Source organism: Vigna unguiculata, chromosome 11 (assembly GCF_037176805.1).
Source record: "Vigna unguiculata cultivar grain cowpea cultivar isolate G323 ecotype 2 chromosome 11, ASM3717680v1, whole genome shotgun sequence".
NCBI lineage: Eukaryota > Viridiplantae > Streptophyta > Magnoliopsida > Fabales > Fabaceae > Vigna > Vigna unguiculata.
The window spans coordinates 44711559-45209455 of record NC_140802.1 but is presented as its reverse complement, the minus strand read 5'-3'; the positions used below and the strand labels follow the sequence as shown (position 1 = coordinate 45209455).

At 32.2% G+C, this 497897-nt stretch overlaps 56 protein-coding genes, 3 long non-coding RNA genes, 3 other non-coding genes and 1 pseudogene across 98 annotated transcripts; 31 read left to right on the top strand and 32 right to left on the bottom strand.

The window, feature by feature from the left end:
- Nucleotides 1–1179: 1179 nt before the first annotated feature.
- LOC114169244 (uncharacterized) lies at nucleotides 1180–17473 on the top strand. Of its 3 annotated transcripts, XM_028054295.2 has the most exons (25): nucleotides 1180–1413; nucleotides 3129–3747; nucleotides 3846–3970; nucleotides 4124–4218; nucleotides 4300–4557; nucleotides 5050–5143; nucleotides 5938–5989; nucleotides 7204–7269; nucleotides 8213–8364; nucleotides 8548–8618; nucleotides 8710–8904; nucleotides 9032–9070; nucleotides 10032–10139; nucleotides 10783–10872; nucleotides 11271–11346; nucleotides 12431–12527; nucleotides 12614–12683; nucleotides 12924–13100; nucleotides 13196–13318; nucleotides 14280–14363; nucleotides 14947–15131; nucleotides 15617–15755; nucleotides 16020–16079; nucleotides 16633–16704; nucleotides 17016–17473. In XM_028054295.2, the coding sequence occupies exons 2-25, from the start codon at nucleotides 3161–3163 to the stop codon at nucleotides 17127–17129; spliced, it is 3129 nt and encodes a 1042-aa protein (XP_027910096.1). In that variant the 5' UTR covers nucleotides 1180–1413; nucleotides 3129–3160; the 3' UTR covers nucleotides 17130–17473. The 3 variants fall into 3 exon arrangements, 2 of the variants coding, with proteins under 2 accessions (XP_027910096.1, XP_027910097.1); XR_003600868.2 differs by lacking the exon at nucleotides 15617–15755; XM_028054296.2 differs by lacking the exon at nucleotides 7204–7269.
- Nucleotides 17474–18209: 736 nt separating this feature from the next.
- On the bottom strand, nucleotides 18210–35848 carry LOC114168377 (MAP3K epsilon protein kinase 1-like). Its single transcript, XM_028053162.2, has 25 exons — nucleotides 35834–35848; nucleotides 35477–35630; nucleotides 34742–34876; nucleotides 33332–33352; nucleotides 32533–32606; nucleotides 32331–32421; nucleotides 32161–32244; nucleotides 30875–30976; nucleotides 30354–30485; nucleotides 29889–29960; nucleotides 29517–29620; nucleotides 28628–28715; nucleotides 28163–28552; nucleotides 27282–27623; nucleotides 27151–27195; nucleotides 25974–26153; nucleotides 25778–25861; nucleotides 24439–24530; nucleotides 24257–24340; nucleotides 22540–23294; nucleotides 21479–21867; nucleotides 21263–21397; nucleotides 20480–20886; nucleotides 19232–19346; nucleotides 18210–18665 (listed from the first exon to the last, which is right to left on the bottom strand). The coding sequence occupies exons 2-25, from the start codon at nucleotides 35534–35536 to the stop codon at nucleotides 18504–18506; spliced, it is 4143 nt and encodes a 1380-aa protein (XP_027908963.1). The 5' UTR covers nucleotides 35537–35630; nucleotides 35834–35848; the 3' UTR covers nucleotides 18210–18503.
- Nucleotides 35849–38127: 2279 nt separating this feature from the next.
- On the bottom strand, nucleotides 38128–41605 carry LOC114169841 (P-loop containing nucleoside triphosphate hydrolases superfamily protein). Of its 3 annotated transcripts, none has more exons than XM_028055168.2 (4): nucleotides 41478–41605; nucleotides 39868–41190; nucleotides 39538–39705; nucleotides 38128–38585 (listed from the first exon to the last, which is right to left on the bottom strand). In XM_028055168.2, exons 2-4 carry the CDS (start codon nucleotides 41107–41109, stop codon nucleotides 38223–38225), a joined length of 1773 nt encoding a protein of 590 aa, XP_027910969.1. In that variant the 5' UTR covers nucleotides 41110–41190; nucleotides 41478–41605; the 3' UTR covers nucleotides 38128–38222. The 3 variants fall into 3 exon arrangements, with proteins under 3 accessions (XP_027910969.1, XP_085524557.1, XP_027910968.1); XM_085668431.1 differs by having other exon boundaries at nucleotides 41417–41592; XM_028055167.2 differs by having other exon boundaries at nucleotides 39868–41592.
- Nucleotides 41606–43081: 1476 nt separating this feature from the next.
- Nucleotides 43082–54393, bottom strand: LOC114169822 (tetratricopeptide repeat (TPR)-containing protein). 2 transcript variants are annotated; one of them, XM_028055141.2, is made up of 18 exons: nucleotides 54058–54393; nucleotides 53092–53200; nucleotides 52242–52349; nucleotides 50999–51180; nucleotides 50480–50675; nucleotides 49863–50117; nucleotides 49025–49171; nucleotides 48204–48282; nucleotides 46987–47100; nucleotides 46748–46914; nucleotides 46438–46556; nucleotides 45189–45312; nucleotides 45024–45092; nucleotides 44814–44940; nucleotides 44453–44567; nucleotides 44119–44309; nucleotides 43916–44028; nucleotides 43082–43602 (listed from the first exon to the last, which is right to left on the bottom strand). In XM_028055141.2, the coding sequence occupies exons 1-18, from the start codon at nucleotides 54333–54335 to the stop codon at nucleotides 43336–43338; spliced, it is 2760 nt and encodes a 919-aa protein (XP_027910942.1). In that variant the 5' UTR covers nucleotides 54336–54393; the 3' UTR covers nucleotides 43082–43335. The 2 variants fall into 2 exon arrangements, 1 of the variants encoding a protein (XP_027910942.1); XR_003601009.2 differs by having other exon boundaries at nucleotides 43440–43602; nucleotides 44119–44254.
- A 4041-nt stretch (nucleotides 54394–58434) lies between these two features.
- ALATS (Alanyl-tRNA synthetase) lies at nucleotides 58435–69752 on the bottom strand. Its single transcript, XM_085669437.1, has 23 exons — nucleotides 69409–69752; nucleotides 68819–69057; nucleotides 68065–68205; nucleotides 67495–67641; nucleotides 67192–67344; nucleotides 66239–66368; nucleotides 65831–65927; nucleotides 64071–64191; nucleotides 63819–63882; nucleotides 63382–63428; nucleotides 63189–63284; nucleotides 62929–63030; nucleotides 62536–62658; nucleotides 62063–62194; nucleotides 61801–61872; nucleotides 61640–61715; nucleotides 61424–61566; nucleotides 61241–61349; nucleotides 60971–61158; nucleotides 60103–60192; nucleotides 59810–59992; nucleotides 59490–59666; nucleotides 58435–58793 (listed from the first exon to the last, which is right to left on the bottom strand). Exons 1-23 carry the CDS (start codon nucleotides 69695–69697, stop codon nucleotides 58722–58724), a joined length of 2991 nt encoding a protein of 996 aa, XP_085525563.1. The 5' UTR covers nucleotides 69698–69752; the 3' UTR covers nucleotides 58435–58721.
- Nucleotides 69753–70771: 1019 nt separating this feature from the next.
- Nucleotides 70772–73944, bottom strand: LOC114168666 (uncharacterized). 2 transcript variants are annotated; one of them, XM_028053565.2, is made up of 4 exons: nucleotides 73802–73942; nucleotides 73326–73372; nucleotides 73000–73115; nucleotides 70772–72084 (listed from the first exon to the last, which is right to left on the bottom strand). In XM_028053565.2, exons 3-4 carry the CDS (start codon nucleotides 73108–73110, stop codon nucleotides 71632–71634), a joined length of 564 nt encoding a protein of 187 aa, XP_027909366.1. In that variant the 5' UTR covers nucleotides 73111–73115; nucleotides 73326–73372; nucleotides 73802–73942; the 3' UTR covers nucleotides 70772–71631. The 2 variants fall into 2 exon arrangements, with proteins under 2 accessions (XP_027909366.1, XP_027909367.1); XM_028053566.2 differs by lacking the exon at nucleotides 73326–73372 and having other exon boundaries at nucleotides 73802–73944.
- Nucleotides 73945–75038: 1094 nt separating this feature from the next.
- On the bottom strand, nucleotides 75039–79568 carry LOC114168206 (Ribosomal protein L18e/L15 superfamily protein). 4 transcript variants are annotated; one of them, XM_085668477.1, is made up of 6 exons: nucleotides 79414–79568; nucleotides 79241–79294; nucleotides 78110–78578; nucleotides 76338–76421; nucleotides 76153–76242; nucleotides 75039–75673 (listed from the first exon to the last, which is right to left on the bottom strand). In XM_085668477.1, exons 3-6 carry the CDS (start codon nucleotides 78509–78511, stop codon nucleotides 75407–75409), a joined length of 843 nt encoding a protein of 280 aa, XP_085524603.1. In that variant the 5' UTR covers nucleotides 78512–78578; nucleotides 79241–79294; nucleotides 79414–79568; the 3' UTR covers nucleotides 75039–75406. The 4 variants fall into 4 exon arrangements, with proteins under 4 accessions (XP_085524603.1, XP_027908746.1, XP_027908747.1 ...); XM_028052945.2 differs by having other exon boundaries at nucleotides 78110–78527; XM_028052946.2 differs by having other exon boundaries at nucleotides 78110–78522.
- A 3534-nt stretch (nucleotides 79569–83102) lies between these two features.
- LOC114169259 (uncharacterized) lies at nucleotides 83103–89907 on the top strand. 2 transcript variants are annotated; one of them, XM_028054325.2, is made up of 8 exons: nucleotides 83103–83478; nucleotides 83590–84000; nucleotides 84579–84659; nucleotides 84761–85158; nucleotides 85360–86662; nucleotides 87141–87235; nucleotides 88444–88585; nucleotides 88921–89907. In XM_028054325.2, exons 1-8 carry the CDS (start codon nucleotides 83301–83303, stop codon nucleotides 89595–89597), a joined length of 3285 nt encoding a protein of 1094 aa, XP_027910126.1. In that variant the 5' UTR covers nucleotides 83103–83300; the 3' UTR covers nucleotides 89598–89907. The 2 variants fall into 2 exon arrangements, with proteins under 2 accessions (XP_027910126.1, XP_027910125.1); XM_028054324.2 differs by having other exon boundaries at nucleotides 83106–83478; nucleotides 85360–86677.
- A 647-nt stretch (nucleotides 89908–90554) lies between these two features.
- On the top strand, nucleotides 90555–93561 carry LOC114169052 (E3 ubiquitin-protein ligase, putative (DUF177)). 2 transcript variants are annotated; one of them, XM_028054069.2, is made up of 7 exons: nucleotides 90555–90840; nucleotides 90952–91140; nucleotides 91268–91357; nucleotides 91836–91922; nucleotides 92966–93046; nucleotides 93132–93177; nucleotides 93339–93561. In XM_028054069.2, the coding sequence occupies exons 1-7, from the start codon at nucleotides 90661–90663 to the stop codon at nucleotides 93413–93415; spliced, it is 750 nt and encodes a 249-aa protein (XP_027909870.1). In that variant the 5' UTR covers nucleotides 90555–90660; the 3' UTR covers nucleotides 93416–93561. The 2 variants fall into 2 exon arrangements, with proteins under 2 accessions (XP_027909870.1, XP_027909871.1); XM_028054070.2 differs by lacking the exon at nucleotides 91836–91922.
- A 434-nt stretch (nucleotides 93562–93995) lies between these two features.
- LOC114168807 (DNAJ heat shock N-terminal domain-containing protein) lies at nucleotides 93996–95593 on the bottom strand. Its single transcript, XM_028053763.2, has 2 exons — nucleotides 95450–95593; nucleotides 93996–94607 (listed from the first exon to the last, which is right to left on the bottom strand). Exon 2 carries the CDS (start codon nucleotides 94560–94562, stop codon nucleotides 94026–94028), a length of 537 nt encoding a protein of 178 aa, XP_027909564.1. The 5' UTR covers nucleotides 94563–94607; nucleotides 95450–95593; the 3' UTR covers nucleotides 93996–94025.
- Nucleotides 95594–96306: 713 nt separating this feature from the next.
- LOC114168231 (Cytokine-induced anti-apoptosis inhibitor 1, Fe-S biogenesi) lies at nucleotides 96307–100301 on the bottom strand. The gene is made up of 8 exons (XM_028052979.2): nucleotides 100149–100301; nucleotides 99639–99786; nucleotides 98176–98342; nucleotides 98022–98093; nucleotides 97480–97639; nucleotides 97265–97398; nucleotides 96705–96779; nucleotides 96307–96622 (listed from the first exon to the last, which is right to left on the bottom strand). The coding sequence occupies exons 1-8, from the start codon at nucleotides 100149–100151 to the stop codon at nucleotides 96584–96586; spliced, it is 798 nt and encodes a 265-aa protein (XP_027908780.1). The 5' UTR covers nucleotides 100152–100301; the 3' UTR covers nucleotides 96307–96583.
- A 936-nt stretch (nucleotides 100302–101237) lies between these two features.
- Nucleotides 101238–102100, top strand: LOC146881949 (uncharacterized). Its single transcript, XR_014986271.1, has 2 exons — nucleotides 101238–101761; nucleotides 101844–102100. It is a non-coding gene; the product is annotated as an uncharacterized LOC146881949 (long non-coding RNA).
- A 1653-nt stretch (nucleotides 102101–103753) lies between these two features.
- On the bottom strand, nucleotides 103754–115655 carry PRP40C (pre-mRNA-processing protein 40C). 2 transcript variants are annotated; one of them, XM_028054488.2, is made up of 17 exons: nucleotides 115497–115655; nucleotides 115204–115325; nucleotides 115011–115102; nucleotides 114717–114866; nucleotides 113275–113905; nucleotides 113004–113170; nucleotides 112336–112373; nucleotides 111359–111437; nucleotides 110665–111135; nucleotides 109461–109544; nucleotides 108613–108753; nucleotides 108390–108496; nucleotides 106963–107086; nucleotides 105725–105868; nucleotides 104877–105023; nucleotides 104361–104483; nucleotides 103754–104226 (listed from the first exon to the last, which is right to left on the bottom strand). In XM_028054488.2, exons 2-17 carry the CDS (start codon nucleotides 115313–115315, stop codon nucleotides 103903–103905), a joined length of 2934 nt encoding a protein of 977 aa, XP_027910289.1. In that variant the 5' UTR covers nucleotides 115316–115325; nucleotides 115497–115655; the 3' UTR covers nucleotides 103754–103902. The 2 variants fall into 2 exon arrangements, with proteins under 2 accessions (XP_027910289.1, XP_027910290.1); XM_028054489.2 differs by having other exon boundaries at nucleotides 113275–113881.
- A 3636-nt stretch (nucleotides 115656–119291) lies between these two features.
- Nucleotides 119292–127267, bottom strand: NTMC2T5.2 (Calcium-dependent lipid-binding (CaLB domain) family protein). The gene is made up of 9 exons (XM_028054706.2): nucleotides 126117–127267; nucleotides 125004–125245; nucleotides 124127–124145; nucleotides 123488–123690; nucleotides 122461–122570; nucleotides 122274–122372; nucleotides 120206–120662; nucleotides 120004–120093; nucleotides 119292–119521 (listed from the first exon to the last, which is right to left on the bottom strand). The coding sequence occupies exons 1-8, from the start codon at nucleotides 126971–126973 to the stop codon at nucleotides 120005–120007; spliced, it is 2076 nt and encodes a 691-aa protein (XP_027910507.1). The 5' UTR covers nucleotides 126974–127267; the 3' UTR covers nucleotides 119292–119521; nucleotide 120004.
- A 3606-nt stretch (nucleotides 127268–130873) lies between these two features.
- On the bottom strand, nucleotides 130874–134185 carry DWF1 (cell elongation protein / DWARF1 / DIMINUTO (DIM)). Its single transcript, XM_028054224.2, has 3 exons — nucleotides 134041–134185; nucleotides 132055–133320; nucleotides 130874–131588 (listed from the first exon to the last, which is right to left on the bottom strand). The coding sequence occupies exons 2-3, from the start codon at nucleotides 133300–133302 to the stop codon at nucleotides 131133–131135; spliced, it is 1704 nt and encodes a 567-aa protein (XP_027910025.1). The 5' UTR covers nucleotides 133303–133320; nucleotides 134041–134185; the 3' UTR covers nucleotides 130874–131132.
- A 5015-nt stretch (nucleotides 134186–139200) lies between these two features.
- LOC114170660 (uncharacterized) lies at nucleotides 139201–140915 on the bottom strand. The gene is made up of 3 exons (XR_003601118.2): nucleotides 140691–140915; nucleotides 140508–140573; nucleotides 139201–139442 (listed from the first exon to the last, which is right to left on the bottom strand). It is a non-coding gene; the product is annotated as an uncharacterized LOC114170660 (long non-coding RNA).
- A 1394-nt stretch (nucleotides 140916–142309) lies between these two features.
- UNG (uracil dna glycosylase) lies at nucleotides 142310–146868 on the bottom strand. Its single transcript, XM_028053885.2, has 7 exons — nucleotides 146610–146868; nucleotides 146319–146536; nucleotides 145495–145653; nucleotides 144673–144703; nucleotides 144430–144565; nucleotides 144051–144134; nucleotides 142310–142762 (listed from the first exon to the last, which is right to left on the bottom strand). The coding sequence occupies exons 1-7, from the start codon at nucleotides 146809–146811 to the stop codon at nucleotides 142696–142698; spliced, it is 897 nt and encodes a 298-aa protein (XP_027909686.1). The 5' UTR covers nucleotides 146812–146868; the 3' UTR covers nucleotides 142310–142695.
- A 1303-nt stretch (nucleotides 146869–148171) lies between these two features.
- On the bottom strand, nucleotides 148172–150237 carry LOC114168297 (large ribosomal subunit protein eL8y). The gene is made up of 7 exons (XM_028053053.2): nucleotides 150146–150237; nucleotides 149914–149964; nucleotides 149613–149814; nucleotides 149062–149231; nucleotides 148822–148950; nucleotides 148634–148726; nucleotides 148172–148547 (listed from the first exon to the last, which is right to left on the bottom strand). The coding sequence occupies exons 1-7, from the start codon at nucleotides 150146–150148 to the stop codon at nucleotides 148416–148418; spliced, it is 780 nt and encodes a 259-aa protein (XP_027908854.1). The 5' UTR covers nucleotides 150149–150237; the 3' UTR covers nucleotides 148172–148415.
- Nucleotides 150238–153566: 3329 nt separating this feature from the next.
- On the bottom strand, nucleotides 153567–157700 carry LOC114169776 (RING/U-box superfamily protein). Of its 2 annotated transcripts, none has more exons than XM_028055072.2 (6): nucleotides 157433–157700; nucleotides 156723–156996; nucleotides 156563–156617; nucleotides 155613–155713; nucleotides 154986–155209; nucleotides 153567–154017 (listed from the first exon to the last, which is right to left on the bottom strand). In XM_028055072.2, the coding sequence occupies exons 2-5, from the start codon at nucleotides 156963–156965 to the stop codon at nucleotides 154988–154990; spliced, it is 621 nt and encodes a 206-aa protein (XP_027910873.1). In that variant the 5' UTR covers nucleotides 156966–156996; nucleotides 157433–157700; the 3' UTR covers nucleotides 153567–154017; nucleotides 154986–154987. The 2 variants fall into 2 exon arrangements, with proteins under 2 accessions (XP_027910873.1, XP_027910875.1); XM_028055074.2 differs by having other exon boundaries at nucleotides 153657–154014; nucleotides 157433–157675.
- A 3734-nt stretch (nucleotides 157701–161434) lies between these two features.
- TAF15 (TBP-associated factor 15) lies at nucleotides 161435–166723 on the bottom strand. Its single transcript, XM_028052842.2, has 8 exons — nucleotides 166571–166723; nucleotides 165842–166012; nucleotides 165319–165677; nucleotides 165019–165207; nucleotides 163839–163922; nucleotides 162711–162789; nucleotides 162505–162631; nucleotides 161435–161917 (listed from the first exon to the last, which is right to left on the bottom strand). The coding sequence occupies exons 2-8, from the start codon at nucleotides 165959–165961 to the stop codon at nucleotides 161703–161705; spliced, it is 1173 nt and encodes a 390-aa protein (XP_027908643.1). The 5' UTR covers nucleotides 165962–166012; nucleotides 166571–166723; the 3' UTR covers nucleotides 161435–161702.
- A 6908-nt stretch (nucleotides 166724–173631) lies between these two features.
- Nucleotides 173632–183209, top strand: LOC114169117 (RING/U-box superfamily protein). Its single transcript, XM_028054147.2, has 12 exons — nucleotides 173632–174437; nucleotides 175154–175270; nucleotides 175411–175603; nucleotides 175837–176003; nucleotides 176117–176288; nucleotides 177191–177255; nucleotides 178515–178596; nucleotides 179781–179838; nucleotides 180007–180131; nucleotides 181878–181961; nucleotides 182048–182118; nucleotides 182771–183209. The coding sequence occupies exons 1-12, from the start codon at nucleotides 173932–173934 to the stop codon at nucleotides 182886–182888; spliced, it is 1758 nt and encodes a 585-aa protein (XP_027909948.1). The 5' UTR covers nucleotides 173632–173931; the 3' UTR covers nucleotides 182889–183209.
- A 456-nt stretch (nucleotides 183210–183665) lies between these two features.
- LOC114169118 (uncharacterized) lies at nucleotides 183666–187085 on the bottom strand. The gene is made up of 6 exons (XM_028054148.2): nucleotides 186896–187085; nucleotides 185601–185867; nucleotides 185106–185240; nucleotides 184600–184656; nucleotides 184305–184439; nucleotides 183666–184060 (listed from the first exon to the last, which is right to left on the bottom strand). Exons 2-6 carry the CDS (start codon nucleotides 185850–185852, stop codon nucleotides 183995–183997), a joined length of 645 nt encoding a protein of 214 aa, XP_027909949.1. The 5' UTR covers nucleotides 185853–185867; nucleotides 186896–187085; the 3' UTR covers nucleotides 183666–183994.
- Nucleotides 187086–189535: 2450 nt separating this feature from the next.
- XRCC2 (homolog of X-ray repair cross complementing 2 (XRCC2)) lies at nucleotides 189536–194893 on the top strand. 10 transcript variants are annotated; one of them, XR_014986505.1, is made up of 9 exons: nucleotides 189536–190072; nucleotides 190679–190749; nucleotides 191134–191196; nucleotides 191429–191572; nucleotides 192513–192597; nucleotides 193352–193566; nucleotides 193672–193741; nucleotides 193862–194194; nucleotides 194503–194893. XR_014986505.1 is itself a non-coding variant. In XM_028054204.2 (9 exons), exons 1-8 carry the CDS (start codon nucleotides 189656–189658, stop codon nucleotides 193693–193695), a joined length of 939 nt encoding a protein of 312 aa, XP_027910005.1. In that variant the 5' UTR covers nucleotides 189538–189655; the 3' UTR covers nucleotides 193696–193741; nucleotides 193862–194431. The 10 variants fall into 10 exon arrangements, 4 of the variants coding, with proteins under 4 accessions (XP_085525054.1, XP_085525053.1, XP_027910005.1 ...); XM_028054204.2 differs by lacking the exon at nucleotides 194503–194893 and having other exon boundaries at nucleotides 189538–190072; nucleotides 193352–193388; nucleotides 193469–193566; nucleotides 193862–194431; XR_014986504.1 differs by lacking the exon at nucleotides 194503–194893 and having other exon boundaries at nucleotides 193862–194431.
- Nucleotides 194894–195343: 450 nt separating this feature from the next.
- On the bottom strand, nucleotides 195344–198699 carry LOC114169164 (BTB/POZ domain-containing protein At1g50280-like). Of its 2 annotated transcripts, XM_028054203.2 has the most exons (4): nucleotides 198562–198699; nucleotides 198309–198379; nucleotides 197041–198216; nucleotides 195344–195983 (listed from the first exon to the last, which is right to left on the bottom strand). In XM_028054203.2, the coding sequence occupies exons 2-4, from the start codon at nucleotides 198369–198371 to the stop codon at nucleotides 195591–195593; spliced, it is 1632 nt and encodes a 543-aa protein (XP_027910004.1). In that variant the 5' UTR covers nucleotides 198372–198379; nucleotides 198562–198699; the 3' UTR covers nucleotides 195344–195590. The 2 variants fall into 2 exon arrangements, with proteins under 2 accessions (XP_027910004.1, XP_027910003.1); XM_028054202.2 differs by having other exon boundaries at nucleotides 198309–198654.
- A 6174-nt stretch (nucleotides 198700–204873) lies between these two features.
- On the top strand, nucleotides 204874–217436 carry LOC114169566 (ADP-ribosylation factor GTPase-activating protein AGD2-like). Of its 2 annotated transcripts, none has more exons than XM_028054788.2 (19): nucleotides 204874–205047; nucleotides 205796–205872; nucleotides 206572–206672; nucleotides 207224–207294; nucleotides 208362–208424; nucleotides 208520–208564; nucleotides 209918–209983; nucleotides 210608–210655; nucleotides 210745–210840; nucleotides 210933–210974; nucleotides 212697–212915; nucleotides 213038–213169; nucleotides 213240–213458; nucleotides 213742–213828; nucleotides 213921–214193; nucleotides 214795–214913; nucleotides 215216–215294; nucleotides 215994–216412; nucleotides 217064–217436. In XM_028054788.2, exons 1-19 carry the CDS (start codon nucleotides 204997–204999, stop codon nucleotides 217173–217175), a joined length of 2319 nt encoding a protein of 772 aa, XP_027910589.1. In that variant the 5' UTR covers nucleotides 204874–204996; the 3' UTR covers nucleotides 217176–217436. The 2 variants fall into 2 exon arrangements, with proteins under 2 accessions (XP_027910589.1, XP_085525092.1); XM_085668966.1 differs by having other exon boundaries at nucleotides 204941–205047; nucleotides 206577–206672.
- A 2124-nt stretch (nucleotides 217437–219560) lies between these two features.
- Nucleotides 219561–221410, top strand: LOC114168653 (uncharacterized). The gene is made up of 3 exons (XM_028053547.2): nucleotides 219561–219718; nucleotides 220036–220448; nucleotides 220619–221410. Exons 2-3 carry the CDS (start codon nucleotides 220038–220040, stop codon nucleotides 221045–221047), a joined length of 840 nt encoding a protein of 279 aa, XP_027909348.1. The 5' UTR covers nucleotides 219561–219718; nucleotides 220036–220037; the 3' UTR covers nucleotides 221048–221410.
- Nucleotides 221411–221967: 557 nt separating this feature from the next.
- On the bottom strand, nucleotides 221968–225655 carry LOC114170424 (gibberellin 2-beta-dioxygenase 6-like). Its single transcript, XM_028055900.2, has 3 exons — nucleotides 224836–225655; nucleotides 223232–223556; nucleotides 221968–222555 (listed from the first exon to the last, which is right to left on the bottom strand). Exons 1-3 carry the CDS (start codon nucleotides 225567–225569, stop codon nucleotides 222325–222327), a joined length of 1290 nt encoding a protein of 429 aa, XP_027911701.2. The 5' UTR covers nucleotides 225570–225655; the 3' UTR covers nucleotides 221968–222324.
- A 3541-nt stretch (nucleotides 225656–229196) lies between these two features.
- On the bottom strand, nucleotides 229197–235192 carry LOC114169360 (uncharacterized). 3 transcript variants are annotated; one of them, XM_028054498.2, is made up of 10 exons: nucleotides 234894–235192; nucleotides 234558–234711; nucleotides 234037–234478; nucleotides 233125–233224; nucleotides 232350–232406; nucleotides 231168–231285; nucleotides 230928–231010; nucleotides 230344–230405; nucleotides 230136–230232; nucleotides 229197–229611 (listed from the first exon to the last, which is right to left on the bottom strand). In XM_028054498.2, exons 3-9 carry the CDS (start codon nucleotides 234363–234365, stop codon nucleotides 230136–230138), a joined length of 846 nt encoding a protein of 281 aa, XP_027910299.1. In that variant the 5' UTR covers nucleotides 234366–234478; nucleotides 234558–234711; nucleotides 234894–235192; the 3' UTR covers nucleotides 229197–229611. The 3 variants fall into 3 exon arrangements, with proteins under 3 accessions (XP_027910299.1, XP_027910300.1, XP_085525188.1); XM_028054499.2 differs by having other exon boundaries at nucleotides 234037–234432; XM_085669062.1 differs by having other exon boundaries at nucleotides 230136–230251; nucleotides 234037–234711.
- Nucleotides 235193–241758: 6566 nt separating this feature from the next.
- LOC114168402 (inactive leucine-rich repeat receptor-like serine/threonine-protein kinase At1g60630) lies at nucleotides 241759–245606 on the bottom strand. Its single transcript, XM_028053196.2, has 2 exons — nucleotides 244259–245606; nucleotides 241759–242751 (listed from the first exon to the last, which is right to left on the bottom strand). The coding sequence occupies exons 1-2, from the start codon at nucleotides 245604–245606 to the stop codon at nucleotides 242093–242095; spliced, it is 2007 nt and encodes a 668-aa protein (XP_027908997.1). The 3' UTR covers nucleotides 241759–242092.
- Nucleotides 245607–246014: 408 nt separating this feature from the next.
- On the top strand, nucleotides 246015–247452 carry LOC114168403 (uncharacterized). The gene is made up of 2 exons (XR_014986400.1): nucleotides 246015–246286; nucleotides 246442–247452. It is a non-coding gene; the product is annotated as an uncharacterized LOC114168403 (long non-coding RNA).
- A 2876-nt stretch (nucleotides 247453–250328) lies between these two features.
- Nucleotides 250329–254031, bottom strand: LOC114170740 (endo-1,4-beta-xylanase 5-like). Its single transcript, XM_028056291.2, has 7 exons — nucleotides 253916–254031; nucleotides 253712–253758; nucleotides 253270–253489; nucleotides 252862–253025; nucleotides 252601–252699; nucleotides 251315–252106; nucleotides 250329–250804 (listed from the first exon to the last, which is right to left on the bottom strand). Exons 1-7 carry the CDS (start codon nucleotides 253971–253973, stop codon nucleotides 250445–250447), a joined length of 1740 nt encoding a protein of 579 aa, XP_027912092.1. The 5' UTR covers nucleotides 253974–254031; the 3' UTR covers nucleotides 250329–250444.
- A 4572-nt stretch (nucleotides 254032–258603) lies between these two features.
- Nucleotides 258604–262180, top strand: LOC114169681 (putative magnesium transporter NIPA6). The gene is made up of 9 exons (XM_028054943.2): nucleotides 258604–258917; nucleotides 259100–259156; nucleotides 259255–259345; nucleotides 259434–259594; nucleotides 259694–259821; nucleotides 259910–260047; nucleotides 261121–261213; nucleotides 261316–261433; nucleotides 261569–262180. Exons 1-9 carry the CDS (start codon nucleotides 258785–258787, stop codon nucleotides 261661–261663), a joined length of 1014 nt encoding a protein of 337 aa, XP_027910744.1. The 5' UTR covers nucleotides 258604–258784; the 3' UTR covers nucleotides 261664–262180.
- Nucleotides 262181–264750: 2570 nt separating this feature from the next.
- Nucleotides 264751–267135, top strand: LOC114169618 (glycine-rich protein). The gene is made up of 2 exons (XM_028054855.2): nucleotides 264751–265959; nucleotides 266818–267135. The coding sequence occupies exons 1-2, from the start codon at nucleotides 264875–264877 to the stop codon at nucleotides 266855–266857; spliced, it is 1125 nt and encodes a 374-aa protein (XP_027910656.2). The 5' UTR covers nucleotides 264751–264874; the 3' UTR covers nucleotides 266858–267135.
- Nucleotides 267136–271854: 4719 nt separating this feature from the next.
- LOC114169908 (translocase of chloroplast 120, chloroplastic-like) lies at nucleotides 271855–276395 on the bottom strand. The gene is made up of 2 exons (XM_028055298.2): nucleotides 276215–276395; nucleotides 271855–275897 (listed from the first exon to the last, which is right to left on the bottom strand). The coding sequence occupies exon 2, from the start codon at nucleotides 275867–275869 to the stop codon at nucleotides 272093–272095; it is 3777 nt and encodes a 1258-aa protein (XP_027911099.1). The 5' UTR covers nucleotides 275870–275897; nucleotides 276215–276395; the 3' UTR covers nucleotides 271855–272092.
- A 6860-nt stretch (nucleotides 276396–283255) lies between these two features.
- On the top strand, nucleotides 283256–285367 carry LOC114168828 (Pentatricopeptide repeat (PPR-like) superfamily protein). The gene has a single exon (XM_028053791.2). It carries the CDS (start codon nucleotides 283481–283483, stop codon nucleotides 285134–285136), a length of 1656 nt encoding a protein of 551 aa, XP_027909592.2. The 5' UTR covers nucleotides 283256–283480; the 3' UTR covers nucleotides 285137–285367.
- Nucleotides 285368–286649: 1282 nt separating this feature from the next.
- On the top strand, nucleotides 286650–288548 carry LOC114170745 (PLC-like phosphodiesterases superfamily protein). Its single transcript, XM_028056296.2, has 2 exons — nucleotides 286650–287406; nucleotides 287496–288548. The coding sequence occupies exons 1-2, from the start codon at nucleotides 286981–286983 to the stop codon at nucleotides 288021–288023; spliced, it is 954 nt and encodes a 317-aa protein (XP_027912097.2). The 5' UTR covers nucleotides 286650–286980; the 3' UTR covers nucleotides 288024–288548.
- A 4261-nt stretch (nucleotides 288549–292809) lies between these two features.
- LOC114170746 (chaperone protein dnaJ 11, chloroplastic pseudogene) lies at nucleotides 292810–293466 on the top strand (annotated as a pseudogene).
- Nucleotides 293467–303457: 9991 nt separating this feature from the next.
- Nucleotides 303458–304368, top strand: GRP2 (glycine rich protein 2). Its single transcript, XM_028052968.2, has one exon. The coding sequence runs from the start codon at nucleotides 303522–303524 to the stop codon at nucleotides 304119–304121; it is 600 nt and encodes a 199-aa protein (XP_027908769.2). The 5' UTR covers nucleotides 303458–303521; the 3' UTR covers nucleotides 304122–304368.
- Nucleotides 304369–311795: 7427 nt separating this feature from the next.
- Nucleotides 311796–315902, bottom strand: LOC114168547 (auxin transporter-like protein 5). Its single transcript, XM_028053420.2, has 8 exons — nucleotides 315470–315902; nucleotides 315145–315330; nucleotides 314919–315031; nucleotides 314521–314704; nucleotides 314318–314415; nucleotides 313076–313283; nucleotides 312721–312978; nucleotides 311796–312216 (listed from the first exon to the last, which is right to left on the bottom strand). Exons 1-8 carry the CDS (start codon nucleotides 315623–315625, stop codon nucleotides 311962–311964), a joined length of 1458 nt encoding a protein of 485 aa, XP_027909221.2. The 5' UTR covers nucleotides 315626–315902; the 3' UTR covers nucleotides 311796–311961.
- Nucleotides 315903–320591: 4689 nt separating this feature from the next.
- On the top strand, nucleotides 320592–323993 carry LOC114168253 (Pathogenesis-related thaumatin superfamily protein). 2 transcript variants are annotated; one of them, XM_085669448.1, is made up of 3 exons: nucleotides 320592–320983; nucleotides 321074–321767; nucleotides 323817–323993. In XM_085669448.1, exons 1-3 carry the CDS (start codon nucleotides 320923–320925, stop codon nucleotides 323818–323820), a joined length of 759 nt encoding a protein of 252 aa, XP_085525574.1. In that variant the 5' UTR covers nucleotides 320592–320922; the 3' UTR covers nucleotides 323821–323993. The 2 variants fall into 2 exon arrangements, with proteins under 2 accessions (XP_085525574.1, XP_027908806.1); XM_028053005.2 differs by lacking the exon at nucleotides 323817–323993 and adding an exon at nucleotides 322518–322979 and having other exon boundaries at nucleotides 320597–320983.
- Nucleotides 323994–328351: 4358 nt separating this feature from the next.
- Nucleotides 328352–330789, top strand: LOC114168261 (Pathogenesis-related thaumatin superfamily protein). Its single transcript, XM_028053015.2, has 3 exons — nucleotides 328352–328552; nucleotides 328650–329319; nucleotides 330188–330789. The coding sequence occupies exons 1-3, from the start codon at nucleotides 328492–328494 to the stop codon at nucleotides 330525–330527; spliced, it is 1071 nt and encodes a 356-aa protein (XP_027908816.1). The 5' UTR covers nucleotides 328352–328491; the 3' UTR covers nucleotides 330528–330789.
- A 1126-nt stretch (nucleotides 330790–331915) lies between these two features.
- On the top strand, nucleotides 331916–331988 carry TRNAE-CUC (transfer RNA glutamic acid (anticodon CUC)). Its single transcript has one exon. It is a non-coding gene; the product is annotated as a tRNA-Lys (tRNA).
- Nucleotides 331989–332571: 583 nt separating this feature from the next.
- TRNAE-CUC (transfer RNA glutamic acid (anticodon CUC)) lies at nucleotides 332572–332644 on the top strand. Its single transcript has one exon. It is a non-coding gene; the product is annotated as a tRNA-Glu (tRNA).
- Nucleotides 332645–333478: 834 nt separating this feature from the next.
- LOC114169477 (protein NUCLEAR FUSION DEFECTIVE 4-like) lies at nucleotides 333479–336359 on the bottom strand. Its single transcript, XM_028054639.2, has 3 exons — nucleotides 335839–336359; nucleotides 334919–335748; nucleotides 333479–334161 (listed from the first exon to the last, which is right to left on the bottom strand). The coding sequence occupies exons 1-3, from the start codon at nucleotides 336178–336180 to the stop codon at nucleotides 333681–333683; spliced, it is 1653 nt and encodes a 550-aa protein (XP_027910440.1). The 5' UTR covers nucleotides 336181–336359; the 3' UTR covers nucleotides 333479–333680.
- Nucleotides 336360–343632: 7273 nt separating this feature from the next.
- Nucleotides 343633–343705, top strand: TRNAE-CUC (transfer RNA glutamic acid (anticodon CUC)). Its single transcript has one exon. It is a non-coding gene; the product is annotated as a tRNA-Glu (tRNA).
- Nucleotides 343706–351507: 7802 nt separating this feature from the next.
- LOC114168630 (peptidyl-prolyl cis-trans isomerase CYP21-1-like) lies at nucleotides 351508–355447 on the top strand. Of its 2 annotated transcripts, XM_028053518.2 has the most exons (7): nucleotides 351508–351800; nucleotides 353529–353610; nucleotides 353689–353736; nucleotides 354038–354061; nucleotides 354144–354326; nucleotides 354431–354506; nucleotides 355062–355447. In XM_028053518.2, the coding sequence occupies exons 1-7, from the start codon at nucleotides 351675–351677 to the stop codon at nucleotides 355222–355224; spliced, it is 702 nt and encodes a 233-aa protein (XP_027909319.1). In that variant the 5' UTR covers nucleotides 351508–351674; the 3' UTR covers nucleotides 355225–355447. The 2 variants fall into 2 exon arrangements, with proteins under 2 accessions (XP_027909319.1, XP_085524818.1); XM_085668692.1 differs by lacking the exon at nucleotides 354038–354061.
- Nucleotides 355448–356837: 1390 nt separating this feature from the next.
- On the top strand, nucleotides 356838–361199 carry LOC114169687 (Plasma-membrane choline transporter family protein). Its single transcript, XM_028054950.2, has 3 exons — nucleotides 356838–358092; nucleotides 358527–358872; nucleotides 360704–361199. Exons 1-3 carry the CDS (start codon nucleotides 357056–357058, stop codon nucleotides 360962–360964), a joined length of 1644 nt encoding a protein of 547 aa, XP_027910751.1. The 5' UTR covers nucleotides 356838–357055; the 3' UTR covers nucleotides 360965–361199.
- A 9999-nt stretch (nucleotides 361200–371198) lies between these two features.
- On the top strand, nucleotides 371199–372501 carry LOC114168644 (actin-depolymerizing factor 5). Its single transcript, XM_028053538.2, has 3 exons — nucleotides 371199–371317; nucleotides 371473–371732; nucleotides 371977–372501. Exons 1-3 carry the CDS (start codon nucleotides 371297–371299, stop codon nucleotides 372125–372127), a joined length of 432 nt encoding a protein of 143 aa, XP_027909339.1. The 5' UTR covers nucleotides 371199–371296; the 3' UTR covers nucleotides 372128–372501.
- Nucleotides 372502–380722: 8221 nt separating this feature from the next.
- On the top strand, nucleotides 380723–383336 carry LOC114169343 (subtilisin-like protease SBT1.6). The gene has a single exon (XM_028054459.2). The coding sequence runs from the start codon at nucleotides 380763–380765 to the stop codon at nucleotides 383088–383090; it is 2328 nt and encodes a 775-aa protein (XP_027910260.1). The 5' UTR covers nucleotides 380723–380762; the 3' UTR covers nucleotides 383091–383336.
- A 1297-nt stretch (nucleotides 383337–384633) lies between these two features.
- LOC114169392 (protein EARLY-RESPONSIVE TO DEHYDRATION 7, chloroplastic-like) lies at nucleotides 384634–386411 on the top strand. Its single transcript, XM_028054534.2, has 3 exons — nucleotides 384634–385733; nucleotides 385817–385901; nucleotides 386003–386411. Exons 1-3 carry the CDS (start codon nucleotides 384731–384733, stop codon nucleotides 386184–386186), a joined length of 1272 nt encoding a protein of 423 aa, XP_027910335.1. The 5' UTR covers nucleotides 384634–384730; the 3' UTR covers nucleotides 386187–386411.
- Nucleotides 386295–388925, bottom strand: LOC114169391 (amino acid permease 4-like). Its single transcript, XM_028054533.2, has 8 exons — nucleotides 388678–388925; nucleotides 388450–388570; nucleotides 388100–388333; nucleotides 387897–387990; nucleotides 387511–387725; nucleotides 387268–387425; nucleotides 386960–387187; nucleotides 386295–386869 (listed from the first exon to the last, which is right to left on the bottom strand). The coding sequence occupies exons 1-8, from the start codon at nucleotides 388723–388725 to the stop codon at nucleotides 386444–386446; spliced, it is 1524 nt and encodes a 507-aa protein (XP_027910334.1). The 5' UTR covers nucleotides 388726–388925; the 3' UTR covers nucleotides 386295–386443.
- A 13464-nt stretch (nucleotides 388926–402389) lies between these two features.
- On the bottom strand, nucleotides 402390–403723 carry LOC114168245 (myb-related protein 308-like). Its single transcript, XM_028052996.2, has 2 exons — nucleotides 403201–403723; nucleotides 402390–403076 (listed from the first exon to the last, which is right to left on the bottom strand). Exons 1-2 carry the CDS (start codon nucleotides 403461–403463, stop codon nucleotides 402575–402577), a joined length of 765 nt encoding a protein of 254 aa, XP_027908797.1. The 5' UTR covers nucleotides 403464–403723; the 3' UTR covers nucleotides 402390–402574.
- Nucleotides 403724–406559: 2836 nt separating this feature from the next.
- APX3 (ascorbate peroxidase 3) lies at nucleotides 406560–411511 on the bottom strand. Its single transcript, XM_028055281.2, has 9 exons — nucleotides 411251–411511; nucleotides 410972–411096; nucleotides 410677–410726; nucleotides 409292–409357; nucleotides 409157–409205; nucleotides 408932–409014; nucleotides 408764–408843; nucleotides 408537–408639; nucleotides 406560–406926 (listed from the first exon to the last, which is right to left on the bottom strand). The coding sequence occupies exons 1-9, from the start codon at nucleotides 411364–411366 to the stop codon at nucleotides 406735–406737; spliced, it is 864 nt and encodes a 287-aa protein (XP_027911082.1). The 5' UTR covers nucleotides 411367–411511; the 3' UTR covers nucleotides 406560–406734.
- Nucleotides 411512–412833: 1322 nt separating this feature from the next.
- On the bottom strand, nucleotides 412834–420003 carry LOC114169720 (synaptotagmin-2-like). Its single transcript, XM_028054988.2, has 12 exons — nucleotides 419673–420003; nucleotides 419486–419584; nucleotides 419338–419388; nucleotides 419122–419245; nucleotides 418085–418203; nucleotides 417899–418000; nucleotides 416437–416511; nucleotides 415759–415835; nucleotides 415413–415659; nucleotides 414979–415329; nucleotides 414314–414442; nucleotides 412834–413163 (listed from the first exon to the last, which is right to left on the bottom strand). Exons 1-12 carry the CDS (start codon nucleotides 419781–419783, stop codon nucleotides 413026–413028), a joined length of 1623 nt encoding a protein of 540 aa, XP_027910789.2. The 5' UTR covers nucleotides 419784–420003; the 3' UTR covers nucleotides 412834–413025.
- An 8219-nt stretch (nucleotides 420004–428222) lies between these two features.
- Nucleotides 428223–439535, top strand: KAK (HECT ubiquitin protein ligase family protein KAK). 2 transcript variants are annotated; one of them, XM_028054491.2, is made up of 18 exons: nucleotides 428223–429398; nucleotides 429636–429746; nucleotides 429880–429996; nucleotides 430176–430346; nucleotides 430420–430581; nucleotides 430764–431012; nucleotides 431153–431274; nucleotides 431368–432754; nucleotides 434138–434233; nucleotides 434853–436424; nucleotides 436532–436756; nucleotides 436854–436958; nucleotides 437950–438030; nucleotides 438118–438186; nucleotides 438282–438410; nucleotides 438751–438873; nucleotides 438962–439169; nucleotides 439311–439535. In XM_028054491.2, the coding sequence occupies exons 1-17, from the start codon at nucleotides 428532–428534 to the stop codon at nucleotides 439025–439027; spliced, it is 5652 nt and encodes a 1883-aa protein (XP_027910292.1). In that variant the 5' UTR covers nucleotides 428223–428531; the 3' UTR covers nucleotides 439028–439169; nucleotides 439311–439535. The 2 variants fall into 2 exon arrangements, with proteins under 2 accessions (XP_027910292.1, XP_027910291.1); XM_028054490.2 differs by having other exon boundaries at nucleotides 438962–439184.
- Nucleotides 439536–442452: 2917 nt separating this feature from the next.
- On the bottom strand, nucleotides 442453–447961 carry LOC114169107 (beta-galactosidase 13-like). The gene is made up of 18 exons (XM_028054129.2): nucleotides 447575–447961; nucleotides 447294–447389; nucleotides 447070–447182; nucleotides 446885–446951; nucleotides 446721–446813; nucleotides 446466–446609; nucleotides 446276–446370; nucleotides 446080–446185; nucleotides 445781–445984; nucleotides 445533–445700; nucleotides 445256–445434; nucleotides 445047–445156; nucleotides 443974–444083; nucleotides 443772–443879; nucleotides 443582–443686; nucleotides 443353–443498; nucleotides 442922–443267; nucleotides 442453–442810 (listed from the first exon to the last, which is right to left on the bottom strand). The coding sequence occupies exons 1-18, from the start codon at nucleotides 447782–447784 to the stop codon at nucleotides 442691–442693; spliced, it is 2520 nt and encodes an 839-aa protein (XP_027909930.1). The 5' UTR covers nucleotides 447785–447961; the 3' UTR covers nucleotides 442453–442690.
- A 6703-nt stretch (nucleotides 447962–454664) lies between these two features.
- On the top strand, nucleotides 454665–457465 carry LOC114169543 (rac-like GTP-binding protein RAC1). The gene is made up of 7 exons (XM_028054747.2): nucleotides 454665–454991; nucleotides 455652–455739; nucleotides 455826–455935; nucleotides 456016–456079; nucleotides 456584–456648; nucleotides 456796–456861; nucleotides 456946–457465. Exons 1-7 carry the CDS (start codon nucleotides 454893–454895, stop codon nucleotides 457045–457047), a joined length of 594 nt encoding a protein of 197 aa, XP_027910548.1. The 5' UTR covers nucleotides 454665–454892; the 3' UTR covers nucleotides 457048–457465.
- A 662-nt stretch (nucleotides 457466–458127) lies between these two features.
- Nucleotides 458128–459434, top strand: LOC114169544 (ubiquitin-conjugating enzyme E2 28-like). Of its 2 annotated transcripts, none has more exons than XM_028054749.2 (4): nucleotides 458128–458364; nucleotides 458456–458583; nucleotides 458875–458979; nucleotides 459071–459434. In XM_028054749.2, the coding sequence occupies exons 1-4, from the start codon at nucleotides 458295–458297 to the stop codon at nucleotides 459212–459214; spliced, it is 447 nt and encodes a 148-aa protein (XP_027910550.1). In that variant the 5' UTR covers nucleotides 458128–458294; the 3' UTR covers nucleotides 459215–459434. The 2 variants fall into 2 exon arrangements, with proteins under 2 accessions (XP_027910550.1, XP_085524796.1); XM_085668670.1 differs by having other exon boundaries at nucleotides 458234–458372.
- A 9501-nt stretch (nucleotides 459435–468935) lies between these two features.
- Nucleotides 468936–473132, top strand: LOC114170493 (protein kinase STUNTED-like). Of its 2 annotated transcripts, none has more exons than XM_028055983.2 (11): nucleotides 468936–469217; nucleotides 469397–469694; nucleotides 469789–469862; nucleotides 469963–470057; nucleotides 470177–470292; nucleotides 470401–470928; nucleotides 471022–471270; nucleotides 471368–471519; nucleotides 471636–471860; nucleotides 472136–472285; nucleotides 472684–473132. In XM_028055983.2, the coding sequence occupies exons 2-11, from the start codon at nucleotides 469559–469561 to the stop codon at nucleotides 472927–472929; spliced, it is 1971 nt and encodes a 656-aa protein (XP_027911784.1). In that variant the 5' UTR covers nucleotides 468936–469217; nucleotides 469397–469558; the 3' UTR covers nucleotides 472930–473132. The 2 variants fall into 2 exon arrangements, with proteins under 2 accessions (XP_027911784.1, XP_085524650.1); XM_085668524.1 differs by having other exon boundaries at nucleotides 468954–469217; nucleotides 469500–469694.
- A 1459-nt stretch (nucleotides 473133–474591) lies between these two features.
- On the top strand, nucleotides 474592–477474 carry LOC114169651 (basic leucine zipper 23-like). 6 transcript variants are annotated; one of them, XR_003600976.2, is made up of 5 exons: nucleotides 474592–474843; nucleotides 474975–475777; nucleotides 476481–476545; nucleotides 476953–477006; nucleotides 477184–477474. XR_003600976.2 is itself a non-coding variant. In XM_028054899.2 (4 exons), exons 2-3 carry the CDS (start codon nucleotides 475000–475002, stop codon nucleotides 476507–476509), a joined length of 807 nt encoding a protein of 268 aa, XP_027910700.1. In that variant the 5' UTR covers nucleotides 474592–474843; nucleotides 474975–474999; the 3' UTR covers nucleotides 476510–476545; nucleotides 477184–477474. The 6 variants fall into 6 exon arrangements, 3 of the variants coding, with proteins under 3 accessions (XP_027910700.1, XP_027910699.1, XP_027910697.1); XR_003600975.2 differs by having other exon boundaries at nucleotides 477146–477474; XR_014986313.1 differs by having other exon boundaries at nucleotides 476481–477006.
- Nucleotides 477475–477943: 469 nt separating this feature from the next.
- LOC114169867 (WD-40 repeat-containing protein MSI3-like) lies at nucleotides 477944–480676 on the bottom strand. Its single transcript, XM_028055225.2, has 6 exons — nucleotides 480311–480676; nucleotides 479909–480220; nucleotides 479675–479818; nucleotides 479304–479428; nucleotides 478997–479092; nucleotides 477944–478347 (listed from the first exon to the last, which is right to left on the bottom strand). The coding sequence occupies exons 1-6, from the start codon at nucleotides 480611–480613 to the stop codon at nucleotides 478125–478127; spliced, it is 1203 nt and encodes a 400-aa protein (XP_027911026.1). The 5' UTR covers nucleotides 480614–480676; the 3' UTR covers nucleotides 477944–478124.
- Nucleotides 480677–481484: 808 nt separating this feature from the next.
- On the bottom strand, nucleotides 481485–482416 carry LOC114169868 (heavy metal-associated isoprenylated plant protein 26-like). Its single transcript, XM_028055226.2, has 2 exons — nucleotides 482182–482416; nucleotides 481485–482091 (listed from the first exon to the last, which is right to left on the bottom strand). The coding sequence occupies exons 1-2, from the start codon at nucleotides 482263–482265 to the stop codon at nucleotides 481705–481707; spliced, it is 471 nt and encodes a 156-aa protein (XP_027911027.1). The 5' UTR covers nucleotides 482266–482416; the 3' UTR covers nucleotides 481485–481704.
- A 9747-nt stretch (nucleotides 482417–492163) lies between these two features.
- Nucleotides 492164–493681, top strand: LOC114168946 (putative BOI-related E3 ubiquitin-protein ligase 3). The gene is made up of 2 exons (XM_028053932.2): nucleotides 492164–492656; nucleotides 492766–493681. The coding sequence occupies exons 1-2, from the start codon at nucleotides 492375–492377 to the stop codon at nucleotides 493348–493350; spliced, it is 867 nt and encodes a 288-aa protein (XP_027909733.2). The 5' UTR covers nucleotides 492164–492374; the 3' UTR covers nucleotides 493351–493681.
- The last annotated feature ends 4216 nt before the right edge of the window (nucleotides 493682–497897 follow it).

Below are 497897 nucleotides of genomic sequence, written 5' to 3'. Positions count from 1 at the left end.
GACCATTAATTAAATATAATAAATATAGTCTTGGTGAATCATACCCTGTTAATCGTGCCCAAATTAGTTTTAAAAATAAATTTGATTTCATTTTAGATGCCTAATTAATTAAAATTTAGTATAAGAAACTAATATCATTGGGAAATGATTGAAGTAAAGATATTAAAATACAAATCAATAAATCTCACAAACTACTTGAAAGTAATAAAATAGAAAATATTAAAATTGTCAATCCAGAAGCAATCTCAATCAGATAACAAAATTGAAGTTAAAATAGATTTGAAAAGAAGCACATTGCAGTTCTGATGGATGCCTATAAGAGTGAGGTGCTTTTCTTGAGGTTTAAAATTTTCAAACCATTCAAGAAAATCAAAGCATTTGAGAAAAAGATAAACCAAGACTTTTATTATATACATCTATTTTTTTTTTCTGTTTAATGAATGCTTTTATTTAAAAGAATACACTATCCTTATTTTTCTTTGAAATGATAAGAAAACCAGACACCTAAAAAGAGTATACTGTAAAATGTTAAAAGAAGAAAATATGTTCTTAAATGTACTTGAGTATGTGAAATGATAAGAATATTTAAAAGATTGCTTTTCAAAAATACTTTATCTACTTTTTTAGAAGTATTTTGTGAAATACTTTTTTTATTTATTTCCGTGTTATAACATACAACTAGAGTTACTCTTCAAAATGTTAACATTGGAACATATTTCAAAAAGTACTAATTTTATAAGAGAAAAAGTTATTTCAAGAAATAATATTTGAAATAAATTTTTTATATTTAAAAAAATATATTCTAGAACTTGAAAATTAAAACAAATATTTAGAAACTATTTATTTATTTAGAATGTAAAAGGTGTTTCAAAAACCACTTTCATATAGATATTTCATCTTTTATATTACTAGTTCGAGAACATATCTTGCTTTTTAGCATTTTGGGAAATATTTTTCAAATAATATTTATATTCTTAACTTTCTGAAAAATGATTTCCGAATATAAAGTAAGAACAGAAAATCAATTATTTTGAATAAAAATAAAAAAAATAAGGTATATTTAGAGGAAACAGAGTGCAACTAGCAGGAACCGGATTGGGCTAATTGGAGTGTGGAACTCTGAAGGCCCAGTTATAGAAAAAAAAAAAATGAAGACATGAAACCTACCCACGAGGAGAAGCAAGGGGGAAACAGCTGAACACCGCACACGTTGCGCAAAGTTTAGTTTTGCAGTCACACGAGTTACACAACATCTTCTCTAATCTCTTATTCGAATTTGTTTTCTATTCTATCTGCTCTCTACGCTCTTCTCGCACATTCTTTCGCTTCTCTCTCTCATCTTCTCTGCACTTTGGTCTCTTATGCCCAAACTTTGACCTCGTTTCCAACCCAACACAACACACATCCAATAAGGTTTTCTTCTTATGCTTCCCTCACAATTGATTCATATATCTTCAACATTTTTTTCTTGATAAATTGATTCAGTTACTTAGGGAATTTCTGAATCATTCACCGTTTTATTTCACTGTTTTTTTTAATTGTTTTTGTTTTCTATGATTTAAATATATTATTGTTTTTTCGTTTTTTGTATTTGGAGTTGTATTTAGTGGGGGAGCTCAGCGTGGATCTTGTGCCATGTCTTTTAGATTGAAATATCAATTTATGTTTTTAGGTGTTGTGATTGCGAAGTTATTTTATGCTATATTCAGATCCTCAGAAATGAACTGTGCATAACGATGGACACTGCTAGAGATAATTTGTATATTAGCTGTCCCTATTAGCACCCTTCTTTGTTATCTGAATACGAGGGGATGCTGGCGTAGTTTCTGGTTTCTTGGAAACATTCTCTAGATACAAAATGCTGTTGCTTATGGCTTATTTTTGATTTTGAAGTTCTCAGTGTTTAATGTGCATAAATGTGCTTCTCAGTATGTATATGTAAAATAAACATACAATGAGTAAAAATAAATGAATGTTTGTATTACTACGGAAACTTTAATTGGTGATATCAACAGTTAGTTCCTATACATGACGTGATAGAAATGTCGGAGAATTATATTTTAGTATCAGATGAATGAAAAGATTAAGATATGGTTTAAATTTGGTTCGAAGAGATAAAGTATTAAAATATGAAATAAATTAGATACTAAAGGATAAAAAGATTACAATAGGGGAAACCTGCTAAAGGTGAGTCATGGGAGACTTAATATATAAGCATGTAAAATAACGAAGAAAAAAAAAATGGAAGATAGGAAGAGCAGAGAAGAGACACGTATAGGATCTAAGTAACCTTTGCAACCTTCGATCTTCTGCTATAATTGATTTACATGTTTGTTGAAATTCATGAATGAATGTGTTTAGAGGTTCAATTTAGAATTGAAATGAATTCATGCATAATTAGTGATTCCATAAGAGGATTTAAAAAATATTCTCTTCTAACTTCTTTAGAAGCTGAAATGCATAAGTTGATTTACCTTGTTGGAGAAACTCAATTCGTTTTACCTTAATTCGTCCTTCCTTCTTATTTTCTTCACTTAGAAGTGTTTATAGACAAATTTATCTAAATTTAAACGGTTCCATCTTGTTGTCTTTGAATTTAAGAGTTCTAATTTTAAAGAGATAGTGTGTTACCCTTAATAACAGAATATATCATTTCTTATATGGAACTGACATAATCCTAACAATGAGAATCAATCTCTCTCTCTCTCTCTCTAATTAGTCTAATGTGGAAACTTGTAGAATATTAAGTGGTCAAACTGTAAACTTAGTTTAGTATTTTCCTGTTTCTTATTTTACGTATGCTCTCAGATGTACCTTGACTTACGAGTAAGTCACGATCTTCCCCAAAACATAACTTTTCAATGAACTACTTGTATGTGAATGGAAATGTTTTTCAATTTTGCGATTTCACTATGAATTTAGACATATTATAATCAACTGAATATTCATTGCTTTTGGTTCCTCCATTTATCATGCTCAAATGTTCACCATTTTTTTGTCTTACAGAAATCTATTCAATGCTATATGTGTGAATTGTTTACCCAGACTTTTAATAACAGTTTGATCATTAGATCAATTGCATAAGAAACCTTTGATGAATTATCTAATGGTTGGGAATTCTTCTGCAGCTAATAATAGTGGAAGAAAGACAGTAATTTCAATGTACTTGAGGAGAATACAATGCAGGAGAGATCGAGTATGGGCTTTGGTGTTGCAGCCATCAAAATACTTCTTTAGGCCAAGACTCTCTGGTCATCAATACTTTCAATCTTTGTCCCCAAAGACTGCAGTGGAAGAATATGCTTCACATGGAAGGATCATCCCAGAACGTCTTTTAGGTTCATATTCATGTAAACATACTTCATCTACAATTAGTTTTGCTGCTCAGGACAAAAGGCCTAGTTTATGTCATAACAGTACTCAGTTGCGTGCCTATAGTTCTGAAAGTGATGGAAGAAATGCAAGTGAGGATAAACAAGTACATGGTAGTGATGGAACCAACTTTGATAAAAGGCAGAATCAACAAGAGAAGTTTGGGAAAGAGGTTGAGTACTGCAATGCACATGCACGACTTGGAGAACAGGAACAAGAGGAATGGCTTAATAATGAGAGGCTAACTATAGAAAATAAAAGGAGAGAATCACCATTTTTGACAAGGAGGGATAAGTTTAAAAATGAGTTCATAAGAAGAATTCTTCCTTGGGAGAAAATACATATTTCTTGGGATACATTTCCTTATCATATTCAGTAATTATTATTCTTCCTATTTGTTCTTCTTTTTTCAATTTGGTATCTTCTTTATGTGACTTTTATTGTGTAATTAAATTGTATTTTTCCACCTGCAGTGAAAATACCAAAAATCTTCTGGTGGAATGTGCTGCTTCCCATTTGAGACATAATAAGTTTGCTTCAACTTTTGGTATTGGGCTCTCATCTTCAAGTGGGAGAATATTGCTTCAGAGCATTCCTGGTCAGTCATTTATTCCTTATTTTCTGTCCTTGTTATTCTATTTAATTTGTAATGTTTATTTTGGATGCCATTTGACTCACATTTATTGCTCAAAATTTTATTATAATTTTTGGCTTGTGGCACCAAATGTTGATGTTGTCTTTTTAACTTCAGGCACTGAGTTGTATCGTGAGAGATTAGTTAGAGCTCTTGCACAAGATTTACAAGTTCCTCTTTTAGTGCTCGATAACAGCATCCTTGCTCCTTATGTAAGTTCTGGAAGAATTTAGACATTATATTAGAAGGGGCACTACAAAGTAAATATTTATCTTATTTGAATTGTTATGCAGGATATTGATGATGATTTATCATCAGACTACGAATCTGATGATGATAATGCAGAGTCTGGGGAGGAGGGTTCTCTTGAATCAGAGAATGATGATGATAATGAAGCCAGCAATGAAGAAGAGTGGGCTAGCAGTACAGAGGCAAAGTCAGATGCAAGTGACAATGAAGATGCAGTAGCATCAGCTGAAGCACACCTTAAGAAGGTTAAAGCAGCTGTTCTTCGGAAACTTGTCCCTTACAATGTCGAGGAATTTGAGAAGGTGCATTTTCAGTACTGTTTACTATTAAAAGGGTGTTTTTGTTGATATCTTGGCTTGTGATAAAATAAAGTATCGGTGATGGTGAAGGCTATTAATTACTGCATAGACAGTAAATTAAGATGATGGATATTTAGAAGGTGGTATTCTGATTCTAGTGTTAAAGAGCATCTATTTGTTCATTATATTAGAGTTCACCCAATGTTTAGTTTCACTGCAGTTGTGTTATTCTAATACTAGCAAAGATTCTTTATGTTTAATTATTTATACTGATAAATAATAGGAATATTACTAGATTGAAAATAATGAAATAGAGATTTCTAATTTTATATTACTAGATTGAAAAGGAAGGAAAAGTTTATCGTAAGTAAAACTCTTGTTAGTCTTCTCTTTAGAATTATTAGTATATAGGATTATAAATAAACTTTGAGGTTTGAATTCATTCAGTCACCACTGATAGTTCTATGTCTTACCCCTACCCCAAATTTTTGACAGATTGTGGCTGGAGAATCTGAAAGTTCGGAGTCCTCCAAGTCTAATTCTAATGATACCAAATCTTCTGATAAATCTGGATGCCAGCTAAAGAAAGGTAACATGTTCAGCTAGCTGGAACCTCAATCATACACATGAACTTGCTAAATGTGATTTTGTACATTTATTTTCTACTTGCAAGCAAAAATAAGATGTCAATTATATTTACTAGTTGTCCATTATTTTTGAAATTTAGACTTCACACCGTGAGCTATTCCTTGCCTTTTTCCTTTATGATGTCACAAAGTTGAAATTGTGGGTTTTTTGCAATAGAGTGAGAAGAGACTAAATAATATTTACTTGTGCATTATCATATATTGCAATGATATGTAATGGGATAATAAACCTAAGTCATTCACACATATTTATATTAATAATCCTAATTAAGGAAACAAACCACAAAATATCAGAGAACATGAAAACTTTGAAAATGTGGATACTATCCTAAATCACACATACATATTGAGAATTTGGGCTTAGAGCCAAATTCAAAAAGTGAAATTGGCTCGTAAAGTGATGAAGGTCCAACCTTTTATGAGCTTTTTTGCGCCATAGATTTTGCAGTCCAGTCTTCTCTTTTACTGAGTGGCGTTGTGAGATTCATGTTGCTGACCTCACCTGAGGTATGAGACTTTGTAGTTGTTGTTATTATTGTTATTGTTTTATGTTGCAAATTTGCTGTAGGGAAAGATAATTTATATGTTTGTTGTTCTTGTGATATTGAATGAATTTAAGATTTAGCAAACTATTAATGAATTACCCTTCTATAAGCTCGTTTATTTGCTTTCAATTTTCAACTTGTTTGAAGCATTAACGCAAATATCTACATTACTGCTTCATTACATTTTGTAGGTGACCGTGTGAAGTACATTGGGCCATCTGTTCAAGTTACAGACGAGGATAGGTAATAAAATGTTTTCCCCCTTTTTCGCCTATGTAGTCCATCATCTCCCACAGAACTTCAGATTATTTATTTATTTTTTTTCTGAAACATTCATTTAATTTATTGAATAAAGCATGCCTAATATTTTTGGAGCTAAGTACATGAAGTTGCTTACACTTGTTACCATGACTGCCAACGTGACTGATTCTGATAAATCATTTTGGAAGATTTCCTCGTTTGCACAACTCAGCTACATAAAATATGTAATCTTGTTAGCGTAGACACTTGCACACAAGAGAACTGCATAGATGATACACTGCCAGTCACATAGATGACGCTTTCAAGGGTTACTGCTGACCTCTTTGGACTTTATTTGAGAGTCTGAAGCTGAGAAATTAATGTGATTCTTAATTAGATTGCTGCATAAAAACACAAGGAAAGATCTTCATTCATTAATAAGATATTTTCTGCCTTGAAATGATTATTGTATGTGGATGATTTTCATGCTTGTGGCTACTGGTTACATGTGGTTAGAATAGTGGTGCTATTGGTAATTGTAGAGGAAGTGGTGACACCGCACCTGTGAGATTGGAATTCTTAAACCTGAGGGAGGAATATAATGTGAAGGGAGAAACAGCTTCCCACGAATTTTCATATACTGATTTCTTTCCCATACAACGGTTTAGTCACATGAATATTGTATTTCTATGTCTTGAACTCATAATTCACTGAAGTCTTTCAAAGAACTGAAAATAGAAGTTCTTAAAATGATAATCTGATTTTCATACAGACAAGTAATTGATATTTGTCTATATCATATTGGAGAAGTATATGCAGTGTTTATCAGTGGATATCTTTGTTCTTGTCCATTTATCTTGTGATGGGATTAATGAATTATATATGCCAATGTTTGTGAGCGTTTCTATTATTATACCATTTTTTTCTTTTAAATACCACTTAAGTGTGTTTGATGCTACTTGCAAGTTGCAAGTGCTTGGTTAGTGGGTGTCAGCGACTTATATAATTTTATAGTTACGTACTTCAGGAGTTTGTGTAATATGTAGTTTGGGCCCTGTAATTTTGATGAATGTCTTAGGACATAGTGTCGAAGAAAATGTGAAGCCCATGTTCTGGTGACAGAGTTGCCTCAAACGTTTCTTGTAAAACCATGTATCATCCCCATTGGACTTTGAGCTAGCACTCACCTGACATTGGCATATATAATTTTATCACAGGGTTATACTGGGGAAGATACCAACATCTGATGGTCCAACTAATGCTTATACTATTATACATGGCAGGTGGGTTGGTAAGTCATCCCTATATATAGAAGTCAAACTGTTAAAGGCCTCTAACCTTTTGGTATTTTCTTGACACCCATTTTTTTAAACATGCAATATAGATTTTTACACATCATACAAGATGGCTTTCATTTAATTTGAGCTTTGACTGGGATGCAACTTGATCTTGAAAAACATGCAATGTGACCCTACAAGGAATCCTACACACATTAGTCAGTATTTAGGTTGTTTGTAGATTGTAAAGTGTTGAAATCTTAGTTATTGGGTTTACTGGGATCAGGTTTGAGTTTTGCACGATAGCTCCTTGTTATTTTCATCTATTTGCTCGAACTTCCTGTCTGTTCCTCCCATGGGTGTAATCCTAATATTGCAATTTCCCTTTGTGGTTTCAAAAAAAATTCCATTCCCATGTACTTCTTTTGATAGGCTCCTGGTTTTTTGTCCATAAAATGCCTGCACGACTCTTAAAAATTAGGGACCTAATGAGACACTTGTGGTATTTAGAGGGACCAGATGAAAAGCTTGTGATATTAGAAACCAAAAAGTAAGCAAAAAACAGTACTTGAAAGACAAAAGTAAAGGAAGACTAACAAAAGGTCTACACGGACAATGCAAAACCATTAAAAGGACTACATTACAGGTTTCTTAAAATTGATGGATCAAATGGAAAAACCTGGATACTCTGAGGTGTAAAATATATAATTTACCCTTTTTTCTGATATTGATGTGTACAGTTAATAGTTGGGATGTCCACGATTCATTTTTCTGCCATTCATGATGTGCTTAAAGTTATGACTTAGTTTTTCTTTAATATCATTCTTCGATAACTTTTTGATAATTTGATAAACAAAACATACTAAGTGCAAGTGAGATTTTCAAAAAGTGCTTGTAGCTTGCTAGTCATTCTTTTTTTCCAATTTTAACCTACGTGGATATATTGCAGACCTTTAACTAATGGTCAGAGAGGAGAGGTCTATGAGGTCAATGGCGATCGAGTTGCAGTCATCTTGGATATTAATGAAGACAAGGTCAACGAGGGTGAGGTGGAGAACCTTAGTGATGATCATACGAAACCCCCAATCTATTGGATTCATGGTAAATTTTTCTTATTCAAAATGTAGAAAAATGTTATCTTCTAAGCTATCTTATTCAAAGTGACCTTGATCTTTTTTCAAATATATATGGTTTGGATTTGATGATTATGTTTTTTATACTTATCAGAGGTTGAGTAGTAGCTTATCTCCTTGGCTTAAAACATTTTTTTTTATTTGCAAACAGTTAAGGACATTGAGAATGATCTTGATGCTCAATCACAGGATTGCTACATTGCTGTGGAGGCTTTATGTGAGGTATCTGGCATTTTTAAATTTTTGAAATCTCATAATAAGATGAACAAAATCTTGTTTTACTTATGGGTGGGCCTGATTATTGCTTTTGCAGGTTTTGCGTAGAAAACAGCCTCTTATTGTCTATTTTCCTGACAGTTCACATTGGTTACATAAATCAGTTCCTAAGTCAAACCGAAATGAGTTTTTTCAAAGGGTTGAGGAGATGTTTGACCAGTTATCTGGTCCTATAATATTGATTTGTGGGCAAAATAAAGTACAGTCAGGGTCAAAGGAGAAAGAACAATTTGTAAGATTCAATTGTTATTCTTTGTCATGAAGTATTAAGTTCCCAATGTTCTAGACTAAAATGCATTTACTTTGCTACTATTTACATTTTATTGACTTTTACCTTGATCACATGATGTTTCTGACAGACAATGATACTACCAAATTTTGGACGTGTTGCTAAGCTGGTAATGCTCTTTATCTTTCTACAAAATTTTGCATTCTGTTAAACATTCTATTGTTAACCTGTGATTTCAAATTATGCTGCTTTCAAATCACTACTCATTTGTTTCTTTTTGTATCTCAATGAACTATATTACATTGTTAAATGTAATACGGAGTTCTTTTCTTTCAAATAGCAGCTTTGAAGAGTTATGATAATTTATTCTTTGTATGCATATTTTGTTAACTTTATTGAGATACTTAAGGTTCGGATTGAGTCTCTTGTAGTAGATTGTCTAATGATATAGATGATAAATTTAAGAATTTCGTTGGGATGTTTATAATATCTTGGATGCCATAAAATATTAATATTGCTTTCATGTTCATGTTAATTTGACTTTCCTTCTGTCATAGTATTTTGTTTTCCATATCTTTAGTATTCTATTTATGAAATTTTAGATCTCACAGGAACTTTTATTGGTATTGTGTGATTGATGTTTTAGCATACATCGGGTTGGGTCCTTCCCCTTAGCCATTTTATTCCTTTAGCAGATATATACACGATTTTTACCTTGCCTATTTGCAACGTTCAAGTTATTGCAAACCAATAAGTTCATGCTCATGCTTTTCTCTCATCATATATATATGTATATATATATATATATATATATATATATATACATATATATATATATGATGAGAGACCAGAGCGCCATTTCAGCTAGATATATTATGATTCTTTTGTCGCTATATGCTAGCATTTTAGATACTACCTTTTCTGTTTTAATTTTCTTGTAAGATTCATTATGACCAATTCTATGAAGACTGAGTCCAGTTGTAATCTGTCCTGGTGTATGATTTATAATCTGTTGTGTTGAATATGGATGCTGAAACAAACGAGGGCAGTGCACTTGGGCACTGTGGAAATAATCAAATGATTTTATGTGGTCCTAAGCCATCATTGAATTCTTATTGAGAACATTACAGCCTCTTTCTCTGAAGCGTTGGACTGAGGGAATTAAAGGGGACAAGACATCAGAAGATGACGAAATTAACAAGCTCTTTTCTAATGTTCTGAGTATACATCCACCCAAGGTAATTGTTTTGCATATGCATCCACTTATGGTAATCTTGATGGTTGACGAAAAATCACCTAGGTATTTGTTTTGTTTACACTACGGTGAAGTACAACTCTAGGGATTCTCACAATTGTCAAATACCACACTTAGTATGAGGCATTTAATGTTTTAATTAAACATCTCAATACACTGCCCATCACTACAACAATAATGAACAAGAACATAAATTGCCAACATACAAGCCCCTAAAGTTTTTTTAATTCATTACCAGTCAGATGTATGTTAAGAACCCGATCATAATGGAAAAGTGGCTTGTCCATGCTTTGTACACCACACAATATTTTTCGAATTCCTCAATATATTTTTCCCCATCTTTTCTTCATTGGCCAAGTAAAAATGGATGTTCTTATTGGGGGACATTTCTGCTATGGATCCCCCATCCCGACCCTCTCCCTCTACTTATAAGAATTAGTAATATATATTTTTCAAAATACATTGGAAATCTTGTGGTTCTTCATGAAGACTAAAGCAGAAATGTCATCTTGGTTTCACTGTTGTTGATTGGTTACATGGATCTCTTAAGGTTTCTGTTAATTGATTATAAAGCACCTAACTTTCATGTCATTTTTTCATCTGTAATTCTGTATGACATTTTGCAGGATGAGAATCAGCTGGCAACATTCAAGAAACAACTTGAAGAAGATAAAAAAATCGTGACTTCACGAAGTAATTTGAGTATACTACGGAAGGTAATTCTCTGGTTTCTGAAGCATTTATTGTTACCCGATTCATAATTGATCATTTGTGATCCATATATATGCATATCAAATCCAGATTCAAACCATGAGATTACAAAGCTAATTTCTTAATCATGAATCACAATTTATATTGAATCATAAGATTTAGAGACAATTAAAAACAACTTCAGAGTATTATATACAGTGTTCAATGTTATATCAAGTAGATAAACGACTTATCTACAAGTGTCATAAAGCAAAGTTATTAGGTATTTTAGTTTGCAAATAATGGAATCTGCACATTGAAATAGTCAAATAGAGGGCATGCATTACATAAATGAGTGTCAAATAAAAGTAGTGATGCATTTTACACCATCAATGTCAAATAAAAGTAGTGATGCATTTTGCAGGTTCTCGAAGAACATCAGCTATCATGCATTGACCTTTTACATTTAAATACTGATGGCATTGTTTTGACAAAGCTCAGTAAGTTCCACTCGTTCTCTTATTTGTTCTAATCTTTTCTTCGTCAACCATTTTGTTTGTATCTTGCCTTCACCCCTATGTCTTTCCCGTTTTGGATTGAAATGATTTGTGTCATCCATGAATGATGTCTTTCCCTTTTCGGAACACAAATCTGAAATTGAGTAATAATCACAGAGCTTAAATTGGGAAACTACTTTGATTCTAGGAAGCTCATATACTTGTTTATGCCGTACTTGATATTGGAGTTAGTAATGCATTTAATTGGTTGGTTGATAATGATTAAAAATAGGGCAAGAGAAAACTGATAGCTTATTAAATTCTCGTGTTGTTTTTATCATGTTTTATATATCTCTATCTCTTTTAGTCCTAATATTATCCGGATGGTTTCCAGTGAACAACGTGTGTTCGTTTTTTTTTTAAACAATTCTTTTATTAAAAAACCAGAGAGCAAAAGGTTGGATCACAAATTATCCACTGAAAAATAAAATGGGAAAATGATCCTCTCTATTTTTTTCCATTTCATAACCTATTAGAAAAATAAATAAATTGGAAGAGTAACAATTTTTTTTTTTTAATCATGGCAATGGAAAAAAAGAGAGATTCTTTTCTGTAAAACGTGAGGTGCAGGGGATAGGGGGAACAATTTTGAATAAACTGAATAAAATCTTGAATTCCATTACAGTGCTGTCAACGAAAACCTTGGAAGAACATTGTTGCTCTAATCAGGGCAAAAATATAGGTTGCACTCTAACATGTTCAAACCATGCTGATGTTGAGATTAGTTTTTTGCATTTTTTATTGTCTTCAATAAAAGTACAAGGTGCAAATTTATAACTTATAATATCATAGGGTTTTGTTAACAGGTGCCTTAAGGGAGTTTGTTGAGCAAAAAAAGCATGGGGAGTATTTAACAAGGAGTGTTTAATACATTGGGAACTTAAAAGGCTTTATTTTTTAGCTAATACTTTCCATCTGTGAATCTTTAACAAGTGTCCCAATGGCACCTGGTAACCATTAAATTTACTGTCATTGAAATTTAATGTGTTAACATGTCATGGTATGCATCATGTGTTTTTGTTTTCAGAAGCTGAAAAAGTAGTAGGCTGGGCAAAAAATCACTATTTGTCGTCTTGCTTGCTTCCTTCTGTTAAAGGAGAAAGATTGTGCCTACCTCGTGAAAGGTATAATATAAATCGTTTTTTTTATTTTTTATCTGTAATATATGATTGTATAGAATTTTAAGTTTCACTTGTTCTTTTTTGTGAAGTCTTGAAATTGCAGTCTCAAGATTGACGAGCCAGGAGACAATGTCACGGAAGTCTTCTCAGAGCCTCAAGGTATGTGGTTTTTGTAGTATTATTCAAAGTGATCTTTGTTGGTATCTAAAATATTACTATATGCATGTGATAAATATTGTCCTTTGGACTATGTTGTATAGCACTGTACTAATGGCTTAGTGCACTTAAGATATAAACATGCTCCCACAAAGGGTACATTTTCCCGAACATGTACATCTTAATTTAAATTCTGGGCATGTTTCGTCTTATGTTGATTTTGTTTATATGTATATTGAACAGAACCTTGCAAAGGATGAGTTTGAGAGCAATTTCATTTCATCTGTAGTACCTCCTGGTGAAATAGGAGTGAAGTTTGATGACGTAGGTGCTCTTGAAGATGTGAAAAAGGCACTTCAAGAACTCGTAATTCTTCCAATGAGAAGGCCAGAGCTTTTTTCTCGAGGAAATCTGTTACGGGTAATGATTGTGTACTTTTGTATGTATTCTCACTGTAGCCAAATTACTTTTGTTCACTTATTTGTGTAAAGCTAATTTGAAGAAACATTTTACAGCCCTGTAAAGGAATTTTACTTTTTGGTCCTCCTGGCACTGGTAAGACCCTTCTGGCGAAGGCACTTGCAACTGAAGCTGGTGCAAATTTTATTAGCATAACTGGTTCGACCCTTACTTCAAAGGTAGTTTTGGTTCCAGCACATTTTCCTGTTTCAGTTGTTTTATCTGAAAATTTATATGCTTTTAATTTGCTCCGTATGTATGATATCCTTGACCTGAAAGAGGGTGAAAGGAAACAATTACAATGATATCAATCAAATATTCCGACACAACTTTGGCCTTTATTTCATAAAATATAGACAATTTTTATTAATCCTAAATCTTTGTCCAAAAGATAAAAAAAATGACCTTAGAGGGAGTTTTGAGCTTCCAAATAGATTTGTGTAGAAGAAATATCTAATAACTAAGAATAGTTTAGAAACATAAAGAAAGAACATGCAAGAAAACACACCAAGGGATTCTGAAGTGCAAGAACCATGGATTGCGTGATAGGTAAACAGAATGGTAAATAGTAGGTTTTGTACAACAAGTATTGTCATTTTGTTTTTAGTACAATAAGGAAAAAAAACTGCAGTCTTTGTACAACAACTTTAATTTTGTTAGTTTTTGGTTAATAGTTAATATAATTGAATACATGTTTGGTCTTTAGTAATTGTTACGTATGTCTATTAAATGCAAAATTAATAATAATATACAATTAACCTTGAAGGAATTACTAAGGATTTTAAATTTAGGTTTTAGTCCCAGCCCTAATTCGTAATCTAATTTTTATTCTCTTTTTGTCCGAGTTTAGATGGTAGGAAATACAAGTGATTAGAAGAAGTTATATGTATGCAGACTAAAAGAGATTGAAGTGATATGTGTAGAGACTAACATTTATGATTTTTCAAGTATGGGGACTAAAAGGTAAAGTTTGTACAGCTATAGGGGCTAAATGAGTAATTAAACATTTTTCCGAAATCAAGTTCCTTTGAAGCTTCTTTTCCATTTATTTTCTTATGTAAATTGTTTCAGTTGTTTTAAGATATATTATCTTCTTCTGCATGTGATATCTTATACATATATTTGTTTTTTTCCTGACAGTGGTTTGGAGATGCTGAAAAACTAACCAAAGCGCTTTTCTCATTTGCCAGCAAGCTTGCTCCTGTCATTATATTTGTTGATGAAGTGAGTGTTTGAATGCATAACCTCTCATTATTTCGCTTTTTCTTATATAGTTTGATTTTTTTGGTTCTGTATTAAATTTTTCAATTTAAATGAAAAAAGTTGGAATCCAAAGAGTTCAATAATAATTTAGAGTGGACTTTTATGGACTAATCGTGTCTCCTCTCTTTGACATGTCCGTGCTCTTTAAATTGATTAGTTAAATTGGAAAGAGAAATGCTTTACACACAAATTTGAACTTCTCACATTTATAAGATTACTCAATGCATAAGAGAATCTAGATGTTTTCTGTACCATCTTCATGCCTTGAATCGAATGTTTCAAGATGACTACGAAATTCAGATTTCAGTCTTATGATTTATTTTTTCCTCATGGTTTTTTCTTCCAGAAAAGCTGAAGTGTAAAAATATGCTTCTGGATTTTAAATTCCTTAGTACTCCTTTTTATTCAATGTGAAACATATGTTTCAACTTTCCAGGAATGTGCCTTCAAAAGTAAAATTATAGATATACGTTTTTAGTGCACCCTCAAATCTATCTTTCACAAGTTGGACACTTGGTTTTTGACTTGAATCTGTATTGTATAGGTTGACAGTTTGCTTGGTGCTAGAGGTGGTGCTTTTGAGCATGAGGCCACTAGAAGAATGAGGAACGAATTTATGGCAGCCTGGGATGGATTGAGGTCAAAAGAAAACCAACGAATCCTTATTCTAGGAGCAACAAACCGGCCATTTGATCTTGATGATGCTGTTATTCGTCGTTTACCAAGAAGGTAAACTATATGATTTCTCTCTTTGAAAGCTTGATTTACAGCCGAATGGTCATAATCAATGTCGCATTTTTAAATTATGATTGTCCCATTTTGTGTCTGATTTTCATTTAGATTTAGTTTTTATCCTTGTTTGTGTGTGCTACAGAACTCAATACTTTTTATGTGATTAGTTGTTAGGATCTGGAGGAAGTTAACACTATTTTGTGGTCACTCTTATATCCCTTACTACTATGCTATATCGTCGAATAGTATCAACAAAAGTCAAGTCAACTGGGACAAAAGCTTAAGCTTGATATTGAGGCCAAACTCATAATAATGCCACTAATTTTGTTAAAAGTTTATACTTCAATAAGTACCTTCATGTAGAAAGTGTAGAACTTTATTTAAATTCATAGTCAAGATTATAATACGGAAGTGGTTTGATAAATGCGGGAAATTACTACTTCTTTTATAACTAAGATTTGTGTTGGCATTATTTCGTCCAGGATATATGTTGATTTACCAGATGCTGAAAATCGAATGAAGATTTTAAGCATCTTTCTAGCACAAGAAAACTTGGATTCTGAATTTCAGTTAGATAAACTTGCTAACATGACTGATGGATACTCGGGCAGTGATTTGAAGGTAAATATTGTTAAGTACAACTGAGTTAAAAAGTACGTTAGGCATCACTATATTGTACCACACTAGGGAAGTGAGGGATATAAAGGAAATTAAGGTAGCTGGCTGAGAGTGCTACCTTATTTACCATCTCTCAAATTCCTTTTGCAGTCTAGCATAGTCGGCCTAACATTATAATAATTATCACACTTGCTTAAGCTGGAAAATCTTCTATCTAAGCATTTCAAGTCATGTATCTCTAATGCTGCTTCATGCTTACATTTGCAGAACCTCTGTATTGCTGCAGCGTATAGACCTGTTCAAGAGCTCTTAGAGAATGAAAAGAAGGTATGCAGATCACAAATTTGAAACTAGCTCAGATTTTTCATAGCAATTGCGAGATTTTTGCACTATCCTTTTTAAAAGTTGGACGAGTATAAAATGCACATTTGTTGCTCGCGTGATGTTTGTACTTTACACTTTTTTATTTTTGTAAAATAATACTTAATAATGGCAAAGGAGAAATGATCTAATGAAAAAATTTTCGTATATTGCAACTTTAGCAGATCTGTATGTTGTGAAAACAAATCTCCAGGAAAATATTTTATTCAATGTTGTTATATATTCCCCCAGTTTATTTTAGCTGCATCTCACCAAAGAAGTTTGGTATCAGTAAAGTTATTACGTTCTGGATCAGTAAAGTTGGTTGATCCTCTTTGTACATTTTGGATACGGGTTTAATCTTTTGAGTAAGTTACAAGTTTAGTTGTCAACGGACAATAGTGGTGACTAATATCAATGTTGTTATCTACGTTGATATTATCTATTGGTTGCAAATCTGCAATTCAAAAATGGTTTCAAATTGATCTCTGATGTATGGATTCTCTTTTGGTTTGCACAGGAAGCCAGTAGTGGTACAACTTCAATATTAAGGCCTCTCAATTTGGATGATTTTGTTCAGTCCAAAACCAAGGTATATAATATTCTATTTGTTCATTTTGAATTGTGATGTTTTTACTGGATGTTCAAGTACTTTCAATGTGTATTTGTAGAGTAGTTTTATTTGTATTTACTGTTAACCGAAATTTTTAGAAGTTACAAATATTTGTGGGTCCACTACGTAATTAATCAGTCTCTTAATTTTAAAGATTAATTTGAGTTTAACCGTCAATAAAGTTTTAGAAGTGTGTTGCATTGACATGTTGCTTGTTTGAAGCTATTTTTTTGTCTGTCTTTGAGGTGCAATTAGTTTTAAAATGTTAAAAGTGTGGTTAAAATGTGTAGGTGGGTCCATCGGTTGCGCATGATGCAACAAGCATGACCGAGTTGAGGAAGTGGAACGAAATGTATGGAGAAGGAGGTAACAGGACAAAATCACCATTTGGATTTGGGAGCTGATTTTGACACTTTTCATCTCTAACATATCATCACCAATGCTTTTGAGCAAAGCATTATAGATAGATTCATCTTTTATACTTTTCAAAGGGCCTCTGCATTCCCATCACTTGCCAAATTATTTAGACGAATTAGTACTTGCCAAATTATTTAGACGAATTAGTTCTTTTTAGGAGGCTGTGTTTCGAGCTCTCCATTTTGAGCTGACTTGAGTATTCAGTTAAATGTGTTGTAATGAAATGTAGGTAGCCTCTAATTTTGTCTAGGGAATGTGAAATCTTATGCTTAACAACAGGGGTAATTTCCCCACTTACCTATATATATTTTTTGACAGTGTTTAATTATTATTCATTGGATGCTTTCACGAGTAATTTCTCTATCGAAATTTTAGTTCAATGTTAAAAAGACAATTTAAATAAAACAACAGGGGTTCTATCAAGTCTATCTGATTTATGGTAATCAGAAATTATTGAAATTGTCTGGTTTATCCATTGGGATCTTTATGTATTCGAGATATAATGAGATATCTGGAAATAGTATATTATTGTTGTCTAGAAGAAGAACTAGTCATATCGTTCAATATGTTTCGCATCTACTGCATCTCAATAGAGGTTGTCTAGAAGAAGAACTAGTCATATCATAATTCGTTCTACCCATTGATGCGAGAAACTATCGAAAGTAATTAGTGTTACCTGTGATATCTATTTCTTTCACATTTTGAATTTCAAGTTTTATCGGAAAAGACTAATTTGACATCGCAAGTTACCATGTACGATAAATTTATGAAATACAATATCAAACTTTCAAATTCATGATATAGTTCTCATGATTAATAACATATAAAGTTATTCCAACTCGTATAAGTCATTGTATTCTTGAAATTAACTCGGGCTAAGGAAAATAACTTCTGAACTATGTGATATCGATTTATAAAGCATTTTCCTTACAGAAAAATTAATATTTTTTAAATACTAAGCACGAAGAACCATATATCATAGACTCTAAACACCCAGGAGCCACTTTAACTCGTTGCCTTTCGATTTCCCATACATAAAACGTCATTTTAAATATCAAAGACCAGAATGAAAGAAGGGTTTGATTAGTAAGTGGGTAGAGAATTTTCCACCTTGTAACCATGTACTAGAAGAGCTATATATACTGTAGTTGACAAACAAAAAATACATTTCGGCCATTGAAGCCGACAAAATGAGGCACCCCCTAAAATATTATCCAAGAATGAAAATGACATACATCGGCCTATGCTATTTTTCTTTTCACTCAACCAAACAGGGAATGAAAATAAGCAAACCAAATAAGAGAGAAAGTTATGTACACTGATAAATATACACAAAAGAAAATGAGCATTTAAATCTAAATTTACAAAACAGTGTTTATGTGTAGCGCTTTAAGTAATGAGGTAGCCATCTGTTTAACCAACACTTGTCCATCTCTCCGTTCCCCTATTAAGTTTTGAAGCTTTTCAGGTAGATCATTCTCCACAATCAATTTCTTCGGCTGAGGGTGATGCTCATAAACGGCCTGCAACAACATTTTTAAACACTTACGTAACTGTTATTGCTGTACCAGGAATAACTATCATAAATTCTAACACTATTCTTTAGACAAATCTTCCAGGACCAACATTTATAAATGAAACATCATCACCTCTGAATTTTAAATGATAAAAGTATCAAAAATTCAAAGAAAGGAAGGCAGTTTCTCACATTTGAATAAATGTTTATTAACACAAGACTATATCCTTAAATACATGTGTCGATAGAACAATATTATTAATTAAAGCTCCAGTAGATTTTATTGGATCACCATTCTACTATCTGAAGTTCTAGATAAAGTAAGAATGTGATTTAACAATTTTTTAAGTATGCCAAGCCACACTTAAGTGAGCATTGTAGTTAGAATTTTTGAAGTTCCACAAATGAAATCCTCTACGCCGGTTTGTTCATCTTAGTTTTTCTTTTTCTAGTTCTGATGAATATAAATTTTGACATCTCTTGACCATGCAACACAACCTGGTTAAAGGAGTGGTATTACTCACCAGAGATTTTAGCATGTATTAACAAAAAATATCATATTTCAACCCGTACCTTTATTAGCCTGAGTAAATTAAGACGAGCTATAGCATCCTGATGATCAAGCCTTGCAATGAGCAACGGCGTTAACCCATTAATAGCCAATGTTGTATTAATCCTCGAAGATTTTCTGCAGTTATATGATCACAGAGATTAAAAAAAATTCCAATACAAATGAAACTGAGAATATTTTAATATGAAAGCACAAAATAACATTCCAACTACTACAGCAGCATCAAACGTAACATAAAGAATATAGTGTATCTGGTCTTTTGATTTTTTCTTTCCTTGGAGTATATCTTCACTTTTGATCTCTTCCTTTAAAAAATAATTTTATAAAGAAAAAAATTCAAGCCCCTACAACCTCAATGAGACAGTTGAATTCTACAACAAAAGAGTCTTATATTATAGATAGCAGACTTTTTTGTTGTAGAGTTCAACTGTCTCATAGATGTAGGGGAGGGGGGTTATATCCCAGAGGTTGATTATACGGATCCAATAATGTTACAACTTGACTAGAGAACAATGTCTCAGGAATATAATTAGACAATTGAACTCTAAAACTTATATTGAATACATAAGCATTATTAGACAAATAAACCTATCGGGTAGCAATGACAGCAATGATAAATAATGACGTTGCAGTGTATAAAGCAGGGATCATCAAAACACCAAACTATCCAATGTTAAAGTTTTCGTTGCTTGTTATCCAGTTAGAGAAGCGATCCTGTAGGATTTTGCTCCTGCAACTACGTAAAAGTGCATTAATTCATTTTCACTTTCAAAGATGACCCATTATTCAAGTTACTCAGAACTCCCTGGCCTCTTGAAATATGATGAATCCTAAAACCCGTAAAGCAAGCTAGATAAATTCAACCCATCCATTCAACCGACTTTGTATAATGTCTGTGACTATGTATAATGTCTGTTTGGCCTAAAGGATGGGACAGTGCAAGATAAGAGGTTAGCAATATTGCAGTGCCCATTATACATATAATTACATTCCACTAAATATAATTAATCTAGACTCTAGCATCAAGCTCTACATATAACCCAGTCCCTACTCCTAACTCTTTCTGTATTATGCATCAAAGCCAGGTGAAAAATAACTGTTCATCGAAACCTATTCCACTTCAAAAGAGGAAAAGGAACTTTGGTGCACTAAAACTTTGTTTATCACCTATCTGTGCAAGACTGATCGATCAAATAGTTAAAGTATTCAAGGACATAACCAAATGAAGAGAAAAGAATAGAGTCCTATACGTGATGATTTTCAGGAATGGCTCCAATATGTGTACAAAATGCCGCTCTGGACAGGACTGGAAGAACTTCACAAGCTTCTGAACTGCATCCTTTTTCAGCAATGCTTGTTCAACCTTCCTATTATCGTTGTCATGGGCTAAACAAACTGCAATAGAGTCTAGTGCTGTCACAGACCAAAGCTCATCCTCAAGAAGGTTCAAATAGACATCCAAACCACCATGAGCCCTTAACTGCTCCCTTGAATTGCGAGATGCATGAGCCATATCACATAGAAGAGGCAAAGCATACTGTTTCAAGGGAGAATTGGATGTAATGAATTGCATTAAATGGGGAATGATTCCATTTTCAGCCGCTTGTTCTTGTCTTCTCTTATTTATCTTGCATAAATTGAATAGGGCATTCAAGACCTGTAGAAAGAGAAAAATGGAAGATGAGATCAAGCCCGTTTTAGATAGCTAACACCAACTAAGACAAACACCAACAAAAATTACAGATAATCTAAACCATCAAAAGCAAAGGTGACATGAAATAAATAACGTTTGTCCAAAACCCACAATATGCTTAATTAGAAGGCAACTACATAATGTGCTATAATCAGAGTATTTCCTGCACCGAATTCTGTTCTTAAATAAAAGAAAATTGCAGTTACTACATAACCAATGCTAAAATTTATTTTGAGCTTAATACAAATGATAGTTGAAAGTATTGTACAGAAAATTATGCCATGTATAAGTATGCTTTATATAACTCAATTTGGATAACAGTAAGGTAAGCAAGACACACCTCGTGATGTATCTCTGATACAAGAGATCCTTCTTTGAGTTCAAGATTTGGTATCAAGTATTTTATTGCTTCAGCACGCTGAAGATTTTCTAAGCAATTTGGATCAGTTGACAGATGATTAATACACTTCAGTATCTAGAATACCAATACGTGGATGGTCAGAAACTAAAGTAGTAGGATATAAGCTGAACTATAAAAAAAGATGTGTTTTGTCACCTTCAACAAAATAGGAGGCTCCACCCTATTAAACATCTGGAAAAGACGACTGAGCAAGCTTTGGCTACACATATAAGATTTCACTGTTGTGTCAGCTTGCGCAAACTCAAGCAAAAGATCTGCCACTTTCTCCAGATATTCTCTGGCAACTTCTGCATTCAGTGACGAAACCATGTGGGAAAGTAGCCCAGACGAAGTAGCACTACCTGGTCTAGCATTTAGAACACCTGAACCAGACAGGACACCTGATGCCGTCTGTGAAGCGATCCCAGATGTGGAAGCAGCTCCTTCACTGGAATTGAAAGTCCCTAATTTCTTGGGAGTGACTTTATGAGAAACTCTAGAACTGGCGTCAAGACTTCCATTTTCCTTTCCGCGTTGAGAAACATCTGCATAACCACAAATACTGTGCCATTCATAAAGAAACACAAAATGACAACCAAACCAAACCAGAATAGAAGTTAACAAAACAAAATTACTAACAAAACAGATTTTATAATCAGAAAAAGCTTTAAATCCTTGTTTGCTAGAAACATGTTGGATTCTTTTTCTTTCTGAGTAGTGATTTGGGCCTTTACTTGTAAGGCCCATTACCTCTAGTTAGCATATGTATGTGTATGTATGCATTTATATATAGGGCATAGCTAGAAATCAATATGCATTTATAAATTAAAAAAAAAATGACTTCTTTAAATAGCAACAATGTATAAACTGAACTTTTGTAGTTGACAATAACTTACTGCAGTTAAGCTTAAGCTTATAATTTAGTCCAGTTCAATCAATTACAAAAAGTAGAAGTAATGAAGCAGTTAATAACCAATTTTTGTAGTTGTACCAATTTTTGCTTAATAACCAATTTTTGTAGTTGTACCTATTGAGAATGAATATTACTAGAAAGGTTTGAAGGATCTTCTAATTTATTAAGTTTGAAATAAAGCATAATTTGTACAAAAAGATGATGAGAAGTTCAAATTAAATTTTACTGAGTTTATAGTTCCTTTAAATTTGTTATTTGTCTTGAAATATCTTCATAAAAGAATCAGATAGAGCCTTATTATTACCTGCAAATTCTGCCATCAAAAAGTCTAGTTCCCCATTCGTTTTCTTTTCAGATGCATGTAATAAAGGGAGTACACTTTCATGTCTTTCTAATCCTGACATCTGACGTACATACTCGAGCTGTCCAGAAAAGCGCCCAGATGGTGGCTCTTTGTCCAACAAGCTAAGAAGAGGCCTAACTTGTTCCTGGTGTGTACCTCCTGTCACTGATAACCCATTTGATGATGGCTCTGTTGATTTTGGTGGCCTATCAGTTGATGCCCTGGTAGTGGAGATACGTTGTCTGGATTCAACATCTCGCTCTTTCAATGCACCAACGGAAGATTCTCTGGGTGTTTGAGTTGAATTCTTCTCTAATGACATGGCATCATCCATGGAGTGGTTAGCATCTGATGATCTTCGAGGATTGGAGGATGAAGGATGTAACTGTTCTAAGTGATGATCAAGGACTCCACGTCTCACTTTAGAGGGATCTTGCTGGTCTACTGAAGATAGCAACGCCTCATTCTGATTAATATAAGGGTGTGTAGGATCCAAGATACCAGATCGGGGGCGTTGAGCTGAACCATCAACTGAAAATCCACCCCCAGCAGAGCTAGAAGCTAGTCGAGTTGACTCATTTAAGCTATAAAGAGTATTTATAAGCCTGAGAAGTATTCCATTCTTAGCAGCTATCCGGCAAAAATCATTTCTAGGAGTTGACTGCTGAAGCTTAAATACCTGCCACATGCCATCAATAGCCAGATGAACCATCTCCCTGAAACACAGTTTTATAGTCAGCGTTTACAATACAAATTTTAAGAATAAAATGTAAGAGCAAATGTAGATTGCTAGAATTTATTTATGAGAAGAAATCACTAAGAATTTATTCCAGACCTCGCCCCACTCCCAAAATAAATTAAGGGCAGAGGATTGTCTGCGTCATATATGACCATAGTCCAAACCAATTGGGTCATCTTAACAATAAGTAATCAATCAGAGCTGCAAACATAATCTAAAAGCCCTATGAAAGACCTCAGACAAAAGCCCTCGTGCCTGAAGCAGGGTGAAAGCTATAATGTTCTGAAATATTTAAGTCAAATGGTGCCAGTGAAGATCAATGTACTGAACAGCTTTGTCAGAAGGGCCTTAACATAACGTGAAAGGTCAGCTCTCCAACAAATCCGAGCTCTGGTTGCAGGGCCAAATGGCTACTATCTCTATCAGGCTGTCAGATAAAAAATAAGACAAAAATGCAAAGTAATCTCACGCTGGAAGTGAAAGCTCCAAAGCTTGCCACTAGCCGTTCAGTTGACATGAATATCCTATATTAGGAACAATGGAACATTGACAGGGGAGAAAAAAGACTTTCTGTAAAACAAAGAGATCTTTTAGGAATACACTACTATTTTACATAGGTCCCACATCTCATTTCATCGCTCTTGGCAAAAGGTCAAACAGTATACTCCAGATAGAGAAAGTAGCACAATTTTATATCAAAACATGGGAGATTCTAATCAAGGAACCCATGCACATCAGACCCATACTATGTAAAGACATTTATGTGGCCTTTCAAGATCACTCCCACATCTAATAACGTCTTTCCCTAAAAAGAATCAGCCAAATCTAGATCACTTCTGAAATATTTAAATTGAACAAATCTTGGCGTTGCATTGCAAACTATAATCTAGTGTAAATTGCAAGCACTCCCATACAAGCACGATTCACATAAAAGCTAACCTGTACTTGGCATAATCGGCCTCAAGAAATCCCACTAAAACTGGTATTCCACGGCAAGCAATAAACATTTGTAATGTCAAAGAACTGCATTAAATAAAAACAATCAATTCTACACTTTATTTTCAAAATATAAATCCAGGTAAAAACAACAATAACAATAACAAATAAAATGCATTCCAGACCTTGACTGACAAAGCTGCTGTAAAAAATAAGCTGCTTCCATTCGAATCTCTCGAGGTCGATCAGGTACTGCAAAGCTTGTGACTGCAGGAATCTGCCATGAAATTTTGCATTAAATATAGCCAAATCGAGATATCTGATAACGCTCAGCAACACAAATAAGATGGTCAAGTTTCAGTACTCTAGTAGTTATATTTATTGGCCAAATTTTAATATTCGAAAATCCCAACTGTTGATTATTGTTGATTCATGCTTCATTTCCGACTTTTCTCAAGAGATTTTAATAGCATAGAGATGGATATGTATCGATATTGTTGACTCTTGCTTTATTTCCCAGGTTTCTCAGTTAGGAGATTTCTACATCGCAGAAAATAAGTATCATTACTTAGATTTCGGGTTTCTCATATATTTCCTTTGTAAATTGCATCTATATATGTATTACACAATTGCTCAATCAAATCAATTAAATTAAAAGCAACTAGAATTATTCGATCTATGTAGAGCTCTCCAAGTTACGACATAGTGCATGTTTGATCTCTGTTTTATTAATTCAGTTAAACTACAAGAAAAAGAGTGATATTGAGCCGAAACAGTGTTTTAGACAACACGTATGCTTTATTTACTTTGAGAGAACGAAATCAAAACCACTAATAGAGGAGATTTAGTAATAAAGATATGACACGGGAATAAATAAAAATATTCCTAATAATACATATATAATCTATATGCTTTCAATTATATAGGATCTGCTTCTTATTTCTATAATTATAACAGGTTCAGCACTACTAGACTGATTTTTTTGCACAGTTCTTTTTGGTTGTGTACATTAATTACTCATAGCCAGCTTACAGAGTAATACTCTACTATTCAATGCTAATTTCTCTTGAGCTGGATTTGGGTAGGAGTAAGTGCTACGGAACATGACCACGAAGGGAACTAAAGTGGGCAGAATGTTTCCACTCCATTTTACTTGTGTTTTTTTCTCTTGCAGGGGTTTCCCGAATCTATTTTGCAGAATGGCATAAAAGGGTTGTGCCATTAAAACTCTACTATCTTCGATATTATTCATAGTGATGTTAGAGGTGTGTCTCTTGTATTAAATAATCCTTTAATCCAATCGAGCAACAACAAAATTGCTTCCCCATTGACTGATTTATTATCCAATAAACTATTATTTTAGCATACTACATTATTTATAAAGTAATAATACTAACCAATCCAAATTAATAGATCGAGGCTCCCCAACATCAACTAGACAAATTTTTAATATAGAATTCAACTAAATTAATCAGGGAAAGGGAAAGTAAAATTCGAGGAGCATGAAACAGATATAGTACTTACCAATCCAACAAGACATGCATTTTCAAGGAAATCAGTGTTGTCTTTAACTATTTGATTTATAAGCTGAAGCACAGAACATATAACCTGAAATAATTATATTTACATTAAGATGTCTTCTTCCATGTTACTAAATTGTCAGCATGCCTATCAATAATGAAAAAATATTAGACGAAGTATCAAGAAGAACAACACATACACGTGTTTTAGGAACTTCTAGCAAATCTGTTAGAGGAAGTAAACCATGCTGGGTAACAAAAACAATCTTCTGCTCTGGGCGTTGATTAAATATACCAATAAGTTTCTGACATGCAGACACAATCACATCTTCTGATTCCTCTGGTTTTAATGAACCAACTAATTTGCTGAACTCAACAGCCTACAGCATTGTGGTAAATACATCACAGATGCAAGTATAATATATAAAGCAGCGGTGAACCAAGCTCAAAATTTTCTACAGGGAGAACCAGCTTTCACATGCAAAACGACATTGTTTATACATCTAAGGCTAAAATCAAGGGTAACATAGAATGTAACCATTGAATCCAACAAAAGCTACACAGAAAAGAAAGTGGTGGCTCTAAGAAATTAGAACAATTTGAAATCATCATGTAACTCACTAAAACTTGTTTTCCTTCTTTTTATTAAGATTATTATTAAAGCAGCACAGCAACATAAATTATGAAGTTCAATAGTTTGGATTTGGGAGTTCAAAGAATATGCCAAAATGCAATTCTGACTTGAATTTTTTTTTTTTAACTTGAATTACTTTACAAAATTATGTATAGCCCACTAGAATGCGAAACATGCACAAGGAAAATCCAACAGTGGAGAGAAGAACATTATGAAGCCATAATAGGAAATGCTAAATTAAAAAGTGTAAAGTATAAAATAATTGACATCAACAGCACACATTGTTGGACATCAAAAGAATTAGTGCAAATTGAAAATTGCATTTTCCCTCCCTCTCCCCAGTCTATTCTCTTCTTGCCTTTTTCCAAAGATATACCCAAAGATATGAAGAACCATGTTTCACAAGATGGCCCAGTACAAAACCATATTCATGGTGTACACAGCAGAAATTAATATGAAATGAAAATGGAAAAATGAAGATATCCAAGAAATTACTTCCATAACTAAACTATAATGTACAATGTTTACAAACATGAGCCAATATTGAAAGATGAGTATTTTCTACCTTGCAATATACAACGTTATGCTAATGCCAAACAACAATCGAACATGACATGATAACATTTTGTAACATGTAACCAAGAAAAAACAATATATGAAATGCCAAAAAATGAATTGAACAAACCACTTTATGTAAGGGAAAAATAAGTTATTCAGAGCATAGAAGAAAAAACCCCTGGTACCTGCAAAGGAAAAAGGTTCTCTCCAGGAAGTTTTTCATCAAAGACCTGATAAGTGAGAGACAATAGAGAGTCAAAAGAATAACACAGGACTTTAATAGACAAATATTAAATATCAAGACTGAGTAACTTACCAAACCATCTATATCAATCACATCATCTTTTAGAACACCTATCATTACTCGATGCAAAAGATTCCCACCATTGTTTGCTTGTCCAATTTCACTTTCCTTCTCCCATTGCTTTCGAGCAATTGTGGCCCTCAACTCTTTAGCCAGGTCATTTTTCCCACCATCAGTTGTAGGTGTGTTACCTTTAACCATATGAGAAGTGGATGCAGATGTGGATGCCTCTGCTGCAACATCCCCAGGTTGTTTGTCTAATGGATGGAATAAATCATCTAAGCACGCATCTCCTGGTGGGTCACTAAATCTACTCAGCTCATTTCCTTCCACAGTGGTTGGCATCTTCATTGCCTTCAGATGGCAATTAGACAATTGTATTAGATTTCATCTTTGACATATTCTTGTGATGAATTATAGCATCAACTATTAAAAGAAAAACAGGGACTCTTTGAGAAACCTTAGCTGACTTGATTTCATATCATGGACTCAACACTTACACTGTTCAAAAAGCATTTAATGATATTGAAGAGGGCACAAAGTACAGTGAAAAGTAAATGCATGAAAAAATTGGACAAAAACGAATACAGTCTGATTAGAATGGGAAGAGAAAGACTTAAAGACACTTCAGGACAAAAAATTAAGATGTACCAAGCTCTAAATGGATTTATCAAATATTTAGTTTTCAAGGAGCCCAAGCGTGTCATCTGATTTGCATAACCAACTCAGTTAATATGATCATGCTTGGCTTTTAAAATAAAATTTTATCTATGTGTCTGTATTAAAAAAGAAAAAGCAATACAATAAATGGAATTTACAACAAATAAATAATCAACAGTAACTAAGTAACCGCTCAAAAAAAGTTCCAAACAATTAATAAGAACACGAAATACCTTGAGGGAACTATTATCTTGACCTCTTGGCCCAAAAGCAAATGATTTGTTACCATTGTTTACAGAGCTGTCTTTTCCTCCAACCTTACTAGCGATTCCTCTCGATTGTGGTGATCCAACCTCTCCATTCATCATAACTTCATGAAGTTCTTCATTTGAAATTTCATGACTGCCAGTAGCCTCGGAATTACCAACTTCTCTATTTGGAGAGAGATTACTAGATCCAGTTTGTAGAAGTGACTTCTCACGAATGGCTAAGGTAAGAACCTGATCTGATGGAACATGATCTTCATTCTCTGCTCTTTCATTGGAAAAATTAGGAGCTGAAGCATTGTCTTCATGAGATTTTCTGCCCTGAGGAGCCGCAGATGAAAGCTCTTTTCCAGAATCCTATAAATAAAAAATTACTTTGGTACTAAAGATAGATAGAATAAAATAGTCTCAGAGCTTCCCATCAACACTAACCTCTTTCTCCACAGAAGAGCCTTCGTAAGCACTCTTATGATAACCACCAGAATCTTCTGCATCTGCAGAATCATCTTCCTCTATATTTCTGCAAGTGGTAGCACAATTGGTTCAAATAAAAAAAAATAACAGTTATAGAGCTAAAAGTAAATGATACCTTACAACAATTCAAATGAAAAAAAAACAGTAAATAAATTGTAGAATCAATAAACACCCAATTCTTTCAGTAGAGAAAATTCATCCTCAGAAGTACCTCCACAAATTGGAAGTGAACACTGCATATATAATACAAATCCAATGTGTAACACTCCAGTTATCAGCAGCTATGCAATACGGATTACCAATGCAGGAAAAAAGGGAGTGATGATATACGAACTGCTGGAGTTCTCCACCCAGTATAAATATGGTTAACTTTGTATCATTAGTGATTAAGAGTAAATGAATATAATTTTATATAAATTATTAATCCATACCTCTTGTCCTAATGGTTAAATGTCTCACAAATGATTAATAGGGTCATGAGGTTATTGAAATATCTATCAGTGATTATATTTGTCTCAATATAGTTAAGAATAAAGAAATGACCACAATTACAACCAAGGTAAGGATGTTAAGATGTTCTGATTTGGCCAAGAATATGACAAATATACAACACTATAAAACCTATGTATAACTCAACTCCAACAACTAGCTCAAGGATTGGCCATAAAAGCACCAGACGAATAAGAAGATCAATGCTAATGGTCATTATCCAAGCCAACAACAAAATAAAAGAGGAATGGAAAAGCACAGGTATGTTCCCTTATGATAACTTCAATAGTCACACACCGTTATCAACAATAATAATAATTCCTGGAAGATGAAGGAAATTATATGTTACGCAATCTACCTTAGTGTTCCACTATGACGAAGAGAAGACTGCAGAACACGTCTACAATTTTGAATCCAGGGGTGAGACAGCAGAGTTTTAGCATCAGGCCTTTGTCTAGAATCCTGAAATGTGCAACAAAATGGCATAGAAAACAAGTTTTATTTGATACAATTACAAATCAGATTAATAATGTATCTATATTGCCTGACCTACAATGTAGAGATATGATAAATTAAAATTTGACCAATACATTAAAAGATTCATAAAACAGAAAGCAAATTCATGTTAGGAGGGTGGAGATAAAACAAGGAGAAGGATAGCAGAAAATCTAAGCTAAAACAACAGATGCATACGAAATATATTCTAACAAACAGTTAAGATGGAATTTACCTTCTTAAAGCATTGAAGCAGAAAATCAGTAATATCAGGTGAAAGGCTATCGGGAATTGGCGGGTGCTCATCCTGAGATAAACCTCAAGGGTTATAAATGAAATCATACTCTTTTAGTTAAGCATATCAAGAACACAAGAAAACACAAAATGCACCAATTATGAACTTATTTCTAATACAATCATATGCAAATGTCACTATCTAGCAAAATGATAAATGTAACTGTTAAATCTGTATTACACTCCTAATGATTTACAGCATGTATACCTATATAAACACAAACAGTTAAGACATCATCTAAAACAAAATCTAATCTTATCTTGATCTACAATTTTGCATCAAGTAAATTACCCTGTTAAAGGCTAATAATAAGGATAGTAAACATCTTATTAGAATCAACCAAAACTCAAGTCTAAGGAACTTTCATATATTGAAAATACAGTAAATGATAGCACAATAGCAAACCTGGACAATACGGAAAAGAGCTGGCATAGGCTGCAAATCATAATAAGGAGGTACACATGTAAGAAGCTCAATAACTGTACAGCCAACACTCCAAATGTCAGAAGCTGCACAAACCCCAGCCATTTCTATAACCTGACAAGTTAAAACCAAATTATCAATGACCACCCTAATCAAGCACAATAATACAACATACTAGAAGTCTTTTTAATTCACAATCAACTTAATTAGGTTCTCCAAAATGAAAGCAAGGAGCTAAGCTCAACAAATAAACTACCTTTCTTATTAAAATAAAAATAAAATACATTCTAAGAATGACAAAAGGGTAGTAGATCTGAGGGAGAAGTGGTCGCACAAAGTAAATAGCATACCAAAGTGGCCAAAAATGCAACAAATTGGCTCAAAAAAACAGAAAGGAACTCAATCTCCTAATATCATTCTAGTGTTAAAAAACAATTTGAACAAGGCACTAACTAAACGTTCTAAGTAAATGATTTAGCAAAAGAACATCAAACAATTAATACCTCAGGGGCCATCCAGTAGGGTGTTCCAACAACTGAATGAGTGTTAACATCTGCCTCTGTTAGTTTTGTAGCAACACCAAAATCAGCTAATTTCACAAGACCCTGAAAGCAGAAATTAGAATGTAATTAGTTAAGAAATAAAGAAAATTTCCAAATTTAAGAGAAAAACAATGTAATATAAACAGAAAACTAGACAAAAAATATGACAAGATCTAGAGTGTGTCATTAAAGAAAACTCATGCTGATACTGTAATACAAAATTAGAAGAAATTTTATTACAGATGGAAGTCCAAAAGGTTGGAGTGAATCCTTCACTTTACAGGGTAAGAATTTGCAGCCATTGAATGGAAAAAATTTGAGATGGTGATCAACAGATGCACATATACAACAAACTATGTAGTTAATTCAATCTCAGTCACTAATTATTCAATCAATGTCAACTCAGTCTAAATCACCAAGTATTCAGTCAATGGTTATACCTCCTCACTTTAGAGAAAAAAATTCAAAAAGGTTAAAAGATACAACAGAATCCTTAACAAAGACAAAACAGAGGTAGAGAAAAATAGAGACAAAATGGGAACTGTAGAAAAGAGTCAGTGTGGGAGAGCAGTGCAGTCCTTTCCCATCTTATATTAAGGAGGATGACATATGTTCTTTGTTCTTCATACTTTTCCTCTTTTCATCTTCATGAGTTTTCTTTCTTTCAATTAAAATTGCATATAAGATAAAGGGTAATGAACTAAATGCAAAATAAGTAACACAATAATAATGCTCAAAATAAATATTCAAGAAACAGACTTCTTTGTCTACTAATTTCCGCTTCCTTATTTTAGAAAGATTATATTCTAAATTCAAAATTGATTCACTACAAAATTTCTGAATTGCTTGGTAAAGCAGTTCAACTAACTGAACAAGCAGCAACAAAAGCAAAAATAGTTAAGAATCTTTATAATTATAAAGGAAAAACAGAGTATTCTAAGATAACGTGAACATAACACACAACTTTCAGCAGAGAAAAGAAGCACAAAAGAGACAACGCTTTAAAAATAAAGCAAAAATGAATGTAGTATATCATTAAGCATAAAAATAATGTTGAAAAATATAATTAGATTCTTAAAACAAAACTTCAGTGATCAACATGGCTAAACATTGATTTTAGATTACTAACACCAATACATCCAGATACAATTAATTTAGGTCCAAATAAAAGGAAAGATTATATGATAAGAAAAATCTTCTGCATAACCAGAAATATTATAACAAGAACATAAAATTAGAAAGCTTGCCTCCTTCGTTGTCAGTATGTTTGCACCCTTAATATCTCGATGAATAACACCTTGTTCATGAAGATAAACCAAACCTTCCAACACCTATCTCATAACATAATATATTTAGTATACAAAAAAAAAATCACATACTAGAAAAAGCCTCAATGAGTAGTCCTACACCTACTAACCTGGGCTATATATACTGCAACCAATGATTCCGGAAAAGGTCCAAATTTATTTGGCTTGATAATATTTGCAAGCGAGCCATTTTCTACATACCTATGATACGGCAAAAGAGCATGAAACCGAATCTATTAACTCCACTGATTACCCTTTGAATGATGCTATGATTAAATCATTTAATGTTATGAAAGAGTAGAACCCACTTACTCAAGAACTATGTGCAGGTGACTTTTTGTCTTAGAAGATCCAAGATACTTTACAATGTTTTTGTGGTTCAGATTCTGAAAAATAATAATCATTTAAAAAACATGACATCATATAATATCACTGAAGACAATCCAAATGTGCTCAGAACCCCAAGCTTTTTTGTATAATTCCCAAGATTAAGCCAATGAACTGTTCATTTTACAGCATCACCAAACATAAAAAGATAGCATAATAGAATGAATCACAACGTGCCACCTCTTGTTATGGCACCTCCAACTGCACACTACAACCAGCGCATAAAGGTCATGTTTAATCTCTTGCAGTCCTCTCTCCCTGCTATCACAGCCATAACAGTAACTACACTATACATTTACAAACATTCAACTTCACTTCAATTGTCTATGGTTTCTCCACCCACTTTTTGGGAGAACTTTGTGATTCCCCATATCCAAGGTTTTGGCACAAAGCTTTTTCCTTAATTCATGTTCGAGAACATGCATGGTTTGGGGCACATATAAGTAAGGAAATTGTATATAACATCAATTAATAACTAATTTTCCCAAGCCAGGCAAGGAGACCACGTTCCTTTTGGTCCAATTCAAGTCATATTAGTTTAAGAGTATATTTTAATGCAAGAACATCTGTAGCATGCCATTAATATCATAGCCTAATGCTTACACAAACAATATACACTACAAAGAAATGGAGCAAATAACAACATGACAGTTATTGAGCAAAATAAAAATCTAATTTATAATGTAATCCAAAAATCTAATCCAATATTGAGGAATAGAAGTACCTTTAACAAATCAATCTCTTGCTGGTATCCATCAAATGACAGCATAATCACAGACAAAACAACAACCAGATTAGTGAATGGAGATAAGGAAATATCAATTATGAACAACATAAAGAGAAATGATCCAAGAGAAGGTCAGTCAAGTGTCCAAGCAAAAGTCACACATAAAGAGAAATGATCCAAGAGAAGGTCAGTCATATGAGTGGAAAAGCCCACGAACCCAATGATGAGTGTGCCCTAATTTTTGTTGTCTGGCAAAACTGAAGAAGTAATTTATTTATGGCAACATACAATCTATGATAGTATCCGGCAGAGCAACTTAGAGTATAAAACAAGTATGACTAAAACTATTTTAGTGAAAGCTGCTGATTGTAGTGGGCAGATCAGATAATAGACAACAATGAGAATTAGCTTATCTACACTGATTACAAAAATTGATACTGAGCATCCCCACACCACTAACTGTACAGTATAAGGGATAAGATTAGGTAACTGCCTTCTATTTTCAAAGCAGTTCCTCAACAAAGATGCAGAGGGACTGAGCAGCTTTGCTCTGTTAATGTTTTTTTTCTCTTTCTTAATAGTTGAATATCTTCTGTAAGGGATACGGAGAATCATTACTTGTATTTTTTTCTGCTTAATGAATTTCTTCTTTTAGCCAAGATGTTATACTAATACTAAAAATAAAGCTAAATGCAACACTGTCAAACTAGAGGGTCGAAAGGGTAGATAAAAAGATTAACACAGATTCTAAAATCCTTTCTAAAATATATAAGTATATTTATATGTGTGAAAATAGTAAAAACTACGTATAGGGTTAATTCCCCTTGTGTAGAAAATACACATAATGTAATATATTTATAATGAAGAATAATGAAGGAAAATATGGACTAAGCCCAAATACACATAATATTGTAACTAACATAAGATATTGTAACTAACAATATCTAACAATATACATTCATATACGTAAAAATAATAGAAAAGCTAAGAAAAACAACTAATAATTCATAAATAGATAAGAAAGCAGAAAAAAAAAACAAAAAACAAAAAATACATTAATATACCTAAAGAATGCTATTTGTGTTGTGTATACACACATGCACTTTGCTATCTGTTTTACCATTACCCATTACTAACGCATAATGTGCAACAAAGGGAGATAATGCTTAGTGCCCAATCAATCAGTGTGAAAGCAGAAGATGCATTTAAAGACTCAAACACACAGCACCATACCTGTACTAAAGATTTGTTCTAAATGACCATTTCTCACACCCATAATCGTACCCAGTACCTTACCCAAATCCATGCAGCGTAGGATATAAGTCTCAATACTTTCCCATTGATAGTTGATAGCTAACATGAAAGTTAAAACTCAAAAGGGAGGGGAAAATTATACACGTTACATACCATGATGATGTTGAGATCCTCCTGAGCAATATTCTCCAAAGAAACTTGTTTAATGGCAACAAAATCTCCATTCTCCAGGTCCAAACCTTTGTAAACTCGCCCATAAGCTCCTTTCCCAATCTCATCTCCCAGCATCTGCTCCAAATCTCACATATAAAATCATCAGCCACTAAAAAGTTAAGCTATTTTATGATCCAATACCATATGAAATTTCAAAACTAGAAACAAGACAAGATTTCCAAATATTTGCAAATGAAGTTCAGCATTACAGCATGAATTTCCTACCCCTTGCAAGCAAAACCACAAATCCAAAAAGAGTAAAATAAAATGCCAGACAGCAATAATAAAGTTATAATAATAATAATTCTCCGGGACGAATTCCAACATCAATACATCATCAGCATCACCACTTCCGGGAATACACTAAGCACCACTAGTATTTTCATTTGATCCAACATTATCCTGCACCTAACACTCCATCCAGCCCAACCCAGCACCAGTACCAGCCACCACCCCATCACATTGTACTACACTACACTAACAACAAACAATTATCCAACTTCCTTTAACTTCACAAATTCACAACAATCACATCATCCCACACAGCTCATCCCACACAGCTGGCTAAAGCTTCCACCAATCGATCTTCAGCAACAGCAGCATTACGACAAAAAAAAAGTGGAGATCGAAGAACAACCAATCATCGAATGAGAGTGAAGGGGGGAAATGGCGTACATATTTATTGTCGAGAGTCTTCGATTTAGTGAAGGCCGTCGTCGTCGTCTGGCGCGACATCTCTGCGAGTGCGGCGAGCGGCGAGCGGCGATCGCAGAACGCAAACCCTAGAAACGGAACATGGAATCGCCGGAGAAGGAACGCTCCGATTTGGCTAATAAATTAATCAGTTAATAATGAGAGATATAAAATTAAAAAAAGAGTGTCAATAAATAAATATAAATGAAGAAAAAAGAAGTGAAGAAAGAGAGACTAGAAGGGTTTGGGTTAAAGAAAAATGGATTTTGTTGTGAAGAATGGTCAAATTGGAATGGAATGTCCAAATTCCTATCTCTTTCTCTTTCTTTCTCACATTACCTAGCTGGCAATGTGATGTCAAGACCTGCAACGTTTCCTAACTTTTCTTTCTTTTTCCTTTGCTTTTTCACAATTCATATTAACAAACACAAACTTTTCCTTTTTCCTTTTACCATTATGTGTAGTTTCTGTAACTCACATTTTGTGTTTTAGTCTCTTAAGTAATATACTTTCAAAAATACTTCAACTTACCACTTTAGTTTTATACAAAAATTGGTTGTTGCAAATTTTGCAGAGGTTTTTTTATATGATGTAAAAATTATTAAATTGATTTTTAGTACCTCTAGTAGTTGTATTCATTTATATTTTCATTTCATGGTTAGTGTTTTCTTAAAATATAATTGTTTTTTGTGTTACTATAATCATTTTATTAATGAAAAAAAAACAATTTATTACCAAATCAGAACGCAAAAAGCGAGAGTTTTCATTCTTACACATAAAAACAACTAGGAAGTTGCAAATTATGATTATAAACAAACAGAACAGAAATTATTATATTTATCCTGTATAAATATATGAAGATTTTTTCTGTAAAAAAGTAAGAAAAAATATTTAAATGATAATATGGAAATAAATATAAGAGCACGCTAATAAATTCTAAATGATTCAAGTATTCATGACTAAACATCATCATATTAAGATAATAATTAATAAAATTAACAAAAATAGTACATAAAAAATTAGTGGAACTTTAAGTCACAAAACGAAATTACAAAAAAAAAATTATAAATAAAACCTTAAAAATAAATAATAGACTATATATAAAGTAGAAGTGTAAATTCAGATATATTTATCTACATCTGTATGAGTTACAGGAAAGTTATTTCTAGTTATGGATTCTCAAGACTCGTCTGTGTGAGTAATGTATTAGATTTTTCTTTTATTGACCATGTCACCTTTAAGAGGATATTTTTATTTTCTTTCTTCAATAAGGGGCATGAAAATGTATCATATACAACAATAAGGTCCTACTACCTAGACTTGAATAAAAATAATTTGTAATATATACAAAAAATAATAAAATAAAATACATGTTACTGGAGTGATGAAATCAATTTCACTATAAATACATAAAGTTAGATAAACCAAAATATATTTTACTATTCAAGTATTATTTTTATTTTAGGAAGGGTATCATTTTTCATTGATATTTAAAAAAATAGAGGACGAAAAAGAGACGTTTACTATAAGACAAAGAAAATAAATTACGAAACATCATATCTCTCATACTTAAATAGAGGACCACTTCTTGAATAAATGATTAATTTAATTTTTTGATTGGATTGAACAAAAAATTGTTTGAATGAAGAGAAAAAAAGAAAAAGAAAAAAAGATGAAAGGTAAATCTTATTAGGACACCCACACCATTTTTTTTTACACTACTATTTGACACTACCAATCATAATTATTTACTTTCTTTTTCTTTTACAAACATAAAAATTAACTTTTGTTAAGACTATTTACCTTTATATAAATTGTCAAATAGTTCTCAAACATTTAACCTTTCTCCATCTTATTATTAACAGATATTGAACAGTAAACTCATAGGATTGGCTATATATAGAGAGAAATTATTTTCTTGTAATTTATATGTCATCAAACAAACCTTTTTCCATCTTTCCTATTCTCATTCTTCTTTTCTTTGAGCACACTATTTATTATTAGAAAAATAAATTTTTAACAATTAAATTTTGACAACTTTCTTTTATAATTTGATGTGTCATTTTTTAAATGGTCTCCCATTTTCTTTTTTCTTATTTTTCTATATTTTAAAACCAATTAAAAAATATCACCTATATAAAAGAAAGTTGTCAAAATTTGATTATCAACCTTGTTGTTATATGAATTTTACATGATAGTCAACCTTATTGTTATGTGAATTTTACATGATAGTCACTGGTTACTAGTTAACATAAAATTGTTTCTTAATTCAATCAAATTTCATATATTATTAAACATGTTCAAAGCAAAATATATTATAAAGTTTTGTAAAGATTTCTCTGGGTCCTAATTTCCACTTTTATTCCAACCATAGCGACCGTTATTTCAAGATAAAAAATAAACCTACTTAAAAAGTCTATGTTAGGACGTTCAGAAACCCAGTTACATTGATATATGTTTATTGGAGTTCAATCGTATTAACATTTAGGATCCAATTCAAAAAATAAAAATAAAATTTGAATTATCGGACGAGACTTGTTTGAATTACAAACTCATTTTGTAACAAACCCGGAAGGAAAACAAAATGCAACATAAAATATTAAATAAACTAAACCCACATCATCACCAGTATAGAAAACTAAATGCCATGATATTCAATTATCTTTTTGTTCTCCCAAACTCACACCACTATTACATGACTCCATCAGAGATCAAAATGACACCACTATTATATGACTCTATCAGAAGTCAAAAGAGGTGATTCAACAAACTGGTTTTTTGGCTTTTTGTTATTTCGTTCCTTTGACTTGTTTAAAGTTTGGTCGGACTGGGAAACAATCTTGGATACTGTAAATCCTGCAACTTCAAAAATATGTGATCTATAGGGTATTAAAGAATTGCGAAGAACAACATCAACTCCTTCATAAGTCCAAACACCTAACCCTGCATCTCCTTTAAGTCCAATGGCAAACCACCCGAGTCCAGCAGCAGCAATGTCTACTGAACTTGACTCCCAACTGTTCCCGCTAACATGGAACTCCGTTCTTACCCAATTCCCCAGTTCTTGTACTCGTTTTTCTCCAATTGGTGGCTGCACAAGGAACAATTCACAATGTGTTATACAAGAATGAAGTGTATTTTTCTTTAAACCTGTTACATATAGGTCTAGGTACATTTTGCTTGGATATAAAACTTCACCTTAAGCATATTATAGCGACTCCATCTAGATCTTACTTAAGTTTATTGGTAATTCTCTGAAAATTGTTCCACTAAATTTATTAAGAGCATTACCAAACCATGTGTGGATTGAAAACAGAAGAGAGAAATGCTATTAAATATCTTGACCAGGTTAATTAAACACGACTAACATATTTCAAGGTCATTTTAAAAGCCACTGACACACCAATTTTGGTTGGGCGAACAGTGATCAAACTAAAAAATATATAATAACAGTCCAAGACAAAAACTAGGGTGAATAATGTCCCAAAACTAAACAATTTAAAAAGAAACATGATACTTCTTCTCTCACATTTTCCCTGGTTTAAAAATATCTCTTTCTCTCTCACTTGACTCACAGCTAACCATCCATATTGTTCATCTTTTATTGCCATGGTTTTCGGCACACTATTGTTACCATATCTGAAATTACTTACTCATATTTTGGTTATATTGATCTTGGCATTGTTTTATAAATTTTGGAATTCAATTGTTTTATAACGCTATCTTTGATCAATGGAAGCAAATTATGCTGAAACAGCTAGTTCGGAAGTTTTTGTGTCTGTTGATAGTTTATTGGTTAATATGTGCACTACATGTATAGGCTTGAAAGATTATCAAAGCTTTTATGGAAAGCATCGAGCGAGATATTGTATTATGGAACTAAATGCTTTAAGGGTTTCGTGGCCAAGGAGAAGAAGCCCTCAAACTTTTCAACTAGATGAAACAACAGAAAATACGTTGAGAAGATACTCTACAATCAGCTATAAGCCTAATGGACAAGGAGTTGCAGAGTAAGTATTCAATAAAATGAGTAAAGATAATACCTGTAACTGTTGGCCAAAATGATATTGGAACAATTTAGAAGCATTTTCTATTTTACCCATATGCAGTGGAAGATAAGGAGAAGCCCACACTGTGACATAAACAGAATCCAGGGATGTGTCTTCTATATCCAATCTCATTAGACCAGCTATGTGAACTGAATGGCCAGCCTACCAAAGCAATAAATTGGCAAAAAAAAAAACGAAATACATCAGGTTTTATCAATAGACAAAAGATAAAAAAAAAAAAACACTTACACACCATAATGCAAGTTAGCGTACTTATATTAACAACAAAAATAAATCCCCATAAATTAATTTCAGTGCACTAACCTTAATTCTGTATGTCCTTGGTTTCAATTCCTTTCCTATATGAACAAGCTTTTGCTCATCCCTCATCAACCTCGATGTAATCTGGTAAGGATGAAGAAGGCCGGGTGTATCAAACAGTTTTGCTTGACTTGGAAGAACACCCTCCACTCTAACAATTCCTAGTGTAGTCCCTGGCACAGGTGCTTCAGTCAGATGTGTAATCTTCCCTCCAGCATACTTCCCTATAGAGTTTATCAAAGTACTCTTCCCTGCATTTTGTGCCCCAACAGCCCACACATTACCCCTAGGTCCAGCCAGATCAACTACATTATCCACAAGATTCTTCAGTCCCCAATCCCTGAGTGCACTCACCATGTGCAAACTAGTAATCTTATTAATCCCACCATCTCTTGCTCTCTGCCTAATCCAATGCTCCAACCTTGTTGGTGACAACGAGCTAGGCAACAAGTCTATCTTTGTCACCACAAGCACAACTCTAGGCACATTCCCTGACTTACCCTGCTTCCATGCAGCAGAATAATCCTCAATTGTCTTAGAAACCAACTTTGCAACCTTCCTTGGAAACGACCCCTCAAAATCCACTACGTCCACAACCATCAGCACCACAGACCGGGTCCCACTTGTTGATGCCAACTTCCTACCCACAGTGTGATCAAAGTCAAAATCAGGTAGCAAGTTTTCCACAGTAGGATCCTTCACCTTCCCATAGTGCCTTAACGAATGACAGCGTGCACAGACCACAGGCTTCTCTGGTTTCTTAATCAAGCCCACATCATCACCATTAAGCTTTTCTGGTTCAATAACAAACCCCTTTTTAACAGAGTTGGAGAACTCAGGCTCTTGTGCAACGGGTTCCAGATTGTTATACAGTCTATAATTGAAGTCCTTCTCTGATGGTTTGATAAAATAACCGGGGTGCTTTGGATTTGAATCTTGCATATGAACCCCACAGCCAGGGCAAACACGAAGAGATTGGGAATTGACATCATCATAATTACCTTCACGGCAGAGGGGTAAATTCTGTTTTGTAGCTGAATCTGCATGATGTGAAGAGCAAAACCTAAACAAATTAACCCACGACTGAGATGAAAATTTTGTGGAGTTCCGGAGACGGGTTTTTGAGTAAGGTATTAAGGTCGAAGAGACATTTGAGTGGAAATGGTTTCTGCATTCACAAAGAAACGATAGATAAAAGAGTGGTTTAATATTTGAAGAGGAGAGTTTTCGCGCTGCTACAATCATTTCTAAATGTTGTTTCTCCAAATAATCTCGCGCGCCAGTTCCAAATGTCTCATCCACTCTTTATAATACTTCACTATTCAGCTGTATCCTTAGAACAAATCAAACATATTAGCTATGTAAAATTAACCACCAGGTTAATGCTAAAAAATTTCAATTGAATGAGGTGCACTGAAAGTGAAACCACCAGTTTCCGGTTAGCAATGAATTTGGAAAAGAAAAATATAGTGTGGTGATGAGAAGAAATGCATTTAATTTAATCAAACAGATGGCGTGCGTGCAACAGAAAAACAAATGCAATTAACTAAACTGTTAATGCATAAACACGAATTGGAAAGAAGGTCCAAGTTCAGGAAAAAGCATCCGCACACCGATTCCTCTCAGCGAAGTTGCCGTAAAAGCCTGCGAAAAAAATCCCATTTATCTCTATAGTTGACATTCTCAACTTCTGTAACATGAGAGGCCAAAGGAGTGTGTTTAAGAGGAAAAACCCTGATTTTAAAAGTCTTGACAGAGAGTTAGAGGTTGGGTTTTTGTCTAATTTTGATATATTAGAAAACGTAAATATATTTTAAAATATATCAAAGTCTTCAAAATTATAACATAGGAATAACTTTAAAAATTCTGTACAAAATTCAAATTTGAATAGGAGAGTAAATTTATTAGAAAGAAAAAAAATATGAAAACAAATAGGTGGGTGCAGAAATAATAAAGATAAATATAGTGAAATTGATAGGAGTTTAGTTAAAAATAAACGCAGAAAGAATAGAAAAGAATAAACTAGTTCATGCATGATCTACCAACTAGTGATTTTAATTCAATCAACTGGTTCATAATTTCAAAACTTTTAAAAACTTATCAATTAATAATTAATTTTATCAACTAAGAATAAACTTGTCAATTATCAGTTGGTGTAGTTTTACTCTTAAATTGTAATACATTCTTAAGAAAATATATTTTAGAATTTTAATAAAGTGTCATTTTTAACTTGCTCAGTTATAGACATTTTACCTTATTAAAGAAGCTGTGATATTCTTTTTAAGCAATTGAAAATTATTCCACCTTCAATTAGCACTACCATTTATTTTACTGACACGCTTTTGCTCTATAAGTATATATAGTGTTTTTTTTTTCAATATCTGTATTATTCCTCTTATTAAGAGGGAACATAAAAATATTATTCTGTTTTTAGATTAAGAAATTTAATAGTGGTTTATTTTTAAATAATTTTAAATACTACGTAATGAAACATGTTAGCATAGGATATCTTTAAAAAATTATAAAAACATGGTTACTTAAAATATTAAAAAAATTACTCAATAAAATAATAATTAAAAATGTGTCTCTCTTCTCTCAATTCTATATATTCTCTCTATATTACTTATCTGGTATGCTTTTCTTTCCCTCTCTACCATCTTCACTCTATCTTCTGTCATTTCTTTTTCTTCTTTACTCTATCTCTCTCATCTCTTTCTTTTTCTTTCTTTTTTTCTTTATCACCTCTCTTTAAATCCTCCATTCTCTATATTTTTCTTCTCTATTAATATTCATATAAAAAATGTCAACATTTACATTTTTAGTCATTAAATGCTTAAAATTATTTTTTGTAAAATATTACAACGTCAACTTTTCATTTTACTTTTATATAGTAAAATTAAAATGTCTTGTTCAAAGTAGAAGTTTTAAATTTAATAAAATTATATTGATTTATCCTAAATATTTAAAAGTGAAAAAAATTAAATACGAACAATGTAAATTTCAAAATCTCATAAATTTTCCGAGTTTCAAATTAAGAAATGTGTTCCTGTTTTAAATATTTTACTTTTTAGAAGAGGTAGTATACATAACACCAGATAAATATTATTCCTCCAACATGGTTTATCTCGCAGAATTTAAATTTGAACTTGATTGTAAATTATACCTAGTATGACACCTTCAATAACAATTCATAAAATATACCTTTTACAACTTGACATAATATATAACTCTTTAAATATACCAATATGAACTATTTAATTATTATCTCACTATTGTTCATTTTTTTTAAATCGTGATATATTCAATTAAGGCAACATGTAATTACAATGTAACAGTAAAATTGTAAAAATACATTCTACAAAAGTATAACTTGCACATCGCAAGTGTTTCTAAACTTTTTTACGTTATTAATTGCAAATACTAAGCACTAAACCTGCAAGATGCTTGTAGTTGGAGAAGGTATATGTGAACTCATAAGGTACAGTGATCTTTGAGAACTTGCCTAGCTAGATCAAGAGCGCCACTTTTTTTGTAGATTAAATGCAAATTGTAAGCTGCCTCTCTGCGAAGGTCGCAGTAACCAGGTTTATGATTTTCGATGACATCTGGATTCTCATTGGGAAGTTTTGGAATAGGATAGTCTTTCTCGCAAATACCAATCACTTTCTCATAATAAATAGCCGCCAGAGTTACAAGGCCAACATGATGATAGGCCCGAGCTATGTTGTACAAGGATTCCTGCAAAGTTTTTCAGTCTCACATATTGAACAAATGAAAACGCAAGAAATTCACGACAACAAATCAACCTTCTGAAGTTCAGTATCTGAATGCCTACATCAGCTGGTTCAATGTTTATTTATATTTTCATTTAAAGGAACTCGATGATGATCAACTGTGCATAGTTTCCCACTGGATAGGAACTTACACCATACGTGCATTGAACTTAGAGGTGATATTTTTCTTTCTTATTATCGCATTTATTATTAATATTTAATAAAACATTTTCTTCTTAATGAGCTAAAAAACTGCATGAAAGGCTCAGCAGACAAACCTGGCTGTTCTCGCAGATTCTCAAGTTATTGTAGAGGAATGTTAAACCTTGTACAAGACATTGATGCTTGTTCTGAAGTCTGAAACCCAATGCCAAGTTGATCAAGGCTGTTCCTGAGAAACATTGATAAAATTAACTAATCAATTACTGCTAGTTCTTGGTTAGGAAAGCGGTACATGCACAGCGTGACATGAAAAGCATACCAACGCAGAGATTAACCAAGGGATTCTCTGGCAATAGTTTGTAAGCTTCGAGGTATTTCCTTGCTGCGTCTTGATGATGGCTAAATATGGTAAACTGATGGCCAGAAATTAGAATAGGAGGCACGCAGTCCACAAACTTTCCTTGCATAACACGTACAAATTTATAATGTCTTGTGTCTCGGTTTTCCAATCTATAAACCAGGAGAGAACAAGTAAACCATGTTTTACAAAGCCAGGTCTTTTTTTATCTTTAAGTCATAAACCTATCACAACAAATTAGAAAGCCTAACCAATTTTCTCGAGAACCCATGGTTCCATGCATTCACAAAATTACCTTGAGATAACCTTGTAGTAGCAATTCCAAGCTGCAACACTGTGTGGATGTTGCTGAACAATGTATTTTACACAATCAAACCCATGTTTAGGATCCGTGGTACTGTATGCCATTTCTGTGGAGAACATAAATTTGTTTTATCAGTAAGATAAGCTTCTTCCCTCCCTAAAGCATTAATTTTCTTTTTCTTTAGAATTGTAATATCGGAAATATGTAAAGCTAAACAAGGGAATGAAACAAACATAAACATTAAACAAGAAGTGGAAGTCTTCAATTTTTATTTTTATTTCTTCGAATGAGAAAAGTTGGAACTCGAAGCAAAGAATAAATCTATAAGCAAAAGCCTGTCTTCAGGACTTACGAGCTCCAAGGGATCGAAGTTCCTCTTTCTTGTCAGTAGACAGAGATGTACCAGCCAATCTTAGAGAGAGATTAATAATCTCCAGTGCTTCCCAATACCTTTGCAAGGATGCTAATGCCTTGCATAACTGTACAATGATATTAACAGGTCAGACATATAACAGAGGAAAGGGGGTGCAACACACAAAAAAGAAAAAATCGAAGCACTAACATCGATTATTAGCTGGTGATGTTCTTCATCTTTGAGAAGATTGCACAAGGGAGGTTCTCTGTTTTCTTGCTAAAAATATCTCATGCAATAAACCCAAAAGGGAATTAAGACATAATCATCAAGACATTTGTTCTAGAATTGAGTAGACAACACCAAACGGATCACCTGAGGTTCCTCATCTGAATCATCACTTAGCCAATCAATTCCGGATGCCAGTGCCTCAGCTTTTCTTTTCTCCTTTTCAATTGCCATCTTCTGCAGCAACTTTTTTGCCCTGGAAGCTTTCAACCTAATTACACAAAACACAATTCTTTTCACTTAGTATCCAAATCAAACAACATGAAAAAAGCATAAACACTAAGACAAATTATTCACCCAAAATATTTTGTAATATCTGCAATGAAGGTAGTACATCCAATACATAGATACATGTATTATATGAGTACCACACAGATATTGCCAAGGGGATGCTATCCTATGGTTTTCCAAATATAGAATAACAACGGAAAGGATAAATTGAAGTAAATGTTTGAAATCATAGTATTATAATATTTGAAAAATGAAAATTTAGATATAATAATACTAATAATACTCTTTCAATTTCACAATATTAGAGTACGTACTGAGCTATTTTGTATATGTACAATTATAGTATATAGTCAGAGCTATTAGCTATTGCTAACAGCTATCTCATGTAACCCTTTCAGTAAAGACGGTTAGCCATCCCTTGTATTGAATTTAGTTAGGTATAAATACTTATGTAAACTTCTCTTTTCAACAAGTTAAAAGAATGACTACTATTTAATTTGTTAAACATAATTTGTGTTTAGCTGAGTTCAATGCATTTTAGGTAGTGATATTTTAACTAGTCTCTTGAAAACAGTAGTAGTTATTTATTATCCTTATAATCATTATTGTTATAAATAGATAACTTGTCTTGACCGGGGTGTACTCAGTCAAGCAAATACCTACAATGAAATCTTTGTTTCACTCTCTTAAAAGAAGCCTTCTATTCTTTTTCATAGTGCTATATATAGGGATAAAATCAGTGATTTCGATCTTGAAGTCCCAACACATGACACTAAGAGTGGCTCAAACAATTATTAAGGTGACGATAACAAAATGGCTTCCCAACATTGTGCAACACCAAACTCCACGAAAAATTAGAGGAAATTGGCAGAAGGGGATATACAGAAAAATGGTCATCAATCAATTAACAACTAAACAGATCAACAACAATCCATCCAAAGAATATATCCCTCAATCACCTTCAAGAGTCAGCACTAACAATTTCTCTAATAAATTTCATACTAAACACAATTATGACAGATCACCCATAATGGTAATGCATCTGATTGAACATGACACAGTCGAGTTAGAAATAACGTATATACAAAACAACACAAACACATACCGATCAGATGCTGCAGCTACTGGCCTGAATCCTCGAAATACATTATCTTTTTCTGGACCATCTAGTATCCTAACCCTTTCGACCAGATCTCTTTTGGTGAGTCGCCTTTTTGATTTACCCTACAGCAATAATGTCTTTTGAAAATTCAAATAAATCTTAAGATCTATTTGAAATAATGTAGTTTATCAACATGTTAACATTCTGAAGCAAGTAGCAGGCATGCCTACATAGGCGTCCAAGAGCATCTACCAAACCAATCTGTATTTGACTGTGTGCCAAAGAGGTGAAAATTTGGCTTCTCTAATATTACCTTCTGTCGAAGAGTTGCAACATACAATGATTCACGAACCAAAGGGAAAATTGTATCCACAAAATCACCAAGTGTCCCTCTATTCCAATAAATGTTGCAGAGTTTCAGTTTTATTCTTATATCAACCCACCATCCATTTGACTTTTCAGGATTAGCTTCACCAGAGTCTGCAAGTTTTTCACATTAAAATCTCCATCCAAGAACTTCAATTGTAGAGAAAGAAAACATGTTCGAAATACCAGAATCATTTGGAGGAGACAACAAGGAAATTGCTTCATCTTCTTTTCCCTCTTCAAGCAGAAGGGAAGCCAGAGTTATCCGTGCATCAACGTCATCTTGTAGTATTTCAAGGGCTGAAACAAAATCTTGTTTAGCAACCAGGGAGTATGAATACTTCACAGCAGAACAATCATCAGGAAGTAACAGCAGAGTGTTGTTTCACTGTCACTGGATCTACATGCACTAGCGTAATAATACAAGCCTAAAATATGCTCTTATAACTGATGTCAACCATGAGGTCTCAGCACCAAGCCAGAACAAGATGTGATACAAAGCATTTTGAATTTGACAGACTTCCCTTTTTCTCCCATTAACAGCATAAAACCATGGTTTCAAAATTTCAAGCAATAATTCAATAGTTTTAATTATAGTATTTAGATAGACAAAAAGAAGATAAAAAAATGTGGAATAAAGGAAAGGAGATAAGATAACCTCAAGAAAAAAAAACAGTGAAAGGATAAAATCAAGAATGAAGCATCTTCAATTTCTATGCAAAACCTGAAACAGAAACTCATTGTGACATCCATGAGCAAATCAGTAGAGCGAAGCTACAAAAAATCCTATTCCAAATCAAATATAGGGTGAAAGACACTCTTAAAGATGTAATTATTTCCAACGAATGCACCAATCTCACAAGACAATTACATAAATTAGTGCCACAAAATTTTAGCATGCTTCTTCCAAAACGAATAAAGCTGAAAACCAACAATAAAATGTTTCTCCATAGTAAAGAAGCACACAAAATATCAAATAAAAAACTACAGAAAGTTCATTCCAAAAAAATGTAACTGTCTTTGAATGAGGAAGCTAATGGGAAAGCTCACAAATCAGATAACTTGAAAAATGTAAATCTGTGTATTGATCTATATGTGAAGAATGCATGCTATTAGATCTTCAGTTATGTTATGCATAAAAAGTTTACTCAAAAGTAAAGCAATCCAAGAATACATTTGAGAACTGCCTTGATTCTATGATGCTAAAGCGAAATCCTACTCCCGCAAGAAAAAAGGATGCTCCCAAACTTAAAGATTTTGACAATCAAAAATCGTTTCAGAAGCTTCATCACTAAAAAGAAATGATCCATAGAATATTTCATTTATATTGAAAAACAAAGGGGAAGTGGTTTTCACAAAGTATCATTAACTAAATACCATTCTCTTTAAAAATAAAACCTTGCCTTTGTAAAAAAAAATAATTGCTTGTGAACTTTCTTTCAAGGACATGTAACATTTAGCAAGTTTCAGATATAGAGGACCCTGCAAGAAAGAATTTCAGTAAGAATATAGAATATCCTGATAACATAGTGATGATAACGAAAGGCATACACTGAAATTATATTTCTAAGCTAGATAAATAGTATCGGGCAACCGAAAAGAGCCAAAGAAAATAGAATAAATTGAAAACAGTAAACAATTACATTTGATAATTGATACAGATGGACAATACAATTCCTCAATTATTTCCTTCCAACTAGCTTCAGAAACGTTGGGCATGAGGAAATGTATTAGAAAAACTCAAGCAGTCAATACTAATACTGATTAGATAGCACAATAATCAGATAATCTTTTATATTTTATAGTGTTCATAATAACTTGTTCTCATTTTTGAAACATGAATTCTCTTTTATAATTTAAAAATTATAGATGTGTTGTCCAATATTTTTAAAATTGGTTGCATTCTTGTGTTCATGTCCATTTTTATCATACCCAGCTCTTGTAATTGTGCCTACTGGATAGGTCAATAAGGATCAAACTCTAGACCACTCAGTCATAGAAGTTCCAATACCATATCATGGAACAAACAACTCCCCTAAAGCTTGAGTTATTATGTAAAGACACAAGAATGGTTATTTCTAACAGAAATATGAACAATAAATTTAAAGATTCCAATATATACATCCCCATAAGATTACAAGACAAAAATAGTCACCTACTAAAGCAAATTACTGGTAAAAAATTAAAATGATAATTGGCATGCATGGGCAGGAGTTTACCATACATTTTCGTTTCCAATATTTCCTTCCAACATCAAATAATAATTCAATGCAGGGTTATAATGTTCAAGACCCATCAATGAATCAGCAACCTCAATAACCAAGTCAACATGCTTGCTTGCATTCTCTGGTTTCAAATCATTGAAGAGAACCTAGTAATCAACTGAAATGTTAAGTAATACATCAAAATGAAAGCAAAGTCAAAAGAAAGATTCATACACTGTCATTACATGTATTATACATTTGCTTGCACTCCAACATTGTACGAAATTAAGCTAATGAGAAACATGGAAAATGTAACTTAAAAATAATGATATATTGTGTTTCAGAAATGCGGTGGGAGAAGAAAGAGAGTAGTACTTGTACACAATTTTAAAGACTGCGAAATTGATCTTTCTTTCCTTAAGAAAAGAAGCCCTTTTATAAGGAAAAAAGATTATATAGAAGATGACCATAAATTTAAGTTTTCTTATTCAGAATTAAAGGAGAGAGGACAAAAATCTACACAAAATAGGAAATCAGCAAAAAAGAGTTACGTGCAAATCTCATTGAAAACCCAAGCTTCACATGGGATATATTACATGGAGGGAAATATTATGGTGGATAGGTAACGATGTGTGTTACACATAAATTGGCTAGGACACAAGAAAGAAAGAGCATACAGAATGAAAGAGATAAAATTAAAGATAACTAAGAAAGTCTAAACTAAATACTCATCCAAAGACACCAAAGAATATCAATTAACCTAACCTAATATATGAGGTTTAAGCAAGATTAAAAGGGGCCATGACCATGATTAAGAAAAACACAGTTAATTCAATTATAAGTAAGCATGAGTCACACCTGAGCCATATCCATTTTTCCAAGATGAGCATGGCAAATTCCAGCCTTAATTTTCAAATTCAATGGTAACTCTTCCCATGCATTTGCAGCTTGGGCATGTTTTATATACTGCAGACCTCTGTCATGCGCCTTAGTTTCCATCAATATGGTACACAGCAGATCAACTACACTCGAATTTGCTCCATCAGGTTGACTCTTAAGATAGTCTTCAAGAATACAAACAGCATGCTCAACTTGACCACATTTTTTGTACAACTGATAGAAAGCAATATAAATTCAGTTCGACATTGAAAGTCAACCAATTAACGTTTAATTGAATAAAAATATTATCAGCTCCTCAACCCTTATACTTTTTGCATGTATATTAAGATAATTTAAAGTTTACCCCTCTCAAACATTATATTTTATACACATCTGCTTACCATTTCAAAGATGTTAGTCAGAGTATATAGATACAGTCCACGCGACATACAAGCAGATGCGATAAATGCATTATAAAGCATCACAAGGCAAACCGTGATTTCCATAGGAAATAATTGTTAACAAAAACAACTAATGTCAAAGGATTATTGACAAAATTGAATGCATGTCCATGCTATCTCAAAGCAAAGACAAACCTTAGCTGCAGTTTTCAGTGGATCAACATTCTCATGACAGAGTTGATGTACTTGCTCATATGTAACAGCAGCTTTTTGATAGTCTCCAAGTTCAACATAAAGCCTTGCAAGAAGACCTCTAAGAGTAACATCTTTGGGATCTGCTGTAATTGCTTTTAAAAGACAATGCCGTGCCTGATCAATATAACCTTGTTCTCTGCATTTGGAAAAGGTTCAGAACTCAATCATCATACTATTTCTTTCAGCATTGTTTAAAAGTAATGCATGCATAAACTAAGTTATATTATAAACAGTAACAAACTACGATGATATATGAAAAGAAAATAGCAGGGTGGTAGGGTGGTATTTTATGAGAGAGTATGAGCCAGTTGTGCACCATATTGTCCATCAACAAATTGAATACATGGGTCATATATTTTAAGGACATCACTAGATGAAATTTTAACCATCATCACAATTATTCCAGAAGAATAACTTCAAAAAAATAACAGAGACAACAAAACTAAGAAGCCATCTCACATGGACCAGGTAAAAATCCTTTTCCAAAGAGATGCATCTTTAGGATTTAAATGAGCGGCAATTAGGTAAAAACTCATTGCTCTTTTATAATCCTGGAGTGAACTACAGACAAGTCCAAGAGTGTGATAAGAATCAGCCAAATTCGGTGCCAACTTAATAACTTCAAGCAGCACAGCTTTAGCCTGCAAAAAAACAACATAGAAAAGGAATGCATAAATATTCTGAAAAAGCCTAAAGCAATGATAAAATCTATAATATAAATCAAGCCTCGACAGATGCAAAAAGCATTAAGAATAAAAAAACTAAACACCCTGATCTTATGCCATCTATCATACTTGAGACAAATAGAAATGGAAAGTGTTAGATCATTTCAATAAACATGAATATAACTTCCAGCTAATGAGTTTCTCCTGGAGGCAACCATATCTATCTGAAAAGCAAGACATACAGTATTAACCCGATCACATATCTCTTTGGTGAATACATTAATTTGATCAACTTGGATTTGCTTAAATCTTACAAAAAGAAAAAAAGAAAACTTCAAGCAAAACAAAGGTTGATTAGGAAAAATGGATCCAAAAAAGGTATGCCAACAAACAAAGACGCGCATAATACCCCAGGTTGCATCAGATGATTATATGCTGAAGGCAAAAAGAGCCTAGACAGAGAGAAATAGTATCATTTATCCTATCTCCTTAGGTACTTAATACAGAAAACCTGTTATATACCAGAAACCAAAACACAGATGCAATAACAAACACCAAAAAAGATGAAATGGGGAACTTCTTGGAATTAAAGGATGAAAACAGAAAATAATGCAATAAGAGGACAGGCCCTCTTATGCCCCAGAGCTAAGCTCCTTTACTGAGAGCAAACGCTTCTATATACCAGAAAAATCCAACCAAATCACCATGTCCCCCAAAACTAGGCTCATTATCCCTTCTATATCTCTCTCTCCGAAACTAACTCTGCCACCTCACCTCAAGCCCCTCCTTTTCCTAATTCCTTTATTTTTTCTGACATAAGCAATCCATTCTTTGGGCTGACTTTGTGCTTCTTGGACCAAGTGCTCCTGTGGCCCATTATTTGTTTCTCCGTTCCCATCAAAACCATCCTAAAACAATAAACTAACAAAGTACAGGGACTTACTTATCTACCTCAATATACTGGATAACTGTGACACTAACTAATACAAAACTCCAGTGACAGAAGCTAAGGACTGTCATGTGACAGAATAATATACCTTGTCATAATGGCCACATGCATAGTGAAGTGTGGCATCACCCAGCATCCGTGTTAGCTTAGGGTCCGTTCTATTTCTTGATCCTTTCCGCCTGCCTCTCTTTTTAGGCTGCATCAGGCAGATAGAGAATACTTAAAAGAGTCATGTCACATTAAAATTTAAAACAGAAGGTAGTCACATAACTTGCAACTGAGTGCTTACATTTTTACATTCTCATCTACATCTGTTCTAGGTTATGGATATTGTATGGATAAGAAATAAATAACCATAAGCATATGAAGAAAACTGTATACACAATTAAACTAGTGATAAGCTATCATGTAGAACAGAAAATTCATGGAAAAAAGAGGGGTAAATTGTCAGAATAAACTAAGCTAACCTGCATAAAAAATGGAAACAGCTTAGAAACAGCAATGAGCAAAAAATGCAACAGGCATTTACCACAGATCTTAAATGTTCTTCCAAAACCATAACACCAAATGTATTCCTCTAATATCCACTCCATTGCTGGAGATCAAAGCTTGTAATCAACCTTTTAATATAAAAGAATTAAAGGAAAGTTATCAATTTCTTTCTGGTGTAGCCTTTGCTTATGAACTGGCAAACTGCTAAAAATGCATAAGGAGACTAACAAAAAATAAAGGAAGGCAATCAACTTCTTTCATGGTAGCCCTTGCTTACGTAGAAAAAATAAATAAAAGAAAAAGAGATAAAATATTCTTCGCAATCTGACACAATGATGAACTACCAATTTATCTTTCAAAGCCTACTTGCCAATAGAGACAACCAGACAAACTGCAAACATAATATATTATGTAGACTAAACTGGCATATGCACTGCATAGCATACCTTTCTTGATCTCTTGCGCACGCCATGATAATTCATTGCTTCCATTATCTCAGCTATCTTTGACCCGGAAATACCACATTCCCTAGCCAACTTAGAAGGTGGCTCTTCACTGCATTTAGTGACACAAAATAGCACAGATCAAACAAGCATCCAAAAAGTAAGTAAGCGCAGAGAGTTATTTATCCTCGTGAAATACATTTAGAATTTGTTCAACCCTTTTAGCACCTGAACACAATCAAGAATCTTCAGTAGCTCATCTCATTGAACAAGGGATTCAAGGATTTTCTGTTTTTTATTTTAATTTTTAACCTCCAATCCTTTTGCTCTAATTTCTTGTATCTACAATATTTTCCTTTGCCATCAACAAAAATAAGTTTCACAACTAACATATTTCAATTTCTATTCAACATGTACGTAATTGTGGCACTCTCGGTTGCACATGCACAGCTCTGAATCAATATATTAACAATACAAAGTTGCACCCACTCCTAGAGAACAGACTAAAGTATAAACAGCACAATTCACAGCAACGACAACAAAAAGCAGAAACTACAAATTCAAAAGTCCGATCACAAATGCAGTTAATACAACAAATAAAGCAATCATTTGGAAATAAATAACAAGTCTATTAAGAAATAATTTAAGCTTAACTCATCTTCATACAACAATATAACTTCACCTTATCTCTCTAGGATATATGTCGATGACTTGGATGGATACCATACATATTAGTCTCTCATACCATCATATTAAGAAGACAATGGCTCGATAATTAACTGAGTAACTGAGGTCTCCCCTATTTATATAAGTGAGGTTTGCTCCTTTTATATATTATAATAATTTGAGCTTATCTTTATAATAGACTCTTGAAGACTCTTATATCATATTAAGGCTCAAATTTCACTACCTAATGGTATCAGAACCTAACAGCGTCGGAATTAATTAGGGCTGAAGAAACCAACGAACCTGTGGCATTGTTCAGTTGCTTTTCGCTTTTTATCAGCGAGAGCTTCCTGTTCAAGACGCTCGAATCGTTCGTAGGGTAGAAGGCCTGAATCGTCATTGTTGTCGACAAAGTCCAAAGGATCCATCCCGTTTTCAAACCTGAAAGTATACTCATCCTCTTCTTCCATGTCATTGTCATCTTCCTCCTGCGCTGCGGCGTGCTCTTCCTCTTCTTCTTCCTCCCCCGTGCCCTCCACGGCGTTGTTTACCTCATCAAAGTCGCTTCCCTCTTTTGCCATCGGATTCAGACGCTGCTTTCAGGCTCTTCCACTCTTACTTTCTTAGTTCGATTATCTGTTCTCAAAAATTCGAAATCACGTTTTAGCCCTATTTATAGCTTCTGATTTTACGGTATCTTTTAGGATGGACCATTTAACATGTGCCCTGCGCGTGACCCATTATCTTTTTACTTGACAAATGTAATTTATACCCCCATCATAATTTATTTATCACTTTACTGTCATTTATTATTACTAATTAACATTTAAACTTTTACAATGCAAAAGAGTAACATATTTTAAAAAAATTATCATACAATACTTCTAATTTATAACTTATGCTATAATTGAAATTTACAATAAATAAATAATTTTAAAAATTTAGCTTTAAAAATTGAAAGAAAAATTATTGATAGGAATATAAACAATATAAGAGCTGTTTAATTTGTTTACTAGACATTAAATCAAATTAAATTTGAAACAATACTTGAATAAGTAAAGATTTTATCTAATATATTTTTATAATTTTTTTCTTTATTTCTTTATAAATAATATATAATTAATTTTTTAAAATATTTTTAAAATGTAAAATAATTGTTAAAGACAAAAATAGGGTTTTAGAATAACGATTAAAGATAAATTATTTATAAAATAATTAGCTTTTTAAAATAATAATTAAGGGTAAAACTGGAATAATAAAATGTGAACACAAAATATGGTATTTCTTTATATATTGTTATAGATTAATTATGCAAGTGTAAAATTTTCCTTTAAATTTTGTCCTTTTTTACAAGGTGTTTTAAAATTCAGCACAACTAAAGAGTAGTCCAGCTCAGTTCGATTCGGTTCGGTTTTATTTGGTTTTGTTTGGTTTGGTTTGGTTCAGTTCGGTTCGATTTGGTTCAGTTCGATCTGGTCCGGTTCAATTTAGTTCAGTTTGGTTCGGTCCTATCCAGTTCGGTTCAGTTTAATAAAAAATTTAAAATAGTTGTTAAATATAAAATTAGAAAAATAAAATATGTACATATGAGAAGTTTTTAAAACAATGGTTAAAGACAAAAGAGATTTTTAGACTAACGGTTAAAAGTAAACTATTTATAAAATAATTAATTTTTAAAATAATAATTTATGGTAAAATTAAAAAATAAAAAGAGTATCCTCTTTATTTATTGTTCGCATTTTTGGATGTGACATTTTTTACGCACATTACAAAGAGAATTTCCATTTGGTATATATTAATTAATTATGAAACTATAAAATTTCACCTTATTTTTTTCAAGGTGTTTTAAAATTCAACACACCTGAAATTCAGTTGGGTTGGGTTCGGTTAAGTTGGATTGGATTGGATTGGGTTGGGTTGGGTTTGGTTTGGTTCGGTTTGGTTTGGTTTAATTTGGTTTAGTTCGGTTTAGTTCAGTTTGGTCCGTTTCGGTTCAGATCAGTAAAGAATATATAATAAATTTTTAAAATAGTTGTTAAATATAAAATTAGAAAAATAAAATATGTACATAAGAGAAGATTTTAAAACAATGGTTAAAGACAACAGAGGTTTTTAAACTAACGGTTAAAAGTAAATTATTTATAAAATAATTAATTAAAAAAATAATTTAGGATAAAACTGAAAAATAAAAAGAACATCCTCTTTATTTATTGTTTTCATTTTTTAATTTTCATAAAATTTTGAGTTAAAATTTATAAAAAATATATAATTAATTTTTAAAAATATTTGTTAAATGTGAAATTAAAAAATAAATAAATATGTACACAAATGAATATGTTTTTTAAATAATTGTTAAAGACAAAAGAGGTTTTTAGAATAATGATTAAAGGTAAATTATTTATAAAATAATAATTAAGGGTGAAACTGGAATAATGAATTGTGGACACAAAATAGGGTATCCTATTTATATATTACTAGCGTAACACAGGCGCTATCGCGCCTGTGTGTATATTTTTTAAATATACGTAATATTTTATTAGCAGTGATAATATTATAATGTTATTAAATAAATATATATATTAAAATTATATTTATTAAAAATAAAGTGAAATATATCAGAACAACAAAGGCATCTGATTTTATAAAAAGTTTATAAAAGTAACGGTCAATTTTTAAAAATTTAATAAATTATTATATTTAAAGGGTAAAATTGGTATTTTGAAAAGTGGACACAAAAAGGGGAATCCCCTTTATATATTGTTATAGATTATAGATTAATTATGAAAGTGTAAAATTCTTTCCTCCTTTTTTTAAAGTGTTTTAAAATTCAGCACAACTAAAGAGTAGTTCAGTTCAGTTCGGTTTGGTTGAGTTCGGTTTGGTTTGGTTCAGTTTGGTTCGGTTCAGTTCGGTCCGGTTCAGTTCAGTCTGATCCGGTTGAATTCGATTCGATTTAGTTCGGTTTGGTTTGGTTCGATCCAGTTCGATTCAGTTCAATAAAATTTATAAAAAATATATAATTAATTTTTAAAATATTTTTTAAATGTAAAATTAAAAAAAAATGTACACAAAAGAATATGTTTTTAAAATAATTGTTAAAGACAAAAGAGGTTTATAGAATAACGATTAAAGGTAAACTATTTATAAAATAATTAGTTTTTTAAAATAATAATGAAGGGTACAACTGGAATAACGAAATGTGGACACAAAAGAGGGTATCCTTTTTATATATTGTTATAGATTAATTATGAAAGTGTAAAATTTTACGCATATTACAAAGCGACTTTCTATTTACTCTATATTAATTAATTATGAAAGTGTAAAATTTTTCCTAATTTTTTTTCAAGGTGTTTTAAAATTCAACACAATTGAAGTTTAGTTCAGTTGGGTTCGATTAAGTTGGGTTGGATTGAGTTGGGTTGAGTTCAATTTTGTTTGGTTCGGTTCAATTTGGTTCGATTCGGTTCATTCCGGTCTAGGTTGATCCGATCCGATTTAATTCGGTTTGGTTTGATTCGGTCCGTTTCGGTTCAGGTCAATAAAGAATATATAATAAATTTTTAAAATAGTTGTTAAATATAAAATTAAAAAATAAAATATGTACATAAGAGAAGTATTTAAAACAACGGTTGAAGACAAAAGATATTTTTAAACTAACGATCAAAAGTAAATTATTTATAAATAAATCATTTTTAAAATAATAGTTTAGGATAAAATTAAAAAATAGAAAAAATATCCTCTTTATTTATTATTTGCATTTTTTAATTTTCATAAAATTTGGAGTTAAGATTTATGAAAAGTATATAATTAATTTTTTTAAATATTTGTTAAGTGTAAAGTTAAAAAACAAATAAACAGGTACACAAAAGAATACGTTTTTAAAATAATTATTAAGATAAAAGAGATTTTTAGAATAATAATGAAAGATAAACTATTTATAAAATAATTAGTTTTTAAAATAATAATTAAAGGTAAAACTGGAATAAGGAAATGTAGATACAAAATATATCTCTTTATTTATTGTTATATATATATATATATATATATATATATATATATATATATATATATATATATATATATATATATATATATATATATATATATATATATATATATAGTGATGTGTTACATTATATTCTATATGTCGCAGAATATGTGACAAGTTTTGAAGAGAAAAAAACAATAATAATAAAACAAGGTGCACCTTCTAATGAGGTATTCTTTTTCAAGATTGGGCAATGGAGAAACCCTAATTGAAAGGAGACAATGCAGTGTGTGAAGTGATATCAGCGAAGACAAAAAAGTAAGAGAAAGGAAAAAAATAAAAGAAATTTATGATGTCCATCTATCAGTGATCGAGTATTTATGGCCCCAAAGAAAAACTCCTAAACCACAAAAACTTCTCTCTGATCACAATATATTACATATCTGGGCGTCAAATATCTATGGTAAAATATTATCACCAAACAAAAACCACTGTTTTTATTTTTTTTTTCACCTCTTTTCTTTGTGGAAGCTTTCATATGCTACTTCGAAAAATGACTATTTACCTTATATTCCTCTAAAAACTGAAACTAAAATCTCTCGGTGGACCTTAAATCTCCCATTAGACATGTATTAGACCGTTTATGTGAAACGAAATGCGGACATCATCAAAATTTACAGGTACACAAATAATCAAAAAACAAATAAATGCTATGAAAATTATCACATTTTAGAACTTCATAATGTCTTGATAATCTATCAGAGCAATTGCTACTGTATTGTGGAACAATTAGTGGTCTATAAAAACCAAAACTAATGTTCGTATCAAAAGAATATTCAGGCACTCAACTAGAAATTTGTTCAACTCATCTGGATCGGATAATTACTTCAAGTGCCCTTCCCTTCTGTATAACTAATACCAAACTAAAGATCCACTGAATCATGCTAACACCACACGAAAGATAAACTGCAGTACAACATTAACTCAATTTCATTGATGCAAATTTTTCTGCAAGATCCATAGCCTCGTTAACATGTGCTGCATCTGTACCCTGAAAAAGATAAGCGTACACATCAGTACAATACCAAATAGAATGCACAATGCGTGCCAGAAATTCTCCCAATTAATGAACATTTTTCTTCAATTGTGAAAAATTCAAAGTGACCGAACTCTATTTGGACAAAAGAATTTCAAACTATATAAAATTATGAGATGTCTCCATAAATAAGTCAGGTAGCTCCGTAACGATAAGCCTAGTTTGAAAATAGTGAGGCTGGCACTTGAATTTTCAAAAACTAGTTTTATTTTGGCCAGCGTTTAAGTTCAAATCAAATCCTACAAAAAGTTCCATTATTTTTTTCTACCCCTCTTCTCTAAATAAGTTTTAGAAAAGAGTAATCAATCCCAACAAAACTATAACTAAGATTACATCAAATCAATTCCAAAAAAAACTGGACCAATTAAGAATAATATTAAAGCAATTCAAATTTGCGTACACGGTACATGATCAAGCTTTCAATTAAAACAACGTTTCTGAACCTACTTTGTAAACTAACAAATTTCAATTGCTCTTCGGATTATTGAAATAAGTTTGATATAACTAATAAAAATAATTTCATGACCACACTGGTCGTAATTAAACAATAAACGATTAAAACCCATGGCATCTCGAGCATTATCCTAGACCCTGGAGATTAAATAGTAGTTACTTATGTGCAGAGATTAAAGTAATGAGTCAATAACTAACCTGACCCGTTGCAAGACCACCTTTTCCTTTACCACATCTCCCTTTTAAAGGCCCCAACGCATTACTCAGCCACTCTGCCACATCCAACTTACCTTTATCTCCTTTCTCTGGCACCCCAGCACAAATTACAGCCTTGTTTGTAGATGCATCCGTGCTAAAAACCATCACAGATATGCCCTGTTTAACATCCAGCATCATTAAAAGTTAGTGTCTGATTTTAACAGAAAACTTAAATAACAGGAATATGACATCTCACAAAGCATATTCATCCATATGATGACAACTACTAAATTGGCGCCAGAATTAAAATCAGCAATTACCTTCTTGTCCATGGCTTTTGTAACAGCCTCACGAACAGCAGCTACATCCAGACCAACATCAACACGAGATATGCAAAAAGTTTTCCCCTTAGAAGCTGCAAGCTCAGCTTGCTCAGCTGTAATAATTACAGCTTTACGCTTGTTTTCCTCAGCAATCTGCTTCTGTGCTTTTCTCACTTGATCCTACAAGAAATATGATATTAGTACAATGTATGACTAAATGCATGAGCAAATTGAAGGACAAGAAATAAAAACAAAAATGCCTGCAAATACATTCCACACATATAAAATACCTGTAGTCGGGCTATCTTGGCCTTGATGTCAGCTTTCTTGGCAGCAGGAATTGATATAGTTTCGACATTGCTTTTCAATGATGAAACTTTCTGTTAAAGGAAAAAGAAAATCAAGTGAATACAATTCTGGAAGGGAAAGATAAGTATGCTCCATATCTATAATCTATCTGCTAGGAAAATCATTGTTGATAATGAAGAAAAAGAAAAGGAGATCAAGAGACAATCATGTGAAAGAGGGCATGCACTAACTTCAGCTGTTAGGCTCCCAACTATGGTGTTTATATATTCAGATAATACTAAGTGCATGACGGTGGATCAAGACAGACATATCAGTATACAACTACATATTCTAGCTGCCCAAAAGGAGAGAAAAATAAAGCAAAAACTTATTAGAATACATTAAATCCCAGTCTAGTAGTATATCCATACCATTGTAGCAGATAAACTCCCATCTTCCTTCAAAGCTAAAAAGAAAGGAACTTTCAATGCATAATAAATGTATTTATCAGTTTTTCTATTAGTTTAGTAATTCAATCAAGACTTCATGTTAACGGTCTCAAGTATTTCTAACTTTCCAGTATACTGAATAAGTTCCATTAGGCCTTGATATTGGGTTCAAAACTAGGAAATTTTATAAGCCCAACATCTAGTTTGATAACTGTCCTTAAAACAAGCAATTCCAATGCCCAATTTGGCAGCTGGTTCAGCTAGTTGTATGCTAGTTCTGTTTTCTCATAATAAGTCATTAGATGTTATGGAGCCAAGCATTTTGACCTGTTGAATTGGCCAACTAACTAGAATAGAAAGGAAAAAAGTACAAGCCTGATTTTCCAGAAAATCTTATATGAACAGAAACCCAAATACCAACCTCTTCCAACAAACTTCCATCTAACTTAGCTGCGTCATCTACTTGCTGCTCCAACTCATCTGCCACTTTCATTGCATCATGAGCACGATCAGTTGTGACAGCTGTTATTCTGCGTATGCCTTTTGCAATGCCCTCCTCAGATAAAAGTGCAAAAGCTTTTGCCTCTCGTGTGTTTGAAATATGGGTGCCTAGATCATCAACTAAAAATGAAGAGCCTCGAATAATAAAGAAAAAAAGACCTTCAAAGGAAACATTAGCTATAATATTCACCTCCACATAATTCTGATGAAATAGATAACCATTTATCATTCGCAGGGTCAGCAAGAAGATCCTCAACTTTTTGTCCAATTGACACAACTCTAACAGGATCGGGATAGACCTACACCAAGGCAGAATATTGAGGAACATGATCCAGGATACGATAACCAAAAACTGTGAAATGACATTACTTACTTCACCGAAAACAGCTCGTAAACCATTGATACGCTTGGCTTCAGCAAGAGTTGCCTCCTTTGCACTAACATCCAATTCAGCTTTAATTTGCTCATTAACAATTGCCTCGATTTTCCTTAAATTGTCGGCATCAACAGGCTTGCCTGATCATTAAAGCTTAGTAAACAACAACTTTACACTAGCAATATTCTAGCAGTCCAATTGAACAAACTTTACCATGAGAAAAGTCGAATCTCAATTTTTCAGGTAGAACAATGGATCCTTTCTGGTCAACGTGATTGCCAAGTACTTCCTGCATTCAACATAGGAAATTTCAGCAAGCACACAGATCAGTAAGGGGAATGGCACGTCTTCATTCAGTGGCATTATCATCATACCCTAAGAGCAAAGTTTAATATGTGCGTGCAGGTATGGTTAGGGGCTATGAGGGCACGTCTTCCATAGTCAACCTACAAAAGTTATGAAATATACAAAATAAATGAGGAATACATAGAAGAAAAGTACTGATAGATAACCAAAACAAATTGGAGGTATTTGAAGTCCCGGAAAGTGAACAAATAATGGAGAAATTGGAGTCAAGGACTAATAATAAAAGTAAGAAGTACAGAGAAAAAAAAAATTAAAAATATATATATAGACCTTGCATGCTACTCTGTCACCAACAGAGACACCGGTCCCATTACCAATGTGAAGAACAAAGCCTCCGTAAACTTGAGTGTTATGCACTTGAAATGAACCAAGTGTACCCTCAAGTGATCCAGTATCAAAAATCTGCATCCGTAAAAAAAGGAGAGTGCATCACTTGCATCGAACTAACAAATTCAACAGGTAGAATCTTTTATTTTCAGTCCCTGTTTTCATGCAAGTTGGCTAATTCCAGGCATATTTGCCTTATATTTCCCATTAGCAAAATACATCAAAATATCATGTTCTGCACATTATAACTCAGACCATTTTTATTTTACTGTTTCATATGTCAAAGGCATTAATGTTAAAACGCCGAGTATTATTTCACCATTATTCTCTTCTAGTTTTGCTACTTAATATGCTCAAGCAAACAAACAAAACTATATTGAAAATATAACATATAATTTATTTAAAAGGCCTCATACCTGACCACCTTGCTCAGCATAGAAGCTTGTAGATTCCAGAACTAAACCAACATCATGACCAGCATTAATGGTATCAACAAACTCAGAACCAGTATATATTGCTTGTACCACACTCTCATGGTCCTATGATAAGAAATGGTGAGGAACAGAAATCAATGGAAGGAATAGAAGTTCAGTAGAATATCAAGTCTATAAACAGACTTGAAAAGTTTAATACAACAGCTCAACCAATAACCAAAATATAATGTCTGCTTCATTATGTCTCCTTCCAGTTAGTAAGTTGAAAATATGCAAGCCATCAAAATATCAAGTTTAATCAAAGAAGAAAGGTTGGGGGCAAGAGAACCAATAGTAGAAACTCCTCTGTTCAATAGCTATTCGTAACAAAACTACCTTGAACCAAGCATATTTGAAGCTATCATCTGTTGGGGATATGCCCCTTTTGTGCAATGCGGAGGTAGCATCAGCATCCATGACAATGGCCCCACCAGCTTGCTGACAATGACAAAAGAAAGTTGTGGGAGAAGCAGAAAAAAGAAAAAATGAGTGTTAATATCAGTCAAGGATTAGTTTATTTAACCTTTAAATATATCAGGTGTTTAACAAATAAGAAACTTATGCACAGAAAAGAAGCATTCAAGCAATTAAAATACCTTTGTTTGAGCACTTCTGGATCTCTCTCTTGCAGCCTCCATTGCCTTATCAAAACCTTTAACATCAACAACTAATCCCTTTTCTTCAGCCATCAGCTGATACAACAGGAAAATGTTAGGAAAAAAAAAAAAAACAAAGGCATAGCATAGACTCACAGTTCCATACAGCATTAAAGTGAACCAATCCACCTACCTGAGTGAGATCTAATGGGAATCCATATGTATCCCACAAGACAAATGCTTCCTATAATCAAGAGACAACTGCATGAGAAATATCCCATAGGTCTATTGAAAACAACATGGAATGACATATTGAATAATAAAATCAACAGTTCAACACTGGTGTATTTGTGCATTATTGCAAATGTGATTATAACACAATCAACAAATCATTATGATAAAATTAAAGGAATTAATGGTTATGGATAAAAACAACAGAATTTTAAAGTTGAAATGAAAAGAATTTCATTTAAATCACTTCCCCAAAGACAGATAAAAAATGACACAACAAAAAAAAAATCTGAGCTAAGTGAAATTTCACAAACATATTTGTTTGCTTGAATTTTAAATAGACGGCATATACTTGCAAATACATATGACTACAAGGTAACTGAAAATAACAGGTTCTACTTGCCTCCCCACTCAGTGTCTTTCCTTGAACATGTTGAACAGCTGTCTCAAATTTCTCAATACCCTGGGAAAAGGAAAAACAGTCGGGTTTTCTTATAATCTTTAAATGTATAACATGAAAAAGAAAATGGCAAAAACCATCTAAAGCAATGAATAAAGTACACAAGAATCAAAACTAATTTGAGAAATGGCTGTCATTAAGATTGACTAATGAAAACCCATAAATATACAGGAGCATATGCCTATGGTCACCTTAATTAAGGTTCTTCCAAAGCTTTCCTCCTCCTCTTCAATTACATTCCGAATGTGTGTTTCCTGTTGTTTTAGCTCAGGGAAAACATCACCCATCAAATTCACCACCACACTTACAAGCCTGGGAATCAGTAAAAATGAGGACAGAACATTACAAATAGAATGTATGTACACATATTTATACAAACACGGAATCATTGGAGAATGAACTCAGCAACAATTCCGTAAAGAAATGTACAAAATTTGAAAAAAAATAAATAAATAAACAGGTGAAAGAATTCATTTAAGAAAGAATGTCATCGAAAATGAAAGAAAAACACAGTAGAGAACAGAACTAAGAGAGAATATATGAGTTTACTACAAACTAAATTGATTACAAAAAAATCAATTTACAAGTAGAAAGTTTACACATACACATAATTAATACATTCCCAACACTAACAGACTCTCACCACTGTGTCACGGAAAAACCAAGAGCCAGCAGTTATGACGACCTGTCAGGATGTTGCTGAAGGTTAAACATGCAGTACAGCTGAATTATTAGCCAACCTAACTTGATAAGAACCTAGGGAGAAGCACACCACAAAAACTAGTTGATGCAGTTGCTGGACCAAAGCCCAATAAACTCACTCACTCCAGTCCTATACATTGCAATAGAAACTGAGCATCTCACCATGCTCCACAGTAGTCTTTCTATGCACTGGCACTTTGAGTAGTCTCAGGCCAACAGTACAATGGCAACACAAAAGCTAGCTGTTGTAGTAGAAGAATCTAAGGCCCAGTAAAACCCACACTAGAATCTCATACTTCCAATGTGGGACTCAATCAAGTCCATGACCTTGCAATTGGATCCTAGCATAACTACTCAAACACACATAAATATGTTTTATTATACTTATGGTACCAGGACGCAAAATCTGGCAACCTGTGTTGCACATTATGTTCATCAAGCTAGCGTATCCTTGTCAAGAACATATCAAACAAGGATACAATTAGATACGTATTCTGTGGTATTTCAGAAATTAAAAATAATAAAGTACTTAATATACATAGACAGAGTGCTTGGAAGTTAGAACTGTAGCTTATTGGTAAAACTAATGATCCCGTTTAATGAATTATCGTTGTCCTTTGGGTTAAACCTTATTCCGATAGAATGCTTTATCAGTGAGGGTCCGCAACTTATTAGCACACGCAGAATAAGACAACACTTCCCAAGGCTCCCACACTCTAACCCCTTTTTCTTAAAATAGTCTCAAATATCACATTCCACTGATATTTGTGTGTGTATATAACAATCATAATTTCTTTTAGTCTTATATTTTACTACACTCATTTTTATTTTTATAATATTCCAAACATTAAAATACATAAAATATATAATTTTTGTGATTTATTCCATGAAATCATTTTCAGGATTGATATTTGAGTACCACTTAAGTGACAGCAAATGTTGATAGAAGCAACTCTCACTCTCACTATTTGTATATACACTTGGATAATATTTAATAATAATTTTCAATCTTAATATGTTTTTTAAATTACCATAACATTTATTTTGTTGTTTTTGTGAATTAAATATATGCATAGATATACACTCTCAACGTATTTTAATTTATCCTATATTTATTAACATGAGATGAATCGCCTTTTCAGACATCCGTTGTATCCAATACATGTAACATATCCATGCATCATAACTGGCAACAAAGCTTTACAACAAGATTCGGGCAACAGATTAAATTGTTAACCATTATACATACCCATGGAAAAATCCCTCTTTAGCTTTTAGCACTTCACGTCCATACCGCACAGCTCGACGAAGTATACGTCTCAGAACATACTCACGACCATCATTACCTGAAAATATATGGAAACCAGTCAAATATTAAAATTCCTTAGTTTAATACGGATCTACGTGATGCCCACACAAACTAAAAGTTTTACAGCTAGTATTCCAGATATATAATAATCAAAAAGTCAAAAACCTAAATAGATTGGCTAAGGGAATTTATTTTTTGCAGTGCAGCTACCAACAGACTTAAACCTGTCAATGAAGAACAGGCCTCCCTCCAGCTATGAGAGGGAAAAGACAAAAAAAATGACGTGACTTAAAGCTGCCATTTCGTGACTCGCAATGTCAATGAAAATACCATTCTATAATATCATACCAGGACGAGACCCATCAGCAATGGCAAATGAAAGAGTTCTGATGTGATCTGCAACAACCCTGTATGCCATGTCAACTTTATCTACATCATCTGCTCCAACTTTACCAGAATATGGTCTGGCACCAGTCGCCTGTAAATGGGTTACACAAAAGCAAAATTACATATCAAACAGTTTCCAGTCACAAATATTAAATTAAATACAACTACTAAAAGAAAACAAAAAAACATTAACAAGGGGATCATTCACATAGAAATTTAAAAAATACATGCAAAATCTTAAATGCAAATTCATAAAAGCATTCACAGGATTTTAACACAGCACATGGAAATGCATGCCATGACACATGGAAAATCGTATACGTAACTACATATATTTCTGTAGGAACCATAAGTATTTAAAAATAGAAAGTAAAATCAACATTTTGCATATGTTGGTTATCTAAGGTCAAAAAAGATATTTATTTAAATAGATATTTGAAATTAAGGAGTTGTCCAATGGTATTAGATATCGAGGAAACTTGAGGAATAAAGTTGGTTAATCTAAATGACCTAGTTCTGTCCAAGGTGCACAAACAGAAAACAAGAAGAAAAAAACACAATTTAATGTGATTCAACTTACAGTGAATTACAAGTTTGCATCCATTGTAGGCAAAGGTAGTAAAACTTTAAAAAATCACTATAGACAATGGGTACCAGCCGGACAATCAACATTTAATTCCGTGGTAATTTTTATAGACTTACATTAATTACATATTTAAACGTTCCAATAGAACCTATTTATACAAACTGATAACTATGAGTTCAGATAGGTTAGGTAATGCTCTCTCCGCTTGATATCATGTGTACACAGTCTGCTATAAAAGTGATAAGTGATACTACATTACAGAATTACCTGCTGACTACCATCAAACACAAGGGAAATATAATAAACTCCAATGCCTTCACCGACATACCTTCTGAATAACATCAAAGATTGGCAAGAAGACATCAGTGTCGTAATTGCTCATTTTGTTCTGTAGTACAGAGGTCAATCGTTCAAAACCCAGGCCTGTATCGACATGCTTTGCTGGAAGCGACTTAAGAGAGCCATCAGCCTCCCTATTGAACTGTTACCAGGTAAAGATAGTCACATACATACAGATCCATGGTGACAGAATAAGACTGCATGCTAAAATGGATTCTAGTACCAACTTAACTTAGCAAAGTACATAAATGAGAGGAGAAAAATTATTGGTCTCTGTAAATCATTTTAGTACCTGAATAAAGACAAGATTCCATATCTCAATGCAAGTAGGATCATCGTTATTAACCAATGATGCAGCATCACGGTTACCAATTCTGTCAAAATGTATTTCAGTGCAAGGTCCACAAGGACCAGTATCACCCATTTCCCAGAAATTGTCCTATCCAAAGATACAGATTTAGTAAGATATGCAGGCTTGGTTCAGACAGAAATTACAGTACAATACTAAATTTTAATTTTGTATGCCATATGATTCTTATGAAAAAAAGTTGCATTCTAGTTGTTTTCTTAGAGGAAAGGTGAAATGGTCCCAGCATTCATTTGAGAAACCCAAATAATCTTTTAATTGACAGTATAATTTCAATTATTACTCGCCAATAACTACCTGCAGTCACACTGTTACCCATTAAGTACGAAAAATAATTTATCATCACATGATAAAAATAGAGTAACAAGTTGTCCGTGAAATAACATCCATCCATGTATTTTGCTCTAATACTAGTATAAAATAATCCATATTGTTTACTACAACATTAATATGATTTTGTTTCACATTTTAATTTAAGACATGGTGAAAGCATACTTTACATCCAAAAGGAAGCACACGTCCAGGAGGCAAAAACTTTAGCCATATATCTCTAGCCTCAATATCAGGGGCAAGACCAGCCTTGTCATCACCACCAAAATATGTGGCATACATGCGATCTGAAGGTAACTTGTAAACCTGAAGCACAAAACAGAAGTTCATGATTTGAACTTAACAAGAGCAAAAGTTATGGATTATATAAATCAAGAAGTCAAATGACCACCGACTTCGCAATTTAAAAATGTAGCACAATACCATAGATGCAAGTTAAGCATTCCAATTTATTTTTTTCATAGGAAGTGATCATTAAGTTATCCATAATTAGCAAGTAGTAGAGGCCCTTAAATGTGATAGCCAATGTCAAGATTGCAGTTGACAATTGAACACTAACAAAATCCTGCATAATATTTAAGTCACAATAAAAGTACTCAATGCATTAATAGTGGGCATGGTGCAATTGATGGAGTGGAAGTTGGAAGTGCTGTTGACAGTGATGGAAAAATTGCTAAATGAAAGTGTAACTGGACACCAGAAGACCAACTTACCACCACAAGAAACGCACAAATTAAGCAAACAAAATGTTTACAGGTGGGGTAGCTGTAGTTAATTACTAGGTAGCTGCTAGTTATTAGATATCATTCTCATGGACAAAGCACTTGGCATAGTGATCTAACATAACAATATCAATGTTTACAACAAAGAGGATCATAATTCAAGATGCAAAATATGAACTCCAACCAATAAAACATACTTCGGTTAGAAGCTCCCACGCCCAGCTGATGGCTTCTGCTTTAAAGTAATCCCCAAAGGACCAATTTCCCAACATCTCAAAGAAGGTGTGATGGTAGGTGTCCTTCCCTACATCATCAAGATCATTGTGTTTACCACCAGCTCGAATGCACTTTTGTGTGTTGCAAGCACGAGAGAGTTTACTCAAGGCAGTGTTGGGATCCGCAGTACCCAAAAAAATTGGCTTGAACTGGTTCATACCTATCATCACACCACAAATAAACCTTAACACCGTAAATTTTTCCCGGAAATCAAATAACGCAATGTTATTAACTTACTATTATCACCAATATATATATCAACAAATATGAATACTCTCCACTACAAAAACCTCTTTAACACCTACCATTTCCCTCTTCCCTCTCTTCTCTCACCATAAAAATGTTAATGTTAACAAATTATCACAACGTATTCAGCATCACTTCATATTTCAAGTCAAAACCCTTACCGCCACCACGACCATTTCCAATTCCAAACATAGCATGGCAAACGTTGACTTGAAGAAGAATTTGAAAAAAATCCACACACATAATCACTCATCGGGAAACATACCAGCGTTGGCGAAGAGAAGAGTGGGGTCATTGAAGGGGACGACGGGGCTGGACTTCCAGTTGACGTGATTCTTGCCTTCGAAGAAACCCATGAAAGTGTCCCTCACGCGCTTCGCCGGCCACTCCTCATCGTGAGTCCCAGCTCCGGGCATGGCTGCGACGGAAGACGACGGAGAATGAAGAGATCTGGCGGCGCGAAAGGGGACTGACAGTGGTAGTAGCGGCGGCGGAAGAGGGTTACAGTTTCGAAAGGAAATGAACAAAGCTCTTACACCAAATCCTCTTTTCATTCACTCATCTAGTAGTGTCTTGGTTTTTTTTAAGGCGAGTTGGAACAAACGAACAATTCCACCTCTCCAAATATTATGTAATAACTATTTTTCTTTTATGAAATTATTATTGGGCCATTTTATTTGGTCAACTAATCGCATTACAGACCCATTTTTGCCGGCAGGCCCGAGTTTTTGGAGACGATAATTTGTTTATTCTCCGATTAGCGAAGATTTTTGGAGTTTAACTATCTCTCACTGAAAAAGTGTAGCGAGTATTTAGTTTAATGATATCGTAGATATGAATAATCAACCCTAGTCATACCTTTAAAATTAAAATAGGAGAAATTGTAAGAAGTAACATAAATATTAAATAGATATGTATTATATTTATATTTTTATTAAATGACATTTATATCCTAATAAATGATATTTTATTGGGATATAAATGACATTTATATTTCTTTTATTCTTTTTGATAAATGGAATAAATTCTGAGAAATATGTTAATTGTTTAGGACTGATATTTTATTTTATTATTATTTATTTATATTTTTGAATAAGTAAAAATTAGTTTATATTTGTCAGGAATTAAACAACATTTATTATATATTATTTGGAATATACAAAGACATGTCCCACTGTTGCAACGTATTCTTTTCTCACTACAAATTTGGACGTACTCGTCTTCTATTTTATTGTATATTTTACTGCAACTGCAATCATATAATACCATCAATAACCTTTGAGATATTTACATAGAGGGTGAGGCCTTTAAGTTTTCAGTGGATGAGGTGCATATAGTAGACTCCAACATGTAACTTCCTTTGCCCTATTTGATAGAAGACAAAATGATAGAAAAATGAAAGTAAACAATAAAGTGAAAGTTAAAGGTTTTTGATATAAAGTAAAAAGGAAATAGAGAAAAGATTACGAGTGAAAAAATAATGAAATACCAATGCGGGTTCAGTATGATTCATGATTCACACCACACCCCCAAGCTCAGCATAGTTCAAAGGTGATCAAATTTGATTAAGGTATATCATCCTAAAACATTAAAAAGAAACGTGCTTCTGAAGATGCAATCATGAGGTCTGACTAAAAACATTAAAACGTTATCTTTGTTCACCTGTTAACCATTCTGGCCATGAAAACATTGGCAAAATAATACATTTTTTAGGACATAAACACTGAAAATTATACAGAGTATCCACATTCATACAGGGTGTCAACAGATCCTAAAAAAATTATAAGCTTGCAGAGCATAACATCCTGACTTTAAAAAATCAATTGAAATGTTGCTTGCTTATCTCCCTGTCTGCCAAAGCAGCAAATGACATGCCAATTAGTCATAAGTCACAAATTGTGAAAGTTGCAAAGCAACTGGGGTCTGCAAGGAAAATTGTCATTGATTATGAATGGCACTTTGCACATCAAATCTCAAACACAGTGAATAAATGGCGCTTCCCCAATTCAGAGTGTTGCCTAACCGAGAAAGTATGTAGGATTCGTACAGTTCTTTTTAATGAAATTGAGTCACTCACCATAATAGATGGTAATCTTAAGGAACATACTATAAAGGAGATTTCAGAAGAGATTGTTTGATTTAGCGAAGTGAATATGAAGGACCAGAAAAAGAGTAACGGGATGAAACTGGCACAGTGGTAGCTTCCAAACTATCCTGATAGTGTTGCATCTGATTGTCTTCAGACAAAGCATCAGCAGCAGAATGTGTTGAGTAAAGCCTATCCTGAACAGCCTCTCTCTTTTGCAAGCTATCACATTGAATCAAAGTTCTTCCTCCAGCCCAATAGGAGCCTGAATGGATTTCCTCTCTAGGTTGTCCATCTTCCTATCCATTAAAGCAGCATATGGTAACTAACTAGCCACAAAGCCAAACCAGAAATCACCAATTGATATCAAACTGATAGCCACAAAATCTTGAGTTACTCAACTCAATCAAGGTAAACCTTGATATCAATCCCATTATCAATGAGTGATTGAACTACAGCTCTGATTTTCCCCTCAAACTTGTCCCTTTCCCTTGGGGTGTAGGAAGCAGTGTAAACATCAGCTTCTCTTGCTCTTTCAGATAAAATCTTACCGATGGATATGCATGCTGGTATGTCTGACCGAGACCTAAGAACAGCTTTTATGTCCTTGGAGTTGGTACCTGCAACTGCAACCTGTTTGCTTGTCACCCTGTGAGTGAGTGAAGCTGATACAAAGCGTTTTGAGATAAACACATCAAGTGTAAACGGCTCCATGTACGCAATCGTTCTTTGTTTAAAAGATATGTGCTTGTTTGGATTCTTTGATTTCTTGCCTTTTTGGTATGTGTAAGGTCGACTATTGTCGTCATCAAGGAAATCCTCTACCCCAAAAAAACTTCTAGGTGCCTTATGTACCTGTATAAAAGAAATGACTTAACAATGAGTATTAATACTACACAAATGATTCACCTCAAATAGGCATTTTGGGCTTGTTGAACTTTATCTTTCAATTGGATAAAATCCACACCAGCTACTTGGAATGGTAACTTCGCACATAAAGTGCTACATGTCCTATTGAAAGGCATAGCCACATAATGAACGGTAAAACAATACCAGGTAGTTGATTTGATACACTACAAATATATGTGGGAGCAATGAATTCACACTAGTGCTGAATAATCTCTAGCTAACTGCTGTACAGCATAAACCTTTTCCATTCCAACTATCAACCAATGCCCTTCACAATCTTTAACTGTTGCACTACAATTAAAACCAGGGCCCTTTAATATCACAAAATAATATCCTCTGTTATAGTTTGTCACAAACCTAAACTACTGAATTTTATTCCTCCTGTAGTAGACCTTCCAAACTTTATTTCTTCTATTAAACTTAGGCTCATTCCTAACTATATGCAAAAGCTAAAGAAATTATTTTATTATCACAGGCCAATTTAACCCTATACAACTTCATAAGCTTCAGGATTTCATACTTTGTTTGAAACTTAGCATCTTATCTAATTTATCTATGAAAGGAATTATTTCAATTAAAGGCAGTAATGCCCATCACACCATATTACATGAAACAAAATGAAAATGAAGTGTTCATTATCATTTGTTTTTGACACATATTTGAATGGTTTTCCCCCATATGTTGTACACAAAGTCTTCTTTATAAACCAATGAAGTTGCTCCCAAAGTCGGAAACTTAAATCAAGATTCAACCAAATTCTATAATTTATTAAACAGACAAAAAGGAAATTCTACTGAAAAATATTGAAAAAAGTAAAAATAATTTAAATTGTACTTTGAAAGGTAATATAAGAGACTTTACCTGTCCACTGCGGAAAAAGCACGAAGGCACATATACCCAAGGCAAAACTCTGTTTCCTTCAAAAGCATAAGCACGGGTTTTGCATGTTATGCCAATTGCTTGTTTCAACATGTTTCCTTTAAAAACAGTATTTTCCATTAATCAGTTCCTCCAGTTGGACAGGAAAATAATTTGGTCAATCATAAGACCATAGAACAATCCAATATTACACCAAAAAAATAAAAAGGACAATTTATAAGAATGAAGTCTTTGCAGCAGTTGAACAAAATATACACAAAAAGTTGTTGCTTTACAGAGTAAATGAGGAAAAAAAGAAAGCCACGCACCAAGACTCCAGGAACAAAGCCGACGAGAATTATATGCCTTAAAATCCCTGAAATGCATAACCAGTGACATAATACAACATAATAGATGAAAATAATTTATTTTCTCACATCCAGCAGCAAAATTGACAGTACAACATGGGCAGAAATAACCATGACAATACTATAATTCAAACCACAAAATACAAATCCCAACTCCCTACTCCTTACTCAGTTTCAGCATCCCAAGACAAGAAGACACGGAACCATGACCTCACAAACATCCCAAAATTCTATTGAATGTCAAACCCACACAAACAAGAGACACGTATACATTCCATCACAACGTATATTCTCGATCGAGCCACTCAGACAAATAAGCAAACACTTGGTGTGCAGATGAGAAACAATGCTACTCAGACCCCATCATATTTCATACACTTAGTAGCCGAACCAAATAAGATACCAAGCGAAACGAAGCGCGTCAAAAAGAAACTTACTCAGTGAACAAAGGGAAAACAATTTGAAGTTCTGTTGGGAGCGAGAAGAGAAGCAAAGAACATGTTACTGGTTGCTAACAACGTCTTCGGGGTTCAAAAATAGCTCTTCTTTTTTATTTGTTCCATAAATATTTTAAGAGAAATACCTATTTATTAATTTGGTCTTAAAACTAATTTAAGATGAGAGACATATGAGAGTCATAGACACAAATTTTCATGCGATAAAATATTATAGAAATTGAAAAAAAAAATATTAATGTCAAATAATATGATAATTAAAAAAAAATACTAGTTTATATACCAACCATTTTTTAAAAGAGACATGTTACTATACGAGAAATCATTTAAATAATTTCTATCTTTGATCATATTGTAATTATTTTTCATTTTTAGTAATTCAAAATTCATATTTACATAAAAAGGAAAACAGTATAATTATAGTGTGAAGAAGTCTTGTGTGGGAGGAATGTTTATCTTCACTATTCTTCGTTTTTAACTTTAAAATATTAAAATTTCAAAATATAATTAAAAGTAAAATAAAAATATAAGATGTATATATAAAAAAAAATATTATATATTGTTACAAATAATTTAAATATGCGTATAAATTTTTAACAAATTATTATTATAAAAAAAAACAGTCTCTTGAAAAACCTTTATCAAGTAAATCCAATTTAGTTTTATAAAAATTCAACATAAATCAATACCCAAATAAATCACCCTAGTCATTAAGCTAACAGAATCTTGTACCTAAAATTAGTGTTATCTATTCATTTGTTGTTTGTGGATTTATACTGTCATAAATTTTAATAGTTTAATTGATATTTTATATATGAGATATTTTATTATAACAATTTCTTAAAAGTTGAAATATGAACTTTTATTGTTATTGTTATAAATTTTATGCATATATTAGTTATTTTAGTATAAAAATACAATTTTGAATTTAATGTGTTGATGGATTAAACTAATCATTTTAATGTGTTTCATTAATCATCCATGTATTTGGTTCAACGGGAGCTAGATTTACTAAATTGTAATGTACCTGAAACTATTCTGTGGCCACAAGCAAGGGTAAAGCATAAAAAACAAACCTTTGTGAATAAGTTACTACAGCTGTTGATTTCATCTCAGAAGTGTTATTGTGCAAGTTAAAAATCTTTAAGAATATTTATTCAAGCTCTTAGTGTAATGAAAAGAAAAACAACAACTAATATTCATCTACATGTATAATCAGTGAATAATAACGTTGTATATTGATAAATTCGGATGGAAACAATCGTCCATTTATGAAAATTCAGCTAAGTCAGTTTAACAAGCACCATCCATAACCAGAGAAAAGTAAACAGTGAAGAGTGTTCTTGCAAATTACCCTTAATGAAGAAGCTAAGATTCTATTCCCAGCACAGAGACAATAACCTAAGGCTCTTTTCAACTGAGTGACAAAGATCAAATCCTTAAAACAAATAAAAATAATAAACAAGATTTTCCCTTTCCTTTGTCCCCAAGGAATTCATTTATCTAATTCTGAATTGCATGAACTGCATGAAAAACTTGTGAGCCAGACTTGCACCATAGAGAATTACAAAATTTTTTGAAAATAGTTTAACTAAATGGCTGAACTGGAAGATCCTTGGTTGTTTCAACTAAAAATGGAATTGGCTTTGTTGGTGCTGGCAACCGACCAATGCTATCAACTTTATCCTTTTGCTTTGGAGGAGGTCTAGCTGCTTTAGGCAACAATCTTCCTTTCTTTTCAAACCACTCAGGCTTCAGCAGTGCCCTCAAGCCCAACTTATTGTAATACACCCTTCTCACAGACCCACCAGCTGCTTCAACTGCTTCCTTAGCCCTAACAGTAACCCTTGATACCTGTAAAATCGCTGTGTTAAATTATACTATGGTATTTAAATATTAACATTTCCAATTATAACATAAATCTCAAACTACAACATTTTGTTTGTTTATACGAAGGTAAAAGGAAAAAAAAAGGTAAAAGTAACAAATATCAAGTATAGCCGAGATGTCAAAATTCTTGGTCTTGTTTAGAAATGTGAAGTTAGACACCCTACACCCATTGTACCATTTCAATTACAAAGGTAAAAATCTTGCTGCGCCCAGTTAGTTTATGTTGCTAATGAAAAAAGAATTTCAAGCCACAATATAACTAATCATAAAATATTTAACAAAAGAAAGAAAAACGATTGATTATGACTATGTTGAAATTTAAGAAATGAGATAAAGATAAGTTTAAAAACTGATACAAAGATATATTTCTGAAGTTAAAACTTAAGAATCAAAAAGCGTGATTATGATCCTCTAAACACGTATGGTCTTCGTATAAAGTCTACCTCTAGATGAATTGGCCACTTGATCTGCTCTGAACCACGCCCCATCAATCTCACTCCATCTTTCGATTGCTTCCCAAGTACCCCTGCATCCTATGGTAATAATAATGACAACAAGAATGAGAGGAAGCACATGAAGCAAAAACAATTCCAGAAGAACTGAAAAGGTGGGGTAGCAGTTATAAAACCTTGAGTGTTTTCATTGTAATCAATTCGGAAGAATCTATCTTCCCAGCATTAATAAACTTTGCAATTTTACCCAAACCTATTGGCTGCAGAAAAAGATGCATAAAAATTTTAACAATGTAGACATATAAATGGCTGATAGATTATGAGTTTCTGAGATTAAAATAAGAACCAAATAAAAAAAAAAAAAAAACAGAAACAGAAACTTGAATAAAACTGAGCTACTCAATGGTCATAAATCCAATGTCAACAATCAAGGTATAGAATGCCTTACTACATCAACATCAATATTCAAGTATAAACAGTTAAGATATAGGGAAAATCTCTTGAATACAATAAAGATATAAACTTTGGAAAACATTTTCTGTCAATGATCACAATACTTTTAGTTAAATCATGCTTGGGAAATGTCACATGGAAAATAGAGGTTCAGATCAATTGAAACCAACTTAGCCACTCGGACAGATATATCCACAGGGGGTTTCAGAATCTTGAAAATAAAATTAGATTCAGAGATATTAACATTAAACATATCATTTTAGCTTCACAGTGTCAGGATATGTTTCCCACTTAATAATTCATTTTTTAAAGTGGGAGAAAATACAAAGAGAGAAACGAACAATGATGACAACAGATTGTGTTTGGAAGGGGGAAGGGACATAGACGAAAGGAGAGCAACCTTTACAGGTCTACTATAGAAGGAAAAAAGGGGCTAATTTGTAATTAGCTGTAACCAGCTAGTTACTTATGTGGTTTTGGAGTAAGAACCAAATAAATAAGTCCTCACTTGTAATTTGGGGCTTTAGCTTGTGCTTTCTAACACTGGTGAATCTGGTTTTTTCAAAGTGAAAAGGAGAATGCTCCTTTTGGGGGTAATATGGTTTACCCTGTTGCTTTGACTACTGTGAAGAAATAATATTCCTTTTAGCCACACTATTTTGTAACATAGAAAGCAATATTGTGTTAGGCCTTCTGTTTTTGGTCCCCAACAGATTGATCCTACACTCAAACTCACACGGAGGTTTAGTTAATCTTTCAATAAGATAACTGCCTCAGAGATCTTAGATCATCCTTGTGATTGCGATAATTGAAAATTGCATCTAAATGTTATGGATTGTGCTCTGAATGACTACTGCTATATATCCCATGTCCATTGGTAGCTCCAACTACTTGAGATGCAATCTACTGAAAGACCACTATAGCACTATTGCACAGCAGAATTTCTCAAATCCATGATTGCAACTCTGTCCCTGGTGCAACAGCTATTTTGGTTGTGGTTGTGGCATGAGTCCTGCATCCTCTTGTCATCTTTGACAAGTTGTCGTCAGCCTATTGAACTTTTGACTAAATATCATGCTCATTTTGTGTTTTATTTTTACTTGTGCATAACTTAATTTTTTAACATATATATTTGATAAAAATCATATATTCTAACTGTGATGTGACTTCTGCTATCAGCTCGCAAAGCTATCCACTAAATGATAGGACAGGCTATTGGCTTTCTGCCATTTTTCACAATTTGTACTTAATAACATTAAACACCATAACAACAAGATTGGCAACATACAAAAACTGTCTTTTTCTCATTTTTTTCCATTATTCATCCAATATTAAAGTTCTAGTTTAGTGGGAAGAATGCATCTTGAGAAACAAAAGCAACTTGACCAAGTGCATTTGGTCCAAGAATCAATTTTACCGAGTTGAATTATTTTGGTTTTCCATATGTTCTGCATTATACAAAAGTAAAACGATAAGTATAAAGACTAAAACATACCTGAAAAGTTAGGCTAAATGGGTTCTTGAACCCACGTTTGGGTACTCTTCTGCGAAGAGGGGTCTGACCTCCTTCAAAACCCAATTTTATACCTTTTCTAGCTCTCTGACCCTTGTGACCCCTCCCAGCAGTCTTACCCTTTCCAGACCCAATCCCACGCCCCTTCCTTGTTGGCTGCTTCCTGGGAACCTTATCTCTCAAATCATTCAAGCTCAGAAGACTGTACGCTCTAAAGCCTTGAAAATCTGGGAATTCATAACAACTAATTTTTCGATGAGCATTAGGAGAATGAGGGAGTTGAAAGGGTTGAAATTGGATAGATGGGCATCTGAGTATGGGTTTGCTATGAGTTGAGCTTCTGATGATTGACGTTGAGAGAACAGATAACCTTCGTCTGATCATTTTTTTCTACTCTATTCTTTCACTAACAAAAAATAAGTGTTAATTTCCAATGGCAACAGCTTCAAACCTCAGGAGAACCAAAACAGCACAAAATACAATGTTAGAAATCACACTTGGAGAATAAATCCAAATCCCATGAAATGAAACCCAAGCTACCAGTGAAACGAAATTTCATGCTACATACCAAATTCATATGCCAAAACATGAAACCGGCCTTATATTACAACCAAAGGTCAAATCAATAGCCTTTACAAATAAAACAAAAACTGCAAACTAAGAGAATGCACCCACAAAATCAAACAAACCAGAAAACAGAATGGAAAAGGGGACAGCTCGCAAACTTAGGCAATAAACCAAATACCACATAAGCACTGATCATAGCTAATCATTTTACCGGACAATAAAAAAACACTATCAACAAAAACAAACCAACCAAACCGGAATTCGCATTGGCAACAAATTTTCTTCGCACCAAAGCAATAACATATTGCACGTAACAGTCAAACATTTTATCAAACAGCTGGTGACCAAAACAAAAAGTCACGATCTTGTCCCACAACTCGCAAAAAGAAAAATACCCATTTGTCCCTTAAACCAACCTAGTTACTAAGTAGTCCTAAGACCACTCCGAGCCTTTAACCAATCTATCAAAACCAAAACGAGACACCTTCTTTGAAGCTAATAATCACAACAGGAAAGTGAAAAAAGTAATAACAATCACCCTCTTACCTGCCCCTGTATGGAACGTTGAAAAAAGCTAGAATGAGCTTCAATGGCGTGTTCCTAAACCACAAATTCGAAGAACAAATTAGTAATCTAAACCACAGCACGGCAAAAAAGGAGTAACAATTGAAAAAGCAAGCAGCTGTAAAGAGAGAACGAGAAAGAGAAAAATAGAGTACCTGGGAGAGAGATCAAAAGAGAGAGGTAACAATGAGAATGCACACAGAGATGTGACTCAAATTGAAACCACACACAACAACTCAAACCTCTGTGTTTCTGCTTCATATGCTATTATGTCCGTCTTAGAATGTTTAACTCTTTTTTCTTTATTATTATTATTCGTCTATTAACATGTTTATTATCCACCAAAACTAAATATCTTTATTTTATTACGGTCTTAAAAGCATATAAAATTCCTCACAAAGAATTATCAAAATTAAGAATATGAACAGATAATAGTTTTATATGTAAGTAAACAAATGTAAAATAAGTAGATATCAGTTAATTAGACTCACCTTGAGTTTAACTCAAATTATATTAAAGAATTTAAAAAATCTTCTATTATAGTCTAAAATTAACTTAGTTCACTTAATTAAAAAATGTTATTATTATATTTGGAAATATTATATATCTAATTCACCGTTTTGAGATAATTTTTTATTTATCATAAGGTACATTTAGTTAAACCAATTCATTTTGAACTCAATTTACTATCATAATTCATATGAATTGATTTAATTCACTTTAACACTCAAAAAGACAATTGATTTATATAGCTTATAAGAAATGTAAATTTTAAAAACAAAATGGGCAATTTAGGTGCACAGCAAGCACAATATTCAAGTAAAACTATAATATTTTGTATTAGATAGGTTCATACAACCGTTACAAAAAATATATTTTTTCATACTTATTTAAATTATAAGGATAAATTTAAGTATAGATTATTTAATATTTTCCATTAACTTGGTCATTGGTACACCACATTAAAGACTCATCGTTAAATTCCAATAAAAATAATTATATATTTTTAAAAATTATATAATCAAAAACTGATATTTTAAAACGAGTCTAAGTAGACTAAGAGGACAAAAACACCAACCTAATCCACTAACTTCTGATAAATAAATAGACCATTCCTTAATCTTTCACCACTTTATCACTCCTTATTACACTATATAACTGAATTGTTAAATAAATAGACAACTCCTTAATATTTCACCACTTTATCATACCTAACTACACAATATAGCTGAATTAGTGCAAAAGTTTAAGACGGGCTGTGATTTTAATGATAAGATAACACTCCATTATTTTATTTATAAAAAGTTAAACTATAAACAAATTTTATATATTTTAAAAACACTATCTTTCTAAAACATATAAAACTTTTAAATAGTGATCGAGACTTAAACAAATTTTATATATTTTAAAAACACTATTTTTCTAAAACATATAAAACTTTTAAATAGTGAACCAGACTTAATTGAGATTATGAGAAATACAAATCTCTTTTTCATTGAGTAATTTGTGAGTAGTTAATCTCTATACTATTGAAATATAATTATCAAATTATAATATTTTATAAATTTAACTTGTATTACTTTGTCGACCGAGAAGTAATGAGTGTTGATTTTATGTGATGAGGTACATACATAAAATTATATTTGTAAAAATTGTTGAACCATGAGATATGGTAAAAATGTGTAATTTTTAACTTATGTATTGAGTATTTATCAATTGTTGATTCAAATTTTTTGTGTATATTTTTAATGACGTATATCTAATGGAGTTAGAAGTCTTGAATTAAGTTCATGAGTTTCGGATATGTTGAGTGTTTGTAAAAGATGATATTAGATATTTTATGAGTTTTCGTGTAAATATTAAATGTATATTCATTATGTTAGGATAGACAAACATTACATATAAATATTATATTATATCTGACCTAAATATTAGGTTAGGATTGTATTTCATGAAATACTAGATTATTGAAATATTATTATGTCTTATGATTAAAATATTTGTTGTTTTGGAAAATTATATCCAAGTTTTATATGCGGTGGAAAGTAGGAATGACAATGTGAACTGGTCCAGCCTGTTTAGGTCCTGTCCGCACATCACAGGCTGACCCACTTTTTTTTTTATGATAAAACTTTTAATGTTTAAAAATTAGAAAACTTTAAGAAGTTCACAAAATCAAGTAAAGACTTTGAGGAGTTGGATGATAAATTGATAATTCAACATTTTCATCATATTTATATTCATACTATGACACACACCATATGTATTCTTTAAAGTTTAGCATATTAAAAAATACATAATACTTGTCTTTTCCAATTATACAAGAATTTAAAGCGTTAATGCAAGAGTCCATAAAAAAAAGTAATTAATATACACAAATCCAATTTTTTTTTTAATGTAGGCTTACGGGTCCGCCTGCACGAACCGCAGGCTTATACAGACTGGGTCATTACGGGCCTGCAAGCTCACTACCGTAGCTCGTCCGCATTTTTTTCACGGACCTGCGGATCGGCTCGATAGGCCAGACCCATATTACCATCTCTAGTGAGAAGTACAAATAAAACTGATATTAAAATAAAAAACATTACTTATAACCTATATATTTATACTAATTTTAAAACTGGTATAAAAAAGCAAAAACTTTACATATTCACATGCCAAATATGAAATGGGTATATAATTTTGTTTTTAACTAGAATAAAAATTCTTTAGTCACATTTTTTTCTCAACTCTAACATCCTGTTTTTCATGACTTTGAGATTGAGTTGAATATCCATTTGTAGGGATGAAATAAGTCAAAACAGTTAAAATTTATAGCATTTAAATAGATAAATGAAATATTTGTTGTTTCTATTATCAATGTCTATATTGATTTTTTGTAATGTAATAAAAATCAACATCTACTGGGTTTTTGAAAACGTTAAACACACTTATAAATATAAAGAGTCTGGACTTTATTAAAATATGATTCTATATTTCGTTTCTAAATCATATTGCAAAGATATAATGCAAACAACCCATACAAAACGTTTAACTTTTAAAACATCCTTGATCGTATAATTAAGTTAAACAACAAAAACTAATACACATTTTTTTTATTCGTATTTAGATTCAAATAAGAACAAGGATTATGTGGACAACGTTGTCGTCATAATTGTTTTTGTTATCTTAACAAAAGTGTAAGTATTCTTCTTGATGATATAATCATGATATCAACCAACAAAATAAAAACATGACAGTGAATTTATATTATAATTTTACACTATAAAGTTATATAATTAGTTCTTATAAGAATATGTTAGAATTATTGGATTAAGTATATTTTAGTATTTAAATTTTGACTTAATTAGAATTCGTTTTTTTTTTTTCTGTTTGAAACTTTAACGTATTTTGATTCGTAAATTTAAAAAAAAAAAAATAAATATAATATTTTTAATCTAATTACATTAATTTTTTTAAGTGTCGAATATATTTTATAACAGATATTAAATTAAAAATGTGTTAAATTTTATAAACAATTTCAACACTAACATAAAATACGTAAAAAAAAAATATATTGAATTAAAAGAACTATATTTATTCAACTTTAGAGTTGAAAAATCAAAATATACAAAAATTTTATATAAAAACAAATTCTAATTTTAAATCAAAATTTAGAGACTAAAATGATACTTATTCCAAAATTATAAATATAACCATAATTGTAAAAATAAATAAAAAATCATAACATTACTTCTCAAAGATAATATTATTTCATTTATACATTTGCCCTCGCAACTTGATATCCGCAATAACATAATATTGCAAATTTAGTACTCGCTATTATCATCACATGAAAAAATAAATAAAATTATCATCGTCCCAACACAAAAAAACAAAATATGTTAGCATTTCTCTTTCCGATCCGAGTTAGCCCGACCCGGTCCACAAAGAATATCACCGGTGTGTGATGTGCGAGCGAGACACTGGTGGCGGTGACTGCACTGGTATTCACTCCACTGAACCAACCGTGCCATAGCGTAGCATCTTCAACCGAGAGACAATGAAGTTACCGTTATTGACCGTGTTTGTTATAGCATTAGCATCGTTATCCATTGTTCCCCAATATCGATGCTCATCATCTTCCCAATCTCAATTCCAATGGCAGATCCTCACCAAGCAGAATTTCTCTTCACAGATCCGTCTCCATAGTCACCTCCTCCTTCTCGTGGCGCTTCCTTGTACTTCACTCTACTCGTCACACTCTTCATTCGACCAACACCATTACGTGTTGCGTTGCGCTCTTCTGCTCCTAACGTGTTTGATGAATTGATTTCGATTTTGAACCGCAGGGTCTGGCGAGGCTCGATCTCTCATGAACGACGTTTCGCTTGCAGTTTCCGCTAAGCCTAAAGAGTTCGCCTCTCTCAAACTCATGCGCATGCATAGAAACACCGAGAAGGTTCTAGCAGATTCCATAGGTGCTACCGATGAGATAACACTCGTCTATTTCCATTATTCTGTGTCTTATAAGTACCGTGGAAGATTCAGAGCTCAGAATATTCTGTTCTCGTTGTATCCTTATATATCCCTTGCGCCTGAGGAGGTTCCTCTCGCGGCTCTCAATTCTCCTCTGGATTTAAGATCATTCATTGATTCCACTGACAAAGCTATTGTTCTCGTTGATTTTTGTGGTTGGACGCCCAAGTTGCTCGCCAAAAGTACTAAAGATAACGGAACGCAAAACAGTTTCCCCGTCCTTGGTGAGTTTTAACGAATTTGATGTCACGAATCTGCACCTAACTTAATATTTGCCTTTTTTCTGAAATAATGTCCGTGACATTGATGATTAGAGGTAGGTAGGACGAAGGTTGTTAACAGTTCAATAAGTGTTTTTTCGAATGGTTGTTCTATCAGAATTTGAGTTTCACTTGGTAAAAGGTCCGCATTAAAGAAATATTGAAGATTACTAGGATGAAATTCTAATTGGAGAGCGGAAAAATATGTTTTCCGGTATTTCTTGCATTTGCACATTTGTCAACTAGCTCCGTTAGATGAAGATCGAATGATATATGGTTTTAGAGGCTTATTTAAAGTAAAAAAAAAAAACTTAAATCACATGGTTATATTTTATCTATATTTCATGAGTTGTATGATACTTATCCAACGGTTTTTATTGTTTGAATTCATTGATTCCCTGATTATTCCTCGACTTTAGGGAATATGGATCTGTTTTATAGTATCTCCCTTTTAATCAGTGTATTTATGTTACTTGGAATGTCTTAATGGTTGGTCACTCAGCAGAAGGTGACTCACTGTCTGTGTGGGCGTTTCTTTGCAGGGAATAACCATGGAATGGATCTTAGCAGAGGGAATAGTGGAATGCATGTGTCAAGGGGGAAGACTAACAAGAAGGTGGCTGGTATTATTTAAGTGCTTGTCAATGAAAAACCTCGAGTTTAACAAGTAAATTCTTCATTTCATTATTTTCTGTGTCTTTTTTTCCTATTTCCAAATCATCAGATGAGGACACATGCAAGGCTGAACTTGGTGTTGATAAAGGGTTTTGTAAAGCTCCTTGGCTGGGGGAGTTTAGCTTGTTAAATTATGGTCTTTTGGAGGGCTCCAAGGATAGGAATCATGATGTTGTACATTATTGTTCATCATCTGAAGAATTTGAGCGGTTTCATTCTTTTTACCTGAAATTCATGACTGTTGTGAGAGAATTCTTTTTTCCTCCGGAGCGAAACAGATTTGGCCTGGTTTCGAATAGGTCAATGCTTTCATCCCTAGGTGTTGGTGATTATGGCCCATGGTTTGCGGTTCAGTATCAGGCTGGATGTTCAAGTTGTTCAAATATTCTCAAAGAAGAGGATGACTTAAACTATGTTTTGCAGATGAATAGTTATTATGTTAAAGAGGTGAATCAAACCTTTCTGTCTTTTGTTCCATGCTATGAAGTATATGCCATAATTTAATTCCATCGTTCCTGTATCCTATGTGTAATTATTATAGTGGACTAGTTTATTTAACAAATGAAGATACACTACCACTAGCAAGCATCCATCCTTCTTTCAATTAATAACCATTTTTGGAACTTACCCTGTCTTATTTGTGTTTAGCTGGAAGGTAATGGACATGATCAAGAGCCCATTCTACCAGCAAATAAGCCATCTGTACTTCTATTTGTTGATAGATCATCTGAATCCTCAGAAACTAGGGGAAAAAGTAAGGAAGCTCTTGAAGCTTTTAGAGAATTGGCACAACACTATCATAGTGCGAATCAAGCAGGCAAGAAGAAGAATGACAGTCATGATAAATATTATCATGGTTTGAAGAGTACATCTGAACATCCGAGGTTAAAGTTATCTATGCCAGCCCAAAAGATTAAACTAAAAGAGAAGATTTCTTCGGTCATGATTATAAATGAGGGTAAACAAGTTAGTTTAGACAATGTACCTTCTGATCTTCAAGGGAGTTCTTTGAATGAAATATTGGGTTATCTCCTCCAGCGACAGAATGATAGAAAACTAAGCTCCCTAGCAAAGGATTTAGGCTTCCAACTTTTATCTGATGATATGGATATCGGGTTAGCTAGTACACAACAACCATATTCAGAAGTTCAGTCAAATCAAATTCCAACAGTAACCTCTGAACAGGGCCATGCGAATACTGTGGTGCTAGATGGGGATCCATATAGATCTGCTGGAGAGGTTAAGGCAAATCCCAAATCGACCGAGCTATCTTCTGAGCATGCTGAAGGGAATAGACCTTCTATCATCACACATGAGGAGATGAAGTCTGTGCAGCCTGGGGAATCTGTTGCAGATAATGAACTTTCTACTGCCAAATTTGTGAGATCAGAAACAGATGATTCTTCAGGTGGGAACAAGTATGAGGAAGAACTGACTCATTTTCTTGGTTTTAATGGTTCATTTTTCTATTCTGATGGTAATTATCAATTACTTGAAAGACTCACGGGTGATGTTGGAGTTCCATCTTTGGTTATAGTTGATCCCATTCAGCAGCAACACTATGTTTATCCTGGTGAGAAAAGTTTCAACTTTTCTTCACTATATGATTTTCTCTCCGAGTTTCTTAATAGAACCCTACATCCATATCAGCGGTCAGAACATGTACTTCAAGGTCAAAAGGGGCCCATCCATCCTCCATTTGTTAATTTGGATTTTCATGAGATAGATTCTATACCTCAAATCACGGCTCATAGTTTCTCTGAACTTGCTATTGGTTTTAATCTTTCTAACAAAGAAGATACTTCCAATGCATGGAATAAAGATGTCTTGATCTTGTTCAGCAATAACTGGTGTTCTTTCTGCCAGAGAATGGAAATGGTTGTTCGTGAAGTATATCGGGCCATCAAGGGCTATGTGAATATGTTGAAGAGTGGATCTCAGAACGTGGAAGGTATATCTGATCATGGTAAGACTCCATGTTTCTGTTTGTCTCTTCACTCTACCACCTCGTACTTCATTCAGATAAAGATGCTTGCTTAAGGTATTTGTTTTCAGCAAGTTTTGTTGTGTCTCGGTTTTAAGATAAAATGTGAGAAGCTTGTTGTTTTTCTTATAATAAAATGGTCAGGAGCTTTTATGTTAGCAATTAGCTGGTCTTGTATCTGTTGTGCATGTTATTGCCACCAACTGCTTTACAGTGTTCACTTGTTTGTTACTCAACCACACAATTTTAACTTTTCACTTCAAATATGTAACCGATTTTGACTCTGCACCTCTGATCTTAGCATGAATCCCAATGGTTCCTATACTGTTTTGTTTTGTGGACTGATTGATGTTGTATGATGTTTTTTAAATTGGTTTGTGGGAGTATTTGCCGACCAAGTGGTAGACATAATCGCTAAAAGTGACAATTGATTGTTACATGGCAGAAAATTTGGATCATGTCATGATGAAGTTTCCGGTGATCTACTTATTGGATTGTACTCTGAATGACTGTGATTTGATACTGAAGTCATTAGACCAGGTACTTGTGAAGCTATATTTTTGGTCCTTGTCTCGTTTTTATGATTAGGTTAAACACATAATTTATCCCCTCTATGCAAAGTCCCACTGGACCCTACATAAACTTATCAAATTGGTTCCTACACATGCAAAACGTTACAAATTTTGGTTCCTGACACCTTTAGGTCCCTTTTGCATTCTTAACATGTTTCCTATACATGTATGTAACACATTCTTAAATGTTTAGCACGTTCTTAATTTGGTTCCTAACTGTAAGCGGCCAAATTAAGAACATGCTATGCTACATGTATGTGACCAAATTAAGAATGCGGTATTTGTACGAGGACCAAATTAAAAATGCATAAAAGAGTAATTGTGACAGGGACCAAATCTTTTATGTTTTAAGCATGTAGGGACTGATTTAATAAGTTTTTACGTGTAAGGACCTAATTGAGAATTTGTTATGCATTATTGTCATACTTTCGTCAGCATTTTGAGCTTGTTATTGCGTTGTACTTGTTCAGCAATGTATTGTTCATCTTTATCATGAATTCATTATTGTTGGGTCAAATCAACGTGATGAATTTTTTATGGTTACTTTATGATAAATTTTCAAATATTGGGCTAACATGGTGATGATTCCGGCTCATTACCCCCCACCCATCCTCACACGGCTGAAAAAATAAACTTAATGAATTGGTGAAGCTTGAACTAGGCAAACAGTTATTTGTTAACTTGTATCCAAAGACTAAAAGTGGATGGTCCAACTGATCATGTGCAGTTTGAAATACAAAAAAGGAAATCTAGTAAGCAGTGTAGGCAGGCTAATTTTCATTCAGTGGAATATTTGGAATACCAATGAAAGGAATCGGTGCTCAACCCGATGCAATTTCTGTCAAAATCCTTTTTTGCCTTGGACATCTATAAGCATTAAAAGACATCAATGCCTTTTCGAAAAGTTTATTTCACTTCGTGAGGTAGCCATAATTTTCATGTACAGCTGTTGCTCATTTGAGGGAGAAGCATGTATAAATTGGAATAATAAATTTTGAGATGGGATTGATTAAGTTTCATTGCATATAACTAAAGTATGAATGATGTGATTCTCAGCCACGATTTATTTGAAATAACATTGTATTTGAATAATTGATTGTATGGCCTTCCAATTTGAAATTTTATACTCTTGAAAGTACTTGACTTAATGTTGTCTGTTGTACTTTTAATATGCAGAGGGAAGTTTATCCTGCTCTAATTTTATTTCCAGCAGAAAAGAAGAAACCTCTTCTTTATGAAGGAGATATCGCTGTAATTGAGGTTATGAAATTTGTGGCAGAGCACGGAAGTCACTTTCATAATCTTATCAGAGAAAAAGGTAAACATTCATTTGTGATATGCTATTTTTGTATATATAATTTATGAAATAGCATATGTGACTTTTGGCGTTAAACTTTGATCGTATACCGATGATCATTGATTCATCACCGCATCCTCATTTCCTATTCATCTGGTTCCTAGTATGTACGTAGACTTGTGAGGTTCTATCTAGATTTAGATGAACTTGACAGGGGAGTGATAGACTTGTAGCTAGTGTATGTGTATCGTCTTTCAACTTCTGTTTCTAAAAGTTCCCTGTTTTCTATTTCTTCTAACTTTAACATTTACTATGGTAGTCTAAATTTAATTCTTGACTTTGTTTCATGGTTCCAGTGGCAGTTCTGTGGCTATCTGAAAGAGAAGGCAAAAATAAAAACTTATATGATGCTTTGCTAACTGATTTCAACCCAGAACCACTTCAATCACACAGCAAATATCATGGAGCCCAAGGTCATGACCAAATGCTAAACCAGGTGGTTAGACCTAGCCCAGTGAGTTCACCCGTAACAAATGGACTGCACGAAGCATTGCCTCACGTGGTGATTGGTTCAGTTCTAATTGCCACAGAAAAGCTTTTGGGCGTTCATCCGTTTGATGGATCAAAGATTCTCATTGTTGCAGCCAATGAAGCAACTGGATTTCAAGGTCTTATCCTCAACAAACATATAGGATGGAGTCTTCTGCCTAAACTGGAAAAAGAATTGGAAAAATTGAAAGAGGCTCCTCTCTCCCTGGGAGGTCCAGTAATGGAAACTGGAATGCCTCTTTTATCCTTAACTAGAACAGTTTCCGGAAATCATTTACCTGAAATCCTGCCTGGAATTTACTTACTTGATCAAGTAACGACAATTCGTAAAATTGAGGAACTGAAGTCGGCAAATGAACCAGTTAGGAATTACTGGTTTTTCTTGGGATATTCAAGTTGGGGATGGAAACAGTTATATGATGAGATGGCGGAAGGAGCTTGGAACTTGAGTGAGGATGCAACGAGACATTTAAATTGGCCGTGATTGCCATTTATTGACCATCCTTACTGTACCGATAACATTTCTGATGGCCTTGTTAATTATAGAATTAATTCACAATGCATATACTGTAGAAAATAACATCCACATTCGTGATTCATTAGAAGTAGTCTTTGGGGGCGCAGAAAAATAGGAAAATGTGTGCTTGGGTAAGTCATCCAAAGTTTTGTTTAGAAATGGGTACTTGAAGCACATTTGTTGTGTTTAGTGGTATTTTAAGCAACAGATGCCCACTTGGAGGAGTTGAACAAATTCGTTGACTTATCAATTAACCTAAAAAAATCAGTTCAAATAAGTCCCTGTTGCATTGTGATGAGTAACATGGAAATTAGTTTGACCTGATTTGTCGTAAACGGAATTCAGTCACAGGTTAGGCTCAGTTTTTGGTTTTGGATACGAAATCAGTGTTAATTAAATCCAATTCTCTACTGCGCGGTTCGGCTTAAAGTTTATATATTAAAGGCTATAAAATACAAAAAGCTGCATATTTGGTGAGTATACATAACCAATAGGATAACTATCTGTTGATCGTGTTTTTTGTTTCAGAAAAACAAACGCTAGATTTCACTTATAACATTTTTCTGGATTATTAAAGAACAGGAGCTTACTTGTTTTATTTTCTTATTTAAGTACATTTGAAGGTCTATTTAAATTTGGTTTAGTTTGATTACATGATTTTAGTTTTGATCATCCATTTTACCCCTTGTGGATGAAGACACTAAAGAAACCACTTATTTTCTTTCAATTAATTTATAATCATGTTTTTAATAAAATTCAAGTATATTTGTAAATATAAAATTAATTTCTAAATCAAATTAAGTTATTTCTATTATATATTTCAATGATTTAGAAATGATAAAGTAATAAGGTGGAAAAATAAAAATGAAAATTCCCTTCAAGAATGAAATGATAAAAGATTTCCTAGAAAACTACATCTGCAATTTTGCATACGATGCATAAACACCAGTCACACATTAAGAAGATAAGGTTTGAGCATTATAGAAGCGTAAAATATCCCACCATGGCTTAGATTAGACTCCAGAGAGTGATGGCAAATGCAGGAAATTTGGTATCGCAAAGGAGCTTCAATCCAATATTCATTCCATACAACTCCATAGATAAGCTCAACAACACCTTCAGGTTCCTCTCTCGGATTCACTCTTACAATAATGCCACTGTCACTGTCACTGCTTCTTCCAAAAGAAAGGATGACTTTAACTCTCCTTTGGTAACTCGCTATTCCCCCTCCTTAATTCCTTCATTTCTCTAATTTGTTCCAAACTCAAGTTTATTAAGGAGGTGTTTGTAGTATTTATTTACTTGATGTGGCAAAACGTAGATTGGGAAGAACACGAGCAGGGCTCCTCGGCGTTTGATCACAATATCACCTGGTGATGGCAGATATCACGGCGATTGGACAAGTGATTATCTAGTCTCTTTGCACGACCTAGACTTACAGGATTTGATCGAAGACGATGGTAACTCACGTAAGAACGCACAAGTTTTCATCAATCTCTCCGTCCAAAAGGTGCTTCCAAACATTTCATCTCGAATTGTATTATTTTTTTTTTAATCTCCATTGGTGACTGGAATCAATAGTATCAGATTTTGAAGTTGATTGTTTGATTGTCAACACTTGTACATGGTAATGGCAGCATGCTAGCTTTGGTTTATCCGTGGATGGAAGAGTCACCACATCCTTCACTAGAAAGTGCAGCAACTGTTCTACTCCCTATTGCCGACAGGTATTTCTTTCTTTCAGTCACCACTATGTGTTAGTTAATTTCTTGGTCTGTGATTTGTTACATGCATTGGCAATGCAGTTGTTATTTATTTATTTTTGATTCAAATACCATGAATTGATACTTATTCACTGTGATATCTCTGTGGTTTTGTTTTTTCTATTAGATTCCTCTTATATTGATATTTTAGTGGGTAAGAGAATTTTGACCATAGCAAAACAACTATTCAATACAAAGCTCAGACGCAGTCTCGCGTTCCTCTTTTTTCTACCTGAAAAGCCTCGGGTTTCTTTACCAATGTGTGTGAGTTTGGGACAATTAAGTGCACAAATACATCATGCATCTACGAAATTCTTGGAATGAAAATGTGTTATTTGCATGCATAATGTTGTTGCAATTGATGTCTTGAAGATATATCATCTACATTGTTAAACATATTCTATGGTTCTATGGTTGACTCTGCATTCACTAATGGTTACAGATTGATGCTAAATTTAACGTATGGGTTCTTATAGCACCTAAAGACGAACGCAAGCAACCACTACTTGATATTGGAGCTGACCCTAATGTAACTACCCTCTTAAACCCCCACGTAATTTCATTCTTTTGTATCTCTGTTTATGGAGTTGCTCTAAATTAATGTCAATTTGAAAAAGTTCACCCATGCAATTCTCACGGGCAAATTTTGTTGTAATTTTTAGAACTATTTCAAAAGGCTCGTGTCTCGTTGTCTTTCCCATTTCTGGGTTTGGAGGAGTTTTTCTGTAAGAATTTATGTAAGCAAAAGGAAAGTAAAATTTACATATGCTTTTAAACCTTTTAATTTTAATTTATAAAAAAATATTTTTTTATTTCTTTATTCATATTTTTCTTTTCTAAGAAGTTTTTATACACAAGCTCATCCAAACCATTCTTAAATTATTTTAAAGTTTTTCAAACTTCCAAGTAATAGAGAAACTCTTAGAAACACTTGCAAGTTATATTTAAAGAGACTCCTAGCATATATCAGAAATTGTGGGTTACTTAAGTTGCCTGTGATGTTTATTATTAATTCCAAATATATGTTAATTTAACTATTTTATATATATTGGATTTTGGTCTTCTAAATTGAAAAGATAACATATTATATTCACTTTTGATGTAAAGTGAGTTAGTATGAGGTACCTGAAAGCAAATTAAGGGTCAATATGCTCGTTTTATCACTTCAAATAATTCACCACCATACTATTAGCCATGAAAGTAGGCCAGAGATGGTAGACGATTGCAGTTCTACCTTAGCAACAAAAATATTCGATAGTTCTAAATGTCAAAATTTGAGGTTAAAATGTCGTGAATTGAATTTTAGAACTGGTCTTAAAGCAATATTTCAATGGATATAGCTCTTTTTACATCCTATTTTAAGGAGTGACAATACCTATAACAAACTTTTAGCCACGAGATGATTTCAAATCATAACATGTTCAATACTAATTAACACAGCTGTGGAATTTTAAGATAACTTAAGGATAAAGTTGAAAGAGATGATAAGCAAATTTGTGGATTCAAATCTCCCATATTTGTCGATAGAAAAAAAAAAAAAAACTGATTAACACAGTTATTCATTCAATACAGGTGATATATGTTAGACCTGGACACGAAGTTGATCTGGATTCTCTTGTACAAGATGCCATTCGACTAAACTCAGCAGTAAAAGTATAATAATTAGCAGTATTGCATATCATGTTTTTACATGTTGGGTTTTATTTTTTATTTTTTATATTTATTTTTAACTTTGCAGGACTCTTGCTCGGAATCATGCGAGAAAACTGAGGGTACAATACAATGTAAGCATTTTTCGTTACTATTTGAAATTTTCATGGCGATCAAGAGGTTGTTATTCATTACTCTTCTAATGTTTTGTAATACAAGGAATAGTACCAAAAGCAACCTTGAAAAAAGAATCTAAGATATGCTTATTAATGATCTTGATTTTTATTTTTTTCAGATATAACTGGACAAAGTCAGGCTTCGGTTGATAAAAGGTGGTCTAGACTATTGGCACTAAAGAAAACAAATTTATAATTTATAGCATAAATTAATAACTCTCATGTATACAATAATCGTCAGTTTGCAAATAGATTGTATGTATAATGTATTGATGAATAATACCCTCCTTTCTGATGGGCAATACCATTACTAATGAATGTTTCAAATATCTGTTTTACTTAGTCTTGCATGTGAATACTTCTGCACACATTAGATAATATAGTGAATGACAAAAAATACATTAGACTCTCAAAAACAAGCGACACTCTTATAGGTTTAGCCAGAGTCCCATCCGAAGTTGTTTAAAATGCAGGATTTAACATCTCTTTGATGAGAAAAGAAGAAAAAATTTAAAATCATGCTTGAACAAGTGAGTTGGTATAGCTAATCAGAAACAAATATCAAAATTTGAATTCTCTGCTAAAATCTTTGCTGAGTTTTTGATACTGTTTAAGGTGACAATACCAAAATTTCAATAGAGAATCTATACTCCAAATATCACTCTGTTCTATTTCCATGTAAACATTGAAAAACGACAATTCAGATTTGAATTACCCATTACAGGCAGCTGAAAATGCTATCATATAGAAAATGTTAATGATCTCAACAGTCAGTATTCATACAAAAAATTGGTAATAATTTAATTTCAAATGTCATCCATACAGATTAACAGACGAGCTTTTAACGAACAAGATCCACATGGAAGAATCACTGATCCAGGTAAAGTATCAACACTGAGTATAGATATCCCACTTCCCTCCCTCAATAAAGAATATCCCATTTTCTCCAATTCCAACGAATCTACAGAAAAGTAATCACCACATCGGCATTGATAGAACAGTTCCAATGCTTCTCCACCATCTTCAACCATCATATCGTCTAACCTTAAATCCTCGGCAACTTCAGCAGCCAAGAAATCCTGTCTTGTGCTTCGCAGCTCCTTATCATAACACGAGCGAGAGCTTGAATCACTCAGAATTTCCCATGCCTTCTGCACTTTCAGAAATCTCTCTCCATCTATTTCATTGCTGCTGGATCTCTCTGACGACTTCAATAGCTTATCAGGATGTAAGCTGAGTACAGCACTGCGATAACTGGTACGAATTTCTTCATAATTTGCATCTTCTTTGACGTTAAGAACCTTATAATGGGTTTCCTGAATCGCATTCTTGTCTAGAATCATTTTTTGATGTTGCTTCAGCTCAAACCACCCACAGAGAAATGTTGTCTGCGTTCAACACATAAACATCAGAAGCAAGCAAATAGTCATAGTAATAAAGGTTCTTCCAAAAGTTTCCTCCTCTTCAATTACATCACCCATCACATTCGCCACACACTTACAACCCTAGATTCAGTAAAAATGAGGATAAAAAAAAAATATTACAAACAAAATGTATGCTCACATTTATACAAACATGGAATCCCTAGAGGAATAACACATAGCAACAATTCCTTACAAAAATATACACAAATTGAAAAAGGAAAGGGTGAAAGAATGCATTTAAGAAAGAATGAAAGAAAAACAGAGTAGAGAACAGAGAGCTAAGAGAGAATATACATGTTTACTACGAACAAATTGATTACAAAAAATCAATTTACAACTAAAAAATTTACACACACACATCAACCTGTCAGGGTGTCACAGAAGGTTAAACATTCAGTACAACTGAATTATTATTACCCAAACAACCCAGGGAGAAGCACATCACAAAAACTAGTTGTTGTAGTTGCAGAAACCAAAGCCTTGTAAACTCACTCTAGAATCTCATACTTTCCATGTGGGACTCAAGCCCCATACAATACAATAGAATGAGATGTTGAAAGTTGAAAAACGGAATTAGAATGGACTTGAACAGATTACTTTGGTTCTGTTAGTACCATCGAAATCCTACTTTTACAGGGTAGAGAGTATTATAAATAAAATAAAATTACCCCAACTTATAATTTCTAATTAACTCAAGATTATGCCACCAAAACCTAAGTTGTTCTGAGAAACCAGAAAAAAAGAAGAAGCTCAGCAGTCTTGAACGACGCCGTTGGAGCAGACAAATAATAAATGCGAGTACGCACCCGGAATCGGAATTGGAACCAGAGATGATCGATCTGTGATTTATGACCTTTTTCCGCTGCTTTTCCTTCTGCAGTTTCAGCTACGTTCCCCTCTTCTCCAACACCTTCTCTTCCTTTGTTTAGTTAGGTTGAATTTAATATATATAAATATTTTATAATGAAAATTTTCTCAATTTTTTTTTAATAAATTAAACTAAAGTAAATTATCCATGTCGTTCTGAAGAAAATTATTGTGTTAAATATATATTAAAATTGAAAATCGACATATATATATATATATATATATATATATATATATATATATTTTCTATTTAACAGGAAGCTAGCATAATTTAATTTATTTCCCCCTCCTAGTTATATCGATTATTTGAATTGCGAAAATATCATTCCTTGTACTGCAAAATCACAAAAAATTGTATATATCAAAATATTTGGACGTGGAAACAAAAGATTTCCCGCATTGTTCCATTGTTTCCCACTATATTCAATGTCTCAAATCTAATCGTATAATTATATATAATAAATAAAGGTTATATAAAGATTAAGAAAGTGAATTTTTTTTCATAATCTTATATAATAAATAAATTTATTAACCTATATAGTTATTCTCTAAATTAACTGCTCTTAGATTATATCTATTACGAGATCATATTTCACTTTTTTGGTTTTATTATGCTATATTTTACTAGATTTATATCATTCAAAATATTTATTAATGATTTATTTAATCGTCAATAAAAAAATACTTTTCTAAAACAAAAAAGTTCTTCTATTCTTATTACTAAATTTTAAAAATTTCAAAATAATTTTTTTCATAATTCTAAATCTTAAATTTTAAACTACATGACATGTTTCAATGAGAAAATATTAAATTTATAAATCTGGAAAGCCTGCTAGAATATTAAATTTATACGTTGGTTGATAAAACCACTGTCTCCAAGCTTATTATTAAGCATGAAGGGATTTATCAAGGAAATACAAGAGTTAAAGAGACAAATGACATTACAGCTCAAATAGCTGGAAAACATGAATCTCTGGTAGTAGTATTAACATAACTCGGGTTTGACAAATACTACATAAGTAATCCTATAATAATAGGATTTCCATGACAAATCGTACTGCAATCTTATCCATTTATATGTCTGCAGCAAGGAAGTTACCGGACAGTGCTACCTGCATCAAAATAAGGAATGATTCGTACATACTAAAAGAAATGACACCAATTGAAGAGAGGGAGAGAGAGAAAGCAAAGTACCTTCTCGCCCAATTTAAAGGGAGGCAATCCCTTGTAAGGACAGGTACTGCATCTGAATGCATCTCCGAGTCCACACTGCATATTAAAGACAAATTTGAGGACATACAAGTGGATTTTATAAATTCCTTTCTTTACTAGGTGAGGTTGCCACCTGAATTTAGAGGGTTATTTAAAGCTCACAAACTCAGCAAGCTTTCATAGCTAAATCGAAAGAAATGGCAATAACATTTGCATTTCTTCCATCCATAAGCTTCTATATCCACATTCATGAGCTATGTGCAACAAAGGAAAAAAATTATGATGTAGCACTAGCTCTTATATTTCATGATATTTAAGTTAGGTTCCATGAATTGGGGAGAGAGGTTGCTTTAATGCTTCTTTGCCTCTAAATCATCTGAATTATTACAAAAAGCTAACAAACCAAATTGGGAAGCTATTAAACAGGTCAGAACTTCGATGCCTAAAATGTGCAGAAAGCAAAAATGAATTCTTGTTGAACACACAGCCTTAGAAAGCATAAACAAACTATATATTACAAACGGAAAATAAGTAACACATACACTGCCACAAGCTGATTGAGGATTATTAATCTGTTCTGCTGTCAATCCTAACTTCAAAACTTTTTCCTCTTCTTCGGCCCTCCCACAGGTGCAATTTTTGCAGGCTTTTCTAGTACTCCCAATTTCACAATCACCTATGGCACAAGCATGTCAGCTAAGAACCTAGTATAACACAAAATACTAGTTGTAGAACAAACTTAAAAGGTGTTCCTTACCTGGTGGTAGCTGAGGTTTCTTCAAATCTTCTTCAGTCAAAAGACTATCTTCATCTATAAGATCCGAATCAACATCAATTTGTATTTTAGGTGAACTCTTTATCACCTTCTTTAAGGAAAATGATGAACCAACTTTCCATGAGGGCTTTTTAGCTTTGACCTATGAGCAATACAAAGCATATTGATTCTTATAATTTGTAAGAGGGCAAGAACAATTAATTAGGAAAGAAAGAGAAAGAATGATTGATGATTCTAGACCTATAATTCACTATTCATACCATACAATAGAAAGACAAATTTGCCACAAGGACACGGAAGATCATGATTGAAAGTAGAAAAAAAAAACTAATGAAAATTAATAATTGTGCTCAAACTGAGAAACCTATAACTTCACAATAATAGTTGCCAATAAAAATAGACTGGTTTTAAGACAGATGTCAGGCTATTGTATTCTGCTGTACAACACCAAACACAAGAAAACAATAAGAAATAGATGAATAGAAGAGGCATAGGATAGGAAGATTCCAGTTAATGAAACTTACACCAGTTGATTGTAAAATTTGGGTTTCTGAAAACCCTGCCAGCAATAACTTGCCCTGAAGATCAGATATTATCTACAAGGATAACGGGGAAAATAATCAGACTGTGCAATAAAACAATATCAATTCCCCTGGATACAATATAAGACGTTATTACCTTATCAAATGACCCCACAGTAGACTGAGGTGACTTGCGAATGAGAATTATACCACCCACTTTTAACACTCTAAGGATTTCTTGAATCAGTTGGGCCCCAGGACAATCACTTGACAACCAGATTAAAATAGCAGAATCAACAGAGGAAGACTCCACTGGCAAATTGCCTGAAATTTGCAATCATAGGTGAAAAAAATGGTTACAGTACAATAAAATATGATATATGTGTGAAATGGAATTGAGCATTTCCAATGGAAATGTGAATTTGCATCCATGTTCTTTAAAGAAACAACAACTATTGGTTGACATGTTTAAAGGAATTGGATTGGACAAAAATACAGGAAGGACTGGCTATTTCCAATTTTGTTGCAGTTCAGGCATTTTGTTGCCTAAACTAAAGGTTGAACCACCGATCTGTTGAAGATCCAAAGTAGATGTAGCTAAGATATAATATATTTAAATTTGTCACTATATACTGCTGCGGATAAACAAAGAAACTAAGAAAAACCGAGCAGTCAATGACAAGAGAGAACAAAATACCATAACTCACCCACATTTTGACACAATGGGGGATGTTCTCTTTGACATAAGTATCATTTTTCCTTTTTGGTTCTTATCTGATCAACAAACATACCTGGAGACCGGTTCTTAATATCTTGGCTGTTATTGACATATTTGGACTTGCCTAGCATATTGAGTTGAAATGGTCTAACCTAAAAGCATGTTGATATGTTTCTATGTTTTAATAAAGAATAAACTTTATTATAATGACAATCAAGCCGCATTATAGCATTAGACAAGGCTTTGTTAACTTTATTGATGGCTTGAAATTGCTATTCTTGTATTTGGACGTTGCCCTGCTTGAACAATAAGAACCACTTCAGAACCATGATATGGAAATTCAACGAGTCTATAAAGGAAACTGATTTTTTCATCTGAGAGGACAGGAACACAATCTGAACACGTCAGCAGGAAACCAGAAATACAAAGTAATTCAACTCCTGGGTCTGCTTACTTTTTCTAAACTAATGCATCTCAATCTGACGGATAACAAAAGAGATTCAGATTATGGATTCATTGAACTGGAGAAAATGTGAACAGAAACAAGTGAAATAAGGGCCACCATAACCACCCAAAACAAGATGGCAAGATCAAGTGATCAATAAACTACACTCTACTGACCTAATTCACTATTTTGGCAACTACATGGATCAAATGGGTAATTAAAGTCATAAATTGTAAACTCATTGGATTTAAAACTGATTCAATAAAATAGTTAACTTTGGTGTAACACACAATTGCATTCCACCTCCTAATTTCCAGCTCCTACAACTGGAGAGTGTTTATCCAGAAGTTCATTAAAAGAAGGCCAAGACATATTCTATGCGAAATCAGTATAAATGATTAAACTGAAGACGTGCATACAGATATGCAAACAAAGAATGAAGAATCAATAGAATTACTTAAGAGCGAGGCAGATGTAAGAACTAGAGGATCCGATTCCTGAACCCCTTCATTGCCAAGTTCTCTAATTGCCTCAAACACTTGACTGACTGGAAGAACTGCTCCATCTGTGAAAGCCAGGACAGCACCGTGTTTCTTTGCACCATCCTGCAAGAATCAAAACTTAAATTTAAAACGTTGAAAGATAAAGATGCTCACGTTTTTCTATCCCCACAACGATAACAACATAATTTAGCAAGAAAGAAAAACGAAAAAGAGAGAGAGAGAGAGAGAGAGAGAGAGAAGAAGATGAAGGCATAGTTTCAAGTATTCCAACACTGGAATGAAAAAGTTTGAAGCATCAAAATTGGTCTCGGTAGATGGAAAACAAGAAATGAAATCATAAGAGGAATTCGAACGTGCGGGAGAAAGTGTGAACGTAAAAAAGACCTAAAATCAAAGAAAACAAAGGAAGCTAACATGTTATTAGAGAGAAAGATAAGAAAAGAAGGGAAGAAGAGGGAACGAACCATTCCGATGCGAAGCAAAGGCAAAAGCAACCGCAGACAATGGAAGCTTCAAGAAAAAGAGCAGAGTCGGTGACTGCGGAAACAAATTTCTTAAACTGAAATTAGGAGAAAGAAGATGCGGGTTTTAATATGGAGAAGGAAGGAAGGAAAATCGTGCAAATCACGTGAGCGTGGTAAACGTAATCACTAGAGATGGCAAATAAACCCGTGCCCGTGGGTATCACCCGAACCCGTTCCCGTTTTGACGGGGAATCCCCGCTTTGACTGGGTATGGGTATGGGTATGGGTAATACCCGAAATTTTCAACTGGGGATGGGGATGGAGATGGGGATATATATATACCCGCCCAAATACCCGTCCCCGCTTAAATTACTAAACTATTTATAATTTATTAAATAATCTAAAAAATATATATAAATAAATAATATATTTACACATAAAATATAATATAATATAATATAATATAATATAATATAATATAATATAATATAGTATATATACGTATAAATAAAATATACTTTTATATATATATATATATATATTTACACATATACACGTAATATAATATAATATAATATAATATAATATAATATAATATAATATATATACATAATAATATAATATAATATATATAATATATACGTATAAAACAAATTAATCATTTAACTAGTGAGATCTTTTATAAACAAATTTATAACATTACAAATTTATAAAAATTTAAAAGAAATATATATATATATATATATATATATATATATATATATATATATATAAAAGCATAAAATATCTACACATATACATATAATATATATACATAATAATATAATATATATTATTATATTTATATTATTATATAATATAATATAATATATACTTAAAATAAATATATATCTATATATATATATATATATATATATATAAACATAAGATATCCACACATATAATATATATATATACATAGTAATATAATATATAATATAATATAATATAATATAATATATATATATATATATATATATATATATATATATAACATATTTCTCATTCTCTTTGTTTTTTGTTATATAACATATTGGCAATTGCTTCAGTTTTATATCCAAGGTACAAGATGGACATGTTAGAATATTATTTTTATAAATTGTATGGTAATGATTTTGATCTGAAACTTAGTAGGATTCGTCAAATGTGCTATGATTTGGTTTTGGAATATCAATCAAAAAAGAATGAATCTTCTTCTTATAGAGCTACATTATTGGAGTTGGGAAAGGATGTTGATAATGATGCGAATGAATTTTTAGAGTTTATGGCAAAAAAGAAAAAATCTAGAACTACAGTTATGAAAACAGAGTTGGATTATTACTTGGAAGAAGATAATTTGCCGGTTACACAAGAATTTGATATCCTATCATGGTGGAAAACAAATGGGTTAAAGTTTCCAACCCTTCAAGCAATTGCAAGGGATGTTTTAGCTATTCCAATAACAACTGTAGCTTCTGAATCTGCTTTTAGTACTGGTGGTCAGATATTAACTTCTCACCGTAGTCGACTTCATCATATTACTATAGAGGCTTTGATGTGTACAAGAAGTTGGATATGAAACTCAAACCATCTAGGTAAGTTACTCAAATTTATTAATACTTTTTGTTAGTATTTTTTGTGAATTCTCATCTAATATTCTACATTTGGTGTTTGTAGGTGTTAAAAAATTAAAAGGAAAAGATGTTCTCATGAGTGAAAATGAATCTGATGAAGAAGGTACATTATATTCTAGTAATTAAAATTTTCAATTTCAATTATTATATCATATCTAATTTTTCATTTTTTTTCTATGTGTAGGTGGATCGAATGCAAATGAAACCACTGATCATTTGTAAAATTAATAAATATTTTGGTTATTATAAAATTTTAGTAATGTGTAATTTTTTAGCTTTTATATAATTATTTGAATTTTATTTAGTTGTTATTTGATACTTTAATTTGAGATTTATACTATTATAATATTTTTCTTAATATTTGACATCATGAAAATCAAAATTAATATTGAATATTTTGATAGTATCATGATTCCGTTGGTGTGATTTTTAAATTTTTTTTATAAAAAATATTTAATTGATATATGGAACAATAAAAAAATGGGTATGGTATGGGTATAAGAAAATACCCGTTACCCGGTGGGGATGGGTCAAAAGTTGTATACCCGTTAGGTTTGGGGATGGGGATGAATTTTTATTATGGGGATGGAATCATGATACCCGTACCCGTCCCGCCCCGTTGCCATCCCTAGTAATCACTGATCAGTGACCATATTAAAACCCTCACCTTCGGTAATCGGTATCAATGTGCACTTAAGGAAAATCAATGTGATTGTTATTTACCTTCATGCCTTTAAAAAAGTAATTGGTTTTAAATTATTGTTAATTTAAAACGACAACTTTCTTTAAAGACAATGGATTGTAAATTTTCATCAAATAAATTTGTGAGGATGTTTATACTATTGTATTATTTAACTATAAGAAAATATGTAACATTTATTTGATTATATAATTCAATATTAAGATTTAAAAAATATTTAAATATAACTTTTCATGAGTTGGAGAAATACATGCAGTAGAATTCTAACTTTTTCCAATATTTATTCAATTAAAAAGTTAATTATTCATTATAATTCTATTTAATACACTACTAAATAATCAAAAAATAATAATTTTATTTTAATTTTAATATGTGTAGTTTAAGAACTAAATATAAATATAAACATAAATAGTTAGTGGATGTCATTCTATAACCAATTGTGAGTGTTCACAGTTTGTAGATAATTTTTTTGAAATTTACTTTTTACTAATATATTTTGTTTTTTTAAATATTGTAAATATTTTTTTAAGTTCCATTAATTATTTTTAATAAAAAAATTATGTGATAAATTTTTATTTTCTTGTCACGAGAAAATAGTGAATATAAAATGTTTAAAAATATTTATTATAAATTTCCAATTAAAATATTCGATAATGACTATAATTATAATTTAAAATTTTTAAAGATATCAACACAATTTTTTATCAATATCAATAATATATGACACATCTGAATTAGAAATATCGTTAATTATTCACCAACCCTGATAAGGTTAGTGATTGAGCATAAATCAATCAAAGAAACTCATACAGAAACAACAAAACAAAATGTATAATAGTAAATCGACCAAACCAAATGCCTAAAAAATTAAAAAATTAGACAGTCCAAAATAAATTATTTCCTTACCACGTTTAGAGCACTATAAATAAATTTAAGATAACATAAGATGCAGAATAAAAAAGTATTAAACTTATATGAACGTTCATAGCTTTTTTATATATCTTGATATACCTACACCTCTACATTTTTCCGCCTAATACAAATAATTTATTCAATTTAATTCATAAAAATGCATATTTATTACAAACATCACTTTGAAGATATGAACTTTTAAACATAACCAAGTATATATGTTAAATATATAGCGCAACTCAAATAAATTGAATAGTTAAAGTGAGAAAGTTTAGTATTTTTGCTTTTCCAGTAATCTTTAAAGCATGTGGTTTGAAGGAGGGAAGAAAATGATTTGAAGATTGAGAAAAGATATGGGGGCACTGCTCTCAATAATGTTGATAGAGTAGACAGTATTGCGAACTTGATTCAATGCAATATATAATTCTGCTCTAACATCAAACTAAAGGGAGAATTGATAAGAGTAAGAAGAGAGGAGTTACAGAAAGAATTATCTTCGGTCGTGCGATCTCCCAGATTCCAATGGATATTTGGAAGATTCTAGAGAATTTCTACCTTTAGCATCAGTATGTTTATCTTCCCTGGAATCATGAGAATGAGATGCCTTTTGACGCCGCACCATATCTTCTGCATACCGCCGCCACAATGCTTCTCTTTCTTTTCTTGGAACTTTGTTATATCTTGGATCAGATTTTAGAACTCGCTTAGCTGTGGACCAAGAATTTAGCACTGTTTTTCCATCGTCATTTTCATGAGATGCAGCATCAGAGGTCAATACTTCAGCTAAGAGAACTCTAAACTCGTGAGCACATCGCTGACCAAATCACAACGATCACGGGTGTTAAGAGTGGGACATATAAGATAAGCGACACTGAAGGGCACTCACGTATATATGTATATTATACAAGTAAACCATAGAACCCAGGGTCTCATATATTGTTCACTTACCTCCTGAAGCATCTTCACGTGTTCCCGAAACAACTTTTCCGTATCAGAAGAATCAAGTTCAGGATTAGTTGCGCGTCCTTGAGGATCCTTTTCTAATTTAGGTTTCGATTCCGTCCATGATGCCTAACAACATAGTACGCAAATGGAATTAATTTTACATTGATGAAAGAAAATCGGATAAAATTTAATATCAATATTAGCCATATTCCTAGTAAATAAGAAAATTACAAGCGAGCAATCTTAAAGCAATCAAGTGTCAGAAAAACTCACTCGCATTAATCTAATTCTTATCTACTTTCTAATAAAAGTCCTTAAATTCAAGATGGTACTGTACTGCGGTGAATTAGAAGTGGGAGAATAAAACTGAGAAGATATCATTATTCAAAACAACAGTGTGGTAAATCCAGAGGGACTACATACATTCTAATCCTTTCAGATTGCGGGATACTGTTAAGTTGATTATTAAAGATTTTGAAAACAAACTCCGTAGCCCTGACACAAAAACGAAATCTATACCAGAGGATCTTTGATTGTCTCCACCAGTAAAGCTTGAAAAGAAGTAACTGCCTCCTTTCTTCGAATTTTTAGTCGCACCCTCTCCATTTCCTGTTCTTCTCTTTCCTTCCTTTTGCGCAGCTCTCGTTCTCTTTCCCTAAGCTTGTCCTGTAAAATAGTTTCAACTTCCTGTAACTTGATTCATAATCAATACATCACAAAAAGAAATGAAAATGAGTTGTTATAGGAGCACCTCTAAATAAAGATAAATTGGCAGAAAGGTCAATTTGGTCCTTGGAAGTATATATGAAGGTTTCAATTTAGCCCTAGAATTTATATAAATTTAAATAAAGTCCCTGAAAGTAATATCCATCTCTCATTCATCTTTAATTTAAAGTAGGTTCTAGCATGTCACCATTAAAATGCAATTTAGTCATTGTATGTTATCATTAAAATACAATTTAGTCTATATATGTATGGATTAAATTGCATTTTAATGATAATATGTAGGGATCTATTTGAAATGAAGGACGAATATTTAAAAGGAGGCTACTTTCAAGGACCAAAAAGATGATCCAATGAATATAATAACAAGCAAACTCACGTAATACCATAATACAGACCAATATAAAAATGAAAAATAATGAAGAAAAGACACTTCAATACCAGTAATAAAAGTCACTATGATGAAAGTACACTTCCAATGACCTAAAAATGTATAGTTCAGCAGCCTCTATGCACCATGAATATACACGGCACCAATAAAAATAATAATGGGAAAAAATGTAGATGGCAGTTATTCTCGTTTCTATTTAGCAACTTATTTGCTCATTAAGATAGGCAATCGTTGCATATTAACCAGCTGTTACCTGCTCCTCCCTTTTAGCTTTGGTCTCTCTTTCTGCCGCATGTTCTGCAGCTTTCAGTTCAGATAAATACTCATTGAACAAACCTTCCCTATCCTCATGCCTCACAGATTTATATCTTGGGTCATCCCTTAAACTTTCTTTAACCTGTATCCACGGAAGATTATAGATTAGGAAGAATGAGTAATAGAAAAAGCGAGTAATACATACGCCACATTCAAAAGTATGTACATGTATACTAAAACTTGTCTCTAAAACAAGTTAATTATCAAACTATACCCCTTGGGAGTACATTAACAATTTAAAGTTGAAGCTTGTGAGAAAATGAGAAGGGAAAATTTTCTAAACGTGCTTGGATTTTTCTTTTTTTGCCCAGCAGAGTGAACTTGTTTAAATTCAGGATCATTACAAAAATAATCGATGCCAAAGAATTTAACGATAGAAGAATTTAAGATACCACTATTACATAAGATTCATTGATCCTAGCTATACCACGTATATATGGGCTACTTGAAGAAATAAACATCAAAGAAGCTCTTGTTCTCCTAAAACATTCCTATTTCCAACACTTGCTAACATATCCTACTTTTTTTTAAAAAAGAACATAATAGAAAGGTTCATTCAGAAAAAAAAGCATATTAGCAAGTCGTTCCCAGAAGCATCTCTATAGCTTGCTATATTCCTAAAACCAATTAGGAATATACTGAGCCCCTGTACGAGTGAGACAGTGATATTTAAATAAATAATGATTATTGAGAAAATCAACACTTGTTTTTATTACAGCCATTATCTTTCTCAGTAACATGGAAAACAACGTCCCCCTGTCACATAACCCAAAACAATTCATTCAAATCCTTGCGAAAATCAACGCTTGATTTTGTAAAAGCCAATATCATTCTCAGTAACATGGAAAACAAACTCCTCATCCAGCTATCACATAACCCAAAAATATTTCATTCAAATCCAATAAAAACACAGCCACTCGTGAAGTAAGACTCAATTTTTGTTCTCCCTCCTAGTTTTTCAGACATCAACTCGTGGAAAAAACGAATTGCCAAAATCTAACATTTACAAGTTAAGAAATAACTCATAGGGAGACAAAACTTAAAAATGACATAAGTTCGCATGTTTGTGATCTTGAAAGAAAATTAAACATTATCTTATACCACTTAATACGTTTTGAATTCCTGCATCTAAGTAGCAGAAAAAAAAATATGTCAACACTAATTTATGACACATACCCTGGACCAACGTGAGCTGAAAGATATATCTCCTCGCTCTTTAAGCATTGACTTAAAACTGGCTGCAGCAGCTGCACGCATTGCTTGTGTCTTTTCTTCAGCAGCTTTCTTCAAAGGAAGCACTCTGAAACACAAATAGGAACCCGTCAACCAGCATTCTGTAAAACCACATTTGATTAAAAAAAAAAAACCATCTACCATGCAAATTCAAAGAGTTCAGAGGGCATAGGACACACCCACAGTGAATCCGAGAGTCTGTCATTAGCCTACTAACTGCTGACTCAAGTTGCTTTCAAGGATTACAACAGAAATCATTTCTCTGTCTAGGAAAAAGTTCAATATTAATGCAAATGAGGATCCAAACCAAAGCAGTACATATACACACAAAGTTAAGAACTTATATAGAGGTGAGAGGACGTAATGGAATCCTTGAGCAAGGAGGTTAAGGCAAGAATGGAACCCTAGACAAGAAAGAAAAAGTGAGGCTGCAGCTGAGACTCAGTTGTCCAAATGGTGTTTAATGTATGAATTTTATCAATCTTTACTTTCCATAAATATATATATATATATATATATATATATATATATATATACACACACACACACACACACACACACTCATCAACAGCCCTACTACCAGGCAAGTATATATTGATCACTTGCATCTAACATTTTCAACCAATATTTTTTATCTGTACCAATTTAAGCTGAACAACCTTAACATTTTCCTTCTTTTAACACTATCAACCTGTAAGCCATAGAAAGCAGAATAGCACTAATCAAAACTCATTCCATGCAGTAGCCTGCCTGGATCCCATGAGTTCACAGCAGATCAATAAATAAATCCTAGATCCTGGATGATGCTTAATTTAATCAATAAATTAATATGTATAGCACAACTTTTAAAATTGTCATCAATCATCACAATTTAGAGGTTTTTAATCAAACAGTGGCTACTTTGTAGATATTCAATCTCTTCCCAGGTTGAATACTAGAGTAGAGACACCATAAACTTGTTTGCCACTGGAGGATACTACCATAACTCAATTAAAAAACAAGCTTATTAGGAAAAATTAACGAAGTATGGACCTTCTGTACTCTGTATGCCCAACATCCATGATGAATGATCAGAAGATTCAAGGAAATAAAAAGAAAATGACCTATTCGATTTCCATGTTAAGAATGACAGATAAAAATACAGACTTCCAGACACAACTTCCACAAAGCCTCATATGATGTGTATAATGGTTTGATATGACAGACCACCTCGGCTGCCAGCCTAGGAGCTCCAAAAGCATTATGACTAGTGTGAAAATTAATAAATCAAATAAGTAATATGATGGGAAGGATGCTGCAAATGTGAAAACATCACATCAGAAAATGACAGAAACCTAAATGGAATATCCTATCAAACTGTGAAGTGGCACCTTTCATTCAATAAATGCTCTTGTTCCTTGCGGTCCAATGCCTCAAACCGTGGATCATTTCCCCATTTCTTCCGAAAAGTTTGATAATCAGTATTGTAGTTAATATCCTGAAAAAAAAATCATCTCGTATATTCATTTAGAAGTTCCACAGACTGAAGGCAGTTAGATTTTATCGTGGAACAATAACTAGTATGAATACACATCAAAACAAGGCAATGTAAACCTCTGAGGCTTCATCCAGTAATTGTTTAAATCCTTCAATTGCAGCCTTCTGTGCAGCACGCTTTTCTTTGCGTTCTTCTTCAGCACGAGTTTTAACATAATGCTCAAACAAGGATCTCCTTGCAGAATAACTTGGAATGGCCTGTCATGACAGATTACATATAATAAAAAGCTTGTAGATGACAACATAAAGAAGCCAAAACATGGAAAAAAAATTGAGATACAAAAAAAAGATACAATATTGGGGACAAGACATCTTTCAAAAACAATAAACAATTTTAAAGCTAGGTATATTGTCTCCAAAAGTTTTCTAGCCCATATGCATGTACATTAGAGAACTGTCCCTAATGAAACCATGAGCCGAAAACCACAAGGAGGCCATAGATGATTACCACATTTCATAATTTTTAAAAGAACAATTTAAAGATGCACCAATTTTTACCTTTCTTCCCCCCAAAAACTAGTTAGTGGGAGCAGCAAACTCTTAAAATTGAAAGAACATATAATGTTGTTAAGGCTCCCAAGGTGAAACATTTACATACATGTATAACATTAACAACTTACTCTAGAATCAATTACACTAAACCACGTTCTATACAAAAAATTAGACTTTCACACAATGTTCTTGTATTTGCATTTGCACTTTTTTACAAGTGAAACGACTAACTTACACATGAATACCATTCCAGCAATCACACAGCGTGATACAATTAAGACAAAGTTGATACAAATTCCAGCATTGAAGAAAACTGTGAGTGAAGAACTTACGTAAAACTATAAGAGTCCTAGTTGAAGGAAAGGCCACTGGTTCCCAATAAAAATATTACAAAATATTTAGTTTCAAAATACCTTAAAACGTGGATCAAATACTATCTTTGGCAATTCTTTCTCCCATTTTGAGAATGGTGCCACTCCTCGCTCCTTGAGCATCTCCTACAAAATTTAAGACACAAATAAACACAAATTATTCGATACAAACTAAAGTGAGAGTGAATCATGGTTCACGACTTTTTGTTGCATTGGTTACACACAGAATTGATTTAAGACAAACACAAAAAAATATTTAGTAAGTCTTATTTTATGTAAATTTTGGCAGACTATATAGTTATGTAAAATGCAGTAAGAAGGGGTTCAATTTAACAACATAAAATCAATAACTTCTTTTTGTAAGTGATATTTGACATATTGCTGTTGTTACCCTGGTAAGATGAATGACATATTGGCATTACTTTTTGGCATGTTTACTGTTTCATCCATCTATACAAGTAAATAATAAAATAACAATAAATATTCTTACTGATACATACGATTTAGGTAATTCGATATGCTTTATATCCATTATTTAATAATAGAAAATCCTATTCGCTGAAGAAAAAGGCAAGCTAATCAAAGGAGGGAAAATAAGGATTCCTCACTCCTTCATAAACTACTAAGAAAGCTTGCCACCAAACACAAATAATAATTAGTTGGAAATACTAAAATAGCTTTACAAGTTACAATCTTTACACTTGTCAACAAAGGAGATCCGCAGGGTGAACAATATAAAAAATAAAATTTGCACTGAAGCATAATATGAATAGAGACCATCATTCCCCACGACAAGCCTTTTTTTCCTAACACAACTGAAAAGGAATTATAGCTCAAAGAAAACCTAGACTAGGAGGCACCATGACTCTGGAAGAAAGCAAAAATCTGAAATACTTCATCCAACAATTTTAATTTTAATTTGTCACAGAAATGGTACCATACAGAATTAAATTAAATACAAATATACAGCAATTTAACAGTCTTTCAGATAAACTACTTCGATTATACAAACTGTAAAAACAATATAATCACAAACACATTGCAAATAACATACAAAGCAAACAAAAGTATCATTGAATAATAAACCAAGGGTGAAAGAAAATGCAAAGCAAGGGCGATACATTTCGCATGATAATTTTAACTTATTTACCAGCCAATAATGAAATCAGGGCAGCAGGATTAAGATTCCTCATAATATAAAACAACATAAAAGAACTACATCGAGTCAAAGAAGAGACAAATTTACCTTGAATTGAATGATGCACTCCTCCTTTGAAGGCCCACTGTCTTCATCTTCAGAATCTGAAGATGTATCAGAAACATTAGCAGCACCATTAGTATCTTTTTGTTTATCTTTGCTATTATCTGCTTGCATGCCCTTAGAGGTAGATTCAACTGCTTTTGAACCATTTGATTCAGATCCTGTTTGTACTGATGGCGCAGGAATAGAAGAGGAAGTAACAGGTGTTCCTGAATCCTGCAATTTCTTCTTGATCAAATCCAAAGCCGATGATGGGCTCTGTAGATTGGAGGGTTTAAGAGCTGCAGCATCACGACCACCAGTATTAATAGCAGGAGCATTCAGAGTAACCATTCCAGACCCTCTATCAGACAAGACATTAGTATTTGGAACTGACATTAACTGATCTTTTGTAACATCACCATCTTGTTTCTTCTTCAATTCAGCCACCTCGTTTGGAATTTGCCAGCAGCTAGTCTAACATAGAACAAAATGACAAAAATAAGCAATTTAGAAAACTTAAGCTATTAGATGGATGTTTACAGTAATGTAAATAACAATTTCGAACACAAGGTAAAGGCAACATTATGGTTAGAATGTAACTTGGTAGTTCATCCCAAATAGACAGAAGGAGACTGGCAGGGAAACAAGCCAAACTGAGACAATAAAGTTGATTGATTTGTTAATATAGAAACCGTACCTTGGTTCGATTGTTGTAGTAATATTTTTTTCCATCACTGGTAGAGACCAACAGCCAATCAGTACCAGGCAAATCCATCCTATTACAATAAAAAATAATAAAAGATGAAAAGATAAGATTGTAAATCTTTGGTTATAAATAACATTTTTTTATAAACAACAATATGCTAATAGCATTGTGACAACAACTTAGAAGAAATTATAAATGTAAATGGAATATACAAAGGTCACCTAACCCATTAACAAAGAATCTCACAATACTCCTGGAAATATAGCAAGACACCATATGCAGTTTAACTTCTAGCAATTATGATTTCTTTGTAATCTAACAGTACTGATAGAGAAAATTCCTTTGAATCAGATTAATTTTTCTATAGAACCCTTCCAACCAATCAATCCATATCTATAGATGAGGCATGAAACTTTCTTAGGAGCATTGGATGCAGTATATTCAATTCTTCACCAAATATAATTTGTGGTCACAATCACATTTACCCTATGAATGCAGAGAAAGAACCAATGAGAGAAGACATTGAAATTTTGTATTTGATTGAAGAGAATAAAAAAAGGGAGAAATACTAAAGAATCAAATTTTTCTCTTCAACTCATAATGCCAAATTGTAAATTAGCACACAATTTTAACAAAAATAATAAAGCAGAATAGTTATTAATTAACCCTCCCTTTCGTTAATCATTTCCTTCATTTTAAACATCGTGAGAGGGGATCATCATTTATCCTCCCCCCACCCCCCCGGCACATAGTTTTACCGGCTTACCACTATCCTCTATCCTTGCTACCCAACTAATAGAATCAAACTATAAAATTGAAATACACCTTCTCTGGCCTCTTAAAACAATGTCAGAAGGGAAAATACAACAATAAAAAACCGGCATAAATTCAGAGTTAGCGTGATGAAATACAAAATGATTTGTACAATAAGATGGTTTTTACCACCAAAAGATATGCAACGAACTTACATTGAAACTGGAGTGGGCTGAGCAGAAACTTGGTGAGGCTGCACACACATCCAAAACATCAACAAACCGAATTAAGATAAAAGAATATATAGGCATAAACCGAATCAACACTACAACATATGATATAGCAGGTGGTTTTGGATAGTAAATAAGTCATCCAATATGATTTTCTACAGTTAGAAGTTACAGTTTTAGTCTACAAATATAATGCATCCAACATGACTTTGTAAAGTTAGAAGTTACAGTTTTAGTCTATAAATATTAGGTATCCGAGGTTTTTCCCATTGGTTAGGCTATTCAATATCCCCATCTAAAATAATTAAATATTAGATACAGATAAATAAAGAATTTTTGTAATGATAGATGTTAGAACACACTCCCAAAAACAGAGAAGAAAAAAGGGAGAGAGGGAACAAGAGATATAGTACTGAAACTGAAATTTTATCTCACATGTATGTATCACAATACATCATTACTATTTACAGCACAATAACAAGCAGTTAGCTAACAGCCCACTTACTACCAAACCAACATACAATACTAACTGAATTATCCACAACAATAAAAACAATGCATAAGCATAAAAACTGTATAAAAAGAATATTTTTTAGTTATGAAGGACACAATAATGTAGATCCGCCAATAACACAGGTACTGAGTATAAGTACCTCCCCCATAAATCCAGCAGGTTTATCATATGTTGATTCTCCAGTCAAGGCATTATAATAGTATATAATTCCTGCTTCAGTCTTGTGGGCAGTCCAGGCCTCTAATTGATCATTATTAGCAGCATCCTCATTCTGGGTGACAACAGCATTTAATTTCTTTTTATCATCTACAACCACAAAACAACAAATTTTATATATGAGATTTCCCTTTCCAAAACATGTCAATGATAAAATGCATTTAAGAGGAGCAGTAGCATGGCATTGTGCATACCAGCTGGCCCTGAAATAACTTCTGTTTGCAAAGCAGTTGTTCCCCTTATATGATTGCTGGAAGCAGGTGTAGAAGTGCCACCGCCACCACTCACAGGTGTAACACCAGGAGGTTGAGAATCAGGTATTGGAACAGCAGGGAGAGTAACACCACGTGCTGGAAATGGAAAGGGGCCAGGAAAAGGAGCAGGGTATTGTAAATATGGGGGCCTAAAGACACCACTCATCTGTGGGGCCTGTAACCAAAGTCCCTGAGGGGGAGCAGCCATTGAAGGCATGGATGGATAGGGTAAACCTTTTAGAGGGGTAGTAGGATCCGATGCAATGGCTGAAATTGGCATGTTTGGTCTCGGTAATGCCGCTGAGGAAGAATCTGTTCCTGTAGATGGAACAGCAGGATTGATGGATATTATAGAAGTTGATGTTAATCCAGGAGGGCCAGGATTTCCTGGAGTAGGCATTACAGGATGCAAAGGAAAAGACATGGCAGTGGGCATCCACGAAGTAGTTGGACGATAATTAGGATCAGAGGGAGGCATTATCGATGTAGAAGTATGAGCAGGGACAGAATGTGGATTACTTGACGTAGATGATAATTTAGTAACATCCTGTGCAACAGATTCGGAGATTTTCTGCAATAAGTAAGTACAAGTAGAAGGAAATAATCATTTTTGGCATATTTTACTGGCAAATTATTGGTGTACAAATTACATGATGGCAATCTTCATTACCAGACACTACGTGATATCCATGCTTCATTTTGGGTTGAGGGTGTACATATATCACCCATTTGAAACCAACAACATTTCTTTGTTATCTACTACTATTGCATAAAAGCCTGAAGCAAAACGCGGCACAGACAGACCCCATTGTGCTATTATACATACATCACCATGCACTATGCCACCAACAAAACTTTTTTCTTTATCTTATAGCATTAAAGTCTTGTGTACATTAAAGTTACTTGCACTGTACACTTCAAGCACATTTCATTACACTTTAGTATATTTGCTGTCCAAGTTAGATCCGTCTTTGGCCAATGAACACTTAGTTCATTTGAGCATTTAAAGGTCATTATCATTGTTGTTTAAGTAGAAACTTCAAAGTGAAATGGCAAGGGAGATCAAAATAAAGTGACGGATTAAGAGGTTTTGATATCCACTGATAACTCGTTGCTTGGTAGTTTGAGGAAAAGCTCACTTTAAATTCAGTTTCACTGTACAGGGGAATAAAGTAGTTGCACTCCACCACTTTCAACTGTTCCATATTGTTGCCAAATTTATCATGTGTCAAGCGACAAATCATGCCAACTCAGACAAACATATCTAAGAGTTTCCACAAATTTCCCTAAACTAAGGAATCACCTAAATCCATTCCTTCTCTCTAATTAATCTTGAAACTTGCACTCTACATTTTAAAATAACAATAGAGTAAGGAACTTACACCACTAGATTGAGTATGCTGCTGGGTGCTAGAAAAAGCAGCACCACTCTGGGGGACATTATATGAAAACGAAAGAGCAGCATGCGACGACACACCAGGAACTGGAGGTTGAAAAACTACAGGGTTTACTGTTGAATTGGATTTTATCACCTGCATTAAAAAAAATAACAAATATAACCAACAGCGTGATGAGTAAGAACACGCCACCGTGATTAAAATACAACACTACGTCACCAGAAGCCCATTCAATCATAAACCTAACACTAAAAGCAAATAACTCCGTACTAAACTGACATTATGTGTCGATGACTGCTGCGAGCTTCCCGAAGCATTAGCATTCTGAAGAACGCCGTGAGGAAATGGAGGTGCCGAAGCCGGTGCCGGAGCTACAAACGCAGTTGCATTAAGTAATCTTGAATGACCAGTTGCTCGAATCGACAGAAATAGCATTCGATAAATCGAAAGCATAAAGGTAAAGTAGGTTTACCGGTAGAAGGAGTTGCATGAGCGGAATTAGGGGTAGGAGAAGCCATAGGAAGAGACGTTTCTCCGGACACAGGTGGCTTCGCCTCCTGCGGCAACCACGCCGGCGAAGCCATTGAAACCGATCTGCGTTCACAACAATTGACATTAGATGACGGAAGCAAAGCAACTAACGAGAATTCAAACAAAGGCGAATCGTTAATTAGAGAACGAAAGGAATAGGGCTGCGAAATTCGAATGGAGAAAAGAAAAATCGATGCAAAGCAAGTAAAGAATGAAGAGAAGACGATAACGAACCAGTGTGAGAGTGCGGAGAAGGAAGAAGAAGGCGCGAGGTAGAATTTGGACGGAAACAGTTGAGAGCGAAAAGAGGAGTGAGTGAGGGAATGTTTTGTTTTGAGTTGAAAGAGAGGAAAATCGAAATGGGTTTGGTTTTATGTATGTGTGTATATTTTGGAGTTAGGTTAGGGCTACCAAACCAAGCTTGCTTCCTCGGACCATGGTAAGTCTTGTTCATATATCATAATTTTATTTCATAAAAACAATTAATAACTCTTTCTAACTAATAACAAATGACAATGCAAAAAGAGTATATTTCTCCTATTTAATCACCAAAGCATACAAAATTGTGAGGGTTAAATATATTTGTGACTACTTGATTTTTATTAAAAATTGTAATTAATTTTTCTTTAAATTTTTTGATCAAATTTAACTCCACAATTTTATAAATGTGTGATTTTAATTTGTTTAATCAAATTAATTAAAGTAAAAAAGAATTGTACATGTAGCAAAAATCAAAAATATATATAATAATTCTCTTCTAAAAGTATAATTATGTTTGGTATAAAAATAATAAAAGAATATATTAAAATAAATGTGAATTTTAATAAAAATAAAGTTTTCAGTATAATATTTATATAAAAAATAAATTTGGTCAATTTGAAAATAAACAAAATTGGGACTGAATTTAACAAAATAATGAAAAGTATGACTAAATTGAACGAAATTAACAAAAGATGAGACTGAATTGAATATAAGTCACGAGACATTGACATGTGATAATGACACACACTAAATTGACATGTGACAATAACAATAACTTGACATGTGACACTGACACTCTCACATGTTACAAAACGTGGACAATATTTTTAATATTTTTAAAATTGAAAAAATTAAAAATAATTTTTAAAAAATTAAAAAATTTTCACCTTCCGTTAAAACATATGTAAAAAAACTGAACGAAACAAAGTTTATAAAATTGGAACCAATAAAATATTTAAACTAGAAAAAAAACAAGTCGGATTCTAGAATTAGAGTAAGAGAAATAACAAGACTTTAAATTTCTTAATATAACTTATTTTATGACCCTTGCACAATAATTACCATAATAAGATATTGTAACAATAGTAATTCGGTATTTTCTCAAACATAGTTATCTTCTTCTTGATGCAGAGCTTTTTGTCATCAATACAATTATGCCAACTTTTAATTCCTTTTATATTTATTAGCGAAAACATAAGAGATAGCGCCTTTTGAGTTCAACTTTTTAATTTTAAATTTGTTTAAGACTAATAAAAGATATATAATTAATATTTAAAATAGTCGTTAAATGTAAAAATAAAAAAATAAAATATATATACAAAATAAGTTTTTATAATAATTATTAAAGACAAAATAAATTTTTAGAATAATAGTTAAAAATAAATTATTTATAAAATAATTAATTTTTTAAATAATAATTAAAAAAAATTGAAATAATTAAAAAAAAGTTTTTTTTATATATTGTTATAAATGACCGTAAACTTTGTTTCATAGGACTTATTTTTATTAAATAATATAATTTATTGTCTTTAAAGATCTACCTTCCTAATCAATATTTTTTTTTTTGAAAGATATAGTTTTACGGTTTGATTAATTTTTCCTTTTTTATTTTATTGATATATGTATCTAAATCATATCTTTTTAAAATGATGTATGATTTCAAAATAAAATTATTTTACATGATAATTTGTATTATTTTAAATGAATAAATATTGATGATTTAATTTGTTTGCTCACATTTAAGCTACAAGGGACCATGCACGAATGGAGTTGTAGAAAAATAATATAAGCAGTATTCCATAACAAAAAAATAGGTTAAAATATAGTATAGAAGGGTTAACCTTAAACTAAATCAGATAACTTTTTTTTACTCACAAATAAAACAGTACTGTATTGGTTCTTAAATTCTTACAACGACCAGTTTTATTAGAAATTAATAATAATTTATAGAAAGAATAATATTATCTTATGTGTATAAAAAAGTTTGCGAAGTTGTTAATTAAGATACTTATCGTTAACTTAAACAACAGAATGAATGTAATTACACCCTTGTTTGAACCACCTTAGTCCTAAGTTTGATATTTATACAATAGTCCCACATTGTTTGATAATACACAACTCACAAGATTATCTTAATATTTATAAAGTATTGAAATGGTAAACTCATTTAACCTTATGAATCTATATTTATATATCATATACACATTGATGTAAACATTATTCGTTTATAATTTTCAATACAAAATATGTTATGAGTTAATAGTTGAAATAAAGAGAAATTTTTAGCTCTATATAATATATGGTTCAAAAATTTTAAAATATTATTTTATATGTCTACTACTCAACTTGTTATATTATATCTTATACATTGTGCAATATTCTGTTTATATTTATCATATTTAACGAGTATACATATTGTTTATATATTTTATGTTTTTATTTTATTTTTAACTGTATTAAGTCATAAAAAAATTATATAAATGATTTGTTTATTAAATATAACTACAGATACTTTGGTTAAATGTAAAGTAGTAAGTTGTATGATTTCACTATAACTTGTTCTAATTTGAGTTGTTTCTCTAACATTTTTTATTTAAACTATACATGGCATATATTAAATATAAAAAATATAAATATTATATTTAAATTAATTTATTAAATTTACAAAATTGATATCAAACTTTTTAGGTCATGTAATAATAAAAACTTGCTAACTAATAATATGTTTATGTATACACTACCAATTTGAGAGTGTGTGGTATATAAAGAAACAAATTTGTGGTGTGTTAGATTATATTAATATTACATTTATATGTTTAATATGACTAAATGTGTTAAGTTTGAAGTAACATGTACTTATTGCTTCCACTTATTCTGCCTGAAGTGCTCTGAGAAATGTGTTTGAGGAGAGAAGATAAATTGTGCCAACTGCATCTCATTACTCAAAAAACATTTATCTTTTCTAATTTATATTATGATTTAAAGCATCTCTTACTCAACATATATAATATTAATAGAATGAACTAAGCTACTTGGAAGATTTACTGAATTAATGTATTTGCTATATTTGGAAAGTTGTAGCGTTATCCGATAAAGTTGTTAAATATTGACAACTTGGCATTAGAGGAACAAATTTGTATTACCTTTTAATTTATTTTTTTCTAAACAACATTCGTTAAGTTCAATAAATGAACTCACACGGATAAATATAAATGATATCTTTTTAATATCTATTTTCATGTTAATAATTTATTTAAAATACCATAGTTAAACAGAAATAAACTCTACTCAGTATTACTATTCCCATTTACCAGCATAAAATGAATCACTAGTTTCATTATTGAAGTTCGAGGTACATTTCAATTGATTTGCATCTTGACAGAAAGTTATGAAGATTGAATAATTAAAGTTAAATAATAAATATTATAATTTTTTTCACTCATGTAAAGATTAAAGAGTTGAATAGTATAATTTTAAAAATTAAAACTTCAGAAGAGTAATTATTTTTCCATACATTAACTATTTAAAAAATCAAATATTATTAATTAAATTAACTAACTTTCCTACAAATAAAAAAAAATTCTACCACAATAATGGAAGAAAACGAACATTCAAACTCATAAATGACTGATTACAGTAACACAAATTGTTAGATTCAAATTACTGTTATGATTCTACCAAGCAATTTTAACTCTGAAATACCAAATAGCAATACTTAATAAAAGATGAGTTTTTGTTGGTCTTGGTTTATCCTAAAAAGATGAAAAATGAGAAAGCTGTTATTCTATTTTATTATTGCCGGGTATAAAACAAAATGCTTGAATATGGACAAGTAATAATACAGATTTAAGCAGAAATAAAATTTGTGGCTCTCACAAAACGAAGCCAAAAATATGCGGCGCCGGTAGATGCTTTCCTCCGTCAGAAGCACTCATGAATATACAATCGCTATAACAAAGGATAAAAGAAGAACAATCTAATTATATCTACTGCCCAACCTGACAAAAATAAAAAGAAAAATAATAAACAAAATGGAATTAGCATCTCTGAGTGCAAACCAACACAAAATGAGAATTATGAACATAAGATGCAAGCAATTTAACATCTATATTACAAGTTGTCAACATTGCAGCACGAACTGACAGTATTTTCACAAAGCAATCATATTATCCCCATTATCTCTATACATAAAAAAATTGATAGTATTTACAGTGATGTAGAAGCTTTTTAGGTAAAACCATGTGTTAACAAAATGTGCATCCTACTGAGGAAAACTTTGACATTAACAAGTACTCCAAGGTGTAATGGATAACCAGACATGATAACACAGATGAACATAACACAAGAAATAAAAAGCTACTATTAGTATGAACGATAAGTAGTGAATGTTTGGTAATAACAAAAGACAGTTAGGAAGCAATTAAAAGAGATGTAAGAATAACTTCAGCTGAAAAAGGGTTATTTTGAAGAAGAACACCACCTTAAGGATTGAAGAGATTGGATCCCCCAACATTGAGAGCAATTAGTAGTGATATGCTAGTAATCACAGCAAGCCAAAGTAAGGCTGACCCTGCAATTGGAAGTTGCAATTTTCATCAGCATGAACACAACGTTTTTAAATCTGATAAACCAGCAGATAGCAGGCATAGAAGGTTCAATTAAAGATCACAAGATAATGATACCTCCAGAGCCTCCAGAGCCTTCAGAATTATCAGAACTGGAAGCAGTTGGTTCAGCCTTGGGAACCGGAGACTTTGACACTTTAGACGCAGCATTTGAGCCATTATCCAAAACTTTGCCAAACCCTGTTTCAGATGCTACTATCCCCTGAAATTCTTCGCTAACAATTAATGCTGCCAAAACATCCATAAATGACTCTTTATCTGTTTCGTACAAAGAATTTCTTTCTTCCCTCTCGTCAGTGACATTTGTTTCTGAATCAGACAACTCGTCATCAGAAACATCAGTATAAATGGAGCCCATCTCAGTTTTATCATCTTCCTCATCCTCCACATAAGCTTTATATGTTAGCCGAAGTAATATCTCGCCACAAGAGCGCTTTCCTAAAAATCCCCAACCTCCTTGTAAAACCACAATTTTGTCTGTTGGTACAGTGTCTTTAAGAGATCCCAAATCAACCTGCATATTTCCAATTAATAGAAAACGTAAACCCATGTTTTAATGTCGCTTTCAAGACAAAATCAGTATGACATGAAATTTTGTTACAATTTTAAATAGCAAAATTGAAAAATATAGATTTTTCAAATAGACTAACTTTAAAACATGTATAACAAAACTGAAACTTCGATGCAAGAGACTGGGAAGATAAAATTTATTTTGCAATAGCTTCCCTATATTTAAATATATACATAGACAGATGCACAAACCCCTTCAGAAAAAATATAATTATACTATATCTTTCTATGTTGTGAATAGTGGCCATAAGAAGGGACCTACAATAATCGTGATGTCATGGCTGCCCGTCAACAGTAAATCGTAAAAACGATGACAACAAAGCCCAGCAGAGGGAAGGGGAATGGCAGACAAATATTGATTTCTTTCTTTCAATTCTATTACATCCGTCCAGTAGACTTATTAATATATAGGCTTCAGTTCTTACTGTTATAAAGAATAGCACATGATTATATGAAAAACATTCCAAATACACATCCAATTCTCTTGCACCAAACATTCAGGGTACCAACCGACCACGGGAGAAGTCGATCAATGCAAAAGATATAGGGAATCTACCAATCCTTTATAAAAGTAATATCATTCACAATCAGCAGGTCTAAAGAGGTTTGTTTGTTTAACTACAGTCCGTCAACTTAATAAACTCCTGCCAAAGAGAAAAGAGAATATAGGCATTTTAGGTTACCTAATAAAGCAAGTGTTTGCACAATTGAACACTAAAGATAAAACAAGGATTGAGCAGATATGAATATATTCATCCTATCCCCAATTTTAAAAATTGGATATTACACATACTCATTCCCATGTCCTGCCAATGTAGAAATTCTCTATCAAAATTGGAAACGGTTCGGACCATACCATACTTGCAGGGATGAGTTTATTTGTTATTCCTAATCAAAGCTACTCCCTCTGTTCTGTAATAATTGTCACCCTAGGTTTACAAAAGTAGTAATGAATGAGGGGGTTGCAAATTTACAAAATTAACCTTCTGATCGCTAATTCACTTTTAGTTACAGTTGTCTATCTATCATTAATATTATTAAGGGTATAAATTTGTAAGACTTCATACTATTACATTGAGAAACTAAAATGATACTTATGTTAGGACTTATTTTCTCTTATAGATGACAACTATTGTAGGATGGAATAAGTAGTATCTTACCGGATTTATAATGAAAATTGGGAAAGTCAATCAATAAGAAATAAATCAAGGTCAATAATAAGAAGGAAAAGAGGGAGAACAAGCATGTCATTCAGTTCATTACTCAAGACAAGGACTTCAAATACAATAATAATAACTTTCACAAAAGACATGAAGTATGCCATAAAGTAAGAAAATATTTGAAAGAGTGACCATGAAAAGACATGTCCTTGACATAAGAAAGCTAGCAAGAAGCAGTATAAAATGAAAGGTTGACTAAAAGTTAAGCCAAAAAATCCCAAAAGGAAAAGCTCAAGCTAACTGTATGTTTTAAAATGTGAAAGAAGAATAAACCTATTAAATAGAGAAAAGGTAATCATCACTAAAATACAAATTTTGTTATGCTTAATACAAACCTCTCCTGTACCAATAGTCAAATCTGCAAATCCTAGAGCGTCCTTTACTTGAATGAATAACTTCTGTTTTCTAGGGTTGGAAACGAGCATGTGAAAATCCTGTTAAGCGAGAACGCATTAGTATGATAAATAAAAGAAAAATAGAAATGGCATAATCAAGAAGAATAGGGAAATAAAAAAAAGACACCTGATTCCAAATTGGCATTCCTGGGGGTCCAATTACGGTAGTTTGACTGTTCTTTTTGCTGCGTATAATTTGATCACCAAGGCCAAGAACAACGTAAGGATCTGTCTTACCTGGAAAATCAGTAGAATAGAAATTGTGATAGGCAATATAGCATACATATTCAACACCATTCATAACTAAACTTTCTGTTGAAACTAAAACATGTTAGGAAAAGAAAATATAGATAGGTCAAAATGAAGTACACAAAGCCAAATTCTATTAACATGGTCAATTAACTATAATCATTTTCAATATAAACCATGTTTGAAAACAAGACAGTCTTACAAATAAGACAGAGAATACAACTATATATATATATATATATATATATATATATATATATATATATATATATATAAAAGTAATACAATTACCAAAAGTTACTAACATGAGTAAAAATAAAAGCCAAAACTCTACAATATTGCAGTTATGTTAAAAACGTCGTCATTGCAGATGAAAAATAACATAGTGCTCATTGTCTACATTTCCTTGACAAGGTATTCAAAGTAAAGTTCCAAGAAAACCTAATTTTTGTTTTGTTTCATTTAGAAATGTATACATTTAATCGACAACTGACTTAACATCTCACTTCATCGTTTACTGCAATAATTTTTTTGTATTTTCTAGAACATAACTACAAACACTACTTTTTTGGCCAGAAACTGTCAGAAAGCTTAGGCTTTCTGCTTTTCCCTTTCTTTTACCCCATCTATAGATCACATTCGTCATGTTTAGTATTTACCCAACTTAAACGCAGGATTATACATCCAAGGATTATGTGAGCAACATAGGTTAATTGAAACTGACATCAAACACGGACCCATGACTAAAAGAGGACAAAACAAAAATATGCCCACAGAACAAACATAAATAAAAGACAGACTGCTAAATAAAAATCTATTAAAGATCAAACAACACACCTATCAAATCTGAAAAATAATAAGTAAAGAATCATTTAAAAAGCAAATGCAACACAATAGAGTTTTACCATAGAAAATATAAGAAAGTTTTCGAGCATCCACCAGAGTAACAGATAGTTCACCCACAGAATCTTTATTTCCTTGCATTTCTCCAGATTTAACATCACCAGCAACTGGACCCACAGCTTTTCCTTTTTGGAAATCTAAAACTATTTTCTTTGGGCGTACAAATAGTTTGGGTAAATCTTCAGTGAGAAGTTTAGTCAAAAACCTACAAGAGAAAAAACAGAACAATTCCACATAATTAGTTACAGGATAGCACCAAAAAAACACAATTTTCACAATCCCAGGATAACAAATCCATGAACATGAAAAGAGAGGTTGGAATAGTTTCAATTAAGAAAACATTGAATGTTTTAAAGAATTATTGTCATTCACATAAATTTTTATGCGAACAACTATTGTTAAATAGAAACAAGGGAAAGCACGACAAACAACATGTAGTTATTTACAATAACTAAAATATTTTAACTGGAGTAATTAAAGCTTCGAAAGTGCTGTACCTTTCCAAAATTAGTAACATCAAAATCAGATACATGTCTAATCTCTATAAATAGTACCAGTTTCAAAATGCATTCAAACAAGTGCACACACAAATAGCTTCATAAGCATAAAATGCAATGATAAAGAAGATCAATGAAACTTACATCGAGAGAACTGGAATTGCTGACCATGCCCAGTAATGCACAAGAGAAAATAACAGAGATGTCAGCAACAATATTTCAGGTAATTTAAAATATACATATATATTTGACAAGCAAAGAGAGTCTATGTTACCTTTTAACCTACCAAAAGTAAAGAGCTAAACTGAACTTTATTTATTATTAAAATTAAATGACAATTAGGAAAGATACAATATTAGATATTAAGTCATTCACACGCATTCACCGATTAGTTTAAGATAACAGAGTTGGATCTACACACGTTGTAAAAGCTTCTATGACCTAGTGATTAATACCTCTATTTTGGCGCCCCTTCTTCTGAAAAAAATCAGAACTTCAGGACAAGATAGGCTCTTATATAATGAGAAGGGGCAGGGGGGGCAGGTGTTAGATATTGAAAAGCTTTCATCCAAGGTAGAATTGGTTCTTGACACAGTAAATTGGAGTCGAAAGGGAAGTATTCAAGAAAGGTGTTCAAAAAAGTTGAATTGAACTCAACTGATGAAAACTAAACAAAAATGAAAAAAGAGTTTGCCTAAAGTCAACTGAAAATGTGTTAGCCCAAACTAAAAGGTTTATGGTGCAGCAAACTATACCATCAAATTTGAACCAAACTTCGTTTTGAACTGAATTGAAGCAAACTATTCTTTTAACAGATATTGGAAGTAGGATAATTTTTATCCCTTTATTATATAGTTCAGTTTTTACAATTTGATTTATTTAAATTTGGTTCTTGAACAGTTCTAAAAAATTAACACCACAGTTTCTTTCTATCTGTTCCCCACCCAAGAATCATTAATAGTAAATCAGGGGTATAATTTAGAGGAGTATAGTTTCTTATATCTAAAAAAGTATGACATACCCATTAAATTGAACAGACGGAATGGGGACAGTTCAAACTTGATCTTGGGAAGTGAAACAAAAGCCCATGAAACAGCTCCCACCCATGGTTCCGTTGGTATTAATCTTAATTTTACCCAAAGTTCGCCATCGATGTCAAAATCTCGAACACCAACAGGTACAACAATTGGAATGATGCCAAATTTCAGAGAAAGCATCAACAGCATGCGAGCACCACCTGTGTACCTAAGCCCTATCTGGTACCTAGATAAAACGAAGATAAATTACTTAATTTCATAAATGGTATATAACTACCAAAAACATAATTAAGCTTTAGTTCCTGAGAAGATAAATCCAGAATTAGAATAAAAATGCTCCAAAGTTCAAACTATCCATACTACACAAGCTATGCCCAGAAACATTAACAAAACAGCAATTCAAATTCAGTTAAACCTTACAATTGAGTTATTACTTCCAAGACACCGTGGTTCAAAATTTTATGACTAGTTTGCTCTATAAGCATAATATCTGTGAGCAGTTACTATTTTTCACTTACATTAGACTACCTACCAAGAAATTCAAACTTACGCTCACTCATTAAGGAAACTGGATCCTCTCCTACATCCATAGCAGAATATTCTCTCCCACGAATATCCTGGCCATCTATCATGTTCTCTCTCTTCCTCAATCACTGTTCAAAAACCAATTAAAGAACGGGGAGGATCCCAGCCACATAACTTTAGCTTTCCGCTTACCAATACCAGATTAGAAGTGTTGAGATTGAAAACTTAGCAACTTCCTTCCGAATGAACAGCATATGCATGTTTGGATACAGTTATATTATAACTCTTCCAAAAGTACAACAGTACAAGATACAAAACAGTTCCTTCTCAAAAAATAGTTGAGATGCTATAACAGAATTTGAATTAATTTTTTTTCTGGAAGTTGAAAACAACTTATTCACTTAGCTTTTATAAAATTCTTTTCATCAAACTTCTCTAAAAAGTGCAGCATGTAAGTTCATTTTAGCTTCGCAATTTCTTCTCTACACGAGCTCACCAAGAAATTATTTAAACACAAGCATAATAAATCAAACACATACACCACACACACATGATAACCCAATCAGACTTACTGCAAATCGTTGGCCCTGCGAGAAGTCCTGCGCTCAACATTCCTAACAGACAAGGGTTCATCTCCTAACGAGAACTGCTTAATCTCCACCCTCTCAACGTAATCAGGCTTCTTCAAATTATCAATCACAGGCTGAAGCAACCCTATAATCCAGTTCTCAATTCCACCTCTGTACACCTTCCACAACTTCCCCAACACCATGTTCACCCACTCCACCGACTCCTTCCTCTGCAAATCCTTCTCCAGGAACAACGAAAAGCTCGTCGGCACCTGCGGCCACACACCGCGCAGTCCATCCTCGCCGCTGCTCTTGCTCCGCCGCCGCGAAGTCCACAGTTTATCAAACACCACGCCGACGAAGAAGAAGAACACGAACAAGCCGACCACGTTGCGGTTAATCGGAGGCGACGGAATCGGGTGAATGACCCCAAGCTGCGTCCTCAGCTTATCCACAATAGGATCCTCGCGGAAACCGGTGAAGTTTGAACCTAATTGAACCGCCGCCGACGGCGGCGACGACGACGAGGACGGCGAAGGTGAATCATCCAGCTCCGTTTCATCAACATCGCTGTTGCCGTTGCTGTCTTGGTGGAGTTCATCGGAAATTCGTTTGAGAACGAAGGTTGCGGCGGTTCTCCGCGCGGCACTGGCGAATTCGGAATTCCAGTTTGGGTTGGAAGCGTCGGAGGGAAGGGCGCAGAATCGAACGGTGCGTTTTCTGCGGAATTTTCGGGAACCGAAATTGGCGAATAAGCGCTTTCTGGTTCTTCTGGAGAAAGGAAATGCCGCGTTACAGGGACAGAGAGAAGGGGAGAGTGAAGAGAAGTGTGAAATGGAAGAAGCGTGTTGCAGAATCATCGATAAGGAGCATGGTCGATGAAAAACATGGATGAATAAAAATTTGAAGCTCTTCGATCAATGTAACCTCGAAAGCTTGGGATCATGGAGTCCCATGTTCTGTAATTGCGTAATGTAATGAGAAAACAAAATCAAGAGAAAGAGAAATTAAAGAGAAGAAAAGAAAAAGAAATAGTGTGTTTGTGTTTATGATTGTGGGAATTGGAAGCTAGATTTATGGCCTCAAAACGGGGACAGCGTGGATTATCAATAACTCGGTGGAAGGGGATGATGATGACTCTGAAGGGACTCTACACACTCCACTATTCCTCCTATTTCTTTATTCTAACAAGTATTACCATGAAAAAAATAATATAGGTTTCTCAAATATTAAAATTCTGTTTCAGAAACTCGTATTAATAAGTGTCTTAAATATTTTTTTTTTCCTTACCATCCCATTTTCTTTTAATTCTTAATTAGGTAAAATTAAAAATTTTTTGTTCCTATTTTCCGTCCTTATTTTTGTAATGTTTGTTGTGGATGATCATCTTGATAGAAGATTTAAAATGATCCTCATCTTGATCTAATGTTTAAAATGGTCCTCATTTTCACAAATCGTGTTTTATTTGGTCATTTTCTGTAATGTCGTTTAAATCAGTAACGAAACACTAGACAGATCCCTAATTAACGTTAACTTTTCAATTTGAGAAACATTTTGTAATTAGGAATTGACATTTTAAAACACAAATTATAGGAATGAGGACTATTTAAAACATTCGGTAAAAATGATGATCATTTTAAATATTCTGTCAAAATGAGGACCATCAACCATAAATATTATGAAATGTATTTAAGCCTAAAATAAATAAATATAGTTCCTTAGTTTAATTTAAATTAAACATTTATAAGATTTAGTGAATTAAGGACATGAGCTACAAAATTTACTTTAAAACTTTTAATACAATCTAAACATTTATTTTATAGATTGTCATTTATCATATAGCCATTTAAGTACTCAAACGTGAAAATAAAGAATATAGTTCAGGCAAAGCAATTTGATATTCTTTTATGAGAATTGAAAAAATCCAATTAAAAACAAAAGATAAATTTAAAAACTAATTGTTTATGTTCATAGTTACAGATATATTATCTTTAACCCAAAAGTAGACGTTGTGGGTGATATCTTATAAATCATAAAAACAATAAAGTTGATTGTTTTACAGAAGTAAAAATATACAAAAAAAAAATGTATAGAAAAATATTTTCATTATTAATATGCATGGTCTTTTTGTCGATTATTGATAATTTAAAAATATCTGTGATGTGAACTTTAAATTAACTATTGTATGAAACAGTAAACCTATTACCAATGATATTATATGAGTGAATAATAAAGTAAAACCATTTTTTCTATTATTTTATCTTGTTAAAATTACCATAAATTAAAAAAAAATGTTGAAAATAAATAGATTATTTAATACAATAAATATAAATATATATTTTTTTATAATATAATAAAAAATTATAACTATTAGAATAAAAACTCTAGTTCTACTAAGTTTATTAGAATTTCATATTAAAGTAATTTTAAATATATGTTTGATTGTTTTCAGGTGTGTTTATTAACCTGGATATGTAATTAATTGTATAGTAATGATATTTTTTTAATAAATATACGTAATAATTATGTATTTAATTACTTTAATTATTGATGGGTCTCAATAAAATTAATCAAATTAAATTTTTGTTACTAAAACTTTTATTTTTTAATTATTTTTATTATATTAAAAATAAAATATATTTGGTCATTATTATCTTAATTTCAGTAATTATTTTAGTTAAGCCACATGGGTCGGTGGTCGGAAGAACTTGGGTGGACGCGCATGAGTTGGAGAAGTCTTTTTTCTTTTGATTTGATCTGAGATAGTTTTTTTTTATCGGACTTTTCCTTTTCTTAATATTAATAAATTATAAATGTGGAAAACGTGATTGGCTCCCATATTTATTATGTATGCCATTGACCGAGCAGACATTAGTTCAGAGCATTCAGATTTATTACAAACTTTATATCTGTTTTATTTCTTTCTTAAGCCACGCATTTAAAAAAAGCATATTTAATACTTATTTTCAAAATTTAAGATAATATTAATTATTTTTTGTAATAATACCTTCAGAGAGTTGGCATAATTTTTTATTAATTTATACACACACACGTACATATATATATATATATATATATATATACATATATATATATATATATATATATATATATATATCATCTTACTTTTTTAGGATTCGATTATTTAGAAACTCGCTTACATGAAAATTTATTGAAAAAAAAATATAAAATGATAATCAATTAAAAAAATCATTAAAATAAAAATAATTTAAAAAATATGACATAATTTTAATTCTGTAAGGCTAGATGTCGTATTTATTCCACACAATCATGATATTTGCTAATCTTGTTGTTACTTACCTTATTCTGCTTATGAAACTAATTATTTGTAATTTTTCTTCCCCCAATAAAAATAAAATACGAAATTGAACTAAATTTAACAAAAATATATCCCTTCACATCTCCGCCAAACCTTTTAAATATATATTTTTGACCATTCAAACCTTATGAAGGTTTTGAACACAACCTCATAGAAAAGGAAAACCATATGATGTTCATTTATGAAGTCTTTCTCATATTTGACTTACACGTTTTCCATTGCATTGATAACCATGAACACGGAATATCACATTCCAAGTCTCCTATGGGCTCTATACAACTTCCCTTCCTCACTAACGAGATTAGAAGTTTGATCTATCATCTATAAATTCAAGTTTGAAATGTTTTTTATTGAGAGCGATTTCAATAGTAATAACAATGAAATTTATTTACAAGAGTAATAAAAACTTCTGTAGTGAAGACTTTGTAATTATTTTTTCATAAAACTATATCATAAAAATTACAAAAAAAAAAACGATAAATTTATGAAGTTTGTAACAATTTTATTATTTTTTAAAAACATTCAGAATTACGATAATCAGTAAGAAAATAATAATGTTTGAGTAAAGAAAGATAGGTTTCGAAATGAAATAACTTTTTTTTTTCTTCTAAAAACAACTTCATAATAAAACTTTTGAATTTTTGTTACCAAACAAAAAATCAGAATAAAATCCAATTTTTTTTACCAAACACAAATCACGAATATCTATCATTGATTAGTATTTCAGAATAACTTTAGAAGGCATAAATCGACACATACGCATGATTTATGTTTAGTGACCATTATTTAATCGATACACGTTTTAGAATGTTACCAACTCGAAAACAATATGTTACGTACGTTATCAGTAGATAAGACTATTTTTTCTAATTTCTGTATGATTAGAAGTGACGTAAAACTATATTTTGGGGATAGGAAAATTTATTATAAGATATGTAAACAAAAGATCGGTGGTGTTTCTAAAATTAGGTATGTTTCTACTAATAACCAAACTTAAGTAACTTCAGAAACCCCACCACCAATCTTTTGTTACCGTGGACATAAGCATACATCGTGTCATGGTCAGGTCCACTCGGAAGAGGTTGCATCAGGTATAATAACATCCTAGGCTAGCCTAGGCTAGGACCAATTTTGTCTCAACAGCGTCTCAAAACATAGTGTGCCAAAAATATAATGATTAACATCAATCAAATATATGTTGTTTGTTCTCAAATCAGTGAATGAAGAATCGACTTCGCAGTGTAAAAGGTAATTTACGAAGTGAACAACCTGAGTTAGAGCAGAGGATGTTTGAAGGACTAAAATGGGGTAGGACCAAGTTACCGGGATACAGAGTGCATATCTACGTGCAGCAGCCGGTGGAAGGAGGAGTTGACTAGGCCGTTGCGCTTCTGCAAAAGCATTTTATTTGTACAGAATCTACTCAAGAAGTTAACCATTTCAGTCTAAATCACTTGAAAACATCATGTTAAGTCCACATAATTCATAATTCACGAAATAACAATAGGAACACCAAAACAGCAACTAAGGCTATCCGAAGCCAGTGGTGAAAAATTACACGGCAAAACCATAAATGCGGAATAAAAAAGCCATAAAAATCTACCATCAGATGAATCAAAATTAAAATCCTGCCTGAGATGCAAAAAAAAGTTCTACCATCAGATGAATAAAATGAAAGATCAGTCTACTGGTTGATCAACTTCTGCATATGCATTTTCAAGGTGCGCTTGCTCTGCTTCTTGTACCTCCTTCTCAGTTTTCCTTCCCTTCTTAGATTTGTAGTATACACTCATAAAGGTTCCAACAGCTCCGTACTTCCTCCTAACACTCTCATATAAACCAGCATCAAACATCCTCCAGAAGCTTTTCTCCGACAGCTCGGACACAGCATACTGTGGTTGAAAACCGTGGTTTTCAATCAACCAGCTCTCCATCTTACGCACTGCTTCTGCCCCATCAAATACCTCACCCCTGAGAACAGGACCTGGTGCATAGTAAACTCCAACATCTGTGTACATTTGAGCAGTTTGGGTGTCTCCCTGCCTACGATGTAGTTCGAACCCTGGCTCTGGGTAAATCATAGTTTTGATAGGCAGCTTGAACATTTTGTGTGGGCAGAGCCAAATGGGGTATACCTGTGTATTGAAAATCAACAGTGTAAGAAACCAAATATACGACAGCACCAACTGGGTTATATAAGAAAAATAAATTCCAGAGACAACAAATAGAAATATCAACTTTAATTGAAATACCATATAAACTAGTACAACTCAGACAAATAAGTAACATCACATGCATCAGAAAAGTAGAATACTATTTCTTGAATATTGACGAGAGGTAATCAAATCCTTCACGTGTTATAAAAACGAGACAGGAATTAGTTCAGATGTTAATACAAAACAGTGAGTTGGGGATAAAAAACATGGGATCTAGTTTAATTAGAACATAACAGACAACGAAAATGACCTTTGCCTCCAAAGTAACTGTTAGTGTTCAGCCTCAACTTCTGATTCATATTATTAAAAACAACTTTATCTAGTTCAAACAAACAGTCCGAAAAAACAATGTAGAACACTATTAACGTTGGGTAAGAAGATTTACCTCCATCTCACGGTGAACCCATTCTAAAGCATCTCCCACCTTGTACAAAGGAACAAGCATGTCCTGGATTACGTGCATTTCGTGATAATAGTTTCTTATAGCATCACCTTGAGTTGCCTTGAGGAGAGAAACCTTTGGTGGCATCAACCAGCCAAACAGAAACCTAAACCAGCATTGATCAGCGAATGGGAGGATGAGCTTTCCCTCCCAGTACAAGCATCTTGTGTGCCTGTGATAATATTCTCTGGTGGGAATGTATTCTACAAACTCTCCTTTCTTCAGTGCCGTCTGTGCATGCTGATAGAACCAGGGTTTAAACCACCACCCTACACTGTTTATCTTATTCCCCTTCTTCTTGGCCTCTTCCTTTGAAGCATATCTTCCCGTCATCATCACACCCTCTGTGGCAGTATAAACCATTCCTTCAACAAAGTCTGGAACCTTCTCCTCATTATCCTGGTCTCCATCTCTTGGAGCAAAAGAATCACAGTACGCCTGTGCGAGATCTTGCAGGTTGCCAACAACAGGTTTGTAGGTTAGCTTCATGTACTCCTTAACGGGAATAAGCCTAATCTCAGCAGCAACAAGAAGGCCGAGTGTGCCCTGAGACCAGGGAATGGCATAGTACAAATCAGAGAATTCATTGTCTTTGGTGGCTCTAACAAGAGTACCATCAGCCAACACAACTTCGTAGGCCACCACAGTATCAGAGAAAAGGCCATATTTGTGGGAGCTTCCTTCTATTCCATAGCCGTTAATGAGACCACCGACAGTGAGATCATCAAGCTCGGCCACGACAGCAAGGGAAAGATTCATGGGTACGGTCGCCCTCGAGATCTGTCCCATGTTGACCAGAGGCTCCACTCTTGCAATCATCCGTTCTCGGTCGATATCAAGTATATTCCTGAAAGCGGACAAATCAACTTCAAAATGGCGGGCTCTCTTGTAGTCAACATTTCGCATCCCAACAGCAATCCAGGGCTTACGAGCAGTACAGACAAGACCATCCTTGGATGGATCTCTCTGTTTGAGACGCTTTATAACCTTCCTCACATTCTCATCATGCTCCTTCTGACGGGTCTTATAGGACTTCCACTCAGATCTCACATCCCCAAGGTACGTGAGGAAATAAATGGTGAAGGATATGGGAAGGACCACAAAAATAACAAGGATCCATCGAAACTGAACAAAGTAGTCCACCCAAATCTTCTTCCTCTTCGGGCGCAAGGGAGCCTCAAGATCCGACATCGTTAAGATGATTTACTCCTGCCACATCACCAAAATTACATCACCAAAAGTCTAAAATCGACAGTTACCAACAAACACAAAAAAAATAACTGCACACAAGTAGACTAAATGAAAAGACAGAATAACTCCATTCAGTACTACAAATACTATCAAGTCATGCAAATTCGCAGCCATTACGACAAAATCCTCAACAGAATTACTATAATGCAAACGTCACAACCAAACGTGATTTGGCCACAAAGTAGAGGTTAAAGTGTGGTGACCACAATTGTGACGTATTCTTATGATATATCGAACCGCTATTAGAGACAACGCAAAAACTGCTTCGAAAGAAGCCATAATTTAAAACAGAACTCGTTGCACGCGCGTGAAACGGCGAATAATCGGAAAAATCATGAAAAACTGACAGTGTATAGCAAAGATCTGAGACCCTACGCAACGGAAAATGCGAATAGAGCCTGAAAATGGAAGTAACGAAAATAAAAAACGTAGGTTAGAAAATCGACGAAGCGAAAGAGATTGTTCTATTAGATTTGGTGGCGTGGTTTGAACCAAATCCGGTGAATCCTTGAGAAGAAAAAACAAAAATAGAAAAGGCTTGAGAAGAAAATCAGAATGCAAAGAGAAGAAAAGATCGAAAAGCTCAGAGTAAGAATCCAAACAGAAGAAAAGCATAACAAATCTGCATAGCATGAATCCAAACAGAAGAAAAAACGGAGAACAGAGAGAGGGAGAGACCTGAGAGAGTGAGAGTGAGGCCGCAGTTGCGAGAGTGAGAGTGAATGAGAAAGAGTGTGCTGGCTTTTTATTCCACTCTACAGTGCACAGTAAAATCTTCGGTAATTTACACTTAGGTCCTTATTCTAATTACTGCTTCGGTCCTCCATCTTGTGTTTTATTCTACAATGACTACTTCTAATAAATAATGGTGTTAAGAGAGTGCGTTTCGCTGGAAAACACTATTACTTTGCTCGCGATTTTTGGATCTAACTGCTTTAAAACGTGATAAATTCATTACAGAAGATGGACTGTAATAATACTCTGTTAAATAAAAAAATTAATTATTCAACTTATATTTTATTAAATTGAGATTATATGTTATTTTCTTAAAGTTCTTTAAATCCATTAATGAATGTATCACATGTTTTCTTTATTCCTCAGATTTAACTTTATTAGGGTAGTCTAGCTGTTAGACTAGTAGTAGTGTGTGTAAGTATGATTGCAAACCTCGATAATTTTATTTTATTTTTTTAACTTAGGCATTTTTCTTTTTCAAATTAACAAATTAATGTAACTTAGTTCATAAATCTCTTGTTTTTTACTTTCAATTTTGAAGTGTTAATGACAAATGTAAGCATAATTTTATGGATAACGAATATACTTTTTTATATATTTTGGAGTAGTATTGTTTTTTTTATCGGTTATAAATAAAATACTATCAAAATAATCATTACGATCTTTTTCTTAGTAAATAAAAAATAATAATAACATTTATTGATTAAAAATAATTAATATACATTTAATATACATTAATAAAAAATTAAAATAATAAAATAATTATATTTTAATATTATTAAAAATTAAAATATAATTAAATATTAATAAAATTAAACTAATAAAAATATTGTTAAATATCTAAAAGAATTAAAAAAAACAATTAAAATATGAATTAAATAATGAAAAAATGTATTTTAATGATGTTAGAAATTTCAAAAGAAATTTTTTATTTTTAAACATTAGAAGCTATACTTTTCAATCCTTTCAACGTCTTTATTTCAAACATTCACCGAAAAAGCCCTAAAGTGCCAGAAAAATAAGTTTTCTTACTTTTTATCATAGACTTTGAAAATATATTACTTATAAATTTCAAAAAGTACTTTTATTTTTAGAAAATATGTTATACGAATTCACAATATAGTTAATTATATTAATTTTCAATATTAAATTAATAATCATTAATTATATGTTCATCATGGTTAGCATTTTAGAAAAAACATCTGAGAAGCAAATATTAAGAAAAATAACCCCCGACATTAAAAAACACATTTATTGCACTGTATGGAAAATAAATATCATAAATGTCAATTATTAGCTGTAAAATTAATATCAATTAGTCAATAAATATCATAAATATTTCAGTTTCAAAATGAAAAAAATTAATACACATTACTATTAATTAACTTTTCATTTATTACTGTAAAATATTTTTTGAAATCTTTAATTAACTAATTGATAATTCTAGTTGAATAAATTAAGGATTACATTTTACAATTGGTAAAATAGAACTGTCAAAATGGGTTGGAATCCGCGAGTCAATTTGGCTCACCACGGATTCGGGTCGGGTTGGGTTAAAATTTGTTTATAAATTTCAATAGGGTTGATTTTTGACTCGGTTCATTTAGAACCCGGCTCATCCGGGTTGAACCCGTGGTGAGCCGGGTTGACTCACCAACCTGTAGATAAAAGGGTCACACAAGTTGGGTCGGGTTGAGTTAAAATTTGTTTACAAATTTTAATACATGTTGATTTTTGACTCGACTCATTTAGAACTCGGCTCATCCAGGTTGAACCGGCTCACCAACCAGCAGATAAAAGGGTCACACAAGTGTTTTTATTTTTTTTATTAAGTTGAGCTTTACATTTGGGCCATGTTAAGTTGTTTTTTTTATACAACACATAAATAATTTGTATTTTTTTTACTTTGGTTTGTGTTTGGATTGTATGAAAGTTTATTTAGACTTTAATTATAATTACAATTTAATTTTGACAGAAAAAAAAAATAATAAAAAAATAATTTTTTTTAATTAAGTGAACCCGTGAGCCAACCCGTGATGAGTCCAGCCGAATTCAAATTTTTTTGACTTGCGAAAAAGTGAACCAAGTTTACTAAATCATCAACCTATGATAAATCGAGCCGGATGAAGCCGTGTTACATGTTTTGAAAGCTCTACTTAAAAACATATAATTGCAATTTCTAAAACCAGTACAGCCGTTGATTTAATGAAAGTACGAGTCTGTATCATTTTATTTTACTTTTATGTCACAATCTTCGAATAAAATAAAAAAGAATGATATGATTTTTTTTATGGTAGATATTTTGACTGTGAAGAAGGTAGAAAATGGGCCTTTCAGAAAGATAAATCTGTAGAAAGTAAAGTATATTCAAAGTTTGTCGTATTGATATGCATGAAATAGAAAAAGGAAAATAAAAATGGAAAAAATGAGATCTAAAAGATTAGAATCTCAACGTAAAAAGGGCAAAGCAAACAAATTTCATTATTTCATTGGCACTCTGTTCCTGAATCACGTGGAATGTGTCCCCACCATGTGACTTACAGACACGCAACCACTGCAACGTTAGAATTGTTTGTTTAGTAATAAATGTTATTTCTTTTCTAAAACAAACGCTAATAATAACGCTGTGCCTCGAAAACATTTTTTTTCTTTTATTTTTATAATTACTCCAATCAGATTCAATATCATTAAAAAAATCAAAATAAATTAAAATGATAATTAAAAGTAAAAGTGCATTAAAGTATCATTATCTGATTGGTTTTGATTGTCCACTAATTAAGAGATTACAGCTGGCTTTTTATTTTAGATATGTTTTTGTCTTTTAATTTTTATTCAAAATTAGAATTAATTATTTTTTAAATTTTAGTTAAATTTTGTCTCTGAATTTAAAAATACATGAATTTAATCATTTTAATTAAATTTTTAAGTTTATTTAACGTTTCATGTTTCTCACCTAATATCAGAGTAAAAATATATCAAATGGTATAAACAAACTCAAATGTTATATTGAAATATGTTTGAAATGTTAAATAAACTTAACAAAATTTAATTAAAATGACTAAATCCACACATTTATAAAATTGAGCGACTGAATTTGATAAATTTTTTTAAAAATGACTAATTTCAACTTTTATTTAAAATTAAGGATAAAAACATATTTCACTCTTGAAAATGTGTTTTATGTACAAATTTTAATCATTTTTCAAGACTTTTAGTAAACTTTTTTTAACGGTTGTTTAAGATATTGGTTAACCAGATCGTTGAGTTTCTATTTAAATTATTTCTCATGATCTACATAACTTAAGTAATATTTCATAGTAGGTAAGAAATTGCTTACGTGTGCATGGTTAGGTTAAGATTTCGACAGAGTATAAATATTTTAAGTATAATTTTGCTTTCACAATATTTGAAGTATATTTCAGAAGTATAAACAAAGTTTATTTATTTATTTACAATATAGTGAAATAGCATCGTTATAATATACCATCCCGTTCCATATATTACTAGTTTTAAAGCTTAGAGCTTCTTCGTAGTTTTATCCATAAAACATTTCAAAGTTAAAAAGAAGAGAGTGTATTAAATTATTTATTACAAATTATTTACAACTTTTAAACTACTCTTCCTAGCTTTTTGACTCTATTAATCAATGAACTCACATCTTTCTTATACTTCAATTAGAGGTTTATTCCGATACGAATAATAGTCTAACATTACAAAATATCTGATACAAGAATAATTTAAATATATTTTTATCCATCAATTTAAAAAAAATAAAATCATAACAAACGTAAAAACATCTATCTAATGTTGTTTACAACAAACATGGGATTACTAATAACATGTAAAATAATTTAGTGTGGGTTGCTTTTAAAAATACAAAAAATAAAATATAAAATATCGAATACAATTATTATTCCAAAAGATGAACGTATTAAATAATTATATGTTTTTTTTAACTTTTTCAAGAATATTCTTAAAAATATTACCCTGTCATCTTTTGGGCTTGGGCGATGATATCAAAGACATGTGGTTGTAACCTCCACTTTGTTATTTTATGGAGATAAATAGGAGTGGGGTAGGGACCATAATGCAAAAATCTTACAGTGAGGGGCCCCATGTGGCAATAAGGAAGTGTTCCTAAATGAGACAGCAAAAAAACAATATCCACATGAAGTAAAAGTAACGAGCATCACCTGATTGTGATGTCCTACATCATTTAAGAACTGTAATTGCAACCAAGCCCTTTGCATTTATATTTTTCATTAATGAATACCATTATACTAAGTCAAAAGAGGAAAATGATTAATCATACAATGATTGGTCGCATAATAGGAAGCTAAAAAAACCAAAAAAAAGAAAACCAAGATATGGAATAAAGGAGTTTTAACTCTGATAAGTGAGTTCAAATTACTTGTTGGTTTAGTTAAATTCTAAGTTTTTTTTTTTTGTATAAATTTGGAATATTTTTAATTCTTTTTTATTTTATTAAATGTTTAACCTTTTTATATATTTGAATCAATTTTTCATCATTAATTGAAGTAAGTGGTTGTTTGATTTTTTCAATCTCAAGGATCATATAAAAAACTTTAACAATAGAAAAAATGAAGGTATAAAATCCTAATTATATTGATTAAAAGACATTATTTTATTTTCCATATTATTGATTTAAATTTTGTAGTAATGTTCAATTTAAAAAATACGAAACAATGCCATTTTCTTAAAAAAATATATGATTTTACAGATTTATTTTTATTGATGAATGAGTTGTATTATGCTTAAAACGACATACTTAAGAACAAAAATAAATGATAAATATTTAATTAAAAAATGTATAGATTTTAGATACTTCAAGTAACAATTTTTTCTATTTTTCACACAGAGCGTAAATAATAATAATACTATAATAATATGCATCATCTCATTTGACAACAATGAAATTAAACACCAAATATTTATTTAAAAAGTTTCAAAATTCAATAAAAAGAAAATATAATTTAAAAATATCAAAATTAATGAAAGACTCTAAATTAATTAAATCATAGTAAAATATTAGGTGATAAGTAGTTTGTACCATCTCGTTTTAATACTTTTTAGGCTATCAAATAAAACATTAAATTATGATAATTCAAAAACAGAAGATAGTAATAGACCAGTATAAGGTAACAATACAGTCATCCTCAAAATAACTATACATGTATTGCCTATACATACAGCCTACACTTAGAAAATGATTATAAAACTTCCAAAACATCTAAGCAAAACTAAAGGTGGCAACTACTGCTGGAAGCGTCCAAACACCACTCAACTCCTATCCAGGAGGGGTGTATCCTCACCTGCACTTTTAACTGCTCACACCATTCAATAAGGGTGATCACTTAACAGAAGACACACAGAACACACATATGCAAGAAGGGTAAGCTAACTTAAATAAGAAGAAATCATGCAATTTAATAGTTAAACATCAGTCAGGGTCGATCACACAATTATCAGAATCATCCAAATCACCACAACCATAACACAACATCACCATTCTAGACTCGATATCCAGATTATGTAAGTGACATTGGAGCTCTCGGTGGCTTGCACTTGTGACGATTCCCAAACTCTGCAGAGTTTTAGGCACAAGGGGTATTCACCCAACCACTCCCAAGGTAAGTCCCCTTCATGTCTATGACGGATCGGGTCCATAGACCAGGACCTCCTACTACTCCTCCCGACATAATCCATTATACTCTACATGAGTCTTAATGGTTATTAGGAGCGTCAGGATGCCACCAATAAGAGTCCTCATGTCCTTACATTCACTAAAATCATCTTTCTTAGAATTTCCCTTGAAATCCTAACTCCAACACATTCTCATACATACCAATTTCACACAAACCATCATGCATAAAATCACATATTAGATAAGCCATAATCACAAAAATCCATTGAACACAGCTTCATTTAGTCAGAAATAGGGAAGGAACTTAAACTCTGCAGTGAATCTTGCTCAAGCTAGAGGATCTCGCATGAGCTAGAGAGTTGTCTCGCTTAGACGAGTCACTTTCGCCTGGGCGAGACCCCAAATAGAGGGTACCCCAAAATCTGAGCGAATTCTCGCTCAGGCTAAACTATCTCGCCTAGACGAGATTGACTCTCGCTCAAGCGAAACCAGCTCGCCTAGGCGAGACCTTGTACAACATTAGGGGTGAGCTTCTGGTATTTTCACTCAGGCGAGAGCTGCTCGCCTGGGCGAAACCATCAGAATTTTCAATCTGTTTCCACATGCAAACCACACAGTTCATGCCACACTCGAAATTTACCACACTCAAACGTTCATACTTTTCGAACAACATACAATTCATGTAATTCTACCCCTAATCTATGATTCATTTGCGAAATTAGAGTGAGATGTTAGCTTCCCTTACCTTTTTGCCAAGAATTAGTTTGATGGAGTCAAGTGAATAACAAGGGAGCGGAACTTTCAGCTTAACCTAAGAAGATCCATCACCAAGACATGGAGAATGAAGAATTACACGATCAAACCCATAATTCAGAGGTTAGCTAGTGAATTCTAGTTGGAATTGAACCCAATTAAAGATGAAACCTACCTAGGAGAATGGGAGCCGAGGGAGGAAGCTGCCGAGGGTCCTGTTGGGTTGGTTCTTCCCGAATTTGAGCATGAACAATGAGACTGTGAGATGACAGCAAAGTTGAGAAAAGAGATTGGGAGAAAGTTGGAGAGCAGAAAAGCCGAGAGAGATGGGTATGGTGTGTTGTTTTTGTCTAAGAGGGAGAAATTGAAAAAAAGAAGGGTATCACATAGTTAACAGAAATTGGGTTAAGCAAACGATGCACGTGTGTTCTTAATATTTGATTTTATGCAAATTTTAGAAAAAAATAAATTTGAGAAATGCATCGAAAGTGTGGGTTGGCATAATGATGTACCATGAAAGCACGTGGTTAAAGGATGGGTGTTTGTGGGTGAAAGTGTGGCAGACTTATTAGGTTACATGAAGCCACGTGGATTCCACGTGACTCTAATGTAACACACAACGAGCTTATTAACTTTTACTCTTAAAACCTCTTTACGTCAAACATACAACTGTCTATGCAGTTTCATTTCATGTGTAATGATTCAGTATTTTTTTTAACGTTGTACTATCCAGACAGCATTGTTTCATTGTTCTTCCTTCGTCCAGTTGCTATAATTTTTAAAATTTTCACTGATAAAAGAAAAACTCAGTTAATTAATTTTGACGAGTTTAACTGTTGTATTATCACGTAATTGAGCTTAACAATCTACAATATTTTATTTTATTTATGTATTACACGCGACATTACTAAACCTTATGAAACTAATAATAATAAATAATATTTTAATACGTAAATTGCATTTTAATTAAAACTTCCGATAAATAAAATTCAATGCATAAATCATATTTTGGAATCACAATTAAATTTGTATTTATATAATTAGAATTTACCTATTTTTTCCGTATAATTTACATTATACTTGAAATTCATATTTTCAATATGCAATATATCTCGAATTTGCCATTAAGAAATGATTTATAATGCTAATCAATAGAGCTTTTAATTATTGACAATTGTTTTAAAGTTATTTAGAATTAATTATTCAGGCATCTTCAATTAAGCACAGTCTTAGGTTTCATTGTAATCGATGAAATCAATCGTACAATTCTTGTTTTAGTCTGATGCGTGGATCTGAAATCAAAATAACAAATATCAATACAAATATTTGTTTCAATTAGAAAACAAAACCGATATAGATCTAACGTTTAAAACTTGTCTCCCGCATACACAAAAGCATGATCTTTATTTGAAAAAAGAAAATGCTCTGATATATTTATAAAAATATAGGATTCACTCTTTTTTATCCATATTTTATTTTTCACTTTTATTCTTAATGATTATTTTATAAATAATTTACTTTTAATCATTATTTTTTATTTTTAACATTTATTTTATTTAAAAATTAATTATATATCTCAAAAGTAAATATAATTTATCTAAATTTAAATTTATGTGAAAATTAAAAAATACAAACGAACCTATGCATTTTTGCTAGTATATATAAAATCTTTTGAAGAATCACCACCACCGTAACAAATTTAGAGCATGTCTGGTTTCACGTAGGAGGCACCAGACTCAATTTTTAGAATCAATTCAAACCGCCAAACATAAGCAAACTTTTCCGACATCGTGATTGTGTATCAAATTGATTAAAATTAATTTGTATTTAATTTCCAAAATTAATTAAAAAATAAAAATATCACACTAAATAAAAATCAACTGACCCTTACTTTTGCGTTATCAATTCTCCAACGCTCAACTACACATATCCTCTTTTAAGGACCAATCAATTTTCCATATCAATCCCCGCAGTGCCTATCCAAACAGACCCTTAGTATCCGACAGAAACCTAGTTAAGCCAAAATCCCAAACTACAGTAATTACATCAAGGGAAAAGCACCGCATAGCCAAACTATTGACAAAAAAACATGTTTCTAGGTAGATGTGCAATCGACATAATCGTATATACATTAAAGGAAGTTGACTTCAAAAATGATCCTCGAAATACTCCCTTAAAAATTATAGTTGCCAATCTATGGGATCACTCCCCATTTGCTCCAGAAGTTGGTTAGTGCGAGAGAAGTGCCTGCTCAGATAAATTTAAATAAACAGAATGAAATGTATTAATAAAGAATTGATCAGTTGTTTTTTTGAAATACCAATTGCATCTCAAGATCTAAGTTTGACTTTACTAATCTAGAAAATCTAACCAAAATATGGCTCCATATACCCGGGGAACAGAACATGCATCAGATGTATTACATTAACCACTATGCGAACGACTAATGAAAGCCCTGGTAGTGTTGGACTGTGAAAGGCCTAGTGACTGCACTTAAATACAATAAAGAAAATGACAATGAATTATAGAATTTTATGTGTTCAAATATATCTCAAATTGTTTGCTTACTACTTTGCACTTAACCACCTGACCAAATACATCCTAATAATAGTATATTTGAATAATTTAAAATTTGTTTTGAAGTAAAATGAGTTGTTTAGATGAAAAAATTAAAAGAAATTTTAAATTCAGGGAATTTTATAAGATATTTTAAATAACTAAAAAATTAATTTGTTAAATATTATTTGAATATCTAAATTTGACTATCTTTTTAAGTTCAATTTTTAACTTTTTAAATTTTTAAATAAATACTTTGAGATGAAATTTTATCTTAAAAGAGAAATCCAATTACTTTAACCAAACAAGATATTCAAAAAAATGAAAAGAATTCAATTACAATTAATTCAAATATAATCTATTTCAATTCTAGAATTATTGAAATCCCTCATCCAGACAGACACAATGTAAATGTTTGCATTTTTTTAATGTTGCAGACACCAAAAGAAAGTATTTTGAAACAATTATTTTTTATAAATGTAAGAAGTTATCAAGTATCATACAAGTAAACTAATTTAACACGCTCACAGAAAGCATTCAGTGTTGCAAATATTCCTTCCAAATCAGAAGTTCTTTATATTAGCAGTTAGCCTATTCATTTGTTCTTTTCATAAACATAAATCATGGTCATGAATGTCTGGTTAATATATTATACAAACAATGCAAAACAATTAGAAGTTTCAACATGTTACTTCACACACAGCAATATCAACAAAGATTCACTGGAAAAATGGGTTCTTAATCCCTGCAGTTTCTGTTAAACTTGGCTTTAATCCTATAACTTTTGTAATTGATGAATTAGTCCTTTTTTATGCATAAATTGAACATTTAGTGACAACTTATTACTGTCAAAGTTGGAAGAGCGGTCACATGTTTTCTAAAGTACAGGTACTAAATTTTCTCCTAAAGTACAGGTACTAAATTTTCTCCAAAAGTACAGGTACTAAATTTTTTTTCCCAAGATTAAATGCTACTTTACCTGCAGCCAAAGAAGCCTCTATGTGCAGACAAACCAGAAGGATGTGCGGCTGTAAGAACGTGATGCTTTGTTCCATCAATTAACCTGTGAATATGACAATCACAAGTTTATCAACTACTTTCACAGAATTTATCTTCCAGGCAAGGAAAGAAAAGCATCCAATTTAGTTTAAAAAAACAATTTCCAAAAAGCAGCCTGCAGTTAATAAATGCACAGTTGCAGTAACTTGATCATCCATATCTCAAAAATAAAAACTTACTGCATTATTTATCTTTCTATGCAGGCTTTGGAAAATTTGTAAAGGAAACTACTGAAAACCAAGGTGACTATTTGCTGGTTGGTTCCAAAGATTTGCTACGGTGTTAAACAGTTGTAGTACCTGGATTTCTCCCGAGCAGAATTTCCCCACAACAGAAACACAACTCCCTCCCTCTTCTGTGAGATTGTCTTGATAACAGCATCAGTAAATTGTTCCCAGCCTTTTTTGGCATGAGAATTTGCTTGATGCTTCCTGACTGAAATAAAAAGGTTAATACTAGTAAAGTACACACTAGAATACAAGGATAAAATAATAAGTCATCAACATACTTGATTAGAAGTCAACAAAAATTAAAAGTCTAACCTGTGAGAACAGCATTGAGCATGAGAACACCCTGAAATAAAGTTCAAATGATCAGATATGGTATTTCAAAAACTACTCTCACAGAACGTAGTCATACATTATGTTAAAATATCTACACTGAAATAACTTAGCTTTCAGAACACAAACTCGTCAAACTTCTACAACAATCCATCTTTCTATTTGACATACATTCGATCTTCAAATCACACAAAACATTTGAAGGAATGGTTTAAGAGGCCTTAACCATTAAATATACTGCCTTAATTTGGATAAAGTTTTGTAAAAGTTCTTATTACAGAAGAAATAAAGAGTTAAAATGAAACAAATTTCTCTCATTTGTTAAAATCAATTTATGGATTTTAGCTCTTACAAAATTTAGATGCGGGAATTTCTTGACAAAACTAAAGTACATAAACTGATGTCAAGTTATACCAGAAATTTGATCCATTATACCTCATAATTTAGTTACCACATAAGTACTTGTAAAAAGTTACCCAAACTAAACATATCATAGAAGATGAACCAAACACACAAAGAACTAACAAAACACGAGAAAGGCTGAGCTTCATCACGCATGACACTTTATGTACTTATCAAGCATTCATCCATAAAATAATTAATATACATCGATCACCATTCTTTTAAAAAACTATACAGCGAGTACTAGTTAGTCAGACACTAGCAAGAAATACAACAGGTTCTGTGCATGGTTGTAAATAAGAAGGGGATAAAATTGAAATCAATCCATTTGAAAGTACCATTTGCAATATTTGAAAAAAGACAAATCCCTCACATAACTCAGATGAATGCCGCAGAAAGTACCTGCACAGCCCATTTCTGAAGATTTCCATGAGGTGGAATGGTGCAACCAATGTCTTGGTGAAGCTCCTTGAATATATTCACCAAACTTGAAGGGACTTTGATTCCCTCAGGAACTGAGAATGAAAGCCCCATAGCTTGACCAGGTCCATGATAAGGGTCCTAAACATTAAACAAAACCCACAAATCACTAAAAGAGAGTCAATCTGGGTCGTTGGATAAATTTCCCAAAAAATATACTTAAAAGAGAAAGAAAGAAAAAACAAAATTGAACTTCTTCTATTAGTTCAAAAGTAATTTATGCACATCAGCTTTTAAACATAATTTCCAGTTGAAGATGCAATTGCAGTTTTGTCATGTTTCTTGAAACTGCAGGAATCAGAAAACATGTTCAGGTAACCTGACAACAATTGCGATCATGTCGCCCTCTAAAAACTCGTTAGGGAGCTTCTACTAAAGTTAAGGAAATGCTTGGAACAAAGACGAAAATTAAACTATTTTCATAATCAATTATAACAAACATTGAATTATAATTTGTTTTGTCAGAATGCAATAATAAAAAAATCATTTTTTTACAAGTTTCTTACTAAATTCCAGCCCGAAACTCAAACATATTTTGTAAACTTATTTTTCATAAAAATTATTGAAATTTAAGCAAAAAAACAAACTTTTCCAAACATGCTGTATAAGTTTATTCTAAATTTATGGGAAAAAAGTATTGTATTTTTAATTTTTGTTTTCTTCTCTGGTGAATACCAACAAGTTTATCGAAACAAAAATCAAAGGCAACATATAATGAGAGAAAAACCCAACAAAAATGGACGAACCTGGCCAAGGATGACAGCTTTGACTCTATCGAAAGGGGTAGAGTTAAGAGCGTTGAAAATCAAGTGCGTGGGAGGGTATACGACGTCGTCGCCGCTCGAAATCTCACTTTCCACAAACTTCGAGAGAGTGAGAGCATATGGTTTCTGAAGTTCTCCAGGGATAGCGTCCAACCATGTTTCTTCCACCAGCAACTCCTCAAGCTTCACGCCAGTTAGACCTACGAACCGTAACAAAACGCTGCGTTTTGAACCATCACTAACGCATTGCATTTCCAAAACGACAGAAGTTACCTTTGGTCTTGGAGACCCTCTCGACGCAGAGTTTGAGATTCCGCTTGGACTTGGCGAGGAGCTTGTTGTATTCCACGCGCGACTTCTGGTCCACAGAGAGGGTGGAGGCGTTGGCGTCATCGGATTTGCAGGATCGGGGGAGCGTGGGCTTCAAGCGCTTCGAAGCGGGTTGGAAAAAGTCCGTTAGGGTTCTGGAAGCCATTTCGTTCCTCTTCGCAATGGCGGGAAAGTAAACACAGGAATGTTTTTGTTTTAGTTCTTTTCCGCACTTTTCAGGTGACATTTATATGCATGCCTTCAAAATACGTATGCGTAAGAAAAAAAATAATATATATATATATATATATATATATACATATATATTTCACCAGAGATTCTTAAATTTCTTATCCGTTCTTCTAATCTGTCATTTTTTATCCACTTCACTAACATATTTCTTTAATTTAGTTATAATAATATATATATTGTTTTAGGGCATCCATTTGATTAAATAATTATGTGATGTTGATTTTTACCTTATATTTGTTTATTTTATCTAATATCTATTTTGTTCCTTTAACTTCCATTTGAGTTTATATTTATTCGAAAAAGATATATAAATGCTAGCACTAAATATTTATTCTTTCCCTACAAGTATAAACTAAGATTTCTAATGTTTACAGCAAAAAAAAAAAATGATTGTTCATATAATAAAATAAATAAATTGTGCACTCTACGTCCTTGTAATGAATTAAAAGACAGTTTTTTTTAAAATCACTAGTAATAAAAAACTAACATATCGGAAATAAAAAACACTTCTATGCCTTACTCAGATTATCAATGATTTAATAAAATAAGTTGATGGAATGTCCATTCTTTAAGAAAAACTTGTGTATATAAAACAAAAATCAAAATACTAGTTCCATTTACAATGGTAATATTCACATCCTATTTTCCAGTTTTTTTTAAGAAATAGTTATGTAAACAAACAAAGAAAAATGGTTGGTCCTATTCCTTTTCCGTCCAAAACTACCTAAACATGTGAGAAATAACAATCTAGCGACCTAAATTTACTATGCATATTGAAAAATGTAGGGTAAATAAAGTAAATTATTTTCTTTGAAAAAGAGATATATTACATTAATCTTTTCTACTTCATTATCGTTAAATTAATTTTAAAACATCAAAAGTACTGAGACTTAAATAACTGAAACAAGACTTAAAAAAGAAAAAGGCAATTTTACCTTATTTTAAATGAATACATATAATATCCCGTTTTAACAACCAAAACCCACCATAAAAACACCATAACAGTAATAGATAAATAGAAAAATACCGAAATAAAAAATTTCAACAATATTAAATTTATATTTTGGCTCAGAAAACCCACCCAACAAATTACTAAATGAATACTTATACTAAATATGGATATTATTTAACTCATTTAAATATACGAAATTTAACAACAAAATCCTGTCATAACTACATATTCAATTAAACAAGTAGAACTTCCGACTTCGGGGACCTCGTTAACGCATACCGTTAAAAGTATAATCAGAAGCATAAATTATAAAAATAAAAAATATCAAAAATTGGATGCAACAGCATCCACATGCAGTTCGTTCATTGAGTACCGTAAAAAAGTTTACTACCAAAATCAAAATAATATTGGGTGCAAAAACAGGGACAGTTGCGCTGGAGATTTTCACGAAATACTCTAGCTGATGTGAAAAACAAATGTTCTTAAAGAGATACCAAGTAAAGGAGAGTAACATTAAAAACACACTAAATAACAGTCGCAAAGCAACCAAATATAAGAAATTCTTCCTAAGACATCCTCTGAGCAGCTTCCTTGGCAATAAGCTTTTCCTTTGCCCGGGTTTTGGCTTGGGATTTGGATCCCATGATTCCACCACCCCACTTCTTTCTGTATTCGTCATATTTGTCATTGAAGTTAGCCTGAGAGGGATGTCAAACACGTTACATTAGTATTTTACAAGAGCAGTGAAGGAATAAAAGAAACAGAATAAACTAATCAACACTACCTTGATAGCCTCCAAGACTCTGCTGAACTCTAATTTATCTTCATTCTTAACAGTTGTCAAGCACAAAACAGATGCTGTTTTCTTATGGACGACCTGATGGGATACGGATTACAACAATCATTAAATTAGAGCAGCCATTGAAATTCAGTTATACAGCATGACAATCACAATATACAACGAAACAATACCGTTCCCAAGCGAGCCTTTCCTTTCACAATGCAGTATGGGATTTCCATTTTCCTGCACAATGCTGGAAGCCAGACAACCAATTCAATTGGGTCCACATCGTGAGCAATCACAACAAGTTGTGCTTTGTTCTGCAAGGTAACAAAAACACAACATTAGCCACTTATTATTCACTTATGACAATAAAATGATGGAGTACGAGTAAACTACAAATACAAAGTGATAATAAAACAGAAGACAACCTGCTCAATGAGGTAGGTAACATGGTTGAGACCATACTTCACATTAATAGGCTTCTTGGCCTCGATAGTTTTTCCCTCAGCCTCTGCCTGTGCCCTTTTCAAAAGTCTCTCTTTCTTTTCTGCTTTATCCTCTGGCCTGTACTTCAACAGGATCTTAAACAGACTTGTTGCTGAAAATTAGGTTATTAAAGAACATCAGTATCAGGAACAGGGAATACTAAATAAAACAAGTGATAACTATATTTCAATAAATAAAGTACAGTAAAAATAATGAATAACAACAACCTAGCAATCAAAATTATCATCAGCGATAGTGGGATAAACTCTCTCAACTTTCATATCGAAACCACTGATAACTTCGCGTAATAGCACGCTACCCTAATTTCCCTAATGGTCACCACTACATACATATCTGATAACACTAGCTTGAACAGTTTCGTACTTATCTAAATAAACCACGCATCTCAAACAACATAAATATAAGAAACACTACCTCAGATAACAACTACAAAATATATATCAGATCCAATACTATACAAAATTAATCTGACCTAGGTTTTTGTCGAGTGTCTTGGTAAACTGGTTCAAAGCTGGAGGAACCTTCAACCTCTGCTTCAGAATCCTCTTCTTCCTTTGAATCTGAACGGTCTTGGGCCACTTGACGAACCGAGTCAAGTCTCTCTTCGGCGGCAACGCTCCTCCGATTCCGAACTGCTTCGGACGCTTCTCGAAAAGCGGGTTAGTAACCTTCTCCTGAGATTCAAAAACAGAAAAAAAAACACAATCAGAACAAAAACCGATAACAAAACGGAATCACAAACCTAATTGAATTCATAGTAGTTAGATACATACAGGCTTCTTCTTGGAGGCAAGAACCGGAGCTTTTCCACCACGCTTGGGAGCCTACGAAATTAAACATAATAAGAATCACACATTACACAAATGCAGACGAGGTTTCACATCAAAATCGACGCAATGGTTAAATCAACGCTAACAAATTCGAAGCGTATAAATGAAATAAAATAGAATCGAAGAAAATGCCGAAACATGTTCAGAACAGAGGCACGGAATTTTTGTGACTCACCATTGCTGCAGCTGCTATGTGGCGATGCGAGGAGCTCTGAGTAAAACCCTAACTAGGGTTGTGTTTATATATGAGCAATGGGCCTGGAAAGATCCCCTTCGGCCCAGTTAAAAAAGAAAATAGTATTCTTGTGTTCATTATTAATTAATTTGTGCTAATTTAACTAATTTACATGAATTAAAAAAATTTCAGTATTTTCTTAAAACAAAATGTATTACATTGAACTAATATACATAAGGTATTATAAAAAAATTATCATTTATTTTTTCTATAAGATAAAATGTATTCTGATTAATAAAGAATGTAAAGTCTATTTGTTGCGGTGAGAATGGATAATGGAATATAAAAAATTCTTATATTTGAAAATATAAATTAACATGGGGATCATTTGAAGTTCATCATATAGATAGCTCTAGGTATAAGAGTGTAGATACTTAATCAAATTTTCATTTAACATTTTTTTTATTAAATTTTTTATAATATTAATTAACTAAATTCACTTTCTTGATTTCAAGGACTGGTTTGGATTTGGAGAGACGAAGATAAAAGATTAAAAAAAAAATCGTTAAGAACGCATCTTAACAAAATCATACCACTAAAAAATATCATAATAAATACATACATATATCAATTGGATGCTACACATCTCTGAACTTGCGGCATCATTATCAATGAAACTTAAACTTTATGTTAATCTACGATCAAAATTTCTGTATCTTTCAACTACTTCAACCTGTTATGAACGAATTGGACGCTTAATTTTATGATTTTCAACAATTTTTAATTAATGGTAAGAAAAATGTAGTAGAAGGAGTGTGCTGCAAAGCATTATTAATAATTTAGTCTTAAATTTAAAATTTGGGATGTCTTTGGATATTATTGTAAATTTTATTTTAACAGAACTTTTTCATATCAAGAAAGTTTGTATATAGATAAAGATAATATATGTTCGTCATTTATTAAAACAAAGCAAGCTGTCTTCTATTGATAACTATAAATATTTTTCATACACAGGGGTCAACTTAGAAGGCTTTTAGGAGACTATGCCCCCAATTTTATTTTATTTTTTATAAAATATTTTTTAAACTTTTTATATTAATTTTTATTTCTTTTATAAGATATAATATCTAATATTAATAAATAATAAAATTAAAAACAAATATAATAAAGAATAATAAAATTTATTGAAATATTTTTTTATTTTATTTTATTTTAAATTTCTCATCTATTGTATTTATTTACTAAGCTCGCATATATTTTCTTTTGTTTTTTTGTTTTACAAGATAAATAAAAAGCTAGACACAAATTCATTCTCTTCGTTCTCATTTTTTCATTTGTTCTCTCTTAAGATAAAAAAAAGGTAAATTTCGTTTGTCTATTAATGGGAGAATATTATTTGATATTTAGTTTTTTTTATTTATCTTATGAGTTTTTTGTATATTTATTTTGTTATGAATATATTTTTTATTGTATGTTTTTCGTAATCATTTTTTAAGCGTGGCTTGATTATCACAAATTTGTGTTTAGTATTTACGTTTCTCAATCTTTGATTAGATTTTAATAAATTATTTTTTAGTATCATTTTTTTAAATAGGTTTATTGATGACAAATACAATAATAATTGATTTTTTGTGGAGATAAAATAAAAAATACTAGTAAATATGAAAACAATACAAATTTACCTCTTCATATATTTTCAAGCATGAGACTAAGAATTCAATTGTCGAAGTGGATGAATCCTCCCTTAAGATTCAAAGAATTATATGTGAATTTAATATTAATTCTTTGAAATTATAGGTGGAAATTTTCATATATTGATTATTTAAAACTTATTCTAAGAAAATGTTCTTAGATATGAGAATATTCGGTTAAAAAGATGAAATTAGAAAAACTTAATTAAAAAAGATTTCATATCAAATAGATCTTCAATACTATCATTTTTCTATAAAAAAATACACAAGGAGATTTCAATACTAAATTATACATACTTTTGTTATGTTAGTGATAATAATTAAATATATAAAATTTAAGAATTATTTTGGCACCTTTAAAATTTTTGATCAAGAGCTGTCACTATTCATACATATTATTTTAAAGAAAATTGTAAACTCTCCCTATAAAAATATTTTTTGGTAAAATTCCCATATTCTCTCATAACATATCACTCATCCAAAAATTATTTCATATTACTTTTATTATCAAGGTCAATTTGATAATATTATTTTATTATCTATTAAAAATCTACTATTTGTGTATCATATTGGTTAAATCATTTACAAATTTTATATATAAATTCGCTCATTTCACCTCCAAAACTCAAACTCTTAGAATGTGTTTCTTTGTGAAGATAAATTTGAGAAAAATAAGTGGATAAATTTAAGTCGATTTGAAAGTAAAGTTTTTGTGTTTCTTTCAAGCATTTTGAAAATGAGTGAACTTAAAAGTTTGTGAGTGATTTAAATCATGTATAGGTACACAAAAATTAATAGATAGTAAATAAATATTATCAAATTACTCTTGATGTCAAAAGTAATATAAAATTATTTTTGGATGATTTTTTTTTTAAAACTGTTATTCAATATTTAAATAATATTTGACTATTTGCCTAATAAGGCCCGTTTATCATTCATCCAAATTTATTCTGTTTTATTGTTCTCCTTATAAAAGGAAGAGCGTAACCCTCCACATGACTATCAAGCTAAAAAAAATTAGAAAAAAACATGTAGTCTGTAGGAAATGAACCTGGCTCTTACGGATTTGAGAAAGGGAAATAAGAGATAAAGAAAAATATAACAAACTTAGTTTATAATAATTTCAATTAAAACTTACTTAAATGTATCTAGAAATGTGAATCCCATGGAAGGTAACTAAACGAGTAACTGTTATATGTAAATTTGCATTGAATGTGCTCCAAATACCCTTCACCGGTATGACAAATCTCTTGGGTGATCTATAATTGAAGCGTAAATTCATTTTAGTTTCTTAGCACGCTTTTCTCAGTTCACTTATTTCACATACAATAATAACTTTCATTGTCCCTTGCTCCAACTCTAAAACATGATATTAGTTATTGTCTAACTTTTAAGCGATCCCACAGTATACTATACATTAAATAAAACTAAGTTCTTATTCTAGAAACCTCAATGTTCTTTAGACAAGTGCTTCTATGATGATAGTATTCATCGAGAAATGTTGGAATGTAGTTGTATTGGACGAACTTTCTCCATGACAGAACTTTCAAATGGCATATCTTCTACCCGTGTTATTACCACATGAGATTCCTAATCTAAAGTGCTACTGCAACCAATAATTAATATAAGGACGATTATTGCTACTCCTCAATCGATCCTTACAAAAACGATGGCCATAATTTCTTCATGCATCTTAAAATATTGATTCAAGAAAATCCATAGAACTAATATCATCATCTAAACACGCTGGACTAGTATTGCATCGTAGTTCCCAAATAACATAGTTATTCATATTGGCACCCGCTTCTCTAAGCCAATAATAATCAAGAAAAGGATAACTATCCATTCGTGAGGGATTTACATGCATAAATCCCCACTCTTAATAATGACCCTTGATCGGCCTCTCGGTCCTGTAATAATATCACTAAAATGAATTGACCGAGAGTTCATAACATGAAAGGATAAGAAAGCATGAGCAACGAATTATACCTATACCAAACGTCTTAGTGTTATTAATAATACGATAATTTAATGAGATACATCTACTCAACAATAGACTAAGTATCTCTGATTTGGGGAACGTATTAGAAACAACACAGCCATTCAGTAATGTCCAAAGTACAATGACGTTTCTTAAATTCCCCAATATCCATCCCGACCACAGCTTGTACGGAAAGCCTGCTGCATGGCAAATCAGCAACCATTCATCAGAATGCATCGAAGATAAACAAGAGACATGATAATTATTTCTTTCTTGCCAAACAAAATTAGGAAGCTATTGTTTGACCCAGACTAAAGTACATGCATATGCAATAGAAAAATATAATGTAACAAAGCATATGAAAGCATCTTTACTTGCCATCTATCCTATTTAAAATTTACAAGCTTGTCGAAGAAGTCACTATAAAAAACAATGGGAGAAATAACATGTTATAGATGTGCTAATTTAATCAGATAATTCTATTTAATTTCTCTATTCGAATCTCCAATATACCGATTGATGTCTCCAGCACCCTTTTTTTCCCATCTAAAATATCTCATTTCTGTCCACACATCTTAAGCTTCAGATATAATGGTATTTATGTCCATTACAAATTATGTTTATTTAAAACCAAGCACCGCCTAAAATAGCCCTATCCCACTAGATAGATAGTATTATTGATCACACAACGCAATTATTTGGACTTGTTTATCGCTCACCATGATCTATCCCTTCAGGTCTGAACTTCCTCTCCTTATCAGTGCCTCGGGTGGCCTTCTTTTACAATTATCCTATATCATGTTCTTTTGTTGCTCCATATCCATCTTAACTCACTCTTTTAATCACATTTCTACTACTCCCACCTTGTTATCACCACCTCTAAAGCTTAACACATATTACCATAAAATAAAACTTACTTTGAACTTGGTCAGTACTTTGGAGTTGGTCACAAATAAATCCAATGAAGTTATCCATTTTAAACACCCAGTTTGTAAACTGGCACGTAAACTTTAATATCACCATCATCTTGTAATACTGAACCATACACTTATTCAAAACCCATAAAAGCAATAACACTCTTTCCTAGGCATACAACTTATTACGTATCTATATGACAAGAAAGCACTTTAACCAACATAAGTAATCACAATTGAATTTTTAATCATACCTTCAACTAGTTGATGGGAGAAACACCCTTATAAGCTCTTTCACAGTAATCTTTTTTCTACAGGTAGGGCATTTTCCCTGAGCGCTTATAGCAGCCTTGATGCAATTCTTGCAAAAAATATGACCACACCTTGTCGACATTTCTTCTGCCAAAGGACCCATACATATTGGACAGTTGAAAACAGGCTCAATTCGAGGTTCAGGAATCATTTTAGCATTATCACTCTACAAAAGAAATATTCAATTCAGAAATTGGATTTCCAGTAAATCTTCACAATAGTTTATCAAGTTCTTTAGTTGTTTGATAGAAACAGGCCATTTAACAAAATTAAAGGTTGAAGGAAATTAACTTATGATTGAAATAATAAACTGCTCTAAAAATACAACATATGTGAAAGCAACCCGAGATATACCAAAAACATACAAAATCAATGAAATAAATAAAAAATAGAGTAGATAAATGGCTAAAGATCACAGCCAGAAGTATATGATGAAGTGGCAATACCAAATTATTTTTAACAAGGTGGATATGCAACTTTTACTAATCTAACAGCTATTTTATTCAGATGAACAAAAGATGAAGTGCAAAACATAAAACAGTGTGCCATCTCACTAAGGATTTTTTTACCATAGAACTGCTACTGCCTTCTAAATTTATATACTTCTCACAATTAATAATTGTTTGATTTCGCAATTCTCTTCTGCGCTTGTTGCGCCGAGTCTGATCTTCTGCAACAGTCACGAATAACAGACATGTTAATCACCATTATAATAAGTAATCTAAAGATTAAAAGCTATGAAAAAAACATCCCAGACAATAGATGTTGGTGGTGGGCAGAAAACCCACAAAACAACAGACCACAAAAGCATAATGAACAATATCATATATGATTACAATTACTTTTAATTAAATTGAAATCCAGAATTTGAATTTAATACTGTTATTTCTTTAGCAACTGATATGGTTTGCATTTATAAAGTTAATATGCGGGATACATTAGCAGGCAGAAATCTCAAAGTCCCTACCATCAGATGTTGGGGCAGGCAGAAAGCTCCCAGGCAACAAGGCCAAGAAAGCAGAAAGCAACATAAATTCAATGATACCATACAAGACTACAACTTTTTTTAATGAAATTGAAATCCCGAGTTTAAATTTACTATTGTTTTGCTTTAGCAACTGCTGAACCCTGCTTGTAAAAGTTAATCAGTGGGATACAGTAACACTTGTACAACACCCAATAATGCAATTAGCATAGAAAAGCAATGGGGGAAAGTTTGGTGAGGCACTACCGAAATATAATATAGAGATTTGCGATGAAGGGAAAAGATGGTTTTAATTTCAGTGACTGATAACAACACACTCCCTCAATTGTATAAACACATCGTAGCTACTCTTGCCTATAAACAAAATATGTACATATCGTAGCTACTCTAGCCTTCAATTAACTTAGTTTATGCAAGTGTACTGGCTAAGAGGTTATCTTATATAACAACTATTGTATTCTTCTAAAAACATAATGTTCAACATCAGCTCAACCTGGTGAAAAAAATATAGGCCAAAGTGGAGAACAATGTTACCTAGTTCAACATCAACTACAGTCCTCCCTCGGTTTCTTCTGGATTTGTTTTTAGCCTATGATGGAACACAAATGAGAATAAAAAAGAATTTAATTTCCAACAATAAAATATAATAAATGAAAAAAATAATAGAAAAAACCATGAATGAGGGGAGATAAACCTCAGCAAAAGCCCCTGGGGTACATTCAACAACATCATCATCAATGTCTTCCACATCAATCATGGTCGGCTGAGAGGCCGGTGGCTGCTGTTCAACTATAACTACTTGTGGCCCTAACTGTATTGAAGGTCCCTCGTGCTCACGATTGTCACCAGCTGGCACACGATTAAGGTCAAGGTCCAAGACTGCCTTTCTCCTCCGGTAGCTTCTGACTGCAGGTCCCTTGCCTGTCCGAGAATTCATTGGTACACTACTCCCGTACCCAAGCAGCAACCTGAAAAACCCAATATCATAACACACAATTAGTAAAAAATCACTCTTAGACCAAGGCCAAGGGATAACAAAATTAGGCAAACTCTTGCGATTAACACAATCATAAAACTGAAAAAACAGACAAAAAAAGTTCAACATCTCAGACAATCTAAAACATCAAAAAACATAGCCGGCAGAGCTGAATAGAATATTAGAGTTCCATTCCCATCTTTCCATGGTATTTCTCACATGACTAACTTTCTACACACCTACACAAGCCATCACAGAGCTATATAACATAAAAACCTAAAACGTGGTTTACTTCTCGAAGTGACCGGATCCAATTATACCTTACATATCAATCAATTCGTCAGCGGAATACACACAAAAACAAATTAATCTACCTACAAGAAAAAAATCGAAAAATCGCATACAGAACAAAAGGTAAAGGAACGAACCGATGGAGACGAAGATGAAGCGTTGAAGAAGAGGAAGTTACGTTGCGGTTGAAAAGAATGAGAGAAATAAAGTGATGTGGTAAAGGAATTGAAAGAGAGAGATGCAGTGGCGGCGAATCGACGGAGAAAGGGGAGAAGGGGGTTAGGGTTTGGAGAGAATTCGAAGGGAAGGGTTGTGACTTAAAAGGGCACGATGGAAGAAATGAAGGAGGACATAACACTGTTGTGAACGGAGACACGAACGAAACCACTCGGGTCCAACCCAGCCACACGCGCTTCCATTAACCGTGGCCAAACAGCACTTAACACGTGCTATTCAATTTTCAAATTTATTTTACTATTTTTTTAACTCTTCACAAGAGCTATTTCTCTTCAAATTGGTTACGGTTTACTATGAAACAATCATATGCATTAATAGATACCGATTAATAATATACAGAATTTAAATTAAAATTTCAATAATACTAATATTGATTAATAATTTATAAGTAAGATAAAAAATAATTAATATTAAGTTGAGTTTTTTTGTTTTTTTTTATTAAATAAAAGTTAAAAGTGTGGTCGAAACTAAATATAACAAGGTGCAAGTTTGTGCACCTTATATTTTTGTTAGATTTTTCAGAATAACTTTTTTAAAAAAATAATTATATAATTTTTCAGAGTAAAATTAAACAAATATTTATAGTTATATATTAAATATTAAAAAAAAAAATTAACAAATAACTAATAAATATTTTTTAACTGGGTCAAATTCAATTCAATTAAAAAATAATCAATTTGTTTAGATTAAGTTAAATCAGATACCCGTGAAGCAAAATTTTGGTGGAAAGAAACACCAGCAAATATTAATAATGTTGGGAAGAAAAATGTTGTGGGCTAATGTTTTTCTTAATGTTCAAAACACACTGCATTCAGTTTCTGTTCATGCGAACCGTCTCAAAACGGAACTTTAGATTTCAAATTTTTTGATTAATTTTTTAGTGATATATATTCTTTTTCTAAACCATCAAAATATATAATGTACGAAAAAAATTTTGATAAGTAAATTTTAAAATTTTGTACGAAAACTTCACTTAACCGTTTATTATAACTCACTTATTTGTTTATTTTGTTTGTTAATTTTTTTCTTCAACTCAATCATTTAGTGCAAGTAATAAGGGTTGATTTTTGTAATTTATAATCAAAATTGTGATACATAAAAAAGCTTCATTTAGATAATAAAAAAAAATTCATCAGTGAATTTTAAAACTTTGTACGAACACTAATACTTAGCTCTTCATAGTGCAAGGAATAAGGGTTGATTTTTGTAACTTATAATCAAAATTGTGCCACATAAGAAATGCTTCCTTTTGGATAATAAACAAAAATTGATGAATAAATTTTAAAACTTTGTACGAAAACTATTACCTAGCTCTCCACTTAAGTTTATTATACCCCACTTATTTGCCTATTTCTTTTTTCAAGTCAGTCATCTATTGCAAGTAATAAGGACTGGTTTTTGTAACTTATAATCAAACTTAAGGTATATAAGAAGTGCATCTCTTTGGATAATAAATAAAAAATTGATCATTAAATTTTAAAACTTTGTACGAAAACTAATACCTAGCTCTCCACTTAATTGTTTATTATGTCCCACTTATTTGCCTATTTTTTACTCAAGTGAATCACCTAGTGCAAGTAATAAGAGGTTTGATTTTTGTAACTTATAATTAAAATTGTGGTACATAAGAAATGCTTCCCTTTGGATAATAAAAAAAAATTGATGAATAAATTTTAAAACTTTGTACGAAAACTACTACCTAGCTCTCCACTTAAGTGTTTATTATGTCCCACTTATTTGCCTATCTTGTTTGCCTATTTCTTTCTTCAAGCCAGTCATCTAGTGCAAATAATAAAGGCTGATTTTTTTAATTTATAATCAAAATTATGTTACATAAGAACTGCATCCTTTAGATAATAGATAAAAAATTGATCAGTAAATTTTAAAAGTTTATACGAAAACTAATACGTAGCTCTCCACTTATTTGTTTATTATGTCCCACTTGTCTGTTTTTTTTTCTTCAAGCCACCAGGTGAAGTAATAAAGGTTAATTTTTGTAACTTATAATCAAACTTATGGTACATAAGAACGGTTTTCCTTTGGAAAATAAAATAAAATTGATCGGTAAATTTTAAAACTTTGTACGAAAACTATAAGGTAGTTCTCCACTTGTTTGTTTATTATGTCCAACTTATTTGCCTATTTTTTTTTTCTTCAAGCCAGCCACCTAGTGCAAGTATAGGGGTTGATTTTCGTAACTTATAATCAAACTTGTGCTACATAAGAAGTGACTCTCTTTAGATAATAAAAAAATTGACCAGTAAATTTTAAAACTTTATACGAAAACTAATACGTAGCTATCCATTTATTTGTTTATTATGCCCCACTTATTTGTCTATTTTTCTTTTCTTCAAGTCAGCCACCTAGTGCAAGTAATAAGGGTTGATTTTTGAAACTCATAATCAAACTTGTGGTATATAAAAAATGTATCTCTTTGCATAATAAAAATAAATAGATTGATCAGTAAATCTTAAAACTTTTGTACAAAAACTAATAGGTAGCTCTCCACTTCTTTGTTTATTATGCCTCACTTATTTGTCTATTTTTTTCTTCAAGCGAGCCACCTGGTGCAAGTAATAAAGGCTGATTTTTGTAACATATAATCAAACTTGTGGTACATAAGAAATGTTTCCCTTTGGAAAATAAAAAAAATTGATCAGTAAATTGTAAAACTTCGTACGAAAATTAATACGTAGTTCTCTACTTATTTGTTCATTATGACTCGCTGATTTGCCTATCTTGTTTACCCATTCTTTTCCTGAAGCCATCAACCTAGTGCAAATAATAAAGGTTGATTTTTGTAACTTATATTCAAACTTGTGTTACATAAGGAGTGCATCCTTTGGATAATAAAAAAAAATAATCATTAAATTTTAAAACTTTATACAAAAACTAATACGTAACTCTCTACTTAAGTTTATTATGCCCCACTTATTTGGCTATTTTTTTCTTCAAGCCAGCCACCTACTACAAGTAATAAGGGTGGTTGATTTTTGTAACTTATAGTCAAACTTATGGTACATAATGCATCACTTTGCATAATAAAAGCCGCCTAGTGCAAGTAACAAGGGTTGATTTTTTTAACTTATAATCAAACTTATGGTACATAACATCCTTTGGATAATAAAAAATCTTTATTAGTAAATTTTAAAACTTTGTAAGAAAATTAATACGTAACTCTCCACTTATTTGTTTATTATACCCCACTTATAGTCAAACTTATGGTAAATAAGAAGTGCATCACTTTGCATAATAAAATAAGGGTTGATTTGCATAATAAAATAAGGGTTGATTTTTGTAACTTATATTCAAACTTGTGTTGTACGAAAATTAATACGTAGCTCTCCACTTATATTTGTATTCTGCCCCATTTATTTGTCTTTTTTTTTTTTTCAAGCCAGCCACCTCGTACAAAGTAATAAGGGTTGATTTTTGTAACTTATAATCAAACTTATAGTACATGCTTCCCTTTGGATAATAAAAAAATTGATCAAACTTATAACGTTGTACGAAAACTAATATGTAACTCTCCACTTATTTGTTTATTATGCCCCACTTATTTGTCTATTTTTTTCTTCAAACCAAGTACAAATAATAAGAGTTGATTTTTGTAACTAATAATCAAACTTATACTACATAAAAAGTACATCCTTTAGATAATAAAAGAAAAATTAACCAGTAAAGTTTAAAACACCGCTGAATATTCTATTAATAAAATCCAAAATTTTATAAAAAAAAGTTACTAATAAAATATTATGACAAGAGCTTTCGGTGAGACTCGGATAAAACAATCAGATTTATTGCTTAAAGTTGTTTGTAATGGAAAAAGGAAAATGAATTATATTACATAAGATTTTCGTTCGAGACTAATCAAGCATTCCCAATAATACTATCAGTGGGTCTATCGCAAATGAAAATACTCCATTCAAGTTACAAGAAATTAGGTGATGACAAGTAATGGTTCGAACTTTTGCGAACATTCTCAAACAGAAACTTGTCCTTGTGAAATAGTCAAAAGAAAAATGCCATAAGTTGTACAAAATGTCCATGCCAAGTAAAATGGGCATTAATATCAGACTGCAGGAAGTTGTCACCAAATTTAAGGATTTAATTCAAAGCAATTGAAAAGTCCGACAAAGCATGGTAGCCAACACCTGAGTGCTGCTATTTTTAGTATCTGTGTCTACTACGGTCCCGATCTCGCCCATAATCTCTGTCTCGGTCAACATAGTCCCAGTCTCGGTCTCGATCTCTTCCCCTGTCCCTGTCTCTGTCCCTATTCCAACTGCTTTGCCTCTCTTTGTCACTTCGCTCTCTGCTCCTGCTCTCCCCATCGTTACGTTCTCTTCCTCTGTCTCTACTTTCTCTACCATCCTTGTCTATCCCTGTCATTGGTATTGTTACACAACAATAATTCGGTTACTGCAGGTCCAATCAGTTTATAATTTCAAATTAACGTGTCAAACGATTATATTAACAAGTACATCCTCACTGATTTGCATATCTACGTCCCAATAAACCAGGAGAGTTTAAAAAGCATGGTAATTTCAAATGTATAAAATACTACAAAACTAATGACCAGCTCAGTATAATAAACATGAAACTTGATGCGCACAATCAACTACTACATAAATAGATGCACCAAGACAAACAATAACCAGTTTGATTTAGTATGCAGGGTCGGAAAGCAAAATGTATAGGCTGAAAAGGAACAAAGAAAAACATATAACACGTGAGAAAAGATAAATTATATGAAACTATGATTATAAGAGAGCATGGAACTCTATTTGAAAATGATTATTCCATCAGACCTATAACTATAATGATTATCCAGAAATGAATCAGTGTCATGGAACATGTGGGGAAAGAGTGGATGTGGGAGCTTCACTAGCTCACAAAGTATCTGTGCAGGTTCAGGTTGCTCTATAATAATAAATTATGTAGTGCAAACATTCTAGATATGCAGTAATACCTAGTTCTTCAACCTCCCAACCAGCACGTCCTGAACCAGGAAGCCCACGCGCAGCTTCAGCTTGCTGTGTTTTGGCGCGGAATTTTTTCTTTAGATTTCCAAATTCATCATACAACTCCCCATCATCCTGACAGTAAAAAACAGATTATATGACAGACATGGTATTTAAGACAGAGGTAGTATATGTTACTCTTAGTCGATCTTACTTCAGCTTCCCTCCTACGACGTCTGGTTTCTTCTATTTCCTCTTCATCAAGCTCTTTGTAACCTCCACCTCGTCCTCCTCTGTTAATCAGTCAGTATAAACTTGGTTAGGAGAATATTCGAACTTCGAAGTAACACTTTTAACACTTTCAATTCAACATATGAAAAAAAAGGGCAAATTATGATGAAGGAAATCCAATATTTTCAAAATTGAAACAAAAATGCTAAATAGTGGTTAATCCATGCTTAAAACATGTAGACTTCAGTTAATTTTACAACTAAGTTGAAATACTTCATGATATTTCACATCAAACAACACCATGGAACACTTTTTACAGTGACAACAGACCTCTAAAACACACTAACAAAAATGTATTTGAGGTCTATGCTCATATTTCATTGTAAGGTGCTTTTATGCTGTGAAAAGATAGTAAACATCTGCTAATATTTTAATGAATGAAAGCCGTGCTACATTTCTATCTAAAAAACAAATTGGTGACTTTGTGTACTTTGATATAGAGAAAAGCATGATGCCATAATTTTATCCTTGCCCCAAGGGCACTGATATACAACTAGGACACGACCATATGTGTATAATCATGGAGAGGCGGCATCAAATGATTATTCAATTTTCCACACACGTACAAATTGATAAATGAGATTTGCACAGATAAGAAATAAATAACAAATATACAGGCATTAGCAACCAACATTTTATATGCATATACTGACTTCTAAAAATCAATTTCTTAAATCTGACTGGATTAAAAAAGTGCAATGCCACAAAATGACATGGGCAATGCTCAAATGATATATAGAGACAAATCACACTACATTTGTACATAATGTGTGATATTTTGTATACCATAAAATATAACTAACAAACTATGACATGACATGCATGTTTGATTTAGCTTCTTTTTTTTTTTTCTGGAAAAATAGCTGCTTGTGTTTTCAAAAGTTCTAGCAGAAAGCTGGTAAAAAAATGATCATTTCTCTAGAATAAGCTGAATCAATCATGCAATCATGCAAACCAGTATCACAACGGAAGACAAAAGAAAAGCATTTTCTCCATAAGCCACTATGTACTTAATTAGAAATAGAAGGCATAAACAAAATCAAAATAATACCTTACACCACCCTCATTATGCCCAGGCTTATTTGTATTGCAAATATTGCATTTAGTCCGCTTCGCCCAGTTGATATTGCCACACCTAAGAAAAAAGAGCATGACAAAGGCAATTCAATACACTAAATTTTATTTAAAAAAAAAACACACAGATGACGTGCAAGTTGAATGTCGGGTATAAATACCTCAAACAGGTGTTAAGTAAAATATGACTCACAAGAAATGAAAAAACATTGTCGACACAACAATTAGTAGTGATGGAACAGAAACTAATTCCATAAACCATAGCCAAAATCACAGAATCGACACGGAAGTATGTAATGTTGCCACACATTATTATAAGAAGTGGAATTAAAATTTATGAAAACATAAAGCCAATCACGACCGAGGAAGGAGAGGTTCAAGAGCTGGGGACATAGCCTAAACCCAAGAAAGGATTACAAGATAGTCAAAGAAGTTACCCCGGTGATTATTTTCGAATAAAACCCCATGCCAAAGTTCTAACCTATCGTTTTGGTATCGACAGTCTATTGAAAATCAAATTGTCCACAGCAGTAGCAAAACCATCTGATTTCTTGTGACCCGAGTTTGGAAATGCCACCAGAGTAATACTCCATCAAATGATGGACGCTGGACTTCTTTAAAATTGACAGACAACTTGAATAGCAGCAGACAGGACAGGATGATATATTTGGCTGGAATGTGCTAGAATAGATAGTTACGGCAGAAGCTAACACACTCGGGAATAGGATCATAAATGTGGGTATAGGCAGTTTACTGCAAATGTTTAACAAACCTCTTGAAGCCAACCAAGTTCAAAAGAAGGATTTTTTATTAACTGCATCAATTAAACAGGAACTGGTAACTTGTGTTTAGGCCCCCATAATGCATGCATATAGGTTAGGTTTGTGTACCCCATGCATATAAACAGACATATTACCATAAAAAATCAATTTGACGATGTTTTTAAATTGTTTGCTAACTCTTCAAAAATAATATAACACAAAAGTAATCCATTTGATGTAGCTAAGCAGCAAGTTTTGTAAATTTATAAGAGAAATGTATTTGTTACCACTAAAATAAGGAAATTCAAATGTAAACAAAAAAATAAAACAAAAATAATTATAAGGAAATCAGATACAGAATAAAAAGCACACAAGGCCAATGCAACACAATCATACATTGGACAGGGCCAATCATTGGGACCAAATAATCCTCCACCAACTGGCCGGCCAACACCCCCTGGTTCTTGTCCCGCAGCACGTCCCTTGCCACGGCCACCAGCCCCTGAAATTCCAGCAGCACCAGCAGGACGGGCAGTTCCACAGCGGTTACACGCACCACGAAAAGCAAAGTTCACATTGGAGCAACTGCTATGACAAGAAACAACTGTTATTCTATCTGCACTAAATCATCTAAAATGACTGAATAAGTGAGTACAAGAGCAAGAAAGAGCTGCTCACCAATTTCATATCACAGACCTTGTATTCGGACACAACCAATCGCCATCTTGTTGCCAAGCTTTGCCAGAAGGATCATTTTGGCCTCTACCTCTTCCACTACCACCATTAACATCCTTAGTAGTTTCCTCTAATCCAACAACATTACCAGCAACTACAGGTTCTACTGCTGCTGAATTATATGTTTGGTCATCCTTGTTCTTTGACTCTGCTATAAAAACTCCAATTATATTGCCATGAAAATCTTTGTTGTTAAACCATTCAACAGCCGCTATAGCAGCATGTGGATCTTCATATGTTACAGTAGCATCTCCCTTTGGTTCATTAGTCTCTTTGTCTCGATATAACCATATCTTTGGTCTCCCAGTACGTTTATCTTTCTGCATAGCATGAATTATAAACGAAATAGGACCACAAGTTTCAAAATATAATGCAACATAAAAAACATGATAACATTAATACAGGTTCTCATCTTCCTTTGAGTAGAAAACACATGATAACATTAATTTGAATGATCGGCATGCTCGATGCAGAGACCCCATACCTTCACTAATCCAATGGTGCCAAAATATTCAGCCAACATATTTTCGTCAGTTCCGTAGGGCAAGTTGCATACATAGACAGACCCATTCGAAGGAGCTTGTTTTCCAGGATGGGTTGCCATGGGGTCTTAATCTCATGAAACAGAAGCGACCAGAACCGAACCACCAAAGCTCTGAAAAAGGAGCAAGCCAGTTAATTTTCCTTACGCACACATACAAATAAAGACAAAGACAAAGACGGTACCAGTTATTGACTAACCTCGGAGGAAAACAGAAAACTATCACAACCCTAACCTAACCAATGTTATTCGAGAAGTTCGACAACAAAGTTAAAACAAAAAAAATTACAGATACATAAATTACTAACAGACATAGGAGGATTTAAGGGAGGAAATTAAGCAATGTGATGAAAAACTTAAAACTGGTTTAGTAAAAAAAGAAAAAGAAACAGCGTGGTAATCGAAAGGGGGGAATCAAAGGAGAAAAGGCGTGATGAAAGATTATCGAGTTGAAACAGATGCTTAGGGAAGTTTCGGCAGGTTGAAGAATCGTACAGAGCGCAAACTCGTAACATCATGACAATTGAAAAAACAAAACAGTGGTGTAACAATTCGATAGAAAACGGGGAACATGGAAGAATAATGAGAATTGAAAGGTTTTGGCTGAAGAAAACGAAATTAAGGGCAAATAAACGAATAGAGAAAAGGGATATAGAAGTGAGATGCTCGTACCCGGAATCGGAAGAAAGAAACAGCAGTGTGTTGTGTTTTTGGTTAGATCTGCGATTTATGGCTTCTCCTCACTCCTTCAGCACTCTCACTGTTCCTCTTCTTCACCTCCAATGCCAATCCTTCATATCTTTTTTTACTCTCTCCAAATTCTTTATTTTTATTTATGTTATTTTTCGTATAATCTATAACTATATATAAAATATATAAATGGATTCTCTCTGCTCCACATCTCATAATTCTAACTTTATACTTTATAATTTAATTATTTATTAAATCTTTAAAAATTAACTGTTACTTTTACAAGTTTTTATAAAATTATTTACTTATCTTCTTCTTCTTTCTTACTATTCATCAACAGTTATTTTTTTATATTTTCTTCATACATCTTACTTTATTTTTTATAAATATACTTTTATTTTTGTTTATTAACTTAATAACATACAATATCATTAATTACTAATATAATTTAAAAAATATGTACACATGCACGATAACACATGTATTTACGCTAATAACAAATAAGACTGATGACAGTTGATATTAAATTTAGGATAAAGTAATATTAATCTTATTTAAGTTAAAAAAAAAATAGAAAATAAATACACTTACTTTCATCTACGATTCTAAATAACCTCACAAATACCTATTTATCATTATTTACCCTTTCAATAAATAATATTGACACTTTTTATTATTTTTAAATAAATATTTATATTTTCGTATTTTAATTAGTGACGCTCATACTTTTTTTATGTTTTCAATAAGATGATCATTTCTTGTTGTTTACTTTACTTATAAGAAACTGTTAAGTATTTATATTCATAATTTTTGTTTTTAAAATTTTCAATTCTTCATTTAAATTTTAGTCAATATAATGTTTTTAAATAAAATTAAATATATTTTTTCCTTATATATTTGTGAAATTTAAAATTAATCTTCCCATTAAATTTTAATAAATTTAATTTTTATACATATGTGAAAATTTCGTATTTTTAACCGGATAACTTTATTTATCATTTCTAATGCATTTCAAATATCAAATAAATTTAAAAATTTAAGTTAAAAATATTAAATGTAAAAAAAAATTAAAATTAAGATTAAATTAGATTAAAATTTAAAAGATATAATAATTTCAATATATAAAGGAGATTCCCTCTTTTGTGTCCACATCTCATAATTCCAACTTTATCCTTTATAATTTAATTATTTATTAAATCTTTAAAAATTAACGGTTACTTTTACAAGTTTTTATAAAACTATTTACTTATCTCCTTCTTCTTTTTTCTCATACTATTCATCAACAGTTATTTTTTTATATTTTCTCCATACATCTTACTTTATTTTTTATAAATATACTTTTATTTTTGTTTATTAACTTAATAACATTACAATATCATTAATTATTAATATAATTCATAAAATGCGTACACACATGCGCGATAACACCTGTATTTACACGCTAGTAACAAATAACAAGACTGATGACGGTTGATATTAAATTTAGGGTAAAGTAATATTAATCTTATTTAAGTTAAAAAAATAGAAGAAAAATACACTTACTTTCATCTACGATTCTAAATAACCTCACAAATACCTATTTATCATTATTTACCCTTTCAATAAATAATATTGACACTTTTTATTATTTTTAAATAAATATTTATATTTTCGTATTTTAATTAGTGACGCTCATATTTTTTTATGTTTTCAATAAGATGATCATTTCTTGTTGTTTACTTTACTTATAAGAAACTGTTTAGTATTTGTATTTCATAATTTTTGTTTTTAAAATTTTCAATTCTTCATTTAAATTTTAGTCAATATAATATTTTTAAATAAAATTAAATATATTTTTTCCTTATATATTTGTGAAATTTAAAATTAATCTTCCCATTAAATTTTAATAAATTTAATTTTTATACATATGTGAAAATTTCGTATTTTTAACCGGATAACTTTATTTATCATTTCTAATACATTTCAAATATCAAATAAATTTAAAAATTTAAGTTAAAAATATTAAATGTAAAAAAATTTAAAATTAAGATTAAATTAGATTAAAATTTAAAAGATATAATAATTTCGATTTTCACCTAAGAGTTAAAAGGAAAAAATATACTTAACTTTAAATGAATGTCATTTGGTTAAAAACATAAAACATAATAATTTCATTAATTAAAATATAAAACAAAATATCTAAATGTATCATTATATAACAAAAATAATCATTTCATATTTTAAATGGATAATTTAAATTTAATAAAGTAAAAACTATTTATTTAATAAAATGAATAATTAAATAAATTCTCTTTTAAAATAACTTCTTCTTAGAAATCCTACATAATGTTTTAATATTATTTTTATTTATTTATTTATAATGATATACAAAGGGATTCTTGTTATAAATTAATGATTGTCCATTGATTTGATACATTTACTCATATGATTCTTTACTCTTTATGGTAAATATTTGTATTAACTAAGTTGATTTCTTTCCTTTATGGATTACATATTGTATCTATAAATATGATTCTTCCTATCAATAATAAGACACAGATGAGTTGTTCCCTATTCTCTCATTCTTTATTCTCTCTTGTTTCTTCTTTTCTTTATTATTTGTTCGTCATTCTCTATGTTATTCACTTTATTTCATAACAAGTTATCAGCACGATGCTTCAACCAATTGAGGACTAGTGGAAGCTTTTTCTCTATAACGATAGTGTTCTGCGTGTCTCAATCCAGGCTCTTTCTAATCCTTTCTCAAATTATAATTTTAACTTATATTCTTCCTCTTGCGACAAGAATTGTTTAACTTTATCAAATTTTATCTCCGTCTTATTATTTTTATTTTTATTATGACGGTGATTATTATTATTATTATTATTATTATTATTATTATTATTTTATGTGCTAGTTCTAAACACACGAAATGTTGCAAAAATTGGATTTGTGACCCTTGATATTACAAGGAAGAATTCCTTATATTGGATTTTAAATGTTGAAATCCTGTATAATGAATAATTTAAATTTAATAAAGTAAAAACTATTTATTTAATAAAATGAATAATTAAATAAATTCTCTTTTAAAATAACTTCTTCTTAGAAATCCTACATAATGTTTTAATATTATTTTTATTTATTTATTTATAATGATATACAAAGAGATTCTCTCTTTTATGTCTATATTTTAAAATATCAATTTTACCCTTTAAAATATAATTATTTATTAAATTTTTGAAATTTGACTATTATTTTTATAAACCTTTTTTCTCTATTTATCAATAATTATTCTCTTATCTTTTTTTTATATATTTTACTTTATCTATAACAATATAAAAGAGGATACTATCTTTTGTATCCATATTTCGTTATTCTAATTTTACCCTTAATTATTATTTTAAAAACTAATTATTTTATAAATATTTTATTTTTAACCGTTAGCCTAAAAACCTCTTTTTATTTTCAACTATTGTTTTAAAAACTTCTCTTATGTACATATTTTATTTTTCTAATTTTACAGTTAACAACTATTTTAAAACTTCATTATATATTTTTTATTGAATTGAACCGTACCGAATCGAATTGAAGTGAACCGAACTGAACTAGGCCAAACTGAACCGCACTAAACCAAACTGAAGCGAACCAAACCTAATGGAATCGGATCGGATCGAATCGCACTGAACCGAACTGAACCGAACCAGATCGGACCAGACCAAATCGAACCAGACCAGACCGGATCAAACCGTACTGAACCAAACTGAACCACTTTGAACAACACTAAACTGAACTGAACCGAATCAAATTGAACTAAACCGAATTGGACCAGACCGAACCGAGCCGAATCGGATCAGACCGAACCGAAGTGCACTGAACCAAACTAAACTGAACTGAATCCAATTTAATCGCTCTGAACCGAATCAAACCAGAACCACAATGAAACAAACCGGATCAAATCGAACCGAACTGGACCGAACCTAGTTGAACCAAATTGAACCGAACTGAACTTAACCGAATTAAACTGAACTGAACTTAAGTACTCTTTAAGTTTCTGAATTTGAAAACACCCTCAAAAAAATAGGAGAAAACTTAAGAAAGAATTTTACACTTTCATAATTAATTAATATAGAGTAAAAGGATAGTTGCTTTGTAATGGACGTAAAAAATGTCACACCCAAAAGTTTTTTCAGCACCAACACCACAATTTTGAGGTCCCTCTCAAACAAATGAAACATAATGTTTTTCCTCAAATTAAATATAACAAGTGTATAAACAATAACATAAACAAACTGTATACTTTCAATAAAAACAACATTCAAAGGACAAGCTTAAATTTATTTGTATTCACCTTTCACGAAAATAACTATTTTATCAAAGTAGAGAACATATAGTTCCGAAATTGGTAAAAGCCTAAATAGTAAAAAATAAATAAATTATAAGACGATGAAAAAAAAAAGTGAAATGGGAGTAGTGAAGCAACAAGTATAAAAAAATGAAAAAAAAGAAGCAAAAGACATATAAGAGAAGGATAAAATGTTAGTTAGAGTTAAGGTTCAAACAAAAACATACCAGTTGGGTGGGGTGTGAAGTGTTAAAATTGCAATGAAGGAGGTAAAGTGGGATGACGAGAGTAAGGCGACATGACCTTATGTAGTAGTAACAAGGATGAAAAGCTCATGATCTTTGTCTCGTGGTGACTGAATTAAAAAATGGAGTGTGCGCGGTGTTTAGGATAAGAGGTCATCGAAGAAAAATGAGAAAATAAAATACATAAATCAATTAGTGAGTAGTTAACCGATAGAAGTTCAGTTTTTTAAAAATAAATGATAAAACAATATTGTTTAATTATTATTATTTTTTACTTTAATATTTAATTTTTATTATAAATAATTTAGTTTATTTTGTTACTTTAATATAATACAGTTAATCGTAATTAAGTTTAGCTAGATTAATTTTTTTCATCTATAAATATATATATATATATATATATATATATATATATATATATATATATATATATATATCTATAACAATATATAAAGGGGATTCCCCTTTTTGTGTCCACTTTTCAAAATACCGATTTTACCCTTTAAATATAACAATTTATTAAATTTTAAAAAATTGACCGTTACTTTTATAAACTTTTTATAAAATCAGATGTCTCTGTTTCTTCTCTTCTTCTTTATTTATCAATGGTTATTCTTTTATCTGTTTTGATATATTTTACTTTATTTTTAATAAATATAATTTTAAAATATATATTAACTTAATAATATTATAATATTATCACCTACTAATATAATATCACGCATTTTAAAAAATACATACACACAGGCGCGATAGCGCCTGTGTTACGCTAGTATATATAAAGAGATACCCTCTTTTGTGTCCATATTTCGATATTCCAATTTTACCCTTAATTATTATTTTAAACACTAATTATCTTATAAATAGTTTACTTTTAATAGTTAGCTTAAAAACCTTTTTTGTCTTCAACCGTTGTTTTAAAAACTTCTCTTATGTACCTATTTTATTTTTATAATTTTACATTTAACAACTATTTTAAAAATTCATTATATATTCTTTGTTGAACTAAATTGAATCGAACCGAACCGAATCAAATTGAACTGAACCGAACCATACCGGACCGAACCGAACCGTACCAAATCGAATTGGGTCGAACCGAACCGAACCGAACTGCACTGAACCGAATCGAACCGAACTGAACCGGACCAGATCGAATCAGACAGGATCGACCCGAACCATACTGAACCAAACCGAACCGCATTGAACCGAATCGAACCGTATTGAACCGAATCAAACCGCACTGAACCGAACCGAACCATAATGAAACGAACCAGATCGAACCAAACAGGACCGAATCGAACCGGATCAAATCGAACCAGACCGACTAGTATTATGAGATCATGCACTTACCATTGCTAGATTGCTTCTCTACCTTAGAGGCTATAACTATAATGTGTACGAGCCGCTCCTCAACTTACATTCCATATAGTTCAAATACATTTTGAGTAAGACTATGTTGACATTCTAGATATGAACCACCATCAAAGTGGCGAAAATTGGACAAAAAATTTAGGGATGCCAAATTATATATATATATATATATATATATATATATATATATATATATTAAATTTATTATATCTAACTTGAAGAATTTTAGAAATTTGTTCTTCATTGTCTTTAATTATTGGATTCACATGAAAATCTTAAGGTTTAATTGACGTACATACCTTTTTTTCATCTCCATCACAAGTTTTTTTCTTGAAAAATAAAGAATCAATTATTTTACTCTCTATTATAATCTTTCTAATATAAATTTATTATTATTCACCTATTTAGAGAAAGATAAATTTAGTACCTTCAAGTGATACACAATAGATAAATTTATCACATACAAAATGAAAATATATTGTGTTAAAAAAATTGAAAATAAATTTATTCAAAAAAAAATATTGATCGGTCCAAAATGTTTTTTAACTTTTCAATTTTATCTTAATGTAATTTTATTTTAAAAATGATAGGAAATTGAAGATGAAAATTAAAATGGAAAAGGAAAGAAAAGTGAAGGTACACAAGAAAGAAAAAAAAAAGGAAAACCTAAGCATGAAGTTTTTTAAAAAATAAAAAAATAAAATAAATAATACAATATATAAAAATAATTTTAAAATAAATATAAAAATAAATATAAAAAATTGAATAAAAAAAAATAGAAGCCACCACTTTCTTATGTCATGTCTAAGGTGTTGACTATCAACTTTCTTGATTAGTTATTTTTATCTATGTGATTTCAATAATTAATAGAATTATAATAATTTCATTTTCATCTATTTGATTTTAAGAATTTTTTTATTTCTGTAAACCACTTATATTATCAGCCTTTCAAAACAATTTATTCAAATAAAACCGTCTCATTTTTGTAAATAATAGTAAAAGTATATCATTGTTCGTACTTTGTTTATTTTGAAATTTTTTGGATTTAATGATACATCCATTTAAACCATTTTTTTAAAGTTTTGAGTTACTTTTTCTCAGCCAGTTCTTCTACAGTCTAAATCCCTACTTTAAGAGGAGAGATGACGTGAATCTCATTTAGGATAATTTTCCCTAATTTAATTTAATATATTTTTTTAGAAAGTGAGTTAGATCTTCCTCTCTCTCTCCGGTGTGTGCTAAAAAAACCCTGGTAGAAGAGAGGGGTTCCTGAACTTCCACAGGTAAAGCAAAACATGAACGGGTGAGTGGCGCGCCATCAAAATGGATCACAGAGCCCAACGAACTCAGAAACCCTAACCGAGTCATCCATCAGTCATATTCCCGAAGACGGTTCAGAATGATTGATGGAAGTGATCATGCAACAGCAGCAGCAACAACAGCAACAGCAGAACCCTTCTGCACTGGTGCCACTCTTAAAAAATCCCCAATCCTCCACCTCCAACGTCGCCGCCGCCACCACAACCCCCGCCGCCACTTCCATTAGGTCGCCTTCCTCGCAGTCGCCGCTCTCCGTCGTCGCTCCCCTCCGCCAACCCCCGCTCTCCTCGCATCCGGTGCCAGTTACGGCGGTGGAGCCAACTTTGACGGCGGTGCCGACGTGTCCGCTGGTGAGAGTCCGCCTCTCGGACATTGCCCCCTATGACGGGGCGCCGGCGGGGCCGTATCTGAGAGCAATGGATGCGCTGTGTGGGTCTCTGCTGCGGCACAATGCCGCGTTGATCGAATTGGGGAGCGAGGACACTGCTCTGATGCGATGCGGCTTGGAAGGTGCACGGTTGTTTTTCAGAAGTAGGGCTCAACTTGGTGTTGGGAAGGGTAGCCGTGGGGTTTACATGTACAGAGCAGGAAGGTATAAATAAATTTCTCCCTTGGCAATTACAGTAGAAGGAAATAAGAGAGATAAAATGAATTGAGGTTCCTCGAATAAGCTAAAATGAACTTATCTACTCTGTCTTTGTTTGGGTGAAGTCCAGAAATACTTGCAGGGGAAGATTATGTAAGCACTTGAATAAACTATATGTAAGAACTTCTTTATAAGATTTACTTATACATAAGTTAGCTTGAAGAAGTTCTCTTACATTAGTTTTTTCTTAAAGATGATTTTAACTTATGTACAAGTTAATTTTAACTTATGCACAAGTTAATTTCAACTTAAGAAGTGATATTTAGTTTCTTTCCATCTCCTAAAAGTACTCGTGGGGAACCTTATTTAAAATAGATCCTTGCTTTTGTTTAATTTAGATTTGATGAGAAAGTTTCTGTGAAGGTTAGGTGCTTCTAGAGAAGTTGATTTTGACATACCAGGAAAGCTTAATTTTATACGTGCTTACAAGCTTAAATTAATTTTTAATCTCAATTCATGAATTTAGTGCTCAAATGTCTCTTGCATGTTTTTTTTTTTTTAAATTTTTTTATTCAGTGATTGTGCATGTAGAAGTTTATTCAGACAGGGTACTAGTAGTTATTGCTTGATTGGTCTGGAGCTTTGGTATTTTGATGGAAAATTATTGTTTTGAGATGAATTTGGCTTAATCCTTTTTGGTTACCTTTATTTTATGGTTTCAGGGCTTTGGAGGATTGGGATTATTCTCCCCCCTGCATGGCTGATATTTATAGATGCATGGGAAAGGCGTCTCGATCTGCCTTGAGTGCCATTGCAAGATACTTACGTCTTAGAAGCGAGTAAGGAACATATATTGTGATGGATGACCTTTCCTTTTTTAGTTTAACTGTTTCGTTATAGTGTATTGGTTGATTGTTCATTTCTTTCCAGTTTTTTTTATCATGTGTGTTCGCTCACAAGAAAGATTTGCTTTTTACAGCGTTTTTAACCATTTGCTCGATGATTCTCCATTGCCTGCTAATGAGGTGTCATCCTCAGTTCTTGTTGCGACATACTCAAATTCTTCTTTGCAAAATGGAAGAGGTGCAATTGGAGGTGGTAAGCCTACCATGAATGGTGAAGTTGAAAAGGGATTGTTGACGTTGATATCTTCTGACACTCCTGGTCTTCAGGTGTCTTTTATGTTGTTTTGTATAGATGAAAAAGTAGAGAGTGCAAGTGTCTTAGTTCGCTAATGAAAAAATAATTAGCTTTATGTCCTACAAAATTCACTGTCTTGTGCCATTGTCTGATATTTATTTTCTAACCTTTGGGCAATTTTGTTTGGTGACAAGTTAAAGATTGGTGAATTTATGAGTTGATTTATCTTCCCAGTTTTATAAACAATCTCAGTTTTCTTCTGTAGATATGTGACCCCAGTGGGCGCTGGTATCTGGCAGACAGTGGTTCTGGGCCCGGAGATCTTTTACTGATAACTGGCAAGGCACTTAGTCATGCTACTGCTGGTCTACGTCCTGCAGCGTCATATAGAGCTTCTCCTGATTATTTTCTGAGTCCTAATGGTGGAGGAAGGTACCAAATATATATTTATATATATATATATATATATTAAAACATTTTGTAGTTGTAATGGTTGATAAGATTTCCAAGGAACTTATTTAGGTACTTTCTTGGGCTTTGTGTAGGACTTCTCTTGCATATAGACTCATGCCACTGGGCAATGCTATATTAGATTGTTCCCCAATAGCAGCAGCTGGTCATATTATTCCCCAAAGCTATGTTCGAATTTCTGTAAGCCAATTTATGGATGACCTTGCTGCTGAAGAATTGATAGGGAGCAGATGTGATAATGCTGATGTAAGTTATCCCTTCTACTATTTTATTTTAATATGCATAATGGAAGTCCTCCCACACGGGTCATGATCTGATAAACAAAGAAGATTCTAACCATAACATATGGAAGTGTTAAGAGGTACCTTTCAGGATACTGAATTCTTCTTTACCCAACCAAATACTTCAGACATTTGTAAAACTATAAACTAATCAAAATCTTGGCATTCATATTCTTGCCAACTGTAACTTTCCCGCTGCAAAAGCCATTGGAATTCCTCTCCGTCCAGACCCACCGAGATTCTTTCTAATATGAAATATCTTAACAGAAAGCAGAATGCAGTTTACAGCAAATTAATCTAAAACAATGTCTACCGTTCATTTTCTTTTGTAATATTGTTTTCGCTTGGATTTTACTATAATGTACATAATAAACTTTTTTGCAATTCAACTTCAATTTTCTACACAAAATGTGGAATATTAAGATCATTGCATTAGGCTGTTGTTACTTCCGTGTTTGTTTGACAGTGTTCTTCTGTGAAACTAAAGCTGAAAATTAAGCTCTTGCCATTGGATGCTATACACTCACAGACACTAATCCTTTGTGTAAGCTGTCCTGTGTCCTATTCCTAGTTGGCGACTGCATTGATCTTTTAAACTAATTTGAGTATGGTTCTCGTGTTTCACTTATTTGTAAATGAAGTTTACACGTCTAGTATTTTTGTCTGTAAGCTTGTTGGCATTGGAAGATCTGGTTAACCATTGAGGCCTGCTAATCAGAAAACATAATGGTCTTTTTCTTGTGTCCCTGTCATTTATAAGAGTCTTGCATAAGTAATGGTTCTTGTCGTAAAACTTCTAGCACAATTTCCCTGAACGAAAATATTTTTTTTGATTTATGTGGACACTTATGATCCTTCTATTTTCAGGTTGCTGCTCAAAACAGTATGAACAAGGAGCCATCATTAAGAAGTGTTCTATCAGATCCTTTATCGTAAGTGTAGTTTAACACATTAACATCAACTCTCCAACTGATTTAGCAGTTTGTTTGAGAGGCATGATATTGATGTTATGTTGCTATATGATTTGTTTTAACCTTGTTGTTGCATGAGATGAGAGAGAAAAGTTGTTGAAGTCAGCTATTTTTCTCTTTTTCCTTTCACTTTCACTCAAACCAAACAAGGGAAAAACATAGTTATCCATGTTTTCTTTTTCTTTTCGTTCCTCCCACTTTTATCGCTTGCAAACATATATAATCTCAGTTCTTTCTAAATTTCTTGAAAAAATAAAATAAAATAGAAGTTGCTATAACACGAAAGTTTATTAAAACTTTAAACTTAATAAATCCACTGTTTGAGAAATACATAAAACCATTATGCTAAGTTTTGCAATGGTTGTGTGTACTGTAATTGCAGAAATACATGAAAGTGACACCATGTTGTTTGAGCATTGTATGCCCAAAGCTTTGGGATTGACTACTTTTTTTGTTCCTTTCTTATTTTGAAATTCTAGATTCTGAAATTTGATGTAGTGCACATTTCTTTCGTTTAATGTGATCTGTGCAACTTTTAATAAGACATGCAATAAATTTAAGGATATGAAAATAAACTACTATCTTTGCTCTGTCCATATTCTTACTTTCTCCCTTAGAGAATTTATGCTATGCCTGAGGTTTTGTAATTCATTACTCTGTCTTTTTTCTGTTACTATTGGCTATGCTACTGTTGCTGAATGTACGGTTCTGTGAAGACTGTGTTATATTTTGCATGTATGTTTTAAGACTGTGCTGATTGTACCAAATGATAGTTTCTGACATTTCCTATGGAGGCAGAGTTAAATCGTGATATACATGATATTATCAATGGCATCGATCAAAATATCACGATGTAATATGGAGAAGAGAAAATCGTCTTTGATATTTGACTTTCCTATGTTGCATAATGAAGCTATAGATAACGCTGGATTAAGAAAAACTGAAAAGTTGGAATTTGTAATATTCGATTGGGTTTTAAGTCACCTGACTTGTTCGTTACAGCAATTTTAGTTCTGGATCTTTTAATATCTAATGCAACATTTGTGTTTTTTTGTTCGCATTCTCCAGTCACATGTTAAACTTTTCCTCTTGACTTGCATGTTAGGCTATTGCCTCATTTTGTGTCCTTTTCATTTATTATGATTATGTTTAAGCATGTACCAAGATCTAATTTAACTCTGATATCTATTATCCTTTCCTCTTCTAATTTTGTTTACCAGTGGCACATTCCTTGAAGATGCCATGTTTGTCTCATGTGGACATTCTTTTGGTGGTCTCATGCTGAGGAGAGTTATTGAAACAGTAAGCAGGACTCTTTCCTATCTCTGTATTAAGAAATATGGTCCATTGCGACGAAAGCTACATTTATGCATTTGAACCATCTGTGGACATAGTAGGACTTAGTTGCAAGCAGTCAATAGCAGCATGACCAACCATCCCCATAAAGGCTATAAGTGTAGTGACTCCTATTTTAAACCCTATTTAGTTTTGTATTACACACAATGTGTATGTTTATATATATAGAGGGGGGATTAAATTCAAAATTTTCATCCCCACCTTATATTTTCTTTTTACTTATGGTTCTAAGGAGTAACTCATCTTTAACCTTTGGATTAAAAGAAAATGAAGGGCGACAATGGAAAGTAACTATATCCTTTCTTGTACACACACATACGGTGCTGAAAATGAAGAAAAAAATATCAAATTTTAAGACATTCTAATTAAAACTTAGCCCACCCACAATCCATGATCCCCATCCGCACTTTGTCAAGCACTTGAGGGTTCAACAGGGAGGGGTGGAGTGTTTGCAGCATGACGTGATGCTGCCATATTGACACAATTGCACATGTTTTACTTGATACTTGAGTGCAAAGATTAAATCTATGCTGCTGTGTAGATAATAATTTGTAAATGTTAGGAATAAAAGGTTGGGGTAAAATTGGAATTGATGGGTCAGCTGTTTACAATATTGTGATTAATAGTCATGAATTCAGTGTAGTGAGGAGAATCACTAGTTAATACTTAGATTTGAAGTATGTGAAACCTTGTGAGTTGTGGGAATTATGGAGCCGATACTCGATAAGATTGTAGAATATTTGACAAATCTATTTGTGTATAATCACAATTGAATACAGATACATACAGCAAAGATGGAAGTTACCAGAACATCCCCAAGTTAATAAGCTTAAATATTATATTGATGTTCTGAATGTTAATATTTAACTTTTATAACAAAATGTTAACTACTTTAAGCTAATTAATGCCTTCAATTTTGCAATCAAATCCAGTATCAAAGTCTACCAGATATTTGTATGCTGTGTATTTAAACTTGTTTTCTCAGTATTTGTACCTCCATACATTTTGTATTCTGATTTTGGTTGTACTTGCATCGTCTTGTTTTTATTACTTTCCATTCTCATTATCTAATTGAACTTTTAGATGGGGAGAGACAAGAATCATACTTACAATTATTGTTTTTGTCACAGTCCAGATGTACTCTCTGCAATACCGAAATTGAAACTGGTTCTTTGATCCCTAATCTTGGTATTTACCATTTTCTTTTGTAGTTTATATTTTATCCATCTGCACTATATACACTAGGTTATATATAGCCTTATTTCTGGTTCTGCTATATCTTTTTTTGTGCTTTTTGCTCTGTTATATATTTATTTGTTTAGTTTTTGTGACAAAGTAATTTGATTTCCTTTTCAGCTCTTAGAGCTGCAGCTGGTGCTGTCAAGCATGAGGATGAACGGAGGTTATTTCGTAATGCTGCTCTTCGAAAGCGGCGGAAAGAAATGGGTGACCAAATGGATTCAATGAGAAGAGTGAACAGGGTATACAACTTAAGTATCATGTGATTTTTTTTTCCTTTTCAATCAAAATATTAGCTAATGTTCAAAGAAGAAATAGTGGCAGAAGAAAACATTCTTATATCTTAGAAGCTATACATTAAATGCGAGACAGCTGACAAATATACAACGAACATTTTTACTTAACAGTGATTAGAGGAGATAGCAGGACATCTTAAGTTGACTGTGTATGGTATGATTTTCCTAGAATGATGAAGTGTTTTTTCAGCTTCTTTTGTTGGTGGCGCTATGTTTTATATTCTACTTCAACAATGACTAGGAGAAAGCATGGATCTGAGGTTGACTGGAATGTGATTGTTCCAGAAATGTACTTTGTAAAAATGTTATTCAGCTTTTGTTAGTTCCATTTGTTAAAATGATTTCTAGAAATGTCTTGTCTTATTCAGAAATTCCAGATTTGAGATTCAAATTTTACAGTGCTTTTATTCACTAAGGTTATCGAAGATTTGATTTTAAATTTAATAGTAGGCACTAGATAATGCCATCTTTGTGCATATATTTCTTGTTTTCATATCTTATGTTCTTTATTAGTGGCAATTTCTTTTTGAGTTCCCTGCAGTCAGAGAGAATGGAAAAAGTGTCCCACTGTTTTTTTTTTCTTATATTTAAAAGATAATAAAATTTAAGTTAAAACAAAATTTGGGCCACTGGATTTTGAATATAGGAGCTTGCAGTCATATAGCCAACTTGTGGAAATCCTGGTCCCCAAAGTTTCTGAAATATGTCTAGAAGTTTGTCTGCAGAGAAATTGATTGGAGAAGAGAAAGAACTGAATTACCAGTTTGGACAACTGGAAAAGGATATTGGAGAATCGCAAGGGGGATTATAAGAGGTAAGATGCAGGGGTGAGACTGGAACTTGAGGAAATAATCATATAAGGATTTTAGTGGGAAGCAGAGGCTTTTGGCATGGAGTAGTTGTGTATCTGGTTTGATACCCTGTTCTCTGTGTTCGTCTTTATTTGTCTTTTCTGATTTTGTTCTAGAGAATATGTCTAGTCTATGGAGCTGAACTACATTTTGCTTAGTGATACGTTGAATATTAAGTTCTATCAGATTATAGTCGGGGTTATATTTTTATGGGCATCAGTATAGGAACTGTAGCGAACTTGAGATATCTTTTTTAACCAAGAGAAGCACTTCTTTCTCCGAAAGTTTAGGACAATTATGACCCAGAAGCTTGGAGTTGTGAGAGATTATATATCGTGTGTGCAAGTGCTTTTGTTTGTAATTTTTTGGCCCCTTTATTTTGCAATTGGTTCATCTGATGTTGGTTATTAGGGTAATCTGAGAATTCAGGGCAGGTAGTGAACAAGCTTTATAAGGGTATATCTTATAGGCACATTTACAATTTCAGCTCTTTAATCTTTATCTTGGTCTGTACCTTAAGTGACCCTATAATTTTCTTCAACTTGCTCCGGGGTTCACTATGGCATGAGTGTAGGTGGTCTTAACTAAAACCTTTATTTGGTATGTAGTTTAATGCTTACCAATTTTCTATCTTCTTCTTGCCATTAAGTTATTGCTAATGTAATACTTCTAGATTTAAAATGACTTAAATTGACTGACTCAAACCCATCAAATAAATTGATGAAGAGATTAACCAATTAGCAGTAGTAGCAAACCAGTAGTGTTGTGTAGAAGTGATATTTAAATATGGTTTCTGATATTTTCAGGAGAAAAATTGTTTATTGACTCTCAAATGTTTCAGGAAAATGGAGATTATAGTGCTCCTGATGGACTTCAGCGGGGAGTGCAATATCCATTTTCGGTAAATGAGAAAGTTATTATAAAGGTAAAAGTTTTCAGTGCTATATTTTTAGTTTTTGGCAAATAATATATTGAAGGGTCAGTGGAATAATGGACAATCTATTTCTACAGGGTAACAGAAGAACACCAGAAAAATTTGTTGGGAAAGAAGCTGTGATTACATCTCAATGCCTCAATGGCTGGTGAGTTATTAAGAATGAACTTGTTAAAGTGCTTGTAGGTTCGATATAGTTTGAGATATAAGCTACCCTTAATGTTGAAATATTTAAATAAAAGCTCTACTTGCAAATTCCATAACATAATTAGTAGGCTTCTTTTTATGCCTCGGCAAATTTTCCCATTTAGGTGTCTAATGGTATAGAGGCTTTTGCTTGGTTTCATTGTATCTCATGCTGTCTTTGTCACCAACCAAAATCACCGTCGCTGGTTCATCTCTTTATGGATAATATACTTACGTTGATATCCTCTTAGATTGACTTATAAAGTTTTTGTATACCCGTATGAAAGCAAACAGCCTCAATCAAGTGAATCAACTCTTTGTTTTCCAACTTTTCAGAAAGTTTTTACTCTGTTCAGATATGCCGTTTTAAATGACCGAATCTGAGCTGCATTACATGTATACATCTGAGACAATTATAATGTTCTATTTCTGAACGTGTAGAATATTATTTTGGTTCTGTGTGTGGGATTATGCCGTTTATAATGTTTTTTATACTTTTCACACTTGATTTCTATCGTTTATCTTATCATACTTCCTGTACATTTTTTGCAATATTAATTTGAGCAGGAAGAGTGGAAAAGTAAAATTCTCATTTAATGTTTAACTTTGTGCAGGTATTTGCTCAAGATTATTGAAACTGGAGAGAATGTCCGCCTGCAGTACCGTTCTCTTAGGAAGCTCTTAACAGCGGACCAGTGTCCCTCACAACCAATTCAAAATAGCAGCTCTTAAAATGGATTTATTATAGGTTTTCTTCTTTCTTTTTTCCTCCACCAGAAAAAAAAGGAAACTTTTGTAGTGTTTGAAGCAAAGAATGACTTGTCTGGTCTTGATCTTTGATTGTAAAGAGTTATTTTGACTGCTCCGGCTCCTTACAGCGCGTGATAGAGGTTTATGTAACTTTTGATGTATCAACGAGGTTATTTGTGTAGATGGCAATGCTAGGTCGGCTTATAAGTATTGTAAAGAAAGCAGGCAAAGATAAATTAGATAGCATGTAAATTGTAGCCTTTACTGAAATGGATTCATAAGTTTAATTTTTTGTTGCCATAATTCAGTTTCTGTAGAATGAGTTGTTTCTATCTTCTGTGTTTTAGTATCTGTGAACTGGAAGCTGTCAATACCTACATGAAGAGAAAGTAGGTCGGTGAACACCTTAATTCTTACTTTAGTTGATGCTCACAAAATAATGTGGCCAAAGAACAAAGGGAAATGCTTTAAAAACGGTGGAAAAATGCACGGCTTCTCATATATCACGCAAATTTTTAAAATTTGGATTGGAATCTATTTAAAGTAGTCTGCTCTTATTGTTTTGCTGCTGAAAATTTCTTTCTAGAAAATTTTCGATAAAAGTAGCTTTGAAAAGTGTATCTCTATCCAAGAAGTTCAATGTCAATGACTATATTCACTCACTGACAAATGATTCAAATTCTCTCATGTTCAAGTAATTCTCTCAAGGAAAGGGCTTGCAAAACATTAACAACCATTAATATCAATATAACCCCTAAATTAGAAACAAGTTTGTTATAAATTTAATATGAATGTTTTTCGTATATTAACTAGTATGAATGCTATTCTTATATTTACTAATTTTACATCAATATGAAAAATTGAAAAAAAGAAGGGAAGAACCAAAATTATTGTTGCCTAGCCCTGATGCCAAGTTGCCATCAGAAACGTTAGAAAATGCATCTGGGGATGTTAAGATCCAAGTATAATAAAATTCCAAACTAACGAAATTCACAAAAAGTGGTGGTTCTGCGGCAGTGGACTTTTCCAAAGCTGTAATCTGAATCCAGTGACTAGCTCAAGATATCAACTCACCAATGTTTTCCCTTCTATTTGTAAATCCACTCGTTGGAACGAGCACCTGACTCATCCATATCTATAAAAATGCTCACTGCCTGCACCAAATAATTAGATATTACAACATGCACAGACAAGTTTTTCTTGTCTTGCCAACCAAAACTTATGTCTAGGATTATTGTCAGCGTAAAAATAAATTTATCTCCATTCAAAATTATTCTTCTTTCATAATTTTTTTTTTTGTTAGTTTTTGTTAACGGAGGAGTTGAACCACTAACCTCTCCACGATCTAATGATATATAGACATCTACATAATTGTGCAAAAGAATTGCAAAACTTTACCTTCCCTATTCGAGGTCGTTCCTTGGACTTTTCTAGGCTGTTCCGAATATGTGAGACAGCTCCCCAACATTTCAAGGTGTTTGCAACATCATCAAGCCTCAGAATATACTCTTCTTCAGTCAATGGGAAAGATCTCTAATAGCAAAACGATATTGGACATACTGAAACACATTATTACATGGATAACTTCAACGTATACAAGCAATTCCAGAGTAGTACAAAAAACTCTTAATAACCATGTACTTTAGAGCACAACCAAATGAAAGGAATCTATGTAGCACAAAAGTTTTAATACCTGCTCCATGTACTTCCACATTACATTCATTGCAAGGAGATTTCTTCCCATGAATTCCTACCATAGAAGATCAAACTATGACTTAGTTCACCAATTTATCCAATTTCAAAGAATCAAGCAAACACCTAGTAGCTGATATAATGCTCCAAGGACTTCATAAGTAAAATGTGAAAGTAGGGAACAAACATCATATACGCATATGAAGTTTCAAGAACAAGGACAAAGATATAATTTGAAGGAAACAGATAATGCAACAACATTCAAGAACAAGGATGCAACAACTCTTTTAACACTCCTATTTTAATTCAATTTCCTTTAAACCTAAATTTTTAATTAAACATACTGCAGGATATTAATTACAACATTGAACTCTTTACTATCACATTTTTTTCAATTGCAAGCATTTCTCAATAATTGTACTCCGGAAGAAAAAAGTTATTATATATGTTGCATTTTTTATGCAGGACAAGTAAATCTCACACTATTCCACATGTTTAGAAACTTACCTTCTTTATCAACTGAACATCATAAGACCTCCCATATTTGTTCCTAATGAGAGTAGCAAGGTCAAATCCACTAAAAGTGGAATCATCTCTTCCAACTATTTTCTCGAGATTCTCTCTAAGAATTTCACTGTTCACCTGATGCATATTTCAAAAGAGCCAGACTCAGATGTATGCACAGCAATAGAAAGTTAATACTTAATCATTATTCTGAGAACTGAGTCTGGATTTAATCATTTGGAAAACAACTTCTACATGAATGTAAATTAATCAAAACCATACAATCAAGGATACGAGATAGATTTTGCTTAAATATACAACTCATAGAGAAAACTAGAAAAAGGAGAATAAGGTAAGAAACATAGGAATTAAGTCAGAAAGGTTGACAAATTAAAGGATAGAAAAACTGTATTTCTAATTCTTTAGGTGGCAACATGGTGAAATATTGTGGAATGTAATAAATTACATGTATAACAGGATACTGAAAAGTGAACATACTCCTCCCATTTCACCGTTCTGGGGTTTGTTCTTATCAGTTTCATCTGAATCAGAAGCATCCATATTGTTGGTTCCTGAACTGGAAAAAATGGGTCTGCATTTTCTGGCACTGTGACCATATTTTTGAGCATGGTATCCAACATTAAGCAAGTCCAATCCTCTACAAAATGGAGCCTTATTAATGCTTGCTTTGTCAGGATGATCTTGAATTCTAAGGGGCCAAGAACACTGGTGGGTGGACATAATGTTCATCGTGTCCTGCACTCACTGTTATTCAAAAAATAGATGGAAAGTGGAAAACACTGTCAGAGAAACAAAAACAAGAAAGAACAGACATACTTGTTCTCAAATCTAAACCCTACACAGACTTCTTTCTCTTCTTTTTTGTAGACAAATAACAAAATTGGTATATAAAAGTAGGGTTAAATATATTTTTATTATCTAAACTTTCACGCAAAATTATAATTCATTGTTAAAAACTTTGATATACTTTGGTTTCCAAATATTTTAAATGAATAAATATAACTTTTTAACTCAATTTCATTAATTTTCTTTTATCTCTTAAATGCATTTCTCAGTTGACATTAAAATGGGAAGTCGTAATGCTTTTAAACCGGTATAAACAACTCAAACGCTAACTTGAAACGTATTTGACACATAAAATAAGGTAACGAAATTAGATTAAAAAGACTATACTAATTCAATTTTAAAGATTGAGATTAAAATGTATCGAAGTCTTAGATAAAAATAAATTTTAATTTTGTTTAAGGACTAAAAACATATTTAACCCATCCTAAATTAAAAATTAAAAACATCGTGAAGCAGATACAAAATTTGAAAGACCAGTAGGCAATTATAGCAACAAAAGCCAGGGATAACAGTAGACAGGGACAATTTTTACTCCGATCAAATTGACCAGCTTATAAGCAGGAATTTAGTTAACTAACATCATCCTAACTCCATGCACAGAGTAGATCAAAGAAATCATCTTATGCTTTTCCCAAATTCTACTTCAAAACCAAGACAATCATATCAAAGAAGTGAATAGAAAATGCTAGTTCGATATAGAAAGTTGTTTTGTTTTGGTCTTTTCCTTTCATAACCCAATACTAGATTTCCAATGGAAGATTACAAAAACTCTAGTACGAACCAGAATGACACAAATAAACACTAATACTCCTTATAATCAAAACCATGCAGAAAGAGCAATTGGCTAATAACCTGTTAAGTGTATATACATAAACAAAACCATCAATAAATTTATCGAACATGTAAAGTGCATGTAGAGAGCAAACCTGGTAGTGTTCGTGAGAGACAGAAAAACAGAAACGTATTGGAACAACCACCCCCTTCGGTTAATGTTTTTTAAAATCTTGTGTTTCTTGGTGTTGATGGGTCCTATATTATTAACAAAGCTTAAAGATATTAATGACGTGAGAGTGTGAAAGAGATAAACTTAAGAACAACATAATGTGGATATTGAAGGTTGTTCTGGAATTAAGAGAACAAGAACCTCACGTTTTGGTTGTAAGCAAAGCCAACCACAAGTTGCCATGTGCAAACCTCGTGGTTGCTTACGCATTCCTAACACTGCACGGGAAAAAAACATGTCATACGTTAATAAGAAGCCACGTCTCCTTGCACAGTCACACTCTTCAACACCACAACATAATAATAATAATAATAATAATATTATTATTATTATTATTATTATTACTAGCGTAACACAAGCGCTATCTCATCTCTGTGTATGCATTTTTTAAATATACGTGATATTATATTAGTAGGTGATGATATTATAATGTTATTAAGTTAATATATAAATTAAAATTATATTTATTAAAAATAAAATAAAATATATAAGAACAGATAAAATAATAACCATTGATAAATAAAGAATAAGAGAAGAAGCAAAGACATCCGATTTTATAAAAAGTTTGTAAAAGTAACGGTCAATTTTTAAAAATTTAATAAATTATTATATTTAAAGGGTAAAATCGGTATTTTGAAAAGTGGACACAAAAAGGAGAATCTCCTTTATATATTGTTATAGATTAGGTGAATTTATCATATCTAAAAGTCCCTAATAAATGTGATCATTTCTATTTCAGTATAATTATTTAAAAGATAAATATATTTTTTATTTTTAAATTATTATAAAATATTATATTTCGTTCTTAAATTAGAGTGTATATTTAATTCCTGTATTTTAGACAAATTAGGTCAAATATCTTTGAACAAATGTCATATGAAATGTTTTCTATGAACATAAAACATTTTTAGTTTCATATAATATAACATCTACGTAATCTTCGTCGTGAAAGATGTAACAACCCGGTTAAAATTTTTTATTTTGTCAATCTCATATCACAGTTTAAACATGAAAATGAAAACTTTTTTATTTATTTGTTCAAACAATTCAATAATAATAAGATTCAAAAATTCATAGTTTAATCAAAGTTATATTGCTTTCCAATAAAATTTGTTTAAAACAAGTTTTTTTACAATTTTTTTTTCCAAAAATCAAACTCAAAACTCCTCACTATAGTCCATTTAGATCAACATTTGTAATAACAATTGCTATCATATATCAACATATACCATCGTCCCAGTTAATAACAGATATGCAAAAATAAATTAACAGAATAGTATCAAATATCATAAACCAATAATACATATCATTAATAATATAATAACTCACTCAAATCTCACCAAATGTCAACTATTCACATATATAGTATCTTGTTTCACACAGCATTTGAAAACATATTTTTATGATTCGGGTGTCTAACCACACCATTAAATTTCACCGGCGGTCTCACATAATCATTTATAAAGTCTTTTCAAATAATATTTCAAAACGTATTATCATATATTTAAACATATAATTTTATGTTGCACCAATTGGATCCGTATCCGACACATATATTAATTAATACTTTATAATACTCATTATTAAAATATTTAATTTATAAAACAATAATAATTTTATGATAAAAATAATTTATAATATTTTGTTAAAATTTTTGATATATATATGATTTGAATTTGTTTTTAAATAATAAAATTTATATATTTTTCATATTTTTAAAAATTATTATACACTTTTTAATATTTATATATCACATATTATACAATATTTTTAAAATAAATGTATCGAATAGATATCGTATTTTATTCATATATCATAGATATAATCACATGTTTAAAACATATATGTTTTACATTATTTTATAAATAATAGACAAAATATTTTGTATTTAATTAAAAGAAAGCATAAATTTATATACTAATTTACAAAGCAAAAATATATTTAATATTATACTAGGGAAATAAGTTAAAGTGACCTGCCAAATACAACAGCTAAGGAGGATCGGAAAGAAAAACAAAATTAAAGATTTTTTGAAACTTTTATCGTAGCGATTCTTTATAAGAAATAAATAAAAAGCCTCAATAAGTAAAGATATAGTTCACTAAAAAAGTAGAATTCAAATAAATTTTTTAATAATATACATTTCATATCACCAATTAATAAATATAAATTAGAGTAAATAGTGAATTCAGCAATTCAAATATTATTTCTTTAGTATAATAAAAAAACTTACAATTTTAATAAAAAAAATTAATTTTGTTAATTTTACTTGAACTTCGCTAATAATTTAAATATTTTTTAAAATTTCAGTAATTATTATATATCTTTATTAAAGAAAAAAATGGTTTTAATATAAAAAATAAAGATAAAATACTTCTATAATTTGATGTTAACGTTAATTTTTTAACAAATATGTCATCATCACTAAATATCAAATATATGTCAATTACTTTAACTAAGTTAATGCAAATTTAATAAAAAACTATTTTTTTCCAGCGGATGAAAATAAGACGAGAGCTATTTTCGACTCAGAAAATAAGAAAATAAAAATAAAAATCAGAGGGCGAAATCGTTATTGTTGTGAGCAGGATTATTAGGCGGGAAGAGGTGTGCTTTGCGTGGGAGTGAGAAATATTAAGAAATAATGCAAAGGTGAATTGAGATTTGAAAAGTGAGAAGAGAAATGAAAGAGAAAGAGGAAATTGAAAAGTGGATTGAGGGAGATGAGAGTGCGGCGGAGATGCTGAGCAGAGTGAGCAGCGTGCGGCCGTTCGTGTTTCCTCCGCCGCTGCATAGGGTTCCTCTCCGCGTCGGCAACGTCCTGGAGCTTGTGGGACCGTCGCCCTCCGCCAAAACTCAAATTCTCATTCACGCCGCCATCACTTCCGTTCTCCCCAAACCCTACGGAGGCCTCGACCACTTGGTCCTCTTTCTCGACCTCGATTGCCGCTTCGACATCACGCGCTTCTCTCAATTGCTCATTCATCGCATCACGCAACACGGAACGGATTCTTATGATCAGGCCTTGTACCGTCTCTGCATGGCCCGTTTTTTGTATGTCCGTTGTTACGATAGCTTTGAGTTTCTTCACACTCTCAGGGTAAACCATTATTCCTTTTTATCGTTTATTATGTTTTTGTGATACAAACCATACAATTGAATTGTACTTTTGTAGTGCATTAGTTTTACTAACTTGTATCCTAGTATGTTTAGTTGAACAAGTATACATTAGTAATAATTTTCTTATATTTAATAGACAATATTTTCTATAACAAGATATTATATTTACTAGGAACTTATTTATTTATAATATTTATTATAAAATACACCAGAATTTAAGTTTTATACTTTTTTTTTTCTATTTTATTATTTCGTCATACATACTGATACGATCTATATATTACATTAAAAAAGTTGGGTTAATCCGGTTTGTTCCATTTATTTTTTAGTCTTGATTGAGTTGTGTTTAAATTTAAATAATGATATAATCAAAATTTGAGGTCAGATTAGGGCAATGATAAGCTCAACCCATCTCTTTCTCACCCTTATGTGTGTAGGTAGAGACTACTCTGTAAAGATTGTGGAGGTATAAAATCAAATGAGTAATTAGACCATGTTATTATATCTAGGATCTCTTTCTGCACTGCTACATCAGTGTTTATCACTACTTCTGTTAATGTATCTTATTCATTTTGTTCTGCTGTAGACATTGCATTGTCGCTTAGAGAAGGAGAAAGAAGTTCACGGAGTTGGTGTTCACGTGCTCATGATTGACAGGCTGGTTTCTTGCTTTTTTCTCGAATTATCAACTTTATTATTTGTTATGATTTGTAAAATAAACTGCTCTTGTTTTTTGGTGGCTTTTCTATTTGCTCAATTTAGTTGTGATCTTTATGCTATTGTTAGTTCGGCTGGCTCATCTTACAGTAAAACATAAAAGTCTTTTTCTTTTTTTCTTTTTTCTGCGGTTTCCTTTGATATATTGGAATGCCATTTAAATAACTTTTCGTTTTAAAAATCTGGAGATATTGTGTATAGTTGTGGGGTGGGGAATGATGCGGCTATTTCATAGGTTCCAACTGTTATTTTCAATGTTGCTGTATCGGCTCTGAATAAATTATGTAATAAGAAAACTTGGACTGAGTGAACTGTATTTGGCAGCATTGGAGCTTTTCATTGGATGGATCGTGCATCAATGTTCTTGTCTCAAAGACAAACCAGCAAGTAAGTTATACATATGTTGGTATTTCCTTGTAGATGGTGGCTGTGTTTTGGCCTCATGTTTTAAAGTTCTCAGAGCATCGATTTAATTCAGAATTTTCAATCTTAAGTGATCAAATTGTCCCTCTTTAACTTTCTTAAAGTGTGAAAACTTGTAGATACAAAACAAGAAGAAAGTGTGTATCATTGGTTCAGATATATATTGATTTTAATTTGTAGATATCATGTGATGCAGAAAAAAACTTTTCCTTCAGACTGTGTCAGAAGCTGTAGTACAGAACATTAGAAAACTTCTTCAGGTGCACCCTATGCTTATTATGGCCACAAAGTCAGTGATTTTTGGGAATAGATATTCTACAGCTTCAAATGAGGTCAAAGGGTGAGTCATATATAATGGTTGTGGAATTTAAAACACGATCCTTTCAATTTCCGGATATAGAGAATCTTGAAGAACTCTTGAGTTTCACCTAAAATCTTGTATGATCAGGAAGATATCTTTTATTGGTTCATTGTTGATTTTGATAACACAGTGCAACGTGTCAAAAGCATTAAAAACTATTTACTACAGTTATGGGTTAAGGAGGAGTTGATCCATTTCGAGGGTTATTTGTCAGAGGATTGGTTGCTATTAATTATTAGGAGGCTGGTCATGGGGTAATTGATTGAGAACAACACTGCCATATACTTTATCCTGTAATATAAAATAAGAATGGATTTCTCATATTTTAAGAGAAGGTAATTAGTGTGGTGATATTTTATTTAACCACTGTTTTAGAGGTTTAGCATTCGTTTGGTGGGGGCTATTCCTCCTTGCATGTCTTATGATTATTGTAGAGATAGACGTGGTCTTTTACATTTTAGGTTTTCCTAATGGGTTTGGTTTGGTCTACTTACTTTTGTATTTATTCCCCTTTATTTTTTAACAATATCAAGAATGTGGCATATGATTGGCACAGGTTGTAATATTAACCTAGTTAGGATTATATCCTGTATAGTGATGGAAGAACATTCTCATCTTTATTTTAAAAAAAAGTATTTGTTGTCATATAAGCTTCCTTCCTGTTTTCAGTGTCCTTTTTTCTCTTATAAGTATATTTCTCACGCCTCTATTCCCTCATTTTCACTGTAATATTTTTCAACACATTGTAAAGCCAAGATAATTTAGTGAAACCCAATCGGCCTTCATAGTTTTTCAACAGAATATTTTTTGTATCCTTGTTTTGCTTTTCATTGATCAGCCACTAATAAAACGTAGGCTGTATTATCTGTTCTAATCCCAGTTGTGCTTCTTCATTTTTGTATGATGATACCTATAACAGGAACATGGAAGAAAGATGTTCAAAAAATATGACAAGAAACCATCAAAATTTTCAGTATCGTGAATACATGCCATCTGTCTGGCAGGTAGAAGTTTTGCTACTAGTATATCATATACTTCTGTCATGCGTGTCCCATACCCATTACAAAATTCTACTAAGATCTTATGTTTTATAGATGAAGGCCTAAAAATGAAACGATATCTGAAATATCAATTAAAAATGTTAGAAGTGGAAGGACGCTAGGAAATAATTATAGTGGTGGGAGAGATGGGAAAGGAGGAGAAGTTGAGAGTAATTATCCGAGGTATTGATTTACAATTATATAGATAACCCAACGCCTTGTATCTGGCAAGCCTCTTATATAAAATGAAGATATTCTTAAACATTTTATTGGAAAAGTTTATGATAGATAACTACCCACAATTATCTTTATTTGTACTATAGAAAATATATTCTAACAGGACCTGGATGTGAGACAATATCACTGGTTTCTGCTTTTTATTATAATTTAATTATGTATGACAATATAGCAGTCATTAAATGTAAAGCAGTTGTTTAGTTATTAAATTTCAGGTGCTGCTTCAAATAATCTTCTCTTGTACTTTATGTTTAGTTATTTGATGTAATAACAGTTGTTTACAGAAGGAATCTTTTCTAAATATTGAGTATGAATTAACAGTTGTTATGGCTTCTCTAATGCATTTTATTTTCCTGGGTTGAAGAAAGGGACCAAAATTAATTCCTAATGCTTTCTTTTTGTTAATTTCTAATATGTGTGCTTAATTTTGAAATTCAGTCTTAAGATTTCTAATTTGATACTGCTCCTTCAACTGTCTCAGTCCTTTGTTACACACAGAATACTTATCCATTCTTCAGGTTTGGATTCCATTATTACTATTTTAATTGAGAATTGCTTTTGTCATCAGCCATGTTATCAGCTTATTCTTGCCTTTCAGATGAGCATCCCGGTACAACCAATCATCAAAACTCAGCCTACTCGTTGGAATGGTTATTGCCAAAATTGAGTTTTCCAGACAGGATTGTAGTGAAAGATGTAAGAACATGATGTGTGGATCATTGTTTTTGAACAACTCTAATGTTATTAATTAAACTTGGATTTTTTGTTGGACTTTAGTTTTTTAATTTGTTGAGCTTGTAGGCTGGTGTCTTTGTCCAATCATAAAGTACTTGTTGCGAAGGGATGTCTATGATTATCCTTGCAGTGGCAGGTAACAAAATTACTGTGTCAAATCTCTTCTGAACTTTTTAAGTATATTATCACTATCATTATTACTTTAGTAGTCCTCTTACTTATTTGCTTTCAAATTTTGTATTGTTTGTGTTATTAGTTGATGTAGTACAGATTCACTACAAGAACAAAGTGTGACTTCTTGACTGGAAATATTCTGACACAGACAGTCACAGGATCAATCAAATCAAGTATTGTGAAGTTTATTTGTGATCAATATTATGTCACATGAGAAACTGAAGAGGAATTCCGTTCCACTTAGCTGTTCCAGAAAGAATGACCATTTTTCAATCCTATACAACGGGAAAAAACGGTGGGACAAAAGCACTGGCTGAAGATATTTCATCAAACATCAAACATTTTCTAAAACATAATTATTGTGCAAAGTTCAATCACACCAAATACTGGAAGCTTCAGGGGCTTTCTGCTGATGGTGACTAATTCGTACTCCTAGATAGCACGAACTCATGCTTGATAGTTGAGCTTCATTTTGCTTACATTTTTCATATCTGCTACTTATCAGCATCTGCGCGTTTGAAATTCCGATGCTTCATAATTCATATCATGAGTATTTTTTTTTTGGACGCAAATATATTCTTTATTTAGGAAAATATCTTTCTATTGTAATTCGGTGAACTCCTTAAATAAAATTACCTTTTTTATGTGATCATTGCATTGTTGTTAATCTTTATACATTACACGTACCAATTATTCTTGGCTTTGTTTGTTATGTGCTTTTAGGACGTAGAGAAAATGATAAAGGTTGAATTGGAAGGCTGAAGTTCATCCATCTTTGATAGCATATTTGCAAAAGATGGGAAATGATTGCAGTGATGATAGAATTTCCATATGCCCCACCATTCTTATACTCTTTTGGAAGGAAAAGAAGTAGTTTGGTGGGCACCACTCACCACATACTTACACACATCTCATTCATTCTATTTGATTTTTTCATTCTTTCTAATTGTAAAAGCCAAAGGAAATTAGGAAAGAACTTCCTTTTCATACTCTTTTGGAAGGATAGTAAGTAATTTTGTGGTCTCCACTCACCACATGTTTACATACATTCCAAAGGAAATTAGGAAAGGCCTTTCTTTTTAAGCACACAATACCAATCGTGAGTGATAACTCCTCTACTTGTCTCTATCTTCTTTCCTTTCCTTTTTCCCTGTATGGTATAACCAGAGGCTAACAACTTTAGGAAACAAGGACAGCCAGATTAATTTTCTTTCCCTACAAACTAAAAGGTAGTGGGTCATGGTACAGAGTGCAAAGCTAGAAATTTGACTGATTTAAATAAAACTGGAGCACTTTTTGAAACAAAATATTAAAAAGGGTTTGTTCTGAAACATATTATCATTCAGAACAGAACTGTGAACATCTCTTCCTGCACCCTTTCATTATTGTTTTATTCTATTATTCAAAAAATGTCCCAAACTTTTTTTTATAGATAAATGTTAGTTGTTAGTTTTATTAGTAGGAGAGTTGAATTCACAATCCCTGAGAGCTCTCCCATTTGTCTTTTACCACTAGATCAATTTTATAACTCTTATATCTCAAGCTTACATATGCACTAAAACAATGAAATTGGAAGCAATCAAAACTTTACTACCTTTAGCACTTAATACACAATAACATTATTTCTCTTGATCGCAGAAAACTATCCCATAATATTGATGTATGCAACGAAAACTCTACTATTTGATTCCATGTACGGCGTTGAAGTTCTAAAGCAAATATAAGATAAAATTACAATTACAGCTTTTTACAATTCCAGAAATACCATAATATCTTGGATAGAGGTGGAGAGTTACAGAAGATGAAGATACTCAACAAAATCTTGGTGAGGATGAAGTACGAGCAGGATCAAGCAAGATCAACTTCGATACGTGATTGTTCATTTCCTTGTGTAATTTCGCCAGTTCTATTACTCCCCACTGCATCTTGTCTATGTTCAGTTCCATGTCTTTTTTCTCTTGGGTGATGCTGTTTCTGGTTTTTTCATTGTACAATACTAATTGGGAAGGTTTCACTCTTGGAGTCTCAGTTACGTAATCAGTTGTCGGAACTTTTGATTGTTGAGAAATAAGAGCCTGCATTGCAACCCTCGGAGGTATTCTGGGGTTCTTGGCCAGATCTTTACTTGCTTCAAAGGTGAGCTTGCTGTAATTAAGACATCTACACAGTCTCGTTCTTTCCTCAAATGTGATACTTGGATGAGACTGCAAATCATTATTGGTTCACAAAATAATACTTAGTATAACACTCTATATAGTACTCTGGTCAAATACGGTAGTATAAAAGAAAGAACAAAATTTTATTTAGCAGCTAAATGCAGTAATGTTGAGCTGGAAGCAAGAATTCAGAATATTGAGATGAATGAAACTTATGAATATTAGTTTTTTTAGTCGTGAATACTCTGTATATTAACAGTGCAAAGGAAATATATATTGTCATCTATTAACAGTATATATTTCCGTGGATTTTTATTGGTAGGCAATATATATATATATATATATATATATATATTTTTTTTTTTTATGGTAAGATTGTAGAAATTAAAGCTATATTTTTTACAGTAATTTCCCGTTCTATATTACTTTTGGAATTGGGGATTTATTATTAGAAATGGTTCAAGATTTTCCAAATCCGATCGCACGCCTTGACTTCATTATATTTTCTTACACTCCCCGTGTTATGTAACAGAAAACCACAAAAGAAAGTGAAATGACCAAAATACGGATTAAAAATTTTTAGCATGAAATTTTTACACTACAGCATTCAATATAATATTTTTACAATTGAAGCTCCTAGAAGAAGGATGCTCTTAGAAAGATGGGGGAAAAAATTTGAGAATCCAGGGAAATGTTTAAATAAGATTGTATGTATCCTGGTCCCTTCCCTGTTCTTTCTTTCTTTCTTTCTTTTTTGGTTGATTGCATATGTCACATAATACAGTCATGTGTTTATGTTTATATAATAAAAGAATATGTATGTATATAAGTATAATAAAACTAATTAAAAAGAAAAATAAAAACAAATTGAGAATTAAATAATCAGGGATCTTCATTGTTTTTTGTACAGATTTTAGTGTCAGAAAGCAAAATAAAAACCAGGTACTGTAATATTTTTTTAGTTATTTATTAAAAAAAACAAATAAAAACCAAAAATTTGCTTTCTCAAGTAAAACAGTTATCTCTTTGATCTTTTTCATTACTATGATCATTCATGAAGATGATGCATATGAAAATCAAGGGAAAAAGAGTATGTGTTATTCACCTGAAGATAGATATCAATGGCTTTATAGACTCCATCATAGCAATCCCTTGCTGAGTCTGGCAAACATTCTGCTACTCCAAGAAACTTAGAGATCTTGAGGTTCTGATCAGGAGATATCTCTCTCAAATACTTGTCAATTAATCTACCAACCCTTTTCTGTTTCTGTAAACACATTCCATCATCAGAATCAGAACCATTCATATCAACAAAAACCCTAACCAATCTTATCACCAAATTAATGTCATAATAAACTCCCATGTCATGCCCAGAAACCAGAAGATCATCCAGTGTAGCTTCCTCAATCACCCCACCAATCACTTTCTCCAATTCTCTTCTAACATCTCTACTCAACCCAAACTTTGATACAATCCTCAAAACCCAAAAAAGGCCTCTGCAAGAAAACATCTTTTTTCCAACAGATATCACCCCATAAGTTGCAGTTTCTGCAAGAGCACCATACTCACTGTTGTTGCTGCAATTAACCACTCTTGTTTGAGTGGCTAGTTTCAGATAATGCAGCAGAAATCTTGTGAGGGCTAAATCTTTGTTATCAGCTTTGTATGCTCCTATGGCCTGGACAAGTTTCTCAATGATGTTTGGTGGTAAAGTTGCCAAATCATCAAACCACCATGCCTTGCGTGACAAAGTTGACTTTAATTTCTCTGGGGTAGTTTTCTTGGATGAAAAAGAGAATCTTTTAGCAGAATTGGTATCTGGTGAAGAAGATGATGATGATGCTGAAGGTGATGATGACATGAGGAGGTTTGAATCTGAATTCTGCACAAACTTGGCTAAGACACTGATGATCTTCTCCAATAGACCATAACCATCTGCATATGCATAAAACCGCTCGCAACTCTTGAGAATCACAAGTGTGTCACTCCATTCCCAGTTGAAGATTCTCTCAAGAAATGTTTCTGTTTGCTGCAACAGATTGTTGCTGAGTATTTCCTCAGTCATTCCGAGATAAACAGCACAACAGTGTAAAAGACACACATTAGCTTCAGTGATTTGTATTTTTCCATTATTGTAACAGAACATTGAAACTAGCTCAAACCCTTCTGGTCCTCCAGGAAAATCATTGATCCTAATCCCTAACTCCTGCTTCCCATGACCTCTTCTCTTTCTGTGATTCAAGATTTTCTTCAACCCTCCACAGTATTTTGAAATAACCTTCTGCAAAATAAATACACCGGAATCAATATTTCCCGGACAAAATTAAGTGTTGACATCAGTACTATATCATTCTAGAAAACATTAGTGAATACCTCTTTCAAGAGAAATATCTGCTGACCATCGATGTTGATTTGCAAGTCACAAGGCTTCGGCATAGCTACTTCTGCATTGAAGGAAAACTGATAAAAAAATTGTGCTTTTGGATATGATTATGCACCCTTTATGACAAAAGAGAAAGATAAATCTTGTTATCATCCTACAGTGGCCTGCTTTTATGTTATTAATCAATATTCTAACCCAAATAGGTGGTTTAATTTTTTATATGCTGCATCATTCCCAACTCACCCAATTAAACTATGAACAAGTTTCAGCCACAACTCTGCAACATCACTCATACCCCTCTTATTAACTTCAATGCTTGCTTCCTCATCTCTCTCTCTCTCTCTTTTATTCTTTATATAATGATTTTGTTTATTATTAAATACACTTTTTGTGCCGTGAGTGCACAGTGCCATTGATAATGTTTTAGTTTTGGCTATTTTATGACAGATCCCATGTACATGTCCCCATCTGTGACAAATTTTTGGTGTTATTGTAAACGTGGAGGCACAGGAGCTAGGTAGCTAATACCCCTATGTATTTATTTTCCTAATCTGCCCTATTCTTCCATGCAGTGAACAAGTTGTTGTACCTTGTGAAATAATTGAAGAAAATCACATAAATGTTTTGGTGTATGTGTGTTGGTGGAAGGAATAGCAAAAGCTTATGTCAAGATTTTGTCTGGTGCAGGAAACAGTGTTTTGAAGTGAAGATGTGGTAAGTAACCAAAGTATATTTGCTCATATTTTAGTATGAAAATGATTTATGAACCGGATTTCTACAACTTTTTCTTATAACGTGAGATAACATTTTTAAGTAATTTCTTATTTTTCTATTTTATTATTTTCTTTTGGTTAAATATATTTTTGTTCTTTAATTTATAGTGAAAATTGAAATTAGTTTTTCCTTGAAACTTTAGACTAATTTAGTTCTTCATCTTTAAAAAATCGGTGAATTTAGTACTTTTAACCAAATTGTATTAAGTTGAATTGACGTTTTAAACGCATTTCTCACCAAATATTGAAACAAAAGTGAATTAAACTGTGTAAATAAGGTGTAAACAACTCAAATACTATCATGAATACTATCATGCGTTTGAAACGTCAAATAAACTTTAAAAGAACTAATTTAAAGTTAGGAGATTAAATTAGTCCAAAAGTGTTGAGAAGGACTATTTCTAATTTTCACTGAAAATTAAGGGATCAAAAATATATTTAACCTTTTTTTTATATTTCAAAATCATTTAAAAAGTAATCATCTCAATTTGTAAAAAAAAATTCTCAAAATTTAATTACTAAAATATCATTCTCCTTTTTGGCATTTCACATTTGTGTTTGTCGCATAATGCAATTTGAGTTCTCTGCCTCCTGATAGACTTTGCTAACACGTGAATATGGACCCTACAACAACTATTATGGTAGTAAATCATAAATATACTATGCATCTTCAATATCCAATTACAATGTGAAAATGTTGTCTTACCATGATTTTAGTGACTTTCTTAATGTGATTCAGAAGTTTGTTTCTTTATTTATTACCATTTACTGTCAACTTTGATGTTCAAAAGTGAATTTTAACAAATAACATTACTTAACTTGTGACAACTTCGTTATAAACGACCTAATGATAAGTTTAGTTTATTACAAAAGTTATGATTTAATTTAATTATGATTTGACCTATTTTTAATTAACTTTCAAGATAAATTTTGTATTTTTTTAAAATAATTATTAAATTTTATGGTCTAGTACTAAAAAAAATATAACTTTATACATAAGATACGGTACACTATTAATAATCTGATGATCGCTTAATGGATCGTCCTATCTTGCCGTTAATAAAAAAAAACGTGGATACTCAATTGAAAAATATAATTTTTTTAATATCAAATCATCAAAATTTAATCAAAGATTAATTAAAACTTCTTAAATTTATGGTTGCTTTGAAACTCGATTAACCCTTTATGATATATTACAACTTTATTAACTTTCATAACAATTACATACATAATTATCTTTTATTATTTGAAACTTTAAATTTAGAATTAGTACAATGGAATTTAACATTTCGACCTTAAGTTTAAAAATATGGATTTTTTAAGTTAACAAGATAAATACGAATCGATTATGTTCAGGCAAAATATATATATATATATATATATATATATATATATATATATATATAATTTAATTAAGTCTACACCTCATTTAAATCCGTATTTGAAAAAAGAAAATTTTTTAATCAATAATTTTGTAACTTATTTTCAAAAAAAAAAATATATATATATATATATATATATAGAAAAATATATGTGAATAAAATAAAATAACAAGTTTTTTTTAATATATACTTTATGTTTATCATATATCTTATATATCATATTTTTATAATTTCTATAAATTCTTAACTTTCATAATATTTTTAATTGTAATTATGATTTTTAATATTTTATATTATAATATAACTTTTAAAATTTTATAAATATAAATTTTAATTAAGTCCCAATGCGAATTTAAACAAGTGTTTAATATATATTTATTAAAATAACATTAGTTAATTCTCTTAAGATATTTGGTATTTAATACAGTAAAGTTTGATAAGAAAAACCTCCGTAAATAAATTAATAGATCTACCATGATTATTGAAAAAAATAAATCATGTTTAATGTGGAGAAAAAATATATACCAAAATTGTAAGTCACAGAAATTATTTAATTTAATATATAAAAATGGTGATGTATTGAAACTCCAAAAGTACTTTTTGGTAGGTTTCTTTTTCCTTCTCTTTCGAATAATTGAATTAGAAACGTCGGTGGCTCCTGCCAAACTATTACGCAGCAAAAGAAAAAGATGCAAAGTATTCGTAGCTATAATTTAAAGAGTATAATATTTGTGTCTTAAATATATGCTACAATCTGTTAATTAAGTTAACAAATTATAATAATCAATCACGGGTTTCTCTCCGACCAACGCAACGCATCTTTGAATATTCAAATGTTTTACGTATATTATATAACTTTTGTGTCAACTTGCCCACACACAAAACATCTAATAATAATACTCACAACAAAAAACTTGTAACACCAATTTTTAGTTTCACGTGTACGTATTATTTTTTTTGTTGTTTTTTAGTAATAATTATTATGGCTTAACCCCTTTTTTTCTGTAAAGTAATAATCAAGTTAGTTTAGTTGATTTTATGGAGGATGTACCTGATTTGTTTTTAAGTAATTTTTTAATATGTTATAGAGTTAACTATAATATTTTTTTTTTTGGAATCATGATAGTTATGTGTTACAATAATATCTGTAATTTTATTTAAACTTGTAGCTTTTATTTGTAGAAAACGATGAATATTTAAATTAATATTAATAATTATATTATATTATATTATATTAAAAAAGTATAAAAGAAATTTATTTCTTTAAAAAGATAAATAAATTATTAGTGTACCATGGACTCGGGCCTTCTTCACTTTTCTGTCTGATTTGTTGAATTTGGGCCTTATTTATTGGGCTGATTCGGTTTTATTTTTTTTGCTTGGTTTTTAGTGTTTTGTGATTTTTAAAAATGACTACGAAAAGGTTAAAAAAATTCAATCTCATTAAAATATATTTTAATCCCTTATAACTAAAATAAAAGGACACCGATAACTATTTACTTTTTTTTTTCTAAAAACTTAAAAGTTAATTTTTATTAAAACTACTTTTTATACAAATTGTCAAATAGTCGTGTTAAATAATATTTTTTCCAAAATAAAATAATGTGGGATCTTCCTTAACATGTAACATTGAAATAACAGAGTAGAAGAATTCTCTAAGTAAACATGAGCTAAAAATTAAACACAAAACTTAAACAACATATTAACCTTAAAAATATACATAGGAACAATAAAATTATATTATTGCCATTTTAACCGATCTTTACACTATACATTTGTCTCCTATAATTTAACAAGGAGAATTTTCTTTATAAGTGTTTTTTAGGGGACACTTTATTATCAATTATGTAACAGCCCAAAATAAATAATTATATATATATATATATATATATATATATATATATATATATATATATATATTGTACCCCAACATTTATTATCAAAGTTATTATGAATATGAACTATACCGTTACATATTCATATATAAGCTATAGCACCTTTAGCCACCAACACTATGCTTCAAAATTCTACAGCCAAGCTAAACCATAACTCCAAAGATCTAGACTCTCCATCTTCTACGGTCCTATTTGGTCACGCCACATTAATGGTCATCGTAAAGAAATACAGAAAACAAAATAAAAAGAGGGAAAGTTAATACAAACATCAACATGCACAAACAATTTATAATTGAATATATGTTTTAGGACCAAAACATAACATTTAATGATTCAATCATCATATCATTCACAAACACATAAGCAAAATATAATATTAGATTCAACATTCAAATTTATGCATTAACAATTCATAAAACCTTTTAGTAGATTGTAACAACAACTCTGACTCCATTTTACCTAACAAATTAATAAAAATTCTCTAGATAGGATAAATTAACTTATAACATCACCAAACAAGAGATTACACTTCTAATTTTGCCATAAAAAACTTATTAAACTCTTACTATCTAAACTACGTTACTCTATATGAGTTTGTAAACCTAATAGAATATGAGATGATTTCTGACCAACATATGTTCCTAGTCAATGCATAACATTAAACTAGTAAGGATTTACACTTCTTTCTTAGAAGCACATCCCTCGTATAACAAACAATCTAAATCAACTTTTTTCATTCTATTTTATTAAAATCCACTTTTAGTTTCTTTAAACCATCACACTTTCTTATAACATAATTCACAACTCTTTTTATCAATATTTCCACTGCTCATAGTACACTTCTTAATTATAAAATTTATAATACATCTTTAATTCCACACTGCATATTTTAGATTTGAAAAAAAAAAGGACAATGTAATTAGGGTATTGACAACAATAAAAGCCCACTACAAAATGTTAAGTTCTTTGTTTCTTCTTGGTCAGTGGAACTGTTATTTCTTTTAGCACCTTCTTCGAACACTCTGATACGTGCAAGGAAAAGTCCAAGTATTTGCAAGTCACAATAAAGGAAAACAGATAAAAACAATTGTTTATGACAAAATAGAAAATTCGCTTTTCACATGAGGATATATCTTATTATCACCCCACTGTTACCTAGTTTTATGTTAATATTCTAACCCAAATGAGTGCTTTATTTTTTATATGCTGCGGCAGAAGGTTGCATCATTCCCAACTCACCCAATTAAATTATGAATCACTTTCAACTACAACTTTATAATATTATTCATACTTTTGTTATTAACTTAGAATTGTTAATTGTAGTATATATTGAATCAGAGAGGGTAAATACCAGAGACATTCTTCTTCTTTAACTCTAATATTTTACATTTAATTTGTGTTTTTCACAAAAATAGTGTCAATAGTATTTGTGTCTAGCATTTAACATTGTTAGCTATTTCTAATGTGAGTTGCTATTAAAATACAATTTTATAAAGGCAACCATAAAGAGGTATAATTTGACCGTGAGACTAATGAGTGTGTAAAATACTGATTCCAAATTTTGAATTTCATCGTATATTTTATTGATATGTTTGTATTGCCATATTAATATACGTCAGTGATATTGTTTTGTTGACTTTCTTTTCGTTTACAATTAACATATCTAAGAAACAGAATTATATACCATAAGCTAAATCAATATTTTCGTTCAATGAGTTCATGTTCAATGAATTTAATCTTATATGGATGATGTAAATGTTATTTTATTTTAGGGTAAAGTATTTTTTAGTCATTGAATTTTGATTCAAAATTAAAATTCGTCCTTGTCTAAAATTTTAATACATTTTGTTTCCTAAACTTTAGAAATGATTGAATATAGTCATTCTAACAAATTATGTTAACTTTTTTGTGTCGAATGTTTTTTATGTTAGTATTAGAGTTATTTACACTTTTTGACACATTTTTTGTTCAATATCTGCTGAAAAATGCATTCGACACCTCAAAAAAAGTTAACTTAATTGAATTAAAATGACTATTTTTATTCATTTTTAATGTTTAGGGATCAAAATGTATTAAAATCTCGGACATAGAAAAAATTCAAATTTTGGATCAAAGTTCAAAGACTAAAATCATACTTAATCCTTTATTTTATTATCTTACTTGTATTTTTTATATGTATAAATATAAGATTTTATGATAAATATTAACTATTATGATGAATAATTTAAAACTACAATTTTTTTTATATTAACCTCGCTATTGTTTTATATTAACCAAATAATTTCAAAATAACATAAACTAAATTAGAAAAATAAATTCTGCAGTACTTAATATATTAAAAAATAAAATAAAAAGTTAAACTAAAAGTACTTAAATTACTTAACTTAAAAGTTAATTAAGTCCATGATGATGAAATAAGTGATAAATACGGAAATGATTTATTTAAATAATTTGCAAATAGTAAAGAAGAGTGGTTTAACAGCGGGGACAAAATAGTCACTTCACGCAGCTGCATCTCCTTCTCCTTGTGTAGAAGTGTGTGCATAACAAAACACAACATCGACATGCGATCTCAACTATAAGATAACAGAGAGCTTGAGCCACCTCGCCACACCGACCAACGCAACAATGGCATCGGCATTCGTCAAGCTCGACGATTCCCCTATGTTCCAGAAACAGGTTCTTTTCCCCAATTTCAATCACACTTTTCGCTATCTATTTTCCTTCAATTTTAGCTTCGCTTCAGATTTCATTTACTCACAACACTCCTTTCTTCTGCAACATTATGCTCTGCACTTTGTTTCTCGAGATGCTTTGTTTTCCCTCTCCTTTCCCTCCTGAATCTTCAAATTGCTGCTACCACAAGCTTGGATTCAGAGTTTATGTTTGCCTTTTTCAAATACTGTTTCGTAACGGTCCATGCTCTGTATGGTTAGTTACTTTAGGGATTTGATTGGAAGTCGTGGAGTGAGGCTTTAGTTTAGGACTGCTTTGGAATTTTTGTTTTTGTTGATTTGGATTTGAGCAAGGAAATAAGAATTTATACGAGGTTTCTATGAAAGGAAGATGTCTTCCACTGACACTTTTGTAGGATACATTTGTCTTCTTGGCGCTTTAAGATGTTCAGCCAATGTCCTTTTATGTGTGTGTGTGTGTGAAGATGTATTCTTCCTGTTTTGTTTGATTTTGTTCCTTTTGTGTCCAGAAAGTATATTTCTTATTGTTTACTCTGTACTTCTTTGCTGTCTTCAATTTATGTAACTTTTCCCGTTTCTCCCTGAATTAAGTGTGTGCGTATGCATTTCCGTTTATTTATATTGATGAGGATTCTAGGATTAGTAACTCTTTTGGAAAATTACTAGTTCATTACTATTTTTGTCAGTATGGTTTCTTGCTGTAATTTATTTATTTATCTTCCATGGGACAGTTATTTTCTCTTGAAGAAACAACTGATGAGTTAAAGGATCGATGCCAGAAACTATATAACGGGTGTCAGAAGTTTATGTAAGTGTTCCAGGGCATTCATGTATAGAGTGTTGGATCTATTTTTTATTTACTGAGTCAATTCTACTTTTTTATCTGTGAATGTTTTTCTTCAACACAGCCGAAAGAAGTGTAGAGATGCTTTTTCACCTCTAGTCATGGTTATTCCTAAGGGATTGCTATTGCTGATCACATATGCTAAGAAACTAGATAGCTCTGTTGCACATGTGATCACATATGCTAAAAAACTAGATGGCTCACCATTATCTTATAATTATTCTTTTGGGATAATTTCTTATCCCAACCGTACTTCTACTTTCTCTAATTTGTTTGTAATAGCATTTTTCCGTAACTTTTTCAATATTTTTTTGACACTTTTTTGTTGGTCTACTAATTTAATGCAAATGTGTTTGAACCCAAAATTGATATTAGCTACCAAACTTGGCCATGAAGTTGTATATGTTGAAAATCTAACTATAAATGTTCATCAAGTTTAATTAAATGAAAAGAGTCGGCTCTTTTGAAATAATGATTTTTCATCAAATTGTAAACTGTGGATGGTTATTGATTAGTGATTGTGGCGTGGTGGATCAAAGATGTGTCTTTGAACATACAACCACATTTTAATAGAAAATTTCACTAATCATTTTTTTCCTAAAAACCATATGTTGGAACCATATCAGCTGGACATAATCAATTCTTTATTCTGTAATTCCTCAGGACAGCTTTGGGGGAAGCATATAATGGAGAAATAACCTTTGCTGAGTCATTAGAAGTATTTGGTGGTGGCCAAGATGACCCTGTTAGTGTATCAATTGGAGGTTGTTGAGATTTATTTTCATTTCTTGTTTTATTTTCACTTCTATTTTCAAACAAGCCAACCCAAAAGGTGCTTCTGAAGCACAAACATTGACATGGACACCGGGAAAACAACACTGTATGTGTATGTCAAATAAAATTAAATATAAACAACCTAAAAAGAAAGTTAAAATGATGATCAAGATACATATAACCTTTGTATATTTATCTTTTTATCATAATAAGCCTCACCATGACTTTATTTTTTTAATATTTTATTTTACATCAAAAGCTATATATTTTTCTTTTTTCATAATGTTGTAAAAAACCTAGTGTCCTTGAAGTGTCCATCTGTATGGAGGTGCATGTGTCAGCTCAAGTGTTGGAATTAATAAACAATGATTTTATAAGAAAACACTTATTGAGGAGTGTTGCACATGTGCCGGAGCTCCATATATTCTGGTTTGGGTCCTTATGATAACATAATAAGTGGGATACCTTGTATCATGAAGACAGCTTTGACCGTCTACTAAGCGTAAGGTGTTTTTTTCTTTCCAACTGATTTTTTTTGTAGGTCCTGTCATAACTAAGTTTATTACCACATTGCGCGAGCTAGCTTCTTTCAAAGAGCTTCTTCGTTCACAGGTGAGTCCATTAACCAGCCACACTATTTTTCTCTGTTAATAGTGACAAAACTACTTGTTACTTTAGGTGTTTTATCTCGAAGGCAATGGATTTTTGCGAAGCTACTTGTTTAGTTTAGGTGTTTTATCTTGAAGGCAATGGATTTTTGCTCTGCTTCTCCTCCTCAAATTTTTCTAAAATAAACATTAAAACAATCTCATATTTTATCTCACTTTAAAGTGAATCATAATAAATTGACAGGATATAATCTTGTTTAATGTATTGAGTGCCCATTTGCTGATGTTGTTCAAAGATCTAGTAATGATTTAAATCATCATGCATATAGTAGTAAAATGGTAATTATGTGACCTTTTCTCTGTTTCCCCTTTTACATTGTTTTGCCTGTGTTAGGATACACAAAGAAGAGAACTTAGTTAAGATAGATAGAATATCCACGAGTTAGTTACTTGAGGTATTAGTTAGATATAAATAGGAAAGGAGGAAAGGGGAAGAGGGTGAATTTTTGTAGATTGAGCTTTAGCTCTTTGTGAAGGGGAAGCCCTTGAAGGAGAGAGTGCTCTCCTGTTTTTTTTGTTCTTTTCATTCTATTCAATAAAAAACCTTTGTTTTTCTTTCTTTTAATTCTTGCTTTCTAACAGTCTGTGAATTGTGTCCATTCCGCTAGGGCTAATTGAAGAAAAAAAAGGTTAAGAAATTAAGCAGTCCATTCCTCGAGGACTCTAGAAAAATCCAATGGAACATCAAGAACAATTTCCATATTTTGAAAAACTGAAACAGTTTGTAAATGATGACTAAACCTATGGAAGTACCCAGTTATGCTTTTTGTCCAATGAAGAATAGTTTGAAGGTTTTATCTTTGTGTGTAATAAAAGTCAAACTTTTTGTTGAAAATTGTTTTCTTGTTTAAGGTTTTCTTTTCATGAATATTTGGTTGCATAGTAAAGGAATAAAGAGAAACAAAAATTAAAGTGCAACAAATGGTGGGCAATCTCCAAGGCCATCTTACCAAATGTCTTTTGGCATGGATTTTTCTATTTGAGTAATTAGGTGACATATTTCTTGTATAGGTAGAGCATGTGTTGATTGACCGGCTGACGGAGTTTATGAATATTGATTTGCAAGATACGAAGGTATTATTTTTCTAGGTTAATGCTTCTTTCGTAAAATTTATGTTTTACACACAAACATTACATTTGTAGATTTACTTTATGCTTGTTTGTATCAGGATTCTCGTCGTCGCTATGACAAAGCTGTCCAATCTTATGATCAGGTATTGTTTTAACATTCTTATGATGAATTATGCATTCCCTGTGATGTTTAGAAATTGTCATTACTGTTCAATGCTTTTGTTGTACAGTGTCTAACTGATAATTCTTTTCCTTTTGTGATGCCTGAATATGTTTTTTGGTGATGTCTGATTTGGGTATTCGCCCTATATATTACTCATTGTTGCTGCTGTTGAAGTTGTTTAGTTATTTATTAGTCATTTGATTGTTAAACTTGTGTTTGTATTGGTTCATTAGAATTTTGGACTTTTAAGGTAATTGACTGTTGTTAGTAGGATAAGTATCTTGTTAGAAGCTCTTAGAAGATTCTAGAAATCTCTTTGTAATCAATACTTTAGGGTTAAAATTCTCTATATGTAGAGGCTGATGCATTGTTTCAAATCTAAAATATTCTCTCATTCAGATTAATCATTTTTTAGTCAGTAATAGCTCCCGATCTTGGGGGCTCTGCTTCTGCATTTCTTTTTTACTATCGTAGTGATGGTACTTTTTTTAGGATTGCCTGAAGTGTACCCATTTCCTTTGATTATTGTGATTGCTTGAAGGGCACCCAACTGATCTCTTTGTAATTAATACTTTAGGGATGGAATTCTCTAGATATAGAGGCTGATGTATTGTTTCAAATCAATCAATTAAATAAAATCTTCTCTCATTCAGATTAATCATTTTCAAGTTTGACCATAATTTATGTGGACGTACTATTTCCTAAGCTTTTTGTTTAATTTGTCTATTGACTGAAGAGTTGTTTATGGTAAATTATACTTGGAGGAGAGCCCTAGTTAATTCAAAGTGCTATTTTTTCAATCTAAGTGCTCACATAAGCATTTAGGTAAGGTTTGGTTAATTTGACATCGGTGTCAGTGCTAATATGAAGTCTTGATTACATTCTCATGTTGCATGTGTGCCTCTTTTTGAAAGCAGTAATTTGCTTACATCATTGATTTCAGTATCATAGTTTTTCATTTATGTGGACGTACTATTTCCTAAGCTTTTTGTTTAATTTGTCTATTGACTGAAGAGTTGTTTATGGTAAATTATACTTGGAGGAGAGCCCTAGTTAATTCAAAGTGCTATTTTTTCAATCTAAGTGCTCACATAAGCATTTAGGTAAGGTTTGGTTAATTTGACATCGGTGTCAGTGCTAATATGAAGTCTTGATTACATTCTCATGTTGCATGTGTGCCTCTTTTTGAAAGCAGTAATTTGCTTACATCATTGATTTCAGTATCATAGTTTTTCATTTATCTTGTGTTTTATGCATATCTGCGTTATATTTAAACCAAAATACGCAAATGTTAATTATGTTCTCTAACATATTTGTTATCTCTTTCATTCAGTCACGAGAGAAGTTTGTCTCTTTAAAGAAGAATACACCACAAGATATTGTAACTGAATTAGAAGAGGTTTGCCATTTCAATTTGTATATGATTAGTATCTTCTCAAAAGTTCTAGTCGTATATGAGGTTTCTTAACTTTCTTGTACTTTGTCATGATTTCGGATTAGGATAAAAATCTTCTCTTTGACTCAGAATATTCAACTTTTAAAAGGACAATATTACTAATATAATAATAGTATCATGTGAAACCTGCAATACAACCTACATATCTGTTCATATGATCTTGAAATACATTATGTTCTATTTTATTTTTGGGTAAAACTATGATTTATGATCCCTATAAATACAGGTAAAATTGATGTTAATTCTCCTCCATTAATGGTGGTTTGGGCTCTAATAAATTTTGAAACTTTTGAAAACAATTTCTATCATGATTTATAATTAGTGACGTGACATACATCTAGACATGTTAATGAGATACATCACATGCCATGGACCATGCCTGACACCAACAAGGCTTAATTTAAAAATAACAATTTTTTTATTTGGACTAAAAACAACACTTCTTTTAAAATCAATTTAGTCATATTTTTCTACAGAAACATTGTTAAATCTTATGTTCTTTAATTTTTAGCATATTTTCTGTGCGTCATTATCTGAATAATAATCTCATACTCTGATCCATGGCAGGATCTGCAAAATTCCAAATCAACATTTGAAAAAAGTCGCTTCAATCTAGTATGTCTTCTACGATTTGAATCTTTTTTCTGACATTTCCTCAGTGTTTTTTTATTACGAAACTGGCCATTGGGTTTTAAGGAGTGCAGGTAAACTCACTCATGAATATTGAAGCGAAAAAGAAGTATGAGTTCTTGGAGTCGATTAGTGCAATAATGGATGCTCATTTGAGATATTTTAAGCTGGTCTGTGAATTGGTGTCAATTCTGCAAAAAAATTGTTTTATGTTTTCAATTATCACTTTGTACTTAACAAGTTTTTTTTTTTTTTTCTTTAGGGTTATGACTTACTAAGCCAAATGGAGCCCTATATTCACCAGGTATGACGTGTGGTTTCCTTGTTTCTTACAAGTATGACAATTGACATGTTTTGTCTTTTTTAGTAGCCAAACTGACTTTATCAAGTTGAAGCTAGAGCATTTTATTTCTAATTTCCTAGTATAGTTTAGTCTTCTTATTTGCAATTTTGTTGCCCATGGAGAATTGACTTAGGATAGGGATGACATTGCTTTGTGATAAAATGTAAATAAAAACGGTTGGAAGTCCCACATTGACTAGAGATAAGGCCAATTCACAATATATAAGAGGGTGCAAACCTCATCATACAAGTCAATTTTGTGAGGTTGAGTTAGGTTTAAAGTCTACTTCTTAACATGATATCAGAGCCATGAGTTAAAACCTATCCTAGAGATATTTGTTGGGTCTATTATTCCACCGGCTATCGCGCTCATTAATGTCTAGTTCCATGCTTGAGATAAATATGCCTTGGTGTGAGGGTGTGTTGGAGGCGTATGAATTCATTTGAGCTCTTTAAAATGTTGCCCACTCTATGTGGGAAAAGGGAACTACATTTCTATTGTATGATTCTTTTCATGTATCTCTTTAGTGAATGCATATTGTTTGTTGATGCATTCTTCAGTGTATTAATATTTTGGGGATTAGTCAGCATTAAATAATCTAATACGATACTTTGTGTCTTTATTACGAGGCTCCTGTTCATGATAATACCTAAGTGCTGGTTGTACAAGTATGGCATAAGGAGCCTTCAGCTCCTAATTGCAATACCACTTCTATTATCATTAACTTCTTTTCATAAATTGACTATTCAAGACTAGGAATGATCGTATTTCCACATCCAAACAAAAGAATTTTCTAAGAGTAGTTGTCTCTGTTGTCTTATATCTTATTTGTTCTTAACGGTTCTTGGGAATGCTAGGACTTGATTAAAAATTAAAAAAGTTGGGGGTGAGCCTTGACACAATAGTGAGGTCTGTGGCCTTATGACGTGGGATCACAGAGTCAAATTCCAGAAAAATCTCTTTGCTTATGGGCAAAAAGCAGTGTACATTTACCCTCTTGTGGGCTCATCCGGTGGGGAGTCTTTGTTAGATTTTATCTTAAAGCCAATTGGCATTAAGTGACGTTTTCCAATAGCTATTTAAATCAAACTCCAGTATCTGAGGCAACTAACGTGGGACTTTCCAGCACGCACCTTCCACATATGCTTACTAGAGCAATGCCTATCAGAATAGGTGATACATGAAGATGAATGATAGCTCTGATATCATGATAAATTTCATCTTAAAAGTATTAAGCCAATTTGTTCAACATGTATTTAAACTGCACCTCAGTATTGAGGTAGGCAATGTGGGACTTTGTAATAGCTATTTGCGTAGGACTAGAAATATTATGCTGGCATATCATATCTGCATTTGAATTAGTCGCAGAGCTTGAGAAAATATCTCCTTCACTACCTTATACTGTTACATCGATTGTATAACCCTACCGTTGTCTCACTTGTGTTACGTTATAGATTCTTATACCGGATCCGGGGTTCGTCTCGTTATGCATAAAGAATGGGTTTTTGTAATTATACATTGTGACACTTCAAGATTTTATCTTTGATAGTTTTATTTTATAATGATCAACATTGAAGTAATCTATTTAATATTTGATAATAGTGACTTTCAATGGCTCAAACCTAGATTGCTGTATGAAAATTCTGACCTCATTGTACTTTTCGGTACTTTCATGATAATTAGGTATTAACATATGCACAACAATCTAAAGAACTTGCTAATATTGAGCAAGATAAGCTTGCAAAACGGATTCAGGAATACAGAACACAGGCAGAGTTGGAGAATATACGAGCTTCTAGCAATTTTACTGAAACCATGTCAGGTTCTGAAGGCATCCATGTTGTAGGGTTGAATTCGTACAGGAGTTTAGATTCAGGGATGCTGTCTTCATCCAAAGGGGAGGCAAGTAGTTGGCCTTTTACCGGTTAATTGGGGAAAGTTCTTCAGTTTAAGACTTTATGTTAAATAAATAGGCTTTATTTTTTTTTCCCTTTTTCTTTATTTGATGTCTTCTTTGCTTACAGCTTCAAACAGTTAAACAAGGTTATCTGTTAAAAAGGTCATCGAGCTCACGTGGAGATTGGAAACGGAGGTTCTTTGTACTTGATAACCAAAGGAATTTATATTATTACAGAGTCAAGGGTGTCAAGCCCACGGTAGTTATTCTTTTTCTTATATTTGTTTTGACTTATCAAGCAATCTCCTAATGTTTACTTCCATCCCCAGGGCTCTCAGTCATATAATTATGCTCGTTCTTATGAACAAACTAGTGGAATGTTTGGTAGATTCCGTTTAAAACACAACAGGGCTGCATCACTGAATGATGATATTTTAGGTTGTTACACTATTGATCTATGCACATCTACTATAAAGATGGATGCAGAGGATACAGATCTACGACTTTGCTTCCGAATAATTTCTCCCTCAAAAACGCTCACACTTCAGGTTGCTGATCTACTTATTTGATATATTTTATTGATTCTTAAAATGAGACACCACATTGTGTTAACTGGGTGAGAACCAAACATTTCTTATTTTGGATGGATCCTTGTCTGTGATGCTATTTTTCTATTTAAGGAGAAAATAGACATTTTGTTGGTTGAAGTTGTAGTTTTGTATCTTTTAGATTGAGCTTCTTTGTTTTATCTCGTATCAAATTCATTGTGCCTACTTAGTGTAGTTCTGGATTGGTTTTGAGTTTGCTGATTTTTTGTATCGATTTCATCAGGCCGAAAATGAAGCTGATAGGATGGACTGGGTTAACAAAATTACTGGAGCTATAACATTACTTTTTAATTCACAGTTTCTTCAAGAGGTTATTTATTCAAACTTTTTGAAATATACCATTGTGCCAAGATGTCCATATAATTTGTTATGTCAACACTATTTCATCTATAAATGCTGCAGCCTCCATATGGTGCAGCGAATTCACAGAGTAAAAACTTAGCATCTGGTGCTTCTTTGTCATATCATTCGGAGGATGATCAGGAATCATTGAGGAATGACTTATCTTCCAAGGAAGTGGGTAGTGTCTCTAAGATTTTAAGGGGAATTCCAGGGAATGATAAATGTGCTGAGTGCAGTGCTCCTGAACCAGAATGGGCATCTCTAAACCTTGGCATATTGCTATGTATTGAATGCTCTGGAGTGCATCGAAATCTTGGTGTTCATATCTCAAAGGTGCATTCTTTTGGATATAAATGCTAACCATTTATTTGTGTCTATGGCCGTTAGAGATTCTCTTTGCTGTTCTATCAATTGTTGTTCTATCATGTGAGTTATAACTGACATGATTGGTCTGTTACATGTACTTGTCTACTTGTTAGCAATTCTCTGATCTATAAATGGGATTCTGTAACCGAATTACTGACAATTCAGAATGTACGTAATCTAGAAAGTTGCACTTAGTTAATTTTAGCTTAGGAAATACACTCCACTAAGTCTATTAATAGCCTATATAAACAGATTCCTTGCATAAACTATCTATTACGTTCTAGTGAATAAGAAAAGCATTCCCGTTTGCTAAATTTTCTCTAACATATGGTGTTGTATTTTTCTCTAAATTTTCCCGTGAAGTGCTTGCACTTTTTTGCAACTCTTTCTTTATTGCCAAGGGCATTCATTTTAAGAACTCATTAGTTTTGACATTTGAGAAACATCGTATACTCTTTTTTGTGTGTTTATAATATAACCGAATCAATTTTCTTAAATTATGTGATTTCTGATTAGGTATTAAAATTTGATTATCATTTTCTTGAGATATATTTTATGTGACATGCAGGTGAGATCTATAACATTAGATGTTAGGGTTTGGGAAAATACCATTTTGGAGTTATTTGATAACTTAGGTAATGCTTACTGTAATTCTATATGGGAGGGCTTGCTGCCGGATCATGAAAGGTAAATTATGGATTTCCTTTAGCAATGCATATTGAGCCTGCGTGGACAATCTTCTCCAAAAAGTTTTAGAAGAAAAAAATACAAAAAGAAAATGAAACAAGTTTCTTCATAAGTTAAAATTAGCTTATGCATAAATTAGTTTGTAAAAGTGCTCTTATATAACTTTATATTTTTATTTTTTAACTTATGGAGAAACTCATTTTATTTTTTCTTAATTTTCTCTTTTAAAAGTTCGTATGGAGAAGTTTGTTAATAGCATTATGTTTGTGTAATCCTTTCCTTTTGGGAACAATTATTTTCAGGGTAGGTGAATTACGTGTGCCTATGAAACCTTGTTCAACAGATGCCTTCCAAATCAAAGAGAAATACATCCAAGCAAAGGTAGGCAGTTTTGGTTGAATTTCCCTATTTATAAATGGAAGCTTTCGTGGTTTGCTGCTGTAAAGACAGCTTGACACGTTAAATTTATGTCTTTATGTTTCCATGAGACAGCTTACGGAACTCTTTCAATTTAGATTTATGTCTGTTAAATAATGATATTCCATCCACTTCAGATTTCTCAAAAGGATTCTGTTATTTATGAGTTCATTGAGGTATTTGTTCATATTCTTTAATTGTAAATTATTGTGTCATTTAAATAAGTTGGAACTTGGAAATGTTTTTAAACTATAGAAAGTCATAAGGAATTGAGGAATGTTTTTTGGATTTGACTTCACCTTTCTGTTGGCTACGAGTTACTTGCTTTCATTGTTGATAGAATTTGAAATAGGAAAGTTGATGTTTGCTTCTATGGAGTGATCGTGTACCCAGATCACTGCACTTTAATGAATGAATTATGTGATAATCTTTTATTAGCGGGTTTCCATCTTTGGATTCTCTTATTTTTTTTATGCTCTCTCTCTCTACATTTTGTTTCTGCTGGTACTGTGTCAGTTTTGCATTTTATATGTCAGTTTTACATTTTGACATTTAATATTATGTATTGCTGCATTATGGCATTATCTTTTTGGAAGCCTCTGCTTTCTTGACAGCTTTTACTGTGACCTAAATATTGTTGTCATCCTTGTTTTTCTAAACCAGTACGTAGAGAAAGCACTAATAATCCGAGAAGAGGATATACCCTCAGTTTCCGTAAGAATTTGGCAAGCAGTTCAGACTGTAAATGTAAGAGAAGTGTATCGGCTCATTGTTACGTCAGCATCAAATATGATAAACACAAAATATGGTGATGAGGTTCACCATGCTGCTGAGGCGGAAGGGCAGCAGCATGATCCCGATCCCGAAGCTTGTCTGATGGTCGAAGAGACTATTGAGACTGAGAGGTGTTTCCGTGGATGGTCATTATTACATTTGGCATGTCATACTGACAGTACACTGATGGTCGAGTTGTTGCTCCAATTTGGTGCTGATGTAAATATGTCTGACTATCATGGAAGAACTCCCTTGCACCATTGCATTACAACTGGGAAAAATCAATTGGCAAAGTTTCTATTAAGAAGGTAATACTTTTATCTTAAGCCAACTGTTGTTTTTGCGCTTGGCGACTAGTTAACAATCATACAGTTTCCTCTCTGTCTCCCTGTTTTTTATTCTTCTAGGAGTTGTGTTGGAAAGAATTAAGAAGGAAGTGGGAATATGTCTTTCCTCTTTGTTTTCTACCCATATTTGTTTCGAAATCTCGTAATACTTAATTATCTCAACGAATACCTTCCATTGTCTTCTATGAAGCCTCACTAATTGGAGCGTTCATCAGTTCCCTATTTTAGATGTGTCACGAGATGTTTTAGACTACTTCTCATCGCTGCACAAACAGCTAAGAATTTTCATTTGTCAAGCTTTTTGTGTTCTATTTGGCATCAATTACATGCTATATATATATATATATATATATATATATATATATATATATATATATATTTGTGGGTCTTAATGCACACAAATATAAATGAGGGTGTGTGTGAAGGAAATCATGGATATTTATTTTTCTATGAATAAAACGTAATTTTATCATGGGTAATTTTATCATGGGTTTGATTTTTGGTGATTAGCATGAACTTATTTGGATAGATATACATTTGTATTAAGCTTGTACACATGCATCTCTAACCAAAACTTCCAATGAAAGCATAAACTAATATATCATTTTCCAGGGGTGCAAGGCCGTCAATTATAGATGCTGGAGGGCTCACTATACTTGAAAGAGCAATGGAGATGGGAGCAATAACTGACGAAGAGCTATTTATCATGCTTGCTGAATCCTAGAGAAGATGGATCTGGTATATATATATATTGAGTGTTGAAGATATGCTGTTGTTCATTAAGTAAAGAAAGTTTGATTACATATTTTAGAATGCCTGATTCATCGAAATCTCATAGATTTTTTAATTTATCTGGATCCATATTTGTTGAGTTATTATAGAAAAGACTCTAACATGTATCTCTTTAATGAAATTTTAAAAGGATATATATTCATTAGGATACTTCCATAACAAAAACCTCATTTATACAGTTTCATTATTCGTTCGTCTCACTTCTATTTAGAATACTTTTGATAGTATTTTTTGATTACGCAATATTAATTAATGTACATGGTTCTCTTCTTCCACACTCATCGAGATAAGGACATTTTGTGTGGGATTAGATGTTTGTTGATAATTTGATAGAGTGAGCTTAACGAATTTGTTATGTTAAAGTTTGATAATATATTAAAAAATAAATTTAAGTCTAATTTCTTTTCATAAAAATGTTTTGTAAAGTAAGTTTCTATTTATATATTATAATTTGATATTATTTTTAATTGATGTGACATATCTAATAGCACTTTAGATAGATGGTATGTTCAACTTAATTATTGTAGTTTCAAAGAGGTTGTGGCATATAGATGACTTGCTATTTGGAAAATTAAGTGTTTACTGTACATTTGTTTAGTTCAATCTTCTGATACCAATATTTATTTAGTCTACGAAAATGTCCAAAGATATATAAGCATTAACCACATTCGTATGGATTTTTTTTTATAAGGCTTTCAGTTAATTTGATTTTATTTTACACATACACAAGTATTTATAAGTCCAAAAGTTTCAACCGCGTCTTCATTTTTGTACCTACATTTTGTTTTCTATTTTACCTTTTATATAACAGTTTTATTTTAAAGTTAAATTAATTGTTTTACTATTTTATCCTTAAAATTTATCTATTTTTTTCTGATTTAACATTTTTTAAAAATTTACAATTTTTTAGACAAACATGCTATCTATAATAAAAAAAATTCTAAAAAGTAAATAAAATTCATTTACAAAAAATATAAATTTATTTATATTTAATAATTTTATTAATTTTTATTATCATAAAAAAATAATACATGACACTTGTTTTCACTATAATTCTCTTTTATAACATATACAAATTTTTACTAATTTTATTTTATTTAACCATTTTTTCAAAATTTAACTATTTTAATAAATTAAAATAATTATCATAATACAAATATTATCCATAAAATAAATAGAAGCAATCTATAATAAAATTATAAAAATATTTTTTATTTTTACAATTATAATAATTTTATTATCTTTTTATTATCATAAAAAATATACATATAAAAAATGATATTTGTATTTTCATTAGAATTAACTAGTAGAAACAATACATTAAAATTTTAAATTATGAAATAATATTTATTAAAAAGAAATAATTAGTATATATTTTTTGTTATTGAATAGTTTTTTTTTATATAATTATCATTTGGATTTTAAAAAATATTCATCAAAAAGATAATAAAAATTTGAAATATGAAATAACTATTTAAATTTTAAAATAATTAAACTTAGAATAACGACAGGGTAAAAGTAAATACATAATTATTTTAGTTTAAAAAATTGATCATTTAAATTATAAAATTGAAAGAAAAAAAAAACGCGTAAAAAAATCTCCTTATATATAGGTAGTGGTGGAAACACATGCTATTGTCATTTTTTTTTATTTTAACAAAAAATTCTTATACTATAAAATAATTTTTATTAAAATTAAGTATAAAAATAAATTATTTGTATTATTTTTATTTTTAAATAATTTTTTTGTTATAAATAATTATTTAAATTTAAAAAAAAGTTATTAAAAGGTTGAAATAGTAAAATAGTCATCGAAAGGTTAAAATAGGTTAAAATATTAAAATAATTATTTTAATCTATGAATAATTAAATTTAGATTTACGATCATTTAAAGAATAAAATTGAAGATATAATGATTTTAATTTAAGATAAAGGTTAAATGTTGTAAATATTTTAAATGTTATGATGAATATTTTAGGATTAATGTTAATGTAAGAGAATTAAATTTATACATTTTTAATATAATGACATAAAAATTAAATTTATGTATTTTTAATTATGAAAAACTAAATTGAACCACAAATTTTGAAAATAATTAACTTTGATTTTTATTATAACTATTTAATTTTAAGAAAATTATCTAAAAAGTTAAATTAGAAGAATTTGTGTATACAAAAAAATACTTAAAAGGATAATTTTTATTTGTTATAAATTATAGATAAATAATAAATACATGTAGATAAAAAGTAAACACATTTCTCATTTTCATTAAAATTAAAATTCTCTGTATCTTCGGTCAAGCAAGCAAATGACCATTAAAACAAATCATTCTTAAAAAGAATAAAAAAATCATAAAGGTGTGTATGATCTTGACTCAGTTGACACCTTCTAGCTTTGTATCTCTTCTCTTAGGTTTCGAAAATTCCTTTCATTCAGGCTGAATTTGGTGTTGGATTGGAACCCTGACAACCCTAGGTATGAAGCCAAGGTTCTTCATTTCCTTGTTCTTATGCTAATTGCATTTTCGACAGATATGGGTTTCCCTTTCTCTTTCAAGATTTAACACACAACCTTACATATCGTGAAACCCTAATTTTACCCCCAAATGAACTTGTTCTTGTATACTATTACGTACAAACTTTATGATTGAATTTGCTTACCATTTTGATCCCAATTGTTAAACGCCATAGCCTTCTTGCTGCGTTGTAGAAAATGTGTTGTCTGAGAATATGGTTATTTTAAGTCTTTAGTTCTGCTTTCATTGTAAATGAAAAAGTTCACATTATTTATAGGAATGCATACATGTGTTGAGGGAAGTAAACGTCAGTTACCATCATGGATGATGCCGAAGGGTGGTGCCACTCCCACCCATGTGAGTGACTCTGACAACGCTGTTGAAACTAATTGCTCAATGAACAAAGTAGACAACATTGCAGCTTATGCAACCAAGAATGATCACAAGAGCAGACCTTCCAGGAGGAAGTCAAACTTAACAGTCAAGTGTGATGATGGAAGCGGCAGTAGGGTTACTCAAAAGAAGAAAAAAAGTGCTAAGTCTATTGATAGAGATCAGAGATCTTCTACAAAGAAAAGAAAAAAATTAGAGGATCCTAGCCATAGTTGTGATGATGTTTATCAAGTTCAAGCATCTAGTGATGATGCTGTGGACCTGACAGTTGAAGATTTGTTGGCCATAGCAGAACAGGTAATATTGTACCGTTCTTCTATTTCTTGCTTGATTTTGATTGTACCGTTCTTCTCTCTATCAATATATTTTCCATATAATTCAGTGGTTATGGTATATAACCTCCCGAGATGATGGGGGGCATTTATTTTGCCTCTGCTTAAACTTGAACCTTTGTCTTGTGCATTCAGTGTGTCAACGAATATGAAAACAAGGATCGAAAAGAAATATCAAGTAGACAGAGTGAATCAAAATGGGAATTTCAAGTTACACATGAAACAGGAAACACTCTTGATGCCCCTTGTGAGAACAGAAATCCATCCAACTCTAGAAAGCAAGTTTTATCTAATTCTACATCAAAAACTGGTGAAGTAATTGAAACAAGCACCTCTCGAACAGGTGATCCTGCTCAGGACATGCTGAACCTGTTCTTGGGGCCCTTGCTAAGTAAAACTCTTGAGAAGGAGAAGAGCAAATTTATTGTTGAAAATGCCAAGATTACCCATGAGTTCACTAGGCAAAGTCAAGAACTTGGTGGAGAAGAAGAAAGAGTCCCCTTAATGAAGAAAAGAAGCACCTTGAAAGATAAGGTGGCAATGTTTCTTGAGCAAGATTTGTAGATTCGTCAAACCAAGCATGTATGTCATGGCAAAACAACCAGTTATTGTTCTTGCATGACCTATAAGAGTAGTTTCACACCTGTGAATCATTTGGTAATGTAGTGTTATCCTAGTTGGGCAAAGTCCTCTGTAATGATGTTATTGTATATAGTTCATTATAAATGTAATGACCATGCCGGGGGGAATTTTAAAACTCGTCTTGAACTTCCGTTTGGGATGTTACATTGACATAAGAAGAAAAAGGGTTATGAGTGGCTACAATTGTATATAGAAGGGTAAATTATGATCATATCATATTAGAAGAGGTGCAAACAAGCAAAATGTCTGAGCTCTTGTATTCTCCAATGAAGACTTTATTTTTAATATTGATTGATGGAAGAAGGAAGGATGCTTAAAATAATAATTGAAATAGTTAGGGAATATAGATGTTTATGTAGGTTTTGTTGTTTTTCAAGTAGGCCTAATAGTTGCCCTTTTATATTTCGGGGTTTGGTCAGAGGAAGGAGGGCGATTTGTAATGGTAGTTGCTGTATGGATTGTTGTTTTGTGCCTTTTAGCTGCAGAAAAATGTTTGGTCTTTCATGGAAAATCTGTGTACATATACATGCTTTTGGACTGGACTTGTTTATCAGCCTTTATATATGGTTTCGGCATTTATATTTATGCAAAGATTCCATTAACTTGCGTGGAGAGGGACTGATTAGCTAGCTCTTTTGTTTTAATGCATTTGTTGGATTTCTAAGCATGTTCTCCCTAGCTTTCTGAAGGAGAATATCAATGTTCTCCTTTTTCTTCTTGTCAAGTACATTCCTTAATATTTTCCACCTCATCCCTTAAGGAGCACAATGAATAGTCCCATAACCTTCATTTTTAGAGACCTACTTGTATATCTTTAGGCCTTCGATTTACTTCACCATTTGGATAAGCTGTGTTTTGGGGAATCTTATGAAAAAGTTCACGTTTTTTATAACATTATTGTGTCGACAACTATACGATCATATCTAATTGGTAGAAAGCGTCTTATTGTTCAAGAGTTTATGACATCAAAACGGAAAGCCAAAAACCCCAGTGAGGAAAGAAAAAACCATTTTTTTAGTCTGGTGCTTCCAAGTTCCCACCACCTTTTTTTTTTGGGAATATCTCGTTTTCTATTTATGCTTACACATTGCATAGGAACAGAAATTTTATTTAGGTAAAAAAAGAATATTAGAGCTGCCTCTTTTTTCTACTACTACATATGCAAAATAGTATCAGTGCCAGTTCAGTAAGTAGGCATCTTAAAGTTTAAATCTTGATAGTCCAATTTTATGCCCTATTTTCTTGACATCTTCTTGAATTTGGTGTCTGTATTCTCCAAAAGTGAACTTTCTATATACAGAAGGTCCTTTGCAGCAGTTTATGACAGTATTGTTAGAAGGGCATAGGAAGTATGCTACGGAGTATCTTTCCATTTTGTCATTGGCCACAACCTTGTGCTCCACGCTTTTGTACTCATCGTTACTCCATGCCTGTATTTGAGTTTTCCAAAACAAAGACCTATTGTTAGTGATAATTCTTCATAAAACCAAAGGTTTTTAGTAGAAAATTGTTGTGATCATGCATGCATCTTCTGTAGTAGGGTTGTGTCAATAATGGATGCTGCAATGGCTCATTCTACTATTGATTCTATTATAGTAGTCACTGAGACTAGGTTTCAAGACTTAAGAGAAAACAAGGGAGCTGTTTTGTGTAGTTTTCTTTCAATTATCATTTGTTGCTTTCGAAACAGCCACAGTTTAGTTGAAGAATGATACAAATAACCCTTTTATTCTCTTGTATATGGAATCTTGCTTCGTTGACTCATTTGCATATAATAGAATATATTCCTTTGAAAAAGAGGTTGGCATGCCATGCTCCATTATATGATTATTAGTTTAAGAAAGAACCCTTGAATTTGGAAATTCCCTTTTGGCATTACTGGTCATTTTCTTTTTCTCCACTATGGCTGTCGTCTAAACTTTAGAAAAACTATTCATATTCATAGTCAAATGACACCTAATAATTAACTTGTAATACCTAATTTATTTAGTGACATTCCCAACTAATACCTTTTCAGACATGCTACATTAATTAATAATATTCTTGTTAACAAAAGAGAGATAAAAAGAAAGTGTTGTATGTGTCTGATATCTGATAAGTTATTACCTGAAAAAGGTCTCCAATGTTAACAATGAGAGCATCTGGGTTTGGTTTTACAGCAACCCATTTGGAATCTTTCATGAGTTGGAGTCCACCGACCTGATCTTGATAAAGAATTGTGAGGAAATCACTATCAGTATGAGGCACTAATCCAAAAATTTCATCTTTAGATTTTGGGCAACATGGATAGTGATTTAATCTCAGAAAACATGTGCCTGCATCACACAGTTTTTCAACTGCATCCTTTGGGTAGCCCAAGTTTTGTGCTAGAATGCTTGCCAACAACCTAGACACTTCTAGCATTGCTGCTGCAAACTCATTTATTGCTTCTCTGCAGAGACAGACAGAGTTAGAAACAAATTAACGTGCAGTGTTTGTGGGGATCATGCATGCCACAACCAGAACCTTCATTCCAGACAAATTTTGCTCAGAACCATCACCACTTGTCTCACCATCAATTTTACAAGCCAACCTGTCACATTTGTAATAACCCGACAACTTCTTTTTTTCCCTTTAAATTACATATTACTATTATTCTTCTCATATTTTTTAAATATTACCAATACATTAACATAAACACTCCTATCCATCGATAATAAAATAATATTTTTATTAGATATTAGAAAGGTGTAGAAAGATTCAACCATGTATATGTCAAATTTTCCTTCAAATAAATTGGTCTGATACTTCTTGTTACCCACAAATACTTACTTTTCACTATGTATACTTCTTTAAGGGAGTTATTATTTGGGTAATAATACTATAGGACACTCTGTGAAGTGAGTGTAAACCTAATTTACTCTTTATGTATTGATATTTTTTATATAAAAAAATTGTATCTTTTACTCCTTATTACGAGTTGAAATATCAAAGGGTTTTAACAAGACTCGTACATGATTGAAGTTTCGATCAAACAATTAATAACTAGACGTGTATTGAAAAGTGCATTATTATATACCTTCCTTTTTCATAGTATCTTAAACATATATATAATAGCATTTCTTATAATTCGAAGGGTTTGACAGATAAGTATCTTAAACATATTAAACATATTAGTTAAAAAAAAGGTTATCGTGACAATAAATGTTATATTATTATATTTTCTTACTAAAACAGTAAAAGAACATAGTAGCATTTACCAAGTTTAAGAATCTACACGTGCGTACCCATCTTCAAATGTCTAGTTATATGAAGACAAGAGTAGCAGAGCATGTGTGAGAAGAAGAAGAAGAAGAAAAAAAGTCTAAGGAGAGCCGCCAAGTGTGATTTTCTTTTTAAGGAAAAAAAAGGGATAGAAATTAATCACTATGTTTAATCATTTAACTCATTGTTAGTGCCATGCCTATAAATCACATTATATGTATATGCACTTTAAACAGTGAAAATAACACTTCGAAAGAGGGTGGTGGTGTGGTGGTGAGTCTCTATGTCAGCACCCTAAGACGACAGACACACTTTTGTCTTTGTTCTGCATTCATTAGTCTTTTGTCACTGTTCTGTAATATTGTAGTGTTGTTATCAATGGTGCATTGATGACAGAAAAAGAAAGATTTTTGAACTAAGAAAACAATGAAAAAAAGTGGAATGAATATATTGTAAGACGAAGATACCTCAAAGAAGTGAATTCACCCCAGGAAGCAGCTTCTGAGATCATTGTGAGAGGAATGTGGAATGCTTCAGACCATGAGAAGTGACTTGAACGTGTAGCAGTTGGTGTCCCCCACCTATAAGGGTTATTCAGAAGCCCGCAAGTGATCTTCTTCTCAAAGGGTACTTCAAACAACTTCACTTGTTCACTCCTCATTTTTCTCAGCAACTCATGGCTTATACCATGGTTTACCACTTGGAAAAATCCCCATTCTGATGCAGCCTTGCATATTGCAGCAGTGCAAGCCTTTTTCTCTGTCTCATTGGAACTTGTGAGAGCAGCAAGGTCTATCAGAGGTAGGTCACATGCAGGATGGTTTTGAAGATTAAAAGTTTTAGCCTTTTTGGGTTCCCCAGAGTTTCTCACAAGCTCCCCATAATGGTGCATGAGTGGTGGGTTTGAATGTACCATTGTTGAAGCAAAAGTTGTTGTTGTTGTTGTGTGGGAAAGAGGGTGGTGAAGAAGGAAAAGTGGTGAAGTGATTGTAATTGTGATTGCATTTATATGGTTGAATTGGAGAGTGGAGAGAGAGTGGTCTAGAAAGTCCTGAAATGGACAATGAGTGAGGACAAACATGGATGTCCAGAAGATGACAAATGTCAGAAGGACAGCAATTTGGAACTCTCTCTCACAGGCCATGGCTTCAACCGATACTCTAAAATATTCTCGAAATGCCATGGCGAGGAAACTTGCCATATAACAACGAAAAAGGGTTCAAACCTAACTTCATCTTTTGACTTTGTTCATCACACAAAAACTAAATGGTTCTAGTCAGCATTAGCCTCACGTTAGAATGAGTAACGATGATATACATACACAAACTTGTGGTTTATGCGCACTTTTGACCATTATGAAGGAGTATACACAGAAAACAAGAATGCCAAACAGGATGTTCCAACATAAGTGCATAGATATGAAAGTGGCATTGCCCTTTAGTAGTTAACTGTCTTATAATTCTTAAACTCTTCGATGTTCTGTGATATCTTGAAGTTGTTATCGTTAGATAATTAAAATGCGCGTTTAATTACATTGAAATCCATACCCATACCCATTCAAATACAAGTGAACGTAAATTTTATTTTATAAGTTGATTTGTTGATTTGAAAAAATTTAATTAGATTTAAAATTTAATTTTCAATCAAATATTAAAATCATAAGTAAGAGTTTATGTTAACGAGATTTATTGTTGGTTGGATTTATTGTTTCATCTCTTAACGAATCATTTATTAATATTAATTCTCACATTCCAAATGTATATATTTTACTGTAAAGATATGTATTAGAAGTTTCATATTGATTAGAAATAATGTCAATTCACAATAATAGTTGAAAATCTTTTATAATGATTTTGTATAACTGACTAATCTTAAAATTCATTTATCACATATGAATATGAATATGAATATTATATAGAAAAAAAAATTGATAAATTTTTGTATCGATATAAATTTGACTTATTTTTAATTAATATTAATATTGTATTAAAGAATAATGACATGACAGTATTTTAGCTGATAAATAATCTTGATTAGGTGTTGTGGTATTATATATACATTTATCTTTTTTGAACTTTGCCTAACTAGAGTAGCCAGAATAAGTTATTCGTATTAGGTTACGAAAAAGATGATGGCTAACCAAAGTCAAATGAACGATAAATCTAGATCTATTAATTAGAAGTGACATGAATATTTTGAATCACATTGAGATGGAAGTCATTGATTTACATTTAACATGGTAACTTATTATGATACTTGTTCAAACTTTTTTTTTTTCTCTTCTTATCTTTTTCTATGCCCTTTATAGAGTCTATTAATATATTGACATTTGGCACAATGAGTTATGATAATGGCTGGAAACAAATAATAATAATAATAATATTATTTGATAATTAGAAGAACAATAATCTTGATAATATTCAGAACTACTATAACTAATGCATTATTATAAAAATATTTTTAATATTTATAAAAAATATTATCAAAGTTACTATGATAAAATATTAATCATAATAATTATAATAAAAAAAAACTAGTATTAGAAATATTATTATAATTATTTATAATTAATATATTATTATAAAAATATACTTTCTACAATAGCAGTATAATAAGTATAATCATAATATATTATTATAATATTTTTTATTTATAATTAGTTAAAATGATTATTATTATTATTAACCAATAACAAACATTAGTAATAATAATTTTCTTATTATTAGAATAATAATATTTTTAACGTTATTTTTTTATTATAATTATCATAGCTTATATATAATTAAGTTAGGGAAAGAAAGATTTAAAAGTGGTTTTATTTTACTTGAAAAGATCTTAAAATTAAGTGTTAGGAGAATTGTTAATCTGTCGCGAGATGAATCGATTTTTTTGCTACAAAGGATAGGTGGACGCGAAAATAAGATGACGAGTTACAATTAGATCGTGATGTTATATATGAAAAGTTGTGATTGGTTATAATTTTTTTGTATAAGAGTAAATATTAGATTCAACAATTGGTATTAAAATATAGGTTACAAGTTTAATTTTCAGTGGAACAATTATTATTTCGAAGAAAATTGTTATATGGTATATCAATTATCTCATGATGAAAATTAAATAAATCAAGTCAAAGTCAATTTATAACACCACTTAAATTATTAGGTAAGAGACAATAATTAGTGTTAATATAAAACAAAAAATATTCTTATATTTGGGTCATGCAAGACATGTAAAAGGGTAATTATTATTGTCAAATATTGAACAAAGAGATTAAAAACTTAGCCTTTAAGTCCTTGCTTAATCTAATCTTATATCCTTAAAACGTACTTTTTGCGAATAATACACTTCGAAAAAAGAAAACAAGGGAAGCCACTAAGTTTAAATTCGAACTTTGGAGACAAACTTTGAAAACAAAAAAAAAAAAGAAAAAAACTTAGAAATTTTGGCAGGAGACAAGAGAATATAAGTAATATGGCTAAAAATAAAAGAAGACGTCGAGAGTTATTTATGAGTGCAAAGTACTTATCAAACTCAGACAAATTTATAGTACTGGTACTCAATGTTCAACTTTAAAGAGACAACATGAGAAAAAGTGAGTAGCAAAAATGAGATGGGTGTGTTATCATACACCAAACATAAATTTCATATTTGTGAAGAAAAAAAAAATGAAAAAGACAAGTTCAACTGATTTGGACAAGAACCAAAAATGTTACAGGAGATTCCAATGATAAAAGTAGATTGTATAAATTTTAGCCCTGTACCAATGAAGAGAGGAGACAAAAAAAAAAACTTTAGAGGAAGTCATTATGATAATTAATAATTTTAAAACTTTGATTTTAGTATAATTGAATTAATTTATGTGATCCATGTAGCCAACATCAACTATTAGGATAAGGCTACATGTGATGTAAAAGAACTTTTCAGAAGTTGGATGAGTTATAATGAAGGAAACTTACGACCGTATCATCCTATTATTATAACCAAGAACAAAAGCAACATTAATCACACAAATTACAAAAGAATAGAAAGTAAATGAAGGACTTTACTTTCTTGTGGAAAATTTCTAACCACCATTGTATCAAAATTGCAAATACTTATACATTAGTGTTAAAATAACTATTGCAAATTTAATTTTAGCTCATAAAAATATCATCTAATACTTTTTCTTACTTTACTCTATTAAATGTTTATGAAAAAATATACACACATGTTTAATACCTCAGTTATATGCTAGATACGAAATTAAAGTATATTTACTACAATGAAAAGTATTCTGCAGTGACATCGTGAAATCTGTTACCTGTTATGAAAATAGAGTTAAATACATTTTTTTTCTTTGATCTTTTATACAAAATTGAAATTTATCTCTCACTTTAATCTTTTAGAAGTGTTAAACCTTATTTCAAAATAACATTTGAACATAACCGTATAATAAATCAAATGTTATCCTAAAATATATTTAAAACATCAAAAGAATTTACTACGGTTGAATTAAAAGTTTTATCTCTATTCATTTTGAATACAATCTCATGTCTAAATTTAGAATTTAGAGACTAAAATATTTAACTGAAAATAGAGATATGACTGACACTTATTAAGATCTACTACTAAATACATCATATGAAATACAACAACACTTATAACTTATTTTTCACACGGTATGATAAATAATTGTCTCTTTAAACAAAATTTTTTCTTGATCAACGATCCAATTCACATTATTCACAAAAGAAAACACGGTAAAGGAATGATAAATGAATATTATAAGTGAAGGAAGATAGAAAATGGTGTAAATAATGATTTAGTTTCACACATTACACAACAGGTATGAAGAGTTAAATATGATAATTACTTAAATTTGAAGTCGATGGATGGCAAACTAGAATATAGATCTACAAATAGTTGGTGTGGAATGAGAAAAACACCTGCACTCTGGAATCAATAACGGTGCATTAACCTCAAACCATTGTTATATTAATTGCTTTCCTATTTTCTCTCCTTTTTCTTTGCAAGGAAAATGTTTTGTTTATACAACAGGAGTTGCAAGGCTTCCTTCAAAAGAAACAAATAAAGGAGGGAACAATAAGATATGAATGATGGATTAGAAAGTGTGGAAAGTCCTCAGATCCTCAATGCTTTGTACCACCAAAAACACTTGTTGCACCTAACACTCTCTACACTCATCATCATGCACTTTCATTTCATTTCTCTGCCAAATCTTGGTGGACTCAGCACTTTGCCACCTTCATTCAATTGTCAACGCACAATAAACCAATCAGCTTTCAAGTCACATTCTATACTTCAATTTCAATTTTAGATCAAATATGTTTAGTCCATAAACTTATACGCGAAATTGAAATTCATCAGTGTCTCAAATTTTGATACATCTTGATTCCCAAACTTTATAAATAAATAGATATCGTCCTTTTAACCTAAAGTCAATAACTTCTTGTAGGTGTTAAATGGTGTTCCAAGCCCACAATTTATCACGTCCCACCTCAAATTCAACCTAGAACACCATTTAATACCTAAAATAGAGTTAATGTCGTTGGATTAAAAAGATTGAATTCATTTATTTTTAAAGTTTGGAAACCAAAATGAATCAAAGTTTGGGACAAGAACGAATTCCAATTTCACGTCCAATGGAGTAAAATCATATTTATATATCATCAAATAGTATGGCATTTTAGGATAGCCATTGTAGAAATTTAATTTAATTTTTCTCAAGTTTTATACAAGGAATGAGTTAAGTTTAGGAAGAGCTTACCTATGTTCTATTAGGCAAAATACTACTAGCAAGATCCTCGTTAATGGCGACAGGCAGTGGTGGCATTTGGCTCATAATCCCAGGCATCACTCTCATACTGCACAAAATTAAGTGAACTTCACAATGTTTTTATATATCAAAACCAAATTTAAGAGTTACAAAACATTAACAGCAAAGTGAGTAAACTTAATTCAAAATGTTCACGTACTCATTAAGAATGGTATTAATATTTTGCCTAGTATGGCAAAAGAGGTCGATGTTATCCTGCAACTGTTTGACAAAGAAATCTATCATTATCACATTTAAATGCACTTTATATGTAAATGAATAAATATAATGACAATGTGAGAATGAAGTCATAAAATTGCCAATGAATGTAATGCATTAGCAAATTGAAGCAGAGTAATTCCATTTATTAAGAAGTCAATGCATGAGAGTAATTCCATTCATTAAGAAGTGTAATTAAAGGAGACAGAAAAGCAATTATGTCACCATCTTATATGAAGTATCAAACTAGACTGCAGTAACATGACTAATGGCTTTTTTAATGCCACATGTGAATGTGATGTTTTTCTGCTATTACTAATAAATTATTCATCCATCATAACATTGAAGCAGGTGAAATGCCACATAGAGTTAATATTTCAGACCTACAATTTGTTAAACAATGGAAAATTTTTCCTTACTAGTGGAATGCATATAATCACCAGGTGCAACAGTATTTATAAACAAATAAAAAACTAAAACACATGACTATGGAGGTAGCATGTGACCATTGAGCTAGCTATTTACCTTGTAAGTAGACAAATTGGCAGTGATTTGATTAAAAGCTTGAGCATTCTGCTCCATGAGTTGCTTCAAAGGACTACAAATTCCTGATTGCAGATAAGGAAAAAAAAACTGATGAAAACAAGAACACTGATAGAAAAAGAGATACCATAATAATGGTTGCACATAAGAAATAGACCATGATAACAACTTAAATATCAATTGATACTTCACATAAGTTTTTTAAGAAAATTATATACTGACCATCATATTGTATCCGTTGAGTTTGGTCCATATGGTGTGACATGCGAGAATATGTAGCCATGCTTGGAGGCAGAGGCGAATGTAAATTTGACTTTGATGCTAACTCCACAGGCTTATCCTGAAGAAGCAGGACTTTAGAATACTGGTTCTTCAATCAACATTAGATCCTAAAGACATTATTGATTCAATATATCAAAACTGGAATCCCATTTATGGGATGCAACGTAATCATATTTTGTTATTATTCGAGTTATCAACATCCTTGACAAGATAGTTAAGCAGGTTGAGAGAACTCAAAGCAACTGATTTTACACTACAGTATCTGTTTGGACGGAAACAGCATTAACAGGGAATTTGCTAATAGAAAATAATAAATTAAATGGTCAGATGTTTAATATCTTGGCTATCCAAAAAATGTTTAATATTTTTATTCTTTAAGTGCTTAGGTTAGGATAACTTACTGCATGTTATTAAATGCTTCTTCAGTAGTGGATAGCATGACCTTCATTGCATATGAAAGGTAGAAAAAAATACAAAATTTAATACCAAGGGGATAATTTAGGATGGACAAACATGGGTTACAGGTTTGAATCCTAACCAAGAATCCGAAACAATTTACCTTCTTTGTCCCAATACTTGCCTTTGACTGAATCGGCGCAACAATAAGAAAATAATAAAATAGCTAATTTAATCTCCACAGTAGCTACTATCTAGGCTAATCTCAACATATTTCAAGGGAAGTGTGTGTGAATTTTGATTAACAAATTGCATGTAAAATGAGGACATTTGGTATAATGCATATGTATTGGGGATCTTATGCATGGACAAAACTAGGGATGATGCAAAGGTATGGAGAAATGAGAGGATTCATAATACACATAGAAAATCTCAGGGGGTGTTTATAATGATATTACTGATAATCAGTTATACAGGGACTTCAAACTAACAGTTTAATAGAAGTTTCATTTTTCAATGTTGAGTCTAAAATGAATTTTCATACATCTTCCAATTTAGAGGTCAAATATGTTTGAATTTTTTCTAACAAAAAATAGATCTGAAATTCAAGACTTTCATAATGCATAAAATATCCGGTACAGAATCAGGGAAAATTACTTAAGATTAATTTCAAAACGCTTCAACACACTAAATCACTGAGTAGACTAACTTCCAGATCTTATGTACCTTTCTGTTATGGACCTTCTTTCCAAGAATGTGTTCTTCTGATTTCCTTCGCTTTCTCTGCAAAATATTTTAACTGTACTTTAAGCCTCCATGACAGGTGTAAAGGAGCAAGCTACATAAAGAAGTACCCAAGTCCAATCTTAACACTATGTTCATAAAGTGCACAACTTTCTATTTTCTGTATAAAATTTAATAGAGAACCCTAATCAATTTTCAACTTTTACATGAAAAGGTAAAAAGGGCAAGGAAAGTTGACTAGGTTTATTTTACTAAAAGTTCATTTGATCATGAGATGAAACATAACCTTTAAATAGGGTTCTAAATTGTGACCACCAGTGGCAATTGCAGCCACAACAACCATATTTTGGCCAAATTGAAAGTTCCATCAGCTTTATTTTCCTGCATTTTTCTGCAATTGCTTGAACTGCTACCATGACAACACCCAAAATCTAAAACCCTGCCTTTTAAACCACTGATATCATTGTCGCTATACAACACTTTAGCTACACAGCCATGCAAAAACTTGAGCCATTATAACAATGCCAAAAACTAAGGTGTAGGAGGAACCGACAAGACAAGTAAATTACTAAATTTTGAATGCACCGGGAAAAGGAAGTTCCACTATGCATGTTCAACTTTCAAGTAATCAATCACAACATACTCAAGCGATTACAAATTTAATTTTTTTCTTGTATAGTTTGGTATAAACAAGTATCATAATTGGCAGCAATAAAAAATGGAGATTGGAGAAACTGTTGAAAGAAAAAGTGCTTACTGTCAACCATCTACACCTCAAAGCAACATCTCGAACAGTTTTATCAGGCAACAGGGCAGCAATTTTGATATACCTCATGATACTTGGTTCCTCAGCATACCTGGTCACAAAACGGAAGAAGAATCACAAACAACTCAGTACATATAAACTACATAATGAGAATACCATCTCTTTAACATAAAATATATCGCACAACACCAAATTCAGCATAGCCACTACAACCATGTAATTCTAGAGAAAAGAGAAAAGATAAATGGTTTATTGCATCAATGGTAAAGGGGGTAGGATTTTGATAGAAGGATGGAAGATGAAATTACTACTATACCCTTTCAATGAAAAAATAAAACCCTTAAGCCCGAGTAGTCAAATTTGGAATAATTTAGTCAACACAATTCACAAACTTCTAGTATTTTTCCCTCCCTTGTAAATCCAGTACTAGTGGAGAGGAGGGAAACGGGGGGCACTAACTACTCCCCTTCAATTTCTACTTCCATCCAGCCAATGTAAGCAATTAGCAAAGAAAAAAATAGTTAGCATCATTTTAACAAGGAATTAAAGTGTCAAACGAAATAAAAACAACATTTGAAGATTGAAAATATCATTATCAGAGAAATAAAGCTTGTAGTTCACAGATGCAAAGAAAGACAGCATGTTTGCTTTATATTTTATGAAATGGCTAAGGGATAGACAGCATGATGATTTCACTGATAAAAAAGGGGGGCCAACTGCAATTGCTGCATCTGACAAACAAAAAAAAAAATCATGGGCATCTAAGATCCGAAATTATTATCATCATGAGAAAGTAAATTGAAAATGAGCTACCGTGGACCAATGCAAGACACAGGAGCCATAATGAGCAGGGTTAAAGAAAAAGCTAAAAAAGACCTAACCTAGTCAAAACAAACAACTTACTTGGCAAGGCCTTCTTCCAATCTGTACTGTTCATCAACAGACCACTCAACAGCCAAACCTGTGTCATGCTTCAGTCCTGGAACCGAATCGAGAAGAAGCGAAGAACTTGATGGGTTACCGGCTTGACTCATCACAGGATTACTGTTAATGATGGTTGAATTCCCAGAATATATCATCCCAGATGAACTACTTAGCCCAAAATAATTACCCATTGGAACCATCTCTGACAGCCGGTTAATAGCACCACCGGGTTGAAATGATATGGCCCGCCTGTTCAAAACAGAATCTATACCTTCACTGTGAAATCCAGCGTTTGACTCTGCCGCCATCCTTACCCCTTCTAACCAAACACCTTCCCCAAAATCACCTTAAGCCACAACTAGTACCAACAGCCATCTTCAAGCCAAAACAACAACGCCAATTCACCGATTCAGAGCACCCTCTAAGATCAAAATCATTCAGATTCCATACATATTAAAAGCAAAAAAGGAAATACCCAACAGGAATCAGAGGCGAAATACCCAGAGAAGGTTCGATATTTAGTTGATTAAGGCGAGTTCGTGACACCCCAGAAGAAGCAACCAGAAATCCCACAATCAAAATCCCCGAAAAATTCAGACTTTAGCTCAGAAATGGAGATCCCAGAAAAGCAAAGAGTGACCCAGAAGACAAAACCTGAAGTGAAATCCCAGACAAACCCAAGTCAGTGTTTAGAAAAAAGAGAAGAAAGGTTCATCTCGAAGAGAGTCAATTATAGAGCTACAAAGCAAAGGAAAACGATAAAAGCCCTAATAACAGCAAATCAGACGTGTCGTAACAGAACAACAGGGAGTGGATAGAGAGAGAGAGAGAGTTACCTTTTTTGTAGCAACTTTCCGACCGAAGCCTAGTTGGTTGTGGTGACGGTAGTGCCTTTTTTTTCTCTCTCTCTCTCTCTCACTAACACTACGCTACAATGCTATCACTGCACTACCATTTGGCATTTGCTTGCTACTTTCTTTCTGGGTTGCGTTGTGACACACACACACACACACTCTCTCTCTCTCTTTCCCCTCTCGAGAGAGACAAGAGATGGCTAAGAGCTCCGCCAACAGGGAAGCAGAGAAAGGGAAAAAAAGGAAAATCTAGTTTTATTTTTCAAATAATTTCCCCTCTTTTATACATAAATTATAAAAAAGAAAGAAAGAAAGAAAGATAATAACGGATGGTTGTGGATCTTGGAATTTAGCAACAGTGCGAATCCCAATAAGCATTTGATGCTGATCATTGTGGACTCCACCTCTCCTTTCTGCTTAATTTTTCTGCTAATTTATCTTTTATCATTTGTTTTCTTATGCAAAGTATGAATGTTATTTTATACAAAAGCACACCCATTAAGTACATTCATCCTATGCCAAGACAACACCCAGTCACAATCCCATTCAATTTTTATATTACATGCTTCATCAATTTAACTACAACAAGTAGTAGCCTATTTATGCCAACACAATACTAATCATTTTTCCAAATTAATCTCTCAGTATTCATTGTATTTATCAATTTTTTTGTTCTAAACATGTTTTAATACTCGTCTTATTAGTTGTCAAACACATTATAAAATGTGATGTTTGAGTAAGATGGATTTAAATATTGAACTATATATCTCCTAACAGATAAGAATACAGTGCTGAAATTATTACTCACAGAGACCTGAATTTATATAAAAATATTTTTTTATATATATATAAAAAAAAATTAATATCCTACCCAAACTACAACTTCTATGATCCCTATGTTGAGAATTGTCAAAGCACTAATCATCGTTATCAATATGAGGTCCTCCCACTTCCCATGTTGGGCTTGACACATGTGCACTTTCATCTACGAATACTTTGAAAATTCTACCAAGGAATTCCAGAACAGCAAAAGGAACCAATACTTTATTCAACACAAACTCACTCTAATTATTTAAAACAAAACACAAAAATTTTAAAATAAAAAAAATAAATGTAGACATTTTCAAGGCTCAATGATATATTCTCTGTAGTGACTAGCCAGTCAGTAGCAACCTCACTTGATTAGGAAATTTCAAAACATACCCTGCATCAGGTTTGACAGCAACTTTTCTCATTGTTTTACTTCATTTTTTATTGTTCTTCAGTTTTTATTTGTTTCCACCAACATCAGAATATCTCAAAACTAACCATCACAACTAATATGTAACATAAAGAGTTACAAAGACAAGTAAAAAAAAAAACCGAAAAAAACTATGAAAATCAATACAAACCGTGTCCATACTTAAGACGTTTAAGAATAAAATACTCTCTTTCAATTTGCAGAGGAAGCCCATCCTTAAGAAATACGTCACCAACTTTAATCGCTTCTTCCCAAAACAACATGCTTCCAAATCGATTCTTCTTCTTGCTAAAGTTTATCATTGCCCATGTTTTTTGTTGAGCCTTGTTCATTAACTTCAAAACGTAAAAATCTCAGCTTTTTTTTACTGTGACAGTTATTTGTCACATTATACCTATGCCAGAGCAAAATCATATGAAGAGTATATACTAAACTCCTTGAGAAAGCACAAACATTGTTAAAACCATCACATTTAAAGTTGTCTGCTTCAGGAATTGGCTGTTTTATGGGGACAACGTACGTTGTAAATGATATTTCACAAGATGTTATGAGATTGTATAGTTTTATATCGGAGAAAAAAAATGAGATTTATGTCGGGGTCTGAAAGATTATGACAAGACAGTGGTATCGTGTTTCTGTGAAATGTAATGAAACACACTAACATGATAATTAAGATTTGATTTGAAACAAAGAAGTGTGGGAAAACATAGGTTTGTTTTGGAGTGTGAAGTTGTAAATAGAAGAAGGCATAGATGTTTATCGATTGGGTCCAAAGGCACTGGGTCCCTAACTTCTGGGAACCTCTTTATTGCAACGTGACAGCATCATCTGTTCTGTGCACACACACACACCAACCTAAATAAACCATCTTCCTTCACACTTCACACTCACGACAACCTTCGTTTTGGCACCATGTTGCTGCGAAGAGGAAGAGAGACCCTTCTGCTTGTCGCTGTTTTTTATTCATCATTCATACAACTTTGTTTTTAACTATTTTGCTTAACTCATCATCATCAAAATTGGTTTTGTGTTTGTTGTAGGAAATTATGGAGGAATCATATATGTACTAGACCCGTTTTCGTCATTTGAATGAGTTTTTATGTGTCTAAAGTTGGTAAAAAAAATGCTTCTTTAGTGAACTTTTGATAGAAAAATGATTTTTTAACTATTAAATTTTGATTTTTTTTTTTATAATTTGTAATGTTATTCTTTAAGTGGTTTTTCACCTTTGTATCTTCTCAATCTTAATATTTTAAAATCACTCAAAAAATGTCATTTCATGTTATAAAAAAAATTGTCAAAATTTAATAATCAAAATATCATTGTTGTTTTTATACTATTTCTTTATTAACTCTTCAAATGTATGGATATTAATGCATTACAAAAGTTTTTAATATATTTTAAAATATTCAAATTATTGTTCATAAGTATATTTTGAAAATTAACACAAAAAATTTAAAAGAAAATCTAAATTCAAAAAAATAGATCTAAATAACTTTAATTAATTAATAATTTTAATAAATATTTATAACTTAATAACTAACTAAACAGCTTTTACCTACCACCTTTTGATTTTCAACTCAATTTTAAGTTTTTAGCAAGTTCTATTAAACATAATTTTAATTAAAAAAAGTTTAAAACAATGAGGAAAAAAGAAGGATTTTAATAACACCAGCCAAAAATGAAAAAATATATATATAAAAAATGGTGGAAATGTTTTTAAAATATATAAAATAATGTATTTTTATGTATTTTAATATCGTTCTCTTTTATTTTATCATGCAAGTAATTGTAGTATTAGTGATTTTTATAAGAAAATTACAAGTTCTATTTTAAAAAAATAAAAGTTGCTGCGAGTGAATCTAATCCATAGGAGAAATATATTAATAAATAAATTTCGTATGCAAAACGCAAGCTCCACAAAAGAATTGGTTTTAGCAAGAGCAAAAGTTGATGGCCTGAAGATGATTCTAGAAGGCTACTTTGGAGCAATGCTTTGCTTTTGCTTCATTTGTATTCAAAGCAACCTAAGATGGAAATTAAGATAAATGATACCATTATGGTGGTTCAGTTGTTGTTAAAATTAAATTAATTTAAATTTTCATAGTAAATATAATCAACGGTGATATTGTATGCTGTTTTCTTTTTTTGTTAGGATGACAAATAAAATTATAATAAGAAATGAAATAATTTTTATTCAAAGTTTAATATTCTTACTCCGATAAATTCTTTGTTTTGGGAACATGAATCATATGCTTTAAGTAAGTACGTTGAATTTAACATTGATGTTAGAAACAATAAGAATATTAAATTTGATAGATATGATATGAGTATTGTTTGTATACTATTTTTCATTAAAAAAATTTACTTTATGGATTTTTTTTGTATTTAAGTTTTTTACGAGTTATTAAGGTGAAACTTCAATTATCGATAAACAGTACAAGTTAACTTTGACATATTATGCCTAAATATTGTCATTCTATCATTGAATAAAATTATTTAAAAAATACAGTTTTTTTAGATTTTTTCACTTAATAATTTGTATTCACGATTTTATATTTTTTAATAATTCTGAAATAGTATTCATACATAAATTTTTAATAATAAGAATAGAAAGAGAGAAGATCGTGAAATATTCATCACGTGATGGAGATAGATAGTCGTAATAATGATGTATAAAAAATTGTTATATAAATAACACATCAATTTTGACTAGTGTTGTATTTGTTTAATTTTATTTGACATATATGATTTTGAAACATAAATAAATAAAATTAGTACTTTTAATTTCATACAAATTACTATAAAATTTAACACTATTTAAAATCATTATTTTATAAATACCTTTAAAATTTAATATGAACAGTTAAGTATAATATATATATATATATATATATATATATATATCACTAGTTAATTTTAAAATATATTTCTATCAATTAATTTGCTTGGAAAGAAAACATCAATCGTAAAAAAAATTTAAATCCACATAAGATAAAAATATTTTTGAAATGTAATTTTAGTATCTATAAATCTAACTTTTTCTTAGTCCTATGAAAAGTTATTTATTATTAGTTTTAGATCCCTATCGTTTTTTATCTTTATTTTTAGTCATCTTCATAAATAAATAAAAAATTATTCATTATAGAAATTAAAACAACAAAAAATATTTCAAATTAAGATAACTAATTTTTTTATTTCTTAATTTAATCCAGTAGTATATTAAAATATTATAAGTGGTTGTCTTCTTCGCAAAAATATTAAGTATATCACTTAACTGAATAATTAACTTAAATATAATATAGTTGTTTTGTATTTTTTATACTAAATTAATTACAAGGATTATAACGATACTAACTCAACTATCAAAGATTGAAAAATAACTAAAAAGTTACACAGACAGACAAAAATGAGAAAGAAAAATATTTGTTTGGACTTAAATTATATTTAATCCACGTTTTTAGTATGTTATTTAAAGTTAAAAAAAAACAGAAAAATACATTCAAAATCCTGTATATAATATATTACAAAATCCTTTTATAATGATTCAATATTATAATATCAAAACTAATATATACAAAAATAATTGTAAGCCGTGGTGGTTAGAAAATGTAAAAAATTGGAAATTTACAAATATTCTCTTATAGAAGTTATTACAAAGGATTTAAATAATTTTCAATTACATAATGATTTATTAATTGCTGAAAACTGATAATTTGTAATTATATGAGTGGTGCATATCAATTAAGTTGAAATCTTAAAATAGATCTAACTAAATCTTAAACAAAAACTTTGACCTGGTATCATCATATTAAGCTAAAGTCTCTGGGAATATTTGACGGCTATGACTTATTTATTTCAATTAAAGTCTAATCCTATTTTTAAAAAAATTGTTAATTATTCATTTACCCTTCATCCTTGTTAATTGCATCCCATAAAAATGAGGAAATAATAATAATAATAATATTATTATTATTATTATTGGATTCAGACTAATGAAGCATGAAGAAAGTAAAAAAGAGTGTAATTGGCATTGTTTAGGGCAATTGAGCTTTACACCAAACTGCAATTAGTGGATTATGACGAAGTTGTGATTTGATTAGTTGTGACTTAATTAATTCTCCAGGTTAGTGATTGGTGACCCACTTCAAAGACATGTCCTCCATTCTTTCTTTTTTCTGGTCACATCAAACTCATCACTGCTTTTTTCTCACTTTTCTTCTCCCATCTATAAAAAATCATCACACGCAGTTAAATAAAAACTACTTTCAATTGCAAAGTTTTCAAACTTCAATTTTTTAAAACACAGTTTAATGGAATGTATAATAAAAAAACACATCTTTAAAGATGAGAAAAGAATCAAACATACCCTACATTTTCACGTTTATAATTTATATTTTGCAATTTAATTAGTTTAGCTACCTCCAGAGCACCACGTACTTCACCCTTCTTTCTGAAGCTTCAAATTCTACCGTTCGTTCTTATTTAAAGTGGACCAATTTCTAATCACATATTGTAATAAATTGAAAGGTTAACCAATTAGTTAAATTGCATCAACGGGTAGTAATGTCTTGAGTGTTGTTAAATTTATTTTCTTTTACAATAATTAAACTGTGCTTGAGAAATAAAACATGTGCTTTCATATTATATTACACCTAGACGGCCTAACAAAACACACTAACATTTATCATCCTTTGGTGCTATAGATACACCAGCACATACTGGAGAATTAGTGTACTACACCTAGGAGGCCTAATCTGACTACAACCATGAGATTCGCCTACATAGCCCCTTAAGGACGCAAACGATAATCATATATATCAAACAATCAATAGTAAGTGGTATAAGCCGCTAACTTAAGAAAATCGAACGAGAACTTGATAAACCTAAAACACTACCAACCAAGACCCTGGGACCCACAATAACCAAACTGTGGGGCCTGGGCTTGGCCCAAGCCCATATGCAGTCCAGTCAAAAGCTTAGTCCATGACGTGGCCAGACATAATTAATAATCTATAAATATGCTTGGATCCCACGAATTAAAAGTACGCATTCATTAATCCCTTAATCACGAAGATTTGACTTTCTGATCATTCTTAGTTGACTTGGAGTCTCCTCCGCAGGTAACCCCTTCCGGGTCCAAGTCGATCCAAGCCGGGACACCAGCAGATAGCATATGCAAGCCAGAAGAAAGCTTACTAGAGAGATTGCAGATTGAGGTAAAGTGATATTCGTATCTGACATCTCTTATTTGTTCTTTGCAGGAACACATGTTTTATACTTTACTTAAAAAGAACTAATTATACAATTTTGTGTACAAGAATTTTAACTTCAACTTAAAACTATTAATTAATGAAAATACATACCTTGTAATATTGGGTATTTTTTTCTAATATATGAATTTTTTACTTTATCCAAATTTGAAAATATTGGTGCAATGCAACACTCCCATGGTTGCTAGTTTTCTAAAAATTCCAAACCCGTTTATCGACAACCTCACAAGTCACAACCATCAATTCGGGACTGACATATTTATGCTTGCACCAAAAAGGCAAAGTTACATTTTAGCATCAATGTTCCATGAGATAAAAAGTTAGTAGAGTTCAATTTGAAATAATTAACTTAGTTACGGGTCTAAACTAATCTGAACCCCATGTTTTTATGGGAAAGTTTGTTTTACAAGACTAACTTTTGAAAAAGAACTTATCTAAACTAAAATAACTGTCCTGCAAATCTTAGACAAGGTGAATCTCTGCTGACTCTACAAATGAATCCATTGATTACCTTTTAAAATGCATTTACTCACAAAGCAAGAGATTAAAACGTAGGTCTTTACCGCATGATTTTCGTATCACCTAGTTTATGCATGGAATCAATGACCAATTCAGGAAAAATCAGAATGCATAGTTTCAAACTATGAAGCTATCAAAAAAGTTACCAATCATATGCTCTGGTGTTCTTCCCTGGGAAAGCTTTGAACAGTATCTGACCATCTACCAGGAGAGTGATCACTACTGTTAGATGAAACATGCGCCTCTCCTCTTGCATCTCTTATCATCTTTAAAACCTCTCTCATTGTAGGTCTGTTCTCCGGCACCAGTGAAACACATGCCATGGCAATGTTCAGAAGAGCCTGAAGCTTCTCTTCTGATGCTTCATTGCCTGAGGCAGGATCATCACCGGACTCAGTCTCTTCTTCGCGCACCGACCGGACCCACTTAGGTATGTCTGAACCATACGTCTGAACAAGGTCTTGGAAGGGTGTTTTCCCTGTTAAAAGCTCTAGAACAAGGACCCCAAAGCTGTATACATCAGCTGGTTGAGTTTGTGACCTTTGAAAGTTGCGGCATTCGGGTGCTCTGTAGAATAAAGATGTGGCACTTGGCTCGTCCATTGAGTCAGGGTTTAGGAAAACAGTGAGACCGTAATCAGTAAGACATGACTCAAAATCAGAGCCAAGCAACACATTAGAAGATTTAAGGTTTCCATGTGTCATGCCGGGGTTCTGGTGGATATAGAGCAGACCTGTTGCTAGATCTTCGGCAATCTTAAGGCAGGATGTCCAGTGAAGAGGTTTTCCTCCGCCAGATGTTTTTGATCCTGCATTATAGCAACAACTCTTCTGTCAATCATTGGTTTGATAGTGATGTTAAGATGCATAAATTTTCAGTTTAGTTCTTAGCATTTGGAAATTATATAAGTGATGGAACACTGTAATTGCATGAAGACTGAGTGAGGTTCACAACGATTTGCTTAGAAAATAAAGCAGCACAGTGCATGTGAGGAGAAAAACAATAGTTTCAAGCCTGCAGACATACACGTGAAGATCCAGGAAAAATGACAATTGAAATGATGGACTACTTTTTATCCTTGGATACTATGGTTCCACAATAAAGAAAAGCTGACTTCTTGATTTGTTAAATGCTCTTCAAGAAAGCATATTATCTTGTTCTTATAGAATTGAAATTGGGGCTGTTCCCTAGAAATAATAAAGCTTAAACTTTTTCTCTCAGATGCTCAACTTTTTACATCGTCCAGTGAAGATAACACTTATCTTCATATATCCACAGAATAATGTAACCGCTTTTATAGTTTAGACAGTTGCGAACACTGTTGTTCATCCAGCATCTTCCTTCGTATTTGAAAAGAATTCCCACAAAAGGATTAGGGATTCTAGAAAGGGGATTGGTGCTGGCTCCTAAGTTTTTGAAGGGGCAATTCCAAAACAAAAAGATCTAATTTGCGATGCTCAAGATCGACGTGTAACCTAAATCCTTAATGTTGAAATCCATAATGAAGGGAATTCAACTGTTATTTCATTTTAAATACAGAACAATCTTGAAAAGAATAAAACACGGGAACGTTCTAACGTTCTGAGTTCTAACCACTTTCTTTCTACCATCTATGAATCCCATTGGTAGGTGGGAGCAGAAAGTGTTGACCTGATAGCTAGATAGATAGACTCTGGAAGAGAGGGGGGAGAATTTATAAATGAATTATGAGATTTAAAACATCTGTATGACCTAATTTAACACCGACTAATTCCTATAGAAAAAAAAAATAATTGACACCGATTAAAGTGGATATGAGATCACTGTAGAAGTACATGGCAGCACAGTAAAACAAGAATTCCACTCTGTGTAATCTTTCCCATGGTGGAGTGCGACAACACTAACATGGGGGTCACGCTATAAATGAGTTGTCAATTTAAGAGCACACACGTATTTATAAAGTCTGAAATTACATCAAACAGTTGACAGGGAAAGCAGCAACCTTTGTCTTTATTTAACTAAATCTGAGGGAGAGGGAAAGATTTAGTTTAGTGCAGAGGCATAATTGGAGGCCCCATTATTAAAAGATAATCATCTTTTAGGTCCCTCTCAGCCCCCCTTTTCAGCACAAAACTGCATTCTTATAATAATAGTTTTATCATTCAAATTCACACTAAACCAATCATAGAGACATGTCACAATTTTCAATCGAGCAATTATACAAACACCTGTGAGACAAATGGGTTATTTTTAGAATGATAATAATGAAGTTAAGTTGAGAGTGGTATTGGTTATGGAGGAATGAGTGTAATGGAAGTTAAGTGGGAGATAGATACCGTGAATAAGGGAGAAGAGGCTTCCATTGGGGAAGTAATCATAAACGAGAAGACGTTCTTCCTTAGCCTGAAAATAGGCCCTGAGTGGGACCAGGTTAGGGTGAGTGAGCCTCCCAAGAACATGAATGTGAGCTCTGAATTCTTCCAAACCAGGGTATCTTGCATCCTTCAACCTCTTAACAGTAACAATGAACCCTGATTCCATAACTGCTTTATATGTACTTCCGATAATACCCCTCCCCAAAGTCTCCGCCGAAGCCTTCAGCAAATCTTCTAAACTATAACTCATCTCGCGATCACCTCCTCCGCAGAACACCAGCTTCCCTAGACCCTCACCTTCCCACGCAAAACCACCTTGTTTGTTACTGTCCCCACCCTCGCCGCCGCCGCCACCGCCGGTACTGCCCGCCGCACCAGCCTCCCCCTCTGCCACGTCAGCACCGCCCTTGCTCCTCGTTCCGGAACCAACCCTCGTCTTCCGCTTCCTGCAAATCGCCCACACCACAGCCATGCACAGCAGTATGAAAACAACGCCACCAACGCACCCTCCGATTATCTTTATCAGTTTGGTGCGGTTCGATGATGTCGGCGCCGTCGCGGCGCCTCCCGGGATCAGCGGATAGCTGGGGCTTATCGGCGGCGCCGACGGAGCGGTGCCGTTTTTGCACGGTTGGAGGATGTTCTCCCCGCAGAGCCCCGGGTTGCCTGAAAACGACGACGCATTGAACCGGATCAGTGCGGCGGTCACCGGAATCTCGCCGGAGAGTCGGTTGTTGGAGACGTTGAAATACCTGAGGCTGGTTTGGTTGAAAGCCGGGATGCTTCCCGTGAAAGCGTTGTCTTCGAGGTAGAGGATGTAGAGTCGCCGGAGATTGAGTAGCGACGGTGGAATGTCGCCGGTGATGTGGTTCTGCGATAGGACAATGACCTTGACGCGGTGGAGCAGCGCGACCGAGGAGGGGAACTCGCCGGAGAAGTTGTTGTCGTTGAGGAAAATCGATTTGAGGTTGATCAAGGCGGAGAGGTCAGGGACTTGGCCGGAGAGTGAGTTTCCTTTGAAGCTGAGGACTCGGAGCTGGTCCAAACGGTTCAAGATCTTGGCATCCAGAGAACCCGTTAGGTTGGAGTGTTCCAGAACGAGCTTTCTGACTCTTCCGTTGAAGCAGTCTTTTACCCCTTCCCAGGTGCACACGTCGGCTCCTTGCCGCCATGGGAGCTTGTGGAGAACGTCAATGGAGGATTTGAGAGCGAGTAGTGGTCGGGAATCGTCTTCTGCTCTGGTGGGTTCGGACAGGAAGAGACAAAGCACGGAGACACAGAGAAAAACAAAAACATAGGATCTCTCCATGTTAGGGACCGACCAACCACAGTTGAAGTTGCAAGCGAGGACTTCCAATTTCAACTGTTTTGGTTTCCCATTACGAGAGCCATTGAAGACTTTAATGCATTTGAGGTTTAACAGTTAACTGACGTACATAAATTACAGCTGAAAAACGGTTGAAGTTGAGACAGATCTTTGGTTTTCTTAGCTGTTTCACTCACTCACTTTTAAGTCTTCAGATCTACCATTGACATTGACAAAACCCTCTCTTTCTATGATCCACTCGTGTGTCATGACATTCTTGTGGTAGACCTGAGTAGAGTAGAAGAGTAGAGTAGAGTCCTCAACTACTCATCTAACCCAAAAACTTGAAATGAGATTGAAGTTTGAACTATGAAGCAATAACCATAGCAGTGGAAACAATAATGGAAGAGAGAGCTCTGTTTGGAAACTCAAGGGATCCATCAAATTGAACACACCTACCGTTGTTAAAGTCCTTGCCTTTGCTGGGGTTGCCCTTGCTTTCTCGAAACTCCTCCACACTCGCAACACTCACGGACACACTGCCAGAACTCTCACGTGAAATCATCCCAGTACCCGCACACCACAAATAACCATTCTTTTCTTCTCTCTATGATTTATATATTCCCACACTGCTGCAACATTATTAAACAAAAGTGAACAACTTTGCAAGCAAACAAAAACAAGTACTGTTCTTTCTTTTCTTTTCTTTTTTATCTCTGTAATCTAATCTATTTTATATTTGTATTTGATCCATTCTGGCATAAACAAAAACCAACCATGCATGTAATTTTATACTTACTTTCTTGTTTCTTGGGTTGCTCACACTCGTGGAATTTAGCACTCTCAGAGCTTGGCCGAGGTGGGATCCAGCACTCTTCTCTTTAGAATCATTGCAACTGCAACACCCATTTGAATGGAATGATGGTGGCTGAGAAAGTTTTAACACTTCCTCCAATTTATTTTTTTTTCTTGCTTCACAGGACTTGAATGTCTATGTAGAAAATAATAATATATTAACTACTACAGTGGTGGCAGTGGAAACACACATGGTGCAAGTGCAGATTCCAGCTGCTGAAACCTCTATGATCGAAGATCCATCTGTACTCTGAATGGGTTTGGAGCAATAATTCGAGAGAGAGAGAAAGAGTGAGAATTTCTCTACTACTTCATTCATCTATGTGTATTATACGTGTTTCTGACTGTGTCTGTCTGATCAGAGAGAGAGAGAGATATGACAGAAAAGAACATGCCCCCTTTCTTCCTCTCCCAAAGGCAAAGGCCCCTCTTTCCTCTCAGGAAATTGGTGAACGAATTGAAGGCTAAAGAGAAGAACAATAAATGAAATTTCACAAAAAGCAGAAATCAGAAAATTATTAAAAAAATCCAACACCTGCCACGTGTTGCAATTAAATGGCCACTGGAAGAGTCAAAGCAAAAAAGTGGACTGGTGCGTAGTTGAGCTCGTGTATTACTGATCATTGACTCTTGCCAGCTGTCACATTGTATATTATATATTATATCTCTTATCCTTTCTTCTGATCCATTATATATTAACATGTTTCCTCAGAAAGTTATGTTGTGAGATTAAGAAATCGGAAGAAAATAAATGAAGAGATGGAGACTAGAATGAACAACATATTAGGCCATGATTGTTGTGGCTGTTTTTAGTTTCTCAGAGACCAAGCCGAAAGGCGTAGGTAGAGATAGTGGTTCTTTGATTATGAGTGGTCATCGAAAATCATGGTAACAAAATCCATTAATGTGTGGTCATAGTTAACAATAACAAAATGGGACTGATTTTCAAATCTTTGTCAGGCCATCCACTTAATTTAAAACTTGTTTAGCTTAATTTCGTCTTAATTTTTAAATAATAATTTACATCGCAATTAATTTAATTAGCATTAAATTCTGTCTTTTGAAAAGATGTAACTTGTATTTGCAAATAACTGCATATTGATATAGGAATGTCAATTTATTGTTTTCTCTTATGTTTTTATAAGAAAAGAAGTTGAAAGTATGAAGATAAAACTAAGGTTATCCTTAACAAAACGCACGTTATAAGAGTACGCAAAAACTTCAATTCCGATGTGGGACCAACCTTTTCTGAGTTTTAATTATTTGACATGTGAGATTGGAGGCAAAACCTGCTTGAGTTCACTAAAAAATTTTCTTATTTATATATATATTATTGAAACTAGAAAAAACTTCAATCTAAATTATTAAATTCTGTTATCGGTGAAAATTTTTTAATTGCTACGAAAACACGGCATTCTCAAATAACAACTTTGTTTTGACTAATAAGAATGTGGCACGTGAAGTTAAAACGTAAGAGTAAGACAATAAACAAGGAACAAGAGGAAGAACAATACGCAATATAATTGATTCTCTTTGAATTTGGAACGATGAATCCAATTAAAAACTTAAAACTAAAAGCTAGTGCAAGACATGCTGAATATTAGAGTAATTATAATAATCAATATTGATTTTGAGTTACTGAAGATTTATTTTGTAAGAAATATCTAACTTGTGTCATTATTGAATAATTAATTCTCCAATGGTAATTAAATGCAGCATAAAATTGTACAGAAGATATCTTTTTTCTTGTTAACTAAAATTCATGTGACTTACTAGAAAATTCACTTATAAGATTCACATGGATTCCACCTAATAAGATAAAGTATATAGAAAAAAAAAAAAAAAAACATGTTTTGATAAATATTTTTCTTACATTTATTCAAGTAATATACCTTTTGAATGGTTTGATCTTGATGTGACTTCGATTCCTTATTTGTGAATGGTTGCAAAGAAACACTGTCTATCCTAAATTGGACATACGAAAGAATTATTGTCCTATATAACGTTCATGAATTGGAAAAGAAAAGAAAAACTAGAAACTACAAATTTATAACTTCTATAAAATAAAATTATCCTTCACTTCCCATTTACTCAATTGATCATCATATAAAAAATATATATATTTTTTTAATATTTTTACTTAAAATTAGAATTAAAATTTGTTATTGTCTCAAACTTTAATAGATTATAGTTTTCAAATTTCAAAATTAATAGATATAGGTCTTTTGAGTTACATTTCAAAATTTGAGATTTAATGTTAAAAGTATATTACATTTCTTATATAAATAATTTATACTTCGGTCAATTTTCTTAATTTATTCTAATAAATTTCTTTAATAAAATATAATTTAAATATTTTCTTTTAATTTTTAGAGCAATTTAAAAAAATGTAATAAAACTCTAAACTTCAAAATTCAAAGTGAATAATATTGTAATACTCCATAGGTTTTCCTTGATCACTTGTACCAAAGCCGCATAATTTCAAGCTACAGTCACAAATGAAGAATAATGGTTGTAGGCTATCCATTTTTTTCATTTTAAAACATGATAAATAATATTCAAAGAAAAACTATGCATGTTTTATAATATAACAATGATATTTTAACAACTAAATTGTGATAATTTCTTTTTATAATTTAAAATGACATATTTTAAATAATTTTTAAATATAAAAAAATAAAAAATTGAAAAACTACTTGAAAGATATCATCTCATATTATAGGACAAAGTTGTCAAAATATAGAAAAAAAATTGATTACTTAATTGTCTAAAACATTTTAATGAAAACCTTAGTAAAAATATAATTTACACATAATGTTGTATACTGATTCTATTTTGGGATTTATATATTAGAAAAATATCTTATTAAGATATGTTCTTACAATATTATAGGAGAGACCAATATTACTTCCATGAATAGTATACCATCTAAGCCACACGTATTATAATAAAAAAATATAAATTTTTTTTCTACCACGGCTCTAACTATTGTCACCCTTGTCACACAGCAAAACAAGAAGTAGCAAGGGAGTCGTGATTACATTAAATATCTACTATAGAAATTAAGAAGTATATTTTAATAAATAACAAACCATGGATTTATTTAAAGAATGAAATAAAAATTGTAATTAGTAAAAAGGATTTAAATAGTCATTTAATTTATTATATTAATTTATATTTAATTATAATATTAATTATTAAAGTATTAACTAACGACTTTATGAAATTGGTTTTAAAAAGTATATTCGTGATTTTGTTCTCATGTTGTGTGTGATCCTTAGCGTGCCAGGTTGTCAAGGTTTTAAGTAGTGGGCCATTTCGGATTGCTGAATCTACAAGCTGGCCTTGGGCCATTTGTTTTGTTCACTTCGGATTGCTGAATCTTGAAGTGGGCCTGGACCGATTAAAAATAATATATATATATATATATATATATAATTTTAATTTTAATTGAAAAATTATTATACCATATTTTATAAAGTATAACTTGTATTCCGAAATAAGTGCTAAGGGATGTCAATTTATAACACTAATAATAAATCGATATCTAAATTAATTAATATAATAATTAATTATTTTTTATTATTTAAATATTTTCTTGTAAAATTTTTTACAGATCAACTTTATAAGATTAAATTAAGTTTGATATCTATTATTTAAGATTTTTTCATGTTCGAAATCATTCAACCTATATAAAAATCTATCTGAATTCAACTAAGCTTTAGTTGATTTACACATGAAAATTGATAAAAAAAATTAAATTTCTTGTTATTTTTACTTTATTATAACAACTATATGATACGTACTCTCGATGACAATGCTATGTTATTACAATTGACAATTTGTTAATACAAACCATAAACCCTAAATCATAAATTCTAAACACACAACATAAAAAAAGTGATACGAGAACTTTTCTCTTTTTCATTATATGTTTTATTAACTTACATTATAACCTAAAAATCTAATATGCAAAAAGTAATTACTTACTTCATATAAAGCTTTACAACTTGTTTCATTTTGTTTGATTCATTTTGGGGAGATACTTTTAGGAGCTGTGTGAAAGTGAAATTGTTTTTGACAGGGTGACTTGTCTTCATTTCATAATCACCATGAAAAAGAGAAAGCTCAAGGTATCCATTTTTATCTGTTACTCCAGAAAATTTCTTTGATTTCCACTGAGAAAGAAACTTGTCCACAACGTTCCCTGCTGCTAAATTCTTGAAATTGTTGTCCACTAAACAAATTCTGTAGCAACCTTGTGGTGACCATGCTGTCCACATCACAATACCTTTAACCATAGGGTGGCTATGTAGCTCTTTAAGAGCAAGCTCAAAGTATTGTACCTGCACAAATAATGGGTGAAAAACTAATAAATATTCATTATGGAACTCAATGGTTTAATGAATCACACGCATTTCTCAACTAACATAAAAATAAAGTATATTATGTTGGACGTCTCTAAGATAAAGTCAATTCATAATATATAAGTGGATACAATCCTCACTTTACATGTCGGTTTTGTGGGGATTGAGTTAGGCTTAAAAATCCAAATTAGAGTCTATCCTAACAAATTTTTTTGGACAATTAAAATATTATTATAAAACGCATTTGAATCGTGAAATGAACCGATAAGAGATAAGGTCAATTCACTAAGTGGATGCAATCCTCAGCTTATAAGTCGGTTTTATATAATGAGGTTGAGTTAGACTTAAAAATTCACTTTTAACATGGTATCAGAGCTAAGTTAGAATCTTTCTTAATAAACTTTCTTGAACAATTTAAATATTATCATGAAACGCGTTTCAACCGTGAAATGAACTAATAAGATTGCACGAAGATAAGTTGAGTTTTACCTGTTTAGGTTGACTTTCAACGTCAAATTCTGTGATCCAAATCGGCAAACGAGTGGCACCAAGATAATCTAAAGATGATCTCACGTATGGAAAATTAATCCCCACATCGGTGAAGTGGGACTCCAACCCAATTCCCAAACCGATTCCACTATTCCTCTGAAAACTCTGAATTTCTTTAATCTTCTGCACGTACCTTGCTGGGTTTGAGACACCATCTCTGTTGTTCTCAATGGTGTTATAATCATTCAGAAACAAAGTGGTTCGTTCATCAACATTATGAACCTCTTCGAAGATTTTGCCTGAAAAGTCTTGTCCGAGTTTACTCTCGAAGAACGAAAAGTGTAGATTTTCATTAACAACGTCCCATGCAATAACCTTGTCCTTGTATCTTGACACGACAGATTTGACCCTGTTTTCTGTGGCAGAAGAGAGTTGGTTCGGCGACAGTGAGGGAACCCAACCAGGTTGGTACCTAGGATCATCCCAAAATATGTTGTGGCCTCGAACATCTATGTTGTGGTTCTTGGCAAACTGCAACATAGCATCAGCAACCGTGTAGTCTTCCTTACCTTGCACGCTCTCGGTGCTGTACCATTTCATTTCGTTTTCAAACGTTGTCACTGTGAATCTGGAGGTGAACCAGTTTTGGTATAATGCATTGTCTAGGATGAATTTGTTCATGGAACTCCCAAACGGAAAACTTGGCTTCTTCATTTCAAAAGATATCTCTGCATTTCGTAATGCCTTTCCTTCTTCATCGTGTGCGAGGATCAATACCTTACTCTTGCGATTCTGCCAAATCCAAATCAAAGTTAATAATTTGTTTTTAAGATAATTGTATTTTAACTATTAAATCTACTTTTTCATAAGTCGTTATAAGTGATTTTAGAATATTAAAAATGGTAAAATAAAAAAATAAAAAATTACTTAAAATTTAGTAATAAAAAAATCATTTTACTTTGAGATTAGAATTATATACGGAACTTTTACGATTTTGTTAACATTAATTGTTCTAGACATCTAAAAGAAATCTTGAAATTTATCTTTTTCAGTATTAATTATTTTGGGTTTTGGAAAAATTCAGAAAATAATTTTTAAATAAAATTATGATAAAATATCTTAATTTTAAGTTTGTTTTAAGTCTTTTAGTTTTTTTTTATGATAAAAAAACATTAATAAAAATTTTCCTTTTCGATTAAAATTCACCAGTTTCTAAATTTTGAAAATGGTTAAACCATCTAATAAGAAAGAGAATGTCAAAATATACATCTTTTATTAATATTTACCTTCTCAATGCTCTGATCTTGATGAGAACTCCATTCTTTCTCGGTGAATGGTTGCAAGGAAACGTTGTCTATCCATATTTCGACAGAGGTATTATTGCCCTACATAGTTCATGACTTTCATGAGTTCAACAATTGTAGAAATTACAAACTAAGTTACTTCCATAAAATAAAACAAAAGAAATCTCTTACTTTTCATTTTATGGGAAGGTTTTGTGAAAATTTTACATAAACACATTCATAAAAAGCCATGGGAACTAGTACCTCAAAATAGAGCTCTGCTGGTCCTGATTCTTGAGCTGTGAAACCACCTTTAAGCATAGACCAACAATTACTCTCAGCAAAAATGGCACCAGCAAAGTTGTCTTTTGTGCTTGTCTTCACCATTGCAATTACAGGGACATTGCCTTCACTTACTTGTATCCAAGCTGCATAATTTAACCCCATAACCATGAGTAAAGAATAATGCACTAGGGTTATCAATCTTTCATGTGTATTATTCCTACCGCACCTAATAATCTCGCATCGAATTAATTATCATAGAAGTATTGTCTGTTTTGAAACATCTCAAAAAAGCGACATGAAATTATGGTACATGGTAGGAATATATACCAATGAACTTGTAAACGGGGAAAACAATGCATAGGTTATAAAGTTTGGAACAAATTTTACCAGACAATGTATAATGTTTGTCCTTTTCAATAGAAATCTTTTGGGAGACACTGTCATGTGCATGTTTTCTGCTACGTGCTACCACATATTTGTTGCCTGATGATTCTCTGTGTTCTATTTTTGCATTCCTAAATGAATTCCATCCTCTAAGTCCATGATTTAGTTCTGGATTTTGGATTATTCCTCCGTTGTATTGAGGTTTCAATGGATGCCTAAGACACTGAAATTAAAATTATGTGTAACTCGTTAAAAAATAAATTTTAAGTCTAATTTAACTTTAAAAGATCGATCGTCTTGTAAAATAAAATTTCAATCTATTCATATATTATAAATTCGATTTATTTTTGGTCGATGTAAAAATTTAACACAAGTTTAGAAGTAAGAAAAGAAAAGAACTTTAATTTTTGTAATGACAAACAGCTTCCAAAACATAAATACTTACTTCAATACTTGCAGAATAATCATAGGATAATGCATCGACTTCAAAGCCTGTAGTAGCAGCAAACGAGATATTTTAGTTCATATATTATCAGATTTTCATTAACATTAACATGAATGAGATTTTTAAAAATAAAAATATGAGATTAGTGTTTGTAACATCAATGTCCATGACAGAAAGGGTAAATACGTTAGAAAAAACACAAACCTGTGAAAAGGAAGGCACAAACCAAAAATATGAGATTCATGTGTTTTGTTTTAAACATTCAATAATTTGATTACAGAGAATAAAGAGAGACAGACGAAAATGGGAGAAAGAACTTCAACGTTAACAATATGAATTTACACTTGAATTAAGGAAAACTACTGTTTTATAAGTGCAGTAATAATGTGTACAAAAATTAATAAATGGCTGTTTTTAATTCAAATCATTACCATTTAATGTCTGCGTATTCCAACAAAGGAAATTGAATTATTCATTTATTGCATTAGATTATTGTTTTTTTTTTTTACCTTTTCAAATGATTTAAAATTAATTTTGTTGGTTTTCATGACATGAAAAAATAATCATGTTTTGGTTTCTCTATAAAACGTTTCAATTCAGAAAGTCACCGACATAGATACTTAAAAAATAGGGAAGACAAATATAAAACAAATGTTATAGATACTTCAAAAGAAGAGAAGACAAATGTTTGACGATAAAAAAAAATAAATAAATAAAGTGAATTCGTTCATAAACAATTTGTAATTCTTTTGGCATGTAAACAATTTTTTCTTTTATTTAGAATAAAACATTTTTTTTGCAGTTAATTGCTCGATAACATCAACATGAATGAGATTTTTTAAAATAATAAAAATTGAAAATATGATAATTTGTTTAACTTTAATCTAATTGTATAAATTAGAAAAACTTCTTAATTTGAAAACGATAAAATCTATTATTCCTTTAGAAAAAGTACTTTTTTTTTTTAGAAAAAATCAGATTGTGCATTGATACCGACTGTACTAATTTCAATATTCCAGAATTGTGATTGAATATCTATCAACAAAATCATAATTATTAAATAGCATACAAAATAAAATTTTAAAATATAATATCATATTGACGGAATCAATATCTAAAAATAATGCATATTTTTATATGCTTTTTACATTTAAAATACACAAACAAATAAAATCAATTATATAAAGATGTTTTTGCATAAGTTTAAAAAAAAAATGTTTTCCTTATAACAATAACTTTGTTCAAATTAATAATAAGAAATACACAAATTTTAGACACTAAAAAATCTAAAAAAAAAAGGACTTATTTTCTTCACACACTAAATTTCATTAAAAGCATAATGGTTTTTCTGCAGTGTGCTAAACTACTATTGAGAAAATGTGTTCTGATTTTATATTTTTTATACATAACAAAAGTGTGAGAATAAAAAATGTAGAAGAAGAAGCTTAACCTCTCAAAAGGATGACACAGAGCAGATAGATGAGAGTCATAGTTTTGGTTCCAATCTGCAAAGTTATTGAAACATTTCACAATTCAGTGGAAAAATGATTGCTTTCATTCAAAGCTGTTAAATGAAACATTTGACGCAAATATCCACTTGTTTGGTGTGATTTAATTCATATTTTAAATAGGTTAAACTTCTCCTCTTCAGCATGATCCTGTAAAATTTTTCTTTTATCTATATTTTTACAATTTTTTAAAATCAATTTTTCAATTTATTTATATAAATTTAAAAAATTAGAAAATCCAAATTTTTTATCTAAATTATAATTAGATCTAAACAAATCATTAATAGAAAAATTCATATTTCTTACCAATTTTATTTTAATTTTTCTTTTGTAGGAAATACTTATACATTTTGTTATAAAAAAAAATTTGCAGGAATTTGCTACCAATTTTTTTACAAAATATTTAGTATAAAAACATTTTTCACAATAAATTTTGTAGAAAATACTTGTGAATTTTATACGAATTTTATAAAAAATAATTATCAATAAAAAATTATTTATCAATTAAAATTTTTTAAAAAAATAGTAAAAAAAAGGTATTTTCTTACAAATTTTTTTAACAAATTTACAAAAAAATTTGTCATTTAATATAAGAATTTTTAATAATAAACTTTGTTAAACAACTTAAGAGTATGATAGGCTTAAATGGTTTTTTGACATCAGTGTCAACAATCTAAATTAAATAAAGTAATTGCTATACAATCTTGAGAATAAAAATTTCGTGAAGCAATTGCTCTTAAAATTAAAATTTCAGAACAGTAACTTAATATATCTCTACGATTATTGAGATCTTATTATGACTATAGTCATATATTATCCTTATTGATAACTTTTTATTTTATTTTATTTTATTTAGAAAATATATTCTTAGTCTGAATGTAATATTATTATCTTAACTTTTGTAATATTATTTTAATTTGTATAACAATAACAATATATTACAACGTGTAATTATTTTGATAATTTCATAAATAAAGAATCATAAACTTTTATTTATTTATACTGATAATTGATGAATAAAATTTGAATTTTTGTTGTTGTACAACTTATCAATCTCAAAATTAAAGTTATAAAGGATGCGTGAACATTTTCAAAATGTTTGTAATAAGTTATTAGTTTATTTTATATAAAAAAAAAGTTATAAACTAAAGTTATTCTCTTATATTATTTAGTTAGTTTAGCAACACTTATATAATAAGACTAAGTAAGTCTCTTTTCCTAATATCTCAATAATTATTCCTAATTCTTTTAGTGAACTTCTTTCTTGTGTCGTATAAAAATATTTTTTTTTTATACAAGTTCAAAACTTTTAATATGAGGAAATATAACAAAGTAGTAGAATACAATTTTGGCTCATTCGCTATATTAATAGTTCAAAATTTTTAAAATATAGAAAACTATTAAAACTTAAGAACACAACTTATTATTAACTCAATTGTATTAAATTTTTTGATCTGTAAAATAAGTTTTTCATAAAATATTAATTTTAAAATATGTTAAACGTATAAACAATTTAAATATTAATATAAAACGAGTTAGACACTCAAAATTTTAGTGTAGTCTAGTTAAAAAGACTATACATATTTTATTTTTAAGTTTAGAAACATAAATATATTAAAATTTTAGATATAAACAAATTTAATTTCATGTCAAATAGACTAAAAACAAAATTAACCTTAGAATTATATCTATAAAATTTTTTTTATGTTATTTTTCTTTTTTATGCATGGTCTTTAATATTTGTATTTTAACTAGTTTCTTCTCATCAAGTATGACTTAAGTCTTACCATAAAACTTTTACCATAATTATAATCATTTAATAATTTTTTTTAAAAGAAAAATTTGTTTTAAGGTTACACATAATTACAAAATTATTTCATAAAAATTAAAATTAAAATATACTATAATTGTTCGACAAATTAGAAATATATTTTAGTAGATAATAAATGGTTGAAATATATTAACCGTTTTAATATTATTCTTTAAAAAATTAAAATCCTGATTTTATTGTCATAGTGTGTTTGATGTAGAATGTGCCAGGTTGTCAGGGTTTTATTTAATGGGCCATTTGGGATTTCTTAATCTAGGTTGGGCCTTGGGTCTGTTTCTGAATTATTTCAGCCCTGATAAAATAGAAAGAAAATAAAATAGTAAATAATGATTTTATTTTAAGCGTGATGTTACACGTGCATGCCACGTAAGAGAGACAAGGAAGCTTCCTTTTGGACACCAAATAATGTAATGTATGTAATCTAAGATTTTTCTCATTAAATTATTGGACCAAGTTTATAAGCTTGATTAGATTTTTTAATCCATTTCTACTGTTTCAACATTTTTATTGGAATTTTAAATACTCCAAGAGTTTAAAAAACAATGTTTAATTATCATTAAAAGCAGCTAAAACACTGCTATCTTAAGTTAAATTGCATGAATTAACTTTAACTAATTCCTTATTAAATGTTAACTCGCCATGTTAATATCTAATTACCCAATGATGATTAGAGCATATAATATTGATACCATATGATTAGAGCATAATAGTTATTTCCTACTAATCACTTTGATAGTTTTATATCACCATTATTAATCTTACATGTATCATTACTTGTCATGATATTAACCATGCTTATTCATTGTTACAATCGTAAATACTCACTCTCACAACTCATGATATTTTACATTTTTCACTATATATATTATTTATCATTATTTTTATTTATTTTAAATGGTATTACTTAAATTTATAGCCTGAATATTTGTAATAATGATGACAACACATGAGAGTTTAAATACACTTGTTTTTAATGTAAAATATCCTAGATTTTATCATTTGTGCCGAGTGACGTGTATATCTTTAAATTCTCTAATTTTCATAAACTAATAGCAAAAAACAAATATAATGTTACAAAAAATTTAAGGTGAAAGAGACACGTTTTATTCTATTACATTCCAAAATAATAATAATAATAATAATAATAATAATAATAATAATAATGACGTAAAAAATGAAGATAGTGGAAGTGTTTTACTTTCATTAGATAATTATCCATTATTATCAGCAACGGATAAAGGACAAGAATATCACAACGAATCCTTCCAATCGCAGCCAATGACAGAAGAGTGAAAAAATCCCACTTTCTCAATCCGTGTAGCGTGTGAATGGAATCAGCCACGTCATCACTGGTGATGTAAGCGCGTCAGAGAGATAGAGTAGAACCAATATTTATCCGACACGTTGCATCTCGGATTAGACGTAAATATCACATCGCACGGACCAGCAGCGGGCGCATGTAAGGGCTAGTTTCTCGCGAAGCACGGGATTACTCTGCCCGGAAACTTCTGCTTAGTCAAGGACTCACTCACTCTCGATATTATTATTATTAATTAAAATTAAAGGGTCTCGCGACTTTGAAAGAGTGTTCAGCGACGCCGCGTTAAGCAAGCTTGCTCCTCTGAAAACAGAACCAACGCAACGCAGCGTTTCATCAATTTTGATCTCTCTTGTTCTCGGGGTGTGTCGTTTCTTCTTCTAGGGTGTATCGTTACGTTGAAGTGATCGGAGAGAATGACAGAGATGGGGGTTTCGGATAATTGCAAGGGGTTGATACTGGCGATGAGTTCCAGTGCATTCATCGGTTCAAGCTTCATCTTGAAGAAGAAAGGTCTCAAGCGTGCTGCTGCACGCGGTACTCGTGCAGGTCAATTTATCCTTTTTCACTGTCAATCGCTCGGCTCCGTTTAACAAGTTACTGTTTTGTGATTTTCTTCCGTGTGTAATCAAGCATCGACATTATGTAGTATATGGGGTTTTAGATCAGATCCATGTATGTTTGTTGGCTCGTGATCCAGGTTTTGATGTTTTGATTTTTGAAAATTTCAGGAGTTGGTGGTTATACTTATCTGCTAGAGCCGCTTTGGTGGGCTGGCATGGTAACGAGTAAGTGTGGCAACTTTATTTATTGCTCTGAGGTTGTACTCAGGTTATCTACTGTTTTGAAATGAATTTTGATTGGATCTTGAACTATGTGCTTGCAGTGATTATTGGGGAAATTGCTAATTTTGTGGCTTATATCTATGCTCCGGCAGTTCTGGTGACTCCCCTTGGTGCACTTAGTATTATAGTTAGGTACTCTTGGCTTTAAATGCAATTTTGATAGTTCTGGTGAATTTTGTATTAGTATGGTGGAACTAACATATGAAGTGTCGGTCGCTAGCGCTGTTTTGTCGCACTTCTTGTTGAAGGAGCGGCTTCCTAAGATGGGCGTGATGGGATGTGTGTCCTGCATTGTGGGCTCAATTGTTATTGTCATCCATGCACCACAGGAGCAGACTCCAAGTTCTGTCCAAGAAATATGGGATCTGGCTACTCAACCAGGTTGGATTTTATCCTGTTTTAATTTCTCTTTGTTACATACCTATATTCTTGTATCATATCCTAACAGATGTTCTCTGTCCCCAATTTTCTTTCCTGCAGCATTTCTGATTTACGTGATGGCAACAGTTTCAGTAGTTTTGGTCTTGATCATACACTTTGAACCTCGCTATGGACAGAATAATATGCTGGTTTACCTGGGAATTTGTTCATTAGTTGGCTCACTTACGGTAATTATGTCTCTGTGACGAAGTTTCAATATTGCAATGGTTAGCTGACTGTTTGCTACTTTGTACGTTAATTTTATTACATTTTCAGGTTGTGAGCATAAAAGCCATTGGGATTGCAATAAAGCTTACACTTGATGGAATCAGTCAAATAGCTTACCCTCAGACTTGGTTTTTTCTTAGCGTGGCAACAATCTGTGTTATTACACAGTTGAATTACCTTAATAGGGTGAGTGATGAAACTTATGACCAAGATTATAAGCTCTATTTTGCATATATGGAAGGGAAAATTTTCTTCTCTGGCCTGCATTTGATGCATGATTTATGGTCTTATTTTAATGCTGTTCCCTGGGGGCAAAGCCTCTTGGCCTGCATTTGATGCATAATTTATGGTTTCTTACTAAGGAAAACCAATTAAAAGGCTGATCTTCTAGTTTTGGTAATTAGAGCAAAAGTGGGGAGTTTTTTGAATTAGATTAAAGATATATTTAGATTAACTTCTCCATGAGCACTCTTAAAAAATGTAAATTAGAAGAAAAAATGACATGAGTTTTTCTGCATGCTAAACTTAGTTTATGCGCAAATTAAAAATCTTTGTCTAAAGATGCTGATACGATAGAACTTCTGAAAAGTAATTTATGCATAAAATAATTTCAGTTCATGGAAGAGTTTATCAATTTCTTTTCTTAGTTTCTATTTTCATTAGTACTGTCTATAACTCACACTGTCTATAAGGCGACGGCTTGCAAGTGACAACCCTTCTTTCATGCATACCATAATCAGCTGGTCATGTAGAAAGCAAAACAAGGCCCTACTTCATGTCTTGATGCATTTCAGCTATTTGTGATGTGAAGTAATTCATATTGCTAAATGATGCTTTGCAATTGTTAGGAGTCCAGGAAAGAATTGATTTAGTTGGTTTTTGGTCAAGCATTCTGAAATTCAACTTTTAGGTATGAACTGGGAAAAACTTGAAGTTTGAACTGGATACAGATCGATCTTGAAATAAGACCCACTGAAATTTTTACATATAGGTATAAAACACAATGTTGTGAACAGTTCTATCCTCTATATATGTAATTACACTTAGTCTCGCGAGCTTTTCTTTCCACATCCTGATTCAAACATTCTTTTTATGCTGACTTGCAACAGAATTCCATTAATCTTTTCTCCATGGATACGGTTTTTTAGGTTCCCATTGATATAAACTTTTCTTATCATCAATGTATGATATATCTATATAAGTATAGCGCAAATGCTTTTATCAAATCTCGAGCTTATTTCACTATTAAACCATTTCAGGCTCTGGACACATTCAATGCTACAATTGTTTCTCCTGTATATTATGTAATGTTCACAACTCTTACAATAATTGCCAGTGCAATAATGTTTAAGGTATGAGAATCGATTCATTTTTCTTTGATTCCTTTGGTTATACCTCAACTTTTCTCTTTTGTTGAACAATAGGATGTGATAAGCTTGATTATTTACTTTCAGGATTGGTCTGGTCAGGATGTCAGCAGCATAACCTCTGAGATATGCGGATTCATCACCGTTCTTTCAGGAACAATCATATTGCACATGACTAGAGAACAGGAAGATTCTAATATGCAAAGTACAAACATAATAACATATTCCTTTCATTCTTTTTCATGCCAGTTTCCATTTGTTTGTTGATGCATTGATAACTCATAGGAATTTGGCTATTGCAATTAAACTCAAGTGATGGTATGTTCTCTATTTGATGCAGAGACCTCCAGATTGTTCACTCGTGAGGATTCGATGAAGGGTGTGGAGGATGAACACCTCATTTTTGTACACGATTCAGACTATCTCGAACGTTGAGTTTTCCTACGATGTTATGTTGAAGGGGCCTATACAATGACTAGAGCTTCCCATGGCTAAATGGTGTGGTGCTTCTGCAGTGTGGATAGCTTATCCTGGAGTTTAATGGATTCAAGCATCCATGGTGCTATAGTTCTATGAACATTGCTTTCCATGCTATTGACTGGAGCCACTCACAACTTGCGACATACTATAATCGAGATTCAAGTGCTGAACCATTTCTAACTGAAATGGGTTGCTGTCTCATTACAACGAAATTTTGGAGCGATCATATGCCATTGTTCTTTGCTGCGTCTTAGCCAGTGTAATGTAATTGTTCTTCACACACACACATTGATATGTTACTAGGAAGTCAGCAATTGTTTATATAGTTCCGTCTATATTTTCTCATTTAATTAATTATTATACTTATCGTTTTATTTCTTGAATTAGGCAAAGGACAGATCTATTGGTTTGTTAATGGTGAAGATATTTATTCTTCCGAACTTCTGAAGCACAAGTTGATTATTTTCTTTTATTCTGATTTTCTTTCTCAATATATAGAAGATTCTGAATACAGTTATTCGCATCAAAGCATCTGCTACTGGTTGAGAGTTTGGGGTGCTTTTATTGCTTGGCATCTATCTTCGAAAAACTTCGTTCTATCCCCATTTCTCACTTATTGCGGGTTAGATATAATGATTCGTTAAATTGTTGCTTCAATTCGACGCCAACTTGGTGTTAATCTTAATGTTGATGATCAACTTACACCTTTTCTCCAATTTTTTTTTTCTTTATTTTTTTAGAATTTCCACTTTTAATGAAATTTTGGTGAAAGAGGTGGTGCTTGAACAACAGATAAGCTAGAAAAATATGCTTTCTTATAAAACACAAACTTGTGGACAAGTCTACGAATCGGAGAAAATTGGTGAGTTTTAAACAAGTCTTATGTAAATCGACAAGCTGGATGACTTTTAGACGTAAAAGTCTTATTTTATTAGTATGACTTATTTTTTTAAACAAAAAGCAAAAGTCATGTTATAAAATATTATTTCATCGGAACCACTTTTAAAAATTACGTAGAGAAAAAAAAATGTTAGAATCAACAATTTAGTTAGTTACAATATTACATAATAATAGTTAAAAAATAATAGAGCACTGCATTGGATGCAAAACTTTAGTTCCTTGTGTTGGTGTATTTTTCTCACTGCCATTAAACACAATACCCATATTATACACACATAACTCTTTACAAATATCTCTCAACATTTAATCCAGTTTTCAATCATTTTCCTTGTTGGTAAATATGGACTATGATTGACAATTTTTTGAACAACTCCAAATTCAGTGAGTTTCTTACACTTACGAATTTTTTTTGGGTAATCAAATGATAGAAAGATCTTCCACGAAACCACAATCAGCATAAATGAATTATTATGGTTTAATAATAATAGTAGATCGAGATAAGGACTATTGATACCCACTAAACAACACAGAAAATGTATGTGACAAGTTTCCATATGATAAATTTTCTTCAGTTTATTATCATACTGTTTTCTTATTTCGTTTTATTTTCTATTTACCAAAATGTATTCAAGATATTTAAATTTTAAAATGTTTATTTTACAAAAAATAAAAAAATAAATAAAGAAAACTAATCACAGTTCAATAATTTTAATAAACATTTAATTTAAAAAATATGATTGTAATCAAATGCGTGATGAAAACATTTCTTTATTTTTTAAATAAATCTTAAAAGATTTAATAAATAACAAAAAGTAAATTGCATCAAAATAATAAACACTCTCGATATTATTGCGCCAATTTTCAATAATTAAAAGATTTAATATCAACAAATTAGAGATTAACAGTAATGCTAAAGTATATTATAAAGAAACAAAATAGTCAGAAAATAAAATAAAATAATCATTGTATAACATACTATCAGAAAAAAGGATAAACTATTATCCTTATCTAATCTTAATGAAACACATATTTTATGCATATGTATACCTTTTGTTTATTGTAAGTATTAATTGAAAAAATAGTTAAATTTTTAAATAAACTATAATTTAAAAGATGAAATAATTATTTGAATTTAAAAATTAATTAATTAAAGAATTAAATTGATAATATTTATGTACTATACATGATAAATACAAAAAAGAAAAAATTAGTTATTTAATTTAATAACCATGTTAAATCTGTCTAGATAGATTTAACAAATAATAGTAAAATCTTATAAAAAATCATAACGACTGAAAAAAGATACAAAAAAAAAAAGTTATCATATATAACATAATAACGGGATAAAGATAAAAAAAAAAAAGAAATTCTGTGTTATCAAATTTAATTTTAATTTGTTCATACGTTTAAAACTACAAAGAAAAATTATTCTTATTTTCATACTTCTATTTTGATCTAAATAACTCCAAATGTTTTCAAATACAACTTACCTTGTTCATGCTATTTCATTATATACTCGTTTCCGCAAATAACAAAAAGTAAATTATATTGAAATTATGAAAAAACTGAACTATTATGATGGGAATTTGCAATAATGAGAAGATTTAACTTCAACAAAATTAGAGATAATAATAGTAATAAAATATCTTACTGAAAAATAAAACAGTAAAAAGATATTAAAAAATTATCATTGTATAACATACTAAATAAAAAAGATAAACAACAATCATTATATATCATAATGAATAAATAAAAAGATAAGACTTTTTTATTTAACTTATTTACCATATTAAAGTTATCTCACTTAATAGATATAACAAATATTAGTGAAATATCTTATAAACAAAAAATATCATTATATGAGAGTAGTAAGGAAAATAATTTGGTTTGTGGATAGAGTGATGATAATACATGCACATTCAATATTTTATTCCGTACTTATTTAACATAAAAAAAACCATATTTTTATTTTAAAATATAAAATAATTCAAGAAAAACTTAATAAGAAATATAAAAAATAATATTTATTAGATAAAAAAATTAAGAGATATACATAATAGTTAGTTTTGATTAAAAGATAATAATGATATTATGAAAAGAATAAGGTAAGGAGCATGGTTTGGCGATGGTGGAGTGTGGCTATATAAATGTCCACCGTGTTACAGTGGGTGGCTGAAGAAAAACGCAAGGTGCTCACACAGAGAACAAAGAAAAGAGAGAGAAAAAAAGAAACGAAAGAAAGTGCGGTGGTGAAGCATCTCAGAGAATGGCGGCTACTGTGTCTGCGTGGTCAAAGCCCGGCGCGTGGGCCATCGATTCCGAGGAACACGAGGCTGAACTCCTTCAACAGAACCCAATCCAAGAGACCACCAAACCTCTCGCCGACTTCCCCTCCCTCGCCGTCGCCGCCGCCACAAAGCCCAAGAAGAAGAAGGCCCAGACCTACTCCCTCGCAGAGTTCACTGCCAAGCCCGACACCTCCTTCGCCGACCAAGATCCCGTCGTCCTACCCACCGGCCCGCGCCAGCGCACCGCCGAGGAGCTCGACCGCACCCGTCTAGGTGGAGGCTTCCGGTCCTACGGTGACCGCCCTAACAGGAATTCCTCGGGGGACGACTCGTCGAATTCGCGTTGGGGTTCATCTAGGGTTTCTGACGAGCCCAGGAGAAACGGTCCCTTTGGGGCTAGGGATTCCAATCGCGAGCTTCCCCCTTCTCGCGCTGACGAGACTGATAATTGGGCGGCGGCAAAGAAACCCTCGGGAGGGTTTGAGAGGAGGGAGAGGGATAAGGGAGGGTTCTTCGATTCGCAGTCGCGCGCTGACGAATCGGACAGCTGGGTTTCGAATAAGAGCTTTGTGCCGTCGGAGCGGCGATTCGGCTCCAACGGTGGAGGGTTTGAGAGAGAGAGGAGGGTTGTTGGGTTTGGCTCCAGCGGCGGCGCTGATTCAAATGACTGGAACAAGAAGAAGGGCGAAACAAACGTTGGTAGCGAGAGTGTCGGTGCCGGTGCTGGTGCTGGTGCTGGTGGAGGCAGACCAAGGCTTGTTCTGCAACCTCGGTCTCTGTCGGTGAGCAATGAAGGACAGGATGCGAATGTGGGGAAGCCAAAAGGGGTTAATCCGTTCGGAGAAGCAAGGCCAAGGGAGCAGGTTTTGGCGGAGAAAGGGCAAGATTGGAAAAAGATTGATGAACAGCTTGAGAGCATGAAGATTAAGGAGACAGGTGCAGGTGATTCCTTTGTGAAAAGGGGTTTTGGGTCTCCCAATGGTGGAGGACGAGCTGCTTTGCCTGAAAGTCGCACTGAGAGGAGTTGGAGGAAGCCCGCATCTGATGATGAACGTCCTAAAAGGTTTGTCACTGATACTGTTTCTTCTTAGTTTCTTTGTTTTTATGCTTGAGACTGTGCTGTGTCTTTTATAATATTGGATGTTTCTTGCTGGTATTAGCTTCTTTGGATACTGATTGATTCAATGTGTGAAAAAGTAAATGAACCAAGGGCTCAGAATTGTTAATTTGCCTGGTTAAGATGTGCTTAGGGATCTTAATTTGCGCTTTCAAATCTGTTCCATGAGTTTATTTTTGTGTGTATTGTGTTGTGGTACTCTGTCTAATGCTAATGCGGTTGAGATGCTTGTAGCCTTCACATGTCTACTAATGCCATGTACTATTTTTTTTTTTTTTTGTCTTTTCAAGAAAATCTTTAGTACTGTCTTTTGAGTCCGTTTTAAACAGTTTTTTAATGACTCATCCTGTATCATACCTCTTAGGTAACGCCTTTTGTTGCGGACTTTTCTGTATTCTCCATGCCAATATGATTTTGAAGCATATAGTGATGCTGTGTCTTCTGGATTACATGAATGCTATTAGGCTTTGAGTCATTTAGCTTGCTTAATTCTTGATTGTTGGAAGACATGCAAGCAGAAATTGTTTCATGTTCTTAACTGTTGGAATCTGTACTCATCATCTAAGCATTATTTTTATTAAAAAGATGATAAACTGGTGGTCCCCATCAGTAATAAATCAAGCTTGAAATTTCATAATATGAATGGAACTTGGAACTGAGAGCACAATCCTGTTTAGTGCTTAGAGCATGCCAAAATTTATATTTTCTCCTGTGCAGATCGTGGAGTGTGTTTGTTACATGTATATTATTTTGTTCTATCTATATACTGCTACTGCTGTTGAGCTTGTTTGTTGTTGAACGCAGTGCTGAAAAAGTTGAAGATAAAGCCGTTGAAGAAAATTGAAGATCTATCAAATACTTTTGGTCTCTCCAGCAGATTGATCGACAAGAGAGTTGGATATCAAAAACTTATTTTTTTGTTTCCCATTGAAGTTTTGTCCGTCCTCCTATCTTATGTTTTATTGTGAAATTAATACTGAAACAGTGAAGTGACATTTTTGGTAGAAGTGTTGGTAGCTTAGGCAGTGTTTTTATGAAATATGTTTGTCAGAAAATGTTGCCGTAATATTCCCTCTAATATCATTCGTAATCTATATAATCTTGGTGGTGAATTTCGGTTTATGCATTGCTTTCAAACGTTTTATCAAATGATGTTATTGTTGAACTCAATTTAATATATATACGTATGCGACTTGGATATTAGAGAGGCCTTGTGTTAATTGTTACAGATGGCACCGCTCTCTGCCTGCACGTTACCTAGATTTTTATTCAACACAACAAATTCCAATAAGTTTTAACGTTTTATTCTCTGTGGAAATATCGGTGATTTTATTAGCAGCAGGGTATAGAAAGAGTGTTTTAAACGTAACATTGTAGCTTAAATCAGTGGACGAACGTACCATGGGCTATACTGTGACACTGTACAATTATCCTTGAACCACCTTGATTGACAAAGGGTTGTTTTCTTGCATCCCATCAACTTGGGGTGCAGGAAGAAATTTGATGAACACCAATTTACAATTATAAAAGGTAAAGTAGAAGTCGCTATTTGTCAACGTGTTTTAAAGTTCTACACATAACTTATCCATAATTTAGTTTAAGGAGGTCAACATGTTTACCAAAGTGCATCCTCGCATGATATACTTTATTAATAAATTGTAACCCTAATGATGAGCGCTAATCCAATTTCAACAAGTTTAATTGTTTTGGATAAAACTTTTAAGATGTAGTGGATTAAGCCGAATCGAATACATGAACTTTAGATTTAAAATTTTCCATGAAATTGAAATTTAGAAATATAGATTTTCGCATGCTTTAAATAAAGCATAATTATTTTGTAACTTAATTTGTGTATCTCATAATAATATATAGTAACATCATAGTTTATTTGAAGACTGAAATGGATAGTTACAAAATTGGTGCAATTCACCATAACTCAGTGATGGTCTTCAAACTTAGTTTTGATTTTAAATAATCGGACATAGATATACGATCCAAATTAAAATATTAATGTATCGTAAAGCATCCACCTAATAGTCATTTTTATTGTCAATATTTTCTTTAAAATTATAACCATTTGATAACATTTATTACTACTCTTAAAATTTCAAAATTTTAAATATATCATTTATCTAACTGATTGCTTAACGGGTTCATTTATTCACTAAACGAGTTACTCTTGAAGGTATACTCACTCAACGACTTAAGTCTTAGAACGTGAAAAATTGCTCAATGAGGTTAAGCTCATTCACTAACCAAACCTTCTTTGTCTCTATATCTTTTTCGAAATTTACTTTGGTTCAACAACTCATTCACTCTTTCAACGACTTTGGCTCTGGGAGTTTATTTTAATCAAGCTCTCCCAACAAAATCTTGTAGAGCTCTCAATAATTCTATTTTTAACTCTCGCTCGACAGATGTTTGACTCGTCTAATGAGTTTACACAAAATCATAAATAAAATACATATCAATTTGTATAATTGGCTCTAATGGGTTATTGTATCCCTTATCTAAGTCACAATCAATACCAAATCAAATTAGAATGGATCATTAGAAGCCAGTTATACAAAATGATATACTCACTCCCAATATTCCACAAGTCAAATATCAATTTAACTCATCCTCTATATTTTTCAACACTTCATAATCAATTTCATTCAATAATGTTCAACACAATTTGAACTAAATCAAGCAATTTAAAATCAAATAATCAAATAATTTCATCAAATATAAAAAACTTGCATGTTAGCAAGTTTAATCAAATGTAAAAATATTACTAGCTTCCCTTACATGGTATAAATGACTCTTAACTCTAAGAACTTTATTTCTCACAAGAAGGTTTAATTATATAAAGAAAATTTCAATTAAAAATCTAAGTGCATTTCTATGACTATAAATAAACAAATATCCACTTTAACCTATTTTGTGTCATATGTGTTGAACCATAAGTCACATGCAACTCAAAATACTAATTAGCCTAAAAAAGAAACAGATAATTAATTTACTTTGTCTTTAACTTTGATTCAATGGATATGTAAAATTCTTTGTGAAAACCACTTCTACAATTTCCAGTCTTCCAAACAATAAAAATTGAAAGAATAGGAAAGTTTTAGAAAGAATTTATAGAAGAAAATATTTTATAAAATGATCTCGATTAATAGAGATTATATATAGTCTAATATTTTAAATAATAAAATAATTGAGTGTCATATTTAAAAAAAAGAAAAACACTTTTACTTTTAAATTTTCTTTAAGTCTTCCCAGTAATATATTATTTTAATTATATTAGTGAATGTAAGATATTTTTCAAACTTTCCCCACATTGAGATGAGGTTGCATATATGTGTCAATGACATCTTTGACATACTTTTCTCACACCAAAACTGTACGTGTTAAAGCATACAGTTTGTGCTAATTTGTAGTTGCGGTGAGATAACGTGTGACTTCATAGATAACAAAGCAATCATTAAAATATCTTAAAAGTTGGATCTAAACCTAAGTTACCATCTTAAAATTGAAGTTTAACTTTAATTCAACAACAAAAATTTGTTCGTAAAATAACTCTTATATATATATATATATATATATATATATATATATATATATATATATATATATATATATATATATATATATATATATATATATATATATATATACACTATTTTAATGTCGTTAATGATAAATATGCAACTACGGATACCTTTGAACTTGTTTAAATTAATAACGTGTAAATGTCATATTAATATGTATTTTTGCACAGGCCAATATTCAGGATGGTTTCAGATGCGGTTAATGTGGTAGATGTGATAGTTGGGTTCGACCCAAATGATATACTTGGTAGTGGGCTTCAAAGAGAAGGGCCCAAGGAAAAATAGTTAGGTAATGCGACGCCAAGAATCCATTTTTTAACATTTTTAAATTGGATAGTTTGTTCCTGCACCCTATCAAATTTCTTTCTACACTCTTTCATTCTGGATTTCATTTTTCTAAACGCACTAAATCAATTTCGAAAATATTTTTCTGGAAAACACTCACCATACACTCAATACTTTTATTCCGGACAAAATTGTCCAAAACTAGTTTAGTTCGTTTCAGAAAATAAAATAAAAAATAATGGGGTGCAGGGAGAAACTTGATAGGTGCAGAAACGGCCTTTAAATTGTTATATTGGATCCAAAGCCATTCCCATCTTTGAGGCCCATCTTTGAACCTTACCTCCACTTCGTCTCTTATTTACGTCACTTCACATTGGCCAATTATACAACAAATTTATTCATTAAAAAGAGGTAAGTAATGAATTGCGTAACCTATTCTTTCTTTCAATGAACTTTGTTTTCGGGTCAAACACGTTTCTTAGTTGAAATTTGCCCTATACCCCAATTTATTTTTTGGATTCCTTATTAGTTACAGCTATAACCTGTTTATTAGTTTACTTTTAATAATTTTCTATTGATGCAATTACGTCCTCAAGTATCACTTCTACATGAATTAGTTTCTAGACATTCTCATCGAATCAAATGTAAAAAAGTTTCAAGCAATTTATCTGTGTACTAAACAAGTTTATGACGCATTAAAATTACTAAGTAACAATTGGATCGCATACCATCGCCATTATCAGCTACAGTGTCACCCTCGTTCATTATCAACCGCTCTTTCTTTAAAATAAATCTTCAATGTTATTAAATTTGTTCATTATCACTATATTATATATAGGTGTAGTTAATTGTCATCGTCTTCGTGTGCTTTTTCTGTACTCACACAGTGGCACCATCGCCGTATATTAACATATGTAGTTGGTTAACTTAAGAACATAAATATAATTATAAAATAAACCCATCCATTTCATTCCAAGTTTTAGCCAAAATGTTTTCTTTTTCTACCCAACGAATACAATATCGTGCCATTCCACTATCCTGGGTTGTCTGTATTTGAAGTACCCATGGCTTTTTTATTTATTTTTTCGAATCAAATAAAACCCATTTGCTAAATGTGCGTGCCTGGTCTCTGGAAACGACAGTGTATAAATGTCTATACTTTGTGTCGTTTAACCTGAAAAATTCCAAAGGCTATAACAATAGAGAGGGAAAGGTGTTTTGATAAAGCTTCGCAGGGGATTGAAATTTCACATCGACATGTTTCACAAATCCCATGCCATATGTGGAGTTGATGAGTAAAATTAAAAGGGTACAACTTACTTTTTCCCCAAAGTGCTATCACTACATGAGCTTTATTAATCAAGATTTGCATGCTATGCTACATGAATATTTAGAAAATAATAAAATTAAAACATTACCTGACTTGGCCTCTGCCCCTGCCCATGTTTAGTTTGCTTGAATATACTTAAATGGTGGAAAAGTGAGCAGTTCAAAAATCAATGGAGTTGCCCTTTGTCGTCTAGGGCTTTTTGCTGTCCAACTTGTCATGTAGTTCTTGTATCACAGTTTTCAAAGTTTCAACTATTTTGCAGCAAGAACAGCCACAAAAGGCCGAGAAAAAAAAATGGCCCCACACAATCAATAATTCATGAAAATAGAAACATAGCTAAAGCATTATATCATGGAAGGGGCAAAAAGGTATGACCTCTTTCGGAACTTGGTTGGCAGAGTCCCAATGACACTATCTAATAATTTAAATAGCAGTTATGTTGATTTAGATGGATGATAGACACGTACTTGAAAAGGTACTGCAACGGGGCAAAGACCAACAAGAAAAATTTAAATGAATAGCACCGAGAGCACAAACTGCTATCTGCTATTAGAGTATGGAGAAACCGGAAAGTACAAGTGACTAACATTCTAAGAAAGAAATAAGAGAAGAATTTACAAGGCATCAAGTATATCCGCAGAAGACAAGAATAAAAATGATGTAATTCTTGGAGTTCAGCAGCATAATTTAACAAAAACACCGAAAGAGAATAGCTAAGGAAGAAAAGTACTATATGATTAAATAAGACAAACTTGAGTATGAAAAAACATAGCGAAATTCAGTATCACTCATTTCATGAAAGATGCCAACTTGAAGTCATTCCCTGTTACCATGCAGGTGTTGCAGCTGAAGTAAGCTAACACTATCATCGTTAATACTGTCCATACTGCAATTGTTGAGGATAACCAACTAGCTTCTTTACGAGAGGGATGAGAGCAACCAAAGCAATTTGAAGCTGTTCTGAACTGTTTAATCGAATACTTATTTGTCCTGCCCCTCGATTGTTCAAATTTGCCCGGGCAACTAGGTTCGTATGTCGTCCAACTGGGATTTGAGATTGCACATTGCACCCAACAGCAAGATCTCCATGCCAATCCATAACAGAGAGCCCGAGAGTAGATAAGAAACGACCCAAAGGATAATCTTTATCTCTCAACTGGGCCTCCAAACTGCCACCATAAGCAATGTCGTTGCGCCCTGCCATTGCACCACCACTGATAACCACCTTGAACCGCTTACTGGCAACCAATTTGTCTTCAATCTTAACTCCGCCTGATAAGGCATCACCAAGCAAAGTAAATGAGAGACCAGCGGTTGCCTTATTTCTTCTAAAATTAGTAAATCTTGTCTCACTGCGTAATGTATAAGCCAAGTCCTTGCCCACGGTCTGCATGTCAAAACCTAATGAAGTTGCTTTCCCTTCCCCGTGCTTAACTGAGCCGGCTACTTCCATCTGAACATTAGCATCCTTTTTATCTTTAGTAACCTGACCCGTGAAAGACAAAGGTATCCTGTCCTTGACAACGAACAATCTTTCTACATTCAGGCCTTCATAACCCACATCATGATCCCATCCATGAGTTTCTAGAACAGGTCTAACAAGCCACTGGTTTGACGAATCGAGATAACGATATCTGTGAGTGGGGTTATCAGAATCAAAAGATGCAGGAAGGGCCAAATCTGGCATCGGAACAGGAACAGAAGCTGCACCACCACCTTCTTCCTCCGCATTTTCACTGTAATCACTAGGTAGATCTTTTGCTGCTTCTGCCATTTTCTTCATCAATTTCCGTCGCTTTTTTTCTTCCTTCAATTGTTTCTTCATTAAAAGCTTCTCCCTGTACTCTAACTCATCAAAATATGCGTTTCTATGAGCTTTAGACAGCTTTTCCACCTGGGCCTTTGTTAAAGGTTTAAACGGCGGCAGGTCATCATGTTCATTCTCATCATCAGACTCTGATGCCTCATCAAGGTCATCATCAAGACTGTCCTCATCACCAAACTGCTCCTCTGGCAACTTTAACTGTGGTCGTGATTGGAGAAGGGTTGACAAAAGAAAAGGTAATGGAGGCGCTCGTGATCGAGCTATATAAGGCTTCCCAGGTGGACTATCTTGTAACTTAAGAAGAGCATTTGCTTCGGCCAGAATTTTAGAGGCAAAAGATAGAAGTAACAAATGAGGCTTCCAAACCTGGCCATTTGGCAATACTCTCTGGCCAGCCCTGTTTGTTCGGCAAGCAGAATGGTTCTCTACCAAGGATACAGGATTCATGAGACGCATGTCACCAGCTGCTTGGCGAATGGCTTGCTGCACAACATGAGAACGCTGAGTAACAAACATGTCATAACTGGAAGCAGTGCCATTGGGGCCTTCAGGAGGGGCAGATGCTGCATGAGTCAGAACCACAATGGCATTGAACCAAATGGATGGCCCAAAAATTTCCGTAATTGTGCGTAAGAGTGGCATGTCACTAAAATCCCTGCTTTGCATATCTAACCTATCAAGATACAACACAATATCAGGAGGAGTTTTCTTAATGAAGTTCTTAACAGAGAGGAGGATCTTCTCGTTGCTTCGCTGGTCTGACCAGGAAGGTAGAAGTCCTGGTGTATCAATGACCCGTACCTTAATACCCTGTACTGTTCCCACGACATCCTGAACCTTCTTGGTTCCCATACTAAAAGCACTGGTATTAAACTTAACCTCGTCAAAAATAGAATTGATGGTAGCACTTTTACCAACTCCAGTCTTTCCAAGGACCATTATTGTACAAGAGAAATCAAGTGGCTCCTGACCTGCAGCTTCAAGCTGCTCAGCCATTGCACTTGCACGGTCAAAGCTAAAAGCACCAACGCGGCCCCCATTCCTTCCTCTTAGTTGCTCAGCGAGTCCTAATCTATATAAAACTTGAGCTACAACAACATTATGGGGAGTTTGCCCAAGCCTATGAGCCAACCGTAAAAACTTCACCCTGATCATCTGAAGTTTCTCACGTGTCTCGTCATACTCCTCAGCCTCCCCACTCGAGGAATCCTCCATTTGCTGGGCTTGAGCGTTAGACACAGTACCATTAGCACGAGGCTGCTGCACCACCCGAGATGCAGGTTCCAGCAATGGAGCTGCACGACCAAGGCCGGCTGGACGGACAGGAGTGGGCCCAGCACCAGCAGAATTTTCAGGTGAAGGACGAAGAGGAGGAGGCCCAGGATCAGCCGAAGAAATATCTGCGGAAGGTTGATCAGGTTGCTCTCCAGTCTCCTCTGTGGTTCCTGTCTCTTTAATAATCTTCTCCTGTATCCTTTCAGGTTCTTCAACAACATAAGAGTTCTCATCATCTCTATGATTTTCATCTGAAATCTGAGCTTGATCATCTTTATAAGTTCCTTCTTTTGGATCAGTTGCACTACCCCCCTGAATAGGCAATGTCTCCTTAGTTGAGGGATCATGCTTATTACTTCCTTCGTTCGGATCAGCTGCACTACCCCCCTGTATAGGCAATGTCTCCTTAGTTGAGGGATCATGCTTATTACTTCCTTCGTTCGGATCAGCTGCACTACCCTCCTGTATAGGCAATGTCTCCTTAGTTGAGGGATTTTCCAAAGAGGATGAGCTTTCATCTTCGGCATCACCATTTCCATAACCAGTTAATTCAGCATTCTGAATGCTAGGGGCACTGGTTTCTTCGCCATTTCTATCCTCATGGCTCATATCAGTGCCCAGAGTAGCATCCTTCACATCCCTAGTAACTTCATCCTGTTGTGCTGAAGTCGTGTGAGCTGAAGTGGCATGTACTTCTTCACATGTATCATCTTGAATCTCACCAGAAGAATCCGCTGAACCATTTAACTTTACCTCTGTATTGCCATCTCCCAGTTCAGGATCTGCGTCCTTCAAATCCCCATCATCAGTACCTTCAGCTGGAATCACCGCATCGGATTCAGATTTGGTAATAACTTCAGTATCCAAACCGTCCTCCTTGTCAATGCTTATATCCTCCAATGTTATACCACCATTTTCTCTAGGAGTCATGAAATCAGAATCATCAAATTCAGCCTTATCACTCGTCAAACCAGAGTTTTCATCCACCACAACACCATTTTCCTTATCTGACACCTCTACGTCAGAATTTAACCCAGACTCTTCCTTTCCACCAATCCCATCATTACGCTCCAAATTATCATCCCCCACACCATTAGAACCATAAAAAAAATCTTCATCTCTAGACACTCCAGAATCAACAACATCCGGATGAACACTATCAGTTCCCGGCCCATCCCTTTCCAAATCCTGATTAGCAATTACATCAGTTCCACCCAGCTTCCCAGACTCAGAATCATCCCCAACGGCCTCCTTAGAGGAATCAGGCTCCTGAACGACATCTGGACTTTTTTCATCCACCAAAGCTGAAGCCAATGAACTACCAACGTTGGCATCATCCTGTTTATCAACTACAGCCTCCTCCGGATGGAGTTCGGATCCTTGATCATGAACCTGCTCCCGCGGCTCCATTGCCTCCTGAAAATCCTCCTCTACATCTAAACTCTTCAAACTATCGGACCCCACCACAATCTCCTCAGAAACGCCTTCACCCACTCTCTTGCTCTCTCCCTCGCCATTGGCACCAAAACCATCAGCCTCATAATCCATTACAAATACTCCGCGTCACTCGGAAACCCTAGATTCATCAAAAAACGGGGGAATCAGAAAGCCACATATAGAGGCGGCGGGGGAACCAACCAAGCACGAACAGACGCACGCACGCACCGAAACATTAACATTTCTAATTCAAGTTACAATTTACAGGTTTCATCAACAATAATAACGAATTAAAAGTAAAACGTTAGAATAAAAAAAAAGAAGAATGCGGAGAATGGAGAGTGATGGAATAAGAGATCGAATGAAGTAATGAGAAGCATTGGATTAGGGTTTAAAATAAATAAAATAACAAAGCAAAGAGATGAAACAGCGAATAGAAAAAGGAGAAACGCTAACCTGCGTGTGAGGGGTGGATTAGAGAAAGAGGGAGAGAGTGAGTGAGTTTGCGACGAGTTGGGGTAAAACGAAACGGAGAGAAGAAAGTGTTGAGTGTTTCATAAAAATGAGATGAGAGCGCTGTGTTGCGTTGTTTAGTTTTGGGTTAGCGATGTAGCAATTGCAATTGCAATAGTAGTAAAGAGGTGGAGTGAAATGTAGAGATAAGGATAGATGAACGGTGGGAGATTGGAGTGAGGGATATGGATCGAAGGGTGGAGAAGGACGCATAGGAATCGTCGTCAAATACGAAAACCACGGTGACGTGGATGAAAAGTGGAATAGGGGTTTCCTGTTATAGATTTGATTTGATCATGTGGCTTGCGTTTCACGTGGGTGACCGCGGACCTTTACCGTCCCTCGATGTCGACGCTCGCAACTTTGATTTTGGACACTCAACATCCCAACGCACAATTATTATTATTATTTAATCATTTCGATTAATCTCTTATTTTTAACTACTACTACTGTGTTTTTTTTTCTCACTAAGTTCAATATATTTTATATAATAATACTTATTAAATATACTTACTAATAATGTAATTAGAGTAGGCATTGTTTGCAATTATCATGTACAATAACTTTTCGATAAATGTACCCATTGAAGGTCACTGAAGTTTTTCTATTTTTAGTGGTAAAAATGTATAATTATTTTCGTTATTAAATTTTTCACTGATATACATATTGTGATTTGGATTAAATGAGGTTATTACACACTCATTCTACAAGAAAAGGTGATTAAATTATTTTAAGTTGTATAACGAAAGTAAATGGTATGATTGACATTTATATTTATATGGAATTAAAGTAAACTAGTTGGTGGATCAATACAGTATGCGATTTTTTTTAATAATTTTAAAAATGAATAATGATATTCTAGTTATTTTTTTATCTATTTTTAACCAATCACTTCTATTATTATTAGATTTAAAAATTGTTTAATCATGATGACGAATTATAAAATAAATTATTTTTAATAAATATTTGATTGAGCTGATTTTACATGTATATACATTTGAAAACTTCTATGTAGATCTATCTTGTGTATTTATATGAATATATATATATATATATATAAATTCGATGCATGTGTTTTTATGCATTTGTTTGGAAGGTATAAAAGAAAGTGAGAGGATACCAAATGGGAAAAAAAATTACTAAAACACATGTATTGGTTGGATTAAGGGAGATAAAGTGAGAAAAAAAGTTAATTATTGTGTTGTTTATATTTTATCGGCTATTTATAAGTATATTTGTTATTTTTTAATTGTTTATTATTGTTATAGTTGTTAAAACTGGTTTAGTTGTTAAAGATATTAATTGTTAAAATGAGACGAAGAATGAATATTTTATTATTTAAGTTAAAAATGATAAACAGAAAAAAAATGAATTATTTAAACATTATTCCATAAAAAATATTATCTCTTTAAGATATTTATCTTTTTGTGTTTCTCTGAGTTAATTAATTTTCCTTTTTAATATTTAAATTAGTCTTAGTGAAGTTAATCAAGCGGAGAATAAAAAATATTGATTGAAATGTTGTTTAATTATTTTTTTTAGTTTCATGAAAGATAATTTGCATGTTTGAATTATGTGTTCGATCGTATGCATAATTGAATAGGAAAAGATTAATTTGTATTTGTTTAAAGTTGTAATATTACCTTTAGTTTGGTGAAGTTTTTTTATGTTTGAACTTCGTGTTAAGATAAGATTCTTTAAGTTCTGTGGCATAGCTAGATTTATATGAAAGTTATCCTTGTTAACCTTTTCAATTTATTTGTTTGTTTTTTTCCGGACAGGAAAAGATGGCAAGGAAAAGAATGCTCTAAAAGTGTGAGAAATTAAAAAATATTAAAATACAAAAAACCATAATATTTTCACCCTTTGAACTTTTCTTCGGGTGATAAGAGACTTAAAGGGAAAGTATTGTTAAAAAAAATAAATTTAGTTACGAAGATTTTAAATTATAAATATTTATAGATGGATCACAGTTAAGTATTTAAGTTGATGTATATACTAATATATTAGAGGAGATATTAGAGGGCAAAGAAGAAAAAATAAAAGTTTATTTCACATTTACAACATCAGGAGTTTAATATTTTAAACCTACTTTCAAATCCTATGTAGTTCAAGTATAATCAAACAGTAAATGAGTTATTCTTTTGACAACAGATTCTAGATACAAATATCTAAAAAGGTGTTAATAAATATTTATTGACGAATATCCTTGATATTATAAATAACTTTTGGTTTACTAAACTTACAACAAATTTATTGTTCTGATGAATCTTGACGAACTTGTTTTATTATGATAAATTCAGTTAAAACTACATAAAATTAATTTAATGACATATATTTTATAAATAAAAAATAAATAATCATTACAATAACTAAGTTAACATTATTTTATAAATAAAACATTATTAACATATGAAATAATTGTCACTCTTAATAAAAAAATATAATTAATTTATAAATTGGAGTTTAAATTGATTTTTAATAAATTTATATTATTAATCATAGATTAATTGAAAACCAATTAACAACAAGTTTACGTTGATAAGCAATAACAACAACAATAAGTAATAGTTAAAATATTAATAATTAATTTTAAAGAATAATTTAGAATTTGATTCACAGATTAATTATAATTCTTTTATTAATAATAAAGATTATTTTAAGTATTAACAAATTTTATCTTGTAAATAATGTCTAACTTAGACAATGGCTAATTATACTTTTGTCTTTAAATTAGTTTTTATTTAATATTTTATTTTTTGTAAATTTTATTATTTATTGTTCATGTTTTACATAGTGCAAGGGTTATACTGTGATAATACATATTTAATTACGAATTTAAACAATGCTTCAGAATATCCTATCAATATAATTATTTCCGACCTTTAATACTAGATATTTAATAATATATATGTATATTTGTATTAGCCATTTCCTTGTCAACACTGTGAGGTGTAAAATTTTGAAAAAAAAAATAAAAATAAACATATTACATAACATTTTCATTATTTTTTGTTACAATATGTCAATGATTAATTTCATTGAAGATCTTGACAAACAATCTTTATTGATATTTTTTTTTCAGCCATGTTTTTCCATTTATAAGATTTAATCTAAAATCTTACATAAGGAGGCTCAGTTCAATACAAGTTTTATTACTTTCACCCTCTTCTGCCACTAATAATTGTCATATCTTAATATAATACTTGAATAGTTTAATTAAATTGAATACATTAGTGATGTAAATGAAGTTATGTATGAAAATTTGGTAGGGAAAATAAATTTTAGATCGTTGCTCACTTATATTTAATAAAGGTATAATTATTGTAAAATCTCATTTAGTAGTTTTTGTACTACTAAATAAAATATTATATCATGATAACCCAAAACAGATAGTAGAAAAATAGTAGGAAGGAGACTGATATATATATATATATATATATATATATATATATATATATATATATATATATATATATATATATATATATTACCCATACAGTCATCCAAATAACTATAAACGAACTAGTTATATTTACCGCCGATGCTAGAAAGGGTTAACAAAAACACTCAAGGTTTAAACGAAGCATGAAATAGAAACTACTACTAGATATCTACTGTCGCATTTCAACTCCTATCTAGTAGGGGAGTATCTTTGTCTGTACTTGTATATGCTCACACCAAAATAGGCGATTATTGCAAAAAGAGGAAAACACACAGAGGAAACAAACATAGGCAAGAAGGGTAAGCTAACTTAATTAAGAAAAATCATACAATTCGATAATAAGTATAAATCAGAACTTATCACATCCGTCATAATTAATCAAGCTCCCATAACACAGTATAATACACATGACTATATACTCAATATCCAGATCATGTAAGGAACATTAGAGCTCTTGGTGGCTTGCACTTGTGACGGTTCCCAAACTTTGCAGAGTTTTGACACATGGGGTTATCACCCGACCGCTCACAGGATAAGTCCCCTTCACGTCTAAGATTTGATCAAGTCCAAAAACTAAGACCTCCTGCTACTCCTCACGACATAATCCATTATGCTCTACCTAAGCGTGAATGATCATTGAAGTTTCAGGATACCAACCAAATTAGGAGTCCTCATGTCCTTACACGTACACTAACTTATTCTCTAGAATTTCCCTTGAAATTCTAGCGCAACCACACCTTCTGATGATTTGATTTCATACAATCCTACCACATGTACTACCAGTCACGATAATTCATGCATAGTATAAACAAACATCACATTATATCATTTACTATAGCTTCCAATAATTAAAACAGAGGAATAATCAACAATTCTGCAGAGAAACTCGCTCAAGCTAGAAGGTCTTGCCTGGGCGAGAAGGTCATTCTCGCCTGAGCGAGACTCAAATAGTGGGCAACTCTAAAACTGAGCGAATTCTCGCTCAGGCTAAGCTGTTTCGCTTAGACAAGAGCGTCTCTCGCTCAGGCGAAACCAGCTCGCCTAGGCGAGACCTCACGCAGTTTCAGGGGTGAATTCCTGGTGTTTTCACTCAAGCGATAACTACTCGCTTGGGCGAAAATATCAGGTTCCTAATTTGTTTCAACATGCAACAACACAAGATTTTGCACAATCCACTCATACAGTGGCGGATCTTGACCAATAATTATGGGGGAACCAAATTAATATATTTAGAATTTTGAAGTTATATTTGATATAAACATCATTTTAGATATGAACACTATTTTAGATACGCTATCCTAAAGTCATCCTTTTTACTTATTGAATATTCTCATATTTGAATATGTTTTCCTGTATAATATTGTTCCAAAGAATTAATATCAAATTCATCATCACCTATAATTTTTTTAACCTTAAAAAATGACTCCTCCAATTGAACAATTGGATTATAAGTACTCAATGGATCACAAAAATTTATCACGACTCAATTAAAATTCTCAGGTTTATCAAGAACCTAAAACATAATTAAACAAAAAAAATACATAATTTAATTTTTAATAATTTTTAATATATACATTTAATTTAAAATTTTATAAAAATATTACAAAATTCAATATAAAAAAAAATTTTGGGAGGTTTGTGGCCCCTGCATGTCCTATAAAAGCTCCACCACTGCACTCATACATTCAATCACACCGTTCAAGCCCTCATACAACACTCAATCATGAACTTTAAAACCATTAGAAAGACTTCTATGCAAAAATTAAAGAAAATTGGCTAGCTTCCCTTACCTTTTAAATCACCAAGAAGCAAAAATGTTTTCAGCAAAGGAACCCCTCAAATGCACAACCTATATGAACTTAAAGTGAGAATAGGGCTCCGGTTAGGTTTTAAATAAGGAGATGCTCCAACATTCAAATTTGCAGAGAAAAGATAAAGAATTAAAGTGGACTTACAAGTATGGGAAGGAAGAACAACTTGAGGGAGAAGTTCTGCTCTAATTTCAGTGTTGCTAGCTGCAACAAGAAGAGAGGGTGGATCAGAACGAGAAATTCAGTTTTCTGGTTGGAGAGGAGTGGAAATTAAGAAGGTGGATGCAGAGTGTGAGTATTTAGGAGAGTGTGGTTCCTGTGTGTGGGCAGTGGATAGAAGAATGGGAAATAAATGGGTTTCACAATTATCATTAATATTAATTACTAAATTGAAACATTAATGTAACTGTTAATTATAGTTCATGTAAATTCAAATTATAAAAATGTCGAATAAATAAATTAAAATATAATATCGATAAATTCAAAGTAAAAAGCAATCTTTAAAATCGAAAACATTTTTAATCAATATTTATTAATTTTAATCGAATGTACCTTTATATTTACTTCAACGATAAATGAGAACATTAAACCAGAACCATAAAAGAAATAATTTTTTTACTAATATAAATATTATTTTTTAAATATCTATATATTTATATTTTATATATATATATATATATATTTTGTTCTCAACCTATTTTAAAAATACGTGTTTCACCTTTATTGTGAAGTGTTTTTCATGTAATAAATAAAATTCTACATTTTGCTACAATGGAGAATGTTTTATATATATACATAACATATGTATATATTGGATTTATAAATGAAACACAATTGTTTATAATACCTTAAGGATGAAAAAAAAATTTTATTTTGTTTATATGTAATATTTTATCATATCATATTTTTAATGTTTTCTTTTATATATATATATATATATATATATATATTACTTTTGTTCATATACACACACATTTTGTCAAATTTAAATAATAGTTTTACTTTCTATACAAGAGTTATATCAAATTGCAAACATTGCATCTTGATATGATTCTGTTCTCAATATTCTATTTAAGTTAAGTTTTGGAATTCTTAATCATAAGAATATATTTATGAAAGTTATTTGTGATTATTTATTATAAATATTTGTCAACATGTATTTTAAAAAACAAGGAATGCTAAAATGGGTAAATAAATCTTACTTTTTTTATTTATTTCAAGTATTTATATTTTTTGTTTAATTTATATTTTAGTTTTTTATATTTTATTTGTGGTTAAGTTTTTGAATTATCAATCACAACAATGTATTTATTAAACATATTTTGGATTATTTGCTAAAATAATTTTTTAGATTTGTTTATATTGTTAAATTGTTCTTTAATAAATTATGATATATTAGAAGAATAATAATATTGAACAACGATAGACATTTTAAAATATTTATATTCTGTGATCACTAATTAAATTTATTAACGTAATCAATGCCATATATAATAAAAAAAACACTTCTCTAAATTTACATTTTTAATTAAGCCATTTATTCACACTTTAAAATTTGACATTTTTGAAAATTAATTTATTTTATTTTTAATCTGAAAATAACTTTTAAGTTTCAAATATAACAATATATTTATGAAAACGTTTAATTTACACCCAAATATTTAAAAATAATAAATAAAGTGATAATTGTGTGATTAAATGAGAAAAAGCGAAAATCAAAGTAGAAAGTGTTAATACGGTTTTGTTAAAACAGGGTTCGGGCCAATGTGCTGCTGAGCCACATTGGTTTGGACAAGATCCGCCGTCCATGGTGGCCGGAGCTAGTTCAACGAATCCACCATCGAAGTCTTCCTCAAATCTCTTCTCATATTTCCATTCATCGTCGTTGACATAGATGATGAAGTTGTTCAACTCAAACTTTCACCCTTCAAATTCACATGGTCTTTCTCTACAATGCCAATGCCAATGCCATCTCCTTCGTTCCCAACCCGCAAATCCCCCCACAACCTCTGCATCGTTAAACCCCTTAACTCCAACTCTTCCCTCTCCGACGCGGTTTCTTCTCTCGACCTATTGCGCCTCAAGGGCATTCGCTTACCCTCGCACATTCTCGCCACCCTCTTGCGCCGCTGCTCCAAAACCAGGTCTTTCCGAGAGGGCAAGTTGATTCACCTCCACTTGAAGCTCACCGGTTTCAAACGCCCCCCAACGCTTCTAGCAAACCACTTGATCACTATGTACTTCAGCTGCGGCGATTTCGTTCAGGCTCGCCAGGTGTTCGACAAAATGGACGATAGAAATTTGTTTACTTGGAACAATATGCTTTCTGGGTATGCTAAATTGGGTATGATGAAGCAGGCTAGGAGCTTCTTCTACCGAATGCCTCACAAGGATTATGTGTCCTGGAATTCAATGGTGTCTGGGTATGCGAATCGTGGCAGATTTGACGAGGCTTTGAGATTTTATCGACGGTTTAGAAGATTGGCTGTGGGGTATAACGAGTTTAGTTTTGCCAGTGTCTTGATTGTTTCTGTAAAGTTGAAGGAATTTGAACTTTGCAGGCAGATCCATGGGCAGGTTTCGGTTGTTGGGTTTTTGTCCAATGTGGTTATATCCAGCTTGATTATTGATGCTTATGCAAAATGTGGAAAGATGGAAGATGCAAGGAGATTATTTGATGATATGCCTGTGAGGGATGTTCGTGCGTGGACAACACTAGTTTCGGCTTATGCCGCATGGGGCGACATGGAATCAAGCGCTGAGTTGTTTAGTCAGATGCCTAAAAGCAATTCCTGTTCGTGGACATCTTTGATTAGAGGTTACTCTAGGAATGGTATGGGTCATGAAGCACTTGGAGTGTTTAGAGAGATGATCAAGCATCGAGTTAGACCTGATCAATTTACGTTCAGTACTTGCCTATTAGCTTGTGCCACTATTGCTTCACTGAAGCATGGTAAACAAATACATGCGTTTTTGGTGCGAAATAGCATCAAACCTAATACTGTTGTAATTAGTGCTATTGTTGACATGTATTTGAAGTGTGGAAGGTTGGAAACTGCCAGGCGAGTCTTTAATTTCGCTGGAAATAAGCAGGATGTAGAGTTGTGGAACACGATTTTATCAACACTGGCTCACCATGGCTATGTCACAGAAGCGATTATGATGCTTTATAATATGCTAAGATCAGGAGTGAAGCCAAATAGGACCACTTTTGCCGTCATTTTGAATGCTTCTAGTCATTCAGGTCTTGTACAGGAAGGGCTTCAGTTATTCAAGTCCATGCCTAGTGAACATGGTATCGTCCCTGACCAACAGCACTACGCAGGCTTAACTAATCTTTTTGATGAAGCTGGGTGTTTAAATGAATCAGGGAAGGATCTGCAGATGATGGATTCTAAGCCAGATGACCATGTTGTATGTCGATTGCGTGGGAATATAGATCATGGGAGAGAAGTAGCTGTACTCCTTATCAAATTGCAGCCACAATCCTCTGCTGCCTATGAATTACTTTCAAGTATTTATGCTGCACTTGGGAAATGGGAACTGGTTGAGAAAACAAGACATATTTTGGATGAGAGACAGGGGAGAAAAGAGCAAGCCATTAGTTGAATTGACATTGAAAATTAGGCTCACACTTCACTGTATTGGATGTGTCACACCCTCTGAACGAATCAATGTGCTTACCTTTGTGGCACTTAATTAAGTAACAACATTGGAAGACCATGTCCCAGTGCCTAACTTTAGAATGTGAAAGTTAGGGATTTTTGCCAGTGGATCAATTTTTGTAGAGACCAGGAATATATATTCCATTGACTAAGTCACTATTCTTTTTTCATTTCACTTTCTTTCTTGATGACACCGGATTTTGCCGAGTTGAACTTCCACGGTGTTATACTTATTAGATGTTTCCTCCATAAATGCCGAGGAGGAATGAGAACACTGGTAAGAAATTTTTATGAAATTCACCCATTGTTTTATTTGTATTTTACCCCCAGCTGAATAAAACAAGAAAACAAAATTACCCCGTCATTGAAGTTCCTTACTTATGCAATGCTCAGGGAAATTATATGTGGATGGATTTACAAGATGAAAATTTTATATCCATAGGAATAGAAGCTTAACAAGCATCACTGTTAATGTTCTACAAAAGAAAGATTGGATCGTATCTTGTCAATAATATGCACGATTTTAAATACATAGTGTGTTTTACAGTTGCATTTATTTTATTTTGTGTTATAAACTTTCAATTTGATTAATGTAGGTAGACGACTGAAGACTTTGCTTTATGTGTAAACCATGGAAATATACGTGTTCACTTTTTTTTTTAATATAGTAAACTTTTTATTAACTATAAGATAATTTTTAATTATTAAAGTAAAAAATATTACTAAATTATAAAATATTTTTTATAAAACAAATAATTAAAGAAATAAATATTTTTATAATTTAATATAGATGATTTTTTTATTGTAAATAATTATTTAAATTAAAAAACAATTATTAAAAGGGTAAAATTATTTTTTTATCGTGAATGATTATTTGAATTCAGAAAAGTAAATATTAAAAAAGTAAAAATCAAAAACAAAATTATATACAAAAAAAATAAAATAGTCATGAAACTCGGAGAAATTAAGTACATAAAAAAGGTGAATATCTTTATTAATAATATAAAATATATTTTCTTATGTAACATAGAAAACATGAGAGGAGACAAACATAAGCAGAAAACAAAACTTAGCAACTAGGCTGTTGGGTTTCATGACAAGTTTCATCATCACAGCAAAACCAGGGAGAAAAGTTCAACAATGAATTTCTGGTTCTGATCGAGGTAGTGAATTACGAGCAAAACTGGAAGAGATTCTCATTCTCTTCTCTATAGCCTATTACTAGTACCCATGAGAGCCTGGTTATAAAAAAAGTCTGAATCATTTGTTTATCAATGGCTGATCAAGAATTAAAATTGGTCATTCTTTTCTACTCGTGATCGTTTGTTCCCTTTTAGAATTGGTCGTACCAAGCGAATAAAAAAGCAAATACTTAGTCAGAGAAGCTTCATCAGCCACCCAAGTGGACCACCCCACAGGTCCAGAACACATCTCGATCATAACTCCTTACCAATAATTAGAGCGAAGGTTCCCACCACGTTAAACACAACAACAGGCCAATACTAATAGAGGAGTCCTTCCTAATCCAAAGCCAAAAACAATAGAGTGAAGAAAGAACAAAAGAATCATTTCATATTTCTCAACCTTTGTCCAATTCAGCAACTACATTCACATTGATTAAAGAAACAATCCACTCCAACGCCAGCATGCCTTATTATATTAAATTCCACTACCACCAACAAAGTCATAACCTGCAACAGCAACAGCTGACTCCAGCAACAGCAAAAGAAACAGGAACAACAATCTTTGATGTTGTCGTCGTTGTTGTTGTCCCTCTCCTAATCTTTGATGGGTTCCCAGGTCTCCAAACAGATTGAGAAAAGAAAAGCAATCAAAAGAGAGGGAAAAACTCTGTCTGATCTCAGAAACTCTGGGGAAGATTACCCTGGCTCAGATTACCATCCATCAGACAGAAAAAATTGGATGTCGGAACTCAACCCAGAGAAACTTGTGATAAAACAAATTGTTTGGCCTGGAACACATGATTCTGCAACGAACAAGATCGGCATCCCATGCATCACTCGCCCTTTTGCTCAATGCCAATCCTTGTCCATCTACCATCAACTTTTGATGGGGACAAGGGTCGTTGACATTCGGGTGCAAGAGGATCGCAAAGTCTGCCACGGAATCCTCCTTACATACAGCATCGACGTTGTCATCAAAGATGTCAAGAAGTTCTTATCAGAAACACAATCCGAAATCATCATCCTTGAGGTTAGAACCGAAATCATATATGTATTATAATTTATATACATCATACACGTTGACGTTGTATCTGACATGCATGTCGTGTCTTTGCGTAGGTTAGAACCGAGTATGGGCACGAGGATCCTCCCGAATTCGACAAGTACCTTGAGGAACAACTGGGGGATTACCTAGTTCCTCAGGACGATAATGTTTTTGAAAAGACCATAGCCGAGGTTTTACCAAAGAGAGTTATCTGCGTTTGGAAGCCAAGAAAATCGCCACAGCCTCCAGCAGGAAGTTCTCTGTGGAGTGAAGGGTATCTGAGGGATAACTGGATCAACACTGATTTGCCATCAACGAAGTTCGAGAGCAACATGAAGCATCTCAGCGAACAGCAATCTGTGACGTTCAGAAAATACTTCTACAGAGTGGAGAACACCGTCACTCCTGTGGCGGATAACCCCGTCGTGTGTGTGAGGCCTGTCACGGAACGCATTCATGGCTTTGCAAGACTCTTCATTAGTCAGTGCTTTTCCAAAGGGTATGCAGATAGATTGCAGGTATTTTCCACGGATTTCATCGACCATGATTTCGTTGATGCATGCGTTGGACTCACTAATGCGAGGGTGGAGGGGAAAACATGAAAAGATTAAATTATCAACCTCGTCGTTATAACTCGATTTGCTGTTTCCTTTTCTTGTTCATGGTTTGATGGGGTCGCGTAAAGTTCGAATTTTTTTGCTTTTCTTGAAGTGGGTGTTTGATGGAAATTTCTGATATGGAAAGAAGCATTGGCTTGGGCTGTGGTGTCATGTGCTGCAAACCGAATTGTTTTGAATCTGTACCTCGTTTTCTGTGGTTCTACAAACCAAAACCGAAACTGAGGTAACAGTGAAGGCAATTACAATGAAATTACAAGACAGAGAACGGAAATTACAAGATCAAAAGTTTGTTCCATTGGATTTTGTCGTCCAAAAAATTCTAGACGTGCACTCAAATCCTTTGCGACCTCTGTCTCTTGTTTCGTTCGTTTTGGTCCACGAATGCAATGCCTTGTTCCACAAGGCAAATTAAGCTGCGACAAATCAAGAAGTTACATAAAATTTAGGAATAATTATCAATAGTTGTTTTTTTCTTTGGGTGAAATTATATGAATTGTTTCTGATTCACTTTTATATGTTTTTGTTTGCATTTACAGTGGAATGGAGGAAAAAAATTTAGAAATGATAGAAGTTAAGAAAAATAATATATATATATATATATATATATATGGATGTATGTATCAATATTGTTAGAATTAAGAAAAATGATGGTTTTTAAATAATAAATAGATGTTAATGTGTCATTGCTCTAAAAACAAATGTTCAATGATGATGTTTTTCCTTGACGACTGATTAAAAACTCTGCCAGTAATATAAATAACAACAGAACTTATGAAATAAAAAGATCACATATTAGAACGATACCATAGAATTATGAGTGCAATAATTCGACGGTATTGAATCTTGAATGATTTATTTTTTGAGCGAGAAGAAACATCAATGCAAAATATTCTCATAATATTTTTTAAATGAATATCCAATAATTAATGAAACGGATGATAAAATGAATATTTGCTGCTACGATGGATCACAGAAAAACCCAACAAAAGCACGTATTGGGCTACTTGTAATGGGCCAACAGTTAAATAAATAGTTGGTAAGTGATTATTTTTAGGTATAAATACACATTTGGTACCCAAATTTTTTCGAAAAGTTCAATGTGGTACCCGAACTTTATGAATGTTCAATTTGGTACCCCAATTTTCTAAAAAGGTTCAATTTGGTCCTCTCCGTTAAGTTGGAGTTAACACCGTGTCCGTAGAGGACATGTGTCAAACCATGAAATTTTTATTTTATTTTTATTTCTTTTTTAAAAATTAATTTTTTTTTTCAAAAAGTTTAAAAAAACTGTCACGTGTCAGTTTATCATCGTGCCACGTGACAGCTTCCAAGCATGACACGTGGCAATGTAATAGTTGTTTTCAATTTAGTATCCCAATTTAAATTTTTGGTTCAATTTAGTACCCAAATTTTTTAAAATGATCCAATTTCGTCCTTTCCTATTTGAGACCAAATTAGTAAATAAGCTTAATTATAATTTATATAAACATGTTAAAATAATTGTTTTGAATTTATACATCAAATCACTACACCTAAATACTTAAATTATTTTATTTTTTTCATTTTAACCTTTGTAATTTTTTATACATGAAATTTTTTACGCTTGTAAGAAATAAAATAATTTGAATATTTAGGTGTAGTGATTTGATGTATAAATTCAAAACAATTATTTTAACATGTTTATATAAATTATAATTAAGCTTATTTACTAATTTGGTCTCAAATAGGAAGGACGAAATTGAATCATTTTAAAAAAATTGGGTACTAAATTGAACCAAAAATTTAAACTGGGGTATTAAATTGAAAACAACTATTACACTGTCACGTGTCATGCTTGTAAGCTGTCACATGGCATGATGATAAACTGACATGTGGCAGTTTTTTAAATTTTTTGAAAAAAAAAATTCATTTTTTGAAAAAAAAAAATAATTTTTAAAAAAAAATTAAAAAAAAATAAAAATTTCATGACTTGACACGTGTCCTGTACGGACACGGTGTTAACTCCAACCTAACGGAAAGGACCAAATTGAACCTCTTTAGAAAATTGGGGTACCAAATTGAACATTCCTAAAATTCGGGTACCATATTGAACTTTCCGAAAAGGTTTGGGTACCAAATGTGTATTTATACCTTATTTTTACAATAATTTGTTTCAACAAAAACAAAGTTAACAGAGTTGCGAAAATTTATGCCGTTAAAACTTTAACATTGAGTTAGTCCAGTACGATTTTTAAGTGTCGTGTTACCTTTTTATTCTCTATTTTATTATTTTCATTTTTATATTTGAATAAATTTGTATATGTAAATGAATTAAAAATTATATATCAATAATAAAATAGTTAACATTATCTTAAAATTTTAAATATTGCGACAGTTTAAAAAGAGACAGTAATTAACAAAGAAAATATGAAGATTAGCAGGCTAAAGGGATAAGGATAACGTTGATTTGCTGACTCGTTCAATTAAAATAAATAAAAAAACTTGGAATTAAACCTAATGGATGAGTCCAGGAATGTGTTTGAAGATTCACTTCCTCAAAAGTGAAGTTATAATTATTGTGATGAGTTGATGACATAAGCAATAAGTTAACAAATTAATCGATTTAAATATATATAGAGAGATAGAAAGGATTACAAAGACAAATTCAATAAACAAATTATGTTACAAACAATTAATTAAATGATAAGTTATATTCAACATGATATAATGGAAACATATGGCTGTATTTTATATTAATAATGGTTTACTTCATCTGGATTCATTTTTAGCTTTACTATGACTTTCATGGAATAATTCTGTTACCTAATTCAACTAAAAAGGACCAAAATATTATTACTTTATTTTTATTCGGTCAAATATTATCAATTCAGTATCTTAAAGTTAATCGGAGTTTTATATCTAGCTAAATAAATTTTACTATATATTCATATGTAAATTCCTTGCTACTATACACACAGTGATGCAAGAAAGACAATTTAATAATAGACAGGTATACTGAAAAATGATGCATGTTAGTTCTACAAGATAGGAATCCTTAATCCTTATTAAGGACATGATTAAGCTAAAGACACATGAAAATAGTCTAATTAAATAAAAGACGAAGAAATATATAAACTCTTTGAGAACATTAATATAAATATGTTAGTATAAATATGACACACATATATTATTTTTTTTCTAATAATAATAATAGTGTGATTTTAGAAAAATAGTTGTGATGATGGATTTTGTGGTGTGGGAATCTTTTAATTTTCTGTTAAATCATTATCTCTGTTTGTCCGTTACTGTGACCCATTTAAATGCAGCAATGTAGCATAAGTGTCATCTGACTGTTCTCTCGGGAGACGAAAATAATGATGCATCAATTTGACCATCTAGTAAATATAAACTACATAATTCTTATCTTTATCTGCTATATTATTTTTATATACAAATTAAAACATATATTTTTTTTATTTTTATATTTAATAGACACGTGTTATCCTCAGTTTACGTGTCATCCTCAACTTATGAATCTGTATATGGAATTAATTAAAAGTTGGGATGATATTAGGCAGATTAAAGAAATTGGGGTTGGCAACATTGATTCTAGGTTTTGGTCCGGATTCAAGAACAGCATAAATAATGCAGAGAGGAACACGGCAGAAAACGTGAATCAAAAGATATTTTTCATTTTTTCTGATTTTGACGTGAAATTTGAATGAATGCGAAGCGAATACGTTACTGTTTGTTTCTTATATGTATTTATTTTCTCTTATTGTTGTTATTACTCATTAAAAAAACAGATAAAGTTTATTACTACTTAAAATTAAACTAAAAATGAAAATGTCCCACATACTTTATGAATTTTTATGTCAAATTAAGTTATTTCAAATTTTCAATCAATACCAGCCATAATAATTTATAAATTACACTGAACACAAACACAAATCCTAATTACGCAATGGGTTGAAAAGGAAAATAAGCGCACGTTTTAATAATTTTTGGACTGAAGGTGATGTCACTGGTTTTGTAAGGCGTTCATCATAATATATAAATATATAAACAGGTAACAAATTCTAAATTAAAATTATACTGTATTTATTATAATATTAATTTATTTAAGTATTAATCGACTTTATCGAATAAACACGACCAAACATTGACTTAAATATCGAAACCTGAAACCTTATTAACATGTATCAAACAAATAAGCCATGTGAAAATTTAAAAACCATACAAATTATTTTAAGGAGACGTTCAATAATAAAATAATAACTTTTTAATCAAGTGATATAAGATTTAAAATCTTATGGTGACGGTTTGAACCCGAAAACAATCTATATTAAAAAGTTAAATTCGACAACCTCTTTAGACAGTGTAGCTGAAAATTATGTATGTGTATATCTATATTTGAGATACTTAAGTTTATCCATAACATTGAATGTCATTGAAGACTTACCATCTCCATTCTCCACTAAATGTTTAACAAATATACACCACTTTTTCCCTCTATAGGTTCCAATGGCTTTCCTCACTTTGGTATCAAGGCAAGTTTGAAGCCTAGTGTGACCTCATCAACTGCAAATATTCAACACCAAGTTAAAAACAATGTAAAATCAATCGCATATAGTTAGGACCACATAACAAAAGGGTAAGTTTATCCCTTTGAACAGTTTGATGAGTCAGCAGAGAACAGGATCCGAGGTATAAACAATCTTTTCACAACATTGACTCCTACAACCTCGTTCACAGGTATACATACGTACACTCTTGTTATCACATAAATTTTCCTTTTTCATTTGGATACAAACACTGCTGCTCTTTATGTGTTCTATATAAGCACACTCACCATATCAGTCTTCTTAACTCAACCCTTAACTCGCTTCTATCTTTTTCCTACCCAACAGTTCCACATTTTTTCTGTTGAAACCTTATTCCAGCCTCTGTTTTTGTCCACTGGTATCTGATCCTCCAAAAGTGAAAGTTCCAATTTTTGTAGCTGAAAACAAAGGACCCTAAAAACAGAGGACCCTGTTCTTCTGGTGCAAAAATGGCTTCCCTCTATGATGTGCTTGGAATTTCAATTGGCGCAAGCTGCGTGGAAATAAAAGCTGCTTACAGAAAGCTTGCTAGAACTTACCATCCTGATGTTGTGGCCATGAATCAGAAGGAAAGTTCAGCTCACCAATTCATGGTAATCCAATCAGCTTATTCAACTTTGTCTGATCCAGAAAAGAGAGCTCAATATGACAGAGATAACAGATACAGAAGATCATTAACTATGGCTTCCATGGCAGGAAGAAATCACACATTTTCATGTGCTGCAGGAAGTGGAAGGAAATGGGAAACCGATCAATGTTGGTAGTCTTGTAAAATTTATTATTGAACATTCTCTTCTTCTTCTTCTTCTTTAAGCAGTAACATTTCCTTTTCTGCAGAGTTAGATCATCTTGTACTCTGTTAGTTCATCCATTTGTTTATAATAGTTTGTTTTTGTCTATGAAATATGTAACTTTTTGTTAGCACATTATAAGGGAAAAAAAAATTGTAAAAAGAAGTGTCTGTGTCTGGTCTAATCAACTCATTCTTATGAAAAGATAAGAAGCAACAACATCTTTTCCAGCTGTCACAAAGAGATATGAAAAGATATGCTTTATTTGCAAGTGTTAATATTTAGTATTTTTAAATATAAATATTTAAAAAATACATGTCCAATAAATATAATAGTTCTATACCTGTATGACCTGCAAAATTTTAAGTAAAGTCAAAATGAGAATGATCTTGCTGTGTTCAAACAAAAACACTTGCTGCTATGATCTGCCTAAGAAAACAGAGGAATTGGAATTTGTGAAAGGTGAGAATTGAAGCAAAGTTTTGAATTATAAAATGATAACGACACACACAGTGGTACAATTTTCTTTTCGAGTGAGTGGGACATGATCATCATCATCATCATGCACTGTTTTCTGAAAAACTAAAATTAAGGTGAGACTCTCCACCAAAAAGAAGACAAAAACATGAACAGTTTTGTAGGCCAAGCTAAAACTGTTGTGGCAAGTGTTCGTTTCATATAACACTTCCTCACGTAACTCGTACATACTTTTTATATCATCACCATCATTTTTTTTTATTCTCTCTTTGTTTTTATATGTTTTCTAGGAATGGTTTATTTGATACTTGTTTATTCCTCAGTGGTATAGTTATCTTAGTCGTACATATAAGTAGGGTTGCTCTTAATTGCATTAGGCAAAGCTGAAATCATTATCGTTGGGACAAAAATTGCACATACTTTAAGTACAATTGTCGTTGTTTTCAATTAAATTTGAAGTTTTACTTTTGCAATTTCATGTTTAGGGTTAAGAATTTGTAATTAAACTTGTGATCCTTACTATGGATAGATGATGTTTGGAGTCATTAGTTATGGGATGGAATTATTGGATGGGTTTTCCATCACGGGCCCAAATGTACAAGGCCCACTTAGAAGGATTTATGCTTCACACATTTCAAAATAATTATGCAGTTGGTTGGAGAAGGCTTCCTTTCAGTATTAAATGTCTTATATCAAATAAATTAAAAAAATAAAAAACATTAACACATTAATTTTGAATAGGTTATTTTCTATCAATTGGTTTTATAAATCTTTATTTGTAAATTGTCATTCAACAATATTTAAATGGGTCATTTTTACTTTGTTTGAAATTTTGTAAATGTTATGTATTGTATTTTTATTTCAATTTATGGTTAAAAATTGTTATTAAATATTATGATAACTTAAGACAAAAATCAAAGTTTTGATATCGTAAAATGACATCAAGAAAGTACTGATTTTTTATGCTCTTTTCATTTTTTCTGAAGATGGAGAAAACTTGTATTTCTCATAAAAAAGGTGTAAACTTTGAAACACTTGTTGGTATTTTAGAACACTTTAAAGCATAAAAAATTGAATTCCACCTTATAGTAACATCTATACACAAATCACTTGAATCATCAATACTCCTTATTTGCTCAATACATTGCCTAAATTTCATTATTCTACACTCGTATCCTCTAACAGACTTATGCTCTTCCTAATTTGATCTACACCGTCACATATTACCTTCAACCATTATTGCACAATTAAGTTTAAAATGTGTGCAAAATAAGGTACATGGAAGAACTCACCATCTCAGAGTAACAGATTTTGCAAAGCAAGATTCAAAGATTTTTACCAAAACATCGTTACTATAAGCATTATTTAAAGTGATAGAAAATATTTTTTTTCAAGCCCCCCAGTCTATAAAAATCTACTTATCTTCTTATACAACTCAAATCTATTATGAGGAGGAGGCAAATGGAAAAAGTTTAGATTTTTGCTACACAACATCCAATGACAATCAACATAATGGGTTGTCAAACATATATAATTCTTTATAGTACATGAAGTCGTATGTGAATTGAACAACTTGGGATAAAAAGTTGTAATTCTCATTGACAACTTCCTATATAAATCGTAATTTTGGTATACGACTCTTTTGGAATGAAGTCTATACATTAAATATTTTATCTTTTTTAATTTTTAGTTGAAATAATAGATTTAAAAATAATATCATCATTTATAATATATTTTATATTTTTGCTAATAATATTTCTTTTCTTTCTCTCTAATAATATGTTTTCCTTATTTCTTCAATTTTTAATAATACGTCTTCCATTATTTATTTTGTTATTTTAATACAACTTATTAAATATAAAACTAAATTTATTGTTTCAACTAAAAAATAAAAAATAAAAAATGTAGATTTCACTCCAAAGGAGTTGTACACGACAATCATAATTTATATAAGTTGTTAATGAGAATTAGAACTTCTTGTCCCAAGTTATCAAACTCACGTACAATTTTGTTTCTTTAATAAAAAATTAAAATATTACACTTTATTAATATTAATATCACACTAAAATCGTATTTATTTTATACTGCTTAAAAAAAATCGTACTAATAACATAAAACTTACTCAAGTGAAATTGAATAATTGTAAACAAGTGCCCATTTTAATAATTTTAAAAAATTATCCATTTCAATAATTATCAAATATAAATTACAATAATAATAAAAGAACCCACATATAATATAAAATGCTATGATTAAGATAATATTTAATACTGTTGTTATTTTATTTATTAGTAAAGTTTTCACCATTTTGAAAATAGTATATACATTTAATAAACCGATTTGAAATAATTATTTTTTCCAATTTTAATTTATGTTTTTTGTAAAAACTGGTTGTAAGATCCTAAAAAATGGCGTTTTAAAAGTGATAGTGGTTTAAAAATAGTGAAACTCGATTATTTTAATGTTAAAAGGTTTTGGTATAATAGAATTGTTATAAATGAGTTTCATTATTTTAAAACGCATCATCTCTCTAGAAACCACTTTTTTAGAGTTCTCTAACTTCTCTCTAGAGGTTCTGCCTCTCTGGTCGTCTAATTGAAGAACCGAGACCGTAGGATTGATCATCTCGGCGAGCTCTTCAAATTGGACCGATCAGTTTCTCCGTTCACGTAAGTTGAGTTTCCGTTCTTTTTTTTAGTCTTTTTCTATTTTTTGTTGCATGCAAGCCCTCTTCCGCTTGCATGTGACGTTTTAATCACCAGGATGAGTCTCTGCTGATCAATGATCATAACGGTATGTCCTGATCGTTCTTGTGATGTTTCTATGTGTAGATAGAGCATCATGTGGAGTTAGAGGTGTTAACGTTTTTAATGCGTTGACATTTATAAAGTTGTTTAAACATGATAACAGGTAAGGGAAGCTAACTGTTTTACTTGAATTTCATCTAGAAATCATTTTGATGACTTTGAATTGCATGATTGATTGTTGTATGAGTGCTTGAATTGCGTAATTGAGTGTATGCTTGGATTGTGCTAGATTTCTTTAATGTTGCATGTGAGAACAGATTGAGAATCTGGTATTTTTGCCTAAGCGAGCAGCTCTCGCCTGAGCGAAAACACCAGAAACTCATCCCCTGTTTCTGCGCGAGATCTCGCCTAGGCGAGCCAGTCTCGCTTGAGCGAGAGTCACTCTCGTCTAAGCGAGAAAGCTTAGCCTGAGCGAGAATTCGCCCAGAGTTTGGGTTGTTCTCTATTTTGAGCCTCGTTCAGGAGAGAATGACTCGCCTAAGCGAGAGAGCCTTTTTGCCTAGACGAGACCTTCTAGCTTGGGCGAGAACCCCTACAATTGAGTGTTATTTCTTTGTTTCTAATGGATGAAACTATGTTTGAATGTTAAAATATGAACTTAGTTATGATATGCATGAATTGTTATGACTGATAATATGTGTGGTGAAATTGCATGAAGTTGGAATATGAGAAGAAGTGGTTGAACTAGGATTTCAAGGAAAATTCTAAGAGGAATGTTTTAGTGTATGTAAAGACATAAGGACTCAGTTTTGGTTGGTATCCTGACGCTCCTAGTAACCATTAAGACTCATGTAGAGTATGATGGATTACGTCGGGGGGAGTAGCAGGAGGTCCTGGTCTATGAACCCGATCCGTCATAGAGGTGATGGGACTTACCTTGGGAGTGGTTGGGTGATAACCCCTTGTGTCCAAACTCTGCAAAGTTTGGGAACCGTCACAGGTGTAAGTCACCAAGAGATCTGATGTCGCTTAGATAATCCGGATATTGAGTCTAAAGTCATGTAAATGTATTATGGTGGTCTATATGATTCTGGTGATAATGAGAAAGATTGCATGGTTTCTGTTTATAATTGAACTGCATGATTCCTTAATCAGATTCGTTTACCCTTGCTTTTTGTGTTCTTGTCTTGTGTTGTATGTTTCCTTTTGCGATGATCACCTATTCGGTGGGAGCATATATGGTTGCAGTGTCAAAGGCACTTTTGGAGGATGAAGAGCCATCGTGTTAGTGTTAAAAAGGAGGTTTCCAGTGGGAGCTTTAGCAGTGGTCAGTAGTACAGAGTTTATTAGTTTAGTTTAAGTGTATAAATGATATATGTTTATAGTCATACCTTTTGTAAGACTGTATTAATATATTGGGTACACTCGATTATCTGTTTTGGAACTATGATGAAACTCCCTATTTTTATTAGTTTTAAACGGCTGAAATTAGGATGTTACACGAGTTATTTAAAAAACATAATTGTTACTTTCATCATCTAAAATATTTAAAACCAATTTCAGTTCTCAAAAGAAATATAACACATAGCAACCTAACCTATTAATAGAGAAGATGGTAATTTGCACCCTCTTACTCTCAGCTAAATATAAATTTATCTTTTACAAGAAACAAAATTTTAGGCAATTTCCTCATTATCATTAGGATATAATAAGAAATTACAAAAGTAAATTAAATATAAAAAATTGATACATTCAATTATAAAAAAATAATTTTTCTATGGATTCACTGGTTAAAGGCTACTTGTAGTTAATCTAAAAAATAGTCTTATGAATGCCAATTAAAACAACTTTAACTGATATATAGGAAATTTAGATCTACATTTTGATTGAAGTTACTCAAAATTTGGTTGGATAACAAACTAAAATAATATTTATTAATGTCAGTAAAAAATTATGTTTAACTTTATTTAAAACGTATTATTTAATGTCAAAATAAATCATAAAAAAACATAATGATAATATAAAATATTACGATAAAGAAACTTTTGTTGACATAATTTGGAAAAAAAAAATTATATTGGATGAATGATATCTCAACATATTATTAAAAATTGAATTAAAAACATTATAGATAAAAGATGAATTTAGAGGATAAAATATATGTTTTTTTTTTAATTTATGTAATTGAATTACTTTTATAAATTATCATCATTTATATTTATTTCAAAAAACTTAATCATAAAGCAACTCAAAATACATAGAAAAAAATTGTGTAACATCTCATTTGAATAAAATAATACTACTAAAATTAGAATCACAAAATTAATAATAAAAATAAGATAATTCAACATCTAAAGAAAAAAATAATACTGTTATCCCAAGTATAATTATAATATCAAAATCATAAATAAAATGTTCTTTACAACTCATAGAGTTGTTTCAAGTTAACTTAAATAAAATGAGATCATCAAAGTTTGTCAAAAAAGTTATATGCAACCAAACCTAAGAGTTATATGCAATCAAACCTAACACGTGAAAAAGAGATTCATATATAATGAAAAAAAAATAATATTACATATTACTCATTCATAAAAACAGACATACCACATACCAAAACTTAATTATCTAGACAGATACATTTATATCAAATTATACTTTGCAGCATAATTTGGAAAAAAAAATTATATTAGATGAATGATATCTCAACATATTACTAAAAATTGAATTAAAAACAATATAGATAAAAGATGAATTTAGAGGATAAAATATATGTATTTTTTTTTGTAATTTATGTAATTGAATTACTTTTATAAATTATCATCATTTATATTTATTTCAAAAAACTTAATCATAAAGCAACTCAAAATGCATAGAAAAAATTTGTGTAACATCTCATTTTAATAAAATAATACTACTAAAATAAGGATCACAAAATTAATAATAAAAATCAGGCAATTCAACATCTAAAGAAAAAAATAATATTGTTATCTCAAGTACAATTATAATATCAAAATCATAAATAAAATGTTCTTTACAACTCATAGTTGTTTCAACTTAACTTAAATAAAATGAGATCATCAAAGTTTGTCAAAAGAGTTATATGCAACCAAACCTAACGTGAAGAAGAGATTCATATATAATGGAAAAAAATTAATACTACATATTACTCATTCATAAAAACAAACATACCACATACCAAAACTTAATTATCTAGACATATGCATTTATATCAAATTATACTTTGCAGAGTCATTATCAATGAGTTTCAACTTATCACACACAAAGTTAATCAATTATCATCTTTGACCAAGGTAAAACCCTTATGCTAGTATCTTTTGCTTCTATCACGTTATACTCCATGTTTTTACACAAGATTGAATGGTTATTAGTATGTTTTGATGACTTCTAATACTAAACCCTTATACCAATGCATACATAATGTCACTCAATCCAAATCTTCCTTTGGATCAGTACTAACCATATTCATATAAATCACATACACAAATAATTCTCTTAACCAGATATTAATTTACATTAAACACCTAAAACAGTAAACACGTGACATAGTTACAAACTCTGATAATTTCGTCCAACGAGAGCATCCACTCGCTTAACGAGTAGTGTTTGAAGGCCCACTTTTCCAACAACTAGGTGTCTCGCCCAACAACAATAACACTGGAACTCACAAAGCTTAAATCACCTATAATTCACCCAACAAGGACTTGTAGTGCGAGTGACAACTGAGTCAGTGAACTCTCTGACTTTAGAATCATTCAGCAAGAATATCCTCGTCCCAACAACTACAAGTTAGTGGCTTCCTTGTCTTTGGAGTTATAAAGCGACACAACCCTTTGTCTATCGAGTCTGCATAATTGCAAAAAGCAAAATTATGCTATTATGCGATTCAAACATAATATCAACATACCATTTCAACATTTAGCATTTGAGCTCTATCCAAACCATTACATTTGCAGTATCAACCCTAATTTTTCTTAAAAAAACAATCATAATTCAAAATCATGCAATTTTAGAAACTTTACTCCAATTCCACATGTCATACTCATCATGCATTTCAACAAATCATGCGGTCATAGTACAATCACTCAAATCAATAATCAATAATTTAAACATATTTAACTCAGTAACCTAGAGACGATGAAATTAATATCTCTTACCTTTGACTTACTATGGATAAAATTATTATTATGATTATTTTTAATTTTATAATTATGAATTAAATATAAATAAGTTTTATAAATTTATTGCAAATAATTTTTATTTATTTTATAAGTAGTTTTATTACTAAAAAACAGCTTAGAAAATATCAAACTTAAAAGATTCAATTAAATTTAGGAAAATGACCAAATTGATAAAATAATTATTTTGATTTTAAATAAATTATTTAAAGGATGATTTTTGAAAGTAAACGTGAACAAAACAATCCATTACAATTAAATTTAAAGAGAGAAGGATAGATATTAAGTTGGATGGTTAAAGTCATTTAAGATTTTTTTATTGATTTTATATATTTATTAGAATAAAAACAAAATAATCTTATTTAATTTTTTTATTTTTATAGTTAAAATTTTTATTTATTTTATCAAATATTATTATAAAAATAATAATAAATAAAATAAATATTTAAACTTCATTCAACAACAATAAAGTGTTTACAAAAATTAAATTGTCAACCTGTAGCAGAAAAACAAAAAACTGATTAAAAAACCAATAGATGGTTAATATTTGTGGCTTATTTATCAATCCATTTACCTTCCATCTGATCCAAATTCACTTATTCTCTAAGGCTCTGTTCATATAAAATGATTGATTTAATACGCTGATTCACTACGATGGATTATAAAAAAAAGTTGTGTGCGTTTTAGAGGATTTGCACATATGGATGAAGATGAATTTGTGGGATTCCATTCAAAATACATCATTCGGTTTAGTGAAGATTTGAGAAAATGAGGAATAAATTTACTTTTATATCCTCACCTCTTAACAGCTAAATATGATTCTTATATATATATATATATATATATATATATATAATTAATAATAATTTTAAATAATAGTAGTTATTATAAAAATAATAATAATAATTTAATATATATTTTTTTAAATTTAATATTTTTAACTAATTTATTATTTCATATATTTTTATCATCAAGGTATTTTAATAATTTTCAAATTTTATCTATTATAACTTTTTATTTTATCTTTCACATCACTCAAATCACTCATTAACTTTCACAAAATTCATCTTCAAATCCATTCATTTCACCCTCTAAATCCATTCAAAGAAACACACATATTCATCTACAAAAATCAACACAAATTCATCTTCACACTTTCCTCCAAATTCATCTCCTCAAGTGAACAGAGCCTAAATTAAGTGGATCCAATTCAATTGATCATGTTAAAAAAAATAAATTCTTTTTTAGCCCATCCATCGAACCGTTTCAACTTACATATTAAAACTCATTTTAACGTCTTTAACAAAAATTAATTAATTATTAATTAATTGTTAAATAACACCGGTGATATTTCCAAAGAATAATACAGCAAAAAAACAATTATAGTCAAGCATGAGAGAAATTACATTAAAAAAGAATTTATTATTTTTCAGAAGTCTTAAAGGGCATTTATTATTTTATGAAAGAATTAAAAAATTAATTAATTAGTTTCAATTTGTTGTAACTATTACTATAAGTATATGTTTTGAATACCCTAATGAGGTCTGTTTTTTATCATACACAATACAATGATTTTAGTTGAACTTTTATACATCTATAATTTATAGATTCCTCTTTTTATATTTGTTTTTAAATTTTAATTTTTAAATTAAGATAATTATATTATCAATATTATGTTTTAAGTAATTATTAATTTAAATTTGAATTTTTAATTTAACAACTTTTAAATTAAATTATTTTTTAATTAAAAAATTGCATACAAAATAAGTAAATATTATATACAATAAGATTATAAAATTTTACATTTAATTTTATAATTATAATAATAATAATTTTTTTATCATAAAAAATGAACAAATATGCATAAATATTTTCACTGATTTTAATAACAACAATTAAATTAACATCTTTTCATATATCATTTCTATTGATATACTTCTTCCCCTGTATAAAAATCACAACTTAAAATGATTACATATTTTTTAAAAATATTAATAAATATAGTATTTTTATGGAGACAATTTATGAAAAGAGTGACATTTTTTCTACAAAAGCATTATTTTGGACGAGAAAAACGAATAATTGAAAGACACATAGGAAAGAAGAAAGCTAATGTTTGATAAAAAAAAAAGTATTCAAATTTTAAAATAAACTTGTAACGGTAACAATTACAGAATAGAGAAAGTTTAATGGGAAGTAAATGAAGGGTTTTTGAGTTTTAAGAATTGATTTGACTGACCAGTAAAATGGACACTCCATTCTCATTTTCAAGAATTTTGCACTGGTCAGTGTAACGGCATGGAAGATATTTTAGGGAAAGGTGAAAAAAAAAAGGAGAGACCAATAAATGAATAAAAATAAAAAAATAGTCATACAAAATGAAAGAGAGAAAAGATGTTGACCAGTCCACTTACAGTGAAGGGTGATCCAACGGTGGATAGTGAGAATAAGGAAAGGCAGCGTCCCCCAACCACACGATGAGCAGAAATTGTAATTGTGAGAGTTATTGTGTTTGGTCAATAGAATTGTAATAGTGAGTCTGAAATAATTAAAAGGGTAGAAAAGGCGTGGCCCACAATGAGAAAAGCCCAATAAAAAAGTAATTATATAAGGGACTCTTTCCCTGAAGTGAAACCCTGAATAGAGTGTGTTTGTGTGCTGAGGGTTTGTGACGACGGAACACAAGATGAGTGGAAAAGTGAGTGGAAAGGTGAAATGGTTCAACGATCAGAAGGGGTTTGGGTTCATAACCCCCGATGATGGCTCTGAGGATCTTTTCGTTCATCAATCGCAGATCAAATCTGACGGATTCCGAAGCCTAGCTGAGGGAGAATCCGTTGAGTTTGTTATTGAATCTGACGCTGATGGACGCGCCAAGGCTGTTGATGTCACCGGTCCTGACGGTGCCAGTGTCCAGGGAACCCGTCGTGGCGGTGATGGTGGTCGCGGATATGGCGGTGGACGTGGTGGCGGCGGCGGTGGATATGGTGGTGGTGGTGGATATGGTGGAGGCGGTGGATACGGCGGTGGTGGACGTGGTGGAGGCGGTGGTGGCGGTGCATGCTACAACTGCGGCGAATCTGGACACCTGGCTAGGGATTGCTTCCAGGGAGGCGGTGGTGGAGACAGGTACGGAGGAGGCGGTGGTGGTGGCAGGTACGGTGGAGGAGGAGGTGGTGGTGGAAGGTATGGAGGAGGTGGCGGCGGCGGTGGCGGCGGTGGAAGCTGCTACAACTGTGGAGAGTCAGGGCACTTTGCCAGAGAATGCCCAACTAATGCTCGTTGAAGTTTGTTTTAGGGTTTTATGTTTATGATTTGCTTTTAAGTTTACTCGAAGATGTTTAGGGTTTCAGTGGCATGTGTCAAACTATGAGTTTTCATTAGTAGAATAGGTGTGTGGGGTTTTGTTTCTCTTTTGGCAATCAGATGTTCATGATGTTCATGTGGTCTTATTACAAATCTGCAAGCAAGATCAGATCTGGCTGGGTTTACATTTTGTTATGGAATTAAATTTTGTTGTGTTGCATGGTGAATTATTGCTGGTTTTATATGATTCTTTTCAGAGTCTTATGAAGATTGAATGATTGTATATTTGTTTGCATGTATGTTTGCAACAGTTTTATGTTTTTTATTGTGATAGACCATGTTTTTATGGTAGAGTGTTTAATGATTTTGGATGAACATTTAATGTTCATCTTATTTAACAAGAAAAACACAACTATGAATCCTGACAATATGACTGATTTCTCTTTGGAAATGGTTGTAGCAGTGGTAATGGTCTGATATATTAATCTTTTTAGCTTTTTAGTTTTCTTAAACATTTTTTTTTTATTCTTTATTGAGAATCATTTACAATAAATAATCAAGTAACTGTTTTGCGGCAAATGTTGTGTAGCAGGTTTTATATTGTTCTGTTCAAAGCATAATTTAAGTGAACTTTAATGAAATGTTGTGTAGCAGGTCTTATATTGTTATGTTCAAAGCATAATTTAGGTGAACTTTAATGAAATTGGGGTAATCAAAATTCCCAAATCCTTCTTTTCAAATGCTAATTGTGGCTTGGACCATTGTAATGATGGAATAACAAATTAAGTGTTATTCTTTGCTAACCTAAGTTATGAATGGTAGTATAATATTTGAAAAATGTTGTGATGATGGGATAACAAATTGAGTGTTATTCATTATGAATGAAATTATAATATTTGAAAAATGTTGTTATACTGTTATTTATCTGTTCTGTTTTTTTGTTTTATTTTACAGTGAAAAATCAGCTCTCAAATATTTCATTAAACATCTTCTGTGCATTACCTATGATTAGTCTTTACTTGAGTTATTCGAACATGCATTCATACTTCTGTTGGTTGTGATCCAAATAAACATCTTTTGAATACTAGGAAAATGTAAAGAGTTCAAAAGTAGTTGAGGTCAGGGCTACGAATGAAAAGGTGGGAGAATCAGAAAAGCTTTGATTTTTTTATCATATTATTTATTTATTTTCTCAAATTTGGTTTCTTTATCAACTTAGGGTATAATCAAATATCTTAAAATTTTAAATGCTGACATTTTAAGGATTCATTTAAGTTCTTTTAAAATGTATAGTTTTGATTTGTTTTTTGTTAAGATTACTGTAGTCAGTCAGTTTTTTAAATTGTCCCCTTTCTTATACAGAAACTTTTAATATTTATTTACTAACAATTTTTCTTAAAATTGGACAAAACTTTATCATATTTGAAGGTTTTTAAATGTTGAGAATCTTAATATGTTAAAATTCAAAGAAATATTGAAGATTTAAGTACAAAGTATTGTGTGATTACTTCATGTTTGTGCAGATCTTAATTTATTTAATTTTGTTTCTGTTATTCCATATAATTTTTAGTATCTTATATCTAACTTAATTAAATGATATTTTGAAACTGGGACATAAAATTTTATATTTATATTTTAATACAAATATGTTTTTGTAGAGACATGTTATTTTTTATTTTTTTTACTTTTGTAATTTAGCATTTTAAATTTAAATGTTTTTTATACCACACTATTATATCTCAAGTGGGCCTAATTCAAAATTGAAAATAAAAAATGAACTTTTTACTGCCACAAATCTCAAAACTATTATATTGTGAAATCTGGACCATTAATTAAATATTACTGTGCTAATTAATAAAGACACAGACACAGTATTATGATTAGTGGTTGAAATATGTTCTGCCAAGAAAACTAGTGGAGAGCTTGCAGACCTAGACAAATTTATTTTGGGAGGCGAAATGCATACAGTTGAATAATGATATTATATGTGTATTACATTAAATTATTATACTATAATAAATAAAATTTATTTATATAATTATGATAGTAAAATTATACTATACTAATTAGTTAAAAAATAAAAATAATTATATAAAAAATATCAAAATATCAAATGAAAATAATTTGATAATAAAAAATAAATGTATATTTCAAATATCATCTTAGTCGAACTGTTGAGAGATAACAAAAATTGTTTTAACAATAAAAGAATTATTTAAATGAAACAAAAAATAATAATAATAAAATAAAAAGTAAATTTTTTATATTACCTAATAAATGAACGGTTTATCTATTAAACATTTAAATTGATATGTTTAACATTCTTATGTGAAAAAAAACATACAATAAATAAAATAAAAAAAGTAAAAATATTCAAATATAAAATATAAAAAAATATTTAATTGAAGTACACCACTTGATCATAATTAAACAAAGATTGTGATAAAAATAATATATCTTAGATATGTGAGGACTTGTTTCACATTTAAGATTATTTTGAAGATGCGAACAGTCCGACCTAACTCGTATTTGACATATCAGTGATGAGTCGGACTAAAACAGGTTAGAGAAACTTATTTTGCCATCTACAAGGGAGCGAAAGTGAGGGGTGAAGGAAGTAGATGAGTTGTCAAGGAGAAATTGCAGTGCAAAGTGAGGGATAAAGGTAAAAAATAGGGTTTTTACCTTAGTCAATCTCAATGAATAATTTTTTCATTTTAAAGAATTTAGGGATGCGGAAAGAAAACAATGAGTTGCATAAAGAAATCAATTAAGAAATAAGGTGGATACTGAAGACTTACACATGGGCCATTTGTACTCCATGGTTAGAGCATTTCTGTCTCCACCCCATGTTTTCTTTCTCCATCCACAAATCTTTATTGAAATGATCTCGTTATCTTTGATGAAAAAAATTTATTAAAAAGAATCTGAAATCACTTCATCGTCCACTTCTTATTGTGTTCCTCTACACAACACCATTGCACCACTATCAATGGTGATATATCTACAATTTGGTGTAATAAGATAATTTTGTGTTACCGAACATAATTTATAATTTATATTTGATTGTATTTCATATCCAAAATGCGTAAAATTAATATTTTTGAATTTTGAATTTTTCATCCGAATATTAACGAATTTTCCGGTGCAAAACTATAATTAAAATACTAAAAGAATCTTCCACCAATTTTTTTCATTAATTTTAATAGGGGTACAATTAGAATTTTAGAAAGTACGGGGTGCAGGAAACAAACATGGCGGTGAAGGAAGAAATCCCCCGTATTACAGTGCTTCAAAGTTGGGTGTGACTTTGTGAGCCCACTTTGATGGCCCACTTGATTTATCCATCAAGCCAATTTTCTCGAGTTACAATGGTTTTAAATAAAAAATTAAGAAAGTGAAAATAAGGTAATGTGCTAAAAAATAAAATAAAGTAACAAAGGAGAAAAAAAGGTGGTAATAGTGATTAATCATTAATTCTAAAGAAAATAACTGACGAAAAATATATAAGTACGTCACCCATGTATTGAATTCGTTTGGACATATGAAGTTTCAACATTTCAGTGTTTTTAAAAGAAAAAATAAAGTTTATTTGTACTTCAATTGAAATTTCTCAACTTTTTTGAAAAATAATTTTCATGAATTTTAAAATTTGTACTTTATGATTATCTTTTGTAAAATATCTTTTCTTACCCATCAACCATTCCAAAAACCACTTGTCAAGAGTAATAAAATTATTACAAGGAAGTGAAAAAAAAAAAAAGAATCAAGAAAAAACATTGAATATAAGGTAGTGGAAAAATTGATAAAGTGTATAGTCACATTTATTATCATAATCCAGAAACAATCCAATTCCAAATCTCAGAAAAAAGCATGTCGAAGCAATGCAGTTTACAATTATTTTTTTAATAATTAACCCAACATCAATTTCTTTTCATCTTTGTGTTTATCATCTAGTTATCATAAAAATATTATTATTTTCACAAATTTTTAATATATAAATATTAAAAATAATGAACAAGCAAAATTCAAGAAGATTTTGTTTAACCAATAGCTAATGATTTTTTGACTAACAAATTTTGATAACCTTTTTTTATAATCTTAGTTGTCATTTTTTGAGTGATTTTTTATTTTATCTTTTTCTCATTTTCGATATTCAAAAATCATTTAGAATATAACATCTCATATTATAAAAAAAAGTTGTCAAAATTTACTAGTGAAAATATTATTATACTTAACCAACACTTTGATTTCTCGTTAAGCATGCATGTTAACGAAAACAGAGGTAGGTATAGGAATGAAAAGCTGTGAGAATTTTGCAAGCATGCAAATAATGGTTGCATTGAATCTAAATAGAACAAAAGGTTCCGAGTTCCAAGAAGAATGAAATGCTTGGTTTTGGTTACTCTTGTCTTATTCCATTCAATGAAAAGTAGATAAAGTTCACTTTTTCTTTTGAAGAAGAAAGGCGAAATTCACATGGATCAAGGAGAAAAGAAGCAGGAAAATGTGCTAAAAGGAAACTAAAAACGAATGAAGCAGCATGTCTCCAAAGTTGACAGCATCATCATCTTGTTCTGTTTGGGAGAAAAAAGGAGAGGCATTAGAGAGGATGATGACCTTTAACTGAAAAGACTCATCGCTTTGTGATTATGGTGGTAACCCTTGTTCTTCTCTTTTGGTTCTTTGCAAGGTTTTTTGCATGCCTGGTGTTTGTATAAATGAAAAGCTGCAACTCATCTCAGAACTCAAATGAAAGGTCTGTTTACTTTAGATAGATTATAGATTGCACAGTCACTGTTTATTCCACTAGCATTTCGAGGGAAGGAGATACACAATTATTAGATTCCCCACCCAAATCCATTTCTGCATGCATATATTTATAATTATATATGTGTTACATTATGTTACATGAATACATGTATGTGTTGTGCCAATTACTACAGAGTGTAGCAGCCTTATTTTTTGGCAAAGTTGTTCAGTATAATGTTAATGTACGTGTAACAGCAGATACGCCAGCTAGCGTATACTGCTTGGTTTGCTTTTGTTTGATTTGGGGTTCTGTTTTTCTTTCATGAACTCATGTCTGCAATTTTCTCTGCTGCTCATTGAAAACGTCTGGGAAACTAGGTGGAAAGGAAAAGATAGATGCTGTGGATTTTGGAACTATTCTTCTCTTCTCTTATCTTCTCCCATCAAAGTACCTTTATTTCATCTCTAATCATTTTCAACCCTGCTCACTCATTGTTGTACAAGAAAAAGTGTGCTGGTTTTCATTCTGAGTTTGCATTTCCGAGGACATGGAACATGAGAGTTTCCTTTGCTTTTGTCACTTCAATTCTGGAAACGTTTCAGTCTAGGAAAATTCAGTTTTATTATCAGAAAAAAAAAATGTGCTTGAATTTCATGTCAGGAAAAATTTATAGGCTAAGTGTAGTGATGAAGAGAAATGTGTGTTTTGGAGCAAAAAGATGCTCATTTATCATTCTTAGTTGCGTTATATGTATGAAGTGTGTGTGTTCTTGTTTGATAAAAAGCCCCATCAGTTTTTTAGAAGGACAGTTATTATTTAAGTAACATAACGACATTACTGTCATCTGAATTACTTTTATGCTCTTTAGTTGCTTTCTTCCTTTCAGAAGATTGATTTTGCTACTTCTTCTTTTTTTCTTTCGAGTTAAATGTAAACAATAGAGAAAAGATGTATCGAAAAGCGTGCTTTCTCTATTCTAAATCATTTCCTGGCAAGTTTTGTGCTTCCAAATAGACCCTACAGAAAAAAGAATTACGAGTTGACATGAACCATGATTCGTTGATGAAAATTATGTCATGTTAGGTTTTTTCCCCTAATAAACCATTTAAAAAATTCTGCAAATGAACATATATCAATATTATTTACTGCAATATATATATATATATATATATATATATATATATATATATATATATATATATATATATATATCGTCATGTTAGCTCATCTTTCATTCAGAAAATTCAATATTCGGAGAACTAGATTTGGAAGGTGAAATAGTATTGTTAGTTTGAAAAATTGGCTAAAATTTGTTATATAGGAAAATTTTGATGAGATATATTTTTATTTTGTATCTCTATTTTCATTAATTTTTGAAAAAAAATGTCTTAAGAGTTATATACATTTTGGGCCTATATCCAAAATTTAAGGAGTGATCAATAAGAATATTTAAATTTGTAGAAAATCAGTTTATAAGGGTGATATTTACATAAGATATTATTTCTGGTCGAGTTGACACTTCTAAAAATTTAAAATTTGGCTTTTCAAAAATTAAATTTCGAGTAAAATTTTCGTTTCTCACAATTCATTAAAAATTTCAATCAATATTTACATGATGATGTTTTTTCACATTAAAAATTTAATTCTTTAATAACTAAATACTCATTATGAATAATAAACAAATCCTTTCTAATAAATAATTTTATCAAAATTTCATGTAAGATTTTTTTTAAATGTGTTTTATTGCAAAAGAAAAAAAAAGCCATTTAGTGGAGTCTTTTTTCTTCCTCTTATTCTTCTTTTTTGTCTTTTCTTTTCTTCTTCTTAATTAATATGATAATGTAATGTTTTTCTTCTTCTTAATTAATATGATAATGTAATGTTAGTGATGTACTAATTGTGTTAATTATTGAAATTGTTTTAAATGTTTTAAATAGACGATGATAGGATTTATAAACATTTTGTTTGGATAACTTTATTTTTTGAAAATATATTTGGATATAGCACAAAAATTAAAATTATGGACTTGATGATTTTTCAAGTTACAAGTATGACTAGCTACAGAAACAAACAAACAAAAAAATAACTTAGTTTTATTTTATATTATTTCTTGTATATGTACTTATTAAAATGCAACTTAATAATTGAAGTTTTTAATTGGGATCATTTAATCCACACCCGGAAGACATGAATTTGAAGAAGAAAAAAGAACAATTAAAAAGGAAGAAGGGAAAAAAAATATGAATGTGGCAAATTTAGAGCTTTTATCAAAATTTGTCTTACATAATTTTTGAACCAAAAAAAAGTACAAAGAAGAAAAACAAATAAAAAGAGGCAATAATGGAAAGCCATGTAAACTAATTTTTTGAACAGCGAGTATGGTAATTGGTACTACTATAAGTCTACTTTTGCCAGACTATTTAACTAGTATTTAATTTTTCTTTTACCAGTTTGTAAATTTTCTTTAACCTTATAAATATTGATTTCAAAGAAATTATTTCAATAGTTAAAGGTCAGTTTCTATTGTTTTATATTTACTCATTTGTTGTCTTTATAATACTTATTCGACCAGTGCTTTACCCTCTTTAAATAAGAACAATTGTATCATAATTTAAGACACATGAATCAACCTAATGAAAATAAGACACTTAATAATGGATATTTCATTTCTCGTTTTTGCAAACATTTCATCCTATCCAAATCTAAATTTTTTCAAAACGATTTTCATTTAAGGTTATGGTCGATGGAATCTGAAATTCTGTTTCCCTGTTTAGAGGGTATGATTTAAACAGCATATTTTTCTCATGAAAATTCACAAACCTTTTCGTTTTATTTTATGTTTTTGTTCTTATGACAATTGTTGGTGACAAAGTGCTGAAAACTACATTAATGGCTACGAAGTGAAGCAAAATGGAAGAAGAATACATTATATGGTTATGGCATGGCAAGTACATTACTAAATTCAGAATGTGATCCAACTCTCATTTTATAATTCTTCACATCAACAATCACAGTTAATCATTTCAGCGTGGCTTCGAGTTTCAACTTGAAGAGTGCAACGCAAAGCTCAGTGGCCGTGATGAGGGTGGCGAAGCGGCGAAGGCGCGGTGGCGTTGAGCTGTTGCGGCGGCAGAAGCGGTGGAGGGCATTGGTAACACTTAGTGAAGAGTCCAAAGGTGTCAATCTGGTGTATGAAGTTAACCATGCTGGCCCACCCACCAAATCCAAACCCTACCACAAGCACCCACACAACCACAAATGAGTTTATGATAAAGCTTCCAACCCATCTTCCAACAAACTTGGGAGGTTGTTCCACCGCATTCTGCAGCAGCATCGTCAAAAAATTAATCACTGTTAGTAACACAATATTCTCTGCGCACTCCAATATTTATGCACTTGTCTTTACGTTAATATATGAAGATAGTAGTTCATAAAAAAAATAATGGCGATAAAGAATATAGAAAAGTGTTTGGTTATCGAGAAAATCCCGGGTCCTGTCTGCTAGACGGTGACCATACGCTAACTCTTCACATCACAATCATAATTTTCCTTTCCTTTCCTCATCCCTATTCTTTGTGTTTGTTTTAGACACAGTGAAAGCAAACAGTAAGTAACAAATTACTTAGAACAAAAACAATGAATGGAATAAATTCCAACACTGTCACAAAGTCAAAACCGAACAGTGATGTTTCAGAGATTGGATGACCGACCCACATGACTATCTTTCTCTCTTATCCTTCTTATGTTTTCTATAACCATAAAAATAAAAACTTTTTCTTGTTTAGTTTAACTATGAACTATGATATGAAGATGAAAAATATTGTACCTGTCTGGCAGAGGATGATTTGAAGGTGAAGATGTGAGCGAGAGCAGGGATGATGTAAACGGTGAAGCTGACAAGGAGAGATCCAACGGTGGAGTTGATGGGACCAAAGAAAGGGAATATGATGGCCAAGAACCATATAGGTATCACCACTGGTAATCTCACCAAAGCACGTTTGCATAAGCTCTTGCACTCATGCATTCCTATTGCTTTCTCCCACACAAAGTATAATGGGGTGCATGCAAACCCGAATGTTATAAACTGCAAGTCACAGTATTTATTTAACCGTTCAATTCAATTACAATGGTACATAATAGCATAAGTATTTATTTACTGATAGAGATGAAGAATGAAAAACCTGGTGGATGAGCATTAAGATGACAGCCATGTCACGGAAGGGTGATTTTGGAAGAAGAGCAAAAGCATTGGAGTGATTGAGAAGCATGTCTCCGAATGCCCAATACACTGCTGCTGCAGATGGAAGCGTCAGTGTCAGCACATACAGGGTTGCCAATAAATATATAGCCTTGAACTTTTGAGGTTTCCACATCGCGTGCATTATCTCCCTGTATCAGTAGTACAACTTTCATTAATACACTCTCTCATTAACAGTACTATATATCATATCATCCTCATCACAGCTACTACAATTCTGCAATCAAAGTTACATTATTTCTTGTTTTTGTTTTATCTCATGCATTCTCTGCATTCACTTTTGTGAGCCACAATTGATGTCTCTCTCGAATGTTGAAAAGTACATACATACATAGTGATTGATTAACTGAGGGTGAAATGAGGTATGAAAAGAATGTACCAAAATGTGAATGAAGAACAATGAGGAAAAATTCTTCGTATAAGGAATAAAGGTGCTGATAATTTTTCCCAAGGTAAAAAGAAAAGGGAATATTTTGTTGGCGCAAGGTTTGATTTTGCTGAGTTGTGAGAAGAGACCTGAAAGCTAAGAAGTAGCGTTCTCTGAGGAAAGCTGGATCTATAAGGGAGGGCCCTTTTCATGATATAAAGCAATAAAGCATCCAAACATTTAAGAGAAAGAGTCTAGGCTTTCTCCAAAACTCAAGGATAACAAAGAAACAAGGCACTTTTTTTTTGCCTCCCACGCCTTCCAATGGAAAAAAGTGCATTTTTTTTGTTTTTTTAAACAACATAAAGCCCTTTATTTTCCACACTTTCCTTCACCCAAAAACTTGTGTACAGAATAAATATAGTTTGTATTACAATGTATATTCCTGTCACAGGAAAGATCAAATTTTTATTTTGAAAAACAATTAAGTGTAGATAAGTTGAAAATAAAGCTTCTGGGTATTCTGAAATGAAAATAGAAAAGAAAGAGACCTTAAGATGGGTCATTAATTAGATCTATGTTCAGATTATGTCGACAGAAGTGAAGGTTGAGTCACTACTAGCAAATGACGTTAAGGCTGAGTTGTTGCATTGTTATTTCGCTTTCCAATTTGGAATCATCTTAATTAGACAGTAGTAGCTAGTGATTCGTCCAAAGGCAAGGCCAAGTGGAAGAAAAAAGCATGGGCAAATTTGCGAAAACGTAAAAGACACGAATATATATCCGAGATTGTCTTACACAGTAACAGCATGTCCCCCGAATGTGTAGAGAATGTTTGTGGCCCCCGTAAAATATAGAACCAATCTGGTCGGACCCGAATGCTTAACTCCCTCCATCTGTAATCAGAGAAGCAAACCATTATAACTATAACAGTTTAATGTCATAAAAAACAGTAATCTTGGATTTTAATAATTAACGGTAACTTTGTGAACATGTTTTACCTGACCGTTAAGGAGAGATGCAACAGTGAGGTACCAAGCAGTGTAAGTGGTCATGAGGAGGCCCAAAAAGGACCAGATTCTGTAGTTGTGAAAGGAGGGAATAAAGACAGTGGTGGCACAGCAAGCTCCGAAGATGTAAGTCCAAGTCCTCTTGTCCAGGTTGTCATTTATGTAATATATGTTGCTGAACAACATTAAAACAAGGTTATTCAGACCCCAATGAGGTTGCAGCAGGTAAGGTTATTATGGGACATGCATGTGATGCTGGTTCCTTGGCTTAATCTAGATAAAAAATATATTACTATAATAAAGAATTTATGTGTTTAGCCAGAACTAATAAACAATGAAGAAAGAGTTAAAGGAAGGGTCAGAGACTCAGATTAAGTTGGAGTAGGTACCTTGCACAAGCTATCAGTTGTATCACAGATCCAAACAGAAGAAATGTGCAGTTAAAGGCCAAACCCACGTTTCTCCAGTGCTTCCCGAGGAGCCCGTCAAGAACTTCAAACCACTGCATAATTTATGCCATTAAAACGACAATCAAATTTAAAACTTGATTAAGAGAATGTACTTTGAACTTGTATTAAAATTAAAATAAACTGTGTCAATGTTAGTGAGTTGAACCTGGATGACATGGTTTCTGAAGTTAACTTTTTCTCTCTCTTTTCTTGTTCTGTATTCAACGTAGAGTATGCTAATGAGGTAAGCCGTCCAGCTACCGAGTAAACCGTAGAAGAGTTGAAAAAGAATGCCTGAAAGCATTCCCAGCTGGGAAAATGAGTATGGCAGCGTGAGCAGCACTTGAGCAACCTGACATGTTAAGGACATAACATAACGTAAGCATGGTTCTCGTAGAAGCACAACATTAACGTTAACAACAACATACAAACAAGGAAGCACATGATGTTGGAACATGGAAAGGTTTATGTTCTTAAAACCAAGCACCAACCTGGTTGGAAGCACAGCTGAACCAAGCATCATAAACAGAACCACCGTGCCACAAGAAGCTAGACAACCGTGATTTTACGTCCTTCGGTTGTCCTTCGGTTTCCATTTCCACGTAGTTCCCTGCTATTACAGTTTCCACCACCTTATCCGATGCCATCTTTTTGGCTTCTGGATCACTTCCACTCTCTCAAGCCTGAGACTTTACTGTATTCAGTGACTCTACCTCCTTGATGTGGTGAGTTGTTAATGTTTGCGGTGATGGGGTTTGAGACTTGGAACAAAAGTAGGTGTGGGGTGAGTTGAGGTTGGAAAATGGAAGAGAAGATGGAAGGAGAAGAGTGTTGAGGTGGTGGTATATATACAGGACAGAACACAAAAGGGTTCTCGAAGGTTGAGAGAGAGAGAGAGTGTGTGTGTATGAAAGTTATTGTAGAGAGTGGTTTTGGGAAGCGAGTGAATCCACTTTTTGAAGAACAAAAAGTAAAAGCTCCCGAGGTGCTTTGACGAAAAATCCCTTGGTTCTGTTCTGGAGGAGACCCTTTTTGTAATTACAACTTTTGTTATTTACCTTAATGCTCACGTCTTGGTTTGGATTGGAGCATGAGTTGTGAAAAAATCTGATATAAAAATGAGTAAATTGCTATGAAATGACATATTTTACTACCTACTTAGGAAGCGTGATGGCTTGTCCGCACGAGCGGGCCTCTCGCTTCCCGAGCTAATGATAATTGCAATTTTCCTTTACCCAACTTCACTGATCTTTGAATTTTCATCAATTTGCCAATTTATGATCATTTTTTAATTGAGATCAGAGAGAGCACAGAGTTGTGCAGTTATTTGTAATTTTACTCCAATGTTCATGAATCAAAGTTTTGACCCTTTAATCTGAACGTTTTTACATTGGCCAAAGTTGAATCTAGCACAGTTGATGGTTTTATAGCAGACACAAATGGAAGTGTGACCAACCTTGTCCACACCTCTCTCTGCCTTAACCTTAATCTTTGGCTCACATATTTATCCCTTTGGTTATGGTGTTGGCAAAAGCACGTTTGTTGGAGAAGAAGGTCAATTTTGGAGGATGAAAAAAGAAATAAGCAAAGGAAGGAGTGTGGGAAATAATAGCATTGTAGACCACATGATTGCAGCCAAACGGGCGTGGTCGCTTTGCAAGTCGAAGAAAGCTGCTTTTTTCACATGGCCAACTCTTTGTAGACTCGAGAATCCCTTCCACCAAATTCCATGCTCAAACCCCGATTAGAACATATTCCACATGCAGTTTATTTTTGCTTATTTTTCCAAATGCACAATAATATAATGCCATAGGAGATAAATACATAGACAAAACATTGGTAGAACTATTAGATCATGTGCCCTTGCCCAGCTGCAACTCTAATATTCATTTTCTGTAGTACTCTAATATTCTCATGTGTCTCCCTGAAACAAAAAACAATTATTCTCTATATGTTATCTTCATCCTATAGATTCTCTTTGTTTTTTACCCTCCTCCGAAAGATGGAATTTTTTTTTTCTTTCTAACTGCTATCATTAAGATTTTCTCATTCTTTTTTAGTACACCAGCACTTTTTACCTTGTAGTAAAACAAACAAATAGAGACAAGATTTCTTCAGTTCTGTCAAATATTTACTCAACAATGTTGAACCTTTATGAAATACATTAGGGTGGGGGTAAAATGGTTCATTTGTTGTTTCACCCGTTTTCACTGTGATGAAATTTTCTGACAGTGGTCCAAACAGTGCAGGGAAAAGTCACCAGCCTTCATATTTGTCTTTTTAAAAATTTGAATGCGTTGGCCAAAGAGCTCACTGATTATTCTCCTTCCGCTCATGATGATAAACCATGATGAGTTTGTCTTTTTTATGAATTAAGATAGGAACATGATTTACCCAATGGTGCTGCTGATCATGCTGAGGGTAGAAATTAAAATAAAAAGTGAAGCATGCAGGACTTGAGGGGCAACCAAACATATTCATGAAGAGTGTTGGAAACCCACTTCCCACTCCTTGTTTAGTCACACTTTCAAGCCACTGGGACCAGAAACATTCTCTGTGGCTAGTGTCTCCTTGACCACCTTCATTCTATTGCCTACTACATTCTAGTTTCTTCAAATATATTCTTAGCATAATCAACACCTTTGCACCCCCCATTTATTACTATCACCTCTTCATTCAATTAAATTTTACCCATGCGGGGAAATGTCCTTGTTGTGTTGTTTCCAACGTTGGATCAACTAAGGTTTCTTTCTAGTGACCTTCATTGTCAGATCAATTGGTGGTTAACGTGGGTGTATGCATAATTAGCACATTCAGCCTGTTCTGCACGTTTTGAACCAATTTCGAAGCAAAATGATGTTTAGGAACGATTCCATTTTCTGCTTCAATTATGATTCTTCTCTAGCAGCCGGTTTCCCACAGTTGTATTTTTCATGAAATTTTTGCTTCATTTTTACGCCACCACTGCCTCTTGAACTTTATTGGCCATGTGACGAATTGTGATGCTAATTCTAGAGACATTTTTGTTTGAAGTTGATTCTGCATAAATCAGTCAAAGTGAACGAATACAGTTTTTATGAAGCTTGGATTATAACATGGAAGACAGGGTATGTCATGCTAGAGACAGTTCTTTTAGTTGAATCATATCACGGTCCACAATCGTGGTTGGGCACCATGGATGAAAAGTTACATTTTTTATTCCAATGATAATGTTGAAACAGAAACAGAATTTGAAGTTTTAACTGAATGTTTGTACTGTCGGACTCAACAAAAAACTAACAGTATCTAGTGTGCCTGCTAAAGTTGGTAGCATGTTACACCATTTAGTGGTGAACTTGCTCGTGATTTTGGGAAGTCAAACCAATAAAGAGCAATCAAAATCAAAATCCATAGCTGAATTTGGTTTGTCTGAAAAAGAGTATATGCTGATGTTTAACCACTTAGCTTACTTACATTAGAGTAGAACAACATGATCATACCATAATCATGTATGAATTTCAAGCAAGCAGCTATACCTAGCCATTAATGGAGGCTATGAAATCTGATGTTATACTTAATTTATCTTAACATAGCGAGAAAAAAGATGATTAGGCACTGCAATGATTAAAACTCCTCATGTGGGTCAATGCTTGATCCTTTTTGGCATCTATATCTCCTTTCTTGGTGTGGTATTTTTGATCATGGAAGATTGACGTTAGCACTTTTTGAAGGCATGGGGCAGCAAAACCAGCATTGACTTGTGATTCCACTGCATAACGTGGCCACTTACTATTGCAACATTAGTGCATGAGTAATTGTTGATGCAATGGTGGTCAACCTTGTTAGCAAAGATGCATGTCTGTGTTTGCATATGCAATATAATTGGTGTGATGTAATTTATCCACAAACACCATCATGGTTGGTCATCTTTTTTGCATCCATGCTGGAACTGGGCCTCTTCTGTCACCAAAAGAATCCCATCATAAATGGAGCTTTTTGCTTCACTTTTGTGCCTTCTTTTGCACTGTGAAGATCGAACAAATATTCTGCTACGTTTGCCAGCTAAATTGTCATAGTAATTGATACATTTTTGCAACTTTGTTGAATACATGTTACAAGGCCTTGTCCTTGGACATTATTTCCTAATTAAAGTTTTGCTTTTTACGGCTGAATGAGAATAGTATTCGTTTTAAAAGAACACAGTTTTGAGTTCACTGTTGAAATGGCCCATCTCTGAATTTCGTAACCAGTTTTCTTTAGGAGCATGACTACGCGTGTGTGACAGCATTCTTTTATGAGATTACATGACAGCACAACTAATAACAATCATCTAAATAAAAATAACTTTTTTAAAACCAATTTAGTAGCATCAATTGTACAAGGTCACAGTAATCTGGTAGGATCCATTGTTAAAATGATATTTGCTTTGGCTAAATATATGAGAAAACGATTCAAAAAACGAAATTGCATTTGATGCTTGTTCATAAGCTCTTTAATTGAAAATCATATTAGTTTTGTTTAATTATTTGAGTTGTTCAATGTGGAAAAATGAGAAAATGAAAATATCAACATTTGAGTACAAAAATGAAACTAGGCTTTGGACAAATGTTAGGGTGCTTCTTTCTGCACCCCATCAATTTTCTTCATTCACCCCACCAGACTGGATTTTGATTTCCTGAACACACTAAATCAGTCAGGGAATTTTTTTTTTTCTGGAAGACACTCATCCCACCTTTATTCTGGATAAAAATTTCCAGAAACTTGTAATGGAGTGTAGGAAGAAATTTGATGGGGTGCAGGAAGAAACACCCCAAATGTTATCGGGTGTTATTTCCTCCTGGGCTTTCACCACTCTGACACTTCTCTGTCCAATATACTTATAAGCCCAATTCAATTTTGCAGAACAAAAGCCCAAACTTTCCATTAATTCATAAAAGTTATCAGAATGAGACAATGTGACCCACTGAGGTTTACTCACCTTCCTTAAAAGTGAGTAAACTCAACTTCAGTTACTTTTTGATGACTCAAAAAATCAGCTTAACCAACTCAAATGAGTTCATTTACGAAAAATATAATCATTTGGTTTATAATTGTATAGGATAATTATCAAATAATTAAGAAAAAATAGTAATAATACAGTGAATTTGATTTTTCTAAGGAACCTCCAAACTAGCAACTCTACCTGACTTTCGCCACCTAAAAGAGAATACCTTAATACAATGATACATGTTGTCTGGCTGATATTTTCCTTTAGTGACTTGTTTTTGCCTAATGTGATGTTATATGAGCTATGATGCTCCCACACTTTTAATAAATGGTGTGTTTATGTATTAGACACCGACATTCGTACAATACTTATAGGATATACTATATTTAATTTAAAAGATTTTTTTTTGACATGATTTTGACGATTAAAAAAAGTAACAAATTTTATACTATCATTAATTTTCATATATCGAATATTATATAAATAGATTAAATTCATTTTTGTGTTAATTGACAATTTTAAACTTTTATTTATATATATATATCCGTGTCCAGTATTTTATATTTTTTAGTTTAATTATATTTTCATATCTATATCCGTATTGTATATGTATCGTATTCATATCCGTTTCTGTATCTGGAAGGCAAGATAGGATATGAGTACAGTGGAATAGTGGAAGCATGTTTCACATGAGTTGTATTCCACAAGTGTATGAATTCCTGCTATGTCCTAAAGTTGAGAGGGAAACTATATATTAAAAAAGAAAAAGGAAAGGAAAGTTTTTTTCTGTGGTAAGGGAAATTGTTGGCTTAAGAAATAGTGAAGTGAAAGAGGTGGCGAAGAAAAAGAAAAGCAAAGCAAAAGAAGAACCCAAAAAGAACACAATCACGCACTCAGCTTCACAACAAAACTAAACCTATTTGATGTTTTTTTGAAACCGAATCAATCTCTGTTCTTTGGTTATTCATAGTCATCCACATGGGTCGCTGGCTTCTCTTTCTCATCATTCTCAGCCTTGTCGCATTATCTTTCCTCTCAGGTAATTTCCAAAATCACAGATTTGTAGAAAAAAATAAAATTTTAAATATAAATTTGTTTGAGCACTTTTTGTGGTTGCTGAAACTTGCAGAGGTACAATCGGCATCGTTCCAGATTGTGAACAAGTGTCGCCACACGATATGGCCGGGATTACTCTCCGGCGCCACCTCGCCGCCGCTTCCCACCACCGGATTTACTCTCCAGAGTGGAGACTCGAAGACGTTGAAATTCCCGAAATCCTGGTCGGGTCGGATATGGGCACGGACCCTCTGCGGTCAAGACGCGGACGGAAAGTTCTCCTGCGGCACCGCCGACTGCGGCTCCGGCAAAGTAGAGTGCGTCGGCGGGGCCAAGCCGCCGGCGACATTGGCAGAGTTCACTCTGAACGGCGCCGACGGGTTGGACTTCTACGACGTGAGTTTGGTCGACGGTTACAACCTTCCGATGCTGATCGTGGCGAAGGACGGCACCAGGGGCGGGTGCAGCGCCACGGGGTGTCTCGTCGACCTCAACGGCGGGTGTCCGGCGGAGCTGAGGGTGGCGCGCGTGAACGGCAGCCGAAGGAGCGTGGCGTGCCGGAGCGCGTGCGAGGCCTTCGGTGATCCTCGGTTTTGCTGCAGCGACGCGTACTCGACGCCTGACACGTGTGGTCCTTCTCCCTATTCGCTGTTCTTCAAGCACGCTTGCCCACGCGCGTATAGCTACGCGTATGATGACAAGACGAGCACCTACACATGTGCCTCCGCTAACTATTTGATCATTTTCTGCCCTTTGCCCTACACCAGGTACAGTTACTATTTCACCATCACCCATTAACATTACTTTCAGCTTCTTTTCATGCTAAAGTAAGGGTAATTATGACTTTTCGTTATATCGCATGATTTGAATGGAAATTTTTTATGTAGAGTGGGATTAAGTAATGGATAGTCATAGACATGTTCTTATGTAGAAACCATTGCTTTATTTATCCATTTTCTGTCTTCTTCTTTTTGCTCTTGAGCTGTCCAATTTATATTATTGTTATTAAATGTTATGTGGTCCATATTATTTGCATGAGTTTCTATCATACCCTATTAAATAAAGAAAATATTTTTACGTTTTGAAGACAATTTTTTAACTGTTCTAAGAAGTTGTTGGTGAAATCTAACCAGACCTGTAGAAAATAGTGATCACTGTTATAAGACAAATTCTTGTATATATTATCTTTCCTTGTTCCAATGAACACACTATTTATGTAAAAGTGAGCGTGCTTCCTTACTTTAAACTTTTCTTGTGTGAGTTTCTTAATTCCCACAAAACCCTCGCTTTTCCTTTTTGAGTTTGGATTTTCCTTTGTGTTTTTTCATTCATGCCGACATCTCACCCTTAAATCCCGTAACAGGACAGAAACAGATGAACGATGTAGATTTTTTCATCTTTTAGACATTCTTTTATCGGCACATGTTGTCGTCTTCTAGGTCTTTTTAGTAGGGGTGGAGTTTGTAGTGTTTTTGAGTATATATAATTGTTAATAACATGTGCATGGTGTTGAACAGCCAAAAAGTTTTGGGAGCACGTAAAGATGGGGCACAACTTCCTCTGGTAAACAAAACTATGATGTACTTGTCAAGGCTTCAGTCAAGTGGTTCTTCTCCATTCGTTGTGGTTCATATGCAGAGCATAGCTTATGTTGCCTCTGTTTTAGTGACTCTGTTCCTGTTCTGCCCTCTCTAACACCATTTTTGGACACATAGTTTCACCAAAATAGCTGTGTAAACTACTCATGAATCATGATTCTCATCATCATATAGGAAAACACTGTAAATCCTTGTTCTTTTTGTTTATATTGTCTCTTTTTTTTTTTCACTTTTAATACATCAACACTTCAGTAGTTGTTCTCTGGCGATCCTTCACTTCTCTGCAGTTAATGTTATTTTACTTGTTCTGAGAGAGATAGATTGTAATGAGAATAGGCTTATGAAATGATCACTATGAAGCTTCGTGCACAATTTTGGTTTTGTTCTGTCCAACTCAATTATTTAAGTTTTGTTTTTTTGTTGTGTTTGTGCGGAAATAATAATAGAATATCAGGAAACATAAATCACATCTTATCCCAATTACTGACTTTTCTGACTGGTTATTTCTTGGTTTAGACGTGCCTTCTCCTAATGTTGGCGGTTTGGACCTCTAAAGGGTTACATGCAGAAAGTACTTCGACGATCAAAATAGCAAAAACTCTCAAAAGTCAAATCACATATTAGTAAATGAATGAAAATGTACCTTTAATTGTTGGGGTTTACATGTATTTATAGAATTATTAATTATGTTTTTTCCTTCTTATGGGTTGTGCTTTCTTTATTGCGTTAGGCTAATGTTCAGGTTCTAAATGGGCCTAGGCTAAACCCAAGTCCTATATTAGTAGTTTTTTCTTATGCGCTATTCTTTGAGATAAATGGCTTTAGCCGTTATGTTTCGTTATGTTTTGATGTCTTGTGCAGTTAATTATCCATCTATCTTTTTTTATGATAGGACTAGTCGTAACTAGTTTGGATCGAGTAGTTAGCCAAATCGCTACATTTTGATTGTGGAATTCAATTCTCTTACTAAATTACAGGAATGGGCTCATTCGTAAGTGGAGTGGGCTTGCCAAACTTTGCCTTTCTATTTGTTTATATTTTCTACTTCTGTGAAGAAACTTAAAAAGTACTAATAATGTGAAGATAAAGTTTTGGTAAATGTAGTTATAAGAAGAAAAGGTAAAAACAGAGACTCTTTTATGAGTTAAAAACTTGAAATTAATTTATTTATAATGAATGAAAATTCTTTATTCTCATTAATTTTCTCTAAGATTGCAGTTGAATCAGGGCAAAGAAAGAAGAAGAAGAGATAGGACAAGTTTGCTACCTGATATCTGTGAAGAAAGAAGAACAAAATAATTGCATGGGACCGTCACTATTACTCAACACAAATATGAGAAGAAAAGGAACAAAACAAAAACACCACTCCTAATTGTTGATATCCCACACATAATAATTATATAGATAAAATAAGAAAAAAAATTCAGTATTTTTTGTAATTATTGTCGATTACATGACACTTGTATTCAATTATGTGTGCTTTTTATGATAATAATTGAAAAACAATATTATTGTTGTTATAATATAAAAAAAAAAAACTATTTTCATCCTTTTTTTTTTATAATCAGACATTTCTTTTAATTAGCTTTCGGTAAAGTAGCAATCATAAACGTACCTTTATTCAAAATATGTTTAAAAATAATATTTGATAGACAAAGATGAAAAATGTTTATGAGTTGTAACTTAACCAAATAGAATAAGGTTGCAGCATTAGTAATGACTTTAGATATGTAACAAATCGTATTACTAAGAAAGTACTGATGTCGTAACGGTCAAACAGATGTTGAAAATAACTATTTACATGGTTTGGATAAAATTTATCATAACCATTAAATTATTTGTTTACTTTATTTATGATTTTCTAAAATGTATTTGAAAATTCAACCCATCACTTGTCAGCTTAAGTAAAAAAAAACATTTAACCATCTTTTATCAAATTATTCAAATAATTTATTCGTTGTATTGTCCGAGAGATATTAAAATGTTATATTTTTAATAATTATATATTATTGTCCGTGGATAATAGAGATGGGAAAGAGGTGAACTAAAAAAACAATATTTAATAATTAGAATAGTTATTCCACCCATTTCACATATTAATAATATAATAAACAAAGAAAACGTTTAATAAAAAATTTAAAAATTGAATTTAAAAATTTTATTATTAAACTACAAAGTTTATAAAAAATATTCTTCGGTCAAAATTCATATTAAATTCTAAAAACATATTTTTCTCATTGATAAATTAAAATTAAGTATGAATTTAAGGTTTAAATTCTAAATAAATGAATTTGTTTTAGTAAAGAGATGTGATAACCCTCTTAAATTCTCGGAATCTTATTATTCTCCAAACCTTATCTATCACTACAATTTTAATCCTGAACCGTTGCAACCTTATCTTTCGTTAAGTAATTATTGCTTCTTGAATTATATTCTTGGCTAAATAATTCTTTATTTAAAAAAAAAAAGTTAACTTTACACAGCTTAAAATTGTGAACAAAGTGGGGACTCTTTCTATATCTTGAACGTGAAAACTTATAACCATCAAGTAACTTTTTATTTTTTATAATTATTCTGCCTATTTTTCCATTTTAGCCAAATGGGCCATAAATCCATCATGCTTTGTCTGGAAAGATTGCTTAAATGCCCCCATTAAAAATCATGTGTTTTAGAGTTTCCAATGTTTCAATTCCTTTTATGTTCCTGTCATTGTAGCCAAATATAACCCACAAATCTCAATCTCAACTTTCTAATCTCTGATTTTTAGTTATCTATACTTTGATGGTTTGGTGGAGAAGGGTTTTTACGTTAATCATTTAATCCGGTATGTTTTGAAAAACTTAATAAGTTTTTTTTAAAATATACAATTGATATTATGATTCTCATTCTTTTATTTTTGTCTTTTATTATTTAATTTAGTATAAATTGTTAATTAATATATCAATATTTTTCTGTTTGAAAAAATTAATTACTCACATAAAATTATGTCAAAGATTAAAAAATAAAGTTAAAATATAATTTTTCTTTAAAATTATACTTTTATATATATATATATATATATATATATATATATATATATATATATATATATATATTTCCCGCCTTTTCCTTCATTGAGTTTATGAAGGTTTGAAAGTCAATATTTGCAGTTTACAGTGTGTTGCATAAAAAGAAGAGAGAAGACAATGGAATCCAATGTTTCTAACATAATTGCTACTGCCACTCCGGTAAGAACCGTAGACAATAACAACCAAGTTTTAAACACTTAATTATTTTTCATCTTACCTTAATTTATCATTAAAATAGAATGGTAAAGATTGAATAGATTCAGCTTATAGGAATAAAATAAAAATTATCACATATAATTTTTTTTTAACTTATATTTAATGTTAAAAATAATCTAAGTGTAAGTCAAAAGTCTTACATTAAATAAAATAAATAAAGTTAAACAATTCAAGATCTATAATATCATTATTTTAAGATTTTGAAATAAAAATAATGTGAAATAAGATTTATTATATTATAAAATATAATCTTTATATAACTATAATCATATATAAAATATATATAAACCCAACTGTGAAGTAATTTTCTAACTGAAATGAAAACACACACTCGTAATCCTGTCATTAACCTTAACTTCGATGGAAGATGCAATTAATTATTGATTAGTTGTCATGGGACATGTGCATGTAGAAGGTGGTTGGGTGAATGGTTTTGACCGAATGAACTCATATATTGTGCAAATTTCAAAGAATTTGAAATAAGAACGATACCATTTGAATTCTCGTGTCGCAATAGTAATGGTAGAAAATTAGTTTCCTAAACAGCTTTTACGTATTTCTGAAAAAGTTTAAGTTTTAATATTTTTAGAAACTATATTATGAAACAATGAATACAAGCACGAGTATCAAAATAACGATAAGTTTTCGAAAAAAAAAAAAGAGGAGACGGTTAAAAGAAACGAAAAAAAAAAAGAAAAGTAATCGTCAGAAAAGATACTTTGTATATTTTTTCTATATTACAGGAATTTAATCTTTGAAATTAACCTTATCATTAAATATCTGATCAGTTGCTGCGGCTGAGATATTAAGTGTGCATGGAGCCATTAATGCTTAAATTGTATACTCAGATGTTCTAATTTCTAAAAGAGGAAAATTAAGTTTGATAAGTCATGTTGATTATCAACATCTTCCTTTAAGAAAATATTACATTAAATCTTGCATGAAAAACATTCATTTATTGGAACCCTCATTATATATGACATATCATATGTAAGTTGATTAATGAAAAACTTATCAAAACTCACAATGACTATACACATATTTTTGCAACAACTATATGTTAAGACCTTTATTAATATAAGATATATAACTTAAGAAAAAAGCTTTATAATTTTCATTTTATGCTCATGAAATATATGACAGATAAAACAAAATCAAGTGAAAAATATTATAATATAATTTGTTAATAAAGAACTATGATGTTTTTTAGTAATTTAAAGAAGTGAACCAAAACTTTATATTAATCTCAAGATAATGTATGATTTTTGAATAACTTGTTTCGTAATAAAGTATTTTAGTCTCGATAGCAATATAATTATTCCCAAAAATATTTATTATACTGATAAAAATTATTAAGGAATACTCGTTACTTTAACTATATGTGAGTTATTTCAAACAATACTCTTGTATAGTAAAAGGATAATGAGATAATAAAAATCATCTAAATTTTGTAATATTATTATATTTGGTAAATTTTGATAATTTGATAAAAGGTGTGTTTGGTTTAGGTTGGAGAATTGATTCCAACTTGATCAATCCTTTAACGCAAAAGCAAAAATTAGTTGTTTCTTATTCAATATTATCTTTTCATCCATTTAAAAACCAAACACATATTAATTTTGCGTTAGAAAATCGATTCTATATCAATTTGACGCAAAATCAAACATATACAATATTAATCGAGAATCACATTTGATCTCCATCATAAACAAATGAGTATACAAATTTGAATGATAAATATTTCTTTCCTTTACATTATTTTAAATTACATATAAACAAACTATTTTTCAATATAATAAAAATAAATTTATATTTTTAAGTTATATTTAACAAAATATCTCGATAGAAAGTTTCTCAACTACACAGAATGCAACATTATTTTCCTTTTGCATATTTCACTTTAATTTCACATGACTGGATATTCTTTAATTAGCTTTCCTTAAAACATCGTTGAGTTAGCTTTAACTAAGACATATTTTAATCAACCTATATTAGAATGTTTGTTGTCAATATAGAATAAGACATTTTTGTGAAACATCTTTTAACTTAATCTACACACTTAGTTACGATTAAAAACTGATTTTAAACTCCATCTTAAAATCAAAATTCGACTTTAAAAAAATATAATGAATTTCATCCAATTAAATAAAGATAAACTGAAAATATAATAGAGGATCACTGAGACATGAATGAATGCAGATAAATATGTGTGTTATGATTGAATAGAATTCAGAGAATGCGAATGGTTGGTTAAATAAATGGAAGTGCAATTGGCAGCAAAAGAGAGGTCCATGACCGTTGTTAAATCAACCCGATTAATTAGGGATGAATTGTCACTAAAACACACTATATTTTATTTATTTATTTAGGCACTCCCTAAAAGACTGTGTTTTTGACCCACAATGTCCTTAGTAAAACTCATCCTTCCACTTTTACCCCTAAATCGCTTTCGTCGTTTTCTGCCTCCTCAATACAAACAAACACTACTCCTCCTCTTCCCAGACCCCGCTCTTCTGCTACTCGTTCACTAACACTGTAGCGGAGGAAGTGTTGCTGATCATAACATAACAAACACCATACCCAACCAACAAAAAACCCAACTTTAACTTATGGATCTCACACCACTGTCGTGTCTCACTCTCATTGTTCTTCTGTTCTTCACTCCCCCAGGTAAAAACGCTATCTTTATATCATCACATTATGTTTTTCACTGTTAAACTTCAGAAAGAACACTTTTTTTTAACTTCTTCTTGTTCACGTTGTTCAGAGGTTCTGGGTGCCACGTTCACATTCGTTAACCGATGCGATTACACGGTGTGGCCTGGCATTCTCGCAAATGCCGGTAGCCCACCACTCAAGAGCACCGGCTTCGAGCTTCCCAAGGACACTTCTCGCACCTTCCAAGCTTCCACCGGCTGGTCCGGTCGTTTCTGGGCCCGAACCGGTTGCACCTTCGACGGATCCGGATCCGGTTCCTGCCTCACGGGCGACTGCGGCTCCGGCCAAGTCGAATGCAACGGCGCCGGAGCCGCCCCGCCGGCCACTCTCGCCGAGTTCACGCTGGGCACCGGAGGCCAAGACTTCTACGACGTCAGCCTCGTCGACGGCTACAACCTTCCCATGATCGTGGAGGGCACTGGCGGGTCGGGTCTATGCGCCACTACGGGCTGCACGTCGGATCTGAACCAGCAATGCCCCGCGGAGCTGAGAGCCTCCGAGGGAAGCGCGTGCAAGAGCGCGTGTGAGGCTTTTGGTAGCCCCGAGTACTGCTGCAGCGGCGCGTATGGCTCACCCGCCACCTGTCGGCCCTCCATTTACTCGGAGATGTTCAAGGCTGCTTGCCCCAGATCGTATAGCTACGCATACGATGACGCTACCAGTACGTTTACGTGTACCGGCGCTGATTACACCGTTACCTTCTGTCCATCCTCTCCAAGGTTAACATTATTCTTCCCTGTTCTCTCTCTTTTCTTAAGCCCTTCCGTTCATTCTTGCTCACCCATGTTTCTGTTTCATGCTTATTCACTCCATTTCAATTTACCACCTAACTTTTTTTTTTTATTATGCTGTATTTTCCTGATTCCAATTGTTTCATTTGTCTTTTTTCTCTGCCCTTAAAATCGCATCTTTGAAACTGGAACCTGCTACTATTTTTATGCAGATGGTTTAGTTGATATTCCTATTAACTTATTTTGAGGAACGGTAAATAATATTATAGCATTTTCCTGAAAGAAATAGTTAACCCTAATTTAGTCGAGTGTGAAAGTCTGATGCAAGACTTTTGTATAGTTTAATGTCACATAAACATCATATTTAGCCTTTTTTTTGTTAATATCAAACAAATCTGTCTCTGCTGATTTACTTTTTGTTTTAGTTTAATGTCACAAACAACATGCCATATATTCGTACTATGCTTATTTTATTCTGACCTGAGAATTTCTGCAGTATAATTCTATGATATTCTTATATTCTGTTGTAGGTTAAGGTTAAATTTATTTTGACATTCTTAAGTTTTTTTATTTAACACTTTCTTGTTATAGCAGCAAGATTTTACTATTTCCAGCATGAGTGCGTTAGGTGGGTTTTGTTATGGCCAAAGGAGAACTTTTTAATGCTCATGTTATTACTAATAAATAAATGGTAGATGGTTTAAGTGAGCATTGATGATGGTTGGTGCTTGGTGCCAATAAATAACTTCACTCCAGAATATTAGCATTTAACAAGAATCTGACTAGAAACTGATAAAACACTGGTTGCTTGAGAAATTGATGAGGGTCTCAATGTGTGCATGATTTGATTTTGCAGTCAGAAATCTTCACGAGATACCACCACCAACCCCATGCCTTCAACATCATCATCATCACAAGGGTCAGGGACAGTGACAGGAACAGAAGCAGGAACAGGAACAGGAACGGGAATGGGATCCGAAGGAGGAGCAGTGGTGTACAGTGGTGCAGACAACGGAGTTGTGTATAACTCCGTTACAGATTCCGGGTCAAGTACAGGATCCGGAGGAGAAACAATGCTGGCAGATGGGTCATATTTAGCAGGATTGGCCATGGGAGAGGCCTCACCCAGAAGAACAGTTTCCATGGCGTTTGTGTCCTCAGCTAGCTTTTTGCTTATTTTCACCTTCTTGCTTTAGCTGAACCAGCACTGTGTCTTCTGTTTGTTTGTTAAATGTAAATGGGTCTTAGAATTCGGGGTTTTTCGTGGTGGGTTCAAGAATTTTGGCTTTGCCAGTAAAGCTGGCAGATTCTCCTTGATATTAAAACCACCCACCAAAAGATTCGGCAAAAAAAAATATTCCGTGTTTCATTCGTTAAAGTGCTGGTTATTTTATTATATTGTTAATTAATCTCGGGAGCATTTATCTCCCTCATCCAAGCTTTTCTGAGCTTCTATCATTGCTGTGCTTTAAAAAGCTTACACATTTCTGCAATTTTGGGCTGGCTTTCTTGGTTTCACATGCGTGGTAATGTTAATTACATAAATATCAGTATGATATAAGAGAAAAAAAACAGATCTTTCATCATAATAAGGTTCACTTTGCGGCTATTACAAGTAATTTATTTGGCTTTTGATGTTTTTGTTTGTCTGGTACGACGGATTTCTGATATGCGTTTTTCTGGTTTTATCAAAGGTTAATTCATGGAACATAGCGGAAGACTAGGTTCAATTCTGAAGTGTCGTTTCCTGATTTTTTTTTTTTATTTATCTGTCATCAAGAACGAGAATAATGTTCTACAAGAAGATCATATCTTATGGAAAGTGCATTAAGTGGCATGCTTTTTAATTGGTGTTAAAACTAATCTAATGAGCTTTTTGTTGGGCATTTTTCAAAAAGATGGATCATATCGTCCAAATGGTGCCGTTTTGGGGTCCTACCACAAAGACAGTTTCGAACATATAGTGACTTCAACAATAATTTAAGTTTTTGTGGTATTTGATTACCATTTCAGCATGTGATAGTTGGGAACTTGGTGTTAGTATTTTACCTTTTTGTTAATTGTGATAATGTTGTTTTTTTATTCTTTTGGTAGATTCAATAATTCTAATCAACTAACCAAGTATTGATGACCCTATTTTCAAGAATTTTAGGTGGGAACACTTAATTGATAAGAATTTTATTTTCGAAAGACAAGCTGGGAAATTGTAAAAGAAGTTCTCTATTTTCTGTCAAAAAATTCGCTTTTCTCAATTTTCAATCAATTTGAAAATAAGTAACTTTTTCTTCATACCAAACCACTTTCTTCAATCCTTATTGCACTCTCCACCTGGGAAGGCAAGTTAATTTATTTGCTTTGTTACCTTGTGTGAATGCGTTGTTGCCCCGTTTACGATCACCATTTTGGAACCCAAAAAAAAAATCAGTTTTACATTTGATGTTTGAACTTTTCAATTATATTTTGATACGTAAGAAATAAAATTCTTTTAACTTAGAAATGAATATTTAACTTCATATTCATCTGAAAAATGACACCAGTATTTCATTATGTTTTGATTAATTTAATTAAACTTTAAAGCATGAAATCCGTTGTAGTCTAGTTGGTCAGGATATTCGGCTCTTACCCGAAAGACCCGGGTTCAAGTCCCGGCAACGGAAATATCTTATATTTTTTTTATTTTTTTATTTTTTTCTCTATCGCTAAACAAATACAATGTTAATATACTTGAAATATAAATTTTTTAACTTTAAGGTGAAAGTTTATTTTCCTTTTACTTTTTTTAAGAATTATGTCAAACCATTATTCCTTTTCTCATAAATTATTACTCATTATTCCGTTCATATAATTAATGGTACATCTTAACTTTTTTTTTATATTACATTCACTATTTAAAAATTAATATTGTATAAATGTATATTAAGCATTAATCTGTCTTTGAAATTTTAATATATTGAGCAATTTTTTTGTTATTTTTATTTCTTTTTTTAAATAAATGTACGAATGATTTTTTTGTCATGCTTGTGAAATAATTGTATATTTTTCTCAATGAACATTATTATGATGCTTTCCTTGACTTAAAATATTTTGTCAGATATTGACTTAAATTATTTTGTCAGATGTTTTCAGAGACGAACATATCTAAAAAGGACACATTATTTTGGAACGAAGAGAAATTAATTTGTTTATCTCTCTTTCCTGTTTTTTAGTAGGGAGAGTTACTTTATTTACTATCATCAAAATTCCGTTGTAATCTAGTTGGTTAGGATACTCGGCTCTCACCCGAGAGACCTGGGTTCAAGTCCTGGCAACGGAAATAAATTTTTACAATTTCAAAATTAAAGCCTTTTTAAAGGTTAAGTTTATTTTCCTTTTAATTTCTTTAAGAATTATATCAAACCATTCTTCTTTTTCACATAAATTCTGACTCATCCTTCTTTTTCATATAATTAATGATACATCTTAACTTATTTTCATTAATTTTTTTATTAATTTCACTATTTAATATGGTATGGATGCGCATTTAGTCTTGGTTTTAATTTAAACTTTGTTGTTATGCTTATTTCTTTTTCTTAATAAATGTATGCATGAGAGAGTCATATGATGTTCTTTATTATGCTTGTGAAATAATTACAATTTTTTATTTATTTAACATTAAAATTATTATAACAAATCTTAAAGTTGTATATTAGGGGTATCTAATTAAAAAAATTTCATCATATATTTGTTCGTTGAACTATTAAATTAATTTTGAAGTAACTAAATATAGTGGTAGTATTAACTAAAATCATCAAGACATCACCGATCTTATTTTCATGTAAACAAACTGTTGAATTTTGATGAAAGCAAAAGTTTTAAAAAAAAATCTTGGCTGAAGTTCTCAAAAGGGCCAACTGTTTTCTGTAAACAGCAAAAAACATTTGATAATGCATCAATGGAACCTCCTTCATTGAACAAACATGCTGCCAATGCAATACAAAAGAACAAGATATAACACATGATGCAATGCCAAGAATTGCAACCTTAATACAGTCACTTTCATACTTTTAGTAACCAAACAACACTGGTATAAAGAATATGATAAAAACAACATATATATATATATATATATATATATATAGTGTTTTAATCTACCAAAAAACCCATCACATCGATACTAAACAGTTCTTACTAATCCTTCCAAACACATTTATAAAGGAAATAAAAGCACACCACGGAGGCAAAAATGGAATAAAAACAATGAGCCTCCTTTTTCTTAAAAAAAATGAGTTAATTGATAGGATATTGAGATATCATTTGAGCATATAGAGTTCATCAATCCCAGGAATGTGATTCAGTGGCCCCATAATGAATCAACGGCTACTTGATGATGCTGATAAGGATTTGTTGGGTTTCTTGCTCATGGAAATCTTTGTGTAAACAGTTTTGGTTCTGAAGGACAAGAGAATGTCTAAGAAGAAGCCAACAACACATGCTCCTGTCATGACTACAAAGACGAGTCTGTAACAGTGACCTCCGACACAGGTGTTGCCTCCTCCCTCAGTTGTCGTTGCTTCCATGTCATACAGTATGCCAGCAAGCAAACCAGAGAAAAGGAAAGAGCCCAGAGGAAGGTTAAGGATGAGAATGTTGTAGATGAGACCATAGTATTTCAGACCAAATAACTCCGAGGCTGTTGGAACTGTGATTGCAAGCCTAACCCCATAACATATCCCAACTAAAATTGATCCAATGTATAGAGAACCTGGCATAGCCATGGCCATCAGTATGTAACCAACAGCCATTAGAAGCTGAGATGCTGCATTCCAAAGAGGTCTTGGTGTTGCTGCTTTTCTGCAGATCAATTTTGGAATTAGAAATGAAGCTACACAGTTCAAACTTCATGAAATAATCTATCAAAGTCCTAACAACACCAACATTTAACACTGCTTTTCTGGTTGCAAATATACCCCCTAAAATAGATGATTAAACTTTAAAGACAAATTGATTCTTACTATAATAGACAAAACATGCACGAAATCAAGTCTCTGATAAATTAGTACCTAACTTACTGTAATAGACTAATCATGCTCCAAATCAAATTAATCTAACTTTCTTCTGCCTTGAGGCACAAAAAAAGTTCGTTAAGACTAAGATCTGTCCAAAAACTACTTTAATTCGGGCAATAATTTATTGTCTCGTCACCGATATGTATTATAATATTGACAATCAACAAGTTATGGTATAAGAAAAGTGCAAACTAAAAATTGAAAAAATAAATGTGAGTGAACATCAAGCATATGTACTATAATATTTTGACAATCCAACAAGCAAAAGTAAAATGTATGATTAGACAAATGATCCACAAGATTGCGACTAGGATATCCCACTTGCTATTCATTTTACTTTATTTGTTTCGTGTTAATTCCAATTCCAAGTGCTATATGTTTCTTCAGCCGTCATGTTCTATATTAAATTTGATTATTCACAATTGAAGATAAAACAAAATGCTTTTGTTTCGGTCACACATAGTATGAAAACATAATAAAAATCTACGAAAACATAACAGAAACGCAAGTTGGTTTGGTTGAGGTGGAATGATAAGACTTACTTGATGGTGAACTCGGAAACGGTACCCGAGATGATCCGTCCAAAGAATCCGAAAATACTCGTCAAAGAGACGAAAAGTGAGACATCCGGGTACCCGAGAGCCAACCCGATTTGACCCATATTGTTCATCACAGCCAAACCGGTTCCAACCCCGCAGAGAAACGACACGAACAAGATCCAAAAATCCACGCTCTTCAGCACCTCCATTATCGTGTGCTCTTCACCCACCTCCGGCGCTCTCTTCTCCACGAAAGCCTCCTCTTCCACCGCCGCCACCGCCGCCACGCTTTCGTTTTCCTTTTCCCCACTCCGAAGCAACGGTTCACTCGCTCTCTGCCCCTCCACGTCATTCCCCGCTCCGAGCCGTCCCTTGAAGTACGTGTACACCGGAATCCCCACCGGCGAAGCCAGTATAACGAGCAAAACGGCGACGAACACCCGCGACACCAGGACCCCAGGGCTGGGGACGAAGCCATACACCAAAAGGAAGAGAGCGACGACGACGGCAACGACGTTGAAGACGCCGAAATACCTGACCTCCTCGGCGCTTCCGGCGGCGGCGACGGCGGGAGGAAGCTCTCGGAGGAAAAAGATACCGGTGAGACAAACGACGAGGGGAACGAGAGAGAGCATGACGAGGAAGGAGGCAGGGTCGTCGGCGAAAAGCGCAGAACAGAGCGTAGTGAATATCGCAGTGCTCAACCCTACAAAGCCTTTCAAAATCCCCGAAACGGGTCCTCTGTTTGTCCGGAAGTTGCGTATGCACGTTACCAAAACGGCAGTGTTCATCCACGTCGAGCTGTTCCCTCCCATGCACAGAAACACACACATCTGCGTCGTTTTACCATTACTAAATCAATTACAAGAACTTTGAATTCCAAGTACCAAACACAAATCTGAAAAACCTCTTTTTTATTATACCTGCCAATACGGAAGGGGCTGGATTCTCTGGCTGACAACGAGCCATTGGACTCCGTACCCTATCAGGCCTTCCACGGAGCCTATCAGGAGAATGGCCCAAGTCGGAAAGCGGTCGGAGGCGAGGCCCGCGAGAAGCCCAAAGGCTTTTCCGATGTCTTTAGCGACGGAGAGGTTGTTGAGTTGCACCTGCGTGAGATGCATGAGTGATTTCAGCGCGTCGGAGTAATTGGAGAAGGTGTAGTTGTTGCCGGAGATGCACTGAATCCAGACGGCGGCCACGAAGCCCAGCCATTTACCGGTGGTTGAAACAGTGGGAGACGAAAAGACGGTTGCGGTGCCCATCGGATTGACCACAATCAAAATAGAATTAACGGTGCTGAGTATTTGGACATGGAGAAACCGAAAACGTTTGTGATGTATTTATAGTAGTGTTGTGTTCCCGAGTTTGAACACGTTAACGTTGAAGAGGGTGCAATCACTGTAGCTGCAATTGGACGGGAACTGTAGAGGTTTTCTTACCTTTTTTTTACTATTAAATTGATATTATATAGGATAGAAAAGTGTGAAATAAAAAAAAGAAATGTACTCTCTATGGTCCTTACCAGATTTAGATCGTACACATTATTTTTTAATATTCACTGTTTTCAATGGAGATCCACCATGGGACCAACTCGTCCACTTGATCACACATTCAGTAGTTGTTGATATTTTCAAACTCAGAATTGAAGAACATGATTCATCTATCATCAACACAGAGTCAGTCACCTAACTTTTTTTTCTTATTTTCCTGTTGTAAAATCTATTTTTTAATTAATAAATTGTATACAAACGTAAATTTAATATTTTTAAAATAGAGCATACCCAATCTGAAAAAAATAAAATTTAAAAGAATAAAATATTCCACTTTCCTTCTTCCTTTATGCTCAAGCATGCTTCAATCAAGTGTAGTCTGCACCCTTGTTTTCAGCTCCACTCATCCTCCATAAAAGATAATCAGGCTTTATTTGGTTAAATTTAAATAGATAGGTTTCTTTCTTTTGCTTTCAACGTCATTTATGGCTGATGTTGAACATGAATAGACTATAAAGGCTGTTTTTTTTTATATTATTATTATTATTAAAGTTGTTTTTTTTATTCATCACTGTTGACGTCATGACCTTTAAGAATGGAAAACACAATTTAAATATAATAACTCGTTGTTAGCAACAGTAAATAAAAACATCATAATAAATTTGTCTAGATGTTTTCAAACATGTTTTTCGGCAATAAAACATGATACACGTCTAAGAATATAGATCACTTGAGTAAATCAACTTAGAATTGAAAATTAAAAAACAGTATATATATTATAATAAGCTCAAACTTTATATCTTGACATCTTTTTTTATATGTGATAATTCTTGTATAATTAACATGTGAATCAGGCAATAATAATTTTATAAATAGTTAATTAAGTGATTATCACATTTTCTCTAAAATTGTCGTGGAAGTATATGATTAGATTTACCCATAAGTTACAATTGGTATTTTAATAAGCAATCTCATTCTCCAAAAATGGTAGGTAAATGTTGAATGATCGTTGTTTCTTTACAGCATATGGTCACTTAAATAGATAAAAAAAAAAAGGAATACACTTTGTGGTGACTTAATATTTAAATTAAAAGTATTCAAATAAAGGTTTTGATTCATCTGCAGTCGGCAACTTGGAGCAAACTTTTCAATTTTATATAATATTCTATGATCAATTTAACTCATCTCATGTTTAAAATGAAAACAATTATTGCTAATAATAAAATACTAAAAAGAAACTTTTTTACTCTATTGCAAATATATTTACTATATTCTTGTGTGGGATACACTAGAGTTTATAGTTTATAGAAACAATTTTCACAATGTTCATCGTAGTGGCCATATTTGACATTTCACATGTGTAAGGTACGACCACCTTGGTCGGTGTGTAGGTCCAACGTAATTCATTGTCTAATCTACCGTATAAGTATTTATCTACGTATGTACTGTTTAAGTGGCGCATGTGCTGTACAAGTACATGTAAGGAACCGGTATAAATTTTAAATCTTTGATTATCTATATTCTCTTTCTTTAATTAATACTCTAAAAATTAATGATTAATCTTAATAAACCCAGGATAAAAGTAAATAATAATTTTCCATCTTTATCAACAATTAAGTCCAAGTATTTGGTAAGAAGTGATGCGGAAATTGGTGGAGAATGTTGAAATTAATCAAAGAGTTGTTTGTTTCTTTTATAGTTGCAATAACTATAATATTTCGTGTGTGATTGTAATAACTGTCATCCTGACAGTTTATATAATTTGTGTATTGCTGTTGCAGTTAATAAGAAAATTTTTATCCTGTTTTTCTCTGCATATTGTGTGTGTGCGTGACCTGTAGTGTTAGACAGTTCCAACATAGTGGTATCAGAGCACGGTTATTACGAACCTTGTTGTGAAAGAAGAGAAGGGCGCATAATTGTTAGAGTGTGCAGCCATGACCACTGCAGGTATCATACCAGGGAACTTGCCTGTGTTTGATGGGCAGGGATATGAAGATTGGTGTGTGAAAATGGAAGCGATTTTTGGCTTTCAAGAAGTTGAGGAGATTGTAAAAGAGGGCTTTCAAGAACTCCCTAAAAATGCAACGGACGATCAAACATACGCATACAAAATGAACAAGAAGTTGGACTGCAAAGCGAGAGTTCTCTTACATCAATGCGTTTCCATGAACATTTTCCAGAAAATCTCCAAGGCCACCACAGCAAAGCAGATTTGGGATGTGTTGAAACAAGCATATGGCAACGCAGGGAAAACTAAGAAGGTGCGTTTGCAATCGTTGCGAAGACAGTTTGAACTCCTTTCTATGACTGATCAAGACTCAATTGCGGAATATTTCAACAAGATCCAAACCATTGTGAATTCTATGCGTGTTTGCGATGACAATGTAACGGACATTCAACTCATAGAGAAGGTTCTCCGAACTCTAACCCCAAGGTTTGATCACATTATTGTGGCCATCGAAGAATCCAAGGATCTAGAGGCAATGTCGATTGAAGAATTACAAAACTCATTGGAAGCACACGAACACAGAGTTGTTGACAGGAAGAATAATGAGAAAGTAGTCGAACAGGCGTTACAGGCCAAAATTGGCCAAAATACCAGAGGTCGTGGTGGTTGGACTCGAAGAGGTCGATGGAGATCGAGAGGAGGCAGAAGTGGAGACAGAAATCATGATTCTACTTCCCGTTCCTCTCACATTAGCAGTGACAGGAGAGGAGGCACTCAATATAGAGGAAGAGGAAGAGATAACAAGAAGATTGTAGACAAGAGGAGAATCCAGTGCTACAATTGTGAGAAATGGGGTCACTACTCTTTTGAGTGTTGGCAAGATAATGATAACAAGAAAGGGAAGAAGACTGAAGAGGCAAATTTGGTGCAAGAGGAAGAAGGGTCTGATTCAGATCCAGTCTTGCTAATGGCAACCACAGACAATGATGAAGATTGCACATCCTGGTATCTTGATACAGGATGCTCCAATCATATGACTGGGAATCGTGACTGGTTAATTGATCTTAATCCACATGTGAAAAATAGTGTTCGGTTTGCAGACAACAGCACTATAATTGCTGAAGGGATTGGCAAGGTTGTGATTACTCGGAATGATGGGAAAACAGCGTATATGAGTGACGTGTTATATGTCCCAAACATGAAGAATAATCTTATTAGTTTAGGACAATTGCTGGAAAAGGGGTATGTGATGAACATGCAGCAAAATCATATAGATATTTATGATTCTAAGCAGAGACTGGTGATCAAGGCACCATTGTCCCGAAATAGAACGTTTAAAGTGCACCTCAATGCTACAGCAATTCAATGTTTGGCTGCCACTAATGTTGAGGAGGAGAGTTGGTTGTGGCATTATAGGTTTGGCCACCTTAATTTCAAAAGTCTGAACAAGTTAAGCAACAGTCAGATGGTGTGTGGTATGCCATCATTACGTTCTCCCACGAAACCGTGTGAGGGATGTTTAGTAGGTAAACAACCAAGGAAGAATTTTAAAACTGTTGCTCAACACCGATCACGACAACCACTTGAAGTGGTTTATTCTGATGTATGTGGGCCCTTGGATACACCTTCGTTCAGTGGTAGCAGATATTTTGTCACCTTTGTTGATGAATTCACAAGGAAGATCTGGTTATATGTGATAAGAGAAAAACGTGAAGTGTTCCAAATTTTTGTAAAATTTTGTTCACTGGTTGAAAGACAGGCAGAAAAGAAATTAAAGATCCTTAGGACAGACGGTGGAGGTGAATACAACTCCAAGGATTTTTGTGACTTTTGTACAGAAAAGGGAATAGTACATGAGATAACTGCACCCTACACACCACAACATAATGGTCTGGCAGAGAGAAGAAATAGGACCCTACTAGACATGACTAGATGCATGCTAAAAGCAAAAAAACTCCCACACTGCTACTGGGGTGAGGCAGTAAGCACCGCTGCCTATCTCTTGAACAGGTGTCCCACGAAGAAAATGAAAACTATGACACCAGAGGGAGCATGGTCTGGAATCAAGCCATCTGTCCAACACTTGAAGGTCTTTGGGTCAATCTGTTACAGGCACATTCCGGATGAAAGGAGGAAGAAATTAGATGACAAGAGTGAGTCTCTTATCTTGATTGGCTATCACCCAACAGGAGCCTACAAGTTATATGACCCAAGGAAACAACAGGTAGTGATAAGCAGGGACGTAGTTGTGGACGAGGCAGCAGCTTGGAGTTGGGAAACTGATGCAGTCCTACACATTCCTTGTGTTCTGGAAGACAAAGTGGTGACTTTAGAACCTAATACTGCTGGTGATTTTATTAGTGGTGATATTGTAGCTGATGACACTAGAAGATCCCATCGAACACGATTTCCTTCATCCAGACTTTCTGATTATGAAGTCTACAATGATTCTGAGATAGCAGATAATGGAGAAATGGCCCATTTTGCTTTTATGGCGGGTGCTGAACCATTGGATTGGAAGCAGGCTATTAACATCAAAGAATGGAGGAGTGCGATGCTTGAAGAAATTGAAGCTATCGAGAGAAACAAAACCTGGGAGCTTTCAAACTTACCTCTCAACAAACATCCTATTGATGTTAAATGGGTGTTTAAAGTTAAATTTATGCCAGATGGATCTATAGCCAAACACAAGGCTAGACTTGTTGCAAAGGGGTTCCTTCAAAGGCCTGGTATTGACTACACTGATGTGTACGCACCAGTAGCTAGAATGGAGACTGTACGCTTGGTGATTGCTATGGCTAGCCTTAACAACTGGAGAGTATGTCAACTTGACGTGAAATCAGCCTTTCTTAATGGCCCTTTGGAGGAGGAAGTCTACATCAAGCAGCCACCTGGATTTGAAATAAAGGGTCATGAATCACAAGTTTACAGGCTAAGGAAAGCATTATACGGTCTTAAGCAAGCCCCTAGAGCTTGGAACAAACTAATTGATTCTTTTCTATTCAAGGAAGGTTTTACCAAGTGCACAGTGGAATTTGGAGTCTATGTGAAGGTAACGCAACTACAAAATCTTTTACTGGTTTGCCTCTATGTAGATGATTTGGTTGTTACTGGGAATTTGGTGGCAGACATTGAAAATTTCAAGAGAGACATGAAATCACAGTTTGAAATGACAGATCTAGGCACTCTGAATTATTTTCTCGGTCTTGAATTTGTACACTGTCGTGAAGGGATATTTTTGCACCAGAAGAGATACACTTGTGAGATTCTAAAAAGGTTTGGCATGGAGGATTGTAACCCTACATGCACACCAGTCATGGCAGGCTTGAAGCTGACTGAGGAGCGAGGTGCAAAACCAGTAGATGTAACTCTATTCAAGCAAATTGTGGGATCTCTTCGATTCCTATGCAACAGTAGACCGGATATCAATTATGGAGTTGGTCTTGTTAGCAGATTCATGCACAATCCGAGAGTGCCACATATGGCTGTAGCTAAACATATACTAAGGTATTTAAAGGGTACAATGGGATATGGTCTACTGTTTCCTAAAGGGGATAAAAGCACTTTAGTTAATCTGGAAGCTTTTTCTGACTCTGATTGGTGTGGAGATAAGGTTGAGAGAAAGAGCACCTATGGTTATTTGTTCAGATATGCAAATGCACCAATCTCTTGGTGCTCTAGGAAGCAAAACGTGGTGGCTTTGTCATCCTGTGAGGCTGAATATATAGCAGCTGCAGAGGCTGCTAGTCAGTGCTTGTGGTTGGAAAATTTACTGGATGAACTTAAGGTGAAGTGTGCAAGACCTGTGCAGTTGTTTGTAGATAACAAATCTGCAATATGTCTTTCCAAGAATCCAGTTTTCCATGGCAGAAGTAAACATATTGAGACCAAATTTCATTTTTTGAGAGATCAAGTCAGCAAAGGTAGAATTGAACTGGTGCATTGTGGTACTGAAGAACAGGTTGCTGATATTTTCACAAAATCTTTCAAACAGACGAGGTTTGAAAGATTGAGAGAGTTCTTGGGTGTAAGGTGTTTGGACTCTTTGATTAAGAGGGAGTGTTGAAATTAATCAAAGAGTTGTTTGTTTCTTTTATAGTTGCAATAACTATAATATTTCGTGTGTGATTGTAATAACTGTCATCCTGACAGTTTATATAATTTGTGTATTGCTGTTGCAGTTAATAAGAAAATTTTTATCCTGTTTTTCTCTGCATATTGTGTGTGTGCGTGACCTGTAGTGTTAGACAGTTCCAACAGAGAAAAGAGGTGAGAGTGAGTGAGTTTTTCTTTTTTTTCTTCCTACTTATGTCCCACTTTTTTGTGGAAATTAGGGTTTCCATTTTCAAATCTATCAATGTTAACTTTTTCTTCGATGGGAATTTAATTCCTAAACGATAAAACTTTCAACGACGTGCACCTTCGCATTTATTTACGAAGTCGACTTATTCATATTCATAAAAAACAATTGCAATATTAATGAGTTTTTCTTTAATTCATCCCAAGCCAAATTGAATTTTAGAAAAAAAAATTATATTCACTAATTAGAAAATTAAATTTTAGGTTTAACCATAAAAACACGTATAGTTTAGAAATTTTGGTTTAAGTAGCAATGAAATAATCGTTCAATCAAAAAAAGATGTTTTTCAGAGTACAAGCAACGGTTTTTTTTTTTTCTTTCTTTCTTCCTTTGTTGACAGAAGTGCAAGCAAGAATTTCTTTGTTGCCTCCCCTAAGATTTTATCATATCTTTGTCACAATCTTAAAAAAAATACCCGTCGTGACCTAGAATGTTATGTGAGAGAGACATGTTTCGTGGAAACATTGATCTATGCTTTGCTTAACGTAAACCTGTTCAACATAATTCTTGGTCTAAATTTTCTCCATGAGAGATTCTTAAATTTAAAAGGAAAAATAATAGAAAATTTAACAACCTGGTGAAGAAATTAAAGTAATTAACCTTTCTTTCAGCAAGATTTGAACTTCGTTTTTCTAAATAAATAAAAAAATTATTTATTAACATTACATGGACCATTATTCCCCCTTAACTTGCAGATATTTTTTTGTGGTATTTATGAATGAGTTAGAAATCTGGGTGTGTGAACAGTTGGCACCATAAGTGTCTGAAAAAATTGAATTTCAACTTTAATTCTCTTCCTCTATCTCCCTCAGCGCATAAGTGTGTGGGGTAAGTTCTCAATTGTCTTTTTTTTCCTTTCTCTCGTTTCGTTTCTAATTATATTCGTATTTTGTGAACCTGTTTTAGCAAAAATTCCGTTGTAGTCTAGTTGGTCAGGATATTCGGCTCTCACCCGAAAGACCCGGGTTCAAGTCCCGGCAACGGAAATATCATGTTTTTATTTATTTTTATTATTTTTCTCTATTGCTAAACAAATATAATGTTAGTAATACATGTCGTATACCAATGTTCTGTTTTGTTTTTTTTTTCTTTTTAATAAAAACGAATCTAAAAACTTTTAATGAGATTCAATAAATTTTCTGGCATGTTCATTGTAAAATAAAATTATAATTTTTAAACTGTAAATCAAATCCCGGTCCTAAATTTAAGGATCCAAGTCACAAGTATTTATTCCTTTTTGAAGATTCGTGATCTGTGGTTTGTTTGTTTGACTTTTGAAATAGTGGTTATCTTATTTTTATAATATTTTAAGATATTTGTTACTATTTATTACTATACATTTTATTTTTTAAAATATTTTATATATAAATAGAAACACAGTATTAACACGGGTCAACTGTCGACACGTGTCACTCTCTTTAAAATATGTTAAATAATTATGTATCCACCTAAAAGGAACGGGTGTTGTTTTATATATAACTTTTTAGAAACCATGGTGGAAAGCATAAGAAATTAAAAACTATTATGTTTTATGAATATTTTATTAAATATTATATACTACTTTTTGTTTTATTAAAAATATTGGACTTGCACTTTTCCTACCTGATATGATATTGAAAAATGACGTAGTTGAATATATACGAGAGAGAAAAAAATTAAAAACAAAAACAAAAAAAGCCAAAAAACAGCTGTCTTGGTACCGTACGGGTGTGAAGACAGCGCATGTTGTGTCGGATTGTGTCCTGTCTGATAGAGCCAAAAAACAATCACCACAACCCTACTGTTTAATAATTTGATTTTTCTAAAATAATAATAATAGAATTTATGTAATTAGAGTGATATTAAAATTAGGGTTAAGCACGAATTTAATCTCTGAAGTTTGATTTAAAATTTGAATTTATTTTTGTTTGAAATTTTGATATATTTTAATTTTTAAATTTTATAAATAAATGAATATAGTCTTTTTAATTCACTTATGTTAACATTTTTTTACGTCTCAAATATTTTTCATATTAGTATTAGAGTTTTTTATATTATTTGACACATTCTTTGTTTAATATCTACCGAGAAATATGTTCGACACTTCAAAAAAAGTTAACGTAATTGAGTTAAAAAAACTATATTCATTCATTTTTAAAATTTAATGACCAAAATATATTAAAGTTTCTGACAATAACGAATTTCGATTTTGGGTCAAAATAAATAGATTAAAATCATACTTAACCCTTAAAACTATTTTTAAAATATATCATTCAATTCTAAAAAAGTTTATTTAATAGTGTGAAACCTAATAATATATTTGGTATTAATAACACTGACCCTTTGGGAAGTAAATGAAATAAAGTATGTAAATACATTTTTGAATGGAGAGTTTTATGACATAACAATACTGTAAGGTTTAAATTTGATCTTTAAAACTCATCTGTACCTAATCCAATTCAATTACTGTCATTTTAGCAACTTTTATTAAAATATAGTAAGAAAATTTGTTTATGTCTTTATTTTTTTTTTTCATATGATAACTTTTTGTTAAAATTTAATAATAAACTACATAAAATCATTATCTATTATAAAAGTAATTATTGAAATTACAAGTTTTATTTTATGAATAATGTAATTTATTTATTTAAAATAAGAACAAAAATAATTATTTTTTTCAAAAAATAATCCAACATAAATGAACCTTCAACTTTAATAAGATATGGTTAATTCAATTTTTTAACAGAATTATAAAATAAATTATTTATTTATTTATATAGTAAAAATTAATTTTATCTCTGATTATCATAAAACTTTTACTGAGACACGTCCAAACAAAGTTAAAATATTAAATTCAAATGAAATTGGATTTGTGAAGTTGAAATCAAAGTTAATAATTAAAAAAAATAAATACGCCTAACTTTATCGATCATTGACTGTGTTTTTCTCATCGCTTTTGATAACTGATAGGATAAGATGTCGTACCTATAAAACCAACAATGTCATATTCAACACATAATCATCACAAAGCTGCAATTTATTTTTAATCACCAATTCATGATAACGAGTGTGTCCATTGTTTGGAACAGTAATTATTATGTTAACCTTCATTAATGAATATTTAAATTCATTTTTCTCTACCCAACTATATGGTCATTAAATAATATCTCAAAATATGGATTGAACCAAAAATAACAAACAAGAGAGAAGAAAAAAACATTTAACTTCATAAGTAAAATAATGAGAAAATAGAGTGAAAGTATGATAACAGAAAAAAAAAGAAGATAATTTATACATTAAAAAAATAGTGAAATTTGAATGAAGATAAGATGAGAGTTTGTATGGTTCACATATCTTACATTAGTGCCTTGTCCTATCAACAATCAAACGACAACGTTAAAGATAAGACGAAACTCGGTTCATTGTGTTTGTTACGGCAAAAACGAAAAAGAAAGGAAAGATGATCAGAGAGAAAACAAAAATAATTATTAAACTGTGCAAAAAATTAAATAATATAAATTACTATGTTCTTTATTTTTTTTAACCCAATAAACCAGAGAAAATATTTTAGTATTATTATTATTATTAATTTTTCTCTTCTATACAAATATGGCAACTAATTAATAATACGTGCATTAAAATCTTTTTTACGTTAATATATTAAAAATAAGTAAGAGTGAGGGAGGGAAGGACATCATTGTTTTTTTTTACATCGTTTAGTTTGGTCTTGTATTTAATGATATGAGAAGATAAAGGAAGGAAATGACGATTATTTTAAAATGAAATTATTAAAAATTATGTTATATTGACAAATTGAATATGATTAAGAGAAGAGGGTAGACATTATCATAGGAGTAAATATTTAAGGAGCTTGAGTTTAAAATCAACATTAAAATTTAAACAAAAATTGTACACACAAAAATAAATAAAAAACCAATTGTATTTTTCTTAGAAAATCCAAAATTTAAATAGGTATTTTAAAAAATAATAATGTAATATGAAATTTGAATCCTAATTCAAAATCATCTACGATAACCGGCAACGAAGTCTTGAATTTTAATAATAATAACAATTAGCGAACACACATGTCGCGTTTATGTATTCGCATTTTTTAATTTTTATAAGATCAATAATATTTATTTTTAATATATATATATAATAAATTTTAAAATAGTTGTTAAATAAAATAATTGTTAAAAAGGTTTTTAAAATAACGGTCAAAATAAAAAAGATTTAAAAAAAACGGTTAAAAATAAACTAATTATAAAATAATTAATTTTTAAAATATTAATTAAGAGTAAAATTGAAAATTAAAAAGTGGACAAAAAAAATTCCATTTATATATTGTTATAGATAAATAAATTGTTTCAACTAAAAATAGATAAAACGTTTTGGTAATTTTTTTTATAAGCCATTGATAAAGATTTGATATTTAAATACATTAAAATAATTTAAATATCAAAGAAATTTAATTTTATAATATATATTTTTAAGGGATATATTTAATATTTACAGTGCATTGAAACATTATTTTTTTACTTTATATTGAAATAAATCTTAAATATGTGATTATAGTGAAGAATTAAAAAAAAGCATAGTTAAAATATCTAAAATTTAAAATTTGTTAAATAAAAGTTTAATAATTTGTTTTCATTAATTAATATATAAACACCAAACTACAAATCAATACAATATTTTAAACCAAAATGTTACTTCACAAATACTTTTATAAATGTTCTATACATTTTGCAATTAATATTTGTTCTTATGTCACATCAACACTATCTTATAAAAATGAGTACAAGTCATTTTGTATCAATAACTCTCCCATGCTCACTTTGTTAACTACATAAATCAATGTTTTATAAAGTTTGTCATACGCATGGAAGATATTCTCATGTTGAAACTTCTCAATGACCATGAAAGAATCAATAACGGGATTTGTAATAAGATCAGTAATTTTGTAGTATTTTTTATCAATATGCTGAAATGTTATTGTTAGAAATAAGTTTTAAACTTAATTCAATTTCATAAAATCGATTTGTAAAATAATATTATATTCACTTATTATGAATTGATTTTATCTTTAGATATAGTACTTCCAACAACTATTAATTTATTTTAAAATATTGGAAACTATATAACAACATGATTATTTTCATTAGCAAACTATAAGACAAGAATTAAACTTTGTAAACATTAAAAGACATTACACGTGAACAATCTTATAATCTTTTAAATCACATCTTAGATGATTTTGTTTGACCTACGAATGTTTATGTGTTAAACAATACTTAAAATTTTATTTAAAATTAATAAAAGTTAAGTAAAACATGACAGGTTACTTAGAATTAACCAATATTTATATAAGTGATTTAAGAGCGATTATTAGTAAAAAGTACTCATGTTGTAATTTACAACATTAATTTACACAATAAAACTCGAGATTGAGATTTTGAAGTATACCAAACAAGTATATAAACATAAACAGTTCCATTTTTTTCTTATCTATTTAAATTAAAATTACATGTTATTATATTCGCATAAATGTATAAGAAGAATAAATTTTCAAACTTGACTTTTTATTAAAGTTTGGGACATATCGTTATACGACTTTTGACAAACTGTTTTTTCTAAGTCCTAAAACAATCGTAAGATTACATATCAATGATATTTATGAAAATTATAGAATTTTTTTAAAACGCAGTTCAACTTTATTTTTTATGTTTCACCTATTTTCAGCAAATTGTTTTTAAAAAATTAAATGAAAAATATAATACATAAAAGTAAAAAAAAAAAGACAGAAAAAAATTGAAAATTAAAAATAATTGGAAAAGTTAAACGAACAAAATATATAATAAAAAAATAATTTGCCAATAATCAAACAAAAATGACAAATTCTGGATATCTCATCTCAATTGATAGCTCTTTCATAGGTATTGGGCCCTTCTTAAAGTCCGTCGGCAAGAATAACATAAATAATGATATATATATATATATATATATATATATATATATATATATATATATATATATATATATATATATTTTTTTTTTTTTTCATTATTATATTTAATCTTTATAATATAATTTCTTCGTAATACTCCCGTCTCGCTTTCAAAGTCACAAATAAAATTCGTATTTGATAAATTATATTGAATCAATCAGCTATTTCTCATAACTATATAATACTCTGGTTATACTAATCTAATAATCATTTAACATTTGTAAAATAAATATTTATTAAGCGATTTCAATTTTCCACGTCTTGTTCAACATTTCGTTTTAAACAAAAACTGGAAAGCACTTTTTATTTCTTCTTTGAATTTATCTAAAAACAATCCCTTTCATGTGCAACTCTTATCTCTATGTATGGACTTTCACGGAAAATCATTTCTCCCATCATATTATAAACATATTTGAAAATATTTAATTTACAACACACTAGAACTATAAATGGTTATTCTAACCATAACCTCATGCTATTCTCCACTCATAATTAATTTTCTTTTATGAGTTTGAATCATTAGTAAAATTTCAGAATAAATTTTCAAATTTTGACTTTCTACATCAATATACACCAAAACAAGTATACTTTAACATGATTTTTCCTTTAAAATATATTCATCATCCTCAATTCACAGTTTAATAAGTATCGTCCATTAAATCATCAATATACAACACACATATCCATTGACAAGGTCATCATCGTCACAATTTCATACATAATTATATTATAAAAGTTCATCCGCAAATATTCACATAATCACCAAGTATATTACATAATAACTTAACAACACACATGCAAAATTAGTTAGGTATTTTTTAAAAATAAAACTGCAGCTTGTACAAAATTCCAAAAGTTATATTCTTACGTTCACATTAAAGATAACTTATTCAAGAACTCAATACAAAAAGAATCAACACAGTTGAATAATTATATAAAAAAGTTATGTACTAAACAAGTGACAGATGTCAAAGTTGTCAATAACCTAATATATGAGAAATTGTCCATTTTAGACTTTCAAACAAAGATTCCAACAGTCAAAACAAAACATCATATGTCTAGAACCTGTTGTAAAACTTTCAGCTCGATCTCATGGTTAATGAAGTAAGAATTCAATTTTTTTCGAGATGACTAAGAGCATAAAAACTCAACTCGTCCAACGAGAATGCTCGCCCAACGAGAGAAACTCTATGTTAAAATTAATTTTGGCACTTACTGAGCAAGTCGTCACCCAGCAAGTTTGCACGATAGAGAAGCTTAGAATCTGCAGTTTCGTCACTGCCCAACATACTACAAGAGCCAAAGTCAATTATACCATGTCAGAAACAATCTTTAACTAGTTGCAACCCCTTAATAATACAAACGTATTTCAATTAACATGCATTTAACAAAACTCTAAAATTTTTCCATAACACATACACATCAAGACACGTAAAAATTAGGTATTTCTCCTTTCTAAATAAAATCAATAACTCATGGAACAAAAAAGTCATTATGCATCATAACAACGGTACCCGTAACACAAATTCAACAAGCAACAACAAATTTGACAAAAAAATCATCATGCAATTTTTTAAATCCCAGCTTCAGTCATCTTGTTGTGTTGGACAAATTTCTACTATTTCTTCAAGGTGTTCAAAGATCTAGAAACTCTAAAATGGCTCTAGAAACATAAATACAACTTAAGAGAACATACACAAGAAAGAAAACAACGGAGTGGAAAAACTCTCTTCCCATGATTATGTTGTTAACTCTAACGAAAAGAAAGAAAAATATTAAATTTTAAAAAAGGAGAAAATAAAAAAAAAAGAAAGATGATTCTAGAACATTTGATTACGAAGTAATCTTATATATTTTAAAGAAAAAAAAATAGAATTTTACATTTTCTATTCATGAATCAATTTTTTTTTATATAATATATGAATATAACGTGAAATAAGAGAATTATATAAATAACTAAAAGATATTTCTAATAAACAGGTAAGATATATTTTCATATATTAAACTTGTAGGTATAAAAGAAAACTGGTGAAATTTTTTTTTCAAAAATGAATTGAATTTTAAATTCTTTAACCTGTTATCTTATCTCAATAAAACGTTACTAACATTGTTTTTCCCTTCAGAAATTATTTTATCCACTAACTCTGATTTTTGTCGGTTTGTGACCATGAGACTTTTCGAGTGTAAAATTTAGTAATATTTGTTTAAGGTAGTGTAAAATAATACTTTTACACTACCTTAAACAAATATTACTAAATTTTACCAATTTTTTATTATTATATGAAATTGTATCTCTTAAATAATTTAAAAATATTAAAAACAAAAAAAATAAAAAAATATTTAAAAAATAATATCTAAAATTATAAAAAAAAATTATCAAAATTAATAATAAAAAATCATTTTCTTAAATAATTACATTCTTAAAATATGATAATTTATATTAAAAAAAGTTAAATATAATTAAAAAATATTGTTTAAATGGTTACTTAAACATTATTTATTCAATGAATTCAAAATATTAGCACTTGTTCAAAAATTTGGGAACCACGACCTCCTCATCTTTAAAATAGAATAATGATATTTTAATATTTATTAAATAAAAATTCCATTTAATGATACAAAATAATAATATATCAATTATATTTATTTTATTTTTAATTAAAAATTCCAATATACCATATTATATTCATAAATACAGGGTGAGAGTAATTTTTAAGGCTGTAAAAGTATTATTTTTTTAAAAAAATAAATAATTAATATTTTTTTTTACTGTGGCTCACGTTGCGCACCGCCCTCTGTTGCGAGCTTGAATCATCTTCAGCTCCAGCTACAGTTACTTTCGGTTTTTCCAACGTTTCGTTTACACTACGAGGTCTGAAACGAACCCAGTATGTCATCTGCCATGGGGGATAAGAAAGTTTCGCTTTTTCTTTGATTGGGCATCAGTGAGCAAAGAGGGTATCGAAGCAATGCGTAAAGCGATCGCGTTTCTCGTTCACCCACGATTTCTCCTTCTTTTCCTTGTTCTCTCAATTTTCCTCATTTTCGCATATACTGGTTCTACTACTACTTATGGCTCTACTACTTCAAAACTGGTAAGCAATTTAACTCTTTCTTCCTATACTGTTGTTATTTGGATCTGTTTTGGGCAATTGGGCCTGGTTTCAGGCGTAATGATGGTATTAGTGTGAGTATGATGGTGTTTGGTACTTTTTGTTTTCAGTTTGTTTGCACTGATCTGAACCTTCCATTGCAATCGTTTGCCGCGTTGTTTGAATCTATACTTTCTTTTTTCTGATAGAATGAAATTAAAATGCGCGTTTTTGTCTTTTTAATTTTGCTTACATTATCTGTAATGTCCACCGAGGAAGTGCGCCTCTTAAGCAAAACTATTTAATGTAATATAATGGTTTTGCTTTCGGATGCATTTTAAAATTTTCCATTTTAATTACTTTTGTTCTTGTTGGCTTCTTCTATACAAGTTGATTGGTGATGAACTCTCATGGCTCGATTCTGTGGATTGTGCTGGAGCTGTGTAACATGCTTATGTATTATGATCTGTTCCTTCTTCATTTTTTGAGTATAAGTTGCTTAAGGATTTTTTTGGATGGGTTAGTGTATGCGGTACTAGCAGGTGTATGAACCAAGGTAAGGTATTTCAAGTTCCATCCGCAGACTAGAAAAACTAAGTAGCTTCATGAGAAAAATGGGGTTTAGCTGCCAAATTGCATCAAGGGTGGGACATGCAAATATTAGCTAGTTTGAAAAGGCATCCATCTCTGTAGATCGATTTTGTTTACTCGTGCCTTGTTTGGTTTTAGAAAGAACAAGATAATGGACATTCAAATGGAGGGTCGAGACACGGAGGTTGTTATTTCACATGATTCCTTTAATTATTAGTGAAATGTATCTATGGTGTAGGTCCAAATCACGAGATGCATTTAGAGCTCATTGATGGCTGTGATCAGTAGAAATATGATTGAAATTGATGAAGACAGGGTACTAGGTTAGGATAGCATATGGGTGGAAGAATGTGACATAAATAGAAAGAGGACGGTCTTTTGATGAGAAAAGCAATATGAAAAATGTTGTAGCCCCAAGGCCAGCAATACTGCTAGAGTTAACTTTATCCTTTGATTTCAGTTTGAGTTTTCAGCTGAAATCAAACCATCATGTCTGTGTTCAAACTTCCTCGTTCGCAGCTTATTATGAGCATTCCCTGCTTTTGGGGTGTTACCCTCATTTATATTTGAATGAATTTCAGTTTAGACTCGTGTCTTTTTAAAACTGGAACTTGCTTCTTTATTTGTGGTGGTAGCTCTCTATTTGGTATAGGTTCATTGGTTAAAGTTGTATCTCGAGTCACATCACATTCTGAATATATGAGGCTTTTTTTATCCACTTTATCATGTGTGAACCTGTATTGAGAGCATTATTTATTGACACTAAATACCCATGAAAATTAAACAATGACTCATGTATTAATGAGAATAATGTCAAAAACTATCTCATTTAAGAGTAAATCCTAAAAACGTTCTAATGTAGGAATAGTATCTAAGAATATTTTCATTCAAGACAGTGATTTAGATTTATAATACCGCGGTAGATTAGGAGTCTATTAATTTGTATGAATACAAGTTACTTCTTTAGTCTTTGAATAAGATCATCGTATCAAATTTTTATACTCATATTTCAAGGTTATTTTCGTTTTCTCAACTCTCTTTCTCTGTAAAACCTTGTAATTTCAACATAAGGTCATCTGTAAATTTTTCCAACTTATGATTTCCATCTTAACTGATAAACCTTTCCCTTTTCTAATGTAGGTTGTTGAGGAGAAAATTGAACCGGTTCCTGAAATTACACACAGAGTGTTCTTGGACATTGATATTGACAAACAGCATTTAGGTTGTCTAGCAATATTTCTAGAAATTTTACCCAATGCAATCATTTGAATCAATTTGACTTACAAAATAGCTCCTGCAGGTAGGATAGTGATTGGATTATACGGCCAAGTTGTACCGAAAACTGTGGGTATGTCAATGTCCTTCTATTTCAAGTTCTCCCTTCTGCAGCTTAATTGTTAAAAAAAATATGAATTTTCATTCTTCCTGAACCACGAGTTAGCTTCTTTGTTAAAAATGTCATGTTTGTGGATAGTCATTTTCTTTCACACTTTTGTACAGGGTGTCTAGACCTCAGTTATTTCTGTACACTCAGACTTAAATGTGCTTGATGAAGTTTTCTTGTTGGATATATAGCTATTTACATGCTGTAATGTTTACTCATACTTTACAGCAGTGCAATTTCTAATGACTGAATTTTCTTTCTGCAGAAAATTTTAGAGCTTTGTGTACAGGTAGCTGTAGTCTCTTCATCTTGTGTATTAATTTGATCCCGACTGGTCCTTGCACTGATTAGGAGTGTTCCATGTTGTGTAGGGCAGAAAGGAAAGAGTGAAAATGGCTTAAAGCTTCATTACAAAGGAACACCATTTCATCGGATAGTATCTGGTTTTGTGATTCAGGGAGGAGACATTGTTCATCGTGATGGTAAAGGATCTGAATCTATTTATGGTGGCACCTTTCCTGACGAGAATTTCAAGATTAAACATTCTCATGCTGGTGTGTACAATTTTTATTATAGATATTTTAGAACTTGATTTTTTCTGTCATTTGTAAGACTTGTTTGACTTTTTTTATATGAAATCATACTCCCATGATATCAGGCGTTGTCTCTATGGCAAATTCAGGACCTGATTCCAATGGCTCACAGTTTTTCATTACGACGGTGAAGGCCAGTTGGTAAGTTATTTTTGTCCTGATAGTGCATGGTTTGGACAATTTCTAGACTGGGGAACAGATGCAGTTGGATAAAGTTCTCATAGGTTAAGCACAGTCTTTTTCAGGTTTGCACACACACCGAAAAAGAGTAGTCTATTAAGAAGGAGAGTCTCAAGACTTAATGCGAGATTCATAGCATTGTCACCCTTTTAAGGGGTCACGTTCACGACAACTTTTTTACACTATCAAGACTTATTCAAATATCAATATTTGGTTTGCACCTTAATCCAGGTCATAAATGACTATCTATAGCTCAACTCTTAATGGAAACACTAATTGTTAGGATTTAAGCACAACAGCAGAGCCTAACTTAAAACACTAATCCATTTGGTGGGAGAATCATGAAGCCTAACTAGTGGATCAATTAGTTGATTTTACCTAATGTGAGACTCCAACAAATAGACTCTACCTTTGAATTTGTTTTTATAAAGGAAAAATATATGCTCATTGGGTCATTATCAATAGTTAGTACTTATTAGTTATGTTATGATGTCAATTTAGATGTAAACATTGCAGGTTGGATGGAGAGCATGTTGTATTTGGCAAAGTTGTACAAGGCATGGATATTGTGTATGCAATTGAAGGGGGAGCTGGAACCTACAGTGGAAAACCCAGAAAGAAGGTAGTGATAGCAGATTCTGGGGAGATAGATAAGAGCCACTGGGATGATGAAACTTGAACTTTCTCCCTTTTGGTAACTAACACTACCACATCATGCTTCGATTATGGTATTGTAAAACTATTATTTGGCTTCATTCAGGGTCTAAACCATGCTTTACAAAACATAGTTCAAACATGCCAACTTGACTTAAAAGAGAATTGGTAGATTGTTACTGTTAAAAATATACTGAAATCCAGTTTCTTTTATATGTGACGATCTTAGCAACATGCTGTATTTGGTATTTTTTTAGTCTGTTTTATGTTTTCTGTTTATTATATTTTTTAAAGGCCATTCTTGTGTATTTATATTTAACACTTCATATTAATACAGCCGTCTGCTGTAGAACAAGGGGAAGAGTTATTTTATTAATTTTTTTTTTTTGCCACAGTTTTTATAACTATCTCATAGCTGATTTGATTCCATCCTTCTATTTCTCTTTCACTGTAAGAGAAAAATGTTCGAAAGTAACACACAATTATAAGTTATCTATCTTGGAAGTAGCTTTCACGACAGTTAATTTTCACTAGATGCCAAGTTGTTGATGCTGTCAGAGGCTAATGTTTGCTCTTAACATTTTATTTGACTAAAGAGTTAAATTCACATGCTGAGCATATTGTTTTAAAATTGGGGAAATGTTTTCAGAAGTATGATTTAATTTGGAAGTTTATTTAATGCTATATGTCACGATGAAAAATACCTACATCTAAATAAATGAATAAACTTAACCACTAAGCAGTTCATTAGAATCAGATCACATATAATTTTGTGTAATTTTAGAATTGAAAGCCAACAAATGATTTGTATTATTGGAAGGGGTGATATCCGACAACCACAAGAAAAGCCACAAGCCCCACATGCTTTTTCTGTAGGATTCTGCACATATATTATTATTTATTAAGATTTCAAGATTTTATCAGTATAGCACACAATTTAACAGTTGTCGGAGAGATAATTCTCCTTTTTTGAATAAACAGACATAATTTGAGATATAATATTTCTTATTTTTTAAATATTAATGCAAGAGAAAAAGTGTGATTTTAGTTTTGCAAGTGCTGAACAGAATCGAAGTAAAAAGGTAGAGACTGAAAACATGTGGATTGCAGCTCAGGTTTTTGAACAGAGCACGCAGTGTCTCCGAATCGAAGGTACTTTTGTCGTAACGCAAAACACAACACAACGATCAACCATGTGCTGCACGTGGCATCCTTTGATTTGCTGTCTCATTTTCTATTGGGCTTGGCCTGTCCAATTTGCATCCATGTCCTTTCCATAATAATAATAATGATAAAAAAAAAACAGCGTTATTTCACATTAACTAACATTCAGCATCTCAATAAACGTATATGAGAATATCCTCACAATCAATTAATACTAATAATAATAATTACAATGATGCAAGGAACATTTCATTTCACCCACTTGCAAGAAAAGAAAACATAAAATATGATGTTTTAATTTATTGTGCATGCTAAAAATTCGATTAAAATCCAGTTAGATTAATACGTAAGTGAAACTACAAAATTCAAAACTTTATTGCACCATCAGATCCACTGGCCTTTCCTAAATCACAAAAACAAAATCTGCAGTATATTATTGGAGAGGAGAATTTCACTTCATACAAAATTTCTTTTTCTGTATATTTGGATTGAACATAACAAATTAAGAATCTACACATGGAAATTATGAGTTGAAAGAGTCCTGTTCTGAGAGTGCCACCAAACACCTCAGAATTGAGTCCAAAAAAACAGAACATCACCTTAGCCAGCCACCATTCAAACGTGAGACTCTCACTCTGTTTTTGTGTTCTCTGTTCCGTTTGTGTGTGTGTGTGTTGTTGGGGTGCATTATCATGATGGGTGGCAGCGAGGATCCGAACAACAAAGGCGATTCTCCATTCGAATCCTCGGCAACGCAACCCTTTCTGTCGAAACCCTCGTACCCTTCATCGGCATCTTCGGCGGTGGAAGAAGAATCGGAGTCAAACCAGCAATACCTTCACATCACTTACAATTCAGGTCCTCGCTCCTTCAAGGACCTCCCTTTCCTCATCCTCTTCCTTCTCTTCGTCATCTCCACCTTCGCCTTCGGCATCTTCGCCGTCTTCCACCGCAACGACAACTACCCTTCTCTCTCATCTTTCTCCTACGACCCCACCTCCTCCTCCTGCGTCCTAAACCCTTCTTCCACTTCTTCCTCCCTTTCCTCGTGGCTTTCCCTCGATTCTTCCTCGCACTTGGTCAAGGGTCTCATATGGACCCTCGTCATCACCTTCGTTCTCAGCATTCCCTTGTGCTGGGCTCTGCTTCTCTTACTCAAGCATTACACCAAACAAATTGTCTACGCTGCGATTCCCTTCTTCATCGCCATCCCTATTTTCCTCAACGTCTATTGGTTCGTCGCATGCACCCTCGGCTCGTCTTGCAGCACCGCTTTCCCCCTCGCGTATCGGGTTATCGTCATGGTCTTCGTCTTCTTGGTGATTGGGGTCGTCGTGTGGATCTTGGTTGTGAATTGGCATCGCGTGGAGCTCACTGTCAGCATAATCGGGGTCGCTTCCCACGCACTTTCCAGGAATTTGAACTTGTTCGGGGTGCTGCCTTGTTTGATCGTCGGGCTTCTCGCGTATTACGTGCCAATAGTGGTTTTCATGGTGTTTTCGAAGTTTAATGGGAAGATTGCGGTGAAGAATTTGGAGAGCGGATATGCTTGTGTGTGGAAGGAAGATTCGTGGGTTCCTGCTTATTTTGCTTTGGCTATTCTCACCATGTTGTGGTCTGCGGCAGCTATGATTGAAGCTCAAGTTTATGTCATCAGTGGCACTATAGCTAATTGGTATTTCACTAAGGATCATGAAACTCCTAAGCGGAGTATTCGAACTTCTCTCAGGTCAACATTGTTGTTGTTACCTTACATTTGTTTGCTTATATCATGCTTCATCTGGACTTCACTGTTAGATTGGATTAAATTGCGTGCTTTGATTTGCTTACAATACATCTTTTGTTTTTTATATATAAATTTTCACTTCAGAAATTCTTACTCCGGAAGCCCATTGTTAAAGTGCTTGGTTTGAAATGTTTTCTTTGATTCCATTTTCAGTAATTGTTTAGCTCTTGCTGGTTGCTTTGAAAATTTCTCAGTTCAAGATTGCTCTTACCTGTTGTGCGTCTTTTAGCTTCTGAATATATATTATAGGGGTTCCCTCTGGTGTGTACTCGTTGATTGGCTGATAGGATTACTGATGGAAAGAAGTGTTCAACTGTGTTGAATGGTTGGTTGCTTTTCATTTAGGAAGACATTGACTGTGGGAATTTGGCTTGCAGAAATGCTTTTGGTCCTTCTTCTGGCACCATATGTTTGTCGGGGTTGCTTATCTTTGTTGTTCGAATGGTGCGTTCTGCGGTTGACAGTGCAAGACAAGAGGATATTACCGGGATAGTGAACCTTGTTCTGCGGTGCTGTGTAAACGCCTTAATGACAGCAGTTGATTTTCTCAACAAGTTCACCATAAACTTTGCTGCAATAACTGGTGAAGCCTATTGCTCTTCTGCAAGGATGACATATGAACTACTGAGACGCAATCTTCTCTCTGCTGTTTTCGTGGAGACCATCTCATCTCGTATTCTGGCGGGCATTGTTTTTGTCTTTTCTGCAACATACACAATAGTGGTACGTGATGATGATATCGTATTTTGTATTAGAAATGTCCACTGATATATATGTTCTTAGCATGAAATAATTTCTATAGTAGTAACGAAAGTTAGGTTTTGGTATAAAAATTTTACGAAATTGAAACTTTCTATCATGCCAATAGTAGATAGTTAGTAGAGTTAATGCTCCTATAAAGACTGTGATAAGTGCTAATTAATACCAATGTAAACTATTTCAGCCAGTAATTTATTAAGATGGAAATAATTGAAGACAAAGAATTCTTGCTAGTGTTTAGAAAAAAAATGAAAGAAACAGGGTACAAAATCCCATTCTCTTCATCCTACAAATTTGTGTTCAATCCATCCATGCGAGCCAAATGATGAAATTATAGTTTGAACCAACGACATTAGATTAAGCTCAGCTCCTTGACGCAAGACAATGACTCAAATTAATAGTTATAACTCTCCCTAACAATGTCTAATTCGATTAGGACTCAATCCCATTCTTTTCATCCTACAAATTTGAGTTCAATTCATGCAAGCCAAATGATGAAATTATGGTTTGAACCTACGAAATTAAATTAAAGCTCAGTTCCTTGACTGAAGACCATGACTCATTAATATTTATAATTCCCTAGACAATGACTAACTTGATTAGGACTTAAGCACAAGAGAAGAGTCTAATCAAAGAAACTAGTTCATTAGGTGGGAGAGTCTCAAGATTTAAGTACTGTATCAAGTAGTTTATTTTACTCAATATGGGACTCCATGAAATTTCACAAATCCTAATACCTAGACTCACCCATACATTTGGCAAACAATTTCAGTTCTAGTCTATGCCCAATGTTCCAGTTGCCACAACCTACGATCAATTTGCTATACCCAAAAACTAAAGAAATACTAAAAGTAACAAGAAAGATGCACAAATTTCACGGACTAAACTTGTATAAACAGTTTCGGATAACATAAAGATTCAATTTAAGCTCATTAACCTTATTTAGCCTAGAGTGGGTTACACAAGGAAAAAATGGATTATGGAAAGGGTAGAATGAATGTATTTTTGCTCCAAGATCCTTTCCCAAGAACTCTAGAGCTTGAAGAATGTTTTGGAACTCTTTGGGATCTTATTACCTCTGTTCCCTCAGGTAAAATCTAACCCATTGAGTTGGAACATACCAAACCCTATTGTATACACTCTTCTCCTTATCAACTTGAAACTGAGAAGTTGTTTACTTTCGGGTAAAATCCAACCCATTGAGTTGGAACATACCAACCCACGTTGTATATCATCCTCGGCTCCAGACAGAGGATTGTATCTTCATAGGAATTAGGCCAACCAGTAGGAACCTGAGCTTTTACAAAACTACCACACTTACGAATAGAATGCCACTCAAATATAAATTGTTGACATATTGGATCAAGTCTTTGATAAATCGGTCATGATACTGGATAGCTTGGAAACCAAATGTGTGACAATTTGTTTGACAACTTGCAAGTTACAACATTTTTGTCCATTAACATCTCTACACTTTTACTAGGTAGCCATAACTTGATGTCAATTTATACTTCATTTCTTCGTAATTGTTTTGAGGTCAAAAGGAGGTTGCGGAGGATACAAGTCAGTTTGATTGAAACTTCATTTTCTGATAAAACTCCAGGCTCCCGGAAATAATGTCCTAAAAATTAATATGAACCGTTCTTTTCCGTTTTGAGATAAAAAGCTCGTCGGTTAATTAATGGATTTGGTTATTCTCTCCATTTAATGCATTGTTACTAGTTTGTTTAACTGTTCTATCATTATTTTATGTTTCCCATATCAATGTTTGTCTTGATTGTTTATGTATAACCAGGCCTGTGTTATCTTAAAAGCTGGTACCAATCTTGGGAGTGATTCATATTTTGTGGCTGCAATGGCATGGGTGCTACTGATAGTAGTGTTGGGTTACCTGGTGCATGTGCTAGACAATGTAATCGACACAATTTACATCTGCTATGCGATTGACCGTGATAGAGGAGAGGTTTGTAAACAAGATGTTCATGAGGTTTACGTTCACCTACCCATTAGTAGAAGTCTCAGACAATCTGTTACCCCAAGAACTCTAGGTGTGTAAATAGTTATTGAGATTCAAATGTTTTTTATTCCTGAGATTGCTATTCTATGGACAGTGTGGAGTTAGAAGTATCTGTGGCTTCTCAGCCTATTGTGCATTCTCCTGAATGCTTCTATTAATTTTTGTTTTTAATTTTTTCTAATTTAGTTAATCTGAAACTTGACTTCAGTTTTGTGTAACCTGAATCTTGTATATTTTATTTTTGGAAAGTGACACTCACACTGTTAATCAGAAAGATTGTTCGGAGGAGAACTAAGCAAAATTTGTATTGCTTTTGTGGCGCATTCACTCTCGTTTGTTTGGTTCATTGATTTGCTTTGATCCTCTTTAGGCGTTTGTATAAGCTTCAAGTATTTATGTGTTAAAAAGAACTCCTCAACTTAATGCTTTTTGCAAATTGATTGTTGATTAGGTTGTTTCACAAATGAATAGGAAATTGAAATGAATTTTGAGGTGTCTCATCTACAACAACAAATCATTTAGTATACGGGTTATATTCATCAAAACGATATGATTATGTGTTAATGTAATTTTGAATTTTCTTTATAATATAGGAAATAATAATTAAGGGAGATTAAATGTAACATTAATAGATATTAAATATTAGTTATTGAGAGTTAATATAGCATGTAGATGATGTTGTGTAATTCATTCTAAGAAAGGAAATTAATAGATATTATTTACAATTTGTATAAATAATAAAATCTATTTAGTTATTTTCACTGTTCCTATACGTTTTTTGAAAACATAACAAATAAAAAAATGTGATATTTTATATTAATTTGCGAAACTAAAACTTTTATAAAATAAAAACAAACTTGACAAAATCACCTTGTGGAGAGTTGTGATTCACTGTACATGTTAATTGATCCAACAATCTCGCTGGAGAGCGCATACTTTTTTTTTTTAAGTAACAATAAAAATATATTTTTTCTGTGCTTTTGGACTGTGCTTTTTTTTTTTTTTTCTCGCGCTTAAAATCTGTGAATGTGCATTGTAAGTGTAACAATAATTCGATATTCTCCAACAATAATTGGTGAAATATGATCCATGAAACTGAATGAGTGAATGCATAATAATTGGTGATTTTTGGGCAAGATTTTAGAAGGAGAAGGTTGAGGAAATCATTCTACAGTACAGTAAACATTTCTTTCCTTAAATCCACATTTTGATACAAGTTTGACGTAAATTTAATTGGAATCCAAATTTATAAAATTTTAAGAATTATATTATTAAAAATATATAATTACATATAAGTGTTAAGAATTTCTAAGCGAATGTTTAGTGTAATCTAACATTCCAAATACTTTTACTAATTTTCTAAATAAAAATATAATTATGCGTGGTAGATTTTTTTTTATTCTAAAATGTCATTGATTGAAACTATACAATTTTAAACTATGACATTTTCTTGTAAGAGATGAAACATTATCCGATCTCCTCTTACTAATTTTTTTCTTTTTTTTTTGCATATATCTTCTTGAATCATGTTTTATTTTTATAATTTTTATAAAATATTTAATTAAGTAATTTCTTTCAACTATTATTCTTATTCTTTCTTGCAGCAATTAATGCATTTTATTTTATTTAAAAAAAACATTTGATTAATACAATAAATGCTTTTAATTCTTAATTAAAAATTGAATTCATCGTATATCTTAAACTTTAATATATTTTTTTCTCAAAATTTAATAAATAATTTCTTTTTATTTCACGACAAAGGAGTTTCACGTACTCAAATTTAAAAAATTATATTTATTTATTTTTAAAATTTAAAAACTAAATTATATTCTACTAAACCAAAAATAATTTCAATTTCACCTTAAAAAAACTAGAAATATATTTAACTCACATTCTCAATAACAAAATTACAACATCATTCTTTTCAAAAACTCATTACCAACTCTTATCCAAAAACAAAACAACAATTAACACTGGCTAGATATGTATAAGGTGAATTTAACTTCATGGTAAATAACATAGTTAAAAAGGTGAGTTAAAAAAGGCCACATTCCTTAAGCACTTCATCTAGGTATTGTCATACTCTTCTTTCCTTTATCTTCAAAATGAAATCATAAAGAATGAAGAAAAAGAAGAAATTTATGAGTTTCAGAGAGAAATTTAAAAACAAAGTTGTTTGATTCTTGGATCCCATCACGTGAAAGCTGGCACCGGCAAAGTGGCAGTGTCAATTATTTTATTTATGTCTCTTGCTGGTCCTTCCTCTCTAAAGAAATAAGCCACATCATTCAAAATCTCGAATTCATGTATAAACTGCTTTTTCTCAACCATGGCTTCTCTGCATAAAGTTTGATATATTACAGAGGTTGTGGCAATTCCATAACTACATTTTTTACTCACAAAGTTTCATATTTTCAGAACCAAAAGCTTCTCTTTGCTTGGCATGCTGGTAAAGGAAAATGATAAGCTGATAAAACAATCATAACTACGTACCCAGATGAGATTCCTCACCAAACTGAACACTGCAGATTCACCAGTGAGGTCCAACGTAATATGTTGAACATATATATCAAGCATGCATAACACAGGTCAGAATTCAGCTAAATGGGTTTCACTTTTCAGGACCATTTTTGTGAACACATAATTTCTTTGTGTTGTTGTATTCTCTTTAAATACCATTTCCATTGGAAGCATCGCAAATTATATATATATATATATATATATATATATATATATATATATATATATATATATATATATATATATATATATATATATATTTGCATACTAGGATAACTACACGGCCAAAACTGCCTAAGTATAGTCCCACAAATAGCAACAGTACATGAGTAACCGGTTAAACATATCACATAGCGGTCCAGGCCGCCTACTTCAAAGAATAATATATAATGATGAGTCGCTAACTCCAAACTTAAGATATGGAAAACAAAGCCTCTAGTACCGACACGCTAACAAAGAATTTGGGCTTGACCCAGGCCCATATAGAATCTGAATGTTGGCCCAACGTAGGTAAGGGGGCTCGGCCCATGAGGATGACATACATAATTAATAACTCTATAAATACGCATGGACCTCAACAATTAAGGGGTACACTTTCATTAATTTCCTAATCTGAGATTTGACTTTGGAAAACCTTCTTGCTGACTTGATCGTCGGAGCCCTTTCTACAAGTAATCCTCTTAGGGTCCAAACCGTCCACGCTAGAAGATGACATGTGCAAGTTGAGAAGGAGCCTGCTCGAGAGGCCAAGGATCGAGGTAAAACATTGTTTGTGTTCCCTAATATCTCTTATTTATTTCCGCAGGAACATATATATTAATGTGGGTGAGAATACTAGTGAGTCTAAATCTCACATTGAGTAGAAATGAGAAAATTGAATACCATAAGTGACTGAACTATAAATTTATTGTCTTAACCTTTTAAGTTAAGAGAGTTATTATTGATTTAAAATGGAATTCGTATATTTTTCTTAAATAAGAGATACAAATAAAAGAAAAAGGTATGATATGAAAAGTAACAACTGTGTGTAAAAATTAGAATTTTTTTAGTCCGTGTATTATATCTATTTCTACATTTCATTTAGGTAAAGGTAATATTATATGCAAAAACTAGAATGTAACTCAATTATGATCTAAAACGTTCATTGAGATTGATTTTAAATTTGATTTCATTTCATGTTATTTGTAAGATCATGGCTGCACCAACTCTGCAGGTGGTTTATGGTGCAGAAAAACTAATAATACTCCATTCATGTAATTTTCATGTATCCTTTCGATCATAGTTTCAAAACCATTCCTTATTTCTTCATGCAATTGACTATCATTTGTTGGTGGCAGAACCTTATTATTAGTAACACCACCGACACATAACTCATTGTTCCACCATTTCTTTTGATACGTGATCAATTTTTGTTAGAATTCTTTTTCAATCTCACTTTTTCGCCGTTACAATTGTTGTTTTATAAGGCTATTATTAGGATCATTTTCCTTTGCAAATCCTTCAAACTAATCTCCTAAATGTCAATGAAAGAGTTGAACCTATAATCACTCTCATCCTCTCTTCAAAACTTTACTACTAGTTCAACCTTATAGCTTCAATGTTAGATTTAGTAATTTTGTTATGAAAATGATGTTTTGATGAGATTCCAGAATTCCCAAATCTAACTTTTTCAGTTTCTTGGTGTGAACAAAGATAATAAACTGAGTCTAGAGTTAGAATGGAATGAGATGAGTGTTGCCTAATGTTGACAAGTGAGATAAACATTTAATCAGAAGATATACATGCATAAGGTCCAACAAGATAAAGTTAGCGTATATTATTTGGTGTTGTTTTGTGAAATTGAGGATCATGATGCACCACAAGACCGAGTAGTTCCATGCAGAAGAAGCTTGATCAATATTAAAGGTGTTGTAAGTCTACTTAACATTGTGCTGGTAGGAACAAATCAATGATGCCACCTAAACCTGTGGGGCTAATAGGGTGTTTATGAATTCAAGGGAAGGGCCCTTCGTTCGATATACATGCTTCCCTATTTAGCTGCACAACTTATCTTGCTGGCTATGTCACTGGATTTTAGTGTTTGTAAAATCTCCATTATCCTCTCTCTATCTCTCTCTCTCTCTGAGCTAAAGCAATGCATGTGGGAAAATGTAACATAGTGACATAGAGAACTGAAATGTGTGACTGTGATATTGAATTATGGAAATATAATGTGAAAACAAGATTTGAGTCACTGCATATGTCAGAATTTTTATCGCTGTCTCAATATCAACTAAATGATATGACATTGGTGGCGATGTTAACTCCCTTGGCTTCTTTTTCTTAGACAAATGCATGGGAAAACTTGTGTCTTGGGCTGCCAAATCTCGATCCTCAAAGAAGCATGAGGTGTATCAGAAGAAAGGGATGATTGCCAACTTCAAGTTGCCAAGGGAACTGAATGCTGATTGGGAGAGATGTGGGAAAGATCTACTTACAATACTGAGAGGATTCTCCTGACTAAATTTTGACAACTTTTCTTTATAATTTGAGGTGACATATTCTAAGTGGTTTTGAAATATAGAGAAATAAAAAATGGAATGAAAGATCATTTAGAAGATGTCATCTCAGATTTCAAGAGAAAATTGTCAAAATTTAATTATTAAAAAATCATTTTTCATGTGAGCATGGAAATCTCGTCTTACTAGTCTGATTTTATAAAATTGAGTTAGACTTAAAATTAAGGGTTAAATATGTTTTTGGTCTCTTAACTTTCAGTAAATTTTGGAATTAGTTCATTTTGAAACTTTGGACCAATTTAATCATTCATATTTGGAGATACGTGGATTTAGTCCTTTTAATCAAATTTTGTTAAGTTTATGTGACATTTCAAGCGTGTTTCATAATAGTATTTGACTTAACAAGCAAAAATGTATCAAACAGTGTAAAAGATTCAAATACAATCTTGAAATGCATACGAAACATCAAATAAAGCTAACAAAATTTGATTAAAAGGATTAAATCCAAATATATCCAAAAAATAAGGACTAAATTTGTTCAAAATTTTAAAATGGACTAATTCCAAAAATTATTAAAAGTTAAGGACCAAAAATATATTTAACCCTAAAATTAATTATATACTTAGACTTAAGGAAGTATTTTAGAATTGTCATCTCATTGAATAAAAATAAAATCCATTTATAATATATATGTAGAAATAAACTTCACCTCTTACTTAAACTGAAATCTAAATTCTGAACACAGGTAAACACATGTTTATGATCAAAACTTTTTATATGTATTTTTTTCAGCACCTTATCTGCTTTGCTTTCACGCAAAGACTATTTTCAGAAACAAAAAAGTGTGGGGAGGATTATGTGGGTGTGATCCGAGGTAAATAGTAGGCAGGTTATAGTCAACACTGCAAAACATATTTATGGGCTAAAATACATTGAATTGAATGGTGGGTGTTTTTGTTTGTAGTGAAAACTATATTTAATGCACCTCTTGCCAAGTAGCCTTCCATCAATAACATACATTAATAACTTTCACTTCTTTCATTCTGTGGTCCATTACAACCCAGATACCAATACAACTCTTAATACTTTGCTACAATTATTCACTTCAATTATAAGTTTTTTTTCTCTTCTATTTCATTCATTTTACCACAATTTTTTTTCTAATTGTTTTTTATTTCACCATTTATCTTTTTTTTTCCTTTCAATTACACACATAATAATATTATTTGTCTATATGGTAAAAGTATGCCTTGCATCAGATAATATAAAAATCAATCTAATTGAATTGAACTTATATAATAGGTTTAATTTAATATATAATAGACACAACACATCACATCTTTATGAGGGAAATCAATTAATTTTTATTTTTATTTTTATTTATTTTTTATTGTGTTGTCACTTTGTGTTACAACCTTTGCGTTCGTCCTTCCAACCATGTGTCTCACCATGAAATAAATGTCAGCATCCAATGTATGTATGTGATAATAGTTTCTCTTCTCACGCAAAAATAATGTGATTTTCAAATATATATATATTTTTAGAGGGGATGACGGGACGAGATGTAAATTTGATTATATTCTTTTTATTGTTTGTGTGATAATTTAATTTTATATTTTTTATATTTAACGAGTATGAAATTTTTATTTTATCTTTCATGAGAAATAAATATACTTGTATAAATATTTACTCATTTCTTTATTATTTTAAATATTATTTAAATATTTTTATATGAAAAATAAAAATGATAAAAGAAATGATATAGTTAAATATTTAACGTTAGGAGAATATATATATATATATATATATATATATATATATATATATATATATATATATATTATATATATATATTATTTTTTTCAATATTAAATATATATTAACATTTTAAATTTGATGAAATTATAAAACTGGTTATGGTAACAAGGAAATACTAACAAATAACTGGTTTTTTCCAATTAATTTAGTAAGAAACAAAACTAATAAAAAAGAGTACGTTTTCCTGTAAAAATATATTTCCATATTCCTTAACGGAAATAACTGCTAAATGGATTTAGTTTTTTATATTTAAGATGTTAAAACTTTTAATTTTTTGTTTTCACATTTAATGATTTATATTTACGTTACTTTAGAAGGATTGGAAAGTTTTTATTAAAGGTATGTATAGCTTTTATTAAATTAAAATCAGATTTCCTCAATGAATTAGTTTATTATATTTCTATTGAATTAAAGAAAATCTGAAATAATATTTTTGTTGACAAAATATCCAAGATTTATTACTCATAATATTTTAAAAAATTAAAAAAAATAATTATACGTAATTAATTACTTTATATAAAATACTAAGCACATTTCTTGATTCAATTATGTATTTAATATTGCTTATGCTTTTAATTGACAAGAGTTAATGACAAAGAATGAATATTACAAAAATATTAGAGAATTAAAAATAATTATTTTGTGTTTCTTTAAAACCTATTAACATGTCTGTATGTGAATGGAAATTTAATATATATATATATATATATATATATATATATATATATATATATATATATATATAATAAATATGTGTGTCAAAAAAATTTCTATTAATAAATACCCTTTTTGGAGATATATTTTTTCATTTTAGTTACACGAATCTCAGAAAGTTATTATAATATTAAAATGCTTTTTTCTTTCTAATAATGATATTAGTTAACGTATTAATAAAACAATGTTGAAATATATGTTAAGTTACATTGATAATGAAGGGTATGTATGATATTGCATTGAAAGTATAAACACATAATTTTATTGTTGAGATTGAACTTAGTTTTATCCTGGAACGACAATACATGTGCATTTATAAGAAAATATAATTAAAAAACTTATATTTTTTGCAAATTCAATTACGATTGAATTGTAAGCAATATTTTTTTGTTCTAAATATTTAACCTAATTGTTAAGGAGCTGTAACTTAATTAGTTAAATAGTATGACGGTAAACTCTAATATATTTTTTCAATTCTTATTAATAAAACGAATATTTAACCTCTCGAATTTGAGATATTAATTAAGTTAAAATAACTGTGTGTACTAAGTAATTTCATGCTCAAAAGATAACAAATCTCAGTTAGTAACATTAAATAAAAAGTTTTACTTGAAATTTCATTATTTGAAAATTAAAGTGTCCTTGTTATAGTTGACATTTATGCTTATACACAATTAATTTGTATAAAAAAATCATGAGTTCTTTATTACATTTTAAAATATTAAAATAGCACACAGATTAAGAATTTAAATACAAATCCACTAATGTTACTGTTTCTATATTAAATATTTGCATTAATTTCGTAAATATATTAGTTTTTATATCAATAACTGAACCATTTTATTTATTTATTTATTTTATTTAAAGTATATTTTTATCAAAAAATATTGTTTATGTAAATAATTAATGATGTTTACGTATTTACTTAAATTTAAAATTTTGTTGTGGTCACAAAAGTAAATAGGAAAATCTGCTAAGTAAATAACCTTTGTAAACAATAAAGGCAAGTTAGTCATAATATTGTTTAGTTAAAAATTTCATTAACTTCACGATTGAATATGTTAATCAATGTGAAATTATTTTTGTTTATTTATTAGTTATTAAATATCTCTATACAAAGGTGTTTATGTTATACGAAAAAAATGGTTAAATATATTTTTGTTCTTTTAATTTTCACGAATTATAATTTGTCTTTTTTTTTGAAAATTTAGACAAATTTAGTTCTTTATTTATAGAAATATGTAAATTTAATTTTTTTAACCGAATTCTGTTAAATTTATTTTACATTTTAAACATATTTCGTAGTTCATATTGAGGTGAAAATGTGCAAAATTGTGTAAACAACTCAAATCCTATCATGAAAAATTCTTGAAACATTAAATAAACTTAATAAAATTTGGTTAAAATGACTAAATTTATACAATCTCAAAAATTTGGAGACTAAATTGAATTAAAATTTTATAAAAAAGCTAATTCTAATTCTCAATGAAAATTAGGGGACAAAAAACATTTTAATAAAATATATATATTATATATAGGATATTAAGGAAATTTTTATGCAAGTTGAAAAAGAAATTAGTTTGCTCAACTATTTTTGAACAAGATGTAAGTTCTTAACTTGATCTACTAGAGTTTGGTGGTTTGTAAGTATGTTTTATTTTATATTTATTAAACACAATTAAAATGAATTGATTCGATTATTTATATAACATTACTCTCAAAATGTTCATTTATTTCATCAAATGTTATTATAAATATACTACTTGAAAATTAAAGTCAACTTACAACCAATAAATAACATTATCGAATAACATTCTGATATTTAAAAATAATAAATAATTATAACAAAAATTTATAACATATTATAAAAACTTAATAAAAAATTATTGTACGGTTGAATACACTTTCAACCAAATCGAATCCACGGATTAAGTAATTAGTATTTAATTTGATACCTATTTAAAAAATTAATTTTTTTCCAATCTAATTTTATTCAATCAAATCCTTATGAACTAGATTGATTCATAAACCGAAATATTTCTTTCCTTCTTTATATATATATATATATATATATATATATATATATATATATATATATATATATATATATATATATATATATATATATATATATATATAATTCCTTCAAAATACTAACAAATGAAGGTATTTTTAATTTATGATGACCATTCCATGTCATTTAATTAGGAAATGTCTATAATTCAATTTTTCACCTTCAATTAATTCAATATTTTCTATCATCTGAAGTACTGAAAAAAGGTTTTAATACTTATATATTATTGGTATGAAAAATGTAGCTAACATATTATTATATTATTATAAAAATAAATAAACTCTTTATATATGAATCTACGACAGAATTAACAGCAAAAAAAGTTATTTTTCACTGTTTAATGCAACTAACCCATTTTCACTTAAGAAAATTGATAATTATAGGTAAAACACGTTTAAATATAAAATAAATAATACGTTAAATTAATTTATTAAATTATGAATGGTAATTAAATTTATAAATTTTTAATTTTTTGTAAAATTACTAAACAGGCATTAATTCAATATTTGAATTAATTTGTATAGGCTGAGATCAAATTAATGAATAATTAATTATTTTGACGATTTATTAAATATAAAAGAGGACACATATGTAAATAAGAGGAAATAGCAATGGCAAACTCGGGGAGACGGTGCTTATATATAGACCCAAGTCTCACTCTTCCTTCAGATTCTTGTCAACTTTCAACGCTCAATAAGAAAAAAGAAAAAGTAAGGGAAACTTTGTTCTGCTTCTCACCTCATAACAATGGCGATGGCGTTCAAAATGGTACCGCTCCGCTGCATCTGTAACCTTTTCTCATTCAATTTCTTCCGATTTAGATAGGAATAGTATGCAAAAGTGTGTGCGGTTCGATTATGCAGATTTCGATGTGTATGTATAGTGTTATAGTGATGAATTGGTTGTGATTTGTGAATTAACAGGCGACTACTGGGATGTGGGTGACGGATGAGTGCAAGAACTCATTCATGGAAATGAAATGGAAGAAGGTGCATAGATACATAGTGTTTAAGATCGATGAAAAGTCAAGGCTTGTGACCGTTGATAAGGTTGGTGGTCCCGGCGAAAGCTACGGTGATCTTGCAGCATCCTTGCCCGACGACGATTGTAGATACGCCGTGTTCGATTTTGATTTTGTCACCGTCGATAACTGCCGGAAGAGCAAGATCTTCTTCATTGCATGGTATCTATATTACTCAAACATTTCCTCAATTAATTAACCTTCTGTTGTTCGTATGTCACGACAATCACCACCACAACCATGGTTATTTGCAACTCACCCTGCACCATTCTTGTATACATTTTGACTCTTTAGGGCGAATAGTGTAATAGGAAAATGGTTTGGGTAATTTAGGTTTTTTTTTTTAGGTACAAATGCAATTATGGTGGGAATTAAATAATAAGATGATTGATGGGAAAAATTTCAGGTCTCCAACAGCATCAAGGATAAGAGCAAAGATGCTGTATGCAACATCAAAGGATGGGCTGAGAAGAGCTCTGGATGGAATAAGCTATGAAGTTCAGGCCACTGACCCAACTGAGATGGGATTCGATGTAATTCAAGACAGAGCCAAATAAATGCCCTTTTTTAAGTGGGAATCCTGCTCCTAAATTATCTGCTCATCCACCTAGCTAATCAATCAATTAATCCCTCAATCTTACTCTCTTATTTCCAATAATATAATACTTAAATAACTATATCTATATCTATATATATATATATATGGTCCATCCAATGACTCTGTATGACATGTGCTCTTCTTATTTCTTGTTTTTATGCTAGTTTAATTGTGTTGGTTTCGGCACCACTGTGATGTAAGTGGGGCATCTAATCTTCAATCCTTAGTCATGATAATAAGTTATGTGTAATATATGACTGTCGGGTGTATGATAAGTTAAGGGCAACAAACTTTGGTTGCAATCTCTTTAATGATGAAAATTATTGAAAACAATGGATTAGCTCAACTTTTTCACACGGAAAGTTGATACCTTACCATGTTTAACTCACGCTTTTTCATTCATTCTATACATTCTTAACATCCAACTTCTTAATTAACCATTGCAGTTTACTAACAGTGCTCGCTCCTGGATTTCTACAAAACCAGAAACAGTGTCTGAGAAGACCATCAGAATAAATTAACCTTTTACATATCAAAAGTATTTCTCTACTTTTCCAACACCCTGCACTTCTTTTGGGTACAGATAAAGAGAGAGAATATAGCAAGTGCACCACCAATATTTTAGATTAAAAGTAAATCTAATGGTTAAAAAAATCATATTTTACACAAATAAGTGTCTGCAATATTACTTGGACGCTAAACTATCTCTGCTGTCACGTTTTGTTTGTATGACGGGGATTTTCTTTTGACTTTTTCCTTTCGTCTTTATCTTTTAGACAGCCAACAAAATTGAAAAGATGTTGATTGCATGGAATTGTAGTATTTGGTTAATACTTGGGTAAATAATGCACCATCGTTTCTTGACAACACGTTCAAAGGGCTTTTCTATGCTATTAACCCAAATTTCTTGTGCAAAGTACACCAGAAAGATTACAAACAAGTTAGCTAGCCTATCAAGATGGCGATGTGCGTGATTGTCACAGATTGAAAATATCTCTAAGTTAAATTATATATTCCAACATTCATAGCTATCATTCTCAATGCTCTAATGCAAGCAAATGAGTATACATGGCAAGATGCGAAAATATTTAGTACTGTGAATGAATAACTCAGAAAGTACAACCTATCGTAGTGTGTGTCATATATATATATATATATATATATATATATATATATATATTATATTATCTGACTCAAAATGAAAATTGAACCCTAATTTCCTGAAAAAAACAGCAATATGGAAACAGAGGTTGTGTAGTGTTTGTCGGTTAAGGTAATGCAGAGATCTAAATTTCGTAGATGAATTGAGTTGACCGAATTGGGCAATGGTAGTGGGTAGATGGAGCTGGGCCGGGCCGGGCCTCACTGTTTTGATTCTTGGCGGGGCATAACTGAACCTTTTCGATTTCCGTGTCGTTTTCGTGCTGCTGTGGACGCATTAACTTCACCATTCAACCTTATCACCAATTCGTCTTTTTCTACAACCCCACCTCAACTACTCTCCCTTTTTTTTTCTTTGCTAATTGTTCTTACTCAATAATGCTATCATCACATGCCTTTTTAATCATTTGTTGAGCAATAAAACTATATTATTATCATCTAATACTTATTATATATGTGTTAAAAAAAGTATGAAACCTAGGGATCCTACCCTCTATGTATAAAAGCTGAGGAGGAAAAGTGGTGGTGGTTACTGGAATCAAATCGAAGCACCATTGCATGCTAAAACCAGAAATTTTTTTGATAGGGTTTATAGTTCTAGGTATCCGGAAACATTGCTCTTACAAGGAACTCCAAAAACCAATTTATAGCATGATATAAAACAAATCTTACAAGGAGTATTCTAATCATATTACTAACCAACGTCACACATTTAAACTCACTTCCCAACTATCACCATTCCTCGCACTTATGTGGCTGTGTCTCATTCCTTGAAGCTAAATACCAATAAATGCACACTACACTCTGAACTTTAAATATTAATATATATTGAGTATCAAAATAATATTAATTAATTAATTAATAACTTACTTTAATGCAACGGGTTTTGCATTTTAAGAATGTTTTATCCATTTCACAAATATTAACCGGTGGATTTTCTGAGAGAATTTTCAAACATCCTGGTTCTGGATGTGTTTTGTTACATAGTTAAAATTTTTTGGTTAAATTACTCTTTTAGTCTCTTTATTTGTCATAAAATTTCAATTTGGTCCTCATTTTTTAAAAAATGACTCAATTTGGTCATACCGTTAGTTTGACCAGACGGTGTTAAAGTCAACGCCACGTGTCAATTTTTGAGTTTTTAAAATTTTTTTTACACGTGTCACTTCACAGTTGTGCCACGTGTCAAAGTGTAACACGTGGCACAATTGTGAAGTAACATGTGTAAAAATAAAAAAATTCAAAAAATTCAAAAAAACTAAAAATTGACATGTAGCGTTAACACCGTCTGGTCAAAGTTAACTGTGAGGACCAAATTGAGTCATTTTTACGAAAATGAGAACCAAATTGAGACAACAAAAAACTTGAAGATCAAACTGGAATTTCATGACAAATACAATGATAAAAAAGTAATTTAATCAAATTTTTTTGGTAAATATATTGTGGTCGTTTGCCATCATAACCAAAACCAAATAACAGCCACTACTTGTACAAGTTGCCTGGTTTATGATGATCATTGTTGAAATGGACCACAACCCGAAGCCTTTATCAGGGCCTAGTTACTTCCAAATTATTACTGGCCCAGAATGCTGGCCATGCTAATATTGGGCCTCGCTCATATTCAGTTTAGATCTCTTTCAATTTGGACTACAAATTATATATTTATATATCGAGTGTTTCTAGTTTAAATCTCTTTTCAACTTAAGATATAAATAATTTTGAACTCGTTTTTTAATAAATTTTTTAAGCATAATTTATGTTTAATAGCTTGACTTCCCTACTTATATGACTCAAATTGCGGAAGCATGTTTTTTTTTAATGTAATTTATTAATTTAATCTGAATGTAAAAATTAAAATATAGTTGTGTGTGGGGACATATATTCCGTTGAAGCGTGTTGCTTTGTTATCTCTATCCATGGAGTGATTCCGTGGATGGATATAGATTGATTTTGAGGTGCATCAATGGCATATATTCCGAGTTGACTCACCATCTAAACTCGTCGTCAAAGGGTATTAACCACCTTCTGACAAAAACCACTTTCCAGCGCAACCCAAAATAAAGAAAGGCAAAGAAAAAGAATAAGACATGTGTCGGACCAGACCACTCTCGGGGCCGTCAATCACTCAAATCATCACATGTCCTCCCACGCACAAATCTTTCTCCCACGCAATCTCCACCCTTCGTCTCTCTCCATCATGGCCCACACAATCATCTCCCACCGTCCGATTCATGCTCGTGGGACATTGTCTTACTATGTCCCTTGCCTAGTTAAACAGGAGACACACATAAACATTTTCCAATGAAATAAAGTTTATTGCTTTCCACGCGCGACTCTCAAGCGCGTCGATCAACTTTCTTTCCCTGCACTGCTCTAATCAGTTCTGCAATTTGAAAGCATGCGTGCAAGGTTGCTTACTATGTACATACATGGTTGTTACCAAGCCGAGAAAAACAAAATAATTTCACATTTAATTTTATTTATAGTATTCATTACAAATAAATAATAAGCAAAAGTGTAATGATGGTAGAAGTATTGCAATTGGTCTTCGCTTAAATCGGCATTAACTATGATTATCTTCTGATCATTTTCTTTTTCTTTTTCTTTTTCACTTGCTTTACCTTTTTTTTTCTATCTGACTATCTTTTACTCTATATATTATGATAAATTCTCGTGAATATAAATAATAAAGTATCAAATAAACAGTACCAATATTTTGTCGGTTGATGGAAAAATAATATTAAAAAAACATTTCTGTCGGTAGTGTTGGACTTTTTTTTGGGGTTAAAGTCCCTACCAGTTTCCTGTATTGCAAGTAACTTTTGTATACAATTTGTCACCACTTTAGTTATTTTTCATTTTTTTATGTTAAAATTTGAAGATAAGAAAAACGTTTAAGTAACATTAAATAAAAATAAATTATTGGATTAAATTTTAATGTGTAAGTGTAGAATAGTTATTATTATTGGGAATGGTTTAGTTTGAAATACAATAGTACATAGAAGCAGTGTTTAGAATTCCATGACAAACCTTACACTTCCATGAATAGATAAAATATTTATTGGTGAGTCTCCCAATTGGCATGCATGCATGGAAATAAGTGCATGAATTCTCTTAAATGCTCTGGGAAGGTAACTCATGACACTTATGTGATGCTACTGTTATTTTTATTTATATCTCACTTCAAAAGTACATTTTTTAATAATAGTTTTTTATACTATAAATTTTTTTTATTCTAACATCTCATTTTTATCATTTCTCTCAAAATGTAAACTTTTTAATATTTGATATTTAGTTTAGTTTTTTGATATCATTAAATTTGTTTTCCTAACTCTATGAATCATACCATCAAATAAATAAATCAATATAGTTACGTTGAAAATTAAAATAAAACAAATAAATTTAATAAGAAACCGGACGGAAACAAACAAACAAAAAATTTAAAAGTCCAGAACAAAAATATTAATGTATTAAGTAGTTAAAAAGTTTGGTGCGTATAAATTGACATTGTTTTGTCATACTTTCAAAAATGTATTTACACATATTTACCATATACAAATAAGTAATGGTATTAATTGTGACTTAATGTTAATTATATACAGTTTTTAAATAAAATTCGTAAAAAAATTAACTGCATTTTCTCAGTAAATATTTAATATAAATTTGAATATTTCAATACATCAAAAAATAAATTCAATATGAATAGAACATTAATTATATTTTAATCATAGATGGTTATATTGTGGTGTATATAATAAATGCAGCTTAGATACAATAATATAATATATTTTTGTTGTCACTGTCTAAAATTTTTTTCAACATGAAGAAAATAAGAAGAAAAAATTTGGGTGATTGAATGAGACTGATGGGATGGGCCATGGTCTTAGGTGTCATGGGTGTCCACGTTTCATTTTACATTAATTATTTATTTATTTGTGATTTAACCCTAAAATATTGAAACTTACTTTTTTCATCTAATGGCTACATTTTACTTCAAGTTTATTTAAAATTAATATTGATTGCTAATATTTTATATAGTGAAAAATTTAATCATTTTTATGATTTTATTACTTTTTAAACAGTTAAGGGAGTCTAACTTTTATTTTATTAGATAAGCTCTATTCAATACTAAAATTTGATTTAATTACAACAATGTAATGAAATGTTTTATTATTATTCAACAACAAATTCTTATGATAATTATTGACTGGACCGTTGCCTGAAATGAATATGACAATTTTCATTAAGTTTTGAGGTTTATCATAAAACGTTTAATGGCGCATCTTGAAAAAAAAAATCCTTCGTTAAACTGCTTTTTTAATTATTAATTATGAGCGTCTATTAGTAGGTTCGATATAGATTTCAATAATTAAATCAATGTAAAATAGATTTTCTTTAAATTATACTAAATACATAACATAAATAATTGAATTAATTATTGTATAATTTGTAATATTTAAAAATACTTAAAAATAATAGGAGAGCAAGCAAATAATAACTCAAACAATTTAAATGATTTGAAACAAGACAAGTCTAGTTTATTTGAATTTGATCTGACTTAAAAGATAGCACACAGTGTAGTTAGTTCACTTAATTTAGTCTTATAATACTTTAAGTAGTTTAATTAAATCTAATTCATTTAAATTGTAGTGTATTTAATGTAATTTATTTTACTTATTATATATTTTATTTTATTTCTATCTAAACTATTTTTAAAGTTCAATTTAATTATATAGTAATTCAACTAATTTTTTGTCACTTTTATAAACAATAGAAAATATTGTTTACACACTAATAATATAAAGAGTATTTATAGATATATGTTTTATATGACCAGATTCATCACCGGGGGCTAATGTATCTTTATGTAACTAAGAATCGTTGTATTTATTAACGTCAAAGCCAGATAAAAACTGTAATGTTGATGTCATTTGTAATTTTCAATTCATCCTAATTACTTTTTACCCTTTCTTTCAGACTTTGTAGTGAAAGAAAGAATTACAACTATATTAAACTGAAGTCCTTTTCATGCCAGCATTTAAATCCAAAACTGGAAATAGAAGGGTACATCTTTGTTTGGTGTTTCTCAATTAAAGGAATAATTCACTTTTTTTTATGTGTTTAATAACAAAATGCATCTTTTAAAAAAAAATGATATATATATATATATATATATATATATATATTTATTTAAATTATGCGGTCTAAAAATTTAGTAAGATTTTGAGCTGACTCATGCGATCTTAGAAAGTACAAACAAAAATGTTATGCAGTAGCAGGGATTAGTTATTAGGTTAAATTATTCAATTGGTACCAAATTTTGTATGAAAATTTGAAATTGGTCCCTCAATTTGAAAAAGTGTTAAATAGGTCCCTAATTTTGATAAGTTGTCTCAATGAAGCCCCTTCCGTTAAAATGGCAGAAACGGCGTTAAGAGCACAGTGACGTGGAAATGGTAGACGGAACTGAACAGTGAAGTGGCATATTAAATGTGGTACACATGGAATTTTGAAATGCTTTAATAAATAAATATTTTGTGAAGACTGTGTGGAAAGTTATTAAATGCTGTAATAAATAAATTTTTTACAAAAATGCTGTGATTAAATGTTGTAATTAAGCTGTAATAAAACAGAAAGGGCATTGGCGAAATTGGGGCTTCAGGGTTCGTCTAGGGTTTTCCTGTTCAATCATCTCAACAACAAAACCCACAACCACTGCCTTCTGCTCAATCATCTCAACAACACCTACCATCATCTCAACTACCAAACACAACACTACTGTCCTCTGCACAATCATCTGTCCAACCAAATAGACCATCACAAGCACCACGTCATACAGCACCCATCAGGCCCAAGCTCAATGCAAGGAGGGGACGCATATGGAAATCATGACATGGATCAAGATTTGATGTAGTTTTTTTGTTTTGAACTCCTTCTTTGAACGATATTTGTAAACACTTAAAAGCAGCTGCTGTTTTTGTTTTGTGGATCATCAAATCCATTTATGAACCATTTATTTTGTGCTGTAACAGGGTTACATGGTGGACCATATTTATTTTGTGATGTTGAATGTTTAAGTATGGAGCACTACATGTTTATCAATATAACCAGGTGTCATTATTTGTTTATCAAGATTAAGTGTTCAACCTTATTTCTCTTCTCCTTATTTTGTTACTTATAAATTTATAAAAGAGGTGCGAATAATGAAACTAGAAGTTCGGAAACTTTTCATTCATAATAAAACATTACAATAATAACACAAACCAAGTACCTGAACTAAAAAAAGACTCATGCTTTTGTAACCAACACATACACTACAATGATATTCAATACACACAAAACACCAACTACCATTGTCAACATAGTTAGCCTAATTTCAATTGACTTCATACATTTCTCCATTTCTTCTGCCACCACAGACCTCACTGCAGCAGTCTTTTCTGCATTCTTATTCCCACCACAACCCATTTCTTCAACATTCTTTATACTCAGCTTCCCATCACAACCCATTTCTTCAATTTTCAGCTTCCCACCACCCATTTCTTCAATTTTTTGACTGCTCCAACCCTTTTCCTCAATCTCATTATCAATAAACCATTTGAAATAATTGCACCCACCAAATTGATCACTTCCACTTTGTTCCAAATTCACAAAATAATGTTAGCTTCAATAAACAAACGTCAAACCATCAACTTCTTCATAGCAAAGTTTCCATGTAACTCACCTTATACTTAGGGCAGCCCCAAAATTTTTTGCCCTTATTCTTCAATGTTCTTGCAGTTCTCAATGCTGCTTTCTCTCCACAATAACACATCACTGACACGCCCAAATTTATAGACCCACTTCCACCACAAAAGGACGCACTTGGGTTTTGATTTCTCCCAACATTGCAGAATGAACACTGTCCACAAGACATTTCTCCCAGACGCAGCAAGATGAACACTGGGGTTTATGGATGATTCATTGCACTTATATATAGTAATTCTGAACTGTTTTTCAATGCATTTAAATATAAATGACACGTTTCAGTCTGCCATTTCAATGTCACTCTGCTCTTAACGCCGTTTCTGCCATTTTAACGGAAGGGGCTTCATTAAGACAACTTATCAAAATTAGGGACCTATTTAACACTTTTTCAAATTGAAAGACCAAATTCAAATTTTCATACGAAATTTGGGACCAATTAAATAATTTATCCTAGTAATTAATGTTGAATTAAGGAAAATCAATTATTAGACAGAGTTATATTATTTTAAAACTTCCATCCTTTTTGGGTTCTATGTTTTTTTTTTTAAGAAAAACGGATTTTTAATAAAAAAAAAAAAAAAAAAGCGTTGGTGAGTGTTGAGTGCCCCCATAGTGGATGCTGTTATAACACTGGCCTCTCACTCGCCACTTATCAGTAACTGAGTTCTCACTTCCCACTGTCTGAAATGGGCAAGCAAGTTTTGAAATTGACTCTTCCCCAATTATCTTTCTCCGTCCTTTTCTTCTTCATTTTCTTTTCCTCTGTTTGCTCCGATCAACCCTCCAAAACTTTCATCTTCCGTGTGGATTCTCACTCCAAGCCATCGGTGTTTACCACCCACTACCACTGGTACACCTCCGAGTTCGCCCAACAAGACACCATCCTCCACGTATACGACACCGTTTTTCACGGCTTCTCCGCCTTTCTCACGCCCCAACAGGTAGCCTCCATAAGCACCCACCCTTCCGTCCTCGCTGTCTTCGAAGACCGTCGCCGCCACCTCCACACCACGCGCTCGCCGCAGTTCCTCGGCCTCCGCAACCAGCGAGGCCTCTGGTCCGAATCCGACTATGGCTCTGACGTCATCATCGGGGTCTTTGATACCGGCGTCTGGCCGGAGCACCGCAGCTTTTCTGATTTAAACCTCGGCCCCATTCCCCGTCGCTGGAAAGGCGCATGCGAAACCGGCGCCAGATTCTCTCCCAAAAACTGCAACCGTAAGCTCATCGGTGCCAGATTCTTCTCCAAGGGTCACGAAGCTGGCGCGGCTTCCGGTCCTCTCAATCCAATCAACGACACTGTTGAATTCCGTTCCCCTCGCGACGCGGATGGCCATGGCACCCACACCGCTTCAACCGCTGCGGGCCGCTACGCCTTCCAAGCTAACATGTCAGGGTACGCTTCGGGGATCGCTAAGGGAGTGGCTCCGAAAGCGCGATTGGCGGTCTACAAAGTTTGCTGGAAAAACGCTGGCTGCTTCGATTCTGACATCCTCGCTGCATTCGACAACGCCGTCGCTGACGGCGTCGATGTCATTTCGATATCCATAGGCGGTGGTGACGGTATTGCCTCCCCTTATTACCTCGATCCTATCGCAATTGGGTCCTACGGTGCGGTTTCTAGAGGAGTGTTCGTGTCTTCTTCCGCCGGCAACGATGGGCCAAGCGGAATGTCAGTGACCAACCTCGCTCCGTGGTTAACAACAGTGGGAGCAGGCACCATTGACCGTGACTTCCCGGCACAGGTGATTCTAGGCAACGGGAGGAAGCTCTCTGGCGTGTCGCTCTACTCCGGAGCTGCGTTGAGTGGGAAAATGTATCAACTGGTTTACCCTGGGAAATCAGGGATTCTCGGGGACTCCCTTTGCATGGAGAATTCCTTGGATCCGAACCTGGTGAAGGGTAAAATAGTAGTATGCGACAGAGGAAGTAGCCCAAGGGTTGCGAAAGGGTTGGTGGTGAAGAAAGCCGGCGGCGTGGGAATGATTCTGGCGAACGGAATCTCCAACGGCGAAGGACTGGTGGGAGATGCTCATCTTCTTCCTGCATGTGCTGTTGGCGCCAACGAAGGAGATGCAATCAAGAAATACATCTCAACTTCAGCAAACCCAACGGCCACGCTTGATTTCAAAGGCACCATTCTTGGAATCAAACCGGCACCGGTCATTGCTTCTTTCTCGGCCAGAGGACCCAACGGTTTGAACCCTCAGCTACTTAAACCGGATTTGATTGCTCCCGGTGTCAACATCATCGCGGCTTGGACTGACGCTGTTGGCCCGACCGGTTTAGATTCGGATACGAGGAGAACGGAGTTCAACATCTTGTCTGGCACTTCCATGGCTTGCCCTCACGTGAGTGGCGCAGCAGCTTTGCTCAAATCCGCGCACCCTGATTGGAGCCCCGCCGCCATTAGGTCCGCCTTGATGACCACCGCCACCGTCCTCGATAACCGCAACCAGGTCATGACCGACGAAGCCACCGGGAACAGTTCAACTCCTTATGATTTCGGCGCTGGTCATCTTAACCTTGGACGAGCCTTGGATCCTGGGTTGGTCTATGATATCACCAACAATGATTATGTTAATTTCCTTTGTGGTATTGGTTACGGACCCAAGGTTATTCAGGTGATTACTCGCACACCGGCGACTTGTCCGGTGAGAAAACCATCACCGGAGAATCTGAATTACCCTTCCTTTGTTGCCATGTTTCCGGTTTCGTCCAAGGGAGTGGCGTCCAAGACGTTCATTCGAACCGTGACCAACGTGGGGTCCGCCAACGCTGTTTACCGCGTGAGCGTGGAGGCTCCGGCGAGTGGTGTGACCGTGACGGTGAAGCCATCGCGACTGGTGTTCTCTGAGGCGGTGAAGAAGCGGAGCTATGTGGTGACGGTTGCGGGGGATACCCGGAATCTAAAGATGGGTCAATCTGGGGCGGTTTTCGGGTCGCTGACGTGGACGGATGGGAAGCACGTGGTTCGGAGCCCCATTGTCGTTACTCAAATAGAACCGTTATAAAGTTTGATCATGTGGTTTTGATCGATGCGGCGCGTGACTGGTGATGAAGTGAGTGGCACCTCTCTAAATTGCCACAGCTAATATAAGACAATAGTCAAATACTTTGTATTTCTTTTTCTTTTTAATTATTAATTTAGAAATGTGTTTGGTTGAAGTGACAAGCAGAAGTTGCAAACCTTTGTTGTACTTTTTATTTATTCACTTTTTCTTTTTTTGAATTTAATTAAACTTCACCTTGTATTTTTAGTCTTTAGGAGTCTATCTTTTATACTTTATAAAATCATAGGATGAAATAAATTTTTTTTTATAATATTTATATTAAATTATTTTATTTCAATATAAATAAATTAGTTATTATTATTATTATTCTAATCTTAAAATTTGAGGTTTCTGCTGCAAATATTACATTACCCTAAATAGTGCATTAATTAGGAGAGAGCCTTCAGGTTCCTTTGACTAATATGAAGGACTTCTATCACCTTCACTCTCCTATCTGTTTCCATTATTCCATCTACATGTTAGTCTTATTTGGTGTCAATCTTAATTTTAGGAATTAGGAAGCATGTGCTAAAAGGGAAAAAAAAATCATCTGATTCTTATATTTCTTTTATTATTTATACTTTGGATATATCTTATCTTCGTCTCTTTTTTCAAAACCACAACAATGAAATAAATGATAATGGAAAAAGAATGGAGAGAGAGAATCTTAACTAAATATAACTTTTTTTATTGGAAATACTTAATTATTGTAATCTTAATATATAGTAAAAAAAAGACACTTAAAAGCTAAAAACCTATCCATGAACATTTTCACATAAATTATATTGCGTCAGCAATGTAATGTGATATTGAATAAGATAATTAGTTTTTTTTTTTTTTTATAGTATAATGATTTTCACTTAAAAGATAAAATACGCAAATCTTTGTACTAGTAGAATATGACAATTGAACTCTTGATTATTTAATTAGTGCCATATATAATCTTATAAAAGAAAGCGAACAGATATACAAGAGTGTCAATAGCCTCACCATATAGTATTCTTTTAAGGACATTTATAACTATTATTGTAAAGTTCGTTTGTTACACAAAATATTTAATGTGTATGGAAACACATAAAATCTCGTCAAAGTAATAAAAGAAGCACTAAAATTGATGCCATAAGATAAAATGAAGAAAAAAACTTTAATGAAAAGTGTTGGGAAACACAAATAGAAACAGTTACATGTGCCTGTAGTCAAAGTTGCATTTAATACCCTTGGTTGAAGTTATGCATGTGAGAAAAAAAAAAAAACCCAAGTGAGAGTGATTACTAATTGGATTGGGCCAATTGGGCTATGGAACGCACAGGCCCAGTTAAAGGGATTGCCGCGTGTGGAATCCGGATTGTTCGCAGTTCATTCTTGATTTCTTAAACAGAAAGTAAGTATAATCGTTTAGCAACCGCGGTTGTTACACGTAATCCCCACCGCCACGTGTTTCCTTTTCCGCGGCATGTCGGTTTTGTTTTGCCTATAAATTTTATATATTTGTGTTATTTGATGTTCCACTTAATCTTAATCTATCCAACGAAGTAATCGGTAGGTATATATACAGTTATTCATATTTGTCTTCCATCTTCCATCGTTCTTCACTTCAAGTCATGTTTCAACAAAATTCATTCTACCCACAAGTCGATTCCACAAATCCAGACGCTGATTCTCCCTTTTCCCACCATTCATCGTCATCTTCTTCCATTTATCCTTCAGTAGAAACAGAGAATCTCATTAGAGAAGAGCCAAACGCGACAGAAGCCATGGAAAACGTTCTCGTCACGGTTCCGGGTGCGATTCTGCATCTCATAGAAAAGGAGTCAAGCGTGCACCTCGCTTCGGGGAACCTCACCATATCCAGCCTCGGAGAAGGGGACAAAGTGGTGGCTGTTCTCGCTCGCGTCGGCGATAAGGTTCAGTGGCCGTTGGCCAAGGACGTGGCGGCGGTGAAGCTGGACGAGTCGCACTACTTCTTCACGCTGCAAGTTCCACAGAAACAGGCGGAGAACGGATTTGAGGTGCTGAATTATGGGTTGACGGTGGCGGCGAAGGGGCAAGAGAAGGTGCTGAGGGAACTGGACGGGGTTCTGGAGAAGTATAGCTTTCTGTCGAAGGAGAAAGTGAAGGGTGTGAGTGGATGGGAGGTGTTGGATGGTTCAGTCACAACAGAGACATCACCTGAAGAATTAAAATCAGAGGAGAAGAGGGAAGTGATCGAAGAGCGTTCTGGTGCTTATTGGACGACGTTGGCGCCAAACGTGGAGGATTACAGTGGGCGTTTTGCGAGGTGGATTGCTGCCGGGTCGGGTCATGTTATCAGGGGGATTTTGTGGGCTGGGGATGTTACTGTGGAGAGGTTGAAGTGGGGGAATGATTTCATGAAGAAGAGATTGGAGCCTGGTTCCCAGTCCCAGATTAGTCCTCAGGCATTGGAGAATATGAAAAGGGTGAAGAAGTTGACCAAGATGTCAGAGAAAGTAGCCACCGGTGTCCTCTCTGGGGTTGTCAAAGTGTCGGGATTCTTCACAAGCTCTGTAGTCAACTCCAAACCCGGAAAGAAGTTCTTTAGTCTTCTTCCTGGAGAAATCGTCCTTGCTACCATGGATGGATTCAGTAAGTTATATTATTTTATTATAGCTGTTTTGGGGATTTGGCATAGTCTTTTGTTTATATGTTTTTGGCTGTGTAATGTGCAGATAAGGTGGTGGATGCTGTAGAAGTAGCTGGGAGGAATGTTATGTCCACTTCGTCATCTGTGACCACTGAACTCGTTTCACATAGGTAAGTTCATTTCTTAAGATAAGACGTTTGCATGAAATCATACCCTTTTTGTTTAACGATTGACATGGCTTTTCTCTGTATTGCCTTTTTGGTTGTGATAGGTATGGAGAGCAAGCAGCCCAGGTTGCTAATGAAGGCCTTGACGCCGCAGGGCATGCAATTGGGACAGCTTGGGCAGTGTTCAAACTTAGGAAGGCACTCAACCCCAAGAGTGTGATCAAGCCAACAACACTAGCCAAAGCTGCTGCTGAAGCAAATTCTGTCAAACTGAAGGCTAAGAAATGAGTAATGTTATGGCAGCAAAAGAATTAGGACACCCTTTATATATACACTAGTTTGTCTTGTCTGTTTGTTCGTGTATTTTTCATTTTTATCGATCTTCAGAGTGGTTACTATTTATGGCTAATGTAGATGTTCGGGAAAAGAACCTGTGTTTGTTCCTCTTTTTCTTTCATTCAGGGTACTGTTTTTTTTTTTTATTGAACAAAGTAGATACACATCATTTGCTTATACACTGGTATCTGTGAAGAACTGGTTTTCACTTAATAAGTAGTTCTAAATGGCTTGTAAGTCTTGAGGTCCAAAACCACACCGGCTATGGAACCAATGGCAGCTACTAATGAAATGATGAGGCAACTAACGCTAAGTAACTGAAGTCCAATCCATCGACTGGTCCATCGTCCAATCTTCTTTTGCGAAATATACATGTCGATAGGGAAATAAACTGTTAATGGCCAGAACCCAAAAGCTCCGAGCAGTCCAACTACGTCATTGAAAAAGGGCATGAGCATGGCCATGAGGGTCGTCAACAACACAAAAATGCTTCTCCATACTAAGCGGAAGAAGTTGAGTTGGTACACCCCATAGAAGGGAACCGCTATGTCATATTCTCCCGTCACAAAACTGCTCTTTGGCCATTTACGTGCACTCCATTTTTCCACAAATGCAAATAAGGGCTGGGAAAAAACCTGGAATAATGATACATACATACACTTCAGAAATGGTTGTAAAGCTCTGTTCAGTTTTCTTAAAATTCACGACGGTATATGATAGAATACCTGGTATGCCCCAATTAGGTGCACAACAATTGCAAGGTTGGCAATGTCCAGAAGCCAATAAGGGTCATAAAACCCAAAACCAGTTAAGAGATTTCCGGGTGCATTGTCTCCGAAGGCTGCATAACCCATGCATCCACAGAGTAAATAGAACACTGTGGTAACTGCGATGCTCAAAGCCGTGGCTTTTCTCATGGTCTTGTGCTCTGCAGGAGGAGATTTTATGGTGTCCTGCAACAAAGCCAAATGCTTTCTTAATTTCTCAAGTAGAATACGCATTATCGTAATAGGTCATATCATATCCGAGTTACCTGAATTTCGATGAGGATAATGGAAAAAGAGTATGCAAAGGCCATTGCCCCCAGAGCTTGTAAACTCCTCCATATTTTCTGCGTGGCAGTTACTGTTCCAGCTTGTGTCACAGTGCCAATGCTAATCCCCAACATGCTTCCCTTAAAAGTTTTATTTTCTACAACGTAAAAAACAAACTTAGAAGTTGCACAGACAAGTAAACAATGGTTCAATGCTGACATAAAAGATATATCTGCTTGCACCTGCTACTTTTGCCACGCCAAGACTCAATCCAACTGAAGAATACGTGAAGGACATAATAGCTGCAACTATGGATAGCCACCACACCTGATCAAAGTCTGGGATTTGGGAAAAAATCACTTCTGCTATTCCAAATGTTATCATATACCCATTGCTTGACATGTGACAGGGATCTTTTCCATGACTGTTATGGTAACAATTCGACCTTTTTATGGCCCTGAGAAAACACAAACATAGTTATTCAAGAAAAGGTCAATTTTTAAGGGGGGTGGAAGCATCACTAGCTTAATCAGGTAATATATCCAAGTTCAACTATATTTAATACATTTTAAGTATAGAGCAAGAGGGAATATATAACTAAAGTCACTAATGTTTGAATTGAACTCACATCATACTGACAGATGCTGCAATGGTATACCCTACTGCAATTCCAAACAGATTGACATACTGAATCAGGCCACATAACTTGACCTTTTTACCTCCTGAAACTCAAAAAAAGTGGTATGAATATGACAGTTTCATGATAACAACACATTGGTTTCTTTTGGTTACATTACATATATAGTAACATAATGTTCTTAATCCTCGTACCCAAGATGGACTTTACTGCCTCCATGTAGGTGTAATTTCTCTGTCCTGTAACAGAATCACCCGTCCTATAACACTGTGTTAGTAAGGTGGAAGTGTAGAGATTGACCAAAGCAAAGAGAAACATGACAACAGGTCCAGCAACCCAACCAAGCTGAGCTACTGCCCATGCAAGAGAAAGGACTCCAGACCCTATCACAGCAGTGATGATATGAGCAGTTGCGGTCCAAAATGTTCCTGCAATCACAGATAAAAAGTTAACAATATAGTTAATGAATAGGGACATACATAAAATATTGTCGAAAACTCTTAAACTACAACAGCATTTGATACGAAGTTAAAGTATAGTGAACCTGTTCTCTTCAAACGACCATCATCATCGAAGCATTTGGAATAGTTAGGCTGAATATTCACAGCAACAGTCTCCGTTTGAGTATTTTGTAAGTAGTGCTTCACATCTTGCCTCTCTTCTATCTGTAGTAAACCAGTGAACATCAACAATGAATGAACGTAAATAATTGTAAACGAATACATATACAAAAGTAGCAGAAGCGTATGATATTCAAACATATAGTTCCTACAATTCCTTGGTGCATTCTGGTGGGTAGTGTTCTACTTCTTGGCAACATGTGAAGGTAATAGTGAGGGAGGGAAAAGTAAGAAGAAGGTGAATGAAAGGGAAGGGATGGTTCTAAATGATGAAAATGAATGTGGTTTTATAGGAAAAGACTGTGCCTATGTACAGTCAACTCGTACTACACGTTTCCATTGATAGTTATGTGTATAACATTTCCACTGATGGTAGTTTTCTTCATCCTAACACAGCTAATAGCTTTATACAATAAGTAGGTCCATATTCATGATGACGATTGCTTTCAACTTTCTGATATCACCAACATTACGTATCCATTTCACAACCATCCACAACGCTTTCAGCAAACTATGTTATCATTTCTTCTTATAAGCTGCCTCGACACACTAATAGTAGAACCCAGTTCTACCTCCTATTACTATTATTACTTACTATTATCATTAGATCACGACTTAAAGCTCAAGAACATTTGTTTATTATTTTAAGAGAAGCTTTAAGAGTAATGATATCGTGCGTTGTACTGCCATAAATGTGGAATAGAAAAAACAAGGATAAAACCGAAGAGGGTATGGAATGGAAGAGAGAGTATTTTCTGATCTTTGTTAGTGACTTGATGTAAATTTTAGTGCATGTACGACCATATGGTCGGAGGAAGAAAAGTTTGAATTATGAGTGTAGCACGAAGAAGGTGGTCAATGTGATTATTTGTCACCATCATGAAAATATTGCATTTCTAAAGTAATGATTTTAAAGTCCAGGATGATAATGTGGTTTAATCCGCTCTACGTTTAGTTATAAAACAAGTAAGGCCGGGACACGACCTGTATAAGAAATATGGGTTAATTTTTTTCTTTTTCGCATAATATTTAACTTGTGATTTGCATAAAATTGTAATAACTTTATTTTTATTTAATTAAATTAGTAAAAATAATAATTTTTACGATCCATTTATTATTAAAGTAAGTATTATTTATAACTTTTTTCATTTGAATGAACTAGAGAAAAATCATAGGTGGACAAATTAGTTATACGGGATGGAACTATGACAAACGGGCTCAAATACTCAGTCCATCCTGTATATTTTTCTGCGAGTTACGGGTCAACCTCCAAAGTCTTCTCTGCACTGTGAGATGTGAAACTTTCAACACACCTCCTCGCACCATCTATTTAAATTTAATAAGTCATATTAAGAAGTGAATTTTAATCTATTTTGATTATACAAAACTCTTTCGTAAGATTGCAATTACTTATATATATATATATATATATATATATATATATATATATATATATATATATATATATATATATATATATATATTAGACTTATTTCTAATGTGAGATTTTCAACACATCTCCTCACGTTCAAACATATACATCTCATGGAATTTACATATTAATGGATGGTCCAATAACGACTTGATAAATAATGGAATAATAAACCCAACGAACAATAAATTTTACTATGATAGACTTTAACTTATGATTCTAATACTATAAACTTTAAGTTTAACTCAAACTTTCAAACCGATTTGTATAGTGAAGTTTATATTTATTTATATATTATAAATTGATTTTATCTCTGGTTAATAAATTTGGGTCTAAATTATGTTGGGCAAGCCATGAAGATGTTGGTGGAGGGAGAGATAGATAAAGAGGGAAGCACAATGGTGAGATGTTGGAGGAAATAGTAATAAATGATTAGTTTGATGAAAATATGGGCCTGTAGGAAACTAAATGTTGTTGACCATCATCTCTACTACTCGAGTGTGTTCTGATTAACTCCAAAAATGTGATGCGGTTGTTGGATCATAGCGTGTTTGTGGGCTTACCACTCACCCAGTCCATTCATTGCCCACACCCAAAAATCTACTACTCTCATATTATCACCCATACCATTTTATTTTTCTTCTTTCAAACTAAAATTTAAGTTTCATCATCAACAATTAATTTACTTCAGTTATTGCTATAATTATGCCAGTGAATAGTATGTATACTGACAATGAATAAAACAATAGATCAAGCATCGAAATGTTTTTACCAGAAACGAAAGGTTTTTAGTCAATTAAATATGATAATTTTCTTGAAATAGACCAAAAAGAGCTCTTAAGTGTTAAATTTCTCAAACAAGAAGAAAGAAAAAAAAAAGTTTTTTTTTTTGAAACTTTTATATAAAAACAAAGTGATCTAAGAAAATTTAGCGACTAATATCACAGATATTTAAAATTATTTTAAGAAGATATATCTCGTGTGGTGTAAATGTTATATGAACGTACTATAAGTATGATTAAATTGACTGAAAAAATAGGAAAACATGTGACGGAGAAAATACAGGAATAGTTAAAAGAAGTCAAATTCTCTAATATACAAAATAAAATTCTGAAAAATAAATATAAAAAATCTATAAACATTTACTCTCAACTAAATCAAACTATTGAGCGAAGTAGTTGCAATAAATAAAATAGACAACAATAAAGAAGAGAATTCCGTAATATAAGAAATCAGAAAAGAATTGAATAAAACCTTTTCAATTTTAAAACCAGAACTAAAATATTTAAAGGTAAGAAGAGATAAACTTTATAAAAAATGAATGAAAAAATTCAACCAATATTGTTGAAAACATCTCTAGACGCGATTTAGAAGAAATAAAAGAAAATAATCAAAACAAAATAACCCAACATCATCAAAACACTAAACTTACTTACTATTCCAACTCTAATGATACTTTATTGGGTTAAATATGTTTTTGATTTTTCAAGTTTCAATGAATTTTGGAATTAGTTTCTCTTTGAAACTTTATACCAATTTAGTCATTCATTTTTAGAAATGCATGAATTTAGTCTTTTTTACCAAATTTTGTTAAGTTTATTTGATATTTTAAACGCATTTTATGATAATATTTGAGTTAACATTAAAGCAAAAATGTGTCAAACGGGGTAAACAATTCAAATACTATCATGAAATGCGTTTGGAATGTCAAAAACTTAATAAAATTTTGTTAAAATGACTAAATTTACGCATTTTTAAAGATGAAAGACTAAATTGGTCAAAGGTTTTGAAGATGAACTAATTCCAAATTTCACCGAAATTTGAGGGACTAAAAACATATTTAACCCTATTTTTTTTATAAAAGGTATTACATTTGTTGGTATAACATACCGAAACAAAAATTCAGCAAATTTCTTCATGCACCCCAATTTTTTTTCTAAACCCATATTTTTTTTTCTGCACCCCATTTGTTTTAAAATTTCAATTACATCCTTACGGTAATTATAGTTTCGAATTATACAATTTGTAATACAAAATTACAATTTCATATTATACAATTCAGAATTCGCATAGATTGTGAAATTTAAAATTTACATTATATGTTTTTCATCATTGATTTTTATCTTCTTCTTATACCTCATTATTATGATATTTCTATTCACCTCGGAATATTTTTTAGGGTGAAAGTGAAAAAAGATGATGGAATGGAGGTGGAGGTGGAGGTGAAGATGGAGATGGAAATGGAGGTGGAATAAAAAGATGGGGTGGAGGTGGAGGAAAATATGGAGGTGTTGTGGGAAAAGAGGAAGGAAGAAAAGAGGGCAAAATTAACTTTTAAACTTGTTTATGAATAAGTAAAGAAAAAACAGTGGTGCAGAAAGAAATTTCCAACATTGTCATGTTACATGATGAAAACTGTAATCAATATCAAGTTGGAGGTTACATATGTTGTTGGCGAGTGAGACAAATAAGTAGGGTTGAAGAAATTTGGTTTGACTCCACATTGTGTTTGTGATAATCTCATAAAGTTCAGATCCACGTTTATATTAATTGATTAATGTTGAAGAAGCCACCAAGGAACATGCTTAGGTAACGTCCATGTCTTAAACCCACCATTAATAATGTTCTGAATTGTGAATCACATGTTTTACATTCAAAATGTTTGGTCATTCCGATTTTATCTTGCCACATCAGAGTAAATCTAAGCACACCAAACTTCATTCAAATCTCCGATAACGAGTTGACTTATTACTGTAATTGCGTCATAATTTACACTGCCCTTCTTGTCTTCTAATTCATTACGTAAATCTGCAAACTTAAATAATAGATTTTAACTCTTTACACCTCAATCAATCCACTGTATCTGCATGTCTATCTTCATCAAAAATTCTTTTTTGTTTTTCTTTTCACAGTCAAACGGTTACATGTACCTTGTGCTGAATTTGAGAAGAAAAAAGTGTTAAAAAAATCATTCACTGTGCTCAATGAAATCATTTCTATTACTTTTGAGATTTTATGATAAAAACTTTAAAATCTGAAAAATATAACAAGTTTGGATTGAAGAATGTAAGAACTGGTAATTCAATTACAAAACTCAAAAGAATGTAAATCAATGCTTACGAAATTTAAAATAAGGAAAGTAACGTTGAAACAAATTGTAAAATATTATTAAAACGTAAAGTGTCAATGTAATTATAATTAATACGCAGAATACAACTTTTTATACTTTATAGTATAATAATTCAAACGATTATAAATTAACTCAAATAACTTGAATTACGGGACAATGATTATGAAATATGGAGGGTTTCTATTTATAGTCTCTCGTTGTCAATTTAATGAATATACGACATGTTTAATATCTAGTTTATCCAAATGGTCACAACCTATTATTATTATTATTATTATTCTATTTCTAATACTTTAAATATTTATATATGTCCAAGATATCATTGTCTTTTTGTGGCTTTATCACTACTTTATTGACTACGTGGCAAGTTGGGATGAAGTTTGAAGATTTTGATTCAATCAATGTTTTTTATTAATTTATCATATAATTCTCTTCTTTATTTAATTTTGTTTTATCAACATCTTTCACTTTCCTCTTCCCATCCATCAATTTTCATGTACTCCTAGTATGTGCAACGCCAATATCTTCTCCATTGTAGTCCACAAACCTCCATCGGGCCCAATCACAAATTAAATATAAACTAAGAAACCGTAGGGGTGCAAGGAGCAAAAAGGCCAGCATCCAGTTTGTTGGTTTGGGCCGAGTAACTCTTAATAAGATACGAGTTAAATTTGCATACGAAATTATTATTTCAAACCTATAATTTTAAAATAATAATTTTGAATTTATAATTTTTTTATATGTTATTCAACTTTTTTTTATTTGATATAAAATTTAAACTTACACTTAAATTTTTTAACAAAAGAAAATGAAGTTAGGACGTTAAAAGTTTCACATCGACCAAAAATAAGTTAATTTCATAGTATATAAATGAAATGCAAATCTCACCTTACAAACTGATTTTGTAGAGTTAAGTTAGACTTAAATATATACTCTATCATAAATACGGAGAAGAAAAGTTGATAGATGATTTGAAAAGGAGTAAATGTTTTGGCAAAGACACCCAAAAGCCATGTCACATTCATCTAAAACTCTGTTTTCTCTATTGCATTGCATTGTAATGATATGAACTTGATTGATGATTATGTTAGTTGGTAGAAGCTCTACCACAATATTTTATTTGTGAAAAGAAACAGTGTTGGTTGTTGCATTTAGCAAGAAGTTTCACATTTTACACACATCTTCAATTAATCTTGCTCCTCAAGCTTTTCCAAAAGTGCTTTTGGGAATTCAGATAAGACAGTGTAAAGTTAGTTATCCTCTTCAACAAATTGAAACAAGGCTCTCATCAACAAATGCTTGGAAACTGAGAAAGAAAAAATCCAATAATTGGAAGCAACCGTTTAAAAATGTCAGCATCAAATTTAAGAATGATTATTATTGTAAGTTGGTATAATGGCTCGGAATTTTTAGTTTCAAAGGGCCCAACGCCATGTGATGCCAATGGCATGTCAAAAAATTAGTTCATTTCGGCCAAAACTTTTTTGTAAGATTGCTTTGATTTAGAAATGTTTGGAGTTTTGGCGGTGGATGTTTGGCAAGGGTTTTGGGAAAATTCATGCTTCTTTTTCTTCCTCTTCATCATCATGGAATCAAGTGGTGGTATCCATCACTTTCTAAAACACTTCTAACATTTATATAACTACACACATATTCAATATTTACATGCATACAAAAAATATAAATGCCTATACAATACAAATAAGTTATTAGGAATCAAATTCGTGACCTTAGCTCTGATACCAATTGTAAGGATCTAGTACTTATCACTAGATAAAAAATTATAGCTATTAGTCTTTTTCTCACCAATTGTCCTACTAAGAATCCCATTTGGATTATAACTTGACCTACCTGATCTCTGTCACAGGATAATTGTGCAACTCACAACAATTCACGCGTCACTACCCAATTATTATCCTACTAGGAATTTCAAAAGACTAACTTTAAAAGTTCCTCAAAAACATGGATTATCCTACTAGAAATTTCACTTGGATCCTTAACAATTATCGGCTAGGAATCGAACTTGTGACCTTAGTTCTGATACCAATTGTTAGGATTGAGCACTTACTATTAGGACAAAAACTATAACTATTAATCTTTTTCTCAACAATTGTCCTACTAGGAATTTTACTTGGATTATAACTTGGTCCACCTGATTTCTGTCACGGGACAATTGTGCAACCCGCAACAATAATCCACAACAATTTACGCGTCACCACACAATTAGTACCATGCTCGGTTACAAATCAAAGAAACAAAATAAGATAAGCTCATAGTAATAAAATAATTGATAAATCATATTAGTCATTAACAATTATAATTAAACATATTCATGGACTACTAATTAAATGCATATAAGGCACGTTTGATAATAATGATATACTTCAACATCACATTGTACTTATCAATTTCGGTTCCAACTAACAATTCAAATCCCATCTAGAGTTAGCTCCTAACACGTACATTCAACCATTATTCTCGATCTCTATTTAAGGTATAATTAATTCATTTAATATTTAATTTCTTTTTATTTTTAAATAATACGAGACTATAATTTATGTTTTTTTATTATGTTATTTGAAATTGTTTGTGGAAATGTTGGTTGAGGAGGAAAAAGGGCAAAGGGAGTTTTTTCTATGTGAAGTGTGAATGGACCACTTGCTCTCATTAAAACGCAGTGTTGGCGAGACATGAAGCAAGTGAACAAGTGGAAGAAGAGTTGTGAACAAAAAGAGAGAGAGAGATAACATAACATCACTGACTTTGGGTTACAGAGAAAAAGAGCTGAGAAGACAATAATTTCAGTTTCTTTAAAAAAAATAAAATAAAAAGTATGAGTTTCCGAAAGGGATAGATGGTTGACTCACAAAAGACCAGAGATACATGTACATGGACATGAGATACATGACTTTGCACAATCATATCATCATCATCATCATCATAACCTAAATCCAAGCAACCACTACCTAACAACATGCCCATCCATCCATCCATCAATCCATGGTCATCATCATCCACACCACACACACTGAAATAATATCTTTATTTATTTATTTATTTATGATATGGATTTTTGTGCTGCTTCTTCATGTGCCTATCTCATTATTTAATCACAGACATCTCACCAAACTTGGTGAACTTTTCCTACCCGCTACATTTTTGCTATTTTGCGCACGGTGCTATGTCCCGCACCCCCTCTCCGCGTCCTTTTCAGGGTTTGGTACCCTCAGGCCCACCCATGGCCCACCCATGGCCCAAACCAATTAAAACACCTGCTCCACCCCAAGACCTAACCAACCACTAATCAATAACCCTCACTCCTTCGCAATAAAGGCATTTTCACTTTTAACAACCCTTTATTTTTCCAATTATTATTATTATATCTCACTCTCACTCTCTTCTCTCTCTCTCTCTCTCCCACCCAACCATTAAACACACACACCCAAATTAATAACTTTTTCAACCCTCACATACCAAACTCAAACAAGCATCATCATCTCATACTTCCAAAACCAAAACCCTTTCTCTTGCATTTAATATTTCTGAGTGAAGAAACAGAGCAAGGGTTGGGATGTTCCTTTCTGTTCCTGACTGTTGCAGCTTCACATTTCTTCACTGCATCAGAAATGTTGGAGAGTTTTAATTTGTTTCTTCACTAAAACCATTGCTTCACTATTATTATTTATTGAAGAAAAATGGTACCAACCACCCAGTAGTGCCAGAAGCTGAACCAGAGATCCAATTCTATCTAAAACTTTTGTAGGGTAATAATAGGGTATTAGGTCTCACTCTGCTGTTGCTCCTAGTAATGTCTCTGTCCCATGCATGTCTTCAAAATTAAAACAAGATAACAATTGCCTCTTCTCTTCATGCACCGTCAAAATCATCTCAATTTTCTTCTGCGTATCTTATCCGAATCAACTCGGAAAATCAGGATTATAGCCGCAGATTAACATGATTATTATGGCTATCTTACACTGCACGCACACTTTGTCTTCTGTTACTATATAATGTGCAAGCAGATATATAGATTCAATGATGAAGTTATTAGTCCTCACGGACCAAGGTCACTCGAATACAGTCAAATCTTGAAAAAAATTGTGAAGAGGACCATGGATTGTCGTTTAGTAATTATTGTTGTTGTGTTGCCTCTAACTGGTGACGATGAAAGAATGAAACTTCGATGCAATTCATAATAATTAAGATTGGATTTGGATTCTTAGTATCTGTTTACCTAAAAGTATAGCAGAATATAAACTTTAAAATGAAACAAACATACATAAGCTGATGCGCTTTATATAATTAATTAATTAATCCTCTATGTTTTTTTTTTTTTTCTATCTGATAACATCATCGAATCCATGGACTTTTTCTGCGATGTTCCATCATGATGCACCAGTTTGTCTGGTGGAGATTGGAGAGAAGAATTAATGGGGAGATTTTGCTTAAACAATGTTTAACATTAGATTAGAGAAAATGTATGTGGAATTGGGTTGAGGCGTATTTTGACTAATGACTAAGTGATTTTAGGGTTTGATGATGGGACCCACCGGTGATTGACGGTGGTTTGGGGAGGACCCACCGCCGCAGCAGCGCACATGTGCCTACGTCGGACGGCTACCAACTACCGCCCCAAAACATACTCGAGTTGGTAATGTTGAGGGCCCACACCATAGGTAGGTTATTCCATTCAATAATGCTATTTTTTTATTGGATTAAAATAATTGAATCTTTATCTTATATAAGGTTTTTGAAAATTTAATCTTTATGTGTGGAGAAGTTTAATGGAACATACTTTGTCTCTTGAGAGAAGAAAACTTATGTTGAAGATAAACTAGAAAATAAAAATTGCTTAAGTGATTAAGTTAAGTCAAAATCATTGACGACATAATTAGTTCCATGTCTTGAGTTCATGGTTGCGAAAAAAACCTAATCTTAATTTGAGTGGAAGGTGGTGAATGCCAACCCTAATTTTAGCAAACCATACCTCCCACTTATATATGCCAAACTCACACATTCATGTCCTTCCTGCTTCTTTATGTTAATTTCGATAGGAAAGTGTTCCTACTTTTAGGACTTCATACCTACCACTACCCATGCCTCAATTTCAAGGGCCATTTTCTCCAACTCCTTCCCCCCACAACACAAATACACATCTTCTTACTCCCAATTATAAATGCCCTTAACTAGTTTAGGTTTAATTCTAAGTTTTATTACTCGGTTATTATCATTTTATGAATTTTACTATTCAATTTTATACATATTTTATCTAATCATTAAATATTAGGTTAAATACACATTCAATATTAATAATAATAATAATAATTATTATTATTATTATATTTACAACACAAATACCTAACTTTGTGTTTAGATAGAGCATTTCAACGATACTGAGAAATTGAAAGCATTGTATTTGAATTGTTTGGAATTAAATTTTCTTAATTTTTTAAATAACTTGCTTAGATAAAGAAATTAAAATATCTTACATTTCAATTTATTGTTTGGATAAAACAATTGAATTTCTTGTGAGATAAAATTTCATTTTAAAAATATTTATTTTAGGCTTAATTATGTTTTGAGTTCATGATAAATTTAAAAACGGGTTGATCCGACCCAACAACCCAGACAAGCGAACTGGTTGAGAAACCCGGACGGGCTAGACCCGCCCAACCAATATATGTTGTTGGGCTGGGCCGATATATACTAGGTTGGACCCATGTAGGTCGTTAGGCCCGTTTAGGTCGTCAAACTTGTCTAGGATGTCAAGCCGATCAGGCTTGTCGAGTTGACGGGTCAATCGAGTCCGTCTGGGTAAGGTTGAGTAAAAAGAATTTCAAATTTCACCTATTTTGAGAATTATTTAAATTTCTACTAATTTAGCTAATTGAAATACTTCAAAAAAAAATTCCATTTTAATTGCTTTTTAATTCTCCTATCCAATTAAAACATTTCATTACAAAAAAATCTAAATTCTTAAAAAAAAATTGCTTCATTAAAATACCTTATCCAAACGTACCATCAAGTTTTAAAAGTTAAAGATTATTGCCTAATTTCTTCACATATAAATATAATTGTAATTCAACGGTGAAAGTTACAAACGTGTCTGGATTAAAGTTAAAAAATTTAAGCTTGGTTGAAGGAGGCTGAAATTTCATTCAAAGAAAAAACATCAAATGTTGTTTTGAATGTAACTATAGTTTGGATCTCTTTAATACTCAACATAAAAAAAAATGTCAAAGTGAATGTGATTTTGAATGCTCTGACTTTTGGGTGCTCAATTTCACAAGTTTTTGAAATGTTTGTTTGTTGCTTACACTTTATTTGGACCTGCAGCTTTATAGATGAAAGACGGATTACAAAGAGAAAGTGGATAATGTCTCAAGTCATTCGAGTTAAAACGAATAAATGTTTTTTTCTTTCCTTCTTAGCTTTAAGAGAATGATTTTATCAGTAGGAGATTTCTATGTCCAAGATAACAGTTATGACTTTTGTCTGATTATATAAAAACTGCATATGCAAGTGGACGAGAAAAGGGGCAGATAAAATAGAAACAAAGTACACCAACAATTCAACCCTTCTGGTTTTCTTTTCTCAAGATTCAACGCAAGATCATTACTTGACCAGGTCCCAAATAACAGGACTTAATTTTATTACTTTATATATACACTGGTGAAGAAAGATATACAGTTTCTCCAACATTTTCTATCCTGGTAAATCATGAGCACATGTCGAAAGCAAAGTGAAAAGGATCTAAAATTAGCAAAAAAGGAATTGGTATACGAAGAGGGAAAGAAAAAGAGAAGAAACGATGAAGCAATAATTGATATACAGCAAGGGCCAGGGAATGGCCATAAAGTGAACACATGTGTGGTGGCATTTATCAAGTTGGTTAAGGTACTATCAACATTATGATTATTATTATTATTAATATCATGTGATCCATATCTATATGCTACACACATGCACATCCAAAGGAACAGAATTGGATAAAGTACTTGCACCAAACAATGGCTTATGTAAGGCATCCCTGTCCATAATTTAGTAATCTCCAAGGTGATGGTGTGAGGATCTAGAGATGAATCCAAATGGACCCACTACAAATCATGCATGTGAAGTGGGTGCAGGTTCAACCAATTTAACAATACGTATGTATCATCAGAGTAGAGTAGAGTAGTAGAGAGCAGGAACAATAAGAAAGCTGCAATCTTTGGCCAACCCAGTTGCTATTTCACGGTCTCAGAAAGAAAGCAATAAATTAAAACCAGAAAAGTCCCCTATCTCGGGGCACTTCAAACTTCTTGGCTGCGCTATCAAAAAACAAGACCATAGTTTTTGTGAGGCTACCTTAGCTTGGGAGCAGTGAGGAAATTAATATTAAAAAAATATCTGATGGAAGCTTCTAATGTCTCTACCTAACACTTTTGAAAAAGGAAAAAAGGGATGGTTGAAAAGGGACGCTCCCCATTATATGTGGGAAGGTTGGAAAATAGCTACCACCACCTCCTCTGTCCTTTCTCTTCGTTCGTTTGTGTTGTGTTGTGTTGTTATCTCATCTGCATGATTTTATTTTACTCAGAAATTACAAAAGGGTAACTAAAAAAATGAATCTTTTTGATTTATTCTGTATCAGACACGAATGTCACAGTCTTGAAAATGTTATTAGGTTGGAGAAAAACATCCCCATTAATAATCCAATGCACCCAGAACTGGCCAATCGAATCCAATTGGTCTCTGCTCTGACAGACCCCATGACATGACCCTCAGTTAATGCGGCAGATAAAATTTGAATGGTTGGTAGGATCAATTTACTGCCCATTTTATTTTAGTTGCTCCCACCTTTTAATGTGATTTATGCCATTTACCTATTCTAAACCTCTTTTTGTATATATATCTATCTATCTATCCATCGTCAATACGCAATAATGTTGCTAGTAGCTACCTAGCCAGTGTTCAGAAAGCATACTCGCACCAAGCAAGCACCATAAAGTTTAGAAACATAACCACGCAACTCCTATTTCATCACCCAAAACCACCACAAAACATTCTTTAAATAACTAACAATCAATATAGATGTCGACTGAAAACGAGTGTGCCCACCCAATACAACAACTAACTCAGGATTAACCTAACCAAACCAATTAACTACCTAATTAATCATACACTTTTTTACCTCTCTTTCATTTCTCTCTAATCTCATATCAAATATGATACCAAGACGTATCACCAAATATGGAAGAGCAGAGTGTGGATCTCTCTGTAAGGTAAAATAAATAAAGTCTGGGAAAATCTAGGTATGTTGGCATCTACATACACACACACACACACCAAAGTTAAGAAGTTTGTTGGAATAATTTAATGTTAATGAGGTTGGTAGAAGGAACTTGTGGTACTACGGATTCTATTCTACTCTACTTGCTGCTTCATTCACGCGTTTTACATATCTTGTTTCTATCAGTACCTGATATCATATGTATCAGTATTTAGCTAGCTGTAACTCTGATTCAGTAGATATCAGATTGAGATTTTCATTCTTTTCTTTTTTTTTTCAATTACCAAACAAGCCACATGTTTCACTTTCCTCCACACAACATGTGGTTAAATTATATTAAAGAATGAAAATTTGTAGAGATATATAAAATGATGTGCAGAGATGTAGGGAGCATTATTTTATTTTTTAAAACTTGATTAGGTAGCAGGGGAATAGAGCCATTAATTCCATCTAAAAAAGTTCAACTCCAGTTCCAGCTTATCCACTCACTGTTTGCGTATACATGGATGGATATATCTATCATCTCATCTCCCTTTTCCTTTTATTTTTCTCCATAAAAGACAAGCCCAAAAGCCTCCAAAAAGAATTTAAAGAGGAAGAAAAAGGGAAATAAAGATCGTCACCAACAGCCTCAGTGGTGTCTATACTCTATATATATGACGCATGGATGCATACATAATATTATTCACCATAGCATCAAGATTCATATATAAATAATAAGGAATCTGAGGGAGCTAGCTCAATTGTTCGTTGCATCCATGTGGAGTCTCGAATGATTATCATACATACTCAAATTAAAAATTAAGAATTGGGAAAGAAAAAGATTAACTATATATGACCTGGGATGTGATGATGCAGATAAACCATTGAATATTCAGTAAAATATGATTAAAAGAGCTGTCATTACTCACCCCAATCGGAAAGATCGACTTCCGTTAAATAAAAAAAGTTTGCAAATTGAGAAGATTTGAATGAATATACTGCTATACCAGTCTGGTTGCAGATCAGAGAAGAGTAACAAGAAAAGGAATGATGTTCAACTGTACCGGAACTATATATTATGCATCATCAGCGACTAATTAAGTAATTAATTAATTAATTACACAAATCAGAGAAGAGAAGAAAGGAATAAGGAGAGAAAATTCAAAACTAATGAATTTCATTCTCTCGGTTCTCTCCAACAACACTAACTAATCGGTATGGCTTGGATTCATTTCATTTCATTTCCAAGCTGGTGCAATCCCAAACACCGTTGGTTTTCAAGCCCAAGAAATCATAAGCGGCGGCGGAAGAAGGAGGAGCGGTGGTGTTGGCAGTGACGGGGCTGGCCACGTTGCAGCTGCAGTCCTTGCTGTTGTGCAAACCCAAACTGCAAACGAAGCAAAGATTCTTCTGAGGTTGTTGTTGATGATGTTGTTGTTGGTGGCGAGGAGGACTAATGGTTAACTCAAGGTTCAAGTCAGGGCAGCGTTCGAAGATGGTCCCTTTAACCACGCTTCCGTTACTCGAACTTGTCTCTTGTTCTTGTTTACCGAAAGATATATTACTGGCAGTTGCGACTGTTACAACTGTTGCAGAAGAAGCAGCTTCGTTCAGAGGTCTATGAGTTGCAGGGTCGATTCCTCTGTTCAAAAGCTTCCTTCTTATGTGAGTGTTCCAATAGTTCTTTATTTCATTGTCCGTTCTCCCCGGCAATCTCCCAGCTATCAAAGACCACCTAAAACAACACCAACAACGCCAACCAACAACGTGGTTGTTTGGTTTCGATTTAGATAAAAAAAGATAAGATTTTTTCCTTTTTCATGCGATGAGAATACGAGATACGAGATGGGTTTGCTTACTTGTTCCCGAGGAGGCTGTGGAGTTTGATGATGAGTTCATCCTCTTCTTCGGTGAAGTTGCCACGCTTGAGGTCGGGTCGGAGGTAGTTGATCCAGCGGAGGCGGCAGCTCTTGCCGCAGCGGAGGAGACCGGCGGCTTTGGGGAGGGACCGCCAGCAGCCCTCGCCGTGAGCTCGAATATAAGATATGAGTCTGTCATCTTCTTCTTTGGTCCATGCACCTTTGTTTGTGTGAGCTTTCTCACAGCAAGGGGATCTTCCCATAATTAGCTGAGAATTGAATTGTGTTGTGAAGTTTCTGTTTTTCTGGTGACTTTAGAGATATGATATGATATGATACGATACGTATATGTATGTAATGTAAGTAAGGGTAGGAATTAAGATTGGCTTGCAGCAACAAAGAAGCCGGTTAAAGAGGGAGTTGGGGTGTGGTTTTATAGGCTTTTGACTCCAAAAGAAAGGGGACAGAACACAACAGAGAGAGAGAGAGAAAAAGAAGAGAGGACAGAGAAGGAAGACCCTAATTGGTGCTTCTAGACGCGAGTTGGTGAGACAGGTTAAGGAGAGTGGCTGTTGGCTCTTTCTCTCTCTCTCTCTTTCTCTTTCCTCTCCCTATCTGATGATATATTTATACTATATTTGCATCAATGATATAACTAGTTAAAAGACATTAACAATGGGTAACCTTCAGGTTGGTGTAAAGTAGAATGTATTAAAGTATGGGCAATGCAGGACAAGATGTGATCTCTTACCCCCTTTTGGAAAAAAAAGAAACATTTTTTATTTCTCATAAGCTTTACCCTTAATATAAAACTTAAACCCACGCTTGCCAATTTATCTCTGCTGAGTAAAAAACCAGTTCCAAATTCCTTCTTCAACAACTGCTCTGTCAAACTCCGGTTATGTGAGGAGCAAGCTATCTCTAATTTAATCGTTCGGGTTGGGGATTAAAAAAATGTACATGTGACAGTGGAATCAAATTGAAGTTAGAGAGGCTTTTCATTATTCGAAATTGACTTGATTAGGAGGATCTACCTACCTTAACGCATTTCAGTTTGATTCTTATTATTATCTTGGAATGTTACAACCTTGTTGTTGTTGAATAAAAAAATGTTACATGTGTGTGTGTACACGCAGAAGACGGTGCCATGTTTTTTCTATCCAGCACATGACTGCGCATCCGATGGTAAAACATATAATTCTGAAGCTCTTCACAATGATTCGGTTGTTTCATTGTGGACAGCCAGCAACCAAGCAAAGCAACAGTGTGTGTTAAATAAACATAAGGGTTCGTGTGGGCTTAATTTCCGTAAAAGAATAGTTACTTGGGAAAGTTAGTTGCAACAGGGAAAAGAAAAGAAAAGAAAATAGCGTGGAAAAGAATAGGGATGGTAATGGTAGTTGTGGTTCTTTATTGTATTGGTGCATTATGATGCATGAGAGAGAGAGAGAGGGTGATCAAATAGACAAGTTTCTACTTTCTAGAAGTGTTGAATGAAAGATGTTGTTGAAGTGAGAGAAGGGGGAATTGGAAATGCGAAATGGTTGTGGTTGTGTAGGGGGTTTTCGTTTCTGTGTTGCAAGTTTAGGAAAAGGTTGGGAATGGGGGCATGGTTAATCTTTTTGTTGTGTTCTTATTATAGCAGTGTTATCCAGTCCCTGAGATGGTGAGGGCTAATATTCATGGGAAGAGGTTGCTTTCAAGGAGGAACAGCACGATTGTAGGGAAAAGATTGAGTCCACATGGGTGAAATTATTGGGAGTATTTTCACCCACCTTTTCATCTTTTCTGACTGTACTTGCAATTCTAGACCAAATCCTCTTCCTCTTGTATCTTCAACCATGCCACATAACACACCACACCCAAGTAACCAAATAAATATGTGTGCACCTAAAAACACGCACATTGTATGTATTCGTCTCGTCTCCTATTAATTAACTGCATTAGCTTTTAATACGAGCTCTTTGAGTTTAAAGAGAATGAACAACTCAACTAAGATGGTGGGAGATTTTATTGGGCGAGGCAACAAGGCTACCCAACCAAAAGATGCAATGTGCGTATAAGAGTAAAGTAAGCAATAAATAATATATGATTGGAGAAAGGCGAAAGAATACACATAGACATAGATGAGTTGGGTTTAATTATTATTATGATGATTACATTGTTGTTCCACATGGGAGGGAAAATGTGAATGTTGAAGGGAAAAGGGAGTCGTCTAATATACTACTACTACATATAGAGAGGAAGAGAGTGTGGCGTACGATTTGCATTTACATGATTGATGAAAGCCAGCACAGCACATCAACACGAGTTTGTCATGTGCTTAGGTACTCGTGGGAGGTTGTCCTAACTTCCAAGAGCTCTTACCTACCTCTTTCGTTGTCCTCCACATGTGTCTTCCTCAACTTCAACCTTTTTTCCTCTCTCTCTCTCTCTCTGTATAGTGGATAAGGTTAAAAAATATATATTAATAATCTCTTCAAACAGTGTTGGCAGACAACTACCGCAGATTTCGATATATCTCAATCTCAGTCTCACGTTGTTGTGTGCATACTTCTTCCTTTTACCGCTCTTCATTTTTATCCGATTTAAATACCACATGTGTCCTCCAGCCTATACATTTTCAAATCGGCATACATGATGATGAGTACTAGAGATGGAGGAGGGTAGGAGGGCTCCAATTTGTATTCCTAATTGCCATAACAAACACGTTTGTTTGTCTTTCTTCACCCAAGGAATACAAATGCACCTCCATTCCTCAATTGTTCCTATAGTTAACGCACCATATTCTATTATATAGTATTCAACACTTGCCACAATTTTTTTTTTTATAATTATTCTTAGCATAACTAGATTTCTTCTTCTATAAATTAACTAAATATTGAATCTAACTGAGCTTCATATATTTATATTTGGTAAAAAAAATTACTCACATTGATTTTATTTGTGACATAGTTTTGACATTTACTATACATTACAAAGTTAAAAAAACATAAATACATTTCAATAAATTGTGTTTGTGTATATTCAATTTTATAACAATTATAAACTAATATTTTTATTTTATATATTCAAATCATTTGTATAATACACAGGTAATATATCTGGTTATCACTCGAACCAGTATTCTCTGTTCTAGTTCAGACTAACTTACTGCATGATTTTCATAAATCTCAGCTAGCGCAGTACCAGTTTTCGTAATTCTGATTTCCTCGCACGAAACATGCATGACAAATTAGCCTCTTTTTTTATTATTATTTGAGCAAATGGGCATGTCTACTCTCCTCTAACCTTTCAGTGAATAACACGTAACTGGAATGCTAAATTTTGTTTTTACGTATTATGACGTTGCTCTCAAATTGAGTATTCAGGATATTTTTAGTCTATTCATATAAAAGTCAGAGTGACTGTAGCATTGTTCTTTATTGGCGCCAAGTAAATAGAAACTGAAGCTGCAAAAATGAACCCTATTTTGCACATAATGGGTCGGGGTCAAGCAAATGTAACATCCAAGAGAGATGAACATGTCCAGGTCTACTTCCCTCTTTTGCGAACTTCATACAAGTAACTGAGGATCACCACTGCGGCAGTAACAACTACTCCTACAGCACTTTGTGCCAATATGGTCCCATCCTTAATAGAAATCGCCTTTGAACTTGGCACAAAGCCTAGCTCTGAAAGTTTCTTGTGCGCTTCAGCATAATCCCTGAAAAATACATCCTCGTCCTGCCCGAGTGACAGTTTAAAAATATAAGACAGCGGACAGATTCAAGCAATTCAATGATGCACACTAACAGCAATCACAACTTTGCTGCAAATACCTATGCTCTTAATTTTCTTTAATGGAGCAAAACATAAACTTCGCCTAAATGTCTAAAGTTATTCTAAAACTCTACATACAATATAAGCGCTAACAGCAAGAACACCAATTAGAATGGTCTGCGCACGTGTAATGAAAAAAATCACAATTCAAATAGAATGCAACTCTTTCACAATATTATTACTAGACCATCACCATTAGACAGTTTTAGTATAATAATTGGTCATTTATAGTGTGAGATATAATTTTTATACTTTATGATTTAATCATATTTATGGACTGTAAAGGAAGTCTAGTTCAGTTGGTTAAACAAAATACATGAAATATAGTAAACTCCTTAACCTTCTCGAAATCCGTTTTCTCTCTTATTTGACGTCTCATGCACCCCCCGTGCCCTTATTTGAAAGTGCATAGAGAGTTGGACAACCTTCAAATTTCAATCCCCTTCCCTAATTATTTTACTTTGGGTGAGACTGTGCGTCTGTAACAGAAATAGAATGAGAGACCTATGATTTAGGAATGATCGCTATCTTCATTTTCTTTATTCTAATTCAACCAATGATTTATTATAACCTCTAAGTCTCTACCATGATTTAATCACAAATTCACACCTATATGACCTAAATTATTCAAAGGTTTTAAGGAACCGTGTCCGTGAATATTGTACCAAAGCCACGGACCATGGAAAACATTATAATATTCTTTTATAACTGCAAACTATTTCAATTAAATAAGTACTATAGTTATTTTAAAAGTTGAATGTAATGCAGAAAAAAATCTCAAGGGCTCAGTGGGTGCAATGCAATTCATCATACAATTAAATTATAATTGTAATTCTCTTATAACTTATGTAAGTATGGAAACTTGAGAGTTATGTTTATGTAAAATTGTTCTACGGTTGGCCACCCAATAATCTAAGTCTAGCTATATCCCAGGCTAACAGGCATGTTATATAGTTTAATGTAAAAATTAGTTTCATCAGTGTCAAATAAAGAAAATAAAGGACAAGGTAAGGTCAATTGCCAGAAGAGTAAGTAGTTTTATTTATACCTGACCAACCAATGGATAAAAGGTCGATGTCATATTAAATAAGTTAATTTGTTGGTTTAGCCACCCAACTAACAACGGGAAAAATACCATCCTAACTTATGAAGTGCCAAGATAGCGTAGTAAACTCCAAAGCACAACGCTTATGGGTAAGAAGGGTCCGACTAATCAATCACTACTTAATGAGTTCAGGCCCAAAGATTTTATTGTGGACAACGGTGAGAGTGTCGCAATGAGAATACAACCTACTACCTTACGAATACAACACAAATCCCTCACAACTAGACCAACCCTAGAGGTAAATCAGGACAAAGATTGACCTAATAATTAATGCAATAAGCTTGCAAGCTTACTGGTGCTTATACTAAACAAACAGACCGATGAAACACTACTGAGAAACATTAATTGGTAATTTGGACACGGCACAAACAGATATCCAATGGTAGTTATTTGAATTAATCTCCATTACCTTCGCATATAGTTCAACGTAACGGCGAAATTCAGGATCCTCCAATAAAGCCTTGTCTGTTGGAAGTTTGAGCAGCCCAATATAATCGCCTTTCAAAAGTTCCCTGTTTAACGGTGATATTCAGTTGTAGACAAAAATCAAACTCTTTATGAATTGTAAGGCACTAGTGAAGCTCTACAAAGAACAGATAAAGTTAATAGTATTATTGCACACAACACGAGTCTTACACAAAGTATGAGTTATCAAACTTCAGAGGGTCCTCCGTCCAAGGTCCATCAAAACCTGATCTGTCTGGATGTGCTCTCCCCTTATAAGACCAGAGAAATTAAGGTAAGTATATCTATCCATAATCACAGCAAGTAATAAAAGAGATATTACACAAAAAGGAGAATTACCAGCGTATGCCCTCCAGACAGCGCAACGATTTCTCGATCAGTCAAGCCCATTCGATAGAAGATATCACGGAGATGAGAAACACCTACAAACAGCATTGCCATATTCTTATGCTTTCATTAAAATTCTTAACCTAGTCCATTGTGAAGGGAATAGAAAATATATAACATATTTCATAGTCCAGGAAAAGGGAACAGTTCCACTACTGACAAAATTTAAAAACACACCTTGTTTAGCATCAGGAAGCCGCCCTTCTTTAGGAGATACTTTTGAATCCTACAAGAATAGAAGATCGCATCAACTAAACAAGATTCCTTGATTTCATAACAAGAAATATTCCGACTTTGTATGGCACAACCTACCTTTCTACCAGGAACAAAATCAATTGTGGGACCCCCCGTAACCTCAACTGCAACAACACCAGCAAGCTGGAAGCACGTGGAGAAAGAAATTATTTTAGAGCAGATTGTATAATCTAATCTATAAGGCAGTTAATTTAATTCTCTACTTAAGAATGTGAGTCTTTTTTTATATAACGTAAGCCCCATGAGTAATAATCTTCCCCCTCTCTGTTTCAACAGAATCTGAATTCATGCACTCATCGGATTTAATGGACTTGTGCGTCATATACACAAATATCCAGTAAACCCTTGATTCTGACATAAACTATTTCAGAAACGTTAAGGGAAACTTTGATTTTCAGAATATGAAATTGCTGACATTTTCTAACCTTAACATTAGTACATAAATGCATAATAAAATCCAGTCAAATGGTGTTCAACTTCCTTGCAGAAATCTTAAGCACTGACGTTAACTATATGCATGTCCTAACTAGCTACAAAAGAATTGAACTACAAGGAGGGAAATGATTAAACTATTAAAACTTGAAACGCATTGCATTAACTAACAGAGGAGCTCCACCTTTAATTGTACTCCTGTAAGCTTTTTAACTAGCAACATCTAGGTGTAGTATAGCTCTTTATAAAAATTTGGCATAGCTACCCATAATTCTTGTTTTAAGGATTTTTCCCCCTCTTTTGAGAGAGAAACATTTGTGTGCAGTATTAAACAGGCCGTAAATGCCTTTAAAATAATACCTTTCGTTCACCAACTTGCCAACATCCTAAAATCCCCCCACCCTTCAAAATTTCCTAAACTACCAAGTAAAGAAAGAGAAAGAATGAAGAAAATTTTGTTTGAGGACTTTGATTGCACTTACGTAGCAGATCCTTTTGTGATTTTCAAACATATCAAAAAGGAATGATTAGTGGTTGTGAACACAACCACTAATCACAATATCACAGCCACATAAAGGGTTGTAATGTGAAACCATAAGTAGTCAGGGATGTCACATTATGACAGCATGAGCCCTAATTGTAACAAGGCACTGCATCACTGGACTAGATAAGTATGTAACTTTACTATTGATGCATCGACCTCGTACTGAAATTCAATATTAGGCAACAAAAATGAAACAAGAATCATAAACTACACCACCTGGCACTACGGAAAAGCCAAAGCCTAGCCAGCATCCACGAGATTTGCATAAAAAACAGCGTACGAAAAGAGTAAATTGAGTCAAAAGTTGCAGAAAATGGAACCCTGAATCAATTATCATATACATCTCACACAACTTTGGAAGTTCATTTACCACATTCTACAATTATCGCTAAATAATTCAGTACCAAATTATCAGATTCACTACAGACTTTCATAACAAACAACTGAATGAAAACAGAATGATTACCTGGTAAAGATCTGCATACGTAATCTTAGGATGTTTTGCCTTCACTTCCTCTGTGACATCAGAAAATAAGCCGACTCTTAGAAAAATAAGGGGACCGTCATAATTACAACCAACGATACTATTTCGGTAAAAATATCCAAAGCAAGTTGAACTGGAATAGGTTCGAATCTCGACTCAACACAAGGCAGGACCACGCCAATACACAAATCTAATCGAAGCCTATATGTCTTGTTATAAATTCAATACTCAAATAGCACAAAGCGCAAATAAGAGCGAGCGAGACAAGAAAACATACCGCAGAAATCAATAGCCTTCTTCAAGCCATTGTTGGAACCGTGAGAATATTCTTCCTCGTTCCGGATCGAACCGTTAGGTCCACCGGTCTTGGTTTTGGCATCGTAAGTGCCGGCATCGTGCCAGCTGCATCAGATTAAGCAATTTCAAGCACGGAAAAACGAAATAAAATTGCACGATCGCAGCGTTGACCGTGTAAGAAGCGAAAACTCGAAACCTAAGTATTAGCATCAAACTGTTTGGCTGGAAAAAATAAAAGAAATAGAGAAGAAGAACATACGCTAGGCGAAGCATGAGAGGAGCGCAGTTCCTGTTAGCGATGAGTGCACGGAGATCGCGGCGAGCCTTGTCGACCTCCTTGAGGTACTCTGAGTCGACCACCACCGGCAACGCCATACTCAGGGGATAACGGAATCTGTTTGACACGCGAAAAAGAGAAACCAAAGAACAAAGAAGAAAACCTCAGTGCACTGCTAACTGCTAACTGAGAATGTATTGAATGAACGAGTGAATGGATAATTGTGTTGTATGTATGGGTGGTGCTCCCATTACCATGGCATATTCCAATGCCTTCCCATTTCTCTATTGCCACGTCACACTTTTTAATTGGCTCACTCGCTAGCTTCACCACAATTCATAATCAATCAGCTAAAAACAAATCGAAATTAGGAAGGGACAAAACGCATTCACATTTTGTTTTATTTCTAAATAAAACTATATATTATTTTTATTGAATAATGTTTTTTTTTAACAAAACTACCATGCATTAATAAAAAGGTGCTGCAGAAATTTTCAACATAAAATATACGGACATGTTTCTTATGCAAGGCCATTAATTTCCAATTCGTTTCGGACAAGAGAGATAGTGCACGACTTTATTACCATCTGTCCAATATTTCATATCTGTCCAAAACTTAATTGTACATTTAAATGAATCCATTCTCATACATAGCCATATTATACCTACTAGAACAAACAACCTAGGATTTTTTTTTTTTTACATTTGTTTGTGATTTTCGTTTAAAACTTATACATGAGTAAAAACAACAAAACGAAACAAAAAAGGTGGTTTTGATGACAGTTTCTCTTACAATTTTCTAATTTTGAAATTTTTACATATATTTTAATCTTTCTAAGATAAAATTTTGGTTTTTATGAAACAAACCATTGTTTTTTTAAGAACTATAATAATTGTTTATAGTTCTTATAAACTGAATGAATACTAAGTTTAATTTATGTAAAAAAAAATTATTCTCATCTCACTAAAATTACTAATTTGAGCCCATTATATTTATTTTAAAATAAATAAATAAAATTTCTTTGGAAGATTGTATTTTTTAAAATAAGTTAAATATTGATATTATATTAAAAAAACTAAAGTGTCACGTGATATTTGATTCATCATATATTTACGTGTATTATTAAAATACAAAATATTCACTTTTTGTATTTTAGAGGAAAATAAGAAGATTTTTTTCTCATAAAAGATCAAAATTTTGATACACTTTCACAAATAAAAGATCAAAATTTTGAATAATGTTTTAAATGAATCTGATCTCAAATTTTAACCATGCAGTTAAGTTGTTTCATCGATTTGGTAAAGGAATTTTAAACAAACTTTTTTATAAACACTTTCAAAGAAAAAAAGGTAAAATAACTTTTGTAAGTTAAAATTAGTTTAAAAAAAGCTTTCATGAATAGCTGCTTACGACTAGGCGAATTTCGTGAGTCAAAAGTACCGGGATAACAATATTGATAATTCCTGATATATTGGATATGGGCTAGCCGATTAATCTGGGAAAAAAATAAAAACAGGGGCTAGTTGACATTATTGTTCAAGCTGAAAATGGGATAAGCATCATATATCCAATCAAATAATGTAAACGTATATTATACTCCAAACCAAATCATCTTTATGCTTTTGCTATTTCAAACCTTTTTCACAAACATGTACATGATTGACAAATAAAACCAATATATCTCGCAAGACAAATTTAAAAGAAGGAAAGGATGATGGGGTAAGGAATCAGAAATACAAATTGATGGAGAATTTAATCATCCTGCTTCTGAGGTTCTCCACTGCAACTCTACCTGGAGGCGACCATTCTTGGAGTCTATGAGATGGTACCTCTCATTAATTCTTTTGTTGGCAACAACATCCCCAAGATTGATGTCGATATAACCCAGTGATTCCTAATGCCAAAAGAAGCAGCAGATAATAAAACTCGGCCATGTCAAGAACATGAAAGGTAAAAACAAACCATTGGCTATATAAATATGCATTTTAGCTATGAAGGGCAAAAACTAATGAAGTCATAGCAAAAATAGTCATGACAAAAACCTAATGCATGTGCATATAGTTTACCGCAGAACATAGAAAAGATCCTCTCTACCTTCCTATCTCCCAAAAATTCAAAACAATGTTCCTATATGAACTACAGAAGACAATTTCACAACATTCAATTCTACAAACAAGATTACAGTCATTCCCAACGTACATTTTGACTGTTATATAAACCTCCCTCGAACTCGAACTCGAACTTTAGAGACATGTGATTTACTTTCTTCTCTTCCAATAAAACCAAGCAACTTCATAAATATATAAACTCATAAAGCTTCCATTAGAATAGATTTTAACTGTGAGCATGTCACGGTAAAATGTTTTCATTGGAAGGAAGCAGATGCAGGTAGATTAAACATGACATCTGATACGAATCAAGCCCAGGCCCAAGAAGATGAGAGACAAAAAGAGAAGGTTAAGAGGGTGCATGAAAGAAAAAAATGGAAAACCATTAATTGGGGTCCACAAGCAAAATCTGAAGGGGAAAGTGCTAACTGTTTAGCAGAGATGGCAAGAGGAGAGAGAATAGGGAATCTTAGATATTCTTTTCTGTCAGAAGGGCGGAAGGATATAGGGGGAGGAAGGTGAGGAGAGAAGGGGTGAGGATTGTTGGGACAGGCTTTTTGGGCTGAGATGACAGTGTGCTCATGGCAGCCATTGTTCTCTGTTTTCTTGATTTCATTCTTTCAATAAAACAGTAGCACCTTGGTGCTGAGTTCTTTTCTTCACTTATACTATAGAATTGTGTGTTTGTTAACAACATCACCCAAAGCTAAAGGCAGTTGTTTATCCTACACGTTTTATATTTGGATTTGAAATCATTAAATGTGTGTAGATTTCCCGAGTACTTCCAACCTCCTTCAACAATTTGAAGCTTCCTAGTCTAGCCGGTTTAGTTTCTACTTGCTATGATCATGTTCATGTACCTTTTCCGCGGCATACCATCATATTAAGAATAATGCATTACATATTTGGAGCATAAGACTTGCTGTGATTATGTACCTTTTGGTGGAGAAGGTTTCGTGATGAAGTGCTGAGGACCTCCACGTGTAATCTATCATTGGTGGGAGGCTCATCCACCATAAAATGGAACTCATCTTCCCACCTTGGATCTCTATTCTTTTTAATGCGCTGTGATTGTAACCACAGTATCATTAGCATTTCATAAAAAAAACAATATCAATCCAAATTAATGCACAAGCTACCATCTTCTCGGTCTACTCTACGTTTGGTATAGTAATACAAAGTTAATTAATTAGGTGCTTGACTAAAGACGTGAATAATCCATTGGATCAAATCAATCATGTCATTATACAGAAGTTGTTTTAACAGCCTATTAAAGTAACAAGCCAATACCATATAGTGGGTAGAATGATAAAATTACAATATGCTGATTAAAATCTCTAACACTATATTACATTCCATAATAAATTTGCCAAATTGTACTTTGTACCCACCCCTCCCAATTAGGGTCTATTAGCTACTGCCTACAGGGATTAGTTGAATGTAAAGAAGTCTGAAAATTCATTAAGGCATATTAAAACCTAAGCTTGTAAAGATGTTTTTCCTATCTTCCATGGCAAAATTTAGGAAGCCCACCTAGTTTATCTACTACAGATAATGAAGAAATAAAATAAAAAATGCACGCAGTTCTTAGGATTCCCTACCTTTGTTTTTTTCTCTTCCCCTCTGAATATAAGTCGTACATGTGGATTAGTGTGATACTTCCCTTCGACATCTTGAGCTTCATGGACTATAACAACAAGCAAACCTCCACCTGCCGGAGTACCTTCAGGAGCTTTTGGCACAGTCTGCGTCTCTTCAAAACCCTTGGCCAAATCCTCCTCCTTGAAGGGTTTATATGTCAGTTCTAAAACAATCTGCCCACGTGACTTCTCATTTTGGACATCACTGGGATCCATGTTTTTTAGGAGGTCAAGAGTAAAACGTTTAGGCTCTTCAGGGGAAACTTCTTTTAAAGATATTGTATTCATACCCATCTTATCATGCTTCCCAACCTAAACAAGATACGAAACCAAATTTCAGTTGACATATCATAAGAAGAAACAAGAAAAAACACTCAAAAGTTCAAGAGGTTTACCTGCTCCCAGTCATAAACATTAATCTCTAAAACCTGGGAGTCAGGATCTTTAACTATCAAATTGAATTCTTCATTCCATTCAGGATTTAAGTTCTTGTGCTTCACAGTAGTCTTTTTCGATGGCAATTTATCATCAGTAAGCTTTAGCTTTACATAGGGGTCAGATGCACCAAGAAGATCTTTTTTCTTTAGCTTCATTGCATGAAGAACCTTTACATGTAAAATTCCAACAGGCCTCTTCAAGGCTCTATGATTTCCCAATAACATTCCAAGAAAAAACAGAAAGGGGTTAACGCAATATAAATATATATTTTCAACAAATATTTATATAAATGAAGAAGCATACTTTGACATATCTAAAACTGGAACTTCCAAGGTTTTGGGCCATAAATACATGTTTGCAACCTGATCTTTGATGATATCCTGAAAAGAAAACTCTTTAAATTAGTTTAAAAGCACTGAAACTTCAATAAACAAAAACAAGCTTAGTAAAATAACAAAAATAGGATGCTACTAAAGAATAAATCACAAATACCCAAACTACAAACTGACTTCAATAAAAAATAATAACAGCACACCATTGAACCACTTTAACCAACAAGACTTGATTATACCCTCTATGAACTGTAAGATAACACCAAATAAGTCCACAAGCCATTCAATTTAAGACATCTACACTACCTATCGTATTTCTTCATGTACATCCAAGTTATACAAGACAGTTCAATTACTAACGCACAAGTTCTAATTTCCTCAAGCAATCAAATGTCTATCTATCATAAGCAAACACCAAACCAGCTTGATGCAATCCCTGATAATTCTCCCTTCATTCAGCAAGCAAGATGCTTTGTGCAAACACAAATCAATGGTCTAGGTTGATAATATCACTCGTTCCAGAATAAAATGTACCAGAGGTGACATTGTCTACCATGCAGGCAGCAGCCACTCTGGCTTAAAGGGTGGAAAACAAATGAGTGCAAGTCTACCATGCAAACAAACAAATAAAAACAGTGGCATCTTATACCTGAACGATCCTATAGACGCCTGGAATAGACATAAGATCAGCCCCTATGAGCTTTAGCCCAAAGTCAACATGTAGCTACAAGAAAATGTACAATAGAAACAAAGAGAAGATAAGTACGTACCATATATAAAATAATCACCACTTGATATACCAATCTTGGGAAGGAAGAAAACAAAATCAAATAACAGTCAATTATCTATAAGGAAGAAAAAATGTTGGGATTTCAACATCATCTAGGTTATGATAAGATGGCAATAACAACTCCAGACATACAACCACAGATCATTTGCATATGGAGGAAGCCCACCCTAAAAGAAAAAGAACACAGTCACAATTATTATATTATATTTAAATTTAAAGTTGTGTTAAGAAGTGGACTTTAAGTCTAAGTCAACCACACAAAAACCAACTTGTAAGGTGAGATTTGCACTCACATATATACATACTCTAAATTGGCCTTATTTCTAGTCAATATGGAACTTCAAACAAGTTGCTAAACTATATCCATATCTATCCATCCATCTATCTATTTATCTATATAATTTTAAGAAAAAGTAACTATAAATAAAATAAAAAACTCTGTATAATTTTGTTAATATTAATATTAATATTAATATTAATATTAATATATATATATATATCATAATTTTTTATTTGACATATTATCTTATATGTATTTATGAGTCATTATTGTGACACATAAATTTAAATTATATTATTTATCAGAATATTAAAATTAAAAAATGCCTTTTTAAATAATTTTAAAGATGCTAATAATAATTTCAAAATCTTATAGTTATTTATTTTACAAATATAGTTCTATAAATAAAATATAATTTAGTTAAAATTATTCTTTGTAATTTTCATAATGTTAGAAATTTAAATTGAAAATCGATTTTTAGAAAATTATATACAATTTTAATGAAAAAGTGTCATTTCAACATGTATATTATTGTGTGCACTGCGTACTAAATATAATTATTCTTTATCTTGTTGTTATAATAGCATATTCTCTTATCCTATTATATCATATTCCCTTATCCTATCACATCATGTTCACGGCACAAGCCCTAATTGTCCTATAATTTCAAAATATATTGAAAGTCACCTTTCAGTAGTAAGATGCATAAATATCATGACTGTGATTAGCTTTTTATTCTAAACATCACAAACGCAAAGGTTACCACATTTAGGTTTACAATATAAGGTAGTTGTGATCGTGATTTCTAGAAGATAGTGATCCTTAATACATGTGTATTCTAGACGTAAAAACAATTATAGCTCTTGTAAATAACATTCTTTAAAAACTTTCAAAACGGGCAAAAAAGCAATTCAACAATCAAACATTGTGCAATACAAGCAATAAAATAAGACAGAAATATATCCTGAATTAAAGCATTTTGAATAGATGACCACGAATTATACTTGTGCAAAGTGGATCAGTAATACAACAATCACCAACCTTTTCCATGAGGGAGACATATATGTTGGCAAAGCAAGGAAAACTAGGAACCAAAGGCTTCAAAGTAATGCGAGGCAATAGGAAAGCTTGCAAATCTACAACCTGATAAAAATAAGAGATCTCAGTAAGAAGGGGAAAAAAGCACCTACGCCCTTTCTACTAACTCACTCAAACACAACAAATTACCTGCACAGTTGCTTTCAACCCAAATGCCTTAACAGAAACAGTAACATTAGGATTTCCGGCCCACTTTACAGAAGGCTCCATAATTAACTCCTTCTCATCAGTCACATAAACTTTCATTCCTATCAACGTGCATTCAACAAAAGTATTAGGAATATAAATATGACATAAAAGAAAGTTAACAAGAGACAATCAGTTATGGCATAGAATAGCAGAGAAACAGGCCAAACAACCCTTTAATGCAAAGAAGAAGACACAAAAGAGCCATCTTTAAGAATTTAACAACCGACTCATAATTATGAAACCTTGAAGCACAACCTCAATTTCAAACCTTGAATTTAATCGATAAATTTTTATTTTGGACCAACAAAACCCATGACGTTGGAGTTGTGTATACAGTGGCAAACGAGAAAATTGTGTCTAAATGCCGGTTACTCTTTCTCTATCAAATGAACTTTTTCTGATAATGTCTTTCGTGTCCCAAAAAAACATTATCTTTGCTAAACTACCAATATCTAAAAATAGCCATATTTATGGACCTATACAAGGTGCAGTCACAACATTTCACACAATCAAGGGTTCACTCATCATAATCTATTATCTAACGGCCATTTTTTCCTCTTACAACAGATTAACTTCGTAAAGTTAAAAATATAATTGAAGGTTAATATTCAAAACTACTTCTCTCTCAGTCATCAGGAAATCCTCTTCCTAAATTATCCCTTTGTAAACAATTGAATAGTAACTCCACGAAACCAAAAATTGTCCGCACAGGTTGTTTATTTGGGTTCCTTAACCAAGGTCTGGGATTGAACTCTCGATTCGGGCATAAAGTCGCAACTGAGTCTGATTTTGGTACCATTTTATCAAAAAAAAAAACTGGACCGACCGGGGGTATACCTCCTAGTTATACCAAAAAACAAAACTCGATGAATTAGCTGACGCAGTTCACAAAAACACAGTCAAAACCCTAATTAGCTGACGCAGTTAACAAAACATTGTCAAAACCCTAAGAATGCATCGTGTCCAGATCTACTAACCTTGAAAAGTTGGCGGCAGTGAACCCAGCGTGAGTGTTTCAAACTCAACAGAATCAATTTTATATTTAGGAATCTGCTCAGCAATTATGGGTTTTGCAATGTTCTTGGCAGTCTTGCAAATTGCCTAAAAAAATAATCAAAAACATCTCTACATTCAAACAGGCGAAGAAACAAGAGCAACCAAAAGCCAAGGTAAAGCAAGTAAAAACTACAAACCTTATCAAGATACGGCCACATATACTCTAAAAACTTGTTGAGCCAGTCAAGCTTGAGAAAAAAAAAAACGGCGAATCGGGTTAGTTCAACGGCCAAATCCTAAAGCCAGAAAAAGAAACAAAACGAAGCAATAGAGTAGTTCGGTTACCCGATCGAAATCCGGACTTTTTATCCAAACAGGAATCTCCGGAAACATCTTCTGCAAAGTCTCCTGCTCTTGCTCCACCATTGGTTTGATTTCAGGATCCTGTTCAAGGCACAATAACAATTATCAAAGCGAATCACGAGGACAATGCTCAAAGAATCACAGTGTACGGTGCTACACGCACACTTACCTCAACATTAGTGGGTTGAAAGTAGATGAAGAGAAAATAGCCAGCCACAAGGCCAATGGAAATCCCAACCCCGAATCCGAAAAACCCCAAAATGGCACTAAAGAAACCCATCTCAACTCGATCCTTATTCTTTCAGCTACACCCTATCCCAGATCGCGATTCCTCTCTTTACTTCACCATTCCTACTACTACTGAGCTAGCCCCAACAAAATTGTGAAGAAATGAAGATGAAACGGTTGCGTTTTTTTGTCCTTATAGCAGAGGTGGGGCAGGTCAACGAAACGGTCCAAGACCATAGGCCAAGCAATTGAACTTCCAGAGACGATGCAGAAAGCAAAGCATCCAAAAGATTAAGTTAATTACGGAATTAAATACCAATAAAATATATTAACTGTACACGTGGCGTGCATGGGAAGTTGTCGGTATGGGTTTTCGGCCATATCACCTCGCGGTGACCGTGACGCCCAATGCCTCTAACGGTATACACGCCACCTGGCTAGTTTCCATATGAAATACGACAAAAAAATTATCTTTCATATACTGCTTCCAGGTGTGTACTACAATGAGATGAAATTAAAAATAAATAAATAAATAAAAACTTATCCGAATTTTAATTAAAATTATATATATTATTTATAAGAAAATATAAGAAAAGTAGAAGACACGTTGATAAATAAAAAGTTGTTTCACGAGGGTTATACCTTTAGAACATGAAAAGTGGTGTTGGTAGCAATTGCAACTACAATTCAGCAGTTTGACCGGTTGACATTTTTGTAGTATAGTATTGTGTTTTGTGTATGTAGTTGGAGAATTATTGTAAAATTAAAAAAAAAAACAAAACAAAAAACTTTTTACGACATTTATTTATGTATTTAATAATATGGATATAAGTAAAAGGTGATGGAAATCTTTCTATCTTCTCTATTTTTCTTATGAATATCTATTTTATTAATGTAGGAAGATATGTCGATTAAAGTGTAATAACAAAATTTGTATATATTAACATATGTGTTATTGAAGATTATATTAGTTTTACTAATATGAAATCTAAAAACTAAAAAAACAAATATTCCCTATTTTAGTCTGAACCATAATTTGTTATTTAAGGTTGTATTTTGTTTACAAATCACTTTCAATATTTTTCATGATATTTTGTCTTCAGAATTTTGCTTTCAAAACACTTTTTTTTCCTATGGCTATATTTGTCAAACACGTAAACATCATAATATTCAAAAGTGAAATAGTGTTTGCTCGTTTTCAGATTTCAATTCATAGAGGTAAGACTAAAATAACCTTAAATAAAACAAAGGGTTATTATAGTAACAAATTTGTTATTACAATTTCAATTGTCATCTCTTTTTAATATAAATAAAGTAGATGGTTAATTAAACATTAATAAAAATAACACATAATTTTTTCATATAGTCTATTTAATAATTTTTTGATTAATAATAATTTGATCTCACATGTTGTTTATTTGGTTCTTCCATTTTTTTTTTCAATATTTGTCCACTTTATTTTCCATATGGTAATCGAATAAAACAATTATATCAAACATTTGAATTTAAACTTTAAAAAAATTATAATTTATTTAGACGTGGGTTTTGGAACTAAATTCCTGCAAGTAAGGGACTTTGTAGAATGTACCTAATTAAACATATTAGGAATCTTTTATTAAATCATCTTAAACTAAAACAAACTTTTTGCATAACAGTGTCTACCCAAAAAATGGACTCTGTACAATGCACCAACATGTTGTAGGCCTTCAGAGCGTTTTTCTCTGCTTTAAAAGTAAAGTACAAGGTATTGCCTTCGTAGACATGTATTTACATAGAATACGGAGGTTTCCGAACAAAAAAAAAAACATTTAACAGTTTGATTTTATTTGAATAAGTTCAGATTTAACCTCATATTACTTTTACTTTTCACTTTAAAATATAAATAAATATATTTTAAGAAGTTTTAACACTACACGCAAAATAAAACTTACAACAAGAAAACTAACACACATAACATCCTCTTGGAACAAAGTATTGTCATATATTTTGAAAAAGTTTTACATACTCTAAAAAGTATTGACCTATGTATTTAAAAAAGTTGTATATATTATATTGTTGTCCTAATTTTTTGAAATTAGTTGCTTTATAATATATTTTTAGTTTGGTTAGATTATTTTATTGGTCCTATTCTTATAAATAAATTTTAAAACATTTCTTTATTTATCTCAATTTGGTCTTTTTTTTGAAAAATAAGTTATAATTAGGTCATTTTCGTTAATAATGAACTAACAGAGTTGGTTAATGTGTTGCATGTGGACTCGTAATTTTTTGTTTTTGAAAAAAAAGAATCATCACATGTTAGATTAAGGTTCTGTCAAGTGACAAAGACAGCGTGTTGTGACAATGACGATATCACACGTCATTGTTACTGTGAAAAATTTCAATTTAATTCCTATATTTTTTATTTTGTTTCAATTTAGTCCCAATTTTTTTTTAAACAATAAAAATTTAATTCCTTTTAAATTGAAATAAAATTTAATTATAATTAATATTTGTAGTCAAATTAAATTTATTTAAATTTAAATTCTGCACTTAACTTTATTTAAGTTTAATTTTAAATATTCATATATTTATAATTTTCAAAGTTATAATTAGTTTAAAAATAACAATTTTATAAACTCAAATATATAATTTTAAAACAGTTTTATAGCAATTTAAGATAAATATATTTATTTTAAATTTTATTTAACAATTTATAACATTTTAAGTTATTATAAAATTATTTTAAATTTGTTATTAAACTGTTTTAAAAAAGTTATTTAACAATTTAAAACATCTTTAATTGTTATAAAACTATTTTAAAATTTTACATTTCAAGTATTTTTAAATTGACTCAAATATTATTTTACCACAAACTATTGTTATATAAATATTTGAAAAAAATAATAAATTGAGTTTCAATGTAAAATATAATTTTAAACAAGCTTAATCCTATTAAAAATATCATTGGAACATTAATATAAAAATAAATATTGTCTTAATCTAGATAGGGATGAAACTACTATAGTATAAAAAAAAGATACGAAATTAGGACAAAATAACAAAGGGACTAAATTCAGATTTTTCATATTCAACAATGACATGTAGTATTGTCAGTGTCACATCACATTGTTGTTGTCACGTGGCACAACATCAGTTTGACACGTGACAAAATTTTATAATTTTTGAAAAAAAAAGTATGACCTGACATGTAACACTAGGGATGGCAACAATACTCGTGCCCACGGATATCCGCGGATAAAATCCGCGACGGATAGTTAATACCCGCGGGTATTTATTAGCCGTATGTAGCGGGTATTTTAATACCCACTTATAAACGGGTTGGTACGGATATCATACTATCCGTACCCGCGGATACCCATTACCCGCAAAAAATTAAAATAAAAATTTAATTATATTTTATTAAGTTAAATTTAATTAAAATTAAAATTAGCAGTATATATTTTATTATGTGAAATTTAATTATAATTATTATTTTATTTTATTTTATTTTATAATTTTATATTAAATAATCTATAAAATATAAAATTTTAAAATATTTGTGAGTATCGGGTATCCACGGGTACCCACGGGTTTTAAAAATATCCACAGATATTTTTTAAGCGGATACCTGACAGATAAACGGGTGAATTTTTTATTGCGGATCGGGTTACAGGTAAACACTATCCGTGTCCGACCCGACCCGTTGCTATCCCTATGTGACACATCAATGATATTAGTGTGCTACTAGCAAAAATGATTTGAATGTAATAAATTTTATAAAACATAGACCAATTTGAGATAAATAATAAAAAAGATATCGGTTTGAGATTTCTCTGAAAAATAAAGATGAATCAAGTGATTTAAACTTTTTATCTTTTCCAAATGTGTGTAAAACTTTAAAGAGACGTGTATCGTAAAATTATTTTTTCACATCAGTGTTTTCTTTGATATTCGAAAAATATCGATAAAAGATAGATGATGATATATTTGTAAATAAGTTAATTTTGTTTATGTTACATTGTTTGGGATCTGACATAAAACTTAACATTTTTTTTGATTAAATGTTAGTTTGACCTAAATGTGCAGTTTAAGGTTCCACTCATATTAGTTTAACATAAAATTATATAAATTATGACTTTGAACTTCTTTCTACCTCACGATATATTTTTTTTCCTTTCAATTTTTTTTATGTTGGGCAGCGGGTTTGTGAACATTTTGGAGATCGTATTAAGTCTTTAGTATCTCAAAATTTTCAGTTGAGTCCTTCAATTAAATGTTTATATTAACTTTGTAACTTGATAGTTATCTTTTATTATCATTCTTCTTAATTATCATCACATAATATTCTGTTATAATAGTCCATAGTCTATGACGAAGAAATCTTTTTCAAATATTTATTGTATTTAACGATAATCATTCTTAAATTTAATTAAAATTATAAAATGTTAAACTTTAAAATAAAAATTAAATTACATTTTATAAAAATATTAAATATATAACTATAAAATTATGAAATGTAAAATTACAAAAAATAAAATTTAAAAATTTAAAAATTTATAATTTTATAATTTCAACAATTTCATATTTTCATAATTTTATAGTTTTATAATTATATAATTTTTTATTATGTATATTTAATTTTTAATTTTTAATTTTATTGTGACATTTATATTTTATAATTTTAATTATATTTTAAAATAATTTTCGTCGAAATACAATTACCATTTGAGAAATATTACATCATTAGGGTCTCTAAATATTAAGCAGCCGTAGGAGGAAACCCTCCAATATACTTACCACGTTAATAGAAACATTTAATTGCAAATACTTAAAAAAGTTTTGAAATTTTTAAAATTCAATGAATCATAAAATTTAGTAACCCCATTAAAAATTCTCAAATTTTAATAGGGACTTATAACATAATTAAGTTTTAAAATTAATAATTATGGATATTTCATGATAGTAGATATTTTTTCCTTATTGTGTAAGTCTCGGTGTGACATCAAATAGGTGTTTTATGTTTTCATTATACTATTAAAATTGAAATCATTACTGTTTTGGGATCTCCATCACCACAATGCATGAATGTTTTAATTGATTCATAATCTAGTTTATTGTTGTTTTGTTTTACTAATTATCATTTTCTTGTTAAATTTGCTACATCTATTTTGTTGTATTTTGTGTGTTTTACTATTAATCTAATTTTGAAAAAATTATTAAAAGTATATGGAAATTGGCTTTTGACCTGCTTTTTTTTAACCTTTTTTTATGTATATGGGTTAAATATGTTTTTGGTCCCTCAAGTTTCAGCGAAATTTGGAATTAGTCCCTCATCAAAACTTTTGACCAATTTAGTCCTTTATCTTTCAAAATGCGTGAATTTAGTCCTTTTAACCAAATTTTGTTAAGTTTATCTGACGTTTCGAGCGCATTTCATGATAGTATTTAAGTTAACATTGAAGCAAAAATGTGTCAAACAATATAAATAATTTAAATACTATCATGAAATGCGCTTAAAATGTCAGATAAACTTAACAAATTTTGGTTAAAAGGACTAAATTCACGCATTTTGGAAGATGAATGACTAAATTGGTCAAAAATTTTAATGAGGGACTAAACCAAAATTCCGCTCAAACTTGAGGGACCAAAAACATATTTAACCCTATATATATTTGATAATAGAATGGTTGTGTGTGATAAAATAGTAATATATTTTGATATCTGAAAGTTTTGTAAGAAAAATCAACTTATAACTTTTGATACACCTCTCAACTTGATAGAATTAAGGAGAGGATGCCAATGCTCAAAAGATATTGAGAATCCAACATTTTAAAATAACCCCCCATTTACTATTACTTTTTATTTTCTTGATATTTTTTAGCAATTTTTCCTTGTTATAAGTATGAATTTTTCAAATATTTTACATATTTCATGTTTTCATGTTTATAATTTTTCATTTTATGTTATTTTCTTTTGCATACTGTTGTTATTTGTATTTAATATACGCGGGAGAATCTCACTATAATTGTTAATTAATTTTTTAAAAAATTACATTCTCCACTTTTACATAAACTCTCAAAAGACGTAATTGATGATGTAAAATACTATTTTTATACTAGTAATTATCATTAAAAAAAATAGTGTTTAACTTTGGATAGTATATGATAATAACACTTATTTTCAAGACACATAATAAAACGTTAAGATTTACAAAAAGAGATTCATTACTTAAGAGAAACTAGTTACAAAATATTAAGTTTCCATCTTTCAACATACTTTTTAAGTAAAAGAAAGTGCTAAAGGAAAAAAAAAACATACATCATTCAAAACATTTTCTTTTATGACTATCTAATTTGGATGATAGAAGTGTTTTAAAATATAAATCTTGATCTATTCCACGTGTTTTTAAATTGATTTATACTGTGTTGATATCGTTTTTCTTCTAAATAAAAACAATTTGTTGAAGAGGCATATTTTAATGAAGTTATTTCTTAGAAATTTCATAAGATAATTTTATGGTATATTAGTGAGTACAAATCTCATCTCACAAGTCAATTCTGTATAGTTGAGTTAGATTTAAAGTTTACTTTTAATATGGTATTATAATATTAAACCATTATTTAAAAAGTTCATCATATCGAGATTTCTGTTTGTTGGACATATAATTTTATCTATTATCATACCTAATCAATTTTGTGAGTTGACTTAAGTTTAAACTACACTTCTTAACACTATTTATAAAAATAACAAGTTTACTTTAAATTTAATTTTTACATTTACAAATTAAACATCATTTCTTAAAATGGTCATTGATAATTAAAATAGTCTCATATTAAATAAAAAAAAATATTATAAAATGTACATCATGTACGTTACAAACTATTTTGTTTATTATACATTTTAATTGTAATATATTTATATAGTTAAATTTTTATTCATCGTAAAATTAGTTATATCGAATAAATATATACCATGTACATTGCACGTGATAAAAAAAATCGACACGATTAATTTTTGTTATTTTACACACGAATACTTTGATAAATTTGTATTTTTTTTTTTAATATTACTTCAAAATATCTCCTTACTAATGATCTATCATCAACATATCATAAGTTACTTTGTACTCTTCAGTAAATTGAAAAATATAAACACTAATAAGATAACAATTTTATTCTCTTAGTCTAAGTTCTTTTCATATAGAGACTCGCTAACATACACACAACACACACAAACCATTACTTTGTTAATGTAAGTTTCAAAGAGTAATTTCTACAAGCTTTTAGGTATAAATTATAATTTTCATCTGAGTTTTAACTGAACACAATTCAGCAATGTTTTAATAAATGTTACCAGCAATGTTTTTTTTTTTATCTACGATTTTATAATAAAATGTTAGGTTAAATATGTTTTTATTCTTTAACTTTCAATGAATTTTGGAATTAGTTCATTTCAAAACTTTGGACCAATTTAGTCTTTTATATCTCAGAATTATATTTAAGTTGTGTATACTGTTTGACATATTTTTGCTTTAATGTTAAATCAAATACAATTATGAAACGCGTTTAAAATGCCAAATAAATTTAACAACATTTAATTAAAAGGACTAAATATAGTATTTCAAAAAATAAATGACTAAATTAGTCCAAAGTTTTTAAATGAACTAATTTCAAAATTTACTGAAAATTAAGAGCCAACAACATATTTAACCTGTTTATAACGTTTACTCTTTATTATAAAATATATATATATATATATATATATATATATATATATATATATATTTATAAGCACGGTAAGTAATTATTGATAGTCAAATGCCGAATAGTATAATTATATGGTATATTGGGATTATACATATTCAGTTTTTCGAGTTTTAAAATTAACTTTTGTTTCTAAATCAAGTTATCGACCGTTAAATATTAGGATTATTTTGCAATTGGCATATTTTTATTGATGTCGTACTAAAATAATTTATTAATTTTTACACTATTAGAATTATCTAAACTCTAATTACATTGTTTTTATTTTAGTGAGTGGAAATCAAGCCGTAGAGACTTGTCAGACAAATATTGGACTAAAATTACTTGTTTTAAAAATTCGTAAAAGCTAGTTATTTCTAGAAAAAAGAAATATTTTATAATAAATTTCTCTTAATTATCTGCATCTACTTTGAAGAATGTTTTAAATCTTACATTTTTTTTTAAAATTGTATACCATATTCTGATTTACATATATATGCGTAATATTCATTTCATTATATTCATGTAAATTTTGCGGTGCAACGAATAATACAGATAGTGGTGACTGGTGTGGCGTTGGCTGAAACGACGTCGTGAGGGGTGGAAGTGTACGCGCCACGGTGTGACAGTGCCACGGAGGAGCATGGCTAGTTCAGTTCGGTTGGACGAAGGAAAGTGACCACCATCAAATAAATATTTAATTTAAATATTAAAAAAAAGGCAAAGAAAGTTACATATAAAAGCGTCATTTTATTCTGTCCCTTTATTCTTCCATTTTTTTTCTTTCTTCCTCTCTTACCCATTTGCCTGGCTTAGGGTTTTCCGGCAACAACCCTCTTTCGTCATTACCTCAAAATCTTTGTCTCCGTTGATTACAGTCCTCCGAAATCTCACTCGACGCCTTGTTCGAAAACCGCGCAATCCCCTCATCTGCAATTTCTAGGGTTTCAAATTGTGGAGCAGATTCGTTTCACCAACAAAGATTCGATCCATGGTAGGGATTATTGGGCGGATGAAAGCGTGATTGACGCTCGGTGGCGAGCGAGTTGATAGACTGCGGGTTGGGTGGATTTTGTATGGAAACACGGAGCCGGAAGCGGGCGGAGGCTTCCTCAGCTGCCCCTTCATCCCCTTCCTCTGGTCCCACTACCCGTTCCAGCAAGCGCGCGCGTCTCTCTTCTTCTTCCTCTGCTTCCGCCGCCGCCACCGCCACCGCATCTCTTTCTTCTGTCAACACTCGCTCCCGTGCATCCAGAACTAAAGAACAACCCTTACCTCCCAAGAATCCTCCTCCCAAGAATCCTCCTCCCATGGACTCTGCCAATGAATCATCTGGTTCCCGACGTGATCGCCGCAGCAAGGACAACTCTGATAAGGGTAAGGAGAAAGAACACGATGTTAGGATTAGGGACAGAGATGCGGACAGAGGGCTGGCATTGAACATGGATGGCGGTGCAGAAGACGATGATAATGACAGTGAAGGTGGTGTGGGGATTTTGCATCAAAATTTGACCTCTGCGAGTAGTGCACTTCAGGGGCTGCTTCGGAAGCTTGGTGCTGGGTTGGATGATCTGCTCCCATCTTCTGCCATGGGTTCTGCATCTTCCTCTCACCAGAACGGGAGGCTGAAAAAGATCCTTTTTGGGTTGCGAGCGGAGGGCGAAGAAGGGCGTCAGGTTGAAGCGTTGACGCAACTCTGTGAAATGCTTTCAATTGGGACTGAAGAATCGCTTAGTACATTCTCAGTTGATTCCTTTGTTCCTGTGCTTGTGGGTTTGTTGAATCACGAGAACAATCCCGATATCATGCTTCTTGCTGCAAGAGCATTAACCCATCTCTGCGACGTGCTACCTTCATCTTGTGCTGCGGTTGTTCATTATGGTGCAGTTTCAATTTTCTGTGCGAGGTTGCTCACCATAGAATACATGGACTTGGCTGAGCAGGTTGTTCCTTAGTTCATGACTACTGTGGGACTGGTGAAAAGCGGTGTTAAAAACTTTTAAAACAAATATTATATGCTTCAATGTTGAACTCTGGTGCTGCCTAATTGTTTTTAAAATTATCCCAGGGTCATATTTTCAGTTGGAGAAGAATTTTTCGTGTTTTTTTTTTATCGGCGAGATAGCATTTTGAAATGGCAATTCTTACAGTTTGATTACTTTGTTTTATGGCATGAACAGTCCCTTCAAGCTCTGAAAAAGATATCTCAGGAGCATCCCACTGCCTGCCTACGAGCAGGTGCTCTTATGGCTGTGCTTTCTTATTTGGACTTCTTTTCTACAGGAGTTCAGGTAAATTGTTAGTGAAGGACCTACATTTAGTGTATGATTATAGTTTTGTTCTTTTGGACAGTTTAATTCATTTGGCCACTGGTGCCTTAAGTGGCATGTGTTATGTGTTAGTTGACGTTATTCTTCGTTTCAGCGGGTTGCATTGTCTACTGCTGCAAATATGTGCAAGAAACTTCCTTCAGATGCGTCTGATTTTGTGATGGAAGCTGTTCCTCTTCTGACAAACCTTCTTCATTACCATGATGCCAAGGTAAGGTCATGTTTTGTTGTCAGTCTTGTCACGTAATGGAATCTGTATTTTGTATTTTTCGTCCATAAATTTGCCTTTTAAGGAAGTTTACCTCGATAGGTGGGAAATTTTGATAATTATATTCTATAGTATAAATTATCTATCAGTACCTTCACGTCATGCATTATCAATTTTTGTAGGTTTTAGAGCACGCTTCTGTTTGTTTGACTCGAATAGCTGAAGCGTTTGCGTCATCACCTGACAAATTAGATGAATTGTGCAACCATGGACTCGTAACACAAGCTGCGTCCCTCATCTCTAACAGTAGTTCTGGAGGTGGTCAGGCTTCTCTCAGCACACCGACATATACCGTAAGTGTAATTTGTGCTTCAAGTCTCATGCATTTTGCCTGTAGTTGTTGGTCCTTGACTTGGGCATATGCAGGGTTTAATCCGACTTCTTTCAACTTGTGCGAGTGGATCGCCTCTTGGAGCTAAAACTTTACTACTACTCGGAATTAGTGGTATTCTTAAAGATATTCTATCTGGTTCTGGAGTTTCTTCTAATGCCTCTGTTTCTCCTGCATTAAGTAGGCCCCCGGAGCAGGTATGGTTTAACTTCAGATCTCTTCTTTTTTTGGTCATTCACGTTTAGTTTTATCTCGTAATGGTTCATATATCAGACTCTGACCTGACCTCAATGCACCATCAGTTAGAGCCTTGATATTTCCAGTTCGGTTGCATTTCTGAAGAGAAGAAATTATTCTAATTATTTGTTCTAATATATAGATATTTGAGATTGTAAACCTGGCAAATGAGCTTCTTCCCCCATTGCCACAAGGAACAATTTCTCTCCCTATCATGGCCAACATGTTTATGAAAGGGCCCATTGTAAGGAAGTCTCCCGCTGGTAGCTCTGGGAAACAAGAAGATTCAAATGGAAATGTTCCTGAGATATCAGCCCGTGAGAAACTATTAAATGACCAGCCTGAACTACTTAAGCAATTTGCTATGGATCTTCTCCCAGTTTTAATACAGGTTGACAATTGTTGCATTGATTAATTGCTTAAATTTTGCTTCATAGATTTGTTAATTGGAAACTAGTTCTGATTAATTGCTCCATTGCTTCCTTATGTGTTTTTGGTTTAATTGATGCCATTGGCTTGCCTTTAATACAGATATATGGTTCTAGTGTCAATGGTCCTGTTCGGCACAAATGTCTTTCTGTCATTGGAAAATTGATGTATTTCAGCACAGCAGAGATGATCCAGTCTTTGTTGAGTGTGACCAATATATCAAGGTATGTAGACATTTAATGGTGTTGATATTACTTGATATCCTAACTGATTTTACGTGTTCAAAGAAGTTATGCGTTTTCTATTTGATCTTACAGTTTCTTAGCTGGGGTCCTAGCATGGAAAGATCCACATGTGTTGGTTCCTGCCTTGAAAATTGCTGATATTCTTATGGAAAAGCTTCCTGAGACATTCTCCAAGATGTTCATTAGAGAAGGTGTTGTGCATGCAGTGGATCAACTTATTTTACCCGCAAATTCAACCAATATCTCTACTCAGGCATCTTCTGCTGAGAAGGATAATGATTCTATATCTGGAGCATCATCTCGCTCTAGGCGTTATCGGCGACGCAGTGGAAGCTCCAATCCTGATGGGAATCCTTTGGACGATTTGAAGGCTCCTGTTTCAGTAAATGTTGGTTCACCTCCAAGTTCTGTGGATATTCCAACAATAAGTATTCGTACGTCTGTTAGTGCAGCTGCAAAGGTTTTTAAAGATAAGTACTTTCCTTCAGATGCTGGGGCATCTGAAGTGGGTATTACCGATGATCTTTTGAATCTGAAAAACCTTTGCATGAAGCTAAATACTGGAGCGGATGAAGAAAGGACCAATGGAAAGGGGAAATCTAAATCTTCTGGATTTGTTCTGGAAGAGTATTTAATTGGGGTCATAGCTGACATGCTAAAGGAACTTGGCAAAGGTGATGGTGTATCTACATTTGAATTTATTGGCAGTGGTGTTGTTGCAGCTTTGTTGAACTATTTTTCCTGTGGGTACTTCTCTAAAGATAAATCCTTAGAAACCCGCTTACCCAACCTTCGCCAACAAGCACTTACAAGGTTTAAGTTATTTATAGCTGTTGCACTACCTTCCTCAACTGAGGTTGACACTGTGCCTCCCATGACTGTCTTGGTTCAAAAGCTTCAAAATGCCTTGTCCTCATTGGAACGTTTCCCTGTTGTGCTGAGTCATTCATCCAGGTCATCTAGTGGAAGTGCACGCCTCTCCTCTGGACTAAGTGCATTATCTCATCCCTTCAAGTTGCGGCTTTGTCGAGCTCAGGGTGAAAAGTCACTTAAGGATTATTCATCAAATGTTGTATTGGTTGACCCATTAGCAAGTTTAGCAGCCATTGAGGAATTTCTTTGGTCTCGTATCCAACGAAGTGAATCTGGTCAGAAGTCCACTGTACCTGCTGGTCATTCTGAATCTGGGACAACTCCTGCAGGAGCTGGTGTATCCACTCCTTCCACTACCCGTCGTCATTCTACTAGATCCAGATCATCTGTTAATATAGGTGACACATCTAGAAAGCAAATACTTCAAGATAAAAGCACTAGCTCTTCTAAGAGTAAGGGAAAAGCTGTATTAAAGCCTGCGCAAGAGGAGCCAAGAGGACCTCAGACCAGGAATGCTACTCGCAGAAGAGCAGCTCTTGATAAAGATGCTCAAGCAAAGCCTGTAAATGGTGACTCTACTTCTGAGGTATACGGATGGAAACTAAGTTAGGGTTAGTTCATAATAACTGCTTTAGAAATCAGTTCTGTATTAGAACTCAAATAACACTTTTAGAAAACAATACTGTGTTAGAAACTGTACGTTGGTAGTCATGCATAGAAAATAACTGCTGGTAGTTATGTACTAGGAATTTAGGAGTATACATCTGGTAATATGTTTTGTAATTTGGCAATGTGGAGTCACTTTAGTTTGTGGATAGAGAATACTTTCTGTAGGAGATTTCTGTCTATGGGAGTGTATTGCTGTTTTTGCATGTGATTGGAGACTTTTGTCTCTGATACAGCAACTGCATTGCTGTATTTGTATGTTATGGAGATTTGTCCCTGGGACAGCACGTTTATTGGTGTTTGTGTGTGATTTCAGTGTTATACATTATATTTCTTACTTTATGAAATGGTGTTATATATACTGTGAAATCCTAGGTAAGAGTTTGCAATGCTTCAGTTTTTTTTTTTCATCTGTCAATTTATAACTTACAATTATTAAGTTTTTATTAGATTTTATTTATTTATATATTTATTTATTTTTTCTCTTAGTTCCTTCTGGCTATGTATTAGCTGACTATGGATTTTGCTGTCTTTATTTTGGCTTATAATGTGAAATGTAAATAGAATACTTAAAAGTGCCTATATAAGATGCAAAGGTACCATATTGGATTGGAAGACATTTGAACTTTCTCTGATATCTGTAACTTTGGACACTATATTTATTGTCTGTAGTTCCTTAAAATGTTTTATCTCTGCCATTTAGTTTTATAAATAGCTTGGGATAATAATTATTTATGATATCATCCCTTTAAAATTAAGCTGTTGTAAGATTCCCAGCCAAAATGTCGTAGTTACTAAAAAAGTGAGGTAGAGCTAGCATTGAGAGGATAATTTATTATGTTGCATAATCAGCATTCCTGTAACGGTGTATTTGGGATCTCTGATCAAATGGGTGCTTCATATATGCTAATCCTCATCCTTTTTTCGTAAAGTGCACGTGACAGGATATTTGTTGCATGGTGCCTCTTATAAGTCAAAATCAAATGCTTTATACAGTTTAAATTTGATTGTTTTTTTCTGGCGTTATGCTTGTCAATTTCAAAGTGCAGTTCTATGCCCCTTTTGTTGGGAAATGTTTTAGATTACTTTTGGGCTGGCTTATTTTCCTATTTAGGTCTTACTTTCTTTTCTTTTTCTTTTTACTTTTGTTATGACAGTGTTTACATGCATGCCAAGCTTTAGTCTAAATAATGAACCTAAGTCAAGTATCCTGAAGTATCTAAACATTAGTCTATTCCCACCTATCCCCCTCCCCCTCTTTCATTTTCTTGCCCTTCTATTGACATTTTCTAATACATTGCAGGATGAAGATTTGGATATATCTCCTGTTGAGATTGATGAGGCATTGGTCATTGAAGATGATGATATTTCTGATGATGAAGATGATGACCATGAAGATGTATGTTATATACTGTTCTTCTTTTGCTAATATTATCTTCCTTTCTTAATCATGAGTATCTCATTGAAGTTGAGTTGTTACTGTGCTGCAGTTATTTTTTGCTTTCTGTCATCATTCCCTTTGTTTTTTCTTAAATGTTCAACATTGCTTTTGATATGTTAAAATCTTTGCATCTTTGTTTTTACTACTAGTGCTGGTGTCCTTCTATCTTGTTTGCAATATTTTCAAACTGAAATGCTGCTCTCGCTATCATTTTGTTTTTTTATTTTTTCTGTGGGTACAATTGTGGCAATGAAGATTGTTGAGTTTATCACCTTGTGGAAACTGTCTAACCACTCACCACTAACTCAATCCTAGTTTTTTTGTTTGCAACTTTTAAATTTTAGCTCGTTTATTACTGTAGAGATTGCTTGAAATTGTGTGTTGTATACACACGATATTCTTATTTCTCAAGGAACGATATAAATATTTAATAATGGGAAATATTATATAAGATATTTTCCTATCAAATCATATCATCTCTGACATTTATCTAGATTGAATGTTAAAATTAAATTCAATTGTATATATTTATGATTTTTACATATTTTGTGCTTGTTTTTGATTTTTCTTGTTGCAGGTTCTGAGGGATGATTCTCTTCCTTTGGTGTGCTCTCCTGACAAAGTACATGATGTGAAATTGGGTGATTTGGCTGAGGAGAGTACTGTTGCTCCTGCAGCAAGTGATGGCCAGACTAATGCTGCCTCAGGTTCTAGCAGCAAAGCTGGTACCGTGAGGGGATCAGACTCTGCTGATTTTAGGAGTGGCTATACTTCAAGCTCAAGAGGTGCAATGTCATTTGCTGCTGCTGCCATGGCTGGACTTGGATCTGCCAATAACAGAGGTATCAGGGGTGGAAGAGATCGACTGGGGCGTCCATTGTTTGGTAGTTCTAATGATCCTCCAAAGTTGATCTTTACTGCTGGTGGGAAGCAGCTTAATAGGCATTTGACTATATATCAGGCAATTCAAAGACAGCTTGTGCATGATGAAGATGAGGACGAGAGATTTGCTGGCAGTAATGATTATGTATCCAGTGATGGAAGCAGGTTGTGGGGTGATATTTATACTATAACTTATCAGAGGTCAGAGAACCAAACAGATAGGGCTACCCCTGGAGGTTCAAGCTCTAATGCTTCAAAATCTGGCAAATCTGGGTCTGCATCGAATTCTGGTTCTGAAGCCAAGCTACATCAGACATCTGTATTAGATAGCATCTTGCAGGGTGAATTGCCCTGTGAATTGGAGAAATCCAATCCTACATACAATATATTGGCATTATTGCGGGTGCTAGAGGGTTTGAACCAACTTGCCCCTCGATTGAGGGCCCAAGTGGTTACCGATGAGTTTGCAGAGGGAAAGATTTTGGATTTAGATGAGCTAAGTGTTACCAGTGGTGCTAGGGTTCCTGCAGAGGAATTTATAAGCAGCAAACTTACTCCAAAATTAGCTAGGCAAATACAAGATGCTCTTGCCTTATGTAGTGGGAGTCTTCCTTCATGGTGTTACCAGCTGACTAAAGCATGCCCTTTCTTGTTTCCTTTTGAGACCCGGAGACAGTACTTCTATTCAACTGCCTTTGGGTTATCTCGTGCACTGTATCGCCTTCAGCAGCAGCAGGGTGCTGATGGTCATGGATCAACAAATGAAAGAGAGATCAGGGTTGGCAGATTGCAGCGGCAAAAGGTTCGTGTATCTCGTAATCGCATTTTGGATTCTGCTGCAAAAGTGATGGAGTTGTATTCTAGTCAAAAGGCTGTACTTGAAGTAGAATATTTTGGCGAAGTTGGCACTGGTCTGGGTCCCACCTTGGAGTTCTACACACTTCTCAGTCATGACTTACAAAGAGTTGCACTCCGAATGTGGAGATCAGGTTCTTCAGAGAAATATTCAATGGAAATTGATGGGAATGAAAGGAAAATGAAAAGTACAGATGGCTCTTTAGCTGGAGATGGAGAACTTGTTCAAGCTCCTCTTGGGCTGTTTCCTCGACCATGGCCTGCAAATGCTGATACATCTGAGGGTACCCCATTTTTTAGAGTTATTGAATATTTCCGGCTATTAGGTCGTGTAATGGCTAAAGCTCTCCAAGATGGACGCCTATTGGATTTACCACTGTCAGTGGCATTTTATAAGCTCGTTCTTGGTCAAGTAAGTTATGGAATCTTGATGTCTTATCAGTTGTCTGATTTCATGTGTATACTTAATCTTTGGGATGATTTGTAGTTTGTATATATTTAGCATTTGATATATTGCAGGATCTTGATTTGCATGACATTCTTTTCATTGATGCCGAGCTTGGGAAAACTTTACAAGAGTTGAATGCCCTTGTTTGCCGGAAACGATATATTGAATCTTTTGGTGGTTGCGATACTGATAAAATTGGTAACTTACATTTTCGTGGGGCTCAAATTGAAGATCTTTGCTTTGACTTTACACTTCCTGGTTATCCAGAGTACATCTTGAAACCTAGAGATGAAATTGTATGTATTCAGTCTTTTTCTCTTTCCTTTTTTTTTTCCTTTTTGGTTTGGTTGATTCTGTGTCATGAAAATTTCTTTGAACTGTCTTAACTTTCAGGTTGATATCAATAATCTAGAGGAGTACATATCCATGGTGGTCGAGGCAACTGTTAAGACTGGAATCATTCGTCAGATGGAAGCATTTAGAGCAGGGTTCAATCAGGTATATTTGCTGATTTTAATTATTTCTTTTAAATTTGACCGTGCTTCTTTGAGGATGCTGTGTAAGTTCTTATATAGTATGTAATGTATTTGTTATAACTGTGAATAGAAATTTTTGCAATTTCATTGTTGTCTATCTTTTGTTATACATGCTCCATTCTTTTTCCCGTTCACTTTTTTTGTTTCTCCCATACAATTGGTTTGGAAAGGAAACTTGACTGGTGTTTAATTTGGTATTGAACATTAATATTTCAGCTTTTAGATTCTATAGGGCATTTTTTTCTAGTGAAAATTACTAATTTTGTTATGTCCTAGTTTTTTACTTAGTTTGCTACCTTCCTTGTATCGTGATAGGAATTTGAGTATTATGGGCCCAAGTCTCACATTCAGTAGTATGTTATGCTCGGTGGAGTATGGTGTTTGGTTCTCCCCCTTAATAGCTAGCTTTTTGAGGGTGGGTTCCCCAAGTGCTTTGGTACTTATCAATTGGTATTAGAACTGATTGTCCGTGTCTTGGAAAGGGCTACCTACAAAGGGTTTTGACTGGTGAGAGGTTCTTGACCAACAAGAGGATTGGGTAAAGTGTCTCTGAGAGCAGTTACGTAGACTGAAAGCTGCTGAAACATTGACTCTCGAAAAGAGCTATGTTTGGAACTTGGATATTATGGACTGCCAAAGTCCCCACAGTGAAGTAGTCTGAGATGTCTCTCCCCTTAGTAGTTAGCTTTAGAGAGTGGGTTCCCTAAGTGCTTGGGTACTTATCATGTCCCCCTTACCTTTCATATAAAGAAAGGAAGATTAAAAATAAATAAACGTATATTCCAAGTTATTCCATGTCAAAATTTGATAAGTGCAATCAGCTGCTACCTCCTTGTGTGTGAGAGATGGGCTGAGCAATAGTTGGACCATGAAAAAACTTGTTGGATATTGTATTCATATTCTTGAGTTAAAAAACTAAACATTTGTCACTTTCTCTTGTGCTTTCAATTCAGGTTTTTGAAATCTCTTCGTTGCAAATTTTTACTCCCCAAGAACTGGATTACTTGCTCTGCGGCCGTAGAGAATTGTGGAAGGTATTTTTTACTCAAATGTATTTCTACTTATTACAGCAAAATGTGAACTACCTTGGATATGTGATAAATTTGTTTTGTTTTCTGCAGACTGAGACACTTGCTGATCATATAAAATTTGACCATGGTTATACTGCCAAGAGCCCAGCTATAGTTAATGTATGATTCTTGTTCCTGTAGAAGGACAAATGTGCTATTGAAAAAATATAGGCTTTGTTATATTTGAAGCTCATTCTGTATGATGCTATTTTCAGTTACTAGAAATCATGGGAGAATTCTCACCAGAACAGCAACGAGCCTTCTGTCAATTTGTTACTGGTGCACCTAAACTTCCACCTGGTGGGCTGGCAGTTCTAAATCCAAAACTAACAATTGTGAGGAAGGTATAGAACAATAAATTTTGATAATTTGCAACCTGTCTGCTAGTTCATTAATTATGCCTTAATGATATTTTGTACCCGAAATCTTGAGTGTTAAAATTGCCTTTATTATGTGAGGGGGGGATGATCCTTTGTTTGTGTTATTAGAAATCTGGTCATTACCAGTGTTACTGCAGCTCTTTCTTAAGTAACATGATGTTTAGAGAATCTTTGACGGAATAGTTGTGACATGATAAGAAAAGATTTACTTTGTATAGTTTTCCTCTTCATATCTCGTAGCAGGGAGGGGGGCTATGCAAAATACAATGCTTTTAAGTAATTACATTTACATGTCTTGGTGCAGCTTTCGTCAAGTGCAGCTAATGCTTCATCTAATGGGAACGGGCCTTCAGAATCAGCGGATGATGACTTGCCAAGTGTGATGACGTGTGCAAATTACCTGAAACTTCCTCCCTATTCTACCAAGGTAGAACACTGGAAAGCATTGTTGATTTTATGATCGTGCATGTCAAAGCATCTCTTGGTGCTAATCTTTGGTTTCCATTTTAAAACAGGAAATTATGTACAAGAAGCTACTCTATGCAATCAACGAAGGCCAGGGATCCTTTGATTTATCATGACCTTCCGGAACTAACCTACCCGACCCTGCATGTTAATATGGTGAACCAGGGTTAATCTCGAGGCTTAATTATTTTTTTGGTTGCGTGTACTTTCCTCCTTGCTTCTCAAATAATGGCTTCAGTTGGGTCACGCACGTCAAAGGTGGGAATGGTTTGGGTGAGTTTACCATTGTGAAACCTTACGATCATGTTCTTAAGCAATTTAACCAAGAGCCTCTTATCGTTTTGTTCGTTGTCATTTGTTGATATAATCTAATTCGTCTGATTCCTTGGTTACTGGCAGTTGAATTGGATTGCCTCATTTTCAAGGTGTAAAGGGATTTGCGGAGCTCGTTTTAGCTGTTCAACATGTAAATAGAATAGGAATATTGAGTAATTACCCTCCTAAATTTTTCATCATTCTGTTTTCAAGTCAAATTATTGGCAGCTAGTTATATACATGTATGGAAGATGGCAACAGGAATAGAAATATCAAATACTATGCTTTATGATTTGACGTTTCCTATTAGATCTCCTGTTCAGAGCACCATAGTTCTTAAATACCAATGATTCTCAGACGTTTGGTATGATTGTCCCAGAAAAAGGTATTCTTAAAATAAAATAAATATCAGGAACCAGCCTCTATAGCTACTTTATTAAGCATAGTGTGAATTCCAAACACAGGTAGCAAAGCGATATTTTTTTGGAAAAAGAATAAGCACGAATTCTAATTCTATATCGGGTTTCGACCGTTGTGTTTATAGGTAGACTGTATAAGCGTTTTGTGGCATCGAAATGTTTGATAACCATCACTAGGGTTGGATTGTTTCTAAAATTTCAACTTCGTTCTTATCATTAAACATACACTAGCAAAACAACTACTAAAGAATAGGTTCATAATTTTTGAAGTCGGATTACGCTGCCTGATTTGATCAATTTGACAGATGACAATGAATCTTTGTAACCATTAACTCAATCATACTCGTTAAGTTTTGTATTATCAGCCACTCGTTTGAGTAATTTGAACAAACTTGGTTTTAGAAGGTAAAAAAAGCATATACTTTTCTATTATCTAGTTCTAACAACTAAAATTCTCTTGGAGCCTTTTGTTTTTATTTGCTAAATTCGGCCCTTTGTAGTAGTATATAACATCAATAACAAATATATAGTGTTGACTTTTACTTTTTGGTTTCCACAAAAAAAAGTTCATCAAATGTAATTATTTCCTGGAATGATATATCTATAATGCAGCTGATAATTGATAATTTAAATTTGACGATATAACTTTTTCCTATGATCCAAACATTCGGAGTTATACATAAACAAGTCAAATTTCGAAGTTGTTGCGCAAAGAAATCACATTGAACTAATTTATATTTAGCTTTCTAAAATAGGTAATTTTGTGTATATTTCAAATTAAGTTTAAATTTCAAAACTGAAAATATTTCTTTTTAATGTTCGTGAAAATCTTCGGCTAGTCCATGTTATTTTTTTATTTTATAAAAAAGAATAAATATATGTGACATGTCATTTATTTATTATTTTTAACACCGTTTAGAAATAGGAATTAAAAATAAAAATTTTGAAAGTGCAAAGGGCAAACACTAATCAAGTTTCGATCAAAGATCATTTTAAAATTTAGATAAAATTTCAAGGATCAAAATCATATTTTTTTTCCTAAAATAAGTGTTCAAGGGTTAAGATTATTTACAAACATATGATTTAGAAAAAATGTCAGTGAATTTTGAAACCTTGAGAGATTATAATAGCACAACCTCTAACTTTTAAGGATCATGATTGTCATGATTGTTGCGTTATATATTTTTTTTCATTAAACATGATAAACTAATTAAAAAGTTAGTTTGACTATTAAACTTTAAAAATCATGTGTTTTTTTTTTCTATTACGGGTTAATTTAAGGTTTGGTTGATTAAATAACGATTCTTAAGGACATAAAAATTTACATTGCATGTTTGTAAGATAAAAGTATTCATAGACATTGTAAAGTGAGTCAACCCAGTTCATATAGGTTGGTTCTTCACGAACCGAGTTAAAAATGAGTGAACCCAATTCAACTCATTTTATGGTGAGTAAAAGATTTTATAACCTAGTTCAATCTATCACGGGTCGACTCACTAACCTACATAAAAAAATTATCTATTTATTTATTTTTAAATATTTAAATATTTAAATGATATTTTAAGCATCCCATGAAATGACAATCACAATAAATTCAAGAACTAATGTCTTCATTATTCTTACTACCAATATATAATGAATTGTTTCCAAAAAAAAAATGTTCATATAGTCCAAGAAAACATGACTAATGTTACACTTTTTTTGTTATGCTATTCAACAAAATATAAATAAAATTTACAAATTTTTGTCATGCTAATTTATAAAAATTTGTTTGTAAAACGGTTGCTTGAGTAATTTATTATAAAGATTATAGTTAAAGATTAAAGTATCAACATGAATAACTTGACAATCAAATTAATTAAACATTCAAACTATTTAAATATTATTGAGAAACATTCTAGCATTTAAAAATATGAAATTGTGAACATATATAATTAGGAGTAGTAAATAATTATTAAAAAAATTAAAAAAAATGTAAAAATGTTTGTTGATTAAGTGGGTCAACCCACTTTCAACTTGTTTAACCTGTGAGTTAAGTGAGCCGGATTGAGATCAACCCACCTTTTAAAAATCTGAAATTGACTCAACTCAATTCGACTCGCACTTGAAGTGAGTCGAATTAACTTACGGGTTAAAAGTCATTTTGACATATCTAAGTATTCATAATAAGTGTTTAAATAAATAACAATGAACCCTAATTTTACATATAAATCCTTGCCTACTTTAAAAAATACTTATGAATAAAAAGTAAAAAAACAAAAATACTTCTTTAAATTGGTTTTGCCACTATTTTTTATCCACTTTAACATAGTCTTAGCTGATTACCCAAATGAATAATTATCGAGTTTGTTTACACAAGTTATCTGTACTAATCGTTTTGAGTTAATTGTGGAGTCCAATTCTAACGAGATAGACATAACATTATTTTCGTGGACAATTTGATAATGATGATGAATTCTTAGAAAATCGTGAGCGTTTTGAATTAACTTCAAGGAGTTTAGTTTAAATTGGGTCACAGCACTTAAACATTTAATTAACTTTTCTGGTTCAAATTTTTGTGTGATAGAGGATTAATCAATGAATAAACTGCATTTCGTCATAACTTGCCAGTTAATAGTTCTTAAATGGAAGATAACCATTGCATTTTAGTTGCTTTAATCAACTCAGAAATGATAGTTGACAAGTCTAAACCTTATTATTACTGTTTCTAAAAGCATAATAAATTACTTCTTTGGGACTAATCATTTTGGACATCTTATATGATATGATAGAATATTCGTACTGAATGAACATGTAAGAACACTGGATAAAAGCTTAATCTTATCGAACTTATATTAATTTTATTTCTACATTTTCAATGTAATCAGAACAAACAAAAATGATGTTTATGAAGTCAGGACCCTGATTTGAGGTATCCTGTGACCTTCTACAGAAGAAAAGAAAAGAAAAGAAAAGAAAACAAACTGAAAGCTGAGTTTATGAACTGGACTTCAGCGATCAGATAACTAACGTAAACTCAGCTCTAACTCTCCTAGAAACAGATTTCTAGAAGGCACACTTCACTTGGATTGCAAGAGTCTTGGACAGATCTGGGCAAGGATCTTTGCCCTGGGTGAAGGTTTGCGCCTCAAGTGGAATCGAGCATGTATTTTTTCCCATGCATTGCTGAACAAAATCAAACAAAATGGTTGAGCTTCATGTTTGAGGAGTTTGTTTTTGCAAAGATAAAAACTGAGTTAGTTGGTGTTTTGCAGAGAAAAAAAATGAGAGGTTTACCTGTTCAATAATCTGCTTGGTGGCAGGGGCATCACATTTTCCCATAACAAACTCTCCACAGAAACCTGTAGGATCACCAAAGCTTGCAAACTCCACAGCCTTAATGGTTTTGTAGACTGGACATGTGACTGTAGCTGTTGGCCACGGTTTTTCCACAACAGCCTGGAACTTGCCAGCCTTAGCTGCCCAGGAATTTACGTTGGGAGGGTGATTCTCTGTGATGATACTGCATACTGTATCTCTTTCAACAGTTACAATCTCAATCTGATTTGGGTTTGCTTGCTCTTCCTCAAATATCACAAGGAGGTTGTCTTTTGGATTCAAGTATGTTCTTGGGATGTGGTACCTGATGCAACATAAGTAGCAGATTTGAATAACTGAGTTGGCTTTGATTTCTTGGACAGATATTTGTTTAACAGTGATTTACTTACTCTGACTGAGTAGGGGTTCCAAGGGGAGAGAGGAAACTCATCCAATGACGACCGATGCTTTTACCATTGACCCAAATAATTCCCTTCCCCATACCAGTCATTCTTATGGCAACAGGATCCTTTCCCTCTGGTGTTGTGAAAGTTGTCTGTAGAAAAATTCAGACATGTTTGATTAGATCGAGTCCCCTTTAAAAAGCTTGCAAGATTTTAATATTCCAGTAACCATTACCTTGTACCACGAGAGAAGCTTTCCAGTTCCCTGGACTGGTTGCCATTGTACTTTCTTTGATCCCTCTTCAGTGAAAACGGCATACTCCTCTCCTTGGATTCCAACCTGCAAAACGGCACCAATTCAGCTGTACAATCTCACATGTTCAACTGTGATTTAACCAGATTGGTAAATTAATTAATAATAATACCTTAGTGCCCCAACCATTACGAGTCAGATCAATTTTTCCAGAGTTAAGACCAAGGATGAATATAGACTTTGGTCCTGCATACCTGTGCTCCATGTATGCACCACTATCCTGTATATATTAAAGGGGATACAAGAATATGATGACATTGAAACAAGCAAGTGGTGAACATAACAGGGGAGAAGGAAAAAGTTGAGCCTCTTACGGGGAGTCCAATGATGTTACCCAAGAAAGCTATGCTGTTAACTCCAACCTTGAAGGTTACAGTTTTCTGGAATACAAAAGTTTTCTCTTCATGTGTTCCATGATTTGATCCTTAAAACCATCAAAGACAATTCATTAGCCAAATACCAACACCCTTCATAGTTTGTCTTAGAGCACTTTGCAAAGCATGAATAATACCACTCTCAACCCAAAACCTTAAATACTTGCATGCATCAAAAACCCCAGGTTCACCGAGGTAAATGCATCAAAAAGGGACAAATTTTAGCGGATGGTGCTGCTACAGTTGGCGGCGAACTCGCTTTGGGAAAAAACGTATTAGTAGCTTATATGCCATGGGAAGGTTACAATTCTGAAGATGCTGTACTCATTAGTGAGCGCCTGGTTTATGAAGATATTTTTACTTCTTTTCACATACGGAAATATGAAATTCAGACTCATATGACAAGCTATGGTTCTGAAAGAATCACTAATAAAATTCCACATCTAGAAGCCAAATTATGGGTTTATGGGTCTTGATTCTTATATAGTGCTCTACTTTCTTAATTCTGGTCAATGTGGGACTTAGACTCACACTTGGATTCTTAACAATCTCTCCCTCAAGGGTGAGTCCCTTCAACCACATTGGTACACTCCCCCTCCAGCGGAAGCTGCCCAACCACGAGTACTCCTTTTCTGCCATTTTCTGTATCGCCGTTCTTCTTAACGGGACACGCTTACCTGGAACCCTTGCCAGGAAGACTTTCGATACTAGGACCATACTGGTACTGCACTCGTCTGAGCCGGTATTAAACATCGACTCTGATACCAATTGTTAAGAACAAGGCAATAAAGGAAAGAATAAAGGAGAGAAAAATAGACACAGAAAATTTAACGTGGTTCGGTCTACAATGTGTATGCCTACGTTCTAGTGTAGTCGTGGACGTAGGCATAAACATTGTACGCCGAACCACGTTAAATTCTCTGTGTCTATTTTTCTCTCCTTTATTGCCTTGTTCTTAACAAATAAATCCAATATATGGCAAATGATCATCAGTCAAATTTCTGCATTCTTACCAATATATTCTCCATTTACAAAGGCATGCAGTGAATGGCCAAGACACAAAACACGAAGAACGGTGGATATGTCATTCTTAGTTGGCAAGTCTTCCGGACCCAATTGCACGCTGCATTAAATATATAAAAGGGTGAAATCTTATGCATGGGATAATAAAAAGGGAAATATTTTGAAAGAACCATGTCCTGAGTTGTTGACAGGAACTCACCTTGTGGTGTACCATGCATAGTCTGTGGTGTCTTTAACCAACTTATAAAGCTCAATGGGAACATTTAAACTAACTGGTATATCCTTGGCGTCTGGAATGCTCTCAGTAAACACCTCCCAGTTGAAATTGTTTGAATCTTTTGCCTTCTTGAAGTTCCTTGAATTATGTTGTGAAGCAATCTGATTGAGGAGGCAATGTGAATTAAGATACAGGGACTAATGAAGGAGCAAAGCAAAAATTTGAAAGCCTTGTAAAAAGCAAGGGTAAAAGAAGCTACATTTTGGGTGTTGAAGACCACGGTCTTGCAATCGGGGAGGATACTAATGGAACGTGGTGGCAGAAAATAATCTGTGTCTCTGAACCTTATGGTGGCTGCATTTTTGGTGTGGTTGTTGGTGATGAAAGCAGTGCACAAGTGACTATCCTTCTTCTCGAAAACGATAGTCTGCATAATTTAAACTTGCAGCGTTATGGTTGTAATTCAAAAAACTTGCAATGTGAAGTGTGGTGAGATGAGATGGTGACCTCATGATGCTGGTTAATTTTTGTGATCACCGATTCAGCACCGAACAGGGCCTGCCTGCATAGGGACAATGCCTTGTGCACGTCTCTCAGGTGAGTCCATTTTGGTTCCCTCTGCAAACCGAACTCGTCAAGAGGGGCTTCATCGTAATATCGGGTTGTACTGAAGCCAGAGCTTGTTCTTCCAAAATTTGTTCCACCATAGTACTACACACAAGTTTCAGATTGAGTTTAGTGAGATGAGAAGAGAAACTCTCTATCCATAACTTCATTTCATAAAACAAGTTTGCTTTTTATAATACCATATAGTAGTTCACCAAAGACCCATTCTTAGAGAAGAAACGGGCAACTGAGAAGGCAATGTCTTCTGCTGATCTTTGTGATGGTGGATCTCCAAACACCCTATACCTGTAGTTGCAAATGGGTTAATTGATGTTCATGAAACATCATAAAAAAAATGCTTGTCTTACAAAGTTGATCAGCAATGAATATACTTACTGAGCAGTCCAGTTTTCAGTCCACAGGAAAGGCTTGTAGGGTTTGTTGGGGCCTGTAAAGGTATCACCACAGTGCCTTCCGTTGCATGCATTAATCTGAAAATCGAAGTATTTAAGTCTAAATCAATCCTATCAAATTGACTTGTAAGATGAGATTTGTATCGATAAATAATTTAGAACCATGAACTTACCACTGGATCAGGAGCATCAGTTTGCTTGCACATGATCCATGGAACTCCAACATTTGTTGAAACTGCCAAGTTTGCAGCCCATTGGACGTACTTATCTCCGTCCTCTTTATAAGCACGTTGGATATGGTTGTACTCATTCTCGATCTGTATTATAAATAAAATTCTGTGAACACTACTTTGCTTATACTATTTCTTGTGAACCCAGCTGAAATAAATTAGCGTTATGAGATTTTTTATGTTGATAATATTCAGAACCTGTGCCAAGATGATGGGACCTCCTTGGGGACCGAAGAGCTTCGCGTCTGTACACATTTTGATGACAGTATTTACATAGTTTTGCATTAATGTCTGCAAATTAGAAGTCATTTTAGTAATCTTCAATTATATTACCTCGAACCTCACGTAAGGTTGATTCATACCTTAAAGCCATCATTGTTTGAACGGAAAATGATACCAGGAACCTCTCTTAGCCAATACGGAAGTCCTCTGATTCATCAACATCGAAGCAAATTAATTATCATCATCATATCAGAGCGAACAGGTATTGTTTGTAGCTCAGAACATGTATTTTATCTCAGAATTTTAAATTGAATAAATGGCATACCCGTGATTCCATTCAGCTTGGATGAAAGGTCCAATCCTGAGGGTAACATACATTCCTTTGTCTTGACATAGCTGAATGAACTTCACGAAATCATACTCGGGATCCACTTTGAACTGCAATATCAGAGAACAAAACACCGGTTAAACAAGCTGAAGTATTAATTCATTAACGATTAATTCGTGCATGCATATAGTAGTTCGATCTAGTTCCAGAAATAATTTTACCTTGCCTTTCACAGGCTCGTGAATGTTCCAGAAGATGTATGTCTGAATCACGTTTATACCTCCACGTCTTGCCTTGTCAATAATGTGTGGCCACATCTGAAAACCCACCCAAGAAAACCATTAATCAGTTCATCTGTACCGAGAAATTAATTGTTCCATGGTTTAGAATCCTCACGTTCCCACGTAGCATGGAGTTGAATATTTTATATTACAACTGCATGTTACATTGAGATTCACTGAGATCATATACCATGCATCGAGTACACAACCGGAGAAGGTACCTCAGGGGGGCTTCGAGGGTAATGGACGGAACCGGAGAAGAGAAGCTCTCGTTTTCCATTGATGATGAGCGACCTGCTATCGTATGTGATTTCCTTGGGTCCCCTATCGACGCCTTTTGGGTCTTTCTTCTCTTCTTCAGCACCGGACGCAAAGGTCGGTGAAACAGCGATGAAAAGCAAGGTAATCAAAGCAAGTTTCATTGTTGACATGTTGAGATTGTGTGAGGGCAAAGTGAACTAGAAATTGATTAATCAGATGGTGTTGTTGTTGTTCTGAAACTGTTTCTAATATTCCATCACTGACACTGATGTTGGAAACAACAGAACATTATGTGTATATAAGGTGTTGGAGGAAAACTTCGTCAAGTTTCCGTTAGGAATCATTGGTCATGGTTAAGCTTTGTCTCCTTCTTTCGCTGCTAGCTACATAGTATTTTTCTTCTGTCTGTTATTTTTGGAACGTAAATATATACCATGTGTTCATCTTCCCCTTTGAATTCTTTGCGGTGTTCAGGGGTGTTCAGGGTCCGTTGCACACTCTACTTTCATTTTTAGAAAATGTTTGGCGTACACTTCGAGTTCATCTACACCACTTCTACACACGTGGCAGATACAATGCAAAATTCTTGTAATTATTTTCTCTCACCAAATGTTATAATTGTTGTTATGTAAGTTATTCATATATCTAATTTGAAATTGTTTAGTAATTCCAAAACTTATATGGAGTAATTTAACTTGTATATATTTATTAAATAATTAAGATTGAATTAGCAATTCTTTACCGTAGAAATAAGTTATTATTAATTTAAAATTATTTTTAAAGGAGATTGTACTGGATTGAGATTTTAAAAGACAATATTTTAACATAAAATATGTTGTGGATTTTACGAATATATGTAATGACTTATGCTCAGAAGACATTTAAAGTTTGTTTGGAAATAGATTTTGGATGGTTGTCATATTTATATTTAGGGATAAATATATTTTTAATTATTGTATTTATACGTGAAATTAGAATTTGTTTATCTTTCAAAGTTTATATAAATTTTGTTCCTATACTTTAAGAATGCACCTACCATTTAACTTGTTACAAATACTTAAAATATACTAAAGTATCTATATTTCCTATTAATAATAAGATGTTCACTTAATATACTACTATGAATAAACAAAATGTATCATCATATATATTATAATCTCAAAATTTCTTTTGACAAATATTAATATTTTGTTAGTGGGAGAGTTGAACCCACAACCTTTCTCACCTTCTCCCTTCCAACTTTTAGCACCAAGTCAACCTTATAATTATTACATGATTTGAAAGGATTTGCATCATTACATCATACAATCATTTCAATAAAAATTATCACTAGTGCAAAAATAGTTTTTTATGACGATTTATTATGTCGATTATAATCCATTCTATATAATAAGTGTCGCGTTGAAAAAATTGTAAATATGATAAGACTTTTTATATTTGTTATTACTAGAACCGCCATAAAAGTGGGTGCGGTGACATTTTCGTAATAAAGTGGAGGACTTTCTATGTCGGTTATCACTAAAACCGATATAGGAAGTGGACACAATGTATATTTTGTAAAAAAGAAAAAGATTTATTATGTCAAATATACCTAGAACTGACATAAAAGTGGACATGTATATTAGTTTTCATTATAACCGACATAGAATCTTTAGTTTTAATCTTCCCCCTTATCCCCCTTGCGCTGCACTTCGTTGCTCTACTCGCATTATTCTCCTCCATCACATTGTTTTCCCTCTCGTTTGTGACTCTCGTCTTCTCCCTCACAATGCACTTGCTATAGTATTTATATCGGTTCTAGAATTAAAAAACCTTTCTATCCTAGTGTATCCTTTTACTTAAAAAAGTTTAATTGGAAAAAAAATTTCTAATATTTGTTGGGTGTAAATTTACGAGGCATATTCTAATTATAAAAGTACGTGAGAGAATCTTCTAAGAGCATCAAGTTTGGGAGCAAGGTTGAATTGTGAATAGTATCCCATGAGTAAATTAGACTTAACTCACTACAAGAAACTTTCTAAATAATGTCTTATTTTAGTGACAAAAAATAATTAGTTACTATAGTAATCAATTTAAATATCAATTTATAAATTAAAAATTATTGGTAACTAAAAAAATAGTTTTTATTATAAATAATTGGTCTCTAAATTGGTAACTAAAATAGTTTTTATTATAAATCAGCTATTAAAATTTTAGCTACTAAATAAATTGGACTCTAAATTAATCTTTAAATAACTAATTAAATGACTAATCCAAAAAATTTACAAATCATATAATCCAGAATTTAAATTGAAAAATGAAAAATAACTCAACCACAAGAAATATATCCAGAACCACCTCCCACCACCACAAAACATCAAAGCCAACTACAAACCACCACCAACTGCAACCGAAGACCACCACTCACCACCACCAAAACACACACCACAACTTTCACACCAAACCAAACTCACTCCATCTTAATTAATTTCCAGAAGGGTATAACATGTATTTCAAAGACTATGGGAGTGCAGAAAGAAAACACGGGAGGTGCAGGTAGCATTGGCCTTGCTCTAACAGTGTCAAAGTGTTTTTTGTCAGCACACGTTCATAGGTTTCCTAACGAAGCAACAAGTTAAAAAAAAAAAAAGATACAATTATTTGAAGAAATAAGCGGACTTTGGAATACGAACCAAAAAATTGAATATGACCCATACAACGTGGTGGTTGCTTAAAATCAGGTGGTGGAAGGTTGATTGACATAGGTTTAGGTGTAGATTAGATACTCATAAAACTACTATTTATAGCCAAATTCAACATCAATATTCCAAGAGATACGTGGCGTGTGTTACACACACAAACAAATATATATAATCCTTTGACTTCATTCATGCAATTCATTATTCAAGCTTAATCTTTGAACTGTCACGAATAATTGATAACAGTCCATTTGCTTAATCAGTGGCAGATGAACCTGAAACGTCACAGTTCTTGATTTGTGATCATCCAACTAATCTCATTAGGTGGCTGGTACCACTATCCACACTCAACAACCATTCATCAATTTTATCAAATTCAAATTTAAGCATGTTTGTATTGTACGACTGTGATGGAACATCATAATATTTATCTATCGTCAAGACAATAAAGAAAAGAAAAAAAATAGAAAAATAAATCGACACAAGAATTTAAAGTGATTTGGTGTACAATATATATGTTTACCTTCATGATTATACTAGAAAATGTTTTTATATTTATATACAATGTGTATACTTATATGATCACACGTAAACATACACATTATATACACCGAACCACGTTAAATTTTTATTTCATTTATTTTTCTTTTTTTATTTTTTTCTGTATTGTTTTGTTCCTAACATCGTCTTCGTCATTCACTATCAATAGTAACATATTTCTGCTTAATTTACAGATAATTAAACAAAACCTTTCCATAGCCAACCATGAATTATCGCTTCCTAATGAAGGAAAATTAAAACCATGGTCCATTCAGGCCTTTCTTTCACATCATTCTCACACTTGTCACTGTCTTCCACGTGGGTTTAATGGAGTATGCATTACCCATCCCTCTCATCTTTCTCTCTCACGGTGTAAAGTTTTCTGTGCTGCAGATTTTTGTGTGTCATAATTCATACATAGTTTATTTTTAGGTTTAGTGTATGAGATTAGCAGTTTGATTACATTCCTAACTCTAGAAAAGAAAAGTTGTAGTAGCTTTGTTTGCTGGTTAATTTATAACTTACCCTTGTTATTATAATCGAATATCTCACAAGAAAATTATTGTTAATGGTAGCAGTTGCTATGTTGTTCGTTCCATGTAGTGGACGGCAACCTGCGTTGATTTGACCTTGCATTTTATTCATATTCACATGATATGCGAGTGAGGAGTAATATAAACTCGTCTTATTTTTAATAATATGGATCTCTAAATAGATAATTAATGATATGCTTTATAAAAAAGAATACAATTTTATTATCTAAGTCATAACTCTATATGTTAAGAAATAAATTTTTAAACTTAATGTTAGGTGTATAGAAGAGGTTTCACTAGAGACATACAACACAATAAGATCTGAGTTCAACCACATAAGATATAAGATATTGACACCACTCTCAATTCAAAACAAGGTCTTTTTTCTTATATAGTACTCTACTTTCTCATTTTTAGTCAATGTGAGACTTAGACTCACACTTGGATTCCTAACAATCTTTTTCTTAAGGGTGAGTCCCTTCAACCACATTGGTACACTCTCCCTCCAACAGAAGCACACGAGTACCCCTTTTTGTACGGGCGTTCATCTTTAACCAGACACGCTTACTTGGAACCCTTGCCTGAAAGACTTTTGATACAGGAACATGCACGTCTGAGCCAAACCATGCTCTGATACCAATTGTTGGATCAAGCACTTATCACTTGGTCAAAAACTATAACTTTTGGCTTAATGATAAACGTTCGATCCTAACACCAATTCAATATCACAAAATCGACTTATAAAATATAGTTTCTATCTATTTATATATTGTAAACTCATTTTATCTTTAATCAACGTATAATCTTCACTTTAATCAACGTATAATCTTCACTGGAGTGCGGGACAAACACTAAGTTGCATGGATTAAAAAACAAGACATGGTTTGTTTGTTTTTCTGTTTGTCAGAATTATGAGACATTTGCTGAAGTCTTTTATGACAGACCGTGATTCTTTTTAACATGGAATAAATTACTCATGCAAAATACTGAACTAAACTGTTTAGGGCATTATAATACTCCCAAGTTTGTAAATATGATAATGCATGCAAGAAAGGTTAATCAGAAAGAGATAGTGTGGGACGGTTAATCAGAATTCATAAATAAACGTTTTCTTTATTCACAGAAAACGACGAACATTTCACAAATATTTCACATGCTATTCCTAGGTATTAACTTCTTTCATATAGCAGCAATATTTCTTTTCTCTCTTCTAACGAGAGATTCTTAACAAGTGCATCATCAATCAGTATTTTTTTTTTAAAAACTAACCTAATGTTTAATTTACATAGTCTACCTGTGTATATTAAAACAACTACATCTAAAAGAGGTTCCACACAAAAAATTAATTTTCATTATGCAGCAAGCTCTATGAATAATGAAACATGGCTGACACTAAAGGCACATCACACTTGCAGCCAAGAGTGGGGGGGTCGTCTTATCACGGTTCTTTTGAAAAAAAAAAACTTCATTTTCTCTCATGTTTATACACAAAATAGTCTACCTAAATGTTGTTTGAGGTCTTTTTTTTAACTAAAATTAAAGTTTTATTTTGATAATAAAATTTTTCCTTGTTTATATTCAAAAAATTAATTTATCAGAATAAAAGAAATAATTGAACTTTGTTTAAATCGATTTCACCTAGCATAATTTTAATTAATTCGACATTAACCAATTTGAACTGATTCAACCTAAGTTGATTTACGCATGTCATTTTTTTAAAATATTTCAAATTTTCAAAATAAATTTTAATTACCTTCTTAAATTGTCTAGTTCAAACACATCATTAAGATAATAAATTTATGAATCTTTGTATTTATATGATGTTCTACTTTCTCATTTCTATCAAATGTGAGACGTTTAGACTTAAATTCCTGACACTTAATTATATATTTTATTAGTCAATTATCAATGCTTTATAAATTTAATATAACAAACTTTACTCCTCTTTTTTCACCTATTTTACTATTATGGTTTTTAATTTGTACCTTTATATTATGTAACAAAACGATATTATTTTGTAGAAGTTTGTGATAAAACGATATCATCTTCTAAGAATTCTTCCCTAATTTGTTACATATTAAAAAATAAATGTAAAAATTGAATAAACGTGACGAATATATCAGTATCGGATAAGTAGGTGTAATTTATAAAATGATGAGTTGAACCAATTAATAAAATAGTTACTTACAGTAGACTAATATTGCTTAAACTCATTTAATCTATAATATTAGGTTACATGGGTTTGTGATCTTGTATGCTTTTAAAAAATAACAATTATAATTTTAAGAATAAAACAATATTATTTTACTAAAATATATCTTGTTTTTACTTTTAAATTAATCTAAAATGATCCAATATAAAACTGAATCACAACATTATTATTTTTCTATTAATTATGATTTGGACCTACCAATATTACTTTTTCACTTGATAAATCATTTTACCCAGCCAAGATTAAATTTTCAGAAAAAGATATTCATAACTGTAATAAATTCACAAAATGACTTTATATAAATAGGAAAAAAAAAGGGTAAAATCATTGGTTTGTTTGTTTATGTGAAGAAGCCACAAATAGAGGCTATATTACGATTGAAATTCGTTTCATAATTTGAATGTTTGTGTGAAATTAAAAAAAAAAATTAAAGCTTTATACATGAATCCCACAAATAGGTGTGAAGTAGGATCGGTTGAAAAGTTGGTGCGAGTTGTTTATTTGTTCAACTTAAAAATCATTCCCACAACTCTTTTTAATATTTCTCTTCATTTTTTAACTTTAATAAATTTAAAATAATAATAATGAAAAATGTATTAATAAAATTTTCATGAGTTTCTCTTACATTCTATCTAATGTCTATAGAAAAATATTTTATAAACCTTGCTTAACCGGTATACTAAGAAACATAGGTAAATAAATATTTGCCAAATACTATTCATCCTCACGCTTATTTTTATTTAAAATAGTTATTCTTAAGGTGAGATATTTCTATCTGAGTCTTGTATTGTAAATCAGTAAAATTAATTAATTAATTGATTCAGATTATGTTAAATTTATTTTCATTCTTAATTGCTTTTAAAAAAGAGTACTTTGTTATCATTTATTAACACAAAACACCCATGTTTATAATAATTAATGAGAATTTAAGGAAATAATTAAGATTAAGATTTTATACAAAGCATAAAATATCTTATAAAAAGTTATTGATTTTATTTGGATTTCTTTATTTGGAGGTGAAGGTAAGGGGGAGTTGGTGGGGGCATATTAAAATTTGGTAATGTGAGAGATGAAAGATGATGAATTTGTGGCATAACAAAAACAATAGCTGGCAACTACAACATGCAGGCCCAGCTCCAGCACTAGACCAAATTCAATTCTTTTCTCCTTTCTCTAACACCCTTTTCTTCTTCCTTCTCTCTCCCTTCTCTTTCTTCTTTTTCTTCTTCTTTCTCCTCTTCTTGAACATGCTCAATCTTACTCACCATTGCCACATGAACCATTAGCCTCTATCCTCCCTGCAACAAACACAGCAATGAGTGCCTCCAGGTTCATCAAGTGTGTCACCGTTGGTGACGGTGCCGTCGGCAAGACTTGCATGCTTATCTCCTACACCAGCAACACTTTCCCTACGGTCAGTGACTGCCATTTCTGTTTGTACTTCTCTCACCCCCAAAGAAAGCTTCACATTTTATTAGCTGTTTAGGTTTTTACTTACTGGGTTTTCAGACAATGAGAAAATATGGGTTGAGGATACTTCTGACCTGTTTGTTCTTACTTTGTAAGAAATGGGGTTGCTCGTGTTCTTCAAAAATTCATTCTTTTTTTTTTGTGTGTGTTTTCGTTTCTAGGGTTTTCTTGGTTATGTTGTCCTTACCTTTCATTTAGAGTTGCTGATGCGAAGGCTTCTTCTTTTAAACAAACCAAACATGGACTTTTTCCCCCTTTTGTGTCGTCAATTTCATATACCCTTCTTAGAGAGGGCCTCTGAAATAGGCCTGTTTGTGTAATTTGGGTGAAATGAGGGAAAATGAAATCTTTGGTTAAATCTTGGATGTTGATTTCAATAGATGCTGTCTTTTAGCTTTATATGACTCCACGGAGGTACAATGTATCTTTCAGATGCTTTGCTTATCTCGGGACTTAGATCTTTGGTTTTGGGATTGGTGTAATGAAATGACCTTGAAAACGATTTTCTTTATGCTGTTTGACTTACAGTTGACCTAATCATGGGGATGACTTTGGGATGTAGTATTTGTGACATCTTGTGTTTCTTTGTGATTCATTGCAACAGGACTATGTGCCGACTGTGTTTGACAATTTCAGTGCAAATGTAGTGGTGGATGGAAGCACTGTGAATCTTGGGTTGTGGGATACTGCTGGTAAGTATAGTTTCCGTGTCATTTTTCATACTTAGTATTTTAGGAGTGTCTTGTCATGGTTATGATGTTTTAAACTCATGGAACAGGCCAAGAAGATTACAATAGATTAAGACCCTTAAGCTATCGTGGAGCAGATGTTTTCCTGCTTGCTTTCTCTCTCATTAGCAGGGCAAGCTATGAAAATGTTGCCAAAAAGGTAAGCTTGATATTTTTCTTTTTTCTTATTGCTTTTTTCCCTCTCTTTTTCTGGACTAATATTGCCCCGTTCTTTTCCAGTGGATTCCTGAGTTGAGGCATTATGCTCCTGGTGTTCCAATTATTCTTGTTGGAACAAAACTTGGTTAGATTCTTGTCCCTTCATTACTTTCTCTAATTTTGTTCGATAACAATCAGCATAACTGTAGTTCCATGATATTGTGAAGTTTCTTCATTTAATGATGACTTGCCTTGTTATACTCAGATTGTGTACCCGTCACGGTTTTATAGTGAAGAAGTTACTTATTCAATTAACCCAACCTCTAATTATATGTCTACACCTAAATTCTGTCATCTGAAGCTATCGCCGTTACTTGATTGGTTGTTGTTTAGTTGAAATAATGAAGTTCCTTCCTGTATTACAAACTTACCTCTGCTGATAGTTGTGACTTTGACAAATAATTGGTTCGTTTATAACTAAAAGGCAAGTGTAGTGGTTGTTCTAAACACTGTATGAGTGGTTGTTCATAAAAGCTTGAGAAGTTTGGAGTTTCGATGTATGATGAAAAAGTGTGCATATTTAGTGCACAAGTAACTTCATGACTTATCAGAATCTCAATTTCATGACAACCAAATCTATGTCTTGTAGATCTTCGGGATGATAAACAGTTCTTCCAAGATCACCCTAGCGCAGTGCCTATCACCACTGCACAGGTGCTAGTTATTTGCCACTACTTCCTTCAATTAATTGTTTATGCATTCTCTTTTGCTGTTTTTTTTTTCTTTTAGCCTTTATTTGTTGTCCACAATACGGGCATGAACTTGGTAGATTAGTGGTCTGATTTACTTTATTTTCTGAAGGGTGAGGAACTGAGAAAGCTCATTGGTGCTCCAGTTTATATTGAATGTAGTTCAAAAACACAACAGGTTTGCATATATGTTCTCTGAACCTTTAAAGTTCGGAAGGTTAAAGGAAATCACAACCTTATTAATGTTAGCCTTTGAATACAGAATGTGAAGGCTGTTTTTGATGCGGCCATCAAGGTAGTTCTCCAGCCCCCAAAGCAGAAGAAAAAGAAGAGAAAGGGGCAAAAGGCCTGTTCCATTTTGTGATCCTCAAATCTTAATATAGTAGTTTGCGGAGGGTGACATGACTTTAGTCTTTGCCATTCTATATCTTATACTATTTCCAACCTAGCTGAAGGAATCACCACGTCCAACTAACCACATCAAGGTTCGCTAAAAAGCATCAAGCTATTTGTCTAATTGTCTCTGGCTGTAGGATCTGTACAGTCATAATTTCAATATGTTTGGCGTGCGCACAACACTTACGTTTCTGTTGGCTGTTTTCCTGTTGTATTGATTGTTATTAGATAGACATTTCCAGCAGTGGAATTCATGTTGTAATCTAATCTAGAAGGTGCTTGCATGCATATGTGGCGTTGAATATGAACTAAGTATATGTAATTAATTATGTTAGCTGCTTTAACAGCTTGGATATAGTTGGTTTGATTAAGGTTTCATTCTTCCATTTGTTTGTACCTATGAATTTGACTTAGCGAACTAAAATGTTGTGATAATTGTAGCCTGAGGCTGGTAAAAGCGAGTTTTAAAATGCAATCTTAACTGATAAGCAATGAAAAGAATATTATTGGAGCTGTCAACAACTTTGTGCTTGCACCGTTGCACTGGAATATACGTTATTTTGAAGGATTCACAAAACAAGACCAAATTCATCCTTGACTTCTCACCAACTTTATCAGATCCTCAACGTGTGGACTGTGGGAATCGACTAGCGAAGTGTGGATCTAATTTCTTCTTTTTGGACGTGGGTTGTCCAATAACTATTTGTTTTGGCATCGATGCATTTACAGGGGGAAGTAGCATCAGAAGCTAAAAAAAGGAAGATAAAATATAGTCTTTAATGGTCAATGGAGTTGTCGATATTTTCTTGATTTACAAATAGTGAACTAAACTATAATTATGTCTTGTAGATTCAACAATTAGCTTTGATATAATATCTTAATGAAGAATCTTATGGTGTGAACCCTTCTTCCAACGATGATTAGATTGACAGCAGGAGGTTGCAAAATTCTATGTAATGTGGCAAACAGCTTTCGTTCATTCATTTCTCCCATATCAAAAATTTGAATGATCATTAGAATCTTATCTTTTTTTCGTGAGGAATATATACTGTGCCCACTTCCGTTGGTGAATGGAACTCTTGATTCTGTTCAATCGATCTCACTTCTCTAGCCATTAAATAGCCTGCAACCTGCTTTGTTCCTTGTAGTGTTCATAACCCATTTGGCATCCCTATCCTCTTTACTTCCTCTTCTACGATCCTAAAATCACGTTGAATGGCATCCAAGAGAATACTGAAGGAGCTCAAGGACTTACAGAGAGATCCACCAACTTCATGCAGTGCAGGTAAAGAGGTTGATAAAAGTTGAATTGCGTTATTAGCTGCAACCACACTGCAGTGTAGTTAGTGTGACATGCTTGTTATGGTGGATTTCAGGGCCTGTGGGTGAGGACATGTTCAATTGGCAAGCAACCATCATTGGTCCAAATGACAGTCCTTATGCTGGTGGCGTTTTCCTTGTCATCATCCATTTCCCTCCTGATTATCCCTTCAAACCTCCCAAGGTATACACCAAAAACTGTTACTCCTGTTTCTGACAACAATTCTCTTTATTTCAGCTAAACTTTCATTTACAAATCACTATGGATAAGCAAAGAGTCTCTTCCTTTGCCATATTTGAAGGTGGAACATCTGTTTTTCTAGAGCAATACACACATTTAAGCAGCCATATATGTATAGTAGCAAAGTCATCAGCTAAAGAAACTACATCTGTCTTCAGTTTAGAATTCTAGTAACTGGTATTTATTGTGAAGCACTGGATCTAAATGATGGCTAGTATCAAAAACTATTTACAGGTTGCATTCAGGACCAAGGTGTTCCATCCCAACATTAACAGCAATGGCAATATTTGCCTGGACATACTCAAAGAACAATGGAGTCCTGCTCTCACCATATCAAAGGTCGTGTTGGGGGACCTTTTCTCATTGATGTCATTACTTTTTTGTTTCTATTTGTTATAAATGCTAACTGGTTTCAAAAATCATGATGCAGGTGCTGCTCTCTATCTGTTCTCTGCTAACAGATCCAAACCCTGATGACCCTTTGATGCCTGAAATTGCTCACATGTGCAAGACCGACAAAGTGAAGTATGAGTCCACTGCTAGAAGCTGGACCCAGAAGTATGCCATGGGCTAAAGCTCTCTGCTTTCATACGTTTTGGAATTATCTTTTTGCTCTTCAAAAACCTTCTCTTTTTAGTATTACTATTCATTAATATATAGATATGACCGTGAAGCTTGAGCATTAATATTGAACAACTTGTATACATATGAGAATTGTTCTCAAAGGCTTTACCTTTGTGATTGGAGCTTTGCTCTCTATGAATAAATGCCATTGAAAATATACCAATACTAAATTGTCGTCTACTTCCTGCGGTCCCAGATCACTGGTTAGGTTTTCTGAATTATATAGAAGTAGTAAAGGTAGCAATTATTGCAGAATATATGCGATTAATATTCTGATAGACAGTGTCTGATTTTTAATAAATGCAACATGCAGTACGAGCATCCTTAAGAGCAAAAACATCATTAATGAAATTCGAAATTAGACATTAGTGATGCCATGTCAAGCACGTAAAAAGCTACATGAAATGTCCTAAAATGACAGGATTTGATGATGGTTATGGTTGGCGTTATTGCATAAAGAATAAGGCTTACAGCATCATATTCTTGGACCAAATAATCCTCTTGCATCGTTACAAAGATGCAGTTGAGTATACCACAACACCTCTCTCATATCTGATGCTACACCATTATTCTCAGGCCTCAACTGCTTCCATCTTCTTCCTTTCTATTCAACCTCCTTAATTTTTTTATTCAAATGGAACCTTCTACTTTTGTTTTTTGTTCTCGATTGATGTTACATTTTACCAGTTTTGATAAAGGTTAAAATACTCCGTTGGTCCTCGTTTTTGTTGCAGAATCTCAATTTGGTCATCGTATTTTTATGAGTCTCAATTAGGTCCTCATTTTTGTAAATTAGTATCAATTAGGTCCTTTCCGTTAGTAGATAACTAACACGTTAAGTAGGTGTCACGTGTCAGCTCCTCGTTTTTTTAAATTTTTTTTTTAAAATTTATGCCACGTGTCACTTCTGTAGTGTGCCATGTGTCAATCTAATATGGTGACACGTGTCAAATTAATGTATGAATCTCAATTTGGTCCTCATATTTGTTAAATTGATTTGATTTGAGTCCCAATTTTTTTAAAAAAAAATTCAATTTCAAGTACTCCAAATTTAGACCAAATTTTACTTTTATATAATGTTATGATTATTTTTATTAAAATTGATATTTTTATTAAATATTTTAATAATATTAATTATATTTAAAATTAAAATTTTAAATATATTTATTTTAATTTTTTATAAAATTATTTTAAAATTTTACATTTGAATTTATAAAATTGTTATTTTTAAGCCAACTCTAAAATATTGTTGATATTGAATATTATACAAATATTTCGAATATAAATTTATTAATCTATATATTTATAATTTTAAAATAAAATTTAAATAAAGTTTAATGTAAAATATAAATTTAAATAAATTAAATGTTGTTAAAAATATGTAATAGAAATATCACTTGTAATAAAAGTATCATCATTACATTTATAAAAAAATTAAATTTGTTCTAAATTTGGAGCAAATGAAATTAAAATTATTTAAAAAAAATTTGGGACTGAAATCAACTCAAATTAACAAATATGAGGACCAAATTGATATTCATACAATAATTTGACACGTGTCACCATATTAGATTGACACGTGGCATAAATATTTTTTTAAAAAAATTTATAAAAAATTTTTTAAAAAAAATTAAAAATTTTAAAAAAAATTTTAAAAATTTAAAAAATCTAAAAAATCGAGAAGCTGACACATGGCACATACTTAACGGTGTTAGTTCTCTACGGAAAGGACCTAATTGATACTAATTTACAAAAATGAGGACCTAATTAAGACTAATAAAAATACGAAGACCAAATTGAGATTTTGCTTAAAAAACGAGGATCAACGGATTATTTTAACCTTTTATAAATAGATTTGACAAGTTACAGTTTTTTTTCCTCTACATTCATTGTGTAATTTTACACATTTGTAATAAGATGCTCTGAACTTTATTTCTATTACAATTTACAACTAGTGTCTTTTACTGAGTTGAGATTAAATTATGACTTAAATACCTTTTTGGTCATCATTTTCGTAGTGTTTGTTGCGGATGGTCCTCATTTTCACAGAATGTTTAAAATGATCCTCATTTTTACCGAATGTTTAGAATGGTCCTCATTTTCGCAATTCGTGTTTTATTTGGTCCTTTTCTGTAACGCCGTTTAAATCATTAACGGAACATTGTACAGGTGGCACGGTTTGTATTAGGGTGTGTTACGTGTACTGTATAGGTGGCTAATTAACGTTAATTTTTCAATTTAGGGGAAATTTTGCAATTAGGGAAATTTCTTTATCTTCGTCTTTCTTGAGTTCAGATTTACAGAGGAAGCAACTAATACTTGTCATTTCATCATTGGATTGCAGTTGCACTCTTCATTTCAATTAATTTTCTAGTTAATCATCATCAACGAGGTAAGTGGGTTCAGGGTTTTCTGGGTTGTGTTTGCTCGTGGGTTAGGATTTTCGTAATTCTATTTTTGGATTTGTTTGTCTTTCGATTGTTGTGATGTTCTGCATGGTTTCTAAATTACTTCCATGATTTTGTGTAGTTTGTGTCTGTAGGTGGGGTTCAGTGGAGTATTATTTTAGTTGGTTTGTTTGTCGGTTGTCGATGTTGGTGTAATGGTTCCCATTATTTTATTTGTAATTGATTGTAGCAGTGGTCCCCTATTGCGTTAAAGTAGGCTTAATAATACATCTTTTTTATCTGTTTAATTTACTTTAGGGCAATGAGTGATGATAGGCTCAATGTTATTGTCCACCACGGTGGTGAAGTAGATGTCCATGAAGAGGCTGCTGAAATAGAGATTGGGGATGCTAGTGGTCTGAATAGTGATGTTGAAGTGGAAGGTGAAATTGAAGTGGACATCCTTTTCCAAATCATTAATCTACCTCATTTGTGTCATGATGATGACATCCTTTTCATCAACACCACCATTTGAAAAAGTTGCAGCCCACATTATTAGAACCACCACTCTGTAAATCAATAAACCAAAACTTAAAACCAATTTATTATTAACACAAAAATAAAAATAGATTGTACCCAAAATTTTCTACCAATATTCTTTGGAGTTCTTGCCATCCTCAAAGCAGCCATCTCTCTGCAACTACAAATCGGGGTTAATTCGTTTCTCGTTGAACCACCAATAGTGCATGAAGTGATACAACACGGTTGCCTCCAACGATTACAACCAGAGGTAAAGAAAGAAGATTGGGACCGTAACATACCTATATAATGGGATTGTAGGAAGAAGAAGATTGCAGCAATACCAATTGGGAATGGAGGAACAAAATTGTCAAAACTCACCAACTGCCCAAACATTCCCTACCAAAACCCTAACTCACTTATTTATTCCCAAATATCTAATTAAGCCACCTGTACAGTACACGTAATACACCCTAATACAAATCGTGCCACATGTATAATGTTCTGTTAATGATTTAAACGGCGTTACAGAAAATAACCAAATAAAACATGAATTGCGAAAATGAGGACCATTCTAAACATTCGGTTGACCATTTTAAACATTATGTGAAAATGATGACCATTCGCAACAAACACTACGAAAATGAGAACCAAAAAGGTATTTAATCCTTAAATTATTAAGTGAAATAAAATCTTAATAATTAACTTAAGCATATTAAAGCTTAGAATTTGGAATCCAATACAGACTTTCATTGATTCTTCTATTATTTTTTGTATTTCTAAATTTTATTGTTTTGATAAAAATGAATTATTACCAAAAAAAACTAATTAATTGAATAAAATTTTAGACAAATAAAAGATTGTGACTGTTCTTCGTTACCAACATAATACTAACTTAACAAAAAGGGTAACTTGAAAATATAAAATAAAAACAATTGAAATATAAATTATCATAAAATTAAATTTCAGAATATATATATATATATATATATATATATATATATATAATACTAAAAAAATTAAGGGATTTCTTTCCTGGAGTTACCTTGTTATTAGTACAAAATGTTCATTAATCTTAATAATAATAAGTTTTTGTAAAATTAACTGATTATTTTTAAACTAACATCTTTTATTTAATTTTCCTGTCGTATGATTTGAATCATGAGATCTTCACTATAAAGTGTTTATTAATTCTCGTTGGAATATTACTCTCGTCAATAAATTTGTTAGTAAATTCAAATGTATTAACGAATTTTTCTGATAGATTTTACATTTTAATTTATTGACAGATTTTTTTTCAGTACTAAATTCGTCCGTAAAGTTAGTCGATATATTACAATTAGTATTATCGACAAATATTTTCATTAGTAACTTATCATAACAAATATTGATGGCAGAAATCGTTAGCAAAGTCCATCAACGAATTACAATTTGTACTACCAAAGAATATTTTTGTTAGTAATTTATTATCACAATTATGACAATCTCGTTTTGTCAGTAAATCTATTGACAATTTGGATAACAAATTTCCCACCCAATCTGATAGAAGGAGAAGGTGGAGGAAGAGGATATGACATAGTGGTGGTCATGGTGGTAACTCTATGGTGACACATGTTGCATAGGTTAAGATGTCGATGACGATGGTTGTTAGAGTTAGAGAAGGAGGTGGAGGAAGAGAAAAGAGGAGGAGTAGGAGGATGACCTGGAGGTGGTGATGGTGACAACTTGACGACTACGAGGATGAGAGGAGGAAGAAGATGAAGAAATGAAGGATAAAGAAGAGGAAGAAGAAGGAGATTCAATTGCGTATTTTACCAACAAATGTTATCAGCAAATAAAATCTATCGGTAATTACCAACAAATATTTATCAATGGACAATTATCAATGAATTTACCGACATCTACTTTATTGATGAACTTTAGTTCGTTTATAAGTGCAATTTATTGATAAATTTTTAATACTATCAATAAATTGTGTTTGTTGATAATATACGATATTTTTTGTAGTACATGATGATATAATGATAAGCTATGGGTGGGAGAACTTTTTACTTTTGATGTTTTCTTTGTAACTTATAAAACAAATTATGAGAAAATATGTATCATAAAAATATTTTTTTCTCAAAGAGTTATTCAAATATTACTCTTAGATAAAAAATAATAGTAAACAAATTCAAATCCCGATTACTTCATCTTACATAAAAAAAAAAAAAAAAAACTCAACATTTTATTTATATATACGAAGACAAAATAAAATATCACATATTTTTAGTCATAGAATCTATAAAGAAAGTATTTTCAAAAACCATTGCAGTAGAACAACAATTTCTTAATCCCTAGTAAATCTAACACCTGTCTTCTCATTCTCTCATGATCATCAAATTATGTTCATCACGACAAACAAGGATACCTAATAATTAATAAATAAACATATCGTATTATCTCAAAAAATAATATCAAAATATTATACACATATATCATTTAGATAAATAACATCAAGTGCATTCATTGCAAGTCTTAAAAGAAAATAATACTTAAAGAGTTATAAGATTTGATGATTTTTGAAAAATTATATTGAAGTTATCATTTAATAAATTAATATTAGCATGTGACCTACTGTTTAAGGTATACTTGATAATCAAATTATCTTAAATTCTGATCGTAATTTGTAACTATCATATATCAGAAGGACTCTTTCAAAACTCATTCTTCAAATAGGTAACATGAATCTCCATTAACTTTTCATCACCTGAACACCTTTACTTTGCATGATTATACTCATATAAGGTTAGATTATATCATTAATAACTAATTTTTACAACAATCATATTAATAATTCTCGTCTCATTCAAAAGCTAAAAACATATTCAAAACCAAAATTGAGCTCTAATATTGAACTTTTTCCAAAAGTCTCATTATTGACCAAAATCACAATTTGGTCTGCACCTTGATTAGATCATGCATGAGTATCATTCCTATAAAAAAAAATTATCATTTAAAATCTAAACTAAGATATAACATTGAGTTGGTTTTCTTTACTTAAATTTTGTTGTAGCTCAAGGAAAGAGTTAAAGTGGAAGAAACCTCTTGATTACTTCCAAAAACTCAAATCCCGAGTAATGAAATTATAAACTAAGCTCAATTTCATAAAATCGCATCCTCGCGCAAAACTCATGCAAGCAAGCACCACAAAGAAAAAAAAAAGAAATTTGATGAGAAAAAGGTAGAAGGTTATATATATTGTCTTGTAGCTATTGATAAGAGAGAGAAATATTGTGTTATAGTCCTTGATGCTTTTGGAGAGTAGAAGAAAGATGAAAAGATAAGAGAAATCAAATAACAATATTATTTTTCTGCTCTAAAAATATATTGGATGGAGTAATATAATCAAGATCATAAGTTTAATTTTAATCTTAAAAAATATGTTCATGTGACATAAATTTTCAGACTATGAGTAATAAAAATAAAATATTTTCTTTAAGTTTTGAAAAATGTGAATTCTAAATAAATAAATAAAAACTTCTAAAGTGTTAATTTTATAAATGGCTAAATTATTTTTATCAATAACTGTCCGTTGGTTCTCCAATTTTTTTTTGTCTAAATTTAGTTTTGATTTTTTTAAAAGTTATTCAATTTGGTCATTGTTTTTAATTTTTTATAAACAAGTAATCAGTGTTACATGTTAATTTGTGATTTTTTTTAATCTAACTACAAAGACTAAATTGAATCACTTAAAAAATATTAAGACTAAATTAATATAAGAAAAAGTTAAAAAATCAATTTAGCACTAGAATAAAATTATAGAATAAGTTTTAAAAACTATACTTGTAATGCTGTCCGCATAAAATATTATCTAATGAACTTCATATTATAGATGACCTAATAAACTAGTTGCCAAATAAAATAATACAATTAAAGGTAAATTAACTAAAGTAATAGAAAAAGAAAGGATATGGATTTGATTTTAATTTTTAAAGCAAGGAGAAAGAACCTTGCTCATCGTTTCTATTTTAATTTGTTTGGTCCAATAATCGTTTCGGTTGGTCATGCATCTTTTCAAAAAATATAATAGTTTCCTTTGATAAATTATTTTAGATGATTTTATGGTGCCTTTTAAACTTTTGTTTCTCTAATTTATTGAGTAATTGCAGTTGCTATAATTTTTATTTTTTCACATAAAAATTAGATCTTTTTTTATTAGAATTATATAGTTAATTTATTATTGAATTTTTAATAACACGAAATGCATCATAAATCTAAAAAATAGCATATTATTTTAATGTTTAAAAGTGAAATAATTGAATATATAAAATTAAATAAATAATAGAATAATAAACTTTCATTTTTCAAATGTTTAATACAGAATAAAATATACCAAATAATTAAAACTACATTTTTTTTTCTAAAATATATGCACTAAAACTCAGCAATGAAAACTATGAACACCAGAATAATCACTACTACACCAAACTAAAAAGGCCAAAAATACAAGTTTTACTGATTCTATGTGTTTAACAAAAGAAAGTCATCCCATGAATTCAGAAATATAATAGTTTTTGTGTTCTTGTAAAACATATCTCGCAGACAGTTTAGACCCTTAACTTCTACCACAAATTCTTAATCCCTCTCTATTAAAAAACTGTTAAAATGTTTTTGACTTCTGCTTTCTCATTCCCTTTATTAAATTCATTTTCTTTTCGACTTATTTGCTTCATACCACACTGATAAATATTATATGTATATGTTTAATGGATTAAACTGTGCAATGCTTTTTCTTTTTGGTTGTTATGAAGAGGAAATGACAACTTAAATGTGACAGAGAAATGGACAGAAAAATGAAAAGAGAAAAGGTGAAAGTCCAGTTAGAACAAACCAAAGCACACCACACCAATTTCTGTTGTACCTAATATATCAGATAACGCAGAAGATTTTCTCACCAAAGAACAACAATTAATATATATGTGACATGTATTTGAGGTTGAAAAGTTGAAAGGTTATGCTTTAGACTTTGAATTTGTGGGACCTGTTGAAGAATCAGAATTTTAACGTGTTCAACTTTGATTCCATTGTCAAGTTCAATTTCTTCTGGTTAAGCAACTATAATAGATTAAAATACTCTACGTCACAACCTTCATGGCTGCTATATTCTGCTCAGGGAAAAATGTGAGGTGGTGAAAACAGAACACTGTACAAAATTTCAATGGAAAACGTGCGCTCCCAGAATTATAGTCTAAAACTGTTCAACATTTACAAATTCATCATCTTTTTTATAAGTTTTGTAATAATTAATATAAAATAATTTCTGATCGATTGATTGTATAAATGAAAGACATTGAAGTGATTATTATTATTATTATTATTATTATTATTTTATTACTACTAGGTTAAATATGATATTTTACTTTAATTTTCGTTAAATTTTAGAATTAGTCCATTTCAAAATTTTGGACCAATTTAGTTATTTATCTTTTGAAATAGGTGTTTTAATCAAATTTTGTTAAGTTTATTTGACATTCCATACGTGTTTCATAATAATATTTGACTTAACATTAAAGTAAAAATGTGTTAAATAATATAAACAACTAAAATATAATCCTGAAATCTGTACGAAAGATCGAATAAACCCAACAAAATTTGATTAAAATGACTAAATCTACATATTTTGAAAGATGAAAGACTAAATTGGTCCAAAGTTCCGAAATAGACTGATTTCAAAATTCACTGAAAATTAAGGGAAAAAAACATATTTAACTTTTGAAAAATAATATTTTAACCCATCTTTTTTGACTTATTTTTAACCCAGTACTTTAATCATCATTAGATAATCTATTTTAATTCTTTTTAATGATGTGATGTGATGATTTAATGGTGATTGAAGTAATGGATTAAAAGTGGATTAAAAAAAGTGGGTTAAAAAAAGTGGGTTAAAATATCATTGTCCTTAACTTTTATTTAATAAGAGGGGTTTATAGTTTTTTTTATTGAAGATATCTTCTTTTCAAATTAGGGTTTCGTATGGAGTAGTTAACCGATCGATTTCTTGAGATTCTAAAGAAAGCAAAGGAGACAAAATGGATTTTGTAGGCACAACAATACTGCGGGCACGTAATATCATTTGGTTGTGTTTATCTCTTTTGGACGATATTAATTATTTACATAATTATCAATCATCTCTGTCATAGCAATTAAGTCATGGAAAGAAATGATGATTATTAGAAAATAAGATGGAATGTTTTAATTTTTTATTATCGCATGTTTGTTTACATCGCATTCATGAAAAATTCATATAGCTAGTAATAAACTAAAAGATAATGGCATAATACAATTATTTTTTCTTTTCTTTTAATTTGAAAATAAACTCTTCTTTGATGCTTGTTTGTTACATTCCAAATTACAAATACAGTAAGAGATAATATTAAAAACTGCATACTTCATTTTGTTTTAGAAATTTTCAGAATATAATTAATAGCTTTTGAAATATAATTAATGTATCTGCTAATTTTTTACATCATATAATAAATTTGATCATGAACATTTATGATTTTGATTAAATGTTGAAAAGTATTTAATATTTGTTGCGTAAATACATTTTGTATTGTAGTTTATGCAGTGAGAAAATTTATTGGAAGTGATGAGGTGGTGTTTGGCGCAATAATCGTGGAACAGTGTTTCGTTTTCATGGAACCATGTACCAGAAGCGGATATTAAGGGTTTCCCGCGAAAAATCCCTGTTAGGACTAAAATTTTTCAGGTTCATATATCATCATTTCGTAAAACACAACCTTCTACCCTTACTTTTCGCATCAATTGTTTTTTCCTTACAAACACCCACCTCGCGCCTCAGAGTCTTTTACTACTTCTTTCCAATTTTATCACCCCTTTCAATCAAGAACACACTTTTTTTTTTTTTCACATCTAATTATCTGCATGTGTGTTCTTTCATTCCATTCTTCCACAATGCCTAGATGCAGATTCACTCTCTTTACAATTCTAGTTTAAGTTGGTAATTCAGTTAAAATAAACATGGCTGCTTCCCACAATACTTAGGTACACATTTATTCGCCTAATCTTGTTTTATTCGACATATTTTTAATGCCACGATCTTGTTTTACGAGGATATTATATTAATTCTGAGTCATGTGACTTTTAATGTTTTGTTCTTCTTCTTCTTCTCTCGCCATAGATTTAAATATTTTTTTCTAATGGGACGCCGTCTTTGTCAATAGGTGCTGCTATTTAATATTCAACTGTGGTATATCCTGGTGTGCCGAGTATTGGGCATGAGGTTCAAGTCCCAACCATGAAAGTAACAGATGCTCTGTTTTGCAGAGGATGAAATGGTTCACTCAACAAGGAAGGTAAGGTGTTTGATGTAAAGGCAAAACGCAATGGAAGTTGAAAAGAGATTTGTTTTGGTTGGGATTAGAATTGATGGCCATAGTAGACAGCTTCTCGACTGGGCACTTGTCAAGGTTGCTGAACCAGGGGATTCTGTTGTAGCAGTTCATGTTGTTAAAAATCCAGGTAAAAGAATTCACAAAGCTTCCACGCATATTATAATTATAGCATGTGTAATTTTTCCACGCATGTACCTGTTGAAAGAGTTAATTTCATGCAGATCACGTTTGGAAAAGCAATAATCTGATAGATGACTATTTAGAAGTTTACGAAGGGTTATGTGATGTTAAGAAGGTAGATAGACTTTTCTGTACTTCTTGACTTTTTTTTCCCTTTCGTTATTGTTGTTGGTAAATGTCACAGATTTTTATTGACGGGTATAGTTGGGTTTCAGGTAGATCTCACTGGTCAAATCTTCTGTGGATGCTCCGTCCGAAACATTCTTGTTAGAGAAGCAAAAAAGCATGATGCTCTGGCTCTAGTGGTAGGGTATGTGGAGCTGAGAGAGAAAAATGAATTCTGTGATATTTCTTGTCATGAGTTTAGTTTATCTGATTTCATTTGCCTCCTCTGATTGGTTAAAAGACTAAAGCAGATTTCACTTGCAGGGGCCGAACTGGCTTAGCTAAATATTGCGCCAAACGAGTACCACCCACCACCAATGTTCTAGCCATCCAAGGCTCAAGGATTGTCTATAGGAGTTGCACCAACGAACAACAACCAGGTTTGTCTGGTGGAGACCATGGTTTTGTGTAGTGGAAAAAGTATTATCATAAGTAAGTCAGTGACAAAAGCGAAAAAGAATGAAGATTGTTTCTTCCTCTTGTGGCAGGTGCTCTTACACTGGACCCAAGACCAAGCTTAACAACCATAGGAAAAAACTCAAGTGACAGAGTAAACCAGTCTACATTTGGTGACTCCACCCTGGAGATTGAGAAATCAGCAACCAAAAATTCCTTAGAACTGAAGGAAGAAGCATTTAAAGGATTAGGAAAATGTAAGACAAGGTCGATATCCATGTTTGCAGGTGATTCAGCTAAGCAGAAGCTTGGGTGGCCTCTACTCCGAGGAGCCAATTCGGGAATCCCACAAACCCATCATGCAAGGAACATGTCAGTAGTACAATGGGTAATGACCTTACCGGATCGTTCACCATGTAAAAGTCCCTGCTCTTCTTCCTCTGAGGATAATCCATTTGAAAGGAGCATCAGCGATATTGATGACGAGAGCTCCAAATTTTCTTCAGTTCCATCTATTGAGCTACCAAATGGCCTAGAGGAGATGCAATGCGTAAATTCAATCGGCTGCAAGTGGTTCAGCCTGGAACTTCTGCAGTCTTGCACTAGACAATTTTCTTCAGGTTGGACCACTATGGCTTACAATACTAACTGTTACGGTTCTATAGTTCGTAAATAAATTTAATATAAGCATATAACTTTGTATTCCATTGCAGAAAACTTGGTTGGGAAAGGAGGGAGCAACCGTGTGTACAAAGGAGTCCTCCCTGATGGAAAGCCAGTGGCAGTTAAAGTAATGCAGTCATCAAAAGAAGCCTGGAAAGAGTTTGCCCTTGAGATGGAAATAACATCCTCATTGAGGCACAAAAACATTGCCCCTCTACTTGGGATTTGTACAGAGAACAATACTTTAATCTCCGTTTATGATTATTTGCCCCAGGGCAGCTTAGAGGAAAATCTGCATGGTAAAGTTTCTTTCTATTTTTTCTTTTACTTTTCATCCATCATTTCTATTGTTGAAAGACGTAAATGATGCTGATATGAACTGGGAAATGGATATAGGAAAGAGAAAATTGTCATGGGAGGTGAGATTTAATGTGGCGGTTAGGATCGCTGAAGCACTGGATTACCTACACAGGGAAACTTTGAAGCCTGTTATACACAGAGATGTCAAGTCTTCTAACATTCTTCTTTCCCAAGGGTTTGAACCTCAGGTAATCAAAAGTTTTGAAACTGTTACTTTGAAAAAGAACATCTAGTACTATTAGTATTCAAATGAAGTAAAATTTTGTGAGAATTTCATTGTCACTCACGATTGTCCTTGATGCAGTTATCTGATTTCGGACTTGCACTATGGGGACCAACAAATTCATCCTTTTTGACACAAGATGTAGTAGGAACATTTGGTTATCTTGCTCCTGAATACTTCATGTATGGAAAGGTCAGTGACAAGATAGATGCTTATGCATTCGGTGTAGTTCTACTTGAACTCATATCAGGAAGGGAACCAATCAGTTCAGCAGCTTGCAAAGGACAGGAGAGCGTGGTCGTGTGGGTAAGACCTAACCCCATTTTACAATAATGAATTTTGACTTCTCTTAATCATATAAAAAAAAATGTAAGAATCACATTATTCTTGCTATACCTTGTTACAAAGATGGAAAGAGAAGCATAAAATAAGATAATAAATTATTTGACTCAAAAAAATGAATTTGTTGAAAAGTATATCAGACAGAACTTGTGAAAACAGCGTCAATCAAAGTATAAATCTTTATTTGATACAGCATAGTCTATAAATCTAAGAATCATAAACAATGATTTCATTTTCAGGCAAAACCAATGATAGATAGTGGGGATATTAAAGGCTTATTGGACCCAGATTTAGAAGGGAAATTTGATGAGATCCAATTGCAGAGAATGGTTATGGCAGCATCTTTATGCATCCAACGAGCTGCTCGACTTCGTCCTAAACTGAACCAGGTAATACCAAATTACACATCGAAGTTGTCATGTTCTTAATGATAATCACATTTCATTAAGAAAATTAGAGTTGTGAAAAAAAAAAGTAGAAACCTTTTGAGAAAAATCGAAGCCGAATCACTTTATAAAAATGATTTAATTATCTGAAGTTCTGAACTGTTTTTACAAAGTTCTTCATTCTGATTTTCTAAATTGAACTGTGCATTAGTGTGACAGGGATAACTGAAATAAATGAGTTTTAAAAAGAAAATACACTCATTAAAAGACTGACCCAATTCCCTTTATAAAAGTGGCTTGATTTCATTTTTCATTGAGGTTATGCATAGTTTTTAGCTATGAGGATATTATGCTCATGGAAAAAGTATATACTTTTTGATCTTAAACTTTGTCATTTACAGATACTGAAGATCCTAAAAGGAGATGAGAAAGTTGAATATTTGCTGAACTCCCATGGGAACAATGAGGATGATTCAGAAAATGGAGAAAACATCGATGATGAAGTGTATCCAAGTTCAAGTGCTGAGTTACACCTGAGTCTTGCTTTACTTGGTGTGGACGATGAACAAGCATCACAAACTAGCACTGAGCTCAGCTATAGTGAGCACTTGAAAGAACAATGGAGCAGGTCATCAAGTTTCAATTAGTTTTGTTGAATCCTAAGTTCCTAACCCTTGTATTTGTCCTTAGTTTGTGCATGTACAGTTACGTTAAAAAAAAAAACAAAGATTCAGCACCCTTGATGAGGTGGTTTGTAGATGTAGAATGGCAATTTTTTTTTTTTTATTTATCCTGAGAATATTGTACTAAATTTTGGTTTATGAATGCATCTTAGGCAATGGTTGAAAAATCGATTATTATTTTCTTACTCAATCATATATACCGAAACCGACCATAGTTCATAAAATACAGAAATTTCAACAGACCATAGGATCATTATGTTTGAAATTTCAACCAGCAACGTAAGAATATGACCAGATTCCAAAACAAATTAATCTCTCACTGCTAATCGATCAAGGTTTGGTTTCTCTTTGTTCAAGGATAATTTCAAGTTGGGTTAAATATATTTTTGGTCCCTTAAATTTAAGTGAAATTTGAAATTAGTCATTCATCGAAATTTTTGATCAATTTAGTCCTTCATCGAAATTTTTGATCAATTTAGTTCTTCATCTTTAAGAATACGTGGATTTAGTTCTTCTAATCAAATTTTATTAAGTTTATCTGAAGTTTCAAATGCATTTTATGATAATATTTGAGTTAGCATTTAAGAAAAAAATGAGTCAACCAATGTAAACAATTCAAATATTATACTGAAATGCGCTTAAAACGTCAGATAAACTTACCAAAATTTTGTTAAAATGACTAAATATATATATTTCTAAAGATGAAAAATTAAATTGGTGAAAAGTTTCGAAAAATAACTAATTTCAAATTTCACCAAAAACTTCAGTACCAAAATCATATTTAATCATTTTAAGTTTTATATTTTTTTAGTAGTGTGAGATAACTTCGTTAACTATATTTGTATACTTTATTAATCTAAATTAATCCATAAACATATTAATATTTGTTCCTTTCGTTAACGCGGAACTCCTAAATTACTACCAGATGGACCATCTTCGTTGAAAAATCACATCCTCTTCAACCACTAAAAACAAAATCTTTGGATCAGTAAAAATTTGAAAACAACGATAAGAAAAAAAGTGTTCATGAGAACATATTATTTATCCATCGAAAATATAATTTAAGAATTTATTCTCGTATAGATTGAATAAAAAAATAAAACAATAAATTCAAACATAAACCAATGGGCATGTTTTTTCATCTCGTACTAATAATGCGATTATTCTATTCTGCCCACTCTATTTGAAAAGGATTGAAAAGGCGAAAGTAAAAGAGAAAATATGCTAAAGTCAGCATGTTTTTCATGTTTTTTTTTTTATAGTTTAAAATTTTAATTTATTCAACTTTTTACTTATACTACTTCATCTTATTTTCCTCTAAAAACTAATTTTTGAAATCCAATTTATAGAAACAAAACAAAATCACAAATAAATGGCCATAGGTCATGGAATGGTTACCGTAATTGTGGTATTATTTTAATTAAAATAAAGTTATGTGTTAGTGGAAAAGGAATATAGCTATATGTTAGTGGGTACAAGGTAATAGGTGAGAATCTTAAGTCGATTAAAATAAAGTAATCTCCATTACTTTAGTTGAAGATTGAGGATTAAGTTTGAATTTGTGTTCAATCAAAACAAAGAATAAAAACTAAACAGAAAAAGTTTTACATAATCACGTTCTCACAAGATTCTTTGTCTCTCTTATGAAAAATCTTAAGAAGGAAACTATAATAATATTATTATGATATTTTATGAACCGCTAATCTGATTTAGTGTTTGGGAAGAGGGTTGCACTACACCAATTATTTATTGTTCTAAGTATCAGAATTTACAGTGGGAGGGTAATAGGTATAAATTTGACCCATTGAAATTGCAGAGAGAGAAAACCGATAAAGAAAAAGTTGAGGGTGGAATCTGTGAAGCTATCGTTTCTTTCTGGTACGTCCATTTTTCGCTTTTCTTTCTGTTTCCAAATCCTGTTAGGGTTTCCACACGATTCGATTTAATCATCAGTATACACGATTTGAAGTTCAGTTCAATTTAATTGAAATAGCACATTTTTTTAATAGGTTTGATTTAGGGATTTCCGTTCAAATGGACGACGGCGAGCTTGATTTCTCGACGCAGGAAGTGTTTTCGAGTCCGAACATGGGGGAGCTTCCGAGCAGTGGTTCCATGGACAGTTTCTTCGACGAGCTTCTCAAGGACACGCATGCCTGCACGCACACCCACACATGCAACCCTCCAGGGCCCGATTTTTCGCACACTCACACGTGCTACCACGTGCACACCAAAATCGTGCCGGCACCGGATGAGGACCAGGTGGCCACCGACGACACGGCGGAGTCCGCGGAGAAGAAGTCGAAGAAGCGGCCCCTTGGGAACAAAGAAGCGGTTCGAAAGTACCGCGAGAAGAAGAAGGCTCGCGCGGCCTCGCTGGAGGACGAGGTGGTGAAATTGAGGGCTCTCAATCAGCATTTGATGAAGAAGTTGCAGAACCAGGCTGCTTTGGAAGCTGAAATCGCGAGGCTGAAGTGCTTGCTGGTGGACATAAGGGGCAGGATTGAAGGGGAAATTGGTTCCTTTCCGTATCAGAAATCGCCGAATGCGAACCCCCCGGTGGTTAACCTGCCTGGTTCTTATGTGATGAACCCTTGCAACATGCAGTGTGATGATAGGGTGTATTGCCTTCACCCAGGAGCTGATGGGAGAATCGTGGAGAATGTGTCGTTAAATGGAGAAGAGTTTGGTGGTTGTGAATTTGAGAACCTGCAGTGTCTAGCAAACCAGAATTTGGGGCTCAAGGACCTGCGTGCATGTGGAGTTGGGCAAGCAGGATCTAATGTAAATTCTTCTGCGTCAAAAAGAAAAGGTTGGACTGCGTCACATGCACTGTCTTATTCTAGGATGAACTGTTTTATTTGTTGCTTAATTTGTGTTTATTCTTATTTATATTTTAACTGTTGGCTGATGGTATTGTCTAATAGCATAGAAAATCATCGAGATTTGAGAGAATGAAAGGAAGAGTATTGAGATTTGAGCAATGAGAGTGAAAGCATTGGAGATTACCTGCTTTGCAATGTGATCTCCTGCATTTTTTTGTCTGGGAATTCTGATTCAGATAGTCATGCCGAAACAACCTTTTTGTTTATATTTGGTTTTGTTTGTTTGCTAATATTCGTTAGTGTAATCATATTTAGGGCTGAAATTTGATTGCTAAATTTTGTATAAGATTATAGTTAGCTTCTATGATAGTGCCAGATGCGGAAAGGGTAATATTCCTATTTACTGAGTATTACAGTGCTTGTAAGATGTGGTAAATTAACTAAAGTTCGCCCATAAGTACGCATGAGTTGTCAAATGATGCCATGTTATTATGACTTGATCTCCATCGGGAAGATTATGTAACTGAAATTTAAAGATCCTAAATACCGAATTATTTTATTGAACATTTTTTAGACTCTACCAAGAGCCTTGGAACTAGACTCTTTTTCAATTTTGTTATTTAAATATTTCTTTCCCGTTTCTCTATGAATTATCGAGTCCAGTATGATAACTTCGATGTTTATTTTTAGGGGGATCTCGTGCAGCAACAGCTGGTTGAAGAATTAATAGAACGGTGGTTTTCATCCTTGCCATGGTAATATCTCCTTCCAATATCTCGTTACCAGTTGCAGCATCAGCCATCCATCAAGTCATTTTTTAAAATAATTTTCTCTTTTTGACCCTCTGTGCATTATCGTGGTTCGAATGGCTGTTCTACTATGGAAGATTAGTCATAAATCAATGTTTCTTCTTAAAGTATTATGGTTGATCTGTAAACAGCATAGCTTATGGCTGAGACAGATTGGGCTCTTCTCTGCGCTATTAGTTTTCTTGTTTTTTTAAGCATGGAACTAGTTAAATTGACATCATAAATGTTTCTATGCTCAGTCACTTTTACATTTGTCAGTATGTGAGTATTGGTTGCTTTGTTTAACAATAAGAGAATATTTAGTGGCGATTCATGTTTTCTAAATTCGCAAGTTTTTCCTTGCTGGATTACAGAACTTAGGGCAGATGAGGTGTGTTTCATCTTTCAGTACTTAGTGCTGTGGACAGGTGAGACACCAATGTCACTTTGTGTAATATAAAATCTTGTGTGGGTGAAATAATAAAATTGGCTTGTTTGGTTACCGGCGTTGTTCTTTATCCGTTTTTGTTTATCATAATAATATGAGAGGTTTACTTCTGTGTTTAGCATATTTACTGGACAAGGGTTGACTAATATGTATCCAGAAGGAACTGTAGTCCCCTAAGTGAAGATTTTGCATGCGGGCTTGTCTTCTACAAGTTAAGACATACAAGTGACTTGTTTTGTATTTGAGAACGCAAGTAGCTGTAGCTGATTCAATCATGGGAAGCATATCTGCCTTTCTGCACTTAGAGAACAAGTCTTCACTAGTTTTTGGTGACCCTCTTTTTGGCATGAGATGATTAATAAAACATTACGTCATTGTATCTTCTACTTAGATTGTCATTTCTGGACAAATTTTGTAATAATTAACCTCGCATTGGTTTCTCGTTCAACGTATTACATGGCACATACATCAGGTTTTCGAGACTAAATAAAATATGAATAATATCTATTAATAATAAACTTATGCTTTTGATTTTTGACATTAGTTCTTATAAAAAATAGTTCATTGTCCTTCAAATTTTAATTACCTTTTAATCCTTTTCTAAAATTTATGTAAATTTAGGTTAGAGTTATCCCGTTATTAATTGTTTTTAAGGCGCACAATAGGATTGAGACGAAAGGGTTTCACTCAAAATGGACGAATATGTATTGGATTCGTCTCCCTGAAAAGTTTCATAAAGTTAACGTCGATGGCGTAGCTTTTCCTTTCCAATAACAAGAAACAAAACGGCGCCATGATGCTACAACACGCGGAAAAGGAACTCCTAAACCATTTTCCCATTTTACCCATAAAACTTGGCTGTTCTAGTTTGTTGTAGACAAAACTATGCAACGTGCGAGCGGGAAGAATCACATGAGTGCGCACAAAGTATCATAATTTATACGGGCTTTCGAGAATCCATCTTTGACAAAGAAAGATACTATGTGGTCATCAGTGTTTTAGGACATTCACAAAAAACCGACAGGCCATGGCAGTAAAAATGGAATAATAGTCAAGATTTCATTCAAACAACAAAGCATTTTATGATATGCTGGTCAGTTAATCATCGGCCGTCCACATGTTGTCATCGTCTCCATCATTGTAAATGTTCTCCGCCACTTGCCATACATGGAAAGAATTGTCCTCAGCTACACTTGAGATAACCCATGGCTGATTTATGTTCCATGAAAAGTCTGATATTTTTCCTTTGTGACCCGCGTGAGAGAAGAGTAGCTCGGTAGGGCCAGCCTCAAAATCTCCCTCTATCTGCTCATCTCCGACCCTGAGCCAACACGAAAATAAAGCGACAAGGCAATATGTAAACATGTCTGTAATTATTATGCCTTCATAGATTTTGCAGTCTGCAACTAAATAACCATAATCATGGTAATAAGAAAAACTAAGATCCATTATATCAAATGATTGGATCAGTTGCTTACTAATGGATTTGTATCATAAGATGTCGTGATGTACTAATACAATTTTGTAAGATCATTATGAATCAAGTGGTTCAACGATTTATTTCTTTAATTCTATTTTCCACTTTTCTTTCATCGGTTTCCTTAAAAGAAAATGAGAAGTTTGTGTAAAAAAAAAACTTCTTTTGTTAAATCAAAAGGGATTAAAAGAACACTTCCAAATTTATGATATTTTATCATTCAAGTTTTATTTGTCACTTACTCATTTAACGTATGGACTCAATTTGGCTTTTCACACAATTCAATATAACTGGCCCTTTTGGTTTTACGAGACATTGTTAAGAGGGTTTAGCTATTTCCAGTTCAAAATTATTAAATTTAATCCTACCATCTATTAAAATATTAACCAGGCAATTCTTGATTTCGTAACCTTGAGCAAATTGCTTCCTTTAGCAGTAGACCGACAATCAACATGTATAATGAAGAGAAAGAGACAAAGCACTCTGCCCTTACCTGTTAAGATCCCAAACCATCAGCCGTCTGTCAGCGCCAGATGATGCCAACACAGTCTCGTGATTAGGATCCCACTCAACCTGGATTACTTCATCACTATGCAAATTAAAAACAAACCACATCAGTGAGTAAAGAACATTTGAACTTTCTAAACAAATGACTAATACATCATCACATTGAAATTAAATCAACAAAAAACAATTATTTCACCTAAGGAACAAGCCATTGCTTATTTGTTACTAAGATGCTAAAAGTAGATTAGGCGTAGTATTAAAAAAAACAAACATATGACAGACTAACAACTTACGTGTGGCAACTTAAAAAATGTAGTGGAATTGACAGCTTCCGAGTGTCAAATAGACCAACAGTTGTATCTGAAGATGCTGTAGCCAAAATCCATTCGTTATATGGACTGAATGAAAGAAAGTTAATCTGATTCAAAAAGAAAACACATACATGTCACAAAAAATCAATATTCAGTTAAAAGAGCAACAAGAATAAGACGATTAGAGACTTGGGAACTATATTTCAGTTTAACACAACGATGACAATTAAACAAAAAATAACATAAAAAAACTATACAATAAACAGTGTGCTATAGCGGACAAAAAAACAGCGGCTTTTAGCAATGTCACACACACAACCCTATTGCTGTGATCCTAGCAGCAAATATATTACCTCATTTTCATGTGGTTTGACTGATTGTTGGGGTTTGTTAGTCCGTAAGTCCCAAATGACCAATTTCCAGTCATCTCCTACAGATCCAAACATATTCTCATCCTTCATATTCCAGGACACGTCTTCAACCGCACTCTCATGACCCTGACAAGACAATCAAAAGTCCTATTCAATCATCAAAGTGACGAGCAACCTAGCAAAAAAACAACTCTCATCAATAATTCGAAACACTACCTCGTAAACATGAACTGGATCAATCACACTCTCTTGAGAAGCAGCAGGCACATCCCACAAGCAAATCTTATTGTCATGCGAACCACTCAAAAGATACCCACTCTTGAAAGGGCTCCAAGACAAACCATAGCCCTCTTGATCATGACCCCTTAACCTCAAATCAGGGGCAAACTCGATCCCACGCTGCTTGCTGAAATCAAACACATAAACCTCGGAATTACAGGTCTTCGCAGCAACAATATCAGGGTTCTGTGGCATACAACGCGCTCGATTCACCTCCCCGTCAACGGCAACCTTCTGGGAAATCTCTACCTACAAAAAAACAAGCAATAACACAGGATTTTCATCGAACAGTTGGTGCGCACAACTCAACGATGCCAAAAGACGGGGAGTAAAACAAACCTTGGGGATAACCGGGTTATTAGGGTCGGTGGCAACGATGGGTTGTGAGGTGTCGGCGGGGAGGGATGCGTCGGCGAGCATGAGGAAATTGGATTCGCCCTGGGCGGTGTGAGTAGCGAGGAGGAGTTTGTGGACATTGAAGGAAGGGTCGGGGTGGGGTTGGGGAGAGGAAGGAAGCCAATGAACGGTGAGAGAGGGCCATTGAAGAGGATGAGAAATGAAGAAATCGTACAACAGAGGAGTGTTCTTCTTCCAAACGGAGAACTCTTCTTCCACTTCAGCTTCATTATACTCTTCCGCCATTTTTTTTCTGTGCCAAAACTTCAAACCCTCGCGCGCCAATGCCACTTTCGGAGGGAAACACGGCTATAAATAGTCCACCTTACAGTTAGGATGGGCCTGGGCTGGGCTGTGCAACTTCCCCAAGCCCACTTTAAAGTTTGAAAAACTCAATATATAAGTACGAATAAATTACCAAATCTAACCCTATGAACTTTATTCAATTTAATTTTTTTACATAAAGTGCTTTATTCATTTTAGGAATCTCACTATAAGTTACGATAAGAATGGTGTTCCGAACTTTTCCAGATGATTTTTTTTTTCTCACAGAATTCTAGATGAGTATTACTCCCATTTTTGTTATAAAAAGATTCAAAGTTGGGAGAGAAAGTGTTTTCTGGAAGGGATAAATCCAGGAACAAACAGAATAGAAAACAACTCTTACATAGATTCTGGATCATTCCCCACTCCCACCACAATAATTTCAAGAATGACCATGGTCACAACTGTTATAATTATGTCTGTGAGAAAAAAAGAAAATATTTAGGATAATTTAGGTTGCTTAATTTGCCCTTTTTTTTAATATCAACCTTATTAATCATTCGCACTTGCTTCATTTTTGGTTCACCATGTCATCATGAGGGTATTCTATCAGAACTTTTCACGTAACCAGCATGGAGATTTTCAATTACCATGTGTATGATTTTATGTATTGTTTCCTCAAATTAAACCCAAATAAATATATCATTGTCTTTTCGAAGCAATATTTATGAATACGAGTCTGATCTTATCTCTTTGAAATATAATAAATATTTTCGTTTTTTTCTTATATTATACTTTGGCACCAATCATTTTCAGTGTGAAAATATGAAACGCGTTTATATACAAATCAAAGTACAGTACAATAAATACATGCAATTAATTTTTTCAAAAAAATCAAACTACCAACAAAACTCACATTACAATTTTTTTGAACACAACATCATATAAAAAAATGCCAAAATGAATCTAAGGTTACATACATTAGGTGACCTATTTTTACTTTTGTCTTTTCCTTTGCTACTATGATACAACACAAGAACAACAAAAAAAGTAACAAAAGACGGTTATTGACATCACATAACGACACATGCGGCGGGGTTGTCGTCGCTGAAGGCGGTGGTGTACCTGACCTCGGTGGAGCTGGCACGTGCGAGGTTAGTCAGACGAGGGTCGACGTCGGCGTTTCGCACGTACCCAGAGGGCGCTTTCTTGTCGTAGACACCGGGCGCGTAAGGGTGCGCAACGACGTCGTACGGGACGTAGGGCCATAGCTCCGCTCTCTTTCCGGTGCGGTGAGAGATGCGAGACACAACCTTAGAGGGTTCAACGTAGCCCGAAACAGTGACCTTACTAGCCTTCCGATCAACCTCCACCTGAGTCACCCCTTTCATTCCCTCCACCGATTTCTTCACCTTCCTCTCACACCCTTCACAGTCCATCTTCACTTTCACCTCCACCGTCTGATACACGCATCAAAGATTCAATCTTTTTTATTACAAATGAACGTGACGTGATGTGATGTGATTTCATGTGAAAAGTGGTTGGTTTACCTGGAATTGTTTGCGCTTCTTCTTGAGTCTGGAGCTGGTGTGGGAGCAGTCAAAGAGCTCGGAGATGTGATCCAAAGCACCCATTTTTGCGTTTCCTCTGCTACTATGTTTTTGTCTTTGCCTCTTCTTTTACTCGTTACACTGTTATTTATAGCCATCAATCACCATGACCTAAAACCTAGCAAATATCCGAAACAGTAGACGGTTGTGTGAAGGCGACACGCTCCTAAGTAATAGAAACAGCCGACATAAACTAACTCTCCCTCGTCGGTTGGATTTGTCTTTTTGCCACGTGTCCAACTGATGATTCGACAGAGATACACGTGTCAATTTCTTAGTTGATGGGAAGCAATGGGGGTGGCAATGTATGGTATGGGTATCCATTCTATCTCTCTCAATTAAGACTTTCAGCTCTATTATTTGTAAAAGGAAATAAATGTTTCTGCAAAATTATCTGTTTTATTCTAATTTTGGCTGAGAAATTTATCTGCTTTGAGTGGTCCACACACTACAGTGTCTAACTAATTGAACATTTACTTTAAAAACCGTGTTTTTATTAATTGTTTAATATGTGTTCAGTGTATTCTGGGTGGTGTTAACTTATTGTTAGTGTTATCCAAGGATTTGGTATTTCAATATATTCCCTTGGTCTCACTTGTTTGTGGTGGTAAATAGTTGTTCGACATGGCTGAATTTTTTAATTTTTATGATTACTATTTCGTATTAATATTTGTGAGTTTAAATTACCATGATAATGTATTACTATAATTATTTTAAATAATTATAGAAGTTGGAATTATTAATTTTAACAGTATGTTATTTTTAACCAATAATATGTAAAACGTTAAATATTACTAATGAAAATATTAGTTTGAGTAACTTTAGACAAAGCAAGAAAAGAAAAAAGGAAGTTCCTTTTTAAAGAAATTGATTTGCTTTCCTAGTTGTTGGTGGGGTTGTGACGTGTGAATAAGTTGTCACTCCATTTTAAGATTTGTAGTGATAAATAGGATTTTGATTTATCACAGATAAGTTTTATTTTTCAAAATTAAGAGATTATGTAGTGGTATATAAGATGTTAAAAATAAAATTTTTATTATCGTGAAGAATTCTTAATGCTTAAATAAAACTAATTAGAATGTCGAGCTTATCAAAATAATATATTTTGTCTCATCGCATAAAATAAGTTAAAGAATGAATGTTGATGATTATATAATAAATTTTAAGTTCATGATATTTTTTATTTTAAATAAAAAATATTTGTATTTGACATTTTTTATATTTTTGTAGTATAGTTTTGCGAGATTTGAGTTATATTATTATTTGACGTGGATCTATAAAGAGTCGAAGGACGTAATAATAGTTTATATATTGTACAAATTTTTATATAATATTGTTTTTTTTCAGTAAAGTACTGATTTTTTTTGATTTTGGAGATTTCATGTTACACTTCCTTGTATTGATGTTATTTCTTTGTTATTAGAGTGCTTATTAGAAGTAAAGATAGATATTTTTTTTATTGGTGATTTTTTTTTTTCTTAACATAAACTAATAATATACAAATACTAACAAATAAATTGTGGTATATTTATTTACCTCGTGTAAATATGAAAAGATTTTATCATAATTAATAATAAAAAACATATGAAAATGATTATCAAAGACAGTATAATAAATGGTAATAAAATAAATGAAACCAAAACTATTAAATTAGTAAAAAGATGACAAAACTATAAATAGACAGAAGAGACTGAATGTTATAATTATAAGGAATCCATTATTTTTCCCAGAACATGTTTCTTTAGTAGTTGTGAAGAGAAATGATGAAAAACAATTAAGTGTAAAGAAAGAAAACAAAAGTGTAAGCAAGTAAATGGACCTTTTCTTCCTCCATAACGGGAGAAAAGTAAAGATTAAAGGGGAAATTTTTACTTTTCTCAAAAACAAAAATAAAAGGCAAAAATATGGTGATTTCTTGGGACATTATCAAAAGAAAATTTCTCATGAAAACATGCCTTGCCTAATTTTGATAAGACACAACTGCTACATTGAGTGGTTTTAATTTGAGATCAAAATAAACATAAAAAATATTTTAGAATAAATCTGCAGCTAGCCCATCACTGTTTGATTGATATATTTTATGGATACATAACTCTGAAGACTATGTCCATGTGAAACCAATACTTTTGCCATTAACATTAAATGTTTATACACTGCTGTCTAGGAATCTTTGGATGTGCCAAGGTAAAACAAATTAATTAGCATGGAATTAGATTCGCTGAGATCACTAAAGTTAAGGACCAAACAATTTATTAATTTATTAATTACATCCTTATTCTAAGTTTAATTTTTTTTTTCTGTTTTATTTAAAAATCTGAAATTAGTCGTTTAGATTTTAGTTTTTTAAAGTTTTAATTTGGTTTCGATTTTTAAAAAATTAATATTATTTATTTTTTTTTGTTAAATTTTTTAAGTAAAACAATAATTTTTTTATCAAAATTAGCAACTTCAATTTTGATGAAAAGTTTTTTTTTTTTATTTCAAGAATTTAACGAAAATATTATATTATGTCAATTTTTTAAAAATCGAAACTAAATTGAAACTTAAAATAAGAAAAATTAGAAGATCAATTTGACATTTTTGAAAAAAATAATTAAACCCTCTATCTATGATTAAATGAACCTGTGTGAACATATGACTAAATTTATGTGCTGTCTACATATACTCAACACCCAAACAAATAAAAGAATATATATATTTGTTGTGACTTGAAGCTAGCAAGATTAAACAAAACTTTGATCGTGACCAACTTAATTAATTTATTCGTCCATGTTCTATTGATTTGTGTTTGGATTATTGAGCCAAGGTCCACTGTGTGATTATGTCTATTGGCCTCTAATGCAATAAGATTAAGACAGTTGTTTACTGAATAATGATATCAAATTTATTGTCTATTTCAGGATGGGAAACTTGTGGTCATGCATTTACTTTTATAAAATATGTTCATATTATCCCTTGAGTTGTCATTATCAGTTACAATATATGTCCATATTGCAGAGTCGTCTTAAACTTAATTTCTTTTTTTTTTTTTTGGCAAAAAAAAAAATATGGCAAAGGAACAGATAAAAGCGACTATACGATGGAAAGAAGTTTCTGAAAATGGTTTAACTAAACTCCTTTTGAAATAAATAAATTTCAAGTTATAAATTACTTTTTCCAATTACACAACCAATTCTTGTTTCAGTTTCTAATACTACCAAAACATCTTAATACACAACGTTAGCATATTTTTGTTATTGCATGAGTTTTTATTAGCAACAGCAAGAAGTTTCCATTGTGAAAAGTGGAACAAATAATTCGTATTTGTTTGGGGGTTTAAGTAGCAACGAGGGGGTGCTTATATGAACCATCTCAACTAAGCTTTTTTTTTTTTGCTTTGAGCCCATTTTAGTGGGCCTCAGTAAATTGGGCCCCGCCGATTCGTTTGAAAATTAAATTGGACTTAGCGCATGGAAGAATGGGTGCTGACATAAAAAAGAGGTTATTTATTTTCTGCAACCCTATTTCTATGTGGATGGGGTGGTTAAAACACCAAACTGCCCCCACTTACCCTCTCCATCTCCTTGCAATCATTATCATCCTTGTCTGTGTATGAGTCGATAATGAAGAAAGTGTTCTTAGTCGTAATTTTTTTTTTCATGAAAAAAAAATAACTTTTAGATTTGAAAACGTTTTCAAATTAAAGTTCAAAATAAAAAATATATTTTAAATTATACAATACAAAAGTTAAAAAAAAAAAAAGTTTTAGAATTTGATATTAGAAAGTATTCCAAATTAGCACCGAAGTGGAACTAAGTTTAGTGGTAAACTTGCATGAAAGAAAATACTAAATATATGAGAAACATGAGAAACCGAAATATTAACATAAAGTAAGGTGAAGGTGGTCGAAAATGGTATCTATATACATTACATACTCTTACAAGTTACATCATATTGGTTGGGTAGATAAGTATGAATTTGGTGCAGAATATATATCACTCTCTCTAATCTTTAAACTTTAGGAGTCAATATTAATGAGAAAAAAAAAGTGAGTTTGGTAAAAGTGATTGGCATATGGTCAAAGTCGGTACCGTTCCTATGTCCCCTGGCTCCATGACTTATGGGACAAAGACAATTATTAATTACATGCTAATTTTCATATTAAGTTCCAATCTCAACTATGTTAGATGCAAAGTCCTTTTTTTTGAAACTTGGACAAAAAAGTGAAACACAAAATTACGTCAATGAGAAACAAAAAATTAATTAGAGAAACAAAAGACGTGAAGGTACACTGCAGATTTTGTGTAAAGAAAAGCTATATTATTATTATGTGTCTATCTATCTAAGACAAAAAAGGTAAAAAGGAATTAGGTAGCTAAGACTATAGGGGATATAAACATTGGTTCAAACTTCAAAGACTGAATCAATCATCCATATATATCCTCTTCCAGCTTTTCTACACATGCTTTTCTGACTCACTTACTTAACCACTGGTAAAAAACAGCATGCAACATTGCAATTTTGGTTTAGTCAAAGTTGCACGAGAACCACTCATAAAGTTCTTCTCTTACCCCTTTCTTTCACTGTTATGGGGCACTCAAAAGCTACCTCATCCAACAACATCTACATGCAAGTAAAGCATGCATGAGATTGGGATTGGGATTGGGATGGGTCCTTCCCCCACAAAAAGACAATTTCCTAGTTCACATGATTTGCGTGTGTCGGTCTCCAATGTACAAATAATATATATATATATATATATATATATATATATATATGTATATCAGAATTCAACCCACACATGATCATATACATGCATACATTTATATGCACACTGACCAGTAACCACAACCACTCAAGAACATGTGTGCCGTCCTTAATTTCTTTATTTCACGAGGATTCGATTTTCATTTTTCATCTTAAAGTATTCGGCTGTCCTAGCTATAATCTACGTAGTATTTGCTTGTAAGTTACTGACTTGGATTGCAATATGCAACCAAACAACGTTAACAACTAAGAAGAAAATCTGATATGATTGAGGAACAGCTTAAGTTAATTATGGTTTGTTTTTTTATCAACTAGATGTTAAATACGATGACATCACAAATTAGCGCATCAGTGTAATGTGACAGATTAGGTTTTAGTCGGAGCTGTGTGTGCCCATAATTATTTATTAAGAACCAGATTTGTTAACCGACCAAAATTATATACTTTTCTTCAGTCCATCTATCTTTCTCCTCTTTTAATCCTCTGCTGCAGTAGATTATGCTGCCAGCTAATGAACCTATAGCTATAGATATAGTAGCTATATGTACTACGCAGTAACCCAAATATTAAAATACTTAACTTAACATAATATCAGTTACTTACATTAATATTATCAGACAATGATGTTACATGCATATCAGTAAAGATAATATATAATTTGCAGCAGCATCTGGTTATTTTGGTTAAGATAAAAATATAATATTTGCATCTGGTAATGCCGAAAGTGATGAAAGAAGTTGAGTTTTTTCTTTCTTTTAACTTGAACCAAACAGATTATTCCACCAATAGAACACATTGTGAACGAAAGAACACGCAATTCTTCGTAACTTTTTATGCAGTGTGGAGGTGGTACGTGGTCCTGCGATTACCCCAAAACCATGTTGAAGCATCTTGCTTTAACCCATCCAAGTCAAATCTTTGATATCACCCAAAACCTAACAAAAATTAAATGGCCCTTAATTATTTTCTTTTCTGCATAAATAGATTGGTACGTAATGGGGTACACGGAACAGGACAAAGCTTTGATGTGAACAGATTTGGTACGAGATGAGTAGGTTCGGTGCTTAATTAGTTGTGTTTCACCTTGTCCACGAGTTATATAGCATCAAGGAAAATACCATACCTCAGTTACATCACTATACTATTTCTCAGATGATGATGATGATATATACCTTCAATCTTGTATTTCTAAATTACCAAATATGCTAATTAACCGACCATATTCTTAAACCCAGAATTCATTCATGATATTAAAAACCTAAGTTAGCTAGGCGAAGTTGTTTCATAGAAAAGAGTTAACTTCCAAATACTTTAGATAGATTTAAGATGAATTGTACTATGTTTAAACGAGAAGTATGAGCTAGGATATTTAATGGCAGAGCTAGTTGACTCTTTGCATGTTTTATACATATATATATGCAGCAATAATGTGAGTGGCTAAGGTGGTACTTTCATTGATGAATTTCATTAGCTAAAAGGTTGTGCTATGTTCTAAGTTGAAAAGATTACATTAATTTACCTTCACGGCAATGTGATAAGTATATAGTAGCTGATGGTAGAACAGAATCGAATCACAGTGCTCTATAAAGGATTACCCTGATTCCACGACATTTCCCTATGTTTAATGATTGCGCGAAATCAAAGTCTCAGAAGTTAATTAAAAAAATTAGGAAGGTGAAGAAGGAATAAAGTTTTTGACCATTTGTATTATTCACAATAAAGCATTTTAGGGGATTAATTAGGACTACCTTTTACGGCACAAGTTCCATCTTATATGCATATAACAAAAGAAGATAAGTAGTTGGGAAGTTACCCCAAGACTTTTTGCATCAAAAACGAGAAATGGGGTTAACATGTTACAAGAGAAAGCGAAAGATAAGAGAATATTATTATTTATTTTGACACCATAAAAATGTATATTTAAAATATTGATAAAAAAAAAAATGTGTGGGAGGACTTAACCCTTGGTCGCATTTGCACAAGTACCATCCAAAGGTTGATTGTGGGTGGCGAACACATGGGTCCATCACCACCACACACCATTCTCCTCACTCTTCGCCACACCGCAATATTCTATTGAATTCAACTCAATGATTCGTCTCATCCATGAATATGCATCATCATCATTAACAGATTAGGGTTTAGAAGAAAAAAAAAATGAATAAAATAGAAGGAGAGAGTCGATGACTTTTCCTCTCCAAGACGGAGATTTGTTGGTGTGTGCGTGCATGTGTCACTTCACGGTGTTGGCTTGACACATAAACAACTTTAATCAATGTTCCGTGATTTGGGATTCCACCGGAAGCAGCGTCAATAACGTTGTGTTGTTGTGGGTCATGATCACGGAGCTGTTTACATGTGTGTCTCCAAGAAGATAGCTCCAATGTAACGTCCAAACCTCAAAGGAATATCGTGACCGTCCTATGTGGATGTTGACTATGTCTACCATTCTTTATCCATTTATCTAATAATTTTCTTTAAGTAAAATAATTATTAAGTTAATTAAATCCGTAACTCGCAAACAATGCTCTATGTCACTTACGTGTTCTTTTTTGGCTTTTGCTTTTGCTTTTTATGGACGGTATGGTATGTGAATACACGCCTTCAACCACTGAACCACCACACAACTATCCAAAAATTCGAGACCTTTGCTTGCAAATTTTGTTTTAGGTCATTTTGGTTATAACTTATAATAAATAAATTAAGAAATTATAAAGTCAAACCACATGTATTTCGAAAATATTAGTTTAGCCCTGGGAGATTAGTTTTTCTAAAGGCATGAATCATATCACAGAGTGGGTTTTGCGAAATTTAATAGCTCAACCTTATCCTTAACTTTGTTTTAATCGAAGATGTTTGATATAGTTTGCATTGAATTTTATATTCTAAGTATGATATATGAATTTAACTATATTGGGGGAGATACACAATTGATATTTTCCTTACTTAATAGTTCTTCAATCACTTTGCATTTTTTTTAGTTTTCTCTTAAAGGGAAATTAAAGTATATTAGAATGGGGGTATAAAAATAGTGAAGAAATAAAATTTAGAAAAAAGTAATGAAAAGGAAGCATCCTAACTTCGTATATAATTCCTCACGTATAATAATTTTTGAAAAATTATCATCATTACATTTAATATAAGATAATTAAAGTCGAATGTTATAGGACGAGTGAAATTCCATAGTTCGAAATGACTGAGTACGACGAGACGTACTAAAATAGTGAACCAAATCTAATGTTGTTTTTTATTCAACTTTAGATAATGTTAATAGTTTTTTTTTTCATAATATATATTCTCGATAAATTGTTCTATATACACAATTGTTCTATTATTTTTTACATTTATTTATTAATGTAACTATAAAGAATTGTAACCCTAAAGTAAGACTTTTGTAGTGATAAATAAATATTAGTTATTTGAATATTTATTTAATATTGTTATTAGATATCTGTAAAAAATAAAATATTAGGCCATTTTTCGCAATCCTTCTAAGTTGTTTGAATAATTTGAATTTCGCGAGTTGCTTGAACATTTTTTTACTAAACATGTTAAAATTATATATTTTATTGTTAAAAAATGCAACGCACAATTAAGTTTCGTTTGAATAATTCATTCGTGCACGATCAGTTTTTAGAAAGTAAATTAAGAATAACAATTTGATTTTCGTAAAATCAATTTTTAGTTTTTTTTTTAATGCAATCAAATTTATTTCGTTGTCAACCTAATTCAGTTCAATATGTTTTTGACCAAACGTGCATTTCAACAAATATCATTTTAACCCAGATAGGTTACAAAATTTACCGTTGTAGTTGTACGATGAAGATTAATTCATAAATTAATGTTATTTTATTACGATAATATCATAGTCACCACGAAAATTAGATTTAACTGGTCAAATATTCAGTAGGATTACTCGTTATCGTTACACTTTTGAAACATAATAAAAAATCAATTAATTAAATATAGTTATAAAATATTGTTTCGAGATCGTTAAGGTAATTGTTTAATAAAAACATTCATCGTTAAAACAACCTGAAAATTATTTCCCTCACATTAAACATCCGTTTTGATGCACAAATTCCAAACTTACTGAATAAACTAAAATTTAATAACCGATGCTTACCCACTAACTCGTTCAACTACGCTTTTAATATTATTTAAAAATAATCATAAAATTTTGAAGACTTTTTCGCTCCGTTTAGTTTGGTAAGAAATAATAACAGTGGGAAAGAAGGAGAAGAAGAAAAATATATGAATATTGATTGTTTGATAGAACATAAGAGAATTATTTAAAAAATAATGGATACAAAATTCGTCCACAAAATAAAAAAAGAAAAATGTGAAATTTGATTTTATTTAAACAGCAAATATCTTTTGCTAGATAAGTTTAGTTTGGGACTTAATTATTATTCTTATTCTTATTTTTCTTGTTATTAATATTCATATCTTCAGTTGTTTTCTTTGGTTACGAATTCTGTTCTTGTCATAAAAAACGAGTAATGACAACAAAAGTGAAAATAATAATAAAAAAATATTTGTAACCAAAGAATATAAAGAAGTAGTAGGAAGAATAAGAGATGTGAGAAAGAAGAGGAATGGCGAATTTGAAAGAGAGAACTGAGAAATGTGTGGAGTATTCTTGAATAAAAAGTGAGGGTTTGTTTCACAGGTTCCTGTAACTTTCTCACTTGCCACCTACTTGGAAATTGGAATTGAATTCCTTTATTTATTTATTCAAAGCAGAAGAAACGCCTCTGAAATCTCTGACCCGATAGTTTAGTCACAAAATATGCATGTGGTACGTTGTTGCTTACCACATCTTGCACCTATTTTCTTAAATGCTTATAGGACAGGTAAGAAATAAAGAACAAACAAAGTTAAAAAAAGAAAAAGCTAAAGAGAGACTCCACCACACCCTATGCCTCTTTCTCTCATTTCCTTTCCAAGTTTTTCAGTTACTTTTTTTCTGCACAATCAAAATCCATCCATTAATTGACCCTCATTAATGTTGCTATTATTTTAATCACATATAAACTTCAACCGTTAATTTATTCCTGTCCTCAACTTTCTTTCCTTACTACTTTTTCTGTGCAAGCAATTTTGTTTTTATTCAACCACTCTTTTATTATAAGTATATGCATATTTGCACACCACCACTAGCCACCACCACCTCCAACACTGCCACAACACAACACAAACATAAACATATCTTGCTGTGAAAACGTGGGAAAATAACTATTTTTTCATCCTTGGAACCTTCATCTTCCACCAAATATCAACATCTCAGCATGCTGCGTTACTGAACAGATTTGAGGAGAAAAAGGCTCAGTTTTTTTGTTCTTCATCACTTCTAGAAGTTGCCCTTGCCCTTTGTTGGACATATTATGGCTATTCAAACGCAGTGGTATCCAAATAATTCTGCTTCTTCTCCGTTCTGGAACAATGGTCATTGTGCTCCTGGCTTCATGGACTCCGGCATCAGTTTTCAGCACAAACAACAGCAACAGCTAGCAGAACAGCATTTGGGAGAGTTATGCAATGGGAGTCAGGGAGGAGCATTTGATCCAAATCTTCATGTGTGTAGTTCAAAAGGGATGAATTCTCCTATGTTTGCTATTCAGTTTGAGAAACAATGGGGAGAGATTGATCAGTATATGAAATCTGAGGTTAGAATTCATTCGTACACAACTTGGTTGTTGTTATTATTATCATCACTATGTTATGTTATTTATGATAGTAAGTTGAGATTTTTATTGTTGATTTTGAATGGGATAGGATGAGAAATTGAGATACATGATAAAAGAGCATGGGAAACAACAGGTGATGGCATTGTTGAGAAAACTAGAAACTCGAACACTTCACGTCCTGAGAGAAAAAGATGTAGAAATTGCACAAGCCATGAAGAAAAGGTTAGAGTTAGAAGAGTATTTGAAAAGGTTAGAGGCCGAAAACAACAAATGGCAGAGGTTGGCTCAGGAGAAGGAAAACATGGCATTGACCCTTTACAAAACACTGGAGGAAATGACAGAAGGTGGAAACTTTTTGAACAATGGGATAGTGGCAAATGATGCAGTGTCGTGCTGTGGAGAAACTGGGGGAACTGAAGAGAGGGAAGAAGAAGAAGAAGAGGAAGAAACTGCAGAAAAAGGTTTAGAATGTGGAGGGGTGAATGTGGATGAAGTTGAACAGATTACGAGAAAAGGAGGAGTAATGGTTTGTAAAAGCTGTCATTCTAGGAGGTCGTGCTTTCTGTTCCTCCCATGCAGGCACCTTTCTTCCTGCAAAGTTTGCAACGCTTCCCTCGAGGCTTGCCCCGTCTGCAGAACACCAAAGAAAGCTACCATTGAGTTGAGACTTTGATTTTCTAGGCTCTGATATGAGTACAGACTTTGATTTTCTAGGCTGATATTCCCGGAAAAAAGTAAATACAACAACACATAGATTGCTTAGCTATGATGGATGATGATGATGATGATGGATCTGCCAAGAATCAAGATACATGGACATTACTCATTTTCATCTCAGTGAGTTCAATGTTTCAAGACTCAAAACCTTAACTATAGTTCAATGTCTTTAATATTCTTCAAATGTCTGGTTTATTTCCTTAGGACTTTTATGTGTTTAGATCTAATCTGTAGAAGACCAACACAAGAGAATTTGTCAAATACAACATCTTCAAATTTCTGCAATATTAATCAGTCATTTTTGTTTTTCCTATTTAACACAGTGATGGTTTCTGTGGCATATCTGCTATGGAACAACTTTATAGGCCTAATTTAGTTTCCTTGTATGGCTAATTGGTCACTGAGATTTGTGAAATGTGATGACAGCACTTTTTTCTGAAAGAGTGGTTTGCAATTTGTGCCTATGATGGTGGAGATTGAGTGGTGTAGTCTATTCATCACCATTGATATTTTTGCAGTGATGATGTCTGCACATGTAGACAGGGCTATGTCTAATATTGTTGGCTTGTGAACAGAAGGATCAAATCAAACCCTCATTGGATTGGGTAAAATAAATTTATCTCAGTTTTAAAATCAGATTAACTAGTAGTTTGAAAAGTTCAGATGAACCATGTGAACAGAAAACAAAAATATTTACACTTCAGTTTGATACTAGAAAAGATAAAAATCAGATTTGAATAGCAGTTGGAGAAAAAAAAGTTAAACCATGTGATCAGAAAACAGATACTTTATTGACACTTCAGTTTTATTGTGGATATTAATTAGAATGAAAACGAGTAAAGGAATAGTATGAAATGAATAGTTTAGTTTTAGTAATTTTGAAAAACTAAACATAAACAAAGTCTTTAAATTGACTTTACCTGGAGTAGTGGAAAGTTTCTCTCTATAATATTAATACTATTAAATGGATTAATCCAATTTAATGTTACTTTTTGAATATGGAAATTCTCTATCTATATTTATATCATTAAGTAATATTAAAAAGAAAATTAAAAGTTTAAATATCAACTCAATTATATTTATTGTAGGATTATAACCACACTACATTCTGTGCTGTTTCAAAGTATAAGATTATAAAATATTTGACTTGTGCTGTTTCAAAGTATAAAATTATAAAATTTCTGTGCTTCTTTTATTATTATTATTATTATTATTATTATTATTATTATTATTATTATTATTATTATATATCTTTTACATTAATTTTTTTTTCTGTAACATGGTTATTTTGATTTTCTTTCACTCTAGCGATGGGGTTCACATCATGCTATCACCACTCATTCTCTTAATTACAAAACGTGTCTCTTAATTACAAAACGTGTGATCTCTGTTTGTAGTATACTAATAATTAATAATTTATAATATTATTAAGTGATAATTAATTTAATGTATAAAGTCTGACCCCAAAACCTTAACACTTCATTTAATTATTGCATTAATATTTTCATTATTTGATTAAAAACCTTAATACAATATTTAAGTGTTGCATTAAAATTTTTAGTATTTTGCACACCTAATGGACTTCATGAAATTATTAATTTAATTTATCACCATTAGACTTTGAATCCTCTCCTTAATGTCGATATTATTTTATTTTTATTTTTTAGTTCATAGCATTCTTAACTTTAATCTTGCTTTACCTACCAAAATTCATTGTTTTCTGAAAGTCCACCAACCTTGATTTTATACCTCTGATATCCTAAACATAATTAACCAAAATTATGTTAATCTCATTGTGAAAGACGAAAAAAAGTGTCATACAGTTTCAATTGCACTTGTAAGGATAGGAAGTGTTTGTAAATTGATATATTAATGTGTAAATTTATTTAGTTGTATGTAACAATTAATAGGTGGAGTACATAAAATAAAATGAGATGTGTAAACAGTAAAATATTTAAAGTGAACAAATTTTGATTGGGTATTCAGATTAGATAAAGAAAAGTGAGTTCTAAAAAAAATTCATTTTAATTTGAAAAATAGTAGTAAAAAACACAATTGGATTCTGAAATCTATTATAATTTTTCATATCCAAACTATCTAGATAATTACAGTAATGACAATCATTTTAATCACTTTATACAAATGACTATAAGGAGAATTCATAAACAAAACAACCAAATTTAAAGAAGAAAATTGTAAGTCTTGAAAAATTTCATTTAACAATTCCCATAACCGTATAGCAATAAAACAATAAAAGAAGAACAAATGAGAGAAAATTTTAATATATTTCACACAAAGAACATAGAGAACATAAAATCACTCATTTTTTTAACATTTAGATCAATAGGTAAATTACTATACAACAACTTCAAAAAACCATAATTGTAACCGGTCACACATTATTTAACCAAATCAAGTCTTCTCAAACTAGGTATTCCAAACTAGAAAAACATTTTCTTATTTACAACTTTTTGAGAAAGCATATGAGTATCATCCATAGTCTAATTAGGTACATTTTCATTTTTATTAACCATTAAAGAAGAAAAATCACATAAATTTACAACAACAAAAAAAGTTTCATAGTATTTGTCTATACCGAACTAACAATAGAGTATAACCTTACTCTATACAAATTTAAAAAATTAAGAATTATAATCAATTTAGATATTCAAATGTCAGAACATCGATCATTCAAAAAATTATTACAATTACTCTTTTCTAGTGTCCAAAAAGTATTTTCAAGAACAATATCATATATGCATTATTAATATCATGTTAAATTGATGATAATTTAAAGAACCTATATTAATAATACTTAGATTTAAAAAATTAAATACGCATTAGACAAAATCATTTTCGCATAAGCAAAATTTCAAACTAAACATAATATATGAACTTTATTTTCTCACTAAATATTAGTAACTTGTAAACTACACGGGAATGAGTAATTCATTGTATTTGATTTCATTTATATTGTTTTTAACATGCTAACTTTTATATTGTTTATGTATATTGTAGATTATGTATTCACATATAGACTAACATTTCTAGAACAGATTAGTTTTAAAATAGATGGAGGTAATCAAACCGTCATTATTTTAAGCAAAATTATCATACTTATTATTGTTGTTATTTTTCTTTAAATTTTCAAGTTTAATTTGAATACTAGTTTGGAAATTGAACTTGAGTTTAATTATTTGTACTTGATGTGTTTTCTATGAGCTCATACAGGAATTGTTTTGAACATAATATAATCAGATGTGAATGAAAATAAACTGTAAGAGTATGAAACCTTCATTTTGATATGGTGATAGGTTAAAATGAAGTATAAGATTAAAAATGAAATTCATCATATTTTAAAAACGAGACTGAAATTATTATTATTATTTTAATATGAAACTAAAATTGAAGGACTAAAGTTATATGTATTTACTTAAAAATGCTAACAGATTAAAATTTATACTATCATATATCAAATGCTAAGAGATTAAAACTTCATCCTTTAGACCACTAAGGTTGAAATTCAAATGTTTTCGATTAGTAAAACTCAAGATCGTATTAACGTTTCACTGATACATTAATTGTTCTGCAATTAATAAGATGCGTGGTACTTAATAGAATCTTAAAGATCATAAACAATCTCGATGTAAGAAAAAAAATTAATTATTTATATTCCTAAAATAGTTTATTATTAAACACACACAAAAATTAACCCAATGCTATAATTTGCTATTAATAAAATTAAGCAGGAAGAACAATTATATATATATATATATATATATATATATAAGCTTAAAATTAACAAGAAATTTATAACTACTCTTAATCATTTAAACTTTTTATAGCACGTTACTTTTTTTTTTCTTCTTATTTTGAGTTCAGTTATAACTTTGAATATTAACTAACGCGTATAGTTAAAAAGAAAGAAAAGAAAAACTATGTTAAGTGTGTGTTAATATATATATATTTTGATAATTTAGTACTCAGATATATAATTATTTAAGCGCATAATTATATAAAAAAATTATTACCAATTTTGTATTTCAAATTTTTTTATAAAAGGCTTAATTAATTCCTAGATCTTTAATTCAATTTAATTTTTATATTTATTTTTTACTTAAATCTTACTTTTTAAGAAGATTATGCGATTTCTTAAATTAAATTGCCATTAATCGTGTTTAAAAATGTTATGTGTCACATTCAAAATAATAAATGACTCAAACATATGACAAATTCATATTTTAACCCGTGTTAATATTAATTTAAAAAAACATATCATATTAAGTTTTTTATTATTATTATAAAAGTAGGATCAAAAGAGTTTTAGTTTCTTTTTTAAATATAGAAACAAAAACGAATTCAAAACTTAGACCAAATTACTAGTAAACTTTTTACAAAATTTATTTTTCAATATAATACTTATTTTAGTAGTAATCAACATATAAGTTAAGAATACAAAAGTTTATTAAAAAATATAAAGAAAAATACTTTTATTGTTAATTA

Excerpts from the sequence above, each read along its gene's own strand:
- LOC114169244 (XM_028054295.2), top strand. The coding sequence starts at position 3,161 with ATGTACTTGAGGAGAATACAATGCAGGAGAGATCGAGTATGGGCTTTG. Across the intron at positions 5,990-7,203 it reads CAAGTTACAGACGAGGATAG|GGTTATACTGGGGAAGATAC; the intron begins GTAATAAAATGT and ends ATTTTATCACAG. Across the intron at positions 14,364-14,946 it reads TCATTATATTTGTTGATGAA|GTTGACAGTTTGCTTGGTGC; the intron begins GTGAGTGTTTGA and ends TGTATTGTATAG.
- LOC114168377 (XM_028053162.2), bottom strand. The coding sequence starts at position 35,536 with ATGTCGCGCCAGACGACGACGACGGCCTTCACTAAATCGAAGACTCTC. Across the intron at positions 32,245-32,330 it reads TTGCAGTATATATAGCCCAG|GTGTTGGAAGGTTTGGTTTA; the intron begins GTTAGTAGGTGT and ends GTTATGAGATAG. Across the intron at positions 25,862-25,973 it reads TAGAAGTTCCTAAAACACGT|GTTATATGTTCTGTGCTTCA; the intron begins GTATGTGTTGTT and ends TAATTATTTCAG.
- LOC114169841 (XM_028055168.2), bottom strand. The coding sequence starts at position 41,109 with ATGATTGTAGCAGCGCGAAAACTCTCCTCTTCAAATATTAAACCACTC. Across the intron at positions 39,706-39,867 it reads CAAGGACATACAGAATTAAG|GCTGGCCATTCAGTTCACAT; the intron begins GTTAGTGCACTG and ends TTGCTTTGGTAG. Across the intron at positions 38,586-39,537 it reads ATTTTGGCCAACAGTTACAG|CCACCAATTGGAGAAAAACG; the intron begins GTATTATCTTTA and ends TTCCTTGTGCAG.
- LOC114169822 (XM_028055141.2), bottom strand. The coding sequence starts at position 54,335 with ATGGCAAAAGAGGGAAGCGACTTTGATGAGGTAAACAACGCCGTGGAG. Across the intron at positions 53,201-54,057 it reads GCAACTGAACAATGCCACAG|TGAAGAGCCACCTTCTAAGT; the intron begins GTTCGTTGGTTT and ends CACTAAATGCAG. Across the intron at positions 52,350-53,091 it reads TGCGCAAGAGATCAAGAAAG|CCTAAAAAGAGAGGCAGGCG; the intron begins GTATGCTATGCA and ends TGCCTGATGCAG.
- ALATS (XM_085669437.1), bottom strand. The coding sequence starts at position 69,697 with ATGAAAAGAGGATTTGGTGTAAGAGCTTTGTTCATTTCCTTTCGAAAC. Across the intron at positions 63,285-63,381 it reads TCCCATTAGATCTCACTCAG|CTGATGGCTGAAGAAAAGGG; the intron begins GTAGGTGGATTG and ends CTGTTGTATCAG. Across the intron at positions 61,350-61,423 it reads TACGAGCTGTTTTCGGTGAA|GTCTATCCCGATCCTGTTAG; the intron begins GTAAGTAATGTC and ends GCCTTGGTGTAG.
- LOC114168666 (XM_028053566.2), bottom strand. The coding sequence starts at position 73,110 with ATGTTGAAACAAGCAATTGGCATAACATGCAAAACCCGTGCTTATGCT. Across the intron at positions 72,085-72,999 it reads GCTTTTTCCGCAGTGGACAG|GTACATAAGGCACCTAGAAG; the intron begins GTAAAGTCTCTT and ends TCTTTTATACAG.
- LOC114168206 (XM_085668477.1), bottom strand. The coding sequence starts at position 78,511 with ATGATCAGACGAAGGTTATCTGTTCTCTCAACGTCAATCATCAGAAGC. Across the intron at positions 76,243-76,337 it reads TTACAATGAAAACACTCAAG|GATGCAGGGGTACTTGGGAA; the intron begins GTTTTATAACTG and ends TTATTACCATAG. Across the intron at positions 75,674-76,152 it reads AGTGGCCAATTCATCTAGAG|GTATCAAGGGTTACTGTTAG; the intron begins GTAGACTTTATA and ends GCGATTTTACAG.
- LOC114169259 (XM_028054324.2), top strand. The coding sequence starts at position 83,301 with ATGAAGTTACCGTTATTGACCGTGTTTGTTATAGCATTAGCATCGTTA. Across the intron at positions 83,479-83,589 it reads CCTTCTCGTGGCGCTTCCTT|GGTCTGGCGAGGCTCGATCT; the intron begins GTACTTCACTCT and ends TTTGAACCGCAG. Across the intron at positions 85,159-85,359 it reads ATAGTTATTATGTTAAAGAG|CTGGAAGGTAATGGACATGA; the intron begins GTGAATCAAACC and ends ATTTGTGTTTAG.
- LOC114169052 (XM_028054069.2), top strand. The coding sequence starts at position 90,661 with ATGGCAAATGCAGGAAATTTGGTATCGCAAAGGAGCTTCAATCCAATA. Across the intron at positions 90,841-90,951 it reads ATGACTTTAACTCTCCTTTG|ATTGGGAAGAACACGAGCAG; the intron begins GTAACTCGCTAT and ends GGCAAAACGTAG. Across the intron at positions 93,178-93,338 it reads AACTGAGGGTACAATACAAT|ATATAACTGGACAAAGTCAG; the intron begins GTAAGCATTTTT and ends TATTTTTTTCAG.
- LOC114168807 (XM_028053763.2), bottom strand. The coding sequence starts at position 94,562 with ATGATTCTAGACAAGAATGCGATTCAGGAAACCCATTATAAGGTTCTT.
- LOC114168231 (XM_028052979.2), bottom strand. Across the intron at positions 97,399-97,479 it reads GAAACCTCAGCTACCACCAG|GTGATTGTGAAATTGGGAGT; the intron begins GTAAGGAACACC and ends CTTGTGCCATAG. Across the intron at positions 96,623-96,704 it reads CCTTTAAATTGGGCGAGAAG|GTAGCACTGTCCGGTAACTT; the intron begins GTACTTTGCTTT and ends ATTTTGATGCAG.
- PRP40C (XM_028054488.2), bottom strand. The coding sequence starts at position 115,315 with ATGGCTTCGCCGGCGTGGTTGCCGCAGGAGGCGAAGCCACCTGTGTCC. Across the intron at positions 108,497-108,612 it reads TACTGGATGAAGCCTCAGAG|GATATTAACTACAATACTGA; the intron begins GTTTACATTGCC and ends TTTTTTTTTCAG. Across the intron at positions 105,024-105,724 it reads AAGCTAAAAGGGAGGAGCAG|GACAAGCTTAGGGAAAGAGA; the intron begins GTAACAGCTGGT and ends ACTATTTTACAG.
- NTMC2T5.2 (XM_028054706.2), bottom strand. The coding sequence starts at position 126,973 with ATGATTCTGCAACACGCTTCTTCCATTTCACACTTCTCTTCACTCTCC. Across the intron at positions 125,246-126,116 it reads CGCAGGGCCAACGATTTGCA|GTACCAGATAGGGCTTAGGT; the intron begins GTAAGTCTGATT and ends CGTTTTATCTAG. Across the intron at positions 122,571-123,487 it reads ACTTTCTTATATTTTCTATG|GTAAGACAGATCCTTACGTT; the intron begins GTAAAACTCTAT and ends CTGATTTTCCAG.
- DWF1 (XM_028054224.2), bottom strand. The coding sequence starts at position 133,302 with ATGTCGGATCTTGAGGCTCCCTTGCGCCCGAAGAGGAAGAAGATTTGG. Across the intron at positions 131,589-132,054 it reads GGGTTCACCGTGAGATGGAG|GTATACCCCATTTGGCTCTG; the intron begins GTAAATCTTCTT and ends TTCAATACACAG.
- UNG (XM_028053885.2), bottom strand. The coding sequence starts at position 146,811 with ATGGCTTCCAGAACCCTAACGGACTTTTTCCAACCCGCTTCGAAGCGC. Across the intron at positions 144,566-144,672 it reads GCTCAATGCTGTTCTCACAG|TCAGGAAGCATCAAGCAAAT; the intron begins GTTAGACTTTTA and ends TTTTTATTTCAG. Across the intron at positions 142,763-144,050 it reads AGAGGCTTCTTTGGCTGCAG|GCACTTCTCTCGCACTAACC; the intron begins GTAAAGTAGCAT and ends TTATCTGAGCAG.
- LOC114168297 (XM_028053053.2), bottom strand. Across the intron at positions 149,815-149,913 it reads TTGCCTCCAAGAAGAAGCCT|GAGAAGGTTACTAACCCGCT; the intron begins GTATGTATCTAA and ends TTTGAATCTCAG. Across the intron at positions 148,951-149,061 it reads TTACCTACCTCATTGAGCAG|AACAAAGCACAACTTGTTGT; the intron begins GTTGTCTTCTGT and ends GTTACCTTGCAG.
- LOC114169776 (XM_028055072.2), bottom strand. The coding sequence starts at position 156,965 with ATGAATTCTCGGACAGGCAAGGGACCTGCAGTCAGAAGCTACCGGAGG. Across the intron at positions 155,714-156,562 it reads TGTAGTTGATGTTGAACTAG|AAGATCAGACTCGGCGCAAC; the intron begins GTAACATTGTTC and ends TGACTGTTGCAG. Across the intron at positions 155,210-155,612 it reads AAGGCAGTAGCAGTTCTATG|AGTGATAATGCTAAAATGAT; the intron begins GTAAAAAAATCC and ends TTTCTTTTGTAG.
- TAF15 (XM_028052842.2), bottom strand. The coding sequence starts at position 165,961 with ATGGCAACCCATCCTGGAAAACAAGCTCCTTCGAATGGGTCTGTCTAT. Across the intron at positions 163,923-165,018 it reads AATGATTGGCCCTGTCCAAT|GTGTGGCAATATCAACTGGG; the intron begins GTATGATTGTGT and ends CTTTTTTCTTAG. Across the intron at positions 161,918-162,504 it reads TTGGGAGGTTGAAGAACTAG|GGATAGACAAGGATGGTAGA; the intron begins GTATTACTGCAT and ends TACCAATGACAG.
- LOC114169117 (XM_028054147.2), top strand. The coding sequence starts at position 173,932 with ATGGAAGTGATCATGCAACAGCAGCAGCAACAACAGCAACAGCAGAAC. Across the intron at positions 179,839-180,006 it reads TTCTTTGATCCCTAATCTTG|CTCTTAGAGCTGCAGCTGGT; the intron begins GTATTTACCATT and ends TTTCCTTTTCAG. Across the intron at positions 182,119-182,770 it reads TCTCAATGCCTCAATGGCTG|GTATTTGCTCAAGATTATTG; the intron begins GTGAGTTATTAA and ends AACTTTGTGCAG.
- LOC114169118 (XM_028054148.2), bottom strand. The coding sequence starts at position 185,852 with ATGAACATTATGTCCACCCACCAGTGTTCTTGGCCCCTTAGAATTCAA. Across the intron at positions 184,440-184,599 it reads TGTGGAAGTACATGGAGCAG|AGATCTTTCCCATTGACTGA; the intron begins GTATTAAAACTT and ends TTTTGCTATTAG. Across the intron at positions 184,061-184,304 it reads AACGACCTCGAATAGGGAAG|GCAGTGAGCATTTTTATAGA; the intron begins GTAAAGTTTTGC and ends TATTTGGTGCAG.
- XRCC2 (XM_028054204.2), top strand. The coding sequence starts at position 189,656 with ATGAAAGAGAAAGAGGAAATTGAAAAGTGGATTGAGGGAGATGAGAGT. Across the intron at positions 190,750-191,133 it reads CACGTGCTCATGATTGACAG|CATTGGAGCTTTTCATTGGA; the intron begins GCTGGTTTCTTG and ends TGTATTTGGCAG. Across the intron at positions 193,567-193,671 it reads ACAGGATTGTAGTGAAAGAT|GCTGGTGTCTTTGTCCAATC; the intron begins GTAAGAACATGA and ends TTGAGCTTGTAG.
- LOC114169164 (XM_028054203.2), bottom strand. The coding sequence starts at position 198,371 with ATGCCGAAGCCTTGTGACTTGCAAATCAACATCGATGGTCAGCAGATA. Across the intron at positions 198,217-198,308 it reads AGATATTTCTCTTGAAAGAG|AAGGTTATTTCAAAATACTG; the intron begins GTATTCACTAAT and ends TTTATTTTGCAG. Across the intron at positions 195,984-197,040 it reads CCATTGATATCTATCTTCAG|TCTCATCCAAGTATCACATT; the intron begins GTGAATAACACA and ends AATGATTTGCAG.
- LOC114169566 (XM_028054788.2), top strand. The coding sequence starts at position 204,997 with ATGGCATCGGCATTCGTCAAGCTCGACGATTCCCCTATGTTCCAGAAA. Across the intron at positions 212,916-213,037 it reads TGTCTTCATCCAAAGGGGAG|CTTCAAACAGTTAAACAAGG; the intron begins GCAAGTAGTTGG and ends CTTTGCTTACAG. Across the intron at positions 213,829-213,920 it reads ATTCACAGTTTCTTCAAGAG|CCTCCATATGGTGCAGCGAA; the intron begins GTTATTTATTCA and ends TAAATGCTGCAG.
- LOC114168653 (XM_028053547.2), top strand. The coding sequence starts at position 220,038 with ATGCATACATGTGTTGAGGGAAGTAAACGTCAGTTACCATCATGGATG. Across the intron at positions 220,449-220,618 it reads TGTTGGCCATAGCAGAACAG|TGTGTCAACGAATATGAAAA; the intron begins GTAATATTGTAC and ends TTGTGCATTCAG.
- LOC114170424 (XM_028055900.2), bottom strand. The coding sequence starts at position 225,569 with ATGGCAAGTTTCCTCGCCATGGCATTTCGAGAATATTTTAGAGTATCG. Across the intron at positions 223,557-224,835 it reads GGTGAATTCACTTCTTTGAG|AGAAGCAATAAATGAGTTTG; the intron begins GTATCTTCGTCT and ends CTGTCTCTGCAG. Across the intron at positions 222,556-223,231 it reads ACATTGGAGACCTTTTTCAG|GCATGGAGTAACGATGAGTA; the intron begins GTAATAACTTAT and ends ACTCAAATACAG.
- LOC114169360 (XM_028054498.2), bottom strand. The coding sequence starts at position 234,365 with ATGGCGGCAGAGTCAAACGCTGGATTTCACAGTGAAGGTATAGATTCT. Across the intron at positions 232,407-233,124 it reads TGAGGTGTAGATGGTTGACA|AGAAAGCGAAGGAAATCAGA; the intron begins GTAAGCACTTTT and ends AATATTTTGCAG. Across the intron at positions 231,286-232,349 it reads AGAAGGTCCATAACAGAAAG|GATAAGCCTGTGGAGTTAGC; the intron begins GTACATAAGATC and ends CTGCTTCTTCAG.
- LOC114168402 (XM_028053196.2), bottom strand. The coding sequence starts at position 245,606 with ATGGAGAGATCCTATGTTTTTGTTTTTCTCTGTGTCTCCGTGCTTTGT. Across the intron at positions 242,752-244,258 it reads CCTCTTCTCCCTTATTCACG|GATCAAAAACATCTGGCGGA; the intron begins GTATCTATCTCC and ends GCTATAATGCAG.
- LOC114170740 (XM_028056291.2), bottom strand. The coding sequence starts at position 253,973 with ATGTTTAAAACAAAACACATGAATCTCATATTTTTGGTTTGTGCCTTC. Across the intron at positions 253,490-253,711 it reads ATTATTCTGCAAGTATTGAA|TGTCTTAGGCATCCATTGAA; the intron begins GTAAGTATTTAT and ends TTTTAATTTCAG. Across the intron at positions 250,805-251,314 it reads TTGAAAGTCAACCTAAACAG|GTACAATACTTTGAGCTTGC; the intron begins GTAAAACTCAAC and ends TTATTTGTGCAG.
- LOC114169681 (XM_028054943.2), top strand. The coding sequence starts at position 258,785 with ATGACAGAGATGGGGGTTTCGGATAATTGCAAGGGGTTGATACTGGCG. Across the intron at positions 259,157-259,254 it reads GTGGGCTGGCATGGTAACGA|TGATTATTGGGGAAATTGCT; the intron begins GTAAGTGTGGCA and ends ATGTGCTTGCAG. Across the intron at positions 261,214-261,315 it reads CCAGTGCAATAATGTTTAAG|GATTGGTCTGGTCAGGATGT; the intron begins GTATGAGAATCG and ends ATTTACTTTCAG.
- LOC114169618 (XM_028054855.2), top strand. The coding sequence starts at position 264,875 with ATGGCGGCTACTGTGTCTGCGTGGTCAAAGCCCGGCGCGTGGGCCATC. Across the intron at positions 265,960-266,817 it reads GATGATGAACGTCCTAAAAG|TGCTGAAAAAGTTGAAGATA; the intron begins GTTTGTCACTGA and ends TGTTGAACGCAG.
- LOC114169908 (XM_028055298.2), bottom strand. The coding sequence starts at position 275,869 with ATGGATTATGAGGCTGATGGTTTTGGTGCCAATGGCGAGGGAGAGAGC.
- LOC114168828 (XM_028053791.2), top strand. The coding sequence starts at position 283,481 with ATGCCAATGCCAATGCCATCTCCTTCGTTCCCAACCCGCAAATCCCCC.
- LOC114170745 (XM_028056296.2), top strand. The coding sequence starts at position 286,981 with ATGGGTTCCCAGGTCTCCAAACAGATTGAGAAAAGAAAAGCAATCAAA. Across the intron at positions 287,407-287,495 it reads CCGAAATCATCATCCTTGAG|GTTAGAACCGAGTATGGGCA; the intron begins GTTAGAACCGAA and ends GTCTTTGCGTAG.
- GRP2 (XM_028052968.2), top strand. The coding sequence starts at position 303,522 with ATGAGTGGAAAAGTGAGTGGAAAGGTGAAATGGTTCAACGATCAGAAG.
- LOC114168547 (XM_028053420.2), bottom strand. The coding sequence starts at position 315,625 with ATGGCATCGGATAAGGTGGTGGAAACTGTAATAGCAGGGAACTACGTG. Across the intron at positions 314,705-314,918 it reads CAACTGATAGCTTGTGCAAG|CAACATATATTACATAAATG; the intron begins GTACCTACTCCA and ends AATGTTGTTCAG. Across the intron at positions 312,217-312,720 it reads AATCATCCTCTGCCAGACAG|AATGCGGTGGAACAACCTCC; the intron begins GTACAATATTTT and ends ATGCTGCTGCAG.
- LOC114168253 (XM_028053005.2), top strand. The coding sequence starts at position 320,923 with ATGGGTCGCTGGCTTCTCTTTCTCATCATTCTCAGCCTTGTCGCATTA. Across the intron at positions 320,984-321,073 it reads CGCATTATCTTTCCTCTCAG|AGGTACAATCGGCATCGTTC; the intron begins GTAATTTCCAAA and ends TGAAACTTGCAG. Across the intron at positions 321,768-322,517 it reads TGCCCTTTGCCCTACACCAG|CCAAAAAGTTTTGGGAGCAC; the intron begins GTACAGTTACTA and ends GGTGTTGAACAG.
- LOC114168261 (XM_028053015.2), top strand. The coding sequence starts at position 328,492 with ATGGATCTCACACCACTGTCGTGTCTCACTCTCATTGTTCTTCTGTTC. Across the intron at positions 328,553-328,649 it reads TCTGTTCTTCACTCCCCCAG|AGGTTCTGGGTGCCACGTTC; the intron begins GTAAAAACGCTA and ends CACGTTGTTCAG. Across the intron at positions 329,320-330,187 it reads TTCTGTCCATCCTCTCCAAG|TCAGAAATCTTCACGAGATA; the intron begins GTTAACATTATT and ends TTGATTTTGCAG.
- LOC114169477 (XM_028054639.2), bottom strand. The coding sequence starts at position 336,180 with ATGGGCACCGCAACCGTCTTTTCGTCTCCCACTGTTTCAACCACCGGT. Across the intron at positions 335,749-335,838 it reads AGCCCCTTCCGTATTGGCAG|ATGTGTGTGTTTCTGTGCAT; the intron begins GTATAATAAAAA and ends AAAACGACGCAG. Across the intron at positions 334,162-334,918 it reads GTTTCCGAGTTCACCATCAA|AAAAGCAGCAACACCAAGAC; the intron begins GTAAGTCTTATC and ends ATTGATCTGCAG.
- LOC114168630 (XM_028053518.2), top strand. The coding sequence starts at position 351,675 with ATGCGTAAAGCGATCGCGTTTCTCGTTCACCCACGATTTCTCCTTCTT. Across the intron at positions 351,801-353,528 it reads GCTCTACTACTTCAAAACTG|GTTGTTGAGGAGAAAATTGA; the intron begins GTAAGCAATTTA and ends TTTCTAATGTAG. Across the intron at positions 354,327-354,430 it reads GATTAAACATTCTCATGCTG|GCGTTGTCTCTATGGCAAAT; the intron begins GTGTGTACAATT and ends CCATGATATCAG.
- LOC114169687 (XM_028054950.2), top strand. The coding sequence starts at position 357,056 with ATGATGGGTGGCAGCGAGGATCCGAACAACAAAGGCGATTCTCCATTC. Across the intron at positions 358,093-358,526 it reads AGTATTCGAACTTCTCTCAG|AAATGCTTTTGGTCCTTCTT; the intron begins GTCAACATTGTT and ends TTTGGCTTGCAG. Across the intron at positions 358,873-360,703 it reads CTGCAACATACACAATAGTG|GCCTGTGTTATCTTAAAAGC; the intron begins GTACGTGATGAT and ends ATGTATAACCAG.
- LOC114168644 (XM_028053538.2), top strand. The coding sequence starts at position 371,297 with ATGGCGATGGCGTTCAAAATG. Across the intron at positions 371,318-371,472 it reads TGGCGATGGCGTTCAAAATG|GCGACTACTGGGATGTGGGT; the intron begins GTACCGCTCCGC and ends GTGAATTAACAG. Across the intron at positions 371,733-371,976 it reads AAGATCTTCTTCATTGCATG|GTCTCCAACAGCATCAAGGA; the intron begins GTATCTATATTA and ends GAAAAATTTCAG.
- LOC114169343 (XM_028054459.2), top strand. The coding sequence starts at position 380,763 with ATGGGCAAGCAAGTTTTGAAATTGACTCTTCCCCAATTATCTTTCTCC.
- LOC114169392 (XM_028054534.2), top strand. The coding sequence starts at position 384,731 with ATGTTTCAACAAAATTCATTCTACCCACAAGTCGATTCCACAAATCCA. Across the intron at positions 385,734-385,816 it reads TGCTACCATGGATGGATTCA|ATAAGGTGGTGGATGCTGTA; the intron begins GTAAGTTATATT and ends TGTAATGTGCAG. Across the intron at positions 385,902-386,002 it reads ACTGAACTCGTTTCACATAG|GTATGGAGAGCAAGCAGCCC; the intron begins GTAAGTTCATTT and ends TGGTTGTGATAG.
- LOC114169391 (XM_028054533.2), bottom strand. The coding sequence starts at position 388,725 with ATGTTGCCAAGAAGTAGAACACTACCCACCAGAATGCACCAAGGAATT. Across the intron at positions 387,991-388,099 it reads GGCAGTAAAGTCCATCTTGG|GAGGTAAAAAGGTCAAGTTA; the intron begins GTACGAGGATTA and ends TTTGAGTTTCAG. Across the intron at positions 386,870-386,959 it reads ACCTAATTGGGGCATACCAG|GTTTTTTCCCAGCCCTTATT; the intron begins GTATTCTATCAT and ends TCATTATTCCAG.
- LOC114168245 (XM_028052996.2), bottom strand. The coding sequence starts at position 403,463 with ATGGGAAGATCCCCTTGCTGTGAGAAAGCTCACACAAACAAAGGTGCA. Across the intron at positions 403,077-403,200 it reads CACAGCCTCCTCGGGAACAA|GTGGTCTTTGATAGCTGGGA; the intron begins GTAAGCAAACCC and ends GTGTTGTTTTAG.
- APX3 (XM_028055281.2), bottom strand. The coding sequence starts at position 411,366 with ATGGCGTTGCCGGTGGTGGTCGACTCAGAGTACCTCAAGGAGGTCGAC. Across the intron at positions 408,640-408,763 it reads TTTGATAACTCATACTTTGT|GGAACTTTTGAAAGGCGATT; the intron begins GTAAGACTCGTG and ends ACCGTTAAACAG. Across the intron at positions 406,927-408,536 it reads ACGTTGAACTATATGCGAAG|GACGAGGATGTATTTTTCAG; the intron begins GTAATGGAGATT and ends TCACTCGGGCAG.
- LOC114169720 (XM_028054988.2), bottom strand. The coding sequence starts at position 419,783 with ATGGGTTTCTTTAGTGCCATTTTGGGGTTTTTCGGATTCGGGGTTGGG. Across the intron at positions 419,389-419,485 it reads AAAGTCCGGATTTCGATCGG|CTTGACTGGCTCAACAAGTT; the intron begins GTAACCGAACTA and ends TTTTTTCTCAAG. Across the intron at positions 413,164-414,313 it reads GAAACCTTCTCCACCAAAAG|GAATCACTGGGTTATATCGA; the intron begins GTACATAATCAC and ends TTTTGGCATTAG.
- KAK (XM_028054491.2), top strand. The coding sequence starts at position 428,532 with ATGGAAACACGGAGCCGGAAGCGGGCGGAGGCTTCCTCAGCTGCCCCT. Across the intron at positions 431,275-431,367 it reads AGTGTGACCAATATATCAAG|TTTCTTAGCTGGGGTCCTAG; the intron begins GTATGTAGACAT and ends TTGATCTTACAG. Across the intron at positions 436,959-437,949 it reads TTAGAGCAGGGTTCAATCAG|GTTTTTGAAATCTCTTCGTT; the intron begins GTATATTTGCTG and ends CTTTCAATTCAG.
- LOC114169107 (XM_028054129.2), bottom strand. The coding sequence starts at position 447,784 with ATGTCAACAATGAAACTTGCTTTGATTACCTTGCTTTTCATCGCTGTT. Across the intron at positions 445,435-445,532 it reads TGGTCTTCAACACCCAAAAT|ATTGCTTCACAACATAATTC; the intron begins GTAGCTTCTTTT and ends CTCCTCAATCAG. Across the intron at positions 442,811-442,921 it reads CCAAGCAGATTATTGAACAG|CAATGCATGGGAAAAAATAC; the intron begins GTAAACCTCTCA and ends GATTTTGTTCAG.
- LOC114169543 (XM_028054747.2), top strand. The coding sequence starts at position 454,893 with ATGAGTGCCTCCAGGTTCATCAAGTGTGTCACCGTTGGTGACGGTGCC. Across the intron at positions 454,992-455,651 it reads CCAGCAACACTTTCCCTACG|GACTATGTGCCGACTGTGTT; the intron begins GTCAGTGACTGC and ends TCATTGCAACAG. Across the intron at positions 455,936-456,015 it reads ATGAAAATGTTGCCAAAAAG|TGGATTCCTGAGTTGAGGCA; the intron begins GTAAGCTTGATA and ends GTTCTTTTCCAG.
- LOC114169544 (XM_028054749.2), top strand. The coding sequence starts at position 458,295 with ATGGCATCCAAGAGAATACTGAAGGAGCTCAAGGACTTACAGAGAGAT. Across the intron at positions 458,365-458,455 it reads ACCAACTTCATGCAGTGCAG|GGCCTGTGGGTGAGGACATG; the intron begins GTAAAGAGGTTG and ends GGTGGATTTCAG. Across the intron at positions 458,980-459,070 it reads CTGCTCTCACCATATCAAAG|GTGCTGCTCTCTATCTGTTC; the intron begins GTCGTGTTGGGG and ends ATCATGATGCAG.
- LOC114170493 (XM_028055983.2), top strand. The coding sequence starts at position 469,559 with ATGGAAGTTGAAAAGAGATTTGTTTTGGTTGGGATTAGAATTGATGGC. Across the intron at positions 469,863-469,962 it reads GGTTATGTGATGTTAAGAAG|GTAGATCTCACTGGTCAAAT; the intron begins GTAGATAGACTT and ends GTTGGGTTTCAG. Across the intron at positions 471,861-472,135 it reads AGGAGAGCGTGGTCGTGTGG|GCAAAACCAATGATAGATAG; the intron begins GTAAGACCTAAC and ends TTTCATTTTCAG.
- LOC114169651 (XM_028054899.2), top strand. The coding sequence starts at position 475,000 with ATGGACGACGGCGAGCTTGATTTCTCGACGCAGGAAGTGTTTTCGAGT. Across the intron at positions 475,778-476,480 it reads TTCTGCGTCAAAAAGAAAAG|GGGGATCTCGTGCAGCAACA; the intron begins GTTGGACTGCGT and ends GTTTATTTTTAG.
- LOC114169867 (XM_028055225.2), bottom strand. The coding sequence starts at position 480,613 with ATGGCGGAAGAGTATAATGAAGCTGAAGTGGAAGAAGAGTTCTCCGTT. Across the intron at positions 480,221-480,310 it reads ATAACCCGGTTATCCCCAAG|GTAGAGATTTCCCAGAAGGT; the intron begins GTTTGTTTTACT and ends GTTTTTTTGTAG. Across the intron at positions 479,819-479,908 it reads ATCCAGTTCATGTTTACGAG|GGTCATGAGAGTGCGGTTGA; the intron begins GTAGTGTTTCGA and ends TTGTCTTGTCAG.
- LOC114169868 (XM_028055226.2), bottom strand. The coding sequence starts at position 482,265 with ATGGGTGCTTTGGATCACATCTCCGAGCTCTTTGACTGCTCCCACACC. Across the intron at positions 482,092-482,181 it reads AGAAGCGCAAACAATTCCAG|ACGGTGGAGGTGAAAGTGAA; the intron begins GTAAACCAACCA and ends TGCGTGTATCAG.
- LOC114168946 (XM_028053932.2), top strand. The coding sequence starts at position 492,375 with ATGGCTATTCAAACGCAGTGGTATCCAAATAATTCTGCTTCTTCTCCG. Across the intron at positions 492,657-492,765 it reads ATCAGTATATGAAATCTGAG|GATGAGAAATTGAGATACAT; the intron begins GTTAGAATTCAT and ends TGAATGGGATAG.